The 576,716-nt window shown below is 45.0% G+C and overlaps 2 protein-coding genes across 3 annotated transcripts in view; both read left to right on the forward strand.

Moving 5' to 3' along the window:
* Positions 1-31,809: 31,809 nt before the first annotated feature.
* SPPL2A (signal peptide peptidase like 2A) lies at positions 31,810-323,264 on the forward strand. Its single transcript, XM_085644242.1, has 16 exons — positions 31,810-32,108; positions 56,914-57,033; positions 93,123-93,305; positions 96,781-96,870; positions 97,211-97,344; positions 137,619-137,770; positions 146,639-146,735; positions 173,016-173,117; positions 193,413-193,494; positions 196,532-196,606; positions 207,728-207,775; positions 231,753-231,806; positions 232,161-232,260; positions 280,789-280,866; positions 293,140-293,300; positions 322,013-323,264. Exons 1-16 carry the CDS (start codon positions 32,043-32,045, stop codon positions 322,085-322,087), a joined length of 1,617 nt encoding a protein of 538 aa, XP_085500368.1. The 5' UTR covers positions 31,810-32,042; the 3' UTR covers positions 322,088-323,264.
* Positions 323,265-493,793: 170,529 nt separating this feature from the next.
* TRPM7 (transient receptor potential cation channel subfamily M member 7) overlaps positions 493,794-576,716 on the forward strand; it is a 2,096,104-nt gene continuing 2,013,181 nt past the window's right edge. For both annotated transcript variants that reach the window (XM_085644243.1, XM_085644244.1), the window contains exon 1: positions 493,794-493,969. In XM_085644243.1, coding sequence (XP_085500369.1) covers positions 493,967-493,969 — 3 coding nt within the window. In that variant the 5' untranslated portion in view covers positions 493,794-493,966. The remainder of the gene's footprint in view (positions 493,970-576,716) is intronic.

The raw sequence follows: 576,716 nt of genomic DNA on the forward strand, positions 1-576,716 counted from the left end.
ATCGCTCTTGATCGTGTTTGCCATGCTCTGCTGGGCGCAAATCTGACGCTGAACAAAGAGAAGTGTGAATTTCACAAGGCCACTCTGAAGTTCTTCGGTCATATCTTCTCTGATGAGGGCATGAAGCCTGACCCGGATAAGATTGCGACATTGAATAACACCAACAGCCCGCAGGACGTCAATGATTTGCGATCCTTTCTAGGGATGGCCAGCTATTGTGCCCGCTACATCCGGGACTACGCGACCATCAGTCACCCACTTCGAGTCCTGACCAAGCTCGGTCAGCCGTTTGACTGGACACCTGAGTGTGAGAGGGCGTTCAAGGAGATAAAACGGGCGGTGGAGTCGGCCGACAGCCTGTCCTATTTCAATCCACGACGGAAAACAGAGATCACTGTCGATGCCAGCCCCGTTGGCTTAGGTGCCATTCTGGCCCAATATGATGACGACGCTGACCAGAGGCGGATCGTTGCATATGCCAGCCGCAGCCTGTCGGATCCTGAGAAGAAGTACTCACAGCCGGAGAAGGAAAGTCTTGCTGTAGTGTGGGCGTGCGAACATTTCCACGTCTTCATTTATGGCAAGCACTTCACCCTGATTACGGATCATCAGGCGCTTCTCACCATATACGGCAACCCCAAGTCCAAGATGCCGCCGAGAATTGAGAGATGGGGTCTCCGGCTTCAGGAGTACACGTTCATAATCATTCATAAACCAGGGAAGGCGGAGAACCCGGCTGACTATATGTCTCGTCACCCTCAACCATCTGTGGAATCGAGTCCATCGATTGCCGAGGAATATATTCACTTCGTGACTGATCGAGCACTGCCGCCGGCTATCCCCATGGAAGCCATTCGGGAGGCCACTGCTCAGGACGCCATTCTGCAATCAGTGGTACACCGGATCCGCATGAATAAATGGAGACATACGACACCAGAAGAAGACGCTGATGCGACCATCCGGAAAGAGATACAGGCATTCCGGCATGTATGTGAGGAACTCTCAGTCACCACGGAAGGAATCATCCTAAGAAGCCACCGACTCGTCATCCCCAGTCAGCTGCGACAGGGAGTCATCGACTTGGCTCATGAAGGCCATAGAGGGGTGGTGTCCACGAAGAGAGCCCTACGGGAACGTGTCTGGTTCCCTTTCCTGGATCAGATGGTGGAATCCACGCTAAAGGACTGTCATCTCTGTCAGCTAACCAGCCAATGCAATCCACCGGCACCGCTGCAGATGACCACTTTACCCAGTGGAGTATGGCAAGAGATCGCCATGGACTTTTATGGGCCACTGCAGTCTGGCCAATATGTGATCGTCATAATTGATGAATACTCGCGTTTTCCCATAGCTCAAATAATTTCATCTACTAGCGCCTCTTGTACTCTCAAAGTACTAGACGATGTATTTGCAACATGGGGCGTCCCCAGAGAGGTCAAAACAGATAATGGGCCCCCATTCAATGGACAGGAATTCAGCGCCTTTGCAAAGCACATGGACTTCAAACATCGGAAAGTCACGCCGCTCTGGCCCCAAGCAAATGGCACCGTTGAGAGGTTCATGGCCACGATTAAAAGGACATTTCAGCAGGCGTCCGCCGAGAAGAAAGAACTCCAGGTCGCTCTGACGGAAGTTCTCAGAGCATACCGGACAACACCACACTCGACTACTGGACAATGCCCTGCCACCCTCATGCTAGGGCGACCAATGAGGAACCGCATCCCAACATGGGAGGGCGCTTTGCAAGCTGTATCACCAAGCCTCCTCCATCAGGAAATAGTAGTGACGGACAAGCACCACAAAGACAAAATGAAATCGTACGCTGATGCAAAACGAAGGGCGAGGTCTCCGTCCTTGCATGAAGGTGATCTTGTTCTCGTCAAACAGGAACAGCGAAAAAAAACTGACTCCCGGTTCCGTGATGAGCCACTGGTAGTTACCAGCCAGAAGGGCACCATGTTGACCGCGGAATCTGAGCAGCGCAGAATAACAAGAAATGTTTCCCATTTCAAGAAGTGTCTGCAGGACACACATGGATCAGGGAAAGACATGACTCTCTCACCGGCAGGTGAAGAACATGACCTTATCAATGCTGGGGACCGAGGTCAGCAAAGTGAGCCAGTGGCGAGTGCGTCCACCGGGACCATGTCACTGCGGCCACGTCGGGAGATCCGGCCACCCCAGAAACTCATCGAAGAGATGGACTAGAGCACTGTTGCTCTGTTATTTTATGAAGAAAAGGGGAGATGTAAGATAGCCAGCAGTCTAGTAGCTGGGGAGGGCGGAACCAAGGGGTCAGGGGAAGAGGAGGAGTCACTGGGAGAGAGGGCAGTTAGGATAGGGACAGTGCTGGTGTACGACGTAAGAATAAAGCTCCATAATAATTCCAAGAAGTGTCTGTGGTTTCATTAGTAGCGCGACGCTACACTGACCTTTTTACAAATGCTGTCGAATAAAGTATATGTTTTAATGTCGACTGTATTTTACTGGAGCAGTAGGACACAGATGCATGCAGGTCACTTAAATATCATGGTAATACTGTATAACACCTGTTCCATAGGGAATCAATTGTTTTGCCAGTTTTTACTATGGAATGATGATATTACTATTTATTCCTAATTGTGTTTTACATTTTAATGTATAGTAATCTTATTGTGAACTGATGATATCATAATTTTCATCTTCACATTATCTAATCTAATATGTTGTTTCCTACTAATGTGCACAATATTTTAAATTGCTTGTATCTTTTATGGTTTAAAATAACTGAATAAAGAGAATAAAAGGTAATGGTAAAGACATTTGTATATAGCACCTCTGCATCTCGTAGCATTACTGTGCGTTGCGTTACAATTTTAACAAACCATACAAAAATATAGGAACTAAACATGAAACAGTAGTGATATTGTGGTGTTGAAGTTGGAGGTCTAGCAAAGGTATGTGGTGTTGAACATAAAATGTATGGCATGATAGAGAGTTAATTATGAGGAGAGAGACAGAGATCTTAATCGAAGTGTGTCATGAATAGAAGTGTTTAAGCCCTTTTTGAAGGAGAGTAAGTCAAGTTGTTGTCTCAAGGGCTACCATTCTGTGCTTGTTTTGTTATGAATTTGGGTGTCATTATTGGTAGTGTATTTTGCTTCTGGAACCTCTGGATCCACCAGAAAATGTCAAGAGGGTGGAGAGTTAATTAGGTATTGCCTTATGAATTACTTTATTAGATAAACAGCTGATTCTGAATTTTATTCTGGCCCCCAGTGGAAGCCAATGGAAGTTATGTAGCATTGGCAAAATGTCAATGAATTTCCTTTTTGTCCATGATTAATCTTGCTATTTCTTGGAATACAGTTTTCATAGGAGCAAGGTGGCTGGCTGAAACTCCTGATAAGTTGCCATCATCAATTGTTGCATTTATTAGGTAAGTTCTGCCAATTTTAGTTTGCTTGACTAGAAAAGGTTTTTTAATTTATGTTCTCATGTAAATGGTACTTTGCTGATTGAGCTGATTTGCTTATGTGTTGGTTAGGCGAGTGGTTCAAGTCAATCAAGAATCCTAGTGACTTAACAGATGTTTCCAAGGCGTGTGTGCAACCTTCCATCTACACTCCTTGGAGTAACTCTTTGGTCACTTTGCTTTTAGATTCTGATGATATTAGTCTAAATTATGGTAGCTCTGGATTTAACTTTAAGAAGTGTGTGGTAAAATGGGGTGTATTATCTGGTGTGGTTTTGCAACCTCACCGTGTAATACGCTTACCAACCTCTTTAGGATTCTTGGGTTTCAACTGTAACCCTCAGCTGAATCCTAGGTAGCCGTGGCACTGAGCAGCAAGGCTTACACAGAGGAACAAGAGTTAAGCATTTAAACAGCACCAAAACAATTCAAGAATGAATCGTCACGACACTGAAGAAATCCAACGCCAATTTATAAAAATAGGTTATATTTTCAGGAGAATCTAGACACTAGAACAAAAAAGATCCACCAGAGGGTTCCAGAGATAAATATTTTACATGCAAAAATAAATCGGTGCAATTTCACTCAACTGCAAACAAGCCTTGCCAAAGTCAACACATTGGACACTTTCAAGAAAAACGTGGGTACGTTTTAATGCGGTTGGTGAGAAGTACTTGGGGCGACCAACTGCAAGTGGGAGCTACTCAGGGGAACTAGCAAGGTCCTCGAGAACAGTTACCGTCACAGGAGGAGCAGTCCCTCAACAGTTCCAAGCACTTTATCTGTTTTGCAATGGATTTCTATGGAGCGGTCCTGATGTAAAGAATGAAGGATGCTGAAGATGCTTTAAGGGTGCTGTGGATGCAACGCGGTCTTCCTGCAGGGATTCCTCGGTCCACAGAGGTGATGAGAGGGGTCCTGGTTGCAGGGTCGATGTACCACAAAGTACTCTAAGGTCTGCCTGAAGTCCAGTCACCACCAAACTACCAGTCGCCCATTGTTGCGGTCACAGGCCAATCCTTCCTGGGTTGATAACTTTTCTCCTGAGGATCTCTGCAACTCTCTGACAGCACTGCTGGGCTCAGCAAACTCGGGTGCAACTCTGCTAACAAGGGCTTTTTTCACTTGTGGTGCAATTCTTGAAGAAAGAGGAGTCTACATGCTGGAAATGTATGCGGTGATTTGAGATCAGATGGTTTATTTACGTTACCTTAGTTTTGGAAACTCTTTGGCTGAAACCTGAGGCCATTAACTATATTACATGGAACATATGTTGAAGTGATTTGGCAATAGCCCTGCACTAAATATCATGCTATGGGCTTTCTACTTGCCTATAAATTTTGTGTATAGAATGAGGCCTCCAAACAGATGTTTCGTGATGTTTGATGCCAATGTTCGATATTCTCTGTAAATGTTTCTTGACTGTCTTTAGGATATTAGGCCCTATAAAAAGGTCTTTGTTCTTGTACACTTGTGTTAGAGTGCTTCTCCCTCTTGTTGTGGAATCTGCAACTCTGCGCATTGTGTCTTGGTCCTCAGTGCTGCACGGTGGCAGTGGTAGTGGCTTGAAGACTTTGGGCTACCAACTTACCCCAACAGGCTTCTTCAGCTGTTGTATCCCTGTGCTCCAAAAAGGAGGCCAGTGAGCTGGCCTTTGGCTTGACTGGGCTCTGGACACGACTTCTCCCTGAGCAGGACACAGCAGACACTGTCCCTCTCTTTGCTAGCCACCAGGTGCAGCAGTTGCAGTCCTTGTCAGTGCAGCCTCTCTTTGATGGTCTCTTGGTGCAGCAGGACAGTCCTTCTTTGGTCCATCTTCCAAGTCGATTAAAATCTGAGGTCTGGGTGCTATATCTCCTTGTAACCAAAGACACAGCGCTCCTGTTCTGGAATTTTGCTCAACCCCCTAATGTAGTTTAGGAGTTGTTATCCCGGTTCACTTCAGTGGATCTAATTGAACTAATACACTCAAAACAGATTATTAGATAACAAAAATCAGAATATATGTGTATTTATGTGGTATTTATATAGCATGAACCTCACTGAAAGGCAGTGGTGCACCGTAGTGTCAAAGGTAAAGATACAGGTGACATTTGATTGGAGGGGTAGCTGGTCATGAGAGTGAAAGTGTAATATCACAATGTTGTGATGTAGTGTGCTTTAGAGAGGACAAGAACATTGAGCCTGTGGTGTGAGGAGTCATCTGGTAAGCTTATTAATAGATGCAAGGTAATGCATTGTGGCCGTATTTTCCAGCTACATGTGTCACTTGCTCATCCAGTCCAGGCTCTTTTGTTTGCATTGTGGGGATTGTAGAATTGTTTTTATATAGGGCTAACTATTGTGGTAAATAAAATATTACGCTCTCAGAATTTTAAAATATAAATAAGATCATGCATAAAGCAAGAGGCTGAGTCTGTGGTATCAGGTTCATAAAGGGCTTTATTCCAATAACTCGAGTCAAAGGGAGAATATTACCATCACCAAAAAGGATCTGGAAAGGGACTCAAAAGTATTCTCAATATTCTCAAAACATTATTCACAGAGTACAGTATATATACATTTCTCAATTGTACGTAAGCAAGAGAGAATGAGATAAGAGCATGTGGGCGTGTAAGTAGGCGTGAAGGTGGGCGTCCACTTGATGATAATGGGTAATTTGTCATGTGTGGGTGGATACCTGGAGGGGGTTGCGTGATCTGCTGGAATTGTACTGGAACTTTACCTTACTTGTGCTCAACTCGAGCATGACTTGTAACTGACGTGGGGAGGGTTGCTATGCAACCGGACAAGTCTGGAAGTGAGGCCTTCAGTGAGTGAGGCCTTCAGTGTCAGGACGACCAGCACATCTTGTATTATCTGATATCCGATGTCTGGAGCAGGGACTGATTTGTGACATAGGTTGCTCATCACCAAGAGCCGATGTGGCATCTATTTCTTCATTTACTTCATTTACTGCAGAGGCCTTACATGGGGGCTATGGGCTTTTTACTGACGTGAGCTTTGCAATCTCACAAAGAGAGACAGTAGGGCTGGGCTCCCTCCTTGCAGATGGGTCGCGTTCATTCCTCCTTCACCAGGCAAGAATGTGGTTTCAGTAAGAGTAAGCAGATAACCGTGCTCAATACTGTCTCGGCACCTCGGTCGGGGCCCCTTTGGCTGAGGCCCAAGTGTGCAAGGCCAAGGATACGTAGCTGTAGCTTTTAGAGCGTTCTGAGGCATGAAACCTCTTTTCGGCTCTGGCTGAGCCATAAACATGGGCTTCATGAAAATGCAGGAAAACATGATGAAAAACGTGTAGGCCTCAATACAGATTTGTCGTTTCTCTCATGGGAGACTGGATGATGGCAGGCCACGTTATAGCATAAGCATCATGATAGAAAGGCCATGGAGGGGAAATACATAGGTTACATGTATGTGCATATAAGCGTTTGGGGGGGGGCACATGGGGACACATAGGCCTCATAGATTTTTATTTTCCTCATTCCCTCCTTGTACCCTAGTGAACCCCCTATGTAACGTCTATTTTCATGAGACAGTCGATCTGTTCTTGCAGCATTATTTTTCCATTTTCAATGCTTTGTAAATAGGGATGTGGAACACATGCAGTAGCACACAGGCCACAAATGGCCGGGCCACACTGCAGACATAGGCAACAACTGAATATCATTAATAGTATCAACCCACAGACGGTCAACACTTTCCATCCCCAAGCCGATATTAATCCCCAGAGCCAACCGGACCATGTCCACGTGCCTGGGTCTTGATGTATGTTTTGGGCAATCTTGTGGAGCCTTGTTATTGCTTTGTATTCTTTGGCATCACCGTTGATGGATGTCATTAAGGCAAACCATGCTCCGCAAGAACCATCATGGGAGAACGGAAAAGGAAAAAGAGGCAACACTCCCTTTACCTTCTGATACGGGGGAAATCGGCCACAGACCCAGCAGTCTGTAGCATTGCTAGTCTGATGTGAATGGTGCAGCATCTGAATAAAGGTATTGTTGCGTAAGGCAAGTCGATATGATAGCTCATAGGATGGCAGATCACTAAATGTGTGCTTTATGGTATCATTAGTGGAGGAGTATAAGAGTGAGGCAATAGGAGGAAAAATAGCATGTAGTATTAAGCTGATACATATTATCGTGATGCACAGAAGAGATAGAAAAATTACAGTCACTATACATCTACCACGTAATATTTTACAGTATTTGCTTTTTATCTTGCTTTTTTTATCAAAGTTATTGTCCAGGATCTTATGCAAGCCAGAATACATGTTCAACCGCTTCACCACCTAGTGGACTTAATTGATCAAACGGGTTCTGACTTTTTAGATCAAAGTTTAGCTTTGTGGAAACTTCTGGGGAGTCTCCTCTAGAAAATGGTGTTCAAAGTCCAAAGTCCAAGTTCAAAGTCTTTTTCCTTTGTAAAAGAGTGGTGAAGGTGCAACCATCCTTTCCGCCCTTTGACTTTAACGGCCGTCCCCGTGGTCCAGAGCACTGACTTTGGCGCCTTCCATCCAGGAGCGATGGAGTATTCTTTGACCTGGGTGTTGTCAGGGAAGGCGGCAGCAACCTGCGAACAACAAGAGAGTAGTGCAGACATCAAGGAAGCCAGGTAATCTATCAGCATGTTACTATCAACATCAGTAATCTTTTTAGGCATTGGAGTGCCCCACATATTCGGTAGTCTACCAAAGACCACTTCATAGGGAGATAAGCCTGTTCTAGAATGGGCTACCATTCGCATGTAAAAGAGGGCAACCGGCAGGGCTACCATCCAATCTACACCTTTGTCTGCGCAAATTTTTAATGTCCGATTATGTCTTTCTACAAGGCCTGCTGCTTCAGGATGTCGCACACAATGGAATTTCCAGGTATACCCTAACAGAAGGGACACCTGCTTCATTAGTACCAGGACATATTTGTAACCTCTACATCTGTTTATTTGGATATAATCCATTTGGAGCACTTCAAAAGGGTGGTCAGGTGGATGGAATCCACCTTGTTCCATCGGAATGCCTTTACCTGGATTGAATTGGCAACAGATCATACATGTTCTGACCTTTTGTTTCGCTGCTGCACGCAGATGCTTGTTGAACCATATATTCTGTAAGCTATCTAGCATTGCTTTCTCTCCTAAGTGTGCAGGACTATGTGCGGTATTTATAATCACTTGTACCATCGAATCAGGAAGAAACCATGTGGATTTGCCCTTATTCATCCAACCCTGATCAGTCAGTACCCCTCCTTGTTCCGACCATTTCTTTAATTCGTCCATAGTAGCATGTGTCTGTATGTCTTGTACATCCTTGGAAGGATCCCTAACTGTCATGGCTTTGGACAGTGATAGTATCTGTGATTTTGTCATGTCTAGTGGGGTCTGAGCTGTCTGTTTAGCTGTTCGGTCTGCCAGATCATTGCCTTGGGAAATGGTATCTGTGGCTCTAGTATGTGCTTTACATTTTAGGATAGCTATGGCTGTTGGTAAATGTATTGCTTCCAGTAGGGCTTGAATAAGGGGGCCATGCTGTATCTTGGCCCCATGAGAGGTCAAGAAACCTCTTTCTCGCCAAAGAATCGGTGTAAATGTTTACTCTCAGGTGCTTAGCTCTTATGCACGCTTGTGTCAGGGCGATGAGCTCTGCTGCTTGTGCTGACAATATGTCTATTCTTTTAGTCTCTATTATTACAGTATCAGTAGTCACTGCATATGCTGCCACTAATTCTCCCGCCCCTGTCCTCATGCATGAGCCGTCAACTTATAGTGTTAGGTCGGGGTCTGGGAGTGCAACGTCTGTCAAGTCTTGTCTTGGTTTAGTCACGGTATGTATTACTTCAACACAGTCGTGTGGTGAAACGCTTTCTGTACTGGAGGGCAAAAGGGTAGCAGGATTCAGTATGTTGCATCGTCTGATCTCTATGTGTGGTTGAAATAACGTTGGCTCATAGCCTGTCAGTCTAGCTACAGTCAGGTGTTGTGTTTGTGTCCGGTTCAAGAGAACCTCTACTGCGTGTGGTACTTGTACTGTCAGAGGGTGGCCCAGCACTATCGAGTCACTTTGTCTTATGGCTAAGGCCGTTGCTGCAACTGATTTTAGGCACGCAGGCAAAGCCTGTGCTACTGGGTCTAATGTACTAGAAAAATAAGCACAGGGCTCGTGTTTTCCTGCATGATCTTGTGTTAGGACAGATAGTGCTGTTCCATCCCGCTCTGTCACAAAAAGCATAAACGATTTGTTGTAATCAGGGTTTGCTAAAACTGGTGCTTGACATAAAGCTCTCTTTAATTCTTCAAATGCCACAGTGTGTTCTTGTGTCCAAGGGAGGACTTTAGTAGAAGCTGTATTAGGGGCTTGGACTAATTCCCCTGAAAGATCACAATAAAACATGAGAAAAAGGGGAAAGCACCATACCTATTTCCTCGGCTTAATTTCTAAGGGGGCTAATTTCTAAGGGGCTTAATTTCTTAAGGGGCTAGCGGGAAGCGAACCTCCTCAGGGGCCAGCAGAAAGCCAATATTCTCCTCCTTCCCCCCCTTTTTGACAGGAGGAAATCTGAAACAGATTTCACTGCTGTCAAACACTATCAAACCCTGTGTCTTGTCAACACTATTAATCCCTGTGTGTAGCTACTGGGCGTAAGCAAAATTATAGGAGATACACAGCGTATTTGAAACGGCGAGAAATCCTTCAAATTAATGTACAAACCTCATTGTGTTAGCTCATAAGCTGGCCAAATGACATCTCATATGCAAATGTCCCTATTACATGAACCTACACCAACCTGAAGTCAATATTAATGCTAGGAGGCCCTAATAGGAATGCTAAATTACCTAAATATTCGGAAAACCAAGTTTAGGAACAGTTGTTAATGTTGATAATTAATAATTCATCTGCTAAAGAAATCAGTCATTTTGCAATAATTTCCACCTATACAATAAACAGCCTAATTTAAAAACAAGTCAACTTTTGGGGCCACCACTTACAAGAATGAGCTTACTAAAGCAAACTTTAAAAAGGAAATCCTGTCAGATATTTTCTCATTACCCTAAAATACCGAGCCTCATTTGTCACTCTGGGGTGGCAGTCCTTATTTAAAACAGGCCTTTCAAGAGGTAAGATGCGAGTGCACAGATCATAATGGTTCCTTAATGTCCAATCTGGAAACATATGACCGAGGCTGCCTGTCTATAAGAGAAAGGCAGTCATGTGATACATATTTAAGTCTTGCATAACTATTTTCTTCTTTTATTCATCTCCAATACCAATTAGACATACACTGATAACGTGTTGTCCGCTATTTTGACAGCATGATAAAGGTAATATCATGTCTGTGAAATTTAGTAATTGTGAACAAGTTCCAGCCAAGCGCAGCGCAAAGATATACGTCGTCACGTCCATCTCTGTAACGCCCAGGAGAACTTGTATTAATGCCAAACATACTGGTCAATACAACACAAAAACAAAACATATATAAAATACATATGCCAAGCCATCAGTATACCAAGCACAGAAAGCATAGACAATTACACTAACATATATAAATGAGCAGCGATGCGCAATTATAGTACCTACAGCTCAGAGGCGAACATTCTGGCCTGCTTAATTTGTCAGGCTTATAATCAATAACTGATTTACCTGCCCTATACACCCCCATCTGAAATCACCGTGTCAAGTCTGACACACAGAATCAGCAAGAATAATCAAAAACGAAGAACACACGAACCTGTTTGTTTTTTCATAAAAATGAGCTATGCATCTTCGTCAACACAATGTACCCTAATGTCCCAGACGAAGACGCACCTCTCATCTCTCCTCACAGACTTTTAACCACCGGATCAGTCATTCAATTCAACTGGTGGCAGCATGTGGCCACAATTTAAAAATGTCCGAATTCGAAAATCGTTTTTATATAGGCATATAGCCCTTAAAATTCCAAGCAAGAGCAACATTTTACTTTCTGGCCAGAAGCAATATAACATTTGCTAAAAAATAAAACAAATCTTCTCCATAGACATTTCCTCGGGGCACTGGTTTTGCACAGAATAGAACAAGGGAATCCTTCTCGACTTACATTTCTCAGCTGCCCTGTCTTATCAGAGAAGCTAAAAATAGCCCCTCAGCGCGGCTTGAGCCTGGGCTGCCAGCCATCTTTTTTTTTTTTCTTACTCCTGGCCCCCAAGGCTCTCCGGCTGCAGGCATTACACAGATGCGATGTCAGAGAAGCTTTCTAAGCAGTGCCTCTGTTCTGCTCCTCTCACCGGCCCCCACCTACACTGGCTACAAGGTCAGAATCTGTCTCCGATTTCTGTATCACATTCTGCTCTACACAGCCCCCACCTTCTCCTCACTCTGAAGCTGTCAAAGACAAAAAGACTACTCAATTCCATAAAAACTGCAATAATTCGCCCAATTGAAAAATTATTTTTACATACAATTTGCTCTCAGGGGGTCATAATCTTACCGACTTGACCCAGCACATTGGCTCACTGGACCACCAAGAACACAAACCTGGATTCTGGAACAATTTTGCAAATTCGAAATACCCACAATTTTTCTCAAGCTAAACTTTTCACTAATTATTTTTCATTAACACTTTGTACATTAGGGGTGTCATCAAATCACAGGTGTTGCTCCTTCTCCAGCTACACCCCTCTCAATTTTCTTTTGACAACGTAATCAAATGTTGGACCATGAAAACACCAGCTATGCGCTGTTCGTTTGGTGGGAGGCTCAAGAACCTTTGGGCTACTATATCATTATTATATGTATCGTGGTACTTGCGGTGGCACTCTAACTGGTCTTTCTACTGGGGCCACTCTTGCTAGGTCCTCTGAAAGGACGGGATAAATACCAGCAACGTCAGTATTTCTTTCTCTGTCAGCCTGCGCTCATTTTACCTGCTCAACTTCCTCCTGTAACATCTTTTCCATGGCTTTTCCAGACTCCAGTCTACTTCTCTCTGCTTCGTGAAACACTTACTCTGTCCTCCTATGTGACTCCTTGCGCCAAAACTCAATGGCATCTTTCTGTTACTGTCTGGCTTTCTTTTTCCATAATTCTTCTTCTACTCTCATGATGCAATCTGCATCCCAGGTCCCAGCTGCGGGCCACCTCTGACTTTCTGGTAAATCCTTGGTGTAGTCCACCCATAAATCAAGAAATAATACGGCATCTAGGCCATGCTTATGATACATAAAGTACCCTGGAGTGTCCCTAGGTGGAATGGGAACAGCTTCCTCGAGTACCCCTTTTCTAGTTTTGATCTGTCTTAATTTTGAAAAGAACGGCATCTTTAAACTTTGCTACTTGATTTTGAACACAATAAATTACAATAAACACAATAATGAACACTCATTCATACCACAATTTTTAAAACATATTAAAACATTTAACATTTAACGAACGATGATAACTAATAGGAAACTAGTTACTGACATAATACTAACACTAGAGAATACTGAATTATATGCAAGACATACTAGATATACTGCTAAACAGTACAGATACACTGCTGAAACAGTGCAGACCGGATTTGTGTACCCAAACCCGTCTTGACCGGCACAACCTAATGTGCACGTCTAACTGCCTCCCCAGCAACGGTACTCACCGGGTAGCACGGAACGGAAGGCCTCGGAACTGAACTGGACTAGACCAAACTGGACTGGACTGGACTCGACTCGTGACTTGGATACTTCGGAACTTCGGAATCTGGTGGGCCTCTGTATACCTCGGACACAGCTCTCTCGCAGGTGGGCTCTGGGTAGGACAATCTGCGTTCCTCACCGCCTCGTATGGATGCCTGGTCGCAGTCTGTCCCCTTCGTTGGCCTGAGGGAGTTGGCGGGAAGACCCGCGACGTGCGCGCTTGAAGTCCGTCACGGCTATGGAAGGGGGCAAAACTGGACCTTCATCTCCGGCGTGTGGGGAAAGAGATGTAACTGTTCGGGCGCCATTATGTGGTAAATAAAATATTACGCTCTCAGAATTTTAAAATATAAATAAGATCATGCATAAAGCAAGAGGCTGAGTCTGTGGTATCAGGTTCATAAAGGGCTTTATTCCAATAACTCGAGTCAAAGGGAGAATATTACCATCACCAAAAAGGATCTGGAAAGGGACTCAAAAGTATTCTCAAAACATTATTCACAGAGTACAGTATATATACATTTCTCAATTGTACGTAAGCAAGAGAGCAAGAGAGAATGAGATAAGAGCATGTGGGCGTGTAAGTAGGTGTGAAGGTGGGCGTCCATGTGGGCGTCCACTTGATGATAATGGGTAATTTGTCATGTGTGGGTGGATACCTGGAGGGGTTGCGTGATCTGCTGGTATTGTACTGGAACTTTGCCTTACTTGTGCTCAACTCGAGCATGACTTGTAACTGACGTGGGGAGGGTTGCTATGCAACCGGACAAGTCTGGAAGTGAGGCCTTCAGTGAGTGAGGCCTTCAGTGTCAGGACGACCAGCACATCTTGTATTATCTGATATCCGATGTCTGGAGCAGGGACTGATTTGTGACATAGGTTGCTCATCACCAAGAGCCGATGTGGCATCTATTTCTTCATTTACTTCATTTACTGCAGAGGCCTTACATGGGGGCTATGGGCTTTTTACTGACGTGAGCTTTGCAATCTCACAAAGAGAGACAGTAGGGCTGGGCTCCCTCCTTGCAGATGGGTCGCGTTCATTCCTCATTCACCAGGCAAGAATGTGGTTTCAGTAAGAGTAAGCAGATAACCGTGCTCAATACTGTCTCGGCACCTCGGTCGGGGCCCCTTTGGCTGAGGCCCAAGTGTGCAAGGCCAAGGATACGTAGCTGTAGCTTTCAGAGCGTTCTGAGGCATGAAACCTCTTTTCGGCTCTGGCTGAGCCATAAACATGGGCTTCATGAAAATGCAGGAAAACATGATGAAAACCGTGTAGGCCTCAATACAGATTTGTCGTTTCTCTCATGGGAGACTGGATGATGGCAGGCCACGTTATAGCATAAGCATTATGATAGAAAGGCCATGGAGGGGAAATACATAGGTTACATGTATGTGCATATAAGCGTTTGGGGGGGGGCACATGGGGACACATAGGCCTCATAGATTTTTATTTTCCTCACTATGACTAAAGGTCCCAAAAGCAAAACAAACCTGGACTTGAGCAGCTAATGACACAAGGACCTTTCAACGCACAAATCTATATCTCATTTACCCTCTTGTTCGTGCAAATGCCTTGGACCGGGAGAGGTGTATTCACTATTGGACCGTGGTGCTCTCCACTGGATCTGTCTCTCTAGCATAAGAGTGAAAGCATTTCTGATTTAAGAAGACAGACAGGACAAAAGTTTAAAGGTTTACTCAAAGAATGTCAGTTACAGAATTGCATAATATAGTCATCAATAAATTAGTACAATAAGCATACAAAACATTAGGAATACAGAGAAGTACTCGGTAAAGTTCTACTGAAAATGCAACATAGATTTGCCTTTCTTAGAGGGAAAAGGTATGTGTTTATCGTGGAGAAATTACATCCTTTGGTAGGTCTTTAAACAAAGGATTTCATACATTCACTACATGAATACATGGTTCACAGGCTCTCAACCAATAAAAAAGCAATCAAAAAGAAATATTTACAACAGAATACATTCAGTGATTCTCTCACCTTTCTACAACATGAAACTCGACTGTTCCAAGAGTCTGTAAAGATGACATGACTTGTTACATAGTTTGGTGTTCAGTCTGAGACAGCTGGGTGGGTCTTGGGAAAGTACGATTCATTCAGTTCAGCTGAAAAAGCATTAATCTCTTCATAGCAAACCTAAAGTTCTTTATTACAGCAAATGATAGTATCACTGATAATCACGTTGCGTACTACTATGTCGCACTCAAGATGCATTACTAAATCTTCACATTCAGAGAAGCATCACTAGACAATCATCATCAATCTGGGATTCTTCAGCTTGAATACTTCCATTTCTTTTATTTGGTCATAAAATTCACTCTGCACCTCCTCTCGTTTGACATCTGCTCCTTTCCTTTTTCTCCTACTCGTTGGTGACCACTTCCTTTTCCCAACGTTCAACACACATTGTGATGAAATACTGTTGCAAACTTTTAGTAAGAAAATCACATATGCAGCACCAATAAGTATCAATAGGAGAGGGGTCAAAAGGTATTGCTCCACCTACACTCCCTAGCAATTCACCTATTTTGGCAAATCCCTGTCCAATAAATCCAAATACGGAACCTATTCCTTCCCAATCCACTGTCTCTTCTAGTTCTGTTAGTTCATGGGATATTGGCACTATAGCTATTAATCTGATTATCTACCTTAGGGATCAACCTTAGAGATGTACGCACAACATGAATTACCTTGCAAACTCTACCTTCCCTTGCATGAAGCAAGTCTATTGCAAGGGGTTCTGTATAATCATAGCTCTCATTGCAAGCAATTCTTTTTTAATAACAGTTAAGGCACATGCAGTGTTAGTGGTAATTCTCTCTAGTCTAGTTGACGCCTTTCTAATTTTAACATTGTTCAAGGCCATACCCACTATGAGTATTAGTGTTCTGAAGATATCACTTTTTATTTGCTTGAAGCTATGTTTGATCCATCTAACATACGAGTTGATTTTATGGTCTATGTTGTCAGTATGATAGATGTTAGGGAAAAATAAAGCTTTATTGCAACTACCTACACAAATGTGCAGCAGCTGACAGTAAGCTGACTTACCCCACACTTTCATGCTTACCTCGTTGTCAGTGAAAACCCTATCCTTAATTAAATAGCTATGATTACATTAACTCCATCCTGCGCCCTCTATGGTCTCATTCACTTATTGACATCTTACTATGCGTAAGGTTCCCTTCTTTGCAAAATCAACCCTTAAACTTGGGGGTGGGTTTTCTAAGTTTCCCTTATCCTGTTCTCTGGTTTCCACACTCATTCACTTTCCTTCTCGTCATTTTGTTCATTCTTACATTTAATTCACCTACAAATGTTCACTCATCTTCACTAATCTTACAGGTTAGATAATGCATGCCTTGGTTAGTCGAAATTTTGTTCGTTAAGGGAGTAAATAATTTCATCATGTACGCATGCTGATCCATTCCCTTAAAAGCCTTTAAAAATCGATGGGTGTTTTTATTTACCCGCAGATACACGTTGGATCCCTTTACAAATTACACATTTTCTAACGGATATTCATAATTTGTATAAAACAGTTTAGTTAAATTCTGCTGGTAAAATAGATTTAGGAAAATGCTGCAGGAGAAAGCATATGACAGGGGCAGATGATAATAGGCCTCTTCTTCAGTTGCATAAGCTGGAAGATAGGAGCAGACAAACCAGTTCAATCTGCATTATTTTAACATATTGGCCAAGCATTTTAAAATATACATTATAGCTATAAACACTCTCGGAAGAAGGGGCTTGTGAAAGTCTACTCATATGCAATTACAAAAATACTTGTTTGATTAAATTGTACGTGTGATACATTTCCCTCCAGCAGATATGCATCTAACATTCACCCAACTATGGAAACATAAATGGCAACTATCAAAACTTCTGGAAAAACTTTTAAAACGTAGTTGTGCCATGTTAGCTTGCATCAGATCAAGTGAAGAGATTAGACTTCGATAAGGAGATAGGCCCTTCTGAGTCTACTCTATAGTCCGTACCTTATCTCGGAATCTACTGTGATTTTTGTTCTACGTCACCTGGAAGCCTATGGGCCATGCAGTCCTCTAACTATTGCACTAAAATGCTTTCTGTCCTTTCAGCTTTGTCAACAATATCAGCATAAGTTGAATCTTCTCCCCTCTTGTCTTGACTCATGGAGGCTCGTGTACATCCATCACACAATTGTCACAGTCAATGTAAAATTTTGCGAAGTATGCCCAGTCAGGACTTGAATACTTACGATTTACTTTTCTCTCCTTTTAGATATTTTAGCGGTAATGATCCAGCGGGTTATCAACCTCAGGTACTCAAACACCATATACTCACCTTGGCCTATAAACACATATTCACATAGGCTAGTAAATACCGCTGGGGGTCAATTTTATAAATGCCTTTTTATGAGATTAGTTACCTGTCAAATTTTAACTAAACTTTCACTGATCAAAAAGTTCTTTCCTCTGCTCAATGGACCTATTAGTTTGAACTAGTTGCTAGTGAAATGACATAGAATTATATTTCTTATTATTTTGAAATAACCACAGACTCTGGAAAAGTTTTAAATGTTTATCTAGTTAATTCATGTGAGCCAAAGTCAAAATACAGGACCAACTCCGTTTCTCCAAAGAAGGAAAAATCAAATATTTCATTAATCAGTCACCTAAATTAGAACGAAGATTCATAATGACAGTACTCCGAAAAGAGAGGATAGAGAGAGCAGTACAATGACATACTACATAGAATTATATTTACCTAGAATGGTGTGGAAACCAACCCCTTGGCCAAGGAGCTGGAAGGGTCCCCTGGGATAGATCAGGTGACAAAGACTTTAGGACAGGTTTCAGTACAGGATAGGTGACCTCTTCTAGATCCGACGCCTGCGTCACACCCCAATCTGACACTATCTTCCTCCTCGACTATTCCGCGATCTTCTTCTAATTATTTCCTCCTCAATTCTTCCGCGATCTTCTTCTAATTATTTGGCTTAAAATTCTAAGTCTGCAAATCGATTCTTCTTCAGCATACGTTCAGCTCTCGAACAGCATCCCGGTCTTTCAGCATTCTGGCCTTTTTAAAAAAAAAAAATGTTTTTTTAACTTTATTTAGCATTTTCACAGATCATTGAACAATTCCATGAAACATGGGCAGTTATCGAGTAACAAAGAAATATGGAAGTTACAGTCTGGGTAGATAGGCAGTACGCTACAAGCAATCATGGCAGGACACCAAAATAATTCCAATAAAATCTCTCAGATCGCACGTCCACCTCAACCTCAGGTGATGCTATGTGACTACGTGTGTGACAACTTACATCCAGTGCGCCAAATTATTCCCTCCCGGGTACCCTTCGCAACTCAACAAGCATATCTGTGCACTACAACAAGGAGGGACGGCTTAGATGCTGGTGCTGTTTACCCAACTCCTGTAGGGACAATGCCCTGTTCCTGCTGCGTAGCGGGGTCTGTCTGCTGCGTGGCCAAGTAATGTCTAAACGGTGCACATATGTCCTTGGGTCTGGAGGAGGGAGGGGTAGTGGTTGCATACAATTCACTTTTCATCGAACACGTGGCCAAACTATTCATTCAACCTTTTACTGATGGCGCAGGTTCCCACCCCAATAAATGGCATCTTCTCTTTTAGCTAGTAACAAGCTGATGGCGACAAACCTACGGATCTTGGGAGGAAACTGCGCTACATACCCTAACAGAGCAATTTCGGATAGGGGTACCATCGGGACATTCACCATATTACTTATTATAGTGCTGTGAATTTGAACCCAGAATGCGTGTATACATGGGCAGGTCCACGCCAGATGGGCGAAATCTGCGTTAGGGGCATTGCATTTGGGGCAGTGATGGCGCCTAGACGGGTCAATTCTATGTATTCTAGCTGGATTAATGTATATTCTACGCAAAAATTTGAAGTGTATTAATTTGTGGCAGCTATTAATGGAAACATTTTTGGTGACTGAGCAGCAGAAAGACCATTGCTCATCTGTGATTTGAGTACCAAGATCCGCTTCCCATGCGGTGCGAATTTTGTCATCGTTAACTGGTCAGCATTCTGGTCTTGCTGCGATTCTGTTCTATCCAAACTACCTCAATGATACCTTTCTAATGAATTTACCACCCATTAATGTTTCAACTTTATGAATCTCCTAATTCTGATTGGACAGGCAAGGGGGTATGATCATTACACCATGCTAAGTTTTAATAATTTTCTTTAGTTCTTTATTTAATGTTCCCGCCCCTTAATTCTTATTCCCAAGCTTTATTTCCCACCCGTATTCACATCTTTATCAGACAAAAGTATACATATGATGATCATTTCTATTCAACATTCAGGATGTCCATCAGGTTCCCAGGCCATGTAACAATGATGGCCTTGGACGGGTTTCAAATACAACATCATGGCTTCCCGGCTTGTTATTACTGCACCTGCATGAAAGTCACGTGTGACATGGACTTCTGTTTCACTCAGAGGCCCAAATACGAACTAATAGAGAGGTCAAAAAGAAATATATTAATTTCAAAATAAAATGATTTCACTGTATACCACCTATCTCTACTCTATTCCCATTTACTTATAAAAGCTCTCCCGCATTAGCACTTAGTAAATAGCATGTTTTAGTTTCAGCAAAGCAGATGCTTAGCATGTGAGCTTTCAAGCAGCCATTTTTAGAGCGACTGTGCAGGTGCAGAAATTTCCCTCCAAGCAAAAAAACGTCATTCTGCGTAAATGCAGTTGACACATGCGCAGTACAGTTTCCCGCGTTAGCAGCCATTTTAAGTTTCATTCGGGTTACTTGTTAGTAAAGTACGTAAGCAAGCTTCATCATGCTAAAATATGTAATGAGTTGCATATTCATTTTCACAATACTTTATTAATATAGTGTTACGAGTTATATGAGAGGATTGCATCCGAGCAAGTCTCTTTTATACGAGTCTTTGCTCCATCAATCCTCTCTCTGATGGCATTTGTGCCATCATAAAATTACCCATCACCAAACCAGATGCCAACTTTAGCACATCTCTATTCCCTCTCCGGTATTTTCATTTCCTTCTTCATTTTTATCTTTTAAATTTTTCATCTTTTTATATAGTTCACCTTTCATTTCCTCTAACTGAATTTCTTCAGATTTTCTTTTCTTTCCCTTTTCATTTATTTCATATCTCTTTCTCTTTCTACAACATTTTCACCACGTCATTATTGCTAAGACTAATATTATTATTCCAAGTATAGGTAGTATTATTTGGTCTACAAAACCTTTGCCTATATTAGTAAACCAAGTCTCTATTGAGGTAATGCTATTTGTTAATTTCTTCCATAAACTATCAACTTCCAGTGGTTTCAAATCTTCTTCCAGTTTCGAAATATTTTTAATGTATCCTCCAATTTCTACCCTTTTATCTGAAATATAAGTGCAACAATGTTGCGCTTTCAGCATTTTACAGACTCCGCCCTCCTTTGCCAATAATATATCAAGAGCAAGTCGATTTTGTAAAACCATTGATCTAATTGCAACCATTTCAGTATTGATCATCAAAAACGCTCCAGCAGTATCAGTCAATAGACAATCAACTACTGTTGATAATTGACAAAAACTTTCGTCAATTCAAAATAACTCCCACTGAAGGTATTAATGCACTAAATATATCGCCTACTATTTCTGAAAAACGAGCTCTTTTCCGACTGGTTAGTTCGTTTGTGTTTTCATTGCCTCCAGTGATTCTTTTCAGATGATAGACTTTAGGGAATACTATTCCAAAATAGCAACTCCCATACCAACGTGCAGGCAGCCTAAAATAAGCTTTATTCCAACACACAAATAAACTCCAGGAAATACTAGATCTGTTCTCCCTTTTAGTCCCCATCCTCCAATTATCAAAAAATTATGATCACATTCACTGGAACCAATAAATACATTGTTATAGTCAGTCTTTAATCTATGGACACAGATCTCCCCTTACTTTTCAAAATCTAGGGACATCGCAGCATGAGTCTTGCCAGCTGTATATATTTCCGCTTTCTCAGCCCATTGACGAATCTGAGGTTTCTTTTCAGAAGCCTTTCTTGGAAGCCCTGTCTCCTCTCCTCCACTAAATTCAAAAATATCTTTTTTTCATCGTGTACTGAACATGTTAGATTGTTTTTGTTTGCTTCTACTATATCTATTGTTTTCATAGTTAAGAAATATTCACCCATAAACTGTGCATCTTTAGTACTAGGAACTAGATTCATACTCTTGCGAATAGGAACCTCTGAAAATATCACATCTACATTTGAATAATAATACTGTAATTTTCCTGTTCTATAAAATAAACTAGATAATATACTACATGAAATACCATATGTTAATGGTAAATTGTGATAGGTGACACCTTCTGCTCCTGAAGCTAGTAATTTCATACATACATAACAATCACTAATCTCCATGGTGTCTACGTATTGAATTAATAGCTTTGTGTATACATTTAAAGCAGTGTCATTATTTTTTACAGTGTGATATAAATCTATCTCATCTTGTGCTTCTGATTCCACTCTATTTCCTTTTATGTTAGCCACCCTTTCATTAGTATCTGTGTTACTTTTCTTTTCTGTCACCATCAAATAAGGGCTCGCTATTGTTAATACTAGCCAGAATATAAGTACTAAAAATATGCTACATGTACACATTCTACAACACTTCTTTATACAATGTTGTTTTGGTCTTCCAGCAACCCTATCATCAGCCATTTTAATTTAAGAAAATTCCTCTTCTTTTCTTTGCTCTATTTTATGAATTTTTATTTATTTGATCTTCAAGGGGGTCTCACTTCTCCTTCGTCAATCTGTTCAACAATTATTTCTTCTTCACTTTCTTCATTCAAATGTAGATTTTTCAAATTCTTACAGAATCACATTGGTCCATTCAGGACCTTTGAATTTATTGTTCAAAATTCATAGTCTTTGACTCCTTTGCCTAGGTTTTCCAGTCAATTCCCCAGACTGACTAGAGACTTCATTTACTTGTTCAGGTTCTTTACTTATTGTTTTTAAGAGATACTTTAATCTTTTTACACCATCGGCCAATTATCACCTTGTCTGACCTTTTTGGCTTGTACTGCACTTTCACTTTCCTCGTCTCGTTCAAGTATTCTTTTATTTTCGTTATGTTGTGGCACTATTTGATTATCTTCGTCTTCAGAGTCCCTCTCTATCTGTCCTTGTTCAGGGCTTATTGTTGTGACTTTATCTGCCTGAACGTGTTCTTCTTCTTTTATCTGGTCCTATTCAGGTCTTATTTCGACTTGTTCTTCTTCTTCCTGAACCTGTTCTTCTTTTCCTAACTGGTCCTGTTCAGGTCTTAATGTACTTTGCTTTTCTGCAGCCTGAACCTGTTCTTCTAGTCCTATCTGTCCCTCCTCAGATCTCTGAATATATTGGTTCACTTCTGTCTGAGTATATTTCTCTCTCCTTGTCTGGTTCTGCCCAGGGTCTCCAACAGTTTTATTCTCCTCTTCCTGAGCTTGTTCTTCTACACCTTTCTGATCCTCTCTAATTTCCTGTCTTTCTAGTCTGTTTCTGCTTCTTGTTTTAATAATCACCTCAGGTATGTCGACCACCGGGATCCAGTCTTCCTGACTTGTGCTTGGTTGTTCTTGAACAGCTACTTCAGAATCTGTTATTCTAGAATTTTCAGCTGTACAACCTTCAGCACCCTCATCTGCTTGTGTCAGTTGTGGTTCCCTTTCCTCAGGAGCTGGTACCCTTTTAGTACGACTGGCATGGATCCAGTTAGGCAAACCTGCACATTTCACTGCTGTTGTTTTAACCAGTATGACTTGTCGCGGCTCATCCCACCTGGGTGCTAGGCACGACTCTCGGGTGTGATTCTTCACTGCCACCCAATCTCCGAGATTTAGATCATGTGCTTGATCCGGCTGCTTGGAGACAGAACGCACTAGGTCATTCAATCCTTTACAATAATCTAGTACCAGATCATCAGTTATACTCAACAGTTTGTGTCCTGGTATAAATGCTAATCTCATTGCTCTTTTGGGGACTCAATCCTGTGTTTCTATCAGGAATATTTCTGAGTCCCATCAGAACAAGAGGTAATGCATCTGGCCAACACAGTGATGTGGATGCACACACCTTTGCCAGTCTTGATTTGATTGTGCCATTCATTTGTTCTACCACTCCAGAAGCCTCTGGGCAGTAGGCACAGTGCAGTTTTTGTTCAATTTTAAATGCTTCACAGATTAACCAAAAATGTATTTCATTATTAAAGTGAGATCCTCTATCTGATTCCACAGTTACTGGAAAACCAAACCGTGGAATTAGCTCCAACAGCAGTCGGGCAGCGGTTATGCTGTCATTTCTTGTAGTAGGGTATGCCTCCACCCACCGTGAGAACAAACAAACTATGACAAGGACATACTTCAATCCCCTGCATGGTGGTAATTGGATAAAGTCTATCTGCAACCTCACAAATGGTCCTTCTGCGTTCCCTATTCTTCCCCAACTGACTACTGTTTTCCTGCCTGGGTTTATTTGTTGACAAGTTAAACATCTCTGGCAAAGACTCTCTGTGACAGACCTAAATCTCGGATTAAACCACTCCTGTCTAAAGAGCCTGATCGTGGCGTCTCTGCCTACGTGTGTGTGTCCATGATACATTCGGGCCATTTGAGAGAGTAAACAATTTGGCATTACTGGTCTGCCATCTTGGTAAATCCACACGTCATCTTCAGCTCTCCTTTGACACCCTGTTTTGATCCACTCCTCCTTTTCACTTACTTCCACCTCATCCTGTAATTGTCTCACTTCGTCCCATGTTTCTAGTGCTGAGAATAGCATAAGTTGACATCTGATTCCACTGGTTTCAATTTTCCTATTTAGTGCCATTTTATTTTTGGAACAGTACTGGGCAACTTGGTCAGCATATAGCTTACAAGCTACCACATAGTCATTTCCTGACTGATGTGCAGCACACTTGAGACCACTGCCACTTCTTTTGGCAAGTGTATAGCTTCCAACAGTTCTTTCACAAATTTTCCATTTTTAATAGGGGATCCTGAAGAAGTCATGAAATCCCTTTGCATCCAGAGCTGGTCAAAGTCATGCACAACCCCGTAACCATACTGGCTATCAGTGTAAATGGTTACTTTCTAATTCTTCCGAATTTTGCATGCTTTAATTAAAGCTATCAATTCGGCTACTTGTGCAGACTTGACTCCTGGTAAATATGATGCTTCGACTATTCCAGCCAATATGCATACAGCATAAACTGCACTTAATCCTCCTTCCTCTTGTCTCATACACGAGCCATCTACAAATAGCTCAGGCTCAGTTTCTTTCAGAGGCTCTTCCTGTATGTCTGGACGGGGCTTGGCACATAACTCAGTAACATCCAGAGAGTCATGCTCAACTTCATCTCTTACTTCTTCCCCACGTACATCTGATAATAAAGTAGCAGGGTTTAGTATAGTACACCTAACCACTGTCACGTTTTCTGCTCCTAAAATGATTCTTTCGTACTTAGTCATCCGACTGGGGGTAAGGTACTGTGTTTGTGTTCTAGTCAAAAGAATCTCCACTGAATATGGAACGAATACCTTTACAGGATGTCCCATCACAATGGACTCACTTTGTTCAAGACTCATGCAAGTAGCAGCTACTACTTTTAAACAGCCAGGTAATGCTGACGCTACAGGATCCAAGGTAGCAGAAAAGTATGCTACTGGACGTCTCATCAAGCCATGTTGTTGGGTTAACACTGAAAGGGCACAATTTTCTCTTTCACAACAGAATAGTGCAAATTATGTTGTATAATCTGGCATACCTAGAGCTGGAGCTTCACACAAACAATTTCGTAACTTCACAAAAGCTTCTATGCTTTCATCATCCCAAACTACTGGGTCCTTTGTCCGTTTCCGTGTCATCTGTATTAATGGTTTAGCTAATAAAGAAAAACCTACAGTCCATTGCCTACAATACTCCACTACTATCAGCGTCGCGCCTTCCTCGGGATCTGCGTGTAGATTGTTTATTCCACCTCCAGGCAGCTGCAACTCAGAAAGCTATAATAGCACAGAGAATTGGAGTGGCTAGGTGAGGGAAGGGTAGGATGGGGACTATGGGAGGGAGACCTGTAAAAGAAATTAACAATACCCACATACAATAACAAGTATAACTTTATATAAATATATATATAAATGATTACTGAATAGTAACTGAAGTGTAGATGCCTAGCAACCATCCACTTGGAGGAGCTCGTGTGTTGCTCTGTTGTTATAAAAGAAATAATCATACATAAAGTTCAAAGCCCACAAAGCTAATAAAACTATCCTAAGCAGCACCCAGCTGCCAAGGAATGAATCACAAGACTCAAGGCACACACACCTTCACATACATGTAGTATCACAATCGTTCTTCATTCCACACGTGCGCTTGTTAAGTCACGTGTGCCTCCAATGTTTTGATCTCCCAAAAATATCAATGCGGGTACCACCGACCCCTCTGACGGTCTTAATGTATGCCCGCACTAGTTAACATCACAAGTGCACCATAATGTACACGTAATCACCATGCCTAATATGCACACAGGTGTTTTTTCCTTTGTCTGAGAAAACTGAGCGTTTGTTGTAGAATAACAAGCGCGTATTTTTAAGGCTTTAGGCAATAACACTCTCTCAGAGGAAACATGTGTGCCCCCAAAGAATCAAGACGTTCAACTGAGAAACCGCCGAACAAGCAAGCCTCTACCGTGCTACAAGTGGAATGATCTTGCCGGCCGAGAGGAATACTGGAAAGGGCTAACCGTCCAAGACCGGGCTGGTCTTGTCTTGCCTCGCTGTGCAGGATCAAGTTGCAGAACTCGGCCTGAGGCGAAGATCAGCTTCAGGAGTACTGCGCCACCAAATGGGAGAGAACACCGCAACACGTCCTTTCACCAGCTGGAGTCACGAATAGTGAGCCCAGAACTATGTATGCACGCTGACTCATCAAGAAGTCAGCATCCAAAATGGCCACCACCCAGGACTTCTGGGACTTGTAGTCCCCTTGTGAGAAAAAGGGGAAAACACATACAAAGCTACAAAATAAAAGCACAGAACAACCTGTAACCCTGGAATAAGGGACAGCCTCACATGTCAGCAAATACAGAAAGGACAACAAGCATACATAAGCAATATTTACAGCTTTACTGTTTACAGCACCACCACCAACGGGGCTGGGGGAAATAGGAATGGACCTTACCACACGGTATATTTTGTTTCTTGTGCCGTGTGCAGGACAATCTTGGGTGCTAAGCGACTGAGGGTGGAGCGGGCCCAAGACCGCACACCGCCACGCTAACAACTACACCAAGAAATATTCTGATTTCTCTCTGGGTTTGTGGTCACTGCATTTGTTTTATTATCTTTATTCTTTCAGGGGTCACTTTTCTCACTCTTCTTTCTATTTGGTGTCCCAAATATTTGACTCCAGTTCGACAAAATTGTAATTTCTCTGGAGACGCTTTGTTTCCTCTGTCAGCCAAATGATTTAACAAGGCAATTGATTAATTAACACAAACATCTCGCAACTTTGATGCAATGAGCAAGTCATCGGTATACTAGACTAGAACTGAATTTCAAAATAAAGTGATTTCACTGTATACCACCCTGTCTCTACTCTATTTCCATCTACTTATAAAAGCTCTCCCCGCAATAGCACTTAGTAAATAGCATGTTTTACTTTCACCAAAGCAGATGCTTAGCATGTGAGCTTTCAAGCAGCCATTTTTAGAGCAACTGCGCAGGTGCAGAAAATTCCCTCCAAACGAAAGAACATCATTCTGCGTAGATTCAGTTGACACATGCGCAGTACAGTTTCCCGCATTAGCAGCCATTTTAAGTTTCACTCGGGTTACTTGTTAGTAAAACACGTAAGCAAGCTTCATCTTGCTAAAATATATAATGAGGTGCATATTAATTTTCACAATACTTTATTAATACAGTGTTACGAGTTATATGAGAGGATTGCATCCGAGAAAGTCTCTTGTATACGAGTCTTTGTTCCATCAGTAATCAGCTCTAGGTTCTCATTGCTGTTGCTTTGAAATCCCAGATTTTCTTGTTCCTCTAACTCATTTTCTCCCCTTATTGTCTCAGGTCTCTCAACTCTTGTCAATAGTCTCTCTCGTATAGTCCTTGGCCATTCTTCAGTTGCATTTGTTCTCTTGAGGTACTTGTCATTTCTAGCTCATTAGAGGCTGGTTCATTTCTGATGCTGAACGTTCTTTGTCAATTCTGCTCTCTTATCCAGACATACTTGTTCCAGGCAGATTAGTTTCGGGTTTCCTCAAATTCATAATCTCAGTCTGGAATCTCGAGCATCATCTGCAAATGAAGAATCTGTCTCGCCGTTTTTTTGTGGATTGTTTGAAGCTCTGCTGTTGAAGTCTGGGAAGTCTGGATTGACCCTCCTCATCCTCTTCAGGTGCCTCAGAAACTTCAAACCTGGGTTGTCTCAAGGTGTTACTGGATGCTGATTCCGCTTCTTTCTCAGCTTGTCTCACCCTCTTGGTATGAGAGGCATGTATCCAGTTTGGCTGTCCAGCGCACTTCATGGTGGTGTTAATGGTCAGGATAACCTGGTAGGGTCCTCTCCAGCATTCCCCCTGGCATGATTTGCAAACTCTATGACACTGCACTGTATGCCAATCTTCTCTGCACCATTGCACTGTACGTCATTTTATTCTACCCGACTCCACTCTACACCATTACACTCTACGTTATTTACACTGCGCCACTCCATGCCACTGCACTCTACACCAATGCACTTTATGCCACTCTACTCTACACCTTTGCACTCTACGACACTCTACTTTGTAACACTGCTGTCGCGCACCCGCTGGTTTCCTCTCCTCAGAATGACGCTGATGCTAATTAGGGTCCACCTCCCATCTGCCCCTAGTCCGGAGGATGTGTTACACACTCGGACGGAAGAGGCAGGTGAGCGAGGGAAGGAGAACAGGAACGGCTGGGATGGAGATCTGAAAGGAAACAAACACACTATGAGCGATAGCCGGCTCAGCCTGTCCTCCCACTGGTTCTCCTATGAGCGTGATTCGCTTACCTGACGTCTCCTCCCACCTAGCTGAGGGGGGGAGGTGATTGAAGGGCGCTGCCCCGGGCTAGTTATCTCCAAACGGGAGTCCGGTAAGTTCCGCCTAGCGCGTGCAACCCCAACGGGTCTGTGAGTATCCTCTGGGTTGACGAGAGGGACAGAGGAGGTCTAGAGAAACGATAATCCCCAAGAGCAGGGGTTCTTCCTCACGGGAATGGTGTTTCGAAGACTCTGTGGTCCCGATAGGTATATGATGGCGCTACTACTGCCAGGCTCCAAAATCCTTGAGCCGAGGAGCGCTATACCACGGAACTGAGGAGGCCCGGAAATCCTTGGGCAGCGAGGTTGCACTATGCTCCTTGATGCAGCCAGGAACAGAGAAGATAAACCCCTTTTTGGGTTAGCCCGGAATCCCTGGGCGGAGATGGTCTCTTGGCGCTGCGACTCACTTCTCGCGGAGGAGCCGGGAGTGGAGGAGCGCCAAGACGGAAGTGGTTGCTCCGGAATTCCGAGGATGGACAGAGAAGAAAAGGTAAGCGCCTCCTCTCCGTACTCTCGGAGAAGGCGGGCGCGGAGGAGCGTAACTGCCCCGCAGGCTGCTCTGTGGAACGTCACGGAAGTCGGGATGCGGGAGGCTTCGGGAAGCCGATGCTGCGGATCGCTGTCTTCAGGGCACGAAGAAGGTTTGCGGGATGCTCCGTCAACACGTAGCAACTCAGGATACGTCCGAGAATAATCGGCCTTCTTGTGAGGGTGTGTCAGGTTTTTATGCCTTCCGCGGCTTGCCCAATTACGTGACTCGTGGACTGCCGGGGTGTCTGGGTCTTGTAGTTCTTTTCCGGGCTCCGATTGTCGTCCCGGTTTTCGAAGGACTCGACACACAGCGCAGGTATCAGGTGCGATCGTGACAACTGCACTCTATGCCTCTGTACTCTGGGCCACTGCACTCTGTGCCACTGCACTCTACGCAGCACCACTCCGCTCTTTTGCACACTACGCCATTATACTCTATGTCTCTACACTGTACTCTGCAGCACTCAATGCCAATGCACTCTCCGCCACTCTACTCTGCTACATTGCACTCTCTGCCACTGAACTCAATACCATCTACTCTATGCCATTACACTCTACACTGCTCAACTGTACGCCACTCCACTGCACTTTACTCTACATTACTCCACTCTACACCACTCTAGTCTGTGCTGCATCACTGCTCTCCACGCCACTGAACTCTACATCACTCTATTCCACTGCACTCTACGCCACTCTACACCTCTGCATTCAACTTTGCACCTCTCCCCTCTACCCTGCACTACTCCACTCTACGCCACTACTCTCTACTCTGAAACAATGTACTTTACACCACTGCACTCTGTTCTGCACTACTCTACGTCACTGCACTCTATACCAATGGATTCTACACCGCTTTACTCAAAGCCAATGGATTCTATGCCAATCTACTCTGAACCCCTGTATTTTATGCCAGTTCCTCTCTACTCCTCTGTACGATGCTCCATTCCATTCAACTCTACTCTATGCCACTCCATTCCACTCTACAATACTCTACTCCACTCTGCGCTTGCCACTCTACGACACTACTCCACTCTATGGTGCTCTATGCAATTCCCTCTGCCACGTCATGCCACCATACTCAACTCTATTCCACGATACACTATTCCACTCTAATCCACTGCTTCACTCCACGTCACTCCACTGACATTCTATTTATTTATTTATTTATTTATTTATGACGCTTGTAAAGCGCACAGCTACCTCCGGCGGAGGTGTCCCGGCGCTAAGATTACATAATTGTCCCCATAAAGAGTAACCAGAGTCATATCCCACAGAGGGACTAGGAGAATGCGAGAGTCTGACAATGCCAGGCCCTAACGCTTAGTGAACAACCAGGTCTTAAGTTTGCGTCGAAAAGCTTGCTCAGATTCGCAAAACCTGAGATCAAGGGGGAGGCTGTTCCAGAGCTTTGCGGCAGTGACGGTGAAAGATCTGCCGCCACTCCGAGAAAGCTTGAATCTTGGTACCATCAGAAGACGAAGGTTGTTGGATCTTAGATGCCTAACTGAAACAGAGATTTTGAGACGCTTTCTCAGATAAAGCGGGCCAATTCCATGAATAGCCCGAAATGTCAGGGTCAGGATTTTAAAGTCGATGCGACGTGAAATGGGAAGCCAGTGAAGCTCTTCTCGATAGGCTCTGACTGAAGTACGGGCAGGGATATTACCAATGAGCCGAGCTGCCACGTTTTGAACTATTTGCAGGCGGTCGATAAGGTATAGAGGGGCACCTGCATATAGACTGTTAGCATAGTCTAGATGGGTGGTGATAAGAGCCTGGACCACAGTTTTGCGTGAAGATTGAGGGAGGAAGGGGAAGATTTTCCTGATCATACGTAATTTGGAGAAACAGGCCCCTACCACTTTGTTGACTTGTACACTTCCAGACAAAGAATTGTCAAAAGTGAAGCCAAGGTTACGAGCTGCCTGAACGGGGGTGGGAGGAGGATTCAAGATGGTAGGCCACCAAAGGATAGCAGGGGGGGGGGGATTTCTTGCTGAAAAAAAGAACCTCTGTTTTGTCGGTGTTAAGGGCAAGATGATTGGCTGACATCCAGGTGCAATTCTATGCCTCACCACTCTACTTTACGCCACTCTACTCTACAATACTCTACTCTGTGCCATTCCACAATCCTACACTACTCCATTCTATGCCACTAGACTCTACAACAATCTACTCTGCTCTCCACCCTAAGCAACAACTTCTACACCAGTCCATTCTGCGGTACACCACACTTCGACCCTCTATGCCACTCCACTCTACTTCACTCTGACACTCTACTCCACTCTATGCCCTTCCACTCTACTTCTTCCACACCATCCTGTCACTCCATGACCACTCAACTCTACACCACTCCAAGACTCTCTACGCCACTCCATAACACTCCACTCTACGCCAGTTTGCTACACTCCTCTCTTACTTACCCTACCACTTTTAGCCATGCTGAACAGCAGCCACGATGGTGTACAACATGGATAAAACATATTGGCAAAGCCAACAGCTCTTGCACTGGCAAGATCTGTTGGTTTTGACAATGCCTATTGTTTGTTGTAACAGAGTGCGAAAGGCATTCCTGTACAGTAACCCTGGAACTTAACGTAGGCAGCTGGACGCTTGGGCAAATATCAGAGCTAAGAATAGCAACTCCGCCCGCCCTGTTGTCCACAAGGATTCCATGGCCGAAGGCAGTCACCAGTTAGTGGCTTCATGTAGCAGGCATGGCTGAGAAGACAAACACAGCAAAAATAGTACAGTGACAGAATGCAAATGACAAGCGGAGCTCACCATTGAGCACAGCTTGTTCTAGGTGCCTTTTTTTAACCCACTAAGTTTACTGTAAGGAAAACTCACATGCACCATTTATGCACCGTTGGGAAATGCACACTTTATGGTAAATATAGTAAGTAGTTATGGTTAAAGATTATGCAGCATTTCTTTGCAGCAGCGAACACATTCCTTTCGCTTCAGGCAGCGGGGCGGTTCCTCTCACCGTATCCGGGTTAAGGCTCCTCCCCTCAGACTAGAGTTGAAGCTGGACCGCTCGCAGCCAAGGCGGAAGAGGAAGTGAGTGTCCTGGCTCGTAAGAAGAGTTTCCATGACAGCTCTGTGTCCTGCTCTGCTTTGTGGTTTCTGATGCCCCCTCCTCTGCCATTCGCTGTGATACCCCCGGCAGGCCCTTGATGTACGCCCAGACACCGCGACACATCTCCGGGAATCAGTGGCAGGGCGCCGGCGCGTGAAGGCTGGAGGATGGCCCGAACCCTTAGCCTCCTGGGCATACACCTGTGTGCCCTGCTCCTGATGGTCACCCGTCAGGTACTGTGCAGGGCATGCTAAGCGAGTGGGCCCGCGAGTCGGCGCCGAGGTGTATTGGTGTGAGTTGCTTATATGGGATATGTCATGTCTGAGTAGAGTAATAGAGCTCTCCTCCGACCCCAAATGGAATGTTTTTGTATGATCAGTCCACCGAACAGAAAGTTTCCTATTACTACCAGCATTTCTGCTAAACCCGACAAGTGGTCACGACGTTTATGGCACTTTAAACCATATTTTTCTTCTCCAGAATTTTTTTACAGTGGTTTGCAGTTTCATTTTTAATGAGGTAACCTATGGTCTATAAAATGGCATAATGGAAAATGCGTTTGCATAACAAGAGGATAATAGCTGCCAAGTTTCACAGGTCCATGCTTGACTGTTAATTCTAGTCCCAGTTTTTTTCTTAAAATCTTGAGACTTGTGGTCCTGGTTTTATACTGGGTTAAATAAGAGTTCAAATCCCCCGAAAACTGGGATCCACTAAACTATCCACGCATGGACCACGGGAGCTTGGCAGCTATGCTAAATTAGGTTGACTTACCATGCCAGGCACACAATGGTAATATGGGGCTGCCCACAAACCTCCAGGGCATCCTTCGCTGAACTTACATACTACACTGGGCCAACAGTCCAGCCCAGCTTTACCCACAGTCCTGAAAGGAATATAGTTTCTCATAATCTCCCAGTGGGATCACATCTATGGTTGGAGTACTCTGCATGAATAAGTTGCCCAACCTTGCTAATAATTGCAATTGTAAACCATCACTGACCTGGCACGGGTGGCACAACAGCCCAGAGTTACTTGGGAGCTACTGACACTCTAGTTGAACTCTATGCACCTGACATGGAGCGGTCAGCCCCAGTTTGCATAGTATTGGCACCATCCTACTCCTTTCCAGCCACATGCCGCTGTTGAGCTGGATAATGTGTTGCCTTGTACGATGACCACTGTGCTATGTCTCCCTCTGTAATTGCCTAGAGCTAAGGTGGATATTGTTCAGTATACCGTCTGGGCTTGATAAGCGCTCAGGCGGCGCACAGTCTTGGCAACACTTTATGCCAGTTCAATCCCCATTTTGCGGAACCTGGCTTTAATTTTGACATCGGACCATAGGATGTGTTCCCTACTACAAAGACTACAGCTGACTACAGTGGGTAACTGGTCGCTAGGGGCAAGTATGTTACTGTCCATGATATACAAACTGGCCCACACAATGCCCTAATGGACACATTTGATTCACAGACTTTGTGCCACCGGTCGAGAGGTGTTCGCAATATTCCCTGCTACCCCACGGGAACTACAAATGCTTGAAATGTTGCTCAGCGTTCAACATGGCACTCTTTCAGTCCCTCCAATCTTGTTTGCTGTCCTTGGTATGGGCAGGGAAACAACCACGATGCAGCTGGAACATGCTCACGCAACCGTTCGAGAGAGGTGGATTTGAAGCACCTGACCTTTGCCTCTATTATTTATGTGCGCAATATGCGCACTACGGGTTCTTTCCCCAAAGTTTCTCCCACACTGTTGTAGAGGCTGACACCGCACATCCCATGCCGTAGATCGCGATGACTCTGCAGGGTGGGGAAGGGGCTGCTAGCAAAGAAATAAATACTGTAAAATGCACTGCGTGGGCGTGGAAAAATCTCGCTAGGCGTGAGCATATTTAAACCCTAGAACTACCACTAGCGGCCTACCCAGGCATTTCAGCGGCACAGGCCAAGGGAGCACTGAAAGTGTTGCTGGAAGCGAAGGTCACAAGGGTAGGAGACATATACCATAATGGAGTTTTTAAGTCCTTAGCAGAATGTCAGGCAGGCAAGCAATATAGCACTATGTTGGGTTTCACATTTGTGAGAGTGCACCAGGCGATAAGATCTAATCACCCAGGGTTTCCCGCAGGACCATCAGCATTTAAAGCACTACAGGTCGTGCTGGCTGGAGTGGAAAGTAGGAGGCTGATTACTAGGCTTTATAATGTCTCTCAGAAAGAGAATGAGTTAATAGACCCTCCCTCGCTAATGAAATGGAATGCTGTGCTTTCATCACCATTGACGTTGGATGATTGGGAGTCTTGTTGTGAACTGACTGGTCGATTGACTGCAAATTGCAATCTCCGTATTATTCATTTCAAATATCTACATCAGTTGTAATATTCCCACAGCCAGCTTAAGAAATTTGGCTTAAGAACTGAGGCGAGCTGTATACGATGTGGGCAGGAAGAAGCGGATTTCTTGCATCTGGCGTGGGCTTTCCCCACCATCAATGTGTTCTGGAGTAAGGTAGTCATGGTGTTATCAGAGATAACTGTGGAACAAATCACATGTACTCCTGAAGTGTGCCTGCTTGGCTTGCTGAAACAGTTCAAACCTTGCAATAGGCGCTTAGTTGCAATCTCAACTTTATTTGCCAAGCGTGCAGTGGCAATGCATTAGGGCGCTAGGTCAGCTCCAACACTCTGGAAGTATGTACGTGACTTGGTACATTGCAAAGAACAAATGAGCGTATATGCAGAAGAGTTACCTATAGCCTCCAGACCAAAAGATTTTTGGGCGACGCTGTCTGTGTTTCTGCTACACAACCCTGTCATGCAGATGAGACATAAAACGTACATATTTGGGCATGCATATAAATCTGGTATGGTCCACTACGTCCACATAGCTATAGACATAATGTAGATTTTGTATTTATATGATAAACTGTACTTGCTGATTTTGGGGAGTTGGATGGGTGGGGGAGGGAGAAGGGTTGGTTTAATTACATGCAGAAAAATTGTTTGCATCATTGCTGATCAATGTATAATGACAGATGTTCTCTGACTTGCTGTATCCTATGTCTGCAACTTCTCCCCAAAAAAATGGAGAAAAAAAAATGTTGCTCAGGACATGCTCTTCAAGACAACTTATCACGCGACTATACACCACAACGCAGGAGAAAGCGACCCTCTCTACTCCAAGTGTTCGTGATCTCTAGCAGCTGGACTTGGGTGCGGAGTTAACAAAAAACACAATGAGTCTAATGTTGTACCCTGAATAGTTTGTTGTCTCCGAACCATCGACTGGTCCTGGTGCACTTTAAATTTCTTCAAATGCTTTATCGCACTTCAGGTATGCTATGTAAAATGAGTCTGTTGGAGGAGGCTAGATGCGTGCCCTGTGGGGCGGCGGATGCAGATTTTCGTTACCTGGCATGGTGCTGTCCTGGGGTGGTAGCCTCCTGGGATTCTGTCCTGGACACTATCACTGACTGCCAGATCGACAAGACCCTGTTGGTATTCCTCCTGGGATATGTTAGAGAAGTCCAGAGGGAATTGCGGCATCTGACGGTATTGCTTTTACCCGTGCTAAGAGATAGCGTGCGATGCATTGGGTGAGACAGCCTGTACCCACAACCCAATGCTGTATACTGCTGTGAACAGCTGAATACGTACTGAGAACTTATGCCTCCTAAATTGAGGCCCAAGGGAAATGTGGGGCCCCAGATTGCATACCTGGCCCTCAGGGAGACCCTGGGGCTCCCGACTCCTGGGTTGCGGATGCTGAGGAACCTGTGCCTCTGCACTCTGGAGCGGCGGAGCCTGGTAATAGCTGTGAACATGCTTGGGGCTCACTGGCAGGGGGTGTCATTGACACCTGAAGGTTGATCCTGTTTCTCCTCGAGTGTGTATGTGCCATAACATCGCAGGAGGTGCAGTATTATGAGCTGATAGAGGTCTTTACTACTATGAACAAGCTGATTATCACTTCCTGTTATCTTTCATGTATTTTCATAGAAATGTGATGCTTTGCAATGTCACCATGCTACTGTTAAATGGGGGATGTTCGTCGGTCTCTGTTTGGTTACCTAACTGAAATTCAACTAAAAACAAAAATTGCAATTGCAAACCATTGACACAATCCATTGTAAATCGTAAGAATGCAGGAATCTCACCTTACATTCCCCCTTCGCCTTCCAGATCGCAGTAAGACACAAAGTATACTTTGCTGGCCTGAATGACATTTCTGGCTCGCAAAGTATTGTTTGTATAGTGTAGCTCTGAGTTTTACTGTTGCTTATGATTCTGAAAGTTGCAGTCTTTGCTATCTCAACTTTTTTTTAAGTTTAAAGAGAAAGTTTACTTAAATATAACAATTACATTAATTTGAATACAGCATTAATAAATACCACAGAGTAATTGCTAACATGAAGAATACATAATTATTTTTTTAAAAAAGGGTAGTGATAAGTCAGAGAGGGGGGGAGAGTATATAACTATAAACTATTTGTAAAGATGTACCAAAACAGCCTGATATTTATAAACATTGAAATAATGTTAGTGAGAACAAAAAATAATTAAGTTATGAAAAACTTGTACAAAGGTAAAAGTAGTCGAGGAGATTAAACAAACTAATCAATGTGTAGTTGATGCAATTTAGAAAGTCTTGTTACATTTTCAAGAAAAAATTGTTCTTAGAGACCCTAAGGAGTCATGATTTAGAGAAAGTGAAACAGGATGAATGTATGCTCTGTCTAATCTATGGTTATAACAACAGCATACCACCATGTTTGAAAAGATAGATTGAATCCTTCCAATGTTTTGCATTCTGTTGGAATGCAACTGCTAATAAAATGTAGTTTCACATTGGCAGAAACATTTTTCCATTCTACAGATAAACTTCCCAAAAACATATTTTCAAAGGTAAAGGTACATTTTATTGGAAAATAGAATTAGCTTGATTCCAAATTTTGACAAAAATTTCAAACAAAATGGCATGAAAAAAGCAAATGTTAAAAGTCTGCATTGCAAAACAAACAAGTATATGAAACGTCTGAATACATGTTGTTTAAGGTCAAAGGAGGTAAAAAAGAGTGATAATATACAAATAAATACTGTTTATTTGTGTTTGCTACATGTGAGGACTTTGTAATCTTTATCCAAATCTTTCACCCCAGGGAGATTTGCCATATTACCCCTAAATCTTGTTCCCATTTAACTTCTATGTCTGGTTTATGCCTTTCTGAGCCCAATGTTTTAAGTGTTTATAAATAGTAGATTATGTTAGCTTCTAAAATGTTGTGTAAGTGTGTGGACAAGGGTAAATTAATTAGTTAAATAATGTATATTAGTTTATTATACTATATGGTTGAATATAAAAATGATATTGAGTTAGTAGGACTAGACAACACTATAGGTTCTTAATAGCCTACATATGTTTTTAAGAGAGAACTTTTTTGTGTGTTTTTTGTGTGAAAAGGCTAGATATTTGTTGACGGAGTATGGGGGTGTAAAGCTTCTTGCCAAACTCAATCATAGAGGAGAGAAACCTAAAGATTCAGAAAAACAGTAAATAGATTGTTTTAATAAATATGCCTAGTGGTAATTCTTTACCCTGATGACACCACAAAATGTAAGGTTTCAGGTCAGTTAGAGACACTGACTGAGCACCCCACCTTTTAGAGTTTTCACGAATTTCGGCACTGCTCAATTTACTTTCATGCACGATGCGCACTCTCCGTGCGCCCCATGCCCCCAATTTCTCTCCAAGCTGTCTTCACCTCAAATGCTGAGGGAACTGTGACTACTCTTTTTTAATTTTTTTTATAAAACAGCATTTTCACATGGAATCTTTACACAATTTGAGAGAATATGGCTCTCTTATACAGCTCTAATGTTTACGACTGCCAATGTTTTATATCTCTCAACTGCCTTTGTCTGTGTTTATTTGCCTTCAATGGGCGCTATTTCAATTAATAATTACATAAATGTCTTTTCTTTCTGGCAGTATGGTTAGGGTTCACCATTCAAATTCCACACATTTCTTTAGTAACTTACTCATGCTATTGCATCCTTCAGCAAAATTTGGAATGAAAGTGCTGTAAAATTCCACAGTCCCTTAAAATTTCACCAACTCATCTTTGGACTGAGACTTGGCATGTTATTAATGATATACAGTGCACACAATTCTTCAGATGACCCAAGTCTTTCCTGAAGACATCCAGAAACAACTTTTCATAGTTCAATCTTACAGAAGGAGACTCATTTGGATCAAGATACACTGACAGTTCCCTTTGGTGAAACCAACCGATTAGGGAATCGCCCTTAAAAGACACATACATTTTAGCTGGCATAACCCTGTTATGCAGTTGCACAGTTCCCCAAAAATACCCCATCAACTTGATGGGCCGACCACCACACCCTTGAGATTGTCTTAAAAAAATTTCGTAGGAAAGTGAGTGATCTTTCCACCTGAATCAAAAAACATTTCTACCGGTGAGGAACTGATATTCTCTACGCCCAGCGGTTCATCACCTTTCTGCCCCAATATTTGTAAGACAAATTCATTAGACACATTATCTGAATCATAAAGCACTTTGCTCACATTCTTAGTTTTCTTATTCTCAGATTTACAGTAGGATGTGAGGAACCCCTTTCTCCCACTCGTTTTACACAAAGCCTTCCACCCAAGACAATCTTTGAAGTTGGCTACATAAAACACATTACCACATCTACAAAATTTAATCAGAGGTTTCTTGTTTGACCTTATTTCTTGCTGTTGTCTACGTACTGTTTCCCAATGAAACCCCCAGTACTTTTTGATTTCACAACATGCACAGAGTCCTTTTTTTCTTCACCCCTTTTATGGTTCCGTATAACCTCCACACATGCTTGTGAATACTCACAAGATTGCGCCGTAGTAACTACCTTATTAAGAGTGGGGTTGTCCTTCAACCACAATGCCTCCCGTGCTTTATCCAAAACACAGCCTACCATGAATTGATCACGTAGTCTCTCATTCAATGTAGCACCAAATTACACGTCAAAGCAAATTTTATAAGGGCTGAAATATATGCTTCCACTGATTTTTTTATATTTTTATTTCCTCCCCGACCTCCAACTTGCTGCGTTCTTCTTCTGAAGTGATAACGCTCTAAAACAGTACTCAAATTTGGCAAACAATGGAGATCAAGCTTTTTCATACACATTTCGAAATCATTAAGATCATTAGCATCCTCTGTAAGCAAATTAGGCAAGTGTTCAAACACCTCTTGCCCTTCCGTTCCCAAACAGTGCATTAATAAACATATTTTTCTCCATGCACTTAGAGATATGCATCAAACTCTGGCATAATGTGTAAAAACCTTCGTTCTCTTTTGCCAAGATAATAAAGGCTCACCAGGGGAGGGAAGAAATAATGAAGCAACAGTAACATTCTTCCTTTTGACACAGCAAAGAAATATGCCACAGATAAAATCTTAGCACCACAACATCACTTCAATTTACAACAGATACACTGCTGATTTCCTTTTCAAGAACTTTAGTTAAGTGTACCTTTCGTGTGCTCCGCAGCTGTGCACATCACATTTCCACCTGAGCACTGAGAGAAAACTGCGTCCGACGTGTCAAATGGCTGTGAACATCAGCGACACAAAGTGTTGAAATAAGGGCACCTGTAGCCTAATTGCCATGATAGAACAAAAGTTGTGATTGAACAAGCTGTGCACGTCAGCGTTGCAAAGATTCTTGCTTGCACTTGTAAGACACTGAGAGGCACCCAAATAAGCTGTGCATGTCCGCGTCAAATACCACTGCGTGCGCCTGATTCACAAAGACTTAAAATAAATTGTACAGGAGTTGTTGGAATATCAGAAACTTAAAGAAACAAGATCACTAAGTATGCGCATCGCTGCGTATTGGACTTTTTGCAGTGTCATCCCTGAACTTTTGCCTTCCTCCTGGTATTTTTCTGACCTTTCTGACATAGGAATGCATTGGGGATCCCCTGATAAGTGTTTCAGTGGTAATTCCTGGTCTGAGAGGAGTAGCGGGATCAAGTTTAGTATGTTTGGAATAGTGGTAACAAATGCTGTGTAATGGTGTGTGCAGATTTATTATCACTATTATAGAAATGCTACTTTTAGAAGTGGTCATTTCTGTTTGCAATGTGTCTTTGTGCCTGCCTGATGTGTATTGCATGTCTGGCTCTGGAGTGACAGGGGCTGGGAAGGTGCAGTGGCTCCAGAGGGGCTGGGTGAGTCAGCGCTAGGCTGCAAAGGCTGATCTGCATTTGGAGTAGTGTGAGGAGTAGCCCCTCACCCTGAATAGATCTGTCCTTGCCTTGTACATTGCTGTCTCTGCCCCCCTGTGGTGTGTCTGGGACCAGGACCTACATTGTCAAAGGGGACTGTTTTGCACTTGTTAAGTGCCCCCCAGAACTGGTTTGAACTGGGACCCAAGCCCTGTGCCAGGGCAGAACAAAGGACACAAGTGGTATAAGTAGTGAGGGTGTGACCCCATGTTTTTGGTACCTGCATGGAGCTGAGAGGAGAGGACCACTGGGCACCAGGAGGAACGGCCTCAAATGACTTCCCCCCTCTGCTGGAGGGCAATGTGAGCTGACCTGCCTGGGCACAGCTCTGCTCCAGTGATCTCAGGGCTGGGGTTTCTCTCCAGTACATTGCTCAGAGAGCGCTGTTGTCACGATCCCGAGGAGATGGTGGTGCTGGTTGCCCACCCAGCGCTGTGTGACGTGTGCTGATTGAGCCGCAGCAGGAGGTTCTGCTGTAGTGGCCCGTGCTGTGAGGATCTAACGGAGGAGCGCAAGAAGAGCGCTGCGTCACTGCCTGCTGTGGTGAGGAAACTGCCTAAAACTCAATGGAGACTTCGCTCCGTAACTGACTGCGGACGATCCGGAAATCAGCCAGAGGACGCCTGACCGTAGGGGGGGCTCCCGTGAGGAAGTGGAGAGCCCCGCAGGTTCCATTCGCTGGAGATCACTGATGCCATTGCGTGCGGGTCCCGCTGCTCCGTGAAGGCCGCCGGAAGTCAGACGAAGGCTATGCCTGGCCGGGGGCGGGGCTCCTGTGCTGTGCAAAGCCCACGGGCCTACAACCAAAGACTGAGCCTCGTGGGCTCCCTGTCACTGTGTTCTTCCTGTTCCCGGCTGATTGTCTGCCACAAAGAGAAGCCCCGGTGAGTGGGGCTTGAAAGGCACACTGTTGGTGCCTATCTCCGCTGACAGCTACACTGCCAGGTCACGGGTGGCTACAACTTCGAAGGATAAGCCCTGGTGAGTGAGGCTGGCAAGGCACACTGAGGGTGCCTGTTTGGGGTGTCAATTGCACCAGGAGGAGCCCGGTGAAGGGGCTCCTAAGGCACTGTTGGTGCCTGTGACCATTTCTAAAGCTGCATCGCCGGATCGCGACAGCTGCAATGAAGGGGATATTTCTGTTGACCTCAGAGTGACCAGGGGGAGTTGCACCCTTGCTCCATTAGAATACTGCACGGCCAGAGAGGTGCCTGGTGAGCCAGGGCTACTGGACATGGCCAGGGGTGATTAGGATACACAATGGATAACATGCATGCCAAGGTTTGACTATAATGTGTGCACTGTACTAAGAGTACCAGGAGGAATTACTGATTATATGGAGGCATGACGTTTTATGCTATTGTGGTGATGTGTGCCTAATATGCTATGCTAGGCAATCCTGTGATGAGGGTGACTATGATATGTGCATCGCCTCTGATAATGTATGCATAATGCTCCTTACCCGGTTATACTGGTAATTGTGATGGTCACGCTCATGATTTAGGCATAATGTGTTTGTGCTGCCTGTGAGGTTACAAGTAGTTACTGGTTGTGATTTTCGCTACGTATGTGTTATGATGGTTATGACAGTGGCCCGATTGGCCCTGTAATGTATATAATCCCCTGTAAAGTAATTCCTAGTGCCAGGTGGCATAGTGTCCATTTGTGATTATGCTCTGATGCTTTTTATGAGTGATACATAAGTGGTTTCTGCCTGGCTTAGGCACGTGGCCTAGCCAACCAGAAATCCCATTTCTAACACTGCGCAAACAGCCCGAGGCAAGATGGCCACATAATGTATATAACGGCCCGAAACAAGATGGCCGCAAGATCACCCGCTCATGGAAGAAACCTCATGCATTCACTAATGTCACTAAGACCGCAGTAAGCCGCTCCTCACCAGCTTCTATGGCAATCCAGTTCAATGTACAGCACTCAAGACCGTGGTTGCATGAAGTACCTCACACAAGAGGACCACACAAGTGCACAGCACGCACCACGAGGTAAGGTATGCTGTAATCTTGCTCGTGCTCCCACTCTCGCTCCATTTAATTCACTGAGACAATGTCCGCTCGTGCTCAACCAACTGTAGGTAATCACACCGGTAGGTCAAACCTTAGCTCACCCAGGATACGGTACAAACCAGTACTGTTCAATGTAGTCAAAACAATGAAGAATCAGCTTCCCTGGTTCTTTGTGGTTCTTGTCTGTCAAAAGAGAACCTCCTCCGCTCACTGTTGGGTTCTGCCACCTTAAATAGGTTGATGTTGGGGTCTTTGGGTGGGTCTCGTATCCCATCCTCGTTGCCAATGTGGAAATTTACCATTTAAAAGTGATAAATAGGAATATCCATTTAATAATATATGTGGTCCAGAGAACCCATCCAAAAAAGGTCCTGCCACTCCAGGGGTGATTTATCTCCAAATTAAATTTTTATCTCCTTTGAAGTTGCTCAGCTGGAGTTTGATGTGGGCTCTAGAGTCTTTCTACATTATGCTGGTTTGGCTGCATTCGCCACAGAGACATGAAGGACTTTCTTAGCGGCCCCTCCTTGGTTTGGCACTCTGGAGGTAATGTTGACATGTGGAGCAGGGAGACATTTGGTGTCTCTGTTATATAAGGTCATGGGGGTGGATGTGGCTCACAGGACTACGCGAGCGCTGGAAACCTGGGAAACTGATTTGGGAGGACCAATAAAGATTGGGCCATGGTGTGGTCTCTGACTCGAACAGTTTGTGTAACGCTCGGTTTAAGCTTGTCCACTTTGATTTCCTTCATCGCACTTATGACTCCCTTAAAACTAAGCTGCTTATATCCTGACCGAGCATCTTCCTGTCCCCTTTGTAAAATTAGCGGGGCAGATTTTCTGTATTTGGCTTGGGGTTGCAAATTAATGCATGCTTTTTGGACTCGGCTAGCGGGTAGATTCGCATACCAGGGCACTGCAGGGAACTCTCCTGCCTCACTTTTGCCTGCTGGGCAATATGGTGAGACTCAAGGGAAGGAGGATGTCCTATAAGTTCCTGCAGTTAGCGCTGTTATTAGCCAGGAGATGCATAGCTATCGTGTAGATGGGGCAGAGGGCACCTTCGCAGGTCCACTGGGAGAGACATGTGACTGAGTGGTTCGTGGCAGAAGAGATTCACATGAAGAATAGAAGAACTGACGTTAAGCTACCGGAGGATGTAAAAGTGTGGTTGGGATTGTGTGATTGTCCCAAGGGTGCCTCGAGCGATGAGGATGATAATACTGATGGTTAACCGTGTGATCGATTTGCTTCTGAATTAACACACATTTCCGATCGCTTGATGAATACATTTCCCTGTTGTTCCAATGTCATGCGATGCTTTAAGGATTTACTACAACCATCCAATGTACTGTTCTATGCCTTGTTTGATGTGATGGATTTTGTTTAAAAAAAATCTATGAACGTATTTGTTTGCTGACTTCTTTGTGCACCTAAGTTTCAACACGTTGTTTAAAAGATGTTGATGATGTGTTGAATTAAACAAAAAGTTTATTAAAAAAAACCTTAATTTTCAAAGGGCCTACCTCAATTTTGATCTCGGTTGCTTTTATCATTGCCCACTCGTACATATTGCAAACTGACTGCAAGCAGTAAGTCTGACTGTAAGGAGACAAGTTTTTTCAGGTTTCATCCCCACATTTAGTCCTATTTGTACTCCAGTGCTGATGGTTTTGACTCTGAAAGTGCACCAAGACCTGCTAACCAGGCCCCAGTACCAGTATTTGCTCCCGAAAGTATGATATATGAGAATTGGTAACCCCAATTGACAATGACTTTAACCCCCTTAGAAGTCCCTGGTAAGCGGTACCAGTGCTACCCAGGGCATGGGAGTTAAAGGGCGACCATGGCCGGCAGCAGTGATTAAGCCACCCTGAGTGGCCCAAATAAAGAGATGATACCAGGCCTGCCATTGCTGACTGCAGGAGCAGTGCAAACTGCTCAAACTCGACTGTACCCCCATCATGAGTGGCAAGTACATAGCACTATTTTTAATGTATGCCAGTCACTCCTAATGTAGACCTACTAAGCCTAGGAGGAGGATGCTTTATATTGAAGGTGCGGCCATATAAGTGCAAGTTTATATGTCTCGGCAAGAGCTTCCTTCCATTAGGGGCTGCAATAAGTGTTCAGGGAGCTATAGGATTACATGGGCGAGCACCCAGGAACCCCCATGTTGCCAACTCTGTTATTGTTCCACTGAAAAGCCTTTCCTGTGTCTGGCTGACAGCCTGCAGCTGCTGCTGCCAAGACAGGAATCTGACATCCTGCCAAGAGGTCTAAACTCTTTCTGGAGGCAGAAACAAAGGCTTGCCTGGGCGTGAGTTGTCACCTCTCTTCCTAGCAAGATGGCCAATGAAGTGACACATCAAGGCAGTGAGCTTCAAAGCATTGACTTCCTCAGTTATGTAACCGGGCTCCCCCCAGCCCCAGGCATATTTGTAACCTGGACAGGTGGGAACATTAGGTAGTCAGGAGGCGTGTAACCCCGGAAGGCTAGCCATACAAGTAAGATGGGCTATCTGGTTTGTACAGCCATAGAAGGGTTCTGCCATTTTTAAAAGTGGTAAAATAAAGGCTTCTGGGTAGAAAAGGTGCCACCTTCTACAGGAAGTAGTCCCCTCAGGGATGGATTAGCCAATGGGAATAGTAGCCTATTGGCTACCAGCACAAACACCCCTAACACCCCTAAATCTAGCATTTAAGGGGCTCCTCTGGTACCAGAACCTCAGAGCTGCTTGAATTGCAACCACGGACAAAGAAGAGACCTGTGACTGTGACTTCAGGACCTGCATAAAGTAAAGGTGCGATACTCTGCACCCATGGCAACCACCCTGCAGCTGTGCTACCACAACTCGCCCTGGACCAGAGATTGGCTCAAAAGCTAAGAGGAACCTCTCTGCAAGTCAAAGGTGACTCCAGAACTCCCTTGGCCTAGATGTACTAGTCTCCTGCAGCCCACAGACAAATTGCACTCCCGGTACTAAAGTATCACTGGCAAATGGGCCCGCTGAGAGATCGCCCAAACGTAAATGGTCTAGTACATTTTGGGAAACATAGTCTTGACCTCCAGCAAGGTTCAGGTGGCTACTGTTTGCCCCCCGGCTCCAGGATGTGAAAGTAACCTAATGCCTTGTTTGCTGCTACCAAGCCTTGTTGGTGGCCAGTCAGGCTTTATTCAACACTGTGCCTCGAAGGAACCCAGCAGCATCTTCAAGCCATCACCTCAGTGGCTCCACTGTTGAGATTTTGCTCCCCTTTACTTGCAGCAAAACCAGCGCCCATGGCTCCCGTGTTCAGGACCAGGGACAGCCAGGACTACTCTGCATCTGGGCCCTATAAGCCAGGTAAAATTCAACTGACTGTCGGAGCAGGGTCCTGAAACCTGCATCACCTTGCCCCCCATTGGTTTCTACTGGACTCGAGCTGCAAGTGACCGAGTGTCACTAGTGTGTTTTCCCATTGACCGCAACGTTATCGTTTTGCAAGAGTTAAATGCACTGATTTATTTTTCCTGCAAAAATATATAACTATAGTTATACTTATTCGATTGTCTTTGTTTTAATGTCTAAATTTATAGGAAAATCTGCTTTATTTTTAGAAATTAGTTTTGGATTTCTTTTGAGTCGTATTGATTACTTGTTGTCTGTGTTGGTACTCTGAAATGCTTAACACATGTTCCTCTAGTAAAGCCTGACTGCTCTGTGCCAAAATACCAGAACTGAGCTAGGGATTTATTAGCGTGAATCCAAAGGACCTATTTGGCGTAACGTGAAGGTACTAAATATTGAAGCCTAACCAGCCTCACTGCATAATAATGTATCAATTAAATATGCCTAAACAAGATAGTTACTTCTTCAACCTCAATCAATCAGGGAATTTTAAAGCACACTACTCGCCCATGAGGGTCTCAAGGTGTTGAGTGGCGGGGGGCTGGAGGGAGTGTGCCTCAGAGCCAGGTCTTTAAGCTCCTCCTGAACCTCACAGATCCTCAGCTAACTTGTTTCTGCATCAGGGCCTGCATGCAGACTATACACCCCACAATGCTAATCTGTTCATTTGTATGATGTGGGTACAATAGATATCTTTTGCCTTGGCTGGCTGCACACTAATAAGTAGCACTGCTAGAACATAGCTCTCCTTTCCACAACCCAACATTTTCCTTTTTTTATGGCTCACACTAGAAAATAATAGTTGCCACATATTCTCACTTGAAAAATTGGCAAATATAGGACCATTCATACATTTTTGTCAGTGGAAGTTTACTCTGCTTGGCATAAGGTTATGCTAGCCCTTAGTCCATATGATTTTAGAATGCTCTTGGGATAATGTATAGAAAGCAGTCCTACTCACATTTTCCCCTCACTTATTTAAAATTTAACGAGATACTATCTGAAGTTGTCGTGCTCACAAATTTAGAATGTGCTGTACAGCGTTTAGTTCTTTTTGCTATATAGCCTCCAGATCACAAAAAGTAGTTTTATAACTTTCACAGTAAATGTTTTAATAGCACTATTAATAAAAGAGGTGGATTATGTGCTGTTCTGCTTACAACATCTGCCTTATTTAGTTTTATCTGTAGATAAATACTGTAGTAGGCAAGTGGCCGAACTTTGTTTGCCAGCTGGTAGAGTCTTCTGAGATTGTGCTCCATAGTGGTCATGATTTTACTTGTTCATTGCTTGTAGGAAATCATGTGGAGCAATACCTATTGAGCAAGGAAAATGTGTTGATGGTGCTAGACACCCTTTGAACACCATTGATGAAGTTGGTACCTTTGTTTGTATAACCAGAGAACAAGATGGTAGCTCCTATCACATGAAAGATGGTGTTTGGGACCTGGGCTAGTGACAGAGGAAGGGTCTATGGCAACACATTGCAGCAGAGGTCACAATTTAACCTGAAACTCTGGGCAGAGCAACCTGAAACAGAGTGACATGGTACAGTTTTGTATACTACTGGGAAACTATCATCACTCCCCAGTAAGGAAAGACTCATCTAGTTTTAGATCTCCAAGAAAGTATTTTTGGGGGAGGACTTTGGAGACTTGTCTAGCATGGCCGGAGTGAAATTACACCTTTACTCTGATCGTAGCATCTTGCTATCTTAGTTTGATATTTTCCGTCTCTCCTTCCCCAGCTTCACAAGCACAAGGCTGTCAAACCCAGCACAAAGCTGCTTAAATTAACTATGAACATATAGCTTCTGACTGTTGGGGGAGCTGCTTATAGTGCCCCAAAAAGTTATCCACTAGAGCAGTTTTTATTAGCAGGCCCAACCGCAAGTAGGTCTCGGATGAGGAAGTAGAAATAACAGGTTTGTCAAAAAAGATAGAGGGTGCTTGAGGTATCGATTTAGAGGATGCATGACACAACTAACTAAGTTGAAAGGTGGTTGAGACCAAGGTAGACAATATGTCTTTCAGAGCTACCCAGTGTGGGAATAAAGATGATCAAATAGTAGCAAAATTGTGGAATGTGTTACAGCCATACACCAACTAGAAGAGGATAATGTGGATCTTCTCAGATCCACAGATGTTTGTGTCTGCCTTTGTTGGGACAAGAATGTCCCCTACACGGTATTTGGGTGTGTTTCCCTGCCCAGAGTGGCTGATTGCATGTGTACCTGGCATCCTGACTTTTATGTTGGCCCTAGCTTCACTATTCTAAGTGTGAGCACAGGACTATCACTAACTGTGTGTGGTCCTAGACCTGTCATGTGACATGGAGGAGCAAACCAAGCATGCCCTGATAATGGATAGACAATATTGTCCCTGTCCAAGGTAGTATGCATATCACCGCATTAAGATTGATAGTCTGACCAAACCTTTTTTACTGTGTCACTGAGAGTGTGGCGTATCTTTCTCTGACATCCTGTGTGTATGTCAAGTGCTTGTGCAGTAGTAGGACTTGTAGTGTGACTGAATCGGATTACTCAGTGCTTCATTTGTAAAAAAAAATGAGTGCTGTTGCCCAAACTGCTCAGAAGCCTGCAGCCGGCACTACTAAATGTCAGTGTGCCGAATATCAAGACTGCGTAGAGCCTGAATTCACCTCGGTCCTCTTTAATCCCCTTTCAGACACTGCCTGCCCTATTATCTCACTCTTGCTCATCTCTGCATTCTCCTTTTGTGACAGTTTTTGGTCTTTTTCTTCCTCCTTCTTTCCCGTTTGTGTGTTTATTCCCCTCTCGGTCAATATCTGATTGAGAAAAATAAGTGCCGGTTGGCTCCACTGGATCCAGTTAAGCATTGTGACTACGGACGCCAGTGGAATCCATTGTGGATGCCCTTGTTTAGGCTTGACACAAGGTGAAGGATGAGAAAAGCTTCCTCTGAGAGTGTGAGTGTATTGTCTGCATCTCTGTGGCTGGAGAGTGGATAGCTAGACGGTTGTATGTGATTTCATTAAAAAAACGATTCCCGGAATACCGTTACTGAGAAACCATTTCATCTTAACTGTTGAATGGAAATTTTCAGAATTATTGGCATTTACCATTTACCATTTTCATTTTCTTTCTTTTTTTACACTCTTTATTAAACAGTCGTAAGACTTATCAATACGATTGGCACAGATACAGAAGTGAAAACAATCCATGGTACACATAGTTGGAAAGTGAAGGGGTTCCCCTGCGAGTCCTCCCTCCTCATATCATTACTTTCTCGCCCTGCAGTTCAGATCCATCAGAATATCTTTTCATTTTCAATCAATTCACAGAATGTCTGTTTGGTTAAAATTGGTTCTTGAATGCTTATTTTTATAAGTGTAAACACAATAGTTGCAGGTATTACTTTCAGAACCAGTTTTGTCAGAGATATTTATTTCAGTGCTTTACTTCAGGGGACTTTATTTCATAGTTACATCTTTTACATTGTCAAACAGTTACTGTGGGTGTTTTTATTTCGCCGACCCTTCACACCCGCAAACAATATCCAACGCTGACCCCTCAAAATCCATAAACACCATCAATCCATGCCCCCTAAAAGCCCTCACCACACCTAAATACACTCCTCCAAGAAGCTTAAAAGTCCTTTCTACCCTAAAACCCCACCATCCCTGAACCATAAAATTACTCAGTACCCCTAACTACACCCATTCTTGAACCCTATAAACCCCTTTCTAATCCTAAACCCCACCCATCCATAACCTCCACACACCCAAACTCCACACATCCCTGAACCCCAACAAAACTCTCACTGCCCTTAAGCAACAGCCATCCATGTCGCATAGGAACTCCTTATCACCCTAAACTACTCCTCCCTGAACCCTGAACCCCCCTTTCTACATTTAAACTCCACCCATCCCTGAATCCTTAAAACTCTTCGCTCGAAACTCCACCCATCCTAAACTCCCTAAAAACTCACCACCCCAGCTTCTACCAATAGTTGAACCTTAAACACCCTCACTATCCCTAAACTCCCCCACCCCTGAACCCTAAAACCCCTTAACACCCTCACACTCCACCCATTCCTATAACCTGAAAACACCTCACGTGCCAAAACGTCACTCATCCATGAACCCTAAAATCCCCTCATCACTCCTACACTCCACCCATCTCTGAAACCTAAAACCCTTTAATGCCCAGACTCCAGTTATTCCTGACTCCTAGGATCCCCTCATCAACCTAAATATTACCCATCCCTGAACCCAAAAAATCCACAGCAGTCCTAAGCTAAACCACGTTTATTGGACTTTTGTACTTTTCCTTAAAATTATCTTTCCTTTAATATGTTTCATTTAAGTTTCACTTTTTTTGTTGTTGTTTTTCCTTTAAATTGTCTTACCTTAAAATTGGTTTCTCATAATTTGGTTTCCTCCAATATGGTTTCTCAGTTTTCGTTTTCCTTTAATTTGCGCATATCAATGATCCTGCCCCTTACTGGAGTAGAATGGAGACAAAAGCTGTATATGGAGAGAGTCTAAGAAGGACACTTGTAAACAAAATCACCCCAAACTGTTTCTGAAGGTTGAGGCCGTGGATCCACATCCATGACTAGAAAAGGTTTATTAAAGTGCAACCCAAACCCCCCAAAGTTATTGCAGTTCCAAGTCATTCAGGACCTAGGAAGGGAGTGCCTCACAGTGTACTCAAGTGCTGCTGTGTGACTACTGCTGGTGTGTGCCTGACAGCCGCTCTTACTAAGGTTAATGATATCACCTAAAGTCGTCACTTTCTGCCAGAGGTATTGAGGTATGCTTAGAGCCTAGAAACCTGCCTACCTGCCACGAGAGGAAAGGAGACTGCCTGCCCTTGCAAGAGGAGAGAAGTTCCAGGAGAGAAATCCAACACGTCATTTAATAGAGGGACAACCAGAGAAAGTTGACTGCCTAAGAGTGAAGCCAGGAGCAGCCTGTGCTGGAAAGGGTATTCTAGTCTCTTAGAAGGTCCCTGGTGGGAACTGCAAAAAGACTAAGTGATTGTGGCGGCCCGGTTACAGATGCAATGGCCTTGGAAACTAGGATGGCCTGGTCAGGGCTTCAACTGCCTTGGTAATCATGTCAGCCAGGTTGGGGCTGCACCTGCCTTTGTTAACATATCCGCCTGGTTGGGGCTTCATCCAGTTCTGCAGATCATATTGGCTCGGATCTGGTTAGGTATTAGCGAATGACTTAAGCTGGGCTGCAGCAAATGGGCCTGCATCTGTGTGGAAGCGACAGGGCCTCCTCCGATTGATGGTAAACATAACCCTGAACTTGTGCGTGAGAGGAGAAACCCCATCTCTTAAGCGGCTTGGAAGGACTGCCTCCAACTAATGCAGGCCGGCACGTGCAAGGGGAAGCTTAAGTTGTTAAATCCATGCTAGTCAAGCACGTGTGAGACTCAGAGTTTAAGGGCCTGATTTAGAGCTCAATTGATGGGTATTCCGTCACCATCGTGATGGATAGCCTGTCCGCCATATGACAGGTGCCAAGTGTCACAGGATATAATGCACTTGTAATGAGGCAGATGGGAAGTCTGTCATGTTTGTGACAGAACAACCCATCTTCTAAACTCTAAATCAGGCCCTTTCTTCTTACTCATTGCACCTCCAGGAATGAGCACGCGCAATACGTATGAACAGACTGTGCATTTGACTTGTGGGATGCCAGAATCTGCATCTGAGACTGATTCATGCTTCTTTCATACTTGCTGGGAAGACGAGGTGATCAAGGGTCATCCTGGTGGAAGATGGCATGAGGGAAAATCAGCAGGTGTACCGCCACAAGGGAGAATCATAACCAAGAACACTGCCCTATATACTGGATTAAATTGTATAGTAGTTAGTACTGTTGTGAAATGTAAAAAGCATTTTTTTTTCTAAAAAAGACTAGCACTGAGCTGCTAGTCTTAGCTACATCTCCTTGATCACATTTCTAATCAAATAATATTTATTTTAGCATTGGCAGTGGTTCTATGGACCCCTGACTACTCAACTCAACAGCACCTTCTTTGAAGTGTTGGTAAAATTTCAGTGTTTTTGTGACTGGAGTTTGGTTGCAAAATATTGATACATACCTTAGCAAATAGCTCCCTAAAAACGTCCCTTACATTCTGTTATTGGTTTCTAAACCCATTTTGCTTTTTGGTAACCTGCTACCGAATCACTAAATGGGTTTAGTACATAACAAAAAGCCATTTCGTGAATCTAAGACTTTTGTACACCAGGCCCCTAAATCAAGGGCTTCCCTGACATTTTCCTCATCCTAATTCATATAGTACAAACTCACTTTTTGGGCGTGAAGCAGAAGCCCAAAACTACTTGCTTTAGACACTAGTGATCCTGAATGAACAACAGAAAAACAGGTTCAATCAAAAGTAGATGTTCAGCTTGAGGAAGTAAGCATAATTGCTCATTCATAGTTTAAGTGTAAGCTGCTAATGGCTAACAATAACTACCTATTTAGGGTAAGGAATCCAATTTGTGCCTTATCTGGTGAATAGACTCAGTGGCTGAATGCGGTTTTATATTGTACTACATAAGTATTGCCTGCCTCTTTAATGTGGCAGAGGGATTAATGAGCAAAACGTATGTTTGTAAGTATTTGGAGCAGGGGTAACACCTTTTTCTTGGTAGTGTCAATACTTAACATATGTGCTTTTTAAAAAATATTGAAGGTGCACTCAAGGTACACACAGCAAAGGAACTTTGTTCCTTCTCAATGACTGTGTTAGCTAGTAGGATGAACACATGCTCAGGCACATCATCAAGCAGTGCAGTGTATTTGATAGGACATTGTTATTTTTGTATAGAAGAGAATGTGGTTTGTAACGTAGGATTTAGATTTTGTGCATTCTTTCACACTGTTCTAATCTATTTATTTATGTAGTTCTCAGTGTTGTAACGTGTCACATCTAAGCACTTTAAAAAAGAGTGGAAACTGAAGTTGAAAGCAAGAGGGGAAGGTGAGGCAATGATGTAACAGCATGAACCTGGATAAGAAGGGAGTTAGATATCCAAGGCTGATAAAGCAGGATGGACATCAATACCTTTTGAAGGGCAAGCCGTGTCTCGTAGCCGAACTAAGTCGCACTAATTTCTGAGCACCAGGGTACTAATGATCCTCATTAGTAAACTATTACGCAGGTTAATTTCATGCCTCCGGGTAGGGAGTTTCCAAGAGCTGATCAGTGTGACTAAAGGTGCGTCCTCCAATTATAAACTCTGTTTTAGAGCTGACTGCCAGGCAGTTTGGTTCATCTAGTCTTCAATGTCCTATAGACGGTCAGGCATTTTGTAAGTGTTAACATTTGTGCTTTCAGATGAAATTAGGCATAATCCATGTACGTGTGGTCTGGACACCACAGCAGCGTATTATTGTAACTTGCAATATGTAGGGCTCAAAAAGGATTGGCGAAAAAGGTGGAGACTTGCCAGACAATCTGCTGATAAACAAGGTTGAAGAGTTACATTATTATGTAGCTCAAATCAACAGTGAATCATGCATTGAGCCATATGACTGCCCTGCCTTTGATACCTTTTGATATTAAATGCATTGGATCAAGGTTTCCTGGTTGACTGTGTGGAATGCGGCTCTGAAGTTGAGCAGAATTAGCACTCATGGAGAATTGAATCTTTGGTCATTAAACCATCTTCTCCAAAATTCAGAAACACAATTGGGTGGGTTCACTACTGATCATTGGGTGCCATTAAAAATGTTTGCACTGAAATTCTGTTATGGTAGTGGAAAAACTATCCAGATAGCACTTAAGGGGTCTATAGACGGGTAATTGAAGCTTTTGAATGTGGTTGATTAATGTCATAACTGTTGTTATCTTTTCCATTTTTATAGAGTGGTGTGGGCATCCATGATCTTGCCTATCTGTAAAATCCATTATATCACTCCTAACTGCATCAGAAATAGGTTTTGTCCTTTATGGCGCACATTAGTGTATTCGGGTGTATGTACATCATGGTTAGAAAAAGGGTTGGAGAAAAAGCTTGCAATCACTTATCTTAATGTATCACCTGGTTCCATTCTGTCTGGTTGTTTATGCCTTATATGACCATATCCAGTTTGAAAATTCCTTTTTTGAATTCTTATCATCGTGAAACAGTGTATTCATCTTTCTGATTTATTTGATCTGGTTAGTTTACCAACCTGACCATGTCCTCTACTTACTAGCATGTCATCATATTTGGTACGAAGGGCTACAACCAGCCTGACCCATGAAGAAAGTTGTGTTTTTTAACTGAGGCTTGTCCTCCCTACATGAAGGAGTTTACAAGATCATCAGATGCATAACACATTTTGAAATGTGTTATGTAATGTCTTATTTATCACTTGAGCAGTTCAAGTTGTGCATTAAAGTCAGGACATTGTCCACATGTATAGTGCCTATGATTATTGGTAACTCCCTCATTTCTGTGAGGTTTAAATTAATTTCTTAGGGGTTATTGGGGACGGAAGTGTGTTCTGGTAAAACATTTGGACAAAATGTTTTTTCTTAAAAACTAACAGGCATTCTTATAGTGACCCTATTGGTGTCAGTTAGTTGCCAGTGGCGCTTAATTATGTCTTTAACATATTTCTCACAAGCTACCAAAAAATTGTGTGTACTAAATGGGCAGATGTTTGATTTTATGTTACTAATATGTCTGTGTTACAGTAAGGGGCTGACCTAGCAGCTCTTCTCCAGATCTCCCTTGGGTGCTTTATTCTCGACTTTAATTTAGTGCAAAAGTGTAGGAACAAGGCATCATGCTTGTGGTCACAACATCAATAATAGTTTCAGCATGAGCATAGATGTTTTGACACAGGTTAAGTGATACAAAATCCATCAGGGTAGTAGTAGTGGGGAGTTGATTTTGGTAGATTTGTAGTATAGGATGTAGTGGAGATGGACATTTTCTTTGTTAAGGGAGAAGCAGAACATCCAGTTCACGCCATGATCATAAGATGCATTTCTTTAATTCCTGGATCATAATGTAATACCATTTCAAGATGATCAAAAAATTGTAAATATAACATCTCTACAGCTGCAGATATGTGCGGAATAGGTTCAAAGTTATGCTATTACGAATCAACCTCCACTACATCTTGAGTCACTATGTTTCAGGCATTACATGTAGTACTACAAAAGTGCCACTGTAAATTCTGTAAACACTGGCCCTAACAATTAGCCTATGTCTATTTTGCCTTTTTAAAATGATTTTTTCTATGAGTATTTTTATTGTAACCGTTCTTTTTTTCCGTTGGTATCTGACCTTTACTGTATGTTATTAATTTATACTTTAGTTTGTTACCTACCCTAATCGTTAAATATATTTAATTATTTCATGATTTGTTGTATTTATTAGCTATGATCTTTAAATGGAGTACCACCGTGATACACTCTTATCGAAAACCACCAGTGTGGTCTTGTCAATGTTCAGCTTCAGACAGTTGGTCTTCATCCAGTCAGCAATATTGATCATGCATGCAATGAACTTGTTGCGGGTTGTGGACATCTTGTCCGTGAGGAAGAGAATGAGTTGCATGTCATCTTCGTAGGAGGGGATGTTCATGTGGTGTGAATGGATGATGTTGGCCAGGGGGATCAGATAAGTGTTGAAGAGGGGTCAGCCTTAGGGAGGATCCTTGCAGGATTCCACAGATGAGGTCGCGGGCATTCACGGTGAAGGGTGTCATGCTAACTGACTGGGTCCTACCAGTCAAGAAGGAGCAGATCCAGCAGACAGCTGATCCTTGGATTCTGATCTTGTTAAGACATTGGATGAGGATGGGAGGCCGTGTCAAATGCATCAGAGAGGCACAGGAGGATGAAGGATGCTGTTTCTCCTCTGTCAAGGATAATGCGGATGTCGTCTGTGGCTGCGATTAGGGCGGTTTACATACTGTGGTTTGGTCTGAACCCAGACTAAATGGTGTCTCTGAGTTGGTGGTTGTTTAGGTATTTAGTGAGACATCAGTTGCTCGTTTTTTCTAGAACCTTGGCTGGGTAGGATACTTTAAGAACATGGAGGGGTCTGCAGAAGGTTTCTTCAGCAAGGGAAGGACTGTTGAATGTTTCCAGGCTTCTGGGAAGGTCGCTGAGGAGATGGTGGTGTTCAGGATTGGTGTGAGAACGTCACTGTTGAGTTTGAGTCCTCTGGAGAAGGCCTGGTGAGGGCAGGTGTCTGACGGGGCCCCAGCGTGGATGGACGTCATGTGATGGCTGTTCTGTCCAGAGTGACAGAAGACCATGTGGTACGCATTGGTTCTTTGGATGAGATCGGCAGACATTTTACTAGGTCATTGGATCCGGTTCCGTGTTGAAGTTACTGCATGTGCAAGTGATTTTGTTGCTTAAGAATTGATGTGACGTCTTTTAAGATGAAAAAGATTTCTTTGTTTGTGTGAGCGTTGATGCGGTCAAGGCCTTTGAGGAGTGCTTTTGAATTGGGGTTGGCGTGGTGTTCCAGGTGGATGTTTAGGTCTCCAAGAAGTAAGTAGTAGCTTGTGTCAAGCCTGCAATTATGTTGGTGAAGTTGGCATGCAGTCCTGATCTGTGGAGGAGGGTGCCCCTCGGGGAGTAGTTGGCAATGACGAGAAGCTTGAATGACAGGTGCTCCATGTCGGTGGACGATATGTCTGAGGAAGTGGTGCAGCTGATGGCGTTCTTGTGGATGACAGCAAGTTTGTCTCCAGGCTTGTGTGGTCTGTTTTGCCTCATGATGATTAGACTTTAATGTTCAGTATCATTTAATAGGAAAGTCCCTCTTACTGCAGATACGGAAGAGATGATATGTTAAATAGGAACCTCCGATTCTCGCAATAGAGCCTTCTGGTAGGCCCTTCTTTTGTCAACTGCATGCTTGGTAGATTGCTGCTTTTGGTGGCCTAATTGTCGAATGATCTCCGTCAGGAGTATATCCCTGAAATATTTAAACTTCAGATAATTTATGCATATGGAGCAGCTCCGTGTCCCTCAAACATTTTATAATAGTACAACTTATCCAAACAGCATGAAGCCCTAAAGCAAGTGAAATATAGTGAAGTATGTTTGCTTGCACAAGCATTCACTGCAGACGGTTCTTTAATAACATCAGAGGGCAATCGATAAGATTGATATTGCACTTGAGAAACCATATTTTTCTCTGTCTGAAGTTATGCTGGTCTTACTGGTAGTCTATCTGGTTGGGATGGAAAATATGTACAGACCTTCAGCCAGTGGAATTCTTGATCATTCATGCAATGTGTAGGCTAGTAATTTTCCATACTTAGTTTATATCAAATGCTTATGTATCTGTTGCAGGTCGTTGCACAAGAGGGAATCCTGCATGTCACCCGTGATCAGACGAATCAACCTTCTAAAGACTACTGTATTCTATACAATCCTTCGTGGATATCACTTGCAGAGAGCCTTGATAATGTTGTAAGTACTTAATCTTGTATGTTTTAAAGAAGACTGTTTCACAAAGTAATTTTGAGAAATATATGATACATTTTTTTACATCCATGTGTGCTATATAACATTATTTATATGATTATTATTAGTTAGAGCATAGCGAATCCACTGAAACGTCCTCATCATCAAGTTTGCTGCTGTTGTATTCTTCATCGATTGTCTACATAATGACATACATCTATGTTGAATAATTAACCTACAGGCACATTACATAGTCTTATGCTAGACCAGGGGAATCTATGAGGATGGACATAAATCTCTGATACTGTAGTAAATGAGCATGGGTCAGTTGGGACTTCTGTTGTACGCACTGGATATAAAAGCGAACTTAAATTGCTTTTATCGGGGTAAAGAAAAGTATTACAAATTTCTCTTTGTATTTATTTTATTTGTAGCACTGCCAGAAATAAACCTAGTTTCTTGGTACCTCAGCAGTATTTTAAATGGCCTTATTTTAATCCCTCAAAATATCAGTGGTGTAATTCTAGACATCGAGATTGCAAAGATTCCAAATATTTTGGCTAAGTGCAGAGTAATGTCCTCCTATACTTATTGAATTTCCCTGGTATAATGTATTGATATTTAAACATTTGTACTTGAATAACTGTTCTGTTGTCGGGCTGGCATCTCTAGAGTGTATAGGCGGCAATAAAGGGCCTCCCATGGCTAAGCAAGACTGTGCGAATATTAATGATATTACCTTTTTATTTATAGTGTATAATACAGCCTGAACAATGACCATCTAGGTATTACAGCGCTGTACAAAGTACTGATGAGGGTTGCATTACAGTTTAAGCACCAAACATTTTTGATACAATGTACATAGAAGTCGAAGAGCATGGTACGAATCAATAAGATACGAAATGAACTAGTGTGAATTACAACTATAAAAAGTTCTCTTATTTAACATGTTTTTCTATTAGTAAAGCTTTAACTGCCTTCTTGAAAAGCCTGAAGGAGGTTATTGCTCTCCTTAAGAGTAGTAGGGAGTTCTATATTTTGGAGCAGATCTGGCAAAAGTGCGGCCATGTGTTTTCCTTTTTTTCAGATCTGACTGCTAGTGTGAAGGATTTACCACTTCTAGAATCCCTTCCGCCTCCTGATAGTTTGATCCTATTCACCATGTATTTAGGTATCCGGATCCGGTTTTCTGCTGCCCGTGTTCGAGCCGCGTCCGCCACTGCTGCCGCTGCTGCTGCCGCCACTGAGCATTGGCAGCAAGACTAAGACCGCAAAAAAGCCAAAATTAAAGCCCATGCAGTCCCGTGGGGCTGCTGGACCGTTGAGCCACCGCTCTTCCGGACTTTCGGAGCACGCTGGAAAATCTAGCCCCGGCGTCCCCCACCGGCTGGTTGGCCGGCCCCTCCCTCCCTCCACTTACCCAGCGGCAGGTTGCAGGTTGCAGGTCACAGGTGTGGGAGTAGGCTCGGGAGCGTGGGTGGCTCAGCGCGAGGCACAAGATCGGCTCAGGGAGTGTCTCGTTTGCCGCACGCCACGCCTTCGTCAGTGCAGCCTCCTGACTCCGACCCTGCTATTCTGGCAGCGAACAGTAAGCAGAAAGCAGCAAGTGGGGTCCTAGACTTCAGGCACGACAGAATTCATCGACGGGTCATTAAAGTGAAGCCCAGGAGGGCTGTGAAGGACTGGGTGGGCAGACAGCCCCCCCCTCCGACATCCGCAGGCTGCTTCTTCTGGCTGGCAGACTCGAGGAGGTTTTTCCCGTATGACTACAGTCTGACTATCAACACCCCGACTACTGCTATCACCACTCCTGGAAACAGAGGCCGTCTCGAACGCCCGAGGTAAGCCTACCACTGTGCCTGGTCACCTAGTCACGTAAGGGAGCACGGGAGAGAGGGAGGAAGGAAGGTTAAGAATTAAAGAAGCCTCGGGACCTACAGACTTTACTATACTCCCCCCCCCCCCGGCCATTGAACATCTAAAATTTAACATTTAACATGAGGACTAGAAACTCGACCTTGGTCCAGCGCACTGAGAAGCCTCGCCCCCATAAATCAGCAAGGAGGCAAAAAAGAACGTTACTCTACCCCACCAGCAGAACGAATTCCGACCGAGGTTCAGGCCATGGGGAAGCTTCTCAAGACGGTGCCTTCACATTTGGTTTGGCGACACCGATAAAACCATGCCAAGCAAAGGTCTCCATCTCAGATAATCACTTGGCCAGCGGGCTCAGCCCAAAGCCCCAAAAGACCATATTTGAGTCCACAGGATATAGAGACATAAGAGATTTTATCTACCTTACGGCCCCAACAGCGCACTCAGCCAATTACTCTAGAGCGGACTCGCCCCTGATGGAAGCATCTAGCAACACTGTTAAAGCCACAGCTCTAGAAACATCTCTGTGCTTAGCTCCATCCAGTCGGCCGACCACCCCACTGTCCCCCAAAATAACTATTCTTCAAGGGCCAGCTTTAACGGAGCCCACCAAAATGAGCTTCCAATCAGGCAACGATATTAGCCCAAGCTGCTCTCTCACATACCAGTTGGCAGACTCAACTCCGAGCCAGGGTACAGACGGGGGTAACGAGCTCAACGCTGCTACGAGAGCTACAATTAGCTCAACTTCTGATTTTATACATCCCCAGGCTACTACCTTTTCAGCGTCTGGCAGCCTGGCCCAAGCTAACGACTTTCAGCCCCCCTGTTTTGGGAGCAGAGACACATGCAAGGAGTCACCTATAATTGCTAATCACCTAACATTAATTAATGAGGCACTAATTTCTATGGCAAATGCAGCCATAATGCACGCCGACAAACTCGATATTCAAATAACCATACTACAGGCAGTAGCTGGCCTGATCTCTGGGATGGACACTAAACTGGACAACTTGAACTCTTTAATGCACAGACAAACACCTCTTACTCGATCAAACCAGTGAGCTGTGGCTGCAGCCCCATATTGCTCAAGCTAGAAAAACTCCCAGATATAATGAGCACGCTAATTGTCGACCTCAAAGACGAAGCCCAACGATCACGGTATAATGAACTCGCTCACCAAAAAACAGACGGGCCATTTAACATCACAGATGCTCACTCCGGCAAACTTGACCCAGCTAATCCAGCTGAAGTAGACAACAGACTCGGCTTGGAGCCCAGCGCCAAACCTGACGAGACCATCCGCCTTCCAAACCTCCTTCGAGATAAAAACAACGATGAATAGAACATTGAAAAATTGGCAAGCCCAGTTACCCGACATCTTTCTCTCAAAAATAAAAAAAGATTAAAAAAACTCAACAAACAGTGCAAACACAAGTCTGCATCGAATGGTTCAATCCGACAATGTCTATTGCCCGCCTCCTCAGTCGCATGAACATTCCGACGAGTACCAGGGGGCTATGTCGCAAACCGCAACTAATATAATAGCAACAAACTCAGCATGTCACGACGCTCCTGGCATGACTAACTCCGACCCTATTCTGGGCCCAGCGGCCTCTTTTGCCCCCTGCTGGGCAGCCCCTCCGGGTGCTCAACAGATCTTGACAGTGTTACATACCATCCAGGCAAACGAAGCAAAACAGGGCTCCTCTAGAGATTGTTTAGCAGAGCTGAAAAACCCTCCGCTCAGAAACCAACTAATTATAAGTAAGAACAGACAACCACAAGAGTCTCCAATTAAAACCGACCTGGCAACGGACATAAGCTCAGTTCCATCTAGGTCAATGCCAGGGCTCGCCGCTGGGACAACAACAGCCACGCCCCATTGGGGACGAGCCACTGAGGGCATGGTAGCCTGCCTAACCACCCCCTCTACACTGGCCACTATTCCAACCCCGGTAACTGGGACCCAGAACCAGATTCATATAAAACAACAGGAACGAAAAATTTTGCTATATCCAGAGTACGTATCACAAGGCAAATGGGACACCCTCAATCGCAGTAATCTTCTGAAACTCTGTGCAAATATCCCCGGCTTGGAAAAGATAAAAACAACAGATATTGAGAGCGTCTCTTTTCTTTCTTGAGGCCCAAATGAGACCCAACGAAACCACTGAGCTAACCTTTACTAGCCCAATTCCGGCAGAGATTATGAAAAATCATCATACGTTACTGGACAGTTGGGGCATAAAAATAAAGACTCAACTGTTAGAAAAATATCCATTGATATTGAAAACCTGCAGGTTGGAGACTCGTCTGGCTTCTTCAGAGGGGAACACTGGGCGGCAGGAGGGCAGGAGTGCTGCGCGGGAACCAGCTCTGCAAGTAGTCTCCGTCCTCCTTGGATCCAAAGGGGGGACGACCTCCAGCCCCGCCAATGAAACCCCAATTAAAATCACAACCAACTTGGGACAGGGCAAACGCTCCTGCAGCGTAATGAGAAACATCAGCAAAGACTGGTCCTGGTTGCCGCACGCTTTAAACCCCAGCACCTAATAGTTGCCCTCCCAAAAAGCCCTCCACACGACCACCGACCATCAGCCGTTTAAACATCATGTCCTGGAATGTTGCAGGGATAACCAAATTAGTTCAAAATCAAGCGGCAGTGGATTTCCTTGAAGGCGCCAACATAATCTGTACCCAAGAAACTTGGGCAGTTAAACCCATCTCCTTAAGGGGGTACGCCGAATTCTGTAAACCAGCTATAAAAGCCAACATATTCGGAAGACCCTCAGGAGGGATAACGATCTACATCAAGCACTCGCTGCGCATTGAATTCACTGAAACACCTTTTACCTCCCATTTGTTCCTGGCGGGCATCCTGAAAGGGCTTTACTCGACCAAAGGTCCACTTCCCATCCTCTTAATCAGTGTCTACCATAACCCCCATGGGCAGGGGGCCATGGACTCCAGGTCACTGCTGACAAGCCAGCTAGAAGCCTTACTTTTGCATTACCCCCTACTGGACTCCATCATCCTTGGGGACTTTAACACTCACAATATAGGGGCCACCCAAAGCCATCTCCCCGGGGCAACAAACGCTTTCAATGCTTTAATTAAATCATATAACTTGGCTACTGCTCACGTGGTCTACTTAAAAACACATCCAATGGCCGCCGTAGCCCTCACTTTCAACAATCAAACAACGATCGACTACATCATTTTAAGTGAAAACCTACAACCTTTACTGTCAAATTACATAGTCCACCCACGCAATGAAAGCGATCACGCTGCCCTAACAATTACCTTGAACCTCACAACGGAAACCTGCCCTAGGATGAATTGCCTTGGGACTTCTACTGGCGAAGAACTGTACAACCTTCCGAGACGAATTAAATGGGGGCCTGTGCCGGCCACCAAGTTCGAGGTCTGGAAACAAGCATGGGAAGGTTGGCCATCAAGTCCCAACCTTGGGGGTGTTATAAAAGAATGGGACAGATTAGCTCCGGATCTAGCCCTCGTGCTCCGCGACAACTCAGCAGGCTGTGCCCGAACGTATGTACCCCACAAACTAGGTACCAATACGGCAATTAAAGAAAGCGCCCGAATACTAAACGCCCTACGCAGAACACACAGAATAACCGGCTCAGTCCAAGACAAAATGCGACTAAAAACAGCCGCAAAAAATCACTCAAAAACGGTGTGGGCTGCAAAGCGCGATCACTCAGATGCCCAATGGCTGCGGATTTTTGAACTGTTAAGACCTTGTAAAACCCAAGAGTTCTGGAGCTATTTAAACACCCTCGCTCAAGGTCATAATCATAGAGAAAACTCACTTGATGCACGTTCCTGGGTCAGCCACGTAGAGACATTATATCAAGACGACCAACATAGTCTCCACCCAATTAACGACCACGCTGGGATTGGCGAATTAGACTCTTCCGCCAAATTTCAAGTTGACCTTGAGACAGCTTTAGTCACCAGAATTCTAAAACAAAATCAGACACAACGGAGCCCCGGGTCCTAACGGCCTGCCCGGCTCTCCGTTTAGGGCAAACATAGAATTCTGGTCCGATACTCTGACGCTTCTCTATGCAGAATGCCGGCTCTTGGGGGATGTGCCAGACTCCTGGAGAGGGTCGCTTCTTCATCCGATTCACAAGAAAGGTCCAAAATCCAACCCGAACAATTATCGCATGATTGCTCTCCTGGACATCGAGGGCAAGGCCTACGCCAGCTCTATCTTGGCAGAGTTAACCCACTGGACAAGTTCCGAAGGTCTTTTACCATTCTTTCAAACAGGGTTCAGATCTGGGGCATCGACGACTGATAACATAATAGCCCTTTCTTATCTGGCCCATCAAGCAGTTACCCGCAAAGGTCTCCCTCTCTTCGCCTGCTTCATTGACTATTCAGCAGCGTTCGATGGTGTAGACCGAACAATCCTTTGGAAGAAGCTGGCACTTTGGAACATCAACCCCGCGTTGTTGAAAGCAATACAATCATTATACTATAAAACTTGGGTTAGAATCAAACTCTCCAATACCTCAGCAACAGAGAAAATAAAAACAGATCGGGGTGTAAAGCAAGGGTGCGTTCTAGCACCGCTCCTGTTCAATTTGTATACCGCTGATATGGGCCAAGCCTTGACAGGAGCAGCATTGGCTACGCCGAGGATCGGGGACACCAAGATACAGCTTATTCAATACGCCGACGACTTGGTACTTTTAGACCATACCAAAATAGGTCTACAAAAAGCACTGACGGCCATGGCAATTTACAACGTGGTCCACAAGCTGGTGGCCAACCAATCTAAATCAAAAGTTGTCATCTTCGGCCATCACCCGAAAAAGAAATTAGCAAGATGGAGCCTTGGTCAGCTGACATTGGAAAGTGCACAAAAATACAATTACCTGGGTGTCTGGCTCACTGAATCAGGGCGTCCGTGTGCTCAACTGCACAAAATCCAAATGAAAGGGAAATGCATTACTTATGCTCTCTGTAAATTACAAGCCACTTTGCACAGCCCAACCACGACGGCCATCCGAAGAGTTTTACGCGCAAAACTAATGCCCGCCCTCACTTACGCCCAATTAGCATTCCCTGGAAAACTAACGAAAGAACTAGAAAAAATACATTGCAGTGCCCATAAAAGGTTGTTTCATCTACCCGCGTGCACCTGTAATACATTAGTGCGCTTAGAATTCTCCTTGAACCATCAAACGCTGGAAGAGATGGCCTCTCTGTGCAAATATTACTTTCTTACTACAGCGGCCCAAGAGAAATCTATGAAGGCGGTTTTAAAATACATTTTCTGCGAACCTGGGAATCCATGGTCAACTGCCCTCGCAGTCGGTGCAGACCAGCTCAAATTAGCCCTGGAGAACTGGAACCCCAAGATCATTAAGTACTCCGCCATCAAATGCACACTTAAAAAACAAGTTTGCATCCACTCTCGCGCTCTAGACCTGGAACTGTTGGACAAAAAGGCCTGCATGAAAGCCAAACCCTGCCACAAAAAGGGTTCAACTCTAAACATCACCTCACGCAGGCCGTGGGCAGAGCAGCCTTACTCAGGATCTTAGCATCCAGATTACACCCTCTGCCACTTCAAGAAATATACAACACTAAACTGAGAACATCGGTGAGTAAGGGCTGCCGGCTCTGCGATTACAAACACGAGTCTCTGGCCCATCTTTTACTCTGTTGCCCGGCCCTGCGCACAGCCCGCAGTCTCTATCTACGGCCAATTCTATTACAACTGGGCACCCGTACAGCCAAGGAGGCGATTCATCAATTGTACACATTGAACACAGTAAAACATATGGCCTCGTTTGGCAAATTCATCAAACAGACTCGATTACTGCTGATGGCTCCTCTACTTGGAGCCCCAGTTAATTGCAAGTCTGCCTGACGTCCACGGATTTTTAATTATTGCCTTCTTTTAAATGCTGATATTTTCTGTTCTATGCTAAGGTTTTATGTTATGGTTTTAAGTAACCAGCAATAAATGTATTCATTCATTCATTCATTCATTCCATGTATTTAGGACCAGAATTATGTAGAGCTTTGTGTGTTATGCATGCAACCTTCAGTTGGATCCGAGCTTCCACTGGGAGCCAGTTGAAGGTACTGAGTGATGGGGAAAAAAAATCATAATGCCGTGTGCCTATTATGAGTCTTGCTCCTGTATTTATTGTCGGTTTCCCGACACACAGTCTCTATTCCTTACTGTGGTGTGGTGTTGATGAAGAATCGGCGCCCAGGGCCATTGTGTCAAAAATCCAGATGCGCTGCTTCAATGCGACAGCAGCGAAGCAGGGGCTGCATCGCTTTCTCTCTGCAGGGCAGGTGCTGTGTCGATTTCACAGCTGCGAGCCAGTGCTGCGTCGGAGTTGGTGCGGGTGTCACGGACATCGGTAGCACACGCTGCAGTGATTTTTCTGACGCTGCGATGGCAAGCTGGGGCGTGTAGTGAAAGCCATGGTAGATGTGCCTTTCGGGAACCATGTTTCCGGGCAGGCAGTGACCTTGCGTTGTTCTTCTGCAGCGATGCGTCGTCAAAACGGGCGCTGGGAGTCAAAGCGTGGATTTTCTCCTTCAGATTACCAGATTTTAGTTCCAAGGGCCCAGGAACTGGATTTGGACTCTCATCAGAAGAGCTATAGCACTGGCAGTTGAAGTCTTTGATGGCCCGAGTCTTCTTACAGGAGGTAAGCACACACAAGCCCTTGGACAACTTTGGAAGCAGGATGTAGAATCAAAGTCCATCCCGTGTCCCTCCCAGGACAGAAGCAGTAGGCGAGCACAACAAAGCAACAGGCAGAGTGGTAGTCTCTCCTGAAGCATCCAGCTCTACTTCTGGCAGAATGTCCTCAGGCAGTGACAATTCCTCCCACCACTCTACCTCAGAATGGCCCATCAGTATATGCAAGGCACATCTCAACACTCTTTGTGTGACTGTCTAGAGTAAATGCACAAGAGCCCAACTGTCAACTAACTCAGGCACGTATTGCACAGACAGGCAGCGGCACAAAATGGTTAAGTAAGAAAATGCCCACTTTCTAAAAGTAGCTTTTTAAAACACGCAATTTAAAAACCAGCTTCACCTCATATATATTTTTAAATTGTGAGTTCAGAGACCCCAAACTCCAAATCTCTATCTACTTCTAAAGGGAAATTGCACTTAAAGGATATTTCAAGACAATCCCCATGTGACCCTATGGGGGAGATAGGCCTTGCAATAGTAAAAAACTAAGTTAGCAGTATTTCACTATTAGTACACAGGTAAAACACACCAGTACATGTCCTGCCTTTATAAATGCACTGCACCTTGCCCATGGGGCTGCCTTGTTTCTACCTTTGGGATGACTTACATGTAGCAAAGGGAAGGTTTGAGCCTGGCAAGTGAGTGCACTTGCCAGGTCGAACTGTCAGTTTAAAACTGCACACACAGACACTGTAATTACAAGTCTGAGACATGTTTGCAGGGCTACTCATGGCCCTGGGCACACCTGGTGCACTTTACTAAGGACTTACTAGTAAATCAAATAGGCTAGGAATGGATAAGCCAATCGCCAATATATTTTACACAGGGAGCACTTGCACTTTAGCACTGGTCAGCAGTTGTAAAGTGCCCAGAGTGCTAAAACCAGCTAAAACCAAGCCAGAAAAATACAGGAGGTGCGCAAAACATTTGGGCATAACCCTGCAAAAAGGGCCATGTCCAACACTGATTTATCCTCACTTAATTTAGGAAGTAGGTGCTCTTTGTATGCTTTAGTCTGTCATAAAGGAAAAGTGTTATTGACTAATCACTGTTCATTCATGTGACTTTTGTAAATTGCAGAGAAAAGATTTTCTTTAAAATACAACAAAATGTGCATCTTCCACTGCTGTTGCGATTTGACAAAGTTATAACATGTATGCACAAACTGTTTCTTAAAAACGCACTGCTGGTCCATAATAGTATTACTATTATACAACCCACTTCTCTGTCTTTCGATATGCCTTTGCACCATGCACTTTCCAATAACACAAAGGGCCTTATTACACATTTAGCGGTCCTGGTGCGTTCTGCCATGCCAGCGCCCCGCTCCAGGACTGCCACACTCGACCGCCGGCCACCCCCCTGCCAGATTACAAGTAATCTCGTGGTCTGCCAGGTGGTACTTTGGTGTTCCCACGGTAGTGCTTAAATAGGCACCGCATTGGGAATGCCAAAGCCCGTTTCTGCACGGCATGGACTGTAAAGTCCATGCCGTACAGGAAAGGGGGTGACTGCAACCTGGGCCACAACATATGACCACCTGCAGCCAATTCTTGACTCTGTGGCAACAGGGTAAGTGTAGGGCCCCCTTTGTTTCTTTACTGCCACAGTTTTCATGGCGGCCTCATCCCCATGAAAACTCTGAATATGCTTGGCGGTGCCTCAGTGGCTTCGCCCGCATGATCCCTGGCGGTTGTGGCGGTCCCACCACCATATTCGTAATACGGCAGATGGACCGACAATCTGTGTCCAGGAAACCGCCACCACGGTTTCACGGTTCGATGGACCGCCAAACTCGTAATTGGGCCCTAAAACATTTTCAGCCTTTTTCTGCCTCAGTTCTTTTCTACAAATGCAATTATAACCAGGTAGTACCATCTTGTTGCTATTAGCAACCTTCACACGTGAGTGTAAAAACCTCACCTTTTCCTAATACGCTTATAAATATTTGCTGCTTCAGACAATACTATTTTACCTTACCAACATGTATTTCCTAACACTTTGCCAATACCTTTCCAAAACACTACTATTCTCATGTTCCCCCCACCCTATTGCCAAATTACATTAAAACAGGTACCTCCTTTGCAACAACTCGGGAACATGTTAACAATTGCTAACAACAAAATACATTTCTTAGCTTATTTATTTTCATTCCATTTAGAGTGAAATAAAAAATATTGCTGCAGGAGCTGATAAGATGAGGCTAGGTTTGTGGCTCCCAAATTGTCTTATGTGGCCTGGGAGCCCAAGTTTAGTGTAATTTCATTCGTCTGTTTGTTTCTGTAGTGAAGAATAAATATTCCTATGAAAGTTAAAATTGGATATTTCACTTTTTGTCTCCTGCTCGATGGATCCACAGGGAAACAGTTATGATCTTTTATTTTGGAAATTTTCATGCAGATTCATTGAACGGCTCCAACTTTATTTAGAAAACAAGATGGCTTTTTTAATGAAATCTCTGACCTAACCATAACTACTTAGGCACTGCTTCTGCTCGTGTATTTGTATATATATATATATATATATATCTCAAACAACGTTTTCGCGCGTCTCTCTGCCTCTTCCAGGCAGATATATATATATTTCCACTGAAAAGGTTGCCCTCGGAGGGAAGGTCACACACAAACCAGGTTTGTCATTTTATTCTGGAGTACAACAGAGACAAACAACTTTCAGGGAATTCATTTTGATTTTTTCATCCCTGTCCTTGATCGCAGGCCAAATGCGTGGCTATTCAGAAGAAAACATTGCAGGCACCTGCTAGCTATTCTGCCCTTAAGTGGGCCGCCCAATTGAGTTACAAGCCAGTGCATGTCGGTAGTTGAAGTTCTGCAATGTACATTTTTCCCAAGTGGGTTCGTTTTAGCCAAACAAAATTTTAAACAGTGTCCATAACCCAGCAGTGGGCAAATTCTATGTTACCTTGCTGTCTCTGTTGAAAATATCCAAACTGTTGTTCCATCCATGACCAATTATAACTGTCACAGCTGACCTGCTCCTTTGCGCAGTGGTGCTGCCTCCACGGCTGGACTGTGTACGTGATATTTCCCCTGAAAAGTTTGCCCTCGAACCGAAGTGCACACACAAACTAGGTTTGTCATTTTATTCTGGAGTACAACAGAGACAAACAACTTGCAGGGAATTCATTTTGATTTTTTAAAGGCCTTACATGTTTCAGACATCCCTGTCCTTGATCACAGGCCAAATGCGTGGCTATTCAAAAGAACATTTCAGGCACCTATTAGCAATTCTGCCCTTAAGTGGGCATACAAAGTTCACCCACTGGGGTTTTAAATTTTCTGTTTCATTTAATGTGGAACTTGGGGCAAACCTATTTGGGACAAATATGTGCAGCAGAGCTACCAGCACCATAATGCATCTGATAAACTCACCTTGAGGCCCACTGGGGGGTGGAATGTATTTAATTGCAAACAGTTGTCAGTTCTGTTTTCCATTGCCTCACTCCACATTGGCCTGTAAACAAGAGCTGTGTAAGCTTGAAACGCATAAGGCCTGACCTTTTTAATCCGGTGTTCTTTGCTGACTTTGCTGTGGAAAAAAGAGAAAAAAAAGAAATTTAGGGAGTGCATTTTCGTTGAAAGCAACTTCTTCTTCTGCTTGTGTAATGTGTGTGTGTGTGTGTGTGTATGTATGTGTATATATATAATTTTGTTTTCATGCGCACATATATATTCATGCGCACATATATATTCATACGCACATACACATTGCACAAGCAGGAATAGAGTCTGAGTAGTTATGGTTAGGTTAGAGATTCCAATAAAACAAATTCCCTTTTGCAGAATGTTGTATGACTGAAGTGTGTGTGTGTGTGTGTGTCTGTCTGTCTGTCTGTCTGTCTGTCTGTCTGTCTGTATCCAAGGTTTGATTTCTTCAATTTTTATTGCAGACATAGGGCTATGACGCGTATATATCTGTGTGTATGTATATATAGATGAGGGAGAGAATGTGTTATAGTCATCAAACATTCTGTACTAGGAAAATATGATTGTAGACAGTAAATAATTTAAAAATGGATCAGGAGATGGGTCATAAAATGATTCACAGATGTCAAGGCAGGATTCAGTGTGGGGGGTTGCATAGATAAAAATCGAGATATTTACTTTTAAGTGCAAACATAGATCATCCACTTTTAATTGTATACAGAGGTGAGCCAATTGCAGAGTTATCAAACATCTTCAGCTTGGTAGGGTTATACGGAGACGAGTGTAGGTGTGGTTAATTTGGCGTTAAAACATTTTCTTTTTGCCTCTATCTAAAGATTTGAGTAGCAGGAGCGAGTCTTAAATGAAGAGCATGGGAGGAGCCTAGCGCGCAACCAAGATGGCCGCGTAGGTGTGAGGCTCCCGAGGACCTCCGCGACCTCCTGCATAAATCCTGACAGAATCCTGTCCCAGATGAGGGGACTGTATTTTGGAGCCCGAGCAGAGGTGACGCCCGTTTTCCGCTTTTAAATCGGACCTCGGACACCGGCAGGAGCATCGATTGAGGTTTGCGGCCTTCTCCACACCGGCCCCCCGTACTGGAGTTGTGGGGCGATCCGGACACAAAGTGAACAACAGCGGCGGGCAGGGCTGGGTGACTCGCGTACCCCGCACTTTCACTTTCGCTTTTGCGCCCTCCTTGCTGCCAGGCGAGGTTGGGTTGCGGGGCGGTGTGCGGTGGTGTAGTCTCGCTGGGGTGCCCTGCCGGTCCGCCAGCTGCGGTCCGTCCTGCGGAGCGGTGGTCGCTCCCCCCTGGACCCCCTTGAACTGGATTGTCGGCCCCCCCCTTTCTTGAGGAGACTGACTCGTCTTGGGGATTGAAACCATGTCCACAAAACAAGATGGCGATCGGGCTAAGATAAAATCGACCCGCCGTGGCGCGGCCCAGCAATCCAACAGTATGGACCGCTACACCCTCCAGAAGGGATCCCCAGAGGCGCCGCGTAGGTCCCCTACGGGCCCGACTGATGCTTCCGCTCTGCCCACGGACCTGACCCTCCGAGACGTCATGGGCGCCATCGCCGAGATGAAGGCCTCGGTGGACCAGCGCTTCGACACTCTGGCGCAGAAGATTGACTCGGTCCTCATGGACGTGGGCCTCGTGAGGGCTGATTTGTCTAAAACCAACGACCGGGTCGACTCTTTGGCCCACTCTACCACGGGCCTCACATCGGACGTGGCGGCCCTCCAACAGGAGGTGCGCAGGCTTGGCCAGGCGAGCGCCCTGATGAATCGTCGGCTGGAGGATTCCGAGGGTCGGGCCCGGAGGAACAACGTCCGCATTATCGGGGTGCCGGAGGGACGCGAGGCGGAGGCGGCGGATCTATTTGTTGAGGACCTGGTTCTCACCCATCTCCAGCCTCGGGGGCTGAGTAAATTCTTTGCGGTGGAGCGTGCCCACAGGGTCCCCGGGGGTAGGCCTAAGGTTGGAGCCCCTCCGAGGCCTCTCATCGCCCGGATCTTCAATGTTCGGGACAGAGACGCTATCCTACAGACTTCCAGGCTACAAGGGCCGGTCAAACTTGACAATATGGACATCAATTTCTATCCTGACTTCACTCCGGCAGTCCAAAAGCAGAGGCTGAGCTTTCTTGGTGTTAAACGTCGCCTAAGGGACCTGAATCTCAAATATGCGATGCTTTTCCCAGCTAAGCTGAGAGTGGAGGTGGATGGCCACACGCACTTTTTTGATCGACCCGAGGTGGCCGGGGACTGGCTAGACACTTTGCCCGGAGATCGGGGCCGGGGGGGTAGGGGGGGTGCGGTTGGTGGGGAGGGCCCGCCGGATCAGGACTGAGGGACTAATGGTAGGCCTTGCTCTGGACTGCGTTGTTGTCACTATTGACTGTTAGGGTAAGTTCCCCTCCTGTGGAGGTCGTGTGGGGTCTCTTGGGGGATCTCCCTCCTCCTCTGGGGGACTAGTTAGTTTTCTTATCTATGGGGCGACAGGCACACTGCACTTTGGGGGGGCTGTTTGGGCTCATGCAGGGGTGCAGGGTGGGGGGAGTTCTGTTGGGTTGGGGTGGGGTGTGGTTCGTTTCTACCGCAAGGCAAACCCGTTATTGTATTGTTTTTGAGATGCTCTGGGGGGGACAAATGATGGCTTCGTTATGTGATGGGGGGTAGGGATTTGACTTTGTTGTCCTGGAATGTTAACGGACTGGGTGATAGGATCAAGCGGGGTGTGGTCCTGCAGTATCTGAAACGGATTTCGCCTGATGTGGTCTTTCTGCAGAAGACACACCTTATTGGTAACTCCTTTTGTGCCATGAATCGCCGTGGTTTTCGCTTGGTGGCCCACTCGGGCTTCACATCAGGCTCGCGGGGGGTGGGCATCATGGTCAAGACCTCGCTCCCGCTAGAAATAGACGAGGTGCGCCATGATGAGAGGGGACGCTACACTGTCTTGGTGGGGAGGATGGAGGGCAAGGTAGTTGTCTTTGTCTCTGTGTACGTCCCACCGGGGCTACAGTCCACCACCTTTGCAGATCTGGGACGCCTCCTCCTTGACCTCCCGGGGGGGCTTCTGGTGGTTGGGGGGGATTTCAATGCGGTGGCTTCTGGGACTATGGATCGTCATCCCCCTAGGGACCTCCCCCGGGCACAGGCGTGGTTAGCGGGCCTTTTGGACACACTGGGATTGGTGGACTGCTGGCGTTTAAAGCATCCCACCCAGCTGCAGTACACCTTCCATTCGGGTGCCCATGGTAGCCTCTCGCGGCTTGATTATGTCCTTGTCCCTGCGGCCTATGCTGGGAGGGTGGGAGAGGTGCGCCATCTGGCGCGGGGTATTTCAGATCATTCCCCGCTCCTGTTGCACTTGGGTGTCTTCCCGAGGGGAGAGGGCAGGGTAGCCCCAATCAATGCTTGGTACCTGCGTGACCCCACTATTCGTGCTGACCTGATTAAATCATTGCAACGGTATTTTGAGGAGAATGTGGGGTCCGTTCCGTCGGCTATCTCCCTGTGGGAAGCCTTCAAAACAGTTCTCAGAGGGGAGGCCCTCTCCTTTATCTCCCATGCCCGCAGACGCGCACAGGAGGAGGTGACCCGGGTGGAGGCCGAAATTACTGAATTGGAGGGTGGTCTGGGGGGTGGGGTGACTGACGCGGCGCTGCATGTTCTACACCTTAAACAGGCGGCCTATAGGGCCCTCGTCACGGAGGCGGCCAGGGGCCTTAGCAGAGAGCAACAGGGGCGACTGTACGATGTGGGTGATAAGGCTGGCAAACTGATTGCGTGGTTGTGTCAGGACTGGAGAGTCTAGGTTTAGATTTCCCAGGTTGAGTATACAACCCAGGAGTCGGTCTTGGCACCTGGGGGGGAGGCGAAGGGTGCTTTCAGTGAGATCGCTCTCTGCCTTCCTCCGTTCGTTACGAGCGTAGTCTTTTTCCCTCTCCCAAGATGGCCGCTGCTATGTCAGTCTTTCTCCTCAGTCTCACTCTGGCAGCGGTGCAGGCATCCCGGGTTGATGTGGCGCGCGCTCGCTCTGAGCGTGGCGCACTTCAACCGTCGAATTTTCTGTGAAGGCGGTGTTCTCTCAGAGTTCCGCGCTTTCTTCTGTTAAGGTTCCAGTTTGAGTGTCTTCAAGGGGTTTAGGGCTCCTTTGGTACCCATTTAATCCAGAGTTTCCAGGGTTCTTCAGAGTTCCTATTCATTCTGCAAGTTTGGCGTAGTCCACAAGAGTGTGGAAGAACTAAGGACTCACCTGTGCCTCACAGCGCCCTAGTTGAGAGGTAAACAAGAAGTAAGGCTGGCGAACATTCTTCTTGAGAAGTAAGTTCAATTATATCTATATTTTCGTGGAATTGCCAGCGCTCTGCAAAAGCTTCCAGAGACAGTATTATAGAAGGACAAGGATTTAAATTCAAAGGCTTGAACTGAAATTTGAGAGAGTGAGAGTCTCATGAATAAGATTTTCAATTTTAAGAAGTAACAGCAGTAAAGGCTTCCATCGGCAAGACTGTGTACAGAATAAAAATTGAAGTGTTTAAAGACTTTCCTGTATCTCCATGTAGATGCAATTATATATATATATATATATAAGGTTTCTACCAACGGACAACACCTGTTTGGTTCTGAATCCAGCAAGAGGATCTGGCTGCAAGTTGGAACTATAGAGCATTCAGTAAATGGACTAGGTTCTTCTAAGGGAAAGACAGGTATAAGAAGACAAGGTGAAGGGAGGGGAACAAGGTAGTAGGTAATTGGGTTTACATGTGATTCTATTTGCAGGGTTTCACACACCACCTGTTCAACTCCACTGCTCCTTAGAAGACATCAGTCGAACAAAACCAGAGAGTAGCAACCCACTGTGTCAGGACAGGTATAGTGAGTAATAGTACCACAACTAATAGAGTAATTAACAGTAGAACAGTTGTTGAGTAACTCTCTTTGCAGGAGTCGGGAGGAAGAAGCTCCGAATCCAGTCCAAGGAAGAAGACACAGTGCAGTCTCTCTTTTCTGTCCAATTCCCCTTTCCCCCGCTCTGCTGCTCGTGAGCTATTAGCTGGCGGTAGCGGAGTGGAGGAGTGGAGATCCAGCATCTGCTCCTGTGGAATCCGTTGAAGCTGCTAAGGTACTTGACAGATTGAAGTGCCCGCAATTTAATTCCACCTGAGCACGATGGCTGAAGGAATTGATGTAAAGGCCTTGGCCACAGTTTTAGATAGCATACAAAAGCAGTTAAGTGATACTATGGAGGAAAACAAGTCCCTTAGAGAGGAGGTCAGGAAGTCTGCCCAAGATGCTAGTTATTTGCGTCAACAGTTTGAAGAGTTTTCTGGGGGTTCCCGTTCAGCAGTAAAGGAGGAAAAGACGCCCTCTTTTGCCCCTGCCCCCTCTGCGGCAGAACTCACTACGCAGGTGATTCACGCAATCTCTCCCACAATTCCACTGGCCGCTCCAGAAAGGTATAGTGGGGACCCACACAAGGCCCAAATTTTCCTCACGCAATGTTCTTTACATTATCTTTGTCGGCCAATCATTTTTAAGGAAGACCAGTCAAAGGTGGCGTTCATGCTGTCGTACCTGAGTGGAGATGCCGCCGCTTGGTCCATGCCTTTGGTGAACAACAATGATCCCATTTTGTATGAATTCGAAGGGTTCAAGAGAGAATTTCTACGGATATTCGACAGACGGTCCATCTCTCAATCCACAGATAATGAGTTATTAGATCTAAAGCAGGGGAATCGTGAACTAGTGGCCTACCTGGCTCAATTTAACAAGCTAATTGTGGAAACAAGTTGGCCAGAGGAGAAACGAGCTGCCATATTTTATCGTGGATTAAAGGATGAGTTGAAGGATGGGTTATCACAGATCCCAAAACGTCCCACTGAGGTCTCAGAATTAATTGACTTGGTTCTTCAGATTGATCAGCGTCAAAGTGAGAGGAAGAACGAGAGGAGAAAGGAAACTAGATATATACCACCCCGTTTCGACAGAATGAAATCAGAGGGACCCAAGTCTAAGGAGTCGTGTACAGAGGATGAGCCTATGCAGATTGGTTCGGTCAGAGGACCGTTGTCTAAGGAAGAAAGAGAGAAGAGACGTTTGGGCAAGTTGTGCATGTACTGTGGGAACTCCGGTCATTTCGTGAAGGAATGTCCTAAGAAGCCAAAGAACCCTTCCTGGGTAAAAGATCGGCTCCACCAGTAGAAGGGGTTGCCCTGGTGGAAGCGAAGGAACAGTCAACTCCAGATCCGAAATTAGTGGCTAACACCCTGCAATCATCGGCTCCACATTTAATTCTATCTGTCCAAATAAGGTTTGGAGGGAAGGTCAAGGAAGGAATTTCGGTCATGATTGATTCAGGGGCCACGGGGAATTTTTGTGACATAGGATTTGCCAAGTCACTTGGAATTACCTTTTTGAGGAAAGAGCGGCCAGAGCCAGTACGAGCTGTGGACGGAACTAGTCTGTCCTCTGGGCCGATTGTTTTTGATTCCGAGGAGATTTTATTGTGTGGACCCGGACAACATCTTAGTTCTTTGCAATTCAGCTTAATTGATGCTCCACAATTTCAATTAATCTTGGGTCTGCCTTGGCTCACGGAGCATAATCCTCAAATTGATTGGGCAAAACGATCAATTCGTATGAATTCAGATTACTGTATGCATCATTGCTTTCATTCTAATCCAGAACCATCGGAAGCTTCGCAATCCCAACTCTTGGCAAGCTTTCCAAAGACCATTTGTGCCGTAGACACCCAAGAGATTCCACCAGAGTATGAAGATCTCGCCTCGGTGTTTGATGAAAAAGAGGCAGAATGTCTACCTCCCCATCGAGAGTATGATTGCCGAATCGAGCTGGAGCCTGGCGCCTCCCTGCCCTGTAGCCGAATTTACGCGCTGTCGGAAGCTGAGAATGTCCATCTCAAAGAATACCTGAGCAAATATATGGCCAATGGTTTCATCCGCCCGTCACAGTCACCAGTCTCGTCTCCACTCTTTTTTATTCCTAAAAAAGATGGCCAACTGAGGACTTGTATCGACTACCGCGCCCTCAATCTGGTAACCAAGAAGAATCGATATCCGCTACCCTTGATTTCGGAACTTTTGGACCAAGTCAAGGGAGCGAAGGTATACACTAAACTGGATTTGAGAGGCGCGTATCATTTGGTACGCATGGCCGAGGGAGAAGAGTGGAAGACGGCCTTTCGTACACGTTTTGGATTATTCGAATATCAGGTCATGCCATTTGGTTTATGCAACGCGCCGGCAGCCTTCCAACATTTTGTCAATGATGTTTTGAGAGAATTTCTGGACCGATTTGCAGTGGTTTACATTGATGACATCCTCATTTTTTCGGCCAGTTTAGAGGAACATATCCAGCACGTCAGATCCATCTTGAAGAGGTTGTTGGAGAATCAACTTTTCGTAAAATTAGAGAAGTGTGTGTTCCATTCCACGCAAGTAGAGTTTTTGGGATTTGTTCTGTCTCCAAATGGTGTCTCGATGGATGAATCTAAGGTGCAGGCAATCAAGGAGTGGCCCTCTCCACGTTCAGTGAAAGAAGTTCAGAGTTTTCTTGGCTTCGCCAATTTTTATAGACGTTTCATCATCAACTTTTCTGAGCGAGTGGGTCCACTCACCAGACTACTGAGAAAGAAGATCAAGTTTGAGTGGAACGCGGAAACTGAAGCAGCGTTTAATGAGCTCAAGAGAATTTTTGTGTCATCTCCTGTGCTACTCCATCCAGATCCGGATGACCCTTTCTTTGTAGAAGCAGACGCTTCCAACTTGGCCATTGGTGGGATTTTGTCTCAGCGCCATAAGCAGACGGGCCAGTTACATCCAGTAGCATTTCGTTCAAGGAAATTAACTGCGGCAGAAATAAATTACCCAATTGCGGATAAGGAACTATTGGCAGTCAAGGATGCGTTCTCAGAATGGAGGCATTACTTACTGGGGGCCAAGCATGTGGTCACTGTTTTTACCGATCATCGGAATCTCCAGTTTTTGAAATCTGCCCGAACTCTTACCCCTCGTCAATTGAGATGGTCCCTATTTTTTGCGGATTATGACTTTGTCTTAACGTACAAACCTGGCTCGGCAAACGGAAAGGCGGATGCCTTATCTCGTCTACATGTGAGCTCCGATGTCCCAACGGCAGAAAAAGGTGTAATTATTCCAGTGGATCGAATAATCGGAACACTCACTTCCACAGACATTGAAAAGAAGCTCCCAAGTTTGTTGTCCCCGGAAGAGGAGAGGGATTGGACGGCTAAAGGGAAAGAATTTCAAGTCAAGAAAGGGAGACCCGTCTACCAAGACAAGTTGTTTGTGTCCGATCTGGAACTACAAAGACAAATCATTGAACATTTCCATGACGAGCCATTGGCTGGGCATAAAGGGGTGAAGAAGACTTTGGAGCTGATTCGAAGAGAGTTCTGGTGGCCGGCGATGGAAGCTCAGGTGCGGCAGTATGTAGCCACTTGCGAGGTGTGTATCAAGGGGAAGACTCCCAGAAGGGCTCCACAAGGTCTATTACAGCCCCTGCCCTTAGCCCCATACCCATGGCATACCATTTCCATGGATTTCATTGTAGAACTCCCGTCCAGTAGTGGTTATTCAGTCATATGGGTGGTTGTGGACCATTTCTCCAAGATGAGCCATTTTATCCCTCTAAAGGCTCTCCCTAACGCTACACAGTTGTCCAAACTGTTCACTCAGCACATAGTAAGGGCTCATGGTATTCCAAAGATTGTCATCTCAGATAGAGGCCCACAGTTTGTCTCTCGTTTTTGGAGATCCTTCTTGAAGAGGTTGGGTGTAGACTCCCGTCTGTCCACTAGCTTCCATCCAGAGACTGATGGACAGACGGAAAGAGTAAATCAGGATTTGGAGCAATACTTGCGTCTATTCTTGATGGATCAGGAGGGAGAGTGGCCAGACTTGATTTGGGCAGCAGAATTTGCCTATAATAATGCTCAGCATGCTTCTACTGGTTACTCCCCATTCTATTTAAATTCTGGTCGTCATCCCAACACTCTAGTAGATAAAGAAAACAGCAATGTACCTGCAGTGGAAACGATAGTACAAGATCTACATGAGGCCTTCCGGTTAGCTGCTAGGAATTTGTCTAAGGCTAAGTTTTCCTATAAGAAGCAGGCAGACAAAAAGAGACGCCCAAATCCAGTCTATAAAAGGGGAGATCAGGTCTGGGTTTCTACAAAGAATTTACGACTGAAGGGAAATCGGAAGTTTCAGCCAAGGTTTGTGGGTCCCTTTCAGGTAGAGCGAATGGTAAACCCAGTCAGTGTAAGGGTTAGGCTTCCTCCCCGGCTAAAGATACATCCAGTTTTCCATGTTTCCCTACTTCAGCGTAGTCCAGAGGGTTTGAGGGCTGGTAATTCCCCCTCCCCAGTTTTGGTGCAAGGAAGGGAGGAATTTGAGATAAAAAGAATTCTAGATTCTAGGCCACAAGGAGGGCAGATCTTCTATCTGGTTGATTGGAAGGGTTGTGGGCCAGAGGAAAGGTCCTGGGAGCCACAATGCAATATCCATGCTCCACGTTTGCTCCGAGAGTTTCATCGCACTCACCCCACCAAGCCCAAAGAGGAGAGGAGGGGGGTTTTGGTGGGGGGTACTGTCAGGACTGGAGAGTCTAGGTTTAGATTTCCCAGGTTGAGTATACAACCCAGGAGTCGGTCTTGGCGCCTGGGGGGGAGGCGAAGAGTGGTTTCAGTGAGATCGCTCTCTGCCTTCCTCCGTTCGTTACGAGCGTAGTCTTTTTCCCTCTCCCAAGATGGCCGCTGCTATGTCAGTCTTTCTCCTCAGTCTCACTCTGGCAGCGGTGCAGGCATCCCGGGTTGATGTGGCGCGCGCTCGCTCTGAGCGTGGCGCACTTCAACCGTCGAATTTTCTGTGAAGGCGGTGTTCTCTCAGAGTTCCGCGCTTTCTTCTGTTAAGGTTCCAGTTTGAGTGTCTTCAAGGGGTTTAGGGCTCCTTTGGTACCCATTTAATCCAGAGTTTCCAGGGTTCTTCAGAGTTCCTATTCATTCTGCAAGTTTGGCGTAGTCCACAAGAGTGTGGAAGAACTAAGGACTCACCTGTGCCTCACAGCGCCCTAGTTGAGAGGTAAACAAGAAGTAAGGCTGGCGAACATTCTTCTTGAGAAGTAAGTTCAATTATATCTATATTTTCGTGGAATTGCCAGCGCTCTGCAAAAGCTTCCAGAGACAGTATTATAGAAGGACAAGGATTTAAATTCAAAGGCTTGAACTGAAATTTGAGAGAGTGAGAGTCTCATGAATAAGATTTTCAATTTTAAGAAGTAACAGCAGTAAAGGCTTCCATCGGCAAGACTGTGTACAGAATAAAAATTGAAGTGTTTAAAGACTTTCCTGTATCTCCATGTAGATGCAATTATATATATATATATATATAAGGTTTCTACCAACGGACAACACCTGTTTGGTTCTGAATCCAGCAAGAGGATCTGGCTGCAAGTTGGAACTATAGAGCATTCAGTAAATGGACTAGGTTCTTCTAAGGGAAAGACAGGTATAAGAAGACAAGGTGAAGGGAGGGGAACAAGGTAGTAGGTAATTGGGTTTACATGTGATTCTATTTGCAGGGTTTCACACACCACCTGTTCAACTCCACTGCTCCTTAGAAGACATCAGTCGAACAAAACCAGAGAGTAGCAACCCACTGTGTCAGGACAGGTATAGTGAGTAATAGTACCACAACTAATAGAGTAATTAACAGTAGAACAGTTGTTGAGTAACTCTCTTTGCAGGAGTCGGGAGGAAGAAGCTCCGAATCCAGTCCAAGGAAGAAGACACAGTGCAGTCTCTCTTTTCTGTCCAATTCCCCTTTCCCCCGCTCTGCTGCTCGTGAGCTATTAGCTGGCGGTAGCGGAGTGGAGGAGTGGAGATCCAGCATCTGCTCCTGTGGAATCCGTTGAAGCTGCTAAGGTACTTGACAGGTTGGATAAGAAGGAGAGAGCTAGTCGTGTGGTCCCGCTGATTGAGAGGATGGATGGTGTACGAATTACTGAGCCGGACGGCATTGTTTCTTGCTTCGCGGATTATTTCCGCGAGGTATATTCTCCGGTCTCTCCCTGCTCGGAGGAGGATTCCCATGCCCTGCTGCGGGACATCGCGCTGCCCTCGCTTTCAGTGGAGGACAGGGATTCGTTGGATGCCGCTCCCACCGCGGAGGAAATCGCCCTCGCCATACGCTCGGTCGCCTCGGGCAAGGCCATGGGCCCGAATGGCCTTCCTATCGAATTGTATAAGCTGCGACCGGATGTACTGGCACCTCACCTCCGCGCGATGTTCCTTGCGGCCCACTCGCGGGGCTCCCTCCCGCCGGACCAGCGTCTAGCTACCATCGTGGTTATCCACAAGGAGGGGAGACCGCGAGACCGGGTTACATCCTATCGGCCGATCTCGCTCTTAAATGCGGAGCCTAAAATCCTCGCCAAGGTGCTTGCCAACCGGCTGGTCGGCGTGGTGGGCGATCTGGTCCACCAAGACCAGTCCGGCTTTATTCCCCATCGCAACACGGCCCTTAACCTGCGGCGCTTGCACGGGGTGCTCGCGCGTGTTCCGTTCGTGCGGGAGCCGGCCATCTTGGCGTCCTTGGACGCCACCATGGCGCTTGACACGCTCGAGTGGCCGTACATCTGGGCGATGTTGGCGAAATTTGGATTTGGCCCGGGATTCATCAGCTGGGTCAAATTGTTGTACTCTGACCCATTGGCGCAGGTGGTGGTGAATGGTCGAGTCTCGGCCCCATTCGTGCTGGGACGGGGCACGCGACAGGGTTGCCCCCTGTCGCCGCTCCTGTTTGCACTGGCCTTGGAACCCCTGGCGGAGTGGCTGCGGTGGCACCCTTCTATCCGTGGTCTCCGTTGGACCCCTGAGTATGAGGACCGCGTGTCCCTCTACGCCGACGACATCCTGTTGTACTTAGCCTCCCCGCGTAAATCACTGATTGTCCTGGTCGATGTTCTGCGCTCCTTCGGACGCAACTCAGGTCTTGTCATCAACTGGGCTAAATCCTGTGTCTATGTGCTTTCCGGGGAGGCTCCTGTTCTCCCGCGGGGCTGCTCGATCCAGATTGCCTCGCAGGGGTTTCGTTACCTGGGCGTCTATATTACGCTGGACCCGGTGGCCCGCTACGAGCGGAATTTGCTTCCCCCCCTCCAGCGCTTGAAGGAGGACGTCGCGCGCTGGCGGCGATTGCCGCTTTCGCGGCTCGGCCGGGCGGCATTGTTCAAGATGATGTCATTACCGCGCTTTCTGTACGCTCTCCAGAACTCGATGGACCTGGTCCCGGCGCGTTACTTCCGTGAGGTGGAGAGTTTGCAGCGCCGCCTGTTCTGGGACGGGAGGCCGCGTATAGCCCTGGCAAAGTTGACGCTCCCGTGGTATGACGGAGGGATTGCCCTCCCGGATATTAAGCGGTATTACTGGGCCTCCCAATTAGCTGCAATTAATTACGGCCTTTACGGGCCCGCCTTAAACCCGGCATTTGAAATGGACAAGATGCTCCTGCCCGGTGGCGATTACAATCGAGCGCTCTACACTAGCGTGCCCGATTCCCGCCTGACGGGACCCACGCGTGTCATGGTGCGAGTATGGCACGCGGCCAATGCAGCTATGGGATGGAAGGACCGTTTGACCCGGGCGTCACCGTTGTATGCGTCTGAGAGGTTGGGCTCCCTATGGACCTCGAAGGGCTTCGATAGGTGGGACACGATAGGCATTAGTACAGTGGGGGACCTCTGGACGAGGGGAGGATTCAAAACATTCGAGACACTGCAGGCGGAGTTTCAGCTGCAGGGCAGTGAATACTTTCGATACCTGCAGGTCCGTCACGCACTGGGTTCTGTCTTCCCAGACGTGGCCGCCATCCCGGAGTCCTCCCCACTGGAGGATAGAGTGCTAGATGGCCACGTTCCAGACAGCACGATCTCCCTCATCTACAAGAAGTTGATTAATGACCGCTCGGGCTTACTGACTGGGCTCCGCGAGGCTTGGGTTGCCGATGGGTTGGAGCTGGACGACGAGGACTGGATTTCCGCGGTGGCCTCCCCGAAGGAGGTGGCCATCCCGGCTCGCCTTCGCTTCGTCCAGCTTAAGATACTTCACCGGGTGTACATGACGGGGCCAGGGCTTCTGCGTATGGGCTATGCCGAGGATGGACTGTGTAGGCGTGGGTGCGGTGCATTGGCGACTTTTTTACATATTCTGTGGGAATGTCCGAGGGTGGAGCGATTCTGGCGTGGTGTGCATGAGGTCCTGCGAGCGGTTACGCATGTCGTGATGGTGCCTGAAGCGAGGAGATGCCTGCTGAATGTGTGGGAACCGACCGACTATTCGGTTCCGCAGACGCGATGGGTGACGCTGGGTTATATGATTGCTAAACGTGACATCGCTCAACTGTGGGGATCCCAGAGGCCCCCGGCAGTGTCGGCCTGGAAAGAACACATGGATTGGTGCATGTTCCGAGAGAAGGTGGTGTATGTGGCGCGGGGTAAGCCTGGGGCGTGGCTGAAGGTGTGGGGCCCCTGGAACGCCTACCGCGGGGATATTTGCGAGCCGCCATTGTTGCCTCCCGCTTCACCAGCTCCGTCCCCCTAGATGACCCCCTCCCTCAATCCCGGGCACAGTGTTTACCCAGTCCCGGACCTATTCCCCTTCCCCTCCTTCGATTTTAGTGTATGGTTGGGGTCCCCCCATTTGAGGAGCATATGTTGTCACTTTCGCTCTCGGGTTGCCTTGCGGGTGTGGTTTTATGTTGTTGTGTTGTATAAAACGAAACCGTATTGCGGGCTCAGAGTCATGTGGCCCACGTTGTTGATACCTCCTGCTTTAGCGTCTCTGTAATGCCAAGTGCCTTATTGTATATATGTCATTTATTTCTGTCACTTTAGCGGCCGGCCGGAAGGTTGTAGGCCCATACCTGTATATATTTGAGATTGTAATAAACGGTTTCAAAAAAAAAAAAAAAAAAAAAAAAAAAAAAAAAAATTACATGAAGAGCATTCCATATCCATAAGGTATTCTTCTCCAACAAGGTGCATATGAGGATAGATGTTTTTTAAATTGCATAGGTTTGAGAATTTGTGCCACTGCACTTCTTAGGATCATATTTTTACTATGTTTTTGAGTGAGAAAAATTGAGAATGTAGTTGTATGGCCTTATAATTGAGACATGCAGTCTGTCTTCTAGATAAAAATAAGAGAGTTGAGAGCAAAACTAATTCTATCAAATGTTCTCATCAGAGGCATAAGCCTGGCTGAATTTTGAAGCATGTGTTTGAGTAGCTAGGTGGGAATTAGTGGAGTGTTCCTGTAGTCATTGTAGGCTATCACTGATGCCTATAGGGCAGATCTTAAATATTTATTGGGGGTATGAAAATAATATTGCAGAGTATCTTCAGTTGAACTGTGGCACTTTCATTAATTTCCATAATAGAGGTCAATATTGAAATGTCTTTGTAGTGTGCAGTCTAATGATTTTACTGATTTGACTATCTTCTAAAAATCTTTAGGACCTGTAATTTAACAAACCCGCCTGGCGGCAGGACCTGAGAGCAATGTAGCTTTAGTACAGGAAACTCAGATTTTTGTTTGTTGTGTAGTTTCATCCTGGCATCCATGATGTCGCGAATAATAGGGCTACTGTTTCGGTGTTTTCTCTGTTCTCTACCGTGAGGTACAACTGCATATTATTCTCAATGCTGGAGGAAATTGATAGCGTCTTTAGAAACAAATATCCCAATGTTCCTCTTAAAGATTGAATAGTAAAGGGTCAAGGATGGAACAACATACATGATTTAGAGTGCTGATCGTATAATTGAAATTCTTTACTTTTACTGCACTACATTTTATCTTAATGTACGATATCTTGCATTTCACAACAATTTATATAAAAGTTTCACTAGTGCCATCACATAACATCTTACGTTTGTTGGCTAGGTTCTGCACCAAACAGGAGTTTAACCCCTAGCTGTGCATTGTTTCTTCCAACCAGGCTTGTGACCATTCACGATAATAATGGGGGAAACATCCTCTTCAATTTATGTTTACTTCAGTTGAACTATCTAATGTAGATATTTTCAGAAAATAAACTTTTTATCTAGTAGAAATATATAATCCTACATATATTCTATCACCATTCACTTTTGCATTACTGTTATTCTCATTGTTAATGATATTGGGCAATAATTGCCACATCTTAATAGATCAGAAAGCTGTCCTAAATCTACAGCAGACTTGCACATTTTAAGGAAGTACTTGTATATTATTCCCCCTTCTGAGTTGCAGGATTGTAGTTGAGAGTATGGACATGAAATGACCCTTCATGCATGTCAATGGGATTCTTAACTCCTCTTAGGTGATGAGACAGGAGGCCTGCACTTTAGCAGTCCTCCATCCCCCTTACTCATGTGGCATAAGGAAGACAACAAATGCATATTTGATCAGCTGGCATGGGTGGAGGGAAGGCTTCCAAAAGCTAGTTTTGAGGCTGGCGTGTGGCCAGTGCAATCGTTCGTCCACAGGCCCCAAACTTGACTCTGGGCCTGTAAGCTTTGGAAAATCCAGCATCATATTTGTGAGTGGCAATTCGCAGCTACAACATTTTCATGACTCTGACCTAGAACATTCTGTATTATCGTTTACCGTATTAACGTTCTATAAAAATTATTGCGTATGCAAAAGTCACAGGTACAGCACTTTCGCCTATTTATCACTGTCCCCATTTTTATAGGAATACATATTACATATTTAGGGGCTTCAATAACTTAAGAAATATAGGTGCTTTAATAATTTAAGAAGCTAACAATTATTTGCAACCTAATTATAAGACTTGTCATGGGGAATACGGTTTATAAATCCTTTTTAGTCCCAAGTAATGTTTTCCAAAATTAATGTGGATAAAATGGCAGCTATGCTTACATTGCAGTGACCGAACATCTGAAGGAACCAGTAGATGAGGGACGTACTTCGGCACTGATCCTATTGGATCTCAGTGCTGCGTTTGATATGGTCTCTCACCAGATCTTGCTGCGGAGGTTGGAGGAGGCTGGCATTGTGGGCCCTGCACTGGATTGGTTCACTTCCTTTCTTTCGGAGAGGACCTTCCAGGTGTCACCCCCCTCCCCCCCCCCTTTCACCTCCAGGGTTCATACTATCAAGCAGGGAGTACCGCAGGGCTCAGCTTTCAGTCCAACGTTCTTTAATCTGTATGTTTAGCCTTTAACTGCGGTGGCTAAGAGCAGAGGGCTGACAGTGGTATCGTATGCAGATGATACGCAGTTGGTAGTTGCACCCTCCGATGACTGTCTGCATGACGCTCTTAAGTTTCGGAGCGGTCTTGCTGATGTCGCAGAGTGGATGACTGCCAACTGCCTCCAGCTCAATGCCAGCAAGTCTGAGGTCTTGCTGGTAGGGAAAGATCTTGAGCTGTGGAGTGAACATTGGTGACCTGCTACCTTGGGTTGTGCACCCGCCCCCAAACGGGTGGTGAAAAATGTAGGTGTCTGGGTCGATTCGGCTCTTAATTTTCAGACCCAAACTAAGAAGGTGGCAGTGATGTGTTTTGGTATACTACGCGGGCTTAAACCGCTGTTGGGTTTTTTCGATGAATCCATCAGGCAGGTGATCGTCTAGGCCTCCGTTCTGTCGAGACAGGATTACGCCAGCTCGCTCTACTTGGAGGTCAACAAGACGGAGATTATGAGACTGCAGAGGGTCCAAAATGCAGCCGACAGAACTCTTCTTGGCCTTCCTAGATTCTGATCCACCACCAGTGCTATTCGCCGGCTACATTGGCTGCCGGTGGCCAAACGAGTGGTGTTTAAATCCGTCTGCATTGCTTTCAGGATCTTGAATTCTACCTCTCCTGACATCTTGGCCAGCCTGCTCTCATCTTACACCCCCACCCGCCATCTCCGTTCGATGGGCCATCACCTGGCGGTTGTTCTCCGGTTAAGGAGGGTACGTGCCGGTGGGCGCTCCTTCCGCTCACTGGCAGCTAAACTCTGGAACTTGCTCCCTGTACATATTCGTAGCATAGATAATTATCTGGCTTTCCGTAAGGCTATTAAGACTCACCTCTTACCTTCATTATTGGCCCCTTCTACTGTTCACCTCCTTCCTGTCTGCCACTTTTGCTTTTCAGTGGGTTATTGGACCCCCCCCTCTCACCCCCCTGCCGTTACTAGAGGCTCTCTTCTGCCATCTGCTGTTTTTTTGTTGCTATTAGCGCTGGGACACCCCTTTGCTGGGGCAGCTGTGCGCTCTATAAAACTACCTAACCTAACATTGCTTTATAGATTTTTCATGTGAGATTCCACTGCACTGATTAATAAACCAAGTTTGCTGGGCATTGAATTTGTATTATCTTAAGACTTCACTCCAACTGGTCAAATATACAGCTATTGGTTTATGAATCTAATGAGAGCGAACTCGATAGAATGTTCTCTTCGTAAACTAGTGCGAGAAACCCAGAACTCCTTTTTTAGGGCTGGCTTGACAGCATAGCTGGCTTTTGATCTTAAGTGAACAACAATAAAAGACCCCTAAGAAGCACCACAGAGAGCAGGGCTTTTGCTCCACCCACATGTTGATTGTCTTAAGTACAGCATTTGATTGGTTAGAAGTTTTGCGCTCCAACAAACAAAGAGTGCTTGTATTGCACATTTTGCCTTGTGAGAATGCGTAAGCCCAAATATGAGGACAGAGTTAGTTACATTGACCAACCAATGATTAAGGCTTAAGTCCTGCTCTTTTTACTATGAAAAGTTATGATAAAGGCAGTAGGCCTGACCTATTTATTATAAAAGCTTATGTTGAAACCAGTAGGCATTTAAGTGCGAGTTGTTTTTACATTATGTTAAATCCTGAACGTGGGTATCTTGTTTCATGAAATCTCACAGATTGCCATAGTAGGTAAAGTTTTTGGTATTGGTTAACCGCTTGAGCAAACACTGGGGGTAGAAGATGTTTATAATGACCAAGTTCGCAAACCTCTGCTAATGCTTCTTTATTAACATTAATTGTTAACATCTCCAGCTGACCAGCAAATGCCTCTCCTTCTCAACGCCTCCCATTCCATCATGATGTCATCCCCACATCATCACATTCAACCCATCCAGAAATTCCACCCTCAAGATTATCACACACCTCCCCCTTATAATACTTGATAAATATAATTCTATAACACAACAAACATCATCAAAATCACAACATTGAAATCAAAAATAAAGACTTAACATCCATAAATAGTACCATGAACAAATCATACTCCAGATAAATTATCCTTCCCTACATGTTCAAAAGACATTTACCTTTGTCTTCTATCTTTACATACAGCTCCCATGCTCCACTTAGTTCCACCCTTCAAAATTACCACATTCTTTCTAGTTTCCTTCACCTTTCACGGATCTGAATATTTATTCTCCTTTGCATACAAAACCTCCTTTCCTCACTACTACCCAATCTCCACTCTCAATATGACATTCCTAGACACCCTTCCTCCTGTGGTAATGCTGCATATTCTTTTCTTGTGATTCCACCACTCTTTCTTACCTCTTCACGATCAATCCTCAAAACACTTCTTCCCCTCAACCAAATGGGACATTCCTTCCTGCTCGGTTCTCTACCCTTCAAAGATGCAAAAGGTGACACTCCTGTAACAGCATTTGGTGAAGTCCTGTGTGCCAAAATCATCCTCCTCAACTCTCTTCTCCACAGGAGACAGTTGGCAAAAGACAATTGAATATTCTCCATTATGAACCTATTCACTCTTTCTACCAATCCATTAGCCTGTTCACGGAAAAGCGCTACCCTTTCATGGACATTTCCCATCTTAGCTAAATAATCAGTCATTTCCTTAGAGATGAATTGCACCCCATTGTCCGATACAATAGATGAAGGTATTCCTTCCTCCATGAACGTCTCCTCCAGAAATTCAATCACTCCAGTAGTATCCACCTGTTCCATTGTTTTCACCAAAAACCGCTTAGTATGGTAATCTACCAGCTCCAAAATATATCTACTTCTGAAACCCAACCTCGCCACAGGTCCTAGAAAATCAATAGCCAATGTTTTGCAAGGTGTCTCAGGAAAAAACATGTATTCTAATGGAGGTTGTCTCATTGCCTTAGTCTTATCACTATTTGCACAAGCCACACAATCCTTCACTTTATTCTCCACCTCACTGTCCATTCCCAGCCACCAAAAAGACTCCCTCACTTTCCTTTTCGTCCTTGCTCATCCCAAATGCCACTTGTGCGCAAAGTTAACAATGTGTGCACGAACTCCCTCCGGAGGAATACATTGATTCCTTTTCATTAACTTTCCATTAACTATACACCATTCCTCATTAACCTTAAAGTATTCATTTATCACTTTTTTCAATTCCTTTCCGTCCCAACCTTGTACCACCCTGAGTTCCACCTCCTACATCACCAAATCACTCTCCCTAGCAATACTCCATTCTTCCACACTTATTGCCCTCTGTCCTGCTATTCCACCCTCCTCCCTATCAAGTAGTTGCACAATACAATCTTCTTCATCTACCAGCATCCTCGACAAGCAATCTGCCATCACATTCTTGCAGCTTGTCAAAAACTCCACATCAAAATTAAACTCCATTACTGACAAGAACTACCACGATGTGCGAGGTGTAACATTTCCTTCCAGACCTCTACCTCCTTTGAAAATATATGGCAAAGGTTTGTGATCTGCCCTTATTCTAAAAGGCAAACCCTACACATAAAACTTGAATTTATTAATCCCCCAACAACAAGCCAAAGCCTCTCTCTCGATCACAGCAAATGCAAATCCAACCACATATTCAGCCCCATCCTTACTCTGTGATAATACTGCACCGATACCCACATTGCTTGCATCTTTGGTTGCATATGTCTTTGCTGCATCATATGTCTTTGCTGCAACATCAAACATCTCTCATAATTCCTTGTTTTACCCCATGAAATGCATCCTAGCATTCATCACCCCACTGTAATGCTGAATACTTCATCAATCTCCTCAGAGGCTCCACAACATCTGCAAACTTTTGCACAAACTTTGAACAATATTCTGCAAATCCAAGAAATGATTTCAGTTAATCTTTCCCAGTTGGTCTTGGTGCTTTTTCGATAGCTGCTACTATACTCTTCTTTGGTTTAATCCCTTCATTACTGATAACGTGTCACAGGTACGTCACTTCCTTTTTCCTAATGTGACATTTTTCTTTTTTTATGGTCAACCCATGCCTTTCCAAACTTTTCATTACTTCCTCAAACAATTGGTCGTGCTCTGTTGCCCTTCTTCCCACAACAAGTATTTTGTCCTAAAAACATAATATTTGTTCCATATCTCCAAAAATATTTTCTATTATCCTCTGGAAAACAGCTGAGGCAAGTCCAAAAGGCATCCTTTTGTAATGGAAAGCCCCTAGTAGAGTTACAAATTATATAGGATGCCTCGACTGCACATGAAGATTTACTTGGTGATAAGCATCAGACATGTCCAGAACACTTAAATACAGCTCCCTTTCCCCTCATAGTTAACATTTGAGATATGTTGGGAAGTGGCTGCCTGTACACCCAGATAGTTTTATTTAAATCGCGCAAGTCTATGCACAATCAGATTTGTCTTCCAAAAACACTTGTGAATACCTCCCTGTTAGATCTAGCTGAATTTTCTCCACTTCTTTTTTTTGTAATTGTTAACACCTCCAGCTGACCTGCGGGTCCCTCTCCTTCTTCTCAACGCCTCCCAGCCTCCCATTCCATCATGATGTCATCCCCTCATCAACACATTCCGCCCATCCAGGAATTCCACCCTCAAGATATCACAATTTTCCCTAGGATAATCCTTTTTAGCCCCGCTTATGAGGGGTTGCATATCGCGTTGCTAACATTAATTGTGGTCATATATGCAATTTTATGACACAAGTCTTGTTGGTTGTCTTTTGGGAAAGGTTATGCTCTGCACATTAGGTCTGAGCTGTTGACAAGCCAATGATATAGGTTTGACTGGCTTATTGTGAAATGTTATGTCTCATGCTGTAGGTCTTATCTGTTTATTAAAAGTTATGGCAAAGGCAGTATGAATTACTGTTTTTTATTTCGAAGTTGCATATGTTAAAGCTAATAGGCCTTAATGGAGGATTAGTGTAACACTGTGTTAAAGCCTGTAATCCAGCATTTTATTGCATGGAATCTCACTAATTACCATATTAGGTAGGGCTTTGGTGTTGGTTACAGACCATGTTGGTAGACGATTTCCCTGTTACTTGTTAGGACCTCTTAGTAGGGGGTTTTCTATCTGCGAAATTTAATTTCCTACATATTTGTAATTTTATGACTGAATACTTTATGATGCCTTTTAGGAACGCTTATGCTCAATATAGTAGCTTGCTGGTTATTGAAACCGACAAGGCTTCTGGTCTTAGTCACCCTCTCATACAAATGCTTGGGGTAGATGATATTCACTTGGATAATCCTTCTTAACTCTCCTAGTAGGAGTTGTGTTGTTTTGCAAAATGCTTGTTTTGCTATTTTGCATTTGTGTGACTGCTTGTCAGATTGTTGCCTTGTGGTTCAGTTGTATGCCTAAGTTTGTTTTGGTGACATACCAATGAGAAAAGGCCCGATTGGTTCATTGTGAAAAGTTACGTCAGATGCTATCAGTCTGATTTATTTTTTGAAAGGTTATGACAAAGGCTTTATTTATTGTGAAAAGCATATGTTAAAGCCATTGGCGTTTAAGGTCCTTTAATTGTGTTTAAGCCTGTAGTTCACTGCATGTTTTACTTGGAAACTCACATATTACTGAGTAATCCATTAATTTGGTTTTGGTCAGCCCCTTTGACGGACTCTGGGGATAGATGTTTTTCAATTTGATAATGGTTGGGTCCCCTTAAGAGGGGTTGTTTAATGCTTTGCCAATTGTAATTTTGTACAATGTTTCCCATTGTGGGAATATCTGCACTCAATACAGTAGGTCTGAGTTGGTTATGGTGACCATGGTAAATGCTATACGCCTGATAGGTTTATTGGGAAAAGTAGTCATAGTCCTTGAAGGGTGGATTGTTATTACTCTGTAATAAACGTATAGCCATGTAGTTTGTTGCATGGATTATCATATTACCATAGTAGGCAAGGTTTCTTTTGTTGATGATCCTCTGACAAACTCTAGGGATAGATTTGTGATGTGATTATACTTGATAGGCCCTTTTAGGAGGTGGTGTACGTTGGTTTTCGAACTGTACTTTTGCACTTATTTTAATTTTTAGAATGTATACTTTATGGTTACTAAAGGGAAAGCTTCTGCTCAATGCAGTAAGCCTGAGTTGGTTTTTGTGCTTGTGTTTTATAAGATGCCATAGGTGTGATCTGCTTATTATGAAATGTGACGAAGAAACTTGGCTTGATATTGTCAAAACCACATTGGATTGTTATTACACTGTGCTGCAGATACACTGGTATTTGTTTCACATGTATTATCACCATTTACCAGAGTAGACTAGGGGTTTGCTGTTCATTACCCTCTCGGCCAAACCCTGGCAGTAGAAGAGTTGTACAGGTAGAATCCTTGTTGGGCCCCTGTAAGAAGGATTACCTATTGTTTTACTGGGTGAAATGTTTGTGCTTGTTTTTAGTGTTGTGACTATGCTGGTGTTCTGTGAAAAAGCTCATAATCAATGGAGCAGACAGGAGTTTTTTATGGTGTAACACTAGTTTCAAACGCTATAAGCCTAATTGGTTAATTGGGAAAAGGTATGAGAGATTCCATAGATCTAATCTGTTTAGTATGGACTTTTTGAATTGTTATTGCGCTGTGCTAAAGCCTGTAAACCTGTACTTTGTTACATGGAATTTCAGAGAGTGCCTTAGTAGTCAAGGGTTTGAGTGTTGGCTGCGCTTTTGACCAACCTTGGGACATAGAAGATTTGTACTGTGATAATACTTGCAAGACCCTGTCAGGAGGGACTGACCAGTTTAGTTGCTTATCATGCTCTTCTTAAAACTGAAATTCCTTAAAAAAACGTACATGTACATATATTGCTGGCTTTATATCAGACCTATTCTACAATTGGTCTGTTAGAGTGTCATTCGCATTCTGCTTAAGCCTATGAGAGCAAACATCAAGGAGCAGTTGGTCAGCCCACTTCTGCCATTGGCTTTATAGCCCTATGATTGTCAGGCATTTTGTCTCATCACAATTTGCACGTCTAACTGAAAATGCATGCACTTTGCTGCCAGGACTAATGAGAAATATTGAAGATACTCACTTTCTTAATATTTGACCAATATATTATGATTACACTGCAAGGCCCACCGTGCTGTGTGTTGTCAATGTTGTTGATAAATAGTGTATGTGCACACATTTCTAAAAATATCAGAAGATGTAATATAAAAGACAGACATCGCAAAAGGTTCAGTAAATATTTGCCCAGAAAAGGCTATATTTCATTATTTAACAGGATCGGGTATATCAAAATGTCATTGTATTTTCAAAGATCAGATCATGATTTCAACTGAATTACTGATATTTGAATCTTAGGAATATTCAAAATTACCAGCCCTAAGTCAATCAATAGAACATTTAGCAAGGAAAGCTAGATATAAGGGAATTTAAACCCTGAATAGGCAGGGTGAAATTATGCTAGTACAGGAATGAAAAAAGAGCCACTGAAATATTTAATACCAGAGTGAGAGAATACATTGTACGCAGACTGATCTCTTACCAGAGTGAATGTGTGTATAGAAGAATGTAAATTGTTATCTTCCTTAGTTTATTTTATTTTCATGTGAACAAAGTGAATGAATTAGCCAGAGTGCACAATAGTGCAATTGTGCAGAGTACAGATGTCCCTTACAGTGTTATTTGTAAAGGTGAAGAGTTAGGAACCTACAAATTTGATATGTTGAATGTTTGAAAATAAATACAAAATCTGTGTTTACAGAGTCTCTACAAGCTGGAGAACCTAACCTCTACAACCCTGTGCAAACAGTCCGATGTTCCTTCTGGTGGCTTCAAGGGCACTGCAGTCATGGTGATGAATGGAACCTGCAACGTGCTGGAAAAGGGCAGGATTGCTCAGCTCAGTGGTGCAAAACTGCTGCTACTCGTCAGTAAAAATGGGATTGTGAGTTGTCTTTTTACGTTTTAAATGTGCCTTGATATTTTCGGGCTCACAAGGGCATCCAAAGGAAAATCAGATTTCAGCCACTATTAGTTAACAAGGTAAGAGATGACATTAGAATACACTACATGAGAGTGCATATGGCATGTACAGTATAGTCCCTCCAGGTGTTAATAGTTGGCTAACAGATGGATTATAAACAGTATAGTTCTTAATATGTTGTCTAGTTTGTACACTAGATGGCTGTTCTAGAGTCAAAATGCAGGAGAAGTTGGTAAGCCCAGTAGTGCCGTTGATGAAAATTCAGGACCGTGATCAATGGATCACTTTCCAGAAGGCCCGAAATCCTCACAGTGGATTTAAACATATTTTTGGCTGAATGCAGTATTTACGTTGTACAAGTTACAAATATGTTTGCTTCTTGACCAAGTACCACAATGATAAACGAAGACCTTTGCCGAGGATTTAATAAGTATATCTGAAATGTGAGAGAGAGGAACAAGACAAAGTGTGCCTTTGTTAACTTGTGTATTGTAGCAAGATACATTTCTAGTGAAGTTACCTGTTTGGCCAACGCTTAGTTGGCCGATAGAGTTATAACCTATTTGGTCAATTCACAACTGGGACGTTAACTAAATATTTCACGTTTCTTCTTCAGAATCATTTGGAGGACTTCACTTGTAAAACCTGTGCTCGCTAAAGGGTCATCCCCTTTTGCACTTGAATCCTATTTAGAGTCATCAGCATGTCTGTTGGCCATGTGTTTTTTTGCTCGAGTGCCTCACGTACTTTTTTTGCCCCAGAAAAGTGGGCCAGAGACATTTATATAATTTTGGATTAAGCTCTGGAATACAAATTGGCATTCTTTACCAGAAGCTATATCTGAGCTGTGAACTTATTAATATTGTTATGATCCCACTCACCAGATAGGTCATTGCATCTGCACTACCTACGAATACTGTGCTTACCTATTGTTAATAAAGGCTATAGCCATGATCTCCTATTTTGCTGTAGCCAGCATGTTCCAACAGAAAGAATGCCCTCTTGGTAAAGAAAATGCTGAAACAATTTGTTTGTGGATAATAAACATACTTAGGCCGTTTTGGTGTATTATGGTGGTTGAGAATGGGTGAAACCAACTAGGTTTGCAGGAGATCATGATTTATGGAGGGCTGGGCGAGCTCCACTTTTAGGTCCCTGTTACTTTCCCTTGAATGATGAGTTTGCTGATTGTACAGAGGAATGGTGAGGTAAAACATAGAAACTAGATCCTGTTCATGAAAAAGATTAGTTGTTTAATGCCGAGTTCTCTGAAGCTTTCTGTTTTCTTTTTATGTACTCCACAGCAGACAAGATAACAGTAGTTTAATCGGGATGGTATAAGGGGTTACTTATTTTTTTTTATTATTGCTCAGGAGGAGAGTAGTGAGATGACATTGCCTGAACATCATGACCTGTAATTTCTTTCTTTGTATGACTGCTGACCCTTGTGAGAAAAAGGCATGCAACAACACACGTAGGTTCTTCATCTTTACAAAAGGAGCAACTGTAGCCCTCACTTTAGCTGGCTAGTCGAAGGGTAGGTGGCCATCCGAATTGTTCTCTTCGACAATGATTTCTGTTTTGGACTGACTAGCAGCCCCTGCTCATGCAAAAGCCTATTTGATTTGATGTGAGTTTTTGTGCTTGCATATGCACTATCCTCTGTGACCGACACCTAATGTAGCTTTTGAATATAAGTGGTGATAATAATGGAATTACAGAGCACTCATTTTAAATGTTTGGGAAGAAGAACCAATACTGATATATCTTCGGCAGTTAGTGATGAATGATTGTATCTACTGAGGGTTGTGCATACCACAACTGCTCATTTGTCCAACAGCTATAGGTGCATTTTGTGTGGTGAACAGTGACATATGTCTATAATAGGTTAGGTAACATCAGGGCTTCAAGTTGATCAGATTCCTGAGAATGGTGGTGGACATCTCTAATGGCGCTTATGGTGGTCTCAGGGCCTCCTCTGATTGATATAAAGCCAGCTCAATCTATGTATGTATGTTGTCCTCTCTTTCAATGATCTTACATCGGATAGTAAGTAGCAGCAGTGTGGCTTTTTGGGATCCACATTCAGCTTTTTATGCAGGCATGTAATCATTAATTTCTGTGACCTTCAGTAGTGGTCCTGACTGAGCAAGGAGCACAGCAGTATGTGAATGTTTGGCATGATTGTGTGTTTGATATTTTAGCCTTCTACAATGCTTGGAGAATTTGTGGCAGGGTCATAGGTTGAAAGCCAACTAGGAAAGACTCCAATGTGGGGTAGTGGTAAATAGGGAAAAGTCACCATATCCTTGTTGCTGGCACAAGGTTTTGGGATCTTAGAATCAACAAAGATTAGCAAATCTTCACCATGTTCAGGAGTTAGTTTAGAGTCCATATGTTCGGCCCTACATTGCAGTGGAATATTGAGGAAGATTCTTCGGATCTCACATGTTTGATTGGACACCTCTGGGAGGTGAAAGGCATGATAGTATTTGTTTGCCTTTCTGTATCTCTTTTCAATTCTCAAGTGAGGCGTGTACCTCACTTTTTGTGCTGGAGCTTTAGATCTCTTCAATTGACATTCCAGGTTTCTCACAGTAATTTGTACGTTATCAATTTGCAGGTGTTGTCTGCCTTGCTGGACAGTTTGAAGATGGATTGGAGCAGTGAGTTGGAGGACACAGTATTCTTAGTGTGAAGGTAGCTCGAGGTTAGGGTGAGATGGCGGATTAAGGCGGAAAGTGATAGAGGTACCTGGGAACATTTTAAATGAGAGTATTTATTTTCATTGTCTCTGAGTTGAAGGTGGGAGCTCCTCTTTTATCTGTCTTTGTGCCATAATGTGCTGTGGAGCACCACTGCTTTGTGTTTACAACTAGGACCTGTTCTAATGATCACTTTGGTTCCATGTCTTTGAGCAAGCAGGTGTAGCTCAACTGGTCTTTACTGATAGTTTTCTTTTGAGACGTCTGCTGTTCAGCACCCCTCTCTAATGAAAGATATGAAAGGAAGCTGCTTTACTTATTGCCGCCTGAGTCACTCTGACTGCTTTGTCGGTCTTTCAATGTAATAATTGAGGAGAAAGATGAAGGAGTTACATTGAAGTAAAAAATGGTGCACTCCAAGGCAAGAAACATCTATTTTTACCGTGGGAAACCTTGTACAATCTCATAGACTCGATCATATCTCATTGTTTTGTTGTGCGAATGGATTATTTTTGCTATTTCAGTGGTGTGCACTTTGAATTTACTACCAATGTGTGAGTGTATATATAGGTTGAGAGACACATTTTATTGTGTTACAGTACATCATTAGTTTAATTCATTATATATGTTCTATTATGCCTGCCTTCTCACTCGAGTGCCTCTTTCATGATTGTGTAGTGCTTTACACTATATATGAAATGGAATTGTGTAAATTATGTCTTTCTTCCTAGATTACTCCAACAGATAACCAGACCATTTATAAAGATGTCACAATACCAGTTGCCGCCATCAGGTATGGCGATGTAGTAAATATGCAAAAGGTGAGTTATTTGCACATAATCATGGAACTTCGTATTATGGCTATTTCCACACTTTTTCACTAAAGAAAAATGCTCTGTGGTTTTCAGTTCGGCATTGGTCGAGCGGTAGTGCTGGATGTTTGCCTTTCTGTATCCACTTTAAAACTCTGAGAGTGATGAGCACATTAACTTAGTTCGAAGTATTTGGTTTGGTTATTAATGCCATTTTGATCATGACTTTGTGTTACTTTGTATTTCTGCCGCACTGTGTTAGCTGACTGTTATTTATAAAATAAGGGATAGAATGTGAAGTTTATAGCCAGGTTGACGCTGTAATCCGGCTTCTCTGTCTTATTTTTAGACTCTGGGAGACAATGTGATGGTGACTCTTTATTCACCAGCGGAGAAAATGTTTGACTACAGTATGCTGGTCATCTTTCTGATTGCTGTATTCACAGTGACGTTGGGCGGTTACTGGAGTGGTGTAGGAGAACTGTAAGTGTGAACTTGTGTTTATTAGCATTTTCCATAGAAATAACAAGAAACACGAATACAAATAAAAGTTGCAGCAATAACAGATACAAAGACCTATTGTAGAACTGCAAAGCTGATGAGATGTCTCTTGTAGTATCCACCAGGTGGGGGTCCCCCCCTAGAAACAATAACAATTATCACAATGTTCATATCGCAGTAGGTCCTGCCCAGACTTCCAGGCCCACCTCACACCAAGACCACTTGTCCACTCCCCGTAAGAGCAAACACCGCACTAGTTTGTCATGATGTTATGTTGGCTAAGGAGGCACCAGTGACAGCAAAGGGGGCGAGGCCGTGGGGAACCATTGTGCGTCTCAGTCACTTCACCTAAGCTTTCCACCATCTCTCACCAAACTTCCAGGTCTTACACCACATTCTTGTACGTCCTCACACACTTCAACCGACATTCAGCGATAGACCACTAACTCAGATTTGACAACCATTTGTGACATGGTGAGGGGGTTGCAGGGGCAATCCAATGTATTGCTATGCGTCTCTATGCCAACACTAGCCCTAGCAGTGCAAATCGATATCCCATTTTCCTCCCTGTGTTCGGGAGTGGCAAAAGCCAGAGCAGGCAATGATGCACAGTCCAGTTTAGTTTGTTGCCTGTGATCTCACTGAGCGTCCACATCACTCCGACCCAGTAAGCCTCCAACTGTGGAAAACTCCACGTCATATTGATAAAATGGGCGAGGAGGTGTGGCCGACTGTGGCAAGATGGCGGATGCAAGCTGAGACTGCTTGTCCCGACCCACAATCCGGTGCCATCTATCCTACAATTGGCATGAAAATAGCTCTGGGCTCAGTGTGGTGCTGAGTGCCAGCAGGGGCCCAGGAAACTGTTGGATGGCCCTGAGAACCGCCATGGCCCGCAGTGTGGTCCCCGAGTGTGGGGAGGCCTGCATGGTGGCTATAGACTGGCAGGTTAAACTGGGGTCTGGCTGCCGGCGAGGGCCCTGTCGCGGGGTCCCGTTACTGCACCCTGCATGGGTCCTGGAGCACTGTGTCTGGTGTGGCCTTTAAGAGACGGTGGGGGGGGGTCTAGGACTGATCGTGCTCCTCTCGCCCATCTTCCTGCCACGATGCCTGTGCGGGTGTAGTGAGGTGAGGCAGGTCCATCAACAGCGTGCACCCCCACCATGGGTAGGTGACCCCCCTTCGCATGACAAAATTGACAAAATTCTATCAGCCATAGCAGAGATGCGGCAGGACCTGGCCAGCTGGATAGATGCTGTGATGATCGACGTGAAACTGCTACGAGAGGACCAGAAGAAGCTGATAGGATGAGTCACCCAGACGGAAGGTGCCCTTGATGAGCTGCAGCCAACAGTTAAGGACCTTGAGGGCTATGTCCACTCCCTGGTGGCCAAGGCAAGGGAACTTGAGGGCACAGCGGAAGACTCCGAGGGACGCTCCCATCGCAACAACCTTTGGGTTGTGGGATTCTCTGAGGGGGCGGAAAGCTGTGACCTTGCATAGTTTTTTAGGTTTAACTCTTTTTTTATTAGCAGTTTCATTGTACATACATTTGTAGCTCAGCCATTTAATACACCATAAACAAAAAAGTAATGACAAAACCCTGATGCTTGCAGTTCTGGCACGTCCCCTGCTTTCAGTGTGCTTCATTCTACATTTGCGCAACAGTCCGTTTGCTAGAGAATGCATCGGCATAGCTTGGAGAGGGTAAGAACTTGCCCCCGCAACCTGAACCAATGAAACTCCCCCTCCATACCTTCCCTCACTGGTATGCAGTTTCCCTCTTTCCCCAGTGATGCCGTCATAAGGAGATTGGACTCTGTGCCTTCACCCTGTTGCAGAAGCATCCTCCGTTTCTATCAGTCAAAGGAGGCGAAGGTACTTAGGGCACGTAATCTCGTTGAATTAGTTATTCGTCAACAGTAAAGACAGAAGGGGTTTCCACACCTCTCTAAAGCCGGACCCTGAGCGAGATGCTTGAATGCATTCCATCCCCAAGATGTACCACAGTTTATGGAGCCAGCCAGTATGAGTGGGTTCCGTTGGCATACCTTGCAACGTTAGTATGTTTTGGAGCGTTGCCCCTAATGCTAAGCCCATCTGTTTTCCTTTGCGGGACTTCAGGGGAAAGGTGAGGGGATTAGCCTACATATGCTGGGAATCTCTGGATCTGTGTTTCAAGCTGCCCGTCAGTTTCATCTAGAATCATCGGCCAGTACTTAACCAGAACCGGACAGTCCCATAGCAGGTGAAGTAGCGTGCCTTCCCCCCACCCGCATCCTCGCCAGCAACTAGTGCTGCGGTCCGGATTTCCTTGATCCAATCTCACCGGTGTCAGATAGCAGTATGTAGCTATCTTATACGCTGTTTCCTTACTGGTGGTGTTCCTTGCTGAGTGTTTGGCTCTTTAATATATGTCACCCCATTCCTTCTTCGAAAGCTCTCTACCTAGTTCTCGCGTCCACCGTCTCTGACTGGGGGTAAGCTCTAAAGGGCTGACCTGCGGAGCATGTCGTATAGATCCGAGATCAACTTTTTGTCTGAAGTCTTTGTAACCAACCATTTCTCATACTTCGTCAACTTTCTGTGAACCTTGGGGTGTATGTCCGGGGTGCAGAAGCCAATGTCTCACCTGCATGTAGAGATACCGTTCTGTCTCTGGGAGTGTGTAATCTTACCTCAATTGTGAAAAAGGAATAATCCCATCTATATCAAACAGGTGGCCTGCTGCCTTACAGGGTGTGGCCTGCTGCCTTACAGGGTGTGGCTTGCCACCCTCGAAAAACTGTGATGTCCATTCCCGGTGAGAATTCCCTGTTCTCTAGCAATGGCGTCATCGGAGAGGGAAAGGAAGAGAGCTGCTTTTCTGTGGCCACCTCCCCTCCCCCCACGCATCCATCGTCGCTCTAGTGATTGGGAAGCCCGTCAGGCCATGCGGCCGATCGGTCTTTTTCAGGAAGGGAACCTTCCATAGAGAAATCTACGCCAGAGCTCTGTCCTGGAACAGCCACCGCTTCTCAGATTCCTCTCGGTTCCATTCAACCAAGTATCTCAGTTGAGAAGCACTATAGTACTCCTCTAGATTAGGGATCCCCAGCCCTCCCTCTTCTGCTTAATCCCCTACGCATGCGTGGTCTCGCTCCTGCCCATACAAACTGAAATATCTTTCTGTAACCCTTAATTATCCCCTTTGGTGGTTTGGCCGGCAGCGTCTGAAACGGGTATAGTGCCTTCGGCAGGGTCGACATCTTTATTGAAGCCACTCGACCCATTAGCGACAGCTGGTGTCTCCTCCAGGACTATAGGTTTTTTGTGATCTGTCTAGTGAGTTTGTCATAGTTCGTAGTGTCCGTTAGTTGTACCAACTGAGCCAGCTCAATCCCTAAGTAAGGGATCGACTTTGCTATTTGAATCCCCAAGAACCGATCTCCACCCATCCTTGAGCCCTGCTGTGTCCCGGCTAGATTTAGAATTTGCGATTTCCCCACGTTGACCTTAAACCCGGACACGTTCCCAAATATCTCCAGATCTCTCAGGAACGCCGGAACTGACGTCTCCCGAGCCTCAAGGGAGGCCAGTAGGTCATCCACGTACAGACATTAGGTATGTCTCTCTCCGCCAAATGGTATGCCCTCGATGTCTGGATTGTCTCGTACCCTCTGCGCCAACAGTTTCAATGTAGAGAGCGAACAGGAGGGGCAATAGGGGGCCCCCTGTCGGGAGCCCCGTTGAATGGGGAAGGGGCAAGACGAGATCCCGTTGACCCTAATAGAAGCGGTGGGGGAGCTATGACAGCGTGCTATCCATGCTCTAAAGCGGTCCCCTATCCTGAAGTGAGCCAACAGACGCTTCAGGAAACTCCAGTCCACTCGGTCGAACGCTTTCTCAGCGTCAACTGTCAACAGTAATGCGTCCATATTCGTGCGGTGGGCCTTATCTATCAAGTGGAGGATCTGTTTTGTGTTGTCCCCCCTTGGCGATTCTGGATAAATCCCGCCTGGTCTGGTTCTTTTATTTCGGGCATCATTGGGACCAGTCTCGCCGCGAGGATGCCCATGAGCAGTTTGAGATCCACATTCAGTAGGGACACTGGCCGGTAAACCCCTCAAATGAATTAAACAGACGTGTCGGGATCGGTGCAAGCAGGTGGCAGAAGGACTTATAAAAAAAAAAAAACATCTGGCCCCGGTGACTTAAGAGGTTTAAGACGAACTATCGCCCCTATCACCTCCTCGATCCGTATTGGGGTATCCAGTGACTCTGCGTGGTCTTTAATTAGCACTGTCGTCTGTATCCCTTGCATCAATCTAGCCGACTTATCTTCTTTGGAGTAGAAGTCTGTGTAAAAGTCCCAAAATGCTCGTGCTATGTCCTCGTCCTCTGTTAGGTTCTCCCCCCTGTCAGTCTCAATAGTCTGCACCCTCGTCTGTTGGTGCCGTGCCCTTAATTTACTTGCTAGCATACGCCCTGTTCTGTCCCCGCCACTGCACGGTAGTAGGTGTGTTTTAGCCTCAGTGCTGCATACTCTGCTCTGTCGAGGTCAAGCCCCGCCAGTTGTGCTCGTGCCGTCTTCAGTTGCCGCCAGACCCATGGTGCTCCTGTCCGGCTATGCACCATTTCTAGCTCCAGCACCTGTGCCGAAAGGTCAGCCCTCTTTTCCCTACGTTCTTTATTCGCCGCCGCAGAGATCGCAATTAATTCCCCCCTCACGACTGCTTTCAGGGCTCCGCATAATGAAGCTATTGGGGTGTCCGGGGAGTCATTAGCCTCGAGGTAAAAAGACCGTCACTGCATCGTGATCGGACAATGCTGCTGGGGATATGTCCACCTCCTCTACCATCTGGTTGATCTCTACTGTTCCCAGTAAGTGGTCCAAGCGTGCCTATGTCTTGTGTGCATGCACATAATATGAAAATTGCAACGTGTGAGGATGAGCCTCACTCCACAGATTCACCAAGCCCATGGACCGAAGCCACTCTCTGCCTTCTTGTGATATCTCCCCCGTCTGTGAGTGTCGATTGCCGGACCTGTCCTGAGTCTCTTCCATAACTATGTTCAGGTCTCCCCCTAATATCGTCTTGCGTTCTTGTCCGTGCATGATCTCCGTGAGAGGTGATCTCAAGAACTTCTCCTGACCCGTGTTCGGTGCATATATGGAGCCTATCAATAAATTGTTCCCCCAACCTTGAACGTGTAAGCCAGTAGTCTCCCTTTGATCTCGGCCATCTTTTCTCCCACTGTCCCCTTGAACTTTTTAGCCGCATTTTTGTCCGAGGGGGAAGAAAAGAATTGGTGTGGGAAGACTCGGGATTTCAATCTATGCCAGTCTTTGGAGAGGAGATGCGTCTCCTGGAGAAGGCATATATCCGCCTCCGAGTTCTCTAGGTAGGAAAGTATGGACTTCCGTTCAATTGGGTTATTTAGGCCTCTCACATTTAGAGTGAGAAGTTTCAACGTGTGCCGGGCCATATCCCTCTTTGGGGTGTGTATCTTCGTTGGGGTATCCCCGTGTCCTTGTGTTTCTCTCTCCCCTCCTCTGTCACCTCTGCCTCTAGTCCCCAGTACCGACGTTCTTTCCTCTCCAGGTCAATAAACTGCATACCAGTGTCCCACCCTCCCCTCCCTAACCCCAACTTTGAACCCCCGTTATCCCCATAATGTCCAGGACCCGCCAAACCTGTTCGTGTGTCCTTGGTATTCAAGAAGATTGGGAGTTTTGTGAGGTCAAAACCCCATGCCGCCCCGCTCTCGTCAGATGGTTCCGCCACCCCCCCCCCCAGCCCTGCTAATGTCACTTATCTGCCCCTCAATCATTCAGGGTATCTGCATGTGAGGAAGTCCCTCTCGATAACGCCTCCAGCACCGAATGTCTTTCTTGCGCCATGGTCGTGGGGTTAGGTCTCATTGCTCGCTCTGTACTTCGCCTTCCGGTGACCTTCTGCCATCTCTCTCTGGGGGCCTTGCCCTGTCTGGTCTTTGCCTCTTCCTGCTGAGGATCCTCAATGCCCTGTACCCAACAGGTGTCCTGTAGTGATCGAAGTTGGTAGAGCTTGCCCTGCCACTTGAAGATTAATCTAAATGGGTACCCCCTGGTTCTGGAGATTTGTTGTGGCCACTCGAAACTCCCTCCGTTTCTGAAGAGTTATCAGGGCCAAATCTTGATATAGAGCGATGGGGAGGTCTTGATATCGTATGGGTTGATTGTCTCTAGCCACTCTTAGTATACGCTCTGTAAGTTGAAAATCCGGAATGTACGCTAGTATATCTGGCAGGGGTGCCGGTGCTCTACGTGGGAGTCCCACTCAATGAGCTCTGTCAAAGTCCGGTGGGACCTCCAGCACACTCCTGAAGAGACCTTGTAGATACAGCATTATATCCGGCCCTTTTTCCTAGGATGGCACTCCTTTAACGCAAATGTTATTTTGGCGTGAACGGCTCTCTAAATCCTCTGTGAGCGCTTGTAGGTCTATCTGCTGCCCCTTGAGCCTGAGAATCTCTTGCTGCAGATACTCTACTTCCTTCTCCCGTGCTTGTTCTTGATCTTCAATGGAGGCCACTCGTTCGCCCACTGCATCGATGTCTTGTCTCACCTCCTTCATCTCTCTTGCAATTTCTCCTTTCAGTGTCTGAAAGTCCTGCCTCAGTGTGCCGAAGAGCATCTCCAGAAAAGCACGCATGACTGGGGCTTCGTGAGAGTCGGTGTCTTGTCCCACTTGTGCAATAGGGGAAAGTCTCCCCTCTCCGCTGCCAGTCGAAGGAAGCCTGGTCAGCTTCTCTTTAAGATTTCTGTCCTTCTTGCCCCTCACCGTAGACATGGTTGTCCCGTCTCTCCCTGCTTCTCCAGGTCGCTTCTCGTTGTTGCGGTGGGGTATGACTCCTGTCCCCAGGTGGTATCTATGTGCCAGGGTGTCCGCCCTCTGTTCGCCTTCCCCGGTGTCTCTAGCAGTTTGTGGGCCCGATATCAGAGTCATCCGTCGTATGCAAGTCTCTGCGACGCAGCAGGGGGCTCCCCGGTCGTCCCCCCCCCCCCCCCCCCAGGTATGTGCCCGGTCCCTTCAACAGTCCTGGTGCCCAGGTGCAGTAGGCTACTAGATGGAGGATCTGGCCCCTCTCGCCATCTCTGAAGGCCCTACGGCCTGCCTGCACACCTCTTCGGTCATGTACCGCTCTGCTCCCTCCTGCTTCTGGGTGTTTACTGCGCCACTTCCTCTTTCTCTGTGGGTCACCTTAGAAGGTCTTCCGGAGCCCGGTCTCACCACGATGGCCCCCGCTCTTCTCTCAAGGTGCCAGTCCTTAGCTCTTGTGCGCTGTGTATTACCCCTCCGCCTCTAACCCCTGGGTGTGAGCTTCCTCTTGTATTTATGCACTAGGCAGCCTCAGTGTTCTTCTGTCTGTTCTCGATGCTCTTGCTTAGTCCTCTCTTCGCTCCCTGCCCTCTTAGAGCTTCTGGGCCTCTCACCTGCAGGCCTGTATTGGGACTGTCGTACCTCTCGCCCTGTACAAGCCCTACTCGCAGCGCTGGGGTCCTCGCGCTGGGCCCTTGTGGATTGTCTTTTGCGCGGGCTGCGAATGTTTCCCGGTTTCGCTCTGCTTTAAGGCTGCACTCCTGGGCGTTCGCTGCCCAGTGCCTCTGTGCTCCACCGTGCCCTTTCCCTATGTCGGGCACCCGGCTCCGCTAGGTGCTACGTCCATTTCCTTGCAAACCGATGGCTCTGGTCTCCCTGTTCTCGGGTGGGGGAACTCTGCCGCACAGCTCCCTGATGCCAGCGTGCCCCCGCAGGCTCTCCCTTTCCTGCCCAGGCCTTCCTGAACTGCTCAAGGCTCCGGAGCTGGCGTGGCCCGCCTGCCGTGTGCCTCGCTGCCTCAGGCAGTTAGATGTCTGCCTGTGTTCCGGCGTGTCTTGCCACTCGTGGGTGCCCTGCACCTCGGTTGCCACTCACCGGTTCCCCTCCGTGCCCATCCAGCCGCAGGTAGGCTCAGTTGGTCCGCGGTGTGCCTCCAAAAAGAATCGGAACTCTGAGCGGCCTCAGCTTGCCCGTGTCAGACCGGCTGCCATTTTCCGATCTCGGCCTCACCGCTTCTCGGGACTCTCTCGTCTCCCCAGACTGGCACCTGCCTCGAGTGGCACCCGCTCACTGTTGCGTGCTAGTCAGGGTGTTATTCTCCCCTGCTGACGTGCTCTTGTGAGGGGATACACCTTAGATTTGGGCCGGATTGGGTACATGGGATGCGGGGAGACGAGCGAAACGCGTCCTATCCGCTCGCCATCTTGGCTACGCCCCCTGATATCGTTTTTCGAGCAGTAGCTAGCCCAGTTGGTGGCCCGACAGCCCTTTCGCCCCAATACCAGGTGTAACGGGCGCACAGTGTACGGTGCGGCGGTCGCCTCTTGGACCATCCCCTTGACCGCTTGATCTGCTTGCTGAACTTCAGAGATAAGGAAACTATCCTGAGAGCGGTTCGAAATGCAGGCCCACTGAAGTACAAAAATGCCTGTATCTTTCTTTTCACAGACTATACCTTGATGGTGCAGGCCCGGAAAGCATCCTTTTTGGATGTTAAGAAACGCATGCGGGAAGCGGGCCTCACATACGCACAGTTATACCCAGTGAGGCTTAAAGTCATAGCTTATCAGAAAAGCCATTTTTTCAAGGAACTCGTGGACGCCTGGAACTGGGTGGAACAACATCGCTTCGAGGCATCTGCTCTGGGCACACCGACTATGGGAAGCTGGTGTTTAGAGGAAGTGGGGCACAGGGCGATGGCACAAACAGGGGAAGGCGAGGTCGTGTGCGGAGGGGGACCTGCATCTTAAACCGAGAAAGCGCATCAGCTGCATGATTAAGTACACCAGGCACGTGTTTTGCTCTACATACAGGTGAGAACAATCTCTTTCAAGAGGCGGAGAATCATCTTACATCGGGCTGCCTGGTGATTGATGCACTCAACAACGGTCATATTATCTGACCAGAAAATCACTGATTGATTACACAATTGTTCCGGCCATACAATCAATGCCACCCATATGGGGAATAGTCCAGGAAGCCAATGTTCCCTGTTAGGCCGCACTCCACCCACCACGCTGGCCAACGTTGAGCAACCCACTCGGTACCGAGTATGGCGCCAAATCCCTCACTGCCCGCGCCGTCAGTCATTAAACTCAACTCCGCGGATGCAATGGGCGAACTCGGCCACACTACCCTTCCATTAAAAATCCTGCAGGAATGCCATCCAAATCCGCATGTCCTGCCGAACCTCAGCTGACAGCCTTGTGTGGTGATGTTTTTCCTTGAGGCCAGTCATGGCTTGGGAGATGGATCTGGAGAAGGGTCTGGCCATTGGAATGACACGCAGGGCGAAATTGAGTTGCCCTACTGTCTGCTGCAACTGATGTAGTGTGACCTTCTGCTTGCTCAAGCATAGTTGTAAACATGCCCTGAATTTGTTGACCTTGTCCAAGGGTAACCTAAAACACTTCTGGACAGAATCCAGCTCAATGCCCAGGAACTCTATAGTAGAGGCAGGGCCAACCGTCTTCCCCGGGGCCAAAGGAACCCCCAGAGCCTGCATGAGTGCGCAAAATTCCTGCAGTGCCCACCCACATTCCGGGGAGCCCCGTGACCCCAGGATAAGAAAGTCATCAAGGTAATGCATGACCCACTGGTGCCCTGACTTCTGTCTGAAAACCCATTCCAAGAATGAACTGAATTTCTCGAAATATGCGCATGAAACAGAGCAGCCCATAGGCATACACATATCCATGTAAAAATTATCCTGAAATTTAAAACCAAGCAGGTGATAATCGTCCGGATGTACCGGGAGTAACCGAAATGCTGATTCTACGTTGGATTTCGCCATCAGTGCTCCCGGGCCCAACCCCCTGAGAATCTCCACTGCTTGGTCAAATGGTGCGTATTTAACACTGCAGAACTCATCGTTAATAGCATCATTCAGAGAGTTACCCCTGGGGGCGGACAAGTTGTGTATGAGTCTGAATTCCCCTTCTACCTTCTTGGGGACTACGCCCAAAGGGGAGCACACAAAGTTCTCAACTGGCACAGACTTGAAAGGGCCGGCCACCCTACCCAGGCGCAGCTCCTTGGCAATCTTTGTGGACACTATGCTCGGATTGGTCCGGGCGGAGAGTTGGTTCTGGCATTCAGATGCCCCCATATAATTTGGAGCTGGTATCCTAAAACCATCCCTGAAACCCTCCAACAAAATTCGGGCTGTCCGATGACATGGGTATTTGTTGAGCCATGGAGTCAATGTTGTGACGTCGATGGGTGAGCGCGCTTTAAGCGGGAAACCCACCTCACTCCTGTTTCTTCCTGCCCTTATCTTTTGATCTTTTAAGACATTTGGATTCAGGGTGGGATGGATTGGCGCAAATGGAACACGCGTGCTTGAACCTGCACTGACCCTGCGGTCTGGTGCAAGTCAGCCTGTTGAAATCACGTCCCTTTCCTTCCACTATTATTGCTTGAATTCGTGGTGTAGCTTGCGTTACCCTGTGACCGAAAGGGCTGTAAAGGCTGGGCTGGCTGAAAGAACTGACTCTTTATGCTACCATGGCCCTCGCCCCCGAATAGATCTAACCAAGATACCGTGTAAATTCGATCCCATGACAGGGTTGGGTCAGATGCCTTAGCCACCCTGAAATTTTTGTCATACACCAGCCACCCCCGCCCGCGAATTTATCGTGGGCCAACACTATTCTGTTCTGGTAACAAGCCATCTGCGCCTGCAAGTTTGGAAAACGCTCAGCTGTGACTGCCATGAATATGGAAAAGGCTCTAATCCAATTAAGTAAGTTCTCTTCTACCCTAAATTTCTGCATCTCACTAGCCCATTCCCTTGGAAGCATGTAATCCTTGTTCTTCCTTGACTCCTCCCTTTCCCTCTCGCAGATCAGTAGCAAAAAGATGTTATTATATTCACCAGCCCAAATTTTGTTTTTTAACTCCTGCAACACATGCCTGCCCAAGAACTCGCACTCGGAGCTGATCTCGCCCACACCCAACATTGGCAATGTAGGCAGTTTAACTGTTACCGTTGTCCCCGGTGCCTCCGGTGGAATCCCAGTTGTCGTACTGGCGACTGACACCCCTTTGTTCTCCAGAGTGGCGGTACCCCCCTCTGAAATGATAGGTAATGAAGCGACAGGACCAGCAATGCTCTGCTCCTTGCGCCCTGCATTGAACTCACACACAATTCGCGTTGCTTCTGCTAGCGCATCGGTACCCAACTCTTTCACTCCCACCGCAGGGGCTAGAATGCCTGCCTTCCCCAACCATAGCAGAATTGCCGCCAGATGTGACACTACATCTTGAGGGACCCCCCCCCCCCCACCGGTGGCGCCCCCTCCCCCAAAGGTGTTGGTACTGGGACGGGACCCGCGGTCGGAGGGACTGGCACCCCTAGGGGGGTGGGTTGTGGCACTGGGCCCACCGGAATCGCTGGCGGTCCTGGATGCAGAGGTGGGGCCAGCGGCTCCACCGGTGGTGCAGGTACCGTGGTGATGTTGCCGGCACTGGTACCAACGGGCTCCCTGGGCCTGGAGCTGGTACAGGGGTAGGTGGCACCTGATCATTGCACCCAGGGGTCTGGGTGGGGGTATTCCTGTTGTCGCGCGCTTCTTGGTTCTCACCCATTTGGGGATTGCTGGAAAAGCAGCCTTGCACATGCGGGTGCCTAGGCCTCCCACCCTCCTGTCCTTCAACCTTCTCCCTGAGGTTAGCAAGATCCTGCCCCATCTCTGTCACCTTCCGCATCATCTCTTCCATTAGCCTCTCCATACGAGAGCCCTGCTCCCCTCTCTTAGCCTTCCCTGCCATAATGCAAAACTACCACAATAAACCACCAGACACCCACAATTAGCTTAAATTGAGCTTACTGTAGTCGCTCAAATGCGTACGCAGGGTAGCCCTCACAGATTGTTTAAGAACAACTGGCCAATCTGCACCCCAGCAACACTCACCAAACTACTTATGCTAATGCCCCACACCAATAAGGCTTGAAATTGCACAAACCTTCAGACACAGCCAACAGCTATAAAACCAACACAACACAATTGTTATCGTCTTTTGTGGCCCATAAAGAAAGTGTGCATCAACTCCAGCATCCAGCTCCGTATTATGCTGCAACTGTTCTGGCGCTATTTCAATGAGGGCACGCAGGAGGAAAAAGATGATCTTACAAGCCCCCGAGCAGCTGACACAGCAATTGCGCGCGTATCCCACCAATTCCAGCAATACTTATAAACCAATGCCAGCCTATACTTTATACTGATGAGATTGTAAAATATCCGGGATTGAACACCTGACTCCGTAAGAGTATAATGCCTTAACCCATTAAAATCAGACAGAGTATGCAAGCGCGCGCGATGCGGTGCGCTTAAACCGAACCACGATGCAGAATACAGCGTTCGAAAACCGGAGGGGTGAGCGCAGATACCGGCCTTGCACAACCCCAACCGGGTACCTCAAACGGGATGCTCCTGCCTCGACCTCCGCACGACGATGCCTCCTTACTCCGGCCGATCTCCCGGCAGGGATGCTCCTGCCTCGACCTCCGCACGACGATGGGCAGCAAGCGACGGCTCCTCCTCCCGGCCTCAGACGCCACCCGGAGTCACGCTGCGAATCTACAGCTTCCCCCTTCCTCCGGCGGTCGACGATCAGATGCTCCGCTCCAAAGTCCGGTGCCGACCTGAAAAAACAAAAACAAATGTTACCGCCTCCTAGCGAGGCGTGGGGTGGGGCAAGCTGGGGAGCCAGGAACCAAGAGGAGGCTTCCTGGGCTCCCCAGCCCTTTATAGCCCTGGACGGATGTTAGCCCCTCGGCGCGACCCGGAAGTGATTCGAATCGCCTCCGGGTCACGCCCAATGCCCGAGACCAATGAGGGAGGGGGGGGGGGGGGCGGCCGCCACGTCACAAGGGTGCGCAAAAGGCATGACCCCCCCCACCCCCCAACCGTCGCGGAGGGGGCCGGCTCGACCGCCGTACCTTTTGGCGTGGCCGATGCCGGCCCCGCCGTTCTAGGGGATCCCTCGCCGACACAAGTGTGAAACACGCAACAGCGTACATTGACGGATTTGACACTCCTGGATACCAAGCGTTACTCCCCTCTTCCCCTGCGACTCTCAATTTGATTCTGGTTCTGTTGCTTCACCAAGTAGTGCCACTCCAACTGTATTGCCGAATTTCACCCCACAGACTGCAGACTTGATTTAACCCCCTCCCCCACTTTTTGTTCTCTTCACTGTCAATTTCCTCACAATTCCCCCAGAGGTAGCCTTTATCCTTGAAACAATATTGGCACGTTAATCAATCTTTACAATATGTTGGTAAAGAACTGTATCGGGCCTACAGGAGCAGATTTTTCTGGTGTTCACTAATTCACTCTCCTCAATAGCTGGAACTAGATTATTGGCTGCAAATGCTGGGCACTCCCTCTATCCCAAACCCCACTTTTCTATATTTCACTTTCTTCTAGTTTGGGACCTTTTAATGAGGTTCCACTAAGAGAGTTCCCACATCATAGGTCATTTGTTCGCTGTTTTGGTGACCGCCGGTTGGTGCTTACACCAAGGGGAGTTTGGGGTTATATTCCTTTTATTTTTACAGGTCACGTACCATATTACCTATAGGCACAGGGCTGTCTACAGGCCCCCCTTCTTTACTACATGATGAACATACACATACTCACTTGGAATGTTCTGGGATTGGGGACAGCGTGTAAGGGGCATCTGATTCAACCATATTTGTGCAAATTCACCGTTCACATTGCATTCATGCGGGGTGAGGATATCCGATTACAAAATAAATGGTGGGGACAATGCATCATCATAACATCCTCTGTGTTTGGTTGTGGGGTGCTAATTTGGATACGCCCAGCGGTCCCTTTCGAACCTCTGGCGGTCAAGATAGACCCTGAGGGGCATTATGTTTCTGTGAAGGGTCAGCTTGACGCCATCCGCTCCTGTTCAGCAGCATTTATGCAGCGAATGAAGCGCAACAAGCCTTTCTAGCCTGCCTCATAGTCCTCCTCATGAAGTGGGAGCATATCCCATGGCTTTTCGGTGGAGATTTTACCAGCGTACTAGATTCTGATCTTGATCGCTCCCACTCCCCGCTACTGACTTCCCCTGTGGTGACGTCCGTAGCTGGACTGCCACAGTGGCTCGCTCACTGGTCCCTCTTGCATAGCTGGCGTACATTAAATACGGACACAAGGGAATACTTCTATTATCTATTATTATATTAGACTGGACTGTATTTGCTATTCACTCACAGGTAACGGCTGGAGAATATTTAGGATGGACTTTTTCTGACCACAACCTGTTGCATCTAGTTTGGGGTGCCCGCCCGGCCCCTACCTGGCGATTGCAACCAGCCACGCTGGAGGATAGTGTATTCCGAGACAAAACCGGGAGATGCTGGGCCTCTATATGGAAGAGAATTGGGCTATTGCGACGTCCGTGCCCATAGAATGGGAGTCACTAAAAGTGGTCCCTACCGTGTCAATACAGCAGTGTGAGTGTGGGCAGACCTACACAGGGAGCTAACTATATAAGAGGCATCCCTGGGCGCATTAGAAACTGATTCTCGTGGGACTCCCGCGGGTCGATGTGCTCTTGCAGATGCTAGTGAGCGTCATGCCCAGCTGCTGGCTCAGCTGCAAAGTTTCGATTTTAGAGGCTACCAGGCAAAGATGCATGCTGAGGGAGACCAGGCTGGCCGCCTGCTGGCCTGGCTGCTTCGCAGAATGAACTCGCCAGTGCAGATTACTATGATCCACCAATACCCGGCTTGTCCAGTCACTATTCAGATGGGCATACACTAATCATTCATGTCTTACTATAAAGCATCATATGACCCGCCCATTACTGATAAAGTGGCACACATACAAGCCTTCTTCGCGGCTCTCGAGTTGTCTACCATTGAACAAGTGGTCCAAGGTCAACTATCGGTTTACAGCGCTTTCGCGATTTGGGCTTCCGCTGCGATTGCTCCATCTCATTTGCTTATTTTATACAGCGGCCACAGCCTGGGCTAAGACGGGCACTCTCTTTTCAGTCCCCTTTGAGATCAGTCGCAGAACGCACTGGGGATGCCTGCTGTTGCTGCTTTCATTTGCACTGGAGTAGAACCGTTGGCCCACCGGCTGCGGCGTGATGGGGAGGAGTGGGGTATCCTTTTGGGGGATGAGCTTCATGCGGTCTCCCTTTCTGCAGATGACGTCCTTATGTACATACGTCATGGTGAGGACATGGAGACATTGAAATAGCGCTTGAGGAATTCCGTAACGCCTCGGTCTGGAAGTGAATTTGGCCAAGATGTGCTTTTTTCCTGTGATCTCAACCTGCCCACTGCAACACCTCACGGTAGGGCTCCATCGAGTAAGATGGGAACGGTCCACATTCCGCTATTCGTATATATCACGATACTCGAGACTTAATAGATGGTAATCTCACTAGGGCAATCGCTTCTCTGAGTCCGCAACTGGCTTTTTGGAGTACACTCCCACTTACGGTACAGGCACAGGTCTCCCTCTCGAAGATGGTAATACTACCCCGGCTCCTTTATTACTTTCAGAATCTGCCAGCCCATGTACCATGCTCTACCTTCCGTACTTAGGGGCTCCTAATTTTGAGCATTATTACTTGGCAGCCTAGCTGTAATGGCCGTCTCGTTGGCCGGCATCTGGTTAAATTGGGCCTACCCACACTAGACCGAGCCGCCCAAGAGATTCATGAGTTCTTACCATTGGGCAAACTCCCCCCCACACTTGAATAAGCTACTGACCATAGCATGCACCATCTATACTAGAAGCCTCCGGCTAACTGTGACCCGGACGCCATAGACACCGGATATCCGTGTCAGCTCCTTACAGCCCTTTAGAGAACTCCTTGGGAGGGAGGGGATATAGCTCTGGAAGTCAGAAGGGGTAGATACCCTAGGCGCCCTATTCCAGAATGGTGCCCTCGTGCCCTTCGAACAGTCCTGCATGGACCATGGCCTGCCTCTGGACCATTTTCTGGAGAACCAATTGGCACATCACGGACACAGAACTGGATGCACACTCCGTGCTACATGCACTCCATGTGATGGGTGGCGGTTGACACCTCATCATGTGGTTCACACTTACAATGGCTTCTGCCCAACAGGACCTGATGCTCTCCACAAGGCACTGGGAATGAGACACTGACTGCAAGATGACATAGAAGTAGTAGGATAGGGTGCTTGTATACCCGCGTAAAGTTTCCCGTGACACGAAATTTGAATACTTCAGCATAATATTTTACACAGAGCATACCTCACGCCAGCGTGCTTGCAAAAAATATACGGTAGTGTGTCCATGTGCCTCAGATATAGTTCCAGTGATGCAGACATTGCACACATGTGCTGGGCTGTCCAGAAGCACAATTGCTGTGGGGGGCGGGCACGGATGCCCTGATGGCAACCACAGGGAGGGTGGACTTGTGTACAATGGAGGCAGGCCTGCTGGGGCTATATAGGCGCAGAGGAAAGGGCGCTGCCACTAATCGCTTTATAGACTTGGCCCTTCTCATAGCTAAGAGAGCCATAGCCATAAAGTGGAAGCAGGGTCACCTTCCTTGTATACCCAATTGGTTTGTGGCAATGTTGAAGCAGAGCGCGGCAAAATCGGTGGCGTTCAGCAGAGAGGAGGTCAGAGACCTAAGCAAGGTCCCCTTTGCATTGAGGTGGGTTACCCTCATGCATGAATTGCAGATAATCTCTGAGGAACCTCAACCGGAGGAGCCAGATGGGGCGCATGATTGCCCAACACATGCTAATCAATACCACACTTATTGTCTTGCTCTCACCTCCTCTTAACCTTTTCCCTTTCCCTCCTCCCCTCTTCCTCTCTCCTCTCCCCCTTCTTTTCTCATTATCGTTTTGTTGGGCCTGCACCCTATTTCGCTGAGCCTCGCTCAGAATGCACCCCCTGAGCAATATCTGTCCTAGTGCTGAGACAAAGTGCCTATGTATGCTATGCGCATACAACGCATCTCCATAGCTGCATTCCAGCCTGTGCCGAAAACACACACTATTAAGGATGCATAGATCTTGTTGATTTGAATTGGAAGTGCCCTGCTAGTTTACCTTGTTGCATGAGTTGATTGTTGATTATGTAAAGAGGAACCAGTGCTTCCTAACTTTCATTGATGCCTATGAATTACTGACCCACTAGGAATATGTGATCTATGCCTGGCTTCATTATCATACTGTAATGATTGTATCTTTGACCATACTGCTCTCAAAAATCAATAAAATTGGTTAAAAAAAAATGTATGGGCCGGGGACACATTACATCTAGTGCACACATCGGTATGACCAGGAAGAATCCAATGCAACCTCTGCGGCGTAGGATACACCTGGTGCAGGTTATAAAATTGTGTACGTTTAAAGTGTGCATAGCTAGCGGTGTCCTTAACCTCGGCACGTTTTCAATCGGCATCTGTAAGAGGATCTTCCAGATCCCCAGACCAACCAGTGCTGGCAGGTCCCATATCTATTTACCTATCAGCCTTCAGTGCGACATACAACGGGAAAATTAGACCCCTCTGCGCTCCTGGATCTGGTATGACACCAAGTGTGTGAGACTCCTGGCTTCTCAGGAAAGGTCAACCAGATCTCCCGGGCTGTACGGGAGGGTTTGGCATATTGTAAAAACTGACTCAGAGCTACACTGAACAGGGTGGTGGCCGATTCCACCATTCTAATAAAGAACCATTTAAGTGTAAGTCACCGCCACATGACAGCCACGCTCCAGCCACTGAGTCACATCCATCAAGGACTGTATTGGTCGGAAAGACTTAACTCGCCGAAGAGGGAAAAGCCAAGCATACAGTGCCCTACGCAAAACCCGCCTCACTGCATGCTCCCAGGCCACAGCCAACTGTTTCACAATGTAGAGGCAGTCCTTCGGCACTCCAACGCCGCTCAGCAATAGCTTGAGAGATCGCTGTCATCCACAAAGCCAGTTAACAGGCATTTTTCCCCATTGATGTTGTTGGCACACCACAAGGCTGCGTACTGCAGGAGTCCTGCCACATAATGGAGCTGCAGATCCTGGACACCCAGCCCGCCCTAGTCGGGGTCAAATTTCAAGACATCCAATTTAACCTGGGCCTTCTTGCCAGCCATCACCAAGGACACAGTTACAACAAACAAATGATGGACGGAATGCTGACAATGCATACATTCTCCCCCAGTCAAGAGATCTGGGTTAAATCCATCGTTCTTTTGCCCACTACACCACCCCAGTTTAGACATGGCCATATGCAAATCAGTCTTGACCCTGTGCCTCATGGGAACAGTCCAGCCCGAACTGCCAAGCCATGTCTTCCCTGGTACGGAATCAAGCATCCTAGGACCGGTTTCTGGCTATCAGCCGTCATCAGCCAGGATAGCTTGACTCCAGTGGCGTAGTGAGCACGGGTCCCACGTCTGGGAATACCCATCCCACTTAGGGCGAAAAGAGTTACAACAAACAAATGATGGACGGAATGCTGGCAATGCATACATTCTCCCCCAGTCAAGAGATCTGGGTTAAATCCATCGTTCTTTTGCCCACTACACCACCCCAGTTTAGACATGGCCACTGGAGTCAAGCTATCCTGGCTGATGACGGCTGATAGCCAGAAACCGGTCCTAGGATGCTTGATTCCGGTCCAGGGAAGACATGGCTTGGCAGTTCGGGCTGGACTGTTCCCATGAGGCACAGGGTGAAGACTGATTTGCATATGGCCATGTCTAAACTGGAGTGGTGTAGTGGGCAAAAGAACGATGGATTTAACCCAGATCTCTTGACTGGGGGAGAATGTATGGATTGTCAGCATTCCGTCCATCATTTGTTTGTTGTAACGCTTTTCGCCCTAAGTGGGATGGGTATTCCCAGACGTGGGACCCATGCTCACTACGCCACTGGAGTCAAGCTATCCTGGCTGATGACGGCTGATAGCCAGAAACCGGTCCTAGGATGCTTGATTCCGGTCCAGGGAAGACATGGCTTGGCAGTTCGGGCTGGACTGTTCCCATGAGGCACAGGGTCAAGACTGATTTGCATATGGCCATGTCTAAACTGGGGTGGTGTAGTGGGCAAAAGAACGATGGATTTAACCCAGATCTCTTGACTGGGGGAGAATGTATGCATTGTCAGCATTCCGTCCATCATTTGTTTGTTGTAACGCTTTTCGCCCTAAGTGGGATGGGTATTCCCAGACGTGGGACCCGTGCTCACTACGCCACTGGAGTCAAGCTATCCTGGCTGATGACGGCTGATAGCCAGAAACCGGTCCTAGGATGCTTGATTCCGGTCCAGGGAAGACATGGCTTGGCAGTTCGGGCTGGACTGTTCCCATGAGGCACAGGGTCAAGACTGATTTGCATATGGCCATGTCTAAACTGGGGTGGTGTAGTGGGCAAAAGAACAATGGATTTAACCCAGATCTCTTGACTGGGGGAGAATGTATGCTTTGTCAGCATTCCGTCCATCATTTGTTTGTTGTAACGCTTATCACCAAGGACACAAGCAGACTATTGAGTTCCATGAACATAGCCCTCGGCAAGTCGCTGAAAGAATTATGCATTGTATACAAATGTACACATGTGGCTCATGGCTACCCTGCCTATCACCAAGACAGAGAGTGTATTCCAGAACCGAACTGAAGTTCGTACACCATCGATCACCTTCCCCATATTCAGGGCATACTGAAGTCCCGAGCCGTGTGCATTCTGCATGCCCAAGTATTGAACTGTCTCCTTCTTCCAAGGCAGACCTTCCTGAGAAAGCTTCTCCCTATAGCCCTATAAACCCCACTAGGCCCGCCAATGGGAAAAGCACTGTCTTGAGTCTATTGACCTGTAAACTGAATGCCTCACCAAAGTCCTCCAACACCACCGGCAATACCGTAATCGAGTCCCCTGGTCTGCACTGGTATAGGAGCGTGTCGTCACAGTATGCACCAAGTCCCGACGCGTATACCCCATTCCGCCAAATCTGCTTCGGCATGCAGCCAGGGGCTTCATTGCTAAGGCAAAAGGGAGCAGAGACAGGGGCATCCCTGCCTTGTACCCCTCCCCCCACGAAAGGCTTCAGACACCACCCCGCCCATTCTTACCCGCACTGTAGGTTCTGCATATAGAAGGTGCACCCAGGACAAGAATTCCGGCCCCACTCCTATGCGCCGTAACACTTCCCACAGGTACTCCCAACCTAGGGTGTCGAATACCTTCTCGATGTCCATTGCCACCTGTGCTGCTTACAAACCCAACCCCTGATTAATGGGACAAACGTCTCAGATTCATATGGGTACCCCTCCGTGGCATGACCCGAGGCTCGACACTGCCAGCCTCAGCCTCATGGCCAGTACTTTGGAAAGGATCTTTGTGTCCATGTTCAGCATGGAAAGCGGCCTAAAAGATCACGGGTCACTTAAGTCTTTATCTGGCTTAGGGAGTATCACAATACGAACCTTGCATATAGGCCCTGGCAGCGAGTCGCAGTGCCTAGCCTTCAGGAGGGTTCCAGCAGGCGCCCGCTTTTATCCCCCTTCCTATGCAGTAGTTGTCGGTATTCTGTCCTGGTATAACTATCTAACCTATCCCAAATAGTCTCCACAGTGCGCTGAGCTCCCAACTGTGTTCGGCCCACTTTTCCCTGTGTTCCAGCCTGGTGCTGTAGGCTGGTCAATTCCCCCTCTGCCTGCAGTAGATCCCTTTTCAGCTGCTGCAGAGTTCCACATACCTGAGAAAGACTTTCACCCCTCACAACCACTTTCAAAGTATCCTATTCTGTGCCCCTTAGTTGGGTGGTAGAATTCCAGTTGCTATCAAAATACCCCTGCAGGAACAACTGGATCTCCTCTCTGTAAATTGGATCTCCCAGTGCCTCATGGCGGAGTCGCCATAAGGGAGTCCTGGGGTGGTGCATCCCTACCTCATATTGCAGTAGTAATGTTGAATGATCCAACAGGAATCCCACAGGAATCACTTAGTGTCTGAGTTAAAACTCAGAGAAGCCCGGGGTACCGACGGATAGAGCGGTGCCTCACGTCCTGAGCAGTGGCCAGGTGAGGTGAGGTTTCTTACCCGTACCTTTAGGGTTTGCAAACGTACCTTGAAATGAAATATTTGGTGTGATAAGTTATATCTTTCCATTTTTTTCATTTACATATTTACACATATAATATTTTATGTTGCACTTTTCATGCAGTAGCCTTTACTTTTTAGGTCCTGAGGAAGGCTAGACACTCTTTAGATCACGGATAGCTGAAACATGTAGACCGACCTGCCCTCTAAACTAGACAGAAGCAGTTTATTTTTTCAAAACTGCCTTAGCACTGGTTTTAACTCGGACACTAAGTGATATACAATAAACAGATTTTTCTCTTAGTAGCCAGTTTTAACTTCACTAATTTTAGTTTTTTTGCACTGCGTCCGTCACTTAAACAGAACCCACAGCTCATCATATCTTAGATTTTAGTATATCTTATGAGATCACACCAATAATACATCCCTGTGCTCCTCCCTCACAGTGAGGGGGTTGTAGCCCTCGGCTGTACTAGAAGTTACAGCCGGGAGGAGAACCCAAATGATGAAGCATGTCACCTGCGGGTGAGTAATGGGACTCAGTTTCCCTATAAGGGTTGCCCATATGGCATTTTTCATTTAGTTGAGCTTAGGTACTTATGAGTAGTTTAGGATGTCAGTAGGCACCTAGTAATAATGCAGACCTCGAGATAATCTATTGTGTTTTCAGAGTTAGTTGGGAAAGTGTCTTTGGAGGTCGTTAAACTTTTCCCGTGGACCCTCTCCCTCCCGGTTTTTAACACGTCTATCTAATTGCCCATCAGGCACAAAATTAAAATAATGGGTATCCCCACATACGGAATTAGCTCCTCTTCCAATGTGCAAAAAAATTCCCCATCATCCACATTGGGGGCACACAAGTTCAAAAAACAGACCTCCATTCCATCCAACAACCTATTGACCAGGCCATATCTGCCCTTCATGTCAGCCAAGACCCAGGGGGCAGAATGAAACCTGTGGGGCCATCCATATCAAAATCCCCCTGACATAACTGGAATAAGTTGAGGAGAACAACTTGCGTCTCCAATATTTTAGTACTTTCTCTTCCTCCCCATCCATCATGTGTGTTTCTTGGATCCCACCGGTAATGGAAACCCACCCTGAACCCAGGTATATTTTACTGTCGTAGTAGGAAGTGAAAGAAACCCCCTGCCCCCCACCACCTCCACCACCCCAGCTAATCACTTAAACACGATCACGGTGGCTAGAACTGACTCCAGGCCAGTCCAACCAGAACAGCCCAAGAGACACACTGACCCCGAACAATATCCCTATCACACTTCCCCACACACACCTGCAACAAACAATCAGCCCTGTGCCGCACAGCAAGGCCGAACACAAATTAGTCTCTGGATCTGACCGCCACCCAATCCACCTTCAGCAGGGCTCTGCACTCGGTGAGCACAGCAGCTGCAGGCACCCGTGTTCGGAGATCGGCCCCAAAAGTGTGCCTCCACCAACGGCCCACCTCGCGCCAAGCCTGCACAGCACCTGGGGCTTCTCGAGCACCGCAGACCCCCAATCACGCCCAGAGGATCCCCGTTGACTGTAGCAGGTTGCCACACCTCACCACAGTGGGCTTGCGACTATATAAAAGTGGCAGAATTCCACAGGATGAAACTGCAGGGCCGGGAGCTCTTGCCTAAAGATGCCGGTCAGCCGTGGTGCCGGCCACGCCCCCCAACTGACTTCTACCTTAATTATAAATGATATGCCTGTATATGCCTATAGATATTTTAGAGCGTATTGCTTCCCTCGAGACAGTGTTATTGGGTGCCTCACTTGCGGCTAATTTCTTTTGCAATGTGCTGCATCCTGCGTAGCCACTGTTTCTAAGCCATCTAGGAATGTTAGTGTTCATAGTTTACTATTGTTTATCATTCTAAGGTCAAAACTTTGATTCTAAGCGTGACAGCCATGTTGAAAATTTAAAACGACTATACACTTTATACCATATCATTGCCAAATCTCCACCCGCTGCTATGTTAAATTTTACTTTTTCTTACAATCATACTGTTTTATTTACAAGAATGTTTCCTTTTTTTTGCCTTTATTTTTTAATTTTTCTTACATTTGTTTGCTGATATTTTGAGTGTTTTTTATTGTGAATGGATGAGCGGGTGCATGCAAGGATGAGTCAGTGGGTATAAAATGAATGCATGAGTGTCCGAGTGCATTCATGACGATGCATTGGGAGCCGAAACTCACATGTGACTGAAGAGGCACTTTCAGTTATAGGAAACACAAAAGGTGATGGAAGAAATGCTTGCATTTTGTCTAACCACTGGCAGTCGCTCACCATGCCACCTCAGTTTAGACCTGGCCACATGCAAATCAGTATTGACCCTGCTCCTCATGGGAACAGTACAGCACGAACTGCCAGGCCCTCCCTGAACTGGAACACAAGCAACCCAGGACCAGTTTCGCCCTAGTTATGGGATCATCAACTGGGTGTAGCTTCGTTCAGTTGACACTGTGAGCATGGGACCAACGTGGGCCTCGTGCCCACTGTGTCACTAGAACCAAGCTGTACCTGTCTGATGAGCCCATAACTAGGGTGAAACCTGTCCAAGGTTGCTTGTATTCGGGCACAGGGAGGACCTGGCTTGGCAGTTCAGGTTAGACTGGTCCGATTGGAGCAGGGTCAAGACTGATTTGCATATGGCTGGGTTCAAACCGAGGTGACATGGTGTGCAAAATACCAATGGATTGGAATGCAGCCTTGAGTAAATACCTGTGGCTGAGATTAATTCAAGAATTACATTGCTCACTTTTTGTGTACTCTAGTGTCGCCCTATGTTGGGTTGGTATGCCCAGACATGGGTCCTGTGCACACTTCATAACTGGAACCAAGCTGTGTCCGGCTGATCAGCCAATAACTAGGGTGAATCTGGTCCTGGGTTACTTGTCTTTACAGTACAGGGAGGACCTGGCTTGGCAGTTTGGCCTGGGCTGTTCTGATTGGAGCAGGATCAAGATTGATTTGCGTATAGCTGGGTCCAAACTGAGGTGACATGGTGTTCAAAGTAACAATGGATTGGGATACGCATCCGAGTAATTACCAGTGGCTGAGATGAATTCAACCATTGCATCCATCACTGACCTTTTCGTGTACTTTACTTTCATTTAGTTATAAGCCATATTTACCGGCATTGCCAGTGCTTGTTACAAGAAAAGACTTACTGTGTTTGGGATAGCATGTGAGCTATCCCTGTTTGCAGACTGTAGCTTATGCTGGGGAGGCACACGCCGCTAGAGGCAAAGTTCTTGAGTAATCCTGCTCTGGTGCCAGCATTCTGTCAAACAGAGTAGAACATAAATGCATGAATGCCAAATGTATTTAGGCAGTCGAGATTAAGAAGCTGTAATACTGACTGGGACTTGTGTATCCTGTTTTATACATCTCATTGGATTACTCTGCATTCTGTGTTTCTCATTTGTAGTCATAGCATGGTCTCTATATTTAAGCCAAGGTGGTTCTTCAGTTACTATATATTTGTACCAGTGTCAGGTTGGTACAAATTAGCTGTTTTCAGAAAAGTTTCACGGCCCCCATTTGGCTGCATTGAAAATGATTCCTGAAATTAGTAAGTGTGGAAACGTCAGTTCCAGTAGATGTTGCAAGGATACCATAACCCTGCTTCGACCATCCAGTAGGTTAAACGATGATCACATTGCATCCTACCTGGTGCTTTGAAAAGATTCCCAAATGTAGGATTTTTTTTTCCAATTGATCTTTATTGTTTTCATATTAAACTATTCTACACAATAAATATTAAACAGCTCAGATTGTCAATGTTCCAAAAGCGCCCTTATTATCAAAGGTAAAGTGTGCATTGTGGCTGCACTACTTGACATATAAATACTACTTTATTTAGGAGAGTCCAAGTATTTGTCTGGAAATCAGATGCCGTCCAAATTTCCAGATCTCACAGCAGCAAACGTACTCCAAAACTCATCACCACACCCACCCATACCCCCCCTTCCACATTCAACCTATGGTATTAAATTGCCACAAAGTAATATTAATAAGTTTTGGCACATATCATTGCATCCCTGCTCTAGCTGCAAGTATATCGCGTCACTGACTTTATCATAAACTTCTCTTAAGCAGTAGATAGTGCCCAATAGCATATGTCTGTTTAAAGCCCACCCATAAGGTGATGTGTCATCCGCCTTGAGGTTGACAGCCCAAAGTATCATTTTCCAATCTAATGTCAATCTGGGTCTACACATGGCCCTTGTTGGGTGTGTATTTGCAGCCATGTATGCTTTAGCAGATTTGTATAACTTCCACATTTCAGGGTCTGGAACCACCAGGGATCTCCAGTTTGTGGCGATCTGTTGTTTCTCAAGGGCCAATGCCAGGTCAATAAATTTACTATTAGAACTATTGGCTTTAGGCCTAGATCTGAGTTCCAGCAGGTAAGTTTTAAGTAACCACAAATTGCCTGTCCATTCTGTGAGACATGTAATAACCTTCTCCACCATACCATTGTCTAACGGTTTCACAATACCTCCCCATATTGCTACAGGCAGGATCTACATTAATACAGCGGGCTCTTCCAGATACATTGCCTGATGTTAAATATGTCCTATGGATGCAATTATATTGTATGATTTTAAGACAGGCATTTAGTGTGATCTGGCACAAATGCTGCAACACGCAGACCCATTCTCTTAACCTAAATCCTTCTCCCACTTTGCACGTAGAGGGCCCAGGTGATAGCTCTATATGCCATTGTGATAAAATGGCAGCCATTTCCTGACAGGGTCTGCATTAATGTCTCTACCTACCGTAGGCTCTTTCCCACTTTTACCCCACTTAAGTGTAATGGCCTTAGTTATTGCTGCATAGGTCAAGAATTGTCTAGGAGAGAAGTCGTAGGTAAGCATCACCTTTTCAAAGGACAGGAGAGCGCCCAAATCATATAGATCACCTTGTAAGGCTATTCATTTTGTGATCCGTAGGATCCTATCTGCTCTTTGCGCCACTTGTGAAAACCTCTGGAACACCCATATTGGGGTTTCTTTGGCCTAAGGTGTCCGACCCACCCCCTCCCCGCCCCCCCCACTTCCCCTTCCTACGCACGGGTGTACCGGTTCTAATTGCAACTTGCCGCCTGCAGTAAAATCAAGGTGACTCAACCTTGCACTGCATGTTTAAAACATATTCTTGGTCATCTACAGAAGTCCTGCATCCTCCTTCCAGGAGAAGGTATATTGTGTCTAGTACAACTCTATCATATCTTCATCCCAGATCACTTATGATGATTCCCAAATGTAGGATTAACGTTGGAGTAGACCAGAGAAAACCACACTGGAGAAAGTTTCTTGAGGGCAGTCACCCTTGCCTAGGTTGATACTCTTTGGCTGATATAACCTTTACTTTCCCTGCTACTTTTTTAAATGGGACTCAAAATACATTATTTTTCTGTCAGGACGCCTCTTTAACTCCTGAATGAAAAAAGAAAGAAAAAAAGTCTCCAAAAATAAATTAGAGCCAACATTGACACGTGATGCAAAAGATATGTACTTACTGCTGCTTTTTTTGACAGAGACATTGTGAATGCTGAAGCTTCTGCTTCTAACTTCATCACACTTCTTAAACAGATTTAGCTCTTGTCTTTGTAATTACAATAAAATCTCTGTGACTGTGCCAGCCCCAGCTTAGCTGCCTCAGGTGTTGTCATTCTTATCCCTACAAGACATCTTAGCTTTTTAATTTCTTTGAGAACCTTCACTGCAGTCCTGAAGTATTATGAATCATGTGCTTAGAATCTGGCCTGTCAGAAACATGGATGCAAAACAATGGCTTACAAAGCTGGTACTTTTTCTACTCTATGATATCTTCCACCCCGTTTGTCCTTTTACTCTTTTTTTTTTTTTAGCCTGTTTAGAGGATGAGAAGAGTGTCATGCACCTACAATATTTTTTTATGCAAGTGTTTTGGGATGTTAACCAAACAGATAATAGTTTCTCTAGTTAATTTCTAGTACATTAGTTTGATGTTGAGGAATGGGGAACCTGGAGCAAACTTGTCTTAATCTCCCAGTCATTGTATAGAAGGACATTCATGACGGCTGGCTGAAAGGATTTTGTAGAATTAGATGCTATCAAAATATTTGGGAAATTCTATTGCAACACATAAGGGTTACACATTTTAGAGTGTAAGGAACACTAGCATACTGATGGTTTGGATGCAAAGCTGCAATGTATCAACAATTGAAACCAGTACCTTGAGATCCCTTACACCCTAAAACGCCGGTCAGTGTGCAGAGTAGGACTGCGATGTCAAAGTCTTTTGGGAAATGGAAGTCCAATACAGTTGTCACTACCCATGCATTGGTAAAATTGGACAAAAATGTTGCCTAACTTTATTTGCAGGCCAGTTGCCTTATTTTAAATGTTATTTGATTGGTTGATTAAGCAGTCTCTTAAGATATCAGCTTCACAGTCGTGCCGTTGTTCGTCAATAACTAATGAAGCCTCAACTATGGAGGAGATGTGGTCCCGTGGCTAAGCCACTGGATTTGGGAGCTGGTGTCTGGTTTGGAGTCTAATCCTCAGGATTTGAAAGAAGTCCCTTCATACCCTTGTGCCTAAAATGTAAATATCTGTGAAATGCATAGAAATCTGTAACTCATAGATACAAATTCCCTACTTGATTTACACAATCTTGTATTGCCCTCCAACACCGTCTAATATGCATTTCACTCCATCCACTGCATCTCAAGTTGGTTCATGGTATAAACATACATAAATAAGCTATCATAAGCCGCTACGTACATTTTCAGCAAATTGCTATAGTTGGATCCCAGCGTATAGTGATCAGTTTACTTTCATAATTCAGATAGTTAGGCACTGGATAAAAATGTTGGTAGTGATGCACAGTATCCATAACCTCTGTAATATTATGAAATAAAGGCATGCATAAGCCATTGTCGTGGAGAGAAAGTATATGATGTCAAACCGTTTAAAAAGGAGGATTAATCTTTGTTTTTGTGTGTGAGAGCATCTTCATGGTCTGTCTGTTTTTTTGACACGTGCATAAATACAGTGTCTTTGGAAAGCACTTAAACAGGAAAATCTAACCCTGTGACTTTCAGGTATCAACACCTGTGATATTAACCAAGTCAAATGAATTAATGTACACACATCTGACAACTGACACTAACCAGAGTGTTCCCAATTTGAATCCCGATCTGACAATGTAGAAATACAAGCTTTCAACCAAGATTGCATTAAAAGTGTGGGTCACCTCGCTTTCCTTTGCATCCCATCTGATTATATCAGCTAGTGACTTAATGTATTTTGAAATTGTGGAAATCATCCCTGTTAGAAATGAGGGTCTCTAGTTGGCAAGGGCTTGCACCTTTGTCCAAGTAGGGACCCTTCTTCCTAGTCGGATAAGGGAGTTACACTCCTAAAATAACCCCTGCTCACCCCCTTTGTAGCTTGGCACGAGCAGTCAGGCTTATCTTAGAGGCAGTGTGTAAAGCATTTGCACATAACCAACAGTAACACAGTGTAAGCACTACAAAAGGACACCACACCAGTTTAGAAAAATATCCAATATTTTTATAAACTTAAGACAAGACCAAAAACGATAAAAATCCACACTACAGTACTTAGAAATCTTCAGTTATCAAAATAACCTTGAAAAACAGTTCCGTGATGCCGATAGCTCCGTCTGGGGCTATCACGGCGTCGTGAACAAACAAATCCAAACAGTTATGGCTGACCGCAGAGTCGCGGCCTAGCTACGGTGTCAGCGAGACCCGTAAAACAGTACCTTTAGAAATGCAGGGCGTGGGCGTCCTCTTCGTTGAGCTTCCGAAAGCACTGCATCCGCAGGCGTCGGTTTCAGAGGTCGGTGCAGGAGTTGTCAGACCCTTGAAGTCACACGCGTTGCAGATCGAACTCCTCGCGGTTGAAGTCAGGAGCGCTGGCGTCAGGTGCTGCGGTGCGAGTTGCGGTGTGAGATTCCCTCAGGTCGCGGTGCGAGCAGCGGATCGATGGCGGCATCAGATGGCGTTGCCAGTGAGACCAGGGTCGCAGTGCGAAGTGATGCGGTGCTCGTCGCGGTGCTGGCAGGTCACAGTGAGAGCAGCGGCATCGTCGTTGCTGAAGTGCTGTCGTCTGCTGACGAACTGGAGTTGATGGCACGATGTCGGTAGGCCAAGGCTGCGGTGCGGGATGAGGGTGGTGCATCATGTAATTTTACAAGTGGTGCCCTCAAACCACGATGCTGATTTTGGCGTGGAGCGCCGTCGTCGGGGATACCAAGGCGGCGGCGTGAATCGAGGCAATGCGGAGTGAGGGGCGCACAGGTCATGGCGGCGTCAGCAGGCATTTTCGGTGAGACCAGGGTCACATTGCGGCGGTGCCCTCTGCGGTGCCTTCAGCACACAGTCGGCAGTGGCGTAGTAGACTATGTCGGATTGCTTTTTCTTCTGTTGCAGCATAAAACACACAGTCCCCAGTGCTGAGAGCAGAAGAACTTGAAGTCTTTGCTGTTCCTGAGACTTCTTGAACAGGGGCAAGCTCTACCTCAAGCCCTTGGAGAAACTCACAAAAATAGATTGCAGAAAGTTCGGTCCAGTCCTTTCACTGCCCAAGGCAGAAGCAGCCACTGCAGGCCAACACAGCAAAGCAATCAGCAAAATGGTAGTTCCTCCTCACAGCTTCTCCAGCTCTTCTTCTTGGCAGTCTTCTTGGTCCAAAAGAGTTCTTAAGTTCAGGTGTTTGGGCTCCACTTTTTATATTCCAAAATCTTTTGTCCTCTCAGGCAGAGAGTGTCTGTGCCCAGCCAGAACCAGTTCTGCCTTCTCTGGTGTGGCTTACTGGCACGAGGTGGAGACTGCATTGTCAGAGGCAGACCAGGCCCATTCAGGTGCAAGCAGATTTCCTCCCCCTACTCTAAATGCAGCCCAGGTCTATTCAGCCCTTTCCTGACCCACCTAGACTATTCGGAGCCACCGCTGCTCCCCAGCCCCATTTCATCCAAAAACCAGACAGTCAATCCACAAACCCAGCAGAGGCCTGCTGGATGGCTGAGAAAGAAAATACCTACTTTCTAGAAGTGGTATTTTCAAACCCAGAATGTAAAAATCACCTTCACTAAAAGATGCATCTTTAGATTGAGTTCAGGCAAACTAAACTTTATTTTCCTACCTAGTTCCCAGGGCCAGTTATGCTTATAAGATATTATAAACAAACTCCCCATTCTGTCCTATGGGGAACAGGTAGCCTTGCAATCGTGAAAAACTAAATTGGCAGTAATTCACTATCAGGACATGCCACACTCACCAGGGCATGTCCTACCTTTCACATACACTGCACCCTGTCCACAGGGGTACTTTGGGCCTACCTTAGGGGTAACTGACATGTAAGAAAGGGGAAGGTTAGGGCCTAGCAAGTGGGTGCACTTGCCAAGTCGACATGGCAGTACCAGACTGCACACGAGCTTGGTCAGAGTTACATTTACGGGCTGTTTGTGTGTGTGGAACAATCCAGTGCTGCAGCCCACTAATGGTTCACAGAGGCGCTAAGGAGAAGCAAAAGTGCGTGCAAATGTCTGGAGAGACTATGGAGGAAGAACTTTGACCCCGTAAATAAAATTACCTATAAATTGGCTCTGAAAGCCCACTACGCCAAAGTCCGCGAGGGGAAAAAAATATTTTCCGGCTTCAAAAATTGAACAAGCTGGGAACAGCAGCAGGGAATTGTTCACGATTGTAAAGGACTTTTGCTCCCCAATGCAATCAATAGCCCCTTCACCCCCTACTTCTGAATGGATGAACCATATTGCACAATATTTTTATAATAAAATTAAAACCATCCAGGATTTGTTCGGGGATTTGCCTCAAACGAGCAATGGCAACATAGGTTTGCCCCTCCTGGTCTTTTCCAACTTCGATGCGACCCTCCTGGAGTTCCCCCCTATTCCGCTGGCCACATCTCTTAAAATAATAAAAGTGTTGAAATCCATCTTCCCCCTTGGACCCTTAAAGTATTGGCATCTATTGCTGAGGTGATCAATCCTGCTGTTAACCTGGTTCTGAACCTTTCCTTGTCTGAGGGATTGATGCCTGATAGTTGGAAACATGGAAAAATTCTCCCGCTCCTAAAGAAAAAACCCTCAGCAGATCCTTCTGCAGGCAGTAATTATAGGCCAATATCGTTGTTGCCTTTCTTCTCCAAGGCTTTGGAGAAGTATGTGAATGTTGTTGTCACTGATTTTGTAGAGGCAACCCATGTACTTCATCGGAGCCAGTCCGGGTTTAGAGCCAACTTTAGTACGGAGACGGCCTTATTGGAAGTCTCAAATATTATTGAATCTACTCTTGATAGAGGAGAAAAAGCAGTATTGATACTACTGGACCTTTCGGCGGCATTCGATACCGTGCCCCATGATTTACTTCCGCACAGACTCCAGGACTGTGGCATTGGTGGCACGGTACTTAGGTGATTCTCCTCCTTTTTGGAAAGCCGCCAGCAAACAGAATGGTCCCCTCCTTTTTCTGCCCTTATCTCCCCGATGAAAGTAGGAGTGCCACAGGGCTCTGTTTTGAGCCCAACTTTGTTTAACATATGTATGGCTCCCCTTGCTCTCCTGGCAGAGGAATACGGGGAAAAAGTAATATCCTACTCCGACGACAAGCAGCTGTTGTTCACTTGCGAGAAGGATGATACGCCGAGAGTAAGTGAAATAAACACTTGCTTGGCAAAGTTGTTCGCCTGGTTTAGGCAAAATCAACTGCTATGTAACTCAGAAAAGTCTGAAATTATTTTTTGGGGACAAAGCCCAGGCGATGAATGGCACCAATGGTGGCCCCAGAATATGTCCCCCCTAGTAAGCCCAGTCACCATCGTAAAAAACCTTGGGATGAAACTGGACGCTGACATGTCCATGAAGTCACAGGTGCAAACAGTGGCCGGCACATGCTTTGGGCTACTGAAAATGCTGAGGAACTTCCTCCCCTTACTCCCAGTCTTGAATAGGAAAACAGTGGTCCAAGCCCTGATCACGTCAAGGTTGGACTATGTCAACGTTCTGAGCCTAGGCCTTCCTGATTACTTACTAGGCCGCCTGCAGGTGGAACAAAACGCGGCGGCTAGGGCAGTAGTCATGGTTGGCCCTAGGACACACAACGCCTCATTTGAAGTCCCTGCACTGGCTCCTGGTGCGAAAGAGGGTCAATTTCAAAGGGTAAATTTCAAAGTCCTGGTGCTGGCCTTTAAGGCCTTTCACAACATAGGGGCTCCTTAAATTAGGAATAGAATTCAGCCCTATGCCCCATCCAGAACCTTGCGGTCTTTGACCCTGCGGTTGTTGATCGTGCCAAAGTTTGCACGTTCGCGTATTGGTGGCCTTCCAGGTGGCAGCCTCTAAGCTATAGAATAGCCTGCCGCCCTCCCTGAGACAAGTGCAGGATCTCCTTAGTTTCAGGAGAAATGTAAAAACTTGGCTCCTCCAACATTAGATGAGGCATACCTGCTGGTGTGTGCACTGTTCTGTCAAGGGTTTCTGCTAGCGCTGGGACACTCTAAGGAGTAGCTGTGCGCGCTACAAATACCCAGTAACATCATATAACATAACTAACAGCATTTGATTTACAGGCTCCGGGCACACTCAGTGCACTTTACTAGGGACTGACACATAAATCAAATAGGTCAATCATGGAAACACTCATCCATAACACATTTTACCAAAGGAGCACTTGTACTTTACCTCTGATCAGCAGTGACAAAAGTGCGCAGAAACACTAAGCCAGCACAAACAGAGTCAAAACCGGGAGGTCAGAAAGCAAAAGCTCTGGGGAAACACCCCAAAAGATGCCAAGCCGAACAATCCCTACCCCAATGTCAAGTAACCTAGTCACTTTAAAAAGTAAAGACCGTGTTATACAATGTGCTGCATCCAATATGGTTTGTGGGTACCAGAGTGTCTGGCTCCAAGATGGTAGCACCTGAGTGAGTCTCCTTGTGCCAGGCCCAGAATCCACACATCAGAGCGGAATGGGACATAATTGTTCCTATTGTAGCCAGCAATGCTCACCGGACATCTAAGACAACAAGATTGCGGTGAGGGGAGTGGGGCATTGTGCCCTATGATGGGTGCCTGTGCTGCAGGCCTGTGGTAGTGGTCTCCTTCAAAATGATGGACAGGCTGGTCGGATGTAGGATGGGGCAACAGTAGAGGTCATTAAACTGGTGCTGCAGAGTGATGGCAAATGAGGGCCGTGCTGGGGGAGGAGATCAATCCCTGGAGGCTGTGGCAGCTGTGACTGAGTGGACATACGCCCGGTGCCGCGTGCATGTGAGAGTGCAGCAATGTGAGAACGCACTTTCCTTCTCCGACCCAAGAGGCCCACGTGGGTGAAGTCGTCTCCCAGGAGACCCAGCTACCTATTTATTTCAAAATCAAGGTGTGGCCTGGCTCCTGCCAGAGCGAACGTCCTTGGTAGCCTCTGTAGACCCTTACTCTGTATACATCACTGGCCTGTGCCTGCGACTATTTGTGGACACCCTCCTCTAGCTGCTGCCAAGGCCATGTGCAGACTTAATGTGGGATCCTTAAAGGCTGGAGTGCAGCTGTTTTGGCATGGGGCATCGTCATAAACCTTGACATACATGTTGACTGCTTTGTTCATCGCCAGTACTAAGGACTTGCTGCCCGGGGCAGCACAGCTCCATGGGCGGAACCAGTTGATCTTGATATCAACAACATACACTAACTGTCGGAGAGAGGCTTGATCTTCTTGTTGGGTCGCTCTTGTTGGTGGCGCCTCCTGGAGGCCTTTTATGTTTCTGTGTTGCCCAATTTCTATTTGCAATGCCCCATCCCGCTGCACCTTCAGATGGACTTTTACACCCGGCATGTACTGCCCTCCTTGGTTGTGTGCTCTCTGGACTTCCCCTTGGGTAAAACCGCTTTTGTTAATTGATCAGAAAAATGCAGTTTAGATATGATGGAACATCTAGATTGAATTCCTTGAATCTACTGGTTTGGTTGTTTATCACAAGCACATTGGAGTGGCTGTTATGGGGAGGATAGGTTTTCACACTGCTGCACGTGTGACATGTAACTCCACTGTGACAAATGCAGGAGATGTCAACCCCTGGCACTATGTTCTCAGGATGCACTTTGTGGTTATGTCTGAGGCTGCACCCACTACACCCTGGTGCTTACTTAATCATGATTAAACCAGGCAGTGATTAGATGATACGCCATGGAATGTGAGGGTTAAGTAGCATGCGCAAATCTATTCATTTATTCTCTTACTTAGATCGCCACAAAATTGACGTTGCCTTTCTGCAGGAGATGCGTCTAGGAGCACAGACCAATTTCCCCTTGGCATGGAAATGGGCAGGCCAGCAGTTCAGGGCAAACAATTACTCTTATGCCTGTGGCACAGCCTTGCTAATCAAATATTGTCTCCTTTTAGTTTACTGTACAAAGACAACGACCCACTGGGCTGATATAACTTAGATGATGCACTTATCAATGGGACAGAGTTTACTCTTCTCAATACATATGCCCAAACACGGACGATCCGGATTTCATCCAACAAATCTGGAATAAATGCCTGGCACTGTCCCCCGAAGTGGTCCTCTAGCTCGGTGACTATAATTTGTTTCATGACAGGCTACTAGATTGCTCTAATCCTGATAAACGTACGCATTACTCAGTAGCCACTGTATTGGCACATACAATGGACACATTGCCCCATGGCGACACAGATTCGCTACCACTAGGGAAGGTACACATGTTTCCACTACACACAGTTCATGGACACGATTGGATTGGCTCATGGGATATTTGCGGTTTGGCCAAGTACATTGAATATTTACCATGCACCCTTTTGTATCACTCCCCTGTCAAGCTCTCTATCGCCATGCCAGCATCCAAGCATCATGCATTTACATGGCGCCCCTCTCCCTTTGCGCTTCTAGATGAATCCTTCAAAGAGGAGGTACGAACCGTAATCATCAACTATTTACACCCTAATGATGGCTCTGTATAGGCCCATGGTACCCTTTGGGAGGTTTTTAAAGCATACATGCGTGGAATGTGCATAGCCAAGCAACATGGGGTATGCAAAATCTTATGAGACAGGCTTAGCAAATTTGAACCAGACATTCAGGACTTGGAACAAGGGTACATGCGAGACCCTAACCCCCACACATTAGCAGAGATTAGGGCCAAAACTTTGAATTAGCAGAAGGTGCAGAAATAGCAGTCCGACACTTACGCAAATACTGTGTGTGTATGGGGAGGTAGACAGGCCAGGCAGAGCCCTCTCTCTGCTGATTCACTGGGCACGTGTCAGTCGCAGGATATTCTACACATTGAGGAAGAGGAAGGCAACACGCTTTATGATGCTGAGAACATTTTGGCATAATTTGGCGAGTTCTTCTCTAGGCTATACACATCCTGTATCTCAAGCACAAAGGAGGAATTTCTCACCTACTTTGACCGTATTGCTCTGGTGTGGATTGAGGGGCCAGGTTGACATTTCCTGGGTACACTGCTCATACTTGAAGAGATCACGATGGCTGTAGCAAATTGGCCACATGTAAAGCCCCTGAGGGTAATGGGTTCCCCTCTACATTTTCCAAGACCTTCTCTCATCTGCTGGCCCCTCGTCTTCTCTAGATGTACACTGAATGAGGTGCTGGAGTAGGGCACACTTCCTCCTCATTTAATCAGATGGTTCTCATCACCTTTTTAAAACCGGTGAAACCACATACATGTGTGGACTCCTATAGATATCTTTCGCTCATGAATACTGATGTGAAAATACTGACTAAAATCCTGGCTAATCGCCTACTTTTGTTTCTTCCTGACCTGGTCCTACCAGACCAGGCCGGCGTTATCCCAGGCCAATCAACTGCCTCCAATCTCAGGGCACTCTTTGCCCTACTACATCAAGTATCCCTAGAGGAGGACCGCCAGCCATTCTCTTGGACGCCACAAAAGCCTCTGATTTTTTAGAATGGTACTTCTTCTTCGCAGTTCTGTCTCGCATGGGAATACCATATACTTTTCTGAACCTAATGCGCCTTCTATACAAGAGCCCCTCTACGAGAAAACACACTGCTCTCTGACCCAATTCCCATTAGGAGGTGCACCTTCCATGGGTGTCCAGTGTCCCCTTTACAATATGCCCTAAAGTCTGAGGCCCTGGCCTGTGCATTCAGGCAAATACACGGCACCAAAAGCCTCGCCTTTTCCCAGTGCAACATTATTGTATCCCTGTATGCTGATAACATAATGCTGCCCTGCTCAGAATCTAACACCAGACATCAAGGAATTCACATTATTTATAGCACTGTCTGGTATTACAATCAACTGGAATAAGTCAACTATTCTCCCTCTGACCCTGGCCACGCATGTCCACCTCCTCAGTAAAATAGTTGGGCATGTGGAGCAATAAGAATAAGGCCATTGTGTAGCCATTGCGAAAATAAAAGACCAAGTACAGAAGTGGAACACACTTTCGATCTCCCTCATGGGTAGAATTGCTCTGATAAAAATGGTCATACTACCCAAGGTCCAATACCTTTTCTGTACGCTGAAGAATTGCCAGGGGCCATACTTACTGCAAGCATCCTCCCATCACCTTTGTGTGCTTAATGTACCACCTTGCAGCTGAACACGGCTCTGTGCACTCGGCTCATCTTGGGACATTTGTCGGCCAGCTTTTGCAAAGCCCTCGTGCAGAGGTCAGTTCGGTGGCAAGCACGCAGCTGGGGTGGGATGGACTGTGCAGTAAGCTAGCGTGTCCGATACTATACTCGCTCTCTCCATCTACAGTGCACTATCCACTGTACATTCTCACCTGCAGGAAACTAGTTAGTTCTAAACTACATGACTTGGGAGTGCGGGCGCTGGGGAATCTAATGAACGGTTCCTGGAATGTCCCACGGAGGACGAGGACCGGGATCTTAGTATGCTAGACAGGTGTACATACATACGACTTCGGGCCCTCTGTAAAACTCCATAGTTGGCATTCCCTCAGGAACCACTCACTTCACAATCCCTCTTATAGCTACTGTCAGTGCAATTGCCAAAGTATATCCCGACTATACTCTACCATGCGGGCGGGGGCCCCAGTGGCAATTCAAGATGCGACGGCGAGATGAGAGACGCACCCTGGGGTTCCAATTGTTGATAAAGAGTAGGTATACTTCTGCAGTCAGCTAGGGACATTGTGGCTGCTTACGCCTTAATAAATTTCAGATTCCTCCACCAGACATACCACACTCCTGCTAAGCTGTTCAAAATCCATGTACGAAAGAATTCCATGTGCATGCAATGTAAAGCCCCAAAGGCCGATTTTATTCACTTGGCATGACATTGCCCACCAATCTAGGACCACTGGGGTAGGTAGGGTTTTCCAGATCCTTTCAGACATTAGCGGTTCACCATTTGGGCCATCTTCTAGACTTGCTTTGCTTGTTTGCACCAGAACTATACCCTGAGGTGTACAACAGCTATCTTTGATTGCCCTCTTGCTTGCCAAAAGACAAGTGGCTCGTCAGTGAACCGACACAAAGATATGCGGAGCCCGTTACCCCCCTACCTGTTAACTCATGACACCCTTCACCCATGATCCCATGTAGGAGGAAGTGAGGGAGGCAAAGCGGGGCAGACGGATGGACGTTATAACCCTTTTTCATGGAGCCCAGCTCCGCATGGCCAGCTTTTGGATTTGGAAATAAACTGTTATTCACGAACTGAACAGAGACCAGTACTGTCTGTGGTTGATTTAATGGACTGCTCATATGCTCTGGGTATCAGACAAAATAGAGAGTGTCCCCACCAACCAAGGGGCCAGGTTTATATAAACCAAATATCCAAAGGATTCCCCTAAACAAATATTGGAATGTAATCTAATCTGCTGCCTACATGCATCCCTTCCACTCTCACTCCAAACACTTCCACACACAGTCCTAAACATAACCGAATGCCACAAACCGTTTTAAAAACGTACCTATGGCTCTAATCCTTTTACATAGTTAAAAAGTCAATAAAAAGTATATAATGTATAAAGCACATGACAATAAGAATCAAGCCCTTGCAGCCCCTTCGGCACAGAGTGACCCCCAACCTTCCAGGGGGCCCCATTCAGCCAAAGTCAACGAATATCTGTAAGATTTGGAAGAGTCGGGGGGGGGGGGCCTCATCACATTCTGCATCATTGTGTGTTGCGCCAGTGAATAAAGGGAGATTTGAAGGACAACACAGTGTGTCTATCAATAAACGCACCTTATTATATATGTCACTCAGCATGTAGGGACTACCGGGTACACCATGGGTTATGCCTTTAGAATCCGTTGACCGGTTTAATTTGAAACCGCTAATAAGGACCACCTTCTTCAGGACTAATGCATACATTTCTCCTCTCCAAAGCAATTTGACAAAAACATCTATGAAGAAATACACAAGAAAGACATTTACAAAAATGAAGACCGGTTTATAAAAATAAAAATTACAATAACTATAGTATACCCTATAATAATAAGCCCCACTACGACAATACTAAACACTGATTACAAATATTTTTTTTTCTCTCCATTAATGCCTAGAAATTGAATAAAACCATACACTTCCCTCCAACTATTCGTGGCATTCATACAACTAACCCTTCATCTTATTTGGACATGCCGCTGTCTCCCGTCTCCTCTCACTTTCTGGAGTTACTGTCGCTCACAAAGATTGAAGCAATATGTATATTTTCTTAAACTGTTTGTGGAATTTGTTTATGTTGTTGACTGTGTCTGGAATTGTTTAAAGTGAAGGAGGAGGGTTGCTTGTGGCCAGTAGTTTAGATTTTATTCCTAATCTCTGGGTATACACATACTTTTTAACATTGATACAAGATCCCGTCACTTCTCATGTATCTGTGGGAACCGATCATCAAGATGGCACTCAACGCTGTTACATATACCTGTGATGTGTTTGGATTTAGTTTTTGTTTTCTGGATTTGGTGAAATAATTGATAAAAAATTAACAATAACAAAAAATCGAATATGATTACTTGGTCTTTAGAAAAGCATTTACAATTGATGTACATATTGAAACAATCGTTGACTTTTTTCCAGTTTTCCCCACATTTCAATACACAACCATGTTCCTTTCCCTGTATTTGAAACAATTGTCAAATTATTGTTTCGTTCTTCTTTATGAAACATTCCAATTTTCTGTAAATGTTAAAAAAGGTTTGATTACATTGTGTAATTGATTTCTAAATTATTCTGAGTTAATATTAAGAATACAGTTTTCTTTGTACACATATTTGCAATTATTTTGATCCCTATTCTGAAAATCCTCTGGCCTTTAGTTCCTCGTCGTGGCTGCCCGGGGATTCCTGATGGGACTGGTAGCATAGTTATCCGCCCCAATGGGAATGACAATGTCTGCGAAATATCAGACCTGCCATGGTTCCCCTGAAGATGTCGGCTGCTGAAAGAAGGGTTTGGGGAAGGAGCAAGTACTGAGGGAATCTGAAACCAGAGTTTTAGATTTACCCACTAATTCCTTGTCACTCAGGGGAATCTCAGAGCATGGCTTGGTCAATAAGATTGGGGGGTTAGCTTCGTATTTCCCAGCAGTCACTCTGGGACATCTTGTTAAAATACATTCTCTGAGAAGCAGGACATTAAGGGGGTTTAAAGGGCAGTGGAAAGAGAGAAGAGGGTGAATTAGGGGCATTTTAAACATAAAGATTTCCAAACTAATTATCAAATTTAAGGCTTTTAAACCAGAGGGGGGAGGGGGGAGAAAGAGAGAGAGATAGAGAGAGATTGATTTGATTGATTGATTGATTGATTGATTTAGTTAGGCCATGTAAAAATCCGAAGTGAAATCCGACAGACACTTCACAGTGCCCTACTGAAAGCACTTATACCCAACTATTTACTTCAGAATAATTTGTTTAGGGAGATGAAACAACCCCTGCCGGAGGTGTGGAAATAACTTCACCTCCTCATGGCACTCGTGTGAGGCTTTGTTTCAAAATAGCTGTGTTTTTAAATCTGTAATAAACTCCAATTATTTTCCTACAGTACCATATTCTGTATAGTGTACTCAATAATGTGGGCTTTCTTGTTTATTTAGTGAGGACTTAAGAACACCAACAACTGGTGCAGAAGGAGAAACAAGAAAAAAGAAGGACGACAATGTGACCTTCACCCCTCTGACTGTAGTGGTGTTTGTGGCTGTGTGCTGTGCAATGATACTGTTACTGTACTTCTTCTACAAGTGGCTGGGTAAGCATCCCATGTTCTCTTACGCATGCTAATACCTCGGGGTTTCGCTGTTGGCACAGGGAGTGTGGCATGGCACAGTAATCCTGTTATGTGCAAAGGAGGAGTACTGCTGTGAATGCAGTCCAGAGAGATCAAGAGGAGCTAGCATGGGTAGAAACTCCACCCCGCACATTGTCTGCTGCTCCTAATAACCCTGAAAGGTTTGCAGCCTTCGGTCGCTAATCCTTACAACCTTTTGTAAGGTCTGTGTGCAGACATTTTTTAGGCCTTATTTGCATGTTTTCAATTGCTTTAAAAATACCAAATGGCATATTAATCACTTGTTGCACCCTTCGTCTACACTGTTTTCTGTGTTCATCATCATCATACTAACTTTATTCGGTCAAATTAGACCATAAAAGTACATAGTAACATCAATGCATAAAGCAATCAACAAAACCGAATACATGCAGAAACACAGAATTCTCACCAAAAAACCAGAGTGTGAGTTAGTGCAATCTCAAGTTGAGACACCACTACATTCATGGACTGAACAGGATCAAAAACAGGGTAAAAAGATGTTGAGGACATCAAGCAAATATATGGTCCATGCAGGAAAATCTGTTTAAAACAGAGCGCACTTAGCAGGACCCCACTTGCAGTAGCATAAACAACAGATCATGCTTGAATACATTACATTCAAATTGGGCAAGCAGGTCAAACCTAAGCCAAACCTAGGCAAGTATATAAACCATCCATACTATTCAAAGTCAGGACACTATGTGCTAAATCAATCTTCATAAAATAATAGTTAAAAAAAACAGCAAATCACAATAAAGAGTGTTACATTCGGAATCAGCTGGGCTTACAGGACGGACAAACAAACTGTGCAAAATAGGCAGATGTGTAAACCATCTAATCTATTCGGAGCCAAAACAATATATACTTATTACAACCTTGGAGGACCATTATTGCAGCATTCTTTCAGAAATATACTTGCTATGTTATCATACTTAGGTTTGTCCACGTTGTAGGATGACAGACTGACTACACTTTCTCTTGGGCCTCAGTTCAACGCGACCAGAGAAAGAATTAGCTCTCCACAGAAAAGATTGTATACCTTACTCATTAGACTTGATTTACGTTTGATAAAAAGGGAAAAACAGGTTACTAGCGCTAGGATTTGCCATGGCATAGCTTTTACATTGCTTAATGCATGTGCATCTCTGCATTTAGTGACCTCTGTCTCTGTTACTTCATGTCCTGGTTCAATAAAGACATAATGATCACTAGTTACAATGCGTTTCTTCTGTTTCCTTGGAGAGAGCCTGCATGTGACACTGTATGGTGGGATTCTATATAGTGCTCGGCTATGGGTGGTTCATTTGTGAATATATGTAGTATTTGTGACCAGGGCTGCTACTATATATGGAGTATACATTCTACTAACCTCCCTCTTGTTGTCCAAGTTTTATTTATGATATGTTTTTTCAGGGAACAGATTGAGACACATTTCTGTAATTTGGAAGTGATGCAGGGACGAAAGGGGCGCCTTTGTAGCACTGACACTGTTGTAGAATAATATATCACACAAAAAATAGATTGTATTAATTTACAGCAGAAAACATAATTTTGGCCAATGCGCATGTACGAATAAAAACATGATACATAAATTGATCTTTGTAAAGCTAATTCGACTGATACACTTCATACATCTCTGGTTTGGATTAGATTGGTAGCCTGTTTGGAGCGCTCTGTTCTATCCAGAGTGAAACTAGCTGATGGCAGCTGAGCGCTGAATCAATTATCTGTGAATTAGAAACTGGTTGCTTGTTATCCGCTTGCTATTTCAAACAGAGGGAGATTATTATTAGCTTCTCACCAGTTCTGTTGGCAAGCTGCCTGTGAATTAGATCAGCAGTGTTAGACAGTGTAACTAATTCTGGTCAGTGAATGACACCTTATATGGGAGACATGCATGATATGTATCTGATGGGGGACAAAATAGATGGATTTGGTGGATAGCACTGGCAGTGAAAATGTAGACACCGCTAACATCAACTGTACTCACACCCTAGACTATGGATGACGAATGACATATAGAGCCTTAAGGAATTGGAAATATGGGTACCACACAGGAAGTTCCCCTCTATCTGAAAAGATGCTTTGTTGAGAGTTTGATACATTTTCATGAATCCAGGATGTCATGTCAGGCAACATTTCGCCTGAAAACGGACAGCAACTAGCTTAGTACAATAAACATTGATAGTCTCACAAGCATATGACTATGGTTCATATTGAAATAAAAATCTTAAATCACCAAAGAAACATGTATTTAATCATACATTAGATTGAAAGACTTAAACATTCCTTCATTAAGTTCTAACTAGCAAAAGTTGTGGAGTCTCAATAAGTGAACCATTGCTAGCTACGCGTGGCAGTTTTGCTATATGTTCAGGGACATCCGCTTTGATTGTTTCTGTGAAACTCTCCTCTATTGTTACTTGAATGCATTTGGTTAACTATCAACAGAGTCTATCATTTAAAAGAGCAGTTGTTTGTACAACGAACAGCATCATTTTGCTGCAATGTAGAGTTGCTGCAAGTCCATCTAACTATGCATTTGATACATTCCTGTTAACACCGTACCACACTCACCAATGCTCATACATGTAATTGATGCAAGGTTTAACACATATTGCTACAGTTTAAACCTCTATATAAATGCCAAATTACCATGCATATGCTAACGGAAAGGTATTCCACGGTGTTTGAGGAAAGAAGAAGGTTTCGGGCACCAAAAACACTTTTTCTGTGTGCAGATATTTTTTTATGATTTATTTGCATGTTTTCAGTTATTTTACTTGTGACAATTGCATATTGAATCAGTAGTTGCATCCTAGTTTTAATCACCCAAAACTATGTACTTCGAGTCTCTCTGAACCCTGAATAGCTAGTCAGAGTAGAGACACTGATCCTTTTTTCTTTTCTTTTGTAATCCATAGTCTTTGACAACCTTACACTTGTCGATCAGTCTGTATGCTCCTTTGAACATACAGTACCTACTGTGCATGCATACAGGAAAATTGAGATACAGGAAAAGCGTGTTTATATATTTAGGGGCTTCTTCACAAACTGCATTTTGCTGTACATTTAGTAGTACTAAAGTAGTAGTATTCACATACTACAAGACGCAATTCTCAAACCTACGTGCTGAGACCTCCACCAGGCCTGTCTTTTCTGTGCAGTGAAATCCGCCACAAGTGCAGAGTCCTCTGCACACGTAGGTCAACATTTTAGTGGTAAGTGTGAAAGGGACAAGGGACTGGAATATGGAGAATACTTACACCTAAATGGAATGTGTTTAGGAAGGGGCAAGGAACAGCTAATAGAAAGACATGCAAAAACAAAGCTCCCACTCAGACGAGAATAAACCCATGCTCTTCATAAACTGCACTTCTGAATTTACTACAGCTAAACAAGTCCCAAAACAGTTGTGTATGTACTCTGGTGCAGCTTTGGATTAATTCCAGCACCACTCGTGGCCACTCAGTGTTACTGCAACACACTCCCAGGGAAAACAGTGAAGGTAGGAACCTAAAATAACACCCCATAAGAATGAATGTTTAAAAAATATACATAGATGCTCCATTCGCAGGGTGGGGATACCCTCATAGGCCTGCAAGATATCGTTGAGGAATTCGCAAACCACCACGAGAAGGTCTATATGTCCGAATCCTCCACCAAAATTCAGGAAGCGCTTGAGCTCCTTAAGAACAGACCCCTCTCTCCACTCCCACAAGAGGATATACAAGCTTTAGATGCAGAGTTATCAACTGAAGAATTGCAGCAGGCCCTCGGGGAGGTTAAATCAGTTGAATTCTATAAATCCACAGCCAAACACACAGTACCATATTTGTTGAAAATATACGAGGAGAGCCAAGTGGCAGGCACGCTACCCCTAGATGAAAGAATAGCCTCCTTAGTGGTAATCCACAAAGACGGGAAACCAAGAGACCAGTGCGGGTCTTACCATTCCATCTCCTTGCTGAATGTGGAAGCCAAAATCCTCACAAAACTTTTAGCCCGTCGCCTAATCACTATCATTCCCAAAGTGATACATCCGGACCAGTCTGGATTCATGCGGGGCCGAAATACAGCCCTTCATCTGTGACGTCTTCAGGGGGTATTAGCTCGAGTAAGTACAATGCAGGAGGAAGCAGTAGTGCTATCTCTTGATGCCCGCATGGCCCTTTTTACTAGTGGTACTGGAGCACAACGGGGTAGGTCTACGGCTCCGAGCATGGATTCGATTCGATTCCTATACACAGCGCCGTAGGCGCAAGTGAAGGGGAATGGGAGGGTGTCACGAATTTTCCAACTACATTGTGGGACCAGACAGGGCTGTCCTCTCTCGCCCCTATTATTCGCGTTAGCTCGGGAACCACTGGCGGTCTGGATTCGGGGGGACCCGCTTATACGTAGCCTTCGGTGGTCGGTGGAATGGGAAGACAGGATATCACTATATGCTGCTGATATCCTCCTGTATTTATGGCCTCGCCCATGGTCTCAATTGCCAGAATCCTCAATGTCTGTACTGTCTATCGAAGGTTCTCCTGATACATGATTAATTGGAGAAAATCAGCGGTCCTTATCCTACACGGCCGACACCGCGAATGGCAAAAGAATGCGAAGCGTAGATGGTGACGGATGGGTTCCGATACCTGGGTATCTTTGTTACAGCTAATCAAGAATTATTTATGGCTAAAAATCTGCAACCTCCGCTGAGCAGATTGGAGGATGTCCAGCACTGGATGGCACTTCCTCCCTCACTGCTAGGTGGGGCTACCCTTTTTAAAATGGTGGTGCTTCCTTGCCTTCTCTGAGTCCTCCAAATACCCCCTTCCCGGTGCTAGGCAGCTACTTCAAATCCATACAGGGTGAGATCAGAACGCTGCTGTGGGATGGTGGGCCTCCACGAATAGCTCTCGATAAACTCACTAAGGGATGGTATGATGGAGGAATAGCTCTCCCTGATATCCGGAATTACCACAGTGCAGCGCACTAATGGTAGTCAATCAGTCGGCGCACCAGCCCTTGACCGAACCCGCCTACCAGATAGATCGGGTGACGCTAGGGCCCGGTGGGTACCTACGTTCTCTTCACACTCCGCCGAAGAAACGACAACTGATGGGTCCCACAACTCTCACGGTCCAGATTTGGCACTCAACACTGGGTGAGATGGTATGGAAAAATAAAATTACACAGGCGACGCCCCTGTGGGACTCCCAACTGCTTGACAAACTGGGAGAGAGACAGGTGTTTGATAAATGGAATCTGCTGGACGTCTCGACTGTGAGAGATGTGTGGAGGGGGGGGATGTATGACCATTTACAGATTTGCAGAAGGATTACAATCTAGCCCACCAAGGCGTTTCGCTGCTTACGACTCTGACACACCCTGTGGGCAGTTCTGCTGAAAGGCAAATCCCTTCCGGAGTCATCCCCTCTTAAAAACAGATTGTTAGAGGAACATATCACAAAAAAAGCGATCTCACTGACATATAAGAAATTAATAAATAATACACCAGACCAGCTGACCCACCAGAGGGGGAAATGGGAGAACGACATCCCAGACATGCAAGAGGAGGACTGGATGGAGGCACTTGCTTCCCCCCGGAAGGTTGCTATTAGAGCCCATTTTCGCTTAGTGCAACTTAAAATCCATTACAGGGCCTACATATCATGCACCACTTTGGTAAAGATGGGGAAACTGACTGAAGCTTTCTGTCGTACGGGATGTGGACTGGAGGGCACTTTCTTTCACATAGTATGGGCTTGCCCTAAAATCCAAGAGAATTGGGCCGCAGTACTTCAATCAATCAAGGCATTTATAGAGCGCGCTACTCTCCCGTAAGGGTCTCACGGCGCTGGAGGGGGGCGGGGGGGGGGGAGGGGTGCTGCTACTGCTCGAACAGCCAGGTCTTGAGTAGCCTCCTGAGGGTCAGAAGGTCTTCGGTCTGCTGTAGGAGGTCTGCTGTAGGAGGATGGGGAGGGTGATCCAGGACTTGGCGGCGAGGTAGGAGAACGATCTGCCACCGGTGGTCGTTCTTCGGATGCGGGGGATGGCGGCGAGGGCGAGGTCTGCGGAGCGAAGCAGGCGGTTTGGGGTGTAGAAGGTGAGTCGTCTGTTGAGGTATGTTGGTCCGGTGTTGTGGAGTGCCTTGTGAAGAACTTGAAAGTGATCCTTTTGTTGACGGGAAGGCAGTGCAGGATTCTCAGGTGGGGTGTGACGTGGCTGTGGCGAGGGATGTTAAGAATCAGGCGAGCGGAGGCGTTCTGTATGCATTGCAGTCATTTCAGCAGTTTGGCCAGGGCTCCTGCGTAGAGGGCATTTCCGTAGTCCAGTCTGCTGCTGACGAGAGCCTGGGTGACAGTTCTTCTTGTGTCGGTGGGGATCCACCTGTAGATCTTTCGGAGCATGCGGAGGGTGATGAAACAGGAGGATGAGATGGCGTTGACTTGCTTAGTCATGGAGAGTGTTGAGTCGAGGATGAATCCCAGGTTGCGTGCGCCGTCGGTGGGTATCGGTGCTGCGCCCAGGGCAGTCGGCCACCAGGAGTCGTCCCAGGCTGAGGGGGTGGAGCCCAGGATGAGGACCTCCATCTTGTCCAAGTTCAGTTTCAAACTGCTGTTCTTCATCCATTCAGCGACAGCTTTCATTCCTTCGTGGGGGTTGGTTTTGGCGGTGCGAGGGTCTTTGGTGAGGGAGAGGATCAGCTGTGTGTCGTCGGCGTTGGAGATGTTGAGGCCGGGCAGTCTGGCGACGCGGGCGAGCGGGCCATGTAGATAGTGCACAGGTTCAGGCTGAGGGATGATCCTTGGGTACGCCGCAGATGATTTTGGATGCTTCGGATCGGAAAGGGGGGGAGGCGGACACTCTGTGTTCTGTCGGAGAGGAAGGAGTACTTCAGTGTCTGAACAATGTGTACAGGAGCGAGTTGCCCAGTTCGGAGAAATGGTGTCTCCTTAATGTGTAGGAAGCGACAGATCTAGGGGGAGGAGACCAAATAGGGGTGACCCTAGCATTGATGATTGCCAAAACAAACCTAGCTAGAGCAAGGGTTTCGGATACAACTCCCTGCCTGGGGGATTGGAAGAGAGATATAGACAGGTGTCTGGTTCCGGAGAAGGCGGTCTATGTCAACAGATGGTGCCCCAGCAAGTGGGGGAGGGTTTGGAATAAATTGAATGATTTTAGAGGCAACCCCTGTACGCCCCTAGACCACAGAGGAGGTGGAAAGAAACTCAGGAAGAAAGTGATTAAGAATGGGATAAAATCTTGCAAGCGGTGTTATACAGAACGATAAGTAAGTTGAAGATGTATTCAAGTGAAGTGATAGTATGCTGTATTGGTGATAACTGTAATGGTGATGTTGTTTTTGAAATAAAAAGATTTATAAAAAAAATATATATACATAGATGTATTTTTTTTCTTAACTGCTCAGCTGCTGAAGCTTTTCCACCCCCAGTGCGGAGTACTTTTTTTGATGTTTGAGGCACTTCTCCCTTTAGCGTCCACAGCTATTTTTCTTATTGTTTGACCACATCTTTGGTATTCTAAAGGTACCCATAGCTTGTGGATTCCCTTTGAGGAAACTAAGAAAATAGCCATAATATAGCAAAATTGCATTTATATGGTGGAAAAATGGGAAACAATTGCTGCACAAGAAATCATATCTCTTTTTTCCTTTTACTGAAAAGGACATCAACAAATGTTTGGTGTGCTAATATTACCATCTTTTCTGTTTTCACTAAGAAATAGAGTTGTAAAAGACAGGCAAATTGTTATCACCATTTGTGCATATTTCTAACTGCTAGTCCATTTTCCTATTTTTTTGTGCTGCTCCCTACTTGCAATTTGTGATGGAAACGGGTGTGAAACCCACAGGGGAACCTGTAAAGTTATATATTTCTCAATACTTGACAAACATTTGCATTCATCAAGGGGGTCATTTGTACAGATTTCTTATGGTTTTTCCAAAGAAACTAATAAAAAATAATCAAAATAAGTAGGCTAAATAGAATTTGTTTTCATCAGTAATTTTTTGCCCTGAAGACCGATTTACAAATAAAATATTCACGCTTTACCTGGGGGTTTTCTCCCGGCCTTTGGAGACATTTGAGCATTGTTTTTGTCCTGAACTGCCATGTTGTACGGATCCAGGCTGAACAAAAAGCCTAGCAGGAATAGCGTTGTATGGGGTGTAGCCTAATTAGGGCTGTCCTCCAAATGTAATTTAACCCTTTCGCTGCGGGGGGAATTCCGCCGCAGCGCTGGGGGGGGGTTTGGGGGCAGCGCGGTGGCGCGGTGCTCATGACGGAACCGCTCCGTCATGAGCCACGGTTGAGCTGTGCTCATGACGGAGTGGTTCCGTCATGACTCCGCCCACTGCGCTAATCGCCCGCACAGGCGGGGAATTAGCGCCGCGTGGGCGGCGTGGCCGCCAACGGCCGCAGCATGACGGAACCACTCCGTCATGAGCACACGGCGACCGTGGCTCATGACGGAGCGGTTCCGTCATGAGTGGGGAAGGGGTTAAAAAGATGGAGTTCATTCAAATGCTTCTACTAACTGCAGAGCCAGAGGTGGCATCATATTGGGAACACCCACCCACACCCTCCACTGTAAATGAGGGGAATGCATGAGTTGGGTAGGCGCAACAACTTCTGCATTTTTACAGTTGACTTGTTACCTCTCACCCCTAAATGAGGCCCTTTGTGTTTACTTTTAAGCAGACTGGCAAAAAACATAATTCACATTTGATCTCACTAGTCATTGCATTGTACGAAGTTTACAAAATTTCCTTTTTCTTTCTATTTTTTCTAGTGTACGTTATAATAGCGGTTTTCTGCTTGGCTTCCGCAATGAGCCTCTTCAACTGCCTTGCCGCTATAATTAGCAAGGTACCATTTGGACAATGCAGGTGTGTGTTTATTTCTCATTTTATGACTGGTTTACGTCCAAATTTTCCTTTTCAGGGGTATATTTGTTGAAGGTTAAGTTATTTTTTGGTACATGAATATGTCACAATGTTGTTGAATTGAGGATGTCACATCGCTTGCACCTAGTCCCATCTGCATAGATAGATTAGGTGTTCTTCAGCTTTGTGGAAAATATTACAATATTATTAGCCAATCACGTAAAACAGTGAAGCCAGTCACCGGCATCACTCTACAGAGATAGCCATACTCCAGGTAGTAAGCTGGAAATTATATTGCCTAGAAGTGAGAACAGCCTATAATTCCTATCAGGACACTAAGGGATTTAGGAGAAGACTTAAACAAATGTGTTAGTCACAGCATATAAAGTGATTGGGAATGCACAGAAATGAAATCCTGTTCAGAGCATTTAATCTGACACAATTTACCTTGAAGGCCTTCTGTGCGCTGGCAATTGAAATAAAGGGTGTAGCTCTCCGAGGGTTGTTCACCCTCCCTCCTTCCATCGACCTACTGAAATGGCTGTAAGGTCCATATATCTAGATTCCTGGCCACTGGGAGCCCCTTGAGAACTATTTTCATAGCCATCTCACAGGCTAGCCCGCTCTGCTTGACAATGTGTGGGTATGGTCCTGGACTTGCTAGCATGAGGAGTTCTCTTAATCAGTCACCTTCCAGGGTATTGTTTAATGCACATTTCTCTCAGTTGTCATCCTCTGCAACTAACAATGAGGCAGTTGCACAATGAGACAATATAATTCCAGGTCTTGTAGTCTTCCTTCTTTAAAAATGTTTCATTTTATGGGGAAGACAGAGTTTTACAATATATATGAGTATTGCGGGAGGAATTATTTTTTTGTTATTACAATCCTGTCCATATTTGAAAGCGTAAAGCTGTATTTTTCCTATGTTGTATGTAAATTGTTTATGTGAGGTATGGGCTTCCTGCGTTCCCAAGTATCTAAATCTATATGACTCCCACTGTAAACCCAAATCCGGGTGGAGCTGTGCCATCACCTAGGTTAAGCCCCCTGGGGGACAGACAATACTGTACCAAGTAGTTTGCAATCCAGAAGCCAAACCAAACTAGTCCATTTCCCAGAGGGGTGTGTCTGAAGTGGACAAGTGTGTTCGTCCGCATACTTCAGCACGTGTGTAGTTGAACCCAGTGTGATTCCCCATTCTCGGAATTCTGGTCTCAACCTACCTGCCGTTCAATGCCACCTCTCCTGATTTGACCTGCACTGTGAACTGATGTACAATAGCCTGAGCCAGACCAGAAAGTTGGGACCAAATCACATGCTGTCTATTACATAACATAGAGCATATATGTCCAGTTAAGTGCATCAAAGGCTTTTTCTATATCTAGTGCAGTCACAGCTTAATCATGTTCTGCCATATGTAGAGTGGGCACCATGTGATTGATCCTTCTGAGAGTCTGGAAAGTGCTATGTCCAGGGATGAACCTACACTTGTTCTCATGCACGAATAGCCGTATAATATTCAGTAGTCTGTTGTCTAGAGTTTTAATTAGTATTTTAGTGACTGTAATACGCTAAATCCTATGTGTCCCTCTCTGTCTTTAACATCCTAATGATAGTGGCCTCCTTCATCGTACTCGGGAGTTCCCCACTGGTTCAGGCCCTAACATAGACTTCTAAGAGTTTTGCTGATAGTTGTCAGTCATCAGCGGGGTTTCCCCACCAGTTTCTCTTTCTGCTGCTTATCTTTTATCCTTAATTAACAAAGGAGCGACAGTGAAACCTTAGTTGCACATCCCTCTCGATTGTAGCACTCTAATAAGTATGCCACAGTGGTACTGTGACACTATAGCACACCTGTCGCCATGATGTGCAAGTCTAAACCTTAGGAAAAAAACATTCTAGGCCAGATATTTGACAGAAAATACAAAATAGCTGAGCACTCCTCATATGTAATTAGCCACTGTCATAATAGTCCAAGTCAGTTTATATATCCTACAGAACATCACAGTATACATAGCATTTATATTGCTTGAGTAGTATAAAAATACTGAAAGTTCCCATTCAAATGAATCTAATTTCCTTCGACAAACAAAGTATGATTACAAGGGTCCTGGCTGTGCAATCCCCAAAAACGTGGTAGGCAGTCAATAGCAGCTGACAATGCCGTAATGCATGACACGGAGGCATTTGGACCCTGCTTTTGATGTGGACCATGATAAGTCCTAGATGCAAGCGTCATGATTGCCGCTGTGTCATTTGACTGGGAATTTTCATCTGTCCATTTGGCACAAGTGAGAGTGACCAATACTTACGGGCTGCAAATAACATACAGGGACATAGCCTTGAAAAAGTCCTTCAAAGGACGAAACACATGTCGGCTGAGATCATCCATGAGGAACCATCCGTAACACATCCACAAAAGGTCACAACAAAAACTGTACCTGTGAAATAAAGGAACTAACAGCAATGCACACATAATTTGTTGTTACATAATTGTATGTCTAATTAGGTGACTAACAAGCCACTTAATTTAGACTGATGATATGATATGTAACACTTATGTGATACTGATTTCAAGTGTAAAGGAAATATCACATACCTGAATGTCTGAAGTTGATATACGAGACAGTATTTTTTTACTACTCAAGCAAAATAAATGCTATGTATACTATGATGCACCAATGGATATGTAAACTGACTTGGACTATTATGAGAGCAGCTAATTACACTTGAAAAGCGCTCCACTATTTTGTACTTTTTATCTTTTAGCCTAGCGAAGAGGATTCCTCTCAGAAAGCTCTCCAGAGCTAATTTGGAATCCGTTTTCAGCTGTGTATGGAGCAGTGACTAATATTGATGCAGCTTTTCACTAATGCTAGCCAGAGTTCTATTTTGCTTGAACAGACCTTGCATTTGCAAGTTTTTTTTTTTTTTTTAGTAAACATGCTAAAATTCCACATGATTTAATGCCTTGCCTATGCAGCCTGTGCCTAGCTTATATTCTTAGAGATGGCAAACTTTTCTAAAGCAGTCTCCTCCAAAGGGTAGCTTGAGAGCTAGTGGTGGTAGCTCTCCACCTACCTGTAAGTATCCCTGAGCCCACCCTACTAAATTAGAAGCTTTTGCTTGGTTGAATTAATATATGTATCCCAAAATTGAAAAGCATATATTTAAGACAACAGTGTGTGTAACTCGAAAGCTTAGATGATCTTTGAAGACAAGTGGCTTGATTTCCAAAATATATTTAAAGCTGATAACTGAGTGGTAAATCATAAGGGTTGGGGAGACACATTACTAAAATTATTACCTTGGTGCCAGTCTTGCCTGATGCACTGGTAATTTTGCTTGGGGTGGCCACTAATGTAATCTTATCTCGTATGGTCACTATTACCGTGCTAATAATAATAGTAGCTCACTATCATTTCCATTGAACATAAGTAACTCTTATAACCGAAACGGTTGGAGACCCCTGGTGTAAAGTATCCCATGTTTTCCCCAGTTCCCATTTCACTTCAACCAATTCTAACCTAGTTTTGAAGACCACTGCCTTCCACTTGTGTAACTGAATTACTTTATCTTCTGTGTCAAGGGTCTTGTCGAGTTGGCGTCTGGTTCCATGCATATATATTCATGTATTGATGCCTAAGGATTACTTTCATGACTTTCCATTCATCAGATCTGCTGCTTGTTGACCTCAAGAAGGGACATGTGGGGATTGAGATCACTGGCTTCAAGGGATAGGTGGCTCATGCTAGATTCAAGAAGAAACCTACATGTTGATTTTATAGTGTTTACCTGGGGTGGACTGATCATGTTGTGGGATTCCTATTACTATACCTCTTCTAGTAACATGCAGTGCCAGGCTTTGCCATAGGAAGGCACATTCTCTATTAGAGAGTAGACGTCCAGTATCTCCGCAGGTCCTCAGTAATTTCCAAAGGCACCAGTTTGGGTTTAATATTTAAAAGTAGGGAGGGTTCTTTCCTGAAACGGGTATTTTCACAAGTATGCCGGCAGCTTTAAAAGTTGCAGCAGTCAGGCTAAACAGGTAGACCTAGGCTTGTTACTAAAGGATTACGCAATAAGTGCAGCAGCCCATATGTGACATTTAACTCTCCCTGCCATAGGTGCATTTTCTGTTACCATACACTATGGTTTTATTGCAAAGTTAAATATGTCAGTTGGAGTCAAAGCACATACATGTGGGCCTGGACAGCAATACCTCGTGTCCAGACTTCAAAATGTGCAATACCAGTCAATCAAAAAATGGAAGTGACTGCTCAAAAAGAGGCAATTTCTCACACTTCAAAGGAGTTTATGCATTTCTGTTTGCAGGAAACCCGAAGTTTCATGATCTTAATAAGATCCCATGCTCAAAAGTTTGTCAGTTTTGCTGAGTGGGTAGGCCAAAAACCTTGCCAGAGCGGGAGCTCCCGTGTGTGGACTGGGTCATTTCTACTGCCTAAGAGCCAGCCGTTAATTATAAAGAGCTGAGCTGCCCAATAGTACAACTTCATGTTTTGGATTCCGATCTCTCCATCGCACAAAGCTTGCATGACCAGTAGTATGAAATCCTAGTTTCCACCCAAATAAAATGCTGGATCTGGACATGGACTGAGGTGGAGAATCCCTGAAGGATGTTATATGTGTAATTTTGCAGTGGATATAGCAATCTAGGAAGTGTGACCATTTGATAAATGTTGATCTCTCGAAATTGTAAGGAGAAGTGGTTCCACATTTGTAGACCTTTCCACATCCCATTAATTAAGGCAACCATAGTCCGGTTCCAGCACCGGTAAGGGTTTGTCACAGTGTGTACGTCCAAGGACCTAAAGTGGTATTTGTGGGCCTGTAGCTTTGGTTCCCAGTTGGTAGCCTCTAAGCCTCCTTGAAGCAAGACTGTGATAGACTTGTTGCAGTTAACCATGAGACCAGAAGCATCACTGATAAGTCCAACATTTTCCTCAACATTTACTGCATCTACCTTGGGAATCTGAGAAAGAATCATATAATCCACGCACAATGAGACACAATCTTCTTTGTCTCCATCCCATTGGAAGCCCTGTACCAGAATATATCACCTAATCCATTCTTTTAAGGGTTCAGTGGCCAGCTCGAACAGCAGTAGGGAAAGTGGCATCCCCACTTGGTGCCTTTCTCATTGGGTTGACCATACCTTGACCTTCCAGCTGGCGCCCAGGGCGAATGGTGTAGGACCTGTATGTAGGATAGAAGCCCAGGGCTGAAGTTCATCTTCCGAAAACCTGCATGAGAAAGTCCCAGTTAATACAGGTGAATGCTTTGGCTAAATCAACTAGGAATAAGGCACTGGGGCCAGAACATTTGAGGTGATGTTGGGAACCTGCTGCAGCCCCCGGCAGTGCCTGATGGTACAACCAGGCATGAAGCCATTTTGATGCTGATTCAACCAAAAGATGATGACTTTGAGTAATAAATAATTTTTGCCGGAGTTTGGGCTTTTAAATGAATGTGATGGATCGGGGGGGTAATATGAGGGGTACTTCTCTTGGGCCTTATGGGTTTCAATCGCACAGGAAGCACTCCTTAGGTTTGCCGAGAGGAAGCCTGTGTGTGCTGCCAGCCTTTGGCTCTCTGAGTTGTCTACCTGGTGTTGCTGCGCTGGGCAAGCCACATGTTTTTGGTACTTGTCAGTCTTTTCCTGCTGGGTGATCGTGTTTTGTTAGTTCTTGGACATGGTGCAAGGCACAGGGTGTGAGACCCCGCTGAGACCCACCTGGGATCATTCCAGATACACTGGTGTGCAGGCCCTGTAAGGTTGAAGTGCAGGGCTGGGGCTCAATGGTCTGAAAGCACCCGCCTCCAAACCTCTTCTCTGGAGTCTCTGCATGGGTGTGACTAAAACTGCATCCAGCTCCTCCACTGATAGCCTGCCTAGGGGAGGATGAGTTCCAGCATATCCCAGATCCTGCGAGTTGAAAATGGGCACACTGAGTAGCTAGTTCAATTTTCCACTGCCCCTCAGATGGTTACATGTCCTTCAGGGCTGAGCTTCAATATACATCTACTTCTCGATATAGGCTTAACCCCAGGTCACCACTACGCTTCTCTTTTGGCACCATGAGTCCAGATCGAGTCCGGTGTGGTGAGGAGATGTTACCAGGCAGACCCCCTCCCCATGCCTGGTACAGTTGTTCCATTGTCATGTGAGGCGGCGCCCTCTTTCTCCAGGCCTACCCAGCCCTAGGGCTACATTCACAGATCAGGCCCTAGGAAAGCCCACTGCCCCATGCCAGTGCAACAACAGCTGCTACTCATTCACCACTGGGGGAGGGGCAGGTGATCCTACAGTCTCCCTGGACTGCCACAACTGCTTTACCTTAATCCCAGTGCCGGTTGTGGCATTTGAGCGCGTGCCATTTCCGCACTATGGCTGGTTGTAGCCATTGAGTCTCTTCTTGGGGAAGAGAAGAGGCAGGGCCCTCCTCTGACATCACAATTGTTGTGTCCCGATACTTCTCAGACCCAAGTAAGGACGTCCCCTTCGCAGCCAAGGCTACATGAACCAGTTGTAGCCACAAGTACAAGCACGGGCCTTCAGGATCTTTGTAATTTGGGAATTCAGCAGGGCAGTTTAGGTGGAGTTGCAGAAGCCATGTTTTGCCCCATCCATGGTTGATTATATCAGTCTATGCAAGAAAAGGCTAATGGATGGTTAAAGCTCTTTAAAAGCTTGCTGATTCACATTAGGCAGTAAACATTTTGAGGTCACTTGTACGAAAAACAGCATAAGTGCCACTATACAATTGTAGTGCTCTCTCAAGTTCTTATAATACTTTGTAAGGTCCAAGGAATACACACTCATGGGTCTTGGTGATTAGGTTTTCCCAATAAGTGATGATTTAGGATTTAGCCTTCCATCTGTACACCACCCACATGGTGTCCCTGATGGGCTGCAGAGCACTGCTCAGAATGGCACTTTTTGCCTTTATCTTGATCTTGACACTCTGCAATTCCTCCATCACCTCCAATAGGTGACAAAGAAGATGATTAGAAGATTCAAAGTATGATACATCTAGCATCACTGAAAAGCTGCATTTATGTTCTTTAAGCTGATGGGCTTTGACCCATAAGTGGATTAGACCTATTGGGACAGAGAACACATTATACTTCTTCACGCAAGGGGTTTATTTTTAATTTTTTTATTAGCTTTTACATAGCTTGGATTATACTTCCAGGATTCAGGATGGTAGGTTGCTTGAAAGAGTTTTTTATGCAATAAAGCATGTTTACAACAAAAAAGAAGTGAATAGTTGAACAAGTATTCTAGACTTGCATCATCTTAAGAGATATGACGTTGTGCGATAGATGTGAGAGAACAGGAAAAATAGAGTAGTTAAGCAGAGCTAAAAGGGGTTGGAGAATGATCTGAGTGGCCAGAGAAAGAGTTAGAGTTGTGTTTGCAGGAAGGGAGGATGGGGCAAAAAAGCGGGCCACACTCGGAGTCAAATGCCACAAAGTATAGACTGACTGTTAGGCCACTTAGTAGTTAGTTCTTGAGGTCCTTCTCAGAAAGGGTCAAGCACGTGTCAAGTTTGATCTGAGTGGTTAAGGAATTCTACAGTTTTACGAGTGTTCCGAGACAAAGACTCTTTTAAAATAGCTCTCTTTCTCAAGTATAGCAACCTCAAGTCATAAGAAAACTGCTTCTAATGTTTCTCCTTCTTCCAGAGCTTTTAAACCTCTGCACTAGTTAAGGATGCTCATGTGTAGCACTTGGTAGGTAATATAGGCTGTTTTATAGATGCTACATGATTCTAGTGGAAACTGCTTCTGATGGATATTTCTAACCACAGATTTTTTTACCTTGTGAATGTTCCCTCAGGTGTCAGACTGGATCTGGAAACTCAAAAGCAGTACTCTTTTTGTGTACCAGTAGGTGGTGTCGTATGGCTCCTCACCAACATCATTCCCTTCTAAAAGTGATGAGCAAGATCGCATATAAGCGCCACACTGGTGCAATGATGTCCGTTGCTTTATTTCCGCACCATCAAATGGGAATCTGAAGTTCTAATACTCTTGTCCCACACAGCATTTTCCCCCCAAATTCTCTTTTTTACCAGTGTGAAAGGGACATTTGCCACCTCCCGAAAATACAGGATTAAAACCTTGTAGCTACTGTTGCAAAGCAAATGTCTGTAACAGATCCTCATGAGGTATGCCTGAGGTGGAACACGACTGTAGGCCCTTCAACTACTGTGCCCAGATGAACCCAAAGGCCATACTTGACCATGATGCAACACTCCACGTTGCCAAACATCGAGCAACTCCATACCATGACCAAGCGAAAGGAAGGTCCAGTTCCCAAAGTCCTCCCCATGGCAGATCCTCGTTGCGGTCGAGGTTTTCAGGTAAGTCAAAGAAAAAGCTTAAGAACTCCAAGAGGGAATAGTCCGCTCTCCTCCACTGTCGAACTCCAGAGAGAATGCTAGATCGTCAACGTGCAAAACTGTATTGCTTCCGAAATTCCTTCGAGACCTTTCCGAAATTGGTCATCATATAGCCCGACATTCTGGGTCCGCCAGTGATGTCACAACAAAAGAGGCCATGCTGGGCATAGTTGGCACACTTCTGGTTCCCTCTGGTGGGCCTTCAGTTCCAAGGATCCGCAGAGGCCTTCAGTCCGGGTCCCGCCAGTTGGTTTTCCTTCAACACTATCTGTACTGCTTGACCTCACTTTGAGTTCTGCACTGGCTTCGATGCCTACTTCGGTTCTGATGCCACTCCCTGCACTGATTTCCTTAACATTAACTCCGGTGCTGAAGCTGTAAACACCAGAAGAGGATCAGCTCCTTATATTGGTTTCTTGACAACTTCACAGACAGTAGACTAGGCTCTCCTACTGTTCCTCCTAACACAGATGACAGTGCTTTTTTTGCCTTGGTCGTGTAATGGGCTCAGGATGTCCTTGACCTGCAACTGCGTACCATGGCAGTAAAAATAACGTCCTGTGAGAAGTTCTTCAGCCTGGCTAGTTACTTTCCAAACTCTCCCACCATTCAAAGCGACCCTTACAAATACCCACTTGGGCAAATCCATGTTGTGGGCCCCCAGTCTATAGGCAAGTAGCTTATCGCCTCAGACTGCCAATGGTCCAGACTTCCTCAGTCCACCAGCAGACTGCACCCTAATCTTTGTGCTACGATCCCTTTTGACAGCGAGACCAAACGCATGGAGACTTATCCAACTGCTTGTAATCTTCCACCAGTATTGTTTTACTTTCCATCACTATCAGCTGCCTCCTGGGTCGCAACAGCCATGCTTTGTGGGATATGGCAGGTCAAATCTTGCCTGAGGACTTACGGGTGCCTTTAATCCGAACCATACAGGACAGCCAGGATGCTGCGAAATTTGTTATTCGATCTGGCCTTGACGCGCCTGACTGCTTAGGATAGGCAATTAGCACGGGTGTGGTGCTTCGGCACCATGCCTGGATGAGGTATAGGGGCTTATCAGTGGATTTCGTGACACCCTTAATGGACGTGCCATTTGATAGGCTCTTGCCTCTTTAATGAGAAAGCTGCTAGGCCCTGGAAGGCTTTAAAGAGTGTTGTGCCACAGGTGTATTCCCTGTGGCTGTCTGCCCCTGCCAACCACATTCCCCAACCGTTTCATCAATTTTGTGGATATGCCAGGAGTTTCCAATATCGCCAGCACAACCCCCCGCCTGCACAACAAAAACCTTCTCTGGCGATCACAACTATAAAACTACTTTAGTGTGTCCTTTTTGGAACACACTCGCCATGTATGAGGCAGGATCAGACATTTCCTCTAAAGATGGCAAGACAACCCTTTTAACACATGGGTCGTCCAAATTGTCCTACTGATACACCCTTCCATTTCTTTCTACCCCAACGCACATTCCAAATACATCAACGTGGCTGACAGAGGAGCGCTTGTCTGTTTTGCAGCAGGAAGTGCAGGCTGTTATGTCCAAAGGATCCATACAGTGTGTTACGGCTGCAGAAGTAAGAACTGGGTATTATCCTTGCCACTTCTTGTGCCGATGAAGAATGGAGGCCTTCAACCTATTTTAGATCTTTGCCCTCTTCGTGCCTTGCTGCAGGAGGAAAAATTCAAAATGCTCACCCTAGTCCAGGTTCTTTATGCCCTGAATCCTGTAGAGTGGATGATGGCGTTCGACCTGTAGGGCACTTATTTGCATATTTCAGCCCTGCAGGCCCACCGGCGTTATCTGTGGTTCACAGTAGCCCAGGAGCATTTTCAGTTTACGGAGCTCCCTTTTGGCCTTAACAGTAACCCTCAGTCATTCACAAAAGTGATGGTGGTGGTCACAGCACAACTTTTGTTGTTGGGTGTTCCACTCTGCCTCTACCTTGGGGACTAGTTTTAAAGGAAAGCTTTCCCAGTAAGTCGCGGACCACCTACAGATGATGGTGGAGCTCCTAACATTGTTGAGGTTTACTATCAATGTGCCAAAGTTACACTTGACTTCTTCGCAGCCGCTCTCGTTCTTCGAAGCCATCCTGGATGCGGGGCAGTTTCCTGCTTTCTCCCCAAAGTGGAGAGTTCAGGGTAATCACGCTCTGATCCCGATGGTTAAGCCTCCATCCTGGATCTGATTGAAGAGCCCATTGAGGCTGCTGGGACTATTGGCCTCCTGCATTGTGATGGTCGACCACGCCAAACGGCACATGCTGGCTCTGCAGCGGGATCTGAAGGCTTAGTGGGCACAGCACCAGGAGAACCTATTGGATTCCATCCACATTTCAGGGGCGACTGCAAAAGATCTGCAGGGATGGCTGCTGTAGGAGAGTAGGATCTGCTTCTTATAGTTACCCCCACTTTTTGCTGATGCTTCACTTTTTTTCGACTTTAGTCTGGCTGGGATCCTGCTATCCAAGACCCCAGCCTAGCTGCTTCTTCTCTAAATTGATTGCATGTACTTTAGGTACACCACAGATTGGATTCTGGGGTACACTTATAAGTCCCTAGTATATGGTATACTATGTACCTAGGGCATAGGTACCCAGAGGCCTCTCAGGGGCTGCAGCATGTATTATGCCACCCCTGGGAGACCATTCAAAATGACACAACAGGTCTGCTACAGCAGCCTGTGTAAGGTGGTGTATGCACTCCTTACTTAGATATAGGTTCCCTATATCTATCCATATCACTGCACATATAATCCTATCAGTCACCCCTATGGCAGGCCTTATCAATCCTGAAGGCAGGGTGCTGGGTTTTATGTGAGAGGGTGCCCATGCATGAGCAGAGCCCCTCTGTAGCCTTCGGAACCTTTATTCCGGGGTTGTTTGTGATGCAGCCAAACCATATAAGTGCATTATAACCTTGCGGTAAATGCTAACTTTTGGAATGGCTGCATGGAAACATGTCGTGTTTTGTGTCAAACACCTTGGAATCATACCTCCCTGCCAGTAACTGGCAGGGGAGGTATGATTCCACCCTACTAGAGGGAGAAATATGACTTCACCTGTACACCCGGTACCAGCTTCACAGAACCCTGGCATCACAAAATGGATGCTGCCAGCCACAGACACGAGTCTGCCCTCCTGCTGCTGGACGAAACTCCGGCAGGGGAGGCTAGACAATAGGTTTCCTGTCACAGGGAGGTGTGATCACCTCCCAGACAGGTTTTACTGTATTCGAGCTGGGTGGGTGCACTCCAAGAATGCTTTGATGTCTGTATTGGGGGCACATTTGGTGTCCCTGTGCATAGTCTAGCTCAAACCGGTTGCAGGGGCTATCAGCCCCTGCTCTGGCGCGAAATTGGATAAAGGACATGGGTGTTATCACCCCTCTGTCCTGACCCTCCCATAGGTGGGTCCCCAGAGTTTGTCCCACCACTTCCTTGGGTATAAAGTAGGAACCCCTGGCTACAGGACTTTAGATTTACCTGGACAAAACTCTGCTACAGAATCCCAGAACTTCAACTAGCTACACGATGTTGGATGACCGAAGAATCTCCCTTAGAGTAAAGGAGTTACTTCCCTGCAAGGCAGGCACCAAAGACGCATCTGTCCGGTTTGCAACTACACAGCTCCTGAAGGACTCCGAAGACTTTGCAACTCAGGATGTGGGTTTCCAAGCTTCCCCGAGGCCGATTTGTGCTCTCAGCAATCCTGAGATCCAAAGCCCTCGTCGGGACCGTGCAACCCGAACCCCTGGACACCGTGCACATTTGCAGCAGCATATGCTTTTTGGCGATCCCCGAGGCTGTGCTTTGGGCTACTTGTAGTCCACACCCGAGCAGTGATTCCACTGAAGATTACTGGCCTACACTCCTCGAGTGTCTCGTGGGCTGGTATTTAGTGATTCCTCTCGAGGTCCCTTCGCGATACCTTGTCCGTCGACTTGTGGGTCCCTGAGAATGGTACTTTAACTTTCAACAGGCTTACCTGGTTGCTCCAGATGTGCCCTGACTCTCCATCGCTTGGGGAGTCCACAGGACCTTGCTGGTCAACACCGAAGCCGTTTTACTCTCACCGCGTGGGTTGCCGTTGCCAAGGCCTGTTGGTCTCCAATCCGGACACCGACCCCCCCCCCCCCAGCACTCGACATCCTTCGTGGGACAGCTCAACTGTGGTCGTCGTCGACGTCTCCTGGTCCCCGTGGCAGTGGAGTCAAGCTTCACCTCTTTGCACCTGAAACACCCGACATTGGTGGGCATTGGTCTACCGTGCCCCTGGTCACCCTGAAGTGACCCAGACTCTGTCCCCTCTGCTTTCAGGTTCTTCACATCTCTGATACAGGCTTGGATCACACCGGACACTTTTCCTCTTCACGGAGGCAGCACTTTGCAGCAACTCTCCATTGAAAACGACGAAGATTCCCGACACCATTTCACACCTATGCACCCGGCTTCCTTGGGTTAGGTAACACAAGTACTCTGGTGCTCACATGGGTGCTGGCCTTAGAACCTTCTAAGTCTCCAAGGGTTTGCTCCAAGTCCTCTCCTAAGTGTCCTTAATCTTTAAAATTCAAACCGCGACTTTCCCATAGGATTGTACGGAGCTTGCGGCTGTGTTCTCATACTGCACGCGTCCCCCGTGGGTCCCCGGTGTCACTACCTTGGGTGGTTCTTTGGGGTCCTAGTGATTCTACGTGCTCTAGGCACTGTGTCTAGTCAAGTTGTGGTTCTTATACCACTTTCTTAATATATGGTTTATCTCCACCTGGGGCCCATTGTATATTGTGCTATTTACTGTCGTTCTAGTGCTTTAATATTGTGTATCTTGTTCTCTAATCTCATAAAGAGGTTAGTAGAGAGTGTTTAGAAATAAATACAAATATTTTATATATACCGTGTGTGGTTCTCCTTTCATTTGGTCATTCAGGAGGTTATAATCTGGTAAACCAAGCTGCTTTACATTCCTTCAAGACTTAGCTTCAATAAAGGTTGTCTTTAACCTAATCATCAATAAGGGTTGTTTGGACTGGTACAAGGTGCCCACTTTAATTAGTGGACAACATATACCAGGCCAACTTCTCACAGCTGCTAGACCATGATTGGCCAAGTGGCAGACCCTTGTCCTTACCTTAGCCACAGCTGACAGTGATCAAAGATGCATCACTCCTGGGCTGAGGAGGCCATCTAGAAGAGGTGAAGATCCGAGGGCTCTGGTCTCACCGGAAGCCCGCCTCCACACCAGTATGATGTTGGTGCATCCGATCTACTTCGTGTGAAAGGCCTTCCTACCATCTGTCAATGGAGGCTAGTGCAGGTGCTCTCAAACAACAACACCGCCATGCGGTACTGCAACCACTGCAGGGTGGTGTCTTGGTTCCTGCGCCAGAAGGCTGTATACCTCTGGAAGTGGCTGACTCGTCATTGCATTTCACTGGTCATGAATCACCTGGTGAGGTTGCTAAACACCAAGATGGACAAACTCAGACTCTTAGCAGATCACGGATGGCAGTAACACCCGCTGGTGGCACATGGCTTTTTCCAAAAATTGGGAGAACCCTGCCTCAATACTTTTGCCACCGCCGAGAGCACATATTGTCAGAATGTTTGTGTGCTAGAGTTCACAAGAAGTCTCTTTCTTTAGAGATGCGTTCTGCCTTGAGTGGAGCTCGTGACTCCTGTGTGCCTCCCCACCTCTACCCCTCTTGTTCGAAAGTTCTGAAGAAGACCAAGATCAACCAGGCACATGCCATCTTATGTCTCTGGATTGGGTCTCAAGGAGGGTGATATCAAGAATTCCTAGGCATGAACATTTGTCCTCTGATCAAACTTCATTTCAGAAGAATCTGCTGTGGGAGAAACAAGGCAGGTTCCTGCAACCAGACCTCTACAATCTGCACCTCTATGTGTGGCAATTGAGCGGCGGTAGCTAGTTTCTTTCGATCTTCCTCCTGAGGTTGTTGATGTTCAATCAATATATGGTGGGCACTTGGAGTGTTTGTAGATTGGTGCGGCACTTGCCAGAGTGACCCACTTCAAACTAAGTTGTCTTGAAGTGTTGTTTGTTTTGTCATTGGACCAGCAAGGACTTGGGCTGGGCAATGTTAAAGGCTATTTGTTGACACTTCTTGCTTTTTTAAGGTTTCCATATCAGCCTTCTTTGTTTAAATAACCTGTTGTGATATTTCTTAAAGGTTTACATCATATGTTTTGGCCAATGCCCTATGTGATGCCACAGTGGAACTTGAGTTAGTTTTTCACTTTTATCATGTGCACTCCATTTGAGCTTATGCACAGCTGTCCCCAGCATCTTCTGACCATGAAAACTGTTTGGTTGCAATAATGTCAGGTCATTGAGCGAGTGAGCTGCAGGCAAGGCTGCTACTACTGCACTGACACATGGAATGTTTGTCCTGAACATCTGTCAGGCTGCTATGTGGGCATCAGTGCATACGTTCATAAAGCACTATTACCTTGACCATTGGGTCTGTTGGGATGTCCATTTTACCCCTTGGTCTGAGCCATTGTACAGACCCACGATTTGGGGAGGTAGTGCTTTGGGATCTGTTCACAAGGTGAGGGATCTATGATGAGAAGTACCCATCAGAAGAAAAAAGTACTTACCTTTGGTAAAGCACTTTCTGGTGGATACTCTATCGAACCATAGATTCCTCAATGACCTCCCATCTTCCCATTCTGAATGAATGAAATTACACTTTTAAAGCGCTCAACTATCCGGAGGTGTCTAGGTGCCATGCTCAAAAGAGAGAGAGAGGAGGAGGGGTGAGAAAGAGAAGATTAGTGCTGAAAGAGCCAGGTCTTTAAATCTTTCCTGAATTGCAGCTAATCTTTGAATTTTTTCAGTTTAGGAAGAAGTGAGTTTCAAAGAGGATAGGTGGAGATTTTGCCTGAAGAATTCGGGGCCACTTCCATGCAGTGCCCTAAAGGCTATGCATAGAGATCTGAATTGTATTAATTTGTTGACAGGGAGCCATTGCAGTTGCACAAGTGCGGAGGACACAGATTGGCATGTGAGAATGCCCAGAAGCAGCATGCTGCCGCATTTTGTAGGATCTGATTTTTGTTTATAGATTTTTTCTGTAAATTGACGAAGAGGGCCTTACAGTAATCTACTCTTGAAAGGAGTAGAGAGGAGGTCACTGATTTCTGCAGATCTTTAGGAATAAAAGGAAATATTTTCCTACGAAGTTTCATTGTGTGAAATGACGTGGATGTGATGGTTTATGTGGCCCTCAAACGAGAGCTTGCTGTCAAATATTACTCCAATATTAATAGTGGTATTCTTGCCAAAAAGCAATACCTCAGTTTTACCGGAGTTAAGCTTTAGGCATTTTTGGGTCATCCATACACAGACCTCGTGAATGCAATCGTGAAAGCGAATGGACGTTTCGACCAGATCGCTGGCCACCGAGACCATGATTTGAGTATCATCAGCGTAGGAGAAGATCTAATGAGTTTCGCCAGGGTAGCAGCCTATATATTAACAAGGGTAGGACTCAGGGCAGATACCACAGGGGAGAAAGAAAAAGGGTATTTGAAATGTTCAAGTGCCACGAACTGCTTTCCATCTGAAAGAAAGGAATTCACAAGGGAAAGAGCTTGATCCATGATACTAATAGATGCAAGACGCCCAAGCAAGATTTTATGGTTTGCCGTAACAAACGCTGCCGACAGGTCTCATAAGATCATGGCAGCGTTTCCTCCTGTGTCAATGGTTTGTCCAATTTACTCAGTGGCAGTGAGCAGGGCAAGTTCCGTAGTATGGAGGCTTCTGAAGCTGAACTGAGAGGCGTCAAGATGAGGATGATCTTCAGTGAAGGTGGTGAGTTGAGTTAATCTCCTTCTTGATAATTTTTGCTGGAGATGGAAGACGGGAGATAGAACAGTAGTTATTCATGTTCGAGTCATCTAACTTTTTTTTTTTTTTTTAGGACGGGGAGTATTGATGTCAGTTTCCAGTCAATGGGGGAAGTAGCCAGAGCTGTAAATCTGACTGAAAATGTTCCTGAGGTGTTTTTTTTTTTAAACAAGTTTTTATTGGATCAAAAACCACATACATTGCAGAGTTCCCTACCCCCAGGACACATCTGCCATAGTAGACATTGCAAAGCATTTCCACTGGCATTTGATACTCATTTTCTTTAACATCACTATTATAGAACCAAAAAACATAAACACATTCAACCCCCACTATTGCATTAACACGCCACTGCGTTGTGGTTGCCACTGTACACATTGGTCCCACGTCAGCGGTCTTCCGCTGTCCCCCAAGTCCCCTACCCCAAGGGCGCACGTATCCCCAAAAATACAGATGTCTACCAGGGTTACCGGATCCAAGTCCAGGCCATGATAATCTGCCCATCTCTTCCAAATTTTGGGGTGCTTTTGCGGGCAGCCCCTGGCCTTAAATATTGGGATCTCCAACCCCATGCAAAAATCTAAACCATTCTTCCAGGCCGAGAGGGAGGGCGGAGCCGTCGCCTTCCTTCCCTTTGCTATATCCCTTTTCGCCAACGTCAGTCCCAGTAGTAGCAAGTGCCGCTTGTAGATGTTACCACCTATAGCCTCCACGATGTGTAGGATTGCCAGTCTGGGGGAGAAAGGGAGTTCCCACCTCAACACTTCAGCCATGACCCTCCTCCAAAATTTAGCAAGTGCTGTACAGTGCCAGATAGTGTGCCCCTCTTCTCGATTACAGCGCAAGCATATTGGGGATGCCTAACTTCCACACACTAGGCCTCCAGGGCTGCACATCACTCTCTGCGCCACAATCTCCTCAACCTCGGTCTGTCCAAAGGTCCAATTACACGCTCCGCGATGCCGGGCTGCTACCGCAGAATTCTGAACGAACCTTGTTCAGCAAAACAGGATAATTGAAGGATTTTTAGAGACGGGCTGCGCGGAGCTCGCCTAACACGCGTCCCCCATGTTGCATCGCTAGGCCAGGCTCCCTCGTTCCTGAGATGTTTTGAGATGATATCAGGTGCTTGACTTATTATTTTGGGTGGACAAGGATCCGAAGGAGAGACAGATTTTATTTGTGAAATAAGGGAAGAAACATGAGTTGGGGAAAGAGGACAGACAGAAGCCGGTGTCCCAGAATCATTGCATTTATTCAATAGTAACCCATTGGGAGTGCTTGCAGGGTGGTTGGGGAGTTCAATTGGATCAACCGTGGCGGCTGCGCCTATGTCAGTAGACTGGGCACCATGAAAGTCCACGGAGGGAGCCTGATAAGCGGAGAAGAGGTTAAAAACAGCTTTAACTTTTTCAGAGAAGAAGGTAGGGAATTGCTAAAGTCCTAACTGATGTTATTGTTCTTGTTATCGAGAGGTTTGGTTAACTTTTTAAGTGTGGCAAAGAGCTCTTTGGACAAGTTCTTTGCGGAATCAATCATATTCGTAGAGTATTTTGTTTTCTACTTACTGATCAGATCTTTGTAGAGGGCTAGGGAGGACTTATAACATTCCTTATCTAAGGTGTCATACTTGACCCTCCATTTCCTTTCAAGCCTGCAACATGATTGTATCTGAAGTCGCAGATTCAGAGAACCAGGGTTTCGATGTGGAAGATCTGATGCTATCTATTGTCTTAAATGCGGCTATGAGGTCTAAAGTAGAGTTGCTCCAATTGTGATTAGATCTGGCACCGCTCGTCACTTCTGGAGCTGAATGACATCAGTGTGAAGCCGCACAACGTCATCTATCTTAAGTTAAATTGAGTATTCACCAGAAAGAGCGTTATCTAAGGTATGTCACTTGTTCTTTAGGGAACCTAGAAAAAGTATCGCACTGTCAAACTTAACAGTGTTATAGACCAGTCAGACACCTGAGTAGAGTAGCTTCATAGGATGCAAGACCAAGGTTTGAGAGACCAGTTAGTAGAGCAGTTTAATATTCTATATTGGAGTATACCACAATATTTACTGTTTAGCTTTAGGTCGGCATTAGAGAAGAATGGACGGAAATACATAGTAATATCAATTAATGATAGACATTACTGGTCATTTCTTTACATGAGAATGTATTAGGAGTATAGAGTCTAAAACAAAATGCAAGGATTTAGGCCTCTACAGTTTTTGAGGTCAGACCAGTGACTCTCAACTAGATAGCCAATTGGTGCAGAGCTGAGGTTTTTGGGTAGGGAAGGGGAATTTGGTCTTAAGTTAGTTCAACGTCAGCTTTATTATTAGCCATTCATCTTCAGATATATCAGTGTTATCAGCTTTTTCACAAAAAGAGATCAATGCATTTGAAATCAAATGTGCAGAAGCTCAACCTAAATGCTAGAGTAAGGGGTTAGAATGGAACCCGGATGGACTCCAAAGCGAATTTACGCAAGATTGAATATTCACATACTATAGTCTGATTTCAAGGTATGATAAAGGAGGCGGTCAAGAACCTGGGCTTTTGGATTGATAGAGGTCTCTCTTTTGACGCTCAATCCAAAGTAGTCGCAGGGACCTGCTTCGGGCTCCTGAGAGGGTTAAAACCTCTACTTGGCTTTTTCTAGCCTAAACTCCAGCAGACTATTCTACAGGCTACAATCTTATCTAGACTGGATTATGGCAATTCCCTATATTTAGATGCCAACAAATCCTGTATTCCGCGCCTTCAGAGAATACAAAACGCAGCTGTACGTACTCGACTGGCGCTTCCGAAACTTTGTTCAGTGTCTAGGTTTCTACCTAAACCACACTAGCTACCGGTAGAGAAAAGAATCCACTTCAAGACACTATGCGTTGCTCACAAAATCTTGACTCAACAAGCTCCCTGGTCCTAGCAGACTTGCTAACACCATACGTCCCGAGCCGTCTCCTGCCGTCAGCTGACCAAGGGTTGGCATGCACCCTCAGAGTTTTAAGAGCCAGAGCTGGTGGCCGTTCTTTTAAAGTCTTGGCGGCCAAACTCTGGAACTTCCTTCCGACTGGTATCAGAGGGCTCCAAGATCGTCTAGCTTTTCAGAAAGCCATGAAGATCTGGCTTTTCCCGGCGTAACTTTCTCTCCTCCTCCCGGGCTGTCAATACTTACGGGTATTTTTGGGTAGCGCTGGGACGCCCCGTTGCTGGGACAGCTACGCGCTGTACAAATCTGTTAATGATAATAATATTTCAGGACGGTATCATTAATACTTAGCCTTTTCTACAGGATGTTCAAGAGGACCTATTGACTAACTGTGCTAAATGCTGCAAATATGTCAAGTAAATTTATGAGGCATGAGTCACTCTTGTCAAATATCCAATAGTCTTTCTCGATGAGCCTATGACGATTGAGTTCTGTGCTATGTTCTTGGCAAAATTCGGATTATAAATCACCCAGAGAAAGTCTTACAGAAGAGAATTCCTCCAGTTGACTTGCAGCATCTATCCCTCCCTCCCTCTCTCTCTCTCTCTCTCTCTCTCTCTCTCTCTCTCTGTCGCTCACTCTCTCTACCTCTCCCCCCCACCCTCTCTCTCCCCTCTCTGCTTCTCTTTGAGTATAAAAGGAGGTTTTGATAGGACAGTAATTCTGTGCTTTCTCTGTTGAAGCATCTCACATCTTTATGAGATGGCAAACATGACAAGTTTTAAGAGAATCAGCCATTTACATATGGTCGATTGAAGCATTTGTGATATGGAGGCAGTGAAGAATGTGTTCTTATACCAAGTGAGGGTGTTGCAGGGATTCAGCTTAGAAACAGAAGGACCTGGGACCATACCACATCAGTAGCTATGGATCCACATCCAGACTAGCTAATAGTGCCTTACTTGCTGTCCTAATCTTTCCAGAGAAACAAGTAAATTAGCACCCCAGAAGACAACACTCTAGACCCTCTCAGGGATCGCAGTACCTATCCATCACCTTTCATTCTCTCACTCATACGAACCCACAATAAACAGTGAAGAGACACGAAGAAAGCTTACAAATTTTTTTTAAACTTCTATTTATTAAAACATATGCGCAATCCATCAGTACAGACAATAGATAATAAGCAAAACCTTTTGTGCAATTACAAGATCGAGATATATATATACAGTACGTCATCGGCATACAAAGAGATGCGCTCTTTCCATTCAGCCCCAATGTCAATACCTCGGATTAATGGGTCCCTCCGGACCCATTCAGCCAGTGGTTCCAACATCATTGCAAAAATAATGGGGGATAGGGGACACCCCTGGTGTGTACCCCTATGCAGTGTGAAGGGCCTAGAGACTGATCTATATACCCTAACTCGTGCCAGTGAATCATGATACAGCAGACGGATCCAGGCTCGGAATTTGGGGCCAAAGCCCAGTCGAGTCAGGACCTCCGTTAGGTAGGGTGATTCAATACTGTTGAACGCCATGCGGGCGTCTAAAGACAGCCTTGCCGGTGGTTCCACCCCGTTCGTTGCCGCCTCCTGCATAACGCCGTATAGGCACCGGAGGTTTAGTCTGGTGCTTCTTTGGGGCATAAAGCCCATCTGATCCAGGTGGATGATTGAGGAGAGAATGGGATTGAGACGATAGGATAGTACTTTTGCAAGGACCTTTGTTTCGAAATTAAGTAAAGAGATGGGCCGGTAAGAGCCACATTGTTCCAGTTGCTTGTCATTCTTTGGGATGACCATAATCGTGGCCATTCTAAGGTCCTTGGATAGACTCCCCTCTTGCAGCGCAGTATTCAACATGTCCAGCATCGGCTGTGCCACCACTGATGATACATGTTTAAATAACTCCGCTGGCAGTCCATTCGGACCTGCAGCTTTCCCTGACTGTAAATCTCGTATAGCACCGTCTACCTCTTCTTTCGTCAGGTCTTGTTCAATAGTGTCTCTGTCATCCTGTGGGAGAGTTAGTAAAGAAAGGTCTCTGAGCAGTTCTGCACAATCCTCACCCGTCCTAGTTGTTGCCGATTGATGTAGGGTCTCGTAATATGTCGCAAATACATCCGCTATTTCTTTGTCTTAATTTCTCACCCTACCCTCTGTATCCTGAATCTTTGCCATCCAGTTCTGTTCCTGATCTCTCCTTTTCAGCCACGCAATGAGCTTGTTTGCCTTGTCTCCCAGGTCGTATATCCGCCTCTGGGTAGCCACGGCATGTTTACGTGCCGCTTCTTCCTCCATATCCCTCATCTCCTTTTGTTTGAGGCGTATCTTATGCCTCACTTCGGGGTCTAGATTCCCGTTGCATAGTGGTGCTCTTTCTAAGGCCTCGGGGTCTTGTTCTAGTTTCTCACCCACCACTCTCCTCTCCTTCCTCTGACCACCCATCTCTGCTTGTACATAGTCTCTGGCCACTGCTTTATACACCTCCCAAAGAGTACTGCCCGAGGCCACCGACCCAGGGTTTTCTCCAAAGTAAAGCTTGCTTCGTTCGCGAAACTTTTTGTGAGCGTCTTTGTCTTCCAAGTAGCAAGAGAGCAGGCAAAAGCTTACAATATTTATTGACACTACAATGCTCTATTTTGTAATAACTGTGCTGCGATTAAAAGACATATACAGGTCAAAATTGTGATTATCGTAATCAACAGACTGTACACATTAAAATGCCCTGTCATATTGAATGAAGAATCTGCCTAAGCCTACCCTCATTATAGAAATGCAGTTTCATATTATAGATCTCTGCAATAAGTGGGGGACCCCATACCTGGCATACATAGTTAGTTGTTCTACAGCTCAGGCAGCTGAGCTCTCTCTCCTCTTTTCAAAACCGCAAGTCCCAGCTGATATGATAACAATTGCATGTTCAAAACAGCAGCTGGAATTCTCTATTATGTCTAGAGAAAACAGAGCACAGTGTTTTTTGACCTTGTATGAAATGTTCCATCTGAATCCCAGCAGAAGAACTAAATAACAAAACGTGTGCTGCCCATTTGAAAAATAAATGGGTAGCACAAAACAAGCGTGTTCTTTTATAACGTGTGCAAAGCAAATGCTGGCTATTACGAGCAGGTAGGCTAACATAAGGGAGAAAACACAGTGGCCCTGTAGGAAATACATGACATGGGCAATTTAGTCATATTTAAATAAGGGATATTTTGGTGTCTTTCCTAATGCACTGCCTAATGGCACGGTGCTCATTGTTCTAGAGGCACAGATTTTTAGTAGGCTAATCTTCACATCAACCGGTGGTGAAGATTGAGCATCTGTTTCCTTTCTGATGTCTAGTATTTTCATTGAGTTGTATCTGGCAAGAGAACTGAATTTTGCATTCTGTGGACTGATTGAGGGGGATTCAGGAATTGGATCTGGGAGGATATTTAAGAACTGTTTCAGGCTATTTTTGGCTCTATCAATTTTACATTTCAAACAAGGGTGTTCAGTACTGTAGTCATATTTGAATAATATCCAGACCGTAGTCTGATAACATTATTAGCTAGAGGGTCATTTCTGCATGTGCACTTTGTGGCCCGGTGAGCATTCTGCTTTTTATTTCAGCTATTTCTTAACCAGTGGCCAGCTATCTTGCATGTTTCGAGGGTCATTGTTGGAGGAGCCGGCCTATCCATCTCAGTACATAGTCCATTGTTGTATTTGGAGGGTGTTCAAGTGGGATAAGTATTCAGGTGTTGTGGCAGTTTCATGGGGGAGATGGGTTAGTCCACAGCATCTGCAGTGATGATTCTTATTTTTATCAATGGTTTATCCCTGCTCCTATTAGATTAGAGGTCTGGTGGGTTGAGTGCAATAAGAAATAAAGGTGATGTTGATGACACCATTTAAATTGTATGTAGTCTATGACTTCATAGTCTTTTCTGACAATGATTGCATATTGTTAAATGTAGAACTTTATTTAGTATGAGGAGAGGGGAGGATTTGTTTTCAATAAGGAAGGATTTGAAATGGGCGGTAGCATTGTCATGATCTCTCTCAGGTGAACAAATGTTCTCATGGGAGGATAGTAATTGATTAGAGATGTGCTGGGACCCCAGCATCAGAAATGTTGAACAAGGCATTGAGGCTGGGCAGTTGGGCAAACACCCACCCTGCCACTTTGCAAGACTGGAATCAGTGCACATCAGGGGCACTCTGTGAGCCTTCCTCTCCTTACAGCGTATTTTAATTTCTATGTGTTTGCAAACTCTGAGAGTAAACAAATACTTGTTGAAAACCATTCTTTTTGGGTTTCGAAAGTGTTATTGGTTTTTAGCATGGTACAAAAAAGGAGCTCTCCATACAATAATTGATAACAAACCATTCTTTTTTTACCTTCTCTGCAGGGAGCGCAGGTCTCAAATACATTTTTTTTATTTATTTTTATTTATTTGTTCTAAGTGTGGTGGAGAAGTCATGCACAGTAGACAAATGGTGGATGGCAAGGTGGCAGGGATAAGCGGGTAACTAATCCCTCTACCTCTGGTGTAAAGTGAGGGGGAAGCAGGCACCGGTTAACTCTTCGCTATTATGTAAGACAAAGGGGCATAAAGAAACTCACGACAACACTGAAGATTGCTGAAAGAACCCATGTGCAAAGCAAGTGGATGACCTAAAACTATGGCAACTGTTGGTGCCCCGTTGAACATGTATTATCCCTCCTCTTGGACAGAGCAGGAGGCAGGTAGAACCCAACCCGTCCGTGGCCAGGACCAGTGAAGGAAGAGGGCATATCCTGTCCTTGAGCAGGGCTGAAAATAGCAATAGAAAGGAGCTAGGCGAACACAATCTCCCCTGGCAACCATGCAGCACAAGGGGAGGAGTTTATTAAGTCCCAGCACTCTGTTAAGTCAGTGGTGTGTTTATGACCTCCAGGCATCCTGGCCTGGCCAGAGAGGACAGAGGTGAAGGCCCTTTTCTGTTTTTGATCTTGCCCTTGTCTGTAAGGCAGGCTGGAGAGAGATCTACGTATGTAGGTAGGGCAATGGCCCGCCCATCCACTTAAGCATAATTTAGCGCTGGTTTTCCAATTGCGCTGAGCCTTCGATGTTACTATAGATGTTTGTGATTTATCGGCAGGCTTTATTTCTCTTCACAATTTTACCCTTCTGAAAACAGCATCTCACAGCATGTGAAAGACATTTCCCTTGGCAGTTTGACTACAGTTCACCCGTCAGAGCACTTCCAGGTCGAACCACAGCTGCTTCCTGATTTGCCTTACGAAGGGGTTGTCCTCCTGTCCTGGCTCATAATAGACCTCTGCACTTGTCCTGGTGGGAATCTACTTGGGAAGGGCTCCTGTGGCCCATGGCTCTGGCATGTGCTGATCATGCAGCGGCCACACTACCTTTCATTTGAGTACCCCCCCCCCCCCCTAAAATTGTAATGTTCACATATTGATTAAGCCACATTCAATGGCCATTGAATGATTTGTCACTATATTTGTTTTGCCATTGCCTCAGCATATGACCATGCCATTAGTGTAGCAGTCTGCGTTCAAAGAGGGGGACAGCCTCTTTTAGTATATGTTGGCTTCCATTGCAATGCATGGCTCCATTCAGTCCAATAAAGGTGCATGTATCTGCTTTATGTGACCAGCATTAAATATATTTAAATATGTTGCTCTATAGCCAATTTTGCTGTTGTCACATAAAACATCGGCTCACAGAACAGTTACTGTTGCACTTGCTCCTGCTTTGATATCATTACTGCACCACAATGCCTGTGTCCTGTTCTAGCCCCTATCTAAGATTCTCTCCTGTATCCTGCATGGACGCCACCTATGCAGATTACCGGCAGACCTGCACTGACTTGTCCTCCTTGGCCAAGCCATGCCCCATATATGGGTATTTAATCCAGAAAGGGTGCCTGGGCAGGGCTCCTGAGCCTGGCACGTCTTACTCCCGGAAGCGCAGCCTTTTAGTGTTTTTGGTGTCCTTCCTGTATGCAGCCTGCCTGTCACTCCTTTCCTTCGCCCTACTTCAGGGTCCATGTTCATCCATCCTGCCCTGTCCTTTGACCCATGTAGACCGCATAGGTGATGGATGGGGAGGATGGTTGCACTACTGTTGTCATGCTGTACCTGCAGACATAGGAAAACGAGCACTTCTATTACGTTCCCGATGAACCTTGGAATGTGCTGTTGTACGGCACAAACAGACCTGCCTACCATCAAAGTATGATTTCTGTTGTGCATATGGCAACAAGTGGCTTTTGTAGTGTTCCCCTTTTCAACAGTCGTCCTTGGTGCTTTTTAATTGTAGTTAGGTCTTGCTTTCTGGTATTTTGTTTGCAGAACTTCTCAGCAACTGGTACTTCACTTTTGTGGGTTACCACTGGTGGTCCATGGCACTCTGAGCTCTCAGTTGTTAGCCTTCCATCCATTGAGGCATGCACCCATACATCCAGCCGCCCGCTCTCCCATTGTTCCCCTCAAGAACTCACTCACTCACTCACATTTTCATCCATTTCTGCAATAAATCATCTACCCACTTGTTTGCCCTATCATTCACTCACCCACCCACATAACCACGTACTCAAATTCGCTAATCAGTTGGGAGAAAAAAACGTCACTTGGTTGAAAAACGACCTCTTGGCTTTGTCAGTGGTTATTGGTAGTTGTTAACGATATTACCTAGGCATTTGAAAGAAAACAAATAAATACCGGAAGAATTGAGATTTACCGAACTGTAGATGAAAAAAGTTCACATGAATAGACTGATTCTCGCGTCATTTTCATTTCAGAGGGGACCTTGCTTCATGTGTTTGAATCCATTTGCAATGCATAGTTATGGTTTTATGGCCAACAGCACAAACAGCCAGGAACGTTTTCTGATGCAGTTCTTCAGGCTGCATGAAGCCTTCACTTGTTCTAAAATAGAGTTTTATTGTGTCTAATATTAATGTCATTAGAAGCATTTTGTTTGTTTTATTTTGGCACTGAACTTGTCTTTGTTGTTGATTAATACGATATTTCTATTTTTTTGATCTTTAGAGTCACTTTCTTCAATAAAGCTGCAGAAGTCCGACTGCTCTTCTTGGCTGCGGCTTGCCTTGCCTTGGCTATAGTGTGGGTAGTGTTCCGAAATGAAGATAGGTATGTTTGCTCCCAGCTGTCCAGTGTGTGTACGTGGATTAATACCATCATGTTTATCCTGTTGTGGGGCGTGTGCCTTCTAGAGCAGCCAATGACGGGCTGGAACTGCAAAGAGTCATTGGCTTCTCAGGCCTACTCCTATCAAATCGTGAGGTTTTGTGGTAAACTACTTCAAGCGATTATGCGCCAAAGTATTTTCGTTTTTTTGCAAACGAATGTCTGGAGCTGTGTGTGCGGCTGAGTCCATGATGGTCTCTCTCTCACACACACCCTGATGCGCGTGGGTCCAGCGATTGGGAATAATGTAAAATGTTGGAGCCCCCTGCAGAATGTGTCGAGGGCCCCCGGAGACTCCCACATATTAAAGATATTCATTGTCCTATGGCTGACTGGGGGCACTTGAAGGGGCCCTCCCCTGCATCGCAGGGGCCTTTATTCCAACTCTAGTCTGGCGAATTGAGTTCCATTGGTTGGCACGCTCTAGGATGTGTCTCGTGACACGCAGCAGGATAGAGAAACCCGGTCTGTAACGTTCAACCAATCAAATTACAAACATCTTTAATCACACGATTAATGTATTCAAGCATTATCATGTAAAAACGTTGAAAACTTTACCAGGAGTGTGCAGTTAGGTAAAGCCACAACGCAATTTCTGTAATCCGCTATAATCCTACAGCGCGGGCATCGGCCAGAGGCTGGCACAGAGGGTCAGTGCCGTCCGTAAACCGAACTGCACCGAATAGTTGCTCTTTGCCTGGTGACACAAGCTACGAATACAATGAAGTACCTGCCTTTATTTGTTGCGCTCAAAAGCGCAGTTGTTTTGCAGTTATGACTCTGTTTGCTACTATTGTGTGTTTTAGCAAAGTATGTTGTGCTCGTAGGAGCTCTTTTTAAACCAGCACCCAGAAAATAGTGTCACTGGGCGACCGCCCTTATGCGGTGGCACAGACATCAGCGGCAACCTAATTTAACGTGTTCGTCTGTGCTTTAGAAAACTCGAGTAACAACGTTATCTATCTTGGGCTGTTTGACATGGCCGAACGCAGGTTATTTTCATCCCATCCACGCGTCGCCAAAAATGTAGTAATATAAAAACGAGGATCCGAGTTACGGGTAACTTACGATGGTATTTATTATGGTAGATGGTTACAGGTAACGGGTACAGAGAGCCCCACCAGGAGCAGCCTTCTGCTGCTCAGCCCATTTTCCCAACTCACAAACTCACTCACCCAACATTCCACAGCATCATCCGCACCAACATTCCAAACCACACTCACACTGGCTGAGCAGCAGGTACAACAACACCGATATATCAATCACCAGAGAATCCCCTCGTCAAGGTATTAATATGAGGTAAGGAAAAAAGTACCCGAGTTGACCTATAGTTGCAGCGACTGCGTCCCACTGTGGTCCCCCCCGCCCCGCCCCCGTGTCTGTGGTAGCGCCTGACACTAGTCATCCGTAGCGCGCGCAGGCGGATTTTTGTTTTTACAAGCGCCAGCTGCACTCACAGTAACAGATCCGTCTCAACGCCTACATCCGGCTCGAGTTCAAATATATAATCTTAAGTGATCCTCCGGACTGGACGTAGTCATTCTTTCTCCCAGCCTTCGAGTGGTTTAACCGGTCCGATCGGTTAACGTTACGAGAACACATTTACACAACACAACCTCCGCTTCTGCTCAGTTTAGACCCCCTGTACGCTGTACGTGTGCGTCACGTGACTTGAGGCCACGCTACTTGTGATGTTACATATGGGCTAACTAGGGAAAATCCTGAATTCAGAAGATGATTGCACCCACACTAGGGCATACGTCCTAATAAAAAGAAAAGAGTGTAACCGAGTTAGGCACTATGCAAGTGACATCATGACGGGTAACATCGCACATAGCATCACAGGAATTGACCTCATAGGAAGAGGCATCACAGGCCATGAATTTAGAGGAAGTAGCATCACAAGAAGTGACAGATATTAAGACTTCACAAATAGTTTATCAGGTATCTCATGAGTACACCTGAATGCATTTTTAATTTTTTTGGGGGGGGTTTTATATAGCGCAAAGTAGACCAGACGATATCGGGTATCAGCGCACTTTAGATGAGCACCAGTTTCGTTACACAAGGACGCATTCATTTTTGTTAGGCATGGGGAGATTAAGTAATTTGCCCAGAATCACAGCATGTTAAGTAATTTGCCCAGAATCACAGGATGTTGAGCGTCGTTGCCAAGACTCGAACCCGGGTCCCAAGCTTCGAGGTCGACCGCTTAGCCCGAAGGCTACATCATCTATTATGAGTATACATGCAAACCCTTCTGATTTAGGCAGAAGTCTCACACTTTTGCAAGCTATACATAAAACAATGATGACTATCGTCAGTGTAAAACTTCTTTTGCCCTAGTATCCAACAAACTAACTTCGATGCCAGCCTACTCAACCAGGCATAAATGTTCAATATGCAGCAAATTTCCATGTAGATGTGATTGCTTTAGCTGGCTGCACTCTCCACAGGTGAGACCGCTCTCCTATGCGGAGTATTCTTACTCCACCTACACTCATTTTTGGAGATTAGGGCTTGTTTTTCATAAACTGACCATGACCCAAAGCAAGATAGAAAGACCGAGAGGGACCAAAGGAGAAAGAGAGAGAAGGAAACAATAATGAAGGCAGAAAAGGGGATGAAAAAAGAACCCGCAAGAATAAGCAATTGCTGCTCTTTCTTGTGGACCCGGCCCAGTCCGGACCCAGGTGCCTCCAAGTCCTCCACACCTTTGAACGGGTCTCAGGCCTAGGTCTAAATCCCGCCAAGTTGGTTATGGCTACCATAGTATACTCCAGTAGGACCCTAAGAAAAAGTTTGGGGCTCTGCATTTGTGTTTTAAAATTACACACTGCCTCCAAAATGTCACCTTGACATTTAGCAGCAGACACCTCTCATGTTCTGAATGTTGACAGAACTATATCTAATCCACCCTCGCATTCAGCACAGCCTGACAGCTCACCCTGAAATCATTACCACCAGAATGCCCACACCGAGAATGGACCATACATTTTTAAAGTAAGAGGTATCGGCTCCACATCAAAATAAGTGTAAGCTGCACAGTTTCAAAGGATTAGAAGGAAATGGTGACAAAGGTAACTCATAAGAAAAAGGCAAATGCAATTCCAGTCCCAACTAGCAAGTTCAATGATATATTGAGCTTCAGTAGGAAATATTACTAGTCTGCATTGAAAAACTCCAGAAGTGGGGAGATGTAGGAACAGCCAGAGACACCACAAACTATGGCAAGTAATCAGAATCTACAGTAGACTACACTCGCTAATAAGAACTTTTAACAGCCTAGACATGTTACACTGTCAATATGGTGCACCAAGCGGCCTGCTTGACCTACCTGTTTACAGTAATACTGACCTGTGGGCTCACCTAGTCACCTAACCTCATCCAAAAGGAGCCAGCCCTAGGTATGCGCACACAATCTTTCACTTCATACATAGCATAACTCTGAATTACACCAATGTCCCAGACTCAAGAGCATCAGAACAACAAAGCTGCCCTGTGTTATTATGTTATAATACAGAACAGTGCAAATTTTGCAACATCGCTTCTGTAGGTATGTGCGAGAAGGGCAAACAAAAAAAAAGACCCACCTATTCCTTGGCAGGGAAACAATTTAGCAAAATTTCACATTGCCATATCCAACGCTCTTGAATTTCCAGTTACAAAAATGCAACTTGTCTTTCTTTATGTTTAAAACGTTTTTATTGAAACAAAAACAAACCATGGGGGAGGGGGATAGGAGGTCAGGATACATGGAATACAGTCAAAGAAAAAGGGTGCAACTCCAGAGGGTTGGCAATAGGTAGCGCAGTAAGTCAGAGGAAAAACACAGTAAATGAAGGCTAGAAATACAAGCTATGGAACCCCGCCCGCGCATCCGACACCCCAAATCTAAGCAATGAAAGCCATCAGCAACTCAACAGAACACAATCCCCCCCCCCCCCCATCCCCCAGCCTCCCAGTAACGAAAAAACCCCCCCCCCCCCCCCCCCCCCGTCCTATGGTCCCGCACCAGAGTAATCCTCACCAGGAAGCCCCGCACCCCCCCCCCCCCCCTCCCTGGGAGGTCCCCGCCTCACATGTAAACTAGTCCGCCGGGGTCACCGGCGGCGTCAGCCTGAGAAGCCTAAGATACCTCGGGCAGGTGAGCTCCCGGAATTCAGTGGACAGCAGCGCTAGAAAGGGTTGCCACAGCTCTTCAAATTGGTCTATCTCCCCCGCAACCGTAAGCGACAGCTTCTCCATCCCCAGCACATGCCAAAGCCTATGCAACCAACCGGTGATGGAGGGGACGGTGGCTGTGCGCCAGTGGATTAGAATGTTCTGAACCGCAGACCCCAGCGCAATTGCGATCTGCCTACCCCTACGGGACTTCAGTGGGTACATTAGGTCATTGGGGAGGCCCAACAGGACATACGCCGGGAGTCGCGGCAGCTCTATCCCAAAGTGCTTATCCACCTCGTCCAGAACTTCCTTCCAGTAGGCGGTCAGCACTGGGCAATCCCAAAGAATGTGTGAAAGGGTACCTTCCTGCCCGCAGCTCCGCCAGCACCCCCTGTCAGTGTGCTTATGCATTTCATACAGTCTCTCCGGGGTGTAGTACCAGTATGTGGACACCTTAGTAAAGGTCTCCGTAAGGCCCGTGTGATATGCAGAGTGCCGCGCCCGATACGCAATTTTGTCCCATTCCTTGTGGCTGAGTGTCCTGCCCAATTCCCTGTGCCAGCGCTCCCTCCCCGGGTTGTAATAGTGAAACGGCGGGGGTTGTAGGTATTTGTACAGATCGGTAATTAGCTTAGCGTCGGAGGTCCGAGTAGCCAACCACCTCTCATACGGTGTAATTGGACGGGCGGCGGTGGCACGCACCTGGGGCTGGAGGGCCCAATGCCGAACCTGCATGTAGCGCAATCTGTCCAGCTCCGTCAGGCCGAACTCCTGGCGGAGTTGCTGAAAAGGAACCACTCCTTCCGGGCCATAGATCTGGAAGAGTGCCCTGCAGCCCGCCTGCACCCAGTGGGAGAAAACCCCCGGCTCCATCCCTGGGGAGAAGTCCGGGTTGCCCACAATGGGCGTGAGCGGCGAAGGGAAGGTGGTAAGGCCCCGGGCCTCACAGACCGCGTCCCACACACGCAGGGGGACCCGCGTAACAAAGGAAGCGTAAAGATTAGGGGGGCGATGCGCGCGGCGCAGGAATGGAACCTCTTGTAAGGTGCGGCCCGCCACTGCCTGGTCTTGGAAGAGCCAATGTTTGTCGGACTCCCACCTGCTCCACTCCACCAGATAGCGTAGCTGTGCCGCCTGAAAGTACTTACGGAGGTCTGGAATACCGAGACCCCCCGCCTCCGGAGCAAGCGTGGAGAGGACCCTCTTCATGCGTGGCCTGCGGCCCTGCCAGACAAAGCGGGAGATGTCAGCCTGCATTTGTCGTATCCAGCCCACCGGGGGCTGGAGCGGGAGGGCCCGGAAAAGATATAGTATCTGGGGCAACACCGTCATCTTGACCGCCGCGATGCGCCCCAGCCAGGACAGCAGGCCTTTGTTCCAGCGGCCAAGCTCATCCTTGATCTTCCTGCTGAGGGAGGCATAATTGGCCGTAACCATCTCCGGTAATGTAGGCGCCAGTAGGATCCCCAGGTACGGCACCGTGGACGAGGACCACTGCATGGGGAAGAGCCGCTGAAGATCCCTCCTGGTATCCGCAGCCAGGGACACGTCTAACGCCATCGACTTGCTCATATTCATTTTGAAGCCGGCCACCCCCGCAAAGGCGTCCAGCTCCCGGAGGCAAGCAGGCAGCGACCTCCTAGGGTCGTCCAAGGTCAACAGGACATCATCCGCGTAGAGACTGACGGTGTGGACGTACTGGCCCATCCGGACCCCGACAGCATCCGGATTATTACGAATCCTCTGAGCAAACGGCTCCATGTAGAGGGCAAACAAGAGCGGCGAAAGAGGGCAGCCCTGCCGCGTGCCGCGCTCGATGGCAAAGCCACCGGAGCTACACCCATTGACCCGCACCGACGCTGAAGGATGCTTATAGCAGTTAAATACCATGGTGCGGAACTTATCGCCGATTCCCAATTTCTTGAGGACCAGCTCAAGATACGGCCAGTGGACTCTGTCGAAGGCCTTCTCCGCATCGACGGACAGCAACATCCGCTCCCCCGAGATCCTTGAGGCCTTCTCCAGAACATGCGTCACCCGCTTGGTGTTGTCAACCGTCTATCTGCCGGGCACAAAACCAGCCTGGTCCGCCTCCACCAGACCGGGGAGGTGTGGACTCAGCCTGGACGCGAGAATCCCCGTGTACAACTTTAGGTCGACATTTAAAAGCGAGATGGGTCGGTACGAGCCGCAGAGGGCCCGGTCCTTCCCAGGTTTCGGGATTACCGCGACCGTCGCCCTCAGGGGATCCGGAGGGATGGCTCCCGGTTCGGAGAAAGAGTTAAATAGCCGAGTAAGGACAGGGGCCACAACCGTGCAAAAAGTCTTGTAAAATAGCGACGTGTACCCGTCCGGGCCCGGGGCCTTGCCATGTTTCAGCCGCGCGATAGCGGAAATCACTTCCTCAACATGGATGTCCCGCTCCAGGTGGTCCGCCTGAGCCGGATCCAGTACCGGGAGGGTCACCGACTCCAAATAGCCGTCGGCATCCCGTGGCGAGGAGGGCTCCTCAGCATACAGCGCCTCGTAGAAGCCGCGGAAAGATTCCGCTACCTCCGCGTCCCCGGAGACAACCCCCCCGTCCGTGCCCACCAATTCTTTCACAACGCTACGCTGTTGCGCGACCCGGAGCCGGTGTGCTAGGAGCTTGCCACATCTGTCCCCCCCAGTGTAGTAGGCATGTTTCAAGCGTAGGGCGGCATACTCCGCCCTGTCAAGATCCAGAGCCGACAGGAGCTTCCTCGCTGCCTTCAACTGCCTCCACACCCTCGGCGCCCCCGTGCGGCGGTGGACCTGCTCAAGCTCCCGGACCTGAGCTGTCAGCTCATCCCTCTTCAGTTGCCGCTCCTTATTTTCAGCTGCAGAGATAGAGATAAATTCCCCCCGGAGGACTGCCTTCAATGCCGCCCACTGTGTCGCCTGCGAGGTGTCAGTGTTGCTATTGTGGGTGAGATAGTCCCGTATGACCTCCCCGATGCGTTGCACCACCGACTTCTTGTGTAGAAGGGTATCCCGGAGGCGCCACACCCCCCGAGAGGGGGAGGCCGCCGGCCACTGGAAAACGCCGGTGACTGGGGAGTGGTCAGACAGGGTCAGGACCCCGATGTCCGCCGCCGTGGCAGCGGCACGCATCGGTCCACTCACCAGGAGGTAGTCCAGCCGTGAGTAGGTTCGGTGTGCGTGCGAGAAATAAGAGTAGTCCCTATCCGTGGGGTGCATGGAGCGCCAGAGGTCGTGCAAGTCCATTTCCGCAATCCGGGCCCTCCCAGCCTGGGACAGTTCCCCCGTCTGCGGGAAGCGCTGCACCGATCTGTCCATCACAGAATCGAAGACAATGTTAAGGTCCCCTCCCAAGATAATGTGGCGGTCGGGGGAAGCAGTGACATCCACCAGCGCGGAGTCTAGGAAGCGCTCTTGGTGATCGTTTGGGCTATAAACGGAGCCGACCGTAAATGCTATGCCTCCCAGGCGCATGCGATACGCAAGGAGCCTCCCCTTCTGTTCAGCACACTTATGCAAAACCTCCCCCCGAAAGGAGCTCGCTAGGAGAATGGCTACCCCCGCCGTCTTGTTCGCTGCCGAGGAAAAGAACTGGGTAGGGAACCTGGCAGAACGCATCCTATGGCAATCTCGGGGCAATAAGTGTGTCTCCTGCAAAAGGCAAATGTCCGCCTGCGTCCCCTCCAGCAACGATAGGATCGCTCTGCGCTTCACCGGGTTATTCAGACCCTGAACATTAAGGGTCACTACCTTTAGGCCCGGCATTCCTCGCGGGGATCGGGAGCGCCATGCAATGGGCAGGGAATCAGCGGGTGGGGTGCGCGGGGCCGCCGCGCAGGACAAGCCAAAACAAAGCGGGCATAGACAACATCGGACGGGACCTTCCCAACCCCAAAACAACCCCCTCCCCCACCCCAAACACAACCCTGGCAACTAGCCACCCACAAACTCAAACACCCCATTGTCTCAGTCAAGCCCCAAGACGGGCAAGTCCGTAGAAAAGAACGAAGTGGACGTCCAGCCACTCACCTCCATCCGCTCCCCCCCCACCCCGTACCAAGCATGTAAAGAAGCTAAAGACATCTCCCCCCGGAGTGTGTGTTAGGCCGTCAAGGCCACGCCAGAGGAGCCGGTCGAGTCCCCGGCCGCCGCCCTCAGAGCGTCGGCCATGTCCGCCCTGATGGTAGGGGAGTCCGGACGCCCCACGCTGGCCGCTCAGCGCCGCCTCGTTGACCTCCGCCGGTTCCGTCTCTCCGAGGACCTCCACGACGGCGTAGCTCCTTCTTCCTCCGCCGCCGTGAGCCCCAGGACACCACAAATGTCTTGCAAGGAGCGTAGCTGGTGTAACACCCCATTCCACCGAAAAATCAGGCGGAAGGGGTGACCCCAAGAGTACTGCGTCTCGTGTTCACGCAAAAAGTCAGTGGCAATCCTAAAGGACCTGCGTTTCTGCAGCGTGATGGCGGAGAGGTCCTGGTAAAGCGCCACCGGCCGATCCCGGAAAGTCAGGGGCTGTTTCCTGCGGGCCTCAGCCATGATGCGCTCCTTCAGTGGAAAGTCGGGCAGGAAGGCCAGAATGTCCGGTGGAGGTGCCAATGACTGGCGCTGCCGGCCGACCCTATGCGCCCTATCAATGCTGATGGGAAAGTCCGCAGCTTCCCCCAGGATCTCTCGGAACAGGGCCTGCAGGTAGCCCCTCAGATCGGACCCCTCATCCGCAGTCGGCACACTACGCACTCGGATGTTGTTCCTCCGAGATCTGTTCTCAAGGTCCTCAGAGTGGGCCTGGAGCTCCACACACTGCTCCCGGAGGCGGAGAACGTCCTGCTGTAGGTGGACTATCTCCTCCGCTCGATGTTGGCCCTCCGTCTCCACCGCTTCAACACGTTCGCCAAGGCCCTCCACCTCCCTGCGCACTTCTCGGACCTCACTGGCCACCTCCCGCTTCAGTGTCTGGAAGTCCTCCCTGAGGGAGCTAAACAGTTCCTCCATAAAGACCCTCGTGACGGGTGGCTCCCCCCCAGTCACATCCGCCGGAGCCCGGGAGGACCCCGGTGAGGGCTGCGTCCTGTCCCGCAATTGCTGGGCCCTGCCAAGCATGTCCGGCAGGGTACGGTCCCCTTTCTTCGGGCCGCCTCTTCCAGACATCGCTAGCTCCGCAGTCGAGCACAGATCCAGGCGCCCCAGGGGTGCTCAGCCGCCGGCAAGCACTCGACGTGGGTATCACCCACGAGCGAAGTCGCTGCGTCACAGGTGACAAAATGGCGGCCCAGTCCGGTCACCGTCAGCCGCGGGAGCCCGTGCGAGACAACCAAGGGGGCCGCAGTGGGGGGGTCTCATCAGCACATCCCTCCGAGAGTCAGCCCAGCAGCAGCGGGGGTCACTTGCATCCAGCAGCCAGGACTCCGGCGAAGGCTGCCACCACTGCTCCTTCGGGGACAAAATGGCGGCAGGGCAGAGCAGGCCAAAATGACCAGGCCCGACGACACCACCGGGGCCCCTGAAGCCCCCCACAGTCAAATAAGTTCCACCACCGGCCCCAGTCCGTCACGCACAGGGCCCAGATGGTCCAACCCCGTCAGGGAGTCCGCTGTACCTCGGCTAGGGGTTAGGGGCCCCGCAGTGCGAGGTGTCGCCGCCACAAGTCCGAGTGCCGGGGCGCCCGTCTCAAGCCCTCCGCCCCGTCGGGTCCTCTCCCGCAAGGCTCCTTCGATCTCCGTCGAGCGGCGGGCCAGATCCCCTCCAAATCGCAACTTTCAGCACCAGGCCCAACCGAGGTATCCGGACAGCACTCCAATGCGCTCCGCCCCTCGGGCTCGCCGTCGTCTCTTGAACTCGATCGAACTTTTGGGGGGGTTCCCCCGAGGCGATCCGAACCAAAACAGCACCAATATGCACCCCTGATGCTCCGCCACTCTCCTCTCCCGCGCTGAGCCTCAGCAGGGGGAGAAAAGCGTAAGAAAAGGGCTCAAGCTTGGCCGGGCCGGAGGAGCTACGGGAGGAAGCGTCCGCTCACCCCGCCATCTTGGCCACGCCCCCCAACTTGTCTTTCTTTAAAGGAAAACATTTCTTCAATATTTAGCATTCGAACTGGTAAATAAATCACATCATTTCAAATGTTTTGAAACCTTTTTTTGTTGTGGTGTGACAGATTTAGATACTTCTGCACAAAACTGAAATATTCGGTTCACAGCAGAGCAATCCGGATTATGCAAGGCAGTCCTTATTTGAAGTGAAAAGTGCACAGTTGTGGCATCTGCCTGCCACCCACACTTCATCCTCATGTTCCAAGCATGAAAGACAAAGCATTAACCTTTGATGCAAAACAGAAGAAATAGGAGAAGTAAAGGCATGTTCTTCTAATGGCTGAAATGAACAATATGAAAGCAGAAAACCTGGAATCAATCCCAGCTCCTCAGGTTGACCAAATTCTGTGATCCAAAGCAAATCTCTCTCTTATGTTCGATTTAATAGGCTGTGATATTGCACCACCTATAATAAGAATCTAGGATCCGGGGAAGGAGGAACCAAATAGGTTCACGGCTAGGAAGAGACCATTGGTGAAAGTCTGACTACAAGGTCCACCTGTCTTCTTACCCTCATGGAGCTCTAAATAGGACGCTACTAAAGAAATGCTAACATAGGGACTAAATGGTCAGTATGTATGGCAGGCATTAGTATGGTGAATGGAAGTTTCACACTTGAATTCACACAAATAGGACACTTACGGGATCCTTGTGTGTAATGGATGAAACATGTCGACCTAATGTCCTTAGTGCATCCCCACCTCTTTATGACTCCGTCAGGGTGCCCTTTGAAAATACTTAACCCTCAGGACACCCTAGACTATTTTAAATCTAGGATCTCACCCCATAACCAAAGAGTTTCCTTGGCTACCATGGTTGGGCCCGCCCAAGTACACTAGGTATCTGTACGAGGGCTAGATGCTGAAGCATGCCACTTAGAGTTGCAGTGGGTGACAGTACTTTTAATACCATAGGGTAATCCCCTTGGGCTGGTATGGAGAGATAGTCTAAGAATACGTGGGGTTCCCTCCTGTTGTTTATGCATGGTTAAGTATTTGGGAATCTGACCAACCTGGGAGATGTTCATCTCTCCCGCCTCACTGCGAGCAAGGCGGCCGGCTTACATCGCCCCTTCACCCCAGAGGAAATAGGTGATGCCATCTCCCTGATAGCAGCAGGGAAAACACTGGGCACTATGGGTTCCCGCAAGAATACTATGCTACATATCGAGACATTTTGATCCCCCACCTCTATGCCCTATTCCAAGAAGTCACAGAGACAGGGGCATTCCCCCCTGAAACGGACGCGGCAACCATTGTTGTTATCCCCAAGACTCAACCACCCTCTCCCGCCTGCACGGACTACCGTCCAATCTCACTAATCAACACGGAGGTAAAGATATTCACCACGATCCTGGCCCAACGCTTAAGACCATTCCTCAGTAAATTGGTCCACCCAGACCAATGCGGCTTCATGCCGGCGAAGAGTACAAGACACTGTCTACGGCATCTACAACTGGCCCTAGCGAATTGCCAATCACTCACCCCCCTACCTGGCACTCCTCCTAGTTGATTTCCAAAAAGCCTTTGAGACAGTCGACTGGCAATAATTAGACAGTGTGCTGGCTGCAGCAGGTCTGGGGCAACACTTCCGCCGTTTCGTCCGCATCCTATACTCTAAACTGCTAGCAAGAGTATATTTTTTTTAAGTATCTTTATTGGCATTTTCAATTTTTGCAATACAAGTCTTATAAAATAGGCATATTCAAAACAGTCCTGAGTACAGTTATCGGGATAGCCACAACGCATAATATTTGCCTTGGGTCACAATACATGGCCCGTCCTACTCAATACTTGACAATGTGCAGTGTAGGGCTAACCACCAATCTACCAGGGAACCCAAATAACAATTAGAACTTGCAAAATTCCACTTCAATTATCGAAAACATAATTCCAATAGCATGATAATAAAATAACTCCAAAACAAATGGCCCAACAGGGTCAAAAGAAATGAAAAAAGGAGAAAAAACAACAACAAAAACCCAAATAAAAGATCTTCTGCAGAGGGGGAAACATATCATGTACATCTATTTTGGCTTGTGGTGGGGGAATTTTATAGGAAGAAATTACAGCAGAGAACAAGCAGGTTGACACATAGGTGAGAGGCCCATAGCTACCAATAAAGGCGCCTCCTCCAGGTTACACAGATTCTGTACGCTCTTACTCACTCAGCAATTGGACATGGTGCCCCATCAGGGCCCCAAGCTGTCTAAAGTAGCGGTAGGTGACGCAGGCTGAGACGCCCCTGGGTGTGCATCCGTATTTGATTCGGGGCCCGAACCCATTTCCCTCCCCTCCTGTCCTTCTGGATTCTCCCAGGTCGCCAGCACTTCCCTCCATTGGCCTGCCATTGGGAGCTTCCTCATACCCTTAGATTCTTCCCAACTGAGTGCTCTACTCTCCGCTCCACCCCACCTTAGACTTCAGTGGCCTAGGAAAAAGACCCAAAATGCAAGTCTGTAATGTGAGAGGTAAATCTCTGCCCAGTACTTCAGTTAGCTTACTCAGGACTGCCTCCCAGAAAGGTCGCAAGGCACCACACTCCCAGATCATGTGACCAAAGTCCGCATCTGGGTGAGAGCATCTGGGGCAAGAACGAACCTCACCTCCATATGTCACATTGAGTCGATGTGGGGTCATGTAGGCCAAATGCTTATAATTAAACTGAATATATTTGAGGCGGGTGTTTCGAGAGATTTTCTTGGGATAATGCAAGACCCTTCACCATTCCACATCTGTTAACTCTTTACCCCCAATCTCATCCCATTTAGCACGTAGTCTGGTCAAGGGGCGTACCGAGGCCTCCAAGCAAGAGTACTCATAATGGGAGCTCTCTGAGGTGTTCCCAATTAGAAGGGGTACAAGACAAGGCTGTTCCCTCTCGGTCCTCCTCTTCTCCCTGGCAATGAAACCTTTGACATGCTTCATCCGAACCGATGGCCAGACCCAGGACTGGAAATGGAAGGACTCCCACGTTGACAAAATCGCCCTATACACAGACGATGTGCTGCTCTTTCTCGTGGACCCAGCCCAGTCTGGGCCCAGGTGCCTCCAAGTCCTCCACACCTTTGAACGGGTCTCAGGCCTATGTCTAAACCCGGCTAAGTCGACCTTGGTACCCCTTCACCTCCCAAGGGAATGTTTTTGACTGGCAATCAACCATCCCATCAGACGGCAGTTGTTCAAATATCTTGGCATATGGATTGCATTACTCCCCGACTTGGAATGGGTGCTTAATATCACTTCACTGATTAAGATAGCCAAAGAGGATTTGCGAGGCTGGCAAACCTTGTCACTTAGACCGCTGGGTAGAGTGGCCCTTTTGAAAATGATGATCCTCCCCCATTTCTTGTACATTATCCATGATTGATTTAATGGCGGCTGGTCTGACCCAGCATACAGGATCTAATTAAGGGAATTAGGATTTTCACAAATCTATGCAATTTTGTACGGAGGCCCTGTGCCTAGAGCCCTACCACCGGTGACTCGGGCGGTCCTGCTGGCCTGGCGCTCGGCATTACGTCACACTCAGGGGGACAACAAATTGACCCAACAAACCCCTCTTTGGCAGGGCGAGTGGTTGGGATAGGTGGGAGCCTTGGAGGGATTCGAGGGTTGGGACCTTATTGGTATATCACAATTGGGAGATGTGTGGGCGGGGGACCACATACGAGCATACCAAGATCTGCAGAATCGCTACACCCTCCACCCCTCACAATTATACATATATTTGCAATTACGTCGCGCCTCAGTACACACCTATTGACTGGCATTACACTCCTAGAGTTCAGTCCAGTGGAAACACAGATCATGATGGGGGACTTAGGGAAGGGAGGGCTGTCATGGATATACCACTCCTTAACTAACAATGGTCAAATAACGCTTGACTCGCTCAGACACCGCTGAGAGGGGTGGCTGGGTCTCCTCGAAGACTAGGACTGGTGTGATGCTTTAATAGCCCCCAAATCCATTATAACCTCAGCTAAGCTTTGCCTACTCCAGCTATATTACCTTCATAATGCCTACCTAACTCCTGATCGCCATTATAAGGCAGGTCTGCGATCCTCGCCATCCTGCACGCACTGCGGGCGAGAACAGGCTGACTTTTACCATATGGTCTGGTCCTGCCCTCATCTGACCCCATATTGAGAAACACTGGAATTTGAACACACGGGTGTCCTGGATTGGGAGGTGCTACACAACCCCCTGAACCTCCTCCTGGGAGTCATGGGCGGCCTAGACGGGTCCAGGGCTGACAAGTTCTTCCTAGGTACCTCCACCCTGGTGACCAAACAAGATATCGCCGTGGCATGGATACAATCTACCCCCCCCCTCACCTCCCCACCAAGTTTATCTAAATTGTGCAAGAGCGTAGACTGGTGTGCAGCACAAGAGAAGCCTTTCTTCGAGGCTAGGGGATGTCCAGCTTAACACTCAAGGGTCAGGAGGGGGGCTGTGGTAAAATGAGAGGCCTGTTGCCTGGAAAAGCGTGCAGTTTGGAAGGAGAAGCAAGCCATTAGCCACGCCGGAAGAGCAACAATTCAACTACCCAACAATTCAGAAGGACCCAAGACCTGCACCCAGATTCAGGGAAGCTTACCACATAGGTGGAGGAGCATGTGGACACCCGTGGGCTCTGCCGTAGCATCCAGTCTTCTGCTCACCGCTGTGCCGCAGACGTTTGCCAAGGCACTCTGAACCTCCACTCCAGCGAGAGTGGGTGAGGCCAAATACCGGGCTGCCAATACTGTGCTTTCTCTAATTGACACGCTACGGTGCAGAGGTACTTTGACTTTCTCGAAGCCATCATGGAACTTTTAATTCTTGAACTTACTAGCGGGGCCTAGCTGGAATGTTGTCTCACATAAATTGGAAATAACCTGGATCCTTTTACAGTGTTGATTTATTTCCTCCAAAGCACATATGTAACATGCAACTGACAGATTTTGTTTTCTGTAGATAGATAAGTGGGTGCTGACAAGGTATGCAACTATGTTTCCCCTCCACTACATTTGCATCTAGGTTTACGGCTCTAAACGGCTCCCAGCCAGGAGACTCGAACAAAAGGAGGCCTGATGACCCATCAAATTAGGCCTTTGTTATGGGCCCAGCTGGAGTCTGAAATAAGACATCCCTCTCCCTGCCTGCACTTTGTTGTGGATGAAAAGCAGACAACGTTCAGGCCAGGCGCTGCTGAATGTGTCGCGTGTTTAAAAATTACACCAGGTCGAGTTGAGAATATTTTACAGTGGGGCCCAACTTCTTGGCTGAATGGATGGCATCCATCCTGTCAAAATAGTGGGTGGCTACTGTCCACCCACGTGTACCCCCGACTTGTTCCCTGACCCACATGTTTACATCTGTGATTCTACAGGTTTTTGAAACATTAGATAATAAAATATAACTGTTGCTGACCCACAAGTTATGTCAAAGATAATGGTTTTTTTTATGTTTCCTCCTTGGTAATGTAAAAAAAAGTGTAGATATGTCACTGTGGGGGAGAGGAAGGCCACCAAATGTTACTTAATGTCTTTATAGGCAGTGGGTAGGCTGTAATAGGCATGATGAAAATTGTTCATCATACTGGAGATGATGTAAAGATATGAGCCTGATGGGCCCCTAGAATACCTTTCCACCCAATTTAAGGAGGTTACATGTCCTTAAGGTTGTGACCTCTCCAAGAGACAAATACCAGACATTTGTTGTTATTTTAAGATTCTGCCAAGGCCTGGACATGATCCTAAATCAGACATTAAACTAAATCAAATGTATTCATTTCCAACATGACGTTTCTGCCTTTGTTTACTTTAATTATTAGTCAGGGATCCTTAACTCAGTTTTAGAACACATTTATAGGTGTTTTGTATTTATATGTGCTGTTTGAAGTACTCGCAGATAGTGCTAAAATATTAGCTTCTGATTTTTATGCGTCCCAGGTCATTAAAATAATGGTAGTGCTGGTAGAAAACCACAGTGGAAACCTTATTGCCCTTGATACTTCCACACGAAAGTATACAAAAATTGATGGATGGAATATTCCAATTAATCTCAGCCATGGTAATTACTCGGGCCGCATCTCAGTCCATCATTAATTTGCACCCCATGCTACTTTAGTTTGGACCAAGTTATATGCAAATCAGTCTTGACCATACTCAAATGGGAACTGCCAAGCCCAAACTACCAAGCCAAGTCCTCCTCGAGTCTAAGCACAAGCAACCCAGGTGCACTTTCACCCTTGCTATAGGCTCATAAGCTGGGTATAGCTTGGTTTCAGAGACACAGTGTGCACGGTACCCAAGTCTGGGCATACCAGTCCCACTTAGGGTGAGATACTCAAGTATTCATAAGTGATGGATGGAATGCTTGAATACATCTCAGCCACTGGTAAATTTTCAGGACCTTATCCCAGGTCATCGATGTTTTGCACACCATGCAATATCAGTTTGGACCCAGGTATATGCAAATGAGTCCGGGATGTTCACGGAGGACCTGGTCTGGCAGTTTGGGCAAGACTGTTCCCATTGAAGCAGTGTTAAGACTGATTTGTTTGTGGCTGGGTCTAAACTGAGGTGGCATAATCGGTAAAAAACAAGGGTATGGGATGCGTTTTCAAACAGTTGACAGTAGCTTGGATTAATTCAAGCTTTCCATTCATCACCTTGTTGTTGTTATCGTCGATGCCCTAAATGCGACGAGTATAACATGGAACAGTGGTTCCTGCGGACAATGTGTATGGTATACGATAATTACTAAGTTCAATGGCAATATTCATTGGTCAAAGTCTGTCACAGAGAATCAGGACTACACACAATAAAGTTGAAAAACAATTGCTGTTTATGTAAATGTAATAAAGTTCATCCAAAAAAGTGCTCGTTGTCCCAAGTGAAATGTGAACCTATTTTTTTTTACAAGAGAGACAACTTGTGACATAAAGTAGGTTTCAATTTATACAAAAAACAACCATAACATGAGTATACAGTATTTATTCACAGCCTACTACCACATTAGTAGGGCTAAAGAATGGTTCATCTTTAAGTGCGTTTCGACGGCGTTTCGACCTTCCAGTCAGTAGGCCTCTCATCAGGACCTAGCAATGAGGGACACCTGTAATAGAGTCACTGGAAACGACTGAGTTGGTTTTAATTAGGGTGAAACCGAAAGTAGGGTAGTATGATAACTGGGTTTGCCTGATAAAATCTCTTCAAAATTCAAAAACGTTTTTCTTTAACATGTGGAAGCCTTGATGTTAATATGCCACATTATACCGCAGTGAGAAGTACTTATTAAAAGTGATAGTTTTTAATCATGAATTTAGACTCATTCCTGCCCTCACCTTGACAACAGTGCCATTAGTGAATTAAGAGGCAAGACAGTTGCCTAGTGAACTCTGTATGTAGCCCAGATTCTAATAGAAAGAGCAACATTATAATCCATTAAGTCAAACTTAATAAGTTTTTGTACAGCTGGTATTCTGAACTCACATATTTGTAAGTGCTTTCATATGCCATAATGAAGAAAGAATGAATGGTGAAATAAAATACGAGCCTAAGATCACCCATTTTGGTTAAGCGGGGAAGCAGTGATTAATCCATGTTTTCTGGTTCTAGTTGTACAATCAGCCATTAAATGGGTATTTGTTTCTACATTTTACCTCAAATAGTAATACTTTGTTTTTAACTCTTTGTGCATGAAGGTACAACGAGGGTGGCAGACAGAAGTCACATAAAAGCTTGGTTTGTCATGGGCTTTGAGGTTTCTACAGGACAGTGAGTTGAGCCATAGCCAAGCTTCAGGCTCGAGCCTGTCTCAAGTTTTCAGTGACGACTTTGACTGACCCTGGGATCTGCCTAACCAGGCCCAGGGCCAGTGCCAAGCTGAAAGGAACACATTAGGATACAGTTAAAACTCCCAACATACACTAGGGTACACTATGGTATGGTGGGGTACCTCTGTAATTGGTATGACCTACCCCATAAGCCTCTAGTATCTAATAGGGCAGGGGATTGAAACTACCTAGAAGTCCCCAGTACCCTGGGGTATGGCATTTTAGAGGCCAGCAGCTGTTTCTGCACTAGCATGTGTGCAGTGCTGAAGCCTGAGGTCAGTTAAAAAGCAGCACTGGGTGCCAGGACTGCTTTGAAACAGTAAATTGCTGGTCAAGTTCGACTTTGATACTAGAAACATAGTAAAAGGAGAATCTGCAATATTTCTACAGATTCAGAACCCCTAAAGTCTCCCCTAGTTGCACAGGGGGTGGAGGTCCTGTAGAAACTAGGGAAATACTTATAAAATATGTTTTTATAAGCCCTGGTGCTAGAAGACTGGCCCAAGTCATTTTCCCCATTGCAGACCCCATGGCCCATAGGTTAACATGGTAGAAAGTTAATGATTAATAAATATTGATAGGAGAGGACTAGCCGGACCATTCAAAGACTTCCCAGAATGGTAGTAGTAAATCCAACAATATTATATTGTTGAATTTCTCCTAAAGTGTACATACAAGAAGTTATAAGACTTTCTTGTTTGTAAGTCCAAATTCAGCCTTCCAGTGGTCTGCCCTGATTGGTCAGAGTTAAGTGGATTAGCCAGGCTGCTTTGAAGAGGTGATAAAGAACCACTCTGCTGGGAGGGCAGTGTGCTGGTCTATAGGTATGCCAGGCCAGGAGGTGGAGTCATAAACTATGCTCTTCAAAGGCAGAGGGGAGGCCTGGGTTTCAGTTTCACTCTGACACTCTTGACCAGGAGTCAGGGCTAGGCTTAAGGAAGGTATGTGCCGATGGTAGGGGGAGAGTCCATGGAAATAAGCCATCCCAGGGGGTGTGTTTAGCCAGCTCTTACCTCCTTGCTGGAAAATCAGCCATTATGGATTTGGAAGAATGATGCACTCTGGGATAACAAAATGCCACACTCTGCAGGATGTGGTCATCACTATGAGGAGTTACCCTGCTTTCATTGGTTAGAGGTGACCTGTGGCTTGACCCAGAGAATTTTGAATAAGTATCTGAGAGGGGCAGAGCGCTCCAGATCTGCGGCTTGAAACTTACTGAAGCAAGACGTGCCCTGCTGCGAAGTTCTGCTGTGCAAAGACTTCTAAGGCCTGACCTCTGAAAACTGCACCATCTGAACACTGCAGCCCTGTGGATTACCTTGCTGCAAAAGGACTAAGAAGTAGACTCCCTGCAAGCTACAGGTTAACAGAGCTCACCTGGACATCCCCACAAAGAATCCCCAGCCTGGAGAACTGGTGGATTTGAAAGGGTTTTGTTCAAGTGGATTGCGGAATTGAAGTTTCACACTTTCAAGGAGCCTCTTGGAGATTCCAGAACCTTGGACTGTGTGTTGGATACTTTGGGACCCGCAAGCAGAACTTCAGGAAGGAGTTCTAACTGGACCTAGCCTGCTAGAGAAGGCTACACAGTGGTGAGATATTCTCCAGAACCGTTTCTAAAGGTGTGTCCCTGTCAGAGAAAATAAAATGACTAAAAGGGGCACTGTTGGTTTCTAAGCCCTAGAAAGTGACTAGTCTTTAAAAAATCATATCTCTGGTTCCCTACAGTGGATTTTTTTTCGTTTTGGTGTCATTTAAAAGATAAAAATATTACCTATTTTTATAAATTGGTGTTGGATTTTTATTTTGTGTTATGTCTTAATTATTTACTGAAATGGTGTTTTTAAATGCTTTACATACCTGTCTTTGAAGTTAAGCCTGTCTGCTTGCAGCCCCGTTACCAAGGGTTGAGCATAGGAATAATTTTCTAAGACCTATGCTGGGTCCTATTATGTGTTAGTGGCCTTATTGCCAGTGGCAGACCTACATTTACCCCTACCAATAACCCACCTTCCAACACTCTCATATGTATTCTCCCAAAAAATAAAGGCAATGTTGAGCCATAAATTGAGTGCAAAGTTATTTGAAATGTTTGTAAGTAAACCCCACAGTGATATTATTCACACTGAAATAAATAGTGGTTATCTTTTCATTTCAGGTGGGCTTGGATATTGCAAGATATTTTGGGTATTGCTTTTTGTCTCAACTTCATCAAAACTCTAAGAATGCCCAATTTCAAGGTATAGTGCTTTTCTTATTGCTTATTGTTCCTATGCACCAACATCATTTCCATGTGGTCTTCTTGAATTGTCACTTTGTGTTTCTGTGGATTTGTAAGCTGTCACTGAGCAGCAACAGACATGATATACACATGCTGTAGATTGATACCTGAATAGTGCTTTCCGCAAAGTAGCCTTTTGACTATTTAAAATCAGCCCAGGGCCACAAATTCCATCTGTTCCGCCTCCCTGGGAAAGCACACTGTCTTTGTCTGCTCTTTGGAGTTGTCTGTAGGAAGTGTAGATAGTCGGGTGCTCTGTGAAAGACGCCCCCAGAGTAGAGATTAAAAGTAGCCCAGTGGGGTGGGATGTGTGAACTGGCAAGTGCCACCCAAAACCCGCCCGACTCCCCTATTCTTTAATCCTCCTGTGATTCATGTAATAATTACCGTTAAACAAGGTAAACCCAACATCTGTTATCTGTATTATTGAGAGATGTCAGTGTTACATTGTGATACATACACTCCGGTGTTACGAATTTGTATTTGCACTTATTACATGGAAGACCTTTAGATTAAAACAATTACCTATATTTGCATGGGCTCTTAAAAGTATAGGCATGTTAATGAATTAAACACATTTACATTTATTTCACAAATCTGCTGAATCTGAAAAGCGATGACTATTTCTTTGGGGCAAGGTGACCAATGAGTAGATCTCAGGGAAGCAGCAGGAAAAATGCATTCACCTTAAGAATTTTCACTGCACCCCTAATACTTACCCATACATTAGTAAGAAGTTTGATGTGTTATTGCACTCTGTCACTTTTTATATACACACAATCGTAGAAAAAGCTGTTGTTTGAAGAGTTTTACTGCCTTTTAGATCTAAAACAATTGGGGTGGTTCCTGATAAAATATGCATTGCTTCAGTTTGTGTTCTGGGATGAAGGACTTGAAAAATGGTTGCACGAGGCCGTATTGTGTGTCATGTGGAAGCCTAGTTTACTCACCTTTGATCTCATTGTGCACGGAGCCCTACAAAACCTTGTTACAGTCTGTACTCTTGAGTGTGTGTCATCTGTGGAAGACGAGGTAACCAAAACTCTCAGTTTAAGAAAATGTGTTTCCCCATATTCTTGTCCAGTGTGTATTTATATCAAAAGTTATACTGTAATATGGCCATGTATAAAAGCGAAGGGTAGCACAGGAGCGTAGGAAGGAGAAGCACAAAGTTATGGCATGGAAGAATAGGATCACTGCAGTGATGGCAACTGGTTAGTAGTCGCAGTGCCAAGTCTATGTTCGTCAGGTAAGATACACATGCTGCAGTTAACAGCCCCAAATAACTCACTTTTAGTAATGAGAAATCCGATGTAGACCCATCAATCCAAGAGAAACATACTGAATTACAAACTGAGGCGTAAATTAGATGAACGGAATATTCATAATGCCAGAGTTAAATGTCATAAAGCCACTGTGGCCGTGTCATCTAAAAATATCACCATCCCTGTTATATGTGTCAAAGGGTCTGACTAATGGCTCTTTATGTACTCTGTGGAGGGAACATTTCTACGGATATTATGTAGCCTGAATACTCAAGCCTCCACAGCCACTCTTTGCATAGAACTAGGCCTCAGAATTACTTTTGTCTTGGGTCTGGCTGTAGTCTTACGTGGATGACTGAGATTGATTTAATCTAAGGCCAATTCCCTAAGGAGATTACTTTGGAGGGTAGTATTTATGGAGAAAAGGCAGGATAGTATGTTTAGGAGGAATGTTTATATGGCTTTAGAATATTTTAAATTAAAACGAGGCATTTGAATCTATGTCAATGCCGGAGCTCAAGCGTTTCCTTAAAAATTCATGTGCAGCATTGAGCATTTATCTAGATATGTCCTCCTGTCACACAAATGGTAGATATGTTGTAGTATGTGCTTCCTGTAACTAAATTTGAGATGGAACATAGAGCATAAAGTTCGGCTCTTAATGCTCCCTGTTAGACTTCAAATGCTTCCACTAAGGATTATTACTGGAGCTTTGGAAAAGGGTAAGCAGACAGGAGGGAATATTCAGTCTTTCCATTTAGGGTATTCAAGATTTTGATCATGTGATCTTTGTTTGCCCGCTCTGCATATACTGCATGAAAGGTATTTAAAATAGTAGTTTACTCACAACAGTATTTGTACTGTAGTTAATGCACATGCATTTATATGCAATGTAGAAAATTAAATGATTTGTTACAAGATTTTTACATTTTTAAATAATTTTTTTAAATTATAGTGAATTTGCTTGTTTTGAGTTTTTTATGGAATTCTGTAAACAACAGTATCAATACTGTAGCTAATCCGTATATACTTATATTTAATCCAGAAAATAAATTGATTTGGTTTCATTTTTTTAAATAGGGAAAAAAAACAATATTGAGGCTTGAATTCTGGTTTTTATGGAATTCTATTAACAGCAACACCATACCTGATGATACCCACAGCAGTATCAGTTCTGTAGTTAATACATATGCACTTATACTTAATGTAGAAAAGGAGTTGATTTGTTTCAAGTTTTCCAAATTTTTAAATCGTTTTTTAAAAACTACATTGAGGTAACCCAAATTCCGGCTTGTGTGGAATGTTATCACCAGCATCATTATGCCTCTGGCCAGCTGGCTTTGAGTAATTTCTTTGTTGATGCTGCTAGACTTGGGGGTGAGATTCATGTGCAGCATAAATTGACTATATACATATTTTGTATGTATTTTCAAATGTTAAAAATTACTTGTCATAAATGAAATGTTTATTCTTTTAAAGTTTATTTTGTTGATCATTTATGAATTCATGTAAAGAGGGCATGATAGTTTTAACTTTTCTGTTGTCTCAGTTTGGTACTAAAACAATAAAGAATGTTGTCTGTCTGTCACTTAAAATGTAAAAGATAATTCTCACATGTCCATCAGCACATACAATGAGCCCATTTTGTCAAATGTCCTGTTGCTTTGAAACATTTTGCTTCTGTTGTAACGTGCAATGCAAATTAACGTGGTCCCTTCCTTTCTTTACCAGGCGTGTGTGATCCTTCTTGTTCTCCTGCTTTTATACGACGTATTTTTTGTCTTCATAACACCATTTTTCACAAAGGTAGGCAAATATGTCTAAGAGATCATGTTAACTGTAAACTCCCTTTCAATACAAGTAAAGGTTGTTTCAAAGATAACATATTTGAAAACTGTTTTCATCCGAAGGCCTGATTTCACCAAGTGTTTAGGGTTAAAGAATTATGGGATTCCGATTGTCACCATGGGTTGTAATATGGATTTATCGAATATCAACAACTTTATTCAAGATTATCAGTTAATTCTGGCTTCAGTGGTATTTGGACCTTAAACTTGTTTCGAACATTAATAATGTCTCTTTCAACAGGCTTGTCAGACTAGGCTATTAGTGCCAACTATTATTAGAATCTTTCTGCACTTTAGATTACCTTGTGGAATTAGTTTGTTGACCTTATTCTCTTTCTGGGTGGGTCGATTAAACTGCCACAAACTCAAACAGTATTCCAGTGTGGATGTCTCACATGACAAAGCCAGAACATTCATGATTGTAAACCCGTAAGTAACTTCCTCATATTATGAACCCCCCAGATTAGCAGTTTAAGACACAGAACACTTTGGTGGAATGCTGCATTGTGCTGTCCGCATTATTCGTAGAGGGTGGATTTGCATGCATCTACGCATGTATTTTGTGTATTCAAACAACGAGATTGCAAACATTGATATTTGCTGACAAAACAATCCAACAATAAGTGTAAAAAGCTAATGAGATAAAGGAACAAGTAATGCTTGTTGAGAAGGCAATAGAGCCCAGCCACTTAATAGTAATAGTGTGAGGCCTGATTGTTCTTAGCTGCCAGTGATTAGCTTTTCATAGGAAGAGGCAGCTTTGCTTTTATTTTGCCTATCGGATTCCACTCTTGCCTGGAGCCATTATATTTAAGAGAAAAATTGAGATGTTGCAAAGGGTTATTGTAACTGTAGAACTGCGTCATCAAATTTGTCTGACAACCATGTTAGGTATTTGACAGCATAACGAGAGTCCTCTCCTAAAACAACCAAAACAGAGTACTTCATACTCTCACATCAAGCAGGTGTATTAGTTGGTGACTGTGGCTAATACAGTTTTGTGTTCCCTCCACAACAGAAAACTATTGTTGTATAATGCCATCTTACAGGATGTTTTGTTTATTCTTTTTTTTTCTAAACTTGCATAAGACACGCTGGGATCTAAATTTCTTCTTCAGCTCTCCATACTGTGGAGAACAGGAATGGGGTCTCATAATAGGTAAATGTTTAGGGTACCGACCATGAATTGAATTCAGCTTGGACGTTTTATGGAAGGGCATTCTGTGCTGGAACTTTGTACTACATGCCTCCTGTGCAAGAGTAGAAACCTTTACATGTGAACCTTTTCCAGGTTTACCTGTTGTGCATTATAGTTTTCACAATTTGTAGCAGCTTTCGGTTGAAATTGCACAGACTCATGTTGAAACATTCCCAACCCTTGGCCTTTCCATTGTCCATCTGCCATAGCACTTCAAATGGTACACATGGTTGTACTGGAAGATACTTGATCCTTCTTAGTTCGAGTTTAACTGATTTCCAGGCATAGGAAAGTCTACCCGCTTAATGTATGCATTTAAATGTATTTATATAGCGCAAACCTAGCTAGGCAGCAACTTGGCAGTGTACAAACTAAGGCCATGAGACTGAGCTAAGTAAACAAGAACCATTCGTGTTTTATGAGAGGAAGTACTTGCAGTAATGTTGGTGTTTAGATTAGAAGAACTAGGGCGGTTGAGAAGGTAAATTTTATTATCCTTTCTAAAGTGTAGGTTTTATGCTGATCTGGAGTAGGCTTGTCAACTTTTTGCTCTTCTTTAAAGCTCTTAAACCTCTAGATTTTGTTACGTCTAGTGTCACGTGTGCTGTCTGATGTGATTAGTTTTTCAGTCAGGTATACTGTTTCTTATTGCTTTGAAGATGTGGGTCTGAAGAGCCAGTTGGTGCAAGTCCTTTTTTAGGTCTCGCCTAGGCAGCGCGCATGCGCTGCTCTAGGAGAAGACCTTTAGAAATCGGTCTGCTCCTTTTCCCCACACTTGTGCTTGTGCTGGCATCCACCTTGCGGGAGCAAGCAGCGGCACGCGTGCTAATTGAAAACATATGGCTCTCGTGCTGCTGCTGCTCGCACCCGCAAGGTGGAGGCCAGCACAAGCACAAGTGCTTCTGTTTATAATTAGGGACACGCGCGCACTTGTTATTTCAAGCGTCCCATTCTGCGCTTTACCTTGCATTCGCTGTCAGTTCTTAAACTTCCCACGAAGTGTACTAACTTGTCATCGGGCTGCTCAGTCAGTGCTTGTTTTCATTATTTATTTTCTTTGCTCCTCGCACGCCCGCATAGAAGACTACCATTAGACACATTCTGTAGTAACTAGTTCTGTAGTAGGGGATCTCTGTGTATAGTCATAATCATGTGAATAGTCACGCTCATGTGCGTGGACCCCGGAGCAATCAAAATAGTCTCTTAAGTTGTCCTCTTCTGCAGTCCTACATAGACACTTAAGAGAAAATAAAGACAAATAATGCAGCCTGAAATAAACAAGGCTACTCTGGCCAGTACTTCATCCTGAAGTGAAAAAGGATAGCCAGATAATACTGAAATTTAGACAGTTTGCTAAGTTTAACACATAGAGAAACTCCCCTTCACAAAAATCCTTTGTCATGATAGAGAGGCACTAGGTGACCTTCCAAGTATACAAAAAAAAAACAGGTGAGATGGCAAACATAACTACACTTGACCCTGATGCTAAACTGATAATTAGGTAGGTAATATTGACTGATTTGGTTGGGCAGCTGGTCGAGACTCGTTTTGTGATCATTTTTCATATTAATGGTCAGTGTTTAATAGTTCTATGATTGGTACATTGGGAACAAATGTTCGAACAGACATGGAAAGACCAAAAAGTGGGGAGCATAACGAGAAGTTTTTGAATCAAAGTGCCCCGTGCTTTGAGTCTTTTCTGGATACATTAGGTCCAGCTCCGACTAAAACGTTGTACATAAAGTTTAGAATTGGCACTAATGTTTTTTACTTCCACATGCGACAAAAACAACCCCTCAACGCCCACTGTCCTTTTTTATGCCGTTGGAGGAATCTATGGATCATTTTCAGTTCTTTTGTCCTAGTGATGTTTCGCCTCGCAAGAAATGGATCGTTCCAGTGTGCAAGTTGTTGAGTATTGCCCACTGTTGGGAATCATCCAGGATTTTTAGATGTAACACAAAAGAGCTAATTGTGTACAGTGTGTCTAGATTCTTATTAATGGCATTAAGAATTTGATCAAACAAGATAATGGTGACAGTTTGGTGGAAGGTCCATGGGCCAGATGTTCGACCATTCACTTTAGCAAGTCACAATATGCGACTCGCTAAAGTGATTGTACAACAGTGTCTCAGACACTGTTTGAGATTCCCAATGAGGTCGCAAATTGCATGCCTCATCAATATTCATGAGGTAAGCGCAATTTACGACCCCATTGGGAATGGCTAGTACTCACAGGGATGGTGGCCTGCTGGGGTCAGCAGACCACCATGTCTGTGACTGCTTTTTAAATAAAGCATTTTTTTTTTGTCAAATGCAGCCCGTTTTCCTTAAAGCAAAACGGGATGCATTTAAAAAAGAAAAATGAAACTTTTTAGTTTCATTTTTAAGGGCAAACAGTGGTCCCTAGGACCACTGCCTGCTCTTAAAAAATATTTCTGAACACAATCAGAAAGGGGAAGGGGTCCCCTGGGCACCCCTTCCCGTTTGCGACTGGATTACTTCCTACTTGAAGTAGGTGGTAAACTGTAAGTGATTTGTGACGGCAAATGCTGTCGCAAAACAATCATACATGGCATTGAGACTCACTCTTAGGAAGGGAGCCCCTTCCTAATAGCAAAAGTCGCAAAAGCTATCTTGCGAGTCACTGACTCGCAAAATAGCATTTGTACATGCCTGCACCTTTTTTGCGGTCGCAAACTGACTGATCTCCCGTTTGCGACTGCAAAAAAAGGTCGTACATCTGGCCCCATATCCTGTAATATGTGTTATTCATTATAAGATGCACATGCGCTTTTAAATGGTTGACATTGCAGGGGAGTTATTAGATTTAAGTACTGTATTGACTCAGATTCTTTGTGTTTTAATATGATGTAAATAATGAGTGATAATTATCTTTTAGGCTTATTTATTTTTTATTGTCTTTTGTTTTTAATAAGGTAGTAAAATGCTTTCTTTTTATATAAATTTGTATGTTTGTTAAAGCCGAAATAAAATATTGAATTGATTGGTAGTATTCTTGAAATTTAGGGTTAGCTTTTTGAGGAATGACGGTCAGTCTGAGTTTGAGCACATGAGGGAGAATATCTTGAGTGAGGGATTCAATGTTGATGCAAGTTCTTTCTCAGATATCCATGAAAGATTTTCGATGGTACTGCAACAGACTGAATACCAGACAAATGTAACTGTTACTGTAATGTACATACCTTGTTTAAATATGAAAATCCAATAAAAAGGTTTAAAAAAATAAATCAATTAAGGATTTTCAATAAAAAAGACATCCTGGAATCAGGACAACTGAACATTATAAAGGGTAAGATGTCCAGCCACCGAAACAAAAGGAATTTTGACACTCTCACGTTGACCGAAAATTACCAATCTGAGATTTCTTCTGTGTTCTTTCATGACTAAAGGCATTGTAAAAACTGATAATGCTAGGTACTGTCCTTAGCACTAGTGCCTTGTTTATTTTGGCTAGTGATACCATGTATAAACATTCAACGGTCAAGATTTGGTCCCAGTTGTAAAGATCTAAAAGGAGTTGTAAACCACCAGTATTATTATAACAATAAAATAAACAGAAAATAAAACAGGGCTTCTCCTGTACACTGAAAAAGAAGCAGGTTTTTGGGCTACTTCAGAAAAAAACTAGAAACTGGTAGTGAAGCATAATGAGCAGCAGAAGAACCCAAACATTGACTGTTTTTTATGAAATGCAAAACCTAGGAAGCATCTGTGATTATCACCCATTGATGTACAACATGCAGAATCCTAGCTTCTAATGATTTTGATATTTTAGTATGGTTCTGAAGGGAGCAGAGGCCAGTTTGAATTTTGACAGAAATGACATTTTCTCTCTAAGAAAGAACATCTTTCATATTGGACATCTGACTTTAAAGCCATTGTAGGCTTCAGAAGATTGAAACTCTGAAGAACAACAATTCTCAATTCATAATGATAATATATAGCAGGCATTACTCATGTCTGCCTTCACTATGTGCCTGCCAGCTCCAGAGGAACCGTTCCGAATGTCTCTCCATTTGATTCTATACATGTGTATTCTACCATGCCAAAGTAGTGTTCTGGTAAATGTTTTCTTATGTGGTGCACATGGCAGACCATGTCCAGATGAGGAATCGACAAATGCAACCCAGCAAAGCTTGAACTTGGACATGATCTTCAACAGTAATAATGATGACTATGGTGATATAATGTGGAATGGGGCTAAGCTTTTCCTACCTATGTCTCACTATACTAAATGGTTACACCCATCAAGGGCGGCCCTATTAACCCAGAACCTGGGGCTGTAAAACAATATGGAAGCCACTATGGTTCCAGGCAAAAACTTATTTTACCAACATTTCCAACGGAAAAAGGAAAAAAAAGAAAAAGGTACACACAAAAGAAATTCTTCAAAATAATAAAAATGATTATTGCGGTTTTTTTACGGGACTAACAATACAATACAGTATATTAGCAGACAATTTGTGCTCGCCATGTTACACTAAACAAACATATTCAAACAATATACAGTGTAAACAAAAGACAGTATCAATGGCAAAGGGTTTCCAATTCGATGAAGTTGTCCGCATTACATCAGGAAGAGAACGCAATCAATGCTTTATTCCAATTTGCCAGTGGTGCGTCAATGGTGTTTCGACCCTTACAATTTATTGGGTCATCATCAGGACAAAGTACTTTTTGAGCTCCCACAATCATGAAATCTGAAAACCTAAAGAATATTTATAAATTTAATGCGAAGTGGCTGGTGACGAGGGCATGAGTGTCAGTCTTTCTGGTGTTGGTTGGTGTAGGAGAGTAGGGTCTGCTTTCTATGTTCACCCCCACTTTTTGCTTTTGCTTTACTGGTTTTCGACTTAGATGTGGCTGTGGGCCTGCTAATCAGACCCACAGCCCTGCTGTTCTCTCTCTAAATTGATACTATGTACTTTAGGTGCATAACCCATTTGGATAGGATCACCTTATTGGCCCCTGTACAGTGTACCCTAGGTACCCAGGGCATAGGTGTACCCTAGGCCTACCAGGGGCTGCAGCATGTATTATGCCACCCCTGGACTGGCCTTCCATTATGACACAACTGGCTGATCACTCAGCTGGGGCAAGGTAGTGTAATCACTCCCTGCTTAGGTGTAGTATTCCTATACCTAACTTACATATAGACACATGTGCACCTATCAGCCACTCCTATGGCAGGCCTTAACAATCCTGGAGGCAGAGTGCTTGGTAACATGTGAGATGGTGCTCTAGCATGAGCTGAGCCTGTCTGCAGCTTTCGGAACCATGTCCTTATAGCTGTTCTATGATATAGCCTACCATATACTCTTAAAGTGCCTTATAATCTTAAACGGTTATGGTAACTATGGTTTGGTTTTATCAAAACATGTCGTGTAAGGTGTCTAACACTTTGGAATAATACCCCCATCCCATTTCTGGGGATGAGGATATTATCCCTCCCTTCTAGAGGGAGAAGACATGTTGTAACCTACTTACCCGGTTAAAGTTAACCAGAGCCCCAGCATCACAAAATGGATGCTGCTGCCACAGACACGAGTCTGACCTCCTGCTGCTGGGAGTGATCCCGGCAAGGGAGGCTTGGACAATAGGTTTCCTGCCTTGGGAGGTGCGAGCACCACCCCAGACAGGTCTTAGTGTATTGGGGCAGGGAGGGATGAAAAGAATGAGACATGCCTGGGGCACACAAGGTGTCCCGTGCATAGTCCAGTTCAAACCGGTACTGGGGCACTCCAGCCCCAGTCCTGGCGCGAAACTGGACAAAGGGAAGGGGGTGTAACCACCCCCCTCCCAGGTCCCACCCATAAGGCGTGACCTAGCAGGTAACCCAGCCCCCCCAGATTTGGATAAGAGTGGTAGCTGGGCCCCAGGAGATTAGATTATCCTGAACCTGCAACTTGAACAGAAACTCTGGACCTTCGACATTCGACGAAAGAAGAAGACTGAAGAATCTCCCTTGTGGCCAAGGAGTGGCTACCCTGTGCAAACAGGCACCATCAAGAGACTACCCTTTGCTTTGCTGAAGTTCTACGAGGGACCGACTGCAGAGCCCGACCAGAGCCTTGACTTCCAGACTTCTCCGACCCTGATCCACATCCACAGCCGAGCTGAGATCCGTGGAGGCGACGAGAGACGTGGGACCGGCTACCTGGGAAAAGTGGCTAGTATCTTACAGCGCAGCTTCTGAGGCACCCTCGAAGTTGTGCACCGGGGATTGAGAAGCCCCAACCCCAAGCACCATCTGCACCGAAGATCAGCCCCCCACACTCCACGAGTCCTGCGTGGGGCCCTTCTGCATTTTCCTGCTTGCCGCGTCTGTCCGGTTGCTTGCCCGTTGGCTAGCGGCCTTTGTGACGACACACCTTGAAATCTTCACCGCTGGTTTGGCTCCTCCAGACTGGCTCCCGCTTCTTTACAAAAGAGAAGCACCCCAGACCTTCCTGGTCTGCACCAGAAGCAAGTCCTCCGTTCTTCGTGGGTTCCGCTTGCCAAGGCTTGGTGAGTCCTAGTTCGACTTCGACGCCGCCGACAGCAAGAGCCTTCGTGGGACAGCTCGCCTCCTGGTCCTGGTCGTCCTCGACGTCTCCTGGTACCCGTGGCTGCAGCGACAAGCTTCACCTTTCACCTGCAATCTTCACGACATCGCCTGGTTCCTTCCTGGTTCCACGTGGTCACTGGCTAGTGACCTTGACTCTGTCCCTTCTGCTTGCAGGTATCCTCTCTTCTTGATCCCAGCCTTGGGATCCACCGGACACTCTTCACTGACCGCCTGTCAGCAACTTTCCTTCAGGCATCCATAGAAGTCCACGACGAAACCCGACGCAAGTTCACACCTAGGTAACTTGGGTACTTCGGTGCTCACAAGGGTAGTGACTATCCTAGGGTCTAGTTTCCGAGTCCCGACTCTCTAGCTGCTTCAGAAGTGTCCTTAAACTGTTAAATTCTAACTGCTAGTAATTCTATTGACTTTTACGCATTACGCGTGAGTGTTTCCACTCTGCACCTGAATCCCGTGGGCCTCCCACTTCCTAACTGTTGCTAGTGTAGTGTAGCCCCAGCGATTCCCTAGGCCTAGGCCTATCCTATTTCCGTGACAGTGGTCCTTATACCACTTACTTAGTATATGGTTTGCGTGGCCCCTAGGGCCTAACTGTATTACTTACCTGTGTGACTTAATGTATGCTTAAATAAGACTGTGTTGTACTTGCCTCTAATCTCATAAAGAGTGCTGAGGGTTTGACTAGAATAAATACACTTTATTTTATATATATATCTGTTGTGGCGTCCTTTCATTTGGTATTTAAGGGATCATATATGGTATCACAGCTGGCTTCACATGCCATTCAGAGTTTAGCCTAAGACTGCTCTTGTCCATGCTACCACTAGGATAGCTGGTCTATAAGGTTGACTTTACAACCAATCACCATAAGGGTTGTTTGGACTGATATAAGGTGTACACTAGAACTAGTGACATCATACATCAGGCCAACTTCTCACAGTTGGGATCCATCTGAAGATTCTGTGGAGCATGCGAAGAGTGTGGAAGCAGGAGGAGGTGACTACATTGACTTGTCGTTTCATGGTCAGTTGGCTTTTGAGGATAATGCAGAGGTTGCGTGCATGGTCGATCAGTGTGGATGTTGGGCCGAGTTCTGCAGGCCACCAGCTGTGGTCCCATGCGGAGGTGTTTTCCGAAGATTAGTACTTCGGTTTTGTCGGAATTGTGTTGGAGGCAGTTGTCTCTCATCCATTTGGCTATGTTTGGTCATGGTGTATATAAAGCCTATAGTTCTTTTTGACAAAAAGAAACGAATTGTTCAGTGCTGTGCATTAAAACTGGAAAGGGTTTCGATATCTACTGCAAGTACATCCTCCCACTAGTAGGCTCATGTGCGATGAATAATTAATTTCTTTTTTAAATTCAAGAGTTTTTTTTGCAAGCATATGCTCTCCATGTTAAACAGGTCAGCATGTTTTTCTCTTTTTTGTGGCGTAGGCTTGTAATACAAATGTTTGAAGAATTAACTGTTGCATTAGTTTGCCGAGCTAAACCTACTGGCTTTGCCAATGCTTAGTTATTTTATTTTTGCATATGAAGGGGAATAGTCAGGTAGAGGAACACACTAAAGATCAGTTCCTGACTTCATAGCTCGGAAGAAACAAACAACCGGGCGGGTGGCCATTTTTAGTGTAGAGCAGAGGATCAGAGGGTCACTGGTGAACAAACAGGCACACTGTATGAAGGAGCTGTTTCAAAATTGAAAGCTCCATAACGTTTTTTCTTTTCGATTTCTGGCATAGCCTCTCGCGTAAAGTAGGGCTTCAAAGAAGATTGGAAATTAAGATGGTTTGTGGATTACACACTGCGCTCTGGCACCTAGATGCAGAAGTCACTTGATATGGCAAAAAGACATAGGATCTGCACAGCCTCCAGAACAACTCACTGCCTTTCCCAACTGGGAGAAAAAGTGTTTATTCTACGTTGCTGTGTTACAAGAGTATTTACCACAATTAATATAGACTGTGAAGAGGTGGTAGTATGTAGTACAATAATAAGCAACAAAATAAAGGCAATGGCTGTAAGAATTCCAAAGATGCTGGAACATCATCTCTACATAGTACATAAACGTAAATGAACTTTCTTTATAGTACATAAACTTTAATGAACTTTCTTTCAACTTTTATTATCATTATTTTTACAGCGCAAGTAGAGAAAATATGAGACCACGTACGCTCTCACAATCATCTAGGGATGCAGGAATGAATACTCTATATAAAGCTGATAAACACTGAGAACCTTAACTTGTATGTGGATGTTTTCAAAAAACGGGTATTGAATAAATCATTGTGTACAATGTAATTGATGCAATTAATTTAAAAAAATGGACAAATATGAGCAGTTATGATGATTCACTTCTGCAAGTTCAACAAAAGTAACTGAGATCGTTGTTGGCTAATGGAGTCACTACCTAATAGAATAAACAGATAACGTCTGGTTTTTAGCAACTTAGAGCTCAGTGTAGTTGAGAAGCAGTAACAATTTGCCAAATAATGGTCGGTTTTATACTCCCACTTCCAGTGCTGTTATCGCTCTCTTTGGTGAGCTGCTCCTCCACCTGTGCAACCACGGTCTAGAAGTATATGGTGGTAGATCAGCCAACAATTGGAGGATGATTAGTCCAATGCCATGTATGGAGAAATTAGCTGCGAAAGACCAGCAGAGAAGCGGTAGTGGCCTTTGATGGAAAGGAAGTACGGTGTGCATAACATGAGGGGAATAAACCCCAGTATATAAGGGACACTGGGTATATGGAATTACATTTCTATATGCCCATATTAAGTATAGGACAATCCGCCATCAATGAAAAGCCCCTGCCCCAGAGATTCTCCCCCCCACTGTAGATGCAGCCAGTCTGAAGGAAGAACTACCACCCCTTGCTGAGAACACTAAAGGTGACTCATTTGCCACTTGTGAGTTGGCTGAGGATGGAATTCCATCGTAATGGTGAAAAGTAAATTTACCAACAAAACGATAAATCAGGCCCTTCTTAATGGTAAATGTGTGTGGCGCTCTAAACATTTCCATTAAGGCCCCCTATGATGTGTCTGGGTCAACCTTAACTTCTGCGACGTACATGAACAAAGGTGTGAAAGTAATACATCTTTTTATTCTTTTCGGCAAATGAAACTCCATATGCACAAGCGCTCATTGGGACAAAATTGTGAACAATTTGACCTAAATGTTGCCATTACCACTGTTTCATGGCAGCATATATGTTCATAACAATCCGTATCTGTCGCCTCCATTCAAGCAATTCGCTGATCTTTCTTCACGTATTCTTTTTATAGAGTGGAGAGAGTATTATGGTTGAAGTAGCAGCAGGTCCATCCGGGAAGGTAAGTGGAATCAATTTACCCCCAAATCTGATAACGTTTATTAATGTTCTCTTGTTATTATGATGTGATTCATGTTGTGAGTAATAGTGTATATAAACCGCATCGGTGTAGTAGTTTTCAGTTTCTTGATTTAATTTGTTTCTTAAAAAGGTGTTATATCACAGAAATGGCTGTGATCAAATGATGCACATACTTCTAAATGGTCATTTTATTCCAAAGGAAAAAGACAAATTTAGCCAATTCGTTTTTGTAAACTCCCATATATCAGTTAACCATATTTTGGATGTGAATGTTAGTCTACCACATTTCAAGTTTAAATAGTTTTAAAAAAAATGTTATTTAATTTATTTATTAATTTCAAAGTGAGGAAACAATCGATAGTACAGAATGATAAAGAGCGAGAAGAACATATAAACCCCCTCCCACTCCCTCCCTCTCAGGCAGAACCATATCATAATTAAAGCACATTGCGGACAAAGCAATACATCCTCCAATATAAGGCAAAAGCAAGGACAATTATGAGAAAAGTTCTTACATATAGACCACCTATATAGGCCGGGGATGGGTACACAGCAATTCCAGGGTAGCTAATTGGGAGCTATAAATGTCCTGGCGACGAGCGAGCCCTTCCACTGGGTATCGAGCTGCAGATGGGAAAAACATAAAGGGTTGTTGCACAGACATTCACAATAGATCAGGGTGGGACACCAAATATGCCGTAAGGGGGGCCCAAAAATCTTTGGGGCGAGATGACTCCGGCAACTCTTCCTCATAGATCTGTAGCTGATCCCTACAGTAAGTCAAGTCACAGAGCCATTTTTTTACAGTAGGTGTGGTCCTGGCTCGCCAGCACTGCGCAATCGCCCTTTTTTGCGAAGAGGGTAGAAACTGCAACGATGCCTGTTACAAGGCTTAAGACGTTTAACATAGCCCAGTAAACATAGCTCAGAAGTACAGAGGACAGGTTCCAACAAAATATCAGTGAGAATGGATACCACTGCAGTCCAAAAAGCAAACACACCTGTACACATCCAGGCAACATGGAAAAAATCTGCATCCGCTGCTCCACATCTCACACAGTTAGCAGTCTCTCTCAGACCATACTTGTACAACTGTAGGGGGAAATAATATACCTGATGCAGAAATTTTAAATGAATAATTCTAAGATTACAGTTGGCTGTGAGACGACCCGTGAGTTGGCAGCATGCCGTCCAGACTTCCGGTGTAATAGGACTGCCCAATGCTACTTGCCAGCGTAAGCAAGAGGGATGCACCTCCTACTCCCGTTCACGTAAAGAGGAATTATAAAGTTTTGTGATTAGCCCTTTGCGATCCTCACCCGCCAGCAGCACCTGCAATGCTCGGAGAGTTTTTGGCTCAGTAGGGTATTCCGGATAGGCAGCGCGGACTGCCTGACGAACCCGGACATATGTAAAGTTAAAAATAAAGCTACGATCCGCACCATTCTGCGCCTCTTGCAGTGTATTAAACTGTCCCCCCTTATATAAGTCACCTAACCGAGAGATGCCCGCTGCAGCCAGCTCCCGAAGGGCGGGCGCCTCCTATGCCGCAGAGATATCAGGAAGGGAAGCTAGTGGCAGCAGTGGAGTATATAGATAGGATAGCTGAGTCCGTGACGCAAGCATTCGCCATGCCCACACAGTGCACTGTGTAGGGTTAATCACGGTCCGTGGGCCCCCCGATTCCCCCGAAAGGATCATTGCCTGCAGCGGGACATGAAGAACAGCATCCGATTCAATAGCCGCATGAGGCTGAAAAGGCTGTGAAAAATGGCAATAATGCGCAAAGTGCGCTTTCGCGCACAGATAGTAAAGGCGAAAATCTGGAGCCTCAAAACCTCCCCGGTCAAATGGCTGCACCCGCAGATCCCTCCTGCATCTGGGCTTCTTACCTCCCCAAACAAATGTCAAAAGCGCAGATTGAAGAGTGCGGAACAGCGCGATGTTCAATTTTATAGGGATGTTGACAAAGAAATACAACAATTTAGGCAAAAAAAAACATTTTTACAACCGCCATCCTATCTGCCAGAGAGAGGGGTAGGTGTGCCCATCTCGCAGATTGTTCAGCAATGCGTGTAACAGTGTGGCCATAGTTCTCAGAAACGACGATTGCGGGATCCCTGTGTACCCACAGCCCAAGGTATTTCTCTGGATCAGAAGTCCAGGACAGTGGAAAGTCCATCTCCACTTCTTTCGTGAGCGCAGTTAGAGGGAACACAACAGATTTGGACCAATTTATCCCTAGGCCAGAAAATCTCTCAAATTGTACATACTCCGTGAGTAATGCAGATAAGTACACAGCGGGCTCGCAGACATAGAGCAGCATGTCATCCGCATAAAGGGAGACAAAGGCCGATCCTGGAACCGCAGAGCAGCTGCCGCGTGTTTTTGTCGCAGTTTACATGCAAGGGGCTCCAGGGCTAGAGAGTAAAGCATGGGTTACAGTGGGCACCCTTGCCTTGTGCCCCTTTGAATGGGAAACAGTGATGACACCCACCCGTTAACCCGAACGCGGGCAACCGGCTCACTGTACAGCCCCCTGAGCTACTGGAAAAAAAAAGGGAGGAAAGCCCATCCTACTCAATACAGTGAACAAAAAAGGCCACTACAGAGAGTCAAAGGCCTTCGCTGCATCTGGCATCACGGCCACCGCTTGAAAATCTGATTCAAAATAATGCAAAGTGGAGAAGAGCGTGCGTAAGTTGTGAGTCGTGGAGCGTTCCGTGACAAACCCGGACTGATCAGGCAACATCAGTAGGGAAACCAGGGGTTGCATTATAATAGCAATCATTTTGGCTAAGATCTTTGCATCTATGTTGATAATCGATAGAGGTCGGTACGACCCGCATTGATTAGAGGGCTTATCTGGTTTTAATAGTGTAACAAGGAGAGCTTCCCGGAGAGATGGCGGTACTGCCCCTTTCTCATAGGCCTCTGCATAAACTCCCAGTAGCCGGGGAGCCAGGTCTGACGCATATGCCTTATAAAATTCGCTGGGCAGCCCATCTGGCCCCGCAGCTTTACAGGTCGGTAGGGCCATAATGGCCTCCTTAACATCATCCTCATCAAACGGTCGTACGAGATACTCCCGATGCGCATTGGACAGCCACCCGATTGCTACATCATCAAGATATGCATCTATCTCCACAGTCAGTGGAGACTCTCTGGAGGCGTAAAGACTGGTATAAAATTGTAAGACGGTATCGCAGAGTTCCACAGTCGAGTGGCGGGCCACCCCATTTTCATCAATGAGTTCAGTTATGTATTCCTGACCACGTGGTTCCTAGAGCTTCTGCACAAGCTGGGGCGGCCTCCCTCACCATAATACCGGGCCATTCTACGCCGGGAACAGTGTAGCAGTTCCTGGTCAACCGTCTCATTATGGTCTGTGACAAGCTCCCCTATTGCAGCTAATTGTGCAGTAGAGGGATCGGACTCGAATTCCCGTTCTAATTGAGAGATGTCAGATGCTAATTTTTGTATCTTACTGTCAGAACCACTACAGACAAGGAGCCTTCTCTTTGCACCATAAGGGCCAATCAACCAATGGGGAATAAAAAGATCTTAAGAACTCTGACTTGGAGCGAGGCCTGGGAAGTAAGGAATCTTAAGATGGCCGACGCTCAGGCAGAGGTGACGTTCTAGTCTTTCTTGTTGTTTCTGAACTCTATGTGAATCGCTCAACTTAGAACGTTGGCGCACTTCACCTGAATTCGTCACCCTAGCGGTAACGTTTTTTCCTTGAGTCCGAGTTAGTTTAGTGAGGGTTTCTCCCTTTTGGTTACCTGAAAAGAAGTACTTCTGAAGCTAAATTCCTCAACCGTTGCAGAGTCCCGTTGTGTTTCTGTGTGTCTCTCTTCGGGCACTACCGTTTCCTAAGGTAGCGTTTGCCAGGAGCTCATGCGCAGTTCAAGAAGAGAACAAAATTGATGCGCAGCAACAAGGCTGTACAACCCGCCCACCGTTTGGAAGGAGGAGAAGCAATTAGTCTGAGAGTTACGCGACTGTTAGTTGCGTTAGCTCCATTCGTCGAGACAACGTTTGACAGGAGATTCGAGTGAAGAGTTTTTTGAAGCATTTCGTGAAGCAACCAGAGCTAAGTCTAGAACTTATAGAAGTTATAATGTTATTAAGGAAATAAGTGTTGATAGTACTTACCAAGTTCCATCTCTTAAACGAACTGTTCCCTGCAATTTAAAAAGAAGAAAACACGAGTGTTAAAATATTTCCAAAGAGTATAGAAAAGACAGGTATGATAAAGGTCTTGGAAATTAAATAGAATGTAATGCGGTATTGATAAAAGACGAACTAGAGCAAGATAATTCGCTGTCTAAAACATAGAAAAGAGGCAACACTGGGATAGAAAGCTGGTATGTAAATAAGGTTAATGATTAAAGGTTACAAAAGAAGGGAGAGTGGAAATCAAGTAGAATTAACAAGTATAATATTTATTTAGCCTCCTGAACGATCCAACCAGAAGCCAGCACAGCTGAAAGAAGATAAGATCAGGAAGCAGACAACCAGTGGCAGTCTCTTCTCTTTTGTTATTTTATCCAATCCCCCTACCCCCTCTAGAGAAGACATTAACGCATCTTTTCTCAGTGCTGCGTTGGTGGTTCTTGGAGGTGGTGTCGGGAAAAGGCATCTCTGTTCCTACGCATGAAAAAAGGGGTTCTGACAGAGTGAAGTGCCCACGTATTGAATTGCGCCTGAACAGAATGGCGGAAGGTTTAGAATTGCAAAAATTAGGTGAGATCCTACAATTAATACAAAAAGAATTAACCACAGTTAGGGATGAGAATAGAGGTTTGAGACAAGAGGTAATGGATACACGAAGAGAAACAGTCGAGTTGGCAGCTAAGATTTCCAGTTTGAATCCAACACCCAGTTTGAAATTCCCAGAAACAGAAGGCGAACACTTAGGCCCCACTTCTAGCGTAACAACACATGTAGTTCATTCTTTATCCCCTGTAATTCCTCTAGCCCCCCCAGAAAGATTCAGTGGTGACCCTCAGAAGGCTCAAATCTTTTTGACACAATGCTCCTTGCACTTTATATGTCGTCCTTCGATCTTTCCAGACGCACAGTCCCGTGTGGCCTTTATTTTGTCATACCTTAGTGGTGATGCTGCTAGTTGGTCTATGCCCTTGGTCACCAGAGACGATGCTCTTCTTTATAATTTTGAAGATTTCAAAAAGGAATTTTTGAGGATATTTGATCGTCGAAAAATTTCTCAAGCCACCGACAACGAACTTTTAGAATTGAAGCAGGGTAACAAGGATCTTGTGGCGTACCTTGCTCAATTCAACAAATTGGTTGTAGAAACGGACTGGCCGGAATGTAAAAGGGCAGCAGTCTTCTATCGCGGACTTAAAGATGAACTGAAGGACGTTCTGGCCCAAATCGACCTACCGATGTTTCAGCCTTAATCGATTTAGTTCTGGAAATGGATTTTCGTCAAAGTGAGAGGAGGGGTAAAAAACGGAAAGATTTTAGATTTAATACGCCAAGATTCGACAGAACTAAAAATGATTCATCGAAAGTACCAGACAGTCAATCTGGAACTGAACCAATGCAGATCGGAGTAGTACGGGGCCCTCTGACCAAGGAGGAGAAGGAGAAAAGACGGCAGAATAACTTGTGCCTGTATTGTGGAGGAAGTGGACACTTTGTCAGAATGTGTCCAAAGAAGCCCAAAATGTTTTCAAAAGAGAAGGAAAACTTCAAACACCACCAATAGGAGGAGTTGGGTTGGTAGGTGCTGAGGATAAGACAACTCCGGAAGAACACCATATAGCCAATACTTTACAATCTTCATCACCACATCTTGTGATTTCAATGAAATTAAAGTTCAGGAATGTCATTCTAACTGAGGTATCAGTTATGATAGATTCAGGGGCAACAGGGAACTTCTGCGATATCAAATATGCGGCCAGCATTGGATTAAGACCAATCTTGAAATAAAAAAGTGAGCCAGTAAGAGCAGTGGATAGAACGAATCTTTCCTCTGGACCAATCACTAGTCACACGGAACAAGTGGAATTAACATTTCAAGAGGAACATCAAGAGATTATCTAGTTCAATTTGATCGATGCTCCTCAATTTCAGATAATATTGGGCCTGCCATGGTTAACGGAACACAATCCAAGTATCGATTGGGGAGCGAGAACAGTGAAGATGAATTCAGATTTCTGTAAAGACAACTGTTTTAATCATCTCGTGGTAACTAAGGAATCAGGACCTGTAACCCCCTTGAGTGAACAAGAAATTTCTGTGTGCGTAATTCACACATGCGAAATACCATCAGAATACAAGGAATTCGAGGAAGTGTTCAACGAGATCGAGGCTGAGAAGTTACCGCCACATCGGCCATTTGATTGCAGAATAGATTTAGAGCCAGGTGCTCAATTGCCTTGTAGTCGAGTGTACGCCTTAACAGAAAAAGAAAATGAGCACCTGAAGGAGTACATTGGGAAATATTTGGCCAACGGTTTTATCCGTCCATCTCAGTCTCCGGTCTCCTCCCCTTTATTCTTTGTGCCCAAGAAGGAAGGCGAGTTAAGAACTTGCATAGACTACCGAGCCATAAACAAGGTTACCATCAAGAATCGGTACCCTCTTCCTCTCATCTCTGTACTATTGGACCAGGTAAAAGAGGCACAGATTTATATGAAACTTGACCTTCAAGGGGCGTACCACTTGATCAGGCTTCGAGAAGGAGACGAGTGGAAAACGGCGTTCCGAACAAAACTAGGTTTGTACGAGTACCAGGTCATGCCTTATGGATTATGCAATGCACCAGCAGCCTTCCAACATTTTATTAATAGTGTCTTGAGTGAGTATATCGATCAATGCGTCATAGTATATATTGACGATATATTGATTTACTCCAGAACTGAACAAGAACATCCAGGCCAGTTGAAGAAAATTCTACAAAGGCTGAAGGAAAATAACTTGTATGTTATATTGGAAAAGTGTGCATTTAGTGTAAGAGAGGTGGAATTACTTGGATTCGTGCTCACACCATTTGGAATCACGATGGATATTAAGAAGGTTAAGGCAGTTCTGGAATGGAAATCTCCAAGTAGTGTGAAAGAATTGCAAAGCTTCATTGGCTTTGCCAATTTTTAACGGAGGTTTGTGAATGAATTTTCGCACAAATTGGTTCCCCTTACTCGATTGCTCAAGAAAGGAGTTCCATTCGAGTGGTCCGAGGAAGCTGAAGAAGCCTTTAGATCTCTAAAAAAAGGAGTTTACCTCCGCACCAATTTTATTACACCCAGACCCCACTGAGCCCTTCTATGTGGAGACGGATGCTTCAGATCTAGCAATTGGAGGGGTCCTCTCACAAAGACACAATAAGACTGGACAACTCCATCCAGTGGCTTACAGATCGAGGAAATTAACACCAGCTGAAATTAACTACACCATTACGGAAAAAGAGCTACTGGCGATTAAAGACGCATTTAAAGAGTGGAGACACTATTTGTTGGGAGCGAGACATACGGTGACCGTGTTCACAGACCATAGAAACTTGAAATTCCTGAAATCTGCTAAAACCCTTACTCCGAGGCAGCTTCGATGGTCGTTGTATTTCGCGGATTTTGACTTTGTGATCACTTTCCGACCAGGAACCAGGAATGGAAAGGCTGATGCTCTGCCGAGAATAAACATGGAAAAGCTTGAAAACGATCAAGAATCAAAGACAATCATTCCAGAACACCAAATAATAGGGGCTGTGAGTCAAGGAACCTTCGAGGAAAAGGTAGCAGGAGCAATGTCACAGAATGAAATGCATGATTGGGCAGAGCAAGAACCATTCCGAAAAATTCAACATGGATTACCATGGCATGAATAAAAATTATATCTGCCTACCCAAGAGCTTCAACGATTAGTTTTAGAGAACAATCATTTTTTTTTTTTTTTGTAAACCTTTATTGTGCACATTTACGTCATCTGACAACGCACAGTCACCGTCCAGGTGGTAAAGCAGTTAAGCAAAATGTACATTTCCAGATATTAGAACACAGCCATTTAGCCGACAACCCGGGGGTCCGGCGGCATCATACAGGGTAACATGTGCACAGAAGGGAGGTGCGTGCGTTGTGAAGGGAGTAGGTGCGTAATGGTACGTATGTGCTTTTTAATTTTAGTGGTGTCCCAGGTGCATGCTATCAATGGTAGAGGATGGCGCTGTGATCTAGCCCACTCCACGGCTACGCCGGCTGCCACCCAAGCCCCGAGCCAGTGACCCAGCGGATGTCTCTGTTTCCCCAGAATGTGGAGGTCTCCGGGTGGTCGAGCGCCAGCAGCGCGCTCAGAGTGTGGGCCGAAGCGCGGCAAGGATAACGCAGTATAGCTCACAGCTACCCATATGGCAGCGCATAGATCTGGCGAGCCTGGTATGCAGCATCGTAGTCCTTACCTATCCTGTTCATGCATAGCAATAGTATGTGCTAGGGTTAAGGTCGTGAACTCAAGTAGGGCTGAGGGGGAGAGGGGGAAAGAAGGGGGGGGGGAGATCAGTCTGCGGCAGAGCAGGAGGGTCATCGACTGTCAGACCGGGCACAGCAGGACCGCGTGGTGTGCGCGGGGAGTCGCAAGCTGGGAGAGGGGAACAAAAGGAAAAGAGGGTTTTCAAGGAGGCTGGGATTCCCTAGTGTCCGTGTCCGCACCCGCCCACCAGCACCCCCAGGGCATCGGGGGCAAGTAGGGGGGGGGGATAAGAGTCGTCCTCCCAGTAGCCCCAGGGCCGTCGCCGCCCCGCCAGCAGAGGTGCGACATGCCCCAGGGATTCAGGTTATCCCCCTATCTTGGCAAGCCCTCTGGAATGTCCCAAGGAGATTATCCCAAAGGTGCGCGATGGGAAACTTCCGGAGCCCTGCCGTTTCCTCGCGAAGGAGCACTGCGTTCTCTGCTTGCGCCCAATTAACAAAAGAGGCTCTGCAGTGGCGTACGTGTGGGGGAACGGTTGCCTTCCAGTGCTTGGTAAGCATGCGTTTGGCCGTGATAAGACCCATGTCCCAAAAGCGTGCCTGCACCTTATTTTCTTTTGTGCGCCGGTAGAGTCCTAGAATGCATGTTTCCCATGTATGCGGGAGCCGCCCATCTGCGCCGCGCGCGAGCAGTGTCAGCACCGTGTCCCAGTACGCCTGTATCTCCGGGCAGTGCCATAGCATATGTAAAAGGTCCGCTCCCGGCAGTAAGCATCGCAGGCTGCATCCGTCCTCGCAAAGTATCTGTTAATTTTATCAGGGGTGAGGTATGCGCGCTGTGGGATGTAGAACTGTATAAGTTTAAAGCGGGGATTACGTGGGATGTTCATCGGGCCGGTCAGTATCATTGCCCATTCCTTGTCCGTCCAGTCTCTTCCCCTGTCCGTCGCCCAGCGCTCCCTCAATGTTATTGTGGATGGCTGCGAATGCGCCTGTAGCGCCTGCGCCAGCCAGTGTACGATGTGCGCGCCATGGCCCATAACGTGTAGGTATTGCATGAAGGTATGCATCGGAGGCTCCTCTGTCATGTCACCCCAGGAAGCCGTGAGTGTGCGCAAGAGGGAGGCGTGTAGGAGAAACTGTCCCGCCGGGAGAGTCGTGTCTTCAGCCAAGTTGGCGAACGTGAGCAGTTCGCCATCAGCATATAGATCGCTCAGTGTGGCCACTCCCGCCTGGTCCCAGCCAGCTAAGTGAGCCTCCGTGAGCGGCCCCGTCGGGCCAGGCATACCCAAGAGTGGCACGCTAGGGGCATAAGGTTTAGTAGCGCGTGTGAGACGAAGGCTCCTCAGAAAGCATCTGCGCGCCACTGCCAGGTAGATTGGGGAGGGGCAGGGTGCGCGGGTTATCGGATGGAACAGCGCATTAATTTGCGTTTGTGTCCATGTAGCCATATGTGTGGCCGTGTCTTCGAGTTGTTTGCCGCTCAGCCATCCCGCCACCCATTGTATCTGCGCCGCGAGATAGTACAGCTCCAGGTTAGGAACCGCCAGGCCCCCCGAGTCTGTGGGCATATATAGTTTAGTCAGCGCCACTCGTGGCCTCCCCTTGTTCCAGATGAGGGAGCGGAGCAGTGCCTCTAGGTCACGAAAGAGCCTAACGGGCACATACAGAGGCATATTCGCGAAGTAGTATAGGAGGCGGGGTAGCACAATCATTTTGGTCAGCGCCACAAGGCTGGGCACGTTTAGGGGTAGGGTATTCCAAAAGCCAATTTACGCTCGGACGGAAGCGATCGCTCGGCAGAGGTTCCCTTCCAAGACATCTGCCGGTGTTCGATATATTTGGATCCCGAGGTATCGGAAAGTGGTGGGATGCCATTGCAGCCTGTCTCCTCCCAGCCGGATGTCGCATTCCTGTACGTCTGGGTTAAAGGGGTACGCCCCCGACTTGGCCCAGTTAACTCTCAGGCCCGATATTCCCTCAAAGGTGCGGAAAATGTCAGCAAGGGAGGCAGGGATGGCGGTTATGTCCCTGACGTACAGCAGCAAGTCATCTGCATACAGTGACACTGCGTGTAAGCCATCCGCCAGCGGGATTCCCCATTCCAGCCCGCGCGCTCTGAGGGTCGTGGCCAGTGGTTCCATGGCCAATGAGAACAGCAGTGGCGACAACGGGCAGCCCTGGCGGGTGCCTCTACAGACCCGGATGGTGTCCGAGAGGAGGCGGCCCGTGCGGACCCGGACCGTCGGCCTGCCGTAAAGTAGGCCAATCATGGTCTGGTATCCCCCCCCCAGTTGATACTTCTCTGTAACCGCCCGCAGGTACGGCCACTCCACAGAATCGAAAGCCTTCTCCAAATCCAATATGAGGCAATTTAGAGAACAATCATGACAGTAAATTAGCCGGACATAAGGGCATACAAAAGACTGAAGACCTGATTAAAAGAAACTATTGGTGGCCACAAATGACAAAGGACATTCACTCTTATGTGAGAGCTTGCGGGGTCTGTGCGCGAGGAAAGTCGGAGAGACAGTCACCTAGAGGGTATCTCCAACCTATGCCCACACCCCCACATCCCTGGCATACAGTTACGGTAGATTTGATAGTGGACCTGCCTTCCAGTCAGGGTTTTAACACCATATTGGTATTTGTGGATGCATTCACCAAGATGGTGCATTTTGTTGCATTAAAGGGAATTCCAGCAGCTAGGGAACTGGCTCACCATTTTGGTGTACACATTGTGCGAGCACATGGTGTTCCTCGAGTGATCATCTCAGATCGGGGATCCCAGTTCCTTTCTCGCTTTTGGAAGGCCTTCATGGACAGTTTGGGAATAGAAACCAAATATTCCACTAGCTATCACCCGGAGACAGATGGGCAAACAGAGAGAGTCAACCAAGAACTAGAACAGTATTTAAGGTTATTTTTGTTAGACCAAGAAGGGGATTGGCCAGAGTATTTGTGGGCTGCAGAGTTTGCACACAACAATGCTAAGAATGTTTCTACAGGGTTCTCCCCTTTCTATCTAAATTATGGTAGGCATCCAAATGCTTCTGTAGTTGGTAAAGAAATCTCAGTCCCAGCAGTGCAGGAAATAGTACAAAATCTAGCCCAAGTCCATCAGACCGCCACTAAAAACATAATACAAGCCAAGCAGACGTACAAAAAATATGCTGATAGGAAAAGAAAGGAAGGTCCTAAGCTGCAAGTTGGAGATAGGGTTTGGCTGAACGCTAAGAACCTCTGACTCAAAGGAGATCGAAAATTTCAACCAAGATTTGTAGGTCCATACCCCATTGAGAAAGTGGTTAATCCAGTGACTTATCGCTTAACCTTGCTACCAGAAATGAAGATCCATCCAGTGTTTCATGTCTCCCTACTAAAAAAAAATGTCCTCAGATGTAAGAGTAAACCTCCCTCCAAAATCTGTGCAATTAGAGTCAGGAGTAGAATTTGAGGTCAAAAGAATTTTAGACGCTAAGAGATCTAAAGGAACAGTTTACTATTTGGTGGACTGGAAGGGCTATGGTCCAGAAGAGCGATCTTGGGAAAAATGTTCTGATGTCCATGCCCCCCGTTTGATACGATCCTTTCATCAAAAATTTCCTCAGAAGCCAAGATTGGAGGGACCTCCTTTGCGAGGGGGTACTGTCAGAACCACTACAGACAAGGAGCCTTCTCTTTGCACTATAAGTGCCAATCAACCAATGGGAAATAAAAAGATCTTAAGAACTCTGACTTGGAGCGAGGCCTGGGAAGTAAGGAATCTTAAGATGGCGATGCTCAGGCAGAGGTGACGTTCTAGTCTTTCTTGTTGTTTCTAAACTCTATGTGAAGCGCTCAACTTAGAACGTTGGCGCACTTCACCTGAATTCGTCACCCTAGTGGTAACGTTTTTTCCTTGAGTCCGAGTTAGTTTAGTGAGGGTTTCTCCCTTTTGGTTACCTGAAAAGAAGTACTTCTGAAGCTAAATTCCTCAACCGTTGCAGAGTCCCTTTGTGTGTCTGTGTGTCTCTCTTCGGGCGCTACCGTTTCCTAAGGTAGCGTTTGCCGGGAGCTCATGCGCAGTTCAAGAAGAGAACAAAATTGATGCGCAGCTACAAGGCTGTACAACCCGCCCACCGTTTGGAAGGAGGAGAAGCAATTAGTCTGAGAGTTACGCGACTGTTAGTTGCGTTAGCTCCATTCGTCGAGACAACGTTTGACAGGAGATTCGAGTGAAAAGTTTTTTGAAGCATTTCGTGAAGCAACCAGAGCTAAGTCTAGAACTTATTTAGTACAGCAGTTTAAAGTTATAATGTTATTAAGGAAATAAGTGTTGATAGTACTTACCAAGTTCCATCTCTTAAACAAACTGTTCCCTGCAGTTTAAAAAGAAGAAAACACGAGTATTAAAATATTTCCAAAGAGTATAGAAAAGACAGGTATGATAAAGGTCTTGGAAATTAAATAGAATGTAATGCGGTATTGATAAAAGACCAACTAACATATTGTGTTAACATTTAGAAAGACAGAAAAGAGTTAGCGGAGCAAGATAATTCGCTGTCTAAAACATAGAAGAGAGGCAACACTGGGATAGAAAGCTGGTATGTAAATAAGGTTAATGATTAAAGGTTACAAAAGAAGGGAGAGTGGAAATCAAGTAGAATTAACGAGTATAATATTTATTTAGCCTCCTGAACGATCCAACCAGAAGCCAGCACAGCTGAAAGAAGATAAGATCAGGAAGCAGACAACCAGTGGCAGTCTCTTCTCTTTTGTTATTTTATCCAATCCCCCTACCCCCTCTAGAGAAGACATTAACGCATCTTTTCTCAGTGCTGCGTTGGTGGTTCTTGGAGGTGGTGTCGGGAAAAGGCATCTCTGTTCCTGCGCATGAAAAAAGGGGTTCTGACACTTACGTCTGATATCACGCAAGACTCCGGATTAGGCCCCAATACAAGATCCCCTTATGGTAACTTTGAATACTTCCCATAGCACTCCTGCGCTGTCCACAGTCCCCTCGTTTTCCTGAAAATAATTTTTTATTGCCTCGGCTATAGCCTGCTTGAATACAGGATCTTTAAGTTCTGAAGGTTGAAGCCTCCACGCAAAGGGTGGTTTCTGATATGCTGGGAGCTGTAGCGTGAGGAGGACCGGGGAGTGGTCAGACAGAGTGCGATCCTCATGCGACACAGCTACAGTCCAAGTGCAGACCATCTCCCAGACCAGCCAAAAATCAATACGGGACCAGGACCCGTGCACAGAGGACGCATATGTGCCCTCCCGACCAGCGGGGTGTCGTTTGCGCCAAATGTCATGCAAATGGCCAGTGTCCAGAAGCCCCATTAACATGTCCGCAGCACGTTTAGGCCTGGTCTCGCTACAGCCAGTTCTATCCATGGTAACATCCAAGCACAAATTAAAATCCCCTCCCATATGATTGCTGCCGGAGGAAACTCCGATATTCTGCGCCACACATCCAAGAAAAATGCGGGGTCATCCACATTAGGACCATAGACATTCACAATCAGGACACTCTCTCCACCTAAGCGCCCATGCTCTATCACAACTCGCCCACAATCGTCCACTTCAGATCTAAGCACAGTGAAGGGTACACCCTTTTTCACCAGGGTTAGAACACCTCTAGAGTAGGTGGAAAAGGAAGACGCAGCTTTCACACACGTCCAACGGGTGCCTAGTTTACTCGCAGATTCCACAGTTAAATGAGTTTCTTGTAAGAGGGCTATCTGCACTCCCATGCGGTCTAAATATGCAATCACCGATCTATCTTTTTAGGTGTGTTAAGGCCACGTACATTCCAAGTAAGGAACTTGATTACATTATGCATTGTGGAAGGCCGGCCATAAGAGGAAGCATAAAAAATATAACGGGTAGCTGACACCCAAAGTACAATCGCCTACCCACATAGTGGTTGTCCGAACTATGGTAACCATCTTACTGCCTTCCCCGAACCAAACCCCACCAACCCCCCACCCACTTCAGCTGCCCCAACATGCCAAAGCCATCCCAATGCCCATCCCTACCACCCCCCAAAGACCCAACAACGGCATTACAGATTTGGGGTACACCCATTTACGGGGGGCACAGAGTGCTGCTAGCCTCCACCGGGTAGGAGGTGGCCGAGCAAGCCCAATATGCGGCAATGCAGAAACTTGTCTAATTCAACTCACCCTTCTTTAAGCAAAATACCGCATCCTCCTGGACAAAGTCAGGGCTAAGGGAGAACATAACAAGCATGACCTCAACTGTGTCCATGAGATTACCATTTATAAAGGACTCTTCCACCAGCCCTTAGTGGTCCAGCATCCTACCAATTGTAAGAACATAGGGACTGTAGACCCCGTAGGGCAACAATGCCAGTGTTAAATATAAACATTTTTCATGTGCGATGAAGCAGGTAACAGGAAAACAGTTAGTGCAATTCAATAGCACATACAACAAAGTGGGTGCAGTCTAAGAAACCAAGTGTATATAGGAGTTCGAGACAGTTGCTATATCCACCACCACTACTCCTCCTCCGCAGGTGCAGTACTAGACTCACGTCTCCTGCGCTTCAACTGCTTGGTGTGTTCCATCGCGGCCTTCGGGAATGAGAAAATCTTACTGTCGCCGTCAACGCCTATACGGAGACGGGCTGGGTAAAGCATAGCGTATGGGACCCCTTCAGATTGTAGAAACTTTTTTACGGTGCCGAATTCTCGTCGGGCCGCTTGGACAGCCACCGTACAATCAGGGAAGAAGGCCACGGTGTTGCCCTGATGAGTGATAGTTCTCTTCTCTCCTTCCAGCCGTAATGTAGTGTCTCGATCTCTATAGTTGAAGATCCTAGCTATAATGGGGTGAGGAGGCGCCCCAGGGATCGGTCGGGCAGCCAAAGAGCGGTGGGCGCGCTCCACTATAAACATTGTAGACAGTTGTTCCATGCCAAAAAGGTTTTCAATATAGGTCTTCATTTTACCCACATTCGTGGACTCTGGCAGCCCGGTAATGCGAATGTTGTTGCGCTGAGACCGTGCTTCTAAGTCCTCATTCTTGGCCTGGATGAGGGCTAAAACTTTCTCCATATTTAAAGTCTTGTCTGCAACGGAACTCAACCCATCTTCCGTGGCTGAAACCCTTCGTTCCACCTCCCCTACGCATGCATTCTGTTTCTCAAGCTGGGAGGACATGTGGTCCAGGTGATTATTTATTGCTGCCATCGTGCCCTCAACGGACTGCAGGGTTCGCTGCATGGCCATTAACGTGTAGTCCAGCATGGGGGGGCTGTCTGCGGGGACATCTGCCTCCGAATCCGATGCAGCTTTCTGCAGGGACATATTAAGCTTACACGATTCAAAATTTAGGCGTGGTTGTGACTTGTCGGTTCTCCCCATGGCTCCTGACCAAGCACCCCCAGTGGTGGAGGAAAGTTCCAAAACAATGGACACAGATGGTAGTGAAAAGGTCCTCAGGCACAGAGCACTGGCGTCTAGGCTCTGCAACCACCCCCAAGCACTTTATGCAGTACCTCTGATCAAGCCAAGCACCTCAGTGGGACCCGCAAGCCGGGAGGTGCTATGATACAACTCCCCCAAGGCGACAAAACCAGCCAGCCCGCAATATTGCCAATGCGTGCTCCTCTGGGCAAGTCCAGTGCTCCACTGATTAGGCCATACCAGGCTCAGTAAAATGCAGGGGTTGATAGAGCACCGAGATCCCTGACTGCTGGCAGAGCGGGCGATGCAGCAGGCTATGTCCACCAGCCCAGGATCTCGGAGTACGGGCACCCAACAGTGATGTGGCAGACAGCAGGCCCAACGATGCCTCTTCCCGCAGCCGCTGCCGCCCGCTCCAATTAGGCCGCCCACGTTACACCTCGCGCCAGCTGCAGGCCGTGGCCCGAGCACAATGCCCGCGCTCACCTCCGCAGCCCGAGCCTCGGCCAGGCCACTACCCCACTCACTGCGACCGGCGCCGGCGGGCGTCCGGAACTTCAAAGAGCCACAGCCAGCGCCCGCACCAGGGGTGGCCTCCTCAGTCGCCGGGATCCACTCACAGCACTCGGCCCGGGTCTCACAGCTCACCCAGCCACTGCAGGCAATTCCGCTCACCACCGACTTGGAGCGCACAGTATCACCGCAGAGTAGTCCGTGGCAGCCACGGGGCACTGCTCCCAAAAGAGCAAAGCAGGATGTATGGAGATCTAAGCCGACACGCCAAAGTTCCGCAGTAGAGAGAGGCCTATAACATCTCGGCGGCCGCCATGTTCTATGCCGCGATGTTAGCTCAGCACAGACTCATCCGCCTGCCTTCAGCGAATTTCCAGGGCCACAATCGCCTCCAGCAGACGCAGCCGGGGACCAGGAAGCCTCACCGGTATTTAGCTGGCGTTAATAGCACTGGATGCAGCAGATAATGAGCGGATCGTGGCTCGGCCGGGCAGAGCATCACAGCAGTGTGGCGATCTTGTCTTGCGCCCTCTAGCGCCCCGAAGTTTAAATTGTTTATTTCAGATTTTACCATTAATTATTATACAGCATACACATTATGTTACACGTTGGAATCAATACATCTTATTATATTCTATACACTTTTACTTATGACCTCTTTCTAGAATTAAATCAACTGCACCCTAGTTAGCTCAATGTCCTTTTGACTCCACAAATGCCTTATTGAATGTTCTCACTTTCATACACCAATTGAACTTAACCCTAGTTTCGAAATAAGTTTTCGTAACACTACTAGTGGAAAAGCATGTTAATTTTACAACCACCCTATCCACATAAATATATATTCACTATTGAGCTCTTTTTGGTCATTTGTTAGTTCTGGGTGGTTACTAAATGAAGCATAGTTCTTCACGTTCACTGGGTGGTTACTAAATGCAGCATAGTTCTTCAGTGAAGGACATCGTAGTCACTAAGCTTTTAAACAGTGAGTGCTGTTGGAAGAGAAAGGTTTTTAGTTGTTTTCAGAAACAAGCAGGACCATCGCGTTGTCTGATTTTGCCCTGGAGAATAATTTGTGTGAGGCTTGGTCGGACATGAATTTCCTAATTTCAAGATTTTGATCTTTAAAATCTGTTCTATAGAGAACAAGGGAGAAACGTGCAAAAGAAAAGGACTGTCTGGCATCCCTTTTGTAGAACTAAACAGCATGGTAGTACTACCTTACTCCTACATCTCACTACAGCTGTACTGTTTTCATACAATGATATGATCAATGAGTGGCCTCTAACATCCATAATGTTGTCTACTCCCCACTGGAATAACCTGTAAACAAAGATGGGTGCTCAATTTAAAAAGAAGTCTATCCTTTGCCTTATCACTGCGCGCTCCAGTAGGGCATACCCAGAGGCTGGTCCCGGACTCATACCTGCAGCCCAACTCAGGGTAGAGGCGAGTAGCCCGAGGGCCAACGAGATTGAGAGACCGAAAGGGATGTGACTGGGCGCTCCTGATATGTAAGCCTATATGATAATGGCGCTATCGCTTGTGCCTACGTGTATAACTGTTTATAAATGCCAATAAAAATGTTTTACAAAAAAAGTCTATCCTTTGCCTTACCTGATCTTTATATATTTCCCCACTGATCTTTTCAGAATTAAATAATGATTACTTGTCAGATATCCAAGACTGAAACTTAAACTTGCCTGATTAAAGGAAATAATATTTGACCAACATTTCATATACAAATCGCCTAAAACTGTCTTGTGTATTAAAATTAATGACTGAGATATGACTTTAAATATGATTTCAAATCATCTTAGAATAAGTAAAAAATTAATTACCTTTATAACGATGCCACTAAGCCCTGCTTTCCTCGCTCAGTTATAAACCAGCGGCAATATTGCTCTCTCCCTCAGACTCATCTTTTTTTGCATTGATAGCCAACAGAATGCGTGTGCAGTCATGAAGCATTGGATGCTCCACGAACAGGGTTAGGCAATGATTTGTAGCATGGTGCAGTACCAAAGCTCATTTATAGATGTCACTGTCGAGTCAATGACAAACACGTGACATACTAGTCTGCAGATTGACAGGCTGTAACATTTGACTCCAGCAGTAGAGTGAGGCTACCCTAAATAGCTTGTAGAAAAGGAATTAATACATTTCTGTCATCATGATTGCCAGCCTGCATTCCTGTTATTTTAAAAATCGCCCTTTGTCATAACAATATCACAGTACTCAGAACATTTTAACCTAGAGTAACCTAATCGGAGTGTGATAAAGACCTAAGCTTTCAACCTGTCAGTTTATGAATATTCCATTGGTGGTATTGCCTCACAAACCCAGCTTAGAAGTATTTATTTTTGATTTACCATTGTTAACAGTAACAAATCCCTAGGTGCAATCCTATATAAAAAGCTCCAAAATAAAAGACTCAACTTACAATTTGCAAATCAACACCATAGCCAGAAATGTTCAATATCTTGCCTTCTCGGAGTAATTTGTCATTACATATAGAGCAAGATCCATTAATTCTTGTTCAATTCAATTGTCCACATCCTCTTCTTAATGGCGGCCGCGCGCAGCAGGCGCGCCTAAGGCAAGCCTGTCTGTGCCTGGACCGTGCTGAGCGCCTGACCCACTGGCCCCCGCGACCTCCACGATGCCTGAAGCCGCTACGACGCCAACATTCTCCACGAACTCAATGTCGGACGATCATCCACCTGCTTCCAGGCCACCCCCAAGCTCACCCACGGACCCTTCTCCTGCTGGAGCTGCAGCTTCACCAGCCGCCGAACACCTGCACGTCCTGCCCCACCCGCCAGGGCAGGACGCAACCATCTCAGATGCATACTACTCAACACCTGCTCCGTCCACAAGCATGCCATCGAACTCTGGGACTTACTAGACTCATCCTCCTCGGATGTCGCCTTCCTAATGGAGACCTGGATGAACCCCTCCTCGACACCCGACATTGCCATAACCATCCCGGACGGCTACAAGATCATCCGAAGGGACCGCACCAACAGACTAGGAGGAGGAATCGCCATCGTCCACAGGAATGCCCTCAGAATTTCAACCAGCACCGAAGACACCTCCAGCGCCGCCAAACACCTGCACTTCCAGATCCACATCGATCCCAACACCACCCTCAGAGGAACCCTCGTCTACAGACCCCCCGGATCCCAGCAACAGTTCAGCGACTCCATCACCGACATCGTCAGCATGTACACACTTGCATCCACAGACTACATCCTCCTCGGAGACCTGAACTTCCACCTCGAGAACACCAACAACAGCAACTCCACCACCCTGCTTGAAAACCTCGCCAACCTCTGACTCAAACAGCTCGTCACGACACCCATCCACTCCGCCGGACACACGCTCAACCCCATCTTTTCCGCCAGCAACCACGTCACCTTCAGCCACACCACCGGACCAACTGCCGCTGCATCCACTTCACCTTCGAGAAACCCACCACACACAACCACCCGCAACGGATCCCCCACCACAGCTGGTACAAGGTCACCGAAGACCAGCTAATCACCACCCTCGCCCGAGACCCACCAACCGACACCGCCGCCCGCAACCTCAGGCAATGGATCGACGACTGCGCCAACACTCTTGCCCCGATCAAGAAACCCTCAGACGCACCAACATAAAGGCCATATGGTTCACCTCCAGGCATCCAAGCAGACTTGCCGAAGACTCAAGAAAAAGTGGCGCCACGAACAGACACCGGACAACCACGCAGCCCTCAAGAACGCCAGCCGCAAGCACCACCAACTCATTCGAACCACCAAAAGGACCTCCTTCAAGGAACGCATCGACAACAACGCGCACAACAGCGAAGATCTCTTCAACATCATGAAGGAACTCTCCAACCCCAGCTCCAGCTCTAACGACATCCCACCGTCGCAAGACCTCCGTGACTCCCTAGCCACCTTCTTTCACTGCAAGATCACAGACATCCATGACAGCTTCAACACCCAGACCCTCCCGACAGCCGCCGACACCTGCCCTCACCACATCTTCAACAAAGCGAACTCCATCATCGCACCCCAACAGATTTTCAACAGGTCCTTCGAAACCGCCACCTTCCCAGAGAGCTGGAAGCACGTTGAGATCAACTCCCTACTCAAGAAACCCAAGGCGGACCCAAAGGACCTCAAGAACTTCCGGCCCACCTCCCTGCTACCGTTCCCGGCGAAAGTCATCTAGAAGATTGTCAACAGGTCACTGACTCACTTCCTCGAGGAGAACAACAGCCTGGACTCGTCCCAATCCGGATTACGCAGCAACCACAGCACCGAAACCACCCTCATTGCCACCACCGACGACATCAGGACCCTGCTGGACAATGGCGAAACCCTCATCCTCCTGGACCTCTTGGCCGCCTTCGACACCGTCTGCCACCACACCCTATGTACACACCTCCACGACGCAGGGATCCACGACAAAGCCCTGGACTGGATCACCTCCTTCCTCACCGACCTCCATTCCGATCTGAAGCCACCAAGATCACCTGCGGCGTACCCCAAGGATCATCCCTCAGCCCAACCCTTTTCAACGTCTACATGGCACCGCTCGCCAACTTCGTCCGATCGCACAACCTCAACATCGTCTCTTATGCCGACGACACCCAGCTGATCCTCTCCCTCACCAAGGACCCCGCCACCGTCAAAACCAACCTCCATGAAGGAATGAAGGTAGTCACCGAATGGATGAAGAACAGTCGCCTGAAATTGAACTCGGACAAGACGGAGGTCCTCATCGTCGGCTCCACCCCCTCCGCCTGGGACGACTCCTGGTGGCCGGCCACACTGGGAGCCTTACCGACACCCACCGACCATGCACGCAACCTGGGGTTCATCCTGGACTCATCGCTTTCAATGACCCAGAAAGTCAACGCCGTCTCCTCCTCCTGCTTCAACACCCTCCGCATGCTTCGCAAGATCTACAGATGGATCTCCACCCGAACCAGAAGGATGGTCACCCAGGCCCTCGTCAGCAGCAGACTGGACTACGGCAACGCCCTCTATGCGGGAACCACGGCCAAACTCCAGAAAAGACTACAACGCATACAAAACGCCTCCGCACGCCTCATCCTCAACATCCCCCGCCACATCACAACACACCTGAGAGACCTGCACTGGCTCACTGTCATCAAGAGGATCACCTTCAAGCTCCTCACCCACGCTCACAAAGCACTCCACAACGCTGGACCAGTATACCTCAAGAAACGACTCACCTTCTACACCCCGAACCGTCAGCTTCGCTCCGCTGACCCCGCCCTCGCCACCGTCCCACGCATCCACAGAACGACCAGCGGCAGCAGATCATTCTCCTACCTCACTGCCAAGACATGGAACACCCTTCCCACCCACCTGCGACAGACCCAGGACCTGCTGACCTTCAGGAGACTTCTCACGACCTGGCTGTTCGAGCAGTAGCATTCTCCCCCCCGCCCTCAGCGCCTTGACACTCACGGGTGATTAGTGCGCTTTACAAATGCTCTGATTGATTGATTGATTGATTGAACGATTGAATTACTGGTACTTTCCAGCATCGACTATTGTAACTCTCTCTTGACTGGTCACGCCAAAACCCATCTCACTCCTCTTTAATCAATCCTACCTTCAGCAACACTCTTAATGTGTGGGGCCAAAATGAATGACCACCACTCACGATTGCTGGTTACACTCCCCTGGCTGTCTGATAAAGCTAGGGCTATATACAAGAAGGTTTTTATCACTCATAAGACTCTACCCACATCCACTCCACATTACCTGGATGACAAACTTAAACTATCTGGGGGCACTAGTCCATTGCGAAATGCTGAAGCACCGCTGCTAGAACCCCTAACGTTTAAAAAAGGAATGACTGGTGGCTCAGTCCTTCTTAGGAAGTGCAACCAGAATATGGAACTCCTTACCGCCGAACACATGCACCACACTTTGAAGATTGTCTCTAAATCTGAGCTGAGGGCCCTTTTCCTTCAAAGACATTTAGCTGACCTCTCATCCCCAGTTTTAACCTCTCTGGTTTAGTCTTAGCTCTGATCAGTGCCTTCGGATTTACTGCACTTCTTCCATTTTGTTAGTCTGCATCTTTAACGTAGTGCCAGTCAACACCTTGTAATGCAGACTGTGACTGCTGCAACAAATACTATACTCCAGTGTTCAGGGCTTTTTAAATGTACCTACATCTTCAGATAATGTAATTCTGTGCATTATGTAGTGATCGGTTCTTATACTCGAATGAACCAATATCTTTGAATAATGACATTTTTTATTTGTTATGATGATCTATTTCTCTTTTAAAGCTCTCTAGCTCCTTTGGGTAATGTTGCGCTATATAAATATGGAAGTATATTTTAGAAAAGACAATATGGAAAATCAGGCAGTAAACTAGTGTGCGTGTACAGGGTCATATCAGCAGGTACGAGGTCCAAACAAATGTACGAAATATAGAAAAAAGCGCAACAGAAGGACATACAGGTTTTTTTTAGTGAAAATGATTTGTGTGTGCCCCATTCCGACTGTTCGAAAGGCCCGTATTTGTTATCTTAAAGAAATAACCTAAGGTCCCACTCACAAGTCTGGTGGAGCTCTATCCCTGGGTGGGATACAGCTCTGCCTTTTCATGGGAGAGCTAGTATTCCAGCAAGGAGACTTACCAGGCTCGGAAATACCGGACCTGCTGAAATCCGGTCAGTAAAATGGCATAGAGATAGTGCAGGAGCTGCAAGCTCAAGGCAGCCAGACCCCTTCCTGATCCCCTTCTACATCAAAGGGAAATATGCAGTTCTTTTCCTGCCAAGCCACAGCTTTCCATGCCTCCTGACACCCTCCCCACATTGCAAAGATCAAACATTTGCATTTACCACAGCAGGTGGTAAGGAGAGCTAAATTGTCCATGGAATGGGAATCACTTGCAGTAAAGGACCCGGTAAATAGCAGTGCACATGGTTTATCCCAATTCTGGGGACAATATCTCATAATATCATGGGGCACAAGTGCAATTAACACCTGCAATTAGTAAATCCGGACACCATCGCTCCCCAAACTTTCCCTGCAATATCCCCCCGCCGCCCCCCAAGCATCACCCCCAAAACCACCACCCCCGCCCCATTGCCACGAAAATGTTAATTGGGCCCTGAGTATCAACACATGGATGCTAATATTACTTATTTGAGGCGAATGTCAAAATAAAACTGAATAGTAACGGTTTAATAGGGCTAACTATGACAACTGTATAAAGCACATAAACTCTATAAGGAATGAACTGGCCTTTCTGCACAAATATGTAATAGACTGTTCCAAAGAAATTCAAACATTTCAATCTCCACACTTAAGTTGTAGCACATCTCTGGAGTATTTATAAAAAGCACATCCAGAGATGAACCTCAAGAGAGTCTTGGGAGTCAAGTGAACTTGGGTAAGTGGTTGAAAACAGATGCTTTGTGTTTAATGCTTCATGTTGGGTTTAGATAGCTTGGTTCTGGATGAGTTTTTTCTTAGTTCACAAAACATTGAATCATTACTGTATTTTTGAAAAATTAAATATCTTGACTTGGAATTGATCCTAGGGTGATGGAACCGTGGTGGAAGTCCCCGCTGAACACTCTACTATTAGAGAGAAAGTAAGGATTAAATTTCAATCATGTTACCTCTATGTTAATAAAATACATCATACTTTTGGGAACCAATTTTGTCAATCATCAAGCATTCTTCCTGAATTTCTAGACACCAAGATATTAAACATTCACTGTGTACCTGGGTTATTCTTTCATGGCTTCATTTTTTTAGACTCTTAACCTCTCTCGTGTGTCACTTTTTGTTGGGCCAGTTGTAGTCGATCTTTGTTTTTCACGCTAGACATACATTCGATGACTAAATATAGCTCAGTTTTGTTTACCTTGAGTTTCCTAAATTATATGATGTGCTCCTGTATGCTTAAGTGTGACTTACAATTGTTTTTCTTTCTATTTCTTCAGTTGCCAGTGGTTATTAGGGTACCCAGGCTAGAGTACTCTGCACTTACTTTATGTGGAATGCCCTTTTCCTTGTTAGGATTTGGAGACATTATTGTCCCAGGTGAGTGAAGTATATTATTAGTTTTAAGTTGCCTACAAATAAGTCAAAAACATTTTTAAACTCTTTAGATTTTTTTTTTAAAGGTTTCGAATGTAAAGAAGGGAGGACCAAGCACAGCTATATCGCTGCCACAAGCACCAAAAATGCCTCCTTTAGTGTATGCTTCCTCTTCACGTAGTATGTTTGTGATACCCTTGCGTTTATTGACTACTCGTTGACGAGGTAGCCAACACTTGGAACTTTTGAAAACTCTGAAAGGGCGTTTAAATTCATACATGAATTTTAATACTCATAATTACTGAAAGCTCTGAACAATCCAATACACACCAGTGTACAAACTTAGTTATCTACTGGACAGGACCATTGAAAGATTTTCCAGGGCAATTGGACCATACAAATAGCAGGATAGAGAAGATGTAACTAGCCTTAAAATGGAAAGGGTCAGAGATGAATGCCAGGCAACGTCAGAAAACTCAACACAAATGTGAGTAGGGGTGCACGTAAGGTAGAGGCAACGTGTAAAGCAGACTCACACAATGTGTAAATACAACACCACTCCTATGCGTGACCTGTTTTGTGGCATCATGGCCAAAAATGAAATGTTTACAATGTGGAGTCTCTTCCTGCCTCTCTGTTTTGGTATTCCAGAATGAATCGATCTTTTGGGAAGTATCCGGATACTTTAGGTTATGTGCGTTGTTTTTATTGTCACAATAATCATAAACCCAGTAAATAAATATTGTTAATGAATTGCTACTCTGCATGGGAAAAAGACTTCTGCTGCAGGGTTTGAATTGTTCGGGAACCTCGCCTTAGAAGCAGTTCGGAAATCTCGGGGTTTTCATATATTTTATCAGTCACGCAATAAACGTAGCAAGTAGGAAGATACTATGAAAAATACAAAAATTACCCCATATTCATTACAGGTCTCCCTCTTCTCATAAGATGTCTGAAAGGTCATTTGTTAATTAAAGGTCACCACTTGTTCAGTATTTGTTGGGTAGATAGCCTGTTTTTGTTTGGTAACTGGCAAAACTAATGTACTGTAATGCTAAGATTCAACTTGCTGATATGGCATAAATTGCCTAAATGTACCATAGCTGTACACTTGAGGGTCGGTCTACAAAGGTTATCTCTGGAATGGCTCCAAATAATTTCATATAGATAAACGCTTCAGAGCACCCTGTCTCATTGAATCAATGATCCCAGTGGAACTATGAATGGGGGATGACGAAGAAAGTGGAAAATGTACAGCGTGAACAATACAACCAACTCGAAGTACCAGCAGCAAAATCTTAACATCAGCCTATAGACACCGGGCAGAAACATCAGACCAGTGCCTTTATGTGAACACAAGATGAACTGTAGATAGCTCAACCCAGTATCGTTATCACTCAGGGGTCTGATTAGTGGTCTCTGTAAAGGAAAGATATTCCCAGGATTCATGACTATCAAAACCCTCTCACCCGCCCACACTCGCATTTATTTAAAATAAAACGCCAACTTAATCATCCCCTTTCATCACAGTCTGTAATTCTTGCCTGCACCTCATTCTCACTTGACAGAAGTCCAGAATAATATGCACTTTGGAGGCCTTATACACACAATGGAATCTCTCTTCATAGCCACTATCGTCACCAATTCACGCTGACCAGAGTTGACCAATTCTGCCAGCACTCTTCTGAAACCTCTTTGGACACAGTGTTCTTAGTAGGCAGGTGGGAGACCTCTAACAGCCCCTCAGCAACAAGACCACTATAGAAGACCCTCTGTTGCTGAAAAGTCTCACTGTCGAACTGTTTGTGGCCTCATCATTTTTCTAAAGTTTGGAGATGGATGCAGCTGTGAATCTTAGATCCTTCTGTCACTTCGTTCTCTGGCTTTGTCTTTTCCTTGATCAATGATGCTGTTCTTTAATGTTTATTGTTCAGAATTGATGCTCTGTATTGTAGTTGCTTGCACATCATGCTGATACTCTTGGTGTATATACACATACATATATATTTAATACATTTCAATAGTTTCAAACGTCTGGTACATCTGTGATGTATCAGTATCCGTCGTCCCTATGGTGCACATTCGCACTTTCACTCGAGTTTCCAAGGCAACCATGCCACTGTTAGTGGCAGATATACGACCTCTAGTCTTTCCCCTGCCCCCTTCAGCACACATTTCTTACTATCAATATGGTACAAGATGCTATGCTGATCCATCAAGCATCAGCAGGATTTTAGATTCATCCTGTGAAACGCCTGCAATTGCATCACCAAGATCTTCAGAATTATCTTCCCAGGAGCCCATTAATAGCTGATATCTCAGGGCTGGCTCTTGTTTATTTTCATTGTGGTCCGTGTCCACCCACCCATTGCCTCAAAACACTTTATTTGTCATTCCAGTGACAGATGAGCACCTAGCATACCAAGCTTCCTTTCTGCTGCCTTCCTCTACAGCTGCTATTCCCTGCCACTTCGTTTCTATGAAGGGGCTACTACATAGCATCTGGTACCTCCTCTGGTAGGGAAGGGGGAGATATCCAGGCAGGTTTGGTTCGGGGTGCCTTGCTGTTTACCACTTACAAATTCCCAACAGAAATGTGGAAGAACATGGCTACTCATTCAGGTGCAGCCATCTTGCCTGATGCTGAACCGCAGCTCCACAAGTCAGTTCTGATCTCTGTCTCACTCTAGTCAAGTAGCACCCACTGAACCCAGATTCATGTGCCATCTCTCCCGCTTACTTACGCTTACTGAAACCCATGAATAACAAACCCTCGTACATTTCCAGTCATCACTTTCTGCTCCAGAGATTAGAGCTGCTCCAGAGCTACAGGTGAATGCAGACATCTTTATAACTCAGCAAGCCACCCCCTGTATAAAATAGCTTTAGGTTGAGATGGACTTTGGCTGTACTCCATTGTTGCTTTTCCATTTTATGACCGCTAGACTGGTGAGAAGTTGTGCCTGTCCGCCTACGTACTGTCTCTGCTACAGTGCGTGGACAATGACATCTACATGTACTGCAATGGAGAGCGATTGTTATATGTTCACCATTCACTCCCAGAAGAAACTACCCTTGCTGCTGCAGGTAACCCCCACCACTAGCGTGCTGCTGAAAGAGAAGCAGCAATGTGCCTTGCCGTATGTGTTGGCAGCGCCATTGTGACGCAACCTGTTGTGCTGCTCTTTGAAACAGGAACTGAGTAGACACTGCAGATCAATGCTAAGTCTCCACGCAGCTGAAAGACCAATCCTGTGTGAATAAGGGATTCACTTTCCCTAAGATAGATAACATTCAGATGGCAGGAGAGGAAAGATACTACCCACACCATGTTTTATTTTTCTTCAAAACTTTATTTAAGATTTTACATACAACATTACTCAGGTAGGCATTTCGACTCCTGCAAGTAAAGATCATATACTCATGCATTAAGGTGGTTACAGTTCAAGACTTTTGGGTAATTCATGGCTCCCCCCACCCCTGCTCCAATGTCTATGTCCAAGTGTTAGGGCATTTAATCCCCCTCTCCTTCTGCACCCAAGTCACTCCCCCCTGGGCAATACACTCTGGGAACCAGCCCGAAGGCCATCGGCCAGTAGGTAATGCAAAGCTCCCTCCAAAGCCCCAGGTCTTCCTCTAGTTTGTCATCAGTGCAGCATCTCCTCGGCCAGTGTCCATTCACGTACATCCCGAATCCACGCAGAGACCTCTGGAGCCCACACCCCCTCCAGACAATTGCGATTCTGCGCCTAGCCAGCACCAAAAGTAATTGCAGGAGCCTATATGCCATCTTACTCTGCTTTTTGGGTATACGTATCTGCCCCAGTAGGCAGTGGTTGGGTATCATGCACACTCGTCTGCTTACACTGCCTCTTATCCGCTCCACTACTTCCAACCACAAGCTACTGACCTGAGAACATTCCCATGCCAAGTCTAGAAAAGTGGCACCCCCCTTGACACACCTGGGGCAGGAGTGGGTCTACTGGGGATCATGTGATGTATTCTCGCTGGGGTCATGTATGTGCGGTGCATATAATTGTTATGAATTAAACGGAAACAGGCATTGTAAGATATCATGTGCGTAAGTGCACCTACCGCCCTCCAGTCCTTGTCCTCCAGGGGTTCCTCCAGATCTGCGTTCCAGGCAGCAAATGCCCCAAGAGGAGGAGGGGTACTGGCATCAGCCCTCATTGCCCTGTACAGTAATGACGCAATCCGTTTGCCGGCCCACACTTAAGTAGAATGTCAAGTGTCTATGTAAGCGGTGGGATTGAAGGATAGGTTACCAAATTGCTTTAAATAAGTTGGCTAATGCGGCGTAATGTAGGAACTGACCCTGTCCCTGTCCAAAGTCATCGCAGGCCTGTTCGAATGTGATAAAGCTCTCGCCTGGGTACAAGTCTGCCAGCATGTCGCAGCCCCCCTCCCACCACAGCCGATATGACATTGGATGCCATCCTCGTAACTGGTGCAAGATCCCACACTGAGAGCTCCCGATGAAAAGGGGCATATCTCAGGATAAGTTCCACAAATAATTGCCAGGTGGGCGCGTTCTGTCTAATCAGATATGGCACTGCCTCAGAGGTGCCTGCACCCTCCAGAGACCAGGACGGCAGGTCAATGATTGATATTCTTCACTGGAGTAGCCGTTTCTCCCAATTATCTCCCTCGGTGAACCATTTAGTGGCATGCTGTAGTTGTGCGGCGTAATAGTAGAGCTCCAATCTTGGAGCCTCTAGTCCTCCCTCCTCATGTGTATGATTCAGTGTGGCAAGAGCCACCCTGCTGCGACAACCCACCTAGTACAGGTTTATTAAAATAGAAGCAATGGCTTGAAATATTCTCCTGAGTATAGCGCACAGTGCGTTCTGTAATATATAGACACAACGGGGCAGCACCATATTTTGGCTTTAGCCAGCCTGCCCATTAAGGAAAGCGGAAGTGTGTTCCAGAATCCCACTGAGCCCTTTAAAGCATCTATAGTCCTTTGGACATTTAGTTGTAGTATCTGTGAGTCCTCTCTCGCCACCTGTATACCCAAGTACCTAAAGTGTTCCATTTCCCACCGCAGGCCCAATTGGGGTAGAGGTCCTTCGACATCACCCACCAAGCGAGCCAGTAGGAATTCCAATGATTTCCTCCTATTAAGCCGTAATCCCGAGCACCCTCCAAACTCCTCCAATACCTGCAGTAACCTAGGTACTGCCTCCTGTGGTGAGGAGACAGAATAACGCATCATCTGCATACAGTGATATAATATGAGAGGTTCCGCCGACTGTGATTCCCCAGTGGCCTGGGTCCCTACGTACCCTTATCGCCAGGGGCTCTCTCGCTAAAGCGAAGAGGAGTGGAGAAAGAGGACAGCCCTGACACGTCCCCTACCCAGCTGACACTCTCTCTCAACCTGCTGTGTCCAACTCCGACTCGAGCACTGGGCATCGTATATAAAATCTGCAGCTATTGCCTGAACCTCGGTCCGAATCCAGCCACCCTGAGCACCTCCAGTAGATACCCCCAGTCCACAGAATCAAAAACCTTTTCCGAGTCTAAGGAGACCAAGGCTAGGTCCTCGTCCCTTTGCTGCACTTCGTGTAGAATATGTGACAGCCATCTGATATTCATGCCCGTATTACGGGATGGTATGAATCCACATTGTTCTTCGTGGATCAGGTGCACCTTATACGGGACCAGCCTTGTGGCCAGAACCTTGCATAGTATTTTAACGTCAGAATTTATCATTGTGAGTGGTCGGAATGCAGAGGGGTCCTGAGCGTTCCCTCCTCCCTAGCTTGAGGAGCATGATGATTTCCCCCTGGGACGGTGGCAATATCCCGGTTTCATAAGTGTCCTCATACACCTGTTGTAAGGACCGGACCAGCTGATTCGAAAAGGCCTTGGAACCCATCTGCCCTGGGGCCTTGGCTCCCACCATGGATCGGAGTGCCTTCTGCACTTTCTCAGCTGTGATCTTGGCGTCGAGCTCATCGACGCCTGTGGGCTAGAGCCGCGGGAGCGCCAAACCCTCCACGAAGGGGCGTACTTCTATGCTGTGACTCCAGCATCTGCGGTGGATACCCGCTGTAAGTGGTGTTGGAACTCCTCCAGTATCCCAGCCCTGGTGTGGACAAGGCTCCCTCCCTCTGCCCTCGAGGTGGTAATCAATGGAGGTGTCTGCTCGCTCCGGAGTATCCATGCCAGTATGCGACCTGACTTGTCCCCCTCTGCATGCAGCCTCCGGGCGTCAGGGTATACTTATCCACTCTATCCCATATATCTGCAATTCGCTCCTTTCCCTTCTGTCAACATTTGAGTCTGACGGGTTCCCCATCTGGATAACGTTTAGTGTTTTTTCCTCTTGGTTGAGTGCCCCAAGCAATTGTCTCCGTGCCCCACATACAAGTCCCATGCTCGCACCACGCGCCACTGCCTTTAAGGCCTCCCACTCAGTGGCCCTCCCAGTGGGGCCCCCCATTTCATCACTAAGTAGTCTGTTACTGTCTGGGACATGGTTGCCCTCCCCTCTCCATCATCTAGTAGATCGGGAGGGGAATCTCCAGTGTCTCGGGCCCAGAATACGTGGTCCCCACCTCACCGAGCAGCGTACTGGTGTATGATCCGAAAGATAGCGTGCCAAGTGAGTTACCGCTGCCTCTGGAAAGGCTGGCACACCCGAAACCAGAACCCTATCGAGCCTTCTCTGGCTCCCAAGTCCTTCATGACCTTCCCAAGCGTCTGGGACATTCTAGGTTTTGTTCATGCCCTGGGGGGCATGTCTATCTAGTAACGGGTCCAAGACACAGTTAAAATCACCCATCCAAATGTATGGGATGTCTAATTCGTTGGACAATAGTTCCTGTATGACCTGTGGGGTCATCAGTGTTTGGTGCATAGGTATTTATAATGACGATTTCCCTTCCATCTAGCAATCTTCGCAGGAGTACATATCGACCATTTACATCAGATTTGCTGTATGTGGTAGAAAATAGAATACCCAGGGCCACCCAAATCATGACTCCCCTGGCATAGGTCGATTAAGAGTAATGATAAAACTGGCCTCGCCACTTCTTAGCCGTTTTAACTGTACTGCTGTCATCCATGTGTGTTCCCTGGAGGCAAGCTGTTGATATCTGATGTCGTTTGAGAAACGTGAGCACCCTATGTCTTTTGGTGCAAGTGTCCAATCCACGCACATTCCAGGTCAGGAATTTGTACCCAGCCCCCATCACGTGATATTCTCGCCTGGTCTACCGCTACTCCGCCCTGCCCAGCCAGAATGATCCTACTGCAATGCACACCATCTAAGCAAACTAAACCGTACATACTATTAATAACAAGTCCCATCCCCCCACCCACGGACATTTTGCATACAATAATAACATCAAAAATGCCTTCCCCTATGTCGTGCCAAGATGCACGCATCACCATCAACTCGGGCAAAACACTCTCAAGACTCCCATTGTAGTAAAATCCGTAATCACCCATCCCCAGAACCCATTGTGAGCTGTATTGGGGCACAGGGCACTCCATGGTGTAGCTCTCCTCATCATACTAGAGGGAATGTCGTATCTATATTAATAAGCCCACCCCGGTATTTGTGACTTATTCCCACCCGTACATCCATTTCAGCGCATTCCTGGCTTTGTGGAGTTCTCGTGCCAATGGCAAAACCACTCTTAAATGTCCACCCTGGGGTCATAAACAGCCCCAGGTTCACTACTCCCCCGTGTCCTCCACCCCTGGTCTTGAAGCGTTTACGGCATGACGTCCTGTGACGCATTGGGCCATTGTGATCGTTCATCATTGTCTGGTCTGGCTGCATCCCCATCTGTCGCCAGTACCAAGGGGGAGTCCATACTCATTTGTATCGTTCCATCGCTCCCCACCGTGATCCTTTTGTCTGGGTCTCTGCCCACAGGGGCGCCGCTTCGTCTCCACCTCTTATTTGTGATACTTGGGAAGGTCTTGTGCCCCATTTCTTGTTTCGATTCCGGGACTCTCTCAAAAGGAAGAGCCTCACCGCGTATCTCCAGCGATTCCCATATTTCTTCGGGACTCTCGAAGAAGTGCACCTTACCCTGTGACAATACCTTGAGTTTAGCTGGGTATAACAGCATATACTGCAGTTGCAAGTCCCTTAACTTTCTCTTGACACCCAAAAACGATTTCCTTTGTTCTTGAATTTGCTTGGTATAATCGGGATAAATGGAGATCTTGTTTTCGTAGAAGAGGTCTTGTTTCTCTCTGGCAGCACGAAGGATGCAGTCCCTGTCTCTATAGTTCAGGATTTTTGCGATAAACGCTCGTGGCGGGGGGCTCCCAGCGGAGGCACTAGGGCCCTATAGGACCTCTCAATGGCAAACATATCCAATAGGCCAGCTGGGCACTGCTGGGATTTAATCCAGTTTTCCAGAAAATGCTCAACCGATCTTCGCTCCGCTCTCTCGGAAAAGCACAGCACGCGAATGTCGCTGCATCTCGCGTGGCCCTCCACATCTTCAGCATAGCACTCCAAATCTTTCTTGTTTTTTTAGGGCGGCTACTTCTCCCTTGAGGCCCGATACGTCGTCGTCCACCACTTTAACCATATCCGCCGCCTTGCAGAGTTCGACCCACAGTAGATTGACGTCTATAGAGACGGTATCTATCTGGCCCTCCAATGCCTTTCTGGATCCCTGTATTTCAACCAGCAACTGCGGCCACGTTGGCTCCGCATCAGTTCCCCATCCTCCTCATCTGTTCCAGTAGTTTGACGCTTAACGCGCTGCGGGGGTGTCGCTGTGTAGTATACTGTGTGATGGTGTTGAATGTCCTTGCATGCATCCCCTTATCTTTACCCATTTTAGTGTCCAGTGAGGGCAAACCCAAGCCAGAGGGCGTGCAGAGCCACTCACCGCAGCATGTTCGACCCCACCAACACTAGCCTGAGGGTCATGGAGAGTGAGCTCTATGACCTGTTCGTGCGTTCCCTTCTCGCGTGCCAGTCAGTAGTAAAGATCGCCAAGTGAATCGCGCGCCAACCACTGGCCAGTGGTGAAACGATGCACGCAATGACCACACTCCTCGTGCTCACCATCAAGCAGACACTTACAGTTCTGCTCTGCTGATATAATCTTCTGACTTGAGTCCAGGACTGATGCTTGGCTGTTTGCGGGGGCCGTCCGCCTAACCGGGAGCCCCCCACCGGGAGTTGCACCCGGCACCATCTGCTCCCCTATCCCAGACATGAGAGAGGGAGTCCTCTTCTTTCAGCCATTTTTCCTTTGGGCCCAGTAGTAGAGGTGCTGATCTGATCCCCGCCCCCCCCCACCCCCACTTCAAAGGTCAGCCGGTACCGGACCCATCCGCCTCGCCACCTGTATTGATCAAGTTTGCCCCCAAAGGTGACTCTTGTTGCTGCCTGTGCCCCAGTGTCAGTGGGTGCTGCCTGACCTTCGCTGTCCAGATCGCGGGGAATTCCCGCCTCGCCGTATCCCATCAGGATTAAGGGTGGGCGTAGTGGGCGTAGTGGGGCTACGTGAAGCAGCACGTAGTGTGCCCAAATCTACGCACACTACGCGCTTCGCGTAGCCCCACTACGTGCCACCCACCTCCCGCCCGCCCTTCTTTTAAATAATATAAGCATTGAAAAATAAATTAAAATAAGTCGACTTACCCGTAAGCGCGGCGTCTCCGGGGCTCCCTCTTTCTGTTTCTAATTTCTTCTGGCAAATGCGCATGCGCGGACGCCCGCGCATGCGCATTTCTCGCGAGAAATGCGCATGCGCGGGTGTCCGCGCATGCGCATTTGCCAGAAGAAATTAGAAACAGAAAGAAGGAGCCCCGGAGACGCCGCGCTTACGGGTAAGTCGACTTATTTTAATTTATTTTTCAATGCTTATATTATTTAAAAGAAGGGCGGGCGGGAGGTGGGTGGCGGGTGGCAAGCAGCTACGCTTCGCCCTCGGCGTGTGCCTACTTCGGAAAGTGCGAAGCAGGCAGCGCTACGTACACTACGTGGGCGAAGCGTAGTGCTACGCCCGGGGTTAATCAGGATTACATCTGCAGGCGGAGGAAGCACTCACTGCCGGGGTGACCTCCGAGTCCGCGTCAGGTGCGCGCCAGGTCCCCCCCCCCCCTGCCTCTCCTCTCATATTCCGGTGCACAGGAATGTGATAAAGCTCTGGCGGGGCCCACCGGAGACCCGCACGCCACACTGGCCGCCGTAGACCCAGTGGTCGAAGTGGGCGGCAGTGTACGTCGTACCTCTACTTCTTAAATTCAATCGATTCCGTACCCTTACTTCTTTGTTTAAAACATGTGTCCCCGAATGGCTGAAATAGCCTACAGATAAGGCTGGGCGTGCGGGGGCGGGTGAGCAGAGAAGGAAAAGGACTCTGGCTTTTCCTTCATGCCCAGAGAAGCAAAGGACAGTGTCCACTCCTGCTTTGCCGCGGTCAGCTGCCTCTTGTTCCCTCTCTTTCTGTCTCGCTCCTCCTCACTTACTGAAAACCGTGACTTCAAGCTACGGTTCTCACCCTCTTTCCTCTGCTCGTTTATTTGTTCCCCTGTGAAATGGATCCAAAAAAGAAAAACACTTTTGCTGGAAAGGTATTCTTTTTCTGAAATTTTTCGATTCCAAAGTGAAGCCTCTGGGTGGAGAGAAATAAAAGGGTCAAAATCTGAAAAATAAATAAATAAAGCTAGACGAAGTTGTCGCAAAGTGGCCAGATTGGTTTTCTTCTTCACACCTAAACACATTAGCACCACTTTATAGAGTTTGGCAGTAAAGCGCTACATTAGTTTTTTCGTCTTTCTTTGAACAACATTGTTTTCCACAGGTGAGGAAGTGTACCATTCCTGGAGGTACTACAATTCCTGGTTGATGTGTTCAGGGATGTGGTCTTTTTAAACCAGACTGCTCATGTTCTGGAAGGATAGAAGCAATGGACATTAAAACAGGTCCCTTCCGGGCCCCGTAGTCACATCATTAACTTTTCAGACAAAATCACTAATTGATTTCTGAATAATGAGTATATAAAAGCATTAAGGTAACCACGTTGTTCCTGCTTACATTTCACAGGCTTTACTTAATTTTGCATTCCCTATGAGTGTTTGCTTTTTCCAGGATGGTTTTTAGGTTCGCCTGACCCAGCGCATGCGCTGGTCTGGCGAGACTTATTGAGAGGGCTCCAAAAAGTGCTACCAGGAAAGCCTAGAGCTACAGTGCATGTGCGTGGCGCGCACGCCGCTTTTACCGTGATTACTTTCACTTTCACGGCCGCACGGCCACTTTAATGTTTGATCGCAATCGCGATCACTTTCGCATAGCCAATAGGTCTCGCTTTTGGGACCTTTAAGTATTTAGTTATGCAACTGTTGCATGGCTAAACACTTATAAGTTCCCAAAGGCGAGACCTATTGGCTATGCCAATGCTTGGTTTTTTTTTAGACAGCATCTTGCTCTAGTCAAGTGCGTAATTTGAATCGAGTTGCTTCAAGGTGTTTATATCAGGGCACAATTGGGATGTAGTTGAAGACATTGCGAGTTTCTCTCAGTGGGGCAGTATGGTGTTCAGTGGGGAGGGGAGGCGGTGGGGGTGGAGGATGTGGTACTTTGGTCAGAGCTGCCGAATTTGGAACTGGGGAACCAGGTTCAGCCTTCATGACCAGTACCCCAGATCACTCTCCTGAGGGAGCACATTGCCATGCTTAACCTTAGAAGGCCTGCAAGACTTTAGATGCCCAGGTGTCTTAGCACCAGCAGGTGGTCCCTAGCGGTGGCAAGTGTGGGTTAACCTTGAAGGCCTGTCGACCACAATCCATACTGAAGTTCACCTCCAGTCTTGCGGGCAGGCCTACGAAGTAGCAGACCCTAGAGCAACAGTGACTCTGTCACTGAGGTCACAGGACCTTTGAGCAGGGTGGCTCTAGGGCAGTGTGATCGCACCGGTGCTGACTTCGGGTGGGGCCATCATGTTTGCAAGTACATTATAGTTTTAAGTGCACTTGCTGCCTCGTTCCTTGCCCCCAGCAATTTTCGGCAACAATAAAAATGCCATGGTTAACACCGGTGATTAATGTTCTTCTAGAGAGAGGTCAGAGTTTTGTCAAGTGGAAGTTTTGACTCGTGGTAAGGTAGCACAGAGGGTTAATATGCCTGCTGCAAAGGACATGTAACATTCAAATCACAAAGTGCACACAATGTAAATAGGTTTGTTGGTTACTGCTTTTGTCAGAGAGATCCTTTTGTTACTTGCAGTTTATAAGTTAAAATACTAGCAGAGAACAGTGAGCTACTAACTGTCATCTAAGAGCTGCATGCAAACCGCAAGGTATAAATTAGAGCGTTATGTTTTTTCCCCCCAGTCTTTGATTATCCTAATGTTGCAAAAAGGATTCATTTGAATATAAATCAATTCTGATTATTAAAGGGAAGCCCCAACCATGGTATTATGTTTTAAATTCTGAGTTTGTTCTTCTCCAGACCAATCACTATTAAACTATACGGCCTACTAGTATTGTTGTCATGTGACTCCTACACCTTGTAGTCCCTTGTCTTATGTAAAAATTCCTATACAGTGATTTACACACATATGATTGATTGTCTCTGCGTAATGTGTGTGATGTAAAGTGCTCTGACACCCTACACTGGTTTCAGTAGCACTGTAAATCAAACTAAATGCATGTGAGAGAGAGTGTGGTTATGGAGACTCGAGGGGCCCTGTTAAAGGGTAGTAGTGAGGGAATCCGTGGCGGAGGTGGTCATTGAGGGGCACCAACAAACATTGTTGCACAGGGCGCCACCAGTGCTAAAGTCGGCCCTGCCCTTGAGGCCAGTCTGCCTCACCCATTGGTACCTCCATTGGCCTTCTTTCAGCAGTAGTAGCTGCAACTTACCAGGATCGACAATGCAGGATTTGCATGCACACCAAACTAAGGGGCATATGTACAAGCCCCTATCACCACCACAACGTCACTTTTTCCGACTTTCCTGTGGTGATAGGGACTTCCCCTTATTTACAAGGCAGTGTTAATTATTATTAGTTAAAATTGTCAGATTATGCAGCAGATGATGTATTATGTGTCAAATATGGCAGAGCCATAATTATACAGAAAACATTTGCAAACTATTATATTTTGCTATTTATGTTTGAACTGCTCTTGTGGAAAAAAGGGAGGAGAAGTGCTGATGACAAACGCCATGGCTCGGAGACAAATAGCTTGTGCTTTCACTTTTAAGCGTATGTGGGACATTCTGTGATTGAAAACATATCCCACTTTTTGAATGTATTTTAATGTCAATAACTCATATTAAGCTTTAAATAATCATGTGTATCCATTGGGTGAATGAAATAACATAATAAGCTGTAACTGGTCAGTGTCAAATACACAAAATTGGGATGTTTTGCCCGTTCTGGCCACACCTCTGACTCCGCCCACTGATCCAGTCCTCGGGTTATTCCCCCCCCCTCTGATTATCCCCCCACTTCGACCACTGCGTAAACCAATGTGCCGCCCACGATCCCGGGCACGCCTGACAGCAATTTGATTATCACCGGCAGGCCACGTCTCGGCTCCCCTGGCCTATCCGGTCGGGCGACAGCAGGACCCCCGCAGCTCTCTCCGCAGGCCCCAGGGCTCGCCCAGCCCGCGACAATATCACCCCGTCCCAGCAGCACCAGGGGCTCAGCACAACTTGAGCAGCGAGTCACCGCTCACAGGCCTGCCGGCCCAGGGGGTGGGGTAGACAGAGGCATATCAGCGCGATCCGAAAGCGCTCTGACCTCGGCTATGCTCCCTTCTCTGAGCTGCCAGGCCCCAGAGCTCGGCTCCGTCCCAGGCCTAGGCAGACCCGATCCTCAGCGCCTCCATGTTCTGGCTTGCGGACATCATTTCCAACTCGCCACGGGATACCAGCCAGGATGCTTTGTTTAGGGCTAGTGTTCTGATCCGGATTTTAGGATAATATGCAGGATTTTACGACGGGCCGGCCGGGAGCTGAAACACTCCCGTCCTGTCGGCCATGTTGCTACGCCACACCCCCCTACCCACTTTATGTTTAATGCAGTCTAAATTAATAGTGTTTGGATTTTCTTCTTTATCAGAGCTTTACTTTCTTACCAAGAATATCATAGTAAAAGATATATAACAAATGGGATTTGTTAGATTGGATTAAATCAATAGGTCCGTTTTCTATTCCATAACATGAGAATCACTGTTGTGGTAGATCATTTTAATTCTTAACTGCTTGTCTCTACAGAAACATAATTGCAACCCTAGCATATGTTTCACCCTGTATGGCTCATTCTGTTGGATACTTCTACCTGCAGATTCCTCACCTTGGACTACTCCCCAGGTGCCAGTCTAGATGTGGAAATCTTTCACACGAAATGCTCCTGCATGCCCCTAGGTGTGGCTGTGCAGTCCTACATTGACTCCAGAGCCAAATTATAAGTGCCATCCCTGCACGCTGACGTCACGTCAATTCCTTTCTTTCCAGGTCTCCTGACGTGGGTCCATAGCTCCATACAAATTTCGTCTGCCTTTTGACGACTTTGAAAACAGAAAAATCCAGTGGGATAGAGAAAGATGTCCCCTCATAAGTGTACAGATTTCAACCATGCTGCAACTGTAGGAAATAGATGTCTGTCATAAACTCCCACACAAGTTGTGTCATCAGTTTTTGTGCTCGTGGCACAACAGTTCTGCTACCTGAAGGCAACTGAGAATTGAAGCTCTACATTGCTGAACACAAGAGGAAGTTGCGACCCTCGAATAAGTCCTGCTCCTCGCTCCAAGTCAAGGGCGCCGATTTGCTCACGCTTTTGAGGTTGCTCCCATGGTTAAAGTTCTTTATTAAGTCAAACCGTAAGTCCACATATAAGAAAGTGTAGTGGGACTCAACCCCATCCAGCTGCTCTCAATCCAAAGATTAGGTGTGATGGCATCACAATGTCAGTCGGTCTCCTTCCCGATCTCTGATTGTGGAGCCAATTCCACTGTTGGTTCCAGTGTGCCTGAGTTTCCCAGGTCATTGGAGAAACCTCACAAAATTGAAGCTTTTAAAGATGCCATATTGCAGATATTTGGCACTTTAAAGACTCTCTCTCTCTGGCATTAATTCCGACCCCAAGCCCTACCGGTTCTCCATTCTGGGTAGTAGCTTCTTTTTAACATCTATAAATGATCCAAGTTAGAAATCTTCACACTGAGACTACCATGTTCCGGGTCTGAGGGCGCAGAATGAGACAAGAAGCTGATATCAAAGCACATTGGTGCTCTGTTCGACTATGCTCATTCACTTTAAGGACAATATGTAGTCAATGTGGAGCCGCACTGCGCCAATAAGTGTTGCGCTGGATCATTGCTGGTGAAAGCTTTCTGGATTCAGTCTTGTGCCTGGTGAGTGTTCGAAGGTGAGGAATCTGTAATTCGAGTATCCACCAAAAAGAGCATTACAACTGCACCTCTCATCAGTGGCCTCAACTTTTCTCTCAGACATCCGTCCACCCAATGACTTTCTCGCTTACACCCATCTAAACAAGCGTACAACCACACACACACACTTGCCAGTCAAGTTTTCTATGAAAGAAGCACTTTCATAGAAAACAAATGCTGATCTGATGGAGTTGTCAGTACTTGCTTTTTTTTGTTCCCTTTAACTTTTTGTGTTGATATAGAACACCCCAGATGTCCTCTCTGCTGATACCATTTCCCATCACATCTTTCATTTGATCTTGGTCCCCTATTGCACCTCACCCATCTTTTTGCGGAACTCTGCGTCTCTGGTCCTGGAAAGCCTGGTCTGTGTGGCCTTCTGTAGAACTGTGTAGCTTAGTGTGAAGCACTGGATTCGTTCATATCTGACACATCGTTGTCAAGCGATTTCTCAATCACCCTATTGGTCGGATTTTTAAAACAATTGAGTATGGAGTCCCCCAAGGGTCGGTGTGTAGTCCGATTCTTTTTAATATTTACATGTGGCCTCTGATAGCGTTAAAAAAAATACACAACATCAGGCTTGTCAACTATACAGATGACACACAATTAATGCTGTCTTTAGAAAGTAGTAAGCACTGAACTCGTTTCACAACTGTCTGAAAGACATCGTCAATTGTCTAGGCAACACATCTTTAAAATTCAACTGGGACAAAACAGAGATTCTTTGTTGTTCAGCCAGTAAAGTCCCCATAAAACTTCCAATGGATTTCTGGCCACTGACAAAGGATGATGATCTAAAAAGCCTCACAGAAAGTCTGCAATCTGGGGGTTACTTTTGATAACAAGATATCTGGAGAGCCATTTCAGTAAAATAGCAGCTTCCTGCTTTGTACTTATTCAGAATTTAAGGAAACTTCTACCGATGTTACCCTCTAAAGCCAGAGCACTGACAGTGCAGAGTGCCATTCTAAGCAGGCTCGACTACTGCAATGCTCTGCTGCCAGTACAAGACTTTTAGTGAACAGACTGTGCAGAGTTCAAGCAGCAGCTGCAAAACTAGCATTAAATTAGCCAAGAATGTCATCCTCCTCATTCGCCTTGAAGGAACTTATCTGACATCCAGTAATACAAAGGATAGCTTTTAAATCACTTTGCATAGTCTTTAAAGCGCTTCAGGGTTAAAGCCCCAAACCAGGGCAAAGGAAAATAAAAAGATGCTTCTCTAGCAGGAACCTGCGTTCAGCGGCTGCAAATCTTCTATGCATTCCGGCATTACAGAAAACAAGACAGGCTGGACTAGCTTTCATGGTTAAAGCGGCACAACTTTGGAACAAATTATCTTTCTCAATGAAGACGACCATCGACTTAATGCTTTTCAGGCAATCCGTAACAACCTAGCTTCTTCTTTGTAATCAGTAATCTGAAAGAAACATGTTCGTGTTAGATTCCTTACCTTAGAATATCCCCAGGCCTCAGACTGGATCCGGAAAGTTTTCGCTAGCAGTACCTCTGTGCGTCAGTAGGTGGCGTTGTGCGGTTCCGCGTCTGTCGCTGGTGTCGTATGCGCCGAGATGACGTCGCAGAGACTACCTAGGCGCCACCCATGCGCGCTGGCTTCAGTTCTTTCTTTTTCCGCACCAGTAAGCGCAGATCCGGTTAGAGCACGTACCTTAGTCACTTTTTGACTATCATTTTGAGACACTTGTCTCCTGTAAGTTTGAGTCTATTCTGGTGCACGTAGGGATGCCTGGTTTTAAGTCTTGTGGGGCCTGCCGTCACAATATGCCGGTGGCAGACCCCCATGACGTCTGTCTCTACTGCCTGGTGAGAGCAACCACGACTCCTGGTCCTGTATGGACTGTCTGGCCATGGCCCTGAAGGACTTGAGGGAGCGGCGCCGGAAGCTGCTTGAGTTCCGGCACTCGTCCCCGCGCTGTTCACGGTCCAGGGGCCGCTCCAGAGAACGTTAGCGAGGCCACCATCATCGCTTCTCGGGCTCCAAGTCTTCACCCTCGGATTCGGGTAAGAGATGACACAAAAAGAAGTCAAAGAAGCATTGTCGCTCTCCGACGTCCCCCCGTCGGTCCCCGGATGCGGACGAGGTGTCAAGATCCTGTCGGACTGTCGGCGGCTCCGGCGCCTCAGGATCCTGAGCCGCTGGCTCCGGCCACGGCGTCACAAGGTCCCACGCTGCCGGCTCCGGTCCCAGCGCCACCCTCCGGTGCCACAGTGGATGCCATTTGTTCCACCCCTGCCCAGGTTCCAGGATACTTTTGTCCCTACCTGGGATCTGCATTGGGACACAGCGCCGGTTCGGCCCCGTCCGGTGCCGTTCCCCGCGCCGTTTGTTCCTTCCCCGGTCCCTGCCGCCGCAGTCTGTATCACATACAGCGGAGGTGGAGGACGACTGGGAGGGGTCCGAGGACCCTCTTGCTCGACAGTGTGACTCTGAGCAGGATTGGGCGGTCGAGTTAGAGGAGGCTGGCGGCCTTGATGTCTCCTCTGACCCAGGGTTTGCCTCTCCTCCGCCTACCATGGAGGATGGCGCTTTTTACACGGTGGTGCTCCGTGGGGCAGCTGAGGTCCTCAACCTTGATCTCCCTACGGTGGCCCTAAAAACGAATCTCCTCACTGAGGTGCTCCAGACGGCGTCCACTTCGTCGGAGCCCCTGCTGCCATTTAAAGACGCCCTCTCTGACGTCTTACTGGGCACTTGGTCGCAGCCAGCCACACGGGCCCCAGTGGATAAGAACGTCGCCAGGTGTCATCGCCCGGCGCCGGGTGACCCTGCATTTCTGACCACTCATCCTACGCCCGAGAGCCTGGTTATCCAAGCTTCGACATCCCAGAGTGGCTTTCCCATGGTTCCGCCGGATAAGGACTCTAAGAAGCTGGAGCAGTTCGGCAAGCGGTTGTTCTCTACGGCCAGCTTAGGGCTGCGGTCGGTGAACACCGTCTGCCTCTTGGGCCGCTGTTCCCACACGGTGTGGGATACAGTTGCACAGGTGTTGCCTCAGTGTCCTGAAGAGACCCAGGCTGTGCTGTCCCAAGCTGTTGACGAGGATAGAGATGCGGCTAAGTTCGCCATTCGGTGTGGTTTGGACACCGCAGACTCACTTGGTAGAGCAATTGCTACGACTGTGGCGCTTCGTCGCCACGCCTGGTTGAGATCTACTGGGTTCTTGCCAGATGTCCAAAGCTCACTCATGGACATGCCCTTTGATAGCACTCGCCTGTTTGGCGATAAAGCCGACAGTGCATTGGAGCGTTTTAAGGACTCGCGGGCCATGGCCAAGTCCTTAGGTCATCCACGAAAAGCCCAGCCACTCTGGGTTTCGTTCCTTTCGTGGCCATGGAAGGGTCGCCCAGGCACGTTCCTTCAGCAAACCTGTGCAGACCCAGTCTCAGCGCGGACGCGGATTCCGCAGGGGCGGGTCTGGGAATCAGCGTGGGGGTCAGTCCACCTCTGCTGCTTTTACCTCCAAACCTTCCTAATCCGAACTTTGGGGGGCACCCCACACCAGTGGGTGGCAGGTTCCGCCATCACCTCCCCCACTGGCACGCTATCACATCGGACAAGTGGGTGTTGCAGATCATCCGCAAGGGTTACTCCCTTCCCTTTCAGTCCACTCTTCCAGCCATGCCACCTCAGTACCACCGCATGTCGGGGGTACACTTGGCACTTCTCCAGCAGGAAGTCACAGCCCTCTTGGCCAAGAGGGCCATTGAGTGCATTCCTGGGCCAGAAGTAGGGAGTGGTTGTTATTCCCACTACTTTCTGGTCCCCAAGAAGGACAAAGGGGGTCTGCGTCCCATCTTGGACCTCCGGAACGTCAACCGCTTCCTCCGGAAGGAGAAGTTCAAGATATTGACTTTGGCTCAAGTCTTATCTGCTCTCGATCCAGGAGACTGGATGGTAGCGTTGGACTTGCAGGACGCCTATTTTCATGTTCCCGTCCTGCCGACCCACCGGCGTTAACTGCGGTTCATGGTAGGCCACGAGCACTTTCAGTTTACTGTGCTCCCCTTTGGCCTTACCAGGGCCCTTCGGGTGTTCACGAAAGTGATGGTGGTGGTCGCAGCTCAGCTGCGCACATCGGGGATCTCTGTCTTCCCCTATCTAGACGACTGGTTGTTGAAGGCGGGCTCACCCCAAACGGTCGTCTCCCACCTCCAGACTACGGCCAACCACCTACATTTGCTGGGGTTTTCCATCAATGTGCTGAAGTCGCACCTGAATCCCTCTCAGAAGCTCCAATTCATCGGAGCGGTTCTGGATTTGGCGCAGTTTCGAGTCTATCCTCCTGAACAGCGGATCCGGGATATTCAGGCTATGATTCCGATCTTTCAGCCTCTATCCCGGGTTTCAGTCAGGATGACCCTCCAGGAACGATATATCTGTAAGAAACATTAGTTAGTGTTAGATTCCCGACCGCCTCACCCATCATCCCCGTTCTGTGAACTGATTTCTAGGGTTAAGGTCATCCCTATTAGGGCCCTAGTTTTATGCACCAGTGGTGAGTGTCTTGCATGGCTGTGTGTTCCTGGCGCGGAAAGTCGTGTACAGAACTGACGCCAACGTGCATGGATGGCGCCTAAGTAGTCTCTGTGACGACATCTCGGTGCATACGATGTCAGTGACGGACGCGGAGCCGCACAACGCCACCTACTAACGCGCAGAGGTACTGCTAGCGAAAACTTTCCGGATCCAGTCTGACGCCTGGGGATATTCTAAGGTAAGGAATCTAACACTAACTAATGTTTCTTACAGATATATCGTTACCGAAGGTAAGTAACTTGTTCGTCACTGTTCTAGCCATTTCAAAAGCAGCTTTTCTTTGTCAGGAGAGGTTTAGCGCCAGGATACCTGTTAGGTGGCAGTGCACTCTATAAATAAATAAATAATATAACTAAAATAAGCATTAATTTGCAGGAAGGTACCATGTCTTAAAAATATACACAGGACCGAGATCTTAGCTCAATCTAAATGAACATGACAGCCATCTTTGAACACTGGTTTGCTCCTGAATTTGGTATTCTAGGGTCAGTGATTTAGAGCTGAATTGATTTATCAGTTGTTTAAAATATGTGACACTCTTAGCCAGCCTTGTGTCTAGCAGATTCATCCAAACCCTAGCAGACATAAATTTGTACTAAGGGCAATTTTGGATTCCACCGCGCGAAGGTAGTTGGAGGGAGGAAGTTATTAAATGGGCCACAGCTGAAAGGGAGGCGCTTCTGCGCGAAGAATATAGAGGACTAAGGAAAAGACCGATCTCCATGGACTGGGCCAACTGATAGAACAATTTAGATGAGAGGCGGGCGAAGAGGCTGAGAGTTCTCAGAACATACCAAATGACCCTATATGAAGTGCTTGATTCATAACTATAACGCGAGGCGAGAATAGGTCTGTTTCCCTCCCACCTTCCCCCCTTCTTCCTTCCACATTCCTGTCCTCCCCCATACCCAGCCCCACTTCCTTCGCGCCCTCCCTACCCCCCGTACTGGGGTTATTACCCCAACTGGCTGTACTCTTGGATGTAGCTGATTAGATCACAGTGACAAATTTAAGGGAGTGTTTTTGTGAGGGAAGTATTGTGGGAGGGAATTGGTGGGAGGGTTGAAAAGTTTCTTTTAAAAACATACTGATATGATATTCATCGATTATAGAGGAGTTTGTAAGTGCATAACTACCTTAATTGTCGACAAGAATATGCAAGTACTGACGGAAAGGTTACCAGATATTTATGATATCATATGAGATGATGTATCCACTATACGTACAATATTTAAAAGAAATAATCTGTAATGTGAAATCCGCTTGCAAACCCCGATACCTAATAAAATATGTGATTAATAAAAAGGGCAATTTTGGATTCTTTGAATACGACTGTCGGGAGCACAAGTTAACAAAGATAGGTTTCCATGTAAGATATTTCTTCATGTATCGCTAGATCTTCAAGTTTTTTTTCTATAGTAAATCATAGCAGTTTTAGCACAAATTCTGATCTTAATTTAGGGAGATTATTCTCTCTCGACAGCCTTGCAGCTGATGCTTCTCTTTCTAGAAGTCATTTCAGGGAAACTGTGATATCATTCAAGAAATTGTTTTCAGAAGTCCTCAATTTAGGCTTGCTCACTCTTATATGGTCATTTCTTACATTACCGTTCACTTTCCTTTGCACTTTAGGCATTCTGAGACACAGCTTCCACAAATATTTTTTTCAAGCTGCTTGGAACACTTGAAAGGAATTCTATTAATCACCTTTGTATCATTCCAAGTCATGGCCATGCTTTTTTATAATGACAGCAAAAAGTTGAATTGATCCTCCTCTACATTTAGGTTATGGGATAATTATTTAAAGTTCTCTAAGTGACTGAAAAGACTGTGTTTCCTATGGTGCAATAGTATTAAGGTTCTGAATAAAAGAGGTGTTGTGTTAGTCCTTGCTTCGTGGCTGCCCAGGTCTTGCTCAAAGATGCCCCACGAGAGAAGGTACCATGCTTTGCAGACTGCGTAATATAAAGCAATTTACAGAATCCGTCTTTCTCAATGAAAAAGGCCAAGTTGGATCTTCATCCATAGTAGAGACTCCAGTTCATCATAGTTGTCTTAGACACTGTGAGGGAGCAGAGCTAGTTACAAATCAGATGGACAATATCCTTCACATGTGGAGCCATTGTATCACGTTGGCCAGATGGCTTTTTTTTGTTTTAGACTTTTTGCATTCCACCACCTATGCTAGCAAAATAGATAAAAGAGCAGTCAACCATTTCCTTGTGGGTGTTGGAAGCAAATTTATTCCATGACATTCCTATTGAGTCTAATCAATCAATCAATCATTTGTAGAGCGCACTGCATACCCGCGAGGGTCTCAAGGCGCTGGGAGGGGGGGCCGCTACTGGTCGAACAGCCAGGTCTTGAGTAGTCTCCTGAAGGTCAGCAGGTCTTGGGTCTGTCGTAGGCTCAGTGGGAGGGCGTTCCAGGCCTTGGCCGCGAGGTGGGAGAAGGATCTTCAGCCGGTGGTTGTTCTACTGTTGCGAGGGACGGTGGCGAGTGCAAGATTAGCGGAGCTGGCGGCTGTGGATGTAGAAGGAGAGCCGTCCGTTGAGGTAGGCTGGGCCGGTCTTTTGGAGTGCCTTGTGTGCGTGGATGAGGAGCTAGAAGGATATCCTCTTGTTGACGGGAAGCCAGTGCAGGTTTCTCAGGTGGGGGTTGATGAGTCTATAGCCATATACAACTTTTTTCTCAGTTCATCAGACTTCAAATGGAGTTCTAAATTGGACTTGTTCAAGACTCAGCCAGCCTATTGGTGAAAACAGTGCTGGACTTCACATTAACACTTGGGACATTTTGCCAGTCTTTCTAGCTTTTAACTAATTTTCACCACTTCTCCAGGGGCATGGTTGGTGACTTAGGTATTCATCTCTGAAACACTTGCAGTATTGCAGCCACACAAGCTCAAATGTACCTGGCCTATGCATGTATGTCAGTTGGCTTTTGGAAACTTTGATAAGAACCTCTATACAATTTAGCACAGTCCCAAATGTGCCCATAGTGCATTGCCTGGGCTCTGTGAGAAGCCTGCCTTTTAAATTGGCCTGATAAAACACTGAAGGCTTTTCCCAACCTCACTACCAGCGTTGAGCAAATGACTTTGCTTTCTCGGTCATGTTTGAGTTGAACCAAAAGAGTTGTTTCCTGAATATTTAACGTACAGCCACATACACCTGTTAAATGACATCTCTGTTAAGTAGAGGGCCAAGGCAGTTGCATAAGCTGACGGGAACTTCACTTTTGTTGGTGGGCTCTGGAAGGGAATGTTAATCCCATCTCCTACCCTCTTAATCTGTTCTTTCATGTACATGCCACTTGAAAACATGCTCGTTCTTGAAAGATTTCTTCTGACTTGTTTGGAACATACAGAAACCACACACTTGCAACCTTATACACTTTGAATTTTATTGAACCTCCCTAGGTTTTGCGTATCTTCATACAGAGCCTCGTTGAACCAATTGAGGGAGAACTTCAACAGCCTGAGCAGTTGTAAAAGTTAGATATCATTTTAATGGTCTGCTGCTTGCTCAGCATGGGTGCACCATCCTGAAACACTTAGATATTGCTTTGGCCCTCTAGTCCATTGATATATCTGGTTTCCGTAATGTCCAACTAGTCACGTAGAAAACAACTTTTTACATTGTCTGTGATTCTGCCTAACCTGTATGTGAGCCACAGTTTCTTTTGGCAAGTGCACCATCTAAAAACCTCACGCAAGTCAAAATAAAAAACTACTGGAAAGGCCTCAAACGCATTGCTTTACTCACTCCTGTAGCACAGTGTTTAACTTCCTAGTATGAAGCACCCGATATCACTTTGATTAATTCTCTAGTATTATCCCAGTATTGCACGTCCCAAATCATATGGTTTATAGTAATGTATATATTTTACTTTTTTTCTTAAACATGCAGTTCCGATAGAGGCTTCTAACTGCAGATTCCTCATCTTGTGAATTTCCCCATATGCCAGACTGGATCCAGAAACTTTCATAGCAATTCCCTGGCTCGTCGGCAGGTGGCATGGTGTGGCTCAGTGTCGTTTCGGTGGGTTCCAAATTATGCAGTCGGGGGCACAATTAGACTGCCGTCACCAGGCTCTGACATCAGTGCACCACTCAACTTCCACAAAAGGTCATACCTGTCTTCGGACATGACGCCATCCTCAGCAGCGAGGCATACGCTACTGGCTAGAGCCTGGACTTGTTACCGACGCCGAACCCAGATCCAATTGTTTTATTGGATTCGGAAACTCGACCCCACGATCTCCACTGCGTTATTTTACCTTTTCTGCTGCAGCTCAGCTGTTTTATGACCAGGATGTTGAAGGGAATACATTTTATGATGAGAGAATGTTTTTGAGGGCTTGCAAGAGGCCAGTGAGTTGTATACCTCCCCTGACATTGACTTGAACTAGCCTAACCCTATGGTAACTGAAGAGTCTGCCTCCTTTGCCACAGTCATCAGGAGGGTAGTCAAAGTTATAGACCTTAACCTACCAATGCAAGAGGTAAAGGCCAACGTGTTGATAGAGGTTCTTAACCTAGTATCTATCACTCAGGAACTTCCACTTCCTTTCAAATAGAGGTTCTTAACCTAGCAGCTTTCACTCAGCAACTTCCACTTCCTTTCAAAGAGACCCTAGTACATGTACTTGTGGGCACCTAGGCAACACTTGTATCTTGCCCACTGGTCAAAAGACAGGTGGCAGGGTGGCACATGCTTGCTTCCAGGGACATAGGCTTCACATATCACCCCAAGAGCTTGGTGGTGCAGGCATCATCCAGCCACCAGAACCCCAACTCTGTTCTCACCACTCTACTTGACAGGAAATCCAAACAGATGGAAAATTTAACAAATCAAGTTTTTTTTCCAGTGCTAGTCTTGCTCATTGATCAGTCAACAACTCATGCATCCTGGGACATCATTCACATAGAGTGGCGAATGTAGTGCCAGCAGTCCCAGAGGAGGTCAGGCATACCTTGTTACAGCTGCTCCTCAACAGCATAATGCTGCGAAATATGCAGTCCGTTCTGACCTGGACACAACCAGCTGCCTTGGTTAGGGCAGTTGGCACCAGCGTGGTACTTAGGTAACATATCTGGATCCAATTCATTGGCTTCTCTCGTACATCTAGCAGTCCCTAATGGACATGCCATGGAATGGCTTGAAACTCCGGGACAAAGGCTGATTCAACCCTCAAGAAATTTAAGGAGAGCAAAGTCACCACTCACTCTCTGGGCCCAGCTCAGCAGTTCCCCCAACATCCACACGCCTTTTGTGGGGATATCTACAGAGGTAGCATTAGTATGGACCTCAACAGGTCTCCCAGCCCTTTCAGCGGTGAGGCCAGGGAGCCGACTGGCAACGTTAAGGGGCAGACCACAACCCCTTAACCCCGCAGCTGCAAAACCGCTTTAACTTGTCCTTGGCGTCATACAATCACCCAATAATAGGCCGGGTCACCTTTTTCCTTCCTGGATGGAGGAGTATCACATCGGACTAATGGGTGCTCCAGATCGTAGAGGATGGTGTCTCCCTACCGTTTCTGTCCTATCCCCCGCACATGCGCCCCACACTGCAACACCTCCCAGAGGACCACTTGTTCATACTCTGCGATCCGTTCAGGCTCCCTTGGCCAAGGGAGCAATAGAGAGGGTGCTTGCATTGGAGATTGGGACTAGCTGTTGTTCCTTTTTTTTCTGGTGCTGAAAAAGGACTGAGGCCTTTGCCTCATCCTAGATCTCCACCCTCTGAACTTCTTCCTCAACAAGGACAAGTTCAAGATGCTCACCCTGACCCAAGTTCTGTCCGCCCTAGATCCAGGTGACTGGATGGTGGTGCTCGACATGCATGATGCATGTTTTCACATCCCTGTCTTTCAGTCACACAGGCATTATCTGCAGATCCAGCTAGCTTAAGAGGACTTTCAGTTCTCAGTGCTCCACTTTGCCATCACCAGTGCCCCTTGAGTGCCACGATAGTGATGGCATGGTTATACACATAATTTCTGTTTCATTAATTGTTTTTATATGTTTGTGTTGTGATAATTTTATGAACATTCTGAACCATTGTTTGGATTAAATACGATAGTGATGGCGGCAGTCACTGCCCTTCTGCGAAGCTTGGGATTGGGAATACCAGTCTGCTTATACCTCAACGACTAGTTACTGAAGGCGGACTCACCTCAAACAGTCATAAACCACCTCCAGACTACCTGTTAACATTGGGTCTCCTTCACAACAGCTCCCCTTTATCAGAGCCATCCTGGATACCATACCTTTTAAAGCTATTCGTCAACTTCACTCAGTCCAGGTCATTTGTGCTATGATCCCAATGTTTTAACCCTTGGCCTGGTTCTCAGTGAGAATGGCTCTGAGGCTTCTTGGATTTCTCCATCCTGCTTGTGGACCATACCAGTTGGAACATGCAGGCTCTGCAGTGCAATCCAATTTGTAGTTGGCTTACCACCAACGCAATCTGTCGGACTACATTCAGGTGTCAGAGGATTTATTGTTGATGGGTTGAGGAGGTCATCTGGGACAGGTGAAGATCAGAGGACTCTGGTCTCTGGCGGAAGCTTACCACCACATCAACTTGCTGAAGTTGCGAGCGATTTGTTTTGCACTGAAGGTGTTCCTCCCGACCACCCAGGGGGAATAGGTGCAAGTTCTCACAGACAACAATACCACCATGTGGTACTGCAACTTCAGCACTGAATACGGTCATGGGACCTGTGCCAGGAGACTCTGCGACTCTGGAAGTGCCTGAACCCACAGTTCATCTCCCTGATCTTTAAATGGCCAGGGTAGGTGATCTCGGTCACCGGTATCTAGTGGATCACGAATGATAGTTGTATTGGAGAGGGCCCATCGCATCTTCCAGCCATGAGGAAAATTTCGGCTCGATCTAGTCTCACTACAGAGAATGTGCAGTGTCCAAACTTTTGCACGTTAGAGTTCCCAGGAAAGTCCTTCCTGTGGGACATCTTCCAACTGCATGGAGGATCGGGATTCCTCTATGCCTTTTTGCCCCTCGCTCTCCTGCCCAGAGTTCTGAAAAAAATCAGGAAACACCAGGCCAAAGTTATCCTAGTGTTTCTGGACTGGGCAATGAGAGTGTGGTACCCGGAACTTCTGGCCATAAGCATTTGTCCTCCAATTTCTTGGAAGATCCTTCAGTCACTGCAGCAAACCTGGGTCCTGCACCTGAGACTGCACAACCTACACCTCTATGCATGGAAATTAAGTGGTGACAGTTGATGGCTTTCAGTCTTCCTCCCAAAGTTGTTGGTATTATTCTGGCAGCCAGGTGCCCCTCCTCTTAAGTCTGTATGTTGAGGGCGTCGGAAGAGGTTGTTGCCTGGTGTTCCCTCAGAGATATTCAACCCTTACAACATGTTTGTCTTCTGTTTTGTCTTTCATTGGTCCAACAAGGTCTGGCTGTGGCCACAATTAAAGGTTGTTTATTGGCCCTTTCAGCATATCTGATGAGCTAATGTGCACTCTATTCAAACCTATGCATAGTTGTATCTTATGTGTGTTAACTATTAAAATAGTGTTCCTTATCACAATAACATCTGCTAGACAAGTGAGTGAAGTCCAAACCTTGTGTGTCCAGCCACCATACACTTTGTTCTTTGCAGATACACTGGTAGTTCAGAAGAAGGCGGCATTCCTTATGAAAATTATTATGCCACCTGGTCAGCTTTCTATACTCCGCCCAACCTCTCTAAACAGGAGGAACAACTTCACCGACTTGACCACAAAAGGGCTCTTCATTTTTACAAGGATGGCGCCGAAGAATACTGGCCACATGACCAGATTTACGTTCACTTTTATGTAGGAAAAAAGGGTAAAGCGGTGCAAAAGAAAATCATTTTTCGATAGATTGTTCTATGCATAAAGATCTGCCTTGGGCTAGCTAAAAAAACATCCTACAGAAGGCTTGCATGTTTTTCTCTCCAGAGCAAAGGCTGATTCCACTGCACTGGCTTACAGTGTGCCAGTCAGGGGCATTTGTCAGGCTGCTATACGGCATCCCTTCACACATTTACGAAGCATTATTGCCTCTATAACCAGGTCCAGCAAGATCACCATTTTGCCACATCTGTCCTGCAGTGTTTCTTGGTCTAAGCCATTCAACAGACTGACCATTTGAGGAGGTACAGATTTAGTATCTGTATACAAGTTGAGGAATGTGCAGTTAGAAGTATCTAACAAAAGAACAAGTTACTTACCTTCGGTAACACCTTTTCTGGTAGGGACTCTATCTAACTGCAGATTCTTCATTGACCAACCCTGCTGCCCATTCTATTGATAAGTTTGCAAATATGACACACCTTCACACTACACTTCTGAATTTGATGGTTCTGCATTCGACGATGCGGACAGAAATAGACCGACATCAGAGCATTGAGGTGGCACTTTTATAGTGGCCTGGCATCACATCTGAAACCATTGGACCCGATGTGGAGCCACAGCTGCCATCTGCAGATGCCAAGGGAATTCCTATAGAAGGTTCTGGATCCAGTCTGGCCCCTGGGAAGTTTCACAAGATAAGGAGTCTGCAGCTAGATTGAATCTCTGGCAGAAAAGGTGTTCTGGAAGGTAAGTAATTTGTTCTTTCAGTTCACTTGCTTTAATATTTGAGGTGATAGTGTGATTCCTAGTTAGTGTTCCACTCCGACTGGAGGTTTACTAGTGTTGTTTATTTGACGTGGTAAAAACACAGGGAGTAGTGGAATGAGTTCTCTGCAACATAATTGTATTGAACTTACATAGTTCAAATAATGGTTAATTGGAATTATTTTAAAAAAAATAAGAAGCTCTCTCTTTATGGATGGACAGAAAAAAATGAAAATTAAATTGTAGTCGAACAGATCCTCACACATATATTTATGTATCTATTTATTGTTGATATTCATGCAGCTCATGGAGAAGCCTGCTGAAGGGCGCTAGAGGAAAAGCAAGTACTAAGAATAGTGGGTATCCGGCATTAGTTGGGAAATAGGTTGCAGACCGGTAAGATAGTTGGGCTGAATGAAGTGCCTGTACCTGTTCTTGTTTAAGTATTTATATGGTACAAATCTTCATGAGATCATTAGTGTGGTGGGCATTATAGCAATGAGGTGAAAACATTTGGTGAGGAACCTATTCATCGTTTGGATAGCTGGCTGGGGCACGGGGAATGTTGCATGGGGTCTTTCATCATCCGGCAGACTAGGTTGATGGCCTCCTTTATTGGTTGATTAGATACTCCTTGGAGAGCTGTGTTGTGAGATCTTTTATGAAATGCCGTAGGGATGGGAAATGCGAGGTGTTAGTGTTCCCATAGGGACTTCCTACCGTGGAGTCTCACCCGCGCAGAGTGGATTTTGATCCTACTTGAGTTAAACATAGACGTCTGGTGACTGGTAAGTACCCATCCATCAGTTTAGAGCGGTATCAGGCCTAGGTGTCTAAAAAGAGGGTTTTTAATCCACTCTCTGCAGGCATGTGTTTAGGTGGCGGTGGTTAATACAGTGGCAAGCCATGTACACATTTCAGGTGCTGCATACCGTAAGATGGTGTCTTTTTTAATAAGTGTGTAATTTTATGTTAATAGTTGCATCTTTCCTGTGATTAAGCCCAGCTATCAGACTCGTGTGCACTGATTACAGGTAACTTAGCTGCCTTAAATAGGGAGACGGCACCCTATAATTAACGGTCTGTTGACACACACAGTGCCCTAATCCTCCTGGGTCAAAACAAGTCATTTTGCAGTTTAGCAAAGATACTATTTGAAACATGTCACTGCCTGCTTCAGCGAGAAAGAAAACAATAACATTAGAAAAGCTGTGATGCGAAAGCATATCTTAAAAAAAGGCAAGATATTTCAAAGATTGTGACCATCGTATTTGTGTCTCCTTTTCATTAGTCACTAAAAATCTCTCAACGTGCCGACCAAAGCCTTTTTTGTGAATGAACAGCACATGCTTAAGTTGGCCCAGCCCACGCCGTTGTTGCAGCTCTTGAATTTTTCCTTACTTATTACTAATTCTCTAGAACTACCCCAAAATGCTAAGTGCAGCGTTTATGTGGCAATAATATTTTTGCCATTTTAACTCAGGATGTTTTGCTTGAACTGGTTAAAAATAGAAACTAAGAAGTGAACATACTTCCTGCCCTTCCAGTCCTTTGTCTTCCAAGAGGTGCTGGTGCTTGTCTGGTCCAGAGTACTGCCGTGCTGGTCACTATTGGTGAACTGTTCTCCTCCTCTCGAGTACCTGCACTGTGCAGTTGAACTACTCCTGTCCTGCCGTAGTGTGTGTGAGCGTAGGTGTGGCTCCTGTCCTACTGAAAGTGCTGCCAACTGGCACTTCATCGCCTGCACTGTCCAATTCAACATATTGGCTTCCGAGAGAGAAGGCCAGTACTGGTTCGCGCTTTACAATTACTGGGTTATTTATTTACTGTGATCACAATATAATATGTGCAGACAGTGAGTAACTCATCCAATAATTAGCAACAATTACATTTGATTAAGGACGAAATTGGAGCATATTATAAAGCTAATCAGGACCAAGAGGACTGATGTCAGACGCCAGTCAGCTACATATTTTAATGTGAATTGCAAGACATTTCCTTGGGTTTGTGCTCTCCACAGTCGCAACATGTTCAGGCCTCTACCCATGTAAAGGGTCGTCCACTTCACCTAATATTACTACGTCCAACCTGACACGCAACTGCCACTCCTCAGACCGACCATTCAGCAGACGTGTTTCTCTCTATTCTTCTAATCCTCATACTTGTTGCCCCTCATCATTCTTCAGACAACTAGGTAGAATTTGTCCAAAATCCCAGTAGAGTGAGCAGCTGGTTCTAGCGCTCACTGTTTGTCTGACTCTGAGACATCCTACTCCACTTTTAACACCTAGATTTCTGTTGCACATGATTCTTCCATCTCATCTCACTCAAGCTCAACATGCAGTTCAGCACTGCCCCTTCAGTCTCCTGGTATACTCCTCCTTTAGGCGCTGACAAATGCCCTTGCAAACAGCTAGAACGCCAGTGGCACATGTCTTACCAAAGCAATGATAAAGTTATGTACCATAAAGCAGTTTGTGAATACAAAAAACAAAAATGGCATAGAATTGCAATTGTATTGACCAAGCTACTTATGAAAGCAAAAAGGTTTTTAGCATTTGTAACTGTCTCTCCTCTCCCGACACCTGTAGGTCCTCCCGTGTTTCCTCCCAAAGCATCTGTTTCAGTCTGTCTGATTCTTCAGGATACAATTCTGAGCATTGTACAAACTTTTTAAACTCAATGCCCCTCTTCATCCAACTCAATCACTCCTTTGTCATTCCTGCCTTCTTAGTAGTGAAATTATTCACCTGCTTCACCCCACATTGAGTAGAGCCTGTACTGAATAAGCTCAGATCGCTATTCGGTTCTCCATTGCACCCCTGCCCAACTAGAATTTTGAATTGATAAAATAAGTGATTGGCTGGGAGAAGATGAATAATCCTTCTGGAAAGTGTGCTTCAAAGATAATATTGCAATTATATACAAAGGACGCAGGGGTCTAAGGAGGCCCCAAGTGAGCAGGTAATGAAACCAACAGAATCTCAATGAATCCACCAGAATCTCAGTCTTGTTGTGTTAAGTCTTAAACAAGGTGCTATTCATCTACTTGGACACTGCACCAATTAATTCTTTAAACTTCGCTTGTAGGAGGTTTTTACCATCTAAGAATGAGTATCATCTGCATATGCATAAAAATGCATGAATAATATGTGTGTGTGTGTGTGTGTGTGTGTGTGTGTGTGTGTGTGTATATATATAATATATATTTATTTATTTGCTGGTGGTCACAGATAGGACCATGTTTTCATAGGAAAAGCATTTTTTGACTTGCCTGTAACTTTGATGCCGTTTGGCGAATCTTCCTGAAATTTTCCCAAAAGAGTGTGCCGGTAATTCTAGATAATTCCCTCATTGGTTTTACAGTTTTGCCACGCTGTTATGTATTCTCCGTATGGGATACTGTTAATCAGGGGCGCCGGGTGGTTGCTATGGGCGTGGAGAATATTATTCCCCGATGCTTCCTTTCTGAATAAGCTGGTAATGATTTACTTATTTTCAATGGAAATTGGTGCACCTAGAAATCCGCATGACTACCCATGGCTTTTCCTGAATGAATCTGTGATTTTATTCAGTGCTTGATTACACACATTTACTTTGTTCACTTTGCACTTTATCCAATTTATCATTTTTAACATACAGAGAAACGGGGTGGCCGGGATCAAGTAACATGATCATGACACTTCCTCACTGACCAAGATGTAGGGTAAAATTAATGAATGGAATTCATTCCCCAACATAATGTCGTAGCCCATTCCTGCAGTTGGTTTCTGCAGTCGGAGAGATCCTGAAAATAGATTTTTGCTGAATTATTAAGGAATAAGTGTCCAATAATCAATTTGGATAGATTGCATACTATTTGTTAAGGTTTTCCGTGAGGGCTACAGAGTGAGGAAACCCGACTTTTCACACACTTTGTAATTTATCTGATTCATCAATTGTCAAATTTTGCTCACAACAGCTGATACCTTTGCCAAGAAAGATTTATTATTAGTACAGAGAAAATTAATTGGTATTACTTACATATATATATTTTTGATCGCATTGAATTGCATAACGTTATTGTTCCTTATTATGTAGGAATATCTGGGCATGAATCAGTCTAAATTGCATTAATTTTGAGGAATTTACCAATGAAAAATATGTAAGCACATTGCAATTAGACAGTATACTGTGAAACACAGCTGTGGTGTTTTATGTTGCCATACAAATTGAATCATGCAACTTTATTGAATACTGCCGACACATTGAATAGGGATACTATGTGTTGTTATACTCAGGAATGTATTATGATCAGTGCAATATTATTTAGTTTGTCAATTTTAATTAAGAGAAATATCCTTATTGAATGCGAAAATGAATTAGGAATGTTTTATCAAAATCGGGATACTGTTGATATGTACAATGGTATCTCTTCTCTGATTATGAGCTTCCAAGATTATTTCTATAGGCAATTGGGCACAATAATGTTACTCGAAGAAGGCTCTTGCCAAAACATGTCATCTTTGTGCATAAATAAATACTTTTATGCTGTCTAGAGGTGTGCCGCTGTATTTATTCTTGGAGTTCCAGGAATCGCAAAAGGATATCATTTCAGACGGAGGCTGCCGCCGTCACAGACACCGGTACAGTTGGAAGGTGAACGGGCAGGAGTAGCATACCGCTGTGTGTGTGTGTGTGTGTGTGTGTGTGTGTGTGTGTGTGTGTGTGTGTGTATGTATATATATATATATATATATATATATATATATATATAAAGATATGACCATGCGACTAATTACTGCCTATAGTTGTTATGAGAAAAAAATGCGTAATATTCTCAGATCTAATTGGCCCATCCTGAAAACTGATATAACTCTTGCTCCTCTTATTACTGAAATTCCTAGCATTACTTTTAGATGGGCTCCTTGTATGCGAGATGCTTTGGTTAAAGCCAGTCCTGAATCGTGTAAATCAACTAATTGGCTTTCCAATCGGAAAGGTTTTTTTAAGTGTAGCTCGTGCAGGGCATGCAAATTTGGTGCGAATACTTGTGAATATAGTGATGCCTTCAGTCAAGATATTAATAAAATTGAAGGTTTTTTTACCTGCAAAACTGATAATGCAGTTTATGTGCTTCAATGCTCTTGCCATCTTCGCTATATAGGCAGCACCAAACTTCAAGTTTTTAATCGTATCCTGCAACATCTTAGAGCTATTGTCAATTCTGATTCGAGCTATCCAGTGGCGCATCATTTTAAATTAGTTCGCCAAAATAACTTTAAAGATCTTAGCTATTTTGATATTGACGCTGTCCCATTCACGAAGAAAGGTGGAGATAGAGAGAAAAGACTCAGACAATTGGAAAGCCATTATATTTTATTGTTGGATACTAAGATCCCAAATGGATTAAACACTGGGGAAGACCTGCATAATTTTTTATAAACGTAGAGAATTGATTCCCCCGTACTGTACATCTCTGATTAATTGAATCTTTTAAATGATGATGATTCTTAGTCAGTTTCTTTCTTTATCATTGCTGCTATATTCTTGTCTTATTTATTAGATGTCATATTGGTTTTCACCCCCCTTTCCCCCATTTAGCTGTGATTTATTTCAATTATTTTATACTTTGTCTGTGTCGTTTTTAGCTGGTTTTATCTTGTGGTTTTACCAGTTTTATTCTCGATATTGATGGGGTGTTTGTGGTTGGTTTGAATTTTAGCTGGGGGTTAATGGATTTGGAATTTTTAATTCTCACCACTCTTTCAACTCTTCTGCTGGAGACATTATGTACAGCTGTAAGATATTTGTCCAGTTTTTTCCTTTTTCCTTTGGGAAGGTTTATTACTTAATTTTCATGCTAGGACTGCTTCATGTACGGTCTTTCCATAAATTAATATATATATTTATGAATTTATTCATTTTAGATTTGGAAATTGCTTTATGGACACTTTCTCTATTATGATGTGTTGTTTTCTTTTTCAGAGTTTTTTGTTTACATTACATTTTTTCTTTCATTACTTATTGTATTAGTTTGCTACTTTGTGTTATTTTGCTCACAGATTTTCTTTCGAGTATGATTTAATATTCGGTTGTTGATTTATTAATTTTATGTGTATTTATTATGTATGCATTGAGCTGCTAACTAAATCTAGAACACAGGTCTGTTCTGCTTTTTCTTACAATCTTCTCTTTACCGACAGTCTATGGGCACTTGCCCAATACATTTTTATTCCCCTGTTTTTCCAGTACATATTATGGCGCGATGATTTTGTGACATATATTTTATATATTGTATATGTATCTTTTATATCTTTTTCGCTTTTACTGTTTACAGGGGTGTATATCAATAATTGAATAATTTTTATCAATTATTTTGCCTGTCGATCTAACTTTAGAATGTATGAAATTATATATACATATAATATTTTGTCAGCATAAAACTGGTCAGACCTGTAAAGATTTTCGATCAATAGTATGTTTTCTATGTTTATTTAAAAAATTAGCAGTTTTGGCGGCATTCTACACGCTATTTAAACTCTACGATCTTTTTTGCATGTCATGTGATCAAGACCGGGTTCCCCGGTCGAAACGCGTCATGCTGCTGTCCGAAGAATAAAGCACTTTATTTTCTAAAAAGCTACGGAGTGGTCTGTTCCTGTTGCTTGCATTCCGTGCATGGTGAAGGACTTTGGAAATCATATATATATATATATATATATATATATATATATATATATATATATAATGTGTGTGTGTATATATATATATATATATATCTCACAAACCTCGTCTTCAGCGTTTTTCCAAAAAACAAAAAGAGCGTAGAACAAAAAGAGCGTAGACCCAGGTTTAGTGCTATCATTCATTGTTCAACACACCATCATGACGCGTTTCGGCAGATCCCTGCCTTGATCACATGACAGCAGTGTAATGCGTTATACCTCATTTTAAAGTGCAAGTGCGATTGATCAATAATGAACATAGAAAAAATACTACACGATTCATGCATAAATGCAATCAGATTTCACATTGTTTCAATACAATAAATGTGGAAGGGGTTTCCGACTAAAATTTTAAAATACATCATTCTAAATAAAATTTGTACTTTAATTTGTTTTAGTCCCCATTTTAGTATTGTTGAAATATTTTGCGTAAATGCAATAACCTCCTTTCCTTTTTCTAATAATCTATGTCAGTACTAATTCAATTGATAAATTGAAAGAAAAAAAAATTGTGCCCAAAAGTAGTAAAATAGAACATGAAAATACCTCACCAGTGCCTACAATATAACGTGCTAGTGCTAAATAAAGACGTCATATCTATCGCCTTAAACAGTACTGTAGTTCTTTTTTATCTCTTAATGTACTGTTATGGCTTCTAAAAAAACATGTGCAAATGACAGCATGTGCAGAAATGAATGAATTTGGGGAAGCATGCCTAAAGTCTTTAAAGTGCTGAGACAAATGAATCCCACAAACATAACTATACGCCTATAAATATGTAAATAAATACATAAATAGTCTTATAGATATAATTCATACATCTTAAAACCTGATAAAAGCTTTGATAATGCTTAAAAGGATGTTTGTCTATCTAAAATCCTTATTATGCAAATTTCATAAACAAAATGTGTGCAAAATTCCAAACCAGTCATTGAGCAGTAGGTCCAATCAATGGGTAAAACAAGTCTATGCATTGATTAAAATCCAACAATACAGACATTTTCATTCAGAGTCAATTTACAAGAGAAAGTCTTCTCCCCATTTGTCATTACCAATCTCTTTCTCGCACCTGACCATAAGAACCTTAGAGTTTGGTGTGCTAGCTAAGATATAATATTATCCAAGGACAACTTTCAAATCCAGTTATCACAAATAGTTAATACTTAGAGATATGTATACAGGTCCTCACTCATATTTAATCCCCCTGGCTGCTTTGTATCTCGCTGGAGGATGTAGTGAGTCTCTAGACGTCTTAGCTTCCCTTCCCGGTCTCCCTCTCTCCTTTGTGGTGGAACAGTGTCTATGACGTAATACTTGAGATGATTAAAGTTGCTTTGGTGATGCTCCTGAAAGTGCCTGGCCACTGGATAATTAGGGTCTTTGTGATTGCCCTGGTGTGTTGTAGAACCCTCTTATGTGCTGCCAACTTAGTGCTTCCAGTGTACGCCAACTTGCAGCTGCATTCTAACACATATACCGCGAAATCGGTCCTACATGTAAGATGATATTTAATCATCTGAGGTTTATCACTGAAAGCAGTTAAATAAGATGTTCTATTGCTTCCGTATAGACGTGCTTTGCAATTGGAGCATTTAAAAAATCCCTTTCTTGGGTTGAGCCAACCTTCTCCCTCCTTGTATTCCGGACTACTCTTTACTAACACATTTGCCATAGACACCGATTTTCTATATGTTATCAAAGGGAATCTGGAAAGAGAGCTGCCTATGACGGGATCTTCCCTGACTATAGGCCAATTGCGCTGGATGATTTTGCGCAGTTGCTGTTCCTGTCTAGAGAAGGTCAAGATGAGTCTTATTGGTTCAGTAGAGACTGACAAACTTTCATCAGTTGGTTTAAGAGAATGGTCTTTATATTGTAGCAGATCTTCCCTAGCAATAGCCCTGGATTTGCAGATAGCTGCATCTATAGTTTTGATGTTATAACCCTGCTGTAAAAAGCGTATTTTGCTATCCGACTGATGCTTTTCCAAGTCTGTGTTGTTACTGCAAATCCTGGGTAGGTGCAGCATTTCCCTGTAGGGAATGCTGTGAATTAGATGAGGGAGATGTGCACTGGATGCATGGGGCAAGGTATTGCCCGCTGTCTCTTTGCGGTAAAGGGAAGTGGTTATGATTTTGTTTACTACTGTGACCTTAACATCTAAAAATGTGACACTACTATCGCTAATGCAAGATTAACATTGTTTATATTAATTTGAGCAATGAAATACTTAGCTTCCATCTGTGTGCCACTCCATACAATAATCAAATCATCGATGTATCGAAGCCAAGATACCACCTTCTCACAATAGATTCGTTCAAATTGTTTCCTGAGGACCAGCTCCTCCCACCAGCCCTTGAACATGGAAGCATAACTGGGGGAGAAGCTGGCCCCCATGGCAACACCCTGCACCTGCTGAAACATTTGTTTTTTTAATAAAAAATAATTGTTTTCCAAACAAAAAACCAACATGTCCATTAGCATTCTGTTGTGCTGCAAATACTCAATCGGTCTTCTGGCTAAAAGGTACTCCACTGCTTTCAATCCATATATATATATTTATACACACACGCATATGTTTGCATCTGTGTATATAAATATATTTTTAAGGATATATATATATATATATATATATGTGTGTGTATATATTCACTGAAAAAACCATAGGTTTCAGGCACGTATAGTTAAAAATTAGCATATAAAAACCTTAGAAATTCACTGAAAAAACCATAGGTTTCATGGACGTTATAGTTAGTTGGACACACACCCACCCATACAGCTGTTTCCACATGCACTCTTGAACCCATACACCCAGTGAATCAACCACTCACACATCTATGCACAGAGTCACACACCTCCCACCCCCACCCACACCCACACACACACACAGGCACCCATACAAATACTCAGGCAACCAATCAATAACCCATATAGACACTTGTGGACTCACCAACCCATGCAGCAGCTTACACAACAGACAGACTGATGCAGACATTCACACAGTTTAGTTACTAACCCATGCATTCAGTAAGACACATAAATCACTCAATTATACAGTCAGTCACGCACCTACTTAATCCTCCATCCAGACACTTATACACCCACTCATTCTTCAATACACCTTGGGATATATATACAACATATTTAAACTTTAAAGAAACACACAGTCACTGGATGATGTAATCAGTGATGTAATTTGATATGTCATCAGTGATGTCATCAGTGATGTCACTGATCATGTCATGAATGATGTAATATGTGACGTAATCAGCAGTGTAATGCGGGGGTGCGAGTTATAGTTAGCTGAACTAACTATAACGGCAGAATTTCACTGGTTTTGTATGAGTGAAATGTCCAACAAACTAGAACGTCCCTGAAAACAACCTATGGTTTTTTCAGTGAATTTCTAAGGTTTTTTAATTTTTAATTTCTAACTATAACGTGCCTGAAACCTGTGGTTTTCTCAGTGAATATCAAGGGTTTTTAAAATGCTAATTTCTAACTATAACGTCCCTGAAACCTATTTTTTTTCAGTGAATTTCAAAGGTTTTTAAAATGCTAATTTCTAACTATAACATACCAGTCGTGTTTTCAGAGTGGTGGAGAAAGGTGAGCGTGCCCTCCAAACACCTTTTAGCAATCCCACTGTGTGGGATTTACTGGAGGTAACAGGAGGGGTAGTTGGCCCCCAACGTCAACCCTGGGCCCACTACCCCTTTTATTACCTCCAGTAAGTCCCACACAGCAGGATTGGTAACTTGTTATATCAGACCCCGCCCCCTCCCTGCACTACTGTGCAAACGCGCCCCGTAAGTTGGAGGATTAAGTCCCCTTGAATCCTGAGGGTCCCTGGTAGCCAACTAGCCCACCAGGTACCTCCAGTAAGCGCTACAGAGCTGTGTTGCAGAGAGGTGTTCCGAGGCCAGACTTAGAAAGTGTCCTCCACTCCTCTATCTGCTGGCTGTGACGACAGCCCAGCCTCACACTGCACCTAAAATGCAATCGAACTGAGCCAGTACTGAAAAATAAAATGATAATAACATGGTGTTATCATTTAATTTTTTTTATTTTTGTACTGCTCCGAGAGCAGTGGGGAGATGCTCCTCTGCCTTAGCGGAGGAGCCACCGCTAATTAGCATGCAACACAGGAACTAATGAGAGAGAATGCTGGGAGAGTGGTTAGGGTGAAAGAAAGGTCTACTAAGGAGAGACAAGCAGTGGAAAGCAGTAGGGCAGAAAGTGATGACGAAAAAGTTATGGAAACATGGGTTCTGCAGATGAGGAACTTAGAAGGGCGGAGGAAGAAGGTGAGGGACCTACAGAAAAAAATCATGGAACAGGAGAAACCCAAAAGATATGGGGAAAACAGGGAGAGCATTAATGTCTGAGGGAAAAAAAAAACAGTAACAGCAGGGTACGCTTGGAAACAATCAGAAAAACGTGAAGAATAACGACTGTTAAAGCGTCAAGGGGAATCGCAGGAATGTCTGGAACTGCTAGCAGGAGGAGGAATAGGCAAAGGAGCAGATAGCGATGAGGTGAAACAGGGACTACTAATGTAGAGTGAAACATGAGAAAGGGAGAACAGCAAATGTTGAGTTAGAAAAAGAAATACCACAGAGAGCGATAACTGTTGTTGAAGCTTGAAATGAAAAAAACATGTAGCTGGAGATGTTGTGTAGAGAGAAAATCTGGCTAATTACGAACTGCCTAAGACGATGCAGTTTTATCAGAAAGTGATAATGAGGGAAGTGGTGGGAGAAAGGAATTGATGAAGAAGAAAGACCAGAAGGAGAATATACTAGTAAATCTGAAAAAGAAAAGAAAGGGAAAATAGTCCTTTGACCATTGAAATGTATTTTAGGATGCAGAAGGTTATGTATGCTGTGGGCTTTAAATTACCTGTGTGGTATCATTATTATAAGTGTAAATATGAAATATTACAAATATGCATAGTGTACACTGCGTTCTGTATGTGTAGTATATGTGCATGCTGTACCATTGTTATATTTCATTTGATGGTCTCTGAAAGGGTATCCCTGGCGAAAGCACCCAGAATTCCTTCTTACACGGATTGTGTGACCAATTAACCAGATGAATCTCGGATTTGCAGAAGTCCTTCAGTGAGATGAGGGGGATAAGTAATTTATTTGTGTGATTTATTAAAATCATTACAAAAGGTGTTAAGAACAGGAAAACAATAACATTTAAAATCAATTTTAAGAGCTTACGTTCATTATAAAATCTTGTCCACAATTTGATGCGTTGGTGCTTGGACAAAGTTCTTGTGGCAAGGTTAAAACGGAGGAGTATCTGTTATCGTTTAGAGGATTACAGTAAAGTGCCAGTGTTTTTTATTCCCACATCTCTCATGACTGTTTAACCATGCGTAGGGTATGTGGCGATGAATGTGCCCGTAGTCGATTTAGGTCCTATCATTAATGTACTAATAGTGTAGGAGGAAAGCCCCTAGTGGCATGAGCTTCGTCTGGCTGTTGATTGCTGTCTGATTCGGCCATGCTGCTTTTCAGGAGGGTGCGCAGCGCATATGTTTTACAAATTTACCAATGTTGGCCATATCTTTGATGGTATCCAGAGTTTAGAGCTGATGAATGGCTTAGTTTGTTGGGCGATTGCCATGTTGTGGGGAAATGGCTCTAAAATGCATTTGGCGGGCCTGTCGCAGTGCCGGGCAGCATCAAAGTATGTGTGCCAGTGATTCCTTTTTATATTTGCACAGTCTGCACTCTGAGAAGGATCCAAGCAGCTTCCACGTTGGATACAGTTCTTTTAGGGGAAGCGGGTGCAGCCTTGCTGCGAAGATCCAGTTGAGAAACCATCTCCCCATGGCCTCGTTCGGATGGAATGTTGATGCAGACAACATATGCTGCAATTTAATGGTTCTCCATGGTATCCAAATGGCTAGTTAATTTTGTTGAAGAGATGACAAACCTTGCCAGGACAAAATATATCTGCTATAAGTAGCATGACTGAATAGCCACTAATAAACTTTTGCCATTAATTTGAGTAAACCTACTGGCAAAGGACTAAAATAGCAAGTAATTATTTATAGGCAGACTAACAACAAATGTACATTCTTTGCTTGGTTAATACTAGTGGCAAGATTTACTTTTGTGACGTTATTGTTTTTAGAGGATCTTCAGATTCTTTAAGGGTTCCTTATCAGACCCAGCATCTTATTTACAACTGATATGTTTCTTGGCACCCTGATGGTCAACTGAGTAGCTAAAGGTCACCCAGTCAGATCAGAGTAGTCAGAGTAGTAAGAAATCTGCTGTATTAGTGATGATGACCACAGCAAATATTATCACTCCCTTTAAGTTCCTCTGTCTCCAGTATAAAGAATTTGAGGTTTAATGATGTGTGCCTCTGATCTGCTTCTACAGTACATATTGATTGGTCAGCAACTGGGATGTAATTTCATTCTTCCTAACTGTTAAACTCTAAATAACAACAAGATTGGGTGTGTGGTAGACCTAATGAATTGAGTTATAAAAATTAGACGATGTCATAGTTTCCAAGACTTTGTAGCCAATGTGTTGGAAGAAACATGCATGAGAACCCCATCATCTTAAATCCCTACATCAGTATAGGAATCTAATAGGGGGCTTGGTTAAAAAGTAACTGATGTTTGTACAGTCTGGTCCTTGGTTAAGACCTAAGTTTCCACTAGCAGAACAATGTGTAGTATATCTTCTCTACATCTTTGTATGTGTTTGTGTGCATGAAGGAAGCTCTGTGACTGCAGCAGGGACACTGTTCGTCTGGGCATGAGGCATGCCATATGTTTGGATACCTCGTTGGAAGCAGAGGTTGAACTGAATTCAGAGTTGCGAGAATCTACTTGAAGCTGTGCAGACACATTACACTGCACACCTTTGAGAAGACCTGTGAGCCTCTGAGAACCAAAACGTACTGCAATCTCGGTGGTATCTGACCCTCAGTCAGCAGAGAAAGGCAAAGAATTGTCGATTCGGTACTCGTAGCGTGTGCGTCCAAGGTGGGCGAAGAGTATAGAAACACCTGCGACTGCTTATGGTCTGTACTAGCAATGCTGAAGAAGTTGAGAACCTGTTTGGCGACGGAGAACTATGCATAAGCTTAGTACTGTAGATCACCCACTTTAGAGAAACTTTACCAGATATATTTGCATCCTTTCCATGACATGCTTAGAATTGGACATCACAGCCAACAATTGCTTGGAGAAAATACTGAGCAAAGGTAACAAGAACAAGCGGTTGCCAGATCTGAACTGAGTGGAGAATGAACATGCACACTGTGATAAGAGACCTGACAATTCTAAATGTCACTGCCACCTCCATGTGCGTTTGTCAAGCAGAGTTGCGGTAGGGTGTTGAGAAGCCACACCAAAGGTAATGGAAGTGTAACTCTTCTGAGCCTTCCATATGTACTAAGGACAACAATCAGCTTATGGTATGTATTTTGGCAACTGTGCCAGACTATTTACAAGCACCATGTGGAGGGAGTTAACAGAATGGTGATTGATCATAAACTTGAAGTCAAAAGCACATTCACACATAAAGTTCATTCACTACCAGGTGCTACTGAGGCACAATGTGCTTCTTCAAACTCAAAAATAGTTTGGCTTTTAGTCAGTGTTTTTTTTATTTTTGGCGAGGGCCATGAAGCTCCCCAAATTTAAAGTTTTACAAAAACCATGACAAAAATGCAAACATTGACAAAACCAAAAGGCTAGCAGCTAGTGTCCGTTCCATTGGCTTTACCAGTGCTTGTTTTCATTTGTTGTTTGCCTACAATGTCTTGTTGAGTGAGCGTGATCTCGAGAGACAGAAAGGCGACATAGCGGAGCTTGTGTTTGTGGCAATACGTGAGTATTTTTTACTGATGTTTGCAGAGTGAGTTGTACTTTAGAGAGTGCGAGCATAAAGACGGGCTGATTGGATGACCTGCAAGCATTGTAGTTGCCATTTGCAGACGAGGCAGATTCTGGAGTGCCAGTGAGAGTGCCTCCCAGGGTGTGAAAAGAGGGGCAGTTGAACTGGTATGCGGATCACTTCTTCTTCATTAGGGGTGTGTGAGAAAGTGGCTCTGTATATACTGTTCCCAAATAGGTACAGGGTGTACAGAGTCCACAGTCCCCAGAGGTTTGGCAGAGGCTAAAGTTAGACATAACCTTACTCTCTAAAGTGGTAGCTTGGTCGAGCAGTAAGGCAATATCAGAGGACAGTGTAAAGCATTTGTTGCACACACTCAGCCAGCAAATGGTCTCTCACACTCAATAACTGAACTCTAGGCCAATGGTTTATATATAAAAAAGATATGCTTGTTTTATTTTAGAACCAACAATATACTTTCTCAGAATGAGATGCTTTATATAAATACTTTTGCAATATGCAATTGACTTTTGTAGAAAGTTACAAGTGGTTGCAATAGGCAACACAATTTTAAACACAATAATGCATTGAGTTCAATGGAAGTTTCAAGTTATTTGCCACAGATTACTTTTAGGATTACTTTTGGAATTCCAGGACTGGATCCTAGATTAAGTCCTGGGTCAGTACTTGGAATCAAGTGATAAAAGTCGACTTAATTACTGTGATGATTTTTAGACAATATTTTGCTATTTTAAAAGTTGACAGAAAATATTTCATAGAAAACAGTCAATGATTCCCTATGGCAGAAAATTCAAGTTGCAGGTATAGTATGTTCTCGTCACTTTTGTAATCCAGTACTGGGTGCCTAGACTCAGTACTGGGACCTTTATCCAAAACAGGTAAGTAATTGCGTTTTCAGATATTCTACGATTTTTAAAGAATATTTAAAGATTGCAGAAATTGACAGAAGAAATTTCACAGAAAAACAGTCAATGATTTCCTATGGGAGAACATTGGGTTACTGGTAAGTACAGTTGTAAGTATTTTTCATAGTCCGTGCTGGGCACCAAGATCCAGCACTGGGAGCTCACCTAAGAGCAGGTGAGTATTTTCGTTTTCGTTACTCGGCTGATTTTTGGTGAATATTTTAGGTTTTGAAAAGTCTACACTTAGAAGAAATTTCAGGAAAAGCCAGTCAATGTTACCCTATGGAGAAAATTGAGTTATTGGTTTAAAGGTAAGTACTCGACTGGCAGAGTTAAGGTTCTGGGCATAGACTCGGGAGTCTCCCAGGGTCAGGTAGGCACAGTTGGTTCACCCTCAGCGGCACAAGCGCGGCCGTATGCAGAGAGAGTTAGGCCCAATGTTATCCATGAGAGGTAGGAGGGCCTTGGTTGGTGGCTGCTGACAAGCAGGCCACGCGGCTGTGGGAGCTGGGCTCCTGGTCACTTACTCAGGGCAATTGGGGAAGTAGATAGGTGTAGAGGCTGCACTGCCAGTGCCACTCGGGCGGCTGGGTGCAGGGTGCTTTTGAGCCTTCGGGCGCTCAATTGATTTCAATGGGAAATCTCCGGTTTAGAAAAAGACTGCAAGCTCGGGGACGAAGTTTCTTCAGGTGCCACCACCACTTTGAGAGGTAAGTTGGGTAGTTGGAGGTAAGTTGTGTAGTTGGAGGATAGGTATGTACCCCGGGATTGGGCACAGGGGGCTGCGAGGCGCTGGGTGCAGGGGTGCCTTTTGGTGTCGGGAAATCTTACCCTCTGTTGATCTCGGTTGGGAGGGCACCTGGTTCTGAGGCTGCAGGCTTCTTCAGGAGTGTCGAGGGAGGTCCTTGGGTGCCGGACTCGGGGTCACAGTCGCCGTGGGGTCGTCCTCGTGGTCTTTGTTCACTCCGGCACAGGCCAGGCTTTGCTAGTGCAGAGTGTGCTGGGTTTGCGGTTCCGGGCTGCTGCCAGGGATTAGAAGTAGGTTTTGAGTAGAGCCTCTACTCATGGGAGTCCCAGGGGTTTAGAGTCAAAAGGTAGCCAGGTCCTCCGGGGTTTGTGAGGTTGCTGGCCACAAGAGATGCCGGGTTGGAGCAGGAGCAGGTTCGAGGGTCGACAGGCCGGTAGGGCTGGGGCCCAAGCAGTTGGTGTCTTCCTCTTCGTAGCAGCTGCAGGGCAGGTCTTCTTTCTTCTAGCTCTTCTTCGGATTTTGGAATCTGGAAAAGGAAGGTTCAGGGTGCCCCTAAATACTAGATTTAGGGGCATTACAGGTAGGTGAAGGACAGGGACCAATGGGTCCCTGGCCTGGGGTGGGTACACCCCCTATCCTGCCTCTCTCCTGTGGCAGGGGGGCAGTAGCCTAGTCCTGATTGGGCAGGGCTTCCCATCTTCAAGATGGCGAGAGCCCGGAGATGTGCTTCACCTCGCCTCCCCCACCTGAGGGGTGGGGTTGTCAGGCTGACACATCCCCTGTCCTTATTTGGGGTTTCCGGCCAAGCTTCCAGCCAGAGTGGGGGGTTGCAGTGGCCTGGGGAAGCTCACATGCCTTTGAAGCTTCCCCCTGCCCATCCTGGGGAGGAGATTTAGCACCTCGCCCAGGATGTGCATTGTTGCAGACCTAGGAAAGCAGGGGCTCTCCTACCCAGGGGTCCAGCAACATGTCTGCTGTGTGGCAGCCTCAGAACAGACGTGGATTGTAGGTTAGGTTTCAGGGGGCATCTCTAAGATGCCCTCTGGGGTGCTTGGTACATTAAATCCCACACTGGCATCAGTGTGGGTTTAATGTGCTGAGAAGTTTGATACCAAACTTCTCAGTCTTTAGTGTTGCCATTATGGTGCTGTGGAGTTCGTGTTTGACGAGTTCCCAGCACCATATACTCTTAAATGGCAGCACTGCACTTACAGTGCCCAGAATGGACCTGGGCACTGTAGGGGTACAGGGATCCTGCTCCTGTGCCCACACCATTGGCATAGGGCACCCAGCTAGAGGAGTGGCTGATGTATGCCATGGCAGTGTAGGTGGTGGGCATGGCACACAGGGATGTGTGCCATGTCGACTCTTTGTTTTGTCTTGTACCCAGACACTCAGCCTGCAAGGGCAGTTTGTGTGTGTAAGGGTACAGCGCCTCTAAAGGTGGCGCAATGAGTGCTGCAGCCCTTAGAGGCCTTACCTGGTCACAAGGCCCTGGGTACCTAGGGTACCATTTACCAGGGGCTGACATGTGGGTAGGGTTTGCCAATTTGTGTTTTAGGGAAGGAACATAGGACCTGGGCCCCTGATTGGCAGGAGTCCAGGGCACACTCAGTCAAAGTACATTCAGCATTTCAGCAAAAAGTGGGGGCATACCATGCAAGAAAGATGGCACTTTCTCACAGGGTGTGCCTGGCCCTTTGTAGTTTTAAGCATGGTTCTGTACGAGATGACTCCTACAGTATTACTATTGTTAGGGGACATTTCTGTGCGATTTAGTGTGAATAGTTTCGTTTTCAAATTATGGAACAGCTGCGAGCATAAGTGTTAGCATTAAGAATGCCTGGATTTTACGGTTGTATACAGCTGAGTTACATATACACCACCACAGTAGATCTCAGATGCCTTCAGAGATAAATCATGTGAATGGGATGCCTACTTTATATGTACACAAGGGGACAGATGTGAGATACAGGGGTCGCGGGGTTCTGTTAACACTCTTATGCTCCAGGTTATGGTAATTGGTGTCTACATGTTGAATACAAACTCTGTGATTGGTCCAATGGGCTGATCCAGGTTTGAGGTGCCAGAATATGGGTCCACCTTCCCTACAGGTCTCTATGGATGTGCACCCGAGGTGCTCTGTGTCTGCAGCGGGTACGCTGTGTGTGGGTGAGCATCTGGTTTGGAGGCGTTGGGGACAGCTGGTTTTGTATCTACCTCAAGGAGAACGATGGCTCCTGCTGTGTCAGTGTAATGAACTGTGAGACAAGTGCCGGGCTGCACCTGTGTGTGTGTGTTTAAGTGTATCTATGTAAGAGTTGAAGTCTAGTTAGGCATACTGTCCTTAACCTTCTGTCACAGTGAAGCTGCTGCCTCACCGCTTATTGAACTTCTGCCCCTTTGTAGTTGTAGGACACTTCTGGGGTCACGTCATCAGGGAGGGGAGGCCTGAGATGGATGAGATAAAAAGATAGCTAACACAGTGAAGAATGTGGCCAAATCGTGTTGTAGAGTGAGGTACAGTATGCGTCTTATGTGTTCACCAGGTGAATTTTTGTGTGTACCTACCTTCCGCTCTCAGTAACAACCTCTCTGGTGTGAGTGGGTCACATGTAAATAATCTTTGTGGAGTATGACACCCAGTCAGCTTTATACATGTTGTTTCTTCTTGAATAAAATGCAAGCTGGAAGGGTTCCCTCGTCCCGGAACCAGGAATGAGGCACTCTGGTTGTTCTACACAACCAAAAGCAAAAGACAGCACGTATGTAGTGCATACAAGCTGAGTAGGTCCCAGTGTGCTGATCTTGTAAGTCCTGCTTAACTAAACAAGTCTTCAGGTTTTGTTTCATGTAGCTTGTGAGGGGAGAGCCTTGCATTCAAGGGAAGTTAATTCTAGATGGAAGGGACTTTTTCCAATACGTCTCAGCCACCGTGGTGTAAGAGGCGTACCATACAAATAAGGAGTATTATGTCCCTATAGCACCATAGGACTAGGATGTGTATCGGCCATTGCGCAGGTTAGCGCCTACCAGACAGGCACTGTAAGAGGGCCACCAAGGTGAGTTTCTAGTGCACCAATGAGAAACCAGATGAACCACAGAACATACCAAAACTACAGTTGTATATACCAATCAAAATCCGACCACACGAACAGGCTCAACCTCCTGCCACTGTTCACATTCCTTTCCATGAATGGGTTTATGGACAAAATAAAGAACAGCTGTTGTGACATAAAAAGGGGGTTTTCTGTCCTTGTATGGGCCAGCAGTTAAATGCACAAATAAGCTTAAATTGGGGCATTAAACAGTCATTAAATTCCCAAACATTTGCTGCTAACTTAATTAGATCAATTCATTAGAACTTGGAGTTGAATCACCCCTAAAAGTCTTCTGTCCCTGCATGTTCATTTCGACCAGTGGAAGCAGAAAGAATAGTAGGGGAAGTATGTGTCTTTACAACTTTTCTAAAAGACAAATTAAACTGTATTGTTATTTATTTTTTATGAGCACCTATTAATGGCTAATACAACATATACTGACTAGAAATCAGCCAATCAATGTATGATGCTATTTTGCTGTTAAGCTTTTCTATGGGTTACAAGTGGTAGGTGCCTGATTTCAATGTACCTGGATTGTCTTGAACATCTTATGTACATCTTTTGTTTGCAGGTCTATTAATTGCATACTGTCGAAGGTTTGAGGTTCGATTGACATCCTCAAGCAGCTATTATATTTCCTGTGCCATAGGTATGCGATTCTGAATTCTTTAAAAATGTTCTCAGTAACATCTTAGCTACTTGAAAATGTGCTTGTATAGATTATAGTAAGAGCTCTGCCACATTAAAGTTGCATTTGTTTATGTACAGTTAAGCGGTATGTTTGGTATTGTAAGTAACCACTTAAAGAGAATGTTTGCAAAAAAATTATCTTTTTCATCTGCGAGCAACGTTTACTCTGCTGCATTCGTATATATCAAAGAACGAAATGAAATCCATCTTTTTCTTTATATCTGTCCGACTAGATGACAGCAAAGGAGGAAATGGAGTATTTCAGTGTGTTCACCATTATACTGTGACAGACTCTCTTTTGCCCAGTTGTACAGATTCCTTTATATACCTTCATGCGTTTCATGATCTATAAATATGTCGATGTCCAGAGGGAGAATGTTATGCACAAGGCGGTAGGAGCAAGCAGATGTCACCCAAGATGAAATCCCATTTAGAGCCCGATTCCGAGTCAGGTAGCGCCAAATCTCGTTGGGAAGATAGTACCTCGCCTGATTCTTAGTTCATCAGGCGTGGACAAGCACCCGGTGCCTCCCACTGCATCTCCATGCACAGATTCCTCCGGTTGGAGCAAGAGGCATGTGTGTGTGGAAACACAGCCAAAAAAGGGAACAAGCGTGCTGTAAGAGACCTGGTTATTCCCCATTACGTCTGTTTACAATATGGATTGCCGAATATAGGGAAGGTTACAGTAGCTGCAAATGGTAATTCTGGCTCCAGTGTTCTGGGTTCAGCCATACCATGCAAGTCTAAATCGGACTCTGAGACAGTATATTGGGCCATTTACAAATGGTGTGAGAGAAATACCTTTCTCGATCTGTAATGAAGAAAATTGCACAACTTTTGATGATCCATACGTTCCTAATGGATAATTATAACCGCAGATTCCTGACCTTAGAATTTTACCAAACTGGATCTGGATTTTTTTTTTGCAGGGCTGGTTTACTCCGCATGGTGGCATTATGTTCCACATTGGCTCCATTCCTCTCTACTATGGAAAAGATGGTGCTTATAAGCACCCCATCTTGCGTGCTGAGGTTAGTCCCTTCCATTTCATGCCTTTCAAATCGGATCTGGAGCTCCAAACCCGATTTTGTTGATTTTCTGCTGACTTCCAAGACTGTATCGCAGTGCGCTAGGGAACGTTTTCCCCACCACAAATAACAGCTTTCAAGCCATGCTGCGATTGCAGGAAGCAGATGTCATTCACAGACCTGGACGATGTGTGGCTTCTGAGCCGGGACTTGGAACACGATTCTGAGTTGTATGATTAGTGTACACTCGTGCACCCAAATGTGACCCCCTAAAGCATGGGACACCTTCCGACACCACATAAGGGCCTCCTGTTCTCTTTAATTCCACAAGAAGCTGAAGATTTGGCTCTTCAAGTAAGTCCCTACATGGCTAGCATCGCTTACCTGCAAAGCACCAGGATATTGTCATGGGTGATAGTGCATTATAAAAATACACATACCATAATATAACATGTCTCAAAGGGCGTGTGTAGGGCCCAGTAGACTGTGTTCGCAGCTCACAGTGCTAGAGTGACGGAAGCAAACACACATTTGCCAATAGCATCAGTCCTCTGGGATTCTCTATCCCAAGAAGTGGTCAGAAATTAATCTGAATGGATGTTACAGGTTGAAGCCTGCACAATAAGGCTGTCTGGAGTGGAGTTCTTAATGAGAAAATCCAGGTTACTAAGTGCTGGTCTATGACGTCTCGCCGCCTGGCCTACTCACAGGTAGACAAGTGCATGGTTTTGATCATGTAGCCATCAGAGTATCTGTGTAGTCATCATTAAATGGAAGTTGGGACTCAGATTTCACTTGCCCAGGTTGCAGAATTGCTGTCAAAACATTTGTTTTGGTCTCAGTGGAGGGCAGCTGTAATTCTAGTACCTTGGCACTCGGAGGCACCACTACAAATGAGGCACACTTTTCGGTTGGTTGCCAATGTGGTGAGACAAGATGCGTCTTGGGAGAGGGATAAAACCTACTGGCATTCTGTAAATCAGGGTGAAATGCATTATCAGTACCCTTATCATGGGGGCTATTGAGGTGGGGAGCAAGCCATCCCCATCAGCATATCCATTAAGGAGGCCTGTACATTGCCAGAGAATCCAGTGGACCTTATCTAGGCATGTCTACAAAGGACGATACTGGTCTTGACTGCCCCTACCCATGCAATCCTTGGTATCCAGACCTGTGCAGGAAACATACTTGGCTAAGTTCTTCTCATCATGGATATTCTGGGCAAAAACAGAGCATAAGGGCCAGCATGCCCTTAAGTCTTCTAACTCCTCCTCCCAGCCACAACTGCCAACAAACCGCTTTAGTTTGCACTCACTGGAGCATGCCCTACCAGTGGGTAGCAGAATACAGATTGTTCTACACAGCTATGCCCTGCCTTTTGTCCCCTCCCTGCCTACTATCCCTACCATACCAGCACTACGAGAGGTACGTATTTTGCTCTCCAGGAGTGTCATTGAGAGAGTACCGGACTAGGAAAAAGGTTGGGGTTGCTCGCTATTTATTTGTCATGCAAAAGGCCTGATCCGCGTGCGGGGGACTGGATAGTGCCCTTGGTTTTGCAGGACGTGGATTTTCATGTAAACCTCCTGTAGTCTCACAGGTGTTATCTGCGGTTCAAGGTGGGTCAGGAGGATTTTCAGTTGGCCATGCTGTCCTTCGGCCACACCAGCAGCTCTCAGATGTTCACAAAGTTGATGGTGGTGTTCGCTGCCCATCTTTAGAGGTCAGGAGTCTCGGTATCGCTGTATGTCAATGACTGACTGCTGAAGGAAGGCTTGCAACAGTAAGTCATGGACCACCTTCAGATGACGGTGGAACTATTGGCATCATTGGGATTCACTATAAATGAGCCAGAATCCCACATGTAGAGGCTTCCATTCATTGGGGCACAGTGAATTTCTGGGCTTTTTCCTCCACAGCAGCAGCAGGGGCTATGACCCCGATGTTTCACGCCTGCTCCTGAATCATGGTGAGAGTGGCTTCTTGGCCTCATGCAGCTTCCTGTTCAAGTATGCCCGGTGGCTCATGCATACTCTACAATGGTACATGAAATTCCATTGGGCCCAGCATAAAGGCAGCCGTTTCTACACCATCCAGGTCTCAGAGGCGACTGCTCATGGTCTGCAGTGGTTGCTGATCAAGCGCCGTTGATTCAGTGGCGTTCTGCTTTCCCTTCCCCACCCAGATCTGACAATGGATACAGAAGCACTACTGCTAGACTCACATTGACATCTTGGGGAGGTGGAGATCAGACGACTCTGGTCACCAGCAGTGCGCAGATTACACATCAATCTGCTGGAGTTGCAGGCCATTCATCTGGCTCTAAAGGCTTTACTGCAGTCCATCAAGGTGAGGCTGTTTCAGCTTCTCACAGAGAACAGCACCCCTTTGTGATACTGCAACAAGCAGGACGGAGTGTCATCAGAAGTCCTGTGCCGTGGGGCTTTGTGTCTTTGGAGGTGGTTGGAGCCGGAGGGTACCTTCTGGATTGCAAATCATTTGGCAGGGTCCCTGAATGCCAGAGTGGATGAACTGAGCAGATGTCTGGCACGATTGACACCTGCATCCAGAGGTGGTGCTGGGTGTCTTCCAGGGGCAGCTGGTCCACAGGGGCGCTGGGGCAGCGCCTCCCAAAATAAACTCTCACTGCAGTTCAGGTAACAGGAATGTTAGCAGACTAATTGACAGCTTTCACAATTCGTCTGTTTACATTTCCGGGCCAGCCTGTGCTTTACGGGTGAAAGTGCGCATGTCAAGGCACAGCACACGCAGGCGAGAGCAGGAGTCCAAGAGATGGTCTGACTGCGCATGTGAGAGAGGAGCGTTGCTCCTCACTCACATTTACGAACCATTAGGTATGCTGCGCATGCCTAGTGTAATGCAGGCGTCTGAAGATAGGCTCCTACTCTGGCGGTGACGAGTTTTTCGCAAAGTCGCCCCATGCCCTATCAAATGCCAGGATACAGAGTAAACCAGGGTCAGCCGCCCGGCCCCTGTCTCATCCAGTCTCCTGATATGGCAGTTAGTATTTCCTGTTGAGCAGCAAAAGAAAAGAGCGGGGAGAAGTTACGTTGCAGAGGAGACGTGATGCGACGCGGGACCAGAGGAGATGCCTGGTAAGTTTTATTAATTAAATTAACCCCCACCCCCCTCTCGGCGCGTAGCCCCCGAGTCATGCCAGCCGCGACTGAATGATATGCTATTTTAGGGGTAAAAAAGCATGAGGTTGTGAGGCCCATTGAGTTATCACCAATAACCCCCAGGGCACTGAAGGAAGAAAAAGGCACCAGACTGCTTGTAATTATCACAGCGCGGGTTAATGCCTAAACCAGATGGCTGCATGTTTATAGTCATTGTATTGTTCACACGAGGACCATCAGAACGAGCTATGCCTTTCTCTCGGGAAGCACAGGCATCGTTAAGTCTACAGCTTCCTACTTTGGAACTTGGGAACCAGGCTCGAGTCCCGGCGTCGCCTCAACAGCCTGTGATTTCCCGCAACTCACTTCACCGTCCCCTGCCTGAAAGTAATAATAAAAATGAATCTGTCCTTGTTTAATGTGACTGCCGCTCATGTAAAATGCTCACAGGTCGAGTTTTCGCTATATAAAACTGTAAGCAAAAATAGGCAGATGCCTCTGTAAACATGTGCCTGTTTAATAGATTTCAGCAACAGGTGCTTCTCTTATTCGCAGCAACCTTCAACGCAACCTACATATACACAAAATAGATTTTGTTGTATGACGCATCACCTGCGGTGTCGAAACTTGCATGAACGTCCTTTGCAGGGTCTGACCCACATTTTACTTTATTACGTTGCCCCAAAATGATCAGTTTTACTTTGCGACCTTCCAAGACATTCCTGCAGTCGCAGTACGTTTCGATGAAAACAAGTTCAAGTTGGGCAACTCGGCATTTCTTTCAAGTGACCCTGCTTTGAGGGGGGCTAGTCTAAAAAACAAAAATTACTGGTTGTCCTGGTGTGACCCTATACACTCAGTCCAAACACGTCAGTAGAAAGATCAAATAAAACAAGCTTTTCAGCACCCTCATGCCAGGCCAAGTTCTCACGTGGTGCACATTTCAGTCGTAAAACATCCCGCCACCTGCCTTAATCTTTAAAAACATCTACCAAGATTCGGCGCATTTCTTTCAGCTGCACGTTCATATTGGAGTAGCATTTTTAAGTCTGCTGCACCTGATCGCAAAATACATGCAAGTCCCATGGGTAACTTGTTGGAAGCGTCCTGTTAGCATTTCATAACACATTTTAAACAAATAAAAGTTAATTTCATTGCTTGGGCCCTAAACTATTCATTGGTCCAGTGCATGCCAAAGGGATCGTCAAGCTGGAGGACCGGAGTGTGCTGGGTCCTTGATCTGCCATTCAGAACTTGACAGGCTGAGTGGCATGCGTGACAGGTTGCTAGCAATATGCTGCTGGATACCAATAAGCTGGTTAACCAATTGGTGTAATAAATGTCACCAATTGTAGTTTTATTACCAAGTTCCACAATATGGTTAATCTGGTTTTTTTTGCGTGGTCTTGCAACTCCCTCCAGTCAGTGACTCTCAAGCGAGTGCCCTTGGCCACCTGTGAAACTGCACCGGGTGCAAGCACAGGAACTGCCCACGTGCAGTTTCCGGTCTGTGCCCACACCAGGGGGGCACATCACCTCTCGTGATGCATGCCATGCAGGCGCTAAAACCAAACAAAGTGCCTGTCAGTGGGTTGGCCTCTCTGCGAGCACACAGAATATTTGTGTATTCCATTTGCAACTGAAATTCTGTGGAAATGTGTGTGAAGGGGGTACACTGATGTCAAAATATTTGCAAGGCAAAAGTAAGAGAAATTAAAGTGCTTATGTTTGAGGGAGTGCAGTGCATGTTGGGGGCGGTGAAGTGACAGATGTGAGGCAGGGCATTCGGGGAAGAGTGAAAAGTGGATGCTAAAGAGGAAAGAGAGGGGGTTGAAGATGTACAAATGGACAAGATATGCAGAGAAAAAGAGGATACATATCTAACATAAAGCACACATAATTGAAGGCCAAAACTCCTTCCACAGGCCTCAATGCTATTTAATTCACTATTTCGGAATGTAAACATTTTCAATGTTAATTATTTATAAGAAATCATTGTTGTTACTCATGTATCTTAAACAGCTAACACCCAGTGACAAAGCCAACCATACTGACAGGCTTTAGGCGTATGTCAGTTGCTGTGCCATTTATCTGGATAAAATTACATCTCAGAGAGAAACCAAAATACCGGTCTTATGGCACACTATAGGAATCGCAGAAATGTATTTGACATGTTCCTTTATAGGGAGCACTCACTTTTTTCATCTCACTTAAAGATATGTCTACACATATTTCTATATGACTGGTTACAGCCAGCAGCTGTGGGTGCTTCCCGAAGTCTGGTTAGAGCTTAGTTCTCCAAAGTTAATGCTGTATGCAGTGTAAGACACTGGGCAAGCATACATTTTAAAGGTCTAAAGTTGTCATGCAGAACAACTTACATATTACAGTAACTGTTGATCAAATTAATGCAAGAAGATACGGGGCAGTTTTCAATGTGTTTAATATTTCAAGACTATACGTTCCCACTGCTTAATAAGCCTTGCTTTATCGCTGCATTCATTTGCTTTAAAATGCACCATTTGCCAATCTTTTTTTTAATTTCTTTCTCAGGAGAGGGACTCTCCCTAGACCCCAGGTTTGTCCATTGAACTTGTTCACATCACTAACTAGTGTTTTCTATTGGAAAGGGTAGATGCAAAGCAGTCTTGCTTAGTACCCTAGCCCTCTTCAGAAGTCATACTTGCTCGGCAACCCAGAAATTCTCTGAAATATTGTATGAGCTTTCTTTTATGAATGCCTAGAAGAACTGATTTTTTTGTCCATTTATCACCGAAAAAGTGCTGAAAATCGCACCAAAAAGATCCCAATTTTTTAAACGTTTCTTCACGGAGGGAGAACCCCCCCCCCCCCCCCCCCCCCCTCTTATTGCCGTCGGGATTGCTCGCTGCGCTTGCTCGCAGACGTTGATTCTTTATGCATACGCCTCAACAGTTTCAAATTCCACCATCTTCCACTGGTGTCTTCTAACAGTGAGGGAAACCATGGATATATCTCTTCACCACCTTCAAGAATGCACAATGTCAAATATTCTGCACATTGGAGTGTCTGTAGGAACACTCGCTAGGTAACGTATTTTGGCTGAAGTGAACCACGACTGTATACCCTCCTTCCTCTACCTCTCGTGCTCCGAGTTCTGAACAACTGGGATCAAGTCATCTTACTGGTTCCTAAATGGGCCAGGATAGTGTAATACCTGGAGTTCCTGGGCATGGGCATCTGTCATCCAATCAGTCTATCTCTTTGTGAGGCCCTTCTGCCTCAGCAACAACACAGGGTCCTCTACTTGGATCTATGCAATCTGCATCTTTATGTAATGAAAGTGAGTGGTGGCAATAGGCTGCATTTGATTTGCTGTATGAAGTGGTGAATGCCATGTTTGACTCCTGGGCAAAATCCATTTATGCCAGGCTCTGTGACAAATTCTGGAACCTGGTGTGGTGTTCACAACACTGCCCCTAACAGATGAAGTTGTCAGACGGCTTTTTTCGTTGTGTCTTTAGCCCGGCAAAGCATTACAGTGAGCAATATAAAAGTGTATTTCATGAACCTTTTAGCCTTTATATGTTTTCCAGACTATCTTCCTGGTTCAGATCAGCTGTTGCGCTGAGGTTTCTTTAAGATTTGACTGACTTGTTTCCGACCATGCCGTATGTGATGCCAAAGTAGGACCTTAACTTGGTACTCCCCTCGAGTCAACAACTCCTGACCTTGAAAACTGTATTATTTTTACGATTACGTCAGCTCATCACATGAATGACCTCGAGGCGATTTCAGTAAAACTGCCCTGCACCATCTTCTTCTCAGGCAAATTGGTGCAACTTTTACATTCATTATATCAAGGATCATCAAGTGGATGATCAGCATTTTTGTGGGTCTCTCAGGGGGAAAGAAAGGGAAGTCTGTGTAGCAGAGGGCTTGTAGAGGTGGATAGTCCTCTGCTTTACGATCTGCTACATATTGACCAAGGAACAACCCTTTGAAGGTCTTAAAGCCCATTAAACCAGGGCTAAGGCTGCTAACATTTTGTTGGCACAGAGAGCCTTTCCTTGATGTCTGACCTGCTTCTCTGGAGGTAGTGTTTCCCTCATCTTTTAGCTTTTTCCTCATGGGATTTCTTGATTCTCTTTTGTGGCCTTTTGACTCTGGGCCCTTTCCCACTGTAGTGCAGTGTGACCCCTTCCTACACATGTTTGGAAGTGGTGCTTACATGTTTTTTTCGACCATGTCTCAAGTCTTCCATGGCAGGCCTGTGTGTGCGCATTTGCACGTATGCTCAAGTTGGCCTTTCTAAATCATTGGCCAATGCTGAGGGTGCCTTCCACTAAAACTGGATCACCCCTAGGATGAGCCCTTGGGAGGGGAGGGAGGGGGAGCAAGTAATTGGTGACAGGCAGGGCAGGTACACACATGTGTTCTGCCCAGGTAGTGAAGAACCCTCGTGTGTGTTTTCACTACCTATGGGGTTTGCTCTACCCATAAGTTAACATGGGGGAATGGCTGAGATAACTTTGAGCTGCAGTGGTGGCTTAAAGTGGAGGATCCTCATGGTGTTTATTATCATTGGATTCACAATGACAGTTCCTCCCTTGTGTTCAAGGGGGATTTGTCATTATTAGCTTAGAAATGCCACTTATAGAAAGTGGGTATTTCTCTGAGCTAAAATATGTTTGTGTGCCTTTTACTTTGACTCCAGTCCACCCTGGAGGCAGATGCAGCTGTAAACATTTGGCATGCAACTGGAACAACAGACCTCTGCCATTTGGGGATTTAGCTGGATAGATTGTTGGGAGAGCTTTTGAAACTTGACCTCTGGGAAGCCAGATCATGACCCCACTAAAGATTAAAATCTGTATTCCAAGGCCTCTTGGCAGACTGGACTGAAATTTAGGGGAGACATCTGTGGTTCAAAGAGGAAGCCTCTGAACCATCTCCCGGCTTCAGAGGCACACTACAATATAACTACTGGTGCCATACTTCAGCAGGGCAGATTTACGCTTGTGGGGACGTGGGACCAGATATCCTGGACTGTGTGGTGCACACTGCCAGAGGAATCTGTTGTGCACAAGGAGGAGACTGCCATTAGAATAGACTGTGACTCTGCCTGGATAGTGGCTGGCCTTGGCCGACTACCTGAGAGACTGTGTGACCCCCCCTCCGTGCTTAGTACCGGCGCCAGAAGGTAAATTGAGGGACCTCTTGATTGAACAGGGACAGCCTCTAGCCTTTTCTGCTCCGCATAAAGTGGGTGAACTTCCCGAGCGGTGGTCAACCTCCATTTGTAACTATTGCCTGATTACCCTGATAGTTACTCCAGCCGTCTCCCCTGGGCCCCTAACTGAGTGTGTCTTCGACCATAAACCTGTATAGTACGGGGTGAGGGGTTTGTGACTCTAACCTGTGGGCAGAGTAGCAGAGGGGTAACCAAGAGTTGTGGAAGGGATTGTGCCACAGGGTCCACATTCATATTATTAGCTGACCTGCCAGATATAATTTGCACTATGTTTTGCTGCACAGTGCATGTGTGAACGAGTGTACTCCATAGAGACTGCACGATATCCTTTGCACTGCATTACGGTGCCGCGTGAGTATGGGAGAGTGTGCTGCATGAGACCAGCCTGCTAATAGCCGTGTTGTTTTACTTGTTGTATCATTACGTAACGAGTTCTCCGTTTTGACATTAGTTTTACCCGTGCAGCCTTTAGCCCATGGTGCTGCTGAAAAGTGTTGTAATTTCCTGTGTGTACACATTCCTGATCTAGTTGTGACCTGGGGTGCACCCTAGAATTGTGTGGATTGGAACTGTGCTATTCTCCAGGGAGGCCCCAGATCTGACAACTTGTTGCACCGCATAAGGGGGCTGGGGTAAAACAGGATTTTTCCCAAGTGTGCATGTTACTGATGTAATTTTAACACTGTTGAGCCTAGTACTGCTAGTAATATTTCCAAGTGTGATTTATGCCCAGAAATACATGATGGTCATGTCGTGTTAATCAGTGTGAGCGTTGAATACAATCTTTATTTACATACACCTCTTGTGAAGTCTCGTTTGTGACTATCAGTTTAATTAATGTGTTAGAGTGCTGTACTAATGGTTTACACATTGCCTCTGTGATAATCCAGACTGCTCAGTGCCAAGCTACCCAAGGGTAAGCGCAGATTATACAGCAAGTGTAATCACCTACCCCTGATGAGAGTGGTAGGTTCTGCCTGGCTTGGGCATCGCCTCAGGCAACTAGAAAGTACCAGTTCCAACACTTGACATGTGCCAGGCTATGACGTGGGCATCAGTGCATATATTCACAAAGCACTACTGCCTTAACAGCTAGGTACATTGCAAAGAACATTTCACTAACTTGTCCTGCAAGGCTTTTTGGCCTGAGCCCAGTCTACAGACCCTCCACTTTGAGGAGGTATTGATTTGGTATCTATTCTAAGGCAGTCGCAGCTGCTGCCTAGAAGCAGCAGTGGGGTCGAAGGGGCGGGGTGGGGCAGGGGAATCTGGGCAGAAAAAAAATCACTTGCCTCCTGGCCGGCCACCTCCACTTCTCCTGTGTCCAGTTCCGTCCAGTCCTCTTCCTGGCTTCTTGTGAGAAACAGGAAGCACCTGGCGCCCACGCTCCCTGCAGCCAATCACAACGCTGCAATGCAGCGTTGTGATTGGTCTGAGCGCCGTGACATGGTGTTCAGCCAGGGGCTTGGGGGGTGGGCATGTTCTCCATGCAGGCTGTAATGCAGCCTACATGGAGAATAGGGAAAATGTGCATGACTGTTTTGGGCGTCCCAAAAGGGCCGACCAAACAGTCATTGCGCACTTTGGAGTGTTCTACCACTCCTCCCCTGCCCTACAGACCCGCCCCCTCACACATGCTGCCAAGGCAGGAGGACAAAAGAAAATGATAATAACATTATGATAGCATTTTATTTTTTCCTTTTGCTGCTTCCTGTCAGTGGGGCAGCTCTCCTCCGCCTTAGTGGAGGAGCCACCACTGTTCTAAGGTGAGGAATCTATGGTTCGAAGTATTAATCAGAAGAAGTTACTTACCTTCAGGTAGGCTGTTTCTGGTGGATACTTTATTAAGTGCAGATTCTTCACTTCTCTCCCAATTCTGTTCTGTGGAGTGGCCTCTTTCTAACATCTAAAAAGTTCCAGGGTTAGTATTCAGCATGCTTTTAACAACAGTTCACTCTCTGCGTCTGAGGGCACAGTAAGGGTAAAAAAACTGATGTCAACTGTGTATGGGCGGCATTTATAATGGCTGCACTCATTTTCAGGGCATTGTGGAGCCAACGCAGAGCTCCACGATGCCACCGAGCAGCACTCAGGAGCACTGCTGTGAAAAGTTTATAGATCAAAGCAGGTGCCTGGGGGGAATCTAAATTGAGGAATCTGCAGTTAAATAAATTAGCCCTAGAAAGAGCATTTCCAAAGGTAAATAACTTAAGTAACGTGTTCATTAAAAACAAGCATTGGCTAATCCAATGAGTCTGGCTTTAATGTGCAAAAGTAAAAAAGCTGCATTTATGCATGCCAGTGTTGGCTTATGAGGCCAAAACTATTGGCTTTCTCAATGCTTGTTTATCTTGTTTATCAGCAGGCAAAATGCAAGTCCCGACTAAAACATTTAAAACAAAAAACAACCTGCAACAGTTGCGAAAATTTTAAAAAGGTTTGCTTTCTTTATACATTGCATGCATGACATACAGAAATTATTTTGTGATGATTCTGCATGCTTTTGAGATTTGAAATACTCCTCAAGCTTTGCAAGGCACACACTCCAGGGGAGGTGGAACACTGCACTGAACAAGTCAAGGGCAACAGGTGAGAGAGAAATACTCATTGCAGCGGAGCTCAAGCCAACTCAGTGTGTTAAAGAATTGGTAGCAATAGGTTTGCATATCTAAAAAATAAATAATTTTAAAAGACGTGCCACCAAGAACCCAATTATCTTAAAGGCGATAAAAGGCAAAGTAAAGTATGGCACTGCAACGCATCATTTTCTTGGTAATTATAGATGCCTATAAATGTAACCATGTTATTCTGGGTAATTTCTTTTCCAGCTTACGCAGTTGGCATGGTGCTGACCTTTGTTGTTCTTGCATTGACGAAGATGGGACAACCTGCCCTTCTGTATTTGGTACCATTTACACTTATTACGAGTTCCGTAATTGCCTGGCGGCGTAGAGAAATGAAGGTGTTCTGGACAGGTGGTAGCTATGAGGTAATGTTGGACCTGTGCTTTTGTTGCATACTGTGGAATGTTACTGGTATGAAAGCGTATATTACTTACTGGGACTGTCACTACAATATCCGTGGACTACTGTTAGATGTGGTCAGCAGTGCAGTTCTGCTGACATTGTAATCTGTTACATCAAAAGATGGTGGCAATCTGCCTCTTGCTTTACTCTCCAGACCTCATGCTTCCAGAAACTTAGTGACTGCCTCTGTGATTTGTCACTTTGTCAGGAAAAACAGTGGGAGGCAACACTGAAACCCCAGCCAAGGCAGCTTATGTGACATCTTAAAAGGGCTGAGGTAAATCAGTTATTACCGCAATAACCCCATTGTCTGTAACATACTCTGAAATGGTAGGAGTACTCTAACTCTGCAAAACTGCCATCATAAAATACATTGTACTGTAATACTATGATGTCTAACTTTTTGATTTCACCAATAGATTATCACCAGCAGAGGCTTGTTGAAGGTCAGCTCGTCAGACTCAAACTGTCACGCGTGATGTGAATAAAATACATTGCATAATACCAGAAGTAGAGTCCTGGAGGTTTTATCCTTTTGGATTGCATTTGCGAACAAACTTTAGTCCAGACACCCATTGGGTACCGTGCCTTCCAAACTCAGGGGTAATGGTTTCAGAGAAGAGAGTTCTGCCAACAATTTAAATTTGCCCTGATATGCATCTTCATTTCGCATTATATAGAAGTCTGACGGCTACCATTCTCGTATATGTGTGAACACGGAGGCAATTAGATTAATCTTGCATCTACCATGGTACAATGCTATTTATCTACAGAATCCAGCTAAACCGCGTTCTTAAAATAAAACCTGCAGTGTTTAACAAAAGAAGTTATTCACCACATCCAATATTTGTCATAATTATGGTCACAGGCATGAACAATAGCACACAGCATTTGATGGGTTTATTATAGGACAAACCTAACACTCCCTCTTCCTGCCTATTGTAAATATTATGCCCTTCTTACCTCTTTATCATTTCCTATCCCCTGCACTAGTCTTCCTTTCATCTCAACAGATGTTCATGAAATACATCTAATTTTATGGTAGGTTTCTTTACAGGGCCAGTTTCAGTACTTAAAGTAAATCGGTTGAGCCTGCCTGTACCTTTATATTTCATGTCGGGTTTTTTTCTCTCTGCATGGCAGATTCAAAATAATTATTTATTCATGTCAAAAATCTCAAAAGTGTCTCCAGACCATCACTTTGTCAAATGTAGAAAAGTCTGGATTTTATCAAGGACTCGGTCAGTCAGTAGGCTTGAAATCCCTTATTGCCTCCGAATGCAGTAGGCAACTCTTATCTGCACAGACCATATATTTTAGGAACCCAAGGAATCATTGGCAACTGAAAAATTACAAACCACATGACTTCAGCACCCAGAGGATCCCAGTAGCCATACTTCGCCCTGCTTTCATCACAGGGAGGCTCTCTTCGTTTGATCTGCTTCTAAAAAGGAAAGGTTAGTCCATCATCTTGAATCCTGCAGTGCCTCGTCTGATAAAATTGCAACTAAATTCGGACATTCTAATGTCGGTCTATTTACCATACATTCAGATCTCTTAAAATGTGCTGTTCTAGGCTTCACTGCCAATGATTATACCAACCATTCACAAACATCAGACCACATCTTTGTGCAGTTCCAAGAGCTGGGGATTTACATATTGTGGAAAGTTAGCAGATGACAAAAATCTGCATTTCAAAATCTTCTTTGGTTAAAAGTGCAGGTGACTTAGCTTAGTTTACCCATCGTCTTACTTTGTTGATTAGCTTGCATGTGAGAAGCTAAGGATCACTCCAAAACATTTCTTCAGCTTCTTTATTGTTGTAGCAGCGAAAAAGAGAATTGGTCCCGAAATAATCATAGTGGATTCGTCACTGAAAACTTCCTGATGGTTCGGTCCTTTCCAACATTTAAAGTGTATTTTCACTGGAGTGATGGAGTTTCTGGTGCTATACTTAAGAAGAGGCTGCACCAGCGAAGAAAGCGTCTCAAACTGATGCTGAGCGGTTTGGGAAATAGGACTTGTTATGAGGCTCTACAAGTTTACTTTAAAGTAGGCATCAACATCAATATTCGCTTCACATGCAGTGACAGAAGCAGTACTGTTACTTGTGTTTGTTAATTTGGGAAAGGGACAACATAGCTAGAACACGACTTACTTGTTTTCTTTAAACCCATATACGTAATATATTGATCACGTCACTGTATGTTTTTTATTGTACTTTTATCCCCTACAATTGGAATGAATTGATATTGTTTTGTTCTTTTTATTGCTGTGTTTTTATTTTTATTTTTTGTGTGTATTTATATCCTGCAAAAAATGATGTGGAATGTTATAAGACTTTACAATTGCTCAACAGTTTCAAAGCACTAGTTGTGCGTGTGCAGTCAGCTTTGTATAATATTCACCACTAAGTACTTAAAAGAATCCAAACGAGCATTGGGTTTTTTAAAACTTGCTCACCACCAGTGACACTTTATGTCCAACAGAGTAAAACCTCTTAAGAAGTAGTACTCCTTATCAGCCTGACTCCATACAATGTGCTTCCACTGTGTGCAGGTCAAAAAGGCTTTGGATATCGTAGCACCTCATGGACCGTCTCACCCACCTTTCTAAGGTGGGAGAGGACCCTGGCACACAAGGCTTCCTGAAATATGCTAGTATGTGGTTCATTACCTGTTGTCTCAGTTCATAAATTATTCACCAGTGCTCTTTAAGGCAACAAATCACAGTTTTAGAAGATCCGTAAAACCAGGATAAAGAATGAACCTGATGCTGAATGTTGTCCTTCTATATGTGCTACACTCTAACCCCTGCTGGTAAAACACATTTCCAGGCATGTCCAGTGTTCCTTTGTGTGTACAAGCTATTTAGAGAGTTGTCGAAGAAAAACACACTTTACGCAGTAATGCCAGGGATAAATGTATTGTTAGAAAATTGCCAGCGCGTTGTGTCAGCTGACATGAGGAACCCCGTCAGCTATCAGACTCATCCTGAGACTGAAAAACAGCCAATATTTATACACATCTCCGCGGTCAGAGTTAATTTGGTTCTCTGTAAGTTGAGGGCTGCACAAACATAGTGTTTTACGGCTTGATGAGTGGGAGGCGTAACTTAAACAAGGCTTCCAGCGATCACAAACAGTCCCTGCTTCTTAAGACACTATAATTAGCAAAATGCTTAACTTCAGTCTGGTACAGTGATATACTGCAAGCAATGTCTGGGGACAGCAGATATCTCGTCAAAGGGGAAGAAAGGCTGAGTGGCATTGTCCAGGGTCAGCACATGAACAAGGTGATCACTACAGATATTCTTGGTGTTGGGAAGAAGGGTACGGATAAAGAAGTCGCAGAACACAAGTTTAGACTTGCACCTATACATTTTCTAATCATAGGCATTGTGTGTTTTATTTAATGTACATACAACTAAACACGCAAACTTTACAAAGTTACCTGAGCTTTGTTTTAGTGAAAGGTTCCCTTTTCCATTTTTACCATGTTGTGAAGATTGTGAGATGTCTGTTTACATCTCTTAGTTTGGAATATTCACATTTTGGAAAATGGAAATTTAGGTTGTATTACAAGTGGACCATAGATATTAAACCTATTGCAAACACCAGTCAGGCCACGTATACCAGATTGATCGGTAAAATTTACTGATACCTGATTGACATAATTTTCTGAGGAATGTAGCAACTTCTACCAAAAGACCTAGGATAGACCACGTAATCCAGAAATTTCCCACACAAGAAACTGCAGCATTTCCTTGGAGATCAACAGGTGAAGGGAACAGTGAAGACGCCTCTCATGATGCTGATCCTGGGGTAGAAGAAATGGAAATTTCAGTGAGAGATCTAGAAAGTCGTAGAAAGCAGAATTTACTCTATGTTCCATATGTGCAGAAGTGTCTTTTGCCAAGCTTTAGAGCTAGGTGCCAAAACAAGAATCCCTGGTGCTAGGTTTTGAGATAGGATGCAGGAAAAAGTTCCAGCTGCACCCATTCAACTAACACCAGGGACTGGAAGGCATTCCAGTCCAGAGTCCAGTCACTCTCATTTCAAAGTAATCTGGCTTCATAGCCAAGAGCTGTGTTTGCCAGTCGTGGAAGGTACTCTCCACATCACAACACTTAAGGGGAAGAGATAGCAACGCAGCCCACCCTGCAGCAAAACCACATAAAACAAAACAGGACTAAGTGGGAACGTTCTTGAGCTAAGTATAAGAATAGAGACTGGTAACTTGATCATATTTATTTTATTACTGGTGCTTTGGTATGCAACCCATTATAATCAACTACACTCTAAATAATCTGTGTAAAACAGAATTTACCATAAGAATTGAGACAGTCTGTAGTGGATATGGGCCCCCCAAATCTTGTGTGGGCAAATATGTTGAAACCGAACGATTTTGCTCTCAAATGTCATCATATGGGCTAGTCACCATGAAGTGTATCACCCCGGATAGCCACTCGAGGAAACCAGTACCAGAAGGACATGAGAGGTTATCTAAATCCTGCAACATTATTGATGATGATCAAAAGTGTTGGCCACGCATTGTAGTGTTACGCTGGTGATCTGGGGTCTCCCGTCTATACGAGCCCACTACAGTCAGTATATTGTGTTAGAGAAAAGCTCACAGAAATGTGTATAGGCCACAGATAAATCTGCTAAAAAGGGTATACACTGCAGGACATACCAATTTATTTAGCTTTTAAGTATTATCATTATTAATAATATGGAATATGCAGTAAATTGTGTAAATGTTTCTTGCGGCAGTATATACACCGTGTCACAGTGCGCGATGTTTGTTCAGTTGTCAAGCATGTATATTGCCACTGCCATGTTTTGTCTGCAGTCAAAACGAATAAAAATATATTTTTTTTAAATATGAAACGTTGGCAACATACAGATTTTTCAAAATGGATGGCCCCTCTTCAAATAGTTGACTGGTTTCTGTGCATATATATCTCACATATTCTTGTCAATCCAACTGTCCGGCAAAGCCATTACGTTTTGGGAATTGGCAGCCAAAGAACTAGACAATACACAAGAATTGAGTGGCTCTGACAAGACTGCTTGGACTCATCATCCGCTCCTGCACTATTTTCTGATTTCTCTTCAATGAATATCCTAGCATCTTTTAAATTGCACTGATTATACATTTAATATTTCTTATTTCAACTGTTGATGAGGATTGAGTAATGACGACACAGTGTTTTTATCCCTTGCATCTTTCAAATCACCATTTTTAAATCATTGTGTATAACGTGCTTTTACAATCTTTTACGATTTTTAACGAAATCAAATAAAAGTATTATTGATTGATTGATATATCTCACATAGTCTAGTGTATTGTTCAGTACATGTCACTGTTTGTCAAGATACTTGTGTGAACAAGGTTAAAAAATAAATACGGTCTTAAAAAGGATACACTAGAAATTGAAGTGTTCAACTACAGTTCTATTTGAGTTGCGTATCCTCTGAAACACGAAAGACAAGAGTAAGTCAGAATCAGACTCTGATCTAATCCAGTCCGTACCTCAGCATTTTCTGCTACGCAAGGTGCTCCCCCTGCCACGAAACAAGCAATTATCGCAAAAATATTTTGTCCCAAATTTTTTTTCTCTTCTCAGTGACAGATGATTTATTGATTCATGTCATGCATCATTAATATGGCACTGACCACTACCTCTAGCTCTCCACTTGACTACAAAGTAGTCTGCAAGAGATTGTTAATAGTGAATATGCAGCTCGAACTCTTTCACTGCCTGCTTTTTGCCCAGAGAGGCTTCTCTGCATCTAATACCTCATCCGAACCTGCTGGCATATGACTTGATCCCTAAATCTGGTGTTCTGATGAATACAAACTGCCATTCCAAGCCTCCGTGTGATCCAACCACCACCAGGGTTTTGTTGTAGCATCTGGTGGAATGGACACCCTGTCACTTCAGTATATTCATTTCTTAAGCTGCAGTCAACCAGTGCTGGAGCCCTCCGTATTGGAGCGGTCACTGGATAAACGTTTGAATCCGTGCTTCCCGAGGGGCGAGTATCTTCTTCTGGAGAGTCCAACCATCTTTCGCCTGAGGCCACTGAGGGGTAGGTGTCTCTATGCTGGAAGTCTAGAAAGGCATGGTGTCCTCTTTGGAGGAGGAACCGCCTTTACCATGTTGATGCCACCCCTGCAGTTTTTCTGTAAACCTCCTGGTCAAATATATCATCGACGTTGGCTGAATTCCCTTTCTTTCGGCATGATTCCAATTCAGACAACCAGCCAGCAGCTTGGTAAGGCACAGAGGGTGAAATGATAGAGTAGTCCACCCCTCTCCCCATACACAGATGACCTGGAGAAATCTCCTGCGTGGAGCAAAGCTGCGGATACACTGACTGGCATTTTTGAGGCTGGTGTCCCAAGGTAGTCTCTTTCTGACAGCAGCTCTTCATATGGACTTGCTCGTTATGATCCAGACAGTGAACTGTGAAGGTTAAGACGGGGCAGAGTGTTTTTCCATTTTTGTGTACCAGAACAATATTGCTGGCGAGCATCTCTGAATTAATGCCGGCCTTGACTTTCCTACCATGGCTACTGCCTTTACCTCCTGGGAAAACGAATTGCAGCAAATACCTTTGCACCTGTCCCATTTCTATGGAATGCCATTCCGATAGCTGTGACTTTTTTTGTATATAATGTAGATATCGGAGTACATCCTTTCCAAATTGTGAACACATTATTATATGCAGCCCCCACCAATTATTTATTTTATTTTTTATAGAGAAGAAAGAAGACGCTCTAGTGGCGGAAATTGATTTTCTTTTGAAGGTTCTTGTTCATTTCACCTTGGCTGCTGAGTAGAAAGATGGGAATCGACTAAACTGATGCAAAACCTTTGCAGGCGCTAGTAAACCGCATATTCAACGACATAACATTAACTGAAGAGCAGCCTTCTACTATATACATCAAGTCAGGTCTTTAAGTGGGATGAAAAAACGGGGTCTCTCACAGGGGAGTGGCCTATACACATAAGGGCGTGGCTTAAAACACTTAAGCTAAAATCTATGTGCTTAGCATAGTGTGCCGCCTAACTTGTATTTTGCTGTTTCTGTCATTGTATCCAGATAAAGCAAAAACCAAAGGAAATGATGGACGGAGTGTTTAACATTGCAAGCACTCACCCCCAGTCAACTGATCTGGGTTTAATCCATCACCGTTCTTTAGCCCACTCTGCCACCCCAGTTCAGACATGGCCATATGCAAATCAGTCTGACCCTGTGCCTCATGGGAACAGTCCAGCCCGAACTGCCAAGCCATGTCTTCCCTGGACCGGAAACAAGCTTCCTAGGACCGGTATCCAGATATACAACACAACATGTAAGATTACACCTACAACAAACCAGGACTATTGGCTTTGTCAATGGTTGTTAAATGTATAGGATAAATAAGCAACAATAGCTACGGATCTGTTGTATATAATATTGCAAATGCTTTGGTTCTGAAATGATGAGTTTGTGAAAGAACTAAAACGCGTCTCTTTGAAGTTGCATCTAAGCTTTGAGCAGTGGTACTGTGGCGAAGTTGACATTATTTTTCACCCTGAGGGTGAGGGCAGAAACGGAGAGCCCGATAGGGACCCGCCTCAGCACCTGCTTATCAGGACCCGGCCCACTTAAAGCCCTGCATCAAGTGTACATTATACGACGTAGATTGAAATAAATATGGAAGGCGCTAGTCTCTGCCATCAGCACAAACAGAGGGCTTGTTGTGGCGGTTAGAAGCTACGGGAGCCTCGGGTATGTGATTTGCAGGTTTTCAGCTGCCGACCTTTGGCCAGGTTTCTGGAAAGTTTGAGCGAAAGTGTTCGTTTTATTGCGCGCCGCCAGTTGCGATGAACGAGTTGAAACTCCATTCTTGCTTCCAGCTCTGGAAAGAATTCAAAGCACGTGAATCCCTGAAGCTTCTGAGTCTGCAGTTCTGCTAAACTTTCTTTCTGTTGCCTTCGGAGAACAATAATATTCCTTTAAAAAAAAAAATCCGTTAAGACATATCCGTCCTCTCTTAAAGAACCTGTGGAGGTTTGCACAGCATTTAATGCACAGGAAATGCACTCCGTGCCGCAAGCCCCAGCTCATTAATGCCAAACAGCTTCTGGTGACATTTGCAAACAAGTCGCCCTTGAGCCGAGTGCCTTCGCCATAACCCTCCCTCCCCCGCCCGTGACAGGGCTGCAATACACAGTTAGTTGCCCGTTTTGGATTGATTGTGAGTGCGCCGGGTTTCCTAGTCGCTCTTTCATTCACCCTCTATTGATCCACCTCTCTCCTTCGATTTTCACTCCGCCGTCCTTGGATTGTTTTGGTTTTTCACTCCCTTCCTTCTCCCCTTTTTCTACGCCTTTCTCCCTTCTCTCTCTCACAACCCCTCCACCCTCTTCCCTCTACTGCTGTGATGTGGCGTCACTGGTTACACATTACCACAGTGCAGATGGGAAGCGGAGATTAAAGTGATAAAGGTGTTTTTCCTCTGTTGATGCATTCTGCTGAGTTTGTTGTGCGTGTGCTCTGTAGGAATGTTCTGTGAGGGAATTCTAGCACGTTTCTGAATGTTTAGTACGTGTTACTACTTGGTAGGTGTAGGTCCTTTAAGAAAGTATAATTCTGTGTCAAAGACCAAACCTCAGAAACCGTGCTGGCTGGTGGTTAACTTTCATTCCGCACTACTTGTGAAATATCCCCTTCTATTACGTGTATTGTGTCCTCCTCCCTCTCTCTCCAGCGATTTTCCCTGAGATAGTTCTGAATTGTCCAGCCTTGCATTACAAATAGGCCAGATTTGGCATGCGTGGTGCAAGTCCTGAATTAGTTAAATGCATTTTGTTTAGGTGTCGGAGTCAACCAGGACGCCCGTACTCCGAGGGGTGGACTTGCCTTTTGTAAATTCGATCCTTGCTAATGGCGCGTTCGGATGTACTCTTATTATGAAACCATTCGCCCGTTTGTGCTTATTGCCCTGAGCCCAGTGAACCTAGTTGTAAAACGATTAAGAAATGTTGAGATGTGAGAAAGTTATAATTTTCATTAAGATGATAACCTTATAATTCAGACCGCGATCCATAAATCTGTCAAGCCCAAACAAGTATACGTTCAGAACCAAAATTGTGTAATTTCTTGCTTGGATTATTCAATTCACATGCCGTGGATCTTAAATTGTATGTTAATATCAGAGCTCTACATAAAACAGCCCAGGGACCCCAAACAGGTGCAGCCCCACGTGCTATTCCACATTTAATTATGTGTTTGAGAGTCGCTGATACAAGTTCTGCAAAAGAATGTTGACATCATTACATTATAGTGCATCACGTGGGCGTAGTTTTAAGGAAAGTACTAGATGCTAGTGTGGTAAACATTTAAAACACAACGCGTAATCCCACAAAGCCATGTCAGAAGAGTTAAACCAAGGTGGGTTTTGAGAAGACTGCAACAAATTTGAACGTGCCTGTGGCCACCTTGTCGACGTCAGACGTGAAAAGGTTTGAGGCCAGTGTGGCTGCAGGATTTTAGTAGGAATACTCCCATGATTTCTTCTGCCGTGGATTTATCAGATTTGGACTAGTCACCCATCATAGGTCACTAATCCTCCTGGTGCTCATAGTCCAGGTAGTGGCATTTCAGTTATTAGAACTCTGTAGTCTTGGAGCTTTGGTTGGTTCTGGTTTAAATGTTATCATTTTCAGTGGCAAGAATGAATCCTCCTGCCAGTGCATCCATTCCATCAAGGGTTTACATGTCTTGGGTTTCATTTTTGGTTTTACTTGCCCATTTTTCACTTCTGACTTTTTAGATTGTGGTTTACATTGCTATTTCCGATAGATGTTGTTGGTACTGGTACAACTTTTCAGTCATGATTTCTTCAAGCCAGATTTTTCCGACTTTGGCATTCTTTTTGCTGGAATTTGGTTCTGTGTGTTTTTCTAGCCTCTGGCTTGGTATTTAACATCATTCGCATATGCTTAATTCCTTGATCATGCTGGAAGTTCTTCTCTGGTGGGTTTCGTCTCATCTTACCAGCTTTTCTTCAAAATTCTGGTCTCTATTATATTTTGGTGATTAAGTGATTAATCATTCTGAATATTTAACCACCAATACATCACCTGTAGAATATCCCAGGTGCCAGACTGGATCCGGAAAAGTTTCTCGGCAACAACTTCTGCATGCCAACAGGTGGTACCGGGGCCATTTCATGTCAGTCCTGAAGTGATGGTGCAGGGTAACATGTCGGCGTCACCCATGTGCGCTGATGTCGGTATCTTTTTTTTGGCATCCTTCAACGCAAATGCAGTGTTCCATTCCTAACTTTAACATCTCTAAAACAACTCCAGAAAACATCTTGCTGGCCATACAAGAAGATCTCCGGCTGTCTCTTGCCCAGACAATTGAGGATGCCCAGGATACAGCAAAATATGTACTGCAAGCTGGTGTAGACACCACCAAGAGCATGGGGCCGCATTATCCACACTAGCATAGTACTTAGATGAAATGCATGGACACCAGCAACTGGATTTTCTGGGGGAATCCGGGTGTCCTTCATGGACGTGCTTTTTGACGGATCTTGTCTTTGTGGAGAAAAGACTGACTCAGCGCTAAACCGATTTAAGGAAGGTCATACCACAGCATGGGTTAATGTTCGTAGGCTGCAAATTCCACCAGCAATACAGGAAATGTAGGGGTTACTTTAGAGGCCTAGTTTACCAGTAATTTCAGTCATCTCAACCAGTGCAGCAACTAGGTTAGCCTTTTCAGGGAAGAGGACTTGGCGGCAATTGAACCCCTTCGAAGCAGCAGGAACAGCATTCATCTGTCTCCTCCTGCCTTGGTGCGGTGGCTCCCAGGCCTCTTTAATTTTCCCTCACAGCCAGCCATACGGGGACAGGATGCGAAAGATCTTTCCCACATGGAAATCCATCACTTCAGGCTGATGGGTCAAGATGGTTTATTGTTCAAAGGGCCTATCCCCTACTTTTTGCTTATTCCTCACCTTATACTGCCCTTCTCCCCAAAAGAAGGACGTATTCCAGCAGATAATGCTTCAGTCTTAATGCAGGAAATCTGTCTCCTGATGGTCTAGGGTGCCAGTGAAGGGGTGCTGAATTCGGAGAAGGCTGAGGTATGCTACTCTCATTATTTCTCTAATTAATTCCTTAGCTACACTCTTCGAACAGCGGAGGTAAGGACCCAGCTTGTATGTGTCTAACTTTTAATGCGGTCCCGAAGCAACCGCAAACTATTTGCCACAATTAACAAGGTATGTCCACAAAAGATTGAGTATCTGGCAATTAAACTCTGTACGCCAGTTAAATCTTTAAGCAACGTTCGCTCTAATAACAAACCACTGCGATGCATCCTCCTAAGTGCCAGATCCCTAGCCAAACACAGTACGGAATGTGCTGATTTAATTGAGATCCATAAAATAAAATTGGCTTTTCTCACCGAATCTTGGACGGATGAGGCATCGTGACCAGATTTGGTTAAAGCCATGCCACGGGGTCCATATGTCACACTCTGAATAGGCCTATTATAAGGTGGGCGGGCTAGCGGTCATTTACCACAGTTCGATGACTGCCGTATTTCAAACAGTTTCTATTTCGTCTTGTGAAGCACTATTTTTCTGTTTTCTACATTCGCACCATCATTCCTTTAAAGGAATTTTACTTTACAGACCTCCAGGCCCAAAGAATGTGTTCTTGGGCAAACAAGGTGACCCTTTTAGAGTATGGACACTGCACTAACAATTTCACCATACTCTGTGATGTTAATTTTCATTTGTAATGTTTTAGGGGCGTAGACACAGCTAGCTGTCATGAGTAGTACCGGATTAATACAGCTAGTAGAAGGCCCTACCCACGCTGCAGGCCACACCTTGGGTGGCATTTTTTCTAATCATCCATATCTATCCTGCACATGCTCATTGCCTCTCACTTGGACCGACCACTCAACCATCCTATTTGAATTGTCATTTCCAGACCGGCAGCGTGACTGTGATGTCTCCAAAAGTGCAGTCACGTCGCGGGCCTGGAATAAAGTTAAGGGATCCCTTCTTGGAGATTATCCCTCCTCCACCATTTTACCTTTGCCCATCGACTTAGAGGAGACCACAACATGGTATACAGATTGGGTCAATGCAGCATGCAGGACTGTGGCAGCTGAAAAAATAATAAAACCGAAATTCACCCAGCCAACGGCACCTTGGTTCTTGGAGGAGCTCCGGGAACAAAAACTCATCTGTAAACGCCTAGAATGTAATTGGAGAAGGAGTTACAATTGCTCAGAAAAAGAGAAATCTAAACAAAGTCTTACTTTATATAAAATGCTGTTAATTAAAACAAAAAAAATAGTTTTTTGCCAATCAGATTACAATGGCTAAACACTCTACCAAAGAACTTTTTAAGACTGCGTCTAGACTAGCCTCACCATGTCTGCCAAAAATTGGAAGCAGCCAAATGTTATGAGATGATATTGTATCTTTCTTTTTACAGAAAGTTGAACAAATCTTTTCTTCTTTCAACCTCTCCATGGGCGGCAAAAAAGAGGCCCTCTCTACCTGGGTTAATCTAAATAAACATACTGTCATCGGTTCCCTGAATCCTCCTGCTGCTTTAATAGAATTCGACCTGCTTTCTCAGAAACAAACATTGGATTTACTTCTATCCGTTAGATCAGGTTTTCATTTCGATCCGTGTCTGGTTTCAATGACTAAACTGGCTCCTGAATCCATGGCAGATATTCTTACTTCACTATTTAATGCCATGTTTAATTCTAGGTATTTCCCTGAAGCATGGAAAAAGGCATTGATTCTCCCGTTGCTGAAAAAACAAAATCTTGATCCAAAGATCCCGATAATGTTCGGCCTATTTTCCAGCTTCCCCTTCCGGAATAACTGATAGAAAGGGCCATGAATTCGCAACAAAGCAGTTTCCTGCAGGAAAATCATATTTTAGACTCACCACAATGTGGCTTTAGGGGAGGCTACGGCACAGAATCAGTGCTTATCAAGTCCACCAAAGAAATCAGGGATGGATTGGATATGGGAGGCAATGCAGCAGTGATAATGCTGGATCTCTCTGCAGCCTTCGATACGGTCCACCATGATCTCTTGATGGACTGTTTGGAGGCGTGCAGCATTTAGGGTTTGGCCTGGAAGCTACTGCACTCCTTCCTGATGGATAGAAATTCAGCAGTTGCCTTCTGCAAGTTTACTTCTGAATCCTTTTCTCTCTCTTGTGGGGTCCCACAGGGGTCCATTGAGTCCTACTCTTTTCAATGTGTATGTTTCATTTTTGGCCCCATTGATCAGGTCATTCGGTTTTCATCTAACTTCTAATGCATATGACACACAAATAGAGGTGTCTGCTTCTGAATCAGGAATTAGAGAGTGGTAAGACATTTCATGATTGCATGAAGTCAGTCAAGATTTGGATGACTGAAAACTGTTTGAAATTAAACTGTTTCGGAAACAATGCTAACTTCTGGTCCCCCAGGTGGTGGCAGGAGGAATTCAGTATCCTCCCGACACTTGCCAAGAAAGCAGAAAACCTATGAGTAATAATTGACAGTAGGCTCACCTGTGGAGATCAAGTGAATGCGGTTACCGCTTCCACTTTCCAGACCCTCAGAATGATCAGAAAAATACTGCACCTGGTATCCCAGGAAAGCCAACGTTTAGTGATAACCTCCCCTATTCTATCTAAACTTGATTACTGAAAATATTTATACCTGAACATCCACCAGCAACATATGGATAAACTGCAGTTGTTGCAAAATGCGGGAGCGAGTTTGTGAACAGGTACCCCTAAATTTACATCAGTAAAAAAAAAAAAAAAAGAAAACCAGAAAGCTCCACTGGCTACCAATAAGGCAATGGGTCAGATTTAAATCGCTTTGTACTACCTTCAAGACTCTGCATGACGGTGGACCAGATTATCTTAGGCAGTGTTTTAGCAGGTACACCCCTAACAGAACTCTTCGGTCCTTAATAGCGAAGACGGTGACACTGCCTACTTTCAAAAGTGCCAACTTGGGAAGCAGAAGCTTTGTTACCTGTACCTCTAGGGCATGGAATGAACTTCAGTTCTATATCTGAGCCTCCCCGACTTGTTGTCATTTAGGAAGGCACTGAAAACATGGCTATTTACCAATTGGTTTCTGACCGAGGTCTTCATTCTATCCTGCTATTCCGACTGTTTGAGCTAAGTGCCAGGACACCTTCGGGTAACCGTTGCGCTCTATAAATGCATATAACATAACATAACACTTCACACCAGTCTAATTCAATCCATACCAATCTACCCCAATCCACTCCACTCCACTCCCATCTAACACACTCCACTCTACCCCAATCCACTTCAATCTACCACACTCCACTTCGCTTCAATCTACCCCGATCTAATGTACCCCCTCCACTACAATATACCCCACCCCACTGCAATATTACCCACTCCACCTCAGTATTATCTACCCAACTCCAATCCGATCTACCCCATCCCACTCAGTCTACCCCACTCCAATCTAACGCAATCCACCTCAATCCACCCCACTTCAATCTACCCCACTTTGCTTCAGTCTACCCCATGCCAATCTCCCCCACTCCACGCTACACCAATCTATCCCACTCCATTCCAGTGTACTCCACTCTACCCCACTACACTCTACCCCAACTCACTCCACTACATGCCACAAAATTTTAGCCATGCTGAACAGCAGCCACACTTGTGTACAATATGGCTAAAAAACATCGTCAAAGCCAATAGTTCTCGCATTGGCAAGACCTATTGGCTTTGTCAATACTTGTTTGACAGAAGCATTAGCCAACACTAAACCATTGTGGACTATTGTAATCTGTGAGATTCCTTTTAACATATTACCTATCTGCAGGCTTTAGCACATTGTAATAACAATCAGCCCTTAACAGCCCTTTGGCTTTAACATGTATTTATCCTTATAGAAAAGTCTACTGTCCTGCCTTTAATGTAAATTTTCATAATAAACTAACAAGTCCTATGGCATCCAGCATATCTTTTTCTCACTAAGCAACCAGACTTATAGCTTGCACCATTGCTTGGCATCATAACCAACCCAGGCCTGCTCTTTTGAGCATGAGCTTATTCACAAGGCACCTGTCAGACATGCAGCCATAAATGTAGATTTTCCAAGTAAATTATGAAGGAAAGTCTTGATTTTATTAAAGACGCAGAGACGACTATCATGCTTCTCTAATCTTATATTTATTTAAACAGCAGCAGTCAAGAAACATGAACAATTACACATCCTAATCGGCTTAGAAACAACAAGCCAATGGGAAACAAAACATAGTACCATAAACAGCCAATCAGGAGACAACATCCCTTATAATACCTGTTGTGACTACAATATACAATAATACCTATCTTTTCTTAAGCGAGAAGTTCTAATCAAGTTTTGCATAGAGGAACAATAGAAAGCACAATGGTAACTGCTAAAGTAAACTTAAACATTTTTTTTTGTAATTAAACTTTTTATTAAAGTCAAAGCACGATATATTAATACAGTACATTTGTGAGGTATATTACTTAAGCAGTATAGTATTTGAAGTCGAACATATCACATATTAAGGCATTATGAATCTTCAATCCTGGGCCGTCTCATCGCCATATCTTCCGTGGGAGAAGTACATATTTCCCCCCTAAATGCGTTCCACCCTCCCCACTTTTTATCCCACTTCTTGGGGCAGCCCCTACGTTTATAAACCTCTTTTTCTGCAATCATGCATTTGTCCATTTCGGCTACCCATCCTATGGTAAGTGGCAGTCTACTGGTGCCCCAGGACATTGCTACTGCACGTTTAACCAATAAGTATCCCAACTCCACCCATTGCTGTTCAACTTCCGTTAGATCGGTAGGTTCCCATATGTTTAGGAGCCCCATTCTTGGTGACAGTTGAATGTGTTTGCCCAACGCGTCTTTCATCTTTGTGGTGGCTCTAGCCCAAAACGGACGTATGTGAGGACACTCCCAGAGAATGTGATAAAAGGAGCCGTCCTGTCCACACCCTCTCAGGCATAACGCATCACTCCTGTTCCCAATTTTAGCTAGGAGTATACCGGAGAGGTATGTTCTATGGAGTATTTTTAGCTGTATAAGACGGAAGTGGTGGTTCACGGCTGTTTCTCTGGGGGACATTAGGGCGGTCTGCTAGTCTTCATCGTCCCAATTCCCCTATGTCTGTTTACCAGCGGTTTCTCAAAGCTAGAAAAGTGTCGGGCAGGTTATTGCAGAGTTTGCGATAGGTGCTAGAAATGGCTTTCGTCAAAAGTGGTTCTGTAAGGATGCGGTCCTCTAAAGGGGAGGCATCTGGTAGGGAAGAAAAGTCAGGAATACTGGTGAGAATTGCGTGTCGGATTTGTAGGTATCGGAAGATCTCTCCTTGTGCGAGAGAGTATTTGGTTTGCAGTTCTTTGAATGTGAGGATCTTCCCTTTAGCAACTAGGTCCCCCAGATTAGTGATTCCGATAGTATCCCATCTATCAAATCCTTTATGGAAGCAGAGCGACCCTAGCCGTTGCGAAGACCACAGCGGCGTTGCTTTGGTGAATTTGTCCGCCCAACTCAGGCGTCTGTTGGCCTTGTGCCAAATTACCACCGTATGCGACATGGGACCTAAGTATCGGTTATTGCAAACTTTGCCATAGAGAGCTCCCATATAGCCTTCTCGGCCCGTCTGATATTTCTCTAAGTGAAAGGCTGGGTTCGTTGGGGGTCCGTGGATCCAGTGATTTATGGGGACGAGTTGGGAGGCCCAGTAGTACAGGCGTAGGTCTGGGAGGGCTATACTGCCGTCATACCACCCCTTAGTGAGTTTCTGGAGAGCAATGCGTGGGGCTTTTCTGTCCCATAATAGGGTACAGAGCTCTTCTTCTATGGTGGTAAAGAAACTGTATGCTATGGGGAATGGACAGTTTTGAAGGGCATACAAGAATCTGGGAAGGGCAAGCATTTTAAATAAAGCCGCTCTGCCAAGAAGGGACAGGGGTAGCGACCGCCAGTGTCGCACGTCCTCCTGTAGCCGCTTTAGGGGGTCTAGAAGGTTGTGTTCATAGAACATTTTGGGGTCAGAGGTGATAAAGATGCCCAAGTATTTAAAACCTGTTGTTGTGTATTGGATTGAAAATCCACAAGGGAGGCGAGGTGGAGGGCCATGGAGCACATATAGAACAGATTTTGACCAATTGATAGAATAGCTGGAATATTTGACAACATTTGTGATGATATTAAATAAACTGTTAAGGGAAGATCTGGGCGATGCCAAATATATGAGGATGTCATCGGCATATAGTGATATTTTGTCTTCTATATCTTCACTCCATTTGAACCCCTGTATTGAAACATCCCGTCTGATCCAGTGGACTAATGGTTCTAGAGTAAGCGCAAATAGTAAGGGGGATAAAGGACAGCCCTGCCTAGTACCTCGTTGCAAGGCTAATGTGCGGGAGGTGCGATTGTTTACTGTGACCTGTCCCATTAAGTCTTTGTATAGTAATGCCACCCATCGTCTAAATTCGGTGCCAAAGCCCAGCCTAGCCAGTACTTCGAAAAGATAAGGCCATTCTATGGAATAAAAAGCCATGGTTGGGTCCAGTGAAAGTTTGACCGCATCTTCTTGCACATAGGGTTGTCTACCAAGGACATTTTGGACCCTTCGAATATTCAGGGCGGTATTTCAACCAGGTATGAAACCTGATTGGTCTTCATGGACCAGAGAAGGAAGCACATTTATTAATCGGGACGCCAATAGTTTGGCCAGCACCTTGGCCTCTGAGCTAATTAGAGAAATAGGTCTAGATGAACCACAATGTGTTGCTGGTTTGCCTGGATTACGGATGACTACTATGTTAGCTAATCGTTGATCTAAAGGGAGGATCCCTTTCACTCTACTCTCGTCGTATATGTTTTTGAGGTGTGGAGCTATTTTAAGAGCCATCCCCTTGAGGAATTCGATGGGGATACCGATGGGTCCCATCGCTTTTCCAGAGTTTATAGCAAAGATAGCCCTGCATACTTCTTCTGCCGTGATGTCGGCATCTAAGGCGTCTCTGTCATCATCCGATAGCTGTGGCAGAACCATCTCTGCCAAGAGCTGGCGAGAATCTTCAGAGGAGTATGAAGTCTTGGAGGTGTATAGGTCTTCTATTTGGGTTGCAAACGTGTCAGCTACCCCCTGGGGGTCTGTCACCTGCCTCCCGTCTTTTAGTACGATTTCCGGGACCCATCTCGACTCTTGATCTTGTTTTTCTAGCCAGGCTAGCATTTTCCCAGCCCGTTCCCCGAGTTCATAAACCCTGTGTCTCGTTTGAAGTAGCCTAACTTGGGCCTTTTCTCTTGCTAGCTCTTTGTATTCTAATTGTTTATTGCGGAGTTTGTGGGCTGTGTCGTCATTGGGAGAGGTGTGGTGTTCTGTTTCCAAAAGAAGCAAGTCGCTCTCTATCTGGGTTAGTTGTTCGTTGTGGTTCCTGAGGTATCCTATTTTTAAGCTCGGAGCGCGACCTTTGATAACCGCCTTATAAGCCTCCCAGATGCTAGTCGCTACTTAAACAGTTCTTGAATAAAAAGTCCGCAACGCTGGATCCCAAAGGTAATGCCCAATACATGGACTAATTGGAAAAACCAGGAGAATCCGCTTTTAGAGGATTTGGAGAAGAAGAATATTGACATGCTGAGGTGTTCTTATGAGGATGAAGACAATGGAGCAGAAGCACCTGTTAGGGCCGGAAAACACCAAGTTAATGCAGTTTTGAAGTGAGATAATACTCGCCTCTGTGTCTTTAATAAAAGTAATACTTTCCTTCATAATTTACAAGGGAAATGCAAGACTGGAGGCTCCGGTCATGCTTGTTTAGATCATGTTAATTACAACAGAAGATGCAGTGTGTACAGGTTTACAATAAAATGTGCGAAAACATTATCATTCGACCAATCGGCAGATCTCAGAATGCCCTCTAAACGGAAGCCCACCCACAAGGCTTTGGATGCCACAGCTTCCTTGGAAGAGTGAGCACCAAAGATGGTGGTGCCTATCCCCACAAGGGACATAACCCACTTAACCCAACAGACGAGAGTAGGACGAGAAATAGGTTTGCAAGTTTTTCTGAAAGATAAGAGAAGTAGGGTGTCGAAGGATATTATGAGATGGATTGTGTTTTGTTCATAAACTCTAAGGCAGTTTCCAACGCAAAGTTTGGGTTGATTACGAAAATAAGGGTAAAACACAGAAGATGAATTTGTTTTTGTGCATTTTTTTTATAGTGAAAAGAACACCTGTTTGTGTGAAATGAAGAGAAGAAGTATCTAAAGATTTAACATAAGACAAGCGTTTTATTGAAATCAAATAAAACAACATTGTTAGCTTTGCAGACATCTTTTTGAGAGAGCACTGTTATCAGGCCAGGAAATGAACAGTTACATTTGACTGTATTTTGGAATTGGAGAATTGCAAAATGTTACTCCCTTTAAAAGGCAGCAGACGTGCGGATGTTCTCCCATGGGTTTTCCTTTAATGCAATGATGATTCGTGGAGATAAATGACGTGTAAAAGTTAATGGTTCGGTAGGTTTTCCCCCCACTAGCTGCGGCTGCCAGAAAATGTACAATGTGGGTTATATCTGCTGAAAAGGGATTGATAGATTTGCCTTGGGCCCAGGATTTATAGATGTATTCTGTAGCTTCTGCTGAAATGAAAGGGGAAAATTGGGAGAGCCTGCAATTTTCCAGGTGGAGAGAGTTGTTTAAGATTAGATTTTGAGCTGATCTTTGAGGTTCCAGGAGGAGAGTGAGATAAAAAAGGTAGAAGAACCGAAAAATCTATTGCTAATTCTAGCAGAGGGGGAAACCATACCTGGGATTGACAGAACGGAAGCACAGTGACCAAGGTTGCTTACTGTCGTCTGACTTGAGGGAACACCCTGTTGATCATAAGAAAAGAAGGGATGGCATAGTTGATTGCTTGGGACCAGCCTTCTAAAAAGGCATCTGAAGCCAATGCTAGTCAGTCCGGGCGCCAGCTGTAAAACTGGGAAAGTTGGGAATTAAGTCAGGATGCAAAAAGATCTATTCTAAAGGGTCCTCGTTTGTGAAAAAGAGACCTTAACACAGAAGGATAAAGTCTCCAATCGCTGGAATAGAGAAGTTAACAGCAATGCTAATAGGCTATTGTGTTGAGATTCCCTGACAGATATTCTGCACAAATCGATAACTTGAGAAGAAGGCAGAGTTCCCAAAACCTCTTTGCCAGGGGCTTGAATCTGATGCCACGAAGGTTAGTGATGTATCATACTACAGTAATTTTGTCCATGCGAAGAAGGAATGTAACAATCCACTTTGCTTGTTTGCTAGACTTCTAATTGCAAAGGAACCTCAAAGCATCTTTAAACAGTTTATATGCAATCTGGACTCGTTGCAAGACCATGTACCCCCAGTCGAGGTCTAACCACACCGGGCGTCCCTGCCTGTCACACTCATCGGATTCTAATACAAGATCGGGGCATCTAAATGGTCTGTCCACCAGTGGATTTCTAGCTGGGATTCTGGATCTAGACTGATGGTGTTTGAGTAAGTGAGACCCCAGCGCAAATGGCGAATCTTTAGTCTTTGGAGAGTTCAATAGTGAAGGGACCCCGAAAGATGGCCTGGATCAACGATGAAAGAAGACCAACAATCCTTGCCAGGGATATGAGAGAATCGGAATGACTGTGAAGAGTCTGGAGAATTTCTAATTTATAGCTTTGACTTTGGCCAAGGGTAAATGAATACATTATAAGTCTTATACCTTGATAACCTTGAGATGACCTACGACTGGCTTCATGATTTTTAGGAAGCACCACAGTGCAGAGGAAAGGCCGAAGGGAAGAGAGGAACAATTATATGTTTTTCCCTGCAATTGAAGTTGAAGACATTTCCCTGTGATTGTGATGAATGGGAACCATAAGATAAGCACTCAGTAGATCCAAACATACCATCTAATCTTTTTGAAGTAACACATCCCTGAGATGGACAATAGTCTCCACCTTGAAATGATGATAAATCACTAATTGGTTGAAGTGTCTGAGATTGATAACAGGTCTCATCTTTTTGTATTTCTTTTGTAGTAATAAAAGAGAACGTTAGAAACCCTAAGGATGGGAAAAGAAATGTGGATTGCTTTTTTGTATAAAAGAGAATCAATTTCTTGTGATATTAGGGCAGGCACTTAAGATGAGAATTTTTGAGGGGGCAAATACTATTTGAGAAGGCACTGCGTAAAGTTCTATAGAGTAACCTTGTATGGTGTTTAGTACCCACGGATCTGAGGTTAATTATTGGCATTTTGTCAAAAAGATCTTAACCGGCATCCTACAAAAAGTAGACCAGAAGGAAGACCTATCTGGTTGGGTTATGGTTTTGTAGCTTTTTTAGCCTCTGAAACCTCTGCTTCTCTGCGGGTAAAATTGTGGCTTGTATTCTTGATAGTTTGCGATGTAGGAGCCTCTAAATTCTTGGTTTCAGAAGTTAAGGGCAGTAAAGCAGCTCCTGCCTCTTCTGGCCCTGACAAAAACGCATGAAAATACTGTTTTGACAGATTGCTGGGCCTTATCCAGTGAGGCCAAAGTAGTGAAATATTTACTAAGTATCCAATAAAGGAATCTCCAAATAAGAGACTCGACCCAAAGTATTGGAGCGCTTTACATGAGCACCAGTATCGTTACACAAGGACACATTCATGTTTTTTTGTTTTTGGGTGGGCACAGGGAGATTAAGTGATTTGCCCAGCATCACAGGATGTGGGATTGACCCCGAGGCTCGAACCTCCCAGCTCCAAGGTCGGCAGTCTAGCCGTGAGACCACATCCTTCCGCATTAATACCAGGATCCATGGTACAACGTTTGCTAAATTGAGGTCTAAATTCAACAAAAGGCCCTTTCTCCATTCATGGGTAATCGCAGAGTTGGCATTTCCTAACAAACAGTAGGCTCTTTGGGTTCGCATGGACAGATCTTATGGATCAGTGGACGTAATGTCAGGTCCGGTGGACTCGGCTGAGTCAAAGATGCATGCCAGGTGACCTATGACATCCAGCATCTTATCCTGGCATGTAGACCAGGCCTTGTCAACCCCTTTACGAGAATCTTTCCCGAGTTTAGAGAAAAAAGTACATATGTTGGGATCAATAGTGGACGTAGAGGCTATATGAGGTGGTAACATAGATCTAGAGCATTCAAATGTGAATTTAGCCCTGGTCTGTTTGTCCAGTGCCAAACAAAGGTTAGAAGCAATATATTCACCCATGTGATCAGCTGGGAACCATTCAGTAGAGTTCGGGTGATGGATACGTTTAGGATTTAACATGAGAATGCCCTCTGAATCCAAAACTGTTTTAGTAACAAAGGGATCCAAAGGGGACAAGAATACCTTACTCTGCTTTGAAGGAGGGGCCGGGGAGTCTCAATCACCCATCAAATCTTTGTCATCATCTGTATCCTGATCACCCACGTCATCATCGGTTTCAAGGATTAGAGTAATCACAAGTTTTGAATTTTTGTTACCAATATTTTTCGATTTGGATTTGCATTTGGAAGCTACAGTATTACTCCTCTCCTTAAAAGGAGGCCTAGGATGAACTAAGTCCTCCTGGTCAGTGACCCAGCTCTCCACCCATGCAGCTCCACTGACTGTGCCTCCGCCGCTGCCCCTTCCACCTCTCTAGGTAGGGGTTTGAGTCTGTGGCTTGTGCCATTGCCTTCAGTTTCTATTTATGCCTCATTTTGCCTTAGCTTAATTTCTCTATTTTGCCTCCTGTATCCACTTTTTTCTCCTCCTGCTCCCGCCCTCCGTTCCTTTTTTTCCGCAGTTTCCCCTGCGGCCCCTTCCCCTGCCAGGTTCCCACTCCCGCCTCCCAGATGCACTTCCTTCCCCCTTCCCCTATTTAATGACGGCCGCTGTGCGTATGTCTGAGCAGGACCACTGACCTCCTGGTCAGTGACCCAGCTCTCTGCCCATGCAGCTCTGCTGACTGTGCCTCTGCTTCTGCCCCTTCCACCTCTCTCTAGGTAGGGGTTCAAGTCTGTGGCTTATGCCATTGCCTTACGCTTTTATTCATGCTTCATTTTGCCTTAGCTTCATTTCTCTATTCTGCCCCCAGTTTCCACTTTTTCCTCCTCCTGCTCCTGCCCTCCGTGCCCGTTTTATTGCTGTTGTTGCCCTGCGGCCCCACCCCCCTGCCGGTTTATCGCTTTCCAGCTGCACTTCCCTCCCCCTTCCCCTAATTAATGGCGGATTTGCGCAGCGAGCGCGCAGCTGATGCGCCAAAGGCAAGTCCGTCTGTGCCCGTCCGCGACCAGCGCCAGGGAGCCTGGTCCTCTGGCCACCCGTCGCTACGACTCAGCTGCCCTCCTCGCACTCAACTCCGGGATGAACAACAACTGCCAGCTGTCGATGCCAAACACCACCCACGGCCAGTGCCGTCACTGCCGCCGAACCTTCACCACCCTCCGCACCACCACGGCCACCGCTCCCACGCCGGACGCCAACACCACCTAAGCTATGAAGCGCATCCTCCTCAACGTGCGCTCGCTGCACAGACATGCCATAGAGATCTGGGACTTCCTCGACACCCTCTCGCCAGATGTCGCCTTCTTCACGGAAACCTGGACCAATGTCTCCTCCGCCCGACATTGCTACCGCCATCCCCAATTGATACAAGATCCAGAGGAAAGACTGCCCCAACCGCCCAGGAGGAGGACTCATCATCGCAATCAAAAACATAAGAGGGTCCCTGAATTAATGAATATAAGGAGAGGAGAGCAGGGAACATATCATAAATAGCAACAAGAAACCTCTCCTTAACAATCAATTAATACACAGGTAATACATCCAACCTCAAAATTACATTGTCCCACTCTGACATTGATTATTCATATTTTATTTATCAAAAATATCTTTTTTCTTTTATAAACATATTTATTTACTTACAACATGTGTCTTGTACATAATTTCAGAAAAAATGGAGCCCCATGAGTGTTATTGAAACATCTCAAAACAGTCAAACACCACAAAGCACACAACCAACAATCATACAAAGCACAATCATATCCAATAACATAAACAAAACTGAACAAATTATTGAATAACATGATTCCTTTCATAAATAAATTTGAAAAAAGAGAAAGCGCTGATGCGCGTTTGAGTGGAGTAAGAACCCACAATTCCTTCGTCAGGGCGCAGCCGGTAGGTAACTCATTAGATGGTCAACCGACATGCAAACATCAAGAACATTTCTTACACGTGGTGCAGAGGGCTCTATATAACAATTAGTTGCTAGATTTAAAAACCATGTTCTAAACGTGTCAAAAACTCGACTAGGCAGATGCAGAGAATTCATGCGTTAACCACGGAGATTATTTTTGTCCTCATGGGGGTACTGCCTAATTTAGAATCTCACTCCCACTTGGTCATGATAGCTGGTTAGAAAGAGTGAAATCGTAAGCCAAAGAAACTTCGATAAGAATCTATCAAAGTCAGGGCGTCATAGCTCTATATGGATATCAAACGATATGTTGTATAAATTGAGGCCCAATCCTGGTAATATCAACTCCCTCTGGGGGCTCTGTAAATTTTCAAAAAGAGTAGACTGCTGCCAAGACAGCTCGATTTCAAACACGGGACCAAGCGGCAAAAAGCTGTGAAATTTTTTCTAGTCCACGAACAAGATGGGGTCTCTACCTCCGTGAGGAACGGGTGCACAAGTCGAGTTCAACTGTGTCGGAGTATATATCAAGATATTGGTGGTGTTTGACTGTTTTGAGATGTTTCAATAACATGCTCATGGGGCTCCAATCTTTCTGAAATCATGTACAAGACAAACGCTGTAAGTAAATAAATATATTTGTAAAAGAAAAAAGATATTTTTGATAAATAAAAAATGAATGATCAATGTCAGAGTGGGACAATGTATTCTTGAGGTTGGATGTATTACATGTGTATTAATTGGAGAGGCTTCCTGTTGCTATTTAGGACTCACCTGTGCACACAAGTGCTCCCTCCAACTCTCCACCTCCTGCACGAGCGACCCCAACTCCAACACCGAACACCTCCACTTCCAGACCAGCCCCAGAACCACGCTTCGCGGCACCCTCGCCTAAAGACCCCCGGGCCTTCCACTTCTTTCACCACCACCATTATGGACCTCATCGCGCCATCGCCTCCACGGACTACATACTCATCGGAGACCTGAACTTCCACCTCGACAACCGCAGCGACCCTGACTCCACCGCCCTCCTAGACAACCTCGCCAACCTCAGACTGAAGCAGCTTGTCACCACTCCCACACACAAGGCAGGACACACCCTCGACCCCATCTTCGCTGGAGGGAACAACATACGTTTCAACCACACCTCGCAGCCCCTCTGGACAGACCACCACTGCGTACACTTCTCTGTCAACACCACCACCGCTCACAAGCCCACGCCGTGCCCACCACGAAGGAATTAGAACAAGCTCACAGAGGAGCACCTCAACTCCACACTCATCCACGACTCCCCCACACCCCCAGGGCAGAATACCACCAACTCATAATATCCACCAAGAGGACCTTCACCCGGAACAAAATCCTCACCAACTCCAGCAACTCGAAGGAACTTTTCAACATCATCCAGCAATTCACCAAACCCCCCAGCGAAGCCACTGACGTCACACCCTCCCAGGACCTCTGCAACAAGCTTGGCTCCTACTTCCACCTGAAAATCAAGACTCTGTACGACAACTTCAGCAAACAGATTCCAGAAGCCACCACCGCCTCCAGTGATGGCAGCCAGCCCACCATCACCACCTGGACCCCGGTCACCACAGAAAATACCACCACGACCATAAAGAGCACCCACTGAGGAGCCCCCAGAGACCCCTGCATGCCTCACATCTTCCACAGACCTGCTGTCGCCATAGCACCTGAGCTACACCGCACCATCAATGCCACTTTCGAATCTGGCAATTTCCTCGATGACTGGAGGCAGGCAGAGGTCAAGCCCCTCCTCAAGAAACCCTCTGCTGACCCTACGGACCTCAAGAACTACCGTCCCATCTCTCTCCTTCCCTTCGCTGCCAAGGTCACTGAAAAAATCGTCAGTGCACAGCTAACCACGCTCATCGAAGAGAACGCCATCCTCGACTCTTCCCAGTCTGGATTCTGCAGCACCCACAGCACCGAGAACGCCCTCCTTGCCGCCACCGATGACATCTGCATGCTCCTCGACCAGGGCCACACCGCAGTCCTCATCCTGCTAGACCTCTCTGCAGCCTTCAACACCATCTCCCACCACACTCCCGCAGCCAATCTCCATCACTTCGGCATACGGGGAACCGCCCTCGACTGGATCCGCTCCTTTCTTGCCTGGCAGAACCCAAAGGATAAGACTCTCTCCCTTTCTCTCCTAACCTACAAAACTCAACTGCGAAGTACCCCTTGGATCTTCGCTCAGCCCCACAATCTTCAACATCTACCTGGCCCCTCTTGCCGCCATTGTCAGACAGCAAGGACTCAGCATAGTATCCTACGTCGACGACACCCAGCTCATCCTCTCCCTCACGAAGAACCAGACTCATCTTCCAGGAATGAAGGAAAGACGTCGCAACCTAGATGAACAGCAGCTGCCTAAAGCTCAACTCGAATAAGACGGAAGTCCTCATCCTCGGACCCTCCTCCACTGCTTGGGACAACACCTGGTGGCCCCCGCCCTCGGAAGCCCTCCCCACTCCTGCTGAACATGCCCGGAACCTCTGCACCATCCTCGACTTCTCCCTCACCATGACTCGCCAGATTAAAGCCGTTGCCTCCACCTGCTTCAACTCCCTCCACAAGACCTTCAAGTGGATCCCACCGAAGCCAGAAAGACCGTCACCCATGCACTCATAACCAGCAGGCTCGACTAGGGAAATGCCCTCTACCCTGGAATCAACAAATTCCTGCTACACAAACTCCAGACCATCCAGAACAGCACGGCCAGACTCTTCTTCGGCACCCCACGACATGAACACATGACCCAACTCCTGCGAGACCTCCACTGGCTCCCCATTGAGAAGAGAGTAACCTTCAAGCTACTCACCCCCACCTACAAATCACTACACAACCTTGGACCCATATAACTCAACGAAAGAGTCTTTTTCCACGTGCCCAAAAGAAACCGCTGCTCAGCTGACCTAGTCATAGCAGAAACCCTGCGCGCTTCCGCAGAACCAGAGCAGGTGGAAGAGCTTTCTTCTACATCGCGGCCAAGGCCTGGAATGAGCTCCCAGTCAATATCAGACGTTCCCCTATTCTACACACCTTCAGGAAGAGCCTCAAGACCTATCTTTTCGGATAACCCGGAGCTGCACCACCCCTCACCTTGAGACCCTCACGGGTGAGTAGCATGCTTTAAAATTCCCTGATTGATGGATTGATTGATTGATTGATGTGGAGGGAGCCTCACTAGTTATAAGCACATTATTAAACTTGGAAGTTGTTGACAGAGCAGTTTTAGCTGATAAAGGATTCGCCATGGCTTTGCGCTTTCTACTTTTCCCCCGCAGAATGGGCACAAAAAGTTTTAGACACCAGATGACAGAAATTTCAATATACTTTGTCACCCTATCCATACAGGCGCAACAGCTTGCTCAACAGGGGATTGCATAAACCCATTTAAATTATTCTCGAAATCTTCCCCATCATTATCATTTTCATAAAAAAATTGGGGAACTATAGAGCTCAATATTATTAGACTGACAGGCCAAAACAAGACTGAAAAGCCTTGAAGCAATAACGCTTCATCGAAAAATAGACAAAATGAGCCAAATGAAGGGTTAAGGATATTGTTTAGCAAAGGACCACAATTGCCTCCCAATCGGTAGGGACGTGCTGTGCAGAAACAGGAAAAGGGGGCAGGAAGCATGGCTGCACCCCTGGGAAGGTCCGAGCTCCAACTTGAAAGAGCCGACCGGAGCTCCGACAACAGTCCGGCGAGGATATTAGTGCCGGAGAAGACCAGTGAAGAACAGGCTGAAGTAGGAGGGCAAACATGGCGTCCTTATTGCTGCGTCACCCGGGAATGAATAGAACAATAGGTGCAAAAGTGCTTGTGACAGCTGTGAAACAACTGGCACAAAAAATAAAAACAATGGAATAAACCACAAAAATAAACTGTAAATAACTCGTGGTAAGTATAGACCATAAATACTGGATTAAATTGTACTTGAGCACCAACAATGTGAAGATAAGGCAATATCAAATACTTATCTTGACAGCGAGCAGCAAGAAAAGAGGACTGTTCACTGTCCAGATAGGTATTATAGGAAATGCTGTCTCCGGATTGGCTGTTTGTTACTACGTTTTGTTTCCCATTGACTTGTTTCTAAACCTGGTAGGATTTGTAGTTTTTCATGTTTCTTGACTGCTGCTGTTTAAATAAATGCAAGATTAGAGAATCATAACAGGAGCCCCCAGTCTTGCAATAAAATTCACAATTCTATGTTTCTAGTAATGCAATTACACATAGTACACCATTTTGTTTGTGGGGCTCCGTTCCTTAACTAAAGGGTTTGATTACAGATTCTCTTTTAGATGGTTAACATTTTATTTTTTGTGTTTTTTACCAGGTAATGGAACACCTAGAGTCTGCAGGTAATGAAGAAAACGCTGAGGATTCTGCAAAATACTCTGAAGTGCCATAGCACATCCGTAGTGTAGGTTATAGAATGTTTTTAGAACAAAGACATTGCCCAGAATTACCATGATTTTATTATCATAACTTTAGAATGCTTTCTTTAGTCACTATGACAGCAATGGTCTCTCCAATAGGCTATGTATATTTTTATGAAGCCTCCCTATGATGCCCAAGTTGGTAAACAAGATGTTCTGTAAAATGCAGACAAATGTGCCTTATTTCAATATGAAGTGTTTGATCTATGCAAGTTTCAACATTATTGTAGATATATTTTTCAGAATGTATTTCTTGGCATTGTGGTCAAGAGAAAATGCTGCATATTTCATAACCAATTTGTTTTTCGCTTAAAGTTAATCAACTTTAATGTGCATAAGTATTTACTCTGTTAAATACAATCAGTAGTTTAACAAATGGTTGTTTCGGTAGAAGCAACCCAAATGGGATGGCGAGGTTGTCCTCTACGAAATATTTTTGCCAAGATGAAACTTGTAGCCTCAAATATATATTAAAAAAAAGACAACCTGTAACTATAATATATTTCTAATATTAGGATGCTCAGTCTTTTTTAGTTTCTCGTTTGAAATAATCCATGATTAGGCAAAGTAGCATAACGATTATTTTATGTGTGCAACTGAATTCATGTAACTTTCTCTTAGAAATGTAATGTACACGTCACTCCACTGGCACGTACAGTACATGAAATGAATAGTAAGTAAAAGCAACAAAGATGCTGCAAATGCTGATAGATAATGTTGGTTATTTATTCTGTTCACATGCATTTTGAAATTGTAATGTTACATTTGACTATTTACTAATGACATAGCATGAGCTCTAATTTTAAGCTTGTTTTGTACATATGTATTTAATGTTTGATAATGAGCCTACTTTTCACTCTCGGTGACACTCCTAATTTGTGGTGGTAGGCTGTTAATTTTAACCTAAAAGGCTAACCTTGCATAATCTAGAAGTGTTTAAAAAATGGTAAGTTATTTTATTTTAGACAATGTAGACTTTCAGACTTGTGTGCTAGCGAATTGATAGCTCCTTGAATGTAACTCATTCGTTTGTCAAGCATTCGCCAAATCTTGCACAAATATTTGGAACCTACCAATATATTTTTACTTGTTAGACTAATAATGCGGTTTAAGCCACTTTGAATATTAATAAAATAGGTAATTCTTTCACATTTGTATACCTAGATTCTCCACACTAATGGGACAGTCGTTCTGCTAGTGGAAAGCATTGGGTATTTTTTGCACAGTAGGCTATGTGCGCCGCATCCCTGGCCCTGTCCCCAACAAGCCTTAGGCCTCCTAAGGCTCCAACCCTTCTTTCTGTAGCAAATACGTCTCAAATTGTGCTTTACATTTCTTGGCACCTTGATCCTCTTCTTGAGTGAGGGAGGGAGTCTCCCTTAACTTTCCTCCTAAGAGCTTGCTCCTTCATCTTTTCTCTCACTTACACTCTATTTCAAATGTTTAAGAAATGTAGATTCTGTCTACCCCTGCAAGTATATTTTTGGTGTACCTCATACACAACCACCATAAGCAAGTATGTTTATGCAGCTATCCCAAGTACTTGTACTATGTTTGCTAATTTCTCTTCAGCTAGTTGTGTCAACTACTTTAACATGCGTGTACCTTCAGAGTCTGACACATAAGCGCCGTATGTATCTCAAGAATGTTACCAAGTTAGCTGTCTCCTTCTTCCTAAAACATTATTTCACAAACAGATAGTTCAAAGTTGGTGTTGATGGCCTTCTATCAATCTTCCTTTGGATGTGATCTTCAGAGCACACTAAAGTGCATCTCTATGATTTTTGAAAATCTTATGTGACAATGCTTACTCTTGATGGGAGACTCAGTTTGGGAAAGTCCTGTTAAAAACTCTTTTTGGATAGTCCTCTGTATCATGTTGTTTATAAACCGCCAGTAATGTAAGATAACAAATTCTTTGTAATCTTCCCATTAGCCTTGCGGAACAAAGGAATAATGGACATAGAATTAAGCACAAGTTACTCACCAGAGGGATTCCTATTTCTTAATTCCCTTTGATCCAAACATCACACCTACCCGCCTCACTTGGTCTGTGGCTTATTATGTGGATGGAAAGAAAAGGAGTGGAACTTTGGGAAGCCGGTCTGTATGTTGAGGGAAGGCAAACTCAACGAGCTCAGTGTGAACCTAGGTTTATGATAAAAAAAAAATAACTGCACTGTGTAAGGGTCCACCATCATGTACTCATTATAACAAGGAGTACAAGAGCCTGCACTGTGTGTAAGGAGAAAGTATCTTCTTATAATCCTAGTTCTTCAGTGTGGGCTTCTTCACTAAATGCTAAACATGTAATATCTGCACCCAGGAGATAACAGCGCCACCTTAAAATAGAAAGCGTCTCATTAAAAAGCAAATAAAATATCCCTGTGCTGGCCCCAACCCATTCTGAGTTTCATTTCATAATGAAGACAGTATAGAGAAAACATTAAAAAAAAACAAAAATCGAAGAGGCTCACAAACAAACATTCTTTTCTCTCAGGGAGGGGAGTGGTCATCACTGATGAGGAGGAATCAATGTCACACTCGCTGCTAATTACATCATCATGACCATTAACTGTTCTTGGCCGTTACCATGTCCTGCTATGATCTTGACCTGGCATAGATATTATTCTAATTCTAGTCAAAGCAATGCCGGTGCTAACGCCATGCCAAGGTTATGGCATATCAAGATAATGACCATGTTCCTGTGATGGTAGACAAGATAATGACATGGTGATGGGGATGTTCCACCAGAAATTGTAGCCACTATGGTTGATGGAGTTCCACTCTGATGACCTCCCCATCCACTTGAAAATTAGAAATGGAGCAGCACGAAAAGGGTTAGTTTAGTAGCTCCCAGTGAACCCCACTTGTTAAATGAAGCAATGAGGACAGTCTCTGAGAAATTCCATTGAGAAGCAGCTCTTTAAATATCTGAAGAGAGACGTAGAGGTCCTAATCATTTGTCTAGCAAAGCAGCTGTATTTGCTCATTGGATATTTGTGTGAGGAACTGCATGCTTACTTGTCTGCACTCAAAACTGTCTGCTAGTGGAGGAGAGGAGAAGCAGAGTCTCTTATGCATTGTATCTACCACTAAGAAGTCAAGAGGTTATAAATTAAGGTTTTGGGAACTGGGCTTTATTATTCGTAGGGCGCCTCTGAGCTTTATTTGTTGATAATGGAGCTTTCAGTACAGCTATAGCATAATCTTTTAAATCCAGTACTAACACCACAACAGACCTGACCGTTCAAGAACCTGTAGAATCTCCATTATATTCAAGAATGTAACGAGGCAGCAAGATAGAGAGGTTGGAACATCTAATTTCAAAATTGTGGGTTTTCTCCCAAAATCTCACAGAAGCAGGGATTTCATCAACAGAAGATGATCACATTAGTAAACCATAAACTAGCATCTTTATGAAATGGAAGAGCTAGGATCAAAAGGACTGTATGTAGGAGATAGAGGCTCAGTCACATTGTGTTTTTCAGCCTGTAGAGGGGAGCTCTCGGTGTTAAAAAATAAAGACACCATTGGAGAAAAAAGCCTTTGATGTAATATAGAGAAGGACATTTTTAAGAACGTAGACCTTCCAAAAGGAAAAAGAGCATGATCAGGCAGAACCCTGTGTACCAGAACGGAGGCTGTCTGGTTCTGCACTGTTTGCTTGGGGTCTTTGTGCAACTGGCCTCTTTTTTATGTCTGTCTACTTCATATTTGTTTTTATTGAAAACTGGAATGAATTTTGGTCAGCACAGAGCTGATTATCCATTTTTTATTTGCACCTTCTATTTCGGGGAAAGGAGAAAGAAAGAGGAATATAAATGTTATTTAACATACAATGGTAGGAGACTTGTCGATACTGGAGTCTTTCTGGGTATGTATTCCAGAATCCATACATTGTCTGAGTTTGTCAGTGTTTCACAATAATTAATGGAGATTGAATGAATGAGAACTTGTATGATTGTACAATTTATTACATGGTAGATTAAGTCTTTTATTGGATCTTTGTGATGCCATGGGGCTAAGTCAGCACAAACAGAAAATAGCACAGACTTGAGAGTGCTTGCCTCCAGATTGCACTGTAAGACAATAACAGAAAATGCTATTATATGTTCCCTTTCCACTTTTTCTAAATAACTTGTGGGTTATGGCGATTGTTCACCATTTTGTTCCATAAGTGTCCACGTTTTCTTGCATGATATGTTAACATTTGTTGTCGGATCGCTTGCCCCAGAAGTAAAAATTAAGACTTTCCTGACCACCAAGTCAAGTTAGAAGCTGTCTAAAAGCTTAGCTGATGTTTTGGGGCCCATTTCGGGAGCAGCCTCTGCTTTCAACTGGACCACTATGCTGCCGTCATCTTGCTATCAATGCATATTAAAAAATAAGACCATGAATGAATAGAACTTTGCATACTGCTAGTAGACAGCGTAGGACTCCAGAATACAGCTAGAAAATCGAAGGATATTTTGAAAATCCAAACGGGCGATCAGCAGGACTTCTAGGAAAAACGTACACTTTTCAGGTTGACTTTTGTTTTATGATGATATTTTTCTGTATTTCACTGACACTACTTAATTTAGAACTATAGGCATATTTCAACATCGCTCAACGGAAGAACTAGAACTACTGACGATGGAGCACTTATATCTGCTGATAAGTGTCCTAAAGGTGACCCAAACTTAATGCATGCGAGAGGTAGCAAGGCTTCTAAACCACAGTCTTCCATGCATTGAAATCATAGCGTTCTGTTTGCATGTAACGCTGATTCTAGCAATAACAATCATTAATAAATGTACTGCCGGGTTAGCACAATAAAAATTAATGTGTAACCAAAACGAAAAGTAGTATACTATAATGCTCGGGATGTTTAGGAAATGTTTCAATTGTGTAGTCTTCATGAATAAGCATGCAGATTAAACTGTGAGGAAACTGGCACTACCTATGCTACAAATTTCTTTGTAAAACGTGGATAACTTGAGCAATTTTATTAAAGCAGCAATACTACCTGGAAATGTATACAACAGTGCAGCGCAGTTCTTGACGTTTTCCATTGCTTTTCTGATGTTCGCTTGACATCGTTTACATTTTATCCAAATATTTCCTAATTTTCACATGTATGTTGTGTGAAAGACAACTTGGAGCATATTACCTATCATTATTGTTTAATAGCTAAAGACCTAAAGTAATATGGGGCTAGATAAATCAAGCATTTACATTTAAATTAGTATTGAACTAATGCAAAAGAAATCTTGAAAAGGATTCACTCGCAACATGAGCTCTCCAGATTGCATTCTATGAGCATCATTAGCATTATTTCTGCTGAAAATTATTTCTTTGAATACTTTATTCGTCAATGTTGATGTTTGCTTTATTATATAACTGTATTTTTGGAAAACGTTAGCATAAAACAATTATTTCAATATCAAATTATATCACGTAAAAAAAAAAGTTCCCTTCCAGTGTCCAAATTGGTAAAACTGAATGGAATATGCAATCAAATCGAAATGTATTAAATAAAAAAAAGTTCTGCTTTCCAAAATTTCGTGCAATTCTTCAAGAATATTGCAGTGTCCAGTAAGTGCAATTTTGTCTGACCAGGATGAAAGATTATGTGTACTGTAATCACCACTAACTTTGGTATTCTCTAAAGTAAGGAGAGGGCAGAGGGTTGTTTTTCAATGACAAGAAAACCTATCCCATTTTACTGTTTGCAAAGCTATTTCCCTAATTGCTTTCAGTCGTCACTTTGTATCTGCTCTATTAGATATGTTATGTGCTTCTTAGACATGCTCCTTACATGTTCAAGAACCCAGTGTAATGGTCTGTCATGTTCAGAATCAAATTTGTATTCTCAATTATTAGTTGAATAATCCATTTTCAGTACTCCTACCCTACTTGGTCAGCTCACATTGTTTTGTATAGGTTGCAAAAGTGTATTGTTATAGTTCCTTGCCCGTAAGCCATTAACATCCAAATTTATTTTTGAGAATATTTATTAATTATATAAATTATAATAATTCAAAGAGTTAAATGTAGGCCTGCTATTGCCTGAACTAGAAGTATATTTGGACATAGCTTTTCAAAGACTACGTGAAAACACACTTCCATTTTAAACTGTTTGACCTGGAAAAAATACATTTTCTATTTACAAATGTGGAAAGTTGCCTCTTGTGTTATAACTGGGGCATTACCAAACAGCCAATATGCTTGTTAAAAGCTCATTCTCTGGGAAGACTAGCTACTCGACTGAGATGGTGACTTGGCGAAATCTCCAGCAATGTCCTCCAATAATGTCATTAAAATAGTATATCACCTTACAACAAAACTGCCCCATATGTGACCATGAACATATCAAGAGTAAACGATTAACAGGTGCAATTTCAAACAAATCTGACGTGATGCAAGTAATCAAATGATTGAGTGATACCCTGCCTGATCACGGTCTGGCTCAAAACTATGGCCTAGTGTACTGAGGGAAGTGATGCATGACTGGTGGATGAGAATTCTATTTCCAGACTGCTTTGGTCTCTCCTCCCCAGTACCAGTGTTTGTGGTCTAGTTGCCACCACCCCAGACAATTACATCAGAATCTACCCAGTGGCAGCAGTATTCCACGGTGGCTGTGGGTGCTGGGATCTTACCCGGTCTGTGTCAGAAATCCTTAACTTATCACCTTTGACATTTCCTGAGTGACTGCAGCCACTTACCATGTGCCATTTTGTCATTGCTTTCATGGCTTCGTATTGCACTTCTTGGACACAATCCATATTCCGACTCTACATTGAGGGATATTGCAAATCGGAGATCCAATCCTTGCAATGGTCTGCAAAAAAGATATTTGTAACCATAAAGTACTAGCAGGTTGTTCCTAGCAAGAGGGCCTCCATCATAAATGATCTAATGGCACTATAGATTTTGACGGTCTTCTTTGAATGGATAACACATCTGCTGTTGCCCCCTGAAAATACTGCTGATTGTGCATCACTCACATGATCATACCTTATAAGACTTTGGCAATTTGAGTACTTGTTGGTGATGGATGCATTTCATCAAAGATAAACCCAATTATACCACAGTAAATTGGGCCAAAGTTGAACAAGAATCAATATGTATGTGCAAGCACAGCAAATATCAGTGGGTTCCTCTTCATATAGCCTTCATACCATTGTTAAATTTTTCAAAGGTTCATTCCAACAGATGTGTCTTTTCTCAGAATAATTTATATTGCCAGGAAGGACTTCTATATTTTTTTTACCTCTTGGGCTCTTCAGCATTCTACTCTTGTGTTGTAGTTCAAGATTGTTTCTGTACATTAATTAAAACAGCTTCTTATTTGGATTAAAATGTATATCCTTTTATTCTGTAGGTCTTTATTTTAAGGTGAGATCTCTATTTTGTATCTTACTTGGCTCTGCAGAGCCAAGATTTTTACAGTATTTGTTTATCTTACTTTAAAATAATTTATTATATCAATCAAGAAATAAGTCCTTAGTGTCTAGCTACAGTTTCGGCATGCCAGCATTCCAACCCATCTAGTATCAATAGATTTCTGTATTTGATAATAAAGTATTGCATATAGAGATGTTTTATATGAATACACAATGTAAATAAAATAAGAAAAGTCAACAGGGAATCTCTATTTGAATTATGATTGTTATGAGATGCACAATGTATCCTGTTGGTATAACATTTTATGAAAGGATCAGTAGTCCAAGGATGCCCTTGTGTTAAAAACAGTTCCAATCATTTAAGACATAGCATAACTTACACCTTTTGCTGAACCTCAGCAGGTTAGTACAGATCAAGCTCAAATCACCTTTATACTGTCAAACCTCAGTAAGGGTGCGTTAACCTGGGCTAGACTATGATTTACAAATGTTTCAGCATTTGTTCTCCAGTTCACAGCTATATCGGATTAAAGCAAACTAAGCTAGATGCACATACAGGATTACTTCTAATCCGGCAAGATTCCAGGAATGTAATTAAATATGCATATCACTATCACCAGTTGGTGCCTGAAGAAGCCTGGACTGATTAATCTGCTGCAACAGCATTCTACCAGCACCCAGAGAAGATTTGAAAAAGGCGGTGTATTTCGTAGTTAACAGACCTACAACTGCTTTCTCCTATATATCTAATGCTATAGATCAATGCACAGAAGAGGCAGATGCACCAATAGGGACCATTATTACCTAGGAGAGTGTTCAGAAAATATCCAAGTAACACTGTGGAATAATCTACTGTAATTACAGAGGAACCAATGCAGTTGGAAAGTGTTAAGAGGTAGTTAACATCTGTGGAAAAAGAAAGAAGACATCAAAAGGCATTATGTCTACATTGTTGCCTAGTGAGTCATTCTGTTTATGACTCTCCACAACTGAAAGGAAACTCCAGACCTTGGCTTTAAAAGAATAACCCTGGCTGAGTTCTCCTTTAACAAACAATTTCATCTCTGACAGAAGCTTTTGAAAAAGCTCATTTCAAACTACCGGTTCAGATCTTAGCACTCACTGGGACTTTGAAGGTTCTTGCCCCAATTGTTCTTCATTTTAGAACCAGGAGGAGAGTACCTTCCCTGCATCGACTGTAGAGAAGTTAACACAAGTATCATACACAATCGTTATCCTTTGCCGCTAATATCCATATTATCAGATCAAATCGGCCAATATCATCTCAAAACTGGATTTAAGGGATGCTTATAATCTCGTGTGAATACAGAAAGATTAATAGAAAACCGCATTTAACACCACAGAAGGGCACTTTGAATACTTTATAATGCCTTTTATGTCCCTGCAAAGTACCCAATGCGTTCCAGCATTTTGTAAATTAAATTTTCAGAGACATTCAAGATGTATATGTGGTCATTTACCCAGATTATATTTTGATTTACTCAGTCAATCAAACAATCAAATTGTCTTAATTCGATCTTCCGAGGACAGATCATAAAAGATACACACAATAGAAACAAACTACATTGTAGACACGCGTATTGAAGAATAACAACCACATATTAAAACATACCGGATTAAGTCCCTTGTCCAAGTACAGGTATACATTTTTAAACAAATAAACTCCTTATGTTGTTTTACAATGAGTAAAGTGACAGTGCAAAAGGACTGGTTTAATATTAAATAAAGTGAGAGTGCAAGAGTTCTGGTTCCAAGGGCATCGACACAGTGGCAGATGATTATAAATTATTAAAAATTAACATCAGCAATAAACATTTTGTAAAAACATTTTAAGGACAATGATTACTAAAAATCGCTAAAGTGCTTTCTTGGTCAAAAATTGTTAAAGATTAACATCAACAATGAACATTTAAGAAATATTTCAAAGACAATGGTTACTAAAAACCACTAATCTGCATTTTATGTCAAAACAGCATACTTCTTCTATTGGCTAAAGTGCACTTCAGAAAACAAGCAACTGCAAAGCAGACGTTACAATCATAAAGTTGCAGCAAGTAAAAGAAAGCTGCGTTACACTTGGAGAATTTATGTCTGAGCAGTAACGGTACTAAAAACTTCCTAGCAAATGGGACATAAAATTGACAGAAAAATACAAAATGTAAAATAGTTTGACTCAATTGCTCATCACATGGACAAATGGCAACAGTGTCAGAAGAGTACAGACCTAGGGGAAAATATATCATCCAACGAAAAGAACCCAACCTAAATCTTGCCAGCAGATATCTTTCCTAAACTTTGGTCACGTATAATAAATACGGAGCAATTTTTGGGGTTGCTTGAATAAGGCAATAATCTCTAACTGAGGGCTTGGCCACTTTCAATAGTTCACTAGAGATTTGTGTGTGCTTGCAGAAACTATCCCGGACCCACGTTCTGTGTTTTTTTTTTTTTTATCTAGACTCTGGGTGCTCAAACAATGAGGCACAGCCAAGTGCCGAAAAGCAGGTTTTAATATATTGAAGCCATTGAATGGTCAAGCCACGGGAGCACAAACAATCTCTAATAACAGCCCGGTTAAAATCAGCTTCTTGGTTAGACCAGATTGAGCACCAAAGAGCCAAAGGGGCAGCCTTAATGGTTTCTTGGACATACTCAATGCCTAACTCCAGATGGAGGGAGAAATGCAGAGTGGGGAAGAGACGCCTAATAGCCGGCAGCAGAATCTATTCTCCTCTATCTGCATTGTATGTACATCCCTACAACCCCAAATACCCATTCCATATGTTAAGATCGTCAGGCATCTACGGTTGTAAATCTCTAATATTGGAGCAATGGGCTTTTTACCATTAGACATGGCAAGTGAGAAAGTAGTGCCTACAGCTTGAGTGTATCAGGTTAATCTATTTTTAACGCAAGTAAGCCACGATCAAACTCCAGGCCTTAAAAGGGGAAGGAACTGACCCTCTCTAGGGGTTTGCCCTCTATATTTAGTGTGCGGTTTTAGTATTTTTTGGGCCACATATAATTGTGAATGTTTTCTTGAAGTTTGGCTCCAGGCCCAGGTCCTCCATGAAGGTAACATAACTAACGATTCGTTTTTTTAGGCCGTTGGCAGTCCTAGCCAGGAGAACTGCATCGTCAGCATTTGGAAGTGCGGACACAGCCTTTTTCTCCACAAGCGGAACATCCGCCCCAACAGAAACCAATGTTTTCCCCAGGCTGTTTGCATAGAGAAGGAAAAGGATTGGGGAGAGGAAGCAACCTTGGCGCACCCCACGCTCAATGTTGAACAGATCTGTACATTCACCAGCTCTCCCAAACCTGACTGAGGCTGAAAGGTCATGGTGGAGATGTCTTAAAAATGTAACCAACCCCACATCAACCCCCATGCTCTCCAAGATGACCCACAGCTTTGAGCGAGAGACATAATCAAATGCGCTTGACAGATCCATGAACACAAAATGGGTGGAGACGCCCTTGGCTTATTTATATTTTGCCACAATGAGGTAGCGATTAAGGCACTGTTCAATTGTCTGAGGCCCCTGTCTGAACCCATACTGGCTTGGAGCAAATATACTGTTGGCATTAATCCAATCCAGTAAACAGTCAAATACGACTCTCCCAATACTTTTAGCTGTAGAATCCAAAAGGGATATCGGGTGATAGCACTTGACATTGTGCACGTTTCCTCTTTTAAAAACAGGGACAATTATAGATAAACACCACAACCTTGGCAACCCTTCGCTGCAGGCAGAGTTGAAAACTGAAGTGAGGACCGGGGTCCAGAACACTGGGTCTTCCCTGAATAAGTCAAGCGGAATGCCATCGGCCCCGGAGCCTTCTTAGATCTGCTGTCTAAAATTGCTTTAAAAACCTCCTCCTCATTAAAAACGAGTTTCGAGCACGTCAGAATCGTAGGCAATGAGGCGTCGTCAGCCTGTAGTGGGTGTAATACAACCAAGCAAAGTGCGCCGACCATGCCTCGGCTGAGATATGGACTGTTACTTTGTCTGATGGTAAAACGGGGGATAAAACAGACCGTACTGCTTTCCAAAAAGCTTGTGGGTCTTTAGACTGGCAAGCACACACAATAGACTACCATTTCTCTTCCTTCATTGCCGACTTCTTTTTTTAATGGCTTGCTGGTATACCTTTCTGCTTTCCAGAATCGCACTCTAGTCTCTGGGGATTTGCTTTAAGGCCCTATGTAAGGAATCATTGGCTGCTCTACATGCTTTATCAAACCATGATTTGGCATGGCGACGCAGCTGGGCAATGGGTCTAGAGAGCAGCACTTTTATCCTTGATAGAAGATTTGTGAAATCAATTAAGATGAGAGCCAGATCGCAAGGTATGCGATAGCAGCTATTCACCAGGGCAGTACTATTGCAGACAACCTGAGACATAATGCTATTCAGGTTCGCGGATCGCCATACCACCCTAGGCCCTGCGTCCTTAGTAGATAGGACCTTGGGAGGTGGAGATTTGAGCTTATATTGCACATGTGGCAATGGGTTATGGTCACTATAGATCTGAGTAAGGACCTCTCTATTATTAATAGTTGAGGACATAACTCCAAGAGGTAAAGATGTAATCGATGGTGCTCCCAGTGCCCCACCCTATAAAAGTTGGAATATAAGGGTCAAATAACAGGGACCTTGTTGACCAGGCCCCGTTCTGCCAGGAGGGGGAATAGGACCCACCCCCTAGTATTCATCACATTACAATCACTGTCTTGAGCAATTGGGTCAAAAGTGGTTGGAGATAGAAACGAAGGGGGCCCCAGTTTGGCATTGAAGTCCCCTGCCACCAGCAGCTTAAGGGGGCATTCCACCGTGCCTCTTTCTCCACAAGCATATTGATCACTACAAGAAGACCTTGGAAAATGCAATCGCCCTTACACGAGAAGTTGTTATAGAAGTTTTCCAGATAGATCTTATGGATATCATTCCAGCTAAGACAGAAAGCCTGCACCTCCACATGCTCCTGATCCATCCGTAAAACTGAACAGCCAATATCTGAAAGAGGCTATTAGTTATGAATTCCTCACCTTAGAATTACCCCCAGGCTGGATCCGGAGAATTTTTTCCTCAGCAGTACCCCTGTGCGTCAATAGGTGACGTCAGTCGACTTTGCGTTCGTCTTTGGCGTCGTAGTCGCCAGAATGACGTTGCGGTATCTATTTAGACGCTGCCCTCGCGCGCTGATGTCAGTTCTTTCTTTTTCCACACCAGCCAGCGCAGATCCGGAGAGAGTGGTACCTCGAGTAATTTTTTGACTCTATTTTTTGCGACTTTTGTCAACATCTTTTCAGAGTTGTTCGACTCCTGGTGCATGGAGGGATGTTACGTCGGACCGGCTTCAAGGCTTGCGACTCCTATCGCAAATTGATGACGGTCACTGTTGGACCCGGGATCCCTGGTTGGCTGAGGTAGGTACCTTAGGCCAAGTAGGGACCCGCATTCCAACGATGACACCACAAATAGACTCCACACGAGTTTTATAAAAACGAGTATAAACTTTATATAAAAAGATATACGATAAGACCACACAATATAAATCCAACATATGAGGTTGGGTAGTATTTCTCCTGGCCAGTTGTTAGGCCAGCTAGCCCTTGTAAGTTATGGCGGTATTAATGAGCACTTCTAAACATTCTCCTGTAATCCTAATATCATGTTATACAGTTCGTAATGCTAGAATCAGGCACTTTTGCAATATGAAAATACTGTAAGGCGTGGAGAGGTGTGGCTCACTGGTTAGAGGTGGCAGACCCGTAAGCAGAGGACGGCCCGGGACCAGGGTTCGATTCCCGACGCGGCAGGGTCTTGGACCAGGGTCAGCGGACTCGATAATTCTCGCCTCGGTGCCTACTCCAGTCAGGGACCACACTCGGCAACTCTGGGCATTAGCTTGCCTCATCTTCACAACGGCCCCCCCAGACCGCCGGGGATGCTTGATCGCACCTTAGAGATACCCATTAGGGACCATCTCTCAGGGTGAGCCAGGACGGGTTCCCCAGTGGTCGAAGCGCGGAGATACTCCTCCGGGAGTCGATTCTAGCGCTATATAAACCCACAATTAAATTAAATTAAATTAAACGCAGCAATCAGACACTCTGCAATGTAAAAAGAATGCAATGTGTAACTAAACAATCGGGCACTTTGCAAGGTAGAATAAATCAATGCGTAATACAACCACTAGGTATGTCATTATGCAGAAATAAGGCAATGCGTAATACACTAATCAGGTAATTCGTTATGCAGGAAAAATGCAATGCGCAATACGCTAATCAGGTAGTTTGTTATGCAGAAACAATGCAATGCGTCATACGACAATCAGGTAGTTCGTTATGCAGATAAAATGCCATGCGTCATACACTAATCAGGTTGTTCATTATGCATGAATAATGCAATGCGTAATACTCTAATCAGGTACTCCGTTATGCAGAAATGATGCAATCTGTAATACGATAGTCAGATACTCCGTTATGCAGAAATGGAATAATGCGTAATACACTCAGGCACCGATCACTGTGCCATAGGCGGTCTCTCCGCTTCTCCGCCTCTTCTTCGGACTTGCAGTCAGCTTCTCAACATTTGCCCCCAACATGGGTATGATGTAATCAAAAAGTGCAGCTCCGCACTCCGGCGCCTGTACTGCCACTGCCTTGGCAATATGGGCCGCGATACAAGCCAAAGCAGAGGCTCGCGCTGCCGACACGAGAGAGAGGCCGAGAGCTTCTCCCTCCGAGCCCGCACCCAGCCCCAGGAGTCGACACACGTTACCTGGGGGGCGCGAACTCACTCTCCTCTCCTCGTCCAGAGGCTGGGTCTCCAATGCAGCTTTGTGAATTGGCAACTGTGGGCTCGGGCCGGCAACTCAGCTCCTCTGGGACTGCCGGTCCAGGCCGCTACAGTTACGAAGATCTCAGGCTGTCACAGAGCACACGCACACAGCGTCACTGAGTCTTCCCTAAGCTTCGTGTGCACGATCACTGGGCACTCCACACACAGGTCTCAGGCTGCACGAAGATCACGCGCACAGCGTCGCTGAGACTCACTTTAACGCAGGTGCACACGATAACAAGGCAAATTCTCACGAAGGTCTCACGGTGCACAACGCACCCGCACACAGTGTCGATGAGACTCGCTTGGATTACAGTGCACACGATAACAAGGTAAATCCTCACGAAGGTCTCACAACGCACACAGCGTCCATGAGACTCACTTGGATTCCGGTGCACACAATAACAAGGCAAATCCTCACAAAGGTTTCACGGTGCACAACGCACACAGCGTTGATGAGAATCACTTGTATTCCGGTGCACATGATCACTGGATAATCCTCACAAAGGGGTTCTGGCTGCACAAAGCACACACACACCACGTCGCTGATCCTTGCTGGCACTCCAGGTGCCCACGATCACATGGCACGCCTTACGAGGGTTTCAGGCTGCACCAAGCACACGCACACAGTGCCGCTGAGACTCTCATGGAAACTTTTGTGTTCCTGTATTTCCGCAACAGGGAGCCAGCTCACCTCAGGCCCTTGGGGATAAGTTACTTCGGGACACCGCAAAGTCCTTTCAAGCAGGGGGACACAGCACACAGCAAAGTCCCTTTAGCCTTTCCTTGGTTAAAACAGCAAACTGCAGGCCAGCCCCAAAACACACAGCAAGGGTCAGTCCTATCCTTCAGTCTCTTCAGTTGTTTCTTCCTTGACAAAGGTCCTCTTGACCACGAAGTAACTCCAGTCTTGTTCACACTTGATCAAGCCATTCTCCAAAGTTCAGGGGCTTCAACTCTCATAGTTCTACCCCTCGATGGCTTTGAAGTCTTTATGTTTCTGGGGGCACTGACCCCTGTTCAAACCAGTTCTGGGTGCCTCCCTGCCAGTGACAACTTTCTTCCTTTGATTAGTGGGGTCTGGATTCTCAATCACTCAGCAGGAGATGGGACAATTGTTTTATAGCAGCAACCTAGGCCTCTTCACCTCTAGGGGCTTCTCCTCCCCTACACTCCAGATGTAGATCAGTCTGTTGCTGTCTCACCTCCTCCCCAGGGTAAAGACATTCCCCAGATCCTATCGCTTTCAAATCCAGACAGTCAATTCACAGTCAGGAAAGGAAACACAGAAATGTTAGAGCACAAAAACTCAGCCACTTCTAAAAGAGTGGCTTCTAACCACACAGTGCAAAAAAGATGTGTTATTACATTGTGAGTTCAGGTATACTAAACTTCACCTTCCCATCCTAAGCCTTTGGAAATATATTACACAGCCTCCCCATTCTGTCCTATGGGCAAGATGGCCTTTCAACAGTGAAAAACAAAATGGAGATTATTTCACTGTCCGGACATGGCACACACCTTAGTACATGTCCTACCTTTCACATGCACTGCACCCTATCCAAGGGGTAGCCTAGACCTACCATGCGGGGGTCTCAGGTGCATAGAAAGGGAGGGGTAAGGTCTAGCAAGTGTGTGCACTTGTCAGAACAACATGGCAGCTTAACAAACTGCGCGCAGGCCCTGCAATGGCAGGCCTGAGTTCCCTTTTTATGGCTACTTGTGTGTGTGGCACAAATAGTGCTGCAGGCCCACTAGTAGCATTTGCATTACCAGCCCTGGCACACATAGTGCCCTTTACTAGGGACTTTACTAGTAAGGCAATCGTACCAATTATGGACAATCAATTACCATCACACTTTACACTGGAAGCACTTGCACTTTGACACTGATCAGCAGTGGCAAAGTTCCCAAAGCATCTAAGTTGGCAACACCAGCTGATGCCTATTGTATTCCCACACTCAATATAGTCCCAATTAAAATGGTAATTTCTTCTATTTGAACGAAGATCAAATCCTTGTTGGTATCCTAAATGATGATGTGATCTTTGAGGCTGTACGTCCCATCAATTCCCATGCAACAATGCAAATGCGTTTCGACCTCACAGGGTATGGGGGTATATACAATTCTTTATGGAGGTCATCATCAGGGCTAACGAGAAAGACTCTTTCAGTCGTAACCTAACAGTGAAAACTGCACACTTTGTGTGCATCTGCTTATGTAGCCAACTCAATGCTGGAAGAGGCCCGAGAATAATGGTTTAATTAGTGTTAGTCTCCTCTCTTAAGGAATGGAAGTGTTGTGGGATCCACACATCCAATGTGTGCGACCCGTTTCCAGCCGTCTCTAAATTATCGGGTGCCACAAGCCATTAATTATTTCCATCTGCCAGTCTCATGGAGAAGTAAGCGGGACCTGCTTTCGTTCCTAGTCCATGTAAAGATTTTCTCAGTCATTGAAGAACATCAGAGACCTGTCAAAGAAGTACCCAAAAGACTGAGACAACTTTTCTTGTGTGCCAAATATGAGAAATGTGCATTTGAGGTGTCTGACGAAAAAGTTACTTACCTTTCGTCAACACTTTTCTGTATGGATAAACTATCTACTTGCAGATTCCTCACCCGTTAAACAATACCAGGTGTCAGACTGGATCCAGAAACTTCAAAGCTCTCAAGAAGCGTATGGGGACAGTGGCTTCTTATTGACATTGGAAGTGACCACTGATGATTTCACTGAAGCTATACAGCACCCATCCTGGGACAACAATGTCAGTTTTTATCCATTTTTCCCCAGCCTTTGAGGCGAGTAGATTGAAAGACATTGATAAAACATAGTACAGTGAAAACTTTAATTTGGATGTCATTATTCCTATTCTTGTATCATATTAATTAGGTTAGGAAACCGGATTGGTGAGAACTTTGCAGATGTATTGAGTATTCACCAGAAATATTGTTACTGAAGGTAAGTATCTTTTTCCTCTGATAGTTACTTCTGCTTTTAGATTCCCCATCTGTTGAACAGATTCCTAGGCAGTACCTCCCCTGGGGAAGGTTGATGGATGATTAGTTTAGGAAATCGTGCAAAAAGCAGCCCTCGTTCGCAATGCCAGCTTGTCAGGGAAAAGGGATGTGAACAGTGACCATGCAGTCAGGCCTGCTACTTACTGACCACATTGCAATGGTGACCACCACCAAGAACACTTTTTTCATGGCTAATAACCTCAACTGACAACTGTGAAGGAGCTCAAACGGAGACCCAATAAAAAGTCAAACAAGGTTAAGGTTTCACTGTGACATTACAAAAGGAGTTGAGGCATGCAGATAGGTCAACCATTATGGAACTGCATCACCTAGTAGGATTTGAAGAAGGAAGGTTGTGGGGGAGACAGAAGATTGCTAAGAATCCTTTTGCAGATTTACATCACACTCTCTGAGCCACAGAGAGAACAAACTTTAGAACCTAAGAAAATCATGCTTGCAAAGTTTCCACATTTTTGTCGATGCAACATAAAACAATACTGTCCCATCTCCCAGAATATACAGAATATACTGATTTTGTGGTGGGGTGATGAGCTGACAGGATAATGTCCACCACCTCTGGTGACAGCTTTATGGAGCTTAAATGTTGCTGCTCAATTTCCATTCATGAAGATTTGGCCTCTGAAATGGGGATGCAGCACTATTCCCTCCCTCCCCCAACTGGGAGAGAAGGTCCGCTACAGTTTTCCTTAAAGAATTTGGCCAGGCTATGTGGACTATGACAATCATTATGCATCATCGGTCCCAGTTTGTGATCAGAGCTTGAAAGGCATTACTCAAACAGGGGTTTTACATTTTTATGTCCATCAGCTATCCCACCCAGATAGACCGCTTGAACCAGAACCTAGAAAAATATCTGCAATGCTCCTCAATGCACCATTCAGAGCAGTGGATAAGGTGGATCCCTTGTGCACAGTACCCATATAACATTTCTTTCCATATTTCATTAGGGTATTCTTCCTTATATTGGTCATCTGGTTTTCACCCACAAATGTTGTCAACTATCTTTTTCTTGCCCTAGTTTCTTCAGTACATGTTTTGCTTAAGGATCACTATTCGATTCAAGCATTAGTCTTAGTACCTTTACTCTTTGCCAAAGCTGCATCTATGGAATTTGCAGATAGAAGTCACAGCCTTAGCCCAAGTTTCCAAGTGTTAGAGAAGGTGTGGTTGTCCACAAATTACTTATCTGTTCCAGGATCTTATTTACATTTGTTGGTCCCTCCCCCACTACTAGATTTGTTGGACCACTAACCATAGCGCTAAGACTACCCTGTTGATGGGGGGTCCACTTGGTATTTCATACTTTGAGGATCACGAATGTTATATCTTCAATTTCAGTCGCTTCTCTCCCCATTTTAGTGGATGCCACAACAGAATATGAAGCAGAGGAGATTTCTATTCCCAGTTATGTGAGAGGCCAGTTGCAGTAGTTAGTGTTGTTAGAGGATATGCCTTCTCTGATAATTGGTGGGAAATAGAAGTTTTCATTCATGCCCAGAGATTGGTAAAGACGTTCCGTAGTAAGATTTTGTAAATAAAAACCCAAGAGGAGGGGGAGGCATTTGTAAGGATGGGAATGGTCAGTGCTGTAAATGGGCTGGTACTGTCTGGTATGGAGTCCCAGCACTTTTTTATTTTGAGTAGGGGAGTACTGGCATTTCTCAAGAGAAATGCAATATGTCTAATTAGAGAGTACCGGCACTTATCAGAAAAAAGCAGGTACTCTGCTACATAGTACCTGCACTTTTAATTTTCCATTTCAAGCACTGAGAACGGTCGTATCTCAAACAAATAGCTCAGTAGCAAAAGCCAAGCAGACATCATACATGGGGAAGATGGAGAACGGCAATGTAAACTACACTAAATTAGGACAGGCACTTCTCTGGCATTGCACGCTGCAGCAGCCCTATTGCTCCAGTAGATTCTTCTGACACTTCCAGGTGACAATGAGCAAAGCCCTAGAAAGATTCATAAGGCTAGAGAGGAGGTGTCTGGCAACAATGGTTGTTACGACTCTTGTTTCTGTATCAGTTCATACCTGACCTCGTGCCAACACCTTTATTTTGCTCCTCCTTGTTCCTTCCAGTTTTTTCCCTCCATTGACTCTAGCTATACTTTCCCCCCTGACCTGCTTTGTTTTGTGCTTTACTGGGTATCCTCTCATGCTGTCTTGTGTGACAGCTCAGAACCAATTAACTCATCCCTTAAGTGTTGAAGTTTGATCCTCTTCGCTTCTCAGGAGGAGTTTCCAAGATTGATTAGCGACTAGTTACAATGAGACTCCTACGTTCATGGGGTAAGCAGTTATGTCCTGTCTTCCTGGTGTTTATACTTACCCTATTCCAGTCTCTCTCTGTTCCTACAGTTGTGGTGCTATGAATGTATGATGTGCTATCTGTAATCTGAGAGTCCTGTCCTTCCACCAACCAGTCTTCTGGTATGAGTCTCTCTCTCTCCTCCACACCCCCTTTTCCCCTAAGCTCAGAGTTTCCCTGTCGATTGTGGAGATCAGAGGCAAACTGTGAGTTAACTCATAAGAGGAATTGGTGATGGAGCAAGGTTTTGTATTTAAGAAACTTGCTTGTATGCAATCCTCTCACATAACATGTAACCACGTAACCAACAAGTCTTGTAAATACTAATATTGCATTACATACAAACATAATGTATCTAGGGGGAAGCTTTTCTATGTGTATAACTAACAAGTAACCCGAGTGTCTTAAGATGGCCGCCAAAAACGCAGGAACTTCGCTGCGCATGCGTCTACTGCACCTACGTAGTATGACGCCTTCTGTGCTTGGGGGGAAAAACCTTGCAGCTGCACAATAGCTTTCAAAATGGCCGCTTGAAACTCACATGATAATGCACATGCTCTCACTTAAACCAAACCTATGAGTTCTACTCAGCACTAATTCTAAAAGATTAAAATCAGTAAATGGGAATAGAGTAGAGATAAGTGGTATACAGTGAAATCATTTACTGTCACATTCTAACGTGTCTTTTTCTGACTTTATTATTAGTTCATATTTGGTCCTCAGAGGGTGAGTTGGGTTCATCTGTCTCTTTAGGTAAATATAATTCTGCGAAACCTGTCTTTGTACTTGCTCTCTCTTTTTTCCTTTTTGCAGGTACCGTTTTCATTGATCATTACTATGACTTTGCTATATTTGACTTTAGTTTGCCTCTTGGAAGAATGCGTTTAAACTGTAATTGAATCTGACTCACAAAATTATTGATTTAAATAAAGATTTTTACAACTTTTGAGTTTGTGGTTATTTCAAGTTTAAAGTTAAATGTCATTTGTTACCTTAAACTATCTCAGCAACCTGATTCATTGAGTAAAGCAATTACTTAGGAGATCAAGTTGGTAAGACTTGGTAAAGGTGAATATCAAATTACAGGTAAAACTCAAAATTGATGTCAGCGGGGTTTATTGGCTTATCTGTGTGAATGTTATGGGCCCAGGTGAGTATTAGGTAAGTGTGTGTGTGTGTGTGTAACCTGAAATGGTGACCCACGCTCCATCAGTTTGGTAGCAGAGGCATGGTTAGGTTCTAGTTAGTTAGGTAAAAAATACTGTGGATTGAATTATTTGATTTATGCACTAACAACTGCTATTCGTTATTTGTTATATATTGTTTCATGTCGTCTGGAAATTCCCGGAAATATTGAATAGCGGGTGGCGAATGGAAGCCATACTGCAGTGAGGTTACTTGTCTGGATCAGGAAAGTGCTGAAAGTTACGCAGGACTAGAAGCACTGATTTAGGGATTATTTTTCTTTCGTATAAAAGTGAGAGTAATTGGTAGCAAAGGAGTTCGCTGGTGAAACTTTGGTCACCTAGAAAGGGTTATACGGAAGGAGTAGCAGGTTCTCAGATGCTTGTGTGAAGAGTAAGCGGAAGGGTTTTACTTGTAGTGTGTGAAGAGTAAGGGGAAAAGGTTTGCTCGCAGTAAAAGGTTGACTATTCTTTGAATTTAGAGGATCAGACATAATAGCGAATGTTTCTATGTTGTTGACTAATGAAAATTGCATGTAAAATTGTGAGATAATACATTTTCCTATTACCTTGCAAATGAGGGGTCAGTTGCGGGTGCTGCACTGTCGTCTCAAAGGGCCGCGCTGGGATTGGTTGAAACAGTGGGTGAGTGACTGACGCAAGAATTGTAAAGGAGGGGTCAGTAGTGAGGAGTGATGCTGACGTCATTGAGAGCCACGCTAGTATTGGCTAAACACACAGAGAAAAACGAACCTTAATTGGTTTCCAGTCTAGAAGACGCTATACTATTGGAGGAGTGTATTAAGAAAAACGTACATTTGAATAATTGTAAACATAGAAAACCCAAGAATAATAAAAGATAGTGGATTTTGTATGTACGATCCAACGTTAATAGGGACTCGCCCAGACAGAAGATATTTAGGCTTTGCACACGAACAGTGCAAAAAAGGTAGATCGCGCAAAATGTATGGAGAGAAAAGAAAATTGTCATTTATGCAGAGAATTAAGAATTATTTTAAAAAGGATAAACCCATTACAACTAGAGAAGGAATTCTCATTCCTCCTCTGAAAACTCCCGCATCTTATATGATGGTAGAAAGAGGTTATCATACTTGCGTATGGTTAGAAAATTGGGTAGAATATACAAAAGATGATGGAATACTGGCTTTCCCGGAGTACGCAACATTTAATGGGAGAATTTTACATAATTTACGCACTAGAATGAATGAGTTAGAGCCAAGACCCAGATTAACTCAGTATGAAGCACTAGAAGAATGGGAGACTGAGGCATTTGAGCAAGATAGACCCAGGAGTGACAGGAATTTGAGCAGATATTATCCAAAATTTCCACGTGAAACCCAAGATAAGTAGATGAAACAGTGGAGGCAGGCCATGTTAACTAAAGGGTTATATCCTGTAGTGATGGCTGAGGAATAGTCAGGAGGAAAATGCACAGAAAAGAAAAAGCATTTCACATTAACAGATTGCGGGGACTCAGAAGATGATTATTCAGAAAATATTTTAATGAAAAGTCCTCTGCCTTATCATGAAAGACCTAATAGATCTACGCCGAGTGCTCCGATTCTAGATACACCCTTAGTACCACAGATAGTACAAGAGAGAACAATGGAAAGGGTACTTCAGGAAAAAGAAAGGGAAGCGATAAGAATAGAGACAAATTAATACAGAAGATAACACAGATAAACGCACATCCCGAAGCTCTAACAATACCAGTGACTATAGGTCCTGTTGTCCCATTGTATGGGAATAAATCAAATTGTCCTAAACCACCCGTCATGACCACACCCATTATTGAGCCCAGAAAAGAGAAGCTAGTAGTTGATGACCAAGCTAGTGATTGCGAGTCTGTAATTTCATTAATGGACTTGCCGATAAGAGGGCAAATAAATGACACACGCAGAAGAGTCACACCAGGTTGCTCGAAAGAGGCACAAATTGAGACATCCACCGGATCAAAAAGTGCCACAATTGTAACTCCAGAAGAAATAGAAAAATGGGCACAGGAAATAGAGTAACCAAATCCACTACCGAAAATATTAGACATATTCAAATTAAGTGTTGAATTAGATTATGTATTACACGGACCCGCGCCAAAACTCCCACGACACTGCGCTATACAAATTGCGATCGAAGGATTTAAATATCTTGGTATATAATTTACGCACAATCGTACACGCTTCATCGCAGAAAATCTCACAAGGCCACTGACACGGCTCCAAAGCGATGTCGAACATTGACGCTCCTTGCCGTAACACTGCTCGGAAGAGCAGCCATTTTTAAAATGATGGCTATTCCTCGGTTTATATACGCCCTTCAAAATACGCCGTTCCCAGTAGCGCCTGCATATTTCACAACGATCAGTGCGGAAGTGACCAAGCCATTATGGGATGGTAGAACGAGTCGGATAGCAATACATAAGCTCAAGCGGGGGTGGTACGACGGGGGAATTGCCCTTCCTAATGTTAAACACTACTACTGGGCGGCGCAACTCATGGTCATAAACTAGTGGCTTCATGTACCACAGGAAGAGTCAGCATTCCGCATGGACAGACATCTGCTCGAAAAAGAAGGAATTCTGGGGACAATGTACAATAAAAAAATGACGACCTACACTTACAGGCCCGACAGCCCATACGATTAAAATCTGGTTTGAGGCACAACGTGCGCTGGGATGGGAGGGTGTAATTACACAGGCCACACCTATATGGGACACCCGACGACTAGGCAAATTGAGCAACATGAAGGGATTCCGACAATGGGACCTAATAGGCATTACGAAGGTAGGGGATATCTGGAAAAGAGAAGAAATCATCCCATTTGAACAGCTGCAGGAAACATACGGATTAGCTCAGACAGAGATTTTTAGATACCTGCAGGTTAGACATGCGCTCCAGAATGCCCTGCAACAGGGCGCACAACTGCCAGAAACCTCACCTCTGGAAGATAGACTCCTCACAGACCATCTGCATAAGAAAGCCATCTCCCTAGTATACCGAAAAATAGTAAACAATCAGTCAGACCCCGTGATAGCCCTTAAGGAACGATGGGAGATAGAGCTGGGGCCACCAGACGAGGCAGATTGGCAGGAAGCATTGGCATCTCCCAGGGAGGTAGCAATCCCCTCACGGCTGAGAGTGCTACAATTGAAAGACTTACACAGAACATATTACAAACGTACACTTCTCCATAAACTGGGGACTACTGATACACCGCTTTGCCTGAGATAGTGCGGCATCCCTGGTACCTTCCTACACACCATCTGGGAATGCCCCGACATCATGTCATATTGGGAAGCAGTCATGACCACAATGTCACAAGTCACGGAGGTGGAAATCCTCCCAGAATCAAAATGCTGTCTTATTAATATATGGCAACCAACAGACCTTAATCACTTTGACCAGGACTGGGTAACGCTTGGCATGACACTTGCAAATCGAAATATAGCTCGTAATTGGGGATCAAGGCAGACTCCTAACCAGCGAAATTGGTGCCAAGACATGGACAATGTAATGGTAACTGAAAAAGCAGTAGATGTACATAGATGATGCCTCAAAAAATGGGCCCGAATATGGGGAAAATGGAACACCTTCCGTGGCAATATATGTGAACACCCCCAAGAGGACACACTATCTGATGTTAGTGACTAAAGGAGATTAGAATGGAAAGAGTATGTATTGTGAGGCAAGCCCACCTAACTGTATACCTTATCTATAAACTAACACATAGCACAAGAATGTATAAGAGGAAGCGAAAATCTATATCTATGTGGAGTGACTATAAATACTATGAATACTGTCTGTTATTATGCAACAATTTAGCGATTGTAATTTGTTGTAAAATAAAAACAAATTTTAAAAAAAAGAGTTGAATTAGAAGAAATTGTAGCTGGAAATGTAGGATTAGATAGGTTAAATACCTATAGTGAGGAAGAATTCTGTGTCAGGACCGGAGGCTCAGATTATGCTTCTCATTTCCTTGCTTTTATTCAGAGCAGCCAATCAAAACACTCTATTCGTAAAAACTACAAATCCCATGAATACTAAGTGCACAAAAAACAACCATAGAGTGCATCATATAAGTACTCAACAGAGGAGACCACGTCCTCTTTCTTTGCTGCTCCGCAGCCAGTTAAGTGCCTCTTACCACTATTACTTGTTTAGTTTTTAACGCTTGATTGTTGGCATGTGTTTGTTTCATTGCGTGTGGCAACGCACAGTATAGTGTGGTTTTACGCTGTTACTTGCTCTGCTGTGGCGTTTTACGGATTTGCTTACCGTGGACTGGCCGTCACTAGCTTGGCATTGTAAGGGTGCGCAGCGGCGGCTGACCCCGTTTTCTCCTCGCTTGTCTTCCCTTATCCTCGCACTTGCGAGCGCTGCGGCCTCCCCTGCGGGGCGCTCCGTGCTGCTCGCAGTGACCTGTGGAGAGGGAGTCAGGGGGTTGAGGGCTGCGCGTCGCTCGATCGCGCAGTCCTCTTTCTATTGCTGCAGGCAGTCGTAACCGCGCATGTGCGACGGCCATTTTGGGGCTTTGTTTCTTTGCGAGAGCGTGTACCGCGGAAAAAAGGCTCCAAATTCAAATGTCCCTTGCATTTCTCATGTAAAAAGTGCCCGTTGCAACCCCCGCATTACGCCTGCTGTAGTATTGGTGCAGTGGGCTGCTAAACGTTGCATAGGCTTTGCCTAGAGAGGTGTGTGGCAAGCCTTCCCTCCACATTTAAAAGAAAGGTTGTTGTTGTTGCAGGCTTGCCTGGGGTCTTACCTCTCCCCCGTGACTGTCCAGATCCTGGACTGTTGGTTTGAGGATTAATCCTTCCTTGATATAACTTTCAAGTTATTTGATTTGTTGGCCTCTGATCCAATATGGCAGACTATATGTAAGAGGAGGAATATTATTATGAGGCGGAGCCTGCGGGTTCCTTGGAACACGACCTCGTTGAGGAACTGGATGCTGGTGTCCAGAAATCTGTTAACTCTGCCTTGGTCAGGGCTATTTCCCCCTTGAAGCGCCATCTCAACAAGTATGCGCTGCAGCAGGGATGGATTCCCGCTGCTCCTACTCCTCCTAAGTCTAGCGCTGTGCAGGAAGCAAATCCACATAAGGCTGATTTTGCAAGGCTGGCGGATTCCTTGGCCAAAGACCAGGCCTCATCCACACAAGCCGACCCTTCTGATTCTTTTGATGACGAGCCTGGCGATTCATCCCCAGATCAAGAGTCTGATGACCAGGTAGCGCCTGAGCCAGCAAAGAAAAAATGGAAAGAGCACCATTTGGAGAATCCCTCTCAACCCAAAGTCCTAAATTTTGAGCCGGATGATATCATCCACCCTAATTCGACGGCATGGCTCCTGGTGCAGGAGGTAGCGGACTATGTTCAATCGCACCTCCGTCGGCCCTATGACAAAGGCGTAAGAGCTCGACTGTGGTCCGAATGCCCCGAGCCCCCGAAAGGCGAAGGTGGCTGATACCCCCGAGGTGGATCCCACCATGCTAACTTACTTAAAGAAATACTCTAGGGATCCCAAAAAAGGCATTGATCGCGCTTGGCGGTCATGCCAAGACAAGCTTTTGGACTTGTCGGGCCCCATCACTAAGATTCTGGAGATGGGGTACAGGGCCAAGGAAACCGGGGCGTCCTTCAAGCCGGACGAGCTTATCGGATGGGCTCAAAGAGCCGTATGTCAGCTAGGCAACGCAAATTGTGCCATGTCTAGCGAAAGAAGATGATCCATTCTGCTCAAGCTCGACCCCAAGCTTGCGGAATTGTCTACCTCAGAAGCAGGACCCATCGCTCAGGGCCTCATCTTTGGCCAACCGTTCCTGAAGGAACTCACGAAATTCGTGGCTACTTTCTGTGGCCTTGACAAGGCCCAGGAATCATTGAAACGTGGCTTCCGTCCGGTTTTCAGTCGGGTAGGACGAAGTAGAGGGCGGTCGCTCGGCCGAGGACACCAAGGCGCCCCAAGAGGCCAATTTCAACAACAGCGGGGAGGATATCAGGACAACAACAGCTCCTCCTTCTACCCCTCCAGACGGGCATGAAATAGGTTCCGCAGGGGCAGATTCAACAGCAATCAGTCCAGCCAGCACGACTCCAGGAATACAGGTGAGACTGGTTTTACCTTCGGAGGTGATATTGGGAGGACGCATTCAGTGTTTTCTTCAGGTTTGGCAAACCATCTCGCAGGATGCTTGGATCCTGGAGACCGTTCAGGGTTACAAACTGGAGTTGTACAACACCCCTGTTCAGGACCCGTTACCCCCTCCGATATTTTTTTTCCCAACACGATCAGAGTTTTATCATAGACGAGATCCAGTCTCTAGTGCGGAAGGGAGCTGTCGCCCTAACGCAACTCCATCCGCGAGGTTTTGTCACCAACGTCTTTCTAGTCGAGAAAAAAGGGGGCGGGTCCAGGTTGGTCCTAAATTTGAAGGAGTTCAACGGTTGGATAGTGTATCGCCACTTCAAGTATGCATCTTTTACGCGATCTTTTACAGGAAGGAGATTGGATGGTACGTCTGGATCTCAAAGACGCGTACCTATCCGTCGTCGGTTCCTCCAATTTGTTTGGCAAGGCAGGTGGTACAAGTACAAAGTCCTTCCCTTCGGGCTATCCTCGTCACCGTGGTGCTTCACGAAGCTCCTCCGCCTGGTGGTGGAATCCTTTAGAGCGCGCGGGGTACGGCTGATCATCTACTTGGACGACATCATTATCATGGCGAGTTGTCCCCGGCTTGTGGCCACTCATCTGGATTGGTCCATATCTCTCCTTCAAAGCTTAGGCTTTGTGATAAATCCTCAGAAATCCATCTTGTCGCCCACGCAATCAGTAGAATTTCTGGGGTTCCAGATCGATTCGCGGAGCAGCCAGCTATTGCTTTAGTCTCAGTAGATCAGAACCATCAAGAAGGAGTTGAGAGTCATATTGAGCAAACAAGTTGTGTCGTTGAGGTCGGTGGCGCGGATCGTGGGGCTGTTGGCCTCCTTGATACAAGCCATTTTCCCAGGCCCTCTGCACTATCGGGCGCTCCAACGCTTAAAGAGCCAACATCTCCGCAAAGGCCTCGGATATGCAGAAAAGATTCTTCTTTCCGAAGAGGCAAGGTGGGAGATGCGATGGTGGCTCGAGCACATGGAGTCATGGAACGGCAGAGCCATATTCGGGTCCAGTCCGGACATTGTGATCGAATCGAACGCCAGTCGTTGGGGCTGGGGAGCGCGTTGCGGCTCGATATCCACTGGGGGTCGTTGGTCACACTAAGAATTATCCTTGCACATCAATTGCTTGGAGCTGCTGGCAGGCTCTTTCGCGATCCGCAGTCTCTCACCCCAGCAGACAGATTGTTGCATTCTCTTGCGCATGGACAATATTTCTGCGGTTCGCTATGTCAACAAGCTGGGGAGAACCAAATCCAAGATTCTGGCAAAATTAGCCAAGGATTTTTGGCATTATTGCCTGCTCCACAGAATATCGGTGGTGGCAGAGTATCTCCCAGGGCGATGCAACGAAGTTGCCGATTGGCACTCCCGCTACCTTCGGGACTTCAGCAATTGGAGGCTTCACCCTCGAGTCTTTCGTGCCCTGAATCTCGTCTGGGGCCCATGTCAAATCGACCTCTTTGCTTCGCGCCTCAACCGGCAGCTCCTGGAATTCTACAGTTGGCGTCCCGATCCAGAGGCATTTCTCCAAATATGGCCCAGGACTCTGAATTACGCGTTTCCACCATTCATAATGATTCCCAGGATCTTGGCCCAGACCAAGCGTCAGCAAGCGGAATTAGTGCTTATCACTCCGTTGTGGAGCCCTGGTTCCCGACGGTCCTCGATCTGTCCTGTTCTGTACCCATTCTCCTTCTGCAGAGATGGAATCTGCTGTTAGACCCGCAGAAGGCTCCTCATCCATTGATCGAGTCAGGGCGCTTCTTCTGGTAGCTTGGCGAGTTTCAGGGATCGCTGGGAGGTCCCGGGACTTTCGAGCGACGCTCACAGGTTCATTAATGAAGCATGGTCGCCCAGCACACACAAACGCTATTCATCTGCATGGAACAGATGGTGTAGCTGGTGTTCTCAACGGAACGCTGATCCCACTACGATTGTCTCCATGGTAGTGAATTTCCTGGCCTCGCTAGCGGCATCGGGTTTAGCTTATAGAACGGTTAACAATTTTCGATCTGCCATCTTGGCAGGACACGTTCAGATGGACGGTAAACCTGTTGGAGAGCACCCTTTAGTCTGCAAACTACTTAGGGGCATTAGAATGGTTAAACCCCCGCACCCTAAATACTCAGCCCTTTGGGACGTTTCTGTGGTATTGCGATTTTTAGAGTCCTGGCCTGCCAATAAATACCTGTCTCGAAAGCAACTTTCTGCAAAATTAGCCATGCTATTGTGTCTGGTTTCCTGCAAGAGGGTTTCGGACATCCACGCCCTCGATCTCGCGGGATGTCGGTTTTTCCCTGAAGGAGTGACCTTTCTTATATCTAGACCGACCAAGGGAAATTCGACCTCGGTATCATATCCGGCGTTCCCGGATAATTCTAAGTTATGTGTCGTTCAATGTTTGAAAACGTACGAGGTAAGTACTGCTGAATTCAGATCCGATATGAATGGCCAATTGTTTATTGCATTACAAAAGCCTTTTAGGCCAGTGTCCTTAGCCACTTTATCTAGGTGGGTGCGTTGGCTCATGGAGGAAGCGGGCATTGATGTCTCAAAATTTGGCGCCCATTCTGTGCAGGGTGCGATGGCATCCAAATCTTTCTCCATAGGAGTAAGCTTCCCGGATATCATGAATGCAGCTGACTGGTCAGCGGAATCTACGTTTAAGACGTTTTATTATAAACCTATCTTGGATGTGGCATCAGTGGTGGTGGCTCAGCTTTGAACAAGCATAATCTGAGCCTCCGGTCCTGACATAGAATTAAAAATTTGCTAACATACGTGACAAGAATTTTCAATTCTATTAAGGACAACGGAGGCGAGGATTATCCCACCCAGGATTATGGTACTGTTTTCATGCATTGTTGTTATTGTTTTCATGCATGTTAGAGTTATTGCACTGTATAAGATTTTTCTCCCACCCTTGTATTTGAATGGCATGCTTAAACGTTTCTATGGGTTAATTGTATTTTATTACGGAAATTTGTCTCTGTTTTTTTCAGGTACTGATGGCAAATGAAGGATTCAACGCTTCGACGTTGGTCGCGTTTAAAGGATTGGTCCCTCTGGATCTCTGTTGCGTTTTGCTCACCGAATGTTGAAAAGTTCATGGAATCGTCTTCACGTCCCAAGGCCTCAATGTTCATCTGTCTTGTGTCTGGATCGTGAAGGACTCTTCCGCCAGGGGCAAAGTTTTCGGACTAATGTTGAGCTCCTGTTCGTTTCAAGTATACTGCGATCGAGCAAAGACAGAGGACGTGGTCTCATCTGTTGAGTACTTATATGATGCACTCTATGGTTGTTATTTGTGCACTTAGTATTCATGGGATTTGTAGTTTTTACAAATAGAGTGTTTTGATTGGCTGCTGTGAATAAAAGCAAGGAAATGAGAAGCATAATCCTCACCTGTGTTGTCCTTAATAGAATTGAAAATTCTTGTCACGTATGTTCGCACATTTTTAATTGCTGTTTATTTGCAGAAGCATAACCCGAAACACAAAAGCATTTCATAAAAAATTGGTAAATTTGGCTTTTGAAATGGGAATAGAAATAGGGCGATCCAAAGTATTGCAATCCAAATGATTGCAAAAACCTTATAGAGCAGAATTTTCTGATAAAGATTTGGAAAACATGTGAGTGTTTCAGGAAGGGAATTGCAGGTTAAAGAATTAATGACTATATTGCAGAAATGGGGAGACTTAGACAGGTGGAAAGTTCGGTGGTCAAAGAAAAAGGAGGAAGCCCAAACAAATAAAGTAACATCTGAATATTTAATGAAAGAAACATAGAAGGCAGAAAGGTTGTACCCAATGAGAGAAGTTCCAGGAGGGGGTTATGTACGTGTCCCATGGACCTGACAGGATATTTTATCATTTACAAATGATTTCCCTAAATTGAGAGGAAAACCAGTGGAATGGTGCAGGCAAGTTGAAAGGTTTGTTAAAGTGTCAAAAGTTTTGTTGAAAGATCTAGATGGTCTTTTTGACATAGTGGTGCCTGCTGATCTGTGGACTGAATGTAAAATTACAGTTGATTGGCCTAATGATGAGTACCCGAGAAATGAGAAAACAGGAGCTCCATCAGAGGAGGTTAAAAAGAAATATAAGCAAGTAATCACTTTCTTAAATGGAAAAATTCCCCCAAAGGAAACAGATTGGATAAAAATAGATAGAACAACCCAGGAAAAGGATGAGTCTGTACATGCGTATTATGAGCGCCTCCTACAGGTGTTCAAACAGTATAGTGGATTTGGGAGTATTGGGGATAAGGACATGACGCAATGTTTTGTATCGGTTGTGTGTATTAGAGTTACGAAATGAAATATCTGAAATGATTAAGCAGCATAATTTGTGCTGGCAAGCAAAGCCAATAGATGAGATTTTAAAATATGCTAAATATTGTGGAGATGAAATTGACAATAGATGAAAGAATTTAGAAGAAAAGGTGATGTGGGCTCAAGTGAAATTAGCAGAACAGCAAGAACTAGTTACAAAATCAGGCAGGAAATACAGGAAGGGGGCAAGGTCAAGGTGAAAATAATGGGGGTAAATCGAAAGGGCGGTTGAGCAGAGAAGAGGCCAAGAAAAGGTTCCCTTGTCATGGGTGCGGAAAATTGGGGCATTGGAAGAACGAGTGTAAAAGCATATAACATAATAATGGCCCTAATCAAAATTTAAATCCACAGACGCAGAATGAGGTGCTAATGGATCAACCGCAGCAGGTTGTAAACCTTCAGAGTCAATTGCCACATGTGCCAAATTTCAAGAGTCAAGCCAACTACAGTGCGGACACAGAATTCCAAGAAGGAAGTGGTAAGAAAAATTATGTAACATAGCAGTTTCTTTTGCAGGATACTTATTTTGGAGATCAAGATCAATGACAGTGCCTGAGAGGGGAGGAAGAGGAGTGCGTACTTGGCGAATCCTTACCGGTAGATCAGTCGGGTCCATACATTGATGGAAAGGTAGAAGGAAAAGACATTACCTTTTTGTTGGACACTGGTGCTACTCATTCTACTGTGAGAACAGCAGACATCCCAAACCTACCCCTCTCGAGAGAAGCTATCCAAGTAGTGAGTGTTTATAATAAACAAATTAGGACCCCTATTACAAAACCGATGGTGGTGTGCATTGGAAATTTTAAAGAAATGCACAAGTTTGTAGTGTGCGATTCTAGTCCTGTGAATTTATTGGAAAGTGACTTGTTGTGCAAAATGAATTGCACCATATTTTGCACACCGGACGGTGTTGCCATTCAGACCCCTGATGAAGGAGGAATATATAAAATCATGTTAGCCAAACAAGGAACAGAAGTAGATGAATTATATTCAGTGATGACCAAAGATGACTTACCCGAGGAGGTCAAAATGACAGTGAATCCTGAAGTGTGGGATTTTACAGGAAAAGAAGTAGGGTTAATGACAGACTGTTAAAGTGACTGTGAAAGAAGGTGCAGTCTATCCAAATACTCGACAATACAAGATGAGTCCCGAACTATAGGCTGGTGTTGCAGCAGAAATTGATTGAATGGTCGAACAAGGCATCTTAAAAGAAATCATGAGTAGTCCCTGTAATTCACCTATAATTGACATTAAGAAACCAAACGGAAAATATAGGGTAGCTCAAGTTTTAAGAAAGATAAACAAGATTGTTGTGCCATGTTGCCCTGTAGTACCCAACCCTGCAGTGATTTTGTACCAAATACCATGAAATGCAAGATGGTTTACCGTAATTGATTTATGCCATGCTTTGTTCTCCATCCCACTGCATCCTGATAGTTTTTATTTTCATTTAAATTTGAGGATCGTATTTATGTTTGGAATCTCGTTCCTCAAGGGTACACAGAAAGTCATTCGATCTTTAACCAAATTTTTTTTAAATGTCTTGGGACATTGGTACCACCTCAAGAGTCAGTCCTGGTGCAGTATATCGATGACCTATTGGTCGCATCTAAAACAAGGAGTGACTGTGTAACAGATTCCATTGCCCTATTGCACCATCTAGCAAAAAGTGGACATAAAGTGTCCCCTGAAAAATTACAATTCTGCAGAAACAAAGTAAAATATTTGGGACACCAAATAGGATGAGGATTAAGGAGAGTGACCACTGAGAGAATAAAAATAATAAAGCAAATGAAACTATTGCAGTCATAAAAAGAAATAAGAATGTTCCTTGGTGTTGTGAGATATTGCAGGCAATGGATTGTAGGGTTTTCTCTACTGGCAAAACCCTTGATACAAATGACAAAGAAACAAGCAAAAGACCCAGTAGAGTGGGGTGATCAGAGCATGCAATCTTTTGTAAAATTGCGGAATTGTTTATGTGAAGCACCTGCTCTAGGTATGCCAGATTATTTGAAAGAATTCGCATTATTCTGTTGTGAGAGGGATAATTGTGCCCTCTCAGTCTTAACACAGAGACATGGTCTAATGTGACGTCCTGTGGCATATTTTTCTGCTACCTTAGATCCTGTAGCATCTGCATTGCCAGGATGCTTAAAAGCTGTGGCTGCAACGTGTGTAAGTATAGAACAAAGTGAGTCAATTCTGATGGGACACCCTGTTAAGGTATACGTCCCTCATGCGGTTGTGATTCTTTTAACAAGAACTCGAACTCAGTATCTCACTCCGAGCAGATTGACAAAATATGAAAGGATCATATTAGGAGCAGAAAATGTGGTCATAGTTAGATGTACTGTTCTTAACCCAGCTACCTTTTTGCCAGATCCATACAATGAGGAAGTGAAAGATGAAGCTAAACTCAAATGTCTTGATGTAACAGAACTCAGTACTAAACCCCATCCTGACATACAGGATGAGCCTTTGAAAGATGCTGAGCACGAGTTTTTTGTAGATGGCTCATGTATGTGCCATGAGGAGGGAGGTTTGAGTGCTGCTTATGCTGTGTGTACATTGGCTGGAATAGTCGAAGCATCCTATTTACCAGGAGTCAAGTTTGTACAAGTAGCCAAATTGACAGCTTTAATTAAAGCTTGCAAAATTGGGAAAAATTGGAGAATAACCATTTACACTGACAGTCAGTATGGTTACAGGGTTGTGCATGACTTTGGCCAGCTCTGGATGCAGCGAGACTTCCTGACCTCTTCAGGGTCTCCCATTAAAAACAGAAATTTTGTAAAAGAGTTGCTTGAAGCAATACAATTACCAAAAGAAGTGGCAGTGGTCAAATGTGCTGCACATAAGTCAGGAACTGACCGTGTGACCACAGATAATCGATATGCTGTTCAGGTTGCCATGCACTGCGCACAATTTCAAATGGCAGTAAACAGGAAAATTGAAAATTGTGGAATCAGCTGCAAACTTATGCTGTTGTCAGGATTACAAACATGGAGAGAAGTAAGAGAACTCCAAGATGAAACAGAGGCAATGGAAAGAGAAGAGTGGGAGAAGATGGTGTATGGGTGTACTTAGATGACAGACCTGTATTGCCAGACTGTATGCATGCACCCTTGGCTAGGATGTATCCTGGAGACACCCACATAGGCAGAGATGCAATGATTAGACTCTTCAGAGGAGATTGGTTTAATCCAAGGTTCAGGAACATTGCAGAGAGTCTTTGCCAAGAATGCTTGACATGCCAACAAATGAATCCCGGCAAGAAAACAATAGTCTGTATGGGGAAAATTGGAAAAGCTGAAGGTCCATTTTTAAGACTTCAAATTGATTTCATTCAGTTGCCTGTTTGTCGAGGATTGAAATATGTACTTGTCATCGTTTGTTTATTTTCAAAGTTGGTGGAGGCATACCCCACCAGAAGAAATGACAGCTTGACAGTGGCCAATCTCCTATTAGGAGAGCTTATACCGTGTTTCGGTTTTCCAGTAACTATTGAATCAGACCGAGGGTCTCATTTTAATAATGAAATAATTTGATTAATTTGTGAAGCCTTTTAAATTGAACAAAAGCTGCACTGTACATACCGCCCAGAGGCATCTGGAGTGGTAGAACAATTAAATGGCACAATTATGCCAAGGCTGGGAAAGGTGTGTGCATCCACTCCACTGGATTGGCCTGATGCTTTACCTCTTGTTTTGATGGGACTTAGAAGTATTCCAGACAAGAATACCGGATTGAGTCCCCATGAAATAATCATGGGAAGAGCAATGAGGCAGGCATGTATACCAGAACACAATCTGTTAAATATAACTGATCATTTGGTACTGGAGTATTGCAAAGAGTTGGCTGACCAAGTGCGTTCTATATCTCACCAGGTTGGAGAAGACGCAGTCCCCAGGCAGCCGAACCAAGCGCATGATCTGAATCCCGGTGAGTGGGGTGTAGTGAAGAATCACACTCGAGAATCGTGCCTAGCACCAAGGTGGGATAAACCACATCAGGTTATATTGGTTACAACAACAGCAGTAAAATGTGCAGGTTTGCCTAATTGGATTCATGCAAGCCATACTAAAAGAGTTCCAGCACCTGATGAGGAAGAACCTCAGTCGACTCAAGCAGGAGAAGGGGCTAAAGGTTGTGCAGCTGAAGGATCCCGAATAATAAATCCTGAAGTAGCTGATCGAGAACAACCAAGCACCAGTCAGGATGATTGGATCCCAATAGTTGAGATACCTGAAGAAATTATAAGAACAAGGAGCCAAACTAGATTAGTTAGTCAGGAAAAGAGTGAGGACCAGGTAGGAACAGAAGAACGCACTCAGGTAAGTGAAAATACGATTGTTAGGGAACCTGAGCAGAACAAGATAAGTAAAGAGCAATTTACTCAGACAGACAAAGACAAAGTCACAGCCCCAGAGTCTGAGGAGGGATAGATAGGTCTTAGAGAACACGTTCAGGCAGAAGAAAATCAATAAACAGAAAGTCCTGAGCAGGACCAGACAGGAAAAGTCAAACACGTTCAGGTAAGAAAAAGAAGAAATGCCAATCAAAACTGAACCTGAACAGGGTCAGATTAGAGAAAAAGGTCAGGTAGAGAGGAATTCGGAAAACGAAAATAATCAAGTTGTGCCACAACTTAGTGAAAATAAAAGAACACATGAAGGAAGTGAAAGCGCAGTGCAAGCTAAAAGAATCAGAAGAGGCGATAATTGGCCTAGTGTTATCAAAAGAGTGAAATACCGATTTAAACCCATAACAGAAGAACCAGAGCAAGTAGACGAAGTATCCAGTCGATCTGGACCATCAACTGAAATACCAAAACGAAGAAGTCCAAGATTAAAATTAGTAAATAATAAATTCAAGGGTCCTGATGGACGTACATTATTCTTGAAGATTTCGAGAATTTGGAAATAATTGGAGAAGATGATGAAAGCTTAAATGCAGAGCAAATTGATGAAGAAGTGAGACCAACTTGAAAATAATTTTACCCTTTATATTCTGTCACAAAGTTAAAATAAGAAAGTAAAGAAGAGAAATCTTCTTATCCCATTTGATAAATGGCTGACAATAGAGCTGCTGGAAAACCGAATTGTTTAAAGAAATGTTGTAGAATATGTATATGTAGTATATTTTTAATACTCATAATATGGTTAGTACTAACCGTGGCCATTCCTTATTTGATGGTTAGAAATGTACAAAATAGCACTAATATACATGAAAAGCTAGATACCATCAAAGGAGACAAAGTAGAATTAGAAGCACCAGATGAGTTAGATTTGCATCACACTGTGAATAAAAATGATACAGACTTAAATGTTTTTACAAACCTGTTAGTACAATATGTAGAGACCATGGAGGTTAGTGATTGCTATGTGGGTATGAAATTACCCGCATCTGTAATGGAAGGAGTAACATATCATCATTTACCATTGACATATGGTATTTCGTGTAGTGTTTTAGCAAGCTTATTTTATAGAACAGGGAAATTGCAATATTATTATTCTAATGTAGATGTGATCTTTTCCGAGGTTCCTATGCGAAAGAGCATGCACCCTGTCCTTAGTACGAGAGACTCACAATTTATGGGTGAATATTTTCTAACAATTAAAGCAATATATACAGCTGAAGCACATAATCACAATTTATTACAATGCAAAAACGAGAAAGAGAGAAATGAAAGGGTTGAAGAAGAAATCGAGATGTGCTAAAGTTGGCATCTGATTTAGTAGAAATTAGTGATGGTATTAAATGCCATCAGAGAGCATGGAGCAAGATTTCGTATTTAAGAAACTTGCTTTTATGCAATCCTCTCTAATAACATGTAACCACATAACCAACAAGTCTTGTAAATACTAATATTGCATTACATACAAACATACTGTATCTAGGGGAAGCTTTTCAATGTGTATAACTAACAAGTAACCCGAGTGTCTTAAGATGGCCGCCAAAAATGCGGGAACTTCACTGCGCATGCGTCTAGTGCACCTACATAGTATGACGCCTTCTGTGCTTGGGAGGGAAAAACTTTGCAGCTGCGCAATAGCTTTAAAAATGGCCGCTTGAAACTCACATGATAATGCACATGCTGTCGCTTAAACTAAACCTATAAGTTCTACTAAGCACTAATGCGAAATGATTAAAATAAGTAAATGGAAATAGAGTAGAGATAAGTGGTATACAGTGAAATTATTTAGTGTCACATTCTAACGTGTCTTTTTCTGACTTTATTATTGGTTCATATTTGGGCCTCGGAGGGTGACTGAAATCTTTACCCAACCTGATCTGCGCGCATGCGCATAGAAACTTGCCGGAAACTATGATGGTACACTTGAATTACAGCCAAGGCCACATTGGACGAAGACGCCTGGGAAAGAAAACTATTGACCCAGACAAGCAACAATTTTGAATATAATGTATAACTTGTACTGATCATAATGTGAAATACGGGTGGGAATAAAGCTTTGGGGAAGTAAATTAAGGGGCGGAAACATAGAACAATTGCCCAAACAGAAAATAATATTTTTTGTATGGTGTGATGAACTCACCTCCTCGCCCTGACCAATCAGAATAGGGGAAAACACAAATATTTAAACTTTTTTGGGGTGGTACACGAATACAGATTAGTATAATTGAGGTAAGTTAGCTAGAGACTATTGTCAGACTTGTCAGATCCGTCATTCCAACTCGTCACCGACCCAACACGTATGCTGCTACAGATTCTGTCTGAGACGCTGTCTCAGACCTTGCTGCTGCAAGAAACTCTGCTCGAGAAAACGAGCTACTGATTGATAATGTGATCATCTAGAAGGGGATTTCGGAAGAGGGACATTCGAGGAGAGTAGTGCCAGAGAGGGGTGCGACGCTGGCGTTGCACTTTAGAAGAGGTCACCTTCCAAGATCTGAATCTGCCCGATCCTCCAACTACATCCTGTCTTGGGAGATTCTATCTGGTCCATTTTCAAGGAGTTGGGTTCATCTATCACCTTAGGTAAATATAATTCTGCGAAACCTGTCTTTGTACCTGCTCTCTCTTTTTTCCTTTTTACAGGTACCGTTTTCATTGATCATTACTATGACTTTGCTATATTTGACTTTAATTTGCCTCCTGGACGAATGCATTTAAACTGTAATTGATTCTGAATCACAAAATTATTGATTTAGATAAAGATTTTTAAAACTTTTGAGTTTGTGGTTATTTCAAGTTTAAAGCTAAATGCCACTTTCTACCTTAAACTAGCTCAGCAACCTGATTAATTGAGTAAAGGAATTACTTCGGAGATCAAGTTGGTAAGACTTGGTAAAGGTGAATATCAAATTAGAGGTAAAACTCAAAATTGATGTCAGCGGGGTTTACTACTGTGTGAATGTTATGGGCCCAGGTGAGTATTAGGAATGTGTGTGTGTAACCTGAGCTGGTGACCCACGCTCCATCATTGGTGACCAGTTTTTGGTTATCAAAGAGCTATGACAGAAGCTTCATTTGCAAAAAGCAAGTTGCTACAACTGAGTTTGCTTGTGATTCAAGTAAAAGCACCTTATCAAATTTAAAGCCTAGATTGCTAACTACATTGGCTGTAGGGGGTGAATCTCCAGTTTACTGGTCAAAAACGGGCATTCTACAGGAAATCAGGACCGCAAATGAGCACCTCTGAATATCACAATTTAATTTAAGCATGTTCAACCCATTTAAGAATGAATAGCTAACTAACATGCAAGGTTTGGGAGAATATAATCAAGATAAGAAAAAATATAATAAACTGGTGCATTTGTTTATACCCAGAAAGGGTAATGAATTGTTAGCTCCGGAATCTTAAGCCACCCCTGCACAGAATGCCAAAAATGAAACACCTGACAATGAATCACAGTCCAAAAGAGCCAGGAATGAAAAAAACATAAAAAAATCAAAAGACAAAAAATAGAAGGCGTGCTTAAATACAACGGTTGGCCCTCAAAAAAGCCACTATTTTGATGTGTGTAGAGAATACGTCATGAAATAAGGTCTTGAAGACATTTTTCACTGTTGGTAATGAATATGAAGCTACCAACATCTGTTAGGTGAATACATTTTTACGGGACTTGGGTCAAAGCAAATGTTTCTGGGGAGATCGTATCCCACGGTCACACAACAACGCAGAAGTGTTAAGATGTTTTCTAATATTATTTCAAGAGGTTCGGCTATGGATATACTCCATGCTGCCTTGTCATTGGAAGCTGAAAAGGCATTTGGTCAAATAAATTGGGTCAATATGTTTAAAACTCCTATAGGAAACTTCTATCATTTACACTTGATTCTACATCAGGTAATTAATTATAATCATAGCAACAGTTGATAACACAACTCGTTACCCACTGTTGCTACTGCATAAAGGCTTTGCAGGCCAGGCTGACAGGACTGCCTGATATCCCGCCAGTGCAGCGCTTGCAGCACTGCTTGTCTGCTTTGACTGAAAGCAGAAAGCTGAGCTGCAGGAGGGAAACGTTAAGGCAGGAAAGCTGGCCGGGGTTCGTAAGGGTGAAAAAATACTTCATGCATTTGGAGTAGGTAGGAGAGGCCATCCTATGTATGGCTTCTTTGCCTGAACCTACCAGTTATAGGCAGGGGTAGACCAGTTTGGGGGCCATATGATGTGTCGCACCTCAAACTTTGCTCTCGTTGTCTAGTTGATGTCACTCAAAATCCCATCGTTAAAAACATCCTTGTCACTCTTAGATACCCTTCTATAATTCTATATGTTCAGTCCATTAATAATGAGTAACCCAATCTCTGAACAGGAAATAATACTATTTTAGCATAACTGATTGCATTAGGTAGATTAGTGGCAGAATCAATGTAGCCAGAGGAAAAGCCATCCCCCCCTCCTTTAAAAAAAAAAAAAAAGAACTTGCCATACATTGAATTAAAACATTCTCTCAGCTGAGCTGCAGGAGGGAAACGTTAAGGCAGGAAAGCTGGCCGGGGTTCGTAAGGGTGAAAAATACTTCATGCATTTGGAGTAGGTAGGAGAGGCCATCCTATGTATGGCTCCTTTGCCTGAACCTTCCAGTTATAGGCAGGGGTAGACAAGTTTGGGGGCCATATGATGTGTCGCACCTCAAACTTTGCTCTCGTTGTCTAGTTGATGTCACTCAAAATCCCATCGTTAAAAACATCCTTGTCACTCTTAGATACCCTTCTATAATTCTATATGTTCAGTCCATTAATAATGAGTAACCCAATCTCTGAACAGGAAATAATACTATTTTAGCATAACTGATTGCATTAGGTAGATTAGTGGCAGAATCAATGTAGCCAGAGGAAAAGCTGTCCCCCCCCCTCTTTAAAAAAAAAAAACTTGCCATACATTGAATTAAAACATTCTCTCAGCTCAGCTAGTGGATCCAGTCAAAAACAGTTGTGACATAATTGGACTAGTGATTAAGCACAACTAATGGGGAGAGGAGAAGGATGAACCAGGACTAATGCAGATTGAGTGAATGCGAGGACCCGTCACCTAGAAATGAAAGGCGGATAAAAAACTTGAGGTACGATTAAAATGTAGCATTTCGTAAAAGAATGTTCATTCAATCAAATCAGCTGTTCAAGAACCTCGGTGAAACACTCCCATATGACAGTGACCGCGCTCCACTGTCGAGCTTCAGTCATAAGTCTCTTTTAGCTTCGGTGCCATTATTCAACGTGTCCCACCAAATCTCAATGTGCCTGTAATACTAACCTGAATTACACTGTAAATAAATTATAAATTAATATATTAATGGGTTCAAGAGACAAAGGAACCATTGTTCTTGCCATTTTCTTTGGCCCTTCCTATCCTGTTTCTTAGCTTCTGTAATATTCCTCTAGCTGCTGTGAAAATGTATAAGGTGTGGTTGGTCCTCAGACGCGGCAGAAGGAGTTCAGGTCTTGAAGGATAGCTTCACAGCTGCTCTTATATTACATAACGGTAGTCCAAAGTTAAGGCTCATTGCAAACGTGTACGCTTCACAGGTTGAGGAGGGAAGACTCTCCAGAGATATATATGTGATGAGCATGTAAGTATTATATTTACATATAGTGCACTACACAGGCATGTTGAACAGTCACGTAACCCTTTCCCCACCAAAGTTAGGCTGTACCCATCTAGACGAGCCGAGTCTTGAGTCTTTTCCTCATGGTTTCAATGGAGGGAGGCTTCCTCACAGAGGTAGGAAGTTCATTCTGCAGGTGAGCGCTCAGAGAGCCCTTCTACCCATGGATGTTATCTTGAAGCATGTACATGCTAGAAATTCCTGATCCTTGGAACAAAGAAAACTTGGTTGAATATATGGCTCTAGGTTTTCATGCAAAGACAAAGTGGTTCTACTATGGATGGACCTAAACATTATGCAAAGGACCTTAAAATTATTTCTAGCCTGTGTTGGTAAGCAGTGCAGCATGTGCCTGGCCACTGAAACAAGATTGTTATTAGAACGAAAACCCGTCAGACTCGCATTTTTTGTACCATTGAGTAGGTTAATGTATTTGTATCAATTTTTGAGTTGCTTATGGCCTCGCTAGTGGAGCTCTTACCTTTTGAGGTGAAAAATGTATAACTTTTCTTAGGCGGGCAAGATAAAACAGGCTTCTTTTCATTACCACATGCAGCTGATGCACCACTGAGAGTATGTAGTTCAGAATGACTTCGAAATTCTTCACCTACGACTATGGGGTAAAGTTCCTTCCAAAGATTCTTTAAAGGCACTTGTTTGATAAGTGCCTTTAGGCTTCTTACTTTGTTTCTGTCCCTAAAAGGTCCTCCTCTGCTTTGTTGACCTTAAGCCGGCTCTTTCTCATCCAGTCAGAAATGTTTATTCCGGGGTGATACCCCATAAAACACACAGAAAAGCAGCACATAACTATATAAAAACAGTACAAAGTTTTAGAATAAATATTTCTTGATCCCTTTAAGATTACAATTTATAGTACACCGTTCATTTAATTCATTTTCGTTAGTTCATCTCTTATTTCCTCATGAACCACGACCAGTTTAGCTATCTATTAAGACCAAAGACAATCCGATCTTGCTTGTCATATTTAAAGATCCTTAGTGTCATCCAGTATCTAGTCAGGCCAAGATTCAAACTTAGCGGGGGATATCGCTCTTCTCCTTATTTGTGAACCAACAAGATAGAAAAAGAGAAAGTGTTCCACATTTTCAACCACATTAGTACAAAATGGAAAACAACCATATTTTTGGGTCCATGGATCATTTATTTGTAAAACTGTTCACTTAGAGCATGTCTTGTCAAAATTTGGTATAAAAACGTTTTGCGGAGGGCAAGTGTACATTCTCCTTAAACAGCTCAAATTTCATTGTAGACTTAAACTGCAAAACTTTATCGATAAGTCCTCCATCCCTTGTGACTCAACAATTTCTCTGATTTAAAAGAATAATTTTTGACTTTCAGCATATTACATATTTTAACCACAGAAGGACATTATTCTTGTCCATTGCCAAAAGTTCAGATAGGATATTCCTATAGGAACTGTGGAGGACCAAATTTGCAACCAATATGCCAAAGGCCTACAATTTATTTTATACCCGGTCGAACCAAAGAGGGAGTATTAGAGTGCTTGCTGGTAAGTTTAAAAGAGATCTAACACATGTGTTCTCTTTCATAATAAATAAGCCTGGCTATGGTTCTTAAACAGATTATGAAGAAGAAGATAAAAGAATAAAGGATTAAAAATCTAATATGTCTGATCGATGCTTTGTATTATGAAATATGTAATGTGTGTCACAACATTTAAAGTGTATTTGCTGAACTCTCACTAAATGTAAAAATTACTAGATTCACGCGATGTAGGGTGCTGAACCACTGTGCATTTGATTGATGAGTTAAGAGTTCCTTAACCTTGGGAAGTTTAGGGGAGTTGAACTTTTGGTTCTTTGAACCAAAACTAGTTTTGACTATCCCCACAGTTGGATAAGTGGGGTGCTTGTTGCCTCAATACCCGTGAGCCTAATAGTTTATCTCCAGGCCCGTTGTTTGCAGACATCTAAAAACTTTTTCAAAATAATTTGAAGCTCATATGGGTTTTTGCTATTAATAATGTATCAGCTACAAACAGTAGGGCTGGGATCTTAACACCATCCAGTTTAGGAGTTCACTATATCAATTAAATGTTCAATTACACCATTTATGTAAAGTGAGAACAAGGTGGGAGCAAGTACACAGCCCTGCCTAATCCCCCTCGTAATATCAGTACTGTCCATCACCTCACCTTTGTCCCCCGCCAAACTTGAGCATCGTTATCTGTAAGAAGTCACACTAATATATCCAGGAAATTACTGGGTATGTCCCTCTTTTCCAGTCTCAACCATAGCATGATTCTAGGGACAAGATCAAACTCTGATCAACAAAAGCCACATTTAAGTGATGATTCTGTAATAACACATTCTTCCAATGCAACATTGCGAATCAATAAACTTGTTCAATCGTGCTGACTTACGGTATAAAGCCAGCCCGGAGGTTGGGCAGAATCTGATTACAAGCAATCCAATTGTGAAATCTAACAAGTAGTTGTTTACAAACTACCTTTTGGCTATTGTCCAACAGGCGGATAGGCCTGTAATTTGCAGGATCTTCCCTTTTTCCCTTCTTACAAAATGGTATCATCTCTGCACCACTCCAAGTGGCAGGGATGTCCTCCCCAGCTAAAATAGCCTTGGAAAGAATGCAAAGATACGGGCCCATATTGAGGGTTCTGAATGAAAAAGATCAACAGAGAGATTATCAGGACCAGGGGCCTTCAATCTCTTCTGGGACTCTATGCTTTCAATCAGTGTGAACTCTATAGAACTGAGTCTGAGTTTCTTCTGCAATGGTTTCGTGTAAGCGTGTCAGAGATGGTGTATCTGCTTTGGATGGAACAGCATAGAGAGCTGAAACTTGGACAACCCAGGCCTGCAGTTGTATGAAATATTACACAGGGTTAAACCATGGCAACTGCTGTGCATTATAAGGTGCCAAAATAATAAATTATCAATTATCATTCTTCCTTGCAGCCTCAAGTAGGTCTTGCCAGTGTGCATCGCCACATTCTCTTTTGTTATACCTGCTTCTTTTTATATTACCTCTTTGACTGTAGAATTGCCAGTCTGTTGTATGATTTTACAGCTCTCAAAAGATAAGCCTTGGATTCCTTACACTTTACATTAAACCATGAAGCTTTCGCGTTGAACATAGCAGGATACTGTCTGCCCTTCTTAAGGAAAAGGTCAATTAAAGCTGTGAATAGCTCATGATGGATATCAATGATAAGTAGTAGCATTGCTATGTCAATATAAGGCCTGACTGCAGAGACAAGGGTAGTATAAATACCAGCAACAGGTGCAGGGTTTTTAATAATTTTTGGGCAATTTGATATTTCTCTGATTGTTTCTTAGTAATAGTTGAATAGTTTAAATATTGTTTGCTGGGATAATCAAGTCATGTATGACAATATCTTTCAGAGTTAAGGGCATTGTGGTCACTATTGTCCCTATTTATAACTTCCATATCATGTAGTGCGGGCCAGAGATTAACGTATAAGGTGATGTAGTCTTTTCTGCTACTATAAGGACCCTATTTAAAAGTGTACGCCCTCTTGCTATCTGACAGTGTTCTACCATTACACAAGCGTAGTCCGTGAGATAGGAATATATGACGTTACATCGTGGTCTTTACACCGCGATGCCTTCACAATGCAGGCATTACAACGCAAGTCGTTACAACAACTTGCGCGGGAAGGTGCTGGATTTAGGAATAGTATGATATACTATTCCAACTCCAGTCTACGTACAGTAGGGAAGGTGTTAGAATAGTAAATCATACTATTCCTTAGGTTAGAGGGCCATTCTGCGCAAGTCATTGTAATGACTTGCGTTGTAATACCCGTGTTGTAAAGGTATTGCGGTGTAAACACCGCGATGTAAACGATGGTTCCTGTGAGATAGTGTCAAGTAGGCCAGTTGTAGTGCTGGCAGTGGCCAGTTTCTAATGGCATTTGCTTCTAGTGCAGGTATTCCCTGGGCTTCATCCTCTAGATCCATCAATGACGAGATGGTATCAAGTGGTTCATAAGTGACGTTAAAAAACCCGGCCAGCAAAGTTAGTTGGCTGCCATTAATTGCACTTAAGTGTCCATCAAGTATATACACGTCACAATCATCGCTGGCTAGCTACGGCTTTGGTGGTTGCCAAACTATGCATTCTCAATCACTGGTGCCAACCCTCAACCCCAACAGGTCAGGAGTGGCTGCTGGAATTGCATAGGGTAGCGTTCCATGAATGAACCACTTTGAAACTCAATGATAAATTGGGGGTATGGATGTATTTGTCTCTTCTTTTGACTAGGACACTCACGTTTAGTAGGACTCTAGTCTCTTCTGTAAGAAAGTGCCTCCTTATGACATGGTCGCCCCCACTTTTTGCCCTAGTACTGATGCTTTTCAACTGAAAGTACACTGGGTCCCTGCTAACCAGGCCCCAGTGCCAGTGCTCTGTCCCTAAAACAAACAAAATGTTCAATTGTTAAACCAATTGGCAAGAACTTTAGCACCCCAGTAAGTTCCTAATAAATGGTATCCCTAGTACCCAGTGCATGGGTACTAAAGGGGGTCCCTAATAGCTGGAGCATGTATTATGCCACCCTAAGGGATGCAAACACAAATTTTATGCAGACTGCCATTGCAAGCTGCGTGGTACGGTGCAAACCATTTTGAAAACAAAACATGGCACACTCCCTGGGTGCCATGCACCTGCACAATGCATGCACTATATGTCAGTAACCCCTACAGCAGGCCTTAGAGCCCTAAGGCTGGGTGCATTATATTATATGTGAGGACATATCTGCATGAGCAGATATGCCCCTGTGATGTCTGGTTTCATTGCCACAACATTGCAAGTGTTCAGGAAGCCATATTACGAATATGTACTGGGCACTGGTCATTACTAGTTACCCAGCTACATAATGGCTTCACTGATAATAATGGTGTTTGGTATTAAACAACTCATCTTGACAAATCCATTTTGATGCCAGTATCGTATGTGTCCTGCCATGCACCCAGAGGGCACCTTAGAGGTGTCCCCTGAATCCTACTAGTCTCTTAGTGTGCTAGCTCACTGGTATAGTCCAGATGGGGCGCAGACACGTTTCTGCCCCCTGTAGGTGAGAGCCTGCACTCTCTGAAGTCGGAAAGTCAGAAACAATGCCTGCTCGAGTGGAAGGTGTTCACATCTCCTCCAGCAGGATGGCTAGTGTTTTTGAATATCAAGGCCAGAGGCTTCAAAGCCCCTACCGCCTTTGATATGTGACCCCGTCTTCTCCCAGACGTGGGAAATGCCACCCTCTGCCCTGAGGCCTATTTGGCACTAGGACAGATGGGAAAATTAGTTAGTCAGAAGGTGTGTTAACCCTCAGGCTAGTCACACCCCTAAGGTAGGCTACCTTAGTGAACAACAAAATAAGGGTTCCACCATTTTGTTTTTAGTGGAACTCAGAACTCTGGGTCAGGTATATGCCCACTCTCCACATAAAGTGGTTATATAGGAGGTTTAGACACCCCAGGGGTAGGTATCCCATTGGCAACTACCTTACACTCCCATGCCCCTAAATTCAGTATTTAGGTGGCACCCTGATACAAGAAACTCAAATGTATCTACTGGGAACAGAAGAAGGACCAAGAAGATCAGAAAACGCAAGAACTGTAGACCAATCCTGAATTTGGTGCATAACCTTACCTGCCTGCTGTTGTCCTGATAATTGCAAAGCCCAGACTCGTCCAGCAGCTGTTCATCCTCCTTAAGCCTTGGAGAGCTGCCAACACAGTCAGCATCTCCCTTGAGGTGGAGAACCCTTTGTCTGCAGGCTCCAACCATATCTGCCCGGTACACTGTTCTGCTGATCACCGGGTCCACTGAGGAAGCAGCACTCCAGTAGAAGGACTTTGTTGCTTCCAGAGGTTAGCCCTGTCTCCCCAGTGAGTTTTGAACAGCTAGGCCTTCCAGGAGCCCCCCAGCACCAATTCCCTGGGTACTGGAGCCCTTGCAGCAGCCAAGGCATGTTGAATGTCCAGTCCTGTCACCAACCCTGCCAAGACTGACCTACCGGATGAGGGATGTCAGCATCACTGAAGCCAGCACCAAGAGTGACCCTGTTGTCCTGTTTGCCCCCCCCCCCCCCCAACCAGGTCGACCCCAAGAAGTGACAGTCTCCAAGGTAATCTCTAAACATGTCTCAAACGTGTCATTACAGTAAGTGATGCACTTTTAAACTGCCATTCCGACCTGGCAAAATAAACCTTATGCCAAGCCTAAACCTTCCTTTTTAATACTTATAAGTGTCACCTGAGGTGAGCCCTAAATGGTCCTAGGTCAGGGTGCATGGTATTTAAAAAGTAAGACATGTGGGTTTATGATTTACATCTTGTGGTTGTGAAAATCTCCTAAAGTTGTCTTCACTATTGTGAGGCCCTAGCTCATTGACTGACACTGGATTACAACTATTTGTGCCTTCTGCCAGGATACCGAGTCTCATGGCTGTGAATGACTCTGCATGTTGAGGTTTATGTAGTCGTCCCAAACAGTGACACAAACTCACAATGACCAAACAGGTGAACGCTGTAACCTCTTCCTGCTTTCTCATCCCACATATGCTCTGCAAGATATTCAAAACGTTTTCCACAAACAACTGATGCATGGTCAGCCAGGCCCTCATCCGCGTTAGACTGGATTATGGCAATGCGCTGTATAAGTATCTTGAGGTAACTCATACAAAGACTCCAGACTACCTAGAACACCGCCACCAGACTCATCCTCGACATTCCCCACAGTGCAAAACACCACGCTCCACCTCTCTATCCATCCAGAAGCGATGTCAATTCAGACTGCTCATCCACACCTACAAAGCCCTCCACAATGCCGGACATGACTACCGCAACCATCGCCTTAATTTTCACCATCCAACTAAGTAACTGCGTTCAGCCACCCTCTACCTTGCACAGACCTCACATCCACAGTAGCAAAACAGGAGGATGCTCTTTTTCCAACATCACTGCCAAAACCTACAATAACCTTCCCCATCACATCAGAACCTCCCTGTATTTACTTGAGTTCCATAGGAAACTGAAGACCTGGCTGTTCAACTAGGAGCTCTGATTGACCTTCACATCTGCTCTAGCGCCTTGATACGCCCTTGGGTGATAAGTGCGCTATACAAATCCTCATAACATAACAAAGGGGACTAGATGTGGGCAGGAGGGCTGGGGGCAGAGCTGTGCCCTGCCCCACTTACACTTGAAAAGGCTTTGCCTCCAGCACTCACTACCGGAATCTAACACCAGCCTTTTGTAACCATAGACAGTTTGGAGCCTTGACAGAGAAAGGGAAGATGTTTTCAGAACCAGACGTGGGATAGGACAGGGTGTCCCCCACACTAAAGGCTGGCACTGGGTATAGATAGTGGACCTCCAGAATCACTCGTCAGTACACTCCAGGACCTTCGGAAGATTTGGAAGACCCTGCTTCCATAACGACTGCCCTGCTGCTGAAAGGACTGCCTTGCTGCACTGCTGTGCGAAGAAGGAGGATTGGACCTGCTACTTGAACCAGGAACCCCAGAGTGACTCTAAGAGCTAGTTGACTGGCCTCATGTGTGAGCTACAGGCAAATAACAAGCTCTTGAGGCCTTGAACCCTGCTGCTGGGCTCTGCTGAAGTGCGTCCTAATCCCCCCAAGTGGTGCCCTTCAGGTCCTGGACCCTTGGAAGTGGTATTGGTGGTACTCATCCTACCAGAATCCCAATATAGGACTTTAAAAAAATTCCAGCAAAACTGCCTGGACATCTGACAAAAGACCAGAATCTACCTGCCAGGCGATCCACCCATGGTGCATTGCCAGTCTGGCTGACTTCACAGTTGCTCTTGCTATGCTCTTCTCTGCAGCAGCAAATCCCCTTCAGCAGGACCTCCTGACAGCGGTATCCGACTTTGTGCAGCCCTCTTTGCTACATCCTGCAGCCTCATTCTGCTGGGTGAATCCGAGCGCCAGAAAAATGTATAAGTCCAAAGGTAGAAATCTTCACCAGGTTTGACGATGACCACCACCTCAGTCTGGAAATTCAGTTTCTCCTGCTCTGAGCTTTATCCTGCCTTTCTCAACAGTTTTACTGAGACCTCATCAAGGTGCTGCCAATCGTCGATGATTAATCCCCAGATACAGCCTGCTGCCTTGCACCTTTGAGAGTCTACATTCTCCAGGACTTGTTATAAGTCTGAAGGTAAGCCGAGAAGGAGCCTAATCCACTTGTTGTATCTGAACCGCGCTCCATCACAGTTGGCCTTAATCTTTGACCTTGTCCCAGTCTCGCACAACCAGATACCTACGGTTGGGGCTTTTATCTTGTAACTGTTATCTTTTACTACAAACTTTTAAATAATCATAACTCTAGTTGTACTGATTGAATTTAATTTGTTTTGTTGTCATTTTATCCATTAAAAATTACTTTATTAGGGGCGTGGCTGCGCCAAAGTCCAAGATGGCCACTCTAATATAGAGGTCCAGCTCCTGGATACCCCATAATCAATAATTTGGGCCACAATCACCCATCTACAGCCATCGGAGACGAGGCACGTTCTGGAAGAATGAAAGAAGCACATATAGGCTGAATATCATTACCGGTGTGCATTGAGAGGTGATGATACCAGACGCATGGGGTGACGCCCATCCTGAGTCTAGGAGGAGCTTGCTGGCATCTGGCCCCTGCTTTCCCTGTGCCTTGAGACCAGCGAGGACAGAGCCCCGCTTGCTATGATCAGCTCTGGGTATCTGCGAGAGGTGACATGCCATCGACAGAGCTGTGCAGCCTATCTATCTACATCACCCCATTGCCCGACTTGAGACCAGTGCGGAGGCCTGGTGGCACTTTCTGGGGCATGCCTGTGGCTTGGATTGGAGTCACAGACTCCAGTATGCAATTTAACCTGCCCTGCTGGGGAGGCTGCTGCTCTGCAGTGGTGGCATCTTGGGTTAGATGCCGGGTGACCATCCGGCAGGGCACCCAGGGAGCAGGCTCCCCCCATCTCACATTGGTTGTGGCCCTGTTCCAACCTTGTGCTTGACATCTGGGAGTGCTTTCCCACCAGGCCCTCCAGACTGCGTTGCCATTACCTTAGTGAACGGATCATCCAGGGCTTTGTTTTATCGGAAAGCTGTACTCCACGTTGGCATAGGCCTCGCATAACCCTCTTTCAACCCTCTGTGCCTGCCTCTTGGGCTGACACAGAATGGGCTGTGGAGAAAGAAAGAAAATTACCATTCGAAGGCACCAGGGATCAGGACAGATCTGAGACTGCAGCAGACATGGCTGATCGGTTGACCGGGGTTCCTGACCCCAACAGGTCAAACAACACCGACACCCTGTGGGCAGAGATCTACTCTGGCTTCTGAGTCATGGACGCCCAGTCGACATTCCATCCATGCTAGACTGGATGGCATGAGTTAGCGTCTATACCGGCATCGGACCCTAAGACAGTGCAGAAGAACACCTCCCAATCCTGGAGGAGGGAGCAGCAAAGACATTAAAGCGACTGGACAAATTAGAACGCCTCCTTAAATCAGTTGCTATTAAAAGTGAGGATTTGGAAGCCAGTTCATGCCGCAATAACCAGTACATAGTTAGAGTTGAAGAATCAACAGACAACAGTAAGATGGATCTTTTTGTGGAGCACCTCTTAATAGACCTTTATGGCCATGAAAGTGGAGCAAGTCCTCCGCTTGCCGGGCCCGTGGCCACCACTCAGTGTCTCACCTCGCCTCATCATTGCCCGTCACTTAAAATTTAGGGATCGTGACACTGCTCTTCGGTTAGCACGTGAGTCTGGGCAGATGGAGAACCAAGGAACTAAGTTCTCCTTCTTGCCTGACTTTACATTAATGGTACAGGAGGCATGGTGCAAATATACGCACACCAAATCCATTCTTAGAAAACTGTGCCTAATGTATGGCATGCTCTACCCGGCCCGCTTGCGGGTTGAGGTCAATGGTAAGGTGCAGATTTTTGACAACCCGGCCGATGACCAGGTTTTCTGCGAGACATACGCCAAAGACCACCAGTAGCCATGTCGTGGCACGCCGGAACGCTCCCCGCCAGATCTGCATGCCACAAACATCTCTCATCTCTTCCCCCCAAAGGATCAATTGCAGAGGGCTGCAGCATCGCCTTGATACTGGAACTCCCATTTTGAAATATACCTTCATATATCCTTTTCTTAGCTTTCAGCCCCCTCCTTGCCTCTCATTCCAGTCTCTGACTGCTGTCCTTCTCACTTTTCGATGATCCTTGGCCTTAATTTGTTGTCCAACATTTCAATCCCCTGTCATGATAGGGCTTAGTTGCTGTAGTGTTGACACCTCCCTTGGGGTACACCATGGTGTTATTTGATTGTTATTTGTTATAGTGTTGACAATTTGTAGTATGGGGATTCGCTAGGCAGTTAGGGGCCTGGTGTGGGTAGTGGGTGGGGGTCTTATATGCTTAATTTATTGGTTATTGTCTGTCTATTTGACCACTGATTGAATAGATTTCCTGAATATCATTCATAACGTACCAATGTCACATAGCCCCATGGATCCAAGTGTCAAGATACCTTTCCTATCCTGGAACATCAGGGGCATCAACAACCCTTGTAAGCGTAAGCTGGTGTTACAATATTTAACACGTCAAGGTATTAAAATAGAATTTTTACAGGAGACTGGCACGTCACATTCTTTCCCATCTTCATGTGGCCCACATAGGTTTTTCTCCACCTATAGTACATATTCACGCGGTGCCTGCATTTGACTACACTAATTGGTCTCCTTCCCACAGCACATTTCACTGATGATGGAGGCCGCTACGTGGCTGGGTTGCTAGTTGGTCACTCTGTTTTGCTTCTCGATGTATATGCCCCTAATGCCAACACCTCAGAATTCATTCACGATTTGTGCTCCTGGAGTGAATTGATGCTGATCATGTCATATTGAGGGGTGACCTTAATATGTTTTTGACCCTTAGATTCCACAGCTGCAGCGTCCTGTGCCAAACCAAAATCTTTCAAAGTTCTCGGTGAGATGTGCGTTGCTTACTCTCTACGAGATGTGTGGTGCTTTCAGCATGCTGCACTCCCAGGTTACACATTGTACTCAGCGCTCCAAAACACATGGTGCTGCATTGATTATTGGCTGCTGTCGTCCACAGTACTTTCCTGGTTGGGTGACATTTCCCATCTTTCACAAACATTAGCAGACCACTCCCCAGTTCACATGGTACTGGCTATACCGCTTGGCTGGGGCAGAGAACGCATTTAGCTTTTTCACTGCAATGCTCTCCAAGATGACATTTTCCCTGAGAAGCTGTGCATTGCCATAATAGATTACTTTGAAATGAATGTGGGATCTGTTGTGAAGCAGGATAACCTTTGGGAGGTTTTTAAGGCCTATATACGTGCGATTTATATCTCAAAACACACAGGTTTCCTACACGATATCCAACTATCCATATCACAAATTGAAACTTCCCTGCGCGACTTAGATGACGCAGCGGTGCAGAGACCTGATGACCCACAACTGCTGCACCGCGTGTCCCTTATTGATGAGTTTCAGGAGTGGCTGATCGAGAGGTGGTGCAATTGGGGAGACACGCTAGGGCCCAGCGTTATTGGGAGGGTGAATGCCCAGGGCGGACACTGGCACAACTGCTTCCCTGCAGAGAGGCGAGGGATACATCCCGTAACTGCTGCTAGATGATGGGACACACACAAGCTCCTGCCTTATTATGCCCATTTATACACCTCCCGCTACGTGGGCGATGGGATGGATGTTGCTGAATTCCTCTCAGATATCGCTATGGTCTGGCTTTCGAACATGCAACAGCAGTTCCTAAGCAATTCCATCTCTATGGAGGAAATCATAGCTACCATTAACTCTCTAGACAGCTCAAAAGCCCCTGGTTTGCATGGCCTAACGGGAGTTTTCTGCAAGGCCTAAAAAAACACCTCTTGGCACCAGGTCATCTACTTGCCATGTATGCTGAATTGCTAGACGTCGGGCCCTGCCCCCTACGCTGTGAGAGGCTGTGATTGCGCTTATTTAGAAGCCAGGCAAATGCCCCTTAACTGTACCTACTACAGACCACTGTCCCTCCTCAATTTCAACAAGAAAATACTGGCTAAAATTATTGCGACCCGGTTGTCACTGTTACTGGAGCCAATTATCTTGCCTTTGCAGTCAGGCTTCGTGCCCCACCGTTCCACCTCCCTTAACTTACGTGCCCTTTTTAGGTCTCGCCTGGCGTTAGCAGTGCGCATGCACTGCTCTCGCCATGCGAGTGCCTTTTGCGATCGAATCTTCCAAAGCTTTCCATGAACGCATACGGATGGACAAAGATGGCTGCTCTCGCCATGCAGCCCAAACTAACATGCACGCGCGTACGTATGGACTGTGGACAGTCCGACGCCATCTTGTTTTAATTAGTCTGGCCTTTCACTTACACGCCCGCTCTCCGAAGAAATGAAAAGCTGGTGCATAGTAAACAAAAGAGTGAGCAGCTCCTTGGGTTGACTCTAATGCGCATGTTATTTTTTTAAACGTTCTTTAGAAATCCGGTGAATGGGATGTCTTGAGCCGTGCTGCCCCGCCTTCTCAATTTGTATCCATTTACGCCGACATTTCCATCTGCTTTTCATCATTGTTTCCTGCTGTGCCCCGCTCCTCTGAAGTGCACTGCTCAGCCCCGCTAACTGCTCTGTCCCTTGCTGCTTACTATGCATTTTTCTCCTGAAATTAAAGCTGCTGTGTGCTGATGAGCATTCGCTATGTTTATTCATAGGAAGGGACCAGAGTAATCTCCCCCATGGAACAAGAAAACGTGTTTTTTGCCTCTCGCATCTGTGTATTAAATGCCGTATTAACCGCAGTGCGAGGACCAGAAATTCCTAAGTGGCTTGTAAACACGCGGGGTGTGTTTTCCAGCGTCAACCAGAGGGGGTCTCCACTCCCACGTCTCTTGTAGTCTGATAGGGCTCTTGTGTGGGGTTTTGTGCATTGCATTAGGCACCCAAAGTTGACTTGTAATGTTTGCCCTTAGCTTGCTTTGCTGGCAGGTTCAGTCTCTCTGGCAGTGCCTAGAAGCAGCCAGCTTACTTCCACTCTAGTTCACTGAGAGCAAAGCAGCAGGCCCCGGGGAGGCTGGACATGGCGGCAGCCCTTCCAGCTGTCAGCCTGCCTTGATCCCTCGTAAATAACTATACCGGGCGGATTCCGCAGCTGCACCGAGACTTAGTTCTCGCCTCGTCTCTTCATCAATTCATCACTAGTGCCGCCGGCTGACTGGGGTGCGCGCGGCGATGACCCTGCTGACCGTGCTGCTGGTCGGATCATACAGATTTTGCGTCATTCCTTTGTTAGCTACACTCACTGCGAGAAGAAGTAGGTCATTAACCTTTCAAATATTGCTTTCCTCTGGCCAGTCAGTCTCTCTTCACCCAAGCGCCGTTTTCATGACTGAAAGTCAACCTTTCATTTGCTTAGCTGCAGGGAAAACATATTATTTAAATGTGTAGTCTATTAGGCGTTGGTACACAGACCACTAGTAGCTCCAATCAGATTGGAGTCTGTGTATTTTTTCATGAATGACCGTGTAGTGTTAGCTTTATTTCATAGTCTAGACAGTGCCTTTCATGCTCGATTTCCTAACTTGTTGAGCGATATGCATATTTGCAGTCTGTTTTGAATTCTCCCTGTTTTAGTGTAGGTGAGTGAGGCAGGTATGTTGTATAAACCGTCGATTAGACGACTACAACCTTTGTGAGCCCCCGCCTCCCCTCTGTCTGGGATTTGTAACAGCCCAGCGGTTTGCTCTTTGTCTTGCGGACTGATACTCTCAAGATGTCGGTTACAGTTTGCCTCAATTTGAAATCCTGCCAAGTAGGTTTATGTTTGCAAAACGGAGAACACTGGTCCGCAGGCTGGAGTGTCTGCGGGCAGCTTACAACCTGTGAGATGTGTGGTCTCTGGCAGCCAGCGTGTCTGATTTTGGTGGCTAGACCGTTTCTTCTCCCTCAGATTTAACAGCTTATCTCAGTTATCCTGTGTATATTTAGTACTCGTGAATTCCTGGGTGGCAGCGGTGCACATCTGGGTTTGCATTAGGTGGCTCTGTTGCTGAATTTCAATGTGCACAGTCGTCTAAGGAGCGCGTCTCGCACCCTCTTTCGTGCGTGCTCACGGTGCCTTTTAGGAAACATGGTGCCTTTTAGGAAAGGGTTCCACGCCAAGCTTGAGGCACGCACAGCTGATTCCCAGTTTAGAATCGATTGCGTTGTATTTGGGATGCATGTTACTCCGGTGCCGTTTCAGCCCGTTTTCTTCCAATTGCAGATTCGGGTGTCTTTGATTCCCGGTGCAGGTTTACTCATATTATACGCGCACTTAAATTCTGCTCTTTTTGCACATTCTTCCGAGACATGCCACTGCTCCCAGCGCTGAAAAGCTGCATTTTTTGGCCAAGTAGCCGCAGAGAAGCTGCTCTTCCGCGGAGCAGCGGGTCCTGGGTTGAGTACAGGAGGTCTGCAAATCTCGGAGCAGGGTTGCACTTCACGCGCGATAATTGTTTCTGGGACGTGTGGGGGCGTGGAGGTCGGGGAAGGGATGTTGGCACGCAGCAGATAGCTTTTGAACCTGTGAAAGAGCCTCTCCAGCAGGGCACAAGTCCTAACAAGCATTAAAAATGTAATAGGTCTCGCCTTTCATTAAGTTAAAGCCATTTGCTTTGCTATACAATACCGTTAGCAAAGCAAATGGCTTTAACTTAATCAAAGGCGAGACCTATTTCATTTTCAATGCTTGTTTCGCTGTGGAATAGAATATGAATGAACGATTCGGCGGCGGTGGCATTTCTTGATGAAAATGCTTTTGACTTCCTTGAATAGCCTTTTTTGTACACCTCGCTACAAAAGTTGGGGTTGCCATGCAGATTAACCTCCCCAATTAAACTCCCCTATTCTGAACCAGTGGCTCGTATTCGCACCAATGGCCCCATTACTGCACCATTTACAGTTACTCGTGGGACAGGGCAGGGCTGCCCACTGTCCCCATTACTATTTATAATCACTATGGACTCGCTGGTTGTGCATTTACTGGCGAAACATCTCCATCGAGGCCTGCAGTTTCAAACTGGTGCGCTGCTCCTGTCAGTATGCGTTGACAATGTTTTACTTTTTCTCTGACACCTGGTGGATAATTTAGCCCCCGTTGCGCATGAGTTTTTGCGTTACGGACTCCTCTCTGGACTACAAATAAACTGGGAGAAGTTCGAACTATTCCCTCTCACGGAGGCAACATCACCTGTGGCCTCCAAATTTCCACTGTGGTGGTGCGCAGATTCAGTCAAATATTTAGGTATTCATATCCATCTGTATAAGGAGCAAGTTCTCCAATTAAATTATGGCCCAGCAGTGGACAGATTAGTGGCACAGACTGAGGGCTGCATACGCCTCCCGCTATCGCTGGCGGGTCGTGTCACCATTATACATTGGTTCTGATGCTCCGCCCATCACCACCCCCCTTTTGTACCGCTTTGTTCGCCATAAGTTGGCAGGGTATGCTCAGACTTGATTGAGTCCCTTGCTCACTTTGCCACTGGATTCAAGCAAGCCTGGCTGAAGACGGCTGAAATGCCAGAAACCGGTCCTAGGAAGCTTGTTTCCAGTCCAGGGAAGGCATGGCTTGGCAGTTCGGGCTGGACTGTTCCCATGAGGCACAGGGTCAGACTGATTTGAATATGGCCATGTCTGAACTGGGGTGGCAGAGTGGGCTAAAGAACGGTGATGGATCAAACCCGGATCTGTTGACTGGGTGTGAGTGTTTGATTGGTTCTGATGCTCCGTCCATCACCACCCCCTTTTGTACCGCTTTGTTCGCCATAAGTTGGCAGGGTATGCTCAGACGTGAGTCCCTTGCTCACTTTGCCACTGGATTCAAGCAAGCCTGGCTGAAGACGGGTTAAATGCCAGAAACCGGTCCTAGGAAGCTTGTTTCCGGTCCAGGGAAGGCATGGCTTGGCAGTTCGGGCTGGACTGTTCCCATGAGGCACAGGGTCAGACTGATTTGCATATGGCAATGTCTGAACTGGGGTGGCAGAGTGGGCTAAAGAACGGTGATGGATCAAACCCGGATCTGTTGACTGGGTGTGTGTTTGATTGGTTCTGATGCTCCGTCCATCACCACCCCCTTTTGTACCATTATACAAATGGCATTTCTCCTCTGTTTTTTATATATTTCTCTCAATATTTCTATCCTCACCAATGCCTTCAACGTCACGCTGCAGAGTATGCTCCTATGATTAATCTGGGTGGGATTTAGGCCCTGAGTGGGGTGGGATTCTTTGGTACTTACCTATGAATGGAGAGGTTTTGGTGTGACACACCAGGCAGAGGGAGCGCTGTTGCGTGCCATCCTCCCTCAAGGGATCCCTTTGAATCCCCTTGATATCCAGACACTCACTACCACTTGCTGGGCTTGGCGTAAACTCCTTAGAGTCTTAAGTGGTGACCAGCCATACTCTTCCCTCCTTACCCATAGCGGATAACCCATGGTTGTCTCCTGCATCAGAAGCCCATGTTAAAAAAAAACATGGTGTAGCACGTGCTGCGTACATTTAGGGATCTCTTTCCAGATGGCCATGTACTTTCCAATGCCGATTATGTACGTATTGTGACAGCATGACCAGTATGGAGCATTTTGTTCTGCGGCAAGTGCACAGTGCTCTGCATGCACAGATCTCCTCTTATTCACACGCCCTGACGGAGTTCGTCTCAATGACTGTAGTGATAGATGACTCTGATGGGGGGGGGCACCTGGTTTCCATGCTCTATCACACCAGTATGGCCCTCCTCCCCATTCGGGGCGGGCGTTTTCGGGAACACTGGGATCAAGATCTGCACTGGCCCCTGTCGGATTATATTTGGTACTACTGCTGTCAGCAAACGAATCACAGACACGAGCGTATACATTTTCAATGTCTTGGGTGCGCCTACGCTATACCTCGCTCCTTGGCTAAACTTGACCCTACCAGGTCTTCTTGCTGTCCTAAATGCTACCTTAATGATGCCAACTTTGTGCACCTTGCATGGACATGCACCCATATAGGGGAATTCTGGACAGAGGTTTTCACACAGCTCTCATTAATGATAGGGCCCATTCTATCTCCTGACCCGCTCCTGGCACTGTTGGGGTATGTCCGGGATGTGCCTAAAGGGGTTTGCAGATTTACCGCATTGGCACTACTGTCTGCGAAATGAGTAATTTCGCTGCATTGGGGCAGCTGGCGCTGTCCAACAGTTAAGGTGTGGATAACCCACCTTTCCTTTTGTGATACCACCAGCAAAATGTATTTTCTCATTACAGCCATCCTCTGCCAGGCCCAAATATTTATGGCAACCACTACGTGACTATTTGCAGCAGCAAGAACAGCTGGAACCAGAGAGCGAACCTACTGTACATTAATGTATACTCTGCGGATTCCACTGGGCAAGTGTGCTCCGGATACCAACATACCTATTACGATATATCCACTGCCTGGTGTTCCTTCCTCATTTTTATAACTTTTTCTTTCTGTCTCCGTATTGTGGCTCGAATGCTTCATAGCATGTGATATTTTTGGTGAATGCATTCTCATCCAAAATGGATGGTTCTTCTAATTATGCGGCTCATGATATTGTACATGATTATTTCCCCTGCTTACGGGAGGAATTGTATGTGAGTTTTGTGGATAAGCTCAAATGATAAAAATAAAAAAATACTCAATTTTTTTAAATTGGTGTGGGATTTTTCTTGTGTTGTGTTTTCACTTTATTACTTTTTGTGTGCTGAATAAATACTTCACACATTGCCTCTAAGTGAAGCCTGAATGCTTTTGTTCTAAACTATGAGATTCAAGCACAAGTTAATTTAGTGACTTTTTGTTGATCATCATGACAAGCTTGGTGTTTATTATTTGAGCGGGCCACCGCCCCCCTCACTCAGTTTCTTACCAACAGTCTGTGGCGGAAAACACAAGAATGATACACTATCAGCAAGGGCTGGAACATCATAGGGCGGGCACATGCAGCTTGAAGATGATAAAGAGGCAGGCAGGGACATCAGAAGGGAGAGGGCATGACATTTCTGCAAGGAGAAGGAGTGGCTACGAAAGCCAAAAGTTGGCATGCGGCTTGGATGCTTGGGGAGTGGTGAAGAAGTGCTCTTTGTGTTGATAGGTTTTGTTGATAAGGGTAGGGCAGTTGAAGGGAGGTGGGGGATTAGGAGGTTTAATGTATTAGAGAGGCGGTGGAGGGGACGCAAATGGATTGTAATGTTTTGTCGATAAAAGAGCGTCAGAGTTGTCCTTGTAACATGCTCTTTTTCCTCTATATGGATGTCCTGGAATTGTGTGTGTCATATCCCCAGAAGCAGTGACTCTGATATTGGGCACTGCACTGCCCGTTGTTCAGCTTCTCCATGAGCACAGCTTTCTTCTGCCCATCCCTCAGCCACCTTTCTCACCACGCTCCACACCACCAATGCACTGCATTAAAAATCACTACCACCCCAGTTCCTAGATTATACCACGATTACCAGTATCACCACAGATACCACTGCCACCTTTACTAGACCACCATTACCACCACCAATTACTTCTACCACCATTACTAGCACTACATTACCATCATTACCACCAATTTCATTATTTCCACCACTCCCAACACCACCACTATCACCAGCACCACTATAACCATTACCAATTACCACCACTGGTGCAGCCCTCGCTATGCATTATTTACCGTATAAAAACCTGCCCTCTGGGCTTTGCCGGTGCTTGTATACGCTTGTGGACGCCCAAAAAGTTTTCTTCGGTTACTAAGTGTACTTTCGTTGTTTTCTTAGCAATTGCTGAAAACGAATGGGATTATTTGAAGTGGATCTTTTAAAATGTTACAGAGGGATGATTCAACGGCTGAGGTGGAAAATGTGAGGCGCAAGGCACGTGACTAAGTATGACGGCAGCAGCGCGCGTGCCCTGTAAACACTACATAGCATAAATCCGAATTCGCGAAAGCCCCTGATCTGTCCTGGGGGCTCTCAGAAAAATTACGCCCGTCCAAACCCAAATTATAACGCCCACCCGTATTTATAACATAATATAACAAACTTTCCCTTTTTTTTGGTTTGTTTGAAGACACTCGAAAGTGTTTTTAATATAAAAAGATCTGTAGTTTTAAATGTGGGAGGTCTAAATGCTGCCTACATTTTTATTATAATATAGTGCTTGCTATAAGAACAAGACAACGTTGTGAAACCTGACGCAATCCACTTGTGATGTAGCCTTCAGCTGAGGGGCTGCCTTACTGGGGCAGGGCAGACTGTCCTGCGGTATGCACGGCTTGGCGTCGATAAAGAGCTTCTGTTATCGCGCGGCACTGTGCATTCCAGTTAGGTCAAGTTACAGCTTGTTTGCAATGGGATTATCACTGTGAGACCTTCGGCGCAGGGCCGGCAGGAAGCTTTACTTGGGGCCGCGCGCTACTATCGAAGTTTGCTTATTGAAACTAAACTGCAACTTTATTATGACTGAAATACTTTTTAAATGAAAATGAAACTTGCTGCGGCAGTTTCATTCGAAGCCAAATAAAACAATATCCCTGAAATCAATCGACATTTGATGTCAGTTGTGTAGCTTCAGGGGGATATTTGGGGTGTCACGCCCCCCTAATAAATGTACAATAGGATTTTTTTACATGCGCTCAGACACTCTTCCCCCTGCCTCTGTTTTGAAAATGTATAAAAATGTTGAATGTATTTTCCTTCCCCTAGTACCCCTACCAATCTGCATTCCTCTCCCTTTCCACTGCCCCTTAAGCCTCTCTCATGCACCCTGCCCACGTATAATGTATTTTGACATTAAATGCCAGCGTGATTGTTGGAGAATTCGAAGCTCGCCCCCTCGCCGCCGCCCCCATCTTACTGGCCAGCTACGCCCCTGTTTGATGTGTGCCAAACTACATAACTTACAGTAAGGCTTTACAAGGGAAAACCTTTTCCTGCACTTTAAGTGTCACCACTTAAGGTTCATAAGATATATCAATTATGCAATTATGTTCTTTAATCTAATATTTTGAAATATAAACTAACTCGGACAGCGTTGTGTTTTATGACTTGATACTGGAGTTTCCAAGTACTTCTCAATCTCTTATAAATGGGGAGATTTGTTTACTGACTCCTTATGTATTTAGTTCAAAATCGTCGAAAATTTGGTCTGGCAGGTTATACTAAGGTGTCACTGTTCTCGGTGTTACCTCTTTTTTTTCATTCCCCTAAACAGTAAGAACTGGGGACACAGAGAAAAGAGCCAAGTATACATTGACACCAGAAACAAATAAGCATTGGAAAAGTCAAAAGGTTTGGCTTTAATGGGCTAACAAAGCAAACATTTATACCATAATGTGTTTGCTTTTTTGTTTATTTTTGCAGTTTTATAGAGCGAAAACGCAACCCAAAGGTAGCGGAGCACTTTACATGAGCACCAGTTGCATCACAGACAGACACTTTCATTCTTAGGCACAGGGAGATTAACTGATTTGCCTAAAATCACAGGATGTTTGAGCCTCCCGCCAGACTCAAACCTGTTTCTCCGGATTCAAAGTCGGCTGCTCTAGCCCTTAAGCAAATTAAAGCCAGACCTCCTATTGGCTTTGCCAATACTTGCCGTCCAACACAGTGCATTACTAGATGTCCCCCTTGAGTCAGATACAGGTCTTTGAAGATCCTTTCACAAAGATACAGTACTACAAGGCGCTAACAGAAGTTTGATTTTGAGACAGAGAAAAGTGTTTTATGGGGCTTTCACAGTGGTGCAGTACCGCAAGCTACTGTTAGGTATCCCTATTGAATGGACAGTCTTTGCTTTAGCAAGCTCCAGTACCTAAGGGTGTTAGTAGAGGCCCACTACTGACCCCTCAATTTCAGCCAGGGGCATAACTGTCAGGGGTGCAGCCGGTGCATTTCACCGTGTCCCAGAGGTGGGCGGGAGCTCAACTGCAACAGCCCCTTGAGCCCTGAAAGGGCACCTAAATAACCAAGATGGGGCTCCGAATTTGAACAAGCATTAAAGAGGACTTTTTTTTCTGTCACATTTGTTGTGTCTTCAAAGACAGGGGTCAAATGTCAGTCTAGACTTCTGACAAATTGCTGCTTATTCTTTTAATAGGGAGACTGGTGTACTTTTTTCTTTCCCTTACTGTAAAGTGTGTGAATTTTATAAAGGGAGCTATTTCAAAATCTTGCTGGTGTGAAAGGAAAGTCTGTAGGACAAGTAAACTGTCCAGATATTTCAAAGTAAATAAACAGGAAAGCACTTGTTTTCTAATTCTAAAATGAGTGCGATAAAAACAAAGATTTTAATAGTGACAAAGAAAATAAAGGCACTTTACTTGGTGATGCGCAAATTAAAAATATTTGCTTACATTTAATTTACACACGTTTGTGCTCTATATAATTGTATCAGTAAAATTTCATGTCTGTGCACATTTAGTGGTCATTTCAATGGAAAATGGTATCTTTGTAAATGGCAGTGGCTATCACACTATGCTTTAGTAATACATTTGTGACAGGTTGCTCCTAAATGCAACGCCAGCTACATTCTACACCCTTACCACTTACTTGCAGAATGGGAGTGGCTTATTTGCACCACTTGCTCTTTGTATGTTGCTTGGATTTTCCAGAGTCCCTATAAGTTCAGTGATGTGTAACACTGATTGCAGCAACTCCAGTCTGGAAATTGTTCCCAGCACCACAGCCTACTAGGGCCACTTGAGCTCTAACTGCACTGGGAGATTGCGGTTAGCACCATCCAATTCTCTCAACTGCAGAAGCCAGACTTCGAGCAGCAGAATATACTGAAGCGCATGCGGGGGCAATGCAAAGGCCGCATTGCTCGCACTAAATGGCCGGGCAAAGCCCATGCTCACTTTTGTAAATGCAGAGTGCGCCATTAGGCCCTAGCTGCCTCACACCAACAGATGTCAAAGAAGAAGTTCTGCCCGTGGGGCTGGGTGTCTTCTGAAGACAACATGGTCACAGTAATCACTGCATTCAGTGTAACTGGTGGAAGGCAAACAATGACAGTAAAGGAACAAAGACTTACTTCGGACAGAGTGCTGGAACTGGAAAAATTAATGATTTGCCCATTGTTTCATTTTATGCAACAACAAAAAAATGCAGGTAACTTTTATGAGAAGTTGGCCTGGCATATGCTGTCCACTAGTTATAGGGGACACCTTGCACCAGTCCAATTCGACTCTTAAGGTGATAGCTTTCTTTAAAGGTTGTCTTTTAACCTATCCTAGTGGTAGCTGTGGAGAGCAGCCATCAGGCTAAGTCTTGAAGGAGTGTTAAGCTTATTGTTTTACCATGGATAACCTCTTGAATGACCAAATGAAAGAGTAGTCCACACAGGTATATATTCAAAATATATCTATTTATTCTAAGAACAAATCCCACTAGTCTCTTGTGAGGCTGGAGGTAAAGATACAATTCAATAAAGCATTTATAACAACAATAAATAGCACTGGAATCACAGGGCCCCAGGGGGGGACTAAACCATATATTAAAAAAGTGGTATAAGAACCACGACAGTTCTGCAGACAGTGCCTAGAGCACTTAGGATCGCTGGCCCCTTACGAAACCACCCAAGGTAGTGAGGAAGGGGAGCCACGGGAAGCGTGTGCAGTGTTTAAACTACAGTCGGGATCCCTATTACACCCTATGGGAAATGTCGGCGTTTGGGAATTGCAAGAATCTGGACACTTCTAGCAGGAGTTCAAGTTCAGGAGTTTAGAGTTAAGCTCTTGGAGGACCCACACCCACGATAGTACCGAGGTACCACTGTTACCTGCCCCAGGGAAGCCGGGTGCAAAGGTCGTTTTCGGTGTCGGGTCGATGTCTCGTTTTCAATGGAAAAACGTGAAGAACTGCTGCTGGCGTGAAGCGTCGTTGATGTCGTGCAGATTGAAGATGTAGATCTTGAAGGTAAGGACCTGAAAGCAGAGGGGACAGAGTGTGGGTCCTAGCCAGTGACCAGGGGCCTTTGGAGAAAGAGCCCTTCAGTGTCGGGTGTTTTCAGGTGGAAGATGGGTAGCTTGGATCAGCAGCCACGGGGTCCAGGAGGCTTCAAGGAAGGCCAGCTGCTGGAGGGCAACTGTCCCACAAAGGATGAGGGCCGCTGCGGTGTTAGTGTCCGGATTGGATCCACTATGCCTTGGCAACTGCAACCCACGCAGGAATCAAGAAACTGCTACGGTGCAGACCCACGAGGTCAGAGCAAGGTCTCCAGCAAGGAGACTGTAGAACAGGCCTGGAACAACCAGAGGAGCTCTTGGAAGTGAAGATTGACCTCCGCTAGGGCCCACCAGTTGAGAGACAAGGGACCGCGGGAGGCAGCAATTTGGATTGCGTAAAGATGTGCCCACGGGTCGCCGGAGCGTGCTGGAGCGTCGTCCTTTGGCACAAGTGATGCTGAGAGGTTGGCTCAATGATGGGCCAAAGCACAACTTCCCCACTGGTCGGGTTCGTGTGCTGTGTAAGAGGTGGCTGGTGTCTTGGGGTATTGGGTATCTCGGCACCCACGGGGTCCACGGAGCTGAGCTTTGTTGTGCACACTCACTGGCCTCTAGGATGCTTGAGAACCCACCTCAGGGTAGGCAGAAGTCTTCGTTGTCCATAGGAGCAGTGGAGTTCCAACCGGGTCACTTGCAGTGTTTCAGGTGCCTGCCAAGCAGGGGGGTAACTCCTTTACCCCAAGGGAGATATCTTCATTCAGCTGAGCGGCAGCTCGTCGAAGTTTCAAGTCTTTGAAGCAAAGTTCTCGTCCAAGATTAATCTGAGGCTCTGGGGACCCTGCACCCACCTTTATCCAGGGATTAGGGGAGTGTCTGAATCAGAGCCCACCAATGGGAGTTCAGGCGGGAAAGGGTGGCTACACCCTCTCCCCTTTGTGTGTTTCCCACCGGGGCAGGGGACAGGATGCCCCTGAACCGGTCTGAGCTGGTGTATGCAGAAGTAGGCACTGGAGAAGCCTACGTGCAAGTTTGAAATACATCATAAGGTGCACCCACCCAGTTCCAATCCACATAGTCTGTCTGGGGAGGTGAGGACACCTCCCTGCAACAAGATCCCTATTGTCCAGCTGCCGTGGTTGGAGTTCTGCCCAGCAACAGGCAGCCAGAATCGTGTGGGTGGCGGGTAGCATCCATTTTGTACTACTTGTGCTCTTTTAAATTGGTGTCTAAAATCTGCCGATTTTACCAAATCACCCCTCTAGCAGGGGGGAATCATGCCCTCATTCCCATGGCTGGATTGGGGGTATGATTCCATGATGTTTGACACCAAACATGACATGGTTCTGTGCAGCCACTCTCAAGTTATCGCGCTATCGCGATTACTTATAATGCGGTTAAGAGTATATGGTATAGCTGCACTACAAACAACCTCGCAATAGTTTTAACTAAGGTTGCAGAGGGGCCCTACTCAGGTAGGGGTTCTCCCTCACACATATCTCAGCACCCTGCCTTGTAGGATTAGCAAGGCCTGCCTTAGGGGTGACCTATGAGGATATATGTGTTGTATTTAGGTGGGATACAGGATACCTATATCCCTGTAAGGGGTGCAAGCACCACCTTACCCAGACAACAGAAGTGGTCTGGTGGTGTCAGTTTGTATGGCTGTCCCAGGGGTGGCACAATGAGTGCTGCATCCCCTGGTAGGCCTCTGAGGGACCCATGCCCTGGGTACCTAGGGTACCATCTACTAGGGATCACAGGGTGTCCTCAGTATCCAATTGGTATGTACCTAAAGTACTCACATCAGTTTACAGAGGAAGCAGATAGGCTGGGGTCCTGGATAGCAGGGCCACAGCCTGGCTAGAGTAAAAAACCAGTCAAAACATCAGCAAAAAGTTGGGGGCAACTATGCAGTCGATGCCACTCTCCTACATAACCCCCCCCCCCAAACGCAGGGACATTAAACTAACCTTGACCAGTTGAGTCTTCATGTTCCAAGTGGAAATATCTGGAGAGGCCATCTGCATTGGAATGGTTGCTCCCAGGTCTATGTTCCATTGTATAGTCCATCCCCTGTAGGGAAATGGACCACCTGAGTAGTTTGGGGTTTTCACCCTTCATCTGTTTTAGCTATAGGAGGGGCTTATGGTCGGTTTGAACAATGAAGTGAGTGCCAAACAAGTATGGCCTCAGCTTCTTCAAGGCCCAGACCACAGCAAAAGCCTCCCTCTCTATAGCTGACCAACGTTTCTCTCTGGGGGTCAACCTTCTGCTAATAAAAGCCACTGGTTGATCCTGGCCCTCTTCATTCAGTTGTGATAATACAGCACCTACCCCCACCTCAGATGCATCAGTTTGAACTATGAATTCTTTGGAGTAGTTGGGGCTTTGGAGCACTGGAGCAGAGCACATGGCCTGTTTTAGGTCATCAAAAGCTTTCTGACAGCTGACAGTCCACTGAACCTTTTTGGGCATCCTCTTAGAGGTTAAGTCATTTAAGGGGGTCACAATGGATCCATATCCCTTTACAAATCTTCTGTAGTATCCAGTCAGGCCTAAGAAAGCTCGGACCTGAGTCTGGGTGGTTGGAGCAAGCCAGTCCATGATGGTCTGGATTTTGCTCTGTAGTGGTTGAACCGGGCCTCCACCTACAAGGTGACCCAGGTACACAACCTGACTCTGCCCTATCTGGCATTTGGTAGCCCTGATAGTGAGTCCTGCCTTTTGCAGGGCTTCCAAAACTTTCCTCAGGTGGATCAGGGGATCCTCCCAGGTGCAGCTGAAGACAGCAATATCATCTAGATATGCTGCACTAAAGTAATCCAGGCCTGTGAGGACTTGATTCACCAACCTTTGAGAAGTGGCAGCTGCATTTTTCAAACCAAAGGGCATTACAATAAATGAATAGTGCCCACCAGGGGTTGAAAGTGTTGTTTTGGCTTTTGCAGATTCAGCTAACCTTATCTGCCAGTAGCCAGCTGTCAGATCAAATGTGCTCAGATATTTGGCTGAGGCCAATTTATCTATGAGCTCATCTGCTCTGGGAATGGGATATGCATCAGTCCTAGTGACTGCATTGAGTCCTCTGTAGTCTACACAGAACCTCATCTCTTTCTTGCCACCCTGGGTGTGAGGCTTGGGTACCAGGACTACTGGGCTAGCCCAAGGGCTATCTGAGGGCTCAATAACTCCCAATTCCAACATCTTTTGGACTTCTGTCCTTATGCAGTCCCTGACATGGTCAGGTTGCCTGTAGATCTTATTCTTCACAGGCAGACTGTCCCCAGTGTCCACTTCATGAGTGCACCAGGTGGTCTGACTTGGAGTCAGTGAAAACATATGTCTGAATGACTGGAGAACTTGTCTGCAGTCAGACTGTTGCTAGGCAGTGAGGCTGCCTGCCAAGGCTACACCATCTACTGACCCATCATCAGGGTTGTGAGAGAGCAGGTCTGGGAGAGTGTCACTCTCCTCCTCCTGTCCCTCATCAGTTGCCATGAGCAAGCCCATGCGGGTAGCATCCATTTTGTACTACTTGTGCTCTTTTAAATTGGTGTCTAAAATCTGCCGCTTTTACCATATCACCCCTCTAGCAAGGGGGAATCATGCCCTCACTCCCATGGCTGGATTGGGAGTATGATTCCACGATGTTTGACACCAAACATGACATGGTTCTGTGCAGCCACTCTCAAGTTATCTTGCTATCGCGATTACTTATAATGCGGTTAAGAGTATATGGTATGGCTGCACTACAAACAACCTCGCAATAATTTTAACGAAGGTTGCAGAGGGGCCCTACTCAGGTAGGGGTTCCCCCTCACACATATCTCAGCACCCTGCCTTGTAGGATTAGCAAGGCCTGCCTTAGGGGTGACCTATGAGGATATATGTGTTGTATTTAGGTGGGATGCAGGATACCTATATCCCTGTAAGGGGTGCAAGCACCACCTTACCCGGACTACAGTAGTGGTCTGGTGGTGTCAGTTTGTATGGCTGTCCCAGGGGTGGCACAATGAGTGCTGCAGCCCCTGGTAGGCCTCTGAGGGACCCATGCCCTGGGTACCTAGGATACCATCTACAAGGGCTCACAGGGTGACCTCAGTATCCAATTGGATGTACCTAAAGTACTCACATCAGTTTAGAGAGGAAGCAGATAGGCTGGGGTCCTGGATAGCAGGGCCACAGCCTGGCTAGAGTAAAAAAAACAGTCAAAACATCAGCAAAAAGTTGGGGGCAAATATGCAGTCGATGCCACTCTCCTACAACTTTAAACAACTTCTTGGGGTTGCTGATTCACAATTCTATCTTATTAAAATCAGCAAATACGAATATCCTTCTAACACCTTTGGTAACTGGCCAGAATCTCAGAAATCAAGATGTTGCTCCCCAGAGTGAGATACTGAGAGAAAGGGAAACTCAAGTAACTGCTATACATAGTATTATAATTGAGGTGGACGAGCCAACAATTAACAGGGAGAGTTGAGTTAAGGGTCTAAGAGCCCAGGCATGAGCTGAGCCATGGGAACATCTGGAATGGAAATTGTGCAGCAAATATTATGTAAAAACATGATAAATTGCCTCCCAAATAAAAAAAGAAAGTGCACTTCTTTGACAAGCGTTTCACCTTAGAACATCAGATTATATCACTGCATTGAGAGGCTTTTATTAAAAGTGATAGTTTTTAAAAAATAACTTAAAAATGTTCATGCCACCACCCCCAATCCAACAACAATACCATTAGTGAACTAAGAGGCAAGTCAGTTGTCATGTGCATCCTATATGTGGGCTATATTCTTCTTTTACAAGGATCAACATTATAGTCGATTAAGTCAAACACAAGATTTTTGTACAGCACACATCCTCACGCATTTCAAGGTTTTCTGATGTGCAATAATGAAAAAAATAGGAGGCATGATAAAATAAACAAATTGATTAGGATCATATAATTTGGTCAAGTGATCTAGCCAGGATTGATCTCAGGCGATCTGGCCTCATACTGTGTAATTCAGCCACTAGATTAGTATCCATTTCTCACACAGTTTGAAATCAAATGTTAATGCTTTGTTACAAGTTTTTTAATGGAAACGTGCAGTGGCAGACCCTGCAGTGCTGCACTTGTTTCATGTCTTTGAAGCAAGATTTCACTGGCCCTGAGTGCCAAGCTTTTTCTATGTCTGAGATTGTATTGGCCCTGCAGTGCTGCACTTGTTCCATGTCTTTGAATGAAGCCTGCGCTGTCCTGCAGTATCACATTTGTTCCATGTCTTTGAAGAAAGTTTGAAGGGACTGGGCCTGCAGTAGCATATTTGCTTCATGTCATTGAAGGAAACTTCTACTGGCAGTCACGGTAGTACCACACTGGTTCCATGTCTTCAAAAGAAACTTGCACTGGTCCTGCAGTACCACACTTGTTCCATGTCTTTCAGGGAGGATTGTGATACTCTTGACCAGTGTTGCATTCTCATGAGTGTGAGCCAAGGACCCTCTGCTCTCCTGTTCCCTGGACTCTGTTTATTTGTGTGTTTTTAGGCCTGACCAAAAGCCTGTTTTAGCTGTCTCACTAGCTTCATGTTCTCCTAAAAACAATACATAATCTTGCTTAGAGAAAATGGTCTTTAGGTAATCCTACTTCAGGTATTCATCATACACATCATCACATATTAGTACAGCCATTCAGAACAGCTCACATACAATTATGCAGTGAATCAGCCATGGGCTTTATTGCCAGTGTTTGGTTCTGCCTAGTAGACAATGGCTAGTCTTTAGGATGTCAGGTAGTCCTAGTGACAGCATTTTGCCTGCTTACTCTGTTTTACTCTATATCTAGAGAATTCCAACTTCAGGATATATTTCCTTTAGTTCATCCCCAGCAGCTCACCTACAAATGCAGACTAGTGTTAATTGTGATGAAAGGACCAGCAGCAGCACTGCCATTGCTACTGGACCACAACTTTCTAATGCAGAGTGTGAGGCTTAAAACCATACCACCATCCTGAAACAGTATTCTGCATGCTTTCTAAATTGTTTACTGTTCCAGGCTGGCAGGCCAGTGTGGAGCTGTACTTTTTATTTGTTATTATTGAAGCACATCCCCTCCACATTTAGTTGGCATATTATTTTCTTTTGTTTTTCTTTGTCTGTTTCTATAGTTTAGCATATGCTTGCACCACAAAGAAAATGGGAACCCTGGTTTTTAAACGGCAAGTGGGGCCGATGCACAAGCTACTCAAATTGTGTCTCATATGCCATTATCTGTCCAAACTCTGCTCCTTTCTAGTGAGAAGGTCACCTGTGTGTAAGCAGCATGCCTGTGTGTGCGCAGGAAATACACTGTCTTTTGTGAGTGCACAAAAGACAATGTTAATCCTAGGAGTGGTCTATAGGTTGAAAGTTGTGCCTGTGTTAGTACAGATCAAGGTATATGCCCATAGGCATGTGTGAGTGCAGCATGAGGGAGTTGCCTATGTGAGGGCAGCAGTGTGAGTATGGGGCCCTTGCATGTTATGTCTTTGTGTGCATGCACTTTACAACGGCCAAACCTATTGGCTTTGCTAATGCTTTGTAGGGTTAATGCTTTGACTTGCAGAAATGCAGTGCAGGGAGTGAATGAATGATGAGATTTATAAAGCAATCAGGTACTCAAGGAGTGTCCTGGTGCTAGAATTCAGAAAGCTGAGGAACAGCAGAGGAGCCACCAAGTTACCGTGTGTATAGGTAGGTTTTTAAATATTTAAAGAAGGCTAATTCATGTGGGATCCTGCGAAATTTAAGGATGTTGTTTCCAAGCAGCCAATACAGAAGGAACAGCAGCCGCATCTTGACAGATGGAATTAGGGGACAGAAAGACGCATGGCCAAAGTAGAGCGTAGGTCTCTCATGGGTGAGTAAAGTTGGAGTCCCGAGATAAGATATTTTGGGCCTTGATGGTGAAAAGCACAAACTATGATCATAAGGCTTTTGAGAAGAATTTCCTTCTTTAACGGAAGCCAGTTTAATTTTCACAGATGATAAGAAATAAGATCTCTCTGTAAAATGCCCCAAATTAGACTGGGTGCTTGGCTGGTGCTTTGTTGTTTTGTTAAATCACCTGATCACATTGCATGAGAACTTCACCTTGTCACCGTCCGAAGCAGCCTTGCTTGACTTTTTTATGTAACTTCGATATATATGAATGGCAATATACAAAGGAAACTCAGTTTCATGTGTTGGTAATCATTTATTGCGATGTCAAAATGAAAGGACAAAGTATAAACCGTTGATGAAATATTTCTTTCCCAACAGAACCTTTTGTAACTATATACTATTGTAGAAATGGGGGTCTCTAGTTGGCAGAGGTAGGTACCTTTTGTCCAAATAAGGATCCTTGCTTCTAGTCAGTGTAAGGGGGATGCACACATAAGATAACCCTTGCTCACCCCCTTGGTAGTTTGGCTTATCCCAAAGGCAACGTGTACAGTATTTGTACCAACACTCACAGTAACACAGTGAAAACACCACAAACGGACACCACACCAGTTTAGAAAAATAAAGTATCTTTATCTAAACTAAACAAGACCAAAACAACAAAAATCCAACATATACAGTTAAAAATATGACTTTAAAAAGGTTTCAAGAACTTGCACCATAGAAAACTATGGATGCGTGACTTTTCACCAAAGTACCTTGTAAATGCCTCAAAGTTCCAAAGCCAAACAGCCGTAGAGTCGGAAAACAAAGAGATGCAACACTCCTGAGACCTTGGGGAGGTGTTGCGACAGTTCTGCGACACGCAGAGGGCGAGTGTTGTCGAATCCGTTCTGTATGGGGAGTCATGAGTCAATTCTTCGTGACGGTTCCGGTTCGCAGGTGATGTGTTGGGAAAGCGTGCCGTACAGGTACAATGCACGGAAATCTGAGATGCAACAGCGATCGATGCACCAGCGCCCAATGTGGCAGCGTCGAGGGGTGCTGCGTCAGTCCTTTTCAGCCACGATCCCTCGATGCGTCGATTTTAGAAGTTCTTCACGTTTCTTCTTTCTTCCAGCTCCCAAACAGCAGCAACAACCCTCAGAAGCCCAAAACTGGCACTGGCACCTCTTGGCAGGCTAGAACTCACAGCAGCAGAGTTCAGGGGAGCTGGGGGTGAAGTCTTTGTGTCCCTGAGACTTCAGAACAGGAGGCCAGCTGACTTCAGGCCCTTGGAGAAATCCTTCAAGCAGGGGACACAGCACACAGCAAAGTCCTTCTCCTTTCCTGGGCAGAAACAGCAACTGCAGGCCAACCCCAGACACACAGCAAGGGCAGTACTTCTCCTCAGTCTCTCCATCTCTTCTCCTTGGCAAAGGCTCCTCTTAATTTCCAGAAATGATCTAAAAGTCTGGGGTTTTGGGTCTGATACCTATACCCCAAAATGCCTTTGTTCTCTTTGTGCAAGGGTCTCTGAGCCCTGTGCATACCAGTTCTGGGGGCACTCTGCAAGTGCACAACAACATCCATTGCCAGTGTGACCTTGGCTCCAGACACACCACAGGGGGGTGGAGCCAGCATTGTGGAAGGCAGGCACAGCCCTATCCAGGTACAGGTGTTCCTCTTCCCACCACTCCAAATGCGGATCAGGCCTATTCAGCCTAGAGCTGACTCATCCAGACTGCTGGAGCCACTGCACCTCCCCAACCCCTGTCACTCCAAAGCCAGACAGTCAGTCCACAAACAGGCAGAGGCGCACAGGATGGTTGAACAAGAAAATCGCCACTTTCTAAAAGTGGTATTTTCAAACACACAATTTAAAAAACATCTTTACTAAAAGATGTGTTATGAAATCCTGAGTTCAAGGATACCCGACTCCATTTTTCCATCTTATCCCTATGGGAAGATATGCTTGTGAAATGTTACAAAGCATTCCCCATTCCGTCCTATGGGGCAAGATAGCCTTTCAATAGTGAAACACGAAATTGGAAGTATTTTACTATCAGGACATATTATACACACCAGTATTTATTAATTTTTTATTTATTTGGCGTTTTATATAGCGCGAACATGACCCTAATACGGTATCAGAGCACTTTCATTTGCATATCTTTCAACTTAGAATAACACAAGCGTCATGCAGTTTCAGTGAACCTGAACAGTGTACAGCAAGTTACAAAAAACAGTTATGTTACAAAGTCGTAAATTAATTATGCATTGATTTGTGAGAGACATTTGTGTTTGACAATCATATTTACAAGACCAGAATGATGTTCGTGGTCCATGCATGGTAGCGTGTGTATTGAAACTAGAAAGTCTTCAGATAATGTCAAGACTGGTGAATTTATGGATGGAATTTGCTCATAAAAAAGGATTTGGCTGCATTTTTAAAAGCTGCGATGGACGAGATTTTTCTAATGTTAGGGGGCAGAGCTTTCCAAATTCTTGGTGCTGCGCCAGAAAAAGCTCGGTCATAAGTTCTTTTCTTTCAGAAGAGGGTCGGTTTCAGTAATAGATCTCTGTGACTCCGGGAAACCCGGCAACCTCCTAATAGAGTGATTTTCTGGGCTACGTACATTGGTGTATTGTAGTGTATCGCTTTGTGAGTGATAAATGCCATTTTTAGTTATATTCTTGCTTCCAAGGGCGGCCATTTGAGCGCTTTCAGATGAGGGGTGATGTGGTTGAATTTTCTGGACCCAGTTATAAGTCTTGTGGCCGCATTGAGACAGGCTTTTAGTGGTGCTGTTAAAATCTTAGGAAGGCCGGCTAGTGTTGTGCAACCTTACTCGATCCTTGATATGACTAGTGCCTGGGCTGCTGTTTTAAGGTCTGAGTTATTTATGAATGGTTTCAGTTTTCTGTGGTAGCTTTAGTGGAAGCTGGTGTTTTTGCCTTCATGTTAATATGTGCAAGGATGTTCAGGTTTTTATCTAGCATAATGCCCAGGGATTTGGTTGAATCTACAATCCTCGGAATACAGTTTAGCGCTGTGATTAGTTTGGTCCATTCCATGATATTCGTAGCGCTTATCTGGGGGGAAATCGGAAGGAATTCCGTTTTCTGTGGATTGAGCTTGAGGTGATTACTGGTAAGCCGATGGCAGGTTCTCTTTAGTGCCTGGTTCATGATAACGATTTTTTCTATCGATGTCATCTTGATGTAAAGCTGTATATCGTCAGCGTACATGTAGAAGGAGATGTTTGCTTGCTGTAAGATTTCAGTGAGTGGCTCTGTGTGCATATTGAATAGGGCAGGGGATAGTGATGAGCCCTGCAGTACGCCAATTAAGATTTCTGGATGAAACAGATAATGTTTGGTTCACTCTGAATTTTTGCGATCTGTTTTCTAAGAATGAACTAAACAACTTTAGGACTGTACCCTCTAAGCCCATCCTATTTTTCAGGCGATCTAGTATTTTGGTATGGTTTACTGTGTCAAATGCCACTGAAAGGTCAAGCAGGATTAGGAGACAGGTTTCGTTGCAGTCGAGGGCAAGTAGAGCATCATCGACGATGTGCAGAATTGCTGTTTCAGTGCTGTGGTTTGGTCTAAATCCTGATTGGAAGTCATTCAACAATTTGAATTGAGAGATATGTTGGCTCAGTTGTTGTTGTACACATTTTCCCAAGATTTTGGCCAGCATGGGGATGTTTGTTACTGGTCTGAGGTTGTTCGGGTCTGTGGGGTTCTCTGTTGGTTTTTTTAAGATTGGGGTGACTTATCCTGTTTTTAGGTGGTCTGGTAGTGAGCCTTGTAATAACAAAGCGTTAATAATCTTTGTTCTGGAGGGGATGAGCAGATGGTTTATTGTAGACCAACAATTTGCAGGTAGAGGATCATTGAAGTGATTGTTTGGTTTTATGATTGAGATAATCTTTGCAATATCTGTGTCGATGACAGGCTTGAATTCTGACCATAAAGCATTATGTTTGGGTAATTCCCACGTTGGTTGATATCGAGGCTTGGCTGGGGTGTTATTTTTGCTTGAGGGGCAATCCACTGCCTTTTTAAGCTCCACCTCCATTAATATAGCTTAGGCTGTAAAGGAGAAGAATTCCTCACTGATAATGATTGCTTTTGTAGCTGTTGCTGCAGATTTGGCCATTTTATTGGATTGATCTTTTAGTAGTTCAAAGAGTTTTCTCGGTCTGTTTTTTGCATTATACAGTTCTTTCCTGAAAAAGTCTTTTTTTGAGTTTAGAATGCTTCTATTGTAGATTTTTCTAGCCTGTCTTAGTTGGATTAAAAGGGGTGAGGAAGGGTGTTGTCGCCATTTCCGCTCTGTGAGTCTGAGTGAGCGTCTTTCTTTGTTGAGGGATCCATTAAACCAAGGGTTTTTATCTTTGTCTGGGACCCTTTTGAGTTTTAATGGGGCTATGACCTCTAATATGCTCGTCATTGTATTATTGTAGTAATCCTTGAGGTCATTGACGTCTACCAGGTTGTTGGGAGGTTGCAGTTCTTTCTCACAACGTGCTGCGGGAGTTTCCGTATTGAGCCCTCTGGTGTCGCGGATCCATTTTCTGGGTTTTATTGATTGTGATGAGGTTTTCGTTTTTATGTGGGGTATTTGGAAGGTAATGGTGTGAAGATCAGACCAGTTGCAGGGGGTGATCTCGATGTTATTGACAGCTTTTTCTTTAGAGATGATGCAGTCTAAGGTAAAGCCTTTCGAGTGGGTTGGTAGATGGCATTCTTGCACCAGCGATTGATCTACCAGGAAGGTTTGGAGTAGATTGATCTGGTTGTCAGTATGATCCTCCCAGTGGAGATTGAAGTCTCCTAGGAAAATATCATTGGAATGCGGAGTAGTGTTTGCTGTGATGATATCTATCAGTTGGTCTATGAACTTGGTGTTTTTATCTGGTGGGTGGTAAAATGTGTGAAGTTTGCAGGTTTGATTGTCTACGGATCTTAATGATAGGCCAGTACATGTCTTATCTTTCACATACACTGCACCCTGCCTAGGGGGGTACCTTGGGCTTACCGTAGGGGTGTCCTATGTGTAAGAAAAGAGAAGGTTAGGGCCTGGCAAGTGGGTGCACTTGCCAAGTGGACATGGTAGTTAACAAACTGTGCACAGGCACCACGGTGGCAGGCTTGGGACAAATTTTCGGGGCTACTCGTGTGGGTGGCACAATCAGTGCTTCAGGCCCTCTAGTAGCATTTGATTTACCAGCCCTGGCACACTCAGTGCACTTTACTAGGGACCTACTGGTAAATCATATATGCCAATCATGGATAAACAATCACAATAACAATTTACACAGAGAGCATATCCACTTTAGCACTGATCAGCAGTGGTAAAGTGCCCAGAGTCCTATAGCCAACAAACACAGGTCAGGAAAAAATGGGAGGAAGAAGCAAAACATTTGGGGATAACCCTGTTGAAAGGGCCATTTCCAACAATGATCATAAGGCTTTGAAGAGAATTCCTTTCTTTAAGGGAAGCCACTGTAATTTTCACAGATTATATGAAACAAGATGTCTCCGGGAAATGCCCAAAATCAGACTGGGTGCTTCGCTGGTGCTTTGTTGTTTTGTTAAATCACCTAATTACATTGCATGAGCACTTCACCTTGTCACCATCCGAAGCAGCTTTGCTTGATTTTTTTATGTAACTTCGATGTATATGAATGGCAATATACGAAGGAAAATCAGACTTGTGTGTTTGTAATCATTTATTGAGATGTCAAAATGAAAGGACAAAGTATAAACTGTTGATGAAATATTTCTTTCCCAACAGAACCTTTTGTAACTATATACTATTGTATACCCAGGTTCTGAGGGTCTCCCCATTGTAATTAATGGTCTAGAATGCAGCCTGAGCAATAGCCAGTGGAAAATATTCATGCAAGCATTCAATCAATCACCTTATATGTTGTAGCTGAGTACAAAGATCACAATGTCACCTGTATTATTAAAACATACACATTCCCTTAAAAAATACATTTAGTTACAGTCCTTAAAAGCCAATGCAATTCCATTTATAGTTAGCTGAGCATCCCAGCGCCAACCAATTTACTTTTATGTCTGCTGGAAATTTGCCCTTTCTGCTATGTCATCACTGATTTGTTTGCCTCTTTTGATGCATCCTATTTTTGCTGCTAAACAGTGACAATGTGCTTGTACTCCTCCTTGCATTGTGATGAAATTGGTATACACCTGACAGGCATATTTAACTTACCTATAAATCCCTAGTATACGGAACAAGGTTTACCCAGGGCCTGTAAGTTAAATGTCAGCGGACTGTATCATCCATTGTGTCATCCACTACAGTGACAATGTAAACGTGAATGCAGGTCTGTCAACAGTAGCCTGAGTATGCAGGTTTTAGCTGCAAATTCAGCCAGCCAAAGTAAACACTTTTGACTCGCCTAAACCTTCCTTTTAAATATGCCCTACTTTTAAATCCCATGCACGCTGCCTTATGGGCAATAAGGAGTAAGAAGGCCTTATTTTTCATAAGGCAGGGTGCATAGTATTTAAAAGTAGAACAAGTAAAATCTATTTTCACTGTAGAAGGGTTGGCTGCTACATAGTAAAGCATTGGGATACAATGTTATGTTTAATAAATGTTGTCTCCGGCTAGGAAATAGCCACAAATTTAATTTTGGGATTTTTTTCAAATGTTTATTACCAGCCCAATTCACTGGTGTAGTTGGATTTGTGAAAGATATTTTTGAAAAATGAATTTTAAAAAGAAACCTTTGTCCTGCACGAAGTCCCTGGCAGCTAAATCTGCATTTTGCTCTCCCTCTTCTGCCAGCCAGTAATTAGCATTTCAACAGGCATAAATGAGGTGTAAACCTGTTCTTTGGACAGGGGCGAAAAGGCTTTGTGTGTGGAGAGCTATTGCTGTGCCCTTTACAGGATGGCCTGTGGGCTGGGACTAAGGAGTTTATTAACTTCAAAGAGGCCTACCCTGTCACAAGCAGAAATAGCTAATACCCAGTCCTGCACCTTTTTTGTTTGTTTTTTGCTTCCCCAGCCAGTCAGGCCCCAGTCATAGTGGGCCTCTTTTTGACATTACATTGTCACATCAAACACAAAAAAGGTAAGGAGAAAATGCTTGCAGTATGTCAAACACTGGCAATCACTAGGGCAGCATTCCAACCCATTGTTCTTTTGCTGGATTATGATGCGGCTCCTAGCAATTGACAGTAGCTGAGATTAATTCAAGGATTCCATCCATCACTTTATTTTTCTTGATTTCAGTGTCACAGCCTGTTTGACATGTCTGCTGGATTTGCATAGAACATTTGGGGCGGACTTCTTCCTTTCTCCCTTTGCTGCCTTTCTCCCTCTTATTTTGGGTCTAGGTCTGATGATTAAAAATCAGTCCCTGTCACCAGAAAAGAATACCAAGGGTCCGTACCTGCAACCAGCGGCTCAAATTAAGCACTGGTTGCAGCTCGTTTCAGACTGAGGCTTGGATACAGTAAGTTTCACAGTCTTGGGTCTTGAGACTACCAGAAATATGCTTCCATGAATATTTCATTTGAAGGTTGGTTGAGAAATAAGATTAGCAGCTTCTGATTACAGGTTTCTGTTGGGCATTTAGTAAGTGGCCATTTCTCAACGGTATCTTGGGTCTCAGCTTTCATGAACCCTGTGTGTGGTATAAATAGCGTTGAATTATAATCTTGCAGCAATTGGAAGCCGATGTAGCGTTTTCAAGGCTGGTTTAAAATGGCTCTGTCACCACAAGTTCATAGACAATCTGGATGATTGGTTCTGGAGCCCTTGAAACCTGCTTCTCTTGGACCCAAGTGTAAATAATGTTAGTGTAGTAAAAGCAGGTCTAAGAGCACTAGTCAACTCCACCTTTAGGTTGGTTTGAAGAGTTGGAAGGATTGTCCAGAGTAAGAAGAACAGCAAAGTGATGTCCCTGATCACAGCTTTTCTGGGGGAAGATGGAGAGATCAGAGGCAAGTGTGCGGTGGAAAGTAGTGCTCCTATAATGGAGGATCCTTCAAATCACAGTGACGCTATTACTTGTCCCTCCATCAAGATTTTTGTATTGGCAAAGAAAATTCTCTTGCCTCCAGGCCTCCAGGATAGGTAAATTATTTATATGATTACAATAACCAATAATAAAATGACACTTGAAAATCAGTTTTAAATTACAAAATGTAGTTATATAGACAAACACACTTTAACATAGTGAACTGAAAAAAAACATTCTGGCGATAATGATCACTAAATAAAAGAAACTATTGTACATGTGACTGAATGTCCTCTTTCATGAGAACTCTAGGTTGTAATAACAACAAACAGAATGAAGAGCGCTTTACAGAACAATTACTTGCAGGAAACAAAAAGACTATTTGCGGCGCTTTCTAGGCATGGTTTTAGCAAGAGCCAATCGCACATGCATCAGTGACCCCACAACACGACAGTTGGAATAAATGATGTCCAGTTTGATGTTCACTCAGATTATATAGATAAAAAAAATAGATATTCACATAGATTTCACACACTACTTCTCATAATGTCCTAAAACTGGCCAATAGAACTTCATGTTGCATAATCAAAGACATTGCATTAGTACAGATATGACTGCAAAAAACCTGGATCTTTAGTATGTTTTAACCCTGGCATCTCTTTGATCATTGATATGTGAAAAATATTTCTCACTCTATGTTCACATCCAAGTTTTCTAAGGCGGATTTTCAATAACTAAACCAGTTTCTAAGCAGTGTTATTTTGGAGTGGATAACTGGCACTGTAGCTGATCTGCAAAAACAAAGGGGCTTACTAACAAGCCCATTGCGCCGCTGGTGCGTCAATTTTTTTGATGCACTGGTGGCACAGTGTGCCTGCCCATATTTACAAGGCCACATAAAGCCCCCCTGTGTGGCTTTTCATGACCTTGTAAATATGGCCTCCTTTCATGATAACTCTGCATGAAAGGGGCGTTCCTTGGATGTTGTTGTGGGTCTTACCACACAACATCCATGGAACCTGACATATTCCGAGATTTACAAGGTTTTGTAAAACATAGGAATGCATCAGATTCCTACGCCTTTCCAGGGGAGGCTTAAGGGAGGTGCAACGAGGAGAAATACCTTCATTTCTCCTTTTTTCCCCCTTTTCTATGTGTGCTACATTCATGATTATGCAGGAAAGCATCCCTTCGTGCACTTCCTGCACAAAAATAATCACCCCTAAAACGTAGACACCCTTGCACCATGGCGCACAGGTGCCTGTGTTGGTGCATGGCAGCCCTTTGCTTTTGACGCACTGCAGGGTCGCAAGAAGGCTTGCTGCGCTGCCGTGTATCAAACTATTGTAAATGAGGCCCATATCCTCCATTGCCAGTAATTGTATTTTCTATTTAAACACCAGATGTACCTATGCGTGTGCTGTTGAGGCACGGGGGAGTACAATGACTACCTGCAATGGGAGTTGTCTCCTGTGACGTGGGGGTCATTTGACAATTTTTACTGTCCCTTACCACGAGAGTTTACCTGGCGGTGACAGACAGTGAAAACTGGACAATTGTCCACCCCCTCTAAATAGGGTGGGCAGACAAATGACCAAGCCTACAGCGGCCCTTACTCAATTGGGGCATTAGAGGTCTATGTTGGCAGTGGCGGAGATAGAGTAGTCGCTGCCGTCAACACATGGACGGCTCACCAAACTATAAATCAGGCTTATAGTTTCTAAAGCTTCAATAAATGAAGGTACATTTGTTGTTTGTAAAAAATGTACTATTCTACTTGCATTATTTATTCAATATTATTATTCAACAATCACTTATTGAGTCTAATACTTGCTTTGACAACAATGGAATTATGCGTGCCAATTTATTAAGATTGACATACACAGGATAGTTAGTGTCTGTTCTGGCCTACGAAGTATAGTTATCATTTCTCATGCTGGTGGATATGATGTATAACTACAGCATTCCATCTATTCACTTACAGTCACTAAATATGTAAACCCTTTGTTATGCCAACAATAATTTTCTCGGAATCCCACACTATAACAACCAATTCACATTGTTCAGAATCTGTGAACTCTCTGCTTTCAGTGGTGCATTAAGCTTTAAAGTATCATTAGCAGCTGTTGTATTACATTCATTATAAAAATTATTTGTTTACATATGAGGGAACTTTCTGATGGATTTGAACAGCCTTCTGCATTTAAGAATGCAGATTGTTCTTGAACACACTGCACTGAATTTGGACTTTCCCACGCATATTACAGGAACTAGTTGCCTATCTGTGTGTACCATCCACTGTCTTTCTTTATAAAACATATTCAAATTGTAACACATTAATCAGCATCACAATAAATCCATGATTTAACCATTTAATGCTTGATTTTTCATATGGGGTGAAAGGTAATATATTGATTTCCTGTACTGACATCAATTAATGGATAACCTTGCTTGCTCAGGATTTTTTGATGTTCAGTCAGATTATATAGATAAAATATTTAACATTAATCAGGTTCCATGGAGCTCTATGTGATGTTTGTTTTGCAATGTAAATATATTTTTATACTGTTCCTATTTATTTCTACAACATTCCAGTGTGTTTTTCAACAGCATCAAAAGCAGTCGTGTCCTTTCTGAGTGTGAACATATATTCTTCACATTGTTCAATATTTTAAATGTGCATTTAATATTTTCTGTGCCAATTGCTTCTGCAGCAGATCTATGCATTCTAGACGCTTCAGTGTTATTTTTTTTAATTTTCAAAAACCTTGATTGAACAGTTGGCATGATACAAACATCATTCTGTAAGAAAATGCGGCGCACACTGCAATCATGAAATAGTTGACACTGTTAGAGAGATATTAAATAATGCACATCATGGCACAACACTTCAAGTGGAAAAGAGAGAAAAACAAAAGAGACGTTTGTGTCTATGTGGTTTGTGGGTGGTCAGTGGAGCGCCTGGAACCAGTCGTGTCAGGATCCGCTTCAGCGGTTTGGGCGTCAGTGGGGAGGGAACCCTCAGGAGGTACATCTGGGTTTGCTAGTCGGTGGAGGTAGGATATGAAGAGGACCCCATAGGTCTATGGCAGCTGGCATCAAGTCCCAGAATTCACCCAGGAGTGTCTGGCAACAGGCTGCATCAGTCAGCCAGTGCTTGGCCTGTGGCACCTGTCTGCGACTCCAGTGAATTGCTACCCGTCTCTTGGCGAGCACCAGCAACATTGTGGCAAGCTTACGATTAGCATCTGAAATGTCTTTGACATGTCCCAGGAGACACAGTAGGGGGTCAGGAACGATGCGCTCAAATGATATCGCGAACTATGGAGCTCACCTCTAGCCAAAAGTCTGAAACCTTGGGGCATGACCAGGCCAGATGTGCCAAGTCCGCGCCCAGAGCCGAGCACTGCACACATCTGTAATTATCCATCAGAACCATCCTATGCAGCGTTACGGGGGTGCGGTACAGCCGGTGAGTGTATTTAAAATAAATTAGCCATAGGCGATAGTTGGGCGACAGACGTTTAGTTTGGCCGCAGCAGTATTGCCACTGTGTGGGAGAGAAGTCGCCGGCCAGGTCCATGCTCCATGCATTACGAACACGCTCAGAATCTATGGGGGTATGCAGCCAGTGTGAAGGCGTAGAGCCTTGTGACTAATTTATACGGGGAAGTGGAGGAGTTAAGTATTCAAGCGCAGTGTTAGGCTGGGGAGCCAGTGGAAAAGTTGGGTTGTCGTTCTTACAGGTGGCCCTAATCTGGTAATAAAGCAATTTATCTAGTGGTGCAGCATCCTTCGGCAGTGTGAGAAAGGTATTGTTGGGGTACATGTCAGCATTGGTGCGGATACCCAGATCTGCTGTGCGGCAAGCCATGCCAGCTGTATGCAGCGGGATGAATGCGGGATTGCTAGCAAGCTGTTTTAGAGGTGCAAAAAGTGCTTTCGAGCAATTGTATTTGCGCAGCCCGTCCAACGCCCAGCGTACACACTCCACTGTGTCTATCTTTCCCTGTGGGGTTTTATGCAGTAGAAATAGCGCTGTCTGCAGCGGCCAGGGGGAGGCCAGGTCTGTCTCGACTGTGATGTCCGGTTGGAAAGGTGTTGGATGAATCCAGAAATGAAGGAAACTAGCTTGGGAGCATAACGCGTAGAGCCGGAAATCGGGGGCTCCCATTCCACCTATTGGTAGGAGTAGTGTTAGGACGTCATAGGCGATACGGGGCTGGCGTCCTGCCCAGATCAAAGTAATAATGTTGGATCTCAGTTTTTTTTTAAATTGCGATGTGAGTGGGATGGGGATGTTTATAAACAAGTACAGGAATTTTGGAAGCACGATCATTTTTGCGATGGCGATGCGCCCAGCTAATGAGATGGGAAGTTTTTGCCACGTTTTCATCTTAGTCTCCAGCCAATCCCTTGCTTTGCCAAAGTTAGATCTCCACAACGCATCCAAGTCTCTGGTAAGCCAGATGTCCAGGTATCTGGTAGGACCACTAGCCCAAATAAATGGATGGTCGGTGGAGAACGGTTGCGTGGCATCTGTGAGGGGGAAAAGAACGGACTTGCCCCAACTGACCTGGACCCCGGATAAGCTCTCTGGTCATCGGAGCCAGATTCTCTTGCAGTTCACAGAAATATATCGTAACGTCGTCGGCGTACATAGATACAACCAGGGCACTGGACAAGAAGCCAATGCCTCACTCGGTGTGGTGCTGATGCAGGCATGCCGCCAGAGGCTCCATAGCGATGGCAAATAACATGAGCGACAGAGGACAGCCCTGTCTGGTGCCCCTCGTGATTGCTATGGGATCGGTTACCTGCCCATTAACCCTGATGCACGCCGTCGGGAGTGTGTAGAGGAGCTGGATTTTCTGCACGAAACTTAGACTAAAGCCCAGGCGAGGAAGGAGGTAAGAAAGGAAGGGCCACTCAAGAGTATCAAAAGCCTTGGTGGCGTCCAGAAGGGCAGCCATCGCAGGCAGAGTGAGGTTAATCTAGTGAAGGAGCGAGAAAATGGTGCACAGATGATGTGAGGTGGCGCGACCCGGGATGAAACCCGATTGATCAGGACGAGCTATTAATGGCATCAACTGGAAGAGGCGATTGGCCAGTAGTTTATCATAGATTTTGTTGTCGGTATTGATTAATGAAAATGGACGATAGGAATCGCAGCTCTTGGGGGACTTAACCAGCTTTAATAAAAGAGTGATCATGGTTTCGCAGAGAGATGGGGGGAATCTTCCCAGGTCCAGAGATTCGTTATACATCTCAGCCATGTGTGGGACAAGAAGGGACGCATACTCTTTATAAATTGCAGGGGAAGCCCATCTGAGCCCGGGGCCTTGTCAACTGTGGAGACCCACAATGACCTTGGAGATTTCCTCTTGAGTAAATGGTGCATCCAAATACTCCAGATGACCGTTGCCGAGCCATAGCAGCTTAATGGACTCAAAGTATTGATCCAGGAATTCCCTAGGTGCAGCCTCTCCCGCAGTGTACAATTGTGAGTAGAAAGCATGGATCCTCGCAATAATGTCCGTGGAGGAGGTAGTGTGCCCAGCGGTCTCATCACAGAGTGCTGTAATATAGGAGGATGCATGTGGCTGCCTGAGAAGGTTCGCTAGGGTCCTACCGGGCCGATCGCCCTCACCATAATGGTGAGCGCAGGCCTTTCTACTAAGGAATACCACCTCCCTATCCGCCTCCTCATGAAACTCAGTGAGCTTGGACCTAATGGAAGGAAGAGTGGCCGGGCTGGGGTCCTGGGATTGTTGAAGGTCTAGGGCTTTGATGTCTTTTTCCTGACGCTCAAGCCCCTGATGGATTTCAACACCCCAGATTGTTTTGCGATACATTCCTCCCTGATCATGACCTTAAAGGCCTCCCAGAGCGTTGAGGGCGACTCGACGGAGCCAGTGTTGCGCTCGAAGTATTCTATAATGCTACTCCGAATATCCTCCCGGAGTGCAGCATCGGGGAGCGAGTTGGGGGGCAGGCGCTATGTGAACATGTGTCGCAGGGTGAGCGGGAAGCGCAGGCACAGACGCACCGGGGCATGGTCAGACAGTGTGCGGGCCAGGTGGTCCACTGAAGTGGTCCAGGAGACGATATCTGGGGTGGTGAGCAATAAGTCGATGCAGGACCATGAGCCGGAGATGCAGGAGCCTTCACACACGCCTTGGTGTGTATGCCGCCAGGCATCAAACAGGAGTTGTCCTCCAGGATTGAATCAAGGGTAGCAGTGGCCTGCGGGTGATGTGTGCGATCTCCCGAGCAGTCTAGTATTGGCAAAGGTGCAATGTCAAAATCACCCCCCAGATCAAGGAATTGGGCCTCAGAGAGGATATGATTTGCCAGACCTGAGTGAGAAAGCTCGTGTCATCAGTAATGGGGCCATAGAGCGCTGAGAGTATCAATGGCTGATTATAAAAGGTACCGGCGAGGATTACATAGTGAACCACAGTATCTATGAAGGAGTGGGTGGCATGCCAGGGGAGGCCGTTCCTGAAGAGGATGGTGATGCCTCTCGCATAGTTGGAGTAGAAATCGTTGTAGGACTCCCCCCAGTGGTGTGGATGCAATATGGATGAGGTGGTGGGAAGGAGATTCGTCTCCTGGAGGAAACAAACAACCACCTTGTGTCTGTTGAGGTGTGCGTGCATGAGACGTGCTTTGCGATAGTTATTCAGGCCCCTAATATTCCATGTCACAAAGTTGGTGACCGTCATGGAGCAGTCGTGGGGGATGAGTGATGAAACAGCACCGGTGGTCTGAAGTCGGATCAAGGGAAGCCAGTGCCTTACAGTGTGAGCCGTCATGAAGTGCAAACATTTGGTGACATGCCATAAACAATACAAGAAAAACTAAACAACAGACTGCATAGGAAGGGTGTCTGTTGCGAACCCCAGAGTGAAAATCACAAGCCCTCCCCCTACCCACTCCAACCCCCCAAATAGGTTGAGTTTCTAATCCACTTCCACCCAGGAGCCCCAAACTTGGAAGAAATGATACAGGTGCAGGAGTCATCCCTTAGGGGTACCTGGGCTCAGCCATAACACCTTGCCGCGTGAGCAGGGGGGCAAAGCGTTGGATGGCACAGAGGGGAGTAACTTAGAAGCATAACATACAACCAAGAGCATGTTGCTCAGTTAAAGGCAGGGTGAGTGAAATATACCAAAAGAGACCTGTGCTCCTATAGACAATGTTGCACCAACAGAGATTGCAAATTACTGGATACCTTGACAAACAAAATACGATCTGAAAGCAAGTGCATGCGATAAGATACAGTTAACATTACGTCAGACATTGTACATGAAGTAGGTTCCAAGAATCATGCATAGCTGTGGGCTGGAGTTGAAGCATATAGGTGTCAATCATTATCACTCAAACGACTGTCCTCGGAAGTGGTGTGGCCAGGCCCATGCAACCGTCCAGGGGTGGCTGCGGGGTTTAGGGCAGCAAAGCTCCGGTCGCAGTCGCCTCGGGCCCCTCGAGCAGAAAGCAGGTATGTGGTATCAGGCGTCAGTACAGGGGGCCAGATTGTGCCCTCTGATGGCTAACTTTGATTATGGAAAAGCCCGGCCCGGCAGAGCTTGCTCAGGGTGCAGTCATCTTGCCGCTGGCGAGACCACGCCCTCTACCCGCTTCAGTTAATGCAAATCATATTTTGCTTTTTTGTCATTTTGGATTATTTAGAAAAGCATATACATTCAAGTTTACATGTATTGTATCAATAATGATAACTCTTTCACCCAAACTTGACAGAATTTGTCTTTACCATAATTGTCTCTGTGCACTCTGTTATACCTCGGGTCTGTTCTGTTTGCCAAAAGCCTGCTGTTCCATTAGCAAACCTGTTTTTGCATTAATTTGTTTTCAAACTCAAGTTCTCTCAGATTCCGAAAACACGTTTTTGAAAGTCCCATTAGCAATTAATGCTTGCATTTAATGTTCATCCAGTGCTCTTTCCAATTTCCAATTTGAGAAGTGAGAATCATTTTCTTTCGGTTTCATTAGTATTAGCAGATCATCAACATTATCGAAATGTAGATAAGATACCTGTGGAACGGAATCAACAAAATACTATGAAAAAATAACATGCTGGAAGCAAAGTATATGACCCTTGAATCTGCCAACATTCTGCCCCTTATAGCGATTTTACAGGTATAGTTGTGCTCCAAGCTGAACATCCCTTCTCGGCATATTCATGTAAAAATATCAAACAAGTAGATGGCTTTGTGTCTAGAAATAAACAGTCAAATAAGGATTGTTGCATTATGTTGTAAAAATACATTTTAGCATAATTTTCATATGGCAATGGAGAGGTAAAATCAGAAAATCTTGCTTCACACTCAGGTTTACTCCCTATTGTTGAAACTGTGCACTGTTTCCATCGTTGGTGTCGAAGTAATGTTTGTTGCATTCGATATATGTAGATACCAATCATGATACAGATTATAACAGCATAGCTGCTTGTAATTCTCTACAGTGGGCTGAAGATCGGTGTTGTACATTGAAGCATGTGCCAATTTTTCCAGGAACATATTTTTCACAGTGTCTCGGTTCCATTTATTGGCTAAAGGGCGCAGGAAGTCGTCTAAAGCAAGGCAAAAACGATGTGGTATTTGGACAGTCTCTGCTGGTCCTAAAATTTGATGATCAATTTCCATCCCAGGTTTACGCTTTTTTGCAGTTATTATTCTCGCATGTGGTGTTTCTCTGGTAGTGCAATCTTTTTAATTTTAGTTGTTAGCATTTTGAGCACTGCAACCGATACTCTACGTCTGGAACGTATTCTTCATGCACCATCGTCAGAAGAAAACACCATTACAAATCAAATAATAAATGAAATAGATGTTAATGTGAACCACACATAAATCCAAAGTGGGCTCATATATTTTTTCATGCCATCTTTACATTTGTCTAATTTATTTTGCAAAAAATACTTTTCATTCATTAATTTATACGAATAATTTCACATTTTGACAATTCTGCACTTAAATATTTGGAGAGAAAAATACTGGAACATTCAAAATGTTCATCTGACACATTTCAAAATTGTAGACGTGGTGAAGTTTAAATTATTACATCATCAAAAATGTTGTCAGTAATTATGGACTTACTTTCTTCTACTCCATGAGGGGGAATTGGATGGGACACCTTCGACAGTAGAGTTGTCAGCTGCAGAGTCAGCAGCTGCTTTGGAGATTGCACTGGTCAGCTGTATCAGGCGGGCCAGTTAGTGTCACTGTGTCCACTAACTCCAGTCCTGTCCTCATTATTCAGTTTTTAAATGTTTGTATTGATTTTTAATTGATTAATACAGTACTTTGTCCTTAACATTTTCAAAAGTTCAGCAATAGCAATCAGTTTAGATTTAAAAAATAGCAGAAACATTACTTACTACAAACAGTACACAATCTATACTAGTGGAAAAGCTCCACCACCTTCCCAGTCTAGTTGCTTTAGCCCATTCTGCTTGAACAAGTCTATAATTCTATAAGCAGCCTCTCTTGCCTACCCCCTGTTGATTAGCTAGCCTGATACTACGTGTGTATTCAAGGTTCTCACCAGTATCAACTAATTGCATTTTAAGGGCCTATTCGCAATGTATCTCTGGGGTCTGATCTAGCTCAGTCTTGCTTTAGGGTACTTAACTTAACCATGCTACTTTTACCTGATCTAATTAGCTCCACCAAAAATTGGTTCAGATCCGTAAACTCAGTCTGAGGGACCATGGAAATCAATATTTGAAGTACATAGAGATAATGTGGTATAAACACCATTTTAGCCAAAGCTGCTCTGCCCATTACTGAAAGTGGGAGCTTATTCCAGAACTTAACCACAGTCCAAAGGCCATTAATCTCTCTACCCATGTTTAACCTATGTCTGTCTGTCCTCTCACATATTATTTTGATTCGAAACCAGTAGTTACCCATGTCATGCCCACATCTGGTTGCATGTCCCCTGTCAGCCCGTTGAGCCCCACCAGAAGAATCAGTTTAGATTTGCTTCAATTTACAGAGACCGGAGACTGTAAAATATTCTGCGAAAGCGTTAAAAGGGTGGGTGCGGAGTAAGTCAAATATCTGAAGTATGCTATTGTGTTATCCTCCTATAATGAAACCACGTAAGTGGTAGCTACTATGCACAAACCCTAATTTTTCAAGACATTCCTTAGCCTACATGCCAATGGCTCAATGGCTAGCGCAAATAGGAAGGGCGACAAGGGGCAGCCCCAACTTGTGCTTCTTTCCATTTCAAACCTGCCTGAGACCACATTTTCAATTATGCCGCTAGCTGTGGCTTGGTGTACAATAATTTGGCCCATTTTATATCAATCTGCCCTGCATTGTTTGTCGTGCACTTATTAGTCCAATGCCTTGCCTTGGTGGACGTGATCCTGTGTAAAATGCCTGAACAGAACTGGGTTGCATTCGAACTGGGGAGGGGAAGGGGGAGGGGGAGTCCATGGAGTTTTGGGTACTGGTGTCGTCGATGGTCGCGGGGTGATATATGCCCTGGTGGACTATGGGTCCACGTACTTCTAGGGGCACGTAGCCGGGGGGGCATGGGTGGGATTGTGGTGGGCCCGGCATCGAGGTCCGATCGTTCAGTGGGGCGTATAGCATAGTGCTTGGAAACTAATGGCTGCCTGTATGTGTTATGTGAGGGGGACTGGCATCCATGATCTCCGTCTGCGGCTGTGTGTCGTGCGGTGTGTCAGGGCCGTCTTCCGGGTCAGTACGAGTCAGTGATTGTTTGAAGTGATTTAGCAGGATAGCCCAATCTAGGGATATGGGGTGTTTGCGCATCCCTTTTACCTCTTCTTCCCGTAACGTCTCCTCCTCCGCTAATGCCCATTTTTGAACCGCCCCCTCCCAGGCAGCAACCGGGGGCCCTGTGGGAGACCGCCAGTGCATAGCAATGTTGCGTTTGGCCAGTAAAATGGCCAGTGAGGATCAACTGCACTTTCAATATGTAAGAGGACCATAGCATAATTGTCCTCACAGGGCAGGCTTTAGGATGGTGTGACAAAGGCCACGCACTGGGTGCTGAGTTGGTAGAGAGTGGGGGCACTGTGTATTGAAATATTTTATGGGGTTTCAAAGAATCAGTAGTAGAGTTCCTTGTGTGTCCTGAAATTTTCAAGCAACAATCAAAATGCCAATTTAACTCAAGAGATTACTGTACTTGCTGAAGAGAGAACTACTTTTGTCTAGTGGCAGTTCTGACTCATCGAAAAATAGCACAGAGTGTTAATAATATGCCTGCTACAAAGCACATGTACCATGCAGATAAAGACAATTGTATATTATGTATATAGCTCAGTGGGTTTACTGCTTTTGTCACAGAAATCATTTTGTTACTTGCAGTTCAATCCTAATATAGCACAGTGACCTATGAACAGGTCATCAAAGGGCTGCAAGCAAACGTCAAGGCATGGGTTAGCACTTTATAGTGATTTCCGTAAGCTTTCTTTATCCTAATGTTTCTAAAAAGTACATTCTTATTAGTAAAGTCAATCTCAACCAGTGTGTTACATTTTAAACCTCAAGTTTGTGCTTCTCCAGACCAAGCCCTCTTAAAAATATACTGAGTACACGTATGGATGATATAACTCTAGCACCTTGTAGTCCTCTTTGCCTTATGTAACATTTCCTATTCATTGGCTTAAACACTTATATTAGTCATTGCCTCTGTATACTATGTGTGTGATGTTCAGCACTCTGGCACACTTCTTTAGGATGAGTAGAGCTATAAAATAAATGAAGTACACATGAGAGAGAGTCTATGGAGATAGGGTAGTAGTGAGGAAATACGTAAAGAAATTAAGTGCATTTGGGAGCACCAACAAAATTGTTGCATCGAGCGCCACCAACGAACGCTAAAACCGGCTCTGCGTCCTCATCAGTCTCCAGAATATGGAACACATGTGAGAGCCGGTAGGTTGCATAATGTACTTCTCCATTGTATAAACCCTCACTAATCTGCGTGCATGAGACCTGCCACCACCTTCAATATTCTGAATTGTGATCCCCTTGTCATAGTTGGAAGCATCCCTGTTGTACATGATTCTACATAAACTTCAGCAATTGTTCCACCAATAGCCCTTTTTGGAACTGATATCCTTGGCATGGTTTTCCCCCACATTTTTGTCCTCAAGACTCCTGTTTTTGCTGATTTCATTTTTGCTGGTTTTAGGACTGCTAACCAGTGCTAACGTGCTTGTGCTCTATTCTTTAAACATGGTAACATTGGCTTACACCCAATTGGCACATTTAATTTACCTGTAAGGCCCTAGTAAAGTGATACTACATGTACCTATGGCCTGTAAATTAAGTGTTTCTAGTGGGCCTGCCACTCTCATTGTGCCACCCACGTAAGTAGCCATTTAAACATGTCTCAGGCATGTCATTGGACCCTGTGTGTGCAGTTGTTTTAAACTGCCTTTTTTCGACCTGGCAAGATAGACCTCTTGCCGGCCCAAACCTCCTTTTTAGGTCTCGCCCGAGACAGCGCTTTAGCGCTGTTCTGGCGAGACTTATAGTAAGCACTTTTGGAAGTGCAAACGAGTGCTTTCAGGCCGCCAACTACTGTGCATGTGTGCCGGGCGCGCGCACCATTTGGCAGCCTGAAAGCACTCGTCTTTCACTTTCGCCTGTCACACAGCCGCGCTTTGAAGTGTGGCACGGCCGCTTTGATGTGATCGCGATCACTTTCACACTGTGGCAGCCTGCGTGTACAAAGAGCACTCTAAAAGAAAACAGCATCGTTATATTCTTCATTTACAATTAAACAGTCTAAACATACAATGTACACATTGTGTCAAGACGCTGTAATGTGTGCCTCGTGCGCGTTTTACATAAATTACAACACACTCTTGCACCAACCACAGCATACAAAGAAACGTTTTCAGGTGAAACAGTTCTGGGAAAGAATGTACTCTGTTCTAATGTATGGGCTACCCCTCACACACTTGCAAACGGTTTAGGCTTGCATTTTAGTTGTTCGAAAGAAGTTCCCTTCCAACAAACTGACAAGGAAAACATAGTATGTACACCCATACTGAGTGCTGTTATTTTATGTTACTTAAACGCACATGCGGTTTCTATTAAAAAAAAAAAAGACAAGGCGGCGCGATTTATTTTAAGACGTGGCATTCCCCAACTGCTATACACACAGCAGCAGACAGGAGGCAAAATAGAGTTGTATTTTGAAAGGGGCAAATTTAAAAGTCACTGCCTGTATTGTCATTCACATTTTACTGTGTGTGTTACTTCCACGTGTACACAAAATCGTTGAACTGACAGCTTTTAGAAATGAAGTTCCCTTCCAACAAACTGACAAGGAAAACATAGTATGTACACCCATACTGAGTGCTGTTATTTTATGTTACTTAAACGCACATGCGGTTTCTATAAAAAAAAAAAAAAGACAAGGCGGCGCGATTTATTTTAAGACGTGGCATTCCCCAACTGCTATACACACAGCAGCAAACAGGAGGCAAAATACAGTTGTATTTTGAAAGGGGCTAATTTAAAAGTCACTGCCTGTATTGTCATCAGGCGCGCAACACCCATTGGACTCACAGGGCTTCAGCCCCCCCCCCCCCCGTCGTGTGTGGCAGCCCGGGATGAGACACCTTCCCGGGCAAAAAAGCAGCCGCACCCGAGCACTTCACAGGTCTTTAAAAGACCATTTGCATGTTAATGAGGCCTCGCTGTTGTTTCACCCCTTCTAAGAGCCCCTGCAGCTCCACTCTGCCTATTGCTTAAAGTTCAGCCCCCCCCCGAAATTTTTGCTCAGCCCCCCCCGAAATTTTTGCTCAGCCCCCCCCGATATCTGGCTCTAGTTGCGCTTCTGATTGTCATTCACATTTTACTGTGTGCGTTACTTCCACGTGTATACAAAATCGTTGAACTGACAGCTTTTAGAAATGATGAAGTTGCCAGATAGACTTCCTTCCTCTGTGGAGTTGCTGTCACCCCAATAACGTCTTTGCACATCCTTTGATCTAACGTGTATGAATCATTATTTTGAGCAATTATACAGATAGGGCTGTAGTGCCTAGAAGTGTCAGTGAGCTGTATCAGTAATATGCAGAATGTATTGTATATTTAAACCAGAACTGTTTACTCCTTTCATGATGTCATCTCGAGTGGTGCTCCCCCCACCCCCACCCCAGGACAAAAGAACTGCATGTCACTTCCCGTCTTGTCACCAAGAACGTGTGAGGTTTTCGTCACGGAGTGTGATTCGCTCTAGCCCTAAAGCAGCACCCTCTCCCCTCTTAAAGTGAGATGGCTCTTCTGTGGCTGTGAGGAGGGAGACGGGCACACAGTGACTTTATTCAGCGGGAATTCCCTGCAGCCAGAGTGCAATCTACTGTGCCACTGAAGGAAGGGGCGAAGCAAAGGTGGATAGCGGAAGTGTCACAGATGTCAAGCATTTGCAATGCAATAGGTCTCGCAGTTACGAGAGTTACAGCTATTGGCATTGTAAATAACAATGCCTTGTATTTATGTTTTTAAAACAAAAATAAAAGGCATTATTATTTGCTATGTCAATAGCTCAAACAAGCGTAAATGAGAGACCTATTGCATTGCAAATGCTTTTTTTTTTTTTTTTTGCATGCAGCACAATTACAACACGGGCCCAGATACAGCTAACATATAAGAAGCTTCTAGCAGGCGACTGTGAAGGCCATAAACCCCCCCCCCTTTCAGTGCGAACACAAGGGATTGTAAACATCAAGGGGCCTTCATGTGGAGCTCAAAGACCTCATAAATCAGGTGCTTATCTCTGGGAAGCTCATTCCTTAGCTGCCCTCTAAGCAGGGACAGGAAGGCAGGATTACGGTTCCAGCAACAAACAAGCATTTGCAATGCAATAGGTCTCGTATTTACACGAGTTTAAGCTATTGGCATTGTAAATGACAATGCCTTTTATTTAGGTGTTAAAAACAAAAATAAAAGGCATTGTCATTTGCAATGTCAATATCTCAAACTCGCGTAAATGCGAGACCTATTGCATTGCAAATGCTTGTTATCACATATAAGTCACCCCTAGGAAAAGCCCTAACCAACCCAGAGGGCAGGGTGCAATGCATTTAAAAAGTTGGACATGCTTTACTGTTTTATTTATCCTGATAGTGAAAATCTTCTACAGTAGTTTTTCACTACTGTGAGGCCTACTTCTCCCACAAGATAACACAGGGTTAACTTATTACATTTAATACATGATAACTTACACCTCTGGAGTGGAACTCTCCAGAGCCTTCTCCTACTTCAAAGTGAGCACCAGGTATAAATAGTAGACCCTCAAAAATTGCTTTTCAGTACACTTCTTAACCTGTGGAAGACTCTGAAGGACTGCTGTGCTGCTCTGCCAGAAGGGCTTGTACTCTGCTGTGCTGCTGCCTGAGTAAAGGACTAGACCCACACCTTGAACCCAGGTCTACCAGAGTGACTCCGAGGGCCAGTTGGCTGACCTCCTGATCAGAGATCTCAGGGACAGAACAGGCTCCAACCACCTTGAACCCAGCACCTTGACTCAGTCGGCTGCAAACCTTGTCCCCCAAGTGGTGCCACCCTAGTCCTGGACCCTTAGAAGTGGAAAACTATGACCCTGTAGGCGGAACAGATGCAACACGACTCTACGTGATGCATCCCCAATGCAGGACTCTGTATCCCAGCCTGCAGCCTCCTCTGGACCACGCATCATCGACACAGCCCTTCGCATAGCAAGCCCCTTGTTGGTGGCATTCTCAACTTTGCTGCAGGACTTCCTATCAAAAGTCCTGCAACTTCGTCGGAACCAGAAGGTAAATGACGCATCTGTAATGCAGGACTTTGTACTGCAAGGCCCACATGGACAACCAAGATTTAAGGTACACTTGTTCAGCGAACCTAACTTGGCTTGAACCTGTGACTTTGTCCGGGTCCAGCGCGACCAAATAACCACAGTTGGAGCTTTGTGGTTCTCAACACTATTTCCATTTCCATTTTTAAATTGCATATCTCCGGTTCTTCTGATTGAATTTTAGTCATTTTGGTCTCAAATATTTATTACATTTTACTCTACTGTTTGTCATTGTTGTGGCATTTTTCTTTTGTTGGGTTTTCACTTTATTACTATTTGAAGTGCTGCATAAATACTTTACACACTACCTCTAAGTTAAGCCTGGCGGTTTTTGTGCCAAGCTACCAGAGGGTTGAGCAAAGGTTAATTTGGGGTTTGCTTTTATTTCACCCTGACAGAGATTGTGGTTGCTACTTGAATAGGGTTTCAACCCCCCACCCCCTCAACAAGTAGTCCAATTTCCAACAGCCTTGCCTTCATCCTTTATTGGGTACAATTCAGCAGGGAAGCTATTACTACCTGGAACTTGAGCCTGCCTTCTGCATTTATCATTTACGGTCACTATTTCTTCTTTGGTTCAAACTCCTTGTTCTGTTCCACCATAATTTGTTTCAAGAAGAATCCTAATAAACAATCTTTTATTTGTTTAGAGTTGATCTCTTGGGGCTGTCTATAAAACCATTGCAAATGTATAAAAATGCATCATTTATACCAGCCTGTGTCGGAATATCTTTCCTTTGTCTGTCCTTTACGATACGTTTTGGAGCATATTATGAGATAGATACTAACACTTCAGTAATTCCACTGAGGCAAATGATGTAGTTGGCATGAATACTTTATCTTCTGTCCTAAAAAGACATCTTCCAGCATACGGTCAAACCGATTCCCAAGCAACTGATGGCACCTGTAGGAAAGTGCTCTTTTTGTATGGTCACTCCCCCACTTTTTGCTCCAATGCTGATGGTTATGTCTCTGAAAGTGCACTGCAGCCTGCTGTCTAGGCCCCAGAGCCAGTGCTCTCTCCCTAAAACTGTTATGTGTAAATTGGCATCCCCAATTGATGAGTAATTTACCCCAGGACTTACAGCACTGTTTGTGCCACCCTGAGTGACTCAAGTAAACTACTTACAGCAGGCCTGCCATTGCAGGCTGCAGGAACTGTGTAAACTGCTCCATTTAGACTTTGGCCTCACCATGTGGGTGAAAGTTAATGCACTGCTTTCATATAGGCCAGTCAACCCTAAGGACAGCCTCCTGAGCCTGGGAGGCAGGGTGCCTTATATTTAATATGTGGGCATGTAAGTACAAGCTTATATGTTGATGTAAGGAAGAACCCAATTCCTAGCCATGAAACACCCGATACATATCGCGGGTTAATCCATCATCGCAAGGAAAGAAGCCAAGATCGTTGTGACCAAGACAGGAAAGAGTTAACTCTTCGCTCCAAACCTATACCATACAGGAAGGAGGAGAAGTCCATGACCAGGACCAATGAGAGACCCGCCGTGGAACAGAAAAGGCAGAATAGGAAGAAGAGGAGTCAGAACTCGAGAGGCGGGAGCAGGAAAAGCCAGGGATGCCAATGAAGGAGGACCACGAGAGACTTCGGAAGAAAGAAGCCGTGAACCCAAAGAAGGCAGCAGGGACAAATCCAAAGCAGCTGAGGAGTGGACCGAGGATTGGTGGATCTCCCCCAGAGATGGTGCATTTGCCGCCGCTTTCAGGGGGCCATCCCCTGGAAGATAAAGAGATAAGGAACCTGGAAAAGAAGAAAAGAGTGAAGAATTATACCACAGCAGATAAGCAACCTGGAAAAGAAGAAGTGCAGAATCATTCACAGAGAGAAACTTATATTATAATTTATGGATAAAGAAGTCAAAATTGATGAACACATCAAGCCTCCTAGCTCCTGTTCCCGCCCAGCCCTCCACAGTTTCATTAGTGGTCTTTGCCATTAAAGCACATTTTACGTGATAGGTGGTCCGTATGGATAACATGGACTCACACCAGGCAAACCCAAAGTTGGCAACACCATTATGGTAAGGCCTAAATATGTTAGGTATCAAACAATGTGCCTTCTCACCCCTGCAATAAATCTTGTGTTGGGCGATGTGGCATGCACCCAGGTGGCTATCTTAAAGGTTGCCCACCAGGTTGCCGCAGCTTCTCAGTGCTCTGGCTGGCAGCCAACACTTGCTGCCCCAAGACAGAATTCTGACATCCTGCCAGGCAGTGTGATCAATACCAGGAGTAGGGAATAAAGGCCGTGGCAGGAAGGAGATCACACCTCCTCCCTCCCAGGAAAGCTATTAAAGTGGCACATCAAAGTGGTGAGCTTCAAAGGCTATACGCTCGAGTCATGTCTATTACTTATCGTCCATGTTGGTACTCTGAAATCCTTAACACATGTTCCTCTAGTAAAGCCTGATTGCTCTTTGCCACACTACTAGGACTGAGCTAAGGATTTATTAGGAATCTGATACGCATCAGGGCTCACTCCCAGAGGAGGAAATGGGCCTCCCCATGCCTCAGGCACATTTGCACATGGACAAGCGGGAAATTAGAAATGCAGGAGGTCCCCCAGAAGAGTAGCTACACATTCAAGGTTGGGCAGCCTGACTAGACAGCTAAGGAAGACTTCTTCCATTTTTAACAGTGGTAGAAATAGTGAGTTCGGGTTAGAAAAGTGATCTACTCACTCGGATGTGGTCACCTCAGCGGGGGATCAGCTGCTGGGGCAAGCAGCCCATTGGCCACTTGCACCCATATCCCTAACGCCCCTAATCTAGGATTTGAGGGCTACCCCTGACACCAGACCCTCAGTTCTGAAAAACCTGCATCGAAGACAACAATAGCAGAGACCCTTGTCTGCAACAACAGGACTTGTGCAAAGCAAAAGAGGGATAATCAGTCCTTGTGGCAACACTCCTGGAAATGCCTGATCGAGACTCATCCAAGGCTAACTCTTGGTTCTCTCAGACAGCGGTACCTCTGTGAGAGCCTAAAGCACCCTCAGACTTCCCTGGACTAGTGGCACGAGTCCCCTGCAAACTGCAGACAGGTAAAATAATGCTCCGGATCCGAACAACCGCTGGCCATCGGGCCCTCAGAGGGATCGCCTAAATTCAGATGGTCTAGTGCATTGTGGGAACTGCAGTCCTGCCTTCCACAAAGTTACAGGTAGCCAACGTGTTCCCAGGGACCACCAGATGTCAAAGTACCTTTTTCCAAGGATTACCGCTTGTTAGTCGCCAATCCAGCAACCAACCCCTGCACTCAACGCTGCACCTGGAGAGAACTCCATCTGACCTTTGACCGACGTCAGCAACCACCCCATTGTTGTGTTTTTGAATCCTGTTCCCCGCAGCCCAGTGTAAGCAGTAAAAGCAGCTCTCCCGCGGCTCCCGTTTATTACCAGGGACAGCCAGGACAACTCTTCACCCAGGCTCCACAGTCCAGGTAAAATTGAACTGACCGTTGTGGCCTGGTACTAGGACCCACATCACCTTTACCCTGCAAGGGTTCTACACAACTCGACCTGCAAGTGACCGATTGTCACTAGTGGTTTTTCCCATTGACCATAATGTTAAAGTCCCACTGTATTTTTGTGCACTGATTTTATGATGCTACTAAAATCTATTGCTATTCCATTCGATTTGATGTCTAAATTAAGATTAAAATACATTTTATTTTTATAAATCGATGTTGCATTTCTCTTGAGTCATGTCAATTACTCATTGTCCATGTTGGTACTCTGAAATGCTTAACACATGTTCCTCTAGTAAAGCCTGACTGCTCTTTGCCACACTCCCAGGACTGAGCTAAGGATTTATTATGAATCCAATGACCATCTTTGGGGTCTGTGAGAGTATTGCATGGTGAAGCCAACCCAGCGTCACTACATAACACTCCACTTTGCTACACTGCCTTCCTCTTACATCAACATAAACATACCAACAGTAACTCGGATATCAATATAAACTTATGTACACATATCTAACGGTAATGCATATTCCATTATAAACATATGTAATATATGTTTTATCTCTTTTTAGGAGCTATGCTAACAATCTGCCTAACTTATCGACTTCCCTGTATTACTTTTGTCTGTAGGAAGTAATTGTATATTGGTCAAGTCTTTCCAATGTGTCAGCTGTATCTTCAGGGTGCTGCAGTAAGTCTTTCATTATTATCTCTAGACAGCTTTCTTACTGCTTTAATGTGGTGGAGTACATTTTAGTGCTGTACAGTTTGTTGTTTTCGCATTTGTCACCTTGAGTGGGACGGGTATGCCCAGATGTTGGACCAGTGCGCTCCATGCCACTGGAATCAAGCTATCCTTGTTGAAGGGGGGTGAAACCCCGAAACCGGTCCTAGGATGCTTGTTTCCAGTCCAGGGAGGACCTGGCTTAGCAGTCCGGGCTGGACTGTTCCCATGGGGCACAGGGTCAAGACTGATTTGCATATGGCTGGGTTCAAACTGGAATGGCATGGTGGGCAAAAAATCGATGGATTTAGGCCCAGATCTCTGTACTGGGGTGAATGTATGACATTGTTCTGCATTCTGTTGTTTTTGCATTTGTACAATTTGTCTAGGCACCCCTTCCCCTAACACAACTTTAATTGCTTCCCATTTGGTTGATCTATTATGGCACCTCCCCAGTTATTTGTAAAATAACATGTAATTGTTTCTGTAGGACACTCAGAGAAAACCACCTCAGATAGCGCTTCCACTCTGAATCTTCATTTGGGAATTCAGGGTTGTACTCTTTACTTTTATATGTAGCAGTAACAGAAAGTGGTCCAACAGGTATCCTGTTAAGTATGAGCTTCCTGCAGTTTTGTGGCAATGAGTTATTTGTGCCAGTAAATAGTCGAGACCGGGGTTCTCCAGTGTCGGTCCTGGAGGGCCCGATCTTTGCCAGATTTCTAAGATAACTACATTTATCTAAATGTGGATTTGCATAAAATCTGACATAGATCCATCCCTCCAGGACCGACATTGGAGAACCCTGATCTAGACTACTGTGTGCCCCTTTAGTGGGCAAAAAACACAAATAGACCATGTTTGAGCAGAATGTATTTAATAGTAAAATCTCAGATTTCTCAAGAGTTTAATTTGTAACTGGAGATAGCAGCAAATGAGTGACTTCATTCAAAAAAGGAAGAATGAAAAATTCTGGGTTAGAGATAAACAAAAGGATGTCATCTGCATTTACTGATATCTTGGATTGTTTATCTCCATAATCAAATCCATGTATAGCAGTAGTTTGGCATATTTTTGTTAAAAAAGGTTCTGGTGCTAGAATAAATCAAAGTGGATATAATGGACATCCCCTGCCTTACGCCTTCTTATAATTTAAAGCTTGTAGATAAGGTCATATTAATAGAAATAACTGCTTTGAATGCCTCACACAATATAGAAATTAAATGTATCATCTTTGGTCCAAAAGCAAACCATTTATGAGAAGAGAACATCAAATCCCAACTCATTCATTCAAAAGCTTTATCAAAATAAATTGTGAAAGAAACAAGGGATTGTTTAAGAATGGATCACTCGCTCAAAACATTGTAGAGTAGTTTAGTGTTGCCGAGGATAAATGACCTTTGACAAAACCAGATTGCGCCTTTCTAATCAGTTTCGATAAAAAAGTATTCTAAGAGATGGGCAAAGATTTTAGCAAACATTTTATATTGCTTATTACAAAAAAAACAAATCTATTATTTTTGTAGTATCTAAGGTCTCGACCCTTCTTAGGAATAAAAAAATTAGAGAAATGGGTATAAAATTAAATTGTGAAACCATATGGATCAGGTGCATTAAATGTTTTAATAATATGAATGACTTTATACATTTCATCTAAGGAAATAGCAAATCAATATCAGTATTAGTAATGAAAGTAAAATATTCAGAGATTTTATCAATTTGAGGAAATGTTTCTGGGGTATAAAGAGACTTAAAATATTCTATAAATGTTTGGGAGATTTCAGCGTTATTACATGTTAGCGTATCATTAGATGTATAAATACTTTCAATGTTTGTATGATGTTTCTAAAAATGTTTTAGGTAATTTGCCAATAAATTACCTAACAATTTTTGGCCCCGTACTATCACACCCCAGATTTAAGAAGATAAGAAGAGTCATTGTCAGTGGTAAATCTACTAAATTTTAATTTAACCTTTATTAATTTGTCTAAACATTGAGAATTTTGATGTACAATAAGTATGGTCAAGATGTTTAATGTTAACTAAGATGTCTTTAAGTTTTACCTGGGCACTCTTCTTTTTACTAGAGATAAAATTAATGATAAACTCTCAAGCCACTACTTTGAAGTAGTCCCAAACCGTATTGAATGCAATATCGATGTTGCATTAAAAGTAAAGAGTCCCTCAGCTAAGGATTGGAATGATGATGTAAAGTATTAGACAGTAAAGGGTCTTAATATATCTTCTTCTTTTGCGACCTTGTGGCGGAGTAACAAAATCTAAGTCAATAACAACTGGAGCATGATCAGAGATTAAAATTGCTCCAATATTGACATAAGTCAGCTAGTTGTTTTTTTCACAACATATTTTTTTGGATTAAAGTACAGTGTGGGGGGGACGTGGCCAAGATGGCGGCGCGATAGGTCGTGTTTCCCTATCCCTCCGGCGCCGCCAGCCATAAGCATTGTTATATCGCCCTCCCTGATGCCCATCCAAGCTTACCTTTGAGTGGGACGGTGTGCGCTGATGTCCTGGCGCTGACGACAGGCTCCTTTCTTGGTTTTTCGGTGGCTTTCTTGCTTGATTCGGTCTGCCCGGCCCCGGCTTTGCTGCGGCCCGGCGGGCCTAGCGAGGGACTACTGCTGTCGTGAAGCCTAGGGACTGCCGTAATTGAGGTCACCTGGTGGAGGGAGTTGGTGCCTAATCCTCCCTGGTGTGCTGCCCTGTGGACGGAGTGTCGGACTCTAGTGGCTACTGGTGTGTGCATGGGAAGGAGCGATACGAGGTGCCCGCCATTTTGCATCCCCGGAGGTGGCTTGTCTTCAACCCACCGTGCGGCTGAGAGCGCCTAAGCGAGGTGCGGCGCTAGTGACACTGGGAGGCCGAGGGCGCCTGAGCGAGGTGCGGCGCTGGTGACACCGAGGGGCCATCCATACAGGCCCAAAGGCTGGAGAAGGTCCATGGCGCCCCTGCCCAGCGAAGCGGACGGCTCCCCAGCAATGTGGAGGTGAGGAGTAGAGGGACGGTGATCTGACGCCCGGGTGTGGTAATCGGTCTGCGAGTCGGCAGACGGCGTTGGCGCTGCATGAGGGAGTCACTGCTTCCTAACGAGTGGTGGGGGCTGCCTGCTCCTGCAAGTCCCCCCCCAGCTGAGCGAGCAGATCTGTGTCCCGCTGCGGCAGAAAGCACGAGATGGGAGCGGGGCCTGGCGTGAGAGGCTCGGCCCAAGGCCCTGGGCTGCGTGGTGGTGACCGGGCCTGGCGGCTGAGACCTTTGACTGCATGCTGAGTCCTGCGGTGCCCATACTGAGAAGCTCCACAGGCCTGGTGGTTGTGGCCTACCGCTCTCCAGTTACCGGAATGCCTGTCTCCGGCCCGTAGCTCGGTGCGCGGCGATTTCCACGACGGGGCTTGCAACCAGCTGTCCTCAACTGTGGAATTACCTGCCCCCCCTGAAAAGACATAGTGAGCATAATATGGGCGCTGCGAATAGGTAGTTGTTGACTGCGGTGTGCCCCCCACTGTTTCTTTGATTGCTCCTTGACTCCGTTGGGAATTGAAGCTGAAAGCCGTCTGTGCCTCCCCCCCAGCTCAGCGGCGGTGAGACAGCAGTCCCTCTCAGGACTAGAATCTTACTCCGGCGACCTACACCCCCCGGCCTGTGCTTTGACATCCACAGCGAGAGAGGCCTGGCAGCCGGCTGGCCTGCACAATTCTGGAACCCCGAGTCTGGCCCTAATCTGCGATACAACGCAGACTTTACCACTGCTCCCCCTTCTGATTAGACTGTTGACCAGCTCGCCTGCGGGAATCGGACCTTCGTGGGATCGGAGCGATACCTCCCCTTGGTGCGTTTTGGGGAGTGTCTTATAGCAGGCTGAGACCGACATGTAGCACCATGTCATTGGTCAGAGGTAGAAGGGACAAGCCCCTGAAAGATCTTTTACAAAAAGCGAACGGCCACTCCGCCTCTCAACCGGATACCAAGACACCACAAGTTAATGACGGCGACGCGCCAGCAGCCAAAGCTTTTATGGTTGAGTTGTTCACAGCAATCACGGAGGATATACAAGAGCTGCGCTCCCAGCTCTCATCGGATCTCAGTGAGGTTCGGCGGGATGTCGATGCCATAGGAGAACGAGTGGCGACTTTAGAAGAACATGACCTGGGACGAGAGGACGACCTGCACGAACTTCAACAAGAGATGATTCGTCTCAAGGAACAGAATATGGATCTACAGGCTCATGTGGAGTACTTGGAGAACCGCTCCAGACGTAATAACATTTGGATTCGGGTGGTCCCGTGGAAGGAGGAGGGGGAACGACCTTCATGCTTACATTAGCGCCCTGTTTCATCAGATCCTCGGAGATGAAGGGGGTCAGGAGATCCAAATGGACCGAGTTCACTGGGTGGGACATCCGCGCGGTGCTAAAGCCCCCCCCGGACATCCTTGTCTGTGTGCATGATTTCCAACTCAAAGAGCGAATCCTGCGCAAAGCAAGCGACCTTAACCCGGTGCAATTCCGAGGTCATCAGCCCGCACTCTATCAGGACTTGGCGGCCTCCACACTGGTTAAGCGCAGAGAATTTAAACTTATCACCAGTCATCTCCGAGAACAGGGCATCCCCTACTCTTGGGGCCATTCGTTCCGCCTCATCTTTAAATTCCACGGCAAGCTCTTGCAGATCCGTTCCCTGGAAGACGCTTATACTATCTTGGGTCTGGAGCAGCCCCCTGCCACTTCTAGGAAAGATCAGCCTCTTCCTCTGCAGCGCCGGCGCTCCTCGGAGTGGCAGTGAGTTGGGAGGTCGTCGCCTAGCTCCAAACCGGATTCATTTGCTAGAAAGCTTGAAAGAGAGTCGGCCCTTTCGTTGGTGTCACGGTGACAGACAACACTGACGTTTCTTGATCCTCAAAGATTTGGAATCCTTCTGGGTTCACTTACCAGCGCCGGAGGGAGGGAGCAGTCCGAAGGCGAGCAATAACACCGCTCTCCGACATACAGAGTGTCGCTCTGTACTACATGATTCGGACTGAGAGTGTGCCTCGCCCCGCTCAACATCTGATCATTGAGACAAACCATTGTCATATCTCTCATATTTCCTATGTCATATTTCCTGTTTTTTCTTCCTTGCTTTGCTGTTTTTTATTACTAGTGGTTTGGGGTTTTTGGGCGTTATTTTGGGGCTTTGCATCAGTTCATGGGCAGGATTGGCAGATACCTAGATTGTATGAGATGACCTTCTCTATTTTTGACCCTACCGGGCTTGGGCAGGCATATGGCCTTTCTTCCCCTATCAGTCGCAATGGGTAGGGATTTAAAAATTGTGAGCTTGAATGTATGGGGGTTAAATAATCCCGTTAAGCAGTTTGCCATTCTCTCCTATAAGAAAATGCTGATAGCGATATTTGTTTACTTCAAGAAACCCATCTCTTAGCCAAAGATACTATGCGGATGAGGGATAGGCGTTTCCCACTGCAGCTATGGTCCTCAGGGTCGTCCAAGAAAAATGGGCTGGCAGTCCTCTTTAGCACATGTTCGCAATGCAAGGTAATTTCCACTGTATCAGACATCAAGGGCAGGTTCTTAGCAGTCCGGGTACAATGGGGAGATACGCAAATGACGATAGGGTCCTTATATGCCCCAAATGAGCGGCAAGAGCCCTTTTTACACCTAGCTTTGTCTGAGGTTCTGGCCTCCCCTGATATGGCGCTTCTGGTAGGAGGAGATTTCAATGTGGTAATGGACCCTGGGCTGGATAGGTCGGAACAGAGGCTTAATCACTCAGGGGCGCTGTCACAGGGAGGGAAACAATGGCTGGCTGACTGTGGGTTGGGAGATGTGTGGCGTGTCCAACATCCTAGTGAGCGCGACTACACTTACTTCTCAGCGGCACATAAAATATATGAGCGTTTGGATCATTTTTTTGCCTCCTCCTTCACCTGCACACTGCGGATATTACCCCTCGCTCCCTCTCAGACCATGCCCTCATCTCTGTCCTTCTCACGTCACGATGCTCCCGCTCGGCGCTGCCAGGTTGGCGTCTCTGCAACTCTCTTCTTCATTCAGAGGAAGTCACCAATCGAATCTGAGATACTATAGTACATTACCTCTTGGAGAACGACCAGGTGGGTACTCCTCTCGCCACGGTATGGGAGGCTCTGAAGCTAGTGGTGCGGGATGAATTTATAGCGATTGCAGCATCCTTTGCGCGACTGCACAAGGAGAAGCATGCGGAATTGGTAAAGGAGGTGGGTGAATTAGAGGCAGTTCACAAGCGAACCGGAGCACCGAGAGTTTGGAGGGAGTTGGAAACGAGGCGTTGCATGCTAAAGCACTTGGACCTAGATAGAGCTGAGCATGCTCTTCTGAGGCTGCGGCACAAATTCTATCTCAGTGGGGATAAATGTGGGAGGATGCTGCCACATAGGCTCCGAGCGCAAGCTCAGAGATCTGCGATCCAATCCATCCAGAACCTGCATACGGTGGAGCATAATACAGATGCCCTCATTGTTGACACCTTCTGTCAGTTCTATCAACGCCTTTATGGGAAGGAAGACGTCCACTTACATGACCCAGAGGAATACTTAAATTCCTGCGATATTACCCACTTACTTAAATCGTCGGCTGACAACTTGGACTCAGCCATCCGCATAGAAAAGGTCATATCGACAATAGCGCGGTTAAAGGTAGCTAAATCACCGGGACCGGATGGCTTTCCGGCGCTGTTTTATAAAACATTCCGCGTGGTGCTGGCTCCCCTTTTAACGAGGCTTTTTAACTCCTTCCTCGACACTGGGGAAGTGACGCCTTCAATGTCTGAAGCGGCAATTTCGGTAATCCTTAAACCGGGGAAGGAACCTAGAGATTGTGGGTCGTACCGGCCAATTTCGCTTCATAATATCGATGCGAAGTTATTTGCGAGTGTTTTGGCCTCACGACTTCGCCCCCTTATGGATGGCCTTATAGACCTGGATCAGTCCGGTTTTATTCCAACGCGACAAGGAGGGGATAACACTAAGCGGCTCCTACACCTCATCGACTTGGTACACTGATCTCGCACTCATGCCTTCTTGCTCTCGATTGACGCGGAGAAAGCCTTTGACCACCTCGACTGGAGTATCTCTTCGCAGTTCTACGTGCCTTTGGTTTCGGGGATAACTTTGTCCGGTGGGTTCGTTTTTTATATGCCTCCCCCACGGCTGCGGTGCGGGTTAATGGTTGTAAGTCGACCCTTTTCCCCACTGCCCGGGGCACGCGGCAGGGTTGTCCCCTATCCCCACTTTTATTTGCGCTCTACATGGAGCCATTTGCCCAACGTATTCGGTCCAACCCTGACATAGTAGGTATCGAGTTTGGAGCTGATACGCATAAAATTAGTATGTATGCCGATGATGTCATCCTCTTCCTCACACAGCCTCGGTCAACTCTGCGGTACCTGTCCAGGGAGCTTACTGCCTTTGGAGCCGTTGCGGGGTTCAAGGTCAACTTTGCGAAGTCACAAATTCTTAATATCTCTATCCCCGGGTCTGAGGTCCACGACCTACAACAAGATTTCGCCTTTCAATGGGTACACACGGACATCACATACCTGGGCATTCGGCTGACCTCGTCCATCGCTAAGACAATCGCCCTCAATTATGCATTGTTGATGGAGCAAACGGTCAAGGCACTAACCGCCTGGACACGTCTTAAACTGGCATGGTACGGGAGATTGGCAGCGGTGAAAATGACTGTACTCCCGTGTATCCTATACATCTTCCAGATGCTATCTGTGAATCCGCAGTCAGGCGTCCTTCGGAAGTTGAAAGGACTCCTTAACAAGTTCTTGTGGGATAATAAGAAGCCACGGCTCGCGTCAGCGCTGGTGACCTCCTCGAAAGAGAGGGGAGGGCTTGGCTTCCCGCTAGTGGGAGCTTATTACCAGGCGGCCTGTCTCCGCTACATCACAGAATGGAATAGGCCCCTGTCCAGCAAACACTGGAACTTTATGGACCAGACAGTGGCCGGGCAAAACATATGGCGTGAACTGTGGCTTTCACGCAAACACAGAGCATGGGGGCTATACTCTTCTCCGGTCACCTCCTTGACCCTCAAAGTGTTGGACCAACTGGCGCGTCAGAAAGGGTGGACCTCGTTTCCCTCCCTTATGTCCCCCATCGTGGACAATCCCAACTTTCAACCAGGTTGTGCGTCCCCGACCTTTCAACGATGGAGGGAGGAGGGTTGCAAAAGGGTAGGTTTCCTTTTTGATCTTGATGGCCTGATTCCCTTTCCTCAGTTGCGCAAGGACTACGATCTACCGGCATCAGCTGCCTTTCACTATCTGCAGCTCGCCCATTGGGTCACACGGTCTGAGAACTTCGCTCTCATGTCCCGTCCCTTGACAACCTTTGAAAAATGGCTGGTGTGTAAGAAGGATGATCATAAACTCATATCTGAACTCTATTCTATGATCACTACACACCCTAAGAAACACCGCACAAAGGCACAGATCAGGTGGGAGACTGAGCTGGGGAGGCCCTTAACAAACAAAGAATGGGAACACATTTTTTACCGTGCGAATCACACTGCTTCCAATACAGTGGGTGCGGAGTCTGCGTATAAAGTAGTCACTTACTGGTACTATACTCCAGAGCCCATTAGATCTTGGGACAAATCCAAGTGAGACCTCTGCTGGCGGGGGTGTGGACTTACTGGTACTTGCTGTGACATTGTCCGAAGCTGGTGCGCTACTGGGCAGCAATTCTCGATGACATTGATGCAGCATTTCAGATTACATTGCCACGAGCTCTCAATTATACACTCTTTTGTTTCGTATCTTATATAAAAGTGGTATCTTCGCTAGGTGCCTTGCGACTTCACTGAGGTTTTAACTCACCGCGAAGTCGTCGCCCGGGATGTAGACCTGGACGCTGTGTAATGTCCTTTAGTTTTCGCTCTGCCGGCGCTTTGATGTAGGCAGCTAAGCTGTGTAATTGTGATCTTGCTACCACACAATAAAAAATGATTGATTCTAAAGTACAGTGTGGTCACGCTGGACCCAGACAGGATATGATAAATGTATTAATACATGAATAAAACTGAATGTCCAGGTCATGGACCATCGTAGAAAAGACAGTAAGCAAAAGAAAAAAATACAACATAGCTGCTTAGAAAATTGTGCAATAACCCTCTGGAGTCCCCCCCACTCCCTCCCCTGCCTACCCTTCACATATTTGAACAATGGATTTGAAAGTAGTGTCTTGATCTTACCCAAATCCTATAATTCCCGTATCAAGCTGGTGATCATCTATAGGGTGAGTCAGACCTCTATAAGTGGCCCACCTCTGCCATATTTTTGAATGTTTCTGTGGGCAACCTCTCGCTTATAAATCAGTATCTCTGAGCCCCATGTTGAAATCCAAACCTATCTTCCATGTACCTAAGAGGGGTGGGCGTTCTGCCTTCCATAGTTTAGCTATATCTCGCTTAGCGAGTGTGAAGCCTAGAAACAGCAAGTGTCGCTTATATCTATTTCCCCCCACCCCATCGGTGCTGTGCAGTAGAACTGGTACATTTCTGTAATCTTATGGTCGCCTAAGTCACCCATCAATAGTTTACCCTCCAATGGGCTGAATTCAGGGAGGGCCGCAAAGTCATGGTATAGGGTTGTAGAACATGCCGTAGTTGAAGAAACTCACAGAATTGACTGTGGGGCATAGAGTACTCCCCTTGGAGATCTTGAAATGACTTAAAGGTATGTCCCTGCATGACGTCTCCCAAGGAGGATATCCCAATTCGATCCCAGCCATCGAAGTCTCGGAGATCTGCCACCTGGGGGAGGAGTCTTTTTTGCCACTGTGGGATCTCTCACGTGAGGCGCACCACCATCCCATTCAACGGAGCGATTGACGCCATGTCAAGATCACTACTCTTATCGCCGGAGAGGCATCTCTGTGATCCCACCTGCTATATAGGTATGAGTGTACAGATATGTCTCCCATTACCCTGCGCTCCACCCGGTATGCTGGGTCGTCCCAGCAACCATACCACCATTCATGAAACACCTGCAGATGTGATGCTGCATAATATGACTGGACATCTGTGGAATCTATACCACCACTATATATTGACTGAAAACATGTGCGCAAGACCACTCATGAGGCACCCCCCCACCATAAAAACTGTCCCAGCATCGCATTAATCTGACAAAACCACGCTGCCAGGATTATGTAGTGGTAACATTGCAGCTGGTATAGTAGGCGGTCAGGGATGCCATCTTGAATATAGAAGATCTCCCATACAGAGACAGCAGGAGGCCTGACCAAGACTGAATTTCTGCCTCTACGAGGTTTGTCAAGGAGCCTAGATTAAGTTTCCATGAAACTGACGAGGTGTCTGACAGAGAGACCCCTAAGTAATTCAGTCTGTCTGTTGCCACAGTAAAATCCACTGTCCAGTGCCCACTACGCAGTGTCCCCTTCAACAGCCATACAACAGATTTCCGCATGTTCAGGTATAGTCCCGATGTTTCTCCAAAGATGCGTATTATCTGTAGGATCCTGGGACCTGACCTGTTAGGGTCTGTAAAGAAGAAGAGAACGTCGCCAGCATATAATGCTATGCGATGTTAGATTGCTTATGTCGATTCAAAGCCCCGTATTAGCGCGTCCACCCAAGCCCACGCAGCCAAGGTCTCTATGGCGAGGACAAATAGGAGGGAGTACAGGGGGCAGCTCTGCCTATTATCCCTTTCAATAGACAAGGAGGCAGAGATCGACCCTATGACTTGGACGGACGCTGTCAGGTCAGTATATAATAATCGAATATATGCTAAGAAGCAAGGACCCATATTAAGGCATTTCAAGACTAAGAACATGTATGTCCAGCTCACTAACTCTAAAGCCTTATCAATTTCCGCCAGAAGCAATGCCGCAGGACGACCTAAACGAATTACTGTCGCTATGGCATTATGAGCTCTGCAGATATTGTGTCTCGTCGCTCGTCGGAGCATGAAACCTGACTGGTCTGCGTGTATCAAGTCATGCATGTGGGGCATCAATCTATTGGCCAAGACTTTTTTCAGCAACTTGACTTCAATATTTAAAAGGAATATCGGGCGATATGATGCATGGTATTCTGGTGGACACCCCGGTTTCAAAGACATCACAATCTCAGCATGTCGCCGATCTGGGGGCATGCATGCCTCTGTCAGAGCAGTTTGAATGGTAGCGAGATAATGAGGTCCCAGTGGGGGCATAAAGGCTGTAAGGAACTCACAATGGAATGCATTAGGGCGCGGAGCCTTCCCTGACCTCATCTCCGATAAGGCTGCCGCTAGCTCCTCTACTGTAAGAGGGGCCTCTAGTCATTCTCGAGGTTCTGGGAGGCAAATCCTCAAAGAAGTCTGCGATCTGCTGAGCAGGCAGGGTCCCCTTCTGGGAATGTAGAGTTTGATAGAATTCTGCAAAGCTATTGGCCACCTCCGCCGGATCTGTAAGCGTCGTACCGTCACGGTACTGACTAACAGGCATCTGAACGGGCCTCAATGCATGCAAGTCACTACTTGTCAGTCTTGGTACGGGACGTGAAGTACGGAGACTGCGCTGGATAACCTATTTTCGGACGTGGCTAATACCACTATACGCTTGACGGATTTGACGTTACTCTTGTTGCCGATCATCAAAGAAATATCCTACGCTCTTAATAATTTTGCCCTGAAGAAGCCCGTGTTTGGGCGAAACGCGTTGGCTGACTGTTTTGTGCGAAGTGCAACAAGAACAATAAAAGACGGAAGATATAATACATCTCTTTTTCTTGATCTGTTCTGTGTTGTATTGAAACTATTTGTACCATCATATTGCCTCTCATCCAAATTTATGTTCAGAACATATTTGATTTTGAAGTTCCTGTCTAAGAAGGAGTCAATTATTTGATTACAGTCAACGTCAAAAATCAAGCCATCATCCACACATTCCATTAACTTGGAAGTCATATATTTCCAAAATGCGAGAGGTGGTCCAGATATTATAACAGGAATATTATCAACTGTTAATCTAACAAGAACCCATTTAACTTCAGTATTGTGTTGTGTTGTGTTCTTGTGAAATTAAAACAATATGTAACTTTAATGAACAAAGAATAACCACACCATTTCTCTTTTTGGAGACATGTGAAGAAAAAAAATTACCAACCTAATTTCTTTGCAATTTCTTAGTTTACTTTTCATTTAAATGAGATTCTTTTAACATGGCAATATCAATGTGAAGTTTAGACAAATGATCAAGGTCTCTCCTTCCCTTGATAGGAGAGTCAAGCCCTTTGGTGTTCCATAAAGCTATTGTAAGGACCTTAAAAACAACCCATCAGAACAGGAGTAAATATTTTGTATTTCAATATTAAATGAGTAAGAAATGATAGATAAGAATGTCCAAGAGATACTAAATTAGAGGGTAAGGAGAGGATAAATAAAATTGCTACAGAGAGAAAAAAAAGGGGGCAGGAAAGGCGGTGAAGTGAGTAACAAGATAAAAAAGGAAAATGGCATGAAACCAACATACCGAAAAGGAACACAAAACGATCAGGTATGGAGGAACCACAATATGGAGATGATACATCTTCACTTCTAGAGATCCAGGAAAAAGGTGACATAACAGGACAGAATTGGGACACAAACAAAATGTCATGGAATGTACCAAAAAAGAGACAGAAAAATTAGATTAAAATGTATAAATCATGTAATAAATGTATGTTTCCTGTAAGAGAAAATATAAATGATGTACGCAATATGTAAGAATAATGTCTTCCATTTTAAAAAGAACTTGATACTTCCATAACTTCTCCTCTGCAATTATCTAAAAACTGCTTTAGCTACATAGGGTCTGTATAGGTTATATTCTTATTGTTTTAAGTGACTTTAAGCAAACAGGGATGAAGTAAATAAAATCTTGCATTGAGGATTCGAAAAGCAGATCGCGTTTCCAAAAACATCTTCTTTTGGTCGGCCTTGGATTTAGCAACATCTTGTGGAAAAACCAACCTGTTCCCAGACCATGAAATAACTTTCTTACATTTTGTTAACAGGATGATTTAAAGAAAATCTTTATATTTTACAAATAAGAGAATAACACTTCTGGGTTTAGCAGGTGATGAGTATCTAGAGTTCAGACCTAATCTATGAACTTATTGTATATTTAATGAATTAAAATCTGGTAAATCTAAGACTTGTGGGATAAAAGATATGAAAAAAGAAATAGGGTCGAGAGCGTTACACTCCTACCCGACCATAAAACCTGAGATTATTTCTACTATTTGTACTTTCTAGGTGGTCATCTGCTTTCTTTTTGAACTGATAAATCTCTTGTTGCATAGAGTCATTTTTTGTGTGGAATTCTGTTGTTCTACTTGAGATACTCTTTTCTACACATGAGACCAATTATCATCTAAGGACTGCAGTCTCCTGCTAGTTTCGTCAATATATGTTTTAAAGCTCTGATTTTATCAATATCAAATCCATGGAAACGGAGTGAGGAGATTTCATGGGCGAAGGAGGATCCTCTCTTGGTTTCTTTGATGTAGGAATAGTGGCACTCAAACCAGATCGTGTATATGTTGTTGACAGTCTAGGAATATCTGCAGTTGAGGAACCATGTTTAGCAAATAAAGGGTAATCCATCATGTCGACTTCAGATGCCAATTGCATTGTTTGTCTATCGATAAGATTAGGTTGAGAAGCTAGAGAAGAATTTGTCTGCTTGAACCTCCTAGTTTTGCCCCTATGAAAGAAATGTATGAGAAATGATAATCAGGACTGATTCGTTAAGAGTTAAATTAGAGCTCCTGAGTATATTAATTTACAGGCATGAGAAGAAATGTTATATATGTTGTGAACATTCATTGCCACATATATCACTGCTGTAATTTGAATAGAGCCGTCGAGTGGAAAGCTATATCAAATAATAGGTCATAAATCGTTTTCACAAAAGAACACAATATTGCAGCTATAACCAGAACACAAAAGTGCATGGTTTAAGGAGCAGAACGTTAGCATCTAGAGTGTGCTTGATATGAAAGCCATAAATACTTAAAATGAACAGGTGTTCTGCCATAAACGTGTATTCATAAGGAACATCTAGCAAATACAGTGTTATTGTGGGGAATAAAACTGGGAAACTGCTTCTTTAATGGCTGTTCAAATGTCTTTATGAACGATGTTATGAGTGCTGTCATGACCATCTTTATCGGCAAGAAAATGGCAGCCACTACTGAAGAAAGACGAGTGTGCCAAAAATGACTCTTATAGCAAGCTGTGCTTAAAAGTAACTAACTGCTTACATTTCCAAGAGCCAGCAGGGTTAATATAGTAGACATGTCAGTTTTCCTTTCATAAGACTGCCAAACCCACATCCGTCGGAAGGAGAGTCCAGGACTGACTTGTAGCGTTATTAGAAGGCAGCTATCTCCTTCGGCGCCTAGACATGCTTCCTAGGGGCCGATTCCGATCCGGGTCGGAAGGGCACCGAACGCGATCCGGCCGGAAAAACTACGAGCCATACGCGTGTTTTCCGGCCGACTCGTACAGCTGTACGAGCGAGCAAGTACGATGCGAGCTACGTGAGATTCACCGACGAGTTGTTTCCGGGTCCGAACCGCTCCGTACGTCTCGGTCGGAAGCTAACCGTGGCGTGCAATGGATGTGATTTACAACCGAGCCAGTACGATGCACGCGTCGGACAGCCTGTGGGGGACGGAGTGTCCGGCTCGCAAAAGCTCCCGGAGTCGGATATCGGGGGTCCGCGTCGGACCCCCTGACACTCGCAGCCCTAGGACTCGGACATAGGGGGAGACCTATGGGTCTCCCCAACACAGGCATGTACGGCGCGGATGGCACAGACGCGTACCCACTGTAGGGGGCACACTTGTTCGAGACGTACCCATTCAGTCAATGGGAGCGCATGTACGTGTCGTACGTCCGGCATTGACTTAAATGGGAGTCCGACTGAACCGAGTCCGACAGCATACGGCCGCATCGTACTCGCTCGGTCGGACTGTAGGGGTCCGGCTCGGTCGGAAAACACTTTGGACCCGACTCGGTAGGAGTGCTTTCCGACCGGGATCGGAATCGCCCCCTAATGTTGTAATTTCTACCCCGTATCTTTTTAGGTAAGAGTATATGCTGTACTGCTTGGCTGTTTAGGCCCTTGACATTCCAGATTACCAGTTTCTACCTTCTGCCCCTTTTAGAGTGGTGCATTCCATCTTGCTGACCTGTAAATGTCATGGAGGCTTAGCATTAGCTGTCTCAGGATTATTCCTGAGCATGCGTAGGTGACTCTGCTTCATCAAAACCACGTTGGTCATATACAGGTCTCCTTCCCAAAACACTACATAAGATGTCCTATGACCACCGCCTGTAGCCACTGGCAGCACTTCCATTAAACTGAGTCAGCTGCTGTAGCAGTTTAGCAAATAAACTCACTGGTGCTGCCTCCTTCCCTAACATGTTTGTCAACTTAAGATAGTGTGTTGCATCGCCTTAATCTATATTTACAAGTGGACAAACACGACCTCTAGATGTGAGGTCAATCAGCCACCCCTAGCACTTAACATCTCAGATAAAAACAAGTTCTTATTTGCTCTAAATCACATACACAATGCAGTCTCTGGAATGCTTTACTTAGGATACGTAGCATTAGTTTTACCTGTTTCCCTAGCAACAACCCCCCTTTTTTTTTTTTACCAAGCAAAGACTGTTATCCATTTCAGTTAATCAATCCCCCAATATCTATTTTCCATCTCACTTACATATTTTCTACATCACCACAGACAATACAATGTCCCACGTCTTTGTTGCTCTCATATTGTTGTTGTCATGCAAGGCCTACCAGGTGCCTTGTTCATCTGATTCTTCATTAGCACATGTGATAGGGCTGGACCTAGCTGAATAGCTTGTCTGCTATTCCTGCAACTCTGCCATTCCCACCAGTGTTCTATCACACTTACTGTGATTCTTCTCATAGGCCGCAGCATAATCCAGCAATTTACTGTTAATGCCGTACCAGATGGTCTTATTGTTTGCTGCTGTCTCCCAAACCTGGTGGATGCATCCCAGTGTCTTCTATGGTGGAGTGGCCAGCCACAACCTCGATCCATTCCAATGCTTTATCTGGATAGATAAAGAAGTGGGCTTTACCTTCATATTGAATCTTCAACTTCACTGGAAACATTACACTGTATTTTAGGTTCCTCTCTTTAGTTTCTTATTGCCCATCAAAAAGTTCTTCTGCAAGTCCTGTAGCTTTTTTATTTAGTCTAAGAAGATGAGTATGAGCCATTCTCCAATGGCAATCAATGCCCGCAATGGCACCACTAGGTAAGAGCGCAACCTATGAGCCCTTTCTATTGTAAAGAATTTGGATATGTTCTTTGGCTTCAGGGCACCGGTTATCCATTCTTCCAAGAACAGTTCAGCAGAGGGAACCTCCACCTTTTCCAGGAATCTGAGGAACCTTAAGTTATTACGTCTCAAGCGTTCTTCTGCAATTTTAATCCTAAATGAAATGCCGAAGAGAAAATAATTTAATTAGGTGGTAATAATATAGTTTTAGAGAAGACAGGCTTTCATTGTTGAAAAGCGCTTACTATCGGTAGAAGGCAGATATTTTTAAGCAGTGGCCAATTGCCACAGATTATGAGAATATCCAGCTCTTTAGCGTAACATGACATTGAGCATAACCCCAGTTAATTGCCATGCTCTAAATCCACTTTTCATCCCCTCAGACACCTGCCAAGAAGTGTTCTCTCTCCAGCGCCTATGATTCGGTGTTCCTTTGTTAGAATACTTCTTCACAATTTCTACTGGGTATAATATTACTTTCTTGGTGAGGCAAAGCTATGTGGGTAACTCACGTAATTGCCCCAAACAGCACACAGAGCACTGTTTAGCCAAAGTACTTACACAATAGATGCTACTTACTGTCTCCGAATGGGTGGTCCCTGCAAAACGAGCAGTTCTAAGATGCCATACAGAGCACTCTCTATTAATAGGGGGGCCAAATGTGGCAAAACAATGAGTGTGAGCTCACTTTAAAAGATATGGTACCTTTGTTGCTTTTCACTCAGTTTTCTGTTTTTCAGGGGAGCCACTATAAAGTATGATGGTGAGTGTCCTAGGCAAGCAGCTACCAAATGACTATATGGGCTTTTTATACTTGACCACCATTCAAGATTATTGCTGAGAACCCGAAAGGGCTATCGTATCTTGAACTCTTTTGAGAGTTACACGATCCCAACCACTTGCATATAACTTAAGGAGTCTTGTAATTGCCGCAGTCAGGTGGGCCCACTGAAGGCAAGGGGCCAGAAGCGTGGCCCCTGCCAGGACCTTGAAGCCATGTTGAGTAATGTTTCATCCTAACATTGACATACATGGTGTCTAGTTTGTTCTGGTGTTCCTTGCATCTGCTGAGGTGGGAGTAGGGCTTACTAATACAGTGCACTTCTGGGAAGTCAAGATAATGGACTCCTAGTCACTATTAGTGCCAGTGGTCACCCGAAGTGTTTCTCTCACAACCTTCCCCTTTCTCTTCTTTGCCTGCTGAGGCCCACTCCTGGTAGTTGAAAAGGTTGTAGCCATATTAGAGAAAGTTTGTCTCGTTCCTTGGAAGGGCTTGAATACTGGTACTTCCAAGTGCACAGAGTTTTTACGCTTAGGCACCACTTACTCCTAATATCCCAAAGATGGTTCTTGCATTGGTAAAACCTTCAGCTAACACAGGAAGTCCTAGCCCATGAACGGAGCTTCGTACCTTCAGCCGAAGGTAATAAGAGTATTACTATAAAAAAACCACACAGATTGATGTGTCCTTACGACTGCTGACTCTGCGAATGCCAGGGGTGAGACATGCTGTTTCGACTACACTACCAGGCTTGTTCTAAGTGTTGGTATCATGTTTCACTGTAGATGGACATTTAAAATAAACCTAGAGGATGTCACTTTTATAGGTTCCAAGTATAAGGAAGTCCGTTGGATCTCCAGCCGAGGAAAGATGTATACAGTATTGATGTGGGGTGCAGTGTGGCATTTGAGATGTGTTTTTCTACATCCTAGCTCCTGGTTTGCTGTGGTTTCTGTTTTTTTGTAATTTTCCGTCTTGGCATTTTCCCAGATCATTGCATTTATAATACAATGAATGAGACACTTCAGTTAATGTGTTTCATACAGATCAGTGAGTAAACTCTGAATGGTAGAAGTAACCTACACTCCACAAACAAACTTTAGTGACGAACTAGAAAATTCTCAAAGCCGCTCAAAAATCTAGGATAGTCTGAAACAATTTAGTAAACATTGAAATGTCACTCAGAGTACAATACATCTGTATTTGAATTTTCTTAACAAACGTAAGTAAATTTCGAACATTTCTCATGATCTGAAGCACTTGAATTACAATATTAACAAACTTCATAAATGACAATTTTTCAACATAATACAACTTGTGACCCCTTGGGAGATAGACGCAGTGCAGGAAAGCGGAGCAACCTCACTCCTTCTCTTAATCTGACCTTAATCCAGATCTGACTGTTTGCAAATATAACATAGCGTAATATCTAATAATCTGTGATTTCCAGTGCACCCAGTGATCCATTTGGACTCTGAACCTGTTAGCTTTGCACTGTTTTGTTGCATAACGAAAAACCTTTTGCTTGTGCATTAAAGCCTGTAAACAATCCCCTTACCTTCCCTCTTCGCAGTCTCTGTCTTCCTTTCTTTTATCCTTCACTTTACACTCCTTTTTTCCTTTCTGATCCCACTCTATCACCTTGACCCCCTCCTCCATTTAAGAGGTTCTGCTCCCCTTTGTTTGCTCTACTTTACTGCTTTGCAGCCTCTGTCTTCCTTGAATTTCTCGCCCGTGCTCTCTGGCTCCTGACTCTCACTCACAGGGCCCTGCTGGCTCCCTGAGTCTACTTATCAGCACAATATTTGTGTACTCCTTGAGCTTGATTAGAGATATAGTTTAGCATTTCGGTTTTAAACTGTGCTTCTGCTTATTTTAAAAAAGTGACATTGTAAACATTTGTGGTTTTTGTACAATTCTGCCCACCAGTGACACAACTGTACTACTTAAAAAGCCTGTGTCCCACCTCTCCCTCTGGAGTTCCCCTCTTCCTACTACTCTCCAGACACAGCTTATGGATTAGAGAGTAGCACAAACGCCTCCTCCAGGTGCACCCACTTTCCTGTTGCTAGATTACCACTTGGTTAGACCAGCAGGTGAGCCTAAGTGGCAGAGAGTGAGGCAGTTGACCTCATCACCAGACTTTACAAGTCCTCTTCCCAAAGCCTCTCAGCCTTGGGGCTGAGGCTAAGGGCAAAGAGGACATGGCCTCACGTGTTTGGACCTGTTCAGGTCGGGTCAGGCTAGGGCCAGAAATGCTGCCCTTTTTCCAATTAACAGACACCACCATAAACATTCACATCATTAACCATACACACAGTTTCTACAAATACAGACTACTTTTTCACATCAAACAAACTCAATTCTCTATTCAGTCTCGCACAAACACTACAAAACTCCGCAAAACAAATCGCTAAACGCTTCGACACCCACTTCCACACAATAGAACTTCTACTCTGACACAATCCACTACTCTGCCCTATACCGCTATCATACACACATCACCAACCCAAGACAAAACCACAGTACACATAACCTTTATCCTCTCAAACACACCCTCCCTTTTCAGACAAAAAAACTGTCCAACCCTTCATTCTAGCAACCCTATACTCAACCCTCTCTCATATCGTCCTGCAATAACACTCCCCTCCATTTTTTTACCAAAACCACACAAGCACTCTTACGCTCAAATCCACCCCTACTGCTACCTCTTCATACTACCAAATCAACTACAAACACTCAAAACGCCTGTTATCTCCCCTCAAACACAGCATTCACTTTCCTCCAACACACATTTTCACTCTATTTCCCCTTCAATATAGACTGCCCACCACTACATTAGAACCATATCCTACTCACAAACTCACTACCCATTATCACATTTGACTATTCCACAAAAACCAAACATAACACACACATAAATTCTTATTACATTCCAACACAAAATACAAAGACCCACTCCCTCCCTCATGTCCACACAAATAAAAAACATCCTAACCAAGTATGCACACAATATTTCAAACATTTACAACACCAAACACAAACTGCTCCTCTACACAACAATACTAATCCACTCGCCTTCCATTATTTTCACAGTTTAGAGCCTTAAACCATGACCCACATGCTCCACTACCACCCCTCAAACATACACCTTTCAACCTCAACATACGGCAACAACATAAACAATGCACTACTGTTCACAACTTTGTATATCCTTGTCTATTACACAATAAGGCTATGCCACAAAAATAACTACACAGCCCCCACCTAACTTTCAACCACTATCTCCACCACCTGCACACACAGACCCAACAAAATGCATTCCAAGTCTGTTGGACGAGACAAACACTTTTGCTATTCCGATACAGTTAATATCACTACTACTCCACCTACTAAAAGCCCAAAGGCTACCATTAGCTTTTCATACCCCCCAAAAACACATTCTCAAAACCGCCTACCTATAAATGCACACACTCATTCTAAAAAACAAGAACCACATCTGCGACCTACTCACAGACACACAACCTGACTTGCTCTTCATAACCAAATCCTGGTTGGTGGATGACATAGCTTCAGTAATGCATGAAGCTGTTCCTCCAGGCAATCTAACTCACACACATAATTGCATATAACTGTTATATTCAAGGAAACAATAAATCTGACTAATGCTTGGGACATTTCCATACAAGGTTGTGAGGAATTCATAACCAGATACAACCGTACATCAACTTTCTCCTGTAACTTCCTTGTTCTTTACAAGCCATCACCTAGCAATTGAACATTCCCAGACACATTTCTAAGACACATATTCAAACCTTTTGATACTGCACTCCACCCTATGGATCTTTTGTGATCTAAACCTTATGGTTTGATAAACCTAATATCTCCAATCCCAGAACGATCACTAACCTAGACACACTGAAACTACATCAGATCATCCTCAAACCCACACACATCGCTGGACAAATCCTGGATGTCATCTTTGCCAATCAGAACTAAAAAAGATAAACAACAAACTGCAAAGCTGAAACACACCTGGCTCAAAACAAACATTCAAGACAAACCAGGCCAACAAAAACACAATTTAATATAAAAGTCATCTATCAAAAAAAGCAACTATTCAAACAGAATTCAGCATGCAAAATGCAAAAAAGAATTTCATGAAATTCTCACTGAGTTTCGTAAACCTTAATGCACTGAATGAAACCATCTAATTTCACAGAATGTTACTGACAAATTACTACACAACCAAAGCAGGCATGTTGGATTCCTATTTAAACCAAAAGAAAACCACCAATACCATCAGTTTTCCAACAATCTCTTCCAACGGTAGGTTAATTCAGCCTCTGCATTCCTTCAGAAACTGAATTTATGGATAATTGTAAAAACACGCAGGCCAGCCGACTGCCCCTCAATCTTCAAGAATATCCTTTAAACAACGTCTGATGCCACCCCACTCAGAACAATCATCAATCATGCCTTCACAATGAGTTTTTCCTGAAGACTTAAAAAAGACATACATAAACCCATTATTAAAGAAAACAAGCATGGACCCTCAAGACCAAAACAAGTACAGACCTAATGCAAATGGACCATTCCATGGAAAACTAATAGAAAGAGAAGCATTCACAGAGATGTCTCAATTAATTGAAGATAACTCCTTACCTTTCGATTTCCAAACAGGATACTGCCCCTCAAAAGCACAGTAGACCACAACTGGATTGCTGCACTTCTTCTATTGGACCTTTCAGCTACCTTTCACAGTTGATAATGACACTCTCATCCGAAATCTCTGCAAAGCCAGCATAGAGGGGTCTGCTCTCAATCGGATCAAATCCTACCTTCAAACAGAACAAATGTCATCTATACTTCTCCTTTCTAATTCAAACCCTGTATCATAAAAGCAGGAGTCCATCCCGGCTCCATCATCTTACCCATGATTTTCAACATATGCACGAAGCCATTACCGGCAATGATCGATGTTTTTTAGCTCACCTGCTATAACTACTTAGGTGACACACAAATACTTCTTAAAGTGGAAAGCCTCAAAGACATTGGAAATTCAAAAATCTTCAGTTGCCTCCGAGCTGTTGGTCAGTGGATGACATGGAGCCATCTAAAATGTAATACAACCAAAACAGAAACACTCAACTGTGGCGATTGGAATCATTATGATCTACTCCCTGGAAGTATCTGAATATCCAAGAAGTAAGAAGCCTCTGAATTGCCATGGACTCTAAGCAGTCAACGGAATGACCAAGTGGATAAGTTAATAGGTACAAGCTTCATTCCTATGAAAACTCTGCAACGCATCTCTCAACACCTAGGATTGCCACACAAGGTCCAATCTACTGTCTTGCTTGTACTGGCTTAACTTGATTACTCCAAAGACCTGTACCACAGATCCCCTCTATCAACTATGAAAAGACTACAACAAATTCAAAACTCCCCTGCCAGACTACCCCTACATATAAAGCCACAAGCCCACATCTCCCATGCCCTAATAGACCTACATTGGTTACTGGTTGCCAGAAAATCCACTTTTAAGCTGTTTTGTATCCTCCACAGAGCAATACATGGAACAGGACCACTTTTCATCAGGAACCAAACCGCACAACACATACAAAAAAGAAAAAGAACGATGAATTAAACCCAGATCTTTGTGACTGGGGGTGAATGTTTGTATTGTTAAGCATTTCATCCATCAATTGTTACTTTTGCATTGTCGGCCTAAGTGGGAAGGGTATGCCCAGACGTAGGTCCCGTGCTCGCTGCACCACTGGATTCAAGCTAGCCTGGCTGATGAGGGGTGATGCCCCAAAACCGGTCCCAGGATGCTTCTTTCCGGTCCAGGAGGACTTGGCTTGGCAGTTCAGGCTGGACTGTTCCCATAAAGAACAGGGTTAAAACTGATTTGCATATGGCTGGGTCCAAAATGGGGTGGCGTGGTGAGCAAAAGAACGATGGATTAAACCCAGATCTTTTTGAATGGAGGTGAATGTTTGCATTGTTCAGCTTTCCATCCAACAATTGTTCCTTTTGCATTTGTCGCCCAAAGTGAGAAGGGTATGCCCAGATGTAGGTCCCGTGCTCGTTGCGCCACTGGATTCAAGCTAGTCTGGCTGAAGAGGGGTGATGCCCCCAAACCGGTCCCAGGATTCTTATTTCCGGTCCAGGGAGGACCTGGCTTGGCAGTTCGGGCTGGACTGTTCCCATAAGGAACAGGGTCATGGCTGATTTGCATATGGCTGAGTCCAAACTGGGGTGGCATGGTGAGCAAAAGAAAAATGGATTAAACCCAGATCTTTGTGACTTGGGTGCCATGCACACTGCGCCACTGGATTCAAGCTAGCCTGGCTGATGAGGGGTGATGCGCCGAAACCGGTCCCAGTATGCTTGTTTCCTGTCCAGGGAAGACCTGGCTTGGCAGTTCGGGCTGGACTGTTCCCATAAGGAACAGGGTCAAGACTGATTTGCATTTGGCTGGGTCCAAACTGGGGTGGCGTGGTGAGCAAAAGAACGATGGATTAAACCCAGATCTTTTTGACTGGAGGTGAATGTTTGCATTGTTCAGCATTCATCCAACAATTGTTCCTTTTGCATTTGTCGCCCAAAGTGAGAAGGGTATGCCCAGATGTAGGTCCCGTGCTTGCTGCGCCACTGGATTCAAGCTAGTCTGGCTGAAGAGGGGTGATGCCCCGAAACCGGTCCCAGGATTCTTGTTTCCGGTTCAGGGAGGACCTGGCTTGGCAGTTCGGGCTGGACTGTTCCCATAAGGAACAGGGTCATGGCTGATTTGCATATGGCTGAGTCCAAACTGGGGTGGCGTGATGAGCAAAAGGAAAATGGATTAAACCCAGATCTTTGTGACTTGGGGAGAAAGTTTGCATTGTTCAGCTTTCCATCCATCAATTGTTCCTTTTGCATTTGTTGACCAAAGTGGCAAGGATATGCTGAGATGTGGGTCCTGTGTTCACTGCACCACTGGATTCAAGCTAGCCTGGCTGATGAGGATTGATGCCTGAAACCGGTCCCAGGATGCTTCTTTTCGGTCCAGGGAGGACCTGGCTTGGCAGTTCGGGCTGGACTGTTCCCATAAGGAACAGGGTCAAGACTGATTTGCATATGGCTGGGTCCAAACTGGGGTGGCATGGTGAGCAAAAGAACTATGGATTAAATCCAGATCTTTGTGACTGGGGGTTAATGTTTGCATTGCTCAGCATTCCATCCATCAATTGTTCCTTTTGCATCTGCCTCAAAATCCCAGCATACAGGAAATAACACATGGGTGGAACCTTTTTTCCTGTTCAAGCAACCAAACTATGGAACTCATTACCCTCAAACATAAGATCCACAGATACCCATCTTATCTTCAGAAGATTACTCACGAGCTGGCTCTTCCCTGCATAACCACCATATTGAAAATACAGTCGTACCGCAAAGATATGCACAAGACACCAATGGTTCAGATATGTGTGTCAATCAATCAATCAGGATTTATAGAGCGCAGCTGTGAGGGTATCCAAGCGCTGAGGATCAAGCTGTAATGGTGGCATCAGTTGAATACCTAGGTCTTGAGTCCCCTTCTGTATCCCTGAAGGGAGGAAGAGATCCGGAGATAGAGTGGGAGGCTGTTCCAGGACTTTGTGGCGAGGGAGGAGAAGGAGCGCTCTCCATTGTCGCTTTGGCAGATGCGGGCAGTGTGATGGAGGAAGATGGAGCGCAGGAGTCTGGAAGGTTGGTGAAAACTCAGGCGGAGGTTGTTGTATGCTGGTCATTGGTTGTACAGGGCTCTGTAGGCGTGGGTTAGAATCTTGAATTGGCATCTCTTGTGAACGGGAAGCCAGTGGAGTTTCTTCAGGTGAGGGGTGATGTGGGTCTGTCTGGGGAGGTCAAGGATTAGTCTGGCTGCTGAGTTCTGAATGGTCTGCAGATTTTTTAGGAGGTGTGTGGTAATTCCTGCGTAAAGTTTGTTGCTGTAGTCCAAGCAGTTGGTGATGTGGGCTTAAGTGATGGTGCTTCTGGTGGAGACTGGGAGCCATTTGAAGATCTTTCGTAGCACACGCAGGGTGAGGAAGCAAGAGGAGAAGGCGTTGATTTGGATCTTCATGGTGAGTTTGCTGTTCAAGATGATGTCAGGGTTTCGGGCATGGTCCGTGGAGGTGGGAGAGGGTCCCAGCTCAACAGGCAACCATGAGTAATTTTTCCCATGGAGATGTTGTTCTCAAAGATCAGCACTTCCGTCTTGTCTGTGTTGAGCTTGAGACAGTTGTTTTGCATCCAGTCAGCGATGCTGGTCATGCACAGGTGGAAGTTAGCCTTCATGGTTGATGGGTCTTTGGGGAGAGAGAGGATGAGCTGGCTGTCATCTGCATAGGAGATGATGTTCAGTCCATGGTTTCTGTTGGGCAGGTGGGTTATGTAGGCGTTGAACAGAGTGGGGCTCAGGGATGAATCTTGAGGGATGCTGCAGATGATGTTTTGGGCTCCAAGGTGAACGGAGGAAGGCAGATTCTCTGTGTTCTGCCTGTGAGGAAGGATGAGATCCATTTGAGGGTGTCCTCTTGAATTCTGATCTGATGAAGCCTCTTGATTAGGGTGTGGTGGGACACAGTATTGAACGCAGCTGAGAGGTCGAGGAGGATCAGGACAGCCACTTCATCCTGGTCTAGAAGGGTTCTGTGGCCGCGATCAGGGCGATTTCGGTGCTGTGGTTGGGGTGGATTCCAGATTGGGATGTGTCCAGAAAATTGGAAACAAGGTATTTCGTGAGTTGGTGGTTCGTGGTTGATGGCCTATTCAAGGACTTTAGCTGGAAAGGGGAGCAGGGAGATGGGCTAGTAGTTCTTCAGCTTGTTGGGCTCGGGGGGTTTCTTGAGGAGGGGTTTGATGGCAGCAATTTTTCACTCATCTGGGTAGGTGGCGGAGGTGATGAAAGTGTTGAAGATGGCTGGGAGATGGTCCTATTGGCCTGGTTGAACATGGGTACGTGGGTGCTTCTGAGTGGATGGAGTGCTGTTGTAAACATGTATACTTTGATTATATATATGTATTTAGATATGTGAATTTCTTTGTGCAAATGCATATGTTACTTACAAATAAAAATATATACTTTCTTATATGTATGCTTAAGAAATGTACATATTACTTATGTTTAAATATATATACTCCTTATATTTATGCTTAACATGTATATAAGTAATTACATAAATAACATATACTTATTTGACTACATGCTTGTGAGTCTCTATTTATTATGCTCACACATATCATAACATATAAACATGATTATACAGAAAGTTTGCAGAAATGTTAACTATTAAACACACCTATTGATTAAAAAATATCAGAAATACTTTTATAATAAATAATAAAATAATACTAATACTAATACATTAATGGGAAAAACAAACACACTAAAATAATAAGGGTATGTATTGCTCTCTATATTTTTTATACATATTGGAGAAATGAAAAATAAATATGTACATTTAAAAAAATACATAAACAAATAAATAATATAAAAACACAAACATATTTATATATATATATTTATATATATATATATATATATATATTTAAAGAACGCTGTGCCAATATAACGTACGCTCTCAGAAGAACAGACCACAAAAAGGGAAATTTGTCGTCAAGGGTGTTTAATCCACTACGCGGTTCAGCTCGAAAGCCTTGTTTACGTGGATGATTGTGTACAAAGACATGACTGATAAAGTTACTTAGGCAACATAGACAAGGGACATGCGATAAAGTAAAATGACATCTACATCTTTCTCTTTAATGGGGTTCTATACAGACAAGTGGTCGGTACAGCGATGGGTTCTTGTTTCGCTCCCAGCCTGGCGAATCTGTTTATGGGACGCTGGGAGGAACAAGTGTTCTCTAACCCAGACTACAAAGAGGATATTGAACATGTCACGACATGGATGCGATATATCGATGACTTGTTCATTGTGTGGAATGGCAGTAAAGAACAAGCCATTCTTTTCATTGACAGATTGAATATCAACAATAATAACATCATACTGACTAGCTAGATTAGCAATACCTGTGCAGAATATCTTGACGTCAGACTTGACATCAAAGATAATTCTATACAGACAACTCTTTTCAGAAAAGCAACTGCAGGAAACAGTGTTTTGCATGCCCTCAGCAGCCACCCAGACACACTCAAATGGAGCATTCCATTTGGGGAGCTGCTGAGGGCTAAAAGAAACTGTAGTACTGCAGCTGCCTACGAAATTACCAGCAAAGAGATGTTGACACGTTTTAAAGCCAGGGGATATCCAAACTGGGTGTTACGCAGAGCCAAAGAAAGAGCAGATCTTATACCTAGAGTCTCAACCATAACTGACAAACCAGAGGATACCTCTAATGAGAGTGATGATAAAACCAGAATGATTATGATTTTTAATACAGATTCAAGCAATATTCACAAAATATTTGCAAAAAACTGTGACATCCTTAAATGTGACAATATCATTGGAGAAACCATTCCCAATAGACCTAGCATCACGTATCGCAGGGGTAGAAGCATTAGAGACATGGTTGTACAGAGTGATGTCACCATATACCCCGCCAGACAACAACATGGTTTGAAGGGATTTTTTCCTTGTGGGCATTGTAAAGCCTTTAAGTACAGCACCTTTCGAAACAAAATCAGCTACAATGGTGTCACCAAAGAGATCCAAGAATCCTTACATGTAGCACCACCTTCGTGATCTATGTAATAGAATGCCCCTGTAAGTTATGGTACATAGGCAGCACCACTCTTCTTGCTAAAAAACGTGTTCTTGAACATTACCGAGCCATAGCACACAATGATGACAAATATCCTGTAGCTCGTCATTTTAGAGATAAACATTACTCTAATCCTGCACTTTTGAAGTTTTTCATTCTTGAACAAATTATCAAAAATCCTAGAGGAGGCAACAGGGTACTCAAATTAAGACAGCAGGAGTCAAAATACATAGTTGATTTTCAAACCAAGGACCCAGGGGGCCTCAATCAAGATGAGGAACTGGCAGTTCATCTGAGGGAATGTTAATTCTACATTTTGCTGATGTCAATTGTGCTAATGTTGTAAATTTTTGGTCTTCAAACTCCATGAGATAGTCTTTCTGCTCTGTTTCATTATGTACTGTTTGTGTATATATGAGTTATTGCGATAACTTTTTAAGTAATTTTAGTATTATTGTTTTTTACAGGAAGTAAGGAAGGTGCCCAGACACTGGCACTCACCTCACATGGGTTACCTACCCTTCCTTTCCTTCTTCACTCACTGATCACCTTGACTGATGGATATTGTTTATAGTGTGGCTGGACAATGCAAGACTGCGACATAGTCAGGTCACCATTTCAACTTCAGTTTAACATTCTTTTAACTTGATGCAGGACCGACTTCACCTTTATCCTGTTGCAACAGTTTTGTGCACTATGCAGTAATGTAAACTAGGCTTAGTATATACTAGTCATTAATTTACGAGAGGCTACATATAATTTTTGACACATTTTCAATGGCATTTGAGGTGTTGTTTGTTTATTATTTGTTTATTATCAGATGATACAAGTATGTGCCTGCATCAGGTTATCTGTATATATATTGTAATATACAGAAACGCTTATTTGGCGTCCTATACGCGAATCATCATAGATACGGTGGTCTGTCTTAGTACATGTTAATCGGATATCATTAATGTGCGGCAGGACTTATGTTCAATTGACAAACTACATACTTTACCCAATATTTTGATATTGTATTTGTAGCAGTTCATTTCTATTCCTTACATTTATGAGGTACAATGTTGAATAATTTGACACTCCAAGATGTCCGCTGCTTTTTCCAAGGAAATCATTTTACTTTATCGCATGTCCCTTGTCTATGTTGCCTAAGTAACTTTATCAGTCATGTCTTTGTACACAATCATCCACGTGAACAAGGCTTTCGAGCTGAAACGCGTAGTGGATTAAACACCCTTGACGAAAAATTTCCCTTTTTGTGGTCTGTTCTTCTGAGAGCGTACGTTATATTGGCACAGCGTTCTTTGGATTTTATTCACCGGCACGCTCCGCCGGAGTGTACGCCACCGCCCCTGGGTCACAAGTAGCCGGAAGGAGCAATTTGGATTGACTTTATATTATATATATATATATATATATATATATATATACACACACACAATTATTTCATTATATCCATATATTTGCAGATAAATATATTAATAAAATATAAGGTGTTGAGTATATGCTTATGGGTTTAGTCCCCTATAATAACACATCTGTCACAATGTGTAAATATGATTATAGCAATTGTATCTATAATCGTTTCACTATTGGGGGACACATATAATGAAACAAATATTCAAATAAAATTAAAAAATCAAAACAAATATATATTTTACAGCACACATGGAAATCCTGAGTTTGTAAATATGTATCCATGCATGTACATATGGGACTTCATCCAGTACAATTTTATATTTCCTGTTTATTTGCATATTCATACCTTGTTAAAACTATGTATGTATACCTTTTATGTGTGGTGATATATCTACGTATTTATATATTTTTCTCCTGCTTCAGGGAAAAAATATTTTACAAAATAATTTTACAGCAAAAATGGAAAGCCTGAGTTTGCAAATAGTTATCCATGCATGTACGTATGGGACTTTATTGAGCACAATTTTATATTTAATGATCATTTTGCATATGCATATCATGTTAAAATCTCTATGTATGTATACCTTATGTGTGGTTATGTGTTTACATATTTATATATTTTACTCCTACTGGTGAGATAAAAATACAATTCTCCTATTTCTCTTTCACAATATCCCCTATCTTCACTCTCTGACTCATCATAATTTCCTTTGCTACTATGAACTCATAAAAAAGCTTTTTTAAACTCTTTCCTCCTCTATCCATCTAACTAACAGGCTCACATGTGCACCAATACCAAGAAAAAATATTTCCCTCTACAAATCCGCTTTGGGTTCCGGAGTAGCGTGCTAGTCATCGAAAAGCACTTTAATGCCTCGTCAGGGATAGCAAGCGCTATATAAATACAATTACAACTGAAAGTGTTTCCTATCAATATGCAAAACTGACAATACAAAATGTACACTTAATAATTTGCTCAGCAGAAAATGAAATTTCCCCATGAAAATGCTCTTGTTGATAAATTAAAGGTACGTGTTTTAGCCAGCCATCCACGATGGCAATAGTAAGTGGTGGCCATCTTTGAGCTGTAACAATAATGAGTAAATGGAGATACTGCTTTGCACATGCTGACGGCAGACATATTAATTTGGAGAAAAAGATATATTCAGTGATTATGACCACGAACACATCTACTACACAGAGTTACTGGGTGTGAAGGTCTGATCTCAAAGGTGTGTGATTGAGGGATTTGTTGACTTGACAGGTAAATAAGCACTAGAAGGAATATATTGGGCGTGAAGGTGTGTATTTGGTCGATTTGTATATTATTTCATACTGCACACATTTTGACTGACGTTGGCTGATATTTTAAGCTGCGAAAATCAAGCTTTATTAAAAAAAAGTGTTAACATGTTTTTTTCTGACTAGTGAATGGGAAGAAGTTGCCATATATACTGTGGAAGCAAAATAAAAGTAAAGGGTACATTCAGTGACATTGGACCCGATTACAAGTTTGGCAGGGTGGCAGTGAGCGGGACGCCACGCCATCGCCCCTCTCCCACACCGCCAAACAAGGCTGCCGCCTTCCTTTCAGATTACGAGTATTATGGTGGTCTGGCAGACGGGCGCATTGCGTTTCTGCAGCGGTGCAGTTTATAGGGTTATGTGTGAGCCTTAAACTGCACCCCCGCTGGACCACTAGTGCACATCCTGCACAGTATGGACTGTGCAGTCCATGCCATGCAGAATGGGGTGCATGCCAAGAGGCGACCCTGTAGGGCTCCCTTTTTTTCCTCACCCCCGGCAGTTTCATGGAGTAAGTTCCTCCATGAGACCGCTGGTGGTGAGAAAAGTCGTAATATGCTTGTCGGAGCATTCCAATAATGCTGATCAACTCTTATCAGTACAGGAGCGGGGAGAGGGTAATGATAAATGCTAGCAGACAAATCTTGTGGTAACTTGAAAACCTGGGGAACCTTACAGGATGTGTTCTCTAAGATGGGCAGATTCCAAACTTACACTAAGTGCATGATGCTCCTATCATGATCAAGCAGGAGTGGGAACTAAACAGGCTATGTGATGAGGAATCTACAGAGAGAGAACTGAAACACCTGAGGGGTTTGCTCCAATGCTGTTGCAGAAAGACCCTTCTGTATTGAATGACACCATCTCCCAAATATCTGCTAAATGTTAACAAAGCATAAGGGAGTAACTATCTTTTCAACCTTGCACCTATGTTCAGCTTGTCACCAGACTGGTCTCAATGATGACTGAAAAGTGCTTAATACAGTCAGTATTGAGGGTGCGCATGTTAACTCATGAGCGTGTCCTTTTGATTAGTGTCCACACACTGTCCAAGAGCTATGAAAACACAGAAACATTTAAAGTATAACCATTTTAAAGACTGTATTTGTTTAATTGTCAATTTAGGAAAAAATATGAGAATGCATGGCAAAAGGTGCTTTTTCGGTATTAATTAGTTGGGTTACCTCTGTCATCATATATGCAACTATCGTGTCGTGATAATTTGTTGAGAGGAATTGTTAAGGTCGTAACTCCTTTTGATGAGGAGCAATTCAAGTCCTTTTAAAGCGTGGCTGAACACTGTGGCAATCTATTTTGGGGGTAGCTGACAAAACTATGTACATGAGCAACCTTATGAAATACATGGAACTATTTATGTGCAATGGTGCTTGCTAGGCTGAATTTGAGCTATTAGAGAGGGGTAGTTTCCATATCTGTTCTTATAAAAAATGTTGACATCAGCTCCAAGTTGATTATTGCTACTGATGCCAACTACTACGGCCAGGGGACGTCTATCTGCAAGAGAAAGACAAGAGAGACGTTACTGTGCATATACCTCCAGTGTAGTATGAGGAGTAGAAGCAAGCTATTCTGCAGTGGAGAAGGAGGCTTTAGACTACTGCTAAGGAGTTTTATATCTGTCAATTGGTGTCACAAATGCTTAAGTATTTAAGATAAAGTATGTGTCACAGAGAGGTGGTTGCTGATTGAAACCCCTCTTGCACCTGGTGGAGATAGAGGTCAAATGGGAGTGATGTCTGTCACTCTATCCCCACTTCATACCACTCCCTTTTTCTACCTCTTCCCTCTCCTGAGGCGCAAGTAAAAGTTGTGCTCAATCCACAATTGATTGAGTGATGAACCTTCTCAGTGTTATTGGTACAGTATTTTATTAAAAATGTAACTTTTTGAACAAAGCAGACAAAAAGAGAAAGAGGAATATGTGTTTAATATTATGTACAACTGAAAACTAATAAAGAGGTGGATGGAAATGTCTCTTTTTTGTATGGTCCCCAAACTTTTTTGACTAATGCTGCTGGTTTTTCCACTCTGAGAGTGCACTAAGCCATGCTAACCAGACCTCTGTGCCAGTGCCCTGATTATTATACATATCTCTTTGATTGACTTATACCAAACTGCCAAGCTAAAACCCTAGTATATGGTACCGGGGTACCCAGGGCCTGTAACTGAGAGTATCCCCTCAGAGGCTGTAGCACTTATTGTGCCACCCTGAGTAGACATGGTAAAACATGGCCCCCAGTCTGCAACTGCAGACTGGAAGAGCAATTTAAAACTGACTGCCATTTTAAGCAATGGCAAAGCCCAAAACTTCCTTTTTTAATGTATGTAAGTCACCCCTACAGCAGGCCTATCAAGTATTAAGGTAGTGTGCAATATGTTAATAAGTAGAACATGTGATTCACATGTCCTGGCAGCAAAACAGCAAAATTGTTGTTTTTGCTGCAAGAGAGATTGTCCCATTGGCGAGCACAGGGCTACATGCTGACAATTATGCTGTGCTAACTTCTAATGGCCCTACCAAAGTTGGTACCTGAAGGTATCAAACAACTCATTACATGAAACCAGACTTGATGCCCAAGTTAAAATTAATGTAAATTAATGCTACATGCAACTTTTAGAAAGTTGCTACTCTGTTGCCCAAATTTCAGGTGGCGATTTGCTAAGTCTAGCCATGAGACAGCCTTCTGCCTGCCTGGGGAGACATGTAAACAGCTCTCAGGACAGGGAACAATAAAGGCCTACCGTTGGAGAAGGTGTTACTTCCTCCTGGAAATAAGCCACACGGGTTGTCGCCCACAAGGCGAACTGCAAAGGGGAAGCCGCTTTGCAAATGCAGGCCTCGAAAAATCATAAAAATGTTACTAGACGTGCAGTTCTAGTGACTTGAATAATCTACACAACCTAAGTGTGATAAGCTTGACCCATAATCAGGTCTCAAATTGTGTGATCCTAGGTAAATATTTTATTTCATCGATTCGCCTTTTCTTCATTATCAAATAAGAGAGAACTATCAAATGTGTGTGTTCAGCATGTCTGACGTACAAAAACTATTTTGATTGGTTTAATAGACTAAACGTTTGCTCCAATTATAATGAAAATCCAGCCCACATATAGGATACACATGACCCCTCACTTGCCTCTTGGTTCACCAATAGCATTTTCATCAGGACAGGGGCAGCAATGTTTCTAAGTTCATGTTTAAAAACTCTCACATTTAATAGCTATATTGCTAAAGCATGATGTGTAGTGCACAGCCATTTTTAGACAGCACATTTCCATTCAAATAGTCACAAACTCTCCCATTGACATGCAAATTTACTGTAACATACAATAATGTAGAAATTGGGTGTCGGTAAATATTTTGCATTTGCACATCACCAAGTAAAGTGTTCTGATTTGTTTTAATCCTATTAAAATATTTGTTTCCTTCACACATCAGAATTTAAAAAGTGGTTTCCCAACTACTGACATATTTTGAAATCTTTGCACAGTTCATTTACAAGCTATTTAAATGTGCGTTAGAAAACAACTAACATCTTGTAGCCTTTCATTCCACACAGCAGGATTACTAGACAGTGCACTTTACTTATCTTTTTCTGACTGCAAAGTTAGAGGATTTTGTAAACACGATCTCCAGGGTAAAATAAGGAACAATTTGTGAGATAAACGCACAGCAAATGGAACAAGATTTAAAACCATTTTTATTGCTCTCTCACTTTCGGAATTAAAAGAACACCTGTTCTTTGTAAGCTGGAGTCTCTGGACAGAAGGTGCCAGACGTTCCTAAAAATAACTCACCCTGATAACATCTGACTAGCCATAACGATTGGGCAAGTAGATTTCTTGAGGGCTGAAATGGTAATCATGCTTGACAGGGACTGCTCTTTTCTTATGGTAGACAAGTTGGCGTTGGGGATGGAGAGGGGGAAACACTGGCTAAACCAGTTTTTCTGAAGGCATGTATCCCACAGGTAACCATAATTTTAGGGTGGGCTACCGAGCTCTTGAGGAAGAGAAAGGGATTCTGCCACCTTCAGAGGGGGCAAAATAGAGCACTCTAGGATAGTTAGATCCCCACTTTACAAGAAGTAACTGAGTGCCCAGTGGCGACAGGACTTCTGCTGACCTTGGGAAGACTTTATGGGACATTGACCCATGCGGCCAGAATCACCTCATCAGGACCGTGGTTGGAGTATTAGCCCCAGGAAGACCTCTGTTGACTGCACAACATCTTTAGCATCCTTGAGGATCTTCAGCATCCTGTATTCCTTGCATCAGGGCCAGTCAATAGAAGTCAACGGCAGAGAGCCACTAACCTCGAACTGAAGACTGTTTCTTCTAAGGAGGTAACTGTTCTGTTGGGCCTGGCTTGGCCCTTGACTGGCTCTCTGCTGGAACTGATTGACCAAATTAACTCTAAGTAACCGCATTCCACTCTGACAAAGTTTTTGTTGAATCTGTGAATCATTGAATTTGCCAAACCTGGTTTGCGGCTAAGTGAAAAGTCTTGATTTGTTGTTTCTTGTAAAATCTATTTCTCAGAACCCTCTGGTGGATCCTTTCCATTTTGGTGTTCATAAATTCATAAAAATATAATCTATTTTTATAAATTATCACTGGTTTGGTTGAGTTGGTTGAGTTTTGAGTTTCTTTTCAATTATTTTGGTGCTCTTTAAATGCTTTACACTTTTTCTTTTGTGTAAAGCTGGCTGCTCAGAGCTACAGCTACCCAGAGTTGAGCTAAGGTTTAACAAACAAAACTTGACTGGCTCTAAAGGAGCTGGCCGTGTATTTCACAGTGAGGTCACACAAGCAATCCATATATTACACCCCGTTTCCTCACATTGGTGGCAGCCTTGGGATCTAAAACTTGTGTTTAGCAGTACCATACAGATGATAGAGGTTGATACTAAAAGGAATCCGCCAAAGAAGACACCTACAAAGCAGTCTTTGTGTTTTCCAACTGGTAGTCGAGTTCCTAAATCTTCAAAGTCACAGTTTTTAAGAAGTTACCTACTTTTGAAGAAGTTTTACAAAGTTGTGACAAAGTTTCCAACTAGTGTTTAAATGTTTGACAAAAGTTCTTGAGAAGTTTTTGGGAAGTCCTCTTGAGCAAACCAAGCATGGAGCTTGACCTAGCCAACCTGTCCAACCTAAAAGAGATGGGCTAAGGGTACTATGCAGGGACAGAAGGATCACCATGGCGGCTAAGACAAGGAAATGTAATCTGATCAGGGTCCTCACCGCTTGGGAGCTCCACGAGTGATGGAGAAGGAAATACTCCAAAGCAGTGGGGAAGATGATGATCAGGAGGAGGTGGATGGCCAAACTGTTATCAAAGCAGTAGAGGTGGAGGATGGTGCCCTCGTCCCCAACACCAGGCCACGGGTGGTCTCCAGAGCCAGCATTGTAAGAAGCTCCTTCACCAGGAAGAGGTCACTCTGCAAGAGGAGATGGTAGTCCTGGAGCGGGAAGACAGGGCCTTTGCCATAGTAGAAAAGAGGCAGACCCTTCACGAGAGGAGGGACAACCTGGGTATGAGGCCCAACAAGAATGATGGCAGCAGCAAGGAGGCTGATATATTTAACTGGGGTACCCATGAGATCAGGGTGCTGAAAGGAATTGTCCCTAGCTATGTACACCGTGATGACATAGATAAGTGGCTAGCAACCTAAGAGAGGACTGTTAGGATGAGGAAGGTGAGTACACAACACTGGGGGACACTACTTTGGGAGTTAGTGGCAGCAGTTGGTAGAAATAGACTGCTTGCACTTGAAGATAATGTAGCAGAATCCTACCCATACATGAAGACAGCACTTACAGAACTCCTTGCACTCACCTCTGAAGAGTACAGACAGACGCTCAGGAACACACACAAGGGGGCAACACAGACCTGGGTAGATTTTGTAGACATCTCAGTAAGGGCACTGGCTGGCTAGATAATGGGCAACAGAGTGGACACCTATGAAGGGCTCTATAATTTGATAGTCAAGAAGTATATTTTGACAAATTGTCGCTCAGAGAAGTTAAACCATCATCTAGTGGACTTCAAGCTATATAGTCCAAGGGAGATGGTCCAGACAGCAGATAAGTGGGTTTGCATCAGGGTCCCCAAGAAGTTCTTGGGTGGTGACCAGAAAGACCCCTTTAGGGAACTAGGGGGGTAAGGATAAAAAGGACACTTTCAAAGAGTACCCAAAAGACAAAAAAGGGGGTAGCCCAGAGCCACAGCCCAATCCAAGGGGAGGGTGTATCTGGGGAAGAAGTTTGACCGATCAAAGGCTGGGATGTGCTTTAACTGTCAGATCTAGGGCACAATAGGGGAGATACAATGTGTAGCAAAAATGCACTCACCGGTGACCATCCCAGGAGTATGGCAAGTGTGGAGATGGGGATGGAATTGTCCATGGAGAGTCCAAAGGGTACACAGAGGCAAGCTTAGTTTCCCTATGTGGGGAGTTCACTGAACTTTTGGCCAACTGGAGAAATACAGACAGTAGCCAAAAAATCAATGGGGTGGAGGTAAAGGCTCTTAGGGATACAGGTGTCAGCCTGACCATGGTCATGGTCAAACTGGTTTCCACAGACCAGATCCTTGCAGGTGAGGTGCACCAAATTTTGAATGCTGACAAAATCATAAAGTCCCATTCCATGGCTGTGGTGGACTTTGAGTGGGGAGGGGTTACTAGCCCAAAGTAAGTAGCTGTGTCCCCTTCCATCGCAGTAGAGTGTCTACTAGGAAATGATCTTGAGACTTCTGCCTGGTAGAGGTGGAGAAAAGGACCCATGCACCAATGCTGTGTCTGCCTGAGTTGCTGTGTACCTCCACAAGAGACAGAAGGTTCTGAGGAGAAGTAAAGGGATCTTGGAGCTTGAAATAATGTGCCAGGTTCCTACCGCCAAGAGAAGGGGCAAGAATGCTGACAACCCATCTTCCAAGAGTCCACAGCCCCAGAAGAACCCAAGTCCATTTCCCTCCGGGGCTGGGCCTGGTGCCTGATCAGTAGGCTGCCACCATAGAAACCTTGCCAGACCTGGCAGAACTCCAAGGAGGAGGCGGGACCTCCAGAGAAGACTTAAGCCAAAGACAAAGGAAACTGCCCCACTCTTGAGGACCTGCAACAGTTAGCTGTGAAGTAGGAACACGTGTATGCCTCTGGTACCCATCAGTTATACTGGGAGGAGGGCTTTCTGTATAGTGAGGCAAGGTACTCCAAACCAGGGGCAAACAGGAGACTGGTGCTTCCCCAGCAATGCAGGTAGTTCCTCCTTAACCTGGCCCACGACATACCCTTAGCTAGACACCTAGGGCAGACCAAGACCTGGAAAAGGCTGCTCAGTCACTTCTATTGGCCTTGGATGGCTGAGAAGGTAAAGAAATGTTGTCACTCCTGTGTCACCTGTCAAGCCAATGGCAAGGCAGGAGGCAAGCCAAATGCTCCCCTGATACTGTCATGTAGTTTCTACGAATCAGTAGGAACTGCGCGCGTTGTTTGATATAAACTTAGGATAGTGCCAGATTGATTCCATGCACCCCGGTAGGGAATGTTGTCATCTGGACCAGCTAGCTCACAGTTCCACTGTTAACCCCCCTAACCTGGGAAGGGAACAAACGGTTCTGCCAACCACTGAAAGTAACAACTCTGTTCCCTCAGGAACGTGGTGATAGATGTAGAACTTTTTGCTCAGTCACTCATACTCTCTTCTGCTCAGAAAAATATACAAGGAATACACGAAGGAGTGAATTCAATATTTATTGAACCATAGTGATTCTTGCATAGAAAATATGAGCTGTGATGATTAATAGACAGAAGCAGACAAAGGTTATAATGTGTCAACACAGTGAATAAAATGAACAGTTCCACCATCTTGTTGAGACAGCTTATATATGCATACATGTAAAGCATTATAACAATCTAGTGTACTCCTACGATGCCAACCCTAACCTACGTGTCTAGGGTGTGAATGTATGGTCTGCCAAGATACCCCCTTCTGGATGATCTAACCCCTTTACCTGATGTGTAAGAGTGAAGGACCCTTCATGGTCTCAAACTGGACATCCCTCACGGACATGTCAGTCAGCTGCTCGGCGAAACTTCAGCATGCAAGGACCCCTCGAAGTCAGCAGAAGTGTCTCCTCTGATTATGCCAGGAAACAAAAGGCTGTATATAGAAAATGGTATCCTTGCCTGGGGCCGAGATTGAGATCAGGCTACCATTGTTTGTGTTGTACAGATAGCTGCATCGCCATATGGATGTAATATTTTTTTTTTTTTTTTTTTTTGAAAACCTTTATTGACAGTTCAATAGAGAACAAGTATGGGCCTACAACCCCCCGGGGCCGGCCGCTAAGCAATCAGAGCAAAAACAGGCAAGTATAAACACAGGCAGCACATCGGGGAGCAGAATCGTGATGCTAATACTGTGAACAGCGTAGGTAGGGCACCAGGAGAAAAAGGTTTTCGTTTTATAATGAAACAAGGCAGAAGGATCAGGTGCCAGACAATTTTCAAACAGCAATTACAGGTACGCAGAGTAATAGAAGTAAACGATTTACAGCAATCTATTAGGTCAATGGCGCAAACACAAGAACATCAGGATGAGGAAGAGTATCATAAGCAGTTGCGCCTGCAGTCCCCCGCCAGAACTCCCGGAGAGCACCCCGGAAATTGTGGTACACATGGAGCGGCAACGAGTCATAGCAAAGGAGGTGTATCACACTGATCCCAGAAAAAGAAAAAACAAAAAGAATCAGAGAAGAAAAAGGAGGCCATGGAAAAAGAGATAAAAGACGAAAGAATCCCCTCCCCCAACCCCCCACCCTGCACCTCTGCAGATGAGTACGGCCCCCCCCCCAGCAGTGTGCCTGTCGCCCTGGAACCAGACCCGAAATATAGGAGAAGAGGGAAAAAGAAGTAGGAAAAGAACCCCACCAGACGGGGGGGTGGAGAAAGTATTAATAAACTGGAGGAGGGCCTTCAAAACATACCCCCGGCTTCTCCCTCCCGCACGGTAAGTTTCCCCCAAAGTGGACAATAAACAGCACAAAAGCGATCTTCTCAAAACAAGATGGGGAGCACTATGCACCTATTATGCTGTTAGCTATGCCAGGAGAGCACGCAACCCCTGAGCCCGCCCGTCCACTAGATGACCACCCCTGAAGGATCAGCCTTATCCCTGACCACTCTTTGGAATTCTGCCCATGCCTACCCCTCGACCCAGCACCATATCCAACGTTCCAGGGTAGAGAATTGTCCAAAAACGTCCGAGAAGCGACGCACACAGGTGGGGTGGAAGTCTCTGAGCATCAACACAGTCCGCAGCGTGGAGAAACAGGCTTCCCAGTGCTGCCCCAGGATATGCACTGCACTCAAGGTCCAGGAAGACAGAAGCAGCCAAAGCAGACAATAGTTGCTGGAGTTGTTTCTTGGTTCGCAGGAGGGCACGTACGGGACGAGGCTACCACACCCCACTCAGGTCCGACGCCTCCGGGACAGATCAGGCCCTCAGCTGGACGAACACACTGTAGCATACTGGCCTGAGTGTCCAGCCGTGCACTAACCTCAGGGGTGGCCGCCAAAGTGTCCCCCTGTGCGCAGTGTGGGTAGGCCCTATGTACGTGCGGACAGGCGGGCCGCCTTTGCCCCAACGCCGACGCCACACCGTCGAGCTTACTCCCCAAGACCCCGACACCATGAATCAAGGAGGAGTGAAGAGCACCAAGGGCCTCGAGGAGGTCGCCGTACCCCAGCACAGCTCTCTGCGATCGCGCCGCCACACTCCCAAAAGTCGCACTCTCACAATCCCGCTGCGACCCAGCGGACAGGATGGTAGGCTTCATCGCAACAAGATGGCCGCCAAGTACGCCCGACCCCCACCGGGGCCGGGACCCTGGGACAAGCGTCCCGATGGCCACGTCGCTGGTGACCGGGTTCCGGGGGCAGGCGAAAAGTTATCCGTTGCGTGGTCACGGGCAACAGTCGTCCCCACTACGGACCCGCTCCCGTAAAAAGCCGGGGGCGGCCCGCAAGGATCAGGGCAGGATACGGGCGGCAGCCGGGCAGCTCACCATCAAAGGCAGGGGCAGCCACCGGAGGATCTGAGAATTGCACCCACGGGCATGCACCCGGACCGCTACACTTGACAGTAGAAACGACCACGACGAAATGTAGGCCGAGTTTGGCACCGCTCCGGTGGACCGCCTCCGCCCAGTCACAACAGGCCGCTGTTGTTGAACTGCCACCCGGCCACGGCGTCCACTTGAGGTCCCGGCTCCAGGGCCGCACAGGCCGCAAAGTTCAAATGCTCGTTTCTCCGGCGATACCGCAGCCAGAAACCTCAGAGTCACACAGTCGGGTGCCACTCTCCTTCAGAAACACAACCGCGTAGCACAGGTTGAGGATCTCGTGCAGGATATCCGTGCGGGATGCGGAGGTTCACGGAGCCGGGAGTCTACGCTGCCGTCCCGGTCGCCATCTTGGCTCCTCCTCCATGGATGTAATATTAAACACATTTGTATCATACCCGTGAGGGCCTTGCAACCAATGCCAAGGCAGGGTGATAATGTTACCACAAAGTGTTCCATGCCAGCATGGTTGGTGCTTCCAAGAAACTAGTCCAAGGGTCACGAATGCAAATGTGGGTCAAAAGTAGATGTGGCAAAGAGAATGCAACTTTAGGAAGGGATTGTGTACATACAAGAATGGTACTATTTCCTACCGGGTCGAACTTGGGCACATGACAATACCACTTCCAGTGGTGGAGACCCACTTTGGGAGGGTGGGGATTTACATTGTTAATACACTACACACAATAATAAACTCAGGGTGCAGGTTTATCTTAGTCGTAGTAGACCATGCAACTAGCTAGCCAGCCACTGCGCCCTAAGGAGGTAATCTCAGATGAAGGGGCTAGTTTTTTGCCCTCCTATCTGAAAACCATATGGGATGAGTGTGGTGTGACTTATAAGTTCACCACCATCGACTGGCCCCAAGGAAACGACCTTGTTGGAAGGTTCAACGAGACTACAAAAGAGGAGATGAGACATTCTTCTCCTAAGCCTGTTTTTTTTTTGTAACATTTTTTTATTGCCATTTTCATATTTTACACACTGTACATCATACAAAGCTTTCGAGTAGTTATGTCAAATCGTACAGCCACTGGTGTTACATATCATCTGTATATACTGGTGATGCGTCAGCGGGGAGCAACAACAACGTACAGATATATCGTGGTGTGTGTACCCTGTTGTCTCTGATACCTGATATGGCACATGAACTGGGGTGTAACACATGTTGGGCCATCCCACCAAGGTGAGTAGAGGGGAGTACAATGGAGTCCCCGGGGACATGCGGTGAATTCTCAGCATGCACCTCTGTGCCACCGACACCTGTAGAGGGTATGTGCGTTTTGGTTTAGTGCCTGGAAGAAGTAGGCGACGGATCTCCGGGACCGATATCCGTCCTGCGATAGTGTGGGTTTCCACAGTATACCTGTCTGCCGTCCAGTGAGACAGCCACTGCAGCTGTGCCGCCAAGAAGTAGGCCTCGAATGAGGGGGCTCCCAAGCCACCCTGCGAGGTGGGCAACAGCAATTTTTTCAGGGCTTTTCGGTGTCTGGCAGACCCCCAAATTAGTGCGCTGAGAAGGGAGTCCAAGTCCCGAAAAAAGGCTCTGGGTGGGATTACTGGCAGATTGGTAAAAAAGTACAACAATCTTGGGACCATAATCATTTTGGCCAATGCCACTCGCCCAATTGGAGCCAGCGGAAGGCTCTTCCAAAATCCGACCGTAGCCCTAATACTCGCCAAAGCCCTGTTATGGTTACCCTCGAACATATCTGTGGAGGAGTGATAGAGACGGATCCCGAGGTATCGAGGGGCCTCCGCACTCCAGGGCACTCGTTGAGCACCCAGTCTAACTTCCTGTGGGGGTAGATCCGGATGCAGCGGGTATATCGTGGACTTATCCCAATTCACCCCTAGTCCAGAGGCCGCCGTAAATTCCGTCAAAGTCTCCCAGAGGGGAGTCAAGTCGTCCGTGATGTCCCGCACATATATCAGCAAGTCATCAGCATATAAGGAAACACTGTGGACAGTGCCTGCTACAGGGATGCCCCATCGCTCCCCCTCCTGCCGAAGTCGTATGGCTAGAGGCTCAACTGCCAGAGCAAAAAGTAGGGGGGACAATGGACGGCCCTGCCGCATGCCCCTCTGAACCGCAAACTCCGTCGAGATGTATCGGCCCAGGCGTACCCGCGAGGTCAGCCCGGTGTACAGTAGGTGCGTATAAGCTAGGAGGGTGGGCCCAATGCCCGCCCGCTGCAGAACCGCAAACAGAAACCACCATGTAAGAGAATCAAGGCCTTCTCAAGATCTAGGATGAGACAGGCCGCCCGGGGGTATATCCCCTTCACCGGATCCTGGATGTGAAAAACCCGGCGTATGTTCTGGGACGTGCATCTGCCGGGTATAAATCCGCACTGATCCGGTGGACCAAGGAACGTATGATTTGTATGTATCTATCCGCAAGTATCTTCCCGAGGAGCTTGCAATCGGCGGACAACAGCGATATGGGGCAATAGGAGGCCATTTGCTGCGGGTCCCGATGAGGTTTCAAGAAAGTCACGATTACGGATTCTCGCATGGATTTCGGTAACTCTCCCTTTTTCAGCGCCGCCGCAAACATCTCTACCAATCGAGGGACTAGGTGCACTGTAGTATTCTAATGGGAACCCATCTAATCCCGGAGATTCTTCTCCTAAGCCTGTTGTTATCCTACAGGGATGTTCCCTAAAAAGGAGTTGGCATTAGTCCCTTTGAGTAACTCTTTGGAAACCCTGTCAGAGGTCACTAGGTTTGGTAAGAGAGGGTTGGGAGAGACCCCTCAAAGAGCTCAAACAGGACATAGTAGACTATGTACTTCGCCTTCGTTCCAGGATGGCTGAGCACATGAAAAAGGCAAACAGAAATTTGGAGGCTGACCAGGAGCTTGTGAAGCACTGGTAGGACCAGAAGTCCTCAATGGGAGAAACAGTTGGTATGAGTTTTGGAAACTATAGCCCCCAGAACACTTCAGGAAAAGGGGACTAGACCTTACCCAATCCTGGAGAAGGAGGAAGTCACTTATCTGGTTGACTTTGGTACCCCCGGGAACTCTCACAGGGTCATCCATGTCAAGCTGCCCCATGACAGAGCAGACATCAGAATGCTCATGGTGACAGATGGGGGAAAGGAAAGGGAGAGCGAGCCTCTCCTTGACCTACTGTCAACCAATGCCCAAGATGGTACAGTGGAGGTAGTAGTTCTCTCCTCCGCTCTAGTAGACCAGCAACAAAGGGACTGATATCAGCTGTTAAAGCAGTCTGTTGGACTGTTGTCACTGACCACAGGTCTGACAACTTGGTGTACCCATGATGTGGACACTGGTGACAGTTTGCTTGCAAAGAGTAAGATTTACAGATTGTCAGACTAGGTCAAGGTTAGCACTAAGGCTGAAGTTTTCAGGATGCTAGGGTTGGTGGTGATAGAGCCCTCTAGTAGTCCTTGGGCCACCCCAGTGATACTGGTGCCCAAACCCACTTCCAAAGGAGGGAAACATGAAATGAGATCCTGTGTGGACTATAGAGGCCTAAATGCAGTCACTAAGACTGATGCACACCCCATAACAAGAGCTGATGATCTCATTGATAAGCTGGTGTCTGCAAAATATCTGAATATCTTTGACCAGACTTCAAGTGATTGCTAGATAGCCCACCAGCTGCCAATGAGATGTCTATTTGTTTGACAACTGAAGGCCACTTTCAATCCAATATGATGCCCTTTGAGTTGCAAAACGTACCTTCCAGGGGTTGGTGAACCGAGTACTCTCAGGATTGGGAACTTTTAGTGCAACATATCTGGATGATATTGTTGTATTCAGTTCCACCAGGAAAGATCACTTGGTCCACCTCAAGGAAGTGCTTCAGGCCCTGCAGCAGGCAGTAGGTGCCAGATAAGGCACATATATGTTGTGTTCTTGCGCCACCATGTCAGTGGGGGCTATGTACTGCCTCTCCAATCAAAATTCCAGACAAATCTGTACTGGAAGGCTCTTAAGGCTCAGACACAAGCCATAGTTTTTCATGGTCTGAATGGATATAACAGGAGATTTGTTAAGGGTAATGGCACCATAGTGGAAATACTAACAGAACTCACCTCCAAGAAGCAACCCACAAACGATATCTGGACTAAGCAGTGTCAAAAGGATTTTAATACCCTCAAAATAGCCTTGTGATTAGCACCTGTCCTGAAGGCAACAGATTTTAGTAAGAAGTTAATTGTTTAGACAAATGCTTCTGAACATGGGATTGGGGCAGTGTTGTCACAAGTTAATGTGTGGGGCCAGGATCAACGAGTTGCCTTTATCAGCAGGCGACTCCTCCCCAGAGAGCAGCGCTGGAGTGCCATTGAGAGGGAAGCTTTTGCTGTGGTTTGGTCCCTGAAAAAGTTCAGAGTTCAAACCAGCCACAGCCTCTCAGGTGGCTGATGCAGATAAGAGGAGAGAATGCTAAATATTGAAGCAGTCCATTTTCCTACAGGGTACGGACTTTACAGCGGAACATCAACCTGGGATTGACCATGCTAGTACAGATGGCCTTTCCAGGATATTCCACTTAGATGATGAGAACTACCGGGATATGTGTTAGTTGCTTATCACCTTTCACCTAGGGGCAGGGAGCATTTAAGGAGATGCCTCTTTTTTGTTTGCTCACCCTCAAAGTTTTGGACTGAGGCTGCTGTTTTTTTGTCTTTGAGAGTGTGCTTAAGCGTTCTTACCAGACCTCAGTGCCAGTGTCCCGACCCTTAATCATATCTATTTGATTGGCTTACAACCAATTGGATAGCTAGCTTACTGCTAAGTCCCTAGTATATGGTAGCAGGGGCATGAAAGTTAGTGTCCTCTCAGGGGCTGCCACGCATATTGTGCTGCCCTGAGTAGGACAAAGTAAAACATGGATCCAAAAGACCACTTTAAAACTGTTTACTTGCCTTTGCCATTTTTACAATTAGCAAAGCCTAAAGCTCCCTTTTTGATGTGTGTAAGTCATCCCTACAGCAGGCCTTTTGGGTCCTAAGGCAGGGTGCAACAAATTAAAAAGTAGAATATGTGTTTAATATATCCTGGCCAAAATTGTCGTTTTTGCTGCAAGAGATATTGGTAACCCCATTGGCGAGTACAGGGTTACACGCTGACAACTCAGCTGTGCTAACTTCTGAATAGAAATGCCAAAATTGATACTTCAAGGTATCAAACAAATTCTTGCATTGAGCTTGACTTGATGCTCAAGTCGAAATTAACGTAACGTGTTGCTATATACAACTTTTAGAAAGTTACTAATCTGTTGCTCAATTTTCAAGTGGCCATTCGCTGAGGATGGCCATGAGACAGCCTTCTGCCCACCTGGAGAGACGTGTAAATTGCTCCTAGGATAGGTAACAGTAGAGCCCTACAGTTGGAGGAGGTGCTACCTCTTCCTGGAGGAAAGCCACACAGGGTGTTAGCCCAAAAGGCAAGATGCAAAGGGGAAGCCTCCTTTGAAGGACAAATGGTAACCACACTTGAGAGGGGCTGCTCTGTTACTCGGGTTGACACATGCATTAGGGGCAGAGAGGGGGATCCACTAGGGTAGGCTACCGAGCTCTTAAGCACAAGAGAGGGGTTCTGCCATCTTGAGAGTTGGCATATTAGAGAACTCTGGGACAACTAGATGCTACACTTTATAGGAAGTGGTCATCAGGCAGGAGGGAACCTAGTAGCCCACTGGCTAGTGACCGCAACCTCCCCTAAGTCCCTTTCTGGGCATAAATGCACCTAGCACCCAGAAGTCAGATCTCGCTTGACTGGAAGAAGAAAACTGAAGAAGTTCTGCCCTGCAGACCTTGGAACCGGCGAACAAGAGGCTGCACTGAGTTCGACTGTACCTGTTGCTCCTTGGTCTAGTGAAGGAAGGGACTGTGCCTGCTATGCCCTGCTCGTGGAGATGTTGTCTCCCAAGCCCAGCTTGAAGTAGAAACTGAAATAGTCAGTTGACTGACTTCCTGTTTGCAGCACAGGACCAGAGAAACTGAAGAAGCCTGCTGGAGTGAGTTGGTAGCCCAGATCGCCAGATTGCCACTCCTCTCTGCAGTGCAGACCAGGACCTGATGCTCAAATGTTGCACCCGAGTCTGCTAGACACAGGAGAGTCGCTGGGCTGCAGCCTAGTCGTCCAGAAGAAAAGTTATCGTCAAAAGAAGGAAAACGATGTAAACGCTGTCTGGGTGACTGTTAGCCCAATGGCAACTGAACTTCACCTGACCTGGAGAAGGCTTTGTGGAACGTCAATCCCTGCAGCCAGAATCACTTCACTAGGACCATGGTCCCAGGAGTAGCCCCAAGAAGACCCTCGTCGACGGCTCAGCATCTTCAGCATTCTTGAGCATCTTCAGGAAGCTGTATCCCTTGCATCAGGGCCACTTCATAGAAGTCAATGCCAAGGAGGCATTGACGCTGGAACTGGACTGAATACTGCTTCTCCTAAGGAGGTAACTGTTCTGTTGGACCTTGTTGGTTCCTTTCTGAAGCTCTGAACCAGAGTTGATTACCCAAAATAACTCTAAGTAACCACACTCCACTCCTATAAAGTTTTCCTTGAAAAGGTTTCTGAGTGTCATATTCATTGAATTTGCCAATACTTGTTCGCGATTCAGTGAAGTCTTGATTTATTGTCTCTTGTCAAATCTATATCTTCAGAACCCGCCAGTGGGTGTTTATTGTTTTGATGTCCATAAATTCATAAAAATATAATCTATTTTTAAAAATTGGTGTCAGATTTCTTGAGTGTCAGGTTTCTTTCTTCCTTAATTGTTTTGGTGCTGTTTAAAAGCTTTACACTTCTTCCCTTGTGTAAGCCTGACTACTCTGAGCCTCAGCTACCCAGAGTTGAGCTAAGGTTTAGCAAACAAAACCCGACTACTCCTAAAAGGCTTTGTCGTGAATTACATGGTGAGGTCACACAACCACACCATATAATACACCTAATTTCCTCACAAGAGTAATAAACAAAAAGATGCAATATGTGTTCGGATAAGTAATATTGGCAGTTTGCCTAATGTGGCTTTACCTGCTAAGGCTGTAAGTGAGGAAAAACCTGAACTTGAGAGATTATAGAATGTATGCATGTTTTTATTGCTGGGTGTGTGTCTAAGGAAGAGGGGGTGGAGTGTGTGGAGAAGGATGGAGAAGGATGGTGTTTTGAGAAAGGTTGTAGAGTATCAAGAGGTTTGCTCAATAAAAGGTATGTGGAAGAAACCTCAATAAAAGGTATGTGGAAGAAGAGGTGTTAACACACTGAGGAACTGCAGGGCAGCTGTCCCTTTATGCTGCTGTAGTGTGAAAACTAGTTGTTCTGGTGGGGGCAAAATGTAATTGGGAAAGAATGTTACATTTGGGGCATGATGGGCACCCAGGAATTACTGCATTAAAGCACATATATGGTCGAAGTGGTTGGACCAAAACATTGAGCACGCTAAAAACAAGTGCATTAAATGTGGACGGAGTGCAATGTCAAACAAACCATGGTGCATTTGTCTCATAAGTTTGAAAATGCAGGAAAAAATGCATTTGATGCAACTTCACATTGGGTGAGTGTCCAAAGTATGTATAGGTTGTTGTTGATATGTCTCATGCTTGCCAGACACGAAATTCATGAATCATGTTGACATAGGCTTTGTTGTTGACATTTTGGAAGAACTATTTGCGTGAAGGTGCAGTTAAGAAATTGCTATGAGTAATAAGGTTTAGAGTGGACTGGGATTTTGAAATGTCCACATATCTGGTACCATTCCCAAAGTACAAACAAGATCTAGAGGTAGAAGGTGTGTTTTAAGAAGGACTATAATAATGAGGGTTCCAATTGGAGGAGAGCGAAAATGACCTTGTTGCACACTTAGTAGACAAACTCGTGTTACATTGTACATGTTGATGAGGGGTAGAGCGGCACGTGCTAAACTTCTCAGGGAATGGAAGCGCTAAGACATGTTGATATTCAAGAGGGTTGGGAAGTCGAAAAGAAAGGAACGAACTGAATACGTGTTTAGTAAGGAGATGAAAGAGAAAGGAAGTTTGTATTTGGAGGTCGATGAATGGGTAAGGCTAAACTGTCAAAGATGGTCAGGAAGAGATTGTTTGGGTTCTCTGAACCTAAGAAGGTGGTACATGTCTGGGAGCGAGTGGTGGGGGTGAGTGACAGAAATGTGCGGAACTTGTTTAAAGTGGCCCAAGTTCAAATATGTGTGCTTGGGTCAGAAGAATTTGAGTATGGCAAGTAAGACCATGGCAATCATAAAGGTGTGTGGATCGGTAAAAGTAATGGAAAGGAGAAAATACCTCACTGAGTGATTTTATGGATGATGATTATAGGAGTGGTTAGGTTCTGTGTTCATCTTTGCCTTACCTTGCACGTATAAGCACCTTCTGTGCAAGTGCCTTTAGGTGTGTCAGAGTATCACGGTTTATTAATTTGGTGTTAAACCTTCATATTTTTATTTTGTTTTGTAGATTTCAATATGCCTTACGTTTACTTTGTAATGTTGATGGTTGTGTTATAATATTTATGGATAGGAAATCTTTTACATCTTTATTTGTTTGAGAGTGGTCATGCTGTTGTGATGCTCAGAACCTCTGGGCTGGAATGGAGAGTCTGAGACAGGTGGTTGGCAGATGAGAGGCGGTTCCCTTCCACTAGAGACATGCATGTTTGTTTTGAAATAACCATCTTTATCTCTAACAAGCGCAGGAGTGTATGGAGTTACTGTCCATTAAGAACTTTCTGTCTTTTTAGTTAGTGTTCCCGACACCATGATCTTGTATTTGCCATAGTAGATTGGTATTTAGTTTGTGTTGCAATATTTTGCTGTGGGATCCAAAAGTCTATGCAAAGTGTTAGGTGCTCTTTCGAAGCACACTGACTTGTCGATGTGTGGGTGATTATTCATTACTTCAAGTCCAGCCTTTCTCTTCACAGTCTTAACTTGTAGGGTGCAACCTCATCCTGGAGACTGATCATTCACTTGCCTCCTTATTTAAACAAGCATTGGCATAGCCAATAGGTCTCGCTTTTGGGACCTTATAAGTGTTTAGCCATGCTGCATATTACGCTGTGTAAGTGTTTAGCCATGCATCAAAGGAGGCTGTTGAGGAGATAAGGGAAGGAAAGGGGTTAACTATGATGTAATCGGGGTAAAACTACACGATATAACTTTTACTTCTTCTAGTATTCTTGTGAACTGACATCCCTCATGGCACTTCTAAATGAATAAATAGGCAGCCTGTTTTCCCGAGACCTTCCTGGAAAAGCCAGTCTGTTAGTTTTAGATCCTCGCCTGATATTAAATGAGGTGTGCAAAAACAACAGTTGATGGACAGAATGCAGAACAATGTCATACATTCACCCAGTACAGAGATCTGGGCCTAAATCCATCGTTTTTTTGCTCACCATGCCTTTCCAGTTTGAACCCATTCATATGCAAATCAGTCTTGACCCTCTGCCTCATGAAAACTGGTCCTAGGATGCTTGATTCCTGTCCAGGGAAGACATGGCCTGGCAGTTCAGTCTGTACTGTTCCCATGAGGCACAGGGTCAAGACTGATTTGCATATGGCTATGTCTGAACTGGGGTGGCGTAGTGAGCAAAATAACGATGGATTAAACCCAGATCTGTGACTGGGGGTGAATGTTTGACAATGTTCAACATTCCGTCCATCATCTTTTTGTGTTGCATTTTCACCCTAAGTGGGAAGGGTATGCCCAGACGTGGGTCCCGTGCTCACTACGCCACTGGAGTCAAGCTATCCTGGCTGATGAGGGCTGAAAGCCCGAAACCGGTCCTAGGATGCTTGATTCCTGTCCAGGGAAGACATGGCCTGGCAGTTCGGTCTGGACTATGCCTGCTCTGTAATTCAGCATAGTGTGCTGGAAACGTTATTCGGAAAAGCAGCTGTGCATGTGAAAGTCTCTTGGAAGCACGTGCTGTAACTACCCATGCTGCCTGCTTCACACCGCCTGCTGCCACTTCATTGTATTACACCAATCCATGCTGACAGCCCTGCATTTCCCATGGACGCACCAGCAGCATACTGATTGAATGGAAAAGCTTTAGGTGTTTTTGGTCACAAAAATTAGAATTGTACAGCCCACAAACATTGTCTGAAGATTCATGGACGCACCAGCAGCATACTGATTGAATGGAAAAGCTTTAGGCGTTTTTGGTCACAAAAATTAGAATTGTACAGCCCACAAACATTGTCTGAAGATGTCTAGTTTAGCGAAGTTTTAAACTTTGGAAGAGATTTTTGATTAGAAAAAAAAAGCATTTGCAATGCAATAGGTCTCGCATTTGCAAGAGTTTAAGATATTGGCACTGTAAATGACAATGCTTTTTACTTATCTGTTTTTATAATAAACACAAATAAAAGGCATTGTCATTTACAATACCAATAGCTCAAACTCTCACAAATGTGAGACCTCGGCCGCCATTGTCCCGGGTTGCTTGTTAAGTGAAAGCGTGCATGTGACAAGTGTATGTCAGTGTGGCAGGCTAAGCGCTGACCGTCACTATTAATAGTGTCCAAGCACTGCCTCCCCAAACACCCTTTCTGTTGCACCCCAAAACCTGGATGTTTCAAATTGAACAATCTGGGTTACAAAGATGGTTCCCTGTCACAAGCGCACAGAAATCCTTGGCTGTAGGTGCTGGGAAGTTTCGGCCGGCAACGTGCTTTCTGGTGTAATATTAAAAAGCATTGGCAAAACCATTATGTCTTGGCAATGGCCAAGCTATTGGCATGGTCAATGTGATTTTTTTTTAGCTGTATGTTGGTGAGGTTGCGAATGTGTCACGAGTGCCGGTGTTCAAATGTGTTATACTATTACATTTGAGGGGGTGTCTGTGTGTTATGTGTGCATGTTTGTGAGAACAATTGCCGTACTCAATACACTGGCATACTGCATCTGCTAAGCAAGTAAAATACCACTGCACACCTAAAAAATCAGTGCCTTATGTAAATTCCCCAGTCGGCCTATTAACATAAACAAAAGTCTTAATTTTGATAAAGTACACAAAATGGGTAAAACTGTGAAAATTGACAGATTATATCATTCATCCTGAATACCAATTTAGTGTATCTGTTTAAGTATCGCCCATTAAAAGCAGCCGACTTAAGAGCAGACACAGTAATGTCTCAGTGCGGACAATGTAAGACAGAATTGAGAATAATAAGGTGTGACTGCCCTACACAACAATCTCAACATTTAGGGAATTAGTTAAACACAAGCTGTGGTTCACCATCACACAGGCTCACTCCATCAACATGAAGATCACAAACTAAACAAACTTGAGCGTTCCATAAACACACCACCAGTGGAAGCTGTATAGTGCGAGCAGGGCACACTCAAAATTGAGCCTCGCCTTTCAATGGTGCCATGTTCTGCCAGTCTCACACGCATGCATGAGAATCAACAAGCTGTAGATGGAACATACTTTCCTATAGCGCTCGCTACCTGGAATCACAAATGTAACATCCACAGCGCCTGGAAGTTTATGCTGCAAACTGGTCTACTGTGCTCTGATGGGGCGAACAATTCCCTCAGCCATGTGTTCGCCCGCAGTTTACCAACCAGAAAGGCCAGGTCGGGCACAGCTTACACTGAGGCAATACTTTAGAAAGGGAAGACAAACCATACAGGTTCGCCTGACTGTTGCTACTGAACGTTGAAAGTCAAAACAGGAGCGCTTGTGAAAAGTGCTCTAAAAGAACATTGTGTGAATCTCGCAGTACACCCATGTCAACATTGTGTGAATATCGCAGGCCACCCATGTCAGCAGTCCACTAGTCGAGCTTTGTTTACTGGTAAATAAAGGGTGTTTCTGCAGGGATGGAGCTAGGCCTGTTAACTGGTGTTGAATGTGTTTACACAGATCAAGTATTGTACGGTTGGAAATCCTAATAAAAAAGTCACGAGAGAAAGTTTAGAGATTTTTTTAACTTAATATCTGCCCATTGATACACCTCACCCGCCCGTGCCATTAAAGCAGCTACAGAAAAGGTTGCTCGCACTTGATGCTTTTGCATTGAGATGTTTTGTTTTATCATTGGTGTTTGTATTGGCGTTCTTTCACTTTTTAAGCATCCCCAGCTAAAGGACCTGAGCCGCAGTGATTTCCCCCAAATCGTCTTTTTCATGCATGGTCCATGCACTATAAACCAAGTGCATATTCCCCGAGGCTAACTGGAAACATGGGTTGGGCAAAATACTAGTAAGGCCATGTATGGAATGGGCAAGACACTGGCAATGCAAGCCGCACAGAAAGGCAATATAGGATGGTCACCTGGTAATGTTATACCCTTGGCGAGCGGCCGCGAGACGCGATATGTGGTGGGGGAGAGAAGCGGGAGTTGTGTGTGCGCGCGCGCAAGGCAAACAAGCATTGAAAGCGTGCGTCATCGCGATCGCTCTGAAAGCGAAAGTGATCGTGATTGCGATGACGCACGAGTTTTCAAAGTGCTGCTGAAGGCTAGCGGTTCGCACGTGCACAGTCGCGTGAACGTAAGCGCTAGGCCAGTCAGCAGCACTTTGAAAATTCACTTACAAAATGTCTCTCCGAGCCAGCGCATGCGCTGGGCTCAGCGAGACCTAAAAAGGTCGTTTTAAGCTCCGCCCCTACCGTCAGGTCACCTTCCAAGTATAGCTTCCTCCCAGCCCAAAGCATATGCTAAAGCTGCCATGTAAAAGACGCCAGGATACCAAGAAACAAACCCACAGCAGGGCGGGAACAAAGAAGGTTGGACTCTGAGTAATGAAGATTACGGGTAAGTAATTTGGACTTCACCACATGGTCCACCATCCTCCTTACAGTAGTACAAAATGACGAAGTACTATCAAGAAGTGTAAAAACACACCTACAGCATATGCTCCTGGAAAGTCGGAAGAGTGCAACACTATAAAGGTGATGATGGAAACAGCAATAGAAAGGAGTATAGGAAAACAGATGGCTAGTGCAAACAGAATGAACCCACCGCCAACAATTCACAAGATAACAAAAGCGTGGGGATAGCTCATGGAGCCCAATGACATACGATAGACCAACCATCAACAAGAGCAACTGAAGCCAAGACGAAACCCCAAAAGAAGCAAGCTGAAACCAATGAAAGAACAAACCCTCCAAAGGCACACCCGGGAAAAGCAAATGGGGAGAGCAAATGTGATAACCTGAGCAGCATAAACATTGAAGGAGGCCACGAGTACAGGGAAAGAAAGAGACCGAAACATGTTCAGAACATAAAACTACCTATGCATTGAAATGACATTCAAGAAAGAATCATGTCAAGAACATTTTAAAAAGAAAGCAATGGCCAGTCCAGAAAGGAACACAACAATTAGCAAAATGACATCCAGAACCAGGTGCAGAACACCAGGTCATTTGTGCTGAAGATTATAAGACGATACCAGGCTAACTAACACTGAAAAACTGAAAGAGAAGATAGACCAAGATCACCAAACAACAAGCGGCTAAACAAGCCAATTTGGCAAGTAAAAGTCCTACACTAAGCAAGACAGCCAACATAAAAAGCATGGGTCTCACAAACTCATGACGAACCAATAGGGGCAAGTGAAAGGTGAATCTCACCAGGCAGAAAGGCAATGACATGATACAAAAGAAACCATTATCTGAGGAAGCAAGACCTGCTGTGAGGTTGAGAAAAGGAGTGCACTAGTGCTAGAGAGGAGGAAGGTGGCAAGAGGTGGGTGGAGGGAAGGGGAAAGGTTGGGCTACAGTAGAGAAGGGCAGGAGGACTGGATGAGTGCAGCACAGCTTGAAAGTGAAGACTTAAAGGAAGAAGAAACCAGGGCTTGATCGGAAGAAGACAGCAGGGGGGGGGCAGAAAGGGTAGGAGAGGGAGGCAGCAAACAAAACTGAAGGGCAAGACCTCAGTCAGAGAGCTCCAACTTCCCAGCGTGGGACTCTGCACAGATCAGGCCTGGAGACAGCCTTGGAAGAGGACCAGAGGAAAGCAGCAGGGAAACGGACTAGAGGAGGACAGCAGGGCAGGAAAGAAGGGAATCAGTGAGGCAGGAAAAGGGAAAGGAAACAGCAGGTGAGGAGGAAAAGATGGAGCACTCCATGGGAACGCATGTCTCATATTTCTTGCTTCCCATCCCCTTGCTCCATCTGACATGCTGGCCGCCTGTGCTCTCTCTTGAAGCTAGCCAGGCCCACAATAATTTCATCTGTTGGTCCACCATCTCTCCCTGTACTTCACTTTTTCTTTTTTGTAAATAGCATGGGTGAGGGAGCGGCAGTTGTATACTGTTTATAGGGCGGCTCACCTCTTTATCTTTGCACAGCATAGCACGCATACTTTATTTACCATTCTAACATGGCCTTTGTTCATCTTGAAACAGTAAATACATGTTCAACAAAAAATACCAAAATGGCTCTGGGCTTATCACAAGGCATCTGCACACTTCTGTGGTTATGTTGGACTGTGTTCTCTTTTAGGAAAACCCTTTCCTGACATGTGTCCATGCAAGTGCATGCATGCTTCATGACGCACTCTCAGCTATTTTGGATTTTTTTTTTTGCAAGAAGAGAAATACTTTACAAAATGAATATCCATTTCTGAGCAAGATTTGTGACGAACCGGAAACCATTTTGATTTTTTGGGGTCAATGCCAATGCAAACAAGCATTGGTAAAGCCAACATCTAGGCTATTATGTTTAAAAGTTGAGCCCTCGTGGTTTTGCCAATGCTTATTACATGCTTGAGATTAAAAAAATACGCTAAACTGTAACATATGTGGTGTACGATGTTGTAGGAGTTTGTCTGCTCCTTATTGTGCGGGTTTGGCAGCGGATGACGAGGAATGTGCATAAATACCAACATTTTGAAATTAGAAAGAGGGAGATTTTGGGAAGAAGAATCAAGGGACTGTATTTTACCCCACAGACTTTCACTAAAGCAGAAGCAAATTCAGGTTTAAGGCTGGAAAAAAACCCATATTTGGATAAAAGAATTGTGGGTCTGCGGTCATGTATACGTGTGCTGTGGCTAATGCAAAAAGAATTATTGATGGACAGAATGCAGAACAATTTCATACATTCACCCCAGTACAGAGATCTGGGCCTAAATCCATCGTTTTTTTGCTCACCATGCCATTCCAGTTTGGACCCAGCCATATGCAAATCAGTCTTGACCCTGTGCCCGATGGGAACAGTCCAGCCCGAACTGCCAGGCCAGGTCCTCCCTGAACTGGAAACAAGCATCCTAGGACCGGTTTCGGAGTTTCACCCCTCTTCAGCCAGGATAGCTTGATTCCAGTGGCATGCGCTGTGGCTTAAACCTCTTTCATAATTGCCACCAAGGCTTAGGCTTGTGCACATGAGAAAGTGCTTTGAGCTTGCTCACAAGGAAGTGCTTTAGACGTACACATACATGAAGAAGTGCGTTCAACATACGCACATCAGGGCATGCCTCGGCCATGCACACATCAGGAAGGGTGTCGGCCAAGGGCACATCAGGAAGTGCTGGAGTGGGCAAGTCGGACAGCCTGCTCTGTCTCATTGCAGTTCCTGCAGGGTTATTATTAGTTTCTATAAGAAACAAGGCACAGTAAAAGTAAGTTGCTTGCGCTGAATAAGTGGTGCGAATGGGCAGCCATCTTGCAGTGTCACTCGAAGTTTTCTAAGCTCAAGACTTTGGGAAACCACCTTAGGGTTAGGCAATACTCTTGTAAAACATAACAGGGGGCCATCTTCGGGTCAGGCTCCTACATTGTTGTATGTAGGACATGCACGTTTGTGTGAGATGATCAAGTGTATGATGAAATTAGCTCCTCGTGCACTGCAACAGAAGTCAGTAGCAATGGGGTGAAATGAAGTAATATTCCAAAGACAGCCAAATTATCATGACTCGTCATAAAAGCATCAGAGGTTTGAACAGACCAGGTAAAAGAGCGATACGAACAGGCAAAACGAGATTAAGGAAAGAGATGTGGAAATTGTGGGAAATCAGGCGGTGGTGGATGGGGCTAAGATACAGTACCAGTCTTCCAGGTAAAGGAGAGACAGCTGTCTGCATGCTGTCACTTAGATCATTGCATGATTGTGGCGTCTAGATGCGGGTTAGGGAACAGCGTTGACCTCATGAACAAACAAGTCAATATGTCCCTAAAGATAAGATTCTATCCAACACTGCAAAAATGAGGTCAATCAGAAGGAAAAGACTGAATCAAAGAAGGAGTTTGAGATCAACGATTTATGAAAAACAATAGAGGTTTATTAACATATTAAAGTACATTAAAGAAGGCAAAATTATAGCATATACTAGTAGATCAGAGGACGTTGGAAATCAATTGCAATAAAGGCTCTCAGCGTTAACAATAGATGCAATAATGTTGAACAGTATATTAACAGCCTAAAATATGCAGAAAATCGATCAGAGATTGGTTAGCATCCCTAAAGGCTCAGAAAAAGTATTGCTCGCCCCCAAATTTGAGGACTTACATACTATTTTCTAGAATGGGAATCAACGAAGATTTGGGCAGTCAGCATTGGATAGGCAAATGTATCTATTCAGGAGCGAATCAGTACAGCATTATAAAGCACCATACATACCAACTATGTTAGCACTATGCCCTAATATGAGTATGTTGAACTCTTTCTGACATGTCATCGGTACAATAAACTATGAAAAGATTCATAGATATACCGTTCACAGCAGGAAGAGCATTGAAATATGCAAAGGCTTCCATCTGGACTTCTTTAAGAATATCATATAATTACAAAATAAACAGTGCGTATTTTGCTATGTGAAGTGTCAGAATGAGAAAGCATAAACACACAATCATTATTAAGGGGCAGCAGCCATCTTCACGGGCTAGTTAGGCATAGGCCAATGAAAGTACATTTTTAAACATCTCAGTGTTTTCGTTTCAATAACAATAAATTCATCTTTATATGCATATATAATTCTACTCAGAAAATAGTTCGGACAATTGAAGTCACCAGGTTGCGTTGTAAATGCTTGTTTTTTTTTGCTTCTACGCGCTCAGCATACTTGACATTGCCTGCACCTTTTCTGTACTTCCAATTACCCTCGTGTTTTCCTCTGACTTCGTAATTCGAGAAGACTTCTGCTACTATCTTGACCTTTTTTCCCTGATTGCTGCTCGATACTACTGCCACTTTTCAGCGTCCTCTGGTGCTCCAGAGCTCAGGGAAGGTCTCAGAGTACTTTCTAGGCTCATTGACTGTTTTCTCTTACATAGCAACAGGTGAACGACATTGGGATGGGAATTGTGCTACGACATTGGGCAATTGTATACTTTCTATGTCTAATGTTATACCCTTGTCATAAGTACTGAAAAGTAGGGGATCCTGCCGGATCTGGGTTCAGGCAGCTATTTCTGGGCCAGACTCAGGGAATCATGCTGAATTTGTACTGGAGTCATTTTCACTTCCAGCCGGGCCCAAAACAAAGGCCTAATTTGAAGGGCGAGAAGCCCTTATTTTGTTCCAGTATCAACCTGGCTGGGAACTATCTGAAGCCTAACACCTGCATGCAGTGGAGCGAATTAAGGGCACACAGCTGATCCGTTCACAAGTACTTTAGAGAAACTATGACTTGGAGGCAGGTTTTTTACTTTGTTCTACCCATTATGTAGATGTGCATGCACTGTAAGAATGCAAGATGTATCCGTGCACATGAGTAATTTACACAAATAATGATTTAAATGGAACCTACTTTTTTTATTATTAATTCTTTTACAGCACTATTCATCCCAGTGTAGGGTGTCAGAGCTCTTTACATCATAAACAGAGGCATGATAAATGATACAAGTATATAAATCAGTACAGGAAATGCTACAAAAAGAATGACGGTTATAAGGGATAGGAATCACATTTGTAGACATCATATGTTAGTAGTGAATGGTTGGGAGAAACGCAAAGTCATGATATAAAACATAACAGTGATTGTCTGTACTAACAAGACTTAATTATGTCTGATAGGTGTAGCGTCCTTCCCAGACCGGAAGAATATAGTAGGCTATACCACACACAGAGCTCTGGTTTGCACGTCTTTATTCTTCAACATGCAACAGTTAACTGAACGCACTGCGTCACAAACTTTATTAAACCACACCCATCAGATTACGTAATACTTGTAAGGAGTCTGCCGAGGACCACTAGAGTCTTCATGCACATAAACACAGGACACAAAATCTCCCTCTTTGTTCATTAAAAAGTACGAACAAATATATCCACATTACAACTCCTCAATGAGTCGTTGAGGTGCTCGCACCACCCTTCCAGACCTAGTTGTAGAAATAGAGGAGGGACACCTTCATCTGGTATCTCTAGAGAAGAGTGAGATGCGTGACTTGGGCACTCTGGTGGACTTGTCTCAATCGCGATGTCTAGAGCTGATGAACATCGTGTCAAAGGCTTTAAGTGTGACGAGTCTGGTTATGGATTTTCAAGGTCGTTGAGCAGTTACCCATATGGCTTTTGCTCTTAGCGGTTCAGCATCGAACGGAGTGTCTGTCTTGCATATCTGCTTATGCTTAACGAGAACTTGGTCTCCTTTCTCGAAAACCAAGTCTCAAACATGTCAGCACTTGTCGGCGTAGGTCTTCATTTTGCAAATGCGAGAGGTGTTATTTGCAAGAATCTTGTTAGGGTCTATTGACCGACTAGTGGTCCATTGAGGCATCTCCGTTCCAAGAGCTCTCCCAAACAGCAAGTTAGCAGGTCTTTCTCCTGTCGTGGAATGAAGAGTGGACCAGTAGGCACGAAGAGCTGGGCGCAGAGCAGGTTTGAGGATGATTCCCTCCAGTGCAGCTCGTTGAACCAACCTCTTCAAAGAACTCATAAATCGTTCCACAACACCATTTGCCTGTGGCCAGAGAGGTGTGCTTTTCTGATGTTTGATGTTCAAACGAGTAAGAAAGTCTTTGAACACTCTGCTATTGAAGGGCGGACAGTTGGGAATGTAAGGAACACCCCATGTTGTTAAAATGTCATCCAGCCTTTCGATGAGTAGGTCATGTTTGGTTGATGATAAGTCTTCCACTAGAGGAAAAAGATGATGTCCGTTGTTGAGAGGTCCGAAGAAATAAACAGCAATCTTCACCCAAGCTTGCTTAGGTAGATCAGACATGTTCAGTGGATGCTTAGTCATTTTGGGAAACAGGCAGTTGCATAGATGATAGGCTTCCTTTCAACTTGTTTGTCAAGATGCAGGAACCACACTCTATCCCGCGGGGCTCTTTTATTTGCAGTAATGCCACAATGTCCTTCCTGTGCCAGTTCAGTAACTTTTTTTTTTTTTAAACACATTTGATTGCGTTATCAAAACCATAGGCACAAAAACGTACCCAAATAAGACTGCAAGTGGACAGATTGAATACAAACTTAGTACTTAGCAGGATATTACAGTTCCATAGCACATCAACAATCATCTGCAAGCAAAGGAGAAAAGGAACCCTCTCCTAACATGGGGGAATGTGATCTGATTGGGGGATAATCCCCGGCACCCCTTCCTCCGTCTTGTAGTAGAAATCAGCGAGATCTATTAGTTGGTATCTCTCCGGCCACCATCTATAGCTTGCAACTCTAACAACCCTCCAGTTCAGTAACTTGTTGCCTCAGGCTTTCATTGATTACTATTCTTGCCATTCTTAGTACGACACCATCATGTGTAACAGAAAGTTATTCACAAAATGTTTGGAATTCTGGTATTCAACATCATCTGTAAAAGGCTGAGTATGGTCCCTCCATGATTGTGTTGTAATGATTTCTTTAAGCATGTCTTTGTCCGTCTAAGTAGCTGCTAGAATCTGTTTAATAGAAAACGTTGCAGGTGCACTTGACTTTACCATGAGATTGGTGTAGGCCTCAGCCTATTTGGACGCAATTGTGAAAACTATTCTGCTTACCCCGGTTCATGCACAATAGTGCAATCATACTCCTGCAGACGCAACCCCCACCTCTCAATGCGAGGGGGCATCTTGCCTTTTGGATTTCTGAAAATGGTGAGCAATGCTTGATGATCTGTAACAGGCGTGAATGCTTTCCATACAGAAAAACATGGAAGTGTTCATACGCCCATATTACAGCCAAGCTTTCTTTCTCCGGTTGAGAATAAGCACGTTCAGTCTGAGATAGACTCCAGCTAGCATAGGCCACAATGTGTCTCTGAACATCAAGTTGTCCATTATGTTGGACATGGATTGCTCCCAGCCCTACCAGGCTTGCATCTACCACAATCTCTGTATGCAACTTTAGATCAAAGTAAGCCAGTTCAGTTGTATATTCAATGGTGTGTTATATTTTCTAAAAACTTCGGTCATATTAAGATGACCATTCAAAAGGACCATTTAGCTTTGTTAGTTCTCTTAGAGGAGAACTCATCGCGGCAAAGTCATGAATACACCTGGAGCAGTAGCCGAGCCTAAGAAGGATTGCAGCATGGTCACATCTTCTAGAGGGCAAGTAGAGGACAATGCTTGTAACTTTTCGGGGTTAGGAGCCATCCCCTTTTCAGAGAAAATATTCCCAAAGTACGTAAAACAGTATTTGTGAAAATGACACTCCTCAGCATTTAGTATGAGACATGCATCAGCAAGCAGACAGCACACTTGTGTTAGTGCTTTGTCATGTTCCTTTTGTGTAGCCCCAAACACTAGTATACCATCACTGTAGTTAAAAGCATGTGTAACAGGCTGAATTACTCGATGAATAACATCCTGAAAAAATTCTGCAGCTGACAACACCACAAAACAAAGTCTATTATATCTGAACAAACCAATATGTATTGAAAGAGTAGTAATGTATCTGCACTTTTCTTCCAGTTCCAGTTCAAGGTAACCTTTTATTCAGAACAAGACGGGAAAAGATTGGCGAATTTAGCTGTGTAATCGTGTCTGCAATGTGTGGACCTGGATGTTTTCTTTCAATTGCTTTGTTGGCCTGTCACATATCAACACAAATGAGCACTGAACCTCCACTGTCCTTTTTTGGTAACCTCACAAAGGGTGAAACCCATGGTGTCGGACCAGTAGACCGCTCAATGATATCATGCTTTAACAGTACTTATAGTTCTTTCTCAACTGCTTCCTATAAGTGAAAAGCAATTCAACAGTGTCAGTGTGCAACAGGGCGAATAGCTTCATCAATGTGAAGCTGTACCTTCCTTATCTTAAGTTTCCCAAGTCCATGAAACAAAGTCGGGCATCAACTCCCTTTTTCAGAATGTGCATTCATGTTGAGGTTAATAGAACTCAGTCCCATGTCAGCAGCAGTGTCGAAACTTAATAAGTGTCATGCACCCGCCTGGTTCCAACCGCAAAGTCGAAAATTGAGCATATACTAGATCTCCTATTCCTCTTGGGCAGCACTATATCAAGGGACCAAACTCCCTACCTCACTCACAGCCCCTGGAGGCAAAGGTGTTTGAGACAAAATATGAAAAGAGGGACTTGCGGTATTGGAACTGCTCAACGGCTATGCGATACTGCATAACAGGATTTGTTACTTCTGAGACCTACTGTGTTTGCGAGGTAGATGTGCACGGGACCAGAACCTGTGGTTTAGGGAAGACGCAATACACTGGAAATAACAAGAGGAGTCAGCTACTATCAGTAAACTAACAGCACTCAATACACCATGATCATAATTTGATATAAGTAATATACACTTACAGGTTTCGTCAGGAAAAGAGCATGAGAGCAGAATAACAAAGATCATAAATTGGAGTTTCTGACACTCCCACAAATCAACTTGAAATACTGATTGGAGATACTGGCACTCCCAGGGATAAGCTTGGAATACAGGTTGGAGTTATTGTCACACCCAGGGATAAACTTGGAATAAAGGTTGGAGTTATTGGCACTCCTAAGGATAAAGTTGGAATACAGATTGGAGTTACAGGCACTTCCAAGGATCAAAGTCGGAATACAGATTGAAGTTACTGGCACTCCCAAGGATAAACTCGGAACACAGATTGGATTTACTGGCACTCTCAGGAATAAACTTGGAATACAGATCTCGGTACAAGGTTTATATACACATCAGATTCTCTAAAGTGTTTTGTCTTCTAATTTCTAATTTAAAACATTTATAGAGCGCGGCGTACACCTTGCGGTTTCTTGGCGCTGGGGGTTAAGTAACTGAGGGAGAAAGACCAGGAAAAGAATGAGATAAGTTTAGGCGGGGAAAGCCTGGCAGAAGAGGAAGGTTTTCAGATCTCTACGGAAGGAGAGGTAGTGGGATGCGGAGCGGAGATGGTCTGGAAATGAGTTCCAGAGAGTGGGGGCCAGAAATGAGAAGTTAGACCCGCCCCACTTTTTGCGTGAGAAGCGGGGAATCTGGAGAAGAGACTTGGAGGAAGACCGGAGATCTCTTGCGGGGACATAAGGTTTGACTAGTGAGGAGATGAAAGCGGGGGCAGTGCCCTGACGGGCCTGAAAGACCATGCAACCGATCTTAAAGAGGGAGCGTTGTTTCACGGGGAGCCAGTGAAGCTCCTTAAGAAGGGGAGTGGAGTGGTGGTAGCGTGAAAGACCGTATACCAACCGAGCCGCCTGGTTCTGGATGGTTTGGAGTCTGCGCAGGCTGTACGCTGGAATGCCATGATAGAGGGCGTTGGCGTAGTCCAAACGCGAGATTACCAGGGCGGCTATGATGATCTTTAATGCCTGGGGGGAGAAGAAACGGGAAACAGAGCGGATAGTTCGGAGAGTGAGGAAACAGGAGGAAACCACAGAGCTGATTTGTGAGTGAAGAGTGAGCTGATTATTGATTTTGACACCCAGTGTTTTGACAGTGGTAGAGGGGGATGGTGCCGGGCCAAGAGCGGGGGGCCAGAAAAGAGAATTCCAGGGGCTGGATGAACCACCAGTGAGAACCAGCTCGGTTTTGTCCGGGTTCAGTTTTAGATGGTTGTGGTTCATCCAGTCCCTGATAAATGTCATAGTTGACTGGAAATTAGAGACCGAGAGAGAAGAAGGGGATAGATCAAAGATGAGCTGGAGGTCATCCGCGTAATTGTAGACGGTGACCTCCAGCTGCTGGAGTGCAAAGATAAGAGGGAAGATATAAAGATTGAAAAGTAAAGGAGAGAGAGAAGAGCCCTGGGGAACCCCGCAGGTGACAGGGAGAGGGGTGGAAGTGAAATCGCCTAGTCGAACCGCCTGGGTGCGGTCCCTCAGAAAGGAGGAGAGCCAGATCAAAGCTGATCCCCCGATGCCGGCCGCCTTGACACGGGAAAGTAAGATGGTATGGTCCACCGTGTCAAAGGCGGCGGAAAGATCAAGGAGGACCAGTGCCTGGTGGTGGTTGTCATCCATACCCTTCCTGAGGTTGTCTAGGACTGAGACTACGACCGATTCGGTCGAGTGCCTAGGGCGGAATCCTGCCTGGCGGGAGGCCAGCCCCCCATTCGCCTCGACGTGAGCGCTCAGTACCGCGGTGACATGGCGTTCCATCACCTTGCCCAGGAAGGGCAGCAGGGAGATGGGGCGAAAGTTGGCCGAGATGGAGGGGTCCGCGCCAGGTTTCTTCAGAAGGGGCACAATGGTGGCCGCTTTTAGTGCAGGGGTCACAACACCCTGTGTCAAGGAACCGTTGAGGAAAGCAATAGGGGGATCCGGGCAGCTAGAGTAGATTTGCTGCAAAATGCGTGCGGGGCAGACGTCCGCCGGAGAGCCCGACTTCACTTTGGGAAGTATCGCCAGAAACGATTCCTGAGTGAGAGGAGGGATGAAAGTGAGAGGACTTTGGACGGTAGGGGGGGAGGGATCAACAAAAGCAGGCGAGGGAAGTGGGATATTAGTCTTGATAGTTGTAATTTTGTCCAGGAAGTAGTTATTAAGTTGGTCACAAAGAAGCTGGGAAGGAGGGACCTGGGGCGAGGTACGATCTGAGAATGCCAGGTCATTCACAATGCCAAAGATTACCCTGGGTTTGTTGTCAGCAGACGTGATTTTGGTAGAGAAGTAATTGGTTTTTGATACCAGGATAGCTGATTTATATTCAGCCAGTGACATGAGGAAGAGGGTTTTTGATGAGGGGCTGTAATCTTTCCTCCACTGCCTCTCCGCCCGTCGGGCGCTCAGTTTAAGATCTTTTAGGTGGTCGTTAAACCATCTATTGGAGTCCTTGAGACGACGGATGGAAATGCGGCGTAGGGGAGCCACTGAGTCGCAACCTCCCGCCAGCCAGGTGTTAATGGCCCTGGCTTGAGAAGCCGATGGTAGGCCGGTAAGGGTGGGGATGGAGTTGCGGAGCAGGGAGGTCAGGGAGGGGAGATCCAGCCTGTTCCAATTCCGCGACCAGGTGTTTTTAGCGTGCGGAGTTTTGGATATTGGGTTATGGGGAATGGAGAAAGAGATGAGGGCATGGTCGGACCAAGGACATGGAGAGACCGCCAACGAGGCCACTGGAAGGTTGAGAGACCAGACCTGGTCGAGTGTGTGCCCGCGAGAATGAGTGGGGACAGTTATGTGTGGCACAAAGTTGAGGGATAATAAGGATTCTGTAAATTCTTTAGAAGCTGGGCACTCGTATGGGTCTGAGGGCCAGTAGTTGAAATCCCCCAGCACCAGAACCGAGGCATAATTGACCACCAGATTGGCCAGTAGGTCTTGAAAAGCTGGTAGGAATGAGGGTGAGGGCTGGGGGGGACGGTACGTGAGTAGGCAAGTGATGGGAGGGGAGGATAGAAGAGAACGGACTACCAAAAAGTCAGCCGGGAGCATGGAGGGGAAGGGAAGTGATTGAAAATGCAGATCAGACCTGGCGATTAAGGCGACCCCACCACCAGCCCTTCCCGCCGGACGGTCGGCGCGTAGGGCCACGTAGGAGGGAGGTAGGGTAGCCAAGAGAACAGGAAGGGAGGTGTCACAGTACCAGGTTTCGGTCAGGAGCAGTAAGTCCGGTTTCTCTGAGTCGAGTAGGACGGAGAGTTCATGGTGGTGCTTGACCGCTGACCTGGTGTTAAGTAGGATAACAGAGAGTGGTGGAGTCGTGGGGTGAGGGTCGGGGAGGGGGGAGCAGGGTGACAGGGGAACACGTGGCGGGGAGAGAGGGGGAGTGTGGGAGCAATGCCCAGTGAAGAGACGAGTCTACGGACGGGCTCCGGGAGTGGCCAGAGGCCCTGGAGGGCGATGAGGTCCTTAGATGAATAGGACAGATTTTTGGCATAGTATCGTGCCCCTGGCCCCGTCCGGTCGCGGACGGGCGCAGACGGGCTTGACTTATGCGCGACTTCGGCGCGCAAACGGCGCTCCCGCTGCGCTCGTCCGCTGCGCGTTCTGTAGATGCACATTTATATAGACTGCCTCAAGGGCGAGAAGGGGGCGTGGCCTAGCGATGGGCGTGGCCAGCGGCGAAGAACGCCGGTGTGAGGGGTCACGTGAGCGCTAAATCCGCTCCGTGATGCCCTAAAGTGCCAGAGTGCAACAATAACAAGATAAAAACAGTTTTTTAAAAGCAAGTCTTTCCAAATGTAACAGCAGCGTCTACTCCCGGCTTTTCGCCTCAGGAGACAACCCAACAGAGCGCTCGTGGCTCAGCGCTTATGTAGGGCGAGAAGGGGGCGTGGCCTAGCGATGGGCGTGGCCAGCGGCGAAGAACGCCGGTGTGAGGGGTCACGTGAGCGCTAAATCCGCTCCGTGATGCCCTAAAGTGCCAGAGTGCAACAATAACAAGATAAAAACAGTTTTTTAAAAGCAAGTCTTTCCAAATGTAACAGCAGCGTCTACTCCCGGCTTTTCGCCTCAGGAGTCTTGGCACTACTGTTCATCAGAGAAACACTGAGCTAAATTCTTTAGTTATTGCGTAAGCTCAGTTTAAGAGTCACGGCTGCAGGAAGGGTGTGGAGCATGAACATACAAGAAGCATTGGAGGAAATCAAGGAGACGACAATGGCAGTCTGGAAGGTTCTCAACGACCCTTGAATAAAACACATGCTGGTATACTCGCTTTCACCATAAGGAAGGGCAATGGCAACTTGACAGGTTGGAACTAATTAACCAGGAAAAGCATGTATTGTTTTTGCTCGAACATGCATAGTGAAAAACAACACCAAGGCCCTAGTAACAGCGGGTGCAAGGTACTCTATTGTATCATGGAATTCTGGAGAAGCTTGCAGGGACTCTCGCACAACGGAAACACAGGCTTTGGGGAACATCAGTCATGGTATCAGAGTGTGCCATTATAGTCACAGGGGTATTATAACATGAGCCCTGCGAGCTAGGGCCACTACAGAGAGGGCGCATGAGGGGGTCGTGACAATAAGCATGCATACGACAAAGTATCTGGGAGTACATGAATCGGCGCTTGCACTGTTGTTTTCTTGTGACGCATTTTAGTTACAGAGGATCCTTCACTATGCAAGGATGTAGAAGCTGCCCAGGTATACACCTTGATTCTTGACTGTGTGAGACATGGTATCAGAGAAAGTTCTTTGTATTTTTCTGCCGGCATGATGTTTATTGATGCATCATTCTGTATAATGAAAGTTGTAGGGCAGCCATTCACCATAAGCGTGATTTTAGGACAATGTCCAAACGAACTCTGTTGTTTCATGTGGTGATTCTGTTCTTGCACGCAGCCAGTCCTACATGCACTCATTGATCTGTGACTGACAACACCATCGTACATCCATTTTCTTCATTGTCACTTGAAGATGACGTCAATGAACCCTTGGATGATGAATTTGATAACAACTGACTTTGTATAATTTTCACTTGCCTCAGTGGATGTTGTCGTTTGGCCTTGTGGGAATGGCTAGAGTGTTTCTGGAACTTTCTGGCGTCCAGCTTCTCGTCTCTTCGTGATGCACTTAGTTTCTCTTTCACTTTGCAGACCGTTATGAAATGATTTTCCGTCCACAGCCTTTGCATAGTTGTCTGATAGGAGGACATTTACCTTCATGTGGAAAAGTGAATCCACAGCGGAAACACAATTAATTTTTCTACGGGACATCACTCAGTGGGCCGCTGCCATGCGTTTCAGCTTACTTTTCATGCTCTATGCTGATTCATTTTGGGTTATTCCAGCTTCTATATCAGAAGCTTGTCGATCGGCACATTCCTCCACTGTTGCAGCCATGAGTACTTTATCCAAACTGTGCATTCCTTTCAGCATGCGCTGTCGGAATGAGTCGGAGAGGCAACCACCAAAATCTCTAAGACACATGGCTTCTTTATCATTGAATTAATTGAACTTGCAGTGCTTTATACACATATTGAGTTTCTCAAAAAAACTCATCTATCATCTTACCAGGTTGCTGTGTTGCTTGGTTGAAAGTGTACCTTCATACTCGACATTCGGCATTGGATTGAACCTAGCCTCCAACGTCTTCTTGATTTGACAGTATGATATTTCACTAGCTTGTGATATCTTCTTTGTCACCTCTTTTACTCCGTCACCAGTAAGGCTCTTTGAGTATTTGATGATCTTCTTGTCATCTGCTTCTTCTATAGCATCTAAGTCGTCATTGAAAGTTTGAATCCAGGTAGTCCATCTGGTGCCAATATTCTGCTTTTGGGCGGTGTCGAATGGAGGTGGTGGTTACAGGAACACAGCAGCATCGTATTGTGTGCTGTTTCCTACTGACGTTGAGAGTATGTGCTGTTCAAGTAGCGTCTGATCCTCAGCGTCATTGAGCCCACTGGTACTTATGCAAGCATCAGCCTGCTCACTGGCACTCGGGTTGCGCCCGAGCTGAGGTCAGCAGGCACCATTTTCCTTCTTTGCGGAAAGTAACAATTTCGCTTCTTTAACCGCTCTCGACTTTATACATTATACCTGGTTGTCGCTGTATTTAGCACTTCTTTGAACCTGGTCGTCTTTGCCTCTGGAGCTTCTTTGTATCTGGTTGTCACTGTCTGTAGAGTGTTTTATTTGTATTGATGCTGACTCTGTGTTATACTGTGGCCAAGTATCTCTTCTTTCGGCCTTACTGGTAGATTTGTGGCTGGTTTACTGACTGTACTGCTCTGTAGAGCCTTCACCTTCGTCGAGGGCCTCTCAAAAGCTGGGGTTGCATTTTGACTGCACATATGCCAACTGCAGACCACTTCTTAAGGTATATGGGGCACGCATGAGCAGCTTGCTGGACCATAGCAAACTCTCAGGGAGAGCAGTCTTGTAGCATTGGGGGAGCACATATCCCCTACCTCGTCACCAGTTGTGGCATCCTCCCCAGCCCTGGAGCATATACCAGACTACGCCACACACAGAGCTCTGGTTTGCATGTCTTTAATTAGCATGCAATCGTTCACTGAATGCTCTGCATCACAAACTTAATAAAGCACACCCAACAGATTACATAATACTTGTAAGGAGTCTGCTGAGGACCACTAGAGTCTTCATGCTCATAAACACAGGACACGACAAAAGGGACCCTAATTGCAATCTTAGGACAGACTGATAAAAAAAACAATAAATCTCTAAACATATGATTTACAGATGGCATGCAGCTTATTGATGCCAGTAACTAGATTACTGTGCTATATTAGAAGGGGTGAAACTTATGATCGGGAAGCAACTAAAGGATCTCAGCATCAAAAACCCACTAACCTGTCTACATAAAATACAAATCTGCATGTTACACAATGCGCTTTGCAGCAGGTACATTAACACTCTATGCTAAGTTATGAGTCAAAACTGGGACTGGACAAAACACAGAACTTTCCAAGAACTGCATTAACCCCTGGAGCTATCTTACTGTTATTATAATCCCTTCAAAATTGCTGAGCACATAAAGATCTCTACAGGAGTTTTAACTGTGAGCCTCTTTGTTGTTGGTGATTTCTTTGCAGCAGATATTGTTTTAAACAAAAATGTATAAGTTGACTGTCGGGCTTTGCTTTTCAAGTTCAGCTCCTTGTGAATCCACTGCTTTCCTCATCCACATCTTCACCCCCAATTGATGGGTTTTCGCAATACTTTTTTCCGCATCCAGCACTGCTTGTTGTTATAGTCACCCTAGCAAACCAGTGGCCAGTGCAGTCCTTTTACCACTGCTAAGAGAAAGAGGTGTGTACTAAGCTGAACCGCTGAAATAAGTCACCTCTAGTGGGTTTCTCTTTTCCTCCATATTCCTCATGTTCCCCTCACAAAAACCTGTGGGTTAGAGATTATCCACTTTTCAATCTGTCATTCTTAATGAGTGGAAAGTTGTAGAATAGCACTGGAGCTCATTCCTTGCATGAATCCCACGACCCACCTGTTTTGTGCCACAAAGCCCACTTTAGGTATATGTTACATACATACCAACATGTTAGAAGAAGAAAGAGGGAGATTCTAAAAAAATTATCGGCAGAATGTATTTTTCCCGTTGCCTTCTATTGAAATAGAGGCAATTTGAGGCGGGAGACAACCAAAGTTAAGCCGTTTTTGGCTTAAAAAATCGGAAGTCTCCCGTCTGAATCAGGTCTAATGGCACGTATGATGTTAAATTATTGGTAAAAGTAGGAAGCTAATAATAAAATCTGTATGTTGCCAGAATTAACATTTGGGATGCACCTTCCTTTTCACAGACAGTAGTCCAAGTATATGGGTAAAAATGTTTTAAAGACATTCAAGTGATCATATTTCTTTATTTCAAAGTATACAAGTACATTGTTTCAAGCTAGTAGCAAACAACGCTAATGCCATTTAAATGCTGGTGTGATGCCCTTAAGGGCTGCTTTCGGGTTAGAGGCTAGGTAGCCGTAGGAAAGACTTCCTAGTCTGCCAGCATGGGTAGGTCCTCCAGTGACTGACCCGCAGGATTTTCATGCAAATTTGTGTGCCACCACGCATGACTCGAGGAATCTTGAGATTTACGCAACTTGGGTCATTGACAAAATTGATTTTTAAGTTGATACCCAGAGAAGTATGGGTGACTGGGAGTAGACATAGGAATCTATACATTAAAACACAAGGTTATAAGTATATTAGGTGACACTGGTCCTGAAGAAAAGCCACTAGATCATCTACATGACTAAATTAGGCTTGGAACATGTCGACCTACATCTACCTTAGATATTTATTTCTACTAGATAGTGCCACATGTTTTAACATATACAAAAGGACTCAGTCATTAAAATTATCCTGAGTACCCCGTTTTATTTTCAATCTCACATTTGCACCTATACACTTTATACACCAATCTACATTTAGACCCACATTTTAGCAAACGGCTTATGAAAGGATCTTCGGTAAAGAACCCCCGTTGAGGGTTGCCGTAGGGCATTGCAGCGCCAGCCCGACGTGGAGCAAAAGCCCAATAATTAGGCCTGATACCTATCTAGGTGAGTGAGGGCATTTGTTCTTACAGAGACACACTCCCTGCTGACTCTGCGGCAGTCGCAGCTGGTGCTTACCTTGCGATCGCTGAGTTGGCGATGTGGCGAGCACAAGGTAGGTGTTTTTTTTTATTTTCTCTCGTCTGTCGACTTCCCTCCGTCCTGGTCCCGCCCCACCGCTCATACCTGCACCGACCACGACTGCTCCGCAGAACCAGACTGACCTGAGTAGACAAATGCTTCTTATTAGGAACTGTATACACTTTTGACTTGATTAGTTACTTCGAGCATATATGCTGCGCCTTTATGGGCTCCGAGTCCCTCCCTCTTAATACACATAGCCAGGGCACAAGTCCTAAAAAAAGAAGTGGGGGGACGCTGACGTCACAATAGGAAGTGATGTCACGAAAGGTGGCTTGCACTATCAGGCTCATTGCCTCCCCTGCTCACCCCTTAGATGCAATTGCATCAGAGAAGCCAGCGCGTAAGCAGCATTCTGAATGAGCTCTGATCTTGCCACAGAGAGGCCAAAGAGTGAATGTGTGGCTCCATTTGCTCCAGTTATCGAGCTCCAGATAAAATAAGAGGGGGGACGCCGTCCACCCCGCGTGGTACCCCGACTTGAGCCCTGCATATAGCCTTAGGAAAGCCCCAGTCGAATTTGCCCAGAAAGCTGCCTGCTATTCCCTGGCATAAGATGTTTAAGTTCCAAGATCCTGCATGGCCATTCTCACTAACTTCTCCCAAGAGAAAAATACCAGCCATGTTTTGTTGTTTTAAGAGTCTGCAAAAGCCTGAATGGGAAACTAAGACTTTAAACATAATCGTATGTATTAATTTATAACATCACTATTGTCTTTTTTACTTTATTATTCATGGATCATTAATGTAGCTTTAGAACACATTAAAAAGTGTTTTCTATTTATATTTGCTATTTGAAGTATGTACAGATAAGGGCAAAAAATACCGTATTTAAATGATTTTGCATATTATTGCCCCGGTCGGGACATCAAAATACCGGTAGTGCCGATAGATAGGGGATATCCTTAGCAGCAACGCAGCTGTCACTGCCCCCGTACAAACAGCAGCTAAACTCTCCCGCCAAGCAGTTCACATTACGCGCTACGCTACGACACGAGCGCGTCCTCAACCTAAGGCTGCGTCATCGCGTCACAGCCATGTGATCCCCTCCTCCCCGTCATCCTCTGCCAGTCTGGAGTCGCACAATTATGAAAAACTCACCTTCCGCTGGTGCTGGAGCGGAGGTGGTACAGTGTGCAACCTTTATTCGGGCTTCTAGCACCCGCCACCAACAGAAAACGCACGATAGATGGCTCAGGGTCCCGCGAGAGCTGCTGTTAAGTGTGAACGGTGAAGAGAATGGTAAGGGGTCAGAAAAGAGAGCGGAGCTAGCGCCGGCAGTAACCGCTGAGCCCTTTTAAACTGGGCATTTATCGGGTGGAGGGGAAGAGTGAGCGAGAAAGCGCGAGACCAAGCGCGTGCTCAGCTGTCAGAAGCACGCGCCTGCCTATGTGGTAGGTGCTGGGTGTGCGCCTGTCAGTGGAATGTTTAGGGTAACTGGAGTGCTGCAGAAGCTGTAACTGCAGATGCACTTCCAAGGAAGGCGCTCTCGCCAAAATTGGGTCTTTAAAAAGACTACCCTGTGCTCTTCAGAACAGTCTTTAAGTGAGATTAAACAAATGGCATTTCCTACTTTCTCTGTTCTATTTTACAGCCCCTTAGGGCTCGTCAAGGGAATGTAGTGGAAAGTTCTTTACGATCCACAGTTTAAAATAAGGCATGTAGTATACGTGTACTTTGGAAGCGCTAGGCAGTCCTATATGTATATGAAATGTAGTAAACATCCATGTACCAGAGCGTTGTGAATAAAACTTGAACTTAAATTGGGAGCAGCTGCGAAAAGTACTAAGATGCGCTAATTGTTAAGTATTCCACACTAAGAGGAAAAACAAATTGTCCTATGCATTGTTTTACCCTTCATGGTATTTAAATACCAGCCACGGGACAATTCGACGCCGTATCGAATTAGGAGTAAACGTGCTGAATTGTTATACTGTTTACAAGTGAACACATGCATACTATTTTATTCGCCATCTTGTTACAAAATCATACAAGTACCACAACTCATGATGATGATATTTTCACCCCGTCACCTGCAATTACGTTTTCAAAATGTAACTCGAATAAACTGGATAGTGATCTTGAAATCTACTGTAGTGCGCACGCATATTTTGTACGGTAATATGGAGTGATATTCTCTCTATGTTGACTGCTTGGAGATTTGTGGGGGAAAAGTGTTGTACTTGGGATATAATAATATCTAAGGAAAGTGTAAGCGAATTGGATTTTGTCTTGGGCAAAATAAACGTTCTTGGATTCTCCCTCAATGAAGCAGTAGCATTTTTCCGTAAATTGCCCGTGGCAAGGCATTCCAGAGTTGTAAACTGAAATTTGACCTGGCTGCTGCTTTAACACTCGGATTGAGGAAGTACCAGTAATCTTTCAATTAAAGAGCCCACAATGATTATGGCAAATGACTTGTGCGATATCACCAGAAAGTAAATGAGACCATCCCAAAGCAGCACGTCAAGAGTGTAGAGGTCTGAGTGTTTTCTGCAAAGAGGCTAGAGCCTCCGCTCTCAGGAATCACAACTCTTGTTTTCCGTTCGCCCGCCCACACTGATACAAGCATCGCCCCCTGGAGAGGTGTGGCAACTTTTTACAGGCAAAACAATAAGGCAGGGTACTCTCCTTCACACTGCAGAGGTAGGTGGATAATTGGGTGTGTTTCTTTTAAAGGAGGAGTAGGATTCCTCTCATGAAGGTGGGCCAAGAATAAACAAAATGGTGTGTGACTTCAATGCTGAAGTCTATATCTGTGTAAAGTACCAATGCTGGCTTGTAATTGAAATATAAGAGAGTAAGCATTGAAAAAATCAAAACAACAATTTACAGCATTAGTTTCCTCATGCTCACCGTTATTAAGTACCACTGAATGCTACTGCTCAACACTGTATGTGGGTGCTTAAAATGGCGCACATTTCTACCCACAAATGAAATAGGAAAGAAAAAAACAAGCCAAGCGAAAACATTCACACTTGAATACACTACCTTAACCCAAAGTTACCGTTAATGGTATTCCTAACGTTAGGGAAAATGACACTATTGATCAGAAAGTAAAAATAATAAAACTAGAAGGAAAAGAAGAACATTAAAATGTCCATTTTAAAAATGTTATTATGAAGTATTTTTATAAACGAGAGTAATGCTCATGAGATGCATCTTTTCAATCCAACGAAGGCACTATTGAAACTGTTTATCTTGCAGAGTCTTTCACCATGGGTGTGCTGACGACCATCTCTGTCAGATGGCATGAAAATTGGCAAGAGGGTCAGCTGAAAACCTATTTAAAGAGCAGCAGTTAGATCCTGTTTGAGTGCTCTCTTAATTCACCCCCTCTTTCTGCTGGCCAAATAATCTTATCAAGCTTTGGAATGACCGATTGCAGGCAATTTTTCCCAAGGTTTCCAAATTCTTTTCTTAGTCAGCACTCAAAGAACAGAAGTGCAACGAAACTGACAGATATGCGCTTTGCCTCTGAAAACATAAAGCTTAGTAGCTAAAGTCAAGAGCGTGTTAAAGACAGTTGGCTTCCATGTCTATTTCTTATTGCAAATGGTTCTACTTTGACCGATTTTAGCTTATGGGACATTATGACTTTTTGATGTTGCTACGCTTCAGAAGCTCCTAGCATTGATGTGCAAAAGGGCAACTGCAAAGAGCCTCTGCCAAAGATGAAGTCTGCCAGAATTTGAAGGCTTTAAATCCCCACAGAAGAAATTGAATTTCTAAGCTTTTCCAGTAGGGAACTAGTTTTGTAGTGAGAAGTGGGCACTCGCCACCCTGATACAGGAGATAAGTTAATAGACACAAGAAATACTGGCTATAGCTTTGAAACTAAATCTGATTGTTCAAGTAAGGTAGAGCATTTACAAGTTAAACAGTTGGACAATGTTGTAGCAGAGCTTCACATTGTTAATTTATTTCCTGAAGCATCGCTGTTAATTTCTTTCCTGAAGCATCGCTGAACTTAGCATTTTGACTGCAATACCTTTCTTCAGTCTGAATTTTTGATGTTCTAATGTTTCAGATCACATAAATGACTGATATTCCCAAACTTGTCAATATGTTTAGCTCTTAAGTCATTAAAAATCCAAGAGGCAGAGACTGTTGTGGCCTTTCAGCCTCTTCAAATGCTACTGATCATGTTGTGGGCTGTTTTATTTTTGTTTAAACCTCTAATTACACAATAGCAGTTAGATGTTATTTTCTTGCTGCTGGTGGTATTACTGGGACATATGGCCATTTCACCAATATGTAGCAACTGCCAGTGGCAGCACTGGACCATAGAAGTTAAAAGATAGCCCATATTCTTAAAAAGGTATTGAGTCATTTTAATTTTGAACCTTGAGTATGGTTGAGTGGTACTGATGATAAAAGCCCAAGTTCTGATGCAGCTAATAACCCTGCCTACGGAGGTTGATCCCTTCTGGTATACCCCAGAGGCAAAGCTCTCAAATTACTTCTGATAGACAGGCAGCGTTTGGTTTTAGAATTTACCAAGGAACATCATCTGTACGTTCTGGACTCTCCCTTCATAAGCGAATATTCAGCTGCTGCCACTTGGTGTGGAGCCAATATTCTCTTTACTCTAGATTACACCATAGTAGAAGTTGGTTCTTCTGTGCACTGGCTTGATTTTTGTATTGAATTACACCAGTAGAGCAGCATTCATCAGTTATATACAAATTGCATTTCCTTACCAAGCCCATTGATCTGAAACCATTTGGACCCTAGTTTCCACAGGCAGTGCTTAACTGCTCCATTGAGAATAATGGTAATTTTATGTGTTCATATTTTGCTAAATTGTTTACAACTCCGTCAAGAAAAACATTAAATCTTTGGTTTGACAGTAGTGATTTTATAGAAGTCTCTCACCGTTGACCGCTTGTCATTTTATTATTAGGCGTAAGACTTCCTTTGCAAGAGGTTAAGATTGATTGACATTTAGCAAATTGAAATTGACTCCTATAGGGTGATAATTGGTTCTGTCCCCTATATTTTAAAAGATGCTTTAGTAATGAGCCTCGCCAACCTGAAGCTTGGTGAGGTTATTACTGGTGCTAATATTGAACAGTTGGATCTCTATAATCTGGCTGATAACCATATTTTCACTGCCAGTTGTTATTTTTGCAAGGTTCCTATTGGATGTGCTCCGTCATTGTTTGAGTATTAATATATTTCATACACAGCCCAGGATTGCTGCTGAAAAGGGATATCCATGTACATGTTCTAATGGCCAGTAAATATCTTGCCCGCAACACAGTGCTGCTGTATTGTATATTTAGGGACTTTTATAGTGCCGTAGATACAATTGATCTTGTATTGCTGTGAAGAGGAAATTATTACATTTTGATTTATTTGCCTTCCTGTTGGTCACTGTTGTGAAGAAACTGCATAATGAATTGTGGGCCATGATGTCGCTACTGGGTATAATTGATTGGAACACCCACATGCATGCTTGTTAGTTATGGTGTATGCCAGGATCAAAGGCTTTCCTCACTTTATTTAATATATTTGATTTTGCCTCAACCCATTTAGCACCTGCAAATGACATTTTCACCAAGACTAGGCTCACCTAAACCTGTACTATCTTATGCTGATGATAAGCAATAGGATTTATATCTTATTGCAGTCTGCTGTTGACCTTCGTATTTGTGTTGTAAAGAATCATCTTAAGATCACCATAGACTCATTCATGTTGACAGTAAGAAAGCTAAAGGGAGAAGGAATATTGTTGGCAGACAAATAACATTTGTGAATGGATACAAGCATTTAACTGTCTATTTTGATTCAATGATGTCTTTTGGTCCTGCCATGGTAAATGCAGAGGCTTTTAACCGAGCGTATGAGACTTTGGCCATTCTGATATTCATGTAGAGCAGTGACTAGTGACTGTCTAACTACCCTTATCTTATCAATAAAGAGAATGTAAGTGAAGCCAGGTCCCTGCTTGTATTTCTGAGGTCTTCAACCCCATTAAAAATCTTTGAATTCGAAATCGGTGCCAGATCAGCCTGGGCTGTGTCATTAATTTCTGTGTTGGATTTTCACACGGACAGCGAACCTCCGGGGTCTTTAATTTATGGTGGAAATAGATTGATTTCAAATTTATTAGGAGTGATATATAGAGAGATCACATGGCATATTCCTGCACTATATTAAGTCCTTCAGCTTGTTGAATGAATTTGGAAATGGTGGAATGTCGCTGCCAAGACTTGGAATTGGGAGTGGTATGTAAATATTCTTAGAAGGCAGATTGTTGCTCAATTTTAGAAAATAAATATTTTAGGGCTTAAGGCACGTATTAGTAGTGCCCATTCTTATTTGACTGCTCCAACCCAGTTCATGGAGCCTGGTCTGGTGTCGCAACTAATAGCATGTATTGTAGGTTTGTTTGTAATTTTACTGAATTTATATTGGCGAATATTTCCCATTGGACTGCCCATTTGTTTTACTCACCTAAAAGTCCATATTTTAAAACATTTTATTTTTCTGTTCTCCTAGGTCTGCTTCGGTTTAAGATTTAATAATGATTATTTACAAATGATTCACTTGTGATGTGCTAACAAATCATATGATAGTTACATACATGTTGTTTAAAGAAAAATCTAAAAAAAAACTCGGTAAAACAAGCATTGGCATGATCAATATTTCATCCTAAGCAGCCAACCTTTTGGGGAGGTCATATTGTGTTTGCAAAGTTTGATTGTCGGTGAAGCTGCTGTTTTAAAAAAAGAAAATAAAAAATAACTGGCTAAATGGAACAATATTTTTGGGGTCTCAGGAGGTGCACACTGCCATAGTAGGCAATGGAGGGAACTACTTTGTGTTTGGATGTGCTGCTTGCGAAAGGGCAGAATGTCTAAACTTACAGCAAAGTCAGCCAGCTGGTCAAGTGGGCTGACGCATTGCCTCTTGCTGTATTCTGGAGTAGGCAAAAAGAGAATGGGAGTGGCACAATACACCGACCAATGAAATGAAGAGGGTTGGCTGAAAGCCCTTGTAAATAAACATATTATACACACTACTTCAGTAAAATCAAAAGGTCTTGGCTAACGCCAGAACTCAAAATCCAATAACCGAGTGCATGACACGTAATAGTTTTACATAAACAATAAAAAAATAAAGCTACCAAGTCTTTTTGAAGATACGTCTGCTTTAGTTTATTTTTAAAACTAGCTACGCTTGTATGGCTAAATATGAATATTGTTTTGACTTGTGCTTGCAAAAAGTTCTTAGGTTTTCTAAAGGTTTACTTTGGTGTATTGAGTATCATGCATTGAGATTTGGTTGAATGAATCTGAAGATAGTTTTGTTGATTTTAAATTTCTTGTGTTCAAAACGCCTGAAAAAACCTGCAGATAATTTTTGTCAGGAAAATCCTAAGAAAAGAGCATTGTAATTAGTTTCAATGTATTTGTGTATTAGGTCGACTTAATCCGTGCAATGGGACCAGAAAAAGAGCAATTCTTGTTGGCTTGTTTTTGAGTATCATTTACTTGCTTTACTATTTTTGCATTGCTTCGAAACTGCCCTAGTAAGCAGGCATAATATTAAATGTTAGTGTTCAGAGTGAAGCTGCATTGGCAAATATAAAGGCCTTTTCTGTTTTCTTTGCTCCTCTGCTGCCTGCTATTGTGCACATGCTTCAAATTGTAGTTGGGTACTAAGAGACTTATGTGCTCACATGCAGCTTTTGAAGGACTAGCTCAGTAATTATCTGTGAAAAGGACCAGACTTATTTTGGCTGCTGCATAAGTTTATCCTAGAGTTACAATAATAAGCTTTTACATTAACTGGAATTTGATATCCTGGACATTGCTATTGTAGGTTAGATGTGTTTGTATGTGTATATGTATGTATGTGTGTGTACTCATTGCCCCCTCGTTTGAAAACCCAAACCCCCTTATGCTCAAGGAATGGGCCACAAACAACCTTGTAGCTTCAATGAATATGGTAACCATATTAATAAAATATGCAGCAATTATTAGAGATGACATTTTGAAACAGATTGATGCACTGAATTTAGTACTGGCATCGTATGAGCAACAAGATATTATTATTAAAACTAGGGGTGAAATTGACGCCCGCCTCACCAAATAAGAGGAATCAATCAAAGCGCGGAAAATATTTAAAGACAAGAGAGAGTACGAATCTGGAAGAATCTTTACTTTTGCACTCAAATTTGACAATGTCAAAAGAAAGGCTTTGATACCCCCAATTGCTCCATTAACAACAGCCAGTCTACTAAACCCAGAAGAAGTTGACTCAGATCTCAGTTCAGTTGCTAGTAGTGTCTGTTCAGAAGATGGTGGATCAGATAAAGGGCTTACAACAACTCCTAGCAATTTAGCTCCATCTGAAGAATTAGGTTTTTTAGTAGAGGATCGACACCAGACCCTGCGGCAAACGACTCAAGCCAAGAGAGGAACAGATAGAGAAATTAATGTAGAAAACAAAGGCGTAAAGCCAAAAGGAGGGAACAGGGGAAGATGGCGAAATACGAAGAAGAAGAACTAAATAGTACCCAAACTTTGGACAACACTGTCATTATCCTCACTGACGTTAACCTCACTAAAGCTGAGCTAAATCTCTTATCCCTGGGTTTATCATTCTGCCCTAAAAGTCGTTTCAAATATGTGCAAACTAGAATTGACATTTTCAAATTTATAAGAAAATTGAAATTAATGAAATACTTCAAACTTAACAAAGCCTCTATCTTAGCTGTTACCACCATGACCGCTAACAAACCAAGCATGTTACTTGCAGCCAGTGATGTGACTAATCTTAAAACAATACATGCTCTTGTTAATGATTCAGAAGATGCTGAGTGGTCCACTCAACAACAACTATCAAGTTTAGGTACCACTGGAAATTCACCAGCTTTGAGCCCTTTTCGTCCAAACTCTACTTTTATTCCACTCATGCCAAAAGATGCTTTGGACGTTTTTAGTGGTTGTCATTCAAGAACTTAAAGTACTGAATCGCAAAGTGTTGAAAGCCAGTAAAAATCGATCATTTCATGATCAACAATACTCTATCCTAATGAAGAAGTTAAAGAATAATACGAATGTCATCATAACTAAGGCTGATGAGGGAGGCAATGTTGTGATGTGGGCTAAAAACCAGTATCTACAGGAAGCATACCACCATTTAAACGATGATTCATGTTATAGGAAGGCCACAGTCCATGATATAAGGAAACTAAAAGATACTATCCACAAAGAGCTTGGACATTGGAAAAGAGATGGCCTTTTAAATAAAAATGAACACAGTTTTTTTAAAGTTGACTTTCCGATCACTGCAGTTCTATACTTTTTACCTAAAGTGCATAAACAGCAAGTGCCTGTTCCAGGTAGACCTATTATCTCTCCCCAACACAGCCTTTGTGAAAAAATGTCCAAATATGTAGATTTATTTCCTTCATGAATTTGTTGAAGAATTTCTATCGTATATCAAAGACACCAGCCATTTCTTATCTACTGTTGAAACTGTCACTTGGCAAGAGGGGTATGTATTTATTGTGTTGGACGTTTGCTCCCTCTACACAAGTATACGCCATTCAGACGGATTACAGGCAGTTAAATTCTACCTTGACAAAAGAAATATCATCTTCCGCCAGCACAATATTATGTTGTTAAGAATGATTGAGATCTGTCTTTACAACAACTACTTTATGTTCAACAATGAGCTTTTCCAGCAGCTGCAGGGTGTAGCCATGGGGGCTTGCTTCTCTCCCAGCTACGCGTGTTTACACGTTGGCTGGTGGGAGGAGCATGTCCTTAGGCACACCCACGGTGAGCTGTATTTGTCTCATGTTAAACGCTGATGGAGATTTATCAATGATATTTGCATCATTTGGAATGGATCGATTGAATCAGCAAATTAGTTTGTGAAATGTGTCATTAACAATGAACTGAATCTAGAATTTACTGCCCAGATTATTCCAGATCGAGTTCAATTTCTGGATGTGGAATTGTATATTAAGAATAATACTATACAATCTCGATTACATCGTAAAAGTACAGCTGGTAATGCCATATTGCATGTCCAAAGCTCTCACCCTTATCACTTGCTTAAGAGTATTCCATATGGGGAATTTCTTTGCATCAATCGTATATGCAGTTCTGAATCAGATTGCATTACATTTCAGAATGAATCCCTTTTAAGATTTTTAGCCCGTGGGTATAAAAGGAAGGTCTTAGAATTAGCACTAGCCAGAGCTAATACTATGAAACGTAGTGATTACTTTGAGACAGTCACCAGAAAGACAATCCATAGAACAGTTTCGAGTACTAACATTGAGCCCATTGATCCTAACCCTGTCCGGCTCATTACGTCCTTTAGTAGTCAGGACAAGAATATAAGGAAACTCATTTATAAAAACTGGCCCATAGTAAATACTGATCTCACTATGTCACAGCTAGTGCCTAATTTACCTCAAATTACTTTCAGGTGAGCACCCTCTAGGAAGGATGCTTTGGTGAGAACCAGTCCTGAAGTTATTACTTCGAATACCTGGCTTTCTAATCGCAATGGCTTTTTCAAATGCTGCTCTTGTCGAGCCTGTAAATTCGGCATCAACACCTTTGAATTTAGGGATGCTTTTGATGAAATTCCAACAAGTATAAAGGGATTTTTCACATGCAAAACTGATCATGCAGTATATATACTTGAATGTACATGTAAATTAAAATATATCGGTAGCACGAAATTACAGATATCTGCACGGATTTTACAACATCTCCGTGCCATTGTCAACTCTGACCCCAGTTACCCTGTTGCTCGCCATTTCAAACTGGTTCATCATAACAATCTGAACCAGTTAAAGTATTCTGTGATTGATGCGGTACCAAGGTTACCGAGGGGAGGCAACAGGGAAAAACGTCTCAGACAGCTAGAATCTCACTATATATTGCTTCTGGACACAAAGATGCCTAATGGTCTTAATACTGGGGAAGGCATGCACAATTTTCTATAACACTGTAAGAACTAGTTATCATTGTTGTCTGTGAAACAATTGATGTTTCTTTTTTATTGCATTCATGTTTACACTGAGGTATTTTTGTGTTGGCCTTCATTTTATCGTTTTTAGCCAGTTCATTCTTTGGTTTTAACCGAGTTTTAACCTACGGGTTGTGATTGGGTTTTTACTGAGGTTGTAGCTGGATTTTATGGACGATTTTATGGAAGTTGCACTATTTTTTTACTTCACTGCTTTTTATCACCTTAAAGCATAAATTCTCATCTATTAACTTGCTGCTAGTGTCTTGCTATTTTGCACATGTTTTGCGGCGGTTTGCACTGGTGCACTTGCACTTTATAATATACTCAATGGTTTTTATTCTTTGATCAACATTTGTTTCAGAATGTTTAATATTAAGTTTTTAGCATGATGTAATCCCTCTATTTATTGCACTTGCACTTTATTGGAGATTAACATTTCCCATCTACTAATCATTTAGATGAGAAAATGTATGCTATTAGTAGCTATATAACAAATCTAGTGATTTTTTTTTTTAATACATTTGTTTGCTATACGAAGAATAATGTCGTCAAACCATATGGGATCTATTATTTTACTAATACTGTGCACTAAATATGCTTAGTACGAAATTGGGAGCATCGAAGAAAGCATTAAGAAATATGACTTATTAATGAATATACTTTGCCTTTCATGTACACTTTTACATTTTGAACTTTTGGGAGGTAATCTGTTAATTTGAGTGAAACGCTGTGGCCTCTCCCTTATATATATTTTTCTTTTATGCGTTTCTCTTCCGTTCTTATTCTTCTGGTTACTTTTTGTTATTTATTTTTCTTGGACCTTTGTCATAGAGGCCAATTTAGTTTACAAGTGGATTTGTGATCGGTGTATGACCAAGACTTGAAGATGCTTACGTTTAACCACTGTGGTATTATTGTCAACAATCTAATTATTGCTTTGAAACATCTATATGCTTTGAGATGAAGTATTTCGTTTGTCTGTCTCATTTCCATTGGTTCATACTGGAGGAGGAATGATGTTTTGCACTATATCTGTTTTGATTGGTTCTAGGTGTGTCATGTGATCAAGGCCGTGGCAACATGGCCGAAACACGTCATGCCGACTAAGGAATAAAATTGCACCATATACTACATTAAGCGTACTGTGGTCTGTACCTATGCTCCTCTTCAGTTTGGATCTGTGGGAAAACCTGTTTTCTTCATATATATTATTATATTTTAAATTCCAGCCTCCCAAAACCTACACAAAGTTAATGCAGGATCCGCAGTGGGTAACTTGGGAGAAGATGAGGAAGGTGTATAAATATTGATTAGTTATGGCAGACGTCTTTTGAACTCCTGTTGGAAAGAAGCTTTTGTGAAAGCGACTTGTAATAAGATAGCGAAAGTTGCTAGTTCATGCTGCCCTTCTTTTAGTGATTCCTGCAGAATGCTTTCCCCATTGCTTCTCACATGCTTTGCTATGAAGCAGTACTGTATGGGGATCTTTGTAGTGGACATTGATTCAATAATGTGATCTACCTTACTAGTATTACTGGCAGGTAGGTTGCACCTTTGTTATGTTATTTGTATCCTGCATTTCACTTGTAAGAGTATCCTGCAGGGAACAGTTAGTTATTACCTGGAAGTTTGAAACTAAGCTATTTAGAACAGCCATGTTCAAGTTCCTTCCTAAAGTCTAAGAGTGATCCAGTACAACATATGGAGGAAGCTTTATTCTAAGCATTGGGAGCCAGTTAGGAAAATAAGTGGCATCTTGCTCTATTACAGCAGATGTGAGGCTGTAATCACTCGCACAATATTGTGGTAAAAAATATTGTTGCCAAAAATATTGTGTCAAAAGTATAGTTTACCACAATATCATGCTCCTATACTTATAATGACAAGTACCAAAGTATCTGAAATAAATTACTTCGGTACTAATATCGTCCCAAAATATACAAAACTTTCGTTTCTTTTCGGTATTTTAATTTAAAAAAAAATTGTTTAAAGTAGTAAATGTTAAATATTAGTGGAATTTAATTTACATTCTACCCAATTTTATATATTAAAATGTTTAATACTACATATGTTTATATAAATGCAAATGAATATTGTGCATTTATTTCCATGAAAATATATTTATGGATATATATTCATAGTCCAAAATGTACAACATAAACAAAAAAAACAAACAAAAAAAACCAAAAAAAAAAAAAAAAAAAAAAAAAATATATATATATATATATATATATATATTTGTATCAGTTGTTTTTCTTAACCTGAACGGTATGGGGATGACACGCAAGAGGCAAGTTGTACAGCAGAATGTAAGAAGGCACAGGGCGCAGATTCAACTACTCCAAGAGACTTGCATAGCAAAGGGAGAGGAGGTTCGGTTACAAATGCACCACCTACTCACAGTTTGCAAGAGGGGCGTTTGTATGGATCCAACCTGGGGTTTCATTCTGGCATTTTGCTTTGGAGGTGGACTCGGAGGGGCGCTATGTCTTAGTGGAGGGCCTATTACATGGTAGACTCATACTACTAGGAAGCATCTATGCACCAAACACGGGCCAACCAGTATTTTTGGTGCGTCTATCCTTTGTCCTTACCCGCTTGGCATATATTCTTTGGAAAATGGGAGGCGATTTTAATTTCATTCTCAACCCACAGTTATATTGATCTCACTCCACATTGCTGGCCTTCTCAGTGATGTCCGGTCACAACATGATAGCTGGTGGGGATTACACCAGGGGATTATGGGATGTTCCTTTTATTCCACCCCACATGACCTAAACGTCAGATTAGATTACATCTTCTGTCATCACTCAGTTCAGGCTCAAGAAATGGATGCTGAGTATTTCGGAAGGACCTTCTCTGATCACAACCAATTACAGATCGACCTCCTATGAGGGGGCACTGCGACTCTGTCTTCATGTAGAGACTGCAGCTGGTGACACTAGAAGACCAACCCTTCAGAGAAGAGACGTGTGAAACTGTTGCCCCCTAATTTGATAACTGGAATACAGCCACCTCTAGACTAGTTAAGTGGGAGTCACTGAAGGTTGTGGTGAGGGGGGTACTGCATCAGAACAGTGGTGAGGGCCAGGGCAATGCTACATAGTGATCTAATGCAGACTGGGTCATCAGTTGATGCCCAAGAGTCTGCAGGCAGAGAGGACCCCACAATTAAGCCCACCCTGGCCCTCGCTTAGGCACGTCATGGACTTCTAATAAAGCAGCTCTGTTGCCTGGACTAGGCTTTTGTGCATAGCAGGCCCGAATGCATGCCAAAGGCAACAAATCAGGCGGTCTTCTAGCCTGGCTCCTCCATAGTGTGACACCGGCAATCCCATTCACAGTGATTAGACACACCCCATCCCGCATGCACACTACCCAATCTGGCATCCATAGCACCTTCACAATGTACTACCAGCGACTGTATGATCCCACCTGCAGTAGAGCGCCGCACACGTATAACAGATTTTCTGGAACACCTCACACTACTTACCATTGATCACCTGGGAAGAGAGAAACTAAGCACACCACTCGCACTACAGGAGATCCGTGGTGCCATCAGGGGAGCAGCAACACAAAAGACCCCAGGCCTGGACGGATTACCCCCTGAGTTCTATATGGCCAATGAGTCGCTGCTGGGCCCGAAATTGTTCGAGGTATACCAGGCTGCCCTGAATGAGGGTTGCCTCCCACGGTCTGAGAGAGTCCCAGTTAGTGCCCATGACTAAATCAGACAAAGACCTGTTAGAAATTACCTCCTACCACTTGCTTTCAATGCTAGGTACAGATTAGAGGATCATGAGTAAAGTGTTAGTGGTCAGACTGATGGAACGTACGCCCCGTCTGGTACATGCTGACCATAATGGCTTTATCCACGATAGGTCCACCACACCGAATGTCCAAAGACTATATCGAGTGATGGAGCAAGCCTCAATACATTGTCCATTTACTGCCTGCCTGGTATTAGACTTAAAAGGCATCTGACTGTCAATTGGGGCTACCTTTTGTCCACAGTGACTTAGATGGGCATAACAAGGAGACTACAAGTGCTGATCAAGTTTATCTCTGCCCAATTCCGGTAAGTGTAGGCACCCTACTGGTCATGTTATTATTTGCTCTGGCAATGGAGCCTCTGTCTCAGCGACTGTGCCAGAGTGGAGAGACATGAGGCTAGCCAGTAAACATATTCCACAATACCCAAGACCTTCTAGATGGAAACGTCACCAGAGCTTATTACCCCCCTTCACAGATGAAATTCTGGAGTACTATGCCACTTATGGTACAGGGGCGTATATCTCTCTCCAAGATGGTGATGCTTCCCCAGTTTCTATATTTTTCATAAGCTTCCAGTGTCAATCCCACAATCAACTTTTCATGCCTTGCATGCGATGTTGGGGGTGTTTATATATAACAAGGGGAGGAAGCGTGTGGCATTGTGCAAGGTGCAACTGCCAGTGGATAGAGGAGGCCTGGGAGTGCCAAACTTTGAATATTATTACCTATTAGCACAACTGCAGTGGCCGTTGAGGTGGTTTGCAGGTAGGCAGACCATGGAGGTAGGCAGACTATCAGTGGCCTTAGCACAGACAATGATGGGAGAGGCACTACTTCCAGGGACAGTGATGCCCCATGCAGCCAACAATATGGTTGCCTGTGAGTTTTCCCAGGAGTATACGCATTATGATGTGCATGGTACTCTATTTTCTGGCTATACGAGTTAGTGCCATCGCAACATTTCGGGAACTCATAGGGTGTCCTGGCCTGGTGATATGGTCAGATACTGGAGTGGGTACTCTTGGTGATTTGTTTTGGGATAGAGCACTCGTATCCTTTGGTCAACTACAAGAGGAGTATGACCTGCTGGCGGGACACTTCCTGGCCTATGGCAGATTGGTGGCTGAGCTAGGCTGTCTATGGAACATCACTGAATCGGAACCGGAGTAACATCCCCTTGTACAAACTTTACTCATCATGGGAAACTGCTACTGCCTGGTTACCTAGTTTGCCAATGCGCTAGCACACACAACGGCTGACCCAAAGAATGGGAACGGACCACACAGTATCCACGGAAATCATCCTGCAATGCTAAGTTCCAATATATCTAATATAACATACTGCACATAGTTTACCTGACTCCAGTCAGCCTCAAATGTCAGGCTCCCCACCTATGCCCCAGATGCCACACGCCCACTGTGGATTTGATACATGTGGTCTGGGATTGCCCAGCAGGGATTTCATATGGAGTGCAGTTACAGACACATTAATAACATTGACAGGACGCACGGACCTGCATACTTTTGGAAGGAGTAATGCTTGCCCTATATAAATGACGGAAATCTGAAAAAGTAACTACTTTGTTCATCGATGTGGCATTGCTCATTGTGGCCTGCTTATTAGCAATGAACTGGAATGCCCACACACACGAATGAACGGCACTGGTGGGCATCTACTCTGAAATAGGTTAGCGCTGAGGCAGTGGTGCAGCGGCATGAAAAGGACAGGGGTTACGAAGACTCCCAATAGTGGGACTATGGCAGCACAGGTTTCTAGAGCTGCAGCTTCTACCTGATACCTCATCAGAAGGATAGGAGATACACTAACGCTAACTACTTGCATGCGAGGGACCATGTACCAGTACTCACCTCAGCCCCCCCCAAAACCTCATTCACTGAGGTACACTAATGCTAAGGTCGTACATGTGAGGGACCATGTGCTAGTACTCTCCTGAAAAATTCTAAATCACTTAAAATTACATGCTATATTTAAAACTGATTAATAACATTTATATAAACGATAGTAATACACATAAAAGTAATCACTTATTTATTAAAAAAATATTTTTAACCTCTATTACTTATTAATAATATTAAAAACATCAATGTTATTTAAAACGTTGTTACTTACTGCAAAAATATATATTTTTGCAGTAAGTAACGTTTTATGTATCATGATTTTTTATTTCCGATTATTTCTGCTTTCTGATATTTCCAACTCATTGTTTTGTCCAAACACTGCAAGTCTTGCGAATGAGCAAGTGAAATGCGGAGCAAATTTATCTGGAAGGAAAGTAGAAGTGTATACGACTGTTAAGGTAGGAAGGGCCAAGGTTGTGAAGTGACTTTTGGGTACGAGTAGAAAGCTTGTAGTGGAAACACTTGTGGATAAGCACCCAATCAGGAATACATAAGTGAGCTATGACAATGGTATGAAGATTCATTTTGAGAACACGCCCTGGCAGCTGTGTTCTGGATCACTTGAAGTCTTTTTGAGAAGATGTGCCGAAATGCCAACATAGTGGGTAGTTCTGTGACTTGGGTCACCATAGAAAACTTATCAACCCAGATGCCCAGGTTTTGGCACCTTTCGTGGTCTTGGGGGCAAGGTTGAGGGGGTCACTAGGAAGCAGTCTACAGATGGATATTCTTTACAATTTAGCCTTGGGCAGCTCCAGTTAATTCATTTGGCAACTGCAGATATACAATACGTAAAACTAGTCTGGGTAATTACTGTGTCTTCTGAGACAAAGGGGGATCAGCTATGTCATTGGCATAAGAAATTATAATAAAATTGAAAGATCTATTGATAGATGCCAGTGGTGTTACATGACCATTAAACACTGTTGGGCTCGGGAAGTTTCCATGGGCACCTACAAAAGAGGATTGGAAGCATCAGATTGAAACAATGTGAGTTACACCTATTTAGTCTGATAAGTCCAGAAAGAGCTAAACCATGGAAGAGCAGAATGACGGATACCAGCATCAAAAAGGCACCGGAGATAAATGGCATACAACACCATGCCGAACACTGCAAAGAGATCTAAAAGAATAGGAGCAACAGTAGCGTCCTTATCAATAAATTGGATTTTTTCCATGGCGGCAATGAGTGCAATTTTCATGCTATGAATGCCTCTAAACCCAGATGTTGAGGGATCGAGCAAAAGATGAAACCCAAGGTTGGTAGTGAGTTGCTGGTTGACAAGTTTTTCCAGGACTTTAGATGGGTAAGACAGAAGGGAGATGTGTCTATGGTTAGACCAATTCACAGGCTCAGCGACAGACTTTTGAGGTAATGGCAAGACCATAAAATGTTTCTATTGAGTGGCGTAAACCGCAGTCAATAGTGAGAGGTTAAACAGGAGCCAATAAGTTCACGAGCGAGAGAAAAGATGTAGTGTGGTCAGAGATCAATGATGGAGCCAGATTTAGCCAAATGCATGGTCCTCGTGATCTCTTCCGTCGTAAGTGAAATCAGGGTGGACATGGCTTGTTCTGAAGATATAGAGGAGGACATACTAATGAATTCCACAGAGTCTCGAGTGGGTTGTGGGGATAAATTAAGATACATTTGCTGGATCTGATCATAGAAGTAACTTGAAAGATTAGAGCAGAGGCCTTGAGATGGGGTGGTGGAGCAGAAAGAGGCAGAGGGAATGAAACATTCCTTTACAATGAGAAAAATTGACTTCAGTAGAGTTGGCACTTTCCAGGACCTAGGAGGTCAAGGAGAGGCACCTGGTCTCTCAGGTGCTGATGATAATTAACAGTGCATTTATCATGAATATTAGATGAGCTACAGCAGCACCGCTCAAGTTATTTGCAATGGCGTTTAAGCTGCCTATTTTTCTTTGTATACTAACTAGTGTGGGGGTATGTTATGATGTAAAATATGTCTTTAATGGGTCAAGGGTATTGGCTACATTTGTAAGTCAAGTGTTGAAGCTAGTGATGACCATAATCAGTATGGAAAGAAGCGAAGGGAATTTGTTAAGCTCGGAGTTCCAGCTATCCATGGAGCTTCTATTCCTCCGCAATATATTACGATTATGTTCGGTGAATTGTTAGGGGAAAGAAGGGAATATTAAAGCAGATAAAAAAAAAATATATATCTGTCCATGTAAGGTGCAAGGGGGGTGCATCTCTACCCTATTGTGAGTAATGTTGGTGAAGCCCGCTGCTTCAACATGTTCATAGGGTGTCTGTCTCTTGAGGTCATCTAAATGGTTGGTGGAGTCAGATTCAGAAGTGTCTTCCATATGAAAGTGGGGTCCCCAAGGGCCATGAATGGTTGAAAAGTCAAGCCAAGAGATAAAATGAGTTCCATAAAGTTACAACTGAAGTTATTTCTGTGTCCAGGAGGGATGATAAACCAAAATGCCTCCCAAGGCCTGGGATTTGGAAGAGCTAATCTTGAAAGTAAGGTTCTCAAACCAGCCATTGACGTCTGCTGAAATAATGAACCAGTGAGGGTGGAGCCATGAATGATGGCCACTCAACCTTCAGGTTTATAAATTCTATCCGGCTTGATTCTGTTGTAGCTTGAAAGAATTCCAATGGCTGTTTGGAGGAGAGATTGGTCGAAGCCAAGTTTCTGTTTGGAAAAGCAAGTCTGGAGTATTTGAAACAATGTCTGACTTCACTGAGAGCGAGAGAGCAACTGCTATAATAGAGGCTGGGGGCAATCCTCAACAGAGAGGAGGATGGGAGAGGGGTATTGATTCACATGGAGGTTTGGATTCAGGGCAAACCCCAATGTGCAGGGCTCAAGGACATGAGCGCCAGGGGAGATGGCCATCTAGGAGGCTGGGGAGCATTGGGTGTGGGGCCAACACTTACCTGTGTGTGTCTGCTGTGCACGTTGGAGAAGGAATTGGTCACCCACAGAGGTGGAGGAGTTGGGCCCAGCTCACCAAGGTAGTTGAGAATATGCTCAACTTAGAATATTCGAATGTGAATAAAAGAAACATGGAAATTAACTGAAAAAATAAAGGTTAAAGTGATGGTGTAGTAGTTGGGTACAAGATCTTGTATATGTAATAAGATCTTAACACACATTAAAAGCCCATAAATTCACAGTTCAATGGTATAGTTCACTGTCAAAATGAGATAGAAATTCAAATTTGCCAGTTAGTGTTTAGAGAACTAACTATAGCTTGCACCCTCATCATGCACTGCTTGTGCCCTCACATATTACATCACTCAAGACATGATCAATGACATCATTGATGTTATCACTGATAATATCATCCATGATACGGTTATTCACATTACTCCATAAATCATTACATCACTGTAAAAAAGAAGAACTGTGGTAGTAAAGGACCTATAGTCACGTACACTATAGAATTACAGTGTGTACGCATGTGGGTACATAGAATTGACATATCATAAGCCCTGGAGCCAAGTCTGGCTGTGCTTGGTGACAGTTTACTTACCAGTAAAGGTTCAGGTGCACAAAGTACTCCATGTTAAACAAGATAAAGGCTGAGTGCACCTGGTGTGAGTTGCAGGTGCATGTTACAAAGTAGATTGTGGTTTAAAACCAGACCCTTTTGCAAAAGATTTGCGAGAAAAGCCAAAGCTTCTGTTCACAATAGAGTATCCACTAATGAATATCTAGGCGCGTGCAAGTTAGAGATTCACAGCAATGGCACTTGTGATCCTTTCAAACTGCACTGGTCAGAATACCAAAATTTCTACGTACCTTGTGCCTAATCCTAGAGTTTCGACTGCCAACAAATCTCAACAATAAATCTAAACTCTTTTTGGTAGGAGGGCAACATAATCTCTTTTTCCATATATTCATGATTTTTGTATATCGCTGTAATCCAAAGTATTGCTATTAATTTCTTTTTTGGCAGACACAGCCCACGCGTTTCATCCCTTGTAGGGACTGAATCGGGGCCTAAAAAAATGATATACGCACATAATCAATGCTGGAATTATGTTAAAAACATTTTGCAATTCTTCTTTTCCCTAACTTTTTAACTATATTTTTGCATTGTTTAAAATATATTTTTTATATTATTTTAAATAAAAACATGGCTGTCATGCGTGTTATACACATGCTTTGACCTCAATCTGAACTTGCTCTGTTCAACATGTTCCCAACTGTGCTCTTGACATTTTCTGGTGTGTCAATATTATTACGTGCATAGTCAAACCCAGTGTTTCCATTGTGATCTTAGCTACATAATCTGTGCTTTTTTCAGTCCTTATATATGCCTTTTTAGGTCTCGCCTAGGCAGCGTGCATGCGCTGTTCTAGGAGATGACCTTTAGAAATCGGTCTGCTCCTTTTCAAGCACACTCGTGCTTGTGCTGGCATCCACCTTGTGGGAGCGAGCTGTGGCGCGCGTGCTAATTGAAAACATGTGGCTCTTGTGCTGCCGCTGCTCGCTCCCGCAAAGCGGAGGCCAGCACAAGCATGAGTACTTCAAAACCGCTGCGTGCTGCAGCTCCCACTCCCGCTAGGGGCAAGCTAGCACAAGCACGCTTTACAACCGCAACGGCGCGCCAATCGTTTTTAGGTCGAGGACCGTCCGGTCTGCCGAAGGCAGAACCGGAAGTCGGAGATTTAATGTTTCTGAGAGTGGCTCTTTAGCCTGCCTCTCTTTTTGCTACTCCTCCATTGGCTGGCTTCCTATACGGAGGCCAGCCATTGGAGGAGAGAGCCGTCCCTCCAAATAGGCTCCATCTTTTTCAGATTCGGGGGCGTGTTCCGTGCTGTTCTTTCCACTCTTTAGCCACGCCCTTTTAGAACAGCAGGAACACGCCCCCGAATCCGAAAATGTCGCTGCCTTTCTCCGAGGCATTTCTGCTTCACCTCGGAGAAAGGCAGTTGTCTCTCTCTGATTCTGTCGTGTTTCTTGTTTGTATTGGGAGGTTGCCAAACCTGATCCCTCTGCCTGAGGCTACAACCCCCATTGTGTGTGCAGGCCAGGCTCTCAGATTATTTTTTCGGCCATGGAGATGGAGGTGCACTGAAGGTGTGGGAGAGAACACAGCAGCAGACGCAGACAGAAGAGAAAGCCCACCAGAACTCCGAGGAGAGCGGTGATATCAAGGAAGGTTGCAGAAGGGGAAATGTTTTTCAGCACAGCAGTGTGTTACCACTGCTCGCCCTGTTCCTCCTCCTGTACCAGAGCAAACACATTGTTCTCTGGCAGAACAACCTCCGGGTATTCGAGGGTGGGGGAGTATTCTGCAGTGAGCTGATGCTTCATCCTCAAACAAGGTAAAAAGAGCTTGCTCTTTCATTTATTTCATGTGGAAGCAAGAGCACGGCTGGAATGCTCCACGTGTTTTTCAATATTTAATGTAGGACCAAGAGCACAGGGAATGGCTCCATTTGCTACCGTAACGTTTAAAATGGCGCGGCACAGTCAATGGTTAGTCCTGCCAAGCTGGAATATAAAAGCATGTCTACCAGGGTGCACTTACAGCAAGTGTGTCAATGCCCTGTTTAGGCACTTTAAATACGGTGTTAAAATCTTTTAAACACATTTTCTTAGTCTTTACTATTATGTTAGTAATGGACGTAAGGTGACTCTTCCATACACCACGGAACTACCGGAAGAAGAGATATTCAAGTATTCCTTATTCCTTTTGGTAGCTAACATAGCTTAAACAGGGAGCGCGCTACGTTTTAAAACGTTACCAAAGGTACGGTTTTGGGCATAAAAGGGATCTTTTTCACAAAATGCAAACCTTCGGGAGGTTCTACTTCCCAGAACATTTAGTATTGCAGCACAAAATGCAATTGTTACGCCATTTTAAAAAGAGTTATGGCGGGAGACAAAGCTTTTCCCTTCCCGGGCATTTAATAGCTGGGCGCAACACTTCTAACGTGGCACCAAATGCAGCTCACATTCCAATGGTTTTCAAAGCGAAGAAGGTCATAAACCCCCTCTCCCGCAACCTCTTCCAACACCAGCACAGTAGACTGTAAGACGACCCCATGAATCAGGGGCTTATCTCCAACATACGCATTCCTCAGCCACCCTTTAAGCAAACCAGGAAGGCAGGTTTTATGGCCACAGCAACTTTAAAAGAACAGCTCTTTCATCGGCAAGATCTAGAGAAAAAAAAAAGTTATCTTTTCTAAGCACGTAAGTTGCTGGTTAGCGTTTCCACAAGGCTATGCTACTTAATATACTATCCATATGCCTTATAAGCGATAACAAAGTTAAACTGCAACGTTTTTAAAATTCTACAGCCCCACATAAAGGGTTTTTTAATGCAGGCACATTTGTTGCTTTAAACAGCATCAGTGCATAAGTCTAAAAAACGCACTAACGTGCAATTGCAGCAGTTAGCTCAGCCACTGGGTAGCATAATCGCATACACATTTTTTATTCATAGGCCAATTGATACACCGTTTGACTGAAAGCAACTAATATAGGCACATAGACAAAGGGCCCAATAAGCCACAGCAATATTTGTACACAAATTATGCTAAAAACTATCTTTGCGGCACAACATGTGCAACATACAAGTACAATATTTATGCACAGTTTTCTACATTAGATCGCAAGATATTTATTAACAGCTGATGCTCTACAACGCAGTCAAATACTGTATGGCCCTTCCATTGCTGGTACTTTCAACTTTTACTGGTTACTGCGGTAACTTCTCAAGGTTTATACACTCTATGCATAACGTTGCAATAGGCAGGATCACAGATCAGGCTTTGTCAGTTACTGCGCCAAATCCAAACAAAGTTTATCGGCCTGCTGCATAGTTTTTCAACAGGCGATGCAAGCTAGGGACCCCTTACTAGAAGATATAAATACGAGCAGTAGGGTAACATTACCCACTAGGCCTCCAGAAACTCTTCAGTTGCCAATAGGAGGCTGAAAGGAGGTAAATTCTTCCTATACCAACATGACCAGGTGCGCTGGATCAAAACAGATACAATTATGTGTGTATATTGCTGTATAGGTAGGTGTGGGTGTATGCATATATATATATATATATATATGTATTACGCAAAACACAGTATTACATATTTAGATATGCAAACGGTTGATGTATGTTTTAATGTATACATATACGCTCCCTTTACCAGTAACACACACCGCATGGCGCCTGTGTAAAACAAGCATTTGCAATGCAATAGGTCTTGCATCTACCTCTATCTCACTACCTCACTCTCTATCACTACATCACTATCTATTTCTCTCTCACTCTCACTACCTCACTATATCACAACACACTCTCTCAAAACTTCACTACATCACTCTCTCACTACCTCACAACTTCACTCTCTCTCTCTCTCTCTCTCTCTCTCTCAAATACACTAAGTCACTTACACTCACTCTTTCACTACCTCACTCTATCTCACTACATCACTCTGTTTCTATCTTAATATCTCACAACATCTCTCACTACCTCACTCTCTCACTACCTCAATCTTTCTCTATCTCACAACATCACTCACTGTTTCTATCTCACTACGTCAGAAAATACCTCTCACTCACTCACTCTCCCACTACCTCACTCTCTATCTACCTCACTCTCTCACTACCTCACTCTGTATATCACAACTTCACTCTCTCTAACTCACTACATCACTCACTCTCTATCTCTCTACCTCACTCTTTCTATCTCACTAACTCACTTTCACTGTCTCTTTCACTACCTCTCTCTATCTCACTACATCACTACACCACTCTGCTTACATCTCACTACCTCACAACATCCCTCTCCCTCACTACATCACTGTTTCACTACCTCACTCTCTCTCTCACTACATAACTCTCTCTACCCCACTCTATCTCACTACCTCACTATCTCACGACTTCTCTCTCTCAAAACATCACTACCTCACTCTCTAGCTCACAACCTCACTCTTTCTATCTCACTAACTCACTTTCACTCTCTTTCACTACCTGTCTCTCTATCTCACTACATCACAACATCACTCTATGCTTATATATCACTACCTCACAACATCCCTCTCCCTCACTACCTCACTCTCTATCTCTCTACCTCACTCTTTCTATCTCACTAACTCACTTTCACTGTCTCTTTCACTACCTCTCTATCTCACTACATCACTACACCACTCTGCTTACATCTCACAACATCCCTCTCCCTCACTACATCACTGTTTCACTACCTCACTCTCTCTCACTACATAACTTTCTCTACCTCACTACTCTACTCTATCTCACTACCTCACTATCTCACGACTTCTCTCTCTCAAAACATCACTACCTCACTCTCTAGCTCACAACCTCACTCTTTCTATCTCACTAACTCACTTTCACTACCTGTCTCTCTATCTCACTACATCACATCACTCTATGCTTATATATCACTACCTCACAACATCCCTCTCCCTCACTACCTCACTCTCTATCTCACTACCTCACTCTCTATCTCACTACCTCACTCTCTCTCTCTATCTCACTACCTCACTCTCTCTCACTACCTCACTCTCTATTTCAATACCTCACTCTCTCTCTCTCTCACTACCTCACTCTCTCTCTGCTAATGCAATAGGTATCACATATGCAAAAAAAAAGCTAATGCCAATAGAAATGACAATGCCATTTATTTATGGATACAAAAATGATAAAAAAAATGAGCAATACCAATAGCTCTACCTATAATATTGCAGAGACCATTGCATTGTAAATGCTTGTTTTAAATTAGCGTGACAATGCTAAATAAGTGAGGCGTAACGTGCAGTGCTTGCAGTATGGTAATTCCAAAACTTCTCAGCAACAAAAGGGTTATTCTGAAATATGTTTCCCCTGGTTTCTGTTAGTAATGGTGCATCGTGGAAACAAAAACTGGGAATGAGATATTACAGTCTTAACATAAAATGCGAAGTGGGTCGCACACCGCTCGTCATACTAGCAAATAGCCCCATAGGATTCTGGAGGATGTAGTGACAGCGGCGGGTACACCTATGCCACGAGTAAAAAGTTTAAAATGCCATCCCTGGACACGTGTTTCGAGGTAATTGCCTCTCGTCAGCAGGGAGCAGGTACGTATGCGGGGTGCTGTAGACTGCCAAAAATTATCAGGTCTAGTACCTCTCACGGCGCGCGGGTGCGGGATCCGGGCTCGTCAACCCATAGCTCAGGGAGCTTTAAATACAAAATGCGAAGTGGGTCGCACACCGCTCGTCATACTAGCAAATAGCCCCATAGGATTCTGGAGGATGTAGTGACAGCGGCGGGTACACCTATGCCACGAGTAAAAAGTTTAAAATGCCATCCCTGGACACGTGTTTCGAGGTAATTGCCTCTCGTCAGCAGGGAGCAGGTACGTATGCGGGGTGCTGTAGACTGCCAAAAATTATCAGGTCTAGTACCTCTCACGGCGCGCGGGATCCGGGCTCGTCAACCCATAGCTCAGGGAGCTTTAAATACAAAATGCGAAGTGGGTCGCACACCGCTCGTCATACTAGCAAATAGCCCCATAGGATTCTGGAGGATGTAGTGACAGCGGCGGGTACACCTATGCCACGAGTAAAAAGTTTAAAATGCCATCCCTGGACACGTGTTTCGAGGTAATTGCCTCTCGTCAGCAGGGAGCAGGTACGTATGCGGGGTGCTGTAGACTGCCAAAAATTATCAGGTCTAGTACCTCTCACGGCGCGCGGGTGCGGGATCCGGGCTCGTCAACCCATAGCTCAGGGAGCTTTAAATACAAAATGCGAAGTGGGTCGCACACCGCTCGTCATACTAGCAAATAGCCCCATAGGATTCTGGAGGATGTAGTGACAGCGGCGGGTACACCTATGCCACGAGTAAAAAGTTTAAAATGCCATCCCTGGACACGTGTTTCGAGGTAATTGCCTCTCGTCAGCAGGGAGCAGGTACGTATGCGGGGTGCTGTAGACTGCCAAAAATTATCAGGTCTAGTACCTCTCACGGCGCGCGGGATCCGGGCTCGTCAACCCATAGCTCAGGGAGCTTTAAATACAAAATGCGAAGTGGGTCGCACACCGCTCGTCATACTAGCAAATAGCCCCATAGGATTCTGGAGGATGTAGTGACAGCGGCGGGTACACCTATGCCACGAGTAAAAAGTTTAAAATGCCATCCCTGGACACGTGTTTCGAGGTAATTGCCTCTCGTCAGCAGGGAGCAGGTACGTATGCGGGGTGCTGTAGACTGCCAAAAATTATCAGGTCTAGTACCTCTCACGGCGCGCGGGTGCGGGATCCGGGCTCGTCAACCCATAGCTCAGGGAGCTTTAAATACAAAATGCGAAGTGGGTCGCACACCGCTCGTCATACTAGCAAATAGCCCCATAGGATTCTGGAGGATGTAGTGACAGCGGCGGGTACACCTATGCCACGAGTAAAAAGTTTAAAATGCCATCCCTGGACACGTGTTTCGAGGTAATTGCCTCTCGTCAGCAGGGAGCAGGTACGTATGCGGGGTGCTGTAGACTGCCAAACATTATCAGGTCTAGTACCTCTCACGGCGCGCGGGTGCGGGATCCGGGCTCGTCAACCCATAGCTCAGGGAGCTTTAAATACAAAATGCGAAGTGGGTCGCACACCGCTCGTCATACTAGCAAATAGCCCCATAGGATTCTGGAGGATGTAGTGACAGCGGCGGGTACACCTATGCCACGAGTAAAAAGTTTAAAATGCCATCCCTGGACACGTGTTTCGAGGTAATTGCCTCTCGTCAGCAGGGAGCAGGTACGTATGCGGGGTGCTGTAGACTGCCAAAAATTATCAGGTCTAGTACCGCTCACGGCGCGCGGGTGCGGGATCCGGGCTCGTCAACCCATAGCTCAGGGAGCTTTAAATACAAAATGCGAAGTGGGTCGCACACCGCTCGTCATACTAGCAAATAGCCCCATAGGATTCTGGAGGATGTAGTGACAGCGGCGGGTACACCTATGCCACGAGTAAAAAGTTTAAAATGCCATCCCTGGACACGTGTTTCGAGGTAATTGCCTCTCGTCAGCAGGGAGCAGGTACGTATGCGGGGTGCTGTAGACTGCCAAAAATTATCAGGTCTAGGCAATTACCTCGAAACATGTGTCCAGGGATGGCATTATAGTGACATACTCGTGGCATAGGCGTACTCACCGTTGCTACTACATTATCCAGAGTTCTATGGGGCTATTTGCTGGTATGACGAGCAGTGTGCGACCTACTTTGTTTATGTATTTAAGCTCCCTCGAGCGATTTGGGCTGACGAGCCTTGGTTCCGCACCTGCGCGCCGTGAGAGGTATTTTACCTTTAATATTTTGGCAGTCTACTTGGCACCCCACATACCTACCTGCTCCCTGCTGACGAGAGGCAATTACCTCGAAACATGTGTCCAGGGATGGCATTATAGTGACATACTCGTGGCATAGGCGTACTCACCGTTGCTACTACATTATCCAGAGTTCTATGGGGCTATTTGCTGGTATGACGAGCAGTGTGCGACCTACTTTGTTTATACAGTCTTAACATATTCAAAGCCAGTGACAATGTAGACACGTAAAGAAGATGGGTTGCTGCTTCTCTTACAGAGTACCAGGCGCCAAACCTAACAGCTAATTACACAGCTCACCAAAGACTCCACTCGCTAAAATCCACCCAGCAGTAAGCCGATCTATTTTCCAACAATTTCCCAACATTCCCTGCCTTCGAGGCCATGTGATCACACGGAAACCATAGAGCTCGTTTGCAGCAGAGAAACCATGTGAGTAAATGGCCCTTGCCCAGGCGGTCTCTATGGTCCGTGAGCCCTGCTGTGTTCTGAAGTCACCTCGATGCCTGCCTCCCCTGCGCGTTATAGTAACAGCGGCTGCAAGATCCGCGCACAGCACTGCTGTCTCCAGCCGCAGCATCCGCAGTGAGCTGGCGCTCCGAGATGCGCAGAGGTAAGGCAGGAGTTTCTGCTCTTTTGTCTCTTACTGTTTGTTATACCACCAGGAAACTTAATGGAGACACGTCATCTCTCCTGTTAGATAGTTTAGGGCAAGGCATTCTCTTTTTTTTTCATTTTTATGGAGGCATTTACAGCTGAGACTGATTTTGCTCGGGTGAAATGCTTTGGGCTGTTTTTATTTGCTAGCACGGCGTTACTTTGCTAGCCGTAGATTTAATGCATTCATTTTCTCAGTTCCCTCTTTCGTGCTTCTATGAGTCCTTTTTTTTTTTTATTATTTATTTAGAATTACAAGGTGTACACATACTCGTACAGTATTTGTAGGGCAGGTATGCAGGTTTGTGTCCCGGCGTCACCTCAACATCCTAGGATTCTAGGCAAATCACTTAACCTCCTCCCCAAGCCAAGTTAAAAAAAAATTGAATCCGACTGTTGCTTATATAGCGCTCCGATCCCTTGAGCCGAGTTTGCGCTATATAAAACTGCAGCACTTAACCTTCTTAATAAAGTTTTGTTGCGAGGTTGAATAATCCTTTTGCAGCACATAAGAACATTCTTCTTAAAATAGAGTTTTGAAGTTCTTCTCTTTTGAGCGCCTGGAGCTAAACTTTTATTGACCGGTTTCAATGGGAACTGAAGCCCACAACACACACTGAGTGGAGCAGAGGGCCCCACATCCTGGCATACTCTGCTGCTTTTTATTAGTTGATTTTGAATGATACGTTATAGTTTCCATGTGTGTCGGCCCAGCTCGAGCTCTCCCTCGCTCCTCACTGACTTAACCCTAGCACTCTCTCTCACTCCTGCAGGCGCCGAGGCTCTCACTCCTACTTGCCAGGAGGAATGTAACCTCCTCACTCTCCCTCTCCTCAGCGACCCTCCCTCCTTGGTTCACGCTGGATGCAGCCCTCGACCCCTCCACCCCCCCGACTGCTCTGAGAAGAGCGTTGTGGGCCCTCGCGACCCACCTCTTGTGGGCCCAACTCTGACCTTCCTCATTCCTAATACCACTTTTCCCCAATTCTAGTGCTTTTCTCTCTTAGCCCTCTCCCATATTCCCAGAAGTTTGCGCAACGTACATCACTTGTTGGGTGCTTAGCTGCCAATTTTCCCAGGTCCACTGTGAAATGCTGGTCTAGGCCAAACTTTTTTTTCTTCAAATTCTGCGACTTGTAGGCCCACTTAAGGTGTTGAACTGAAGTATACAGAACAAGCATTTCCATAGCCAATAGGTCTCTCCTTTGGGAACTTAGAAGTGTTTAGCCATGCAACAGTTGATGTTGTTGCACCAAGGATATTGTGCTGGATAACTAAACGCTTATAAGGTACCAAAGGCTAGACCTATTGGCTATGCCTATGTTTGTTCACTGTGTTGTATACCTTAGTAAGTATAGTATAGGGGAGGACCAATCCATTACTTACAAAAAAGCTTTTTTACAACTCATTTCAGTAATATCAATTTGCTTCTCCGCAATGTGAATCAATTCCAAATACTGTTAATAAGAATATTTAAAAAAAATATTTCCAATATACACTAACAAACGTATCAAATTTATTCACCAACTATTTTTCTCATCTAACCATCCATATCAACTGTATCCCAAAATTGTTAAATTACTACTGCCATGCCAGGAGGTACATTTTATGATCCTTCCCCTCCGTCCCCCCCCGCCCCCCCAGCCTTATTTTTCATCAGTGGTTGCCCAATATCCTTGTCCAATGGAAAAGCAAAGTAAATAGTTTGCATACACTTTGTCTATAACATTGTAAACAAAGTGGACATTTAGAAGGGGGTGAGGTTTATTTGCAGAACTTCGCTGTTGATTTTGAGGCATTTCACTTGGAGATGGTTTAACTAAGTGTGATTGTAATCATGGCTCCAAGGTTGTACGATCTTCTGCTCATCTCAGGAATGTGTGTAGTGTATTTTACCAAACTACGGAGAGTTGTCCAATTGGGCTTGGCTGAAAGTGTCTCATCAGTGGCCAATGTAAAACTGTCAACCTCTTGACTCAAAATTGCGGGTCATATGAAGTGTTTAAGAGGGCAATCCCCATTACGGTGAATAGAGAATTAACACTTTTATTGGAGGGTGTTCAAGGCGGCCGCATTAAAGTCAATGGAGGAATTTTGTTCGGGTAAGCTGGTGAATACCAGTACAAACAGGGAAACATCCACTAAATGTGGTCGAGTTCACAGATATGCTATATTTCCTGCTCATTGCCAGAGGTTAAGTCCATTTCCACTTGGTCCTTTTTGAATAATCTTTTTTTATTGTTTCACCTTACAGCAATACCTGTAGTTATTCCAAAATAAGCATTGTAATCCTTGACCATCAAAGTAAACCTCCCCTTCTCAACCCCCTTTCGAATTTTGTTAACCGATCTTGTTTTACATACAATCAGATCCAACTCTGATACCACAGTAATCTTCTTAACACAATATTGAAGTTGCCTTTAGACTCTGATTTTTTGGGAATAATGACATCCTAACATGCTCCACAGCCCACCACAGTGCCCCCAATGATGAGGTCACACTGATTGACATGCAGTCTATCTTCCACCTATGTGGCTACATTGTACTCTGTTGAGAGTAAAGTGGGTCTAGTCACCTTCTTCTGATGGTCTAATGAGTTAATTATTCCTACCCACAGTTCCAAGTCTTCACATACCCTCGTATCCATTCTGACCTCTCTCATGCACCACTGTTTGGCCCAAGCCTATTTGGGAGCATCTTGTTCCTATGCAGACACCTTGGGGGTCTTGGAGAGCCAGTGTATTGCTATCCCACGCTTACCCAACAATAATTCAAGAGCAGGAAATTTATGCTGCATCTTTTCCTTTAGGTTTCAGGATAATACATAACTAGCATTGTTTTATAGTATTCTCACTCTTAATGACTGTTACCCACCTCAGACTACATTCCTGAGTGTTCAACAATAAATCGATATGTCCAGCACATATGTGAGAGCGTGTTATTCCTCCAACTTCCCCCTCACCCACTTGGCTTGTGGGGGATCTATTTAACCATTATCTTGTGCAGCCTCAACAGGTCAGTAGTGACTGCTACCAATCTTGAGTGGTGGGGCTGGGGTAGGGGTGTGTAGGATGGAACGAAATAACAAAAAAGAAACACTTACCTGGGCCAGCCACCGCCTCTCCTCCGTCCTCTTTTTCCTGTCTCTGACGGCTGCAGGAAGGAGCAGGAAACACCCGGGCTCCCAGGCTCCTCATAGCCAATGCAATGCAGCATTGTGATTGGTCTGAGCGCCAAACAGTGCTCATACAGGGACTGGGAGGCTTTGCGTGTTCTTCACCAGGTTGTGTAAAGCAAACCGAATGGAGAAGATTCAAAATGTGCAGGACAGTTTGGCTGACCCAAGAGGCCCGGCCAAACAGTCATGCTTACTGAAGGACCTCTCCCTGCTCTGGCCAGCCCCACCCTGAGAGCCACTCACTTCAATAAAAAAAAAAAAATGATAATAACGAGCTATTATTATCATTTGTTTTTCCTATTGAAGTCAGTGGGGCGATGCTGACTTGGTTTATGGGGAGTACTGGTTGCAGCCACCAGATCTGTAAGGATGTGCAAAAGGGAGAATGTTTCAAGACCCTCTTGACTTACGTTTCCCAAGCCAGAACAACTTTGCGTACAATCTGAGAGGACTTCCTTTGGGAGATTGTCACTCCCTCCCAAATGAGTCTTTCTGGTAGCATCCTCCTCTCAAAACCCCTACTTCCAGTTATCTTCCTCAGTGTACCAATGTGCTACCTTTTGCCACTGGGTCAAAATATGATACAGCTCCAGATGTGGCAGCTCTAGGCTTCCTGCATCTCTCTCCCCGTTTTAAGGTGTCAAGTAAGACTTTGCTCCACTTGCCTCCACACACCAGAGAGACAAACCGTACATATAATTGTTTAAATCTTGCCCTAGTAAGTAGGCACACAGAATGTTTTAGTGTGTTCAGACATTGAGGAAAGAGTACCGTGTTCGAGGTTGCTACCCTACCCATGGTAGAAACTAGGATAGTGTTCCAGAATGGAATTTACGCACTGAGACCTTGAAGTATATTTCCCATATTTTAAGAACTTGTTTTGCACGCCGTGTGGGTGACCTGTATTCCTAGAATCTTTCACTTCCCCCATCTCGGGTTCAGATCCTGGCGGTCTTGTTTTGTTTTTGTCAGTGCTGCAAGAGGCGACCTCACAGTTTTTTACATTTATCTGAAGGGTAGATGCTCTTCCGTACCTGTCCAATTCTTGCAACAGTCTGGGTACTGACACCCATGGCCGCATTAGTTACACCAGGGTTATCCTGCAGTTCCTCATTGCTTTCTGCAGTCCTAATGCCAAAGGTATGCCACCAGGGGGAAACTCTCTGGTGCCCCTTTCATGTTTCATGTGGATGACACCAGGCCAAGTGATTTTACTGCTTTCCATGGGGTCAGCTTACAGCAGGATTCTCCAAAGCTGATCCTGGAGAGCTGGATCCATGCCAGATTTTCAGCATGTCCCCATTTAGAGAATTTGTTTTTTTAATCTGGCATGGACAGGCCCCACAGGGCTGACTTTGGAGAATCCTGGCGTATAGTACGTGAACCCGGGTCATATATAGGACCCAGTGCCAGTCGAGGGCATTGATCGCTTTTTTGCTATCTCATGTCATTAATACACCCTCTTTCTCGTAGTCCTGTATAGCATGAAGCACATGGTTTAGCTGTATAGTATTCATGTTCGTGCTGTGCCCAAGAATTAAGCTGTATTGGTCCTCTTGCAACAGGTAGCCCATCAAATAGAGCAATCTGGTTGCTAAAAATTTGGATACATGTCCGTGTTGATCATTGGGAGGGAGTCTATATATCCCAGAAATTCAGGGCCTCCGTCTAGCTTGAGCATCAATAAGACAGCCTCTGATATTTCTGAGAATCATCCCAGAGATCTAGTCTCGTTCGATTCTTCAAGGAACTTTTCTGGGAGCTGCGCTTGAAATGACCAATAGAACTCTGGTGGGAAGCCCTCTGCTCCTGGTGACTTTTTTTTTTTGTGTGTGTGGAGTTTTATATAGCACGAACTAGAACCGAAGGTATCGGAACGCTTTACATGAGCACCAGTTACGTTACAGACACTCTATTCCTGGAATGGTTTCTATCAGTTTCTCTTTTATGAGTTCTTGTGCTAATTCAGCAGTTTGATCTGACCTTCATCAAAAATTCCCACACAGTTACTTCCGTAAGCTGAGGTGAATGTTTGTACGCCCAAGTTAAAAGGTTGTGATTGATGCTATCTTGTTTTACTGCCTTAGTTATGTCTGGGTAATTCAGAGACCGTATAAGGGGTAGAGGCCTCTTCCTCCTTATTGACCAGGCTAACAGACTACCCTACTTGTCCACTTCCATATGTAGTTTCTGTCTACAGTTTCTACAAGTGCGCCTGCCTAGGGTGCCCCAGGTTTCCTCAAATGTGTGTTTGGCCACAAAATATCTATTCCACTGGCTAGGTAAAAAGGCATCCGTCTCTGTGCACATCTCAGCCTGTCTTCCTGTTGTCAGTTTATGTTGTAGTTTTCTACAAGTACCATACATCTTGCTCATGGATTATCCTCTCAAGACTGTTTTAATACCTCCCACTTGTTTTCCCTGGTGTCATTTTACCCCCTAATGTGTTTTAAGTATGTATCAATGGCTTCCTAAATCTGGTGTTAAAATGCCCAGTCCTTCATGGTTTCAAGTTCATTGTTGATATAATGCCACGTTTTCACACAGTATTATACTCCTATAAGAGAGTTAGTGGTCAGAAAGGAACCTGCCCAGATATTATGCCACCTGTAGTTTTGTTACTATGGTTCAAGACATTAGTTTCTAGTCTGCAGTATGTGTTGTGTGTGGCAGAGTAACACAAACGCTCTATTTGTTGGGTGGAGGGCTCTCCACATTTCAATACAGTGGATATTATTCATGACGTCTACCAAAGTTTCCATCATCCCTGTTTTCGTGTGCATTCTGGGTGGATGGTTGTCCTATTGGCCGCAATTATGCAATTGAAGTATGCTGTCCATAGTACTGGAACATCTATTTAATGTATCCCCATATCATAAAAGGTCCATAAATCAGCTTTGTCTTCAGTAGTCGGTGAGTATGTGATAATCATACATATCTCTGCCCCACCCAAGAGACCCAATAATATGATTTGTATTTTCCCTCTAACTCTGCCTCAAAATAGGAAAGTTGTTAAGGGACCTTGGACACCATCCAGATCGCATCCCTCCCCCTTGCATAGAACTAACTAATGCTTAACTTCTACACAACAGATGTTTGGGAGTTAAGGGTGGTCCACCAGTACCTCGAACGAGACCACCATCAGATCGATTCTCCTCAGCTGTCCTAAATTAACTTTATTTCCCTTTCTCACAGGTACTTGTATACACTTCATTTCATTCATGTCACCTGACAAATAAGACATCCCCTCACCTCACGACCATCACAGGACCATATTCAATTTTGAGAAATCATTGTAATTTTGTTTGCTTACTCTTCACATAGGATGCGTTCGATTCAACAAGACCATTACAAGTCTCCATTCCTAAAAGAGATTAACTGTTTTCATTGTCCATTCTTCATAGATTAATCATTATGTAATTGGAATGTCACTGGGACCAGCGTCGTTCATTATCTGTTATGGTGGATGATGCACTCTAAACTCTTACATCATCAGTTCTTCTCTCTGACATATTTGACAGCTGTTGCTCTATGGTGTGTACATCAGATTGTCTTTCTGCAACCAGAGTCTCATATTGTCAGACCACAACCCTTAGTTCTTCCTATGTTGATCCCAGCATGTGTCCTTTATCTGTTGAGAGTCTAGTCTGTCATCGATGAGCTCCCCTCGTACCACTGGGAGTGCCCAAGTATTATCTTGGCGCCCTTCGATTCTTGACCTCCAGCTATTCCCAGATCTCTTCTGGGTTGGATGAAATTTAGATTGTCACTTGTGGATTATTTTCTATGTTGCAGGGAAGGGTAGGATGTATTTAAAGCTCACGGCTCCCAATTTCTGTCTCGCAACATTGCCTATACCCAATTGGCATAGACAAACTTACCTGCAAGTTCCTAGTATATGCTGCCCAGGGCATGTAAATTAGTCACCCCAGGGATTGCAGCACTGGTTGTGCCACAGTTGCAGACTGAAAGATTAATTTTAAACTGCTAGCCTGGCTTTGACATTTAAACCAATGATAAAGCCAAGCCTCCCTCTGCAATATGTATGTTTCCCCTATGGCAGGCCTACCTAGCCATAAGGCAGGGTGCAGCATGTTTCATGGGCGCAAAATATATATGACCTGTTTTGGCAGTAAAAACGTGAAACTGTAGCTATTGCTGTGGAAAGACTTGGCAGCCCAATTAGCAAGTACATGGTTACACGTTGACCCTCTCCTGAACGGTGCGACCAAAGTTGATACTACAAGGTATCGAACAACTTGTTACATTAAGCCCAACTTGATTCACAAGTTGAAATCAATGTAACCAGTAACAGTTGACAACTCCAGAGCCCATCCAAAGCAAAGAGTCTCCAGCGCTCACTTGACTGACCGCGTGTCCACAGCACAGGACCACTACAGCTGCCTGCTGGGGCAAGTTGGTAGCTCAGAATCTTCAGGCCGCTACCAACCACCATCATGCAGCACTAGAGACTAGGGCCCGGTGCTGAAAGTTGTAACTGAGTTTGCTGAGCCCATGAGAGTCGTCGGAGTGCAGCTTGAGTTAATACACATGGAAGGATTTGACTGTGACAGTGATTCTGTGCGACTGGTAGTTCATTGGTGACTGGACTTCTACCAGCATCAAGAGGACTTGGAGGGATGTCGACCCTATGACCAGGACCGCCTCGCTCACTTTGTTAACTGAGGAGTAGCTGCAGGAAGACTTCCATAGGCATCCATTGCAAAGAGGATAAAGTTGAAAACTGCTTCATCTGTGCAACGTTTGGTTGGAAAAGTAAGTGTCAAATTTGAATTTGCCAGTGCTTGTTTGTGGTTGAGTAAAATGCATTAATTTACTATACCTTGTAAATTCTACTTCTCCAGAACCCTCCAGTGGATCTTTGTTGTTTTGGTGTCTGGATATAGTCTATTTTTATAAATTGGTGGCCTAGTTCTTCTTCTTCTTTTTTTTTTTTTTTTTTTTTTTTTCTTTTTTTTTTTACTGTTTTTTTTATTGATAAGATAATTCCAATCATGACAGTTGTAAATCACAGACAGTTCGATCTTAGAACATCAGGTACAGACTACAGAACATAGTTATACATTCATTCTATCGTGTCAAGCGTAAGATGCTTCCCTTTAGCCATTTCCAATTCTACAGTCGGAGATACACAGAGGTTTCCACGATAAGCATTCCACCCACCCCACTTCCTGTCCCATTTTTTTTGGGGCATCCTCTGATTTTGAATACTTATTTTTCCGCCACCATACATTTATCTAGCTCAGCGGCCCATGCGTTTATCGACGGCTGCCCTGCCACCCCCCACTTCAGTGCAATGGCTCTCTTCACCAACGTATAACCCAAGGTAAGCAGTTGTTGTTCCACTTCAGTAAGGTCTAATGGTTCCCAAATGTTAAGGATTCCCAATGATGGAGCAAGGTTAATCTGTTTATCTAGTGAGTCTTGCAAGTACGTGGTAGCCCCTTCCCATAGGGGACGCAGGGATGGACAATCCCAAATAGTATGGTAGAAGGTTGCATCCTGGTGACACCCTCGCAGACAGGATGCGTCCTGTCGCGTCCCAATTTTACCTAGTGTAACCCCGGTGAGGTAGGTTCTATGCAGAACTTTTAATTAAATCAGCCGGAAGTGAAGTGAAATGGCTGCCTCTCTCGGTGACATTAGCACATTTTGCAAATCGTCGTCAGTGTCACCAATGTCGGCTTGCCACCGACTGCGGAGAGCTCGGAAAGGGTCAGATAGGTTATTACACAGTTTGCGGTATGTTAGGGAAATGGCCTTGTCAGGGAGCGATTCATTTGGTACCTGTCTAGCATATACGCGGGTCCAGCGGACGATAACAACCAGTGGTTTACTGCAACTGGTTGCGAAGCCCAATAATAGAGTTGCATGACCGGGAGGGCGATCCCTCTGTCGTACCACCCCTTAGACAGTTTGTGTAATGCAATACGCGACGTCCCTCCATTCCATAACAGTGATCCCAACTCACTATCAATACTTTTGAAATTCGAATCGGTTGGGTATGGGAAGTTCTGAAGGACGTATAAAAACCAGGGAAGGGGCAACATCTTAAAGAGGGCTGCTCGGCCCAGTAGGAAGGGTTTCCAGTGGGTGATCTCTTTTCTGAGTCTGTTTAAAGGGGCAGATAAGTTCTTGTCGTAAGAGAGGCGAGGGTCGGGGTAATGAAAATCCCTAAATAACGAAAGCCGTCAAAGGCCCCCTCCAGGTCGCAGTCCCGGGGTAATCGGGGGGAGGGGGTAGGCCTGCCCATTGAGAACATATATTACTGATTTTGTCCAATTAATGGCGTAGCCGGAGTACTTGCCAAAGTTGGTTAAGATATATAGGAGGCTGTTACGGGACGCGCTGGGAGATTCCAGTTACACCAGTATATCATCGGCATACAACGATATTCTATATTCATGATCTTCACTCCATTTCAGTCCTCTAAGGGACAGTCTCTTCACACCCAGGAGGCCAGCGGTTCCAGGATCAAAGAGAAGATAAGAGGGGATAGCGGGCAGCCCTGTCGGGTGCCTCTGCCCAGTGTAAAGATTCGAGATAGTCAGTTATTAACTTTAACCTGGGTTTGCAGGTCCGTATATAGCAATTAAATCCAACCCAAGAATTTCGGGCCAAACCCAAAACGCTCCAACACCTGAAAAAAGTAGGGCCATTCTATGGAATCAAATGCCATAGAGGCATCCAAAGAGAGCACCATCGCATCTTCCTGTATGTAACGCTGTCGCCCCAAAACATTGAGGAGACGGCTAATATTCAGAGCTGTGTTCCGCCCTGGCATGAAGCCAGACTGGTCGGCGTGAACTAGGGATGATAAAAGTGGGATCAGACGGTTAGCGAGGAGCTTGGCCAGGACTTTAACTTCAACATTGATCAAAGAGATCGGTTGATAGGAACCGCAGCTGTCTACAGGTTTCGCAGGCTTCCGGATGACCACAATCGAATCATACCTCTGATTGTGCAGGAGGCCACCCTTATCGAAGCTTTCAGTGAACATGTTTTTAAGGTGGGGGGGGGGGCGACCCGTGTGGCTACAGTCTTAAGGAATTCAATCGGAACGCCATTGGGCCCCATTACTTTCCTGGATTGAATATTGCTTATGGCCCTGCAAATTTCGTCCTCTGTGAGGTCTTCTTCCAGCCTCGCCCTATCAGCATCAGATAAGGTAGGTAATGTCATGTCATCTAACCGTTGACGTGAGTCTTCTGTCGTATATGTAGTGGAGGAAGTATAAACCCTCTCCAGGTGATCGGAAAAGGCTTCCGCAATGCCCTGTGTGTCCGTAACTGGCCCCGTCGCAGGCAGGGTCAGCTTGGTTACCCAGCGCTCTCCCTGTTCCCGTCTCTCTCTAACCATGCCAGCATCTTGCCCGTCCTGTCTCCCATCTCATAAACCATGTGCTGGGTGTGTAACAGTTTGGCCCGAGTTTTCTCCCTGGCCAGAGATCTGTATTCAACTGTTAAATGACTAATTGGTGGGCGGTGACCTCGTTGGGTGAGCGCCCGTTTTGGTCTTCCAGCTGTCGGAGCTCTAGGTCGAGCAGTTGTTGGTTCTGTTTGCGAATATAGCCCACTTTTAATGCTTGCCCCTTCACCACTGCTTTATGCGCTTCCCACAATATCGGTGCCGACTCGAGTGAGCTGACCTTTTCAGTGAAATAGGGAGCTGTCTGGGTAGTCGGGCTCTCTCTAATTTCCGGGATCTTAAGCAGCCATGGATTGATAGATATGGCGCTACGGTGTCTATATTGAAAATAGGTAAGCTCCACCCACACTGAAGAGTGGTAGTAAATGCCCCTTGGTATGGCTCGGGTGAGTCTGAGGTGCCCGATATCTGCCAGGTTAGTGAGAAAGTAATCTATACGGGACATTATCTTATATGCGTTGGAATAGAACGTGAAGTGAGTCATGTCTAGTTGTAGAGAGTGCCACATCAGCTCGGCCCATGGCATGGGTGAAATCCATCATTTGCGTCATGTGACCAGTGGGAGGGCGTCGAGGGTGCCTGTCTCGTTGTTCATCCATTGTCTTGTTAGAATCCCCTCCCAGTATTAGTGTTCCCACCGGGAGATCTACAATGATTTACCCCAAGTCTACAAGCGCTTTCTTACCCAGATTTGGGGGTAGATACGCAGAGATCACATTGAGTGGCTTCCCCTCCCAGCTGGCCTCTAGGACTGCGAATCTCCCCTGGGGGTCTGCCCACGTGTGGGTTGGAGTGAGTGCAAGGCTCCTAGCGAGGATACCGGTATCTCTGGAACCAGAAGTAAATCCAGCATGGACCAAGAGTTTATAGCCCCACCGTGTAAAGGCCTGACATTTTCACCCACTAGGTGAGTCTCCTTCAGGAGAACCAGATCCGGGGCATGTCTCTTAACATATTGTAGTACCACACCTCACTTAATTTTGTCCCCCAGACCATGGACGTTCCACGTGAGAACAGACAGCAAAGTTTCTATTGTGTCAGCCACCATTTAATGGGTATGGAAGATGTATAGGAGCCCTCAAGCCCTGTGTGAGGACAACAGCAGTGCCGTGTATTCTGCTCACTGGGTGCGAGCGTCGATGAATGCCGATTGGCAGCGGGTGGTCAAGGAGCAGCCTGACTGTGTACCTCAGGTGTGAAGTGGGAGAAACCCATAATAGATCCGACTGTCCACTGAGTGTGATTGGAAAATAGAACCCAAACCAAAATCATACTCTAAAACACCATCCCCTCCTCTACACCCTCTCTGCCCCCCTGCCAGTGGATTTGAAACTACCCACTCCCCAACATGGCAGTCAATATTGCCTCACCCCCCATTGATAGGTGCTAGGGTTGCAGCCGTCACAACCCCTGCTACATTGTAAGGAAAAGAACATAGTACATCGCAATTTGGTAAGTGAATCCCAGCCCCAATTCACACTGCCACCAACCGGGGACCACTGCAGGACCAACTTTACAATCCCATGCATTTGTGTCGAGTACCTTATAAGGAAGTCCAGTGCCCGGAGGAGGCTCCCATTCGGTTGTTTATTTCACTGCCCAATCCCCCCCCCCCGCCCCCCGAGAACTCACAGGTGCGGCACTCGTGTCCATACCAGATCTGGAAGGAACCTGCCATCTAGTAGCACTTAGTCCGAGTCTTTCTCTTGCCTGTTGACGTCTCCACGTTGTCCAGCACTAAGTTAATTTCTGGCGGTCCGAGGACCTCCGCTGCAGTTTCTGTTAGACTTCTCAACGCGATGCCAGCCCTCCGGCCAGTCCCATACTTCATCAGGTGAGGAGAAAAACAGGCTTTACCGTCGGACTCCACCCGGAGTTTCGCAGGAAAGAACATAGCATATTTCACCTCCTTGTCTCTGAGCACCCGCTTGACCGCTAAAAAACTGACGCTGGGCCTGAACTTTAGCGGTGAAGTCTGGGAAGAAAGTGATCGCACCGTCGCCGAGCGTGAGTGGTGGGGTGGCATGTGCGGTCTGAAGTATGACGTCTCGGTCCCGAAAGTTGAAGACTCGAGCTATGATAGGTCTCGGAGGGGCCCCGGGTTTGGGCCTCCCTCCGGGGAAAAATAGTTTGAGAGTCTCTTAGGTTGCTGCATCTTCAGAATCAGGTCTTCAATGAACAGGTCAACAGCGGGCCCTGCCATGCGCTCTGGGACGCCAAGAATTCGTATGTTGTTTCTGCGTGCTCTACTTTCGTACTCGTCCTGTTGTTTCTCCATTTTGGCCTGTTGGTCCAACAGTTGAGTGACTTGCTGCTTCAGTACGGTGGTGTCTGTGCAGGCCTGCTGTGATCCCTTTCACCTCTTTCATACGAGAGTCCATTTTTTGAAGGTCGGCTCTGATAAGGGAGACTTCCACATTTACTGTGTCGATGCGGGTCTCGAGGGAGGTTTTTACACTCGTTATGGCCGCCATGATGTCCTGGAGCGTGACTTCCTGCTGTTGCGGCGGTTCTGCTGCACGTCAGATGCTTCCAGCGGCGGGGAACCTTTCTCCTCTCCCGAGTTCGACCAGTCAAATTTGGCCAGCTTGTGCTTGTGTTTTGGCACCTCTCCCGATCGCCATGCTGTCGGTTGACCGGACCGGTGTCCTATTTCTTGAGTGTCTTTAATTGTTTTGGTGCTGTTTAAATATTTTGCACCTTTTCCTTTGTGTAAGCCTTGCTTCTTGGAGGAACAGCTACCCAGGGTTGAGCTGAAAGTTTGACAAGTGAAACCTACTGGTCCTTAATGGGTTGGTAAGTGTACTACATGGTGAAGTAGCACAACCAAACCATATAATACACCCCATTTCCTCAGTCTCTGTTAAAATAGTTGAGTAGCTTGGCTATGATGGCTCTCAAGGGTGATAAATTGCAGGTGCTCTTCTGCTTGCCTTATGCATATGGCTTGGTTGACCATCCTGTACTTCCCGAGGACCAGAACACAGTGCATGTGTAAGAAGTCCAACTTGAGGCTGTGCTTGATTTAGAGCTTTATGAGCAATCGCATGGTAAGAGTGAAGACTGACAATTCTGAATCATCTTTGAGCTTTTTAGGGTGTTGATTCCTACAAAGGTTTCCTCTCTTCAGGTCTGCCTTTTACCTAAAAACATCTCTTACCTGCTAATGGATATTTCACATGCAGAAAACATGTCTACAATATATGAAAAATTGAATTTAGGAAAGGGCCCTAGTCCCTTTTTTGATCTGCAAAGTGAAATATTTCAGAGTGCTTTTAGGTGAAGATCTTTCCTGTTCCTTCGGACATTGTGGCCAAAATATATATTCTACCATTTCTTGAGAGTGAGTGAAGTTATTAAATTCTTCAAACGTTATGCCTGTTGTAACACAACAGGTGAAAGGAGTACTTCATGAGACATAAGGTATGTCAATGGAGTACTTACTTCCTTTAATATGATGTAGGTATGTATCTTCACTTAGTGTCCCAGCTACCTGGATTTCAGAGGAATGAGTTAGTCACTTAGTGCTAATCCTAGTCCATAGCTTGTGTTTTTAGAGTTTTATTCTTTTTCCTCTTCCTTGAGGTCTTCCTATATGTTTTGGTTTTGCAAATGTTCCCAGAATCTGTTACCACCACTTGTTCTGTCCGTCCTGCATCTTCTCCCTTCCTCTGTTACAAAAGGATTTATGTTCTATGATTGGGTGTTTGTACATGATACCACCGATTGTGAAATGTGACTCCTCCCTTCTTCCTTGAGGACTTTGGATTTGTTAGTGACCTGCCCATTGCTGTGTTCTCAGTCCTTGGGTGCGTAGAGTGATGGTCTGACTCTCTCATCACGCCAAAAAGCTCTAGCACTCCTGATTGAGAAGACATCCTCACTCAGGTTCCCAAGTGGGAGTTGTGCATCTGCCTGCCTGCAAAGCTGATTTTGTGCAGCATTGAAGATAAGGGCTCTTTCAGGCCAACACTCAAGAATGGAGGATAAGAAAAAAATCCCTTTCTGGGGATTCCGCAGTTGGAATTCTATTGGGGCTGCCAGATCTACTATAAGACCAGTTCAGCTTCCACACAAGGGACCTGGCCACCTTGTCAATATATTACTGGATGTTTGGTAAATACTAGATATATAATTCAAAATCCTATTTCAAGGAATATTTAAAGACTTACTTGAAAATGACATCTGGCTTAAAATGTTGGCGCTAAAGGTATCCTAAGTCAAACCACTCTCTTCCATGAGAATTTTCAGTGGTCTCAAGTTGAGGTTTGAGGATATTGTTCCTTTGGTATCCTTTTAGGCTTCTTGCTGCTGCCTTGGGTCTGTGGGTTCTGGCCTCATTTTTAGTAACTTCTAGGGCAGCCAGACTACGCTTTGCCATTGTGGCCACCAAATCTTGGAACACGCTTCCAGTTTTTCTACAACAGGAGTCATCACATTAAGCATTGGTGGAAGCTGAGCTAATCTTTCACATTGGGAGCAATTATCAGAATAAACCTAGAGGGACTTGGCTATAAAATTTTGAAATAGTCACCCGCTCACTACCTCCATGGACTTAAATAGAACTCTGTAATCCTGGCTGTAGTGTCTTATCTATAACTACTAAGTAAACCTTTTGTAATTCGGACGGTGTAGTATCGCTTATTTTTGACGAGCATGAGACTGTACATGGACATTGTGTTTGCGGTCTCTTGAACTGTTTTGTATTGTTGCTTCTTGCATCCACATTGCTTCTTTTCAGAGGTATGTTTTGGGCTTCTCTAAACTGCCTGAAAGAGAACAAAAGGTATGTTCGACAGTCTTTTCTTGACCCATGTGAGTTAAAGGTTAAGGTGCTGTGGAAGATTAGATATGGGGCATAGGAGCTTGCAGAGTGCCTCACACCTTTAATTATGCCAGTTATTTTTCTCATGACAATAATAATTAAGATTCGACTCCTCCTCCTCCTAAACAGGTTCTACATTACAATAACAATATTATCAGTTGTAATTGTTATGTACAATTATACTGTGGTCCTGCTCTCCTGGAAGGCTGGTCAGAAAAACTGTCTGTAAAACAATCCTGTCCTTTTCAAACCATTTTAGACTCTTTTTGAACTAGTGTCACCCATTTATGCTTAATATGAGACACTTTCTGTTTTTCTGTCAGGCAGGACACACGAAGTTGCTTCTCTAGTACTTCATTTTTAGGTCTCGCCTCAGCCAGCGCATGCGCTGCTCAGGCGAGACTTTTAGTAAGTGGGCATTGAAAAATCCGACCATGCTTTTTGTAATGCAATAGGTCTCGCATTTACGCGAGTTTAAGCTATTAGCATTGTAATGAACAACGCTTTTATGTTTAAAAAAACCCAAAAATAATAGGCATTGTCATTTACAATGCCAATAGCTTAAACTCTCGTAAATGCGAGGCCTAATGCATTGCAAATGCTTGTTTTGGTTAGTACCCTGTTTTTGGCTGCCTCTCCTTTCTGAAAGGGACATTTTCTTGAATTCTATTATTGTGTTTATTGAATATTTTAATCCTCCTCATTCTGCCATATAGAATAACTCATTTGAAACCGTGCAATAGCATTCAACAATAGGTTTTTGGCACAAGCCAAGCCAAGGCATCTTGTCTGAGGAACTGGCATCTGTTGGTTCTTTTTTTCTGAACTGAAATTCCTCTTATGTACATGCAAAATAGTCTCCAGTGGAATTCCTTTTCTGGTTGATTGAGGGAATGTGAGCAGATTTGCAGCAGCTACATATGTCTTGTGGCCAGAGCAATCGGTTTTGTTTATATGCATAAACGAGTCTGAGTATGTACATTTTCACTTCATTTGGATTTTCAGGTTTGTAAAGGAAAGACTTGCTGTGCCTCCAAGGGAATACATATTTTTGAGTTCCTGAGCAACTGGGGGAGGGGGGGTGCAGAAGACGACTGGTACAGGATCAGGTTAGTGGGGACTGCCCAATTCGATTATGATGACGTCATTGTGACTGAAGCTGAGAAACTGGGTCCCTTGGCAGCATATCCCTGCGTACAGAGGATTTAAGATGGCATCTACCGTGCTGCAGAATGATCTGATGCTTTGTGCTTTGCAGTCATACAACAAGCGAGCAGGAATCTTAGCTGCATGGCCAAAGGGGATTGGACATAAATATGTCCCTAGATAAAATCGAAAGTACCTTGAAGCCGCAGATATTGTTGCTGGCAGCTACTTTACTGTTTGACACAGGAAAGAACACCTGACGTCTCCTGTTAAACTCTCTTTTAATGGCTTCTGATTTATAACCTTAGTCATTTGAGAGGCATTCTATGTTTGTGTGGGTTCCAGTATTTGAAGCTGGTGTTGAGCACACCTAACTAACCTGTGCTCCTGCACAAGAACCTGGGTCACAAGTTATAATCATGCTGTCAAAAGAAAACAAGTAAAAGAGGACCAGATAGAAGGATTTTCTTTCACCCTAAATCTTCATTTGAGCATTCACATAGAATAACCAATGAGATAAACGATCGACTTTTGAACAGCTTGATCCTGGGTGTATTCCTTTAATTGGGTTTAATGAAAGCGTTATGAGCTGTGATCAGCAATATTGAGCATAGGTTTCACTAATGAATGGAAAAAATCGCCTTCATAATAGAAAGAACAGAGAACCACCACCTCCCGTAGTTAGAATGAAAAATGCTAGAGGCAGGATGAGATCTGACAATCATTTAAAAGAATGTCATAACTTTGGTCGCTCGTATGGAGAATAAAGTGGAGTATCTCGGATGCCACCAGACCAACTATAAACAGAGTATTGGTTCTTCCAGTGCTAACGGAGGGATAAAGTATTCAAGCTCCTTTACCTTCTCTGTGGAAGCACATAAGGTTTATATGCTTTCTGACAAAAGGGCCAGAGTATATCCTCCGTGTTAGTACTGTACTGCTTGACTTGGGGAAATGCCCAACAATGGGAATCTGTAATATGCGCAGCAGCCCAGAGAAATTATTTAACTGTTTATTTCTGCAAAATCGTGATCTACCAGGACCTACGTCAAACTGCAAAGGGAAGGGGACAAAAATTCAAAAAGGTCTTACTTACTATGAAGTTGGAGGTTTCTTTGTAGTATCCTGCAAACCTTTGTGTGGTCAGCAGTGGCAAGTCCAGTGGGCCTCATAAATTAACTCGGTGTTAGTGCTTTAGTGAGTTGGGAATCCGTAATTCGCTTTTGCCCACTTCGTGGTGGGAGGTTCGTTTTTAGGTCTCGCCTACGCAGCATTGAAACCAGGAAGTGCATGTCAAGAGCTACATCTTCAGTACACTTCAGCAGTGCTTGGCTACGACTTGTAATTGTGTCTGAAGAGCGATCGAGTTGAATGCAGCATTATTTTTGCTCATCTGATCTGGGCCTTTGCCTCCTTGAAAGCCATATAGTGGTCCTGTTTGCGGTTTCCAATGGAGAAAGTGGATATGTGGTCTGTGATGGTTTGTCCCTCGGGACAGTCTCCTATACTGTGTGTCAATGCATATCATTAGGTTCTAATTATATGCTGACAAGTATTTTGATGGGCATATGTTTAGAGGCAATTTATCACACTTAAGGTTGTATATGAATATTCATGAAACCTTTTTTAATATTTTTTTTATTTTTATGATTTGTAATGCATTATAGTAAATTATTTATTTGATGCTACCTGTTTATATGGTTTGATAATGAATCATGATTAGTAATAATAGCAATAATCTTAATGATATTCATAATGTGCAGCTTCAGACAGGCACTGCATCTCTCCATCGGTACACTATGTACGAAATATTTCATATATTACATGTTGACATTTGGGACATCACGATCTTATCTTATTCTGGGTGAATTGTACTCATGAAATATTTTGTGGATTAAATGTATTGCTTGAAGTGTTTATTTCTAATGCGTTTCTGATGACATTCTGCTGCTACAAATATTAGTGTGCCACCATTTTCAGACTTTGCAATGGCTCCTCTGTATATATATCACGGTCTACAAAGTCAGAAAATAATATACCCTGTACCTTGAAAGCCTTGAGGCATTCGCACACCCAACCAAAACCCTTACTTTGTATTGCAGACTATCCAATCAAAATAAAAATGCAGTCAAAGATAGCTGCAATGGATCCCATGCATCCGAGGCAGCCATCTTTGAATAGTGGTAATATTTGAACAAACTCATTCCAAGATGACTGCACGGCATGGCTGCAATGGATTTATTTACTCATTTATTTATTTATTTATTTATTGAGTACATGCATATTAGCGTTGGCCAGCCTCTGAATTGACATGTTCAAATACTACAAACCCTGTGTGCCCTCTGAACATACGTATGCATACACCCTCATGAGTGGCTCTCTCGAAATGGATACCAACCCATTTTAAAATGTACGGTAACCAAAAGCATAGTGGGCAAAAAAACAAAATATTATAAATGTTTAAATAAAGAGTGAGGCGGTGGGGGAAGGGTTTGCAACCGGGACGAGTGAAGGAGCAATATGGAAGCAGGGGTGAGAGGAAATATTTTTTAAAAATGAGAGGGAAGGGTGGGGAAAGCAATGGATGATATGTGAGGGAAACTACACAAGCTGGACAAGCTGCAGGCAGAGTAAAGAGGGAAGCAGCACCATGTTGTGCTTAAAGGAAAAGAAAAGGTAGTTCTAGGAGTACAAGCAACGCTAGCCATAAAAGCCAAGCAATCAGAACCCTGTGAGGTGCAAATGCTACTCAATGGGACAAACATAAGGATAGGGAAGAAAACCATCAACTCAAGATAGAAGAGAAACGTAGAGTGCCCAAGTCGGCTTCAGTGCTGGATAGAGCCCATAGCTGAGGTAATATCATTTGACATTGCTTTTTGTTTGAGAGGTAATAAATATGTGCCTTCCGTGTTACTACTTATATAGTGTATAATGATTTTTTGGTGTACAGCATAAATGACCAAGGTTATGAAGACGTGTCAGTCAGGTGGCTGCATGGTGGGCATGCAGGACCGTGCCCTGGGCTCCAAGTGAAATGGTGGTGGGGATAATTGAGCTCAGGACCTGGGGCTTCCACCTCCAGGCCAGCTGGAGCTCTGAACCGGGGCACAGTCAGAGTTTCTTAACCTGGTCAAGTAGGGGAGACTTTCCTGGTCTGTGGGACCCTGTCCCAAGCACTTTAAGAAACCGCAGTCTAGAGAGTGGAGCCCAGGGCCGAAGGCTTCTACCCCCGGGCCAGCTGGAACTCTGACCCAGGGCCCAGTCAGGGCTTATGAACAGAGGCAGGTATTAGAGGCCTTCCCGGGCTCCAAGTGACACGATGGGTAGGGGAGGAAGTCCAGTGTTGGTTTTTCCACTGCAGAGTCTTGGTTCTATGACCAGGGGCCCGGTTAGAGGTTCTTAACCCAGAAAGGCAGTCATTGGAGGCCTTCACGGGACTGCAGGATCCCGTCCTGGGCATTTTGGGACACAGCAGGCTAGAGAGCTAAATCCAGAAGCAGGGGGCCTGCACTTAGCCTATCGGAGCTCTGACCCGAGGCCTGGTCAGAGCTTCTTAATGCCAGCAGGCAGTCAAGGTCTTCCCAGGCCTGTGGGACTCTGTCCAGGGCACTTTGCAACATGTAGGCATGCAGCCTACATAGAGAAAATGGGCTCCCCATAGACACCTGTGGGGTAGGCGTCCTAACCAATCGCAACGCTGCCATTGCAGCGTAGTGATTGACTGAGGAGAGGGAGGCTGCCTGTAAGGCGCAGAGAGGAGACGCGACTCGGGACCAAAGGCGAAGGTAAGTTTTTTTAAAAAAAAATTATAATTTGTTTTTTTTTATTAACCTCCCCCACGCCTGAATCATGCCTGCTTGACTGTCTGGCATCCTCCCTCTGCAATGCTCTCGCCGCTGCTCCGGCACAACAGAAGGAGTCTCCCACCCATGTCTCTAGTATAGGTCCCATTATGGATTTCTGTGCCATTGCTGTTCATCTACTGGTTGGGTTAAGTCCCAGGTCAAAAAATCTAGAGCCTATCTTTCAGGGTTTAGGCCTGTGGAACCTCCCCAGGAGGCAGGTTACAACTGTGCAGGGGAGCGTGCGGCCTAGTGTGGTGTGAAGTCTGTGGATCACCTCATTCCAATATTGTTGGAGGGTGGTGCAGCTTCAGGATATGTGACAAAAGTCTGCATCAGATTGTTTACTTTTGGGAGATTCCAGCTGCTCCCCTCTATATATGGCCTGGAGTCTGTGAGGGTCAGGTACAGCATGTGGACGTAATTAAATTGAATAAATATTTTTGCTGCATGGTGTGTGACAGTGTCTTAGGGTATTTCAATATCTTGCTCCATTCCTGGTCAGGAATTTCGCAGCCCAACACCCTCTTCCACCGGGTTTTTTTCTTCACTAGGGGTTTTCATAACCATTGTCTTGAGGGCCCTATAAAACCAGGTGTCGCGCTGTCCTCATTGAGAGCAATAATTGAAGAATTGCATGTGTTGCAGGTTCCTTTTGGTCCCTATCCCACAAAGCCTCAAATGTACTTACCAGTGCCTCATGTCAGGAAGTTCCCCAGGGGTATGTTGTGCTGAGCCACCAAATCATCTGGAGGGGCCAGAAGGCCCAACTGGTAGCTGTCACACTCCCTTGATCTGCACCAAATAGCGTCACCAGCACACCAGGGCCGCTATCAATAGGATGCTAGGCTGTGGGATAGCCACCGTCCGTCAAGCAGTTTCGCCAACAGCATTCGCCCTTAGGCTTCAATCCCCAGAGGTCCAGCCCATCCGGTGGTGCTCTGCAAGCCATCTACTCACCCACTGCAGTTGGTCCACCAGAAAATGTAATTTCAAAGTAGGGGGCTCCCAGCCCATCATCATCCGGAGGGCGACACAGCACTGCAAGAGAGACTGTCCACCTCCATCCCAGATGAGTTTGCACAGCACATTATCAAGTTGCTGAAACCAGGTGGCCGGTATTCTGGTTGGGAGATTCACAAAGAAATAAGGTAAGGAAGGAAGCATCACCATCTGAGCGATGGCTATCCGGGCCACAATGGGAAGTCGTAACTATCTCCAGAAGGGAACACTAGACCTCGGAGCGTAGCGCTCCCCTGAGGTAGCCCTCTCGCAGATCCTCCAAAGTGTGATATACCCAGCGTTATCGAAAAGATGCAGGATTTGGCCTTATTAATTTGGATGTTTGAAAAGACCCAAATTAATCCAGTAACCCGATCGCGTCCGAGGGACCTCTTGCGCCATCTGTGCGGGAGAGGAAAAGGTTGACTGCATAGAAGGAAATTAAATGTTTGTGGCCATCTACAACTATGCCACCATCCCTACCCTCGCAACGTAACCGGTCTGCCAGTTGTTTGATGGCTAGGGCAAAGAAGAGCAGTGATAACTGGCATCCCTGCCTTTTACCCCTAAATAGGACTGGTTCTACGATTCTGTCAATATGAACTGACCATTGCAGTGAGGTTGGTGTATAGTAGTGACTCATTCAATCCATCACTGCAGTCATACGTAAGATGTAAATCCTATCGAACAGTGTTGAAGGCCTTTTAAAGGTCAATCAACATGGCCCCTGGTAAGGACTGTACTACAGGTTTATATAATATATGGTAGAGTCTTTGAAGGTTAAGGGAACAACTGTGGGATGGGATGAAGCCATGTTGGTCTCTCTGGACCAACGCCAGCATGTGGGGGGAGCAGTTGGGAGGCTAGGACCTTGCTAAGAATTTAAAATCCATGTTGAGCATGGACAGGGGTTGGAATGCAGATGTGTGTGAGCCTTCTATCTTGGTCTTAGGGAGAGGTACCACCAGTGCCCTACTCGTAGCCAGGGCCCCTAACCTTAATGACTTAGCATGGAGTGCCTCTAGCAGGGGTGTGGAATTTAATAAAATATCTACTTGTCCATGGGGCAAGTCGCTTCATAAATCTACTTGTCCTGTAACAAAATCCACTTGTCCCTTTTGGTGCCACGTAGTGCGGCAACAATTATGGCAGCTATCTCATTATGTCAGGATTTTTACCCTAGTAAGGTTTGAGTACTAGCAATTCCCTTATGTTGCCACGTTTTCGCAGATCTACATACTGGGGCTGAAGTTGGTGGTAAGCAATAGTTCCAGGGTTGGAATGCCCTTTTGAGTCTGTGTAAACCTACTAGCGCGCATGTTTTAAGGGTTTTTACCAACACTTGTCTAATCTTATTCCATACTGAGAGAGGTTGGAACTTCCTGATAACTGTAGACGTAAAACGTCTTCCAGGGTTGGGGAAAAAAGTGGTTGGAGGGAAAGTGAACTTCCAAACACTCAGATTTTCGCATGAACAAATGTGCGCGTGCATATTTGCTGGTGCTAAAATGGAGTTCACATATTTTCTAGGAATAAGATTTCTTGGCCTACTTCTGTAAATTCTTGTGAATTCACGAAAGCCATATATCCGGACTTAATGCAAGGACATATACAATGGTGCACTGTTGAGACTTTCTTTTTTAATTGGGCCCCAAATCAGGTCTGGCGTTAACCATGACCTTTTGCGTTTATGAAAATTATTTCTCTATCGGCTGGCTTCACTGTGAGTGACAGCATTCTGCTCTTTCACAAGGAGCATATCCGCACACAAAGTAGTTTCGTACAGTGCCAGGAACTACTGTGGCAATGTGTGCTTTTTGAGATCAAATTTTTTTTTTTTTAACTTTTGCCAATGTTTGTTATGGTGAGGGACATGCGGCTCCCACACCAATAAGGTTTCACAAATCCACGCCAAAACAAGTCACGCATCGACAAAACCAAAAGGCTGACCACCAATTTCCGACCTACTGGCTTTGCCAATGCTTGTTTATTTTTGTTTCCCATATCTTATTGAAGCTGGTTACACTGATTTTCCATTATGAATATATTTGGGAAATACTAGTATACATCAACACATTTTTCAAAATGATACTGCAAAGAAATGGTACTTAAAATTTTACAGTAGCTTAGCTAAATGTTTTTTTCCTACTTGCATTTTTTTGTGATCATTTTATTTTGAAAGGAAAGAACCATCAATCTTGCCTCTCAAGCTTCTGCAAATATTTGCATCTAATCAGAGAGCATTCTGGGAGCTTTATACATAGCCTCATATCGATAAACTTTGAAAACGTCTGTTCACATTTTTATACTGAAACAACTGTCAGTAGCGCAGTCCGATCTTAAAACATTTGCTTAGAGCGACAGCTCTCACCTTAATAATAAAGGCGTTGCATTAATGAACCATAAATACAGGTTTGAACAGCATTAAAACAAGGGCACAAATATTACCTTAATTACAGACATTGCCCTTCCCTTATCTATAATGTGGTACTGTAAACTGGCAGCCAAAGGGTTTGTGCTGTAGGGGGTTGGGCTTACTTGTCCCAAGGACAAAACGCGCATGAAAACTTGTTGCCCTTGAGCCCAAACAATTTTGTGGTTGTCGGGCTACAGGAATTCCACATCCCTGCTCTAGTCTTGGGACCGGTTGACTCATGTATGTGGAGTAGAATTCCTCTGGGAGGCCATCGGGACCTGGGGTATTACCCGTGGCAATCTCTTTCAGGGACAATCAAATCTTCTCCACAGTCACCCCCTCCCCCACTCCCCAAGGTCTTCCCAGGCCTCACACGGTAAAGTCTGGAGTGGCAGCCGGTTAAAAATATCAGCCGGTAAGTCGGTCGGAGTGACTCTGGAAGGTGATACAGGGATTAATAAACATTGCAAAACGTGTTGTTTATTGCCTCTGGGGTAAATAACTATGTACCGATCAGCGTTTGGAACTGAGTGATATAATCTTGGGTTGGATAGGCCAGGCCAGGCGTATCCCCGACTTTCCTTCCTCGTCACGGGCAATATAACTTCTGTGATCATGGAAAGCAGAGATGCTCCAATGCAGTGCTGTAGCGCTCTTCCCTCCATCAGTACGCGATGTGTTGTGGGGTCTGCCACCAGGGTAGTATCTAAAGTGTGAAGGGTGGTGTCTTGCATGTGTAGTTTTTACCCTTTGTTTGGCCCATTCTGTGTCCACAAACAACCACTTTAAATGCCTCCCATTACTTCAGGCCATTGCTTACTGTGCCGTGGTTGAGACCAAAATGTCCTGTTATGGCTGTTATTAGTGATTTCCTATAATGCAAATCTGCAAGGGCTGTTGGGTTAGGTGCCACACCAGGATGATCGGGGGATCATCAAGCAGGGGAAAACCCATGAGCAATGGATTATGGTCCAATAGTATACGGTCTAGGTATTCCTCGTGTATCGCATGTTGGCTGTCTGTCTGAGCAGGCAAATTAGTCCAGGTGAGTGTTTAGTGCATGTATATGCAAGTAGTTGGAATAGTCTCTCCCCAACCCATGCTGTGTGCGCCAGATATGGGTCAATTCCCAGTGCTCTAACCAGTCCCGAAGGCCCATAGCTAGTCTGCTTGCTGTCTTGCTAGTGGGAGGGTCGCAGTTGAAGTCCTCCCCCGAGGAGCACATCACCTGAAGGTAGGGGCCCTACTGGGACCGATAGGGACTTGAAAACTGCCTCTTGATCTTTGTTCGGTACATAGATGCTTACGTCCATGACGGGGGCCCTTCTGTGAAGTCTGGGAATATTGAGACCTTTGCATTGCCAACAGCAAAGGGGCCATATGTCCTCGTTCTCTGCAGAATCCTGTCTTTTTCCCTTAAGTGGAGCAAGCGGCCCACCACTGGTCAGGGTGGCCGGCCCAGTGCTGGTGGATGGATAGACTCGCTCCAGGCTGAACAAATGGGATAGTAGGTTCAGGGCCACCTCTGTTTGAAACTGTTGTTTGAGGTAGAAGACCATGACCCCAGCCTCTGTACCCTCAAATTCCTACCAGTCTCACATTGTTCCAGCGGTTGCTGCCTTCAGCATCATCAACATGGTGTTGTAGGATGCGTATCTTGTCGGTCTGGCTGTTCTCTGTTACGCCAGTGCCCATTGTTCTGGTTGCATTTCGCTTACTTTATTCTTGACCTCTTTCACCCTGACCTCCAACTTGTGATGTTCCTCTCTCAGAAGTCCCAAACCCACTGAGACGGCACCAATGTGTTGCTGAAGAGTAGATTTGCTGTCTGCAATTACCGCAAGGATTTTATGCAGTTGTGTAATTGTATGGGGGTTGTTCCCTCTGTCTGAGGTTGCGTGCTGGGAGGTTTTTTGGTTTCCCCATAACAGCAGTGCTTATCACTGCAGGCCTGTGGGTTATGGGTAGAAAAATATGACTTGCAGAGCACCGGGTTGCCACAGTCTTCACCTATGGGGCGGCCACAAAATCTCAGCTCTGAAGTGGGGCCACGGTTAGGAACACCACAAGCATTAGGTATCGGCCTATAGTGGGTGCTGTCTCTTCTATTTGGCAGGCATATCTGGTTTGTGTCCCCCATGAGGATGTATCAGGTCAGGGCTAGCAGATAAGTGGGATGGGTCTGTTGGACACTGCTCAGGTCTGCACAATATGCCTGACGGAGTTAGTCTCTGGGGTCCATTGTGGATACAGAGGCGCTATATGGTTGTCTGGGGCTACGGGTCTAGGATGCGGGCAGGTTGTAGTCTCCGACTCTGGCTTGACCCTCCCTCCTTGTGACTGGGATAGGGATAGTATACGATCTTGACAGATTTGCCTCGACAGGGACGCTCCTTCCCGAGAATATTCTGGGGTGACCTCTGGGAGGGCGGGCAGCCCCATTTTCTCATGAGAGACTCTTGCCAGGCACCAATATACTTGAATAATTCACATCCAGGGGGACAACTCCCCGGGCAACGCAACTGCTCCCTCTCCACAGCTCACTCCAGGCGGCTCCAACAGGGTCAGCTGCCTCTTCTGGACCTGTCAGCAGGGCCCTACTGTCACAGGCCCACCCAGTGTCAAACAGTCCCCTTCACGCTCATCCCTGCTGCACCAAAGCACGGGGAGGAACGATGTGGGGCGAAGTGCCATATCCTTGTGGGCACAACCCTGGCAGCTGCTGCCATCCTGCAGTGTCCGAAAGCCTAGTGTAGGTTTCCCCACAGTGGCCCCCTAGCCTTTTATACTCAAGTGATTAGGTAGGTAGAGGGTCGCTTACTTCATTTGTGCACCAGAGTCTTGGCTCTGCAAGGGAAAGGCCTCGTTCTTCTGAATGAGGCGGTATTACAGGCTAGGGTATGTACATCAACAGTGGTGGACCACTATTTGTGCAGTCAGTTAAAAATAACCTTCTGTGTTTTCTTCGTGGGCCAGTCATATTAAATTTCTTCATCTGCTCAAAATATTGTGGGGTAGCACCTGGTCGGATTTTTATTATTTGCCAGATCTTTATTGAGGGTGGGGGATGGGGCAGTCAGCTGGCCATTTGTCTCTCCCTGACCCCCGCTTTCACCACCGGGCCTTAACACAGAGCCCTCAATTCAGGATCGTACTCATCTCAGTGCGGGCTTCAGTGAGAGTCCTGCAGGAGCTAGAACAGCCACTCCGCACTCCCTCTGGGCCACTAGGCTCTCCTCTGCAGGACATCGGACTGGGAGAAGCAGGCTCTGTCATGTCCTGGTCGCCATCTTGGGTGCCGGGGTCGTTGGTCCACCATGGTTGTGATGAACTCTGCGGCTCGTCGGAGGTGGCTCTCCTCTCCCAGGCATGTGTTCCCATGGGGAGCCATCATCTGCAGCTCTCGAAGGGTGCGATCTAGATCGCCCCCAGGCAGAGATCAAAGCAGGTTAATGTGGGTCAGAGCAACAGGTTCACACGCTTACCATCTTCAGCTTACATGCCACACCCACCCAGCACTTAAACATGTTATTGTATTGTTACAGCACTCCTGGGTTTGCCAAGCCATGCATCTCCGTGCATAGTTACTTTCTTCGGGGAAGGTTGTTCGCCATGTGTCTGCTAATTTAAACATACTGGAATACGTTTTATATTTTTTGCGGTATGAGGGTTGTGCTGTCTTTTATTTTTTTTGTAGAATCAAGACTTTGGTTTTGAAGTAAAGTGCCCCCCAAATGATCCCCTCTTCCATCAACCCTAAAGATTGGAAATGTTTGCCTAACAGACCAAGATCATCTGACTGGCGCGTATAGACAAATCGGTGTTAAGAAGGAGTCTATCAAGCAATTTTCCCAACACCACCGACCCTTGGGAGTCAGCCATAAATTAAACTGAACTCTTGCATTCTTTTGAATTTTTTAACACAAACTTTATTGCATTTTCTGTTCCATAACAAGCAGGGGACATTACAGGAAGATGTTTTACATCTAGTGGATGTACATAACAGAGAGCAGTCAATAACACATATAAATCTCGTGGGAGACATCGGTCTTTACACCGCGATACGCTTACAACGTGGCCATTACAACACAAGTCGTTACATGCGCTGGATGGCGCTTTACACTAAGGAATAGTATGATTTACTATTCCAACACCTTCCCTACTGTTATGTAGGCTGGAGTTGGAATAGTAAATCATATTATTCCTAAGTCCAGCGCCCTCCAGCACAAGTTGTTGTAACAACTTGCATTGTAATGACTGCGTTGTAATCCTGTCGCGGTGTGAAGACCGTGATGTAACATCATACATTCAAATGCCGTAGGTATTAGCCTCTGTGTTCTTCTGCGACAGAGCAAATACAGTGGATGGAAAAAAAAAACTCAGCAAATCAATTGATGTAAACTGTCCCCCACCCAGATCCCAAACCAAACTAAAACACTCTGTCACCAGAGAGTCGTCACTCCTAATCGGAAAGGGGGGGTGATCGTATATATGAAGCTGCAGTGCAGTGCTGTTACAGGCCAGTGAAAAAACTGTGGTCCTGGAGCCTTCCCCCTTATAGAGCCCCAGAGGCATAATTAATGCCGGATAATGTGTGCCATCTCATCAAGGGCCAGCAACCCCTCTGCGCTCAGGAACGTGTGATTTGAAGCTTTCTAGTCACATATCCTATTCCATAGAGATTGGTGGTTTACAAAGCCCCCTATATTCTTCCTGTCTGAAGCTAAACTTTCGGTTAGGCCCCACCAGTGAAACTCTTCCCGCCAGTCTGTTAGTTATGGGGCCAACAGGGACTTCCACCGTCTAATGAGATGTTTCTCCAACAGTAATGCCAGTTTTGTGAATTGCATCACGACTTTGGAACTTCTAGGTCTTATTAGCAATCCCAGTATGCAGTATTCAATGTTATCCGAGCGGGGCCTGGCCCGAAACCTCTCTCGGCGCTCCAGCCACCCCAGCCCAATAGTCTGAGGTCTGTGGGCTGGCCCACAGCATGTGGAGCATGAAAGATTGCGCACAAGATTTGTCTGCATTAATGCAGAATGGGTCCAGAAGGTGTATAGCAAATGGGCCATCTCTGCCTTGGTCTCACTGATATGTTTGAAGTACAAAATCACTTGATTTGCATAAAGCGAAATAGTTTGGACTGTATTACCCACAGGGAACCCCCTATCCCCCCACGTGTCTAATTCTCTGCACTATTGGTTCAACTGTCCGTATAAAAAGAAGTGGAGAGATGGAGCATCCTTGCCTGGTATACCGGCTATGATTGGCATATGTGTGGTCCTGTTAGAGCCCCAGTCATGAGAGCAGTATAGAGTAGTTTGACCATGGGTTATCCAAAAATGGGTCAAGGCCGCTAATCTCTAGTCCCATTCTAAGAATGCAAACATCTGGCAGATGTCTAGCGTGCGACAACCAGCATAGGGATAGAGGTCCCGGCTGGCATCCATCATCCGGAACAACCACTGGATATTCAATTAGGTGTTTTGGTGAGGCACAAACCCACACTGGTCTGCATGTATCAATCAAGGGAGCAGTGGAAGCAGTTTGCAGATGGAGTATCTTGCTAAGTATCTTATACTCTATGTTCGACATCAATAGTGGTCGGTAGGTAGGAGGACAATTCCCACAGGGGCTTCCCCGGTTTGAGTAAGGATATGACTTTGATTAGGAGTGGGGTGCGTGGAATATAATTCTGTGTAGCAATCTTGGAAGGCTGTTGTAATCTCTGGCTGCGTGATCACCATGCCTCTGACCAGGTTCTCAAAGCTAGGATTGGTATGGGTGAAAAACGGTCTGGATGTATCTTGTACGCCAGAAGCATGCCCAATCAGTCTGCCACTGCATGTACCCTCTGTGTGTAGTGGCGATAGTCCACCACTCCTAGACATACCAGTAACTCTGTGTACTGCTCTCTGGCTTCCTGCAACTGGAGTGCTGTGTCTAGGTTGTCCGACCCCACCTTTTCAGGGGGACCATGGGCTGCTTTTTTTTAGATCCTGTAGAATCACTTTCCTGACTCCTACCACTGATTTAATGGCAGTGCCCCGAAGCACCACCTTAAACGCCTCCCATTCTACGATAGATGAGGAAGCAGTGCCAACGTTGGTCGTGAAGTATGTGTCGATGGCCTTTGCTACGGTGTCCTGAAAGATGACGTTTCTTCCAGCAGGCAAGGTTGGAAAAAACCAGGTGGGAAACTGAGCCGGCATGCAGCCCCATGCTTGTGAGATCTCCAGGGAATTATGATCTGATATGATCTTACCTAGATAGGTGGCATTGGTTACCTGCGGTTGAATATGCACCTTGCATAGGAAGCGATACAACTGTGTATGGAGCGCATGTGGTTCGAATAGAGTATTCCCTCATGCCTTCATTCCTACTACGCCATACAACAAAGAATTCCCAGCCATCCTCTCACTGCTCGAACAGTCGGGCTTGGCGGACTTGTGCGGTCCCCGGCAATGGGTGTGTGTGACCTATTGAGTATGACATCAAGTACTGCATTAAAATCTTCCCCCAAGCAGCCACGGTTAATGAGCCCAGTCAGCTAGTATGTCTGACAGGTGTGTGCAAAAGGCATCTTAGTCTGTATTAGGTTTATATATACACCGCACCTGTATCACTTCTCCATCTAGGTTACCCTGCACCAACACATCGACTGTGTGTCTACCTTTAAGTCCTGGATCTCAAACGGCACACTGTCCCAGAGCCAAATCGCTGCCCCCTTGAATAGCCCGAATAGGAAGTTTAGAATATTTGGTCCCTCCAAAGCTTACGCAATTTGGTTGACTCCGTGGCAATCAGGTGGGTTTCTTGGAGAAAGCTAATGTGGGCATGCCGCCTATGCAGCTCTGCTAATATTCAATGTCTTTTTTTGTATGGATCACATACCCAAACATTCCAGGTAATATTGCTTAGTCACCGACGCTATTTGTGTGTCTGTGGAACGGCATACACTACATGGCAAAGTGCGCTTAAGAACATCTCCTCTCAATATTGGTGACACACACTTATTACAACAGTCCCCTAATACTTGGTCCAGCGATTTCTGGCCATTCAATCAAACCTGAAAAATTTTTTTTACAATATAAACATCAGAAACTAGGTGCATCTTCTAAAGGGGCGCAAACAGCCAAATCGGCAAAATGCATCACATAAGCTCAGCATAGATAAGTTATCAAACTTTACCCAAACCCCGGTCCCCAAACCTGCACCAAGTACGGATATGTAATATTTCAGCGCCAGTTCCTATTGCTCTCTATAGCTCGGCATGGGAGTCATGTGGTTTGTCCAATAGCCAGCAGCCCACAACCTCTTCTGAGGCCGGAGTCCTGTTCATATGAAAAGCAAGGAGCCAGGCGTAACGGTGTATTACATTGTAGCTGAACTTTGCATCCTGGGTGTGCTCAGCTCCGGGTAAGAAGCGCTGCTAGGACTTCCTTATAAGTCATCTGCAGTTTGTGGAGCACATGTCATACATAGTGCAACACTACAAGCTGAATCTGAGTCCAAGGCACTGTTCTGGGATGAAGTGGAGCTGATCGGCTGACGTACGGTCTGCAGGGTGGTCGCCGATCGGATTGCTGCCAGCTGGCACCTCAGCACTTGTTGTGGGGAAGGGGGACCCCAGGATGCTGCCCCCTTCCCCGACTTGCCCGAGTCGCGCTGTCTCTTCTTAGTCTTCGGCTTTGCACATGGGGGTGCCAGGCCTGGTAGTTACGGTTTCTGGGAAGCAGGGTAATGCTTGTCAAATCATTCCAGGACCTGTTCTGGGGCAACGAGAAAGTGTGCGTTTTGGTCGTGCAGTACTTTGTTAGGCCGGGAAGAGAATGGCATATGTGAGGCCCTCGGTTCCAAGTTGCCTTTTGACTTCCTGAAAGGATGCTAGTCTCCGATGCACCACAATGGTGTACTCTGGGACGAGAGAGACCCTAACATTATCCATCAGAAGAGGTGCTTGTTCCCTGGCTGCTTGTAATAGGATGTCCATGTCCATAAACTTAAGGCCACAATGGGTTTTGGAGGAGCACCGGGAGTTGGTTTTCTTGTAAGGACTCAATGAGCCGTCTTCACCACAAACCTGTCTGAGACCAGTGGGAGCCACCGCAGGTGGGACAATGTCGAGAGTGTTTGTTCAATTGCTTTGACCCTATCGGACAACTTGTGGTGATCGACTTTCAACAGGCTCAAATCGGTGGTGATTCCCCCAGTCACTGCTCCATCACCAGACACGATGCCCATATTTCCTGCAGGCTCTGGTCTAGTTTGGCCACGGGCGGTATTGCCCCTGATGAGTCCATCTTGATTGCTGGTATTCTGTCCAAGGAGCCATCCGATGGAGGCGAGTGGGGGGGTGTGGCGTTTCTCAGCTTTGGTCTTAGTGCACCCCATGGCCTCCTCTCACCCACACCAGCAGTCAAAAAGGAACACAGGAGAGAACCACCAGAGGTAGTGGTGTAGCGCCTCAGGCTCTAAGCTAAAGGGGGGGGGAGGGAGGGGGAGGGAACCCTTCCCAACGTCACAGTTGATCCTCCCTCATCGGTAGCTACCCTTCGAGAAGCTCAAAGCAAAATCACCAGGAGTCTTTATATTTCAGGGTTGTAGTTAGGACTCCAGCATCATCCCAGGCAAAAAGAACAGGCAGGTTTTGCTCTTTGCTGATCAACACTACAGGTGGTGTAACAGACCCCCCCCTCCCCCCCCCCCCCCTTCTCCCACCTCGTGGGAGCCCAGTTAGTTACGACATCAATGCGGTCAGGGGAATGCTTCATGAGCTCTCCCCAGTCGATTCACTCCAGCTCCCCACAAGGTCCTGGTCAGGGAGTCGTTGGCCACCGCTGTTTCGCCCCTCTGGGACCACTGCGTCCCTGTGTCTGTTGGGCAGCTCCCCCCCAGGCTCCTGCCATCCGGGCCCTGGCCTCAGTCAGTTGTACCTAGGCTGTTTTCCTGTTCCGGGTCTTCAGCATCAGCACTTTGAGGCCCCCTACGATCCCCACCCTGTCACAGCCACAAGAGGGGAGGTGTGGAGGGGGGTGGAAGGCGATGGACAATAGTTTGTGGAACCCTGAAGGGTAGACTGAACTAGGGAGAGAGAAGGAAGTGGTATCCGTTCCTGTGCAGCTGTATAATGGAAAATAAAGTCCTCTCACCTGGCTTCCTAATTTAAAAAAGAAAAAATCTTCCCCATTGCCTCACTTTTTTTGTCATTTACTTTCTTTCATAAATTGCAGAGAGTGATTATTATTGTGTAATTGAGGCTGAAAACGGGGTTCTTTTATGTGTTGGTGAATTGTAATTGTTATTACTTTTTTAAAAGGAAAGATGATCAGACTATGGGTACTGTAGGAAGCTGGCTCTGTTTATACTATACCAAAGTAAGGTATAGTGTGCACAGGGTTCAGTGGATCCCAGAGGCTAAAGTAGATAATACTAAATGTTCTCTTTTGTAGTAGTGTGATGAGCTTTTAGGCTTATCAGAGGGCTGTGTTAAGCATTTGTTGTACATACTCCGGCAAGAAATGATTACACACACTCAATGACTCAATCTGAGCCCAGTTGTTTGTAAAAATATTACTTTTGGTATGTTTATTACTTAGAACCAAAGATACTTTGTTGCAGTAAAATATGTTTTGTAAAATCAGTTTTTATGTATAAAGGTGGACACTTAGTTCATTTTTCGAACAGTTCAAGGTTAACCAATGGAAGGAAAACAATCGTGCAATTTCACAGATAAATGCACAACTTGCAAATTCAGCCTTCGGTCGAGTGTAGAGACGGCACCACCAGCAGGACTGGGGTGCAGAGGTCAAATTTGGTCACTGGGCCCAATGTTAGTCAATGGAGACTGGGGGCACGAAAAGAGGAGCTGGTTGCAGGTAGATAAATTGGAGTTGGGGGCGGTAAATCTCCGGGGGTTGGAAACAGCCCTGGGGGTGGGGGCACGAGGCAGCACCAAACACACACCCTCAGCAGCTCAGAGGAGGTCAGGTGCAGAGTGCCAACACAGCCATCGGGCGCCCAATGCAAAGCTATGTAGATAGAAGATCTCGAACAAAGACTGCAGGCTTGGACCAGGAGGCTATACGAAGAGAACCAGTAGATCTGGTGGTGAGCTGGGATGTTGAAGGGCACCTGGGCACAGTCGTTCGGGTTCCCCGTGGCCTGGGGCTCCCGGTGCAGGGGTGTCCTTTGAGATCAGAAGATTCTTACCAGAGCCAGTCACGGTTAGGGAACCCTTCGGGTTGTGGCTGCAGGCGTTGTCTTGGAGTCCAGGAGAGGTCACTCTGGGATGGACTTCAGCTCATGGGTGGGCCACTTGGACTGGGGCCGGAGGCGTCTGGTGCAGAGGTGGATCCGAAGGTCTGGCTTTGCGGTTCACCTGGGCACTGGTGCTCTTCTTGTTGGTTTCTTTGTGGACAGGGCGTCTGCCAGGGTTGTGGAGGTCCCTGGGCCTGCAGGATGAGTCACTTTTTGGAGCAGGTTTCTTCGAGGGCTGGAGACGGTCGATAGGGCTGGGGCCAAGTCAGTTGCCATCAGGAATCTTCAGTCCTGCACGGCTTTTCTGTCCTTCAGATCACTAGGAATCTGAGGGTCAAGGTTCAGGGGTGCCCCTAAACACTCAATTTAGGGGCATTACAGGAACTTGGGGGTAGTAGCCAATGGGCTACTTACCTTTAGAGTGACTACACCCTTTGTATGCCCCCCCCCCTCTTGGCTAAAATCTTCACAACTGTGAGGAGGTGGCCTCCATAGCCGGTATACCCTTCCCAACATCCCTTATACAACAGCATGACAATGGTACAAGACGGCTGGGAGGGAATGAGTTAATCCTTTCCGCTGACTCTTGTGTGCAGGGAGGAGCTCCATCACCCGGGTTGAGCAGGAACCAATGGACTGCGAGAGAGGCGGGACCCGCCGAGTATGAAGGGAACCCGGAAGAACGTCAACGGTGTGTGGAAACGGCGGAGCCAGGAATACAGCCACACCGAGAGGAAGAGAAACGCAAAGAAGAACACTCGACCAACAGCCTAGGAGAAGAGGAACCGAGGCCGACCGTCGACTCGGAAGAAGCCCCAGACTCCGGAGAGAACGAGACCTGGTCCGAAGAGTGGTGGACACCCCCAGGAGGACGCTGACAAGCCGCCGCAGCTCCGGAGAGTTGCGGCCAACGCGGTACGTGACACGGGAAAGTGGAGGGATAAGCGGGGTTCAGCGAATCACCGGGGTATACAAATGTGTGGAAGCCTGTGGTGAGCGCAGTTATCCGAGCACGCCCCTCCCTTCGTGTACCTTCTCAACCCCGCCGAGTTAGGAGAAGTACTGACTTGCTTATTTTGGTCCCTTTTCCCTTATCCTCGGTAGAGCGTATACTCAAACCTTATTTCTTTTTTTTGTTGTTTCATTTATAGTATAGAACCCCGACTCTCTTTACCCCGTCCTATGCCTAACAGCACACCCCTATTTTGTTTGTCATACCTCACAACGGGTGCTTCTTCAATCACTGGTGAAGGGTTCATATCAAACAAACCTAAACCACAAAACTGATCGCCTTCTCTCCTTTCGCTTTCCGAGGCAACCTGGGGAGGAGTCCGACCGCGCCAGGATCCCATCACCAGACGGAAGACAACGCGGAAGAACCACAACTAGAGAAGACCATCCTACCTAAACCTGTTTTGTGGAACGATTACTTGTATTTGATTAAACTCCATTCACAATTGATCAACTAATCCGGCCTCCTCGCTTTTCCTTTCGACCCTCCCTCTCACAACAACCAATATGGAGGATTTTCAGAGGGGGGGGGCACTTTAGCTCAGGACACCTTAGGGTGGTCCTGGCTGAAAGGGGACACACCTGTCCTTATTACTAATTTTCCCACGAACCTTGCCGTCAAAAGTGGGGCTTAGTCTGGGGGTGGGCATCCACTAGCTGGAAAGAAAGCCTTAGAGGCTCACTGCCCAGGAATGCTGTTCGTACTTTGGGATAGGTGTAAAGCACCTCTGCCCAGAGCAGGCTTTGTTTCTGACCCACGAGAGCACAAGACTCCCACCTCTGGAAAGTGGCAGGCTGGTGCAGACCAGTCCCCTACACACTAGTGGTTGATTAGATTTTCAGGGGGCACCTCTGAAAACCCACTGAGTGCACTGACAAATAAATCCAACACTGGCATCAATGTGGGCTCATTAATCCAAGATGCTTGGTACCAAACATCTTGGCTTTCAGTGAAGCCATCATGCGGCTGTAGAACTTGTATTGCAAGCTTCCAGACCATGTACTCTGTATGTCTTCACCATGCTTTTAAAATGCCTAAAAATAGACTTTGACTTTATAGGGGCATATCTGCTCATGCAGTTGTGAACTCACCAGAGGTATATAGTGCACCCTGCCTCGGGCTGTAAGGCCTGCTGTAAGGGTGAATTGCCTATGCCTCTGGCAGTGCTGGCAGGCCTGGCACACAGGGATGTGTGCCCAGTAGACTCTTCACTTTTAGTTGCACTATAACACGCAGGCTGTAGTGGCAGTGTGCATGTGTTTGATTGGGGGCCGTCTGAGGGTGGGTTAATACATGCTGCAGCCCTTAAAGCCCAACTCTGGCCACAATGCCTTTGGTACCACTGGTACCTTTTACAAGGGGCCCGAGTGTGAGCCAGAGGTGTGCCAATTGTGGAAACAAAGGTAATGTTTTTAGAAAGAACACAGGCATTGGGAACCTGATCAGTAGGGACCCGGTGCACATTCTGTGACAGTTGCTTCCAGAGTCAGGCAAAAAGTGGGAGGTAACCATGCCAAAAGGAGCGCTTTCCTACAGGTACCAACCTCTCTTTTGATGGTAATACATTTTTTTCAGTGTTAACAGAATGGCTTGTAAAATGCGAGCAAGAGTCGTGACCGTGTTTGAGCATGCTGCCCTCTGCTCACTCGGCAACGTTTTTTCAAAAGCATAGCTTTTGATCTGCATCAAAATAAACTGCTGCTTCTTCTGCACAATGATCCAAGAATGTAATATACCTTTTTATGGAAAGTGATAGGTGGGAGCAAAGGTTGTCTGCAGAGAAGTAAGGTGATTATCTTGGAGCAGTCATCCATGGCAGAAGGAAAATATTAATCCTAAACAATCCGTGGACATAAATACTCAGGAACACTGGGTACTAAATGCCATTAGGGCAGAGTACCTCAAATGTTCCTTTGTCGTTCATATCCTTCAAGACGGTATGAATATTGTCTAAAGTTACTACATAAAATTCAGATACCTGTTGGAGGAAATCAGCTTTTTGTCGAGAACAAAAAGGATCAGGGATCTTGCTTCAGGGGTTTTAAAGCCAGGAAGACCAGGATATCCGGCTGTTATTCGACCATCACAGCCTGAGCTAGGTTTTTTTTCTCAAGGCCTTTCCTTTAGTTGCCGTAGTTTAGAGTTTGGAGTTTGATTGGATTTGGGCATTTCCTGAAGCACTCTTTGAAAGGTATTGCAGGTCTCTGGTATTACATCCGAGCTCAATGCTATCAATATTTGTTTATCCTGAGGTCTGCTCCCTGTTTCAAGAGAATTCACAATGTTTATTCAGTGGTAGTTATCAATTAGCTTTTTTATGGGGTCCAAATATACCCCTGTTTGGACAAATGGCTGGTCAAGGCCCTGACTTTCACTATTAGTCAGGGGAATCTTTGGCTCATTTATAGCACTCTTAAATCTGAGATTTTCCATCGTCATAAGAATTGGTGATGAATTCCATTGTAGTTCATCAGATGCTTGTTCAAATGGCCACCTTCATCCATTTGGCTTTGGGTGCACATTTTACAACTTCATCTTGGCCAGAACTGGGCTCAGGATGAAAAAAAAATATTTTTCCTTTTAAGTTGTGGAAAGTCTTCAGACCTGAATTCAGGAATCCATTCTTCTGAAAGGTACTTGTTTTCACTCCTTCTATCAAATAGACCATGGGCTCTTTACTGCCTTGTAAGAGGGCTTAGACACATATCCAGTGGGAAAAAACAGGTACACCTGTCATTTGATGGCATGTTTGGTCTAGGTTTGAATAGGTCTACTTGCATGGTTAGGTTGGCTGTGTATTTGTGAATGTTGCATGTAAATTTGAAATTTAGAACTGCATAGTATAGCTCATGCCTCTTGCTCACCTCCTCCTGACGGTGCTCTGATATTACTACCTCTGTCAAAGGTTACAACATTGTGGTTGCTAAACATGCCTTTATATGTTTGCTCTGTAGCAACTGCAAGTTAGAATGGACTATGGGCCCTGGTCAAACTTAACAAAAGATAGGTTTACTGTGCAACGCTTTCCTTAAAGGGGTATGCTACTCCAAAATGTCATCTGACCATACTATTGTGCTCAAAATATTGTGACTTTAAAAGTATTGTGTACAAAATTGTAGAAGGGAAGTATCCTTTTTTTACTTTAATTACAGTAATATGGAAGTTTAGAATATTGTTATAACGTAATTTTGTGTTGTATTTTGGATTTATTTTATTTATGTAATTGCGAAACATATTTGTAATTAAATATTCAATATTTTTTTTATGTCTTTGGGTTTATTACAGGGGTAGTGTGTTACAAAAACGTAATGAATGTGACAAAATATTTTAATTATTGAATTTTATTAATTTTGTATTTGTTCACATTTAATACATTTTGTACGTTTTTTTTTTTTTTTTTTTTTGTTTGGAATTTTTTATATTTGAATTTTTAAATTATGAAAGTATTTGTTTTATATATTTTTAAGTATTATGAACGTGTCTACGGGTTGTACGATGTATTGGGGTTAGGATATGTAGTGTTATTTTTAAGGATTACATTTATTGTGTGCTTGATTTGTTAAATTTGTCTAATTGGTTACATTTGGAATGGATGATATTTTTTTAATTTGTTTAAATGTTTCATGAGTGTATATGGTTATGTTAATTCTTGGAATGTGTATTGGCATATTTGGTGGCTCTTAAGTGGAATATAGTTTTTATTTATATTCTATTAATTTTTTATTTTTTTTTAACAGATTTTATTTGTCATTTGCACATTGGAAACAGGGCTCAGTAACCCAGAGACTACTGCCGCATAGAAATACACAGTAACACATCGCAAAGGACATTTTTCAGAGCAAAAGAACATAACTCCCAAACAAAAGAAAGCATACATAGTCTTTGGGCTAAAGTGTGAACTCGGATCCCCACCCCCCCACCCACGAGTTGCGCTCGACTCCCTACAAACCACAGACCAACCAACACCCAGTGATCACAGGAAAAAAACAGGAATGACAAGCTATCCGCCCCAGCAGGGGCCCACCGCACCTGGAACCCCCTCGCCCACCCGTGACTTCCGTCCCCCAACGGTCCACACTCCAACATAGTATGGCTACCCAACCCCCACCGGGAGATCATCAGCCGCCACAGGGGGCTCCAACCACAGGCCCCGGTAGTCCGCCCACCTCTTCCAGATCTTATAGTGCTTTCGCGGACAACCCCGGGCCACAAAAATGGGTTGTTCCAGCCCCATACAAAAGTCAAGGCCATTCTTCCAGGCGGCCACCGAGGGGGCCCGCTCAGCTTTCCACATCCTGGCTATGTCCCGTTTCACCAACGTAAGACCCAGTAGCATGAGGTGCCGCTTATAGAGATTACCCCCGATGCCATCCATGACATGCAACAACGCAAGCTGTGGCGTGCGCTGGAGCAGCCACCCAAGAACCTCGGACAAACAAGAAAACCCCCACCTCCAGAAGCCATCCAGCGACGGACAGTGCCAAACCCTATGAAGGAAAGTACCCTGCGCCCCGCCACATCTGAGGCATCCCGGTGAGGCTATCAGGCCCGCACGGTACAGGCGCGCCCGAGTCTAATATACCCGATGTAGGTATTTGAATTGTACCAGGCGGAGGCGCATTGCTATGGCCGCACCCCGTGGGGCAGCCAGAGCCTCCCTCCAATCCTCCTCCTCCAACGAGCCTACATCCTCCTCCCATGCCGTCCACAATCTATCCAAGGTGGGCGCGCTATGTATAACCAGTGACTGGTAGACCCGCGAAATCTTCTTAACCATAAGATCCCCCATAAAGACTTTCGCCTCCAGTGGACTGAACTCGGGAATATCCTCCAGGCCCACCAGGCTAGGAGCCAGTGCATGGCGGAACTGGAGGTAGCGAAAATTGTGTCCGGGGCATACCAAACTCCTCCTGCAGATCCTGGAACGACTTGAGGGAGCCACCCCTCGTCACATCCCCCAGAGTAGATACACCGATATCATCCCAGCCGCCAAACCCCTGTAGCGCCGCCAACTCCGGCAATCGTCCATTGTGCCAAAGAGGAGTCTCCCCCGTCAACCTATTCCACCACCCCATTCTCTTCAGAGATTGTCGCCATACCTGGAAGACCACCCTGGACACCTGCGGCAGCGAGCCCCGCAGTGCCGGGGAGTATAGTATTGTGTGGAGAGTATGTCGTCCCATGAGGTGTCTCTCCAGCGCGTATGCCGGGTCCCCCCGATCACCATACCACCACTCATTGAGGACCAGGAGGTGCGAAGCCTGATAATATGAGAGTATGTCAGCGGCTGCCAGCCCACCACAATAGGTGGACAGGAAGCACGTGCGCAACGCCACCCGCACCGCCCCTTGACCCCACAGAGACCGGCCCAGCACTGAATTCACCGTTCGAAACCAGCTGTTCGCTATCGGGTAGGGGTGATTTTGAAGCTGATACAACAGCCGAGAGAGTGCCACCATTTTAAAGATCGACGATCTACCGTATATTGTCAACGGCATACGGGACCAAGTCGTAATGTCCTCACGGACGCCTTCCCAAACCGGTGCTACATTACGGCCCCAGGAAGTCTCCGGCACCTCAGACAGATACACACCCAGGTATTGGAGTCCTCCATCGGCCATTTGGAGCGTGGACGCCCATTCTCCCACCCTCCCCCCAGGACCCACAGGGTGGACTTATTGGGATTCATAAAGAGCCCAGATGTTTCCCCAAAGATTCGCATTATGTCCAATATTCGAGGTCCCGACCTGTCCAACGCCGTTAGAAGAAATAGGACATCATCGGCATACAGGGCTATCCTGTCAGATAGTCCAGGGGCCCATTCAAACCCCTGCAGCTACGCATCTATACGTACCCACGCCGCCAAGGGCTCCATGGCAATGGCAAACGGGTAGGGCGACAGGGGGCACCCCTGTCTCGTACCCCGTCTAATAGGGAAGCTAGAAGATAGGGCCCCCGCCACCCGGACCGAAGCAGACAGGTTAGTGTACAGGAGTTTCACGTAGGACAGAAACCGGGGGCCCAGGTTAAGGCGGTGGAGCAAGGCGAACGGGTACGTCCAGCTTAAGGAATCAAACGCCCTGTCCATATCCGCCAGCAAGAGCGCCGCCTGCACCCCCGTCCCCCGCACCGCCGCCAGGGCCGCGTCAGCCCTCCGTATATTATGCCGCGTAGCCCTATGCGGCATAAAGCCAGCCTGGTCCGGATGAACCAGATTCGAGATGTGGGGCATTAGCCAGGGCCTTGGCCAGGACCTTAGCCTCGACGTTCAGGACCCGGGATTTGGCACCGAGGGTGGTCACTGCGGAGATTCTTCCCAGAGGGTTATCCGATCACTCCCCGGTCTCTGTCGGGTTGCGGCTGGGCGGGAGGCGACAGCCATTTCGCTGGCGGCTAGCTATGTGGAACCTGCAGAACCCGGAATATGACCGTTGTATGAGGGAGGCGATCGCGGATTACTTGGTCCATAATGTAGGGTCGGCCCCCAGTGCGGTTGTTCTCTGGGAGGCTCTGAAGCCCACCCTTCGGGGGGTAGATATTGCATGGTGCGTTGCGGCCCGCAGAAGGCGCCGGGAGGCTTTGGTCCGGGCGGAGGCGGAGGTGGAGGGACTTGAGCGTCGATGCCGGGGGACTGAGAACGGCCCAGTTGTGCGACAGTTGTTGCTGGTGCGGCAGTCGTATGCCTCCCTATTGATGGACGAGGCCCGCCAGGTATGGTTGGCGACACGCAGTCGTATCCATCAGTGGGGCGACAAGTCTAGCAAGATGTTACATCGGCTCTGCCAGGGGGCGCTCGTCCCACCTCTTCCCAAATCAATTATGTGGGCTGGCACAAACATTAATGGTTTTTTGTTCTAATAAAACTGACCGGCAATATCAATGACTTGCAAAAATGTTAAAGTAAAACTTGACTTTATTGCTGAGAAATGTGATATTCTCCGGAAGTACTGATGAAACACAACAATAAATGATATTGAATAACTGACTTCAGGTATGGTAATTTGGGTATACTGGTCCATAAAACAAGCAGCAGCATATTTGAACACCCATCCATGTTGATTGTATGTGGAAACATCTACTACAGAAACCTCATGCTCCTAAAATACTGAGAACCAAAATATAGAGTCTGGAATTAATAGTAAATCTTTACTTACCTATTACCTTCTCTATATTTCGCTCCTCAATATTTTGTATATAATCAGACCCTCCAGGATTTCTCGATTTGCAAAAATGATCACGAAATCGGCAGTTTTGTAAAAATGCAGCGATATTCACAAAACTGCCCGCGAAATGTCGGAAATCTGTTTTTTTTTTTTTTTTTTTTTTGACGAAGGGTTGTGAAAACAGATATTTTCACCTCTCAATTCCCAACTTTTTTCAAACGGAGGACCTCTTGTGGCCATCTCGTTGAAGCGCTCACTTTGTCTTGTTCGATAGTACAGTTAATCCCTCAGACCCCAGTGGTAAACAGCTAAGATGCGCACAAATTGAGCCTAGTAACCCTTGATTGCCCTTGGACTACTCCAAAAAGTGATGGCAGAGAGATGCACTAGTTTAAACATAGTGGAAAAGATGAAACACTAAGAAGGCTGAGGGCATATCTGGTTCCAGCACGCAAAGTTCCACTGTCTCTGAAAGGGCAGCAAATAAGACCTCGGGATGTAGATTCCAATCTGACTGGAAGTGGACTCTTGGAATGGGATTAGCCCCGGACATGTCATTTAGAGATTCTCAAAGTTCAGTAACAGGGCCTCTTGGCAGGGACAGAATTAGAAAGGCAAAGAGGCTTACTCCTGTTTATATAGGATTTCGCAGGAGAGGCTAGTTTCGAGGGCAGTTATCACAGCCAAACTCAGCATGTTAGTTTGTCAATTAACAACGTCCTTAGCTTTGCTTGCTGTCTCTAGAGTTCCTTTGATGTCTCATACCGTTCAGCGGTTCAAACGAGTGTGAACTTGCTCCCATTGTGCACGTCTTTCACTAGCACTGGAGCGCGCCTAGGTTAGCATCAGAGGCATAAGCACAACAACTGATGATCGTGTGGACATAGAGGCTTCTCTGTTAGACTGTTGCAGCAACAATCAGGTGTAGTTTGATTTCATCCACCGCACCTCTGTTGCTGAGGTGTCCAGTGTCCTAGTGGGGAGTGTTTCGGTACTACCTCATGAAAGAATACAGTGCCCATTCAGATATGGGTCCAGCGGTCTACGCAAGGTGAAAGACACAGTATGCACAAATATTTTACTTTGCCATGGGCTAGGGGCCATCGAGAAGTGATCCTGATATGTCATATTTCCATTGATCTGAGGTAATTTGCGATCTCTTGATTCTGGAACGGGGGCCCACTGTTGCAGTGCTTTCAAGAATCTGAGCTGCACATATCTTTTCCAGTATGGGGGGGACTTCTTCTCTTGACATGGTTGATACTGTTTCCACTTCGGGTTATTTGGAGTGGTCATCAACAATAACTGGGAAATATCTCTTATCTGAGAGACAGACAAAACTTGCACTCTCCTGGACCACGGATGGTATGATATATCTTCTCTGAGGAGAAGGGCAAGTGGGTCTGGCGGCCTAGCAACTTGGCAAACCACACATTCTCTCACCATGGCTTTGATCATGCCGTCCACTATTGGAAAACAAGCACTGTTTGTCAATATTGATTTGGTGTTCACCACTCCCTGCGTTAGCTGTTTGGAGGACTTGTTTGTTAGGGCCATAGGAATAACGAGACAGTCATCCCTCAGGTATTGCATTCCTCCTTTTTAGCAGCACCAAAAATAAAAATTTTTGCTTCTAAAGCCTCATCGAGCAATAAATCTTCCTTGATTCAGCTCTACTGCCCACAAAGAAATCCACACATTTCCATAAAGGCTGTAAGAAGCCACTCATTTTCTATTCTAGAGAGGGACATTCTACAAATGTATAAGAAATACAAATGTTTGTTGCAGAAGGGTAAGGTTTCCAATGACCTGTTGGATTATGTGGCAAAGATGTCCAGCATAGGTCTGAGGGCAGCTCAGAATCCATGGCCAGACATTCAGAATTACCACTGACTATCCAAATTAATTTCAATGAGATTAAATTCATATTTGATTATTTTATGCGATAATCCTAAAAATCTAGTTTGAGTTTATGCAGTTATAAAAAGATTCAGATACCTACTTTTTCTTGTGAGTAAATATTTTCTGAGGTGTGAGAAGAGGGTGGTTCAGGGAGGGAATGGTGTGGGAAGATTGTGCACAACCACAAAATAATGCATTTGTGAGTTTTCACAAATCTTTCCGCAGCACATTTTCATCATGGACATGGCCAAATATTTACTCATATCATAGGTTGGACTAAATCTATGTCCAGGGTGGAAGTGAGGAGGAAACGCCACCTAATTTGGTGGGATTGTGGGGAAAGGTCTTTTTCCATGAGGCTAAAGATGAAAAAAGTTTTAAAGTGCAGCTGCACTGTAGCGTTGCATTTACACGAGTGATAAAAGTGGGGGTAGGCATCAATACAGGTGCAATGGTAAAGTTGTTTGTGACTATCGAAAAAGTGCAGCTGTCTTCATTCACATTTTGGGTATATTGGCAGAGCTGTTTGTGGTTTCCAGTACTTCGATATCAGAGAGTACAGGTCTGTGGTGCATTGGAAGAACTCCTGTCAATATTCGTTTCTATGTTTGTAAGTGCATTTTTCTGAACTGCCGACATTTGGTTAGGCCCATCACTTTATGTTCATCTTTGACAAGTGCATTTCATTCAAAAAATATTTTTCCAAACTTGAAAAACTCTTGGAATTTGCTTACTTTCACCCAGGTATTCTCTTCCTTCTCCAACTAGGCAGCCTACGTGTGTGGGCAAATGTATACATTTCCAATTTTTGCCTGTGAGTATGAAAGTGTTGCAGCTCTGCTGTCGTTTACTTTGATTTAATGTCTAGTTGACAGTCGGACAAAATAGACATTAAATCAGGCAAAAATCAACATGTATCCGGCGGCTGGCAATATAAATTCCCATCCCCGAATGTACATATATGGATTCAATACGTACATCGCGCATTGGTAAAAGTGGGTTTGCAAAGATGTTACAGTTGTCATTGATAACATTTATGAAACTAAAACTATCCAGCTACATCATTTCCCTCCTGCCTCTCCCTAGCCCGCGCTGCAAGATATAGTTGTAAGGGAGCCTGTGTATCTCGTGGCCTTCCAGTGGCTGGCATCAGCTACCAGTATGCAGTCAATTGCTCCTGACCATATGCCACATCTGCCATCCAGTCATCAACTTTCTGTGCAACTGCCTTCCTCGCTAAACTCAGCATTTTGCCAGTAGAAGCTACATTGCAGCTAGCTTTCGCACTCCAGGTGGTATGTCCGACATATATCCCAGCACAGCCACCCGGGACATTGCCCGCCAATGGTTTCTTCAGTTTTCAAGTAGACAATGTTTCAGTATGCCTCAATGTATGGGCATCCCTGTGCTAAATGCAGGTAGTCCGCGTCAGCCTCCCTGCATCTTAGACATTTTGCGTTGCTTTGTAGTAACATTTTAACTAATTGGAGGGGCGTACACGATATAGCCTCTGTAACTATTTGACGTGGATGAGGCAAAGCCTATAGTTCGGAGACAATGCTCCTGTTTGAGAGGAGCAATAGAGCCAATGTTTAGCAGTAATCTCTGCTCCCAGGGCTCTCTGCCAATCATCTTGCACTCTGGGTATATCAACAGGGGCTGTTGCCTGGATGGTGCAATTGTTGTGTAATAAGTTCCTCTGAAGAGGGTGCAGCCAAGAGGATGTCCAATGCAGGGACCCCAGCCAGTTCCTGAAGGAAGGTCATGTGCGCTGCCCTGCATGCACTTCGCAGTCTGTAATATAGAAATACGTCTAGAGGCTTGCTATCAGCTGCCACCCTCAAAACATTCATATTGATAAAACTCTCAGCTTGGTATAGGTCACCCACTGTTAGCAACCGTAGGTGGCACAGCTGTTGACATGCTTTATCTTCTAGTGGGGGGCGGGGAAGCTGAGTTTTGTGGCAGTGAATGTGAGTAGAGGACCTTCTGAAGACCCGTTCAGGCCCAAACCGTGCATTCCACCAAGTCCGTGCCGCACTTCGGACATGTCGGTGTGATACAGATTGCCATGTTCAGTGGGTGAGGGGCAACACTATTCCTGCCAAAAGGGATAAAGGGTGGCGGATGGAGCCACTGAAATACAAATTGCAGTTGTCATAAAGTTCTACATCAGGGGTGCCCATACCCCCAACCCCCCCCATCTCCAACGGGAGAGACAATTGCTGCCCATGGTTCAAGATGATTAATAAGGATTGCGACTGACTGAGGAAGGTCTGCATTAGCGGCAATGGGAGGTTAACAAAAAGATAGAGTAATTTCGGGAGGATCGGCCTTTTTGTAATTGCTGTCCTTCCAGGCATGAAGAGTGGCAGGCCAGCCCACCTCGGAATCCAGTCCTCCAGCCAGGCAATAACGCAGCCATAATTTTATGGCCACAACTCCCCGGTGTCTCTGCTTCCCCAATCCCTAGGTACTTACCTGCTGAGTTGGCACACTTCAATGGAAAGTCAGTGGCAAATTTGAAGAGTTATGGGCTTTAGAGGGAAAAAGACACATTGGAACCAATTGATGGTTACCCCAGATAGCCCGCGAAATCTGATAGTCATGCAAGATTGGTGGTAAATGAATATCCGGGTTTCTCACGAACACAACGACCTCATCTGTGTATATTGACAGAGTTAGGCTGCAAGATGTGAAGTAAAGCCTGTATGCAGTGCACTGTTGGCGGAGATGAGATGCAAGTGGCTCCACAGCAATTGCAAATAATATCGGGGACAGCGGACTACCCTTACACGTCTCCCTGCCAATTGGGAATGCGGGCAAAACATAATTGACCCCAAGGTGTGTGGTCAGTTTAGCATACAATAATTAGGTCCATTAAAGAACCTGCAGCCACGGCCTATTTATTCCATCAGCGAGAAGAGATTGGGCCATTCCAACAAATCAAAGGCCTTGGTCTCATGTAGGAAAACATGGGCAGCCCGCAGCTTAGGTGAAACAGAGTGCAACATTGCAAACAAGGCTGGACTGATCCCCGGACAATGTCTGGGAAGAGCGGGAGTATTCTGCCCGCAATGAGGCGCGCCAGAATTTCATTATCGGCGCTAATCATTGATGATTTGAAAATGAGTTGCATGAGATGGCTGGTTTGTTAGGTATACGGATCGTCACCATGAGCGCTTCTCGTAGCAAAGGTGGTAGTTCTCTAGCGCTCCAGGCTTCCTCACAAATCTAAGGTGTGGGGCAAAGATGATAGCATACTCTTTATAAATTTGGACCGTTAGGCCAGGAGCCTTACCATTGACCATACGAAGGATCGCCCAGACAATGTCTTCCTCCAGCCAGATCAGAGTTTAGTGTGAGAGCGTTCAGTGAGACTAATTTCCTGAAGGAAACCTATACCAACCCCATGTCGGAAGTAGGGAGAGATCTACCTGACCTTGTGTGGGTCTCCTATTTCACTGATATTCAATGTCATCAGTTTAATTCCCATCATTAGTTAGCCATTAGTCCCAGATACCCAGAGCATATCTAAGTGGGCTCTCCCACTCCAGCCATCCATTCCCTTCCATTTCCCAAGCATCTCTGCATCCCACTAAACAAGAAGATCCCCCAGACATGTAATGATGCACAGTAGCGCATCATTAAGAAATATAACACATCCCCTCTCCCACACCCACTTCAACAGCCCCAACTTGTTGAAGAGCCTGTCGCCCTCCTACGACCCTAGAACTAGCAACATTGAACAAGGCCCATCTAGAAATCGTTAGGACCAAAATTGGAACCATCCTGGAGGTAATCTTAAAGCCAGGCGAAGCCCCGTCGCACAAGGCCAATGAGTAGTTGAGGCAGTCAAGGCCCAGTACATTGCACAGCACGGAGTGTTGCGGCGCACCCACAGAGTGCAGCGTCGTACCATGGCTGCATTCATGTTGTTGAAAGATCTGGTTTCCAATGTGTCAGAAGTGCAGTTCGTCCTCTTAAGGTGCATGGCCAAGAGAGTTCCAGTGGTGAGTGCAATGCCGGGCTGCCAAGGCACCCTAGGAAAGGGCAGCAACATATTAAAGACGATGGTGCCTGTGCATGGCACCCACCCTCCAGCTGGGAGTAGGGAAGAGTCTTGATAGTCGGAAGCTCCAACCGTAGCGACCCTGCTAGGCACTAGTTATCTTCAAAGTGGTCTCTTCTGGCTTCTGCATTAGTGTCTTCCTCAGAAGCAGGTCTCTGAGTATATTTGCATCTGAATTTAAGTGCCAGCTTAGAATCTGTGAAGAAGTATGTCTTCCCCTGGGCTGTGACTCCTATTTTATCCGGATAAGGTAGGGTGTTGGACAGACCTGCTTCACCAGCAGTTTCTTTACTAGGAGGAATTCACGATGAGCACCCTGGGCAGCTAGAGTGAAGTCCAGGCAGAAGGAAAGATTGTTTCCATGGTGGGGGAAGATCTCCCTTTTCTATAGGGATGCACAGTATGTGTCCCGGTCTCTGTAGTGCAGTGGAGAAGATTCTCAATATATAGCATCATTTTTTTCCCCTTAGATGTGGACTGCAATAGGCCCAGAATCCAGATGTTGTTTCTTCTGAAGCAGACCTTCAGGTACTCGTTCTTGGCCTTCATGACTCCTAGTACTTTTACAGTCGTAGCACCTGTTCATTCCAGGTATTATTATTAGTATTATCATCATCAATGTCGTCGTCATCCTCAATATCCTCATCCTCATCCTCATCAATATCCTCATCAATATCCTCCTCCTCAATATCCTCCTCCTCAATATTCTCATCCTCCTCCTCAATATCCTCCTCCTCAATATTCTCATCCTCCTCATCAATATCCTCATCATCCTCATCATCCTCCTCATCAATATCCTCATCCTCATCATCCAACTCATCAATATCCTCATCCTCATCATCCTCATCGTCATCCTCATCGTCATCCTCATCCTCATCCTCATCATCCTCATCATCCTCATCATCCTCATCATCCTCATCATCCTCATCATCCTCATCATCCTCATCATCCTCATCATCCTCATCATCCTCATCATCCTCATCATCCTCATCATCCTAATCATCCTCATCATCCTCCTCCTCATCCTCCTCCTCCTCATCATCCTCATCATCATCATCCTCATCATCATCCTCATCATCATCCTCCTCATCATCATCCTCATCATCATCCTCCTCATCATCATCCTCATCATCATCCTCCTCATCATCCTCCTCATCATCCTCATCATCATCCTCATCATCCTCCTCATCATCATCCTCCTCATCCTCCTCATCATCATCCTCCTCATCATCATCCTCCTCATCATCCTCCTCATCATCCTCCTCATCCTCCTCCTCATCCTCATCCTCCTCATCATCATCATCATCCTCCTCATCATCCTCATCATCCTCATCATCCTCATCATCCTCATCATCATCATCCTCATCATCATCATCCTCATCATCATCATCCTCATCCTCCTCCTCCTCCTCATCCTCCTCATCCTCCTCCTCATCCTCCTCCTCCTCCTCATCCTCCTCATCCTCCTCCTCATCCTCCTCCTCATCCTCCTCCTCATCCTCCTCCTCATCCTCCTCCTCATCCTCATCATCCTCATCCTCATCATCCTCCTCATCATCATCCTCATCATCCTCCTCATCATCATCATCCTCATCCTCCTCATCCTCCTCATCCTCCTCCATATCCTCCATATCCTCCATATCCTCCATCCTCCATCCTCCATCCTCATCCTCATCCCACCTCTCACCTTGTTGGGCAGTTCTCCTGTTTGTCCAGCTTTTTGCCTATTCTTGCCAGTTGGCTGGGGAATGTCTATTTTGGAAAGAATGACATGTAGACCCTGCCACACCTCCTCCAGCAGTGAGTTGACATCCATCCTCTCTATAAAGTGAGTCAGTCTGAGCCGGGCGAACCACTTTCTTCTTCTCGGAGCAGAGTTTTGCTTGGCTGCGGTCGGGTTTCCCAATGGCTGCCCTCTACTCAATCACCAATTCCAGGATCTGGTGGGGTTGTGCAGTAGTTAAGGTAGTCGTCTGGGGCCAGTTGCTCTCTGCAGCAGCCCCCTAAAGCGGTCCGGCCAGTGCAATGGAATGAGTCCCGGTAGCAAGTCTTCATTGTGCCAGACCCCAAGAGCAGGCATGATGTTAGCATTCTGGTGAGGAAGATGGGTAAATGCCATACAGGATGGTCCTGCCTCACCCCGAAGAATTACCAGGGGGCACGAGTAGCCCATATCTCTCAGCATGTCAAATACATGTATCATCATGGGTCCACACTCATTAGCCTCAAAGTATCTCACTCACTCCCCTGGTAGACTAAGTCACTGGCGGGAGTGGCCAGTATCAAACCTGGGCCCCCACAGCTCTCCAAGCGGGCCCTTTCAGCGCAGGTAGGAATATCCCCTGATTCCTGTTCAGCGGGAAGTCCATCACGTGGCTGCCACCCCTGTGATCCTGACTTTGGACCTCATAGTCCTAGGAGAAGTGGCTGCACCGTACAAAGCAGACTGTCCCTCCTGGCTGCTGCTCGATGTGCCCTTACTCCGGGCCACAAACGAGCAGGGTCTTCCCACCCCTACAGGGCACCCCAGCACCACAGGGTGTGCCACGGGCCCCCCCCTGCTCCTGCGGCCTGCAAGGTGAATGGCGCAGCAGGACCCAATTGTGCCGCTGCCCGCCTCTCTCTCTCCGCGCCGGAGGTGCATAGTTCTACCACCATGACCATGCAGGCTGGGCCATAGGTGTGCCCGGTGCTCCCACACTCTCCAGCGGCAACCTTTGAGGCAGACAGTCAGAGTCCCAGATCTCTAGCAGCCATCGCGAGGATATGCTAGATTGCAGTCCTCCCTGGCAGCTCCATCTAAAGGGCATCAATCTTGCGGCCTGGCTCTCTGGCGCTCCCAAATTAATGTTTAATTTAAATGTTATATTCGACCTATAACAGTACTTTTTTTTTTTTATGATAAAAATATAATCCACAAATAAATAAATAGATATACTTGATTTATATATTGTTGAACTTTCTACCACTTTATTTTGGGAATCTATATTTTTGTACTTTACATCATACTTCTTGGTCGATATTTTGATATACAAACCTCTAAAAGCACTACTTCTTATGAATTGTCTAGAAAGGCTCCTGTTTTTTGGGTTATTGTAATTCTTTTCTATTGTTTTCTTTACAGTAACATTTCATTTTGGACTTGCATTTTAGAAAGTTTGAATATCCAACAAAATCGGGCCTTTTGTTTTAGACTCTTGCTACACCATCCACCAGCTGTTTCCCCTTTAGTCACCAAAATTCATTAAGACATGAAGTGTCTTGCATGACAGACACTTAAGTGATTTTCCTTCCTCATTGTATTCACAAGGAACTGTATCTCCATCATTTCTCCCTCCAGCCATATTTTGTTCTATTAAGGTATGTGTTTTGACCATTGTATACTGTAAAGGCACACGTTTCTTTCATCTTGTCATGTGGTGAACACTTGCAGTTATTAAAGTTATTTATAGGTCTCGAGGCCCCTTCTTAGGGGACTAGTGTCCTTCACAAACCTGTTGTTTTGGGTTGTGTTTTTTATGCCAAAGAGGAATCCTATTAAGTAATTTTGTACTATTAATATGTAAGTTAAGATAGCCAGCAATTATCAATGTTTGCTGGTTATTTGCCACAAAGTAGATATTTATCAGGCTTTACCCATCTGCAGAAGGACATCTGGGAATGATAGACCGAGTTTGATACATGCTTTTTAATCTGAAAGGTGAAAGAGTTATGTTTTTCATGGTTTAATAAGGTGGGGCAAGAGCTTAGTGGGTAAACTCAACTGTGTGTTGAATGAGTCACTAGATATGATCCTTGTGGGACTTTTTGACTGAATGCTGCTCATATTTTCACGCCATGAATTCAAACTATATTCCCTCCAGAAAGCACCTTAGAATTAATGTCACAATTACTATCAAGTGTGTATCTGGTTTTATTTCCTACACTATTGTTCAATTTAAACGAAAGGTCAGCGGGCGAAGTGTTGCTGTGTACAGTGGTGTAACTTTCTACTGTAAGTGTAAGTGACCTTTAGTCACTCACATAGGTGTGTAGCTGCTTTTTGGCTAGGTCAATGCTTTAAACATACATACATGCCTCAAATACTGACATTTGGACATGCTGGAAAAGAGGTGTAGATTTCACAGGCCACTGGTCAGAGTACATCAGTGTTATGTTATGCAGATTTGTAGAGCGCACTATCACTCAAGAGGGTATCCTGGAGCTGAGCAGATGTGAGTCTAGCCAAGCTTCGGCCCTACTCGAAAAGCCAGGTTTTCCATTTCTTGAGGAATTCAAGAAGGGAGGAGGCTCTTATGTGTAGTGGCAGGTTGTTCCATGCTTCAGGAGCCATGTAGGAGAAGACTTTACCACCCAATCTTGTTTTCTATATGCTTTGGATGTGTGTAAGTCGGAGTAGAGCCGAGCAGAGGTGTCTGGAAGATTTATGAAAACAGATGTGATTGTAAAGTTATGCTGGGCCAGTGTTATGTAGTGTCTTGAAAGTGTTGGTAAGAAATTTTGAATTTTGCTTTTTTGTTTCCCGAATGTCAGTGGAGCTCCTTCTGGTGTGGTGTGGTGTGGTGTGAATGCAGTGTGGGAGGTTGAGTGATTCTGGCTGCCGAGTCCAAAATAGTCAGCTTTCTGGTGAGTGGTTTATAATTACATCAACATTGAGATACGCTTCTTTGCTATAGCGTGTTGTTACATTCATATGCCTTATGCTTTTTAAGGATGCAATAAATCATTTACAGCTTGGTACCGATTCCCCAGTTTGATAATTACATGTAACATTTATCTTGTGCTCTACTAATAAAAACGTCATCAACTAGTCACCGTGGCAAAATTCCCCCGAAACAGGCACTCCCTCTCTGCGGTATCTCTGTATTTCATCTTTGTGCTCCTAAGAGTGATCTATCTATTTATCCACAGTAGAGGATTAATTGAGTTTCCCTCCTCCAGGCGCTTGAGATCTGTTTGTAGTCGAGTAAGTGTGGTGCGCAGGTCACGCAAAATCCCCCCCTTCGCAATACACACCCCTCGTTGTGGTAACCTTGAAGCCTTCCCAAATCATGGTTAGTTGAGGAACTGACCCTATGTTGAGTTGGAAAAAGTGCTGTATCTCTTGTCCCACCTCCGCTCGAAAGGGGGCATCCAACATTGTTGTAGGTAAGAGTCGCCAGCTAGCCTGAGGTGTAGATCTTGCTGTATTGCTATGTTTGAGGGGGGGGGGAGTAGTCTCTGAAAGGGGCGCCCCAATTATTGACCTTTTTGATGGCTATAGAAGTGGCACTGAAAAGCACCAGATCGTTTTTGCTTTTCAGATTAAGTGGACAAATTACATAACCCTCAGGTAAGCATCTCTAGGAAGGAAACATCAGGGGTTAGGTAAGGCATTAACTGTACAGTCCAATATGCAGGCATTTCCTTGAGCCGCCACATGGACAAGGCAATTTAGAACCCAATGCATAATTCTACCGACTTTATTTACTGCTATTGGTGGGAGGCATCATTAAATCTGCTGGTGAGAGTTTCAGTAACAAATGGTAGTGTAGTCTGGCTTTGTACACAACCTCCTAACAGAACACTGAGAGAATGAATTTATTGGATTTCCAGATATCTTTGAGAAGGAAGAGTGAACATTTCATTAGCCTGGATGGTTAAACTGAGGAAAGAAAGGGTTGTGCTGAGCTCTTCTGCAAAAGTTAGACATAATCTAGTTGTAGAAAGGGGAAAATGAATGGTTTAACTCGTTCTACTTTGGTCAAGGTAAGGGAATACAAATTTTGGACCAGAGATTTAATATATTTCAAGAAATCTTCACTGTATGTGCATGTTCTTTTTCCATTAGTAAAGATGAGCAAGCCCTAGACTGGAGAAAAATAACCAAACCTCTCTGAAACCCAACTTTACAGTTTGATTAAAGGAATCAAGATCTGAGTGAACGATATATCGACTAACTCAAAGAAAGCAAGTTGTACCAGTAAATCTCAACTGTAGACCATAGGAAGGCAGCTAGAAGGAAATAAACCCAGCTTCTTGTATCAGAAAAAAGATGCCCGAAAGACACTCGTAGAAATTGTTTAATCTGTTGCCAAAGACAGAAACCCACATTTGAAATTAAACCGTTATGCTGATAAATCTTAGTGAGTTCTTGGTTTTCCATTCACTACTTTAAAGTACCATTTATTCTTGTCCTTTTTATATTGTTACAAACAGCAGTATTTTTAACTGCACTGTTCTTTCTTGTCCAACATTTCTTTAGCTCTGAAGTGCTTGGTGTCTGAAAGTCAATCTAACATTGGCAAAGCCATTAGGTCAGCTTCTTCATTGTTTGACAAGTTCTTGTGTTTGTTTGAGTGTATGAATGGTTGAATGTGAGATTGTGTATCACTTTGCATGGATGAGTAATTCAGTGTATTGATAATGAATTGGTTAGTGAATACATGGACTGCTGAGGCAGAAGTGAAAACCTGCTAACAATTATCAATCTTCTAGTACAAGAATGACACGAGGTCTGGGCATTACTGTACCAACAATGCCCACAATATCTATCCTGGATTACCACAATGTCAGGAATTGCCATTATAATGCAAGATCAGCACTATGCCAGAAGTGCATACTATTATGTAATTGGGGTACACTTTATCATACAACTAAAAGCATTATGCCAGGACTTGCATTATGCGATTCGTTTGAAAACCTTATTTGGCACAGTTAAAAACAAGCGTTAAAGTGCAATACCGTATATCATCAAAAAATATAAAACAAAAAATGCATTTGCAAGAATAAATATATGTAATTAAAAAAACAGCTGTGTCTAGCATACAATACATTTCCTGAGGTGTACTGCTTCCCCCACCCTCCTTATAAAAAGTGCACTGTTAAAACATACAAAGGGGTCTTCAAGTGCAAAGAGTTAACTTAGTACAATTGTGCGGTCTCTAATATTCTGTGCAAGAAGAATTGGTTCAAGATATCTTTTTTAATTCTTATAAAAATCACAAAATAACAAAGTGCTGTGTGCTTTGCTTAGACCAACCACCGCAGGGA

Source organism: Triturus cristatus, chromosome 3_1 (genome assembly GCF_964204655.1).
Source record: "Triturus cristatus chromosome 3_1, aTriCri1.1, whole genome shotgun sequence".
NCBI classification, from domain to species: Eukaryota; Metazoa; Chordata; class Amphibia; order Caudata; family Salamandridae; genus Triturus; species Triturus cristatus.

Excerpts from the sequence above, each read along its gene's own strand:
- SPPL2A (XM_085644242.1), top strand. The coding sequence starts at position 32,043 with ATGGCCCGAACCCTTAGCCTCCTGGGCATACACCTGTGTGCCCTGCTC. Across the intron at positions 97,345-137,618 it reads TGGAGTGGTGTAGGAGAACT|TGAGGACTTAAGAACACCAA; the intron begins GTAAGTGTGAAC and ends TTGTTTATTTAG. Across the intron at positions 232,261-280,788 it reads TGGAGACATTATTGTCCCAG|GTCTATTAATTGCATACTGT; the intron begins GTGAGTGAAGTA and ends TTTTGTTTGCAG.